The sequence below is a fragment of the Molossus molossus genome, unplaced genomic scaffold (genome assembly GCF_014108415.1).
Source record: "Molossus molossus isolate mMolMol1 unplaced genomic scaffold, mMolMol1.p scaffold_m16_p_9, whole genome shotgun sequence".
NCBI classification, from domain to species: domain Eukaryota; kingdom Metazoa; phylum Chordata; class Mammalia; order Chiroptera; family Molossidae; genus Molossus; species Molossus molossus.
This window is the reverse complement of record NW_023425403.1, coordinates 68072443-68649158: the sequence shown is the minus strand read 5'-3', so window position 1 is coordinate 68649158 and position 576716 is coordinate 68072443. Positions and strand designations below refer to the sequence as shown.

Sequence of the window (576716 nt, the reverse complement as noted above, 5' to 3'; positions counted from 1 at the left end):
CCACCCTCAGGAAATCCCCTTACTCTGAACACCTGAGGGAGTTTTTCATTCAACTGAGAAACTAAGGCTCTTCAAGTAACCAAGACTAATAGCCTCCAGGCAAAAAGCTATAGGATAGTTGAACTTTTCCTGGGCTTGCAACTCTAATCAGGAAAGTAAGACTTGACAGTGGTGTTTAACTTGGGTCCTCCCTCACTCATCCAAACCCAGTAGAGGGAACCACAAACAGCAGAACACCAATACCAACAGGGAAAATTTGGCAGGCTCCAAAACCCACTGAAATAGCCAAAATGGTGAAACAAAGAAACAAATCCCAACAGAGAGAACAAGAGACCTCTACTAAAGGTGAGATAAATGTGGAGCAGTTAAGCAAGTTAACAGAACAAGAATTCAGAGCCATGATCTTGAGGAAGCTCAACAGCATGTGTAAGGACATGAGCACCATGAGTAAAGACATAGAAACATTAAAAATCAACAAACTGGAAATTAAAAACCACCAAGAAGAAATGAAAAATGACATAGCAGAAATAAAGAACACATTGGAAGGACTAAACAGCAGAGTAGAGGAAGCTGAGTACCAGATCAGCAAATTAGAAGACAGGGTAGAAAAAAATCAACCAATCAGAAAACCAAAAGGAAAAACCAATTAAAAAACAAGAAGACAGCTTAAAAGAACTGTGGGACAATTGGAAACATAATAATATTTGCATCATAGGAGTCCCCAAAGAAGAAAATGAACAAGGGTTAGAGAATATATTTGAAGAAATAGTGACAGAAAACTTCCCTAATTTGGCAAAGGAAGAAGGCATGCAAGTTCAAGAAGCACAGAGAGCCCCAAGTAAGAAGAATCCAAACAGGCCCACACCAAGACACATAGTAATTAAAATGCCAAAAATTAAAGGCAATGAGAGAATCCTAAAGGCAGCAAGAGAAAAGCAACAGGTTACCTACAAAAGAACCTCCATAAGGCTTTCAGCTGACTTCTCAACAGAAACACTACAGGCCAAAAGGGAATGGCATGAAGTAATCAAGGTCATGAAAAACAAGGATCTGAATCTGTGTTTGGTGGAATGAACAAAGAGGAGAAATATTTAATAATTATGTTACAACTGTAGTTGACTAATAAAACCCATATTTTATTATAGAAAAGTTAGCAATATAAATAAGTCCTGAGGATATAATGTACAGCATGGTGATTGTTGTAGTCAATACAGTATTGCATGTTTGAAAGTTGTTAAGAGATCTGATCTTAAAAGTTCTCATCACAAAAAAAAACAATTTGTTATTTTGTGCAGTGATCATTTTGCAATATATACAAATACAGAATCATCATGTTGCGCATCGGAAACTGATACAATGTATATGTCCATTTATATCTCAATAAAAATAGATATTCCTTGAAAATAAAGAGAAAATATCCCTCAGTAAAAAGAGGTACCTCACCCAAGGTTAAAATTCTCTCCCCTGAAGGCAGTCATCAACAGTGACTAATGAAAGCCCCTTTACTTCAATTTGGGACAATTTATAAGGGCCATCACAGTTCCAGAGCCCCGTGTGTGGTCTGTTGAGACCCCTGCATCAATACATTGCAGCTTAACTTTTTGTCCCCGCCCAGTCCTGCTCCCCTCTCTCCCTCACATCACTGATCTCAACAACACTTTTCAATAAACTTCTTGCATGTGAATCTCTGTCTCTGAGCCTGTTTCCCAGGGAACACTAAACCAGACATCACTTTTCTATTCAATTTAATGCAATTATATTTATTTTTCAAATGTGTACATGCAGTGTAGACACGTTTATAGAAAACAGAATTAAAATTTAGTCACTGTCATAAACATTCAAGACTAGCATATAGAAAAGAACCACAGAATATCAAACTATTAGTTATGTATTGTTATGTAAAAAAAAAAACCACTCTATTTATTTTAAAGAGAAATAATTTTATTTATCATGATTCGATGGGTTGGCTGGGCTGCCCTTCTGCATGGCTCGCCTGGGCAAACTCAGGTGGTTGTATCCAGCTGGTAGGTGAAGTGGGATCTAGGCTCTGGCTGGATGGCTAAACTCTCTCCACATAGCCTCAAGGAGACCAAACTGGATTTCTTTAGAAGGTGGTCTCAGGAAAACATTCCAAGAAGGTAACCTCCATGTAAAAGCACTTATCAGAATAGACTTATTTCACATTTGCTGATGTCTCACTGGCCAGTGCAAGGTACATGGGCAAGCCCAGAGTCAGTGTGGAATGGATCGTGCAAGGGCACAGGTGTTGGGAGGTACGGCTGCTCTTCCTGTGTGCGTGTGTGTACAAGTTAAATTTTATATAATGCTTATTATATGGCAGATGCTGTTTTAAGTTATACACACACACTTCTCTAAAAATTATCCTGTGAAGTTAAAATTCTCATTATTCCTGACTTGCTCAAGAAGGCATTGAGGTATGAAGAAGAAAGTACTTGGATGAAGGGTATAGAGCTAAGAAGTGGAGAAAACATCATTTAAATCCAGGTGGTTTAATTCTGAAGATCACGTTCTCATCTACACTGCTGTTCTTCCTCTCTTGCATATACTGACTGCCCCCTACAGGTGGGGTGGAAGAGGTTGCGGGCAGGCAAGTAAGGAACACGTAAGGAACTTTAGAGAGTATCACGATTTTGGTTTACAGACGATTTTGAGATCTACAAATATGAGATGATTTCCCACAGAGCATGCAATTAATTAAAAGTAAAGCTCTACAATATGTGGCACAACCTTTGCTTCTATGTCAGAATATTGTGAAAGGTTCGGACTATTCAATTTTATAAAACTACAGATGAGGCTGCATAGACTCAAACTGCCAAATCATAAAAGGTAAAGATGAAATCCTTTCACCAAATTAAAGAGCACTGGGACCAGAGGATGCCCAATGTAGCGTAAAAGATAAAAGGGATTTATGCTTTGTACTTCACATACTTGGTAGTAAACATATGCAAGTCATTACCCCAGAAGGTTATATAGTCTGAAAATATAAATAGGTTCAGGAAGGGCTTAGATAAATTCATGAATGAAGTTTATAATGGGTTACCAAAAGGAAGTTAAGGATCACAGACGCCCTGAGGTTCAGGTGTAGAGGGCAACTAGCATGTTTTCCTGAAAAACATCAAAGCAACTACGCGGGATCTCCTGAGCTGATTTGACTCAGTATGACAGCTACATTCTCATATTCTTTTTATAAGATCCACAGTCCATGTAACTCCAGTCATCTGAAGACATAATTAGATGTCACTTATTTTGCAAACATTAAAAAAAAAAAGTACTCCCTTTCTCCTCCATCAACAAACTAACAAATTTCTTTCACAGATTATATATCATGTAAACGTATTTTCTCTTCTGTTTCCTTTTTTTCCACTATCCCATTTATCATATTAAACTTTTCCCCTTCTTTCCTATTTCAGCTCTTAAAAATGTTTCCTTTACCTGACTTTTACCTCTATTATTCTCCTTTTGCCAACCTCCTTTCATCTCTTTCTAACCATTTAACTGCAACTCTTTCTTTAAACTTTGTGACACAGAAAATATATGTCAATAATTTGTTTTATAAAAACTTTCAATTTTTATTATTTTGAAATAAGAACATGATCCAGTCCACTATCAAAGTGAATAAAAATAACTTTAGAAAAATTGTAAATATTATGATAAAATAAGTACAAGGAAACAACAGCACGCACATATACCAATCCTCCATTAATATAAGCAGTTTGCATTGAGATAACATAAAAAGTGCTATAAAAACAGTAGCGGTTAAGTGATGCTTGAAGCAAATCCCTGTAGAAAATGTTGGTTCTTTTTATTTAGAAAGAGATATTTGCATGGAGAAATCTATCTAATAGTGTCTCTGCTACCAAAATAAGTAAATCAATGAGACACACTGGTTTTGAATGGAAATTATTACACTAAGGACACTATTCTGATGTCAAAATACATTAGTAATTTGAACTGCATGTTAGACTACAGTTATATATTATATCTTTAAAATAAAAAAAATACTAATTTCTGATATTTTAATTTCTAGGAATTACATCAAAGTTCTATTTTTTACCTTAATTACCTTGTATCACGCGTGTGTGTGAGAGAGAGGGAAAGAGATACATCTTAAAATACTATAGTATGCAAAGGAAATCAAACATCAGAAATATTTTGGGCTGATTTAAGGTAATTAAAATACTTTACCATTTTTCTGGAGTTATTAAAATTCTAGTAACAAGCTCCTAATAAGTTAATTTTGTCATTGATTTTTCCATTGCTAGTATAATTGCTATAATCAGTGTTGTTACAAAACTCTTCTAAATCTTAGACTAATTGTGGGAATGAATGCTTTTTATTTACTACACTTTCAGGTCATATTTTTATTATACATATTTACTATATTTAATAGGTATTACTATTCCTCTATCTAAAATCATTTATTTACTGCCAACTATATTCTAAATACTTTCTTGTTCCTACAATGATTGCATTAATTAACTATTAAATTCCAATAACACGACCATTGATGTCAGCATTCCATTTCATGAGCTTTCTTGAGTTCTTACAACCTCTACTCAATCCTTTCGTAGAGGACATTTGGATTTTCATGCACTTTCAAATTCAAAAGCAAACATTCTCTTGCAACTGAGATACAACATACCTAAACTCCATTAATTCAGAAGCAACATGAAGAAACAGGTACTGCCTGGGATCCGTTCTACTAAGCACGTTGGCAGAGGAAACCAGTCTTTCACAGAAAAACGACAGAGTCCCGATGAGTACTGCACAGTGCCCAGCATCAGCAACGCTGTCTGCAGGGCTGCGACCAAATCCAGGCATAGTGTTTCCACAGAAGCAATTTTTGAGTCATACAACTTGGGTCTTCTGGTAGGGTAGTCTTCACTTCTGATATTCTGGCTCTGAGAGAGTTCTACGAGTTTACTAGTAACATTTTATATTATTTCCTTCTTACACTCGCTAAAATGGGTTTTACTCCTTACAGGTAAGAATTTTGTTTACTAAACTAATTAATAACTTAAGTCTTTTATAAATGGTATCAGGCCTGGCCAATGTGGCTCAGTGGATTGAGTGTCATTCCATGGACTGAGAAGTCCCGGTTCAATTCCCAGTCAGGGCACATGCCCGGGCTGTGGGCTTGATCCCCAGTGAGGGGCATGCAGGAGGCAGCCGATCAATGTTTCTCTCTCACATCAATGTTTCTATCTCTCTCTCTAAAAAAATAAATCAATAAAAACATATTTAAAAAATAAATAAATAATAAAAAATATGGTTACGGTATTTCCTGGATATTCTTTCTTGTTAAAGACTGTGGTCTATCAATTATCCATCGTAATCGTCTGCATGCTTACAGTAGCTCGCCCTTATCTGCGGGAGACACATTCCAAGACCCCCAGGTTCCTGAAATGGCAGATAGTACCAAACTCCACATAGACTGTTTTTTCTTCTACATACAAACCTATGATGAATTTAATTTATAAATTAGGCACCGTAATTGATTGACAGCAATAACTGTTAATAAAATAGGACGGTTATAATAATATGCTGTACTAAAAATTATGTGAATGTGGTCTGTTTCTGTTCATGCCTTCCATCCACAATCTTCAAGCCTTTTCCATCATAATAAGTACTTGTCAGGTACTGTGGCAGTAACTTTTGTAGTTTGAGGTACGACGACAAAACGAGAACAAATTTCTTTTTCCTTCACAAGTCCATGAATGGAAGTTTGTTTTTAGCACAGATCTGAGCAACCTCAGCACACGATTTGTTTTTCTTTCCTTATTAAGTCAAAAACTTTTATGTTTTTACTTAAGGGAAGCACTTTATGTGTTCTCTACAGCATATTCAATTTGCCAGCATCACGACTCCTTTGTTTTGAGACTCTTATCATTAAGTAAAATAAGGGTGACTCTACACAAGCACTGTGATACCTGGGATGTTGGTCTGATGACCCATATGACTACTAAGTGACTGATGGGCAGGTGGCGTATGTGTATGTCTGTGCCAGACAAGGACATGGCTCACACTGCAGGCAGACTGAAGCGGGGTGGTGGGGGAGTTCACCACCCCACTCAGAACAGAGCACAGGCTAACACTTACACATCTTTTATTTCTGAAATTGTATCCATTATATACTTTGGACCATAGTTGACCGTGGATAACTGTGAAGCAGCAGATAAGAAGGTCTGCTGTATTCTACTTTTATACTCACTCTGTGAAACCCAAGCCATGAATCAACCCAAGCATCTGATCTACTCCTAAACCTAGGTAGATGAACGTGGCTGAAGAACTCAATTATTTGAAATTAAAAAAAAAAAAAAAAGGTGGAGCAAAAATAGACAAGTTATATTCTAGTGCGGAGAAAGCAAGTTGTTGCAGCTGTAGGTAGCTGTTCCTTTACACCCAGCCCAGCCCTTTGCCAGAGCTTATTAGAGAGGATGGAAAGTACACTTCTCAGACTTTCATGCCTCGGGCCTCCACATGTGATTGACATTCCACCAATCAAAATATTTGTTCAGAATGTTAAGTTGGAATACAATTAGAAGAGAAGAGAGAAATTAAGGAAAATAATTATTTATATTGCTAGTACAGACTATTGCAGAAGACTAGTAATTTGATGGTTTCCTAAAGCAGAGGTAGGACCTTTCTCAGTCACAGAAGAAGCAGTAAAATTGCAAGAAATTGGAGCTATCTGTGGAGGCTATTCTTCCAGCTTGTCAAAAAAAAGAAAAAGAAAAAGTCCTGGCAATAAAGCATTTATGCCTAAAGTAAGGAAAGGGGTCTTTGTCGTCTGGAACTAAACCCTAACCAATATTATATGGTAATAACTGCATGGAGTCCAAAGAGCGTTTTGGAGTCCTCAGTGTCTACTGACACTATGTAGACATATATTTTATTGTCTATATAGACCACAATAATGCCCTGACGTAAATCTTTTTATCCCTATTTTGCACAGAACAGACTGGGAGACATCAAAACCTTAGCTAAATATTTGGCAAAGCCAAGATTTACACTGACATTTTCCTGAGTCTAGGGCGATGTATTTCTTACCACATCACACAGACTCCTTCAGAACTGATTATTCCTTTCGCCACTGTCAAGTAAAGCTTGGATTCCAAACTAAAGGATATTTGCTAGATGTTTTCTCAGGAACACGACCTTGAGTCACACACATACACACACACACACCCCCCTCAGTTCTGCTCCTTGTGAACTATCCTAGAAGGGGCTACAAAGAGAAGTGACCAAATCAAGAGCTTTGAGTAGTGATACAGTAACGCACATCTGAGCGAGGTGTGAGAGAAAGAAAATGGAATGTTTCATTCAAATGCTTTTGTTATTTATTTATTTATTTACTTGTTATTAATCTTCACCCCATGACATGCTTAGAGGGAGGGAGAAAGAGAGAGAGGAACATCAATGTGAGAAAGAAACATCGATGTGAGAGAGGCTGCCTCCCATAAGTGCCCTGACAGGGGCTCAAACCCTCAACCCTCGTATGTACCTGACCAGGAATCAAACTCTCAACCTTTCAGTGCAGAGGCTGATGCTCAACCAACTGAGCCACTCCAGATTGCTTTTAATTCTTAATTACTAAGGTGTCTAAATATGCTAATGAACAACTGGTAAATGTGCTTAATCTTAAATGTTTACACAATATCTACACTGATGTTTAAGCAGAACAAATATTATTGCATGTTTCTGTTTGTATGCTAGAGAGGGGAGAATGCGTTAAAATAATTTATCCTCTATAACTCAGAAAATTCTCAGTGATAGAGACAATATTCATTAAAACCAAACCCACAAGTCACTGGAACAACAGTGTATTATGCAAATAGAACCATTTAAAATTGTACCAACAAATGTGTTTTGTGCCTCAAAAACAAAGCGTTTCTGAAATGCAGTCATTATATTTTAAAGTCAGTTTCTTTATAATACAGAGAAAGTGTCCCTGCACTAAATGATCACAGGTTTGATCCCCAGTCCCCTTACTACTCTTTCTTGAAAGAAAGAAAGAAAGAAAGAAAGAAAGAAAGAAAGAAAGAAAGAAAGAAAGAAAGAAAGAAAGAAAGAGAGAGAGAGAAAGAGAGAGAGAGAGAGAGAGAGAGGGAGGGAGAGAGGGAGGGAGGGAGGGAGGGAGGGAGGGAGGGAGGGAGGGAGGGAGGGAGGGAGGGAAGAAGAGGAAAAATAAACAAAACTTCCTCGAGTGAGGGTTAATAAAAAATTTTTTTAAGTATAAGCAACATTTCCCAATATATATTTATTAAACAAAAACTATCTACAAAACATGTGTGCTCGTATTTGTGCCCTTTAGTAATAAAAAAAATGAGAAGATGCATGTAGACCAGAGAAACACATAACTTAATATTATTGCTTCTTGATCAGAAGACACACAAAAATGTCCATAATTGAAAGATTTGCTGGGCCTTTTTTCTTGCTACATTTTTCACTTGCCCAGAGTTTAGGGGAGAAATAAATCTAGAGAAACAAGTAAAACTTTCCCAGTTCCCAAAGTTGTGTGGTTATCTTTGGCTCCTTCACAGGTCTATGACTGCAAAGAACCCATCTTTTATTCACTTGTATGATTCTTCTCTGCAGTTCCTGACATCCTTTTAAAGCATTTTCTCAGGGACCACGAGAATGACATTCCTCTCCGAGTTTTTGCCATTGTTCTTTAAAGTCCCAGCTTTAGTCATTGCCTTTTGTAGAAAGCAGATTCCCCATCCAACAGCTACATTCCTTCGGTTCTGCTCATTATCACTTGGAGGCGGCCTCAGTGCCTCAGTATATTCATCTTTCTTTGGTCCAGATCAATAGATCATTTTAAATCAGTGCACTGAAGACTGAAAGACCACCTTTTACTGCAGGCTGGTAGTTCAGATGTAAGAGAGTGAATGATTTCTTGGGGTTTGTGGTCCATAATTATATTAACCTTGGTCTCATACCAAGCTATTTGAAACTTCTCACACCTCATTACCAGTCAATGTGTCCTTCTCTGTGTAAGAATTGCATTGTTTGACTTTGAAAGACATGTTGTTAAAATCCCTTTACAGGTTAGTGATGTTTCTTTAGAAGAGTGGAACAAATTTCATGGTCAAAGTCAAAATTTTAGCACTCTTTTTATCACAAGGAATCTAACCCTGTGAATCCCAGAACACTCTATATTGTTGCAAATGAGTTAGAGAAAAAGAAGCAAATTGTTTTAACCATCATTGTATTAATAATGTGCATTACATTTCAGCAAGTGACTGTACTATATATCTGTGTTCAGTATTTTCTAAATTAAATGTATTTACTCCAGTTATAGAAAACAAACTAATAATAATAATGATTGATTGATTTTTGAAATTTTATTTTGTGATCAATGACCTTAATCTTGCCTTGAATTTAAGAAGAAAAATAGTTTGGGGAACAGAGAGAACTTTTACTAATGTGAATGAAATTGTTCTTTCTGGGAGATTTCCCTTTTTTGTTTAAGTTTATTTTTAATTGAATTTATTGGGGTGACAATGGTTAATAAAATTATATAGGTTTTAGGTGTACAATTCATTCCATAATACATCATCTTTTGGGAAATTTCCCTGAGATTGTATTGGCTATCTTTGAAATAAATTAAAAAGTTATGAATCCAGCCTAACTAATTAAAGTCTTGCTAAACAAATAAAAACAAACTAAAAAACATAGCTATGTCCTTATTAAGCCCCAGCTTTCCTGTAGTTTAAAAAGAATCTAGATGAGAGATGCTTCATTTCTATAGAATAACTAAACAATGCAAAGCCAAAATGTCCTCTTTTTGCTCTAAGAGGAAAGCTAGAAGACAAAGGGAGAACTATATAAAGTCCCAACTGTTCCTTTTTATGAGAAAACAGTCAGACAAAGACTGGATGAGCAAAAGGGCAATTGTACTGGGTATCACCCAGGGAATTTCTTTAAAATGTAGTGCATTCACTCAGCATATGAAAGACTAAGCTTTTGCTGTTTTACTAGATGGGGTTAATGATTTATCTTTGGAAGATCAGTGACAAATCAAATCAATGGTAAGGTCAAAATTAGAACTAAGATAGCCTGAAAATGTTTAGGTTATGAACTATATTAAAAATATAAAAGGTAACCTACTCACTTGCAAAAACTTGGGGGAAAAGGATAGAAGTCTATTTAAACAGGTTAATCATCTTCTAACTCAACATTTCACTAATTATCCCAATCATCTCTCAGGTATCCAGTTTTTCTAATTAATAAGAATCTTAATTGTTAGAACAAAAATATTCTGAGATATACATACCATATTACAAAATTAAGTTTATCTCAGGTTATCACTAAAATAGTACTCTAATTCACAAAATTTTCTAATTAATGTAAGAATCATTTATACTTTAATTTTCATTGTATTAAAAATCACTGTAAACTGCATTGGGGCAATTTCATTCAGCCAGTATATAGATATGTATTTTTTAAGCACTTATAGGTCTTGGGAACCTCATATCACACATAAATTTTCCACTATGATCCTAAAAGTTTTAAACATATAGGTCTTTTAGAGTATATATTTAGGCCATAAATTTGCTTCTAATAACATCACCATCAATGATTTAATGCCAGATTTAATATTTTAAGTTTCATGGTTCAATTATGGATTAAATTTTGGGAATATTCACTTTCACAGATATTTTATGGAGATTAAAATTGTCCTTTTGAAGCAATTTCCATCTATTAGTGTATTTAAATATTTTAATGAATATTATATCGGAATTTGAGTAATACAAGTGAGATGTCTACATTAGCACAAACTTCTACCCCTGGCCCTCTAACTTACTCCTCCAGTTCATAGTATTATCTAAGAGAAATGGCTTTTCTTTTCTTTTTTTTTTTAAGTATTGTTTATGTCTATTCCAGGATTTTCTAACTTCTACAATAGTATGTTTTCTAACTTCAATTAGTGTCAAATGATGTTTGGGCTTGTTGAGAATTTCAAATAATTAGAATTACTGGAGGGAAATGAGCAGATGTAGCTTTTTAAGACACTTGTTTATTATAAAGAACTATTTGTGGGATTTTTCTTTATATGCCTATAGCATTTAGAAAATAAAAGAACAATTGTAGTTACATGTTTCTCACAGCAGCTGTTAGATGACTCACTACAATACGGTTTTTGAAGTATTATTACCTAACGCCTCTCACTAGTCAGATTGTTGGATTTAGCAAATAATTAATTGCAAGTACATTCTGGGTATACTCTGCCTTTTATGTACCTTTTCACTGCTGAGAATTGTTACCATTTTGATGTGATTGTTTCAATGCCCCTCCCTCCTGCATCATCAGATGACGCAGAGGGCTGTGGGAAGAGCATTAAACTTGGAGTCGAGATACCTTTATTTAGTCCAGTCTCCCTGCCTGTCTACTAGTTAAACTTGAGCAAGCTGCCTAGCACCCTGAGGATTAGCATCCCCCCAGCAAAACAACAATATTAAACAATATAAAACCTGGGGTCATTCCCCTTATTTTCAGAGCAAAACCATTATATTAAATATATTTGCAAACAATTAAACATATGTTGAATTTTGTAGTAATTAAGTCACCATAGAAAAATAATTCACATTTTTAGGTATAATAGAGTTTTAATTCATAAATTCAGATGTGTAAAAAATACAGATTTTTATTGTTATTATTTCATCTTTGAGTCCAAATTCCCATTTCTTCTTCTTTAAAGCATACTTGGGTCTCTGACTCTGGAATTCTCTGTTTCCCCTTTCTGAGGCCTTGGGTAATGCCAACACAGGAGAGGATGGTATCAGCCATAGGTCCGCTGAATTATTACCGACACCGTTTTTTCCTCTACCCTCACCTCTGTTTCAGTTCTGGTGAGTTTCTGCTGATTGCATGTCTACGTGAGGGATGAGAATCTTTGATGAGTCTGTCTAGGATTCTGTCTGCCCAGGAGATGGTGCACCCATTCCGTGGAGGGCCAGGCAGGGGTGGAGATGGGAGAAGGAAGAGGCAGTTTCTGTATTCACAGTGGTTCTGTAACAGGCACTGGGTTGCTGGAGCTAAAGGGAACATGGGAATCCGTTTTGTTTGTTTTCCATTCCTCAAGCCCAGGGACATCTTTTCTAGCCTATACTCAGGTCTTTCATTGTCCAACAATAAAGAGATTCAAAACAGGCCTCTGCAAGGTGTGCCACTTTGGGCTCAAGAGAAGCTCTTACCTCTTCCTTAAAGAATATAAATTGGGGACCTTGTATAAGGTTTCTCCCCAAGGAAGAAAGAGAAATTAAGCCGCAAAAGCAGGCAAGAAAGTTTTATTGGAGCACTCCCAGTTGAGGTTCGCTGGTCCGGGGGTTCGGGCCAGGGAAGTCATGCTGTTATGGCCCAGGAAAGTTTTGTAGGGGAGGTTGGAGAATGAAGAAGGGAGGTATTTGATTGGTTGAGGGGTAAGGTGAGATGATTCTGCATAATGAAGAGGGGAGGTATTTGATTGGTTGAGGGGTAAGGTGGGGTGATTCTGTATCATCCTGGAAGTCAGGTGTCAAGTTAGGTTTCAATTTCTCCTTGGGCTGTCTCTTTCCCCTAAGTCATGTGACTCCTCGGAGCCCACTAACCTTACACCTTGCCCATAATTAGAGTTATAACCAGAAATAAATGTGTATGATTTATATGTGTAGCAGGGCAAATATCTAATTACTAATCCATTCTTCTTAATGTCAGTGTGAATCACCCTCTTTCTTTCTGAAACCCAGCTCCCTATCCCATTCCTTGGCTAAAGATGGCATATGTACCTACTTTTTTCTTTTTCTTTTTAATATATCGTGTGTGGGGGGCTCCTATACGTTCAAAATTAATTTTTTTTCTCCTGTTATTCTGTCTCATGTCAATTTGATTAGACCAAGTAAAAGAACTTCTGTAGGGTTAAGGAAAATGTTTATTCCCCAACACCAAGGAACTTTTCTTGTCCACAAATTTCTGTAACTCCTTTAATTCCTTTAAAAATACTTTAAGTCTGGCCAGTGTGGCTCAGTGGTTGAGCATCGACCAACACACCAAGAGGTCACTAGTTCGATTCCCAGTCAGGACACATGTCCAGGTTGTGGGCTCGATCCCCAGTGTAGGGCATACAGGGGGCAGCCAGTCGGTGTTCTCTCTCATTGATATTTCTATCTCTCTCTCCCTCTCCCTTCCTCTCTCTCTAAAATCAATAAAGGGGGGAAATCTTAAAATAAGTTCTACAGAAGGAAAGAAATATAGTCAATTAAGTTTAGAATTTAAGCAAAGAATGCATGTGCACTGAAAGAATAGAAATATAAATTCTGAACAAGCCGAGGAGAAAAACAAATGTAAAACAACTAAGCAGTTCAAATAAGGCAAAAGGAAAAACAGAGAAGCAGGAAAAAGTAGGACATGTAGAAAGCAAAAAATAGGACACTAGAAATAAATATAAATATATTGGTAATCACAATAAGTATAAACTACTGAAAATCAATAAAGCTAGATATTGGTAGACTGGATCTCTAAAATTATATTAGCAACAAAATATTTACTAAAGATAAAACCAAACATAACTCACAAAGGTTGAAAGTAAAAACTAGGGAAACAGATATTGGAAAATATTTATCAACAGTTACTTTAGCTAATTTAACTTAAGACATAAAAGATTTTATACAAATACACTACTGTGGTAATAAAAAAAAGGTCATTGTATATTTGTATAATGATTTCTAATCAAGAGGAATCAAAAATGATTAAAATTTATATTGTCCTAGTAATATGAAATTAAAAGAATATCTGTAAAGCAAAAATATTAACTAAGGGTAAATTAAAATTTTAGAATTGTGGAAATTTTTTATAAACCTTTTTATTTCTTGATAGATTAATCAAGTGAATGAATATCAATTTTAGAAGGTTTGACTATCACAAGATCAACATATTAGAAATTAGGATCTCTATATCTGGTAAGAATAAGGAAATTCACATTCTTTTCAAGCACAGATGGATGTTTTACAAATAAGTAAAAGACCATGAACTATGACAGAATTTTATATCAACAATTATGAAAGAATAAGTCTGTTTGTGACTATAATGACATTGAGCTATAAATCAATAAAAAGAGTAATTAAAAAATCTATTTGAAATTTTAATCACTCTAAATAAATTATGGTTTAAGAAATTATAAGAATCCTTATCAAATATTAAAAGAGAATGATATTGAAATGATTTCAAGTAAAATAAATCTTGCAAGGTTTAACTAAAGCAGTTCTTAGAGAACATTTATAGTATCAAATTCATGTTGTAGAAAAAAGAGACTCAATTAATAGAGTTATTGGCTCAAGAATTTTGAAAATATATAATAAAGTAATCCCAAAGAGTAGAAAAAAAGAATACTGATTTAGTAGTAAGATAGAAAAGATGGAGAATGCAAAAATCTGACTCTTTAGAATAAAATAAAAAAAGCTTTTACACAGTCACAAAATAAAAATAAAACAATAGGAGAGATGTTTTTTAAATAGTCTATCAGTCAGAATCCTTAATTCTAATAGTTATACACACCTATTTAAACAAACAAACAAACAAAAAAAACCCTGGAAATGTCAGTGGCTTAAAAAGAAAAAGAGTGGTAGTTGTATCTCACCCATCTCACTCATCAGCTAATATGGCTCTCGTGGAGAGCTCTCCTCCAAGTGCTAACTTAAAATTCAAGATCTTTGCAACTTTCAGAAAATTAACCAAAGGCAAGAACTTTTAGATCCAGGATGCAGAGCGAATCTCAAGTAGGATATATAAAATAAATTTACATTTATCTGTATTGAAGTTAAACTTTCATATTTTGGCCCTAACCTCCCTTTAGGGCTTCCTTAGATTCCTTTGTTGCATCCATTTGGTTTGGTTGAAAACAAAGAGAATGATGATAATGATACGGGGGGATATTTCAGGTCTAGATCTAGAAACTGTGGACATAAGTTTTCCTACCTTCATTGGCCAAAATATATACAAACTACCTGCAAGAAGGCTAGCATCAGGTAGTTTCTGCCACAGTGAATAACATCACATATCATAGAGGGTTTAAATATCATTTGGAAAATTATGAACTAACTGTTTATACTCATACATTTGTAATCTTAGAAGAAATGAGCATTTGCCTAGAAATAAATATATGAAGCATAGATATTGACTCTAGAAAAAAGGGGATAGCTGAAGAGTCAAGCCTATAGTCATTAAAGAAATTAAATTCATAGTTAAAATTCTACCCACATACATGTATCAGATCCAGATGAATTTATGAATGATTTTTAAGAAAATAGAATACAGATAACTCTTATTGCATAGAAAAGTTTATAGAGGAAGAAAAAATGGCGGTGGAGTGAATGGAGCTACACAGACCATCTCCCAGGACCAAACTGGATTCACAAGGAAAATAAAGGCAAATCGTCAGGAAGGGGCAACTGAAAGACACCTTGGAGGAACACATAACCAGGGACACTGACTCAATCCTGGTAGGCTTGCGAGGACGCGAGAGGGGGCCTGGGCCCACGGTCCGCAGAGGCCTGGGCCCACGGTCCGCAGAGGCCTGGGTGGAGACCAGGGGATTCCCTGGAAGGAAGTTGCTGCTAAAGCCTCCGCTGTGACCCCGCCCCAGTCCTGCAAACTCTCCTGTGGGAACTCTCCTGCCTCCCAAACCCTGGGCTGGGGCCGCACGGACTCGCTGGAGCCAGGGAACTCAGCGGAGGCTGCGGCAGGAAGTTGCTGCTAAAGCCTCCGCTGCGACTCCGCCCAGGCCTGCGAACTCTGCTGCCTCCCAAGCCCTTGGCTGGGCACGCACTCCCTGAGGCCAGGGAACTCTGCGGCGGCAGTGGGAAGTTGCTGCTAAAGCCTCCTTGGCCAGGGCAGGGACGGGGGACTCTGCGACGGGAAGTTGCTACTAAAACCTCCGCTGCCACCCCGCCCCAGTCCTTTGAACTCTCCTGTGGGAACTCTCCTGCCTCCCAAACCCGTGGCTGGTGCCGCATGGACTCGCTGGGGCCAGAGAACTCAGAGGCGGTGGCGGGAAGTTGCCACTAAAGCCTCTACTGTGACCCCGCCTGAGTCCTGTGAACCCTGCTGCCTGCTAAGCCCTCGGCTGGTGCCGCATGGGATGACACAGACTGGCTCCGACCAGGGGACTCAACTGGACGCTGCTACCCAGGCTGACTCCTGTGAACTCTGCATGCTAAGCCCTCGGCTGGTGCAGCACAGACTCGCGGGGACCAGGGGACTCTGCTGGAAGCTGCTGCCACCCTGGCAGAGTCCCACTATCGCGGCTCGGTCCTGGGACTTCTGCTGATTGCAAAACCCTCTGCTGGTGCCACAGCCATGGCTGCCCTTGGCAGGAAGCAGCGCTCTCGGGTTAAAAGTCCCAGGCGGCTCCACGACGCAGAGTCTAGACAGAGGCTAAATTGGCAGCAGCCACTCACCTTGAGCTTCAGCAGAGGGAAGGCAGACTGGACTGGAACTGTGTGGGGACACTCGGGTTTTGGAGGGTGCTAAGAGCTTTTGCTGAGTGCAGCCACGCAGGACTGTGGTCATTTTACTCCTTCCCAGGGCCCTGGGGAGAGGCGAGGTGGAGGCTCCTCCCTCAGAGATTCAATCCCACCTGGTGGCCATTGAAACGTTACTTGAGGCCCATTAACAATCAGAAGCTGCCCCAACCTTTGAAAATCCTCTTACACTGAGTACCTGAGGGAGTTTTTCAGGCAACTCAGAAACCAAGGGTCTTCAGGTGAACTCTACTAATAGCCTCCAGGCAAAAAAAAAAAAAAAAAAAAAGCTAGAGGATAACTACCATTCCCTGGGCTAGCAACACTAACCAGAAAAACTAAGACTTGAAGGTGGTGTTTAAAGTGGGTCCTCCCTGGCTCATCCAAACCCAGGAGAGGGAACCAAAAACAGCAGAACACCAACACCCACAGGGAAAATTTGGCAGTCTCCAAAGCCCAATGTGATAGCCAAAATGGTGAAAAACAGAAAAAAAAAGCCAAATGAAAGAACATGAGACCTCTATGGAACATGAGATAAATGAGGTGCAGTTAAGCAAGTTAACAAACTAGAATTTAGAGCCATGATGTTGAGGAAGCTCAACAGCATGTGTAAGGATATGAACACCATGAGTAAAGATATAGAAATGTTGAAAATCAACCAGATGGAAATTAAAAAGCAACAGGAAGAAATGAAGAATGACATATCAGAAATGAAAAACACATTGGAAGGTCTAAAAAGCAGAGTAGGGGAAGCTGAGGACTGGATCAGTGAATTAGAAGACAGGGTAGAAAAAATCAACCAATCAGAAAACCAAAAGGGAAAAACGATTAAAAAACAGGAAGACAGCTTAAGAGAACTGTGGGACAACTGGAAACGGAATAATATTCGCATCATAGGAGTCCCTGAAGAAGAAGAAAATAAGCAAGGGTTAGAGAATATATTCAAAGAAATAGTGACAGAAAACTTCCTTTATTTGGTGAAGGAAGGAGGCATTCAAGTTTAAGAAGCACAGAGAGCACCAAGTAAGAAGAACCCAAACAGGCCCACACCAAGACACATAGTAATCAAACTGCCAAAAATTAAATACAAAGAGAGAATCCTAAAAGCAGCAAGAGATAAGCAACAGGTTACCTACAAAGGAAACCCCATAAGGCTCTCAGCTGACTTCTCACAAGAAACACTAGAGTCAAGAAGGGAATGGCATGAAATAATCAAGGTCATGAAAAACAAGGATCTGAATCCAAGACTACTCTACCCAGCAAGGATATCATTCAAAATAGAAGGTCAAATAAAGAGTTTCCCAGACAAAAAAAGGCTAAGGGAATACACTAGCACCAAACCAGCACTGCAATAAATGTTAAAAGAACTGCTGTAATTACCAGGAGAAATAGGAAGAAAAATAGAACCACACTAAACAAAAATGGCAATAAATAGGTATATATCAATAATCACATTAAATGTAAATGGACTGAATGCTCCCATAAAAGGACACAGAGTAGCTGATTGGATAAGAAAGCAAGACTCATCTATATGTTGTTTACAAAAGACCCACCTCACAACAAAAGACTCACATAGATTGAAAATGAAGGGATAGAAAAAAATCTTCCAAGCAAACGGAAAAGAAAAAAAAGCTGGGGTAGCAATACTCATATCTGATAAAATAGATTTCAGAATAGAGGCCATAATTAGAGACAAAGAAGGCCACTACATAATATTGAAAGGATCTATCCAACAGGAAGATATAACCTTGATTAACATATATGGACCCAATATAGGAGCACCAAAATATATTTAAAAACTTCTGGAGGACGTCAAAGGAGAAATCGATAGCAATACAATCATAGCAGGGGACTTCAACACCCTGCTGACATCGCTGTATAGATCCTCTAGAGAAAAAATTAGCAAGGAAACAGAAACTCTAAATGAAGCACTAGAACAAATGGATTTAATAGATATCTACAGAGAATTACACCCCAAAACTACAGAATTCACATTCTTCTCAAGTGCACATGGGACATTCTCAAAGATAGACCACATGTTAGGGCACAAACTAAGTCTCTACAAGTTCAAGAAGATTGAAATTATATCAAGCAACTTCTCAGATCACAACGGCATGAAACTAGAAATCAATTGCAAGAAGAACATACAAAGACATTTGAACACATGGAAGCCAAATAGCATGTTATTAAACAATGAGTGGGTCACCAAGGAGATCAAGGAAGAAATCAAAAACTTCCTGGAAAACAATGAAAATGAACACACAACGACACACAATCCATGGGATGCAGAGAAATCAGTTCTGAGAGGAGTTCATAGCACTACAGGCCTACCTCAAAAAAGAAGAAAAATCTCTAATAGACTATCTAACTTCACAACTTAAAGAACTAGAGAACAAACAAAAAGAAAACCCCAGAGCAAGTAGAAGGAAGGAAATAGTAAAGATCAGAGCAGAAATAAATGACATAGAGACCAAAAAAACAATTCAAAGGATCAATGAAACAAAGAGCTGGTTTTCCGAAAAGATAAACAAGATTGATGGACCCTTAGGCAGACTCACCATAAAACAAAGAGAGAGAACCCAAATACACAGAATCAGAAATGAAAGAGGAGAGATAACAACTGACACCAAAGAAATACAAAAGACCATTAACAACTACTATGAACAATTATATGGCAACAAATTCGACAATGTAAGGAAAATGGACAAATTTCTAGAAACACATAGTCTCCCAAAACTAGATCAGGAAGAGATAGAAAACTTGAACAGACCAATAACAACAGAAGAAATTGAAGATGTAATCAAGACTCTCCAAGCAAACAAAAGCCCAGGCCCAGATGGCTTCACAAGGAAGTTTTACCGAACATTCAAAGAACTAATACCCATTCTCCTCAAACTACTTCAAAAAATTCAAGATGAAGGAAGACTACCAAACTCGTTTTATGAAGCCAGCATAATTCTAATTCCAAAACCAGAAAAAGACACAACAAAGAAAGAAAACTACAGGACAATATCCCTGATGAAAATAGATGCCAAAATCCTAAACAAAATACTAGCAAATCGGATCCAGCAATACATCAAAAAAATTATTCACCATGACCAAGTGGGATTCATTCCAGGGATGCAAGGCTGGTACAATATTCGCAAATCCATAAACATGATACACCACATAAATAAAATGAAGAATAAAAACCACATGATAATATCAATAGATGCTGAAAAAGCCTTCAACAAAATCCAGCATCCATTTCTGATAGAAACACTCAGCAGTGTGGGAATAGAGGGATCATATCTCAACATAATAAAGGCCATATATGAAAGACCTACAGCCAACATCATACTCAATATGCAAAAACTAAAAGCATTTCCCTTAAGAACAGGAACAAGGCAAGGATGCCCACTTTCGCCACTCCTATTTAACATAGTACTGGAAGTCTTAGCCATAGCAATCAGACAGGAAGAAAAAAATAAAAGGGATCCAAATTGGAAAGGAGGAAGTGAAATTGTCATTATTTTCAGATGACATGATACTATACATAGAAAACCCCAAAGACTCCATCAAAAGTTTACTAGAATTAATAAATGAATTTGGCAAAGTAGCAGGATACAAAATTAACGTCAAGAAATCGATGGCATTCTTATACACCAATGGTGCACTCACAGAAAGAGAAACTAAGCAAAAAATCCCATTTACCATTGCGGCAAAAAAATTAAGATACCTAGGAATAAACTTAACCAAAGAAATAAAGGACCTATTCACAGAAAAGTACAGGTCATTGAAAAAAGAAATAGAGCAAGATATAAAAAAGTGGAAGCACATACCCTGTTCATGGATTGGGAGAATTAACATCATTAAAATGTCCATATTACCCAAAGCAATCTATAGATTCAACGCAATCCCCATCAAAATACCAACGGCATACTTCACAGAATTAGTACAAATATTTCAAAAGTTCATATGGAACCAAAAAAGGCCTCGAATAGCCACAGCAATCTTGAAAAGGAAGAACAAAGTTGAAGGGATCACAATACCAGATTTCAGGTTATACTACAAAGCCACTGTAATCAAAACAGCCTGGTACTGGCACAAGAACAGGCATATAGACCAGTGGAACAGAACAGAGAACCCAGAAATGGACCTAAGGCATTATGATCAATTAATATGCGACAAAGGTGGCAAGAGCATACAGTGGAGTAAGGACAACCTCTTTAACAAATGGTGCTGGGAAAATTGGACAGCTACTTGCAGAAAAATGAAACTAGACCATCAACTTACACCCTACACGAGAATAAACTCGAAATGGATAAAAGACTTAAATGTGGCTCATAAATCCATAAAAATCCTAGAAGAGACTGTAGGCAAAAAAATTTCAGACATCATACGCAGCAGAATTTTTACTGACACATCACCTAAGGCAATAGAAACAAAGGAGAAAATGAACACATGAGACTACATCAAACTCAAATCTTCTGCACAGTGAAAGATACAATCATCAAAACGGAAAGGCTACCCATTGTATGGGAGAGCATAATTGCCAATGATATATCAGATAAGGGGTTAATTTCCAATACATATAGAGTGCTCATACAACTCCACAAACGGAAGACAAAGAATCCAATTAAAAAATGAGCAGAGGAACTGAATAGACACCTCTCCAAACAGGACATACAAATAGCTAAGAAAACATATGAAGAAATGCTCATCATCACTAATCATCAGAGAGATGCAAATTAAAACAACAATGAGTTATCACCTCACACCTGTCAGAATGGCCGCATCAACAAATCATCAACCAACAAGTGTCGTCAAGGGTGTGGAGAAAAGGGGACTCTAGTACACTGCTGGTGGGAATGCAGACTAGTGCAGCCACTATGGAAAACAATATGGTGTTACCTCAAAAAATTAAAAATTGAACTTCCATTTGACCCAGTGATCCCGCTTCTAGGAATATACCCTAAGAAGCCTGAAACACCAATCAGAAAGAATATATGTACCCCCATGTTTGTAGCAGCACTATTTACAATAGCTAAGATCTGGAAACAGCCCAAGTGTCCATCAGTAGAAGAATGGATAAAAAAGCATTGGTACATATACACAATGGAGTACTACACAGCTGTAAGAAAGAAAGACCTCTTATCCTTTGAGACTACATGGAGGGACCTGGAAAGTATCATCCTAAGTGAAACAAGCCAAGCAGAGAAAGACAAGTTTCATATGATCTCACTTATTTGTGGAATATAATGAACATAACAGTCTGAGGAAGGGGGTAGTCCCAGAGATGCGGAAATGGGATACAGACTGACAATCCCCTAAATAGGGGGGTGGTGGGGAAGAGATAAACCACAGAACTTATATGCATGTATGCATGAACAGTGGACATGGACAACAAACTGGGGAAAGGGCAGGGAGGGAGGGGGAGGGGGGAATCAGTGGGGCAAAAAGGAGAAACATCTGTAACAAAAATTAATTAATAAAAAATAAATTAATTAATTAAATTTAAAAAAGAAAAAGAAAAATTTATAGAAAAAGAAGGAAACTAATACAAATACTGTTAAGAGATTACTATGACATTGATGCCATAATTAAAGAGTGAAAGTATAGAATATAAAAATAATAGGAGTCAACATATAGACATAAATATGTAAATAAGATAATTCAATGAACCTAAGTTATTTATTTATTTTATTTATTTATTTATTTTTTTTATCCTCACCCGAGGACATTTTCCCATTTTTTTGTTCAGGTAGAGTGGGAGGGAGAGAGAGGAAGGGAGAGAGAGAGAGAAACATCGATGTGAAAGGAACACATCGAGTGGCTGCCACCCACAGGACTGACCAGGCCGGGGACAAACTGCAACGGAGGTATGTGCCCTTAGCGGGAACCGAACCCGGGTCTCTCAGGACCGCAGGTCGACGCTCTAACCGCTGAGCCAAACCGGCCACGGCTGAACCTAAGTTATTTTTAATTTAAATTTTAATAATGGTTTGTCTTTGAAATGACATTGCATTAAGTAAACATAAATATAAGTTGATTGATTTTTAATAAACTAATTATATAAGAAAAATTATCTCAATAAACACCAAAAAAGTTAAACCCATATATTTTACATATATATACTATATATATAATATATATATGTAATTTTACATATGTAACTTTACACATATATATGTAAAATAAGTGATCAAATCAACATTTCTCCAGCTGGAAAATCGTACCTATCAAACAATAGCAAGTAACATTATTAATGGTAAAAATTTAGGCCTATCGTTGTCAAAGTCAGAATGGATATCTACCATCATTATTTTTTTAGTCAACATTGCATTTTTAGTCATACATTGCATGAATGTATAGGCAATGCAATAAAGTAAGAAAAAAATGATATATAAAAATTACAATAAAGGTAAAAAATTTTTATTATTTATTACTCATATCATTTCCAGAGAAACTATGCAATAGTTTAGATAATTTACAGGAACGCATGAAAATTCAAAATTCCCCCCAAAATCTCAATATTTAAAAATAGTAACATTCCTTTATTCTCAGAGAAACAAATTTGAATGTGTAATAAATAGTATCTAAATTTCAGTATCCAAATAAAAATAACACTTGAAACATATTTTTAGAAAAATTTTAAGATATACAAGACTACATCTGATAAGGGGTTAATTTCCAAAATATGTAGAGTACTCATACAACTTAACAAAAGAAAGGCTAACAATCCAGTTAAAAAATGAATAAAGGGCCCTGGCCTGTTTGGCTCAGTGGTTAGAGCATTGGCCTGCAGTCCAGAGAGACCTGGGTTCGGTGTCCGCTAAGGGCACGTACCTTGGTTGCGGTTTGTCCCCGGCCCTGGTTGGGTCGTGCGGGTGGCAACCACTTGATGTGTCCCTTTTACATCGATGTTTCTCTCTCTCTCTCTTTCTCTCTCTCCCTCCCACTCTGTCTGAACAATAAAATGGAATAATGTCCTCGGGTGAGGATAAAAAATAAAAAGCATAGACATGTCTCCAAGAAGGACATACAGATGGCCAAGAGACATGTGAAAAAAATGCTCCAAGTCACTAATCATCAGAGATATGTAAATTAAAATGACAATGAGGTATCACCTCACACCTGCCAGAGTGGCTGCCATCAACAAACCATCAAAGATGTGCTGTTGAGGGTGTGAAGAAAAGGGGACTCTAGTACACTGCTGGTGGGAATGCAGACTGGTGCAGTCATTATGGAAAACAGTACAGATTTTCCTAAAAAAATTAAAAATGAAACTGCCATTTGACCTGGTTATCCCACTTCTAGGAAAATGTCCTAAGAATCCTGAAACACCAATCAGAGAGAATATGTGTACCCCTATGTTCATAGCAGCACTATTTACAATAGCTAAGATCTGAAAACAACTCAAGTGCCCGTCAGTAGATGAATGGATAAAAAAGGCTGTGTTACATTCACACAAAGGAATACTATGAAACAGTAAAAAATAAGGATTTCTTACCCTTTGAGACAGCATGGAGGGACTTGGAGAGTATTATGCTAAGTGAAATAAGCCAGTCAGAGAGAGACAAATATCACATAATCTCTCTTATATGTGGAATCTAAGGAGCAACATAAGCTGACAAACAAAATAGATCCAGAGACATGGAAGCATGGAACAGACTGACAAATCTCAGAGGGTAGGGGGTAATCAAAGAACTTATATCCGTATATGCATAACCAAAGAACTTAACCAAATAACTTATATGCATATATGCATCAGCAATGGACACAGACAGTAGTGAGGGGAAGGTGGCAGTGAAGTTGGTGGGAGCAGGGTGGAGGGGTCAATGGAGAGAAAAATGGGACACACCTGTAATGCTTTCAACACTAAAGATAATTTTAAAAAAGATATACAAGCCATGGCCGGTTTTTCTCAGTGGTTAGAGCGTCAGCGTGCGGTCCAGGGAGACCCAGGTTCGGTTCCCGCTAAGGGGCATGTACCTCGGTTGCAGTTTGTCCCCGGCCCTGGTTGGGTTGTGAGGGTAGCAACCACTCGATCTGTCCCTTTCACGTCGATGTTTCTCTCTCTCTCTCTATCTCCCACTCTATCTGAACAAAAGATAAAAAAAAAAAAAGGCATACAAGGCAACAAAAGAAAAAATGTATAACTTCTTAAAAATATGAAAATAGACTTATATAAAGCAGAGGCAATTTGTTCTGAAATAGGAAGATTTATTATGGTAAGAAGTAATTCCTTTTCAACTGAAGGTCAACCAAATCAAACAAGATTTGATAAACTTTGAAAGTTTACATGATGAATAAAGCACTGACAATGGCCACAATACTACTGAGGAAATGGAGATAAGGAGAAGGTAGCAGAGAGAGAATAAGAGGAAACTAGGTAGAAAAAAAAAAGGACATTAAGAAAAGAAAAAAGGAAGATAAAATGAGATATGAAGGAGGAGGAAGGAAAAGAAGAGAAGGAGAAGAGGAAGAAATATAGTAGTAGAACTATTAAGATTCTATGTACTAACTGTTCAGACAAATTGTAAAGCTATCAAAATTGTTTTAAATTTATTTTTTATTTAAGTATGGTTGGTAAATAACCTTATATTAGTTTCAGGTATTCAATATAGTGATTTGACAATTTTATACCTTACAATGTGATCACTCCACTAATTCTAGTAATTATCTGTCAATTTGTAAACTTTCCACGATATTATTTACTATATTCTCCTTTTCACCCATCCCCCACCACTTCCCTTCTGGTAACCATCCCTTTTATCTGTTTCTTTTTTTTTTTGTTACAGATATTTTACCTTTTTACCCCATTGGCACCCCCCACCCCATCCCCCCTCCACCCTGTCCCCGGCTTAGTTGTCCATGTCCATTGGTCATGCATACATGCATATAAGTTCTGTGGTTTATCTCTTCCCACCCCCCACCACCCATCCCCTCTTCTGAGGGATGTCAGTCTGTGCCCTACTTCCATGTGTCTGGGTCTACTGTATTCCTCAGACTGTTATGTTCATTATATTCCGTATATAAGTGAGATCATGTGGTATTTGTCTTTTTCTGCTTGGCTTCTTTCACTTAGGATAATACTTTCCAGGTCCCTCCATGTCGTCTCAAAGGATAAGAGATCTTTCTTTCTTACCGCTGCATAGTATTCCATTGTGTATATGTACCACAGCTTTTTGATCCATTCGTCTACTGGTGGACACTTGGGCTGTTTCCAGATCTTAGCTATTGTAAATAGTGCTGCTATGAACATGGGGGTACATATATTCTTCCTGATTGGTGTTTCAGGCTTCTTAGGGTATATTCCCAGCAGTGGGATCACTGGGTCGAATGGAAGTTCAATTTTTAATTTTTTGAGGTAGCACCATATTGTTTTCCATAGCGGCTGCACCAGTCTGCATTCCCACCAGCAGTGTATTAGAGTCCCCTTTTCTCCACATCCTCGCCAACACTTGTTGTTTGATGATTTGTTGATGGCGGCCATTCTGACAGGTGTGAGGTGATACCTCATAGTTGTTTTAATTTGCATCTCTCTGATGATTAGTGATGTTGAGCATTTCTTCATATGTCTCTTGGCCATTTGTATGTCCTGTTTGGAGAGGTGTCTATTCAGCTCCTCTGCCCATTTTTTAATTGGGTTCTTTGTCTTCCTTTTGTGGAGTTGTATGAGCACTCTGTATATACTGGAAATTAACCCCTTATCTGATACATCATTGGCAATGATGTTCTCCCATACAGTGGGTTGCCTTTCCATTTTGATGATTGTTTCTTTTGCTGTGCAGAAGCTTTTTAGTTTGATGTAGTCCCATGTGTTCATTTTCTCCTTTATTTCTGTTGCCTTAGGTGATGTATCAGTGAAAATTCTGCTCCCTATGATGTCCGAAATTTTGTTGCCTACATTTTCTTCTAGAATTTTTATGGATTCACGGGTCACATTTAAGTCTTTTATCCATTTCGAGTTTATTTTTGTGTATGGTGTAAGTTGATGGTCTAGTTTCATTTTTTTGCATGTAGCTGTCCAGTTTTCCCAACACCATTTATTAAAGAGGCTGTCTTTACTCCACTGTATGCTCTTACCACCTTTGTCAAATATTAATTGAGCGTATTGCCTTGGGTCCATTTCTGGGTTTTCAGTTCTGTTCCACTGGTCTATATGCCTGTTCTTGTGCCAGTACCAGGCTGTTTTGGTTACAGTCGCTTTGTAGTATAACCTGATATCTGGTATTGTGATCCCTCCAACTTTGTTCTTCTTTTTCAAGATTGCTGTGGCTATTCGGGGTCTTTTTTGGTTCCATATGAACTTTTGAAGTATTTGTTCTAGTTCTATGAAATATGTCGTTGGTATTTTGATGGGGATTGCATTGAATCTATAGATTGCTTTGGGTAGTATGGACATTTTAATTATGTTAATTCTTCCAATCCATGAACAGGGTATGTTCTTCCACTTTTTTATATCTTCCTCTATTTCTTTTTTCAATGACCTGTAGTTTTCTGCAAATAGGTCTTTTACTTCTTTGGTTAAGTTTATTCCTAGGTATCGTAATTTTTTTGGAGCGATGGTAAATGGGATTGTTTTTTCAGTTTCTCTTTCTGTGAGTTCATCATTGATGTACAAGAATGCCGTCGATTTCTTGACGTTAATTTTGTATCCTGCTACTTTGCCAAATTCAATTATTAAGTCTAATAGATTTTTGATGGAGTCTTTAGGGTTTTCTATGTACAATATCATGTCATCTGCAAATAATGACAGTTTCACTTCCTCCTTTCCAATTTGGATCCCTTTTATTTTTTCTTCATGTCTGATTGCTGTGGCTAAGACTTCCAGTACAATGTTAAATAAGAGTGGCGAAAGTGGACATCCCTGTCTTGTTCCTGTTCTTAATGGAAATGTTTTTAGTTTCTGTCCATTGAGTATGATGTTGGCTGTAGGTCTTTCATATATGGCCTTTATTATGTTGAGATATGATCCCTCTATTCCTACATTGCTGAGCGTTTTTATCAGAAATGGATGCTGGATTTTGTCGAATGCTTTTTCAGCATCTATTGATATGATCATGTGGTTTTTATTCTTCATTTTCTACACCTCTCATGTCTCTTCACCGTGCCAGACTAGAGTCAAGCTCAACAGGGTCTTCTTTCCCCGCTGATTCCGCCAAGCCCGTTCCCTTGGCTGTGGTTTCGCTGGATAGTAGGTAGGGACAGTGGGAATCTCGTTCATCCATTCATGCATATCACTAATTAGGTGACAATGCATTTGGCTACCTTAAGAGAGTCATAGTTACTCCCGCCGTTTACCCGCGCTTCATTGAATTTCTTCACTTTGACATTCAGAGCACTGGGCAGAAATCACATCGCGTCAACACCCGCCGCGGGCCTTCGCGAACTTTTATCTGTTTCTATGAGTCTGTTTGAGGGAACATTTGTGGACTTTTGGTGGGACTGTAACTAGTGCAGTCCCTATGAAGAACAGTATGGAGATTGCTCAAAAATCTAAAAATAGATATTTCATACAACTCAGCAATTCCACTTCTAGGTATGCATCCAAAGAAAACAAAACACTACCTCAAAGAGATATATGCACCCCTATATCCATTCCAGCATTATTTACAATAGCCAAAATATAGAAGCAACCTAGAGGTCCAGTTACAGAGGAGTGAAGATATATATATACATATGTCTATCTATATTCATAAGTAGATATAGATATTACAATGGCATCTTATGCAGCAGTAAAAAAGAATGAAATATTACCATTTGTGACAACATACGTGGATCCAGAGGGTATTATACCAAGTAATATAAGAAAATCTATAGTAATTTATGCATTGATACAGGGAATGCATATAAAATAACAAAAATATTGGAATACATATCATATATAGGTAATTCAATATTTTCTATTATTTTATTTGTTTCTCCCCATATCAATACATTTTATTTAAATTGTTATAGTTTATGTGTTATGTTTATTACATATACATGCATATGTTTATATTATTGTTATATGTCAAAAGTGAGATATAACACTGTAAGGAAATAATATATTATTCAAAAAATCGGAATGGCACATTTAGCAATTCATTTATAGAAAAAAATATGTTAAATAATACTCTTATAAGAAACCATGTACAAATATAACTTCCCAATAGAGTGAAGAAATAAAGTACATAAAAAAAGTATAAAAAGAAACAAAAACTTATGTTTAGATGTTTAGAACATACAGAAAATTTGATTCTGCAAATAGCATATATAAGATTTCATAACAAGACATTTCAGCAATATCCAGCAAAGTTGAAATGTACATAAATTTAGCAATTTCTTTGAGAAATATAAATTCTAGAGAACACACTTATCTATAGGGAGATCTGTGTAAGAAAACTGATTGTAGCATTTTTAGTAAAACAGACAGTTTAGAATATCACTTAATGAGAGAATAGATTAATAAATTGTACAATCATTGGAATATTAAGCAGAAAATATAATATACTAGTTGTACAAAAATCAATATGATACATCTCTAATGAATTTTGTTTATTGAGAAAATCATGTTATAATGATATGGTATGATATAATTTTAAAAGTTAAAATACTAAAAATTAATGTATTATATTGAGATATGTAATTTTATGGTAATAGTTTACCATGTTAAACAGAGACTACTCAGGATATTTGTTATTTTAAAGAGTGAATGATGTAGAATAAAATGAAAAGGATTACTTCAAAGGCATCTCTTATATTTATTTCTTAGAAACTACATTCTGAAACAAAGATGACAAAATGTTAATCTACATGGTGGGTAGGTGCCTCTGTATCTTTATACATACTTGACATATTACATAAGGCAAATGTTTAAAAACTTACATGTTTCCAAGTGCATAAAAGAAGAATGTAAAAGCAGCATTTCAAAGAGTTTTCAAGAATTATTAGACCATGAAAGTTATATTTGGTTCCTCAAATGTGCATTGACCCAAATTAAATTACAAATGCCATTGCTTCAGCCTTCCATTCAAGCATACTCTTGCAGTGTTTTAGTAATCAGCAGGTTAAAAGAAGACAAGTTCCTTCCTGCAACAAGTAATCTCAGAGTTCCAACAAAATGTAACTTGTTACAAAACCCAAGTTGACAGGAAATGTGAACAAAATACACCGAATTTATTTTAGGCTCTGAGCATATGGGTCAATGATTATTTGCATGACTGTCAACAATACAATTCTCCTTTGTTGCTACTTATAACTTTCATGTATTTGTTGCCTTTCAATCAAATTGAACCTATCCTTAGTCAATCATCTTTCTTCTTTATCATCATCAATTAATATTTTTGAACCCTCTGAACTGTTTCACTTTGTATTGAATTTTCTGATAATGAGATACCAAACTGAGTCCTTGATATGTTTCTCAAACTTGATATACGTATTTATTATATTTGTTGATGTCTTTGAGAGATGGCTAAGACTTGCTACTCTGGCTGGCTTCCTCAGGATTAATTCAAAGTTTGTCTGTACCTAAATCACTCCACAGCTAATCTGAAGGCATGAGCTTCTGTCTTGGATTGAATTTCGTAGCCATTCTTATGTTTACCCCATCAACTTTAGGGATAATTGTTACCACAGCAAGTACACAAACAATAATGGGATGGGAAGGACTTGGAGACTGATCATTTGAACACTTGCAGGGAATTTCATGGAAAGTAAAGTTTATGGATAATTTTAAAAACATTATTTCTGAATGCAATTCCAAATGCCTAATGGGATAATTTATCTTGTATTTCTTCTTCCGTGGTTTATGTTTTCTATTAATATGTTCCTATATTATATTCTGGCTGAAGACACTATAACATTTTCAGATCCCTCAACCCTGAACACAAAATCTCAATGGTGTTTTCTGGATTCATTCTTGCACATATACATTTAGCAGAATGACAAAGTATATAAATAGATCCTATCATCCAAACTGAGGTTATACAGTGATACCTCGGTTCTCGAACATAATTCGTTCCAGGAGGACGGTCGAGAACCGAATTGTTCGAGAACCGAAGCAATGAAACCCAATAGGAAAGCGTGACTCCACAAAGCGTGACTCTCTCTCTGCACTCACACTGATGACGCGAGCAAGGCGCGCTGGGCCGAATGAACGCCATTCGGCTCAACTCGGCTCATCTCGGAAGTTCGAGTTCCAAATATTTGTTCGGATTCCGAGACAAAAGTTTCTCGAATCTCCTGGTCGAATACCGATTTGGTCGAAAACCGAGGCGTTCGAGAACCGAGGTATCACTGTATTTGAATCTGGTACATAGTAAACACTAAGTGCTTAGTACATACCAAGTACTCAATTAAGGTTATCTGTTGCTGTTGTTATTGTTGCTGTTAAGTGATTAGTCAAACTTGAGAACTTCATAAAGCTACCAACTAGTCTGTAAGAGGTAATTTGCAATTTAATTATAAAGTGAATTAATATATAGCTTGCTAGATGTTTTATTTTAGAAACAACTATTTAAAAACATATTTACTGTCTAGAATGAAGGATTCAAGAAATAAAAATTATAATACTCAGAAGTTTATTTTAATGTTTTCTGTGGTACACCAAGCCGTAAGTGAACCCATTTTAGATTTTCATAAAGTTGAACAGTACTTTTGTGACACAGGAATACTCCTTTAGCCCTGGCTAGTTTTGTTCAGTGGTTAGAGCGTCGGCCTGCAGTCCAGAGGAACCCGGGTTCGGTTCCCACTAAGGGCACGTACCTCAGTTGTAGTTTGTCCCCGGCCCTGGTTGGTCGTGCGGGGGCAGCCACTCAGTGTGTTCCTTTCACGTCGATGTTTCTCTCTTTCTTTCTCTTTCTCTCTCTCTCCCTCCCACTCTATCCGAACAAAAAATGGAAAAATATCCTCGGGTGAGGATTAAAAAAAAAAAAAAAAGAATACTCTTTTAGCCTGACTAAAGTAGTCTTTATATAGAAAAGTAAAGAGACCAAGAACTGTCCTTAAATATGATTTCAAAGTATTAGGAAGTCCAGTTAAGATTCACCATCAAGAATAAAAGCTAAGGATTTCCATTTTTATATATGCAGTGGTGGGTAATTCATGACTATAAATAATTTGTAATATCTCTTGAGCCTGTATCACTTTCATTTTTAAATATATTACCTATTTTACTATTAAAATAGAAGTTAAAAACTTTAAACTTGAAAAGACGTGTGTGTTTTTTTAGAGCATAAGGATGGTTTTATTGAGCAAGTTGTGGCCAGTCCTCTAGGAAGAAAACTTCGATGAAATGAAAAGGGCTCTCAGAGAGGGAAAGGTAGGCTGCTTGAGTCTCTGAAGCCACTGGCAAAGAAGGAAACAAAAAACAGTGAGGAACTGTGATCTTTTTCTTTCTCTGCTTGGCTTGTTTTGCTTAGAGTAATACTCTCCAGGTAACAAAAACAAATTAATAAAAATAATTTAAAAATAATTAAATAAAAACAAAAACATGAAAAAAAAAGTTGAGGAGTCAATTTACACCTGAAATGCAACCACACCAACATGTTATGTGTATACTGTAACTTAATTAGTTAATAAACTCTCAATGAGTAGAGGGTGTGTATTGTTTTGGTTTTATGTATAGCCCCATATTTCCAAAATTCTTAGGTGTTTTCCCATATTTACGTAAATGTCCATATATTATATTATACATGTGTATAATATATATAACATACAGATATATACAAATATAATATCTTATATATACATGTGGTTTAAAAAACAAAACTAACATTATTCTCTACATTTATTTAGCCATAAATACATTGTATTATAATATTTTATTTTTATTTGACTTCCAATCAAGATGGTGGAGTAGGTAAATCTTATGCTCTCCTCCTATTAACACATGTAAATTACAACTAAACCTGCAGAACAACCATCATTGATTGAGAACCACTTGAAATTTAGCTGAACAAAACTTTTATAATTAGGATATAAAGAAGAAGCCCTATGGAAACTGGTAGGAAGGGCAGAGACATGGAACGAGCTGGTCCCATGCTCATGTGCAGCAATTAAAACTCTGAAGGGATATCTCAGGTACAGAGTTTACCACTGAAGAGTGAGGAATCCCAGCCCCATACCAGGCTCCCCAGCCCAGGGTTCCAGTGCCAGGAAGAGAAGGCCCCATAACTTCTAGCTGTGAAAATCAGCAGGGGTTGCAGCTGAGTGAGAGAGAGGGCTTCTAGATTCGCAGACATCCCTCTTAAAGGGCCTGTGCACAGACTTAATACTGATGGAGTCAATGGCACTGAGCTCAGCACTGGAGCAGCAACTTGAAGAGCATGCAGGATATGATGGGGAAAACTGAATTGTCTGCCTTCGGGGCCAAGGCTTCAGGGGTAGCTTTCTCTTTGACAGAGTGCTTGTAGAAATCACTGTTCCTTTGCTGAGCCCACCCCTTGAAGGCACAGGTGGGCACCATTTCTGTGTCTCCATCAACATGACTAGCAGTGTTCAGTGTTTGCCCTGCCCTTGTGATTTACTGAGACCTCTCTTCACTCAAATTGTGGACTCACCTAATCTGTTTCAAGTGGCTTATCCACACAAGTGACTTGTCTTGGCTCATGCTGCAGACTTTCCTAAAATCTCTCGAAGGTTCACAAACTCCGAACGAGCAGCATCTGGCCTAGGCATGCCCCATACTTCTTGCTAAGTGGCCCCAAGCCTGGCACTAGTGATGGCACACTCAGTTGTCAGTCTAGGCTCTCCCAGGCAACCCTCTGCAGATTACAATGTAGTTCATACCAGGTGGCCCTGGCAGAACAAAGAAAGCAGCTGTCTTTGACCTGCACCAGAGCCTTTCCCAAAAGGCCCCAGAACCAACATACCCAGTGGCCAGCTTCAGCAATACTTACAGCAGACAAAATAGACTTTAAAACAAAAGCTATAACAAGAGGCAAAGAAGGACCAAGCAATTCCACTTCTGGGTATTTATCTGAAAACAGCAAACACTAATTCAAAAAGACATATGCATCCCTCTGTTCACTGCTGTGTTATTTACAATAGCCAAGATATGGAAGAAACTTAAGTGTCCATTGATAGGTGAATGGATAAAGAAGATGTGGTACATATATACAATGAATATTATTTAGCCATAAAAAATGAATTCTTGCCATCTGCAACAGCATGGATGGCTTTAGAGAGTATTATGCTAAGTGAAATAACTTAGAGAAAGACAAATACCATATGATTTCACTTATATGTGGAGTCTAAAATACAAAATAAACAAAACAGAAACTAACTCATAGATACAGGTAAAATTTTGGTGTTTTCCAGGTGAAGAGAGGTTGGTGGGATGTGTAAAAAAGAGAAAGGGGTTAAGATGTTCAAATTAAGTTATGAAAACTGTATTGGGTAAGTAAAGTACAGCAGAGAGAATATAGTTAATAATACTGTAATAACTATGTATGGTGTCAGATTTATTGGGTGACTGCTTCATAGGTCATATAAATGTCTAATTGTTATGTTGCATACTTGAAACTAGTATAATAGTGCATGTCAAATATAATTTAAAAAATTATTTTAAAAATAAAAAACTAGCATCTTAATATCTATATTAACAGTATATGGATAACTCTGGCCGGTTTGGCTCAGCAGTTAGAGTGTTGGCCTGCAGACCAGAGAGTCTCGGGTTCAGTTCCCGCTAAGGGCATGTGCCTTGGTTGCAGTTTGTTCCCGACCCCAGTTGGGGTCATGTGGGTGGTGGTCACGCCATGTTTCTCTCTCTCTCTTCTTCCCTCTCTCCCTCCTGCTCTATCTGAAGATAAATGCAAAAGTGTCCTCGGGTGAGGATAAAAAAAAATTAGTATATTGATAAAGCTTAATATATAAAGTTATTTATTATCAATTTATTAAATAGCATTTAAATTAAGGTTACCAGAAATTACACCCAATTAAATTTCAGATAAACTGGGAATAATTTTTTTAAGTGTATGTACCAAATATCACACAGGAAATAATCATAAAACAAATGTGACAATATATTGTATGTGGGACTTATATTTTGTCTTAAATGTTTAAAAATATTATATAACAATGATATAAGTCTTCCCAATTTTTTATTACTGTGCAAATACAAGTAAGCTATAGGTGAGCATTTCTGTCTGTTTTGTTCAGTGCTCTATCCCAGTGCCTGTTGTAAAGAGGGGTTCATGAATATATAAGCGAATAAAATGAGTGAGATTTAATTTTTTTCTTAGGAGCTTAAAGTCTATTTGTACTGTTTTCTTTTTTTTTTTTTTTTTATCCTCACCCGAGGATATTTTTCCATTTTTTGTACAGATAGAATGGGAGGGAGAGAGAGAGAGAAACATCGACGTGAAGGGACACATCGAGTGGCTGCCACCCGCACGACCAACCAGGGCCGGGGACAAACCACAACCGAAGTACGTGCCCTTAGCGGGAACCGAACCCGGGACTCTCCGGACCGCAGGTCAACGCTCTAACCGCCGAGCCAAACTGGACAGGGCTGTATTGTTTTCTATAAATGATTTTAAATACCTTAAACACATACTTCCTTAAAGAAAACCAAATGAAGCAACTCAATATTTGATCAGAAGTAGGGAATAAAAAAGTGACCAAGGTTTGTGGCTGGTGTGGCTCACTGGTTGAGCATCGACCCATGCACCAAGAGGTCACCAGTTCAATTCCCGGTCAGGGCCCAGGCCCAGGCTGTGGGCCCAATCCCCAGTGGGGGGCATGCAGGAGGCAGCCAATCGATGTTCTCTTTCATTGGTATTTCTATCTCTCTCTCCTTCTCCCTTCCTTTCTCTCTAAAATCAATAAAGGAAAAAAAAAAGTGACCAAGGCAAGTGCGAAACATTTGAGTTTTGCAATGTGTTCTTAGGAGAGCAATCATTAATAAATAATTACAAAACAAATAGGCAGCGCTTAAGTATCTCACAGAATTATGAGAAACATGATGTACAAACTTAGAAGAAATGCATCTAATTCTGATTGGAGGATGGGCTAGGCTTCACCAAAGGGTTGGATTTCCAATAGTTTCACAAGTTGAAACATTTTCTAGCAGACTGAAAAACAGGCATGAATTCTTGACAGTACAAGGCATGCATTCATAAACCATTGGCAACTCTATAGGCAAACCAGTGAATCCAGCCATTGGAATAAGAAGTAAATGCTCTTAGTTATAAATCAGTATGAAGAAAAAGTGTCAAAAATAAGCATGGATTAAGAAGGAGCATCTTCCATCTGGGTGCCCCTATTTGAATCATGTCCCCAAATCACATAGAAGTAATGTCCTTACTATGATGCCTCAGTTGCCTGCGTTTTAGTGTAAGCTACTTGGAAAATGTTTCCCCCAGCAACCCAAGCCTAGGAAAAGTATATAGATTGATGTATTTAATCTGCATTCCACTTGGAACACAATATGGCCTTCTGTTTTTAAAGCAGCATTAACAATGTGAAACATAATATTAATTTGTGTTATAGAGGCCATTGATGGAGTGTGGCAGTTTTAACTCAAAATATTACAGCTTTTGTTAAACCATACTTCACACTTCACCTCATTTTGATATACACGATGGAAATAAGATTATATGTCAGTATTAGAGTTTTGCATTAAATTGTAGATATACATTTTTTTGCGTCCATCATATCTTTCTACAAAGGGGATGGATTTGTAGAGGACAGCTTTTTCCTCATTTGTGACATATCTCCACAAATACAATATATAATTTTCAGCAAGAATATGGTTCCACGTGAGGGGGAAAAATAATGCCTTGGGTTATTATTTCAACTCGCAAGTCTGGTTGTTGTACTTTGATATTATTTATTTGAAGTTTATGTAGCATATATTACTTGAAATTTGAAAGCTACTTTATTAATTCTAACAGTGAAAGCATTCTGAGCTAAGAAAAGCTGTCCTTCCACTTAGTTGAATGCTCAAGCACAAAATTATTTAAAAACATCATGCGCACAAAATGCAGCAGTAAGCTGATTTGTGGGCGCACGAGGGCTGTTTGTCCTCAAAAGTACACTCTTAAATAAGGAAGGAGTCGGAGAGAAAAGGCAAGCAGCACCTTGAAGTAAAAGAAAAGGAGCAGATGTCCTTTAGCTGTGTGTTTTATTGATTTATAAACACTCAGTCGGGCTCCCTCATCTCTGCAGAGTAATTTAGATATGGGAAAATATCTGTGAAATATATTGATTGTGTTATTGATTGAAAAGCCAATTGCTGTTGCACTCCTGTTTTACCATTTAAGTCCTGACACATTTTGACATATGAGCCAGCTGTGACTACTGCCTCGATTCTGCAATAAGATAATGTGAAAGCTGTCATAACCACTTCTCTGTCAGCCTTGAGGATTTGCAGCATGTTGGCGCCGCTATTCAACTTGCTCTTTACCTGAATAATGAGGATGGGTTAGCGCCTTCCCTCTAGCACGTTCGTGTATGTTTGCATTGGGTTTGCCTACTTATCCACGCAGACCCTTAGAAGTTTTTATCTCATTTAGTGAATCAGTCAATACCTGGTAAATAAAAATAAAATACACGAGGAACCAATTTTCAGCATCTTCATATTTTGTCTGCGCTCATAAGAATAATTGACTCCGCGCCAATGTTTCTCTCTTGCTTTGGGGAAATTTGATTTCCGAACATTTCTCAAAGTAATTTTCACTTGTTATGAGATTGGTTTCTACTCAGCAGCAATAGAAAAAGAATGAGGAAAATCCATTCCTTTCTATTTACAAATTTGTCACTTATTTGAGATATTTATTGCATGAAAGGGGAAGATAATTTACACAAAAAATACTCAATATCCTTCATTCGAAAAGAAAATCAAACCGGCTTCTAAACCTACACATTACAGCTCATAAAAATTCATGTAAATATCTCTCCAAAAAGTACACTTTACAAGAGCTACATTTTAGGACAGACCTCATTAGATGATTGAAACGACAAACACCGCCTCCTGCGTCTAGTCACATAATCATAACGCACAAGGAAAACTCCTCTGAATCACCCTTTTGATGCATGCAGTCAGTATGGACCGCTTCCAAATAAGGCTGTTTAAATGTATACTATACATTATTAAAGTTGGTGTCCATAATATTCCTCTTATGCCTGATGCATCTTCTCGTTGTCACACAATCTCTCTGATTCATCACGAGCAGCATGTTGACTCGTTCTTTCCTAGTTTATTTGAGAGCGTTCTTCATCTTATGTAAACCAGTGAAACCGGTCCATCGTAAGGTAGCAGTGCTGATGGAAATGGCCCGAGAACCATGCTCCACATTACAAGGATGGACAGCGGATCACTCCTCGGGGAAATGGAAATGTTGGTTTAACAGTATGAATGGCACGGCAGTGTGGCACATGACTGACAGAGCGCTGGTAAGCATGAGATTTGTGCTTGATTTGGGTCCAACTTCAGAAAATCCAGCATTTCTTTTCCATGCGCGGTCTTCCTGTAATGCAGAGTCCCCTAGAAGCATATTCTAGAGCCTCGATATACTGTAAAGCAGATTTCAGCTTCATTTAAAATCGCAGGCAGGCTTTTATGTAAGTTAACAAAATATTAGATAGATTCTGACAAGGTAAAATCTTTAGCCCAAGGATACATGAGACTGCGTTAGAACACGGCACCGGTGAAGGGGAGGATTGCACACTCTCTGCAGTGCGGAGCCAGGATGCTGGAGGGACTGTCCTACGCGACTGTCCACTCTCCCTGTCTAACGTGGACGGAGATTACAGCAAGACCCATGGAGGAGAAGCTGTGTTGGAAGTTGTTCTTGAACTTGAGTGTGCAAAATGTTGCCTGGAGATGTGTCAAAAATCCACAGTCCTGGTCTCCCCGCTGATTTCGTAGTTCTAGAATAGGGCACCAGAATTTGGTTTTATTAGAAATAAACTTTTAGCCTTGGCCAGTTTGCTCAGTGGATAGGGCGTCCGCCCACAGACCAAAGAGTCTAGGGTTTGATTCGGGTCAAGGGCTCGTCCCTGGTTGGGGTCATGTGGGAGGCATCAGTCGATGTTTCCCTCTCTCTTTCTCTCTCTCTCTCTTCCCCTCCCACTCTATCTAAAGATAAAAGAAAAAAATATCTTTGGGTGAGCATTAAAGATAATAATAAAAAATGAATAAACTTTTAAATGTAAACTAATCTGACACTTATAGAAAACTCATAAATTGTACAATTATATTATTTCCCTTACTCTTCTTCCTCTGATATTTTTTAATATACAGAGTGCAATTTTTTTTCTATTAGGAAACTACCATTGGTACAATATTATTAAATAATCTATACACTTCATGTGAAATTCAAGAAATCTTCTATTTAATGTATCTTTCTGCACGAGATTTCCAAAATGCTTTGAATTATTTCTCTTTGGTCTTCTCCAGACTGTAACAGTCCCTCAGGACCTGCTTTTAATTAATCACTTAGGTTTATCTGATATCAGTTGATTTGCAAAGGAAATTATGAGACTTATCTAGATGGTCACTTATGTTCTTGAATCTGCTTCAAACATAGCTGTTACATTTTTTAAAAGACAACTATAAGATCTTTTGAAAACTAAAGCTAAAATATAAACCATACAGTTAAAAAGGTCACCTTTGAACCTTTGAGATTAACATATGCCTTAGAAATATTTTCAATGCTGTTTGTACTGTTTTGCAATTGTTTTCACATGTATTTCACATTGGCTTTTCAGTTCTTAGACCCTTGCTACTCTGTCTGTCTCAGAAAGCCTGTGAGAACCACAGAATCCCAGGCCACCCCTAGCCCAGGCCTACTAAATCGGAATCTACATTTTAACTAGATCTGTAAGTGACTCGTTTGCCCAACAAAGTTTGAGAAACTCAGAACTTGAGGATCTTTGTCCATCAAATACAGACACTGAAAGAGGAAATTCCTTGGAGTCTCTCTACATTACTATTAATTCTGAATCTACTGAAATGATTATTTCTAGAAAACTGAGGTACAGTAAAGGTGTGACTTGTCTAGGGTCCACAATACACTACTGGGAAGGAAAAAATGTCACATACTAGTCTTCTAACTAGAGCCTTCAGCTTTTCCCGCAGTCTCTGGTTACATAGAATTGGTTACAGTTGTCTCAGACACTTACAAGCTCTCTTTAATTCTCCCCCTTTGATTCTCTTCCCCCTTTCCTGTCTTTGGTATAAATCCTACAACATGCTTCTATTTGAGACCTGGTTTGTGGTCCACATGTACATTGTACTTACTGAGTAGGCTGTCATTATGCTACAAGATATTCCAGTGATGTTACAGTTCTGAATTACAGACACATTTGATGCACTATTCTAACATTTCATGTGTTGGATTATTCAGGTGCTTCACATAAAATTGATTTCATACACACCATGTCGTGCACGTTGTCCGTGTCTCAATGCTCCAGTTCTGTGTGCACCTCTCAAATTGATCGCTGACTTTCTGGATAAGCTTGGGCAAATAATTATCCTTTGGGCATCTTATTTTCCAACTAAAAAATTGAGAGTCTAACATTGCTATGGAATGACAGTTCTCAAGAGGATGCTAGATAGCGTTGGGTTTATATCACAAATCTACACACGCTTAACATGCCGAAAACTGAGGCACAGTAAAGGTTTGACTTGTCTAGGGTCCACAGACCATTACTAGGAAGGAAAACAGTCACATCCTAGGTTTTCTAACTATAGCCTTGAGCTTTTCCCACAGGCTCTGTCCTGCAGGATAGCGCACCGTTGTTAACCCTTGCCACATCTTCTCAGAGGAGAAGAGATTCTTTCTCCTGCGTAAGACGTCATGTCTACGTAAGGTTCCCACTGCTCCTATTTTGATTCCTTTATGACTTTCTTCTCCATCCACAAAAGCATCACAGGTGGTGGTTTTTTGTTTTTTTTTTAATTTAATAAATAACAACGATAATAAAACAGAAATACTTTCTATTACTTATCATTCTTATTATTGCATTTTCCATTTGTCCCCAAATCTCTGCTTCTTTGACATCTAGTTACTCTACTTTCCATCTTATTCAGGCTTCTTCATTAAATTATCTACGGACACATCACTCATGATATAATCGATAATCTACACATTTACAAAGTCAAAGGCTTTCATTCTCTCTTTGTCCTTCCTCACCTTGCCAAAGTGACTAAGCTGTTAACCACATCCTGTTTCTCACGCCTGATCTCCTCATGTTTTCTGCCTGATTGTCCCCTTGGCTCTCTAACCCTCCCTGCTTCTTTCATGGTGGCTCCCCACTTTCTATGCACTTTTACAATGTCGTGATCCACTGTGCTGCATTGTTTGTTGTCTTACGTTCTTACCTGTGGTACTCTTCCAAGGTGGTTATCTTAGTTTGTGTGCCAGCGATCAATTTATTGGCATTTCTCTTCTACCCTTTTTGTCTGCTCAGTGAAAATGGATTTGAGCCCTTCCAATATTTTTCCTTTGCCAACTGTCATGATTTTAAGCTTTATCAATAGAGGGCACTGGAGTGACATTTCAGAAGGAAGGGTTTCTTTCCCAGAGCCAGTGGTCACTGGGCAGGCTCCTGCACGTGGGTGTCTTCTCCAGTGTCCACCTGCAACTTTCCCAGGGCACAGGACCCCCCGTACAGGCTTCTATTCTGGCAACAGTCTCCTACAGTGCATGCAGTTCATCAGCAGCACAAGTCCACAGCATCAAAGTCTGCAGCAATGTCCATTCCTGTGATACGCGGTGGCCAGCAGCACCCACCAGCCAGCAACTTCCCCCAGCAACCCTCTTGGGTGTTTTTGTGTTTGAGTGCCTCTGATGAGACACCTCCCTGTGAATAATTTTCCCCAGCATCCTAGAGGACAAATTCTGGAAAGTTCCACTAGTATGGCACCGTGGTGACTTCTCTGACATTCAAGGAGCCAGTGATGTGTCTGCTCCAACAAGATCTTGATCTCAGCCTGGAGGACCTCACCATTGGATGCTCTATCTCACCCTATAAGAAGTGGCTCCTTTTTATATCTGATATTCCTATATTTGTTGACTTCTCTTTATTTCCTCCTCATCAATTGTTTTTATTATTCTAAGGCCCTGTTATAATTAATAATTATTTATATTAAACTTTACTTGTTCAAATTACTCAGCTGTTTGTCTCTTCCATTTGGTTGCAGAAACAATATACTTTTCCCAATGTGACATAATCTGGTTTTCCCAAAGAGCATTGCCTTAGATAAAATCTTAAGTGCTATTATTCTATTGACATAGAATCCTAAGAAAATGAGAATAGAAAAAGGAAGATTGAGATAAGTAAGGAAGGAGAAACATGATGAGGGAGTTGCAACTAAGCTGGGCACACCTATTGTTGAATGTAATTGATTGGTAAATTACATTGGCCATGTTCTTAGAGTCAGTATGAACTAATGGAAGTCCATTTTGAGGAGGAGGGGGAAATCATTTATCCATTGGATCTTGACTTCCATTGATAATCCCACAGTGCATTAAGTCCCCTCCACTTCCAATCTGTGCATTCAAAGACACCAAGGAGATCCCTTTCATGTCACATCACAGTAACAACAGGGGTATCAACCTGAGGCAAGAGGGAAGAGATGCAAGGTGTGAGCATGAGGTGTTTCTGCACAAAGGTGGTCAGAGTCCATACAACACTGATCTCTGCAGCAGTGGTTTAGATGGCAAAGGTGGTAAGTAGCAAGTGTTCTAGTCACAGGTAAGAATGAGAGTATAGGAGGAGGCATCTAAGGTGGACCTGCCACAGGATTTTATCCATGCCTGTGACCTAAACTACATTCCACAGCAGATAAATCTTCCAGTTTCTATCCCCAGCCATACTTTTCCTCTTGGGAATAAGGCTGTACTTCCAATGCTTAACCAACATACCTATATGCCGTATCTTGCAGGTGCCTGAAATTGAGCATGTACAAAACTGAATTAAAAGTGATACAGTCGACCCTCGCCACTTCGCCCTTTGACTTGCACGGCTTCACTCTGTCGTGGATTTTTTCAAAGGGATGACTGTGTATAAAGAATCTTACTTCCCGGAAATTCATTTATCGGGGTAGAGTCTGGAACTGATTCACCGCAATAAACGAGGGCCGACTGTATTTTGAAAACAAACTCAGCCTGATGTCTACTCTTTTAGCCAAGAGGATCAACATTCATTTTATACTCTTCCAAGATGAAAGCTTTGATTATCCCTTGGACCTGGCCCACTCTCACTGCCTCAAATTTCATTACTTACCAAATACTTATTTTTCTTCAGCAATGTCTCTCAAGTCTAGCTTCTAGTCTTATCTTCACTGTCATGGTTTTATTCCCAGTCTCTCTTCCTCATTCTTTCACATTCCTGCAGCAGTGTCCTGTCACAGCCTCTCTGTGGTCCTTTCAACATGATGATCATTGTTAAAAAACGATTCTGTTGCTTCTCTACATTAAAACCACTCTTGGCTCTCCACTGGCTACCAAACACACCCCACACTGCTAATGTTGGCACACAGAGTCATTCACAGCGTGCATTCACTCTCCACCCCTGACTCCACCACCTCTCTCCCCACTCAGTCTCCCCTTCACCCATGTTCTTCCGTGAGCTCGGTTCGCATGCTCCCACTCAGCTGTACGTCTCAGGATACTGTGATATTTCAAAAAGGGTCATGTTTCAAGACTTATGTAAACGTTTTTCCTGCTGCTTAGAATAGGAAAAATATCTCCCGCTTATAAAACCCACGCTAAATGTCACCTCTTCAGAACCTTTCTTACAGTGCTCTTGTCTGTGAGCTCCCATCACACATTTCCCTTTTGTTCCCAGGTATTTATCATATGTTATTATAATTTATTTGGGTTTACACCTGTATTACCCACTATATGGTGATTTTCCCAAGTGCAGAAACCATGTATTATTCATTCTTGCATTCTTAGCACTCAGCATAGCACTCATGCATAAACTGCCCAATAAATATGTGTTGAATTGAATTTAAATAAAATCATAGGTGTAAAAGTATATGTGTAGGGTATTGTTATCAGCAGAGCAGCATCTCACTATAGCGGGATATACATCTAATTTTATACTTATAAAGATTCTGTGTTGATGCCATAGACACTTTGTCAACCATCCAAAAAGCAGCAGAGCTTTTTGCCAAAGAGCGACAGCAGTGGATGTTGACAGTTTATTTCAGTACATTATATGGCACTCAACCAAAATTGAACAGCAAGAAAAGATGGAAAGAAAATGACTATTTTCTAGGCCTTCATCACCACATGTAGGAGTAAATGGATTTCATGATGTTCATGTGCCTTGGTTTGCATCAGCCTTATGTGTAAATCAAATTGATCGTCCTAAGTTGTTTGGCCCAGGACTGTCATTCTAAGGTCTACAGTCATGCAATGCCATATTACACTCTATTATTGTATACTACATCACAGCATACTGTATCTATTACAGTCATCTCCTGTGGAATTACCTCTTACAAAAGGATGGAACACACCCTAAATTATAATGGTCTCATCGCTTGTAGTAGCTTTAGTGGAAGAAGCCCTTTTAGCAACCATGTTATTACCTCTGGTATGATTAGAGGAAAGGTAGTAACTCATTCCAAGACTAAAATGCTTTCTTAGAAAAAATAAATAAATCTAGCTGTTTTAAGATATTTAAGATTAGTTTTACAATTTACAGAAGCATGTTCAGAAGTTTTAACTATAAGATTATATGTATGACACCAGAATTGAATGTAACTTTCAGACTGATGTGTGGGCAAAGAGACTTAATTCATAAGATTTTGCACTATAAAAATATGCAAAACTTTCTGTTTTTCTAGAAGTTTAATGTTTTTCTGCTCCAAAAAATATGTAAGTCAAATCAGTCCAATTATTTGGACCGAGTACCATCTGCATACAGACTGCAGAAGTTTATCTCTGGTCTCTCCAGCACAAATAATTGTGCTTACTCATTTATTGGTTTAGTTTTATGTTATAAACTACATAAACACTGCAAGTGCTCATTTTTCTTTCTTTCCTTGGGCTGGAAAGTGGAGAGTGGTATTTGTGACCTACATTAAGCAAGTATGTATGTCTTTACACACTGAATATTTTATACTAAGTTTCATCCCAAATTCATCTTAATTTCCTATTATTTTTTTTTTACTCTCTGTTCTGTTATGTAATTGATTTAGCATTCTAAAGTACCTATCTCTTGAAGCTGGATTGGTTCATTTTTAGGAATAGGGTAAGACATTAATAACTAAATGCATAAATAAAACTACTCCTAATAAATTGTATAATTTTTACTCTTTGTCCCTGACTAACTATTTGTTGGGCTTCATATATGAGCTGCACAACATAAAAGAAACATCAGATATTTTACTTCATTGATTCTCAATGCATAACCTGGGAAACTATTTCTTTAAAATTTTAAATAATTGTTCTTATGCCCCACACCTGAGAATTCTGACTCAAGTCTAACATGGGACCCATTTAATGCATTTTTTTGGACATCTCCACAGATGAATCTGACATCTAGCCCCCTTTTTTTTTTAAATGGATATTTGGACAAAATAGAATGAATCAGTTTTTCAAAGTGAAAGATGATGTAAACTTGTATATGTATATTTATGAGAGACATATGATAGATAATAGGAAGTTGTTTAATAAAATACGAACGAGAGGTTAAAAGGAAACAACATAGAGGATAGAGAAAGTATGTAAATTTAAATCACATACAGAACTGGTTGAAATTGTTGCATATTAGAAATGCATTAGGTCTGTAGAGTAGTTTGAAAGATTTCTGAAAAACAATCACTTCTCCCCTCTATTTTCAGGCCATCTCAATAGGTCAGTAAATATCATGTTTGGGCATTTATCATCTGCTACGGAACATAAGATGTGTTTTATAACCTATACCTCATTTTGTCCTAGGATAACTATTTGAGGTGAGTATTAAACTTTTTTACTTCAAAAAAAAAATCAATTTTTTGAATTAGCAAATTGAGATCTATAAGATAAACATTTGGCCACAGTCACGCATAGGTTTGGAAGTGACAGAGCCATGTAAATCTATTCGTTCCCAAACCTGTGTGTTTGCTCACCAGGCAATGCTGTACTGTGCTCCTTCGATGTATGTTTTTTCTCCTGATAGAATTCTGTGTAATGCAAAATGAACTCATTTATCCTTTCCAAACTTCAAACACTGCAGGAGCAATCACTTAGATACATTAAAATGCAATGCCTATTTCTTGAAGTTGGGAAATTTTCAGTAAACACTGGCCTATGAAAGAGGTCAGTGGCCATTAAGTTTTTTTCAGTTTTAAATGTTCTGAGATGTTATTTAAATAAACAACATGGGTAGATTTTTTTTTTTTTTTAGATTAATGGAGCTTATACTCAGATTCATTTGATCCTAGGTTCATTAACCCCTGCTCCACTGATTTTTACTCAGTATTTCTAACAAGAGAGAATTACACCTTGGAAAGCAATGATGCATGTAGGCTTATACCCCATATAGTAAAAAAATGCTCCACTTTAGTTTGTTTTTTCTTCCCCAAATGTCCTTTCTGTGTGGATTGTGATGTGCATTTGGTCTAACTACTTTTGTGCTAATTAAAGTTGTTTTTTTTTTATTTTAAAGACATTTAACAAGAAATAATTATATATATATACAATATTTAATGTCTTATACATTTGGTAATATGTATACATTTGGTTTGCAATATTTTTGATTCCATAGTTATTAGATATAATTATTTTTAAAAACAGTGGTTAATTGGGTTTATTAATGGGGTAAATGCCTTTAACTTGTATTTACTTTTCCTTGCTCAATTTGAAATAAGCTGTATATTATTTTGCAGACATAGATAAACATTTTGACAACGTATACTTTTATAGTATTGTTTTCGAACTAAAAAAAAAAATCTCAAGCTTCTCAAGTCTTTAATGTTAATACTACTGCTATGCACACAGTGTACTTGAACTGAGTAGGTCCCAGATTTTCAATTCTATTCAGCAAGCTTTCCTTGAACACATGGGGCAATTTTATTGTCAATTTTGGGCTGCCGGGATATATATACTTTTAACAGGAAATCGACTCAGATTTGATATTCATAATTTATGTTGGGTCTCTGAATGTTCTAGTTGTGCTGGAACGATCCTATAAAAACAGAGCAAGATAACTGCACTGAAAGGGAACATGATACAGACAGAGCTGACATTATGGGTAACCGGAGCAAGTAACTTTTAGTGCCACACAGGTCCTATTACGTGTAAGTATGTTAATGGATTTTCGACAGAGTACTGTGTCTAGTATTCGTTGACCAGTTAAGGCAGAATATTTTATTGGGTTTAATAGTTTTAGAAAGTGTGTGTCCCGGGGTTAAACATGTCTGGGAATCTCCCTTTTCACTTCTGACTGTCCGTTAACATAAACAGGTAGAATTTTCTGAGTGCCCATCTTGGGTCAAATATTGTGTTTTAAATAGTCAGTATAAACTCTATTAGATAACCAGCATAACTGGCCTATGAAATAAATGCGTTTCCTGTGTTATAACAATGAGAATCTGAGGCTCCAAGAGGTAAATCTCCTTACACTAGGTTAAAGGGCTGGTGAATCATGATGCTAACTGAAGATTCACATTCTAAAGCCCACACCCTGGATCACTGCTGCGATGCTTCTCTCCTTCGCTGCTTCCCAAACACAACCCTTCCTTTGTCGATGTATTTTTTTAGAGGCCAGCCCACTTATCTTTCTGTATCTTTTTTTTTTAATTAATTTCATGATGAAATATTTTCAGAATTTCAACCATTGCCGATAAATCTATTCTAGAGTTTAGAACTAGTCCATCCACTCTTGCTTGCACCATTAGCAGAAAAGCAGGTTTGTTTTGCAGTCACACGTTAGGATTACCTTGAAATATGAAAGATCTCTATTTCTCCTGCGGGTGTATACATTTATGAAAAAGACAGTAATGTCATTTTGGCAGTGTATCATCCTGAATCAGAAACTAAAGCGTGCAAACTGAAATTGATTTGTAACAGGTACCTTATTAGAAGAAAACATCAAGAAAACTAGAATCAATGTTGAAACAAAAATTTGTCTTGTAAGCAATCCTGAGTGAAATGTGTTGACACAGCATCACATTCCGTAGCCCCGTTTTTGCATGCTTTTCAAAGCACAGCTATCTCAGGCTGAGGGAGATGAATAATTGACTGATCACTGCATAATTCAACATAGTGTTGTAAAAATTCAAGGTCTGGCAAATTTGAAGCTTTTCTTTTTTATTGAGACTGAGGTTAAAGTTTCAATCAACCTTGAAGAAACATTTAAATAGCACAAGGATATATGATTTATTAAAGTGCATATTATTCTTTCTTATATTTCCTCCTTCTTCATTAAGCTATCTCACATAATGCACATATAAAGTTAAAAGACTATCTATAAGGTTTAGTGGAGTTCCGCCTGAAGCAACTTCAAAAGCACTAACATCATTAATGTCTAAACACACTTATCAAGCCAAGAAGCTCAAATAAGTTGCTTTCTATCTATCCCATTACATTTCTTTTATATTTCATGCACACACTATTTGGTAAATTTAATACAAACAAGAGCAAGCAAAATTCTTGGGAAATATGTTGCAAATTGATATACTATATTATAAAATTATCACAAAAGAAAAACAGTTAGTGCATGGAGTGATTTTTCATTCAATTGATCTTCTTATTAAAAATTTCTATTAACTATTATGTTCTAGGCACTCTCTTCAAAACAAGAAAACAACGTGGGAAGGATGAAAAAAAACAGAGGCTTTGTCAAGAAGTAGAAAAGGATTGATTTTGACACGGAAGTACAGAAAAAGGAGAAAGCTGTTTTTGTTCAATTAAGTGTGAGATATGTTAAGACTTAGTACATTATGTTAAAATGCGATTGTTATGCTATTTTCAAATAAAAATGTATTTTTAAAGTTTAATTATTAAAGTTTTGACATTCAGTTTTTTTCTAAAAAAGATTTTAAAAATTCTCCATATTATGTTCCATATTAACATATAATAATTATTACATGAATCATCAATATTATAGGCATTCTCAGAAAATTTCAGGACTTTTTTAACCTTTGGATATTTCTGTAAATATAAATAAACTGTTTAACACAAAAATGTAGTTTTTGTATAAGAAGATTTTTTTCAGTATGTGAAAGTTGTACTTTGGTAATCTATGTCTAGTTTTAAAGATTAAAAAAAATCATATTCAATGTATATTTGAAGAAAACAGGATGAATGTTAAATTGTGTCCGAGAGTGATGAATTTTTCTTTAGAAGTAGCTTTCATCACAACATAACATAACAAACTCCAGGCTAAAGTATTTAGAAAATTAGTTCAATCCTGTACATGCAAATAGGCTAAGACAGTAAATATATAATACCAGCATATAAGCAGAATGTAATCATTGTGCCAGTTGTGACGACTATAATACATAAAATAAACAGAAAACATAGATGTTCTCTTTGAAAATCTGACAGTCTTACTGGGTAGTAAAATGTTAGCATGTAAAACAATTAACCAAAAAATGTAATTATTTCATATTTACCTTTCAAATAGTTTCCCCATATTCTAAATGGACAAGACCAGGACATGTGGTCAAAGAAGAAAAATTTAAAATAAAGTGAATAAAACAGCTCTATTTTAGGAAGTGATTTGGGAGAAAAAAAATATTGCTATTAATAATTATGTATCTTCTTAAAAGGCCTCACATAGTTAAGTCTAAAACTGAAACACTCTTCTTTGCCTACTGTAATTTAAATCCTGAAATTCCTTTGAATGTATATGGTCTAAATCAAGAAGTCATATTCTTGGGACACTGTTTTTCACCTTCCTTAGTGACATAAATTACCCAGAATTACATAACATATTTTTGTTCTGAAATTTACTTAGCAGTTCCTCGGGCTGTCTAATGAACTAAAATAATTCCCATCATTGCTAGGTGCACAGGAGTGTAGGCTGCGTGGCACACACTGCTGATTTGATACCCTCTGTGATGACAGTCTATGGTTCACCAGCTTGGTTAAACAGCACATCACAAGCAGTGATGGGTGATCAATCTCATTCCCCATAGCATTGCTCCCAAAAGAGTCATTATTGAAAATAAAATGAGGAAAAGCTATCAGAGGGAATCATTGGGTCTATGGCTTAAAAAAAAAAAAAAGAAAGAAAGAATCTAAGAAAATAAGTGAATAAGAGTCTCTAGGAAATGCATTTTTAAAACCTTGTTACAAAGGGCAGCAAAGGGACTGATAATATTGGAAACGGCAATTATATTTTCATACTCACTAGTACACATCAGTGTCAAATACTAAATAAAAGCATATTATACTGGGATATTTAGGTGAAACGTCCATTTTTATCGCTATATTCATTTTTAGGAATTAGTTAAAAGAAACATGCAAGGTATCAGAATCCAAACCTGTGTCCAATAGTCAATATTTATCAACTAAAAACTAAAATTTGGCAAGCAAATATTCTTAAAATTAATATCATGTAAATTTTAGTTCTGCTTTTTATGCTGAAAGACAGAAAAACCAATAGTGTGACTAGAATAAAAAGTCAATTCTAACATCTAAAGTTGTTTCTGAACTGTTTCAGTTTAAACAAATCTCATTCACAGATTAAGAATTACACAGATTAAGAATGTTTTAAGCATACCCAGTGAGGTAGAGTCCCTGAAAATAATTTTATTCCTTTATAAATTTTCCTTGTAGGGAATGGATTATCTTGCCAGATAAAGAAAAATTGGTGGGGAATGGTTTCATTCAGAAAAATAGAATGTAATTTGTTTAAGGTCATGATTTATAAGTGTTGGAATAACAAACTAAAACAAAGACTTTGACTTGTTCCCATCTTATTAATTCCAATAAACTATTTCCCATATAATACTGCTTCAAATTTTCTATAGGTTTCTTTCATTTCAGGGACCTTATAGTGGGAAATACTCTCTATTTGATAAATGAAAGATATGATTTAAAGAACTATTTTATTTTTCCCATTGTTTTCTTGGTTTGTGCATCGGGTTTGTTACTCTCAACAGCAAGCTACAGTAAGCTCTTACCAAATGGTGTCCAACAATCAGAAAATGTAAGTCTCACACAAAAACAACTCATAAAGGTGACTCCAGTATTATATCAACTCAACAGCCAGAGGATATCATCTTTCCACATGGCTAACATGTCAATCTCAGCAACTCAACTTGACCCTTTGAGATTCACAAGATGGCTTCAGGGATTCCAGACATTGCACCCAGACAGGACAATGCACAGTAGGAAAGGGACACCTTTTCAAGGAGTCTCCGGGAACTTCTTCCATGTCTCTCTGACCGGAATTTTGTAGTATGTCAATTTCTAAAGCAGTTCCAGACAAGGAGAATACAAATCCCACGATCAGTTAGATCAACGCCAGCTAGGGGTGGATGAGACTGACTCCTGATCGAGTTGACTGTACTGAGCTAGGTGGGTCCCTGAACTAAATTATGGCTACTTTACAAGGGAGAAAGAGGTGAAGGAGTAAATAGTTGCTATGTAGGCAAAGAACAGTGGCCTGTGGATTAAGAGAATATACTGAATTTAATCACTTTATATTAATATTATATTGACATCATTTATAAGCTATGTGACCTTGGAAACATTCTTAGCCTCTATGTGCTTACGTTTCCTTACCTGTAAAATAGAATCTATACCAGTAAGTATCTCTTACAGTAATTCTAAGGCTAAAAGGTGTAAAGTTCTGAAAATAGTGCCTGGCATATATGAGAGCACCTATGTCTACTATTATCAAACATAGTTTTAAAAATTTATATTATAAGGCTTTCTATTATCAGATCCAGCATGGAAGGATCTTGGAAGTCATCACTCCATTGTAACAAGTAAAAAGCTGAGCAAGCTGAAGTATCAACAACAACTTTTCCTAGAAAAATTAAGTCGTAAATAAAATGATTATCTCCAAAACTGGAGAGATAGATGGGTAAATACAGAGAATTACAACCTACTGGATCAGAAACCCATAAGTAGAAACCTCTGTTGGAACTGGTGCCAGGTAGGAAAATCTGAATGGCAATTGATGAATTGCTTGTAGCTCAGTGTGGACAAATCTGAGAACTAAAAACTCCATGGGGGCCCAGTCAAAGTCCCCACACTTCTGTGAGTTTTACCTTAAGGAGTTCAACCAGATCCTCACTATGGATGTCAGAGTAAAGTTTCCTCTTGCTTCTGATAGGGTGTGGGGTAAAAGGAACCATTTTAAAATATACCAGAGCATCTGGCCCTTCTTGATAAGGCCCTTGTTTAAGAGAAACTATTTTACCTGAGGCAAAACTATTGGGGGTTTTCAGAGCCTAGTCAACCTGGCAGAAGAGAAACACCCCACTCTGGTCCACCTCAGCCATCCTGTCCCACCTAAGGGGGATGGAAGGGACTACTAAGAAGAACTAGTGAATTCTACAGTCCAGAGGCAAAGTCTCACTAAAAGATTGAGACCTAATTATAGATCTACAGAATGTTTCTGCTCCTCCTACACCTTATCAACACATTATTAAAGGCCTGTTCACGCAGCTCCTTTTAGCCAGTATATTATGGTCTGGATAGCAAAAACAAAAACATTACAAAGCATGCTAAAATGCAAAAAAAAAAAAAAGTTTGAAGAGACAGAGCAAGTATAAGACTAGACTCAGATATGATAGAGATGTTGAAATCATCAGACTGGGAATTTTAAACAACTACAATACTATATTAACATTTCTAATGGATAAAATAACAAAATACAAGAACAGATAGGCAATGTAAACAGAGAGATACAAATTCTAAGAAAGAATAAAAAATAAATGCTAGAGATAAAGAAACATTCTAATAGAAATGAATACTTTTGATGGGTTCATTCATAGACACGACTTGACTGCAGAAAGAATCTCTGAGCTTGAGAATATGTCAGTAAACTTCAAAGACTGATAGGCAAAGACTAAAAAGAAAAATACAAAAATAGAACAGGGTATCCCAAAACTGTGGGGCAACTACAAATCATTAGAATACTGGAAGAAGAAAGAGAGAGGGACAGAAAAAATATTTGAAGCCATAATATTTAAACTTTAGAAAAACAAAGATAAAGAAATAAAGCTTAAAAGAAGTCAAAGGTGAGGAAATAAAACAACTTTCCTGCAGAAGAGTAAAGTGACATATTTGAAGCATTGAGAGAAAAAAGACCAATCCAGAATTCCATGCCCTGAAAAGTTATCCTTCAAAAGTGAAAGAAAAATAAAAACTCTCTCAGAGGAACAAAAAGTGATAGAAATCGTTGCCAGTAGATAACCTTGCAAGAAATATTTTAAAAAGTTCTCTAGAGAGAAGGAAAAATTACACAGGTCAGAAACTCAGATCTACATAAAGAAAGGAAGAACATCAGAGAAGGAATAAGTGAAGATGAAATAATGACGTCTGTTTTTCTCATTTCTAATTGATATAATAGATAATAGTTTGTTCAAAATAATAGCATCACTGTCTTTAATTATGTATGCTTATGCATAAGTAAAAGGAATCACAGCACTAATGCCAGAAACATAAGAGAGGAATGAGGATTATTCTGTAATTATAAATTATCATATATAACAAATATTCTTAGAAAGGGGAGAAAATGGAATGATGTGAAATGCTCAATTAAAACCACAGATGTCAGAAAAAGTATGGAAGGCAAAAATAAGAACAAGGGCAACAAATAGAAAGCAATAACAAATATAGTTGTATTAGTACAATTATATTAATAATTATTTTAAATGTCAATGGTCTAAACACACCAATTAAGACACAGAGAATATCTGAAAAACAAGACACAACTATATGTCGTTTACAAGAAATCCACTTTAAATATAAAGACACATGTAGATTAAAAGTACCTGGATGTAAAATAAATATATCATGCTAACATAAATAACAAGAAATCAGGAGTTGCAAAAATGTCCTCAGGTGAGGATAAAAAAATAAATTAATTAAAAAAAAAAAAAAAGAAAGCAGGAGTTACTAGATTAATTTCAGAAAGCAGATTTAAAAGAAAGGAAAGTTATCAGAAATAAAGAGAGTCATTATATAATTACAAAGGGGTCAATTCTTACAGAAGAATCCCTAATTCGTATGCATCAAATAGAGCAACAAAATATTTAAAGCAAAAACTAATAGAACGTCAAGGAGAAAGATATGAATCTACTCTTATAGTGGAATATTGCAACACTTCTCTGTAAGAAATTGTCAGATCCAGCAGGCGGAATTGGTGAAGACATAGTTGAACTCATCAGTGCCACCAATCGACTGGATATAACTGGCCTGTTGAGAATTTTATCCAGCATCAGAAGACAGATTCTGGTTGAGCTCACTTGGAACATTCGCCAAGATAGACCACATTCTGGGCAACAAAATAAACCTTAAAGGATTTTAAAGAATGAAAACCATACAATATCTGCCCTCAGTCCACAACTTAATAACGTACTTGTAAATAACACATTGGTCAAAGAATAAATTTTAAGAGAAATTAAAAGCATTTTGAACTATATAAAAATGAGTACATGGTTTATCAAAATGTGTAGGATGCAGTAAATGCAGCGCTTAGAGAGAAACTTATAGCATTGAATGTATATATGAAAAAAGAAGGAAGATCTAAAATCAATCTACTTCCTTTAGGGTTTTATGTACACTGTCATTTCATTTGCCAATAATGAGTTTTTCCTTTCCAATTTGTATGCCTTTAGTTTTTTTTTCTTTTTGTCTCATTCATGTGGCTAGGACTTCCAATAATATGTTGAATAAGAGTGGTAAAAGCGAATATCCCTGTCTTATTCCTGATTATAAGAGAAATGCTTTTGGTTATGACCCATTGAATATAATGTTGGCTGGGGGTTGTCATATATGGCTTTTATTATGTTGAGTTATGTTCCTTTTACAGCCAGTTTGCTGAGAGTTTTTTTTACCAAAAATGGGTGCTGGATTTTATTCAATTATTTTCCTGCATCTATTGATATAATCACATAATTTTTATCTTTCATTTTGTTTACCTAGTATATCACCTATATTGATTTGCAGATATTGTACCAACCTTGCATTGCTGAAATACATCTCAGTTGATCATGGTTTATGATTTTTTTATTGTATTGCTGAATCCACATGAGGATATGCTTATCGATTAGAGAGAGAGAGATAAAGGAAGAGAGAGAGAGAAAGAAACATCCATGTGAGAAAGAAACATCAATCAGTTGCCTCTTGTGCAGTTCCTAACCAAAGATCAAACCTGCAACTTTTTGGTGTATGGAACAACGCTCCAATCAACTGAGCCGCCTGGCCAGGGCCGGATTGCTAATATTTTGTTGAGGATTTCAGCATCTATGTTCATCAGTGATATTGTCTCATAATTTTCTTTCTTTGCAATGTCTTTATCTGGTTTTAGAATTAGTATAATGTTGGCCTTGAAAAACGAGATTAGGAGTCTTCCCTCCTCTTTTATTTTATGGAATAGTCTGAGAAGGATAGGTGTTAATTCTTCTGTTTTATCAGTTCAGCTGATTTTATTGCAAATACACAAAGATTGTTTTAACATAAGAAAATGTATTTTAAAATAAGGCACATTAACTGATTAAAAAGAAAATCTTAAAATGCCTCTCTCATGAGGCAGAAAAGTAATTTGATAAAATTCAAAATCCATTTATGAAAAATATTCTTATAAAACTTGAATGGAAGAGTGATTCAGTGGGTCTGGGTGGGATCCAAGAGTTTGCATTTATAATAAGTTCCCTGGTGATTCTGATACTGTTGGTCAAGAGATGATACTCTGAGACCAGTGTAGTACATTATGCAATAAGGCCTATACTCTCATGTAATCCTCTGGGAGTTTAGCTAGTATTGAAAAGTAATACAAGTTCTCATATACTCTCAGATCCATCAAACTTACAATGGTATATTATTAGATGCAAAGATTGCAAGTGAAGGATAATTTTGTGGTATGTAAAATTAATATTGACATAATCTTCATTTCCTTGGTTGACATCAGCCTGGGAGTTACATTACATTAGGGTCACTATTAATAATAAATTAAAAAAAATTTTTTTTGGTACGTGCCCCTAGCAGGAACCGAACCTGAGACTCTCTGGTCCGCAGGCCAACGCTCCAACCACTGAACCAAACGAGCCAGGACATAAATTTAAATTTTATACAAATGTTCCATGAGACTAGAATATAGAGAGGTGCCACTCATGTGTGTGTGTGTGTGTGTATATTTATATTTATATAAAAATACATATATGTGTGTGTGTGTGTGTGTGTATAATATAAATATATATACACACACACACACACACATATGTATTTTTTTCCAGAAAGTTCCCCGGAGCTGCTTCACATGGTATACCTTTGAACATGGTTCAGACAGCCTCCCTTCATGCAGCTCTAGCCATGAGGTCTACCAATGCTTCTGAGAGATCTTGTGGAATTCATTCTGATCTCATGTCTATATGTACACTGCACTTCTGATACTGGTCAGATTGATGGGGGTAGAGAACAGGCCAGTCTAACCTCTTGAGTAACACTGCAATGTTATGCTCAAAACCCTCCTTCCTTTGTATCAGTGTTTTTCAATCAGGGACAAGTTTTACTCACAATACATTTAGCAATTTCTAAAGGAATTTTGGGGGTAAGGGGGACAGGAAGTGGTACTGATTGATATCTAGCATAGGAAATGCTGCCGAACATTCTACAATGCACAAGAGCTCCTGCCAACAATCTCTCTCTCTCTTCCTCTCCCCCTCCCTCCTCCCTCTCTCTCTGGCAAATTTCATTTTAGGAGACTTCCAATGTCACTATGCAAATACACCTACCACATGCTCCTCCAGATACTTCCAATGTGTCTGAATTGAGAATCACAGCACTTAATCTTTAAGTTTCTTGATGTCATGGATCTTATTAATTCAGACCGTGGTTCTAAGACAAAAGTCGGGGCAACTCTGAAGATTGAATAAACCAATGCCGGACAAGAATATAGAGATGCAGTGACTAATTTCATGCATATAATTTCAAACTATTAGCTACATTAAACTTATGGTCACTCTTTCTGCTGGCTCTCTGCCTAAAAGTTGTTTGAGATTCTTGCTGACACTTGATAATAACTTTAATTTGGAAAGAGACATTTTAAATACTATTTACTGCCTTAAAAGACTTTTCTATAAGTTTGTGTTACTCATTATACTATTGCATTTTAGACAAATATATACCAAGGTAAAATATTTCAAGGACAGAAAGTAGAGTAAAGAATATAAAAGTAGACACATGGCTAATTTCTAAGTAATATAATTAAGATCTCTAATTTCAGATAAACTGAAACTATGCTTTTTTAATATAACTGTTTATAAGTATTCATATGACATGAATTAATAACATTCTTAATCTGCATCAATTATACACAGTCTTTATCAGAAGAAATTTTCTTAAAGAAAAAAAACAAAGAAAATAAAACCTTTCTGACTTTATTATGCAAAAGCCATCAGACAGTGTCAAACTAAGACAATCATCTTGATTATTTTTGGTTGTTTGGAGGATAAGTAAAATCCACCCAGACTAAAAAGTAGCTCTTGGGAGGCAAGCAATTTGGTTTTGTAATGAGGTGTGCTTCCTCAGAAAGCGATTATAATGGAGTCTGAAGAAATGGGGATGAAAAGTTTAGAATATTATCTTTTATTTCTTAAAGTATTTTACATCAAAAAGCTCTGGAAATGTGGTCAAATAGTCTTTGGGGGTTGAAGTATCCTCAGTGAACTGCTTTGATACCAACTGGGCTACATGTTTAGGACATGAACATCCCTACATCTGCTCCTTCCGGCACTCAGTACCTCATGTAATTCCCAGTCGGTGATGCCAGTTGATGTGGGATAGTCCAATGAACATCAGAGCTAACTTTTGTTCCACTGTCTTGTTATCTCCAATGCCCAAAGAAAAGATATTTTACATCAGGATGTGTACATGCAAATTTATGCATAGGTTTTCATGACAACAGGGTCTTCCAGCAATACTCAACTATAGATCCTAAGAGCTCTCTTTTTTATTCAAAACCATATCCAAAGAAAACAGCTTAAATGAGAAAATCAGCTAATTATTAAGATTTGGAAGAAGTTAATGATAAATGAATATAAAAAGACAATTTAAATTTTATTTCTTGAAAAATAAAACGCACATGGGAATTTTGTTAGTATTTGGGAAAGAATTTTCTCTTTTGGTATATTCCTTACTAAACAGACATTTTAAACCACATTTTACCTAAAACCCATGATCATGCTACTTTAACCTGATAAAAGAAACACTGTAGCTGTTACTTGGTAAGTTAACTGGATTTCAAATGTGGTTTTCATGTATGAAATTAAACAGAATAGGCCCTGGCTGGTTTGGCTCAGGGGCTGGAGCATCGGCCTGCGGTCGAGAGAGACCTGGGTTCGGTTTCCGGTAAGGGCATGTACCTCGGTTGCAGTATGTCCCTGGCCCTGGTTGGTCGTGCTGGTGGCAACCACTCGATGTGTCCCTTTCACATCGATGTTTCTCTCTCTCTCTTCCTCTCTCTCCCTCCCACTCTACCTGAACAAAAAATATTGGAAAAATGTCCTCGGGTGAGGATAGGAAAAACAAGAAAAGAAAAGAAATTAAACAAAGCATGTTTATAAAAATTAGTCAGTTGGCCCTGGCTGGTTTGCTTCAGCAGTTGGAGCATTGGCCTGTGGACAGGAGAGTCCCTGGTTCGGTTCCTGCTAGGGGCATGTACCAGAAAAAAAAAAAATTAGTCAGCTGGTGAAGATTTGGAAAAATGAAAGACAAAGTGAACTTCTTTCCAGAAGGAGGAAAGAAATGTATGAAGATAAAGGAGATTGTTGTTTGAAGTTGTTATAAACAAATACACTACTTTGGGGCAGGAATTTGTCTAATTAATAGAAAGAGAATATTTATAGGAATCTAAGTAATAGAAATGGAATGTTTACAATCAGACAATTGAAAAGAGACATCGGGAGAAAGAGACCAATTATGAGAGAGAAGATGGTCACTGCTTATCTTCTTACAATTAAAAGAGAGAAAGAGTTCAAACACAACCAGAATTCAATCAAATGTATTCAGGACTTGATTAAGACTGGACAGGGTAGGTGCCTCTCCTAATAGATCCAGGTATTGGGTTTTCTTTTTATGTTAATAATTCACATCACCACAAATATGTTACATGCAGATTAAGTAAGTGGTAATAACCAAGCCAAGAGTGACATTATTTTACTAGCTCCACTATAGGTGAAGTTTTGTAGAGTACTTTTGGGGAGGTTTATGCAAAAAGGGAGTTAACTTTCTGAAAACTAATAAATTCAGTTAGTAAATAAAAGGAATAACATTGAAACTACAATTTTAACACTTCTTGGGCATTACCTAGTTGTGTCATTTGCTTAAAGGAGTTGTAAGCAAGTAGATGTAATACATTAAACATTTGTAAATTTTTGTTACCTCACCTATTCTATATGTTATCACTGTTGCTTAAAAGAAACAAATATGCCTAAGAAATCTAAAACTTTATTTCATAGTGGGCATTCTTTTATTAATTCAAATTCCTAAACAAATGGGCCCTTTTGTTGCCATATTTTTTTTCATGCTTTTTTCCTGCCAACTAGGTCAGTGAATGATATAAAAATGAACACTATTTTATTTATATAGTACTTAGAAGTCAAAATAGGTAATAGATAAAGACAAGATATAAATTTTTAAAATTAAATGAATTAACTAAAAATATCACTTACCACTTCAAATTTTTATCAGCTTTGAATAATATATCTTATTTACAAAAATATTTAAATACAATTTAGTTTATTGCCCTAACAAGTCTTCATATAAGTTGATATCAGTGATTTTACTGTTGTATTAAATAAACATATAAGACCCCAGCCAACATCATACTCAATGGGCAAAAACTAAAAGTGTTTCTTTAAGTTCGGGAACAAGACAGGGATGTTCACTTTCACCACTTTTATTCAATATGGTACTGGAAGTCCTAGCCACAGAAATCAGATAAGAAGAAGAAATAAAGACATCTAAATTGGAAAAAGGAAGTAAAACTGTCATTATTTGCAGATGACATAATATTGTATATAAATAACAACTAACGATTCCACCAAAAAACTACTAGAACCAATAAATGAATTTAGTAAAGTAGCAGGATACAAAATAAATATCCAGAAATCAGTTGCACTTTTATACACCAGTAATGAACTCTCAGAAAAGAAATCTAAGAAAACAATCCCATTTGCAATTGCTTTAAAAAATACCTACAAATAAATTTAACAAAGAATGTTAAAAACCTGTACTTAGAAAATGAAAAGACACTGGAGAAAAAAATTGAAAAAGACACAAATAAGTGAAAGTATATACCTTGTTTATAAATATGAACAATTAACATCACTAAAATGTCCACACTACTTAAAGCAATCTATAGATTAAATGCCATTCCTATTAAAATATAATGGCATATTTCACAGAACTAGAAAAAATTCCTCAAAAATGTATATGGAACCACAAAAGACCTGAATACCTTCAGCAAACTTGAGTAAGAGAAACTAAGTTGGAGGAATCACCCTACCTGAAATCAGACTATAGTAAAGGCCAGAGTAATCAAAACAGAATGGTACAGAAATCAAAACAGGCATATAGATCAATGAAACAGAATAGAGAGCCCAGAAATAAACCCACACATCTATGGTCAATTAATATTTGACAAAAGAGGCAAAACATACAATGGAATAAAGACAGTCTACTCAATAAATAGTGTTGGTTAAATGAACAGATACATGTGAAAATATAAAACTAGAATACCTTCTTATACCACACACAAGAATAAACTCAAACTGGATTAAAGACTTAAATGTTAGACTCAAAATTATAAAAATCTTAGAGGAAAACATAGGAAGTAATACCGCTGACATTTCTTGTAGTAATATTTTTTTCTGATATATCTTCTCAGGCAAAGAAAAAAATAAATACATCGGACTACATCAAACTAAAAATATTTGCAAAGCAGAGAAAACCATCAACAAAACAAAAAGACACTTAGATGAATAGAACAAATTCACTGATGATATATCTGATTAGGGTTAATATCCAAAATTTATAAAGAACTTATAAAAAGCAACACCAAAAAACAATCAAATTAAAACGTGGTGAAGTCCAGGGTCTGGGGGGTGGGGGGAGGCAGAGTAGAAGGTGGCAAAGGAGATGGACAGGGGGAAATGGAGGAAACTTGTATTAGAACCAACAATAAATAATGGACAAAGAACCTGAATAGGTTCTCCAAAAACGACATGCAAATGGCCAACACACATATTGAAAGATGCTCAACATCACTAATCACCAGAGAAATGCAAATTAAAACTACATGAGATAGCATCTTACATCTGTCAGAAAGCAATCATTAATAAATCAACAAAGAAGAAGTGTTGGCAGGGATATGGAGAAAAGGGAGTCCTTGTGCACTATTGGTGGGAATGCAGATTGGCCCAGCCACTGTGGAAAACAGTTTGGAGTTTCCTCAAAAAATTAAAATGGAGCTGCTGTAAGACCCAGAAAATTCATTTCTGGGAATATATCCAAAGAAACCCAAAACACTAATCAAAAGAATATATGCACCCCTATGTTTATTGAAGCATTATTTACAATAGCTAAGACTTACAAACAGTCCAAGTGCTCATTGGTGGATAAAAATGCTTGGTACATTTACACAATGAAATACTACTTGGCCATAAAAAAGAAGGAAATCTTACCTTTTGTGACAACATAAATGGATTTGGACAGTATTATGCTAAGTGAAATAAGCCAGTCAGAGAAAGACAAATACCATATAATTTCACTTATACGTTGAATCTAATGAACAAAATAAACTTAGAAACAGATTCATAGAAGCAGGAACAGACTGACAGCTATCAAAGTAGAGAAGGATGGAGGGCTAGATGAAAAAGGTGAATGAATTAAGCAAAAGAAATCAAAACGCTCATAGACACAGACAACAAGATAATGATTATTAGAGGGAAAGAAGGTTAGGCAATATAGAAGAAGGCAAACAGAGAAATGAATGGTGACAGTAGCTGGCTTGACTTTGGATGGTAAACACAATACAGTATACAGATGATGTATTATAGAATTGTGCAATTCAAACCTATATAATTTTACTAACCAATGTCTTTCCAATAAATTCAAAAACTTTTAATTAAATACAAGAAAGGAAAAGATATCTCATGTTAATGTAGAAAAATATATATATTTCTCTAATCTGTATTTGTGTACACCACCCTAAAAAAGTCCAAGTATAGTTCTACTGTCAATTATGACCATATCCTGAATATATTTTAGTTGTTCACTTTTTTTTTCATGTATATTTATTAAATATCTATTAAAGGCCAGGCACTATGCTAGATTCTCAGGCCACAATAGCAAGTAAAAAAATGTAAGTACCCTTGCACTCAAAATTCTTACAGGCTATTGAGAAAAACAAACAGATAAAAGCAACTGACTTTTTTTTTTTTTTTAAGAGTGAAAGCAGAGTTAGATTTAATTATGTTGGAAATTTTTGAAGGTTCTTATTTTGTTTAATTTATCTTTATTGTTGAAAGTATTGCATATGTGCCACCCTTTTCCTCCCATTGACCCCCTCCACCCCATGACTATTCTGTAACAACCAATTAGTACTTCTTAACCCCTTCACCATGTATCCCCATCTCCCTAAACCTCCCAAAATTTCTCTGTATCTATGAGTCTGTTTCTGTTCTGATTGTTCATTTACTTTGTAGACTCAATTATTGATATATATATATATATATATATATATATATATATATATTGCCATTTTATGTTCATACTTTTTATCTTCTTCTTCATTTAAGATTTTATATAATATTGGTTTGGTGGTGAGTAACTCCTTTAGCTTTTTGTTGTCTGGGAAGCTTTTTGTATGTCCATCAATTCTAAATGATAGCTTTGCAGGATAGATTAATCTTGGTTGTAGGTCCTTGCTTTTCATCACTTTGAATATTTATTATCATTCCCTTCTGGCCTGCAAAGTTTCTTTTCAGTAATCAGCTGACAGTCTTATGAGAGCTTCCTTGTAGGTAACTAACTGCCTTTCTCTTGCCGCTTTTAAGATTCTTTCTTTGTCTTTAACTTTTGCATTTTAATTATGATGTGTCTTTGCATGGACTTCTTTGGGTTCATCTTGTTTGGAATTCTCTGTGCTTCCTGGACTTATATGTCTGTTTCCTTCACAAAATTAGGGAAGTTTTCTGTCATTATTTTTTCAAAGAGATTTTCAAATTATTGTTCTTTCTTTTCTCCTTCTGGCACCCACGTGATGCACATGTTGATATGTTTGAAGTTGTCCCAGAGGCTCCTTACACTTTCGTCAATTTTTTTGGATTATTTTTTCTTTATTTTGTTCTTCTGATTGGGTGTTTTTTGCTTCCCTATATTCCAAGTTGATGATTTGCTTCTCGGCTTCATTTACTCTACTATTGATTCCCTGTAAATTATTCTTTATTTCAGTTAGTGCATCCTTCATTTCTGACTGTGCATCCTTTATTTCTGACTGGTCCTTTTTTATACTCATGAGGTCCTCACTAAGTTCCTTGAGCATCCTTACAATCAGTATTTTGAAATCTGCATTTGTTAAATTGCTTATCTTTATTATATTTTGTTTTTTTCCTGGAATTTTCTTCTATTCTTTTATTTGAGACATGTTTCTTTGTCTTCTCAATTTTGCTGTCTCCCTGTGTTTGTTTCTATGTACTAGGTAGATCTGCTATATCTCCTAGGCTTGGTAGGGTGGCCTCATTTAGAAAGTGTCCTGTGGGGTTCAGTGGCACAGCCTTCTTGATCACACCATCTGGGCTCTCAAGGTGTACACCTATGTGGACTGTACACCCTTCCATTGTAGTTGAGTCTTGTGGAAGCCCAGGTGTTAGTTTTACTGGACAAAGACTTTAGCTGTTCAAAATATATTCAAAGAACTAAAGAGAATAATATCCAAAGATAAAAGCAAAGTATGAGTAAATATATATCCAAATAATTAATATTAATAAAGATTTAGGAATTATAATAAGAGACCAAATAGTAATTCTGAAATTGGAAAATTATACGTGAAATGAAAATTTCACTAGAAAGACTAAACAGCTCATTGAGTTGGGAGGTAAAAAAATCAGTGAATTTAAAAATATATCAATTGCAATATTCCAGTCTGATGAACATAAAGAAAAAAAAAGTGAACAGAGACCTGGGGGGTATCATAAAATACCAACATACAAATAGTAGGAGTTCCAGGAGAGGAAAAAAATGGAGAAGAAGAAATATTTGTAGAAAAAAATGGCTCCAAATCTTCCCAATATAATGAAAAATAATACATACATCTAAGATGTTCAAGAAACTGTGAGTAGGATAAACTGGAAGAAATTGACATCTTTGCCATGGTTCTCAAGTGAAAACAAAATTTATTACTCAGAAAGAAAGTTTCTGGGTGGCTGCACATTTTTGCAAGCTTCAGGAAGTGTATTCTATGTGGAAAAAAGTGAATTTGACTGTTATAGATGTTCCCTGATTCTAGTGACTTATTAAGAGCAAGCAATAAAAAAAGAAAAAAGAAAAAGTCAACAAAGGAGACTATAAAGGAACGTCAAGTCCAGAGAAAGACATGTGAGAGAGGTTTCTTGAAAGTTGAATAAAAGACATTCAACAAGGTAACAATATTCAAAGGTTTTAAGTGTGGTGCAATCTGTGTAACCTGTCCAATGTTCTATTATAGAGATGTGTTTTTAATGAAATTTAATGATGGTTTCTACAAAGTGCCAGAAATAATTAAATGTATCTTCTCTGTCAAAGGTTTTGTCTACATGTAATTTCATGATTTTTTTATGTCCTTGAAATATGGCTTGTCTAACTAGCTGTTAGTTTAAAATCTAGAAAATAATCAAGCTTCTAGGTTGCATGCAATGGCACCAACTAGGATCAGTGTAAATATTTAGGACTGAAGAAGGATCACCCAAATGTGAGATTAAAAATCATTCAATTTGTACATTTAAAAGTAATGTATAACAGGATTTACTGTCAGAGTTCTTTAGCTCTACCTAGAATATGTTGACTTGACCCTAATACAACTTATTAAATTCAGTATATTTTATTGTTCATGGAAAGTCCTAAATTATCTTTTCAGTCCATGACATTTATGTATACACTCTCTTCCCTATATAAAAGTGTTCAACATAATGTAAAGTGTATTGTCAAACATAAAACTTTTGGTTTTCTCTATAGCTCCCCTGGGAGTAATGATATGTCTTCATTTCATTGACTCCTATAGTAAAGAGCAGAAAAGTACATTCTGAATATGTCTGAATGAAATGTTCGATAGTTTTAGTCCATTCTATTAATATGGAAACAATAATTCTTTATATTTTAGTTTTGTTCATTTTTACTAGGACCACATTAACTTTAAACTTAGAAAAAAATATTTGCATATATTAGATACAAAACCAAAAGGTCAAAAAGGAAATGTTGTGTGCCATGTTTTGCTAACTCAGATCTCCTCTGTTGGCAGTTTGCTATGAGAGTACTATATCCTCACTCCACAGGGGAGGGTAGAACTTGTAAAAGAAAATCCTGTGGGAAATGTGCAAAATAGAAAAATCTAAATAATATATGTAAAAATTTTAAAGTGTAAGATGTACAGATTAGCTAACTAAACACAAGGTTACCTTTTCTTCACTAAAATATTACTTAGATGTTAATTCCATTAAAATGCACAAGAGATCCTGTGATTTTCAGGAAAGAGGAAGTCACCACAGAATTTAAGAAATTGTTTTCTTAACTATTATATTACCTTAGTCTGTGTTTATACATTTGGAATAGTTTTGGGTAAAAAAAAAAAACAATTAGTTTCAATTATAGAATCTAATATCGGATCACTAATGTTTTCTGATTGATTTTGTTTTTCCTGAATCAGATTTGTTATAGACATGCTAGCTCATTTAGGCCACCCAGGTGCTGTTAAAAAAAAAAAAAAAAAAAAAATGCTGTATTAGTGCTGGGAGACTTTAGTCACATTCCCTGGAAGACATAATACACTTTTCATATCACTCAATTCAGCTCCATTCTTATATATAGTAAAATAAATATCCTCATACTTCTATACTACCAAAGATCCCACCGTTCTCTCTAACCTGCAATATCCCACATGTCCAAATTACTTGGTCTCAATCATCTGCTCTAGCTTCATTTCTGTCCATGTCCCTACCGTCAACAGTTCCTTCCTGGCACACTGAAATCACTGATTCCAGATGTGTAGTGACTGTTCACACTGTTTTTGCTCTTACCCATGCTTTTTCCATGTCCAAGGTGGCCTTCCCTGTCCCATACTTCATCTTCATCAAACACTTAGGACTTTGTTCTTAAATCTCTCAAGCAGAGTTAGTGGTACTCTTCTGAGCATGTCTAGAACTTTTCTAAATGGCTTCAGATACTGCATATATGAAGAAAATTTCAAAATTTCAGGTAACTTAAGGTGAAGGACAGGAGACAAAGCCTGATAACAAAGAGGTTCTGTCTCCTCATGATAGGTTAATATTTAAGAAAACTTCTTAATGGTGATGATTGTCTTCAACACTCCCTGATTCTTTCACTCTTTTCCTTAAAGGTAAGAGTCTGCGTTCTGTGCCTTAGATAATATGTGTCTGCCACCACAGATCCCTTGCCCAAGCCTCCTTAGCTTGTAGTCTTTCATGCACCAGACTAATGACTCCTCTGGAATCATGTATTTGTTGTTCTAAGTTCCTCAATCTTACTTTGTGCTAGGTGATTGCCATCTAGTTCACATGAGGGTGTCCCTGCTAATAAGTTACTGGATATTATTAGGTAAAACAAGGCAAACACTAACACAAACCACAGCACAAGGTGTTAGCAGATGCATTTTAAGCTTCAAGGCTCACTTGACTGAGTTTCTTCCAATGCCCTGGAAAGGATGTCTAGCAGTGTATTCACATGGTCATAAGCTTTTGTAAGTTTACAGAAGTCAGACATTTTAATTGTGATGGAATACAACCATTCAGTTTATCCTCCATTGTACTTCTCACATAGGGTATAGTTCTGAGGTTGCTGTAGACACTTCTTGGGATCTGGCTAAAAGAAAATTGTGCTAGAGAGACATTAGTTTTGAGTTATAAGATATACTTGTGGGATTCACAGTCAAGTTATCACTGGCCCTATCAATGTAGAGAAACTTTCAGTAATACTCAATACCTCCTGGGTGTGAGTCATCCATTGTGAGACATGGCAAGAGGTAGTTTTGAAATAGGAGACAAACGAGTAAGTCCTATAGAAAGAACCACTGGAAGAATGTAAGGACATGTAAGTTAGCCACTGTACATTGCAAGTTGAAATGCCATGAAACTTACAGTCTTTACCAATTTGGACAATAATTTTGAAATTTACATGATATTACCTATAAGGAATTGTGAGCCTGAAAGAATATTTTCTAAACCCCGAAGAATAAAATACATATTTTGGTCAACCATGAAGTACAAAGACTGATATATTTCTATTCTTTGTAAAAAAAAAAAAAAAATAGCTTTAAATTATTGCCAAATGACTTAGGAGGCAGAAAAAATATATATTAATGTGTGCCAGGCATATAATTATTTTCTTTTATTTTGTGAGTATTGTATTATTTATGCTTTCTCAGATTTATAACCTTTCTTATTTTATTTATTACTAGAAGTATTTTCACTCTTAATTTTATATTATTTTTCTTTTTTTCTTTTCTTTTCTTTTTTCTTCATTGATTTTAGAGAGAGAGAGGAAGATAGAAACATCAATGAGAGACAACATTGTTCGGCTGCTTCCTGCCCACTGCCTACTGGGGATTTGGCCCACAACTTGGGCATGTGCCCTGACCAGGGATCGAATGGCAACCTCTTGGTGCATGGGTTGACACTCAACTACTGAGCCACAGCAGCTGGGTTATATTATTTTTCTTAATGTGGGCTCAACAAATAGTATTAGCTTCAGTAGCCATAAACATAAATCTGCTCTAAAATAGTAGTTATTAATATTATCATTATCAACTCAATGTTTTACAAGAGAAATTTTATATTTAAAAAGAACCTTCTAAAAAAAATGTTTCGCTCAACATAATAAGTAGTGTAAAGTAGTAACAGATTTAATAATATATCAATAAAGGATTTCTTTTTCTAACGTAGTTGGTGTATAGGGAACAGAAAGTATTACATATTTTCTAGTAGGAAAAAAAAAAGTCTGTTTTGAGTCTTTCACAATTTGAATAACCTTTCCCAGTTATGTAATAAACTTAACAAAACTCTTTATGATCTGGGCTTAAAAAGGCAGCCCTTTTCCAAATCTAGGTAGAAGAGACTCCACTTTTGGATGAAGTGGGGAAATATATTGGGGTTCATGAGATATTCTCAAATAAAAAGAAAAGTCATAATTTAGAATTTTGAATAAAAAGTTTTATTATAGTCAGAATGTGCTAGTTACATTACAATAACAATCAACTTTGAAACCCTGATGGCTTAACGCAAAGATCTGTTCAGGCCACATATACTGTGGGAGGATCTGTTCAGGCCACGTATACTGTGGGAGGATCTGTTCAGGCCACGTATACTGTGGGAGGATCTGCTCAGGCCACGTATACTGTGGGAGGATCTGCTCAGGCCACGTATACTGTGGGAGGATCTGTTCAGGCCACGTATACTGTGGGAGGATCTGTTCAGGCCACGTATACTGTGGGAGGATCTGTTTAGACCATGTATACTGTGGGAGGATCTGTTTAGACCATGTATACTGTGGGAGGATCTGCTTAGACCATGTAAACTGTGGGAGGATCTGTTTAGACCACGTATACTGTGGGAGGATCTGCTCAGGCCATGTATACTGTGGGAGGAAGCAGGTCTGCTTCCTTCCCAGGACTGTAGGGTCCAGGGTGTTTCATCTTGTGACTCTATACTTTCGATATGTGGACTTGAGAAATATTGGGCGGGGGAGGAATGAAACATTTATATTTAAGAAATAAAAAGATACATAAAGGGCATTTCACTCGACCACATCAAAGTATCTGAACTAAAATGCAAACATTTTTTAATGTACAAAATAATGTTTGTGACATCTCTTCCTTCCTTATGCCATTCCTGACGCTCCAGCTCCATCTCCTAGGTAAGACTCATGAATGGGTAAGACTCTGGTAAGAGATGGGTTGAGGTATAATAAAGGGGAAATTTTAGAATAAAATTAGGTTAGGTTTGGGTACTTTTTCATGAAACACCTGATGTTTTTAAGGAGCTAAAAATGTAATAAATTAGTTTTATATAAATCAAAGTGTCACATACCTCAAAATGCATTGACATTGATATAGATAACCAAAATAAAAGTAATTTATCTATGACTTATTTTATAAAGTTGATCATAGCTACTCCAAATTCAAGAAGGTAGAGCATAACTTCCCACTCCTTAATTGTGGATTGCATATGGAGAGCATTATGTTAGGTGAAATAACCCAGGCAGAGAAAGAAGCATACCATATGATTTCACTCATATGTGGAATCCAATGAACTAACAAGAAAAACAGTAACAGACTCATAAATAGAGAGCAGGCTGACAGATGTGTGTGTGGGTGATGGAGGGGCTAGGTGGTGGGGATGGAGGGATTCAGTAAAAAAGAAAAAATATTGTGGATTACCTATCATAACTTCCTTCAAAAGGAGACCGTATGGGAAGTGGGGGAAAGGTAACTTTATAGTGAAGTAACCTGACAAACACTATCTCATCCAGGGATCAAGATGAACATGAACAACGACACATTGTGTTGATATTATATCTTTATCATATTACCCTTAATATGATGTGAAGAAAATGTCACTTTACCTCTTGTGGTGTTTCATTGCACATAACCAAAGTCTAATCATGAGAAATGTATCAGACAAATACTAATTGAGGGACATTCTACAAAACACCTGACCACCAATCCTCAAAACTGTCGAGGTGATCAAAAACAAGCAAAATCTAAGAAACTGTCACAGCTGAGAATGAGGAGCCTAAGAAGACTGGAGGGTAAATTTATTGTGACATCCTAGACAAGATCCTAGAATAGGAAAAGAACATTAAGTTAAAAATGAAAGAAAACTTAATAAAGTATGGGCTTTTGCTAATAATAATGTATTAATATTGCTTCATTAATTGTATCAAATGTGCCATACTAATTTAAGATGTCAATAGTAGAGAAAACAGCATTAAGCATATGGAAACGCTCTGTTACTATCTTTGAAATTTTTCTGTAGAAGTTTATTAAAAAATACAAACAAAAGGCTAAAAAATTACTTTAGATTGCATACATGAAATGGTTAGTAACACTTGATAATGGATAGAATCTCTGATTTTTGTAAATCTAATTTGTCAATCCAATTCCATGTATTAGCTCAAGTTGAAAAGGATACAAACAAACCAATAAGAAAAAAAATGATTAAAGCCAGAATGGGTGAACAGATTTTAAAAACAGTAAAAATAATGCAAGGGACATCTGGAATATGGTAAAATGGGCAATATAATGATGCAAAAGAGGAGATAGATAAAATGCCTCAATCCAGTATTTGAAGAGGTAACAGCTCACATTTCAAAACTGATAAGATACATTAAGCTACAGACACAAGAAACTCTATGAACACCATTCTCAATAAAACAAGGAAAATCTTACCTCGGATGTTTGAAAAACAACAAAAAATATTCTAAAATCTAGAGAAATCGAGCACATTGCCTTCAAAATACCAACAGTAATACCAACAGCTAAAATCTCCACAGAAATTAAGAGCCTGAAATAACATTTTTAAATCCTCACTTGAGGATATATTTTTTAAATTTATTTTAAAGAGAGAAAAACATTGATCGGTTGCTTCCCATATACACCCCAACTGGGATTGACCTGCAGCCTAGGTATGTGCCCTGACTGGGAATCAATCCTACACAATGATGCTGCAACCAACTGAGCCACTCGGCGAGGCTGAAATGACATGTTTAATGCGTGAAAATAAAATAACTGCCAATAGAGAATTCTATATTCAGTAAAATATCCTTCCAAAAATAAAAGCCAAATTTATTAGATGAACAACTAAAAACACTTGATACCAGTAGACCATACTGTAAGTCATATTAATAAAGTACTTCAAGTAGAAAAAGAATATTCTCAGATCAAATAAAAACAGAAAGAAATTGAGAGAAACAAATGATAAATTTATAAATGCATAAAATGAATATTTAATGAACAAAAATAATGAAGTTCCTTGTCATCTACAGTATACATAAACTTAAATATATGACAAAAAATATAAAATATACATTTTAGGGAACATATTTATATTTATTAAGAAGGGGATAGTGCCCTGGCCGGTATGGCTCAGCGGTTGGAGCGTCGGCCTGCGGTACAGAGAGACTCGGGTTCGGTTCCCGCTAAGGGCACATACCTCGGTTGCAGTTTGTCCCCGGCCCTGGTTGGTCGTGCGGGTGGCAGCCACTCGATGTGTCCCTTCACATCGATGTTTCTCTCTCTCTCTTCCTCTCTCTCCCTCCTGCTCTATCTGAACAAAAAATGGAAAAATGTCCTCGGTTGAGGATTAAAAAAAAAAAAAGAAGGGAATAGTAATACGTGTATTTAGTGTTCCAAAGTGCTTGAATTTATCAGAATGTGAAGAACATAGTAAATATATCAGGCTTTAACTAGCCAAGTTTATATTGTAATTTTCTGCTGGCATAATGTGTAACTAAGACAATATAATATAAATTAATTAAAAAATGTATAGTAAGTAAAATGGTAGATGGATAGCAGACTCAAACCCAAATATGTTAGAAATTGTATTATATTTCAATAGTATCAATATTATAGTTAAAAGATAAAGGTTGTTGCCCTGGCTGTGTGACTCCGATGCTTGGATCATCATCCCGTAGACTAAAGCTTGTGGGTTCCAGCCCCAATCGGGGTATGTAAGGGAGGCAACAACCAATGTTTCTCTCTCACATCAATGTCTCTCTCCCCCCCCCTCCCCCCCTCTCTCAAATCAAAAAACATATCCTCAGGTGAGGATAAAAAAAATAGATAGGGGTTGTCATATTAATTTTTTAAATGTAACTGTTTTGTCTGAAAACATACACTTAAATAATAAGGACACAGAAATGTTGGAGTAAAAAGATGAAAAAAATACATGACAGACTATTACTAATCAAAGCAAACAAAACAAAACACACTTGAAAAAACTTTTATAGTAATTCTAATATCAGACAAGGTTTTAGGAAGCAAACTTTTAGATATAAAATATTAGAATCTACCAAACAGATAAGACTACTCTAAACCTCTATATACCCAATATCATAATCCCAAAATATATAAATACACATGTGTGTGTGTGCGTGTGTAAATTAAACTCACTCTAAAATATATCTAGAAATGCAAAGGGCCAACAATATCCAATACGATGTTGAAGAAGAATACATTTTGATGACAAAATGTCTCAAAGTACATTATTAAACTATAGAATTAATATAGTGTAGTTTGGGGTCAAGCAAGACAAGTAAGCCAATGAGTCAAGAGCAGATATACATGTATATTAGTGAATTAAGAAAAAGACTCTACAAAGCAAAGAGGAAAGGCTAATCTTTTAAATGAAAAGCACTAGCTCAATTGGATATCCTTAAGGAGGAAAAATGAGTCTTGATCTATAACTGTAAGAAATAGAAAAATAGATTCCGAGTCAATTGTGAATATATGTATATGAAAGTTAAAACACTAAAGTGCTTAGAAAGTAACATAATATTTTTTTATGATTTTAGAGAAAATAAAGTTTTCTTTTTTTTTTTTTTATCCTCACCCGAGGACATTTTTCCTTTTTTTTTTTTTTTTTTTCTGTACAGACAGAGTGGGAGGGAGAGAGAGGAACAGAGAGAGAGGGAAACATCGATGTGAAAGGGACACATCGAGTGGCTGCCACCCGCACGACCCAACCAGGGCCGGGGACAAACTGCAACCAAGGTACATGCCCGTAGCGGAAACCGAACCCGGGTCTCTCCGGACCACAGGTGGACGCTCTAACCGCTGAGCCAAACCGGCCAGGGCGAGAAAATAAAGTTTTCTAAAGCAGGGCATGAAAAGTACTAACCTAAAAAAAAAATCAAGGGTGTAGAGCAACTGGACTATCCATACACCACTGATGAAAGTTCGCCATCCTGGGACACTGTTTGGTTTTATCTCATAGAGCAGTAAATGTATATGTCCTATGACTCATAATACTACCCAAGGTATATACATCAAAGAAATGTATACACATTTGCATCAAAAGACATGTATATGATCATCCATGGGGACAATATTCCAAATAGCTCAAAGGTAGAAACAACTCAATGTAGAAGGGATAAACAAATTCTAGCATATTCATATAATAGAATATCAAACTCAATGGAAATGAAAATCACGGCAAAATATGGATAACTTATTTTGAGTAAAAGAAATCAACAAAAGAGTGTATATTATCTATAGATTTACATAGAAACAAAAACTATTACCTGTAGAGAAGAAAGGGATATGACAATAAAGAGGGAGCACTAGGTGTTATAGAAAAATGATTACACAAATAACCCCAGACCTCCTTTTAAATAGAAGTTGAATGGCTAAACTGTTGTATATGATATATAGAATAACATGCATCAGCTAAAATAAATAGAGAACTAAGATATATTTAGGGAAAAAAAGCATAATACCAACTAAAATGTACGTTTGTAGCATAATACAAACTTTAATACTGTATAGTTTTAGCATGCAAGACAATGCTATATATAATTAATTATGTATAGAAAATATTAAAAATGCATGGGAATGATCATTTAGAATAGTATAGAAGAGGGAGAAATGGATTATAAGGTAGTTAAAAGGAGTTAAAAGGGTAACAAAACATTTAAATATGTTCAACAGATTGGCAAACAATTGAAATAATAAGATTTAATAAAGCTGAAATATATAAATGTCTCTTTTCTATATTATTCTCCATGAGTAAGGAAAACATCAATTAGGAAGTCAGCTTAAGAAGTATCAGGGAATCACAGACCCAGGGCCATCCCAGTGCCAAGAGCCCTCAACATTCCCCTCTGCGTCTGCCCCTGACCCTGAGCAGCTGTAAAAAATCACAGTTACAGAAAGTCACACCACATATATATAGTTTTAATTTGAAATCAAGAAAGCAGGCATTTCTGCTTTCCTCTTTAGTGATGTTTTCCAACTATTCAAACAGTGCTTGACAGATTGTTGACATTCAAATGCTGTGGAATGTTATTGAGCAAATTAATGATTATAAAGATAGTGGGTATTCCATCTGTAATTTTCCACTTCTCTTCTTGCACCAAATCTATGTCCCTCCTGGTTCTTAGCTGATTTCCTCATTTTCAACAAAAACTTCTCCAAACATACTTGCCTTTCATCTTTTCCTTCTTCTGTTTTCATAGAAGAAAGGTTTCTCTCACAAATCAATCATTTCACTTGAGCTATGGATCCTATTTCCTCTTGCTTGCTTGTGGACTTAAGTAATTTTGTTGTATTCAACAAGCAGAATGTCCGCATTTTTAATTAATTGTTTCCATTATTTTGGAAAAATGACCTTTTTAATGAATTGTTTCCATTATTTTGGAAAAATGACCTAGTACCACCAACATTTGAAAACAGTTTCATAACCTCTTCAAAGTCCCCCAGCACAACCTCACTTTTTGGTTACTCTCCACAGACAAACTTCCAAGAATCATTGTTTGTACTGACCGACTCCCCTTTCTTACTTGCAATCACACTTCAACCTCCAATATGATTTCCTACTCAATGCCCAATTTAAAGTACTCTTTTCCTACTCAGCAATGTCCAAACTGTTGCCACAAATAATATTTCTCCATATTCACTTTGTACTGAATCACTACGTCATTTACAACAGTTCAATATTCATGTTTGTATTCCATAAGTCCAGTCCTTGCTATATTACTTTTCTTCTCTTCTACCTAGCCTCCAAATATTGGTGCTCAGCATCTCTCTCTCTCATTTTTTTCTTTTTCTTTTATCTTTTTCTTTTTTAGGTTCTCTACTTACCCCTCTTAACATACTTATTCTATAAAGCTTAATGTCAATATTTTCCAAATCATCTATTCCAATTTTTCTTTGTATTACAAAAATTCATATCATCTGGTCAATTTGATCTCTTCACTTGGACAGGTAAAAAAAAATTTAATTTATCAAAATTAAGTCATTTATACTGCTCTAAATTTCCTCCCTTAAGAGCTCCCAAATTCATTCTTTAACTTGCCAGTAAGTCAGTCTTTACTTCTAAATAAATGAACCTCACCTTCCACCTAAATCCTTAAATCACAAATTTAGAAAGCATCCTTGACTTTCCTTTTTGATTATTCCACTTATACTCTATTAGCATCACTGTAAATTCTACCTCAATTTATCTGCAATCTCTCTACTTACATGTCATCAGCAGCCCCTTTAACTTCATGCCATCCGTCATCTTCCCAGGCTTACCACACCATCTTCCCAAACTGGTCTTCCCATTTTTACGTGTTTTTTCTTTCATTTCCTTCTCTAGAAACATGAACACTCTTTAAAGTCCTAAGTAAAATAATGTAATTTCCCTGCTAAAATGTTGTTCTGGTGTTCTCGGAATAAGGTATAGTTTTCTTAAATGGATCTGAAAGTGCTGTTTAATCTAATCGCAACTCACCCTTCCAGTCTCACCCCAGATATCTCCACCACTGCAGCCTAGGCACACCCCATTCCCCTCTCCGCTCCCCTCATGTGAAAACTCTTTCTCAATTCAGGACCATGACACATGCTTTTCTGCTTTCAGAAATACTCATATGCTCACTCTTCACTTAGCTTCTCCTCTTTCTAGTATTATCTTAAATGTCCTCTATTCAATGAAGCTTTTGCTTATTACCCTATGGAAAGATAACTTTAATTTGTATATAAAGCTTTCAACTATAGGAGGAGAGTAAAAGAAGGGAACGTAAAGCATTCAAGTATGAAAGGGAGTACTGCTTCATATATGTTCACCCCATTTAAAAATTCTGGGTTCTAGTATATTTTTATATTAGAAGGTAAAGCATGGTCTACATTTTTCTTATTCACCACTGTTGCTAGGATTTGACATAGTGGCTGAAATACACTAGGTATATAGTAAATATTTGTTTCATGAATAAAATATGAAAGAATGAAAAACTACCAAATAAATATTAATAAATTTGACATACAGAAAATAAATGTGTTTTTTTTTAATTTAGGTAATGTAAATTAGATAAAATTTAAGATTTTTTTCTATATCCTGCTAAATATACATTTATATAAATAGCTAGATACCAAATCTTATCCTTATTCAGGTAGTTTCCTTGAGGATTTTGCATACATAGTGGTCAAATAAAAACACAAATTGCCATAGTTATTATCCTATCAGTAACTTGTAGGATACATGCAGTTTTGCATCTGAAAAGCCCAAACAGAACACCAGTCCTAGTACTCTCATTTTTGCAAACACATGTGCACACACATACAGAATAATATGACATATAAAGGAAGTAAATGAGGGAAGAACAGCACTCACAATCTGTTGTTGACATACAATTACCTGGGTTAAGCAAAACAAGGCAGACTTTTGCATAATCCTCACAAGAGCAAACAAAGCTGGGTAATTTGTACAGGATGGCAGATGATTCACTGTAGACTCATGCAAGATATTGCACATTTAACGGAACAACGTAAATCATGTGTACATACTAATGGGCTCTAAATGAACTGTAATGCCCAAAGAGAACATCCAGGTATTATTGAGAACAACTCAATTAAGATGTCAATTAAATGTTTAGTTATAGACAATAGTAAGTAAGATGCTAGGTTGGGTTAAGATCCTAAAAACTCATTGTGAAAAACATTCTCTAAGTAAATAAACCAATGATCACAGGCTACCTTGGGGAATGTATTTCCATGAGGTCATACCATGTCTGAAATTTCCACTTAAAATAATGTTAATGTGTTGGATTTATGTCAACAATATATTTTAGGAAAAAAATAATTTCGTTGGACAAAACCATGACACAATAGGCAAAGTTTCTTGATGATCTGGTAGTATCAGAAAAAAATCTTGGGATTGGGTAGATAATAAAGTAAGGAACAATATTCCTAATATTCAGGGGGAGGAAAGAAAATCAAATGATGAAGACAGTTGTTAAGCAAGATGTGAGTTTGATGAGGTTGGTATGAGGCAAGCAAATACAGTTTACTGTGTTATTTATCTCAGGATATCTTTCTTCAATTTTTTATGATTGTTTACTCATTCTGTCAATAAAATGTGAGCAAAAATTGGGCTGGGAAGCTGTGTATACATTAAAAAGAAAAAAAAAAAAACTGATGTAAAGCTGAAGAGCTCCATAGCTCCTAAGTTTGCTTTTATTAGAGAAATTATAAAATCATATGTACAGTAATTATTTCCTACTCATTCATCTCTTCCACTCTACAGTGAGTTATTCAAAAGCAAGACTCAATATTCAATAATGTATGCCTAAGTCTCCACTTTCTGGCATTCGGTGATCAATAAATGTTAGCTAAATGAATGCATTAATAAATAAGTTCACTTGCAAATGAATTAATTGGTGTCATTTGCATAGCATCAAGGAAAAACTGTTACTTCTTCCTGAGACATGAAACTATATTTCCCAATGGATGATGATATAGCTTGGAATCAAGTAGCTCTGTTATAAATACAAATATTAAATACAAAGTATTTTGATGACCAAATAAATTATTCAGCTCTACATTTGCTATTCTTTTTTGATCAGTATGTAATTTCCTTGAGAGATTTAATCTATAGCTATGTATTGCACATCAACTCATACAGAGTTATGGATGATATGGATTGAATGAAGAGGATAAACATGGCCTTGCCAGTATGGATTTTAAAAAGAGCTAGAAAGATTGAACAAGTCATTGAAAATGTGATAACTCTTGTTGAAAGAGAAATATGGGTTATATGCAAATATATAGCAAGATTTTTCTTAGTTAAGGAGGGCAGGAAAGGTTTCTCTTAAAATCACTACAGTGAGAGCTGAATGATGGGGAGAGTTAGGGAGGTGTGAAGACTGGTCCATTTGCAGAATGGAAGTCTTAGAAGGGAAGCACATGGAGAACAGAGGTGAGGGGTACCACTAAAGCCGGGCATAGGCAGATATCAGAACATGAACAGCCTGTGGGCCACCTCGAAACTTTAAAACTTGATATTGAGGATAATGGGACATTGAACATTATGATAAGAAAAATAGCGTGTTCCAGCTCATGTTTATAAAAGATTATTCTGGCTGCTTTATGTAGAATGGACTTGGATAATTATGCCAAGAGTGGGGCTATTTCATTCACACAAAACAGCAAGAGGGACTTATGTCTAATATAAAGGATATAATAATCACAATGGAATATAGGGTGTATCAGTTCTCAATGTCAAGTATGTAAGAATTTTATGAAGCTATTGGAAGACATAATTAATATATCAGTCTTCTGACATAATGATGGGATACACTAGCACCTAAAAGTCATCATTCTTTACATACTATAGAGAGAGTTCTACCATTTACCGAGTTTGGTTCCCGCTAAGGGCACATACCTCTTAATTACCATATTACTTCTCCATGAAGGTACCATTATACTGATTCATCTGTTCATTTACACCACCAGTCAGTTTGTACAATCAGCTCATTGAAATCAGTGAAATTTTACTAATTGAAAATTTTATTCAATTAATTTAGTGAAAATTTTTACTAATTTGTCTGGTTATTTAATGAAATTGGTAAAAATCCATTAGCTAGCTTGGCCTCTTGTTTGTTTTTTTTCATCATCATTATTATTATTATTGCTTTCTTTCAATTTGGCAAAGATCTAAAATAGCTATGTGCTTACACAACAAGAAATAAAAATAAACTTGTGAAATGTGCCCCTATTCTTAGACGCATGAACCAGAAAACACTGGGGCATCGAGTCCTGCTTCCCTTCCTGCCGCATTCCTTCCTGCGTTCCACTGCACACTGGTGTCCTCCACCATTCAGTGCCCTCAATCATGGTAATGGCTACCAGGAATGTAAACTTGGAGTAAGACATATTATTTGCTTTCCATTACAGATAGATGTGATAACAAATTGGTTTCATAGATAGAGGAAAGCATATTGCATTCTGAGAAGTAAGCATTGCCTTGTTCCCTTATGAATAAAAATATGTTTTAGTAGTAGGCTGCCAAGTGTTACTCTATATTTCCTTAGGATTAAAGGCAACGTTTTATTTTTGATAATGCACTTGGAAAGATAAACTGCATCCGAAAACTCTATTCACTAAATTTATCATTTACACAGTTGGCCTATCATAGTTAGTCGCATAATTCATAGACTGATTAAGTGCAAAGTGAATAAATCATGTAACTAAATATTTTTAAGGCAGTACATAAACGATAGAGTTAATCAATAATGTACCCAAACTCACACCGCTAGCCATTAGCACAGTATTCTTTATTTTTGCAAATGGTAGAAAATCTATAATGGGAGGTCATTTAGAATCAGACGTCTAAAGTCAATCCTAGGCATAACTGTGAAGATTAAGTATTTCTTTACAAGTCTTCAGACTTTCTAGATTTCTTCCTGAATCTTTTTAGCTCATTGAACCTGACACCTCAATTCCTAGAACATATTAAAGGACCAATGGAAATTGACTTTATTTCAGGAAAATGCATGTCTTTCTCTTCCTTTTATAAAACTAATGATGGAAATATTTTCTAAAAACTCATCTGTTATGTAAATTGTTACTGAAGAGTTATCATAAAGGTACCCACTAAAATTGAAGAGTAATTTAAAAACCAAAAAGCTAGCCCTGGCCGGTTTGGCTCAGCGGTTAGAGCGTCGGCCTGCGGTCCTGAGAGTCTCGGGTTCGGTTCCCGCTAAGGGCACGTACCTCGGTTGCAGTTTGTCCCCGGCCCTGGTCGGTTGTGCGGGTGGCAGCCACTCGATGTGTCCCTTCCACTTCGATGTTTCTCTCTCTCTCTCTGTTCCTTTCTCTCCCTCCCACTCTACCTGAACAAAAAATGGAAAAGAGTCCTCGGGTGAGAATAAAAAATAAAAAATAAAAAATAAAAAAGCTAAAGAAGTTGTGAGAAAATCAACAGTGTCTTACTCATAACCCTTGCAGCACTGTTAAGACTTGGTAGTTTTCTTTATTAATACTATTTTGTCTGGATTGTTTTGTCTGTTATTTTAATAAAAAGTTTTTTGAGATACAAAGCCATATTATTCAGCCTATTAAGAAATACCAAATGTGCTGGTAGCTCATGTAAATAAATCTGACAGAAACAGGCTCATCTAGTACCACAAATGATCTTTAAGGAAAAACAAAATTCAGAGGCATTTATTTTAAACAATATACATCTACATACTCATTGATAGTTGGCCAATTCCCTTGTTTCTAACACAAAAGATAATTTATATGTAAGCCTACATAGATAGAACAAGAAACAAATTGAAATAAAGCAAAAACAAATAAATAAAACCAACAACTACTGTTCTTGCCACGTTCAGAAAACAGACTATAGAGGAATAGAATTACCTTCCAAGGTTCCTTGCAGATGTGATCCAAGGAAGAAAAGATCCCATAGCTGGAAATTCTCCCAGCAACTACTGCACCTCAGCAACTTGAGAGAGTTTCTGTTCACTCCATCCTCCAACACTCCAATGCACTACGCTACTGTTGCCTGACTGTGCTGCAAGAACTCACACCCAGCCATCTGGGATGGGAACACATGTAAGTCTGAGTTTATTCAGAGGTATCCCTGTAATCATACTTAGTAACCATAGTTGAAAATTACTGCTTTAGATGAAGATATGTGTGTGCGTAAGTGATATCAGACAAAGTGTGTGTGGGTGCTACTGCAGGTACAGTTCTTAAGATATCCTGAGAAAAATAATTTTCTGAGACTTGCATGAGAGAATGCGTGATTTTTATGTGCATGGAATTAATTCCCTGAGTTTCGAAAGTTCCATTTCCATTACTCCAGTCATAGAAGTGTAGCTGCAGATTCAGCAGAGCTGGAAGCAAAGCCAGTGTCCAAAGTTCCCTTTCTATGTTGGAGCTGGGTCCAGTACTGCATCAGGATAGTTTCAGTCCATTAGTCCATCGTGTATGGGCGTTAGTGTGGCGGTGGGCCACAGGGGGCAAATGTAAGAGAGCCAAGAGAGTGTGCCAAGAGCAACAAGAAAGCAAACTCCTTTGTTTAGGGGGTTGAGTATCTCAAATATTTTCAGGCTTGCAATGGCCATGTCCATTCCTGCCAATTACCTCTGTTCCCAGGTGTGACTGACATCTCAACTTTCCCGGGCATGAATCAGTCTTCCCTTTGTCCAGTCCCCTCCCCACAGTGTTTTGCGGAGAACCTACCCATAATGTCTGGCCTTCCCTTTGCTCCTTTCCTATTGTTAATAATTAGCTAGATCACACATGATTTCAGGCAATAATAACATATCAACATTTTACAAATCCATTGGTGAGCACAGTCATCTCTCCTACCACTTAAAACCAAAAGTCAAACAAGCTATGGCCAATATTAAAGAGGTAGCTACTAACTCACAACAGTCTTCAAGAGCATTAATTATCCACTCTGTGGTCGGAAACTGACACCTCTCTTTACGAAGGAAGAAATTTTGGTGACAAAGAAAAAGTGTGACGCCGATTACAAGATGAACCAAGCAAAAACTATGTATACTACTCTACATGAAAGACTTTGAAGACAATGTAGTGTTTTTATTATTTCCCATAAAGTCTTTTTAAATTTGTTTTTTTTTCCCATGTTTCATCGTGTCTTTTTAGTGTCCTATAATTGTTTGTTCTTTTATCTTTTATGAGAAAAATTGCCATATGGCTCATTAGTTAAGCATCAATACTGTTTGCAGTGAAAATAATCGTGGCAAACATGCTTTTGGCAGACATGTTTATGATGAAACTGCAGGACACGCTTATACACAGTTCCTGCCACAGCTCTGATGGATTTCTCTAAGAAGGTACAATGGAATGGAAAACTTCCAGAGAAAGGCAAACCTGGTAATAGTAGCGCTGAGAACAGTATGTGGGTAATACATAATTATTTTATTTTCCAGGACTGGTTGCAATATTTTTGTCTTACGAGGGTTAATGCTACTCGTAGTTACCAGGGTACAGGATAACATTCCTTGCTAAAAATAACTCACACATTCCACAGATCCAAAACTTGCTTTAGTTTACAGTAGAAGGAAATGCTTTATCATGAAAATGAAAAGTAGAGCCAGTCATATATCAGCATTTTTAAACTCAAAATGACAGAAATGAAGAAAAAAAAAAGTGTAGTAATTGAGATCATCAGAGTCTAATCCCATTCTTACTAAATGGCCCAGGGATCTTGGACATCCATAAATCATTATGAGTGTCGATAATGGCAAACTGAAAAGCATGGATAAAGAAAAGCCCCCAAAAGAAAAGTGAATAATTGCAGTGGAATTATTGTGATTTTGTGATTTTGCTGTGGGATCCTGGCAGGAATTATTGCTTTAAATTAACGTATTGAAAAGTGATCAAACTCAGCCTCAAGTCATTTAGTCAATTCACTCTGTTTAGGTGTTGACTCTTCAGAGAGACAGGGAAAGGGTCTGGGCATGTTCATCTCCCTCTTTAAAATCAGCACACAAGAGTACACTATCAAAAGTAAATGGTACTATGAACACTTGTGTAATCTTCCTCTAGTGCTACTTTTTAATAGTAGAGATATCAAAGATTTATACTATATTCCTCCAGAGCTTACTGCATTATTACAAATAGCATTTCTGTAAGTCTGAGTTTGTGTGGAATCACTGTGAGTGTGCACATGTTTTTTATGAGAAGAGAATGGATGAGGTAGGCAATAGGAGTTGACGAAAAAAAAAGACAATCGAATAACTCAATTTCCACAATGATCTGTTTAAGATTATTTGAAATATAAGTAGCTAAAAAATGCATTTATGATCAATATTTATTCAACACAACTTACAGTTGAAAACTATGCTTAAATGAACTCAAGATATGTGAACTGACAATGTGAATTTCTACTTTCAAATCTTTTCTGTTAAAAAAGCTATTTAGCCATTTGTAGTAAGTGCAAGTCCTGATAGCATTTTATTTTATTTTTATCCTCACCCGAGGACATTTTTTGATATTTGGTTCAGATAGAGTGGGAGGGGGGGAGAGAGAGAGAGAGAGAGAGAGAGAGAGAGAGAGAGAGTGAGTAACATCGACGTGAAAGGGACACATCGAGTAGTTGCCACCCACACAACCCAACCAGGGCCGGGGACAAACTGCAACCGAGGTACATGCCCTTAGCGGGAACTGAACCCAGGTCTCTCAGGACCACAGGCCGACGCTCTAACCGCTGAGCCAAACCGGCAAGGGCCTGATAGCATTTTAAAAAATATTTTCTTCCTTAATTGATTTAGAGAGAGAGAGGAAGGGAGAGAAAGAGAGAGATAGAAACATTGATGAGTGAGATCATTGATTGGCCGCCTCCTGCATGTTCCCCTGGAGATTTGGGCCACAACCTGGGCATGTGCCCTGACTGGAAATTGAACTGGTGACCTCTCTGTGCATGGGTTGATGCTCAACCACTCAGCCACAGCCACACCAGCCAGGCCTGACAACATCGTATCCTTGATTCTGTGTAATGTTATTGTTATTGGAGAAATGTATGGATGGTCTTTCTCTGTTGCTAGTGGAAGTAGGGTTCTTGGGATGCCACTGTAATAAACATTTCCAGAGGACCCCAGGGAGGATGACATGGAGTAGTAAGCTTTATTTTTGTGAAATTATATCCTTGTGTTTCCAAAGTCTCATTTCCTTTAATCCAGACCTGGAGGATGTGCAGCTGGGGAATCAGTAGAACTAGAAGCAAAGCCAGCGTCCAAAGTTTCCATTCCTTGTTGGTATCAGGTTCAGTACAGCCTTAGGCCAGTTACAATGCATCAGTCCATTTTGTGGGGTTCACATGGCTGTGAGCCATGTGGTCAAATGCAGGAGCATGGGAGCGTGAGAGCCCCCACAAGCCAGGAGTCAAGCGTGAGCAAGCAAGGGAGCAAACTTCTTTGTTCAGGAGCTTAAGCATCTTAAATCTTCCCGTGGTTGCAGTGGCCACGCCTACTCTGTCCAATGACCTGTTCCCAGGAGTGACTGACAGGCAAGTACCTTTCCTATGTCACCCAGATGCATACTGGGCATGCATCCAAGCTGCAGCTTCCTGACAAAGCTGCACAAATGGCATGTCCATAACATTTGGCCTTCCCTTTGCTCCTCTTCTTTTAATTAATAACTGGGTTAAATACACATACACACACACACACACACATAATGACCCACACGATCTAGTTTTTCCCTTTGTATTTCTCCAAACTGATTCACATGAACAACAGCTACCAAACAATACTTCACGTAAGACGTCTCTCCTATGTAATATGCACAGGATTAAAAGATACAGCATTTTAAGTCAATCACTATTTTTTTTCTTACATCACTAATAGCCCATAAAGGGCAAAAAAATATTTCAAATCTATAGTGTGAATGGATTGACAACATTAAAGCAAAGTGGAAAATAATATGCAGAGGAATTTCTGTTGTAAGTGCATCCAATTCTATCTTTAGCATAAGTTGCCTGATTTATTCAAATAATATTGCTTATATTTCATTTCATATTTTGTATGTTAGGTTTAAAATATTCTTTTGGTTTAGAAAGAAATCACAATTTATTATATACTGTTGGAGACATGTCTTTTACTTTATCATGTGCAAGTTTATGTTCATTTATGACAATATATTGGAAAGTATTTTAGAAATATTAAATTTATGACATTAATGGTCTTAGTTCTGATTCACTGTTAAGGTATGAGAAAGAGCCCATGCTACATATTGATGCTCTAAATCAAGCAGTGAAAAATTTTTCAGTAAAAGATCAGATTTTTGGTTTGGGGGATTAACCATCTTTGTGGTAACTACTCAACTCTCAAGTCCATCACTGCAGCATGATGCAGCTAAGATACTATGTAAATGAACAATCATGCCCCCCCCCCCAAAAAAAAAAAAAAAACAACGCATAAAACTCTTGTTAAGAAAAATGGTGGAGAGCTGGATTTGACCCAGGGGGCTGTAGTTTATCCTTTTCATTTTAGGGCTACAGTGCTCTGAGTGATGACTCAGTGGCAAGGGCTACTTGAATCTACTGGTTACCCTCTCAAATGAGACCACAACGTTTGCCATCACTGAGGACAGATGGCCAGAAGATCATGCGCTGACTCTTACATGCTTTGATCAGGAGGTGTCACGTGACCCTTCTGCCCACAGCCCATTGACCAGAACTAATCACACAGCTTTATGTAACTGTTCAGGGGCTGGGAACTCTGAGAACAGGGGAAATGCTAAGTGAGTGTGATATCTCAGCCACACTCAAGAATTATAGATGGCAATCAGCAGAGAGAAGGTGTAGATAGTGACTAACAAAATATAAGTTTGTAATATAAGTACCAAGTTGGCCAAATAACTTTTAAAAAATGAAAATTACATATTTTTTGTCTTGTGTTGTCAATAATACCAGCTATAATATGCCTTAAAGTGCTACAGAATAGCTGAAAAAATAAAGAGAATACACAAATATGAAAAAGACCTTTTTTTAAATTTGCATCTAGAAAATGCATTATTCAAAATGTATACTGAAGCATTTATAGAAACATTATCTTCATGAAAACTTTATATCTAAAACTTAAGATACAGCACCATTAGAAGTTTATCTTATATAATCCATTTATCTATTTAACCATTTCATTGCTAGAGCCAACAACAGAACCCTAACTATCTTCCTTTCGATATTTTGAAATACACTTTCATAAAGTTCTGGGCACATGTCTGCTGATTTCCAGCCTTCATTTCTTCGGATTTAATACACTCAAAGAAGGACATGGTTACTTATTCTCAAAGATCACTCTGCTTCCACTCTCAATTTTCTGTACTGATCATAATAGTGTCCAGAACTGCAACCCCCCATATTGATTCCTCTACACTTTTCATGATGAAATATTTAATAAGGCAAGTCAAGAATTTATCAGATGTTCCGTTTCAAGCAGTATACAACTTTCAGTAGATAAGATCCTCCAGCATTACTAATAGTGAGTCAGTGCCTGCTTTATAATGTGCATGAGGAAAGCAATTTGAATATTGTTTATCTGGCCTAGAAATATGTACATATTTATTTCTGTTTCTGTTGTCTCTTATTCTCCCCCAAAAGGTTTCAACTGCAATTACACTTTCCTCTGTGAATTTTTAGTCAAGAAGACATCTATCCGACAAAGCATCTAATGTAGAAAAAAACAAACAAACATCAGCTTTGGGATAGGAAAGGCTTAGATTTACATAATGGGTTGCTTACCACAAATTTCATTAACTCTTTGGACCAAATTCTTTATCTAAAATCAAAATGATAAGTTCAAGCCTGGCCAGTGTGGCTCAGTGGTAGAGCGCCAACCCATGCACCAAGAGGTCGCCGTTCAATTCCTGGTCAGGGCACATGCCCAGGTTGTGGGCCAAACCCCCGTAGGCCTGGGGTCCAGAGATACCTGGGTTTGGTTCCCGCTAAGGGCATGTACCTCGATTGCAGTTTGTCCCCGGCCCTAGTTGGGTCGTGCGTGCAGGAGGCAGCCACTCGATGTGTCCCTTTCATGTCAATGTTTCTCTCTCTCTCTTCCTCCCACTCTATCTGAACCAAAAAAAAAGAGAGAAACATTTAAATTATTTTTAATTCTCTAGTTTTATAAAGTTCTAGGTATATTTTGTTATCAATTACTTTAGAAAAACTGAGATGTTAAAAATAAAAACAGAAAACCCCCAACTCCAAATTACCAATTATTATCAATCCATTCACTTCTGTTTTTGGATTAAGAGTGAAGAATAATTGCTAAATTCTGTTTGGCAAAGTAAATAATATGTGAATTACATATGGTCCTAGTTTACAATCTAAGTAAGCAACTTTACTTGAATTTTTAAGTTTTTTAAGAAAAATTTTCTGAATGTATGTTTCCATTATACAAAATAAAAATTGTAAAATTAAAAAGATGGAATTTAATAACTACTAAATAAGTGACTGGGTTTTTCATATGTTATTCTCATGAGACTTCTACTGAGGACTACTAAAACCAAGTGTAATTTGAAGTCAAATAGTCAGCACATAACCTCAAAATTTCTTTCACAGGAAAATATTATCTTCTATCTATTGTTGCATAATTCTCAATAGTTCTAAAGGTAGTTATTTGTATATCTCAAGTAAAGGAGGGCTTTTAGTGTTGGCTAATGCAGAGTGGAATGGCTAACCATTCATTTTTGTGAGGGAGAGATTGCATTTACACAACTTGTAGGGTTTTTATTTACCCACTTGTCAAGTTTACTTTTCTAAAGTTGTCATAATTTTCCTTAGTTATCATCATTTGAAAAGTTGCTTGTGGCATAAATTCATTAAAGGTAGTGTAGTTAAATGTACCATGTATATAGTATAGACAGCTGGAAATTCTGTTGAACAAGATTTATGTTAAAATAATGGCTCTATACGACGATATGATAGTGTGGATATGTAGGTATTGTGCCCCAGGATTTTCTCCACAGGAATTCCGTTCCAGTTTCTTAAAATATAAACATTTTAGTCTTAGGTTAGCAGGACTTTATAAAAGTACAAAATATTCTTATTATATTGGTTTTCATGGTGAACTGACTCAAAAATATAAAAGAATCTTTTTTCTCTTTGCTGGTTGATGCTGAATCAGACCTATCACATGCTCTTTAGATAAGTTCCAAAAGTTCCTCCCTACCTTCTTGAGTCTTTTTTTTATTTATTCTTGCCTATAGTATACCAATCAAGTCCATGATGAGCATTATTGTTTCTAGATCTACTCAGTGAATAATAGTTTCACTGTTACTTTCAAATCTGATCAAGTCTCTTCTAAGAAATATTAGTCAGTCCTGGAATTTGAACATAAAAAGAGGCCTCATTGTGCAGAAGACAGAAAGAAAATGCCTTATTGATTGAAAATACATTCTATATTAAAATGAGCCTAATTTGATCTGTAACCAAGAGGAAAAAATGACCAAGTCTGCAAGATTTTTAACAAATTGGGTGATTTTTTTTTAAATATCTTTAATATTACCTAAGTAATATATGTTTTCTAGTGAAAATGTTTAAAGGGGGGCAAGTTGTGGTAATAAGCAAACCCAAAATTATAATATAGATGAAGTATAATAACTGTTATCCTCAATCAAAATCCAAAGTGGGTTTCCATTGTCTGCAGTTGGCCCTTCTGCACACAGTGTTGCAGACACGCAAGCTCTCTCCTCCTGATAGCCCTGCTGTCTTCAACACAGGCTCATCCACATCAAGACTGATGGCAGAAGGGCACCGCGAGGGGGGCTGCAAGTGGGCAAGTTCACAGCTGAGCTGGGCCTGAGGGTGATCCCTCACTGCTGACAAACCTATGGATAGATCTCCGTTGTAAAACCACACCAAGCTACAAAGATGGCTTGGAAATGTAGCCTAGTTGTGTGCCCAAGAAAGAAAAAAAAGATAGGGTAATGACGCACAGACTCTGACACCAATAATCACACACAAAGGGAAATGCACAGGCATGCACGCAAACATATAGACCATGCCTGCCAACCACCCAAATAAGCAAAAACACCACTATCGATCTGCTATATGTCGTTTCAGACTTAAAATGATAGTAACACATACACAAATGGGTAAAAGATTCTACATAACATGGGAACTTTAGTGTTACTTGCTAACTGAGACAGACATTTAAACTTTTCATCAATAGAGGCATATAACAAATATTTACATCCATCGCATAGAATATTAAGTAGATATTTTACAAATGAATAGAGAAAAGTGTGTACTATTTAAATTAATGTCTATAATAGATTAATATACTAAAGAAAATCTACAGAAAAAAATTTGTTGTAAATAAAATTGAGTGTATTTGTTAATATGTAAATATATGTAGAGAGCACACGTCTAGTCAGATACATGATAATCTGCTGCTGTATTAAGGAAAGCAGAGGGGCAGGCTTTTACTATATAATCTGTGTTGTGGGAGTTTATTTTATTTTAAAAAATCCAATATCACTTGTGTAATGACAAAAAATTAAAAAAAATTTTTTTGATTTAAAAAAAATATCCAATACAAGGGAAGATCTTTGAGCATCATAATGAAATTTGAGGCTATGTATGAGACCTGCTAATATCTGCAAGGTAGAGCTAATGAGTCTGGTTTGCACATGATTTCTCAGGTGGCATGAATTCGTGAGACTGGCCCAAGACTCAACAGCTGAGAGAGTAACAGAACTAACCTTCCCTTGGAATGGTGCTACTTTCAATAGGGTTGAACCTTGCACAACATGGGCGTTATGGGTGCCAGCCCCCAACATAGTTGAAAATCTACGTATAATTTTTGACTGCCCCCAAACTTAACTACTAAGAGTCTACAGTTAACCAGAAACCTTACCAATAATATAAACAGTATATTAACACATATTTTGTATGTTAAATGTACTATAGACTGTGTTCTTTTGATAAAGTAAGCTGCAGAAAATAAAACGGTATTAAGATAATCATAAGGAAAATACATTTACAGTATATCATGGGAAAATTCTGCATATATGTGGACCTGTGCAGTTCAAACCCATCTTGTTTAAGGGTCAAATGTGTTGTCTTAAAATCACTTTGAACTTAATTATGTTTACACAGCCCAGTATAGGTTGAGGCTCAAAGATCACTTAAACCAATCTGTTTGCTTATAAAAACATGGCTTCCTAGGTGCCCATTCTGGCTCCTTTTACTGTTAGAACCAGGTATTTTTATCAGAAACCTCGAATGATTACGTCACTAAAGCAGATCAGAGGATCTCTAGGACAGATGGAATTTAACAGCAGAGATTTGAAAGTGAAAGGCAACCAGGCTTGATCAAACTTCTTTGTCACCCCTTGGACATCTCAGTTTTCTTCTCTTCACAATGGGGACGACGGCATCTTCTCCATTATGGGGTGTTTGAGGATTGAAGGAGACAATGCATCAAAAGTGTTTAGTGAAGCGCCCAACACTTTGTTCTATATTAGTGCATGCTCTATATATTTGTTGTTGTGGCTGCTGTTGTTGTTTGGAGATGCCTGGGAAGCAGCCCACACTGACCCCTAGGAGATAAGTAGCCCGAGCCAAGGGCACGTGGGCTCCAGAGCTTTGCCTGCTTCACGGAGAGAGCACCATGCTTGTAGCTGGGCCTGTTGCTATCAGAGAAATCGATGAGGATCTTCAGCATAGTTCCACAGTGCCATAAACATTTATGGCACTGCTAGCCTGTGCTAGGCGCTTTGTATCTTGAGACTGAAGGATGAATACAAGTCTTTGTAAATAAGTTTTTGCAGATCACTCTGAAGGCCTAAGAAAGGTCTTGTGGGCAGCAGCTCTCTGAAACAAGAATCATTCAAAGCTCTTTCTCTGAGTTCAGAGTGCTCCTCCTTTGACCTCCCACTGCAGCCACTTTCTACAGTCTTCACATTCCCTCTTATAGTGCTCAGGGGCCCTTGGCGCGTGCCCACACACACACACACACACGCACACACACCAGCCTTCGTGGGCTATCCCATGTGACTCATTCACTGTGTGTCTGTTGTGTTATGGGCACAGTGAATGATGAGCTGCTGTTTAGGAGGTCTGAGTAATATAGATGATCTCTTCCCATCGCTGTAATTGTATTGCAGGTGAACTCGCAAATGAACAGTAACAGCCCCGTGGCCTGGTGTTTTTTCACCATTTATATTAATTTGTAAATTTATATATTTGGGTGCTGTGGTTCATGGAAGAAAGCAGAAAAACTACACAACTGTAGAATCATTTTGATTGCATGGGATGAAAACATTAGAAAGTGACAGATATTCAATATTCAGGTCAGTTTAGATGTAAATGTGACTAGCATATCAAAATCTAATCTTAATTAAAGCTTTGAACGATTAAGCAGAGTGGAGAAGAAAGTAAAACAAGGGATAAGCAGTCTTCCTGAGAATCAAATAATTTTTCAAACTCATTTTGTCTAACTACCCACACATACAAATGCAAAAAAGGTAAGGTTATGGCGTGTGAGAGTTAAGATCTACATTCCATGAATATAGGGAAACCTGGCGTGAGTCCAGAAATGGGAAATATTTATTGTGTAGTTTTGTCTTCTTCTTTTATAATTAATTCACAATTAGACGGGTAATTGTAATTCAGAAACGGGCAAAATACATGCAATGGTTTTAACCATTGATAGATTTGTAAACAAAAGCAGCTGGACTGAAATTTCTTCAAGGAAATATTTACATGTCAACAGTTTATCAAACTGAAAGACTGCTGATAAACCCACACATGGGCATTATGTTAATGATGGTGCAACAATGATTCATTCTAGGCCTCCTACCGGTTTCACAAGGCACCAGATGTAAAAGAATAAAACTTGGGTGCACGAAGGGAAAGGCCTCTGTGCTTTTAATCCTTGACCACCTTACAGAAGCAACCATCATTAATTTAGCTATTATCCCTCATTTAAGCTACTTCATATTAAATTAGTCTTGCAGAGGAATTAAAAGAAAACAGGACAAAGGTGATTAATTCCAAACCCTAAGACTTCGGAGTCTCAGAATACCAAAAAAATACTTTGATCTCAATATCCAGGAGAACGACCACTTTCTTTTAACAAACTGGCAATGCAAATGGCTACGGAGGCGTGTCTTGGTCTGTAAGTTTCAAAATTTCAGTGCTCTTTGAATTTTTTTTACCAACTAACAAAGAGAATTGATGCCAAGTGATCTCCTCCCCGGATGACGGGAAATGAGGGTGGGAATGGGTGATGCCAGGTGCGGAAGATGCTTTCTGGAGGAAAGAGAAATAAGTGATCTTCCTAACAGTCATTTAGAAATGGGACAGCATGGTGGACGGGAAACAATAAAAATCCAGTTTATAGAGACAGGGGCGTCCATCCTTCTTTTTCTGGGTGCCTCATATCTGTGGGATAGTGAATGATTTACTCAATCCCCTGAGCCTCCACATGGTTAGCGCTCAAAGACTGAGCCACGGTACCAGGCACGGAGCTAAGCATGTTTTCGTTTTACCTTCATACTCATCTCTCGCAATATCACTATCTCCAATGTACCAACAAGAAAAGCAAGACCTTATAACATTCCCTAATGTGCTCAATTCATAAATCTAATAAATGACAGTTGAGGACGTGAAACTAGCTCAGGACCTTTGACACTATTCTATACTGGAGAGGTTCATTTTCAGAGGAGAAACCAAAACACCTGGTTATTAGAATCAGAAAACAGTGCTTATTTGGAATCTGCATGTGACATTCACTTGAATTTGAATAAGTCAGGAAGAGGCCCATTGGTTCTTATGCTTTTCTAGCTTATGGATGAGATTGGTTCCAGCACTTAGAGAGAATCTGATCTAAAAGATGATGGTGATATAGCTCAAGATCAAAAAATTGAGGATAGCCCAGCCTGTGTGGCTCAGTGGTTGAGCACTGACCCATGCACCAAGAGGTCGCACATTCAGTTCCTGGTCAGGGCGCGTGCCCAGATTGTGGGCCTGATCCCCAGTGAGGGGCATGCAGGAGGCGGCCAATAAATATTTTCTCTCATTGATGTTTCTATCTCTCTCTCCCTTTCCCTTTCTCTCTCTCTCTCTGAAATCCATAAAGAAAAAATATTTTAAAAAATAAAATAAAATAAGCTTCTAGCAGCAAGTAACAACTGCAACCAAACGGTGCAGGTTCCGTGTCCACGTGGTCCATCAAGGGCACAGATCTCTCTCTCTCTTCTGGCTTCCTACTAGGTTAGATTTTTGATCCAATAAAGTTTGCCTTATGGTTGAAATATGGCAACTGTACCTCCAGCATCCCAAAAAAGAAATTAAGATGTATAAGGCAAATATTTTCTTCCCGTGATCTTTCCCGTTATTTTGGATAAGGAGCATCTGACACACATTTCTTCTGTTTCATATGTCGTATGACCACCCTTGACTAACGTTTAGCTAAATGGAAAGGGACTCTCAGAAGAGCCCTGTTATTCCCTGGGTGTGATGATGGAGCTGGGCAAGGATCTCCTCTTTCATGGGACTCAGGGATTTCTGGTTACCTCCTGTTTAAATAGAGTTTCTACAAGCAGAAAATGAGGACTGGAATGGCTGCTTGGTAGCCACGGAGCACATCTGCCACACATAGTAAATATGGACCTAGAGTGACTGTCCACAGATGATGTTTCTTTTAAGAAGATTTTTTAAATACGAATGATGGCTGAGAAGTGTGTGCTAAGCCCTTAAACACGTACTATGCATATTTCATTTTAAAGCTAAAATGTTTACAAAGTGTGGTAATTCTGTATCATCAGCTTCAAATAAATCAATGACAGTAGTAATTAGTGATGGTGTGAATCGTCCATTTTCTTTGTGAATTGTTCGTAGTTGTAATTCAATAGAGAAAAAATAAGAAACAACAATAATAATAACTTTTTATTAGTCATGCTAAAGTAGCAAATCAGTGGCATGGATAATTGAAAATAGTGGATTATATGCATAATGATGAACTACTTGGGTTATTTGCCTTACCAGAGATCATTTTACATTCCCAAAGCATATTATCACCTATTTATTTGAGGATGTAATCACTTAGCATCTTGGGTGAAAAGTTCAATTAAACTCGGTCAGAAAATTTTACACAGTTAAAACATAATGAGAATATAAAATTCACTGTAAAGGTGAATATTTTTAAAGAGTGTCTTTGCTGAACAATGTCAATGAACGTACTTTTGGAACGGTAGTAAAGATTTTAGAGAAGCTTGGAAACATCGGGAATATACAACCCCACTTGTTTTCTTACTGAAATTTAGAAAGGCATTTTCTTACTTTAGCTTCCTAAGGATTCAGGCTGCCTTAGGAGTCCAGCACTTTCGTGAAGAGGCTCGGGAACACATAGAGTAAAAGTCAGAAGAAGGGACATGCTAGTATTGAGTATGTCCTCGCTGACACTGCCATTGTACTGGATGTGCCTTCTCTTAGGTCTGTAACTATGCAGAACAGTGGTAGTAGTGGCATTTGAGGGCCTTCTGAGTTCCTTCAGCAGATTATATCTTGGTTTCTGCTTTTTTTATGGTAGTGTAGCTCTGATTTCCTAGTCTAGCTAGTATTGTCTGTTTGATATTGTACATTCTATGGGACTAAAACTGTCTTCTCAGTTGTCTTTTCCAATCACTTAATTCAAACGCATTAACAAATAAACAGAAAAATCATGAATACAAATTTCTCCCATATGTCATTCTGTTAACTAGAATTCAGTGATGAGCCCTGCTCTTTGTGTCATCGTCCTTTTAAAGAAAATTCTATGTGTAAACTTCTACTTGGACAAATATGTACAAGGAATAAACCAAGAAGCAGAAATGATCACGGAGATGTTACACACTTCAAATACAAGAAAATGGCCTCGATTTTTTTTTTCCCTTCTAGTCTCTATCATTTGGATTTTTGTTGCTCTGAGATAAATGGTTGGCCAAGTAGTTGCCAAAGAACACACATGTAGCACCTATTTGCTCTGTGAGCAGACAGCATAATAATTTATCACTTGAACCCAGACATTTTAGAGATTGAAAAGGGCATAACTAATAAATATACTAGGAAAACAGGAATAAGGTGAGACTTCTCTGGGCATAACAGGATGTAAAATCACACTGGAGATGAGTAACTGAAGCAATTGCTTCTCTGTACTCATTAGCTAGATTCTTTTTTTCTACTTTTATTGTATTATTTTTATTTTATTTATTTATTGTTGACACTATTACACATGTCCCCCATTCCCCCTTCCCCCACCTCCACCCAGCCCCCACCCCCTCCAGCTAGCCATCACCACATTGCTGTCGGTGTCCATGGACTAGCTAGGTTCTTTCTCATATAGTTTAGAAAGCAAAATAGAATTGAAAAAAAAGTATCATAAATTAACCTCTTAATAAAAATCTATAGAGATCACCATGTGACATGAGAGGGAAATTAAAAGGAGATAGAGACTTTAAAACTTGGTACAGAAAAGGGAAGTGAGGGAAAAACATAAGCCTTTAAAACAACAACAACAACAACAAAAAACCCACATAGCAGCACAAATGCAAAAAGAAATGCCTCTCAAAGTGTCCCTTGACAACAATGTCCTTGTTTGCCAGAGGGAAGTTTGCTTTGGCCAAATGCTTTCTGATTTTAGTAAATCCACCTTCTCAACAGTTTATCCAAGGATTTAAAGAAAAGAACTAGAAAATAACTTTGAAACAATTAAGAAATGATCAAATATGCAGTTTTGTTGTGTCCCTGGTTTATAAAGAAGACTAAAATAATATTCTATTTGGGAAACTCACCTAATGAAATACAGTACTGAATGTGGCATATAAATTGTTTACGGTAATAAGGAAATAACTAGATGGTCTTAAAAAGAGACTAATTTCAAAAGCATGTTATGCTTTCTCATTTCAGAGGATATGAGAGAGCTCAGTGTTCTCCTGTTTCAGCATTTGTAGCATTTATGATACCCAGCCTGCCTACAATTGTTTTCCTGAATACTGCATAGGGAAGACTGAAATACCACAATCCTGGCCATTGTTTTCTTTTTCCTCCAAAACTGTTAGGACCTTTGGCTTGCAAGTTAATCAATCATTGGATTTATATGTCCAGTACTACACTAGGTTCAGTAAAGAAACACAATAAACACAAGATGGATGTAGTATTCTGTTTTCAAGAATCTTAACTCTTCAATTTAAGCTACATAAAACAGTATACATGAAATAATTGGAACTTGGTTAAGAACTTAACTCTGTAGTATTATTGCCTCTTGGTTCTGAGAAACATTTCATGCAAAGTGTAGACGTGACCAAAGTCTGGAAGGGCAGTCAGCTCAGGGAAATAAACAGGAAAAGAAGGTTATTTCCAATAACTTTGTATCACATAAAAAGAAAGGGGCAGGGAAAAAAATCTAGAATCTCCTTTGACTAGAGTGAAGAATGTATGTTGTTGAAGGATGATTTAAAAAGATAAAAATAATTGGTAGGTGTAATTGTTAATTTTATGCGTCAATTTGACTGGATGCCCAGATTAAACATTATTTCTGGGTGTGTCAGTGAGGTGTTTCCAGAGGAGATTAGCATTTGAATCAGTAGGCTGAGTAAAGAACACTGCCCTCCCCCGGAGGAAGGGCATTTTCCAACCCAGCAGGGCCTGAACAGAACAAAAAGGCAGAAGAAGGCAAAACTCCCCTGGCTAGCTGATTGGTCCTTATAGAAGTCTTCTCCTACCTTGGATTGGATTAGCGCTCCTGATTCCCAAGTCTGCAGACTTGACTTTACCCCACTGGCCTTTCACAGGGTCCAGCTTGCAGATGGTAGATAGTGAGACTGTGTGTGTGGATAGATGGATAGACGGATGGATGATAGACAGATGATAGGTAGGTAGATAGATGATAGATAGATAGATAGATAGATAGATAGATAGATAGATAGATAGATAGATAATACATACATACAGTGATTCTAGAAAAAAAATGTAAAATGAAAGGTTAAGTTTGCTGAATCGATTCTGGGGTTTCTGGAATTGGCTCTCTAGTCTGACTGGATTTAAATATGCTAATAACTATTTTTCGTAGTGAAGACAGCACTAAGAGTCTCTGGCAGGAACTAGCAATAGAGAAATGCAAAATATCTGCATTGGATACCGCTAACCCACTACTTTATAAAAAAACATGGCCTATATATGATACTTTCAATTTTTTTTTTTTTTTTTGGAAAACTAATAAACATAATAAGTTTGGCTCCTTGCTCCTAATGTCCCTGGTCAAAGTGGTGAAAGAAAAGTATGAGCTCAGGGATTTGAACTCCCAGCTCAAGCACCATAAAAATGACCTGAAGGCTTCCGTATATACCCTGAAGAGAGGACCTTTCCCTAGTAGCCCCAGGGCCAACATTTCTGAAAGTCAAATGTAGATTCTCATCCTGTGACTGACTAAAGAACAACTCAACTTGAACTCCCAGCCTTATAGAGTACCTACACCCTACAAGTAGACATTAACTGTAGTCTGTTGAAAGGAGGGCATTGTTTGGGAAACATTATGATCTGGTAAGTTGTAGTGGGGACATGTGAGATAACCCTAATGAAGCTGGGGGCTCTGAGCCCCTAAATTCTCATGAATCTTTTTTGCCAGTGGACGGAACCTCAGCAACAACAGTGGAAGTAGCCTCTACTATTCCTTAGCAGTAACATTCCCTACCCATGATAGTATTTGATTTCCATCCCTGTCTGAAAGGATTAACACTGAATTGCCTGAGGAAACTTCTCTTGAGGCATTGGATGTGCAAGACAATGCTGCTTTGTCTCAAGACCTACCCCAGCACACCTCTCTGCTTCCAGACCCCTAACTAGGCTTGGGTCCCAGCAGTCTCCTACAGTGGAGGTACAGGGTTTACCCATGAGGAAACATGCTACACTCCCAAATAGCTCCTTGAGTTCACTGATTTAGAAAAGCAGAAATCCAGAGACATGTAGGATAATGGTGGTGGAAGGAATATAATTTGGATGAGGCCATATTTATCGATATAGACTCACTAAGCAGAGATTCTGCATTTATAGCTCAGAAATTTAAAAATCCTCTAACAATTTGGTTGGTTCACTGAAACAGGAACCAAAAGGCGGCGCACAGTGAGTGAACAGGAAATGAGAGACCTGCCTTGGTTTATTGTAGAGGAAGAGATTGAAAGGTTCAGGAAAATAGAAATAGTAGAGTGGATTTGTTTTTTAAGACCTGCTTTCCTACCCTGGGAGGGTACAGCACACATGCTCTTATCAATACTGGGAGAAATAAGTTTGTGAGGGAAACCCCAGGATCCTTGAAGAGCTCTGTGATCTCTCTTCTACATCGTTCAGACTTCACAATGGGAACTGCAGTCACTGAACTGACAAAAATAAATACAATGGGAGTAATTGGATCCAGAGGTAGCAGGAGCCAAGTGGCAGCACTCAACTGCCAAAGGCAAATGCGTCTGGTTAATGTACTGGACAGCAGAGTCCAAGCAGCAATCAGAACCGTCTGAGGCATGCAGACCAATGTTGAGCAATGCATTCCTAGAAGTGAAATAGATAGGAAGCCTATGAAATGCTTACTTGATATGTGTAAGCAGAAAAGTTCTAGGTCAAGTGGACAAAAGTCCAACCTGACTCAAAAAGCAGACTTCAATCAATCAGCTCCCAGACTTGAGCCAATTTATAGACTCAGAATTTCTTGAATAAAAAGGAGGCTGGCTCCCTTTGAGGAAGGTCCCTGGTGTACTACTAAACATGTACAGTTATTCTTTGTCCTGTCCTTCGCCAAAGGGATGCATGGTATAAGGAGAGAAATATAGGTGCCAGGCAGACAAACAGTGAACTTTATGTATCAGTTCAACTGGGCACTGGATGCTCAGATTAGACATTATTTCTGGATATGTCTGTGAGGGTGTTTCCAGATAAGATTAGCATTTGAATTGGTGGGCTGAGTAAGGCAGACTTCCCTCCCCAGTGTGGGTTGGCATCATCCAATCTGATCAGTGCCTGAATAGAACAAAAAGACAGAGGAAGGGAGAATTTGCTCTCTGCTTATTTAGGCTGAGATATCATTCTTCTTCTACCCTTTAACTGGGACTTACATCATCAACACTCTCGGATCTCAGGCCTTTAGACTAGGACTGGAATTCACAGTATTAGCTTTCTGGGACCCCAGCTTGTAGATGTCAGATAATGGGGCTTTTCAGTCTTCGTAATCAGGTGTGCCAATTCCTCGTGATAAATCCCATGGGAAATATATCCTATTGATTCTGTTCCTCTAGAGAATCCTGACTAATTCAGTAATTATAAGACCCCAAATAATGAAAAATTTTCAAATATAAGAAAAGAACAAAGACATGGAACAATGTCAATATATTTATTAAAATATATTCAAGAATGTTTAATATGAGAGATGGCACTAATATATTTCAAAGCAGGGTATTAAATATTATAAATTCTATAATTATAAATACATGTTAATAGGATATATCTGTTTCTAGGATAGGTACTTTGAATTTCAATTGTGTATCCCCACTAATTATTTTGCACTTCACAATTATTTAAAATTTAATTGTACCACATGGTGAAATATAACTACATGTACTTTCTTCTACTCTATTTTTCCCAGAACTAGTAATTCTTTAGTTTACTACAATAATCTATTTTCTACATAATTATCATTAACGTATCCTCAAACACTCCAATGGTAAATTCCTCTCATATGTAGTCAAATATATCTGACATTTTATCAGTTCTTTTATTATTCTTATTCTTCTTATTATTACTTTCTTTATTGATTTTAGAGAGAGAGAGGAAGGGAGAGGGACAGAGACATAAAAACACTGATGAGAGAGAACATCGACTGGCCACCTCCTGCATGCCCCCCACTGGGGATCAGGCCCACAACCTGGGCATGTGCCCTGACCAGGAATTGAACTAGTGACCTCTTGGTGCATGGGTCGATGCTCAACCACTGAGCCATACCAGCCAGGCTATTTGTATTATTATTTTTAAGACATTTCTGCTAGAAGTATACTCCATTTTCCTTATTTGATCAGAAATTTCTAGGCCTGCTACTACCTTATGATAATAAAACTCATGTTTATTATCATTCAAGGAATTCCCTTTGCTTTTCTTCTGGATTCTATACTTCCTAGAGCCCATGTATTCCTATTTTTTACATCAAGTTGTTGAAGTATAATTTATATATCATAAGACACACCATTTTAAATATAGAGTTAGACCAGTTTTGACAAACATGTATACCTATGTCCTATTCTTTTTATTTACTCATAGTTCTCATTGTTTATGTAAGAAAGCACTTTAAAATGAAGTGTCTTAAAAATTATTTCTCTCACATTTTCATCAACTGATAAATACATAACCTTGTTTTACATGTATTTCTGTTTAAAGACACCTTATTTAATGTATATTGTTGATTTATTAACATTGAACTTAGAGTCAACAGCACAATAACTCAGGACTGAATGAAGCTTATCTAACATGTGTTTTCTCTCTAAGGCACTGTAAGGCCTTCTTGTTCTTAGGAATACTGACAGTACTTCAGCACTGAGCTTGGTAGTCATTTTATTTAATTAATGAATTTTTAATTTTTTTTCCTTTATTGATTCTAGAGAGAGAGGAAGTGAGAGGGAAAGAGAGATACAAACATCAATGAGAGAGAGCATCAATTGTCTGCCTCCTGCATGCCCCCCACTGGGGATTTGGCCCGCTACCTGGGCATGTGTCCTGACCAGGAATCGAACCGGCGACCTCTTGGTGCATGGGTCGACACTCAACCACTGAGCCACACCAGTAGGACCTTGGTAGCCATATTAAACAGTGAAATTACCAATAAAAAAGCGCAAAACATAGCACTAAATAGACCAAGAATAGGACACTTTTCACACTATGAGAGATGGAACGAGAAGGCAAGGGTTCCTTGTTCAATCTAACTGGAAATATATACATTGGGCGACTCAGATTTTTCAGCACTGTGCACTGGTGCAAATGATCAGAAAGCACAAGGAATATTGACTTGGGGTTATAAATAAGTTTTATCAAGTAGGCAAATTCACAAGTACAGAATTCATGACTAATAATGATAGACCATGTATATGTTTTTATACATATATATATAGATATATATAGATATATACATACTAGCTTTTTTAAAAGATTCATATTATTTGCCCTGATGTTTTAAAATTTCAAGAGTATATACTTTCATGTGAATTTTTTCAGTTAATTGTACTGAGCTCCCTCTGGGTCTGATTAAGCTAAATAATCTTATCCTTTTTATTATATAAAAATTTTCTCCTTTGCATTTTCTCCATTATCATTCTCAAACTCCTAATAATGGCTTATAATGCTCAATGCAGTGTTAATATTCTGTCTTTTCATTTCTTTCAGATTTTCCATTTCTTAATTATTTTGTCCTCATTTCCTTCAGAATTCTTCACTTCCTCTACTGCAATCCCAGTGGAAAATGAGTTTTTTTATTCTCTAAATTTTTGTATTTTATACCATCTTATTTCTATTCTACGAATGAGTATTATACTTTATCCCTGTGAGTAAATAAACTGTAATTTCTTTATGTCTTTCTTTTCCTTGGGCTTCATGTTTCAAAAATTGATGTTTGTGGTGTTACTTTTTGTTCTGTTCTGATTTTCATGATGAAAAGGGTGACCAATAAAGGGCTGTTACTTCCTTTGTAAAAATAAGTCATCACAGTGTGTGCGTGGTAGGGGCATATAGACTTTTTCTCTTACTGGCAGATTTCCCACAGAGGAGCATTTTAGTTTCTTTTCAGAGGTCTGCAGCCTGATTGCCAGCACTATGGGAACTTAGTAGGAGTAAGGAATTAGGTCTCACTGTTTTATCTAAGGAGATCATCACTTAAGCTTCTTGCCCTGACTTCGCTTGATGTACATCCATCCTGAGACTGTCTAATTCAACACCTTCAGACACCCATAGGAGTAAAGGTGGGAGGAGTTATTCGATTGATAGAAAGGCAGGTAAATTATGTGGATGTTTAACTTGCTCTTTAATAGAATATTATCTATTTCTCCTGTTTGGTGCCGGAACTGAAAAACACCTGGTCAAAGAGTAAGCTCAGCCATCTTTGGAACCAAGTCGAATATGGGTTCTAGGGCTTTGAAACGGATCGCTCCCCAAAGCTCCTGCCAGCCCTTCACCTCGGGGACCTCGGCTGCTCTAAGCCCAGGATCCCTTTCCATGATGACTCAGCCCTTGCCTCTGTAAGAATGTACATATTTGAGAGGTTTTGTTTTATTTTGTTTTGCTTTTAAGTTAGAAAATCTATTTCCTTTCTGTCTTGGAGCTAGTAAAGGCTCATGAATGATACCTCAGAAGGAACTTCAAGTTCTTGGATAGGTATTAATGCTCTCTGTTGGGTGTAATGACATGTTGAACCACCATCACCTTTATTTTTTATATTTTAAACCAGAGATTTCTCTTGGAATATGAGGATAAGAGCAATACGGTGTTAGCCAGAAAGCTCTGAATAGAGGACTCATCATATACAAAGGTTATTGACACATCAGAGAGGAGAGAGTTACAGAGAAAGAACTCTGGATGCCCGGAGAGCAGTCCTTTCCAGCGCTCACCCGAGTACAGATCACACGTACGTTTGCCAAAGCTACCTGAAGTGGGAAAGAACCACTCGAAAAGATGAGAAGGAACACTGCTTTGTACTCACACAGGGCTAGGGCAAGAGTCTGTTCTCACCAGCTAGATTGGCAAATTCATAATTCAATGGACATTAGTTGGAGCACACAAAAAGGTCTTACATCAGTGGGAATAATGATCCTAGACTGAACTCCAGTGTGGCCCTACCTAATCAATCTTAAAAGCAAGATTTGAGAGTATCAAAGTGTTTCCAAGTAACTTAAATGCACTCCAGAAAAAAGTTAAAGAATTTTAGAATAATATTAAAATATCAATATTCTGCCAAGCGAAAATTCACAATACAAGACAACCAATAAAATGTTAATAGACATCAAGGAAGAATAAAAATATGACCTAAAAAAAAAGAAAAAAATCAACCCTTCAAAACTAACCCCAAACTGACACAGGTGTTCAAATTAGCAGGCATTAACATTAAAACTGTGTATTCTTTATGTTCAAAATGCAATACATGTTTTTTAAAGAGTGAAAGAACACTAGTGTTGAATACGACCCTATGTGAGATGAAAATTGCACTAGATGAAATTAATAGCAGATTAGACATGCAGAAGATTAGTAAATTTAAAGACAAAGCATAATGAACTTGACATAGAGATATTCAGAATGAAACACAGAGAAGAGAGAATTTTTAAAAAATGAATAGTCAGTAAGCTGTAAGACAACTGAAAGAGCTCTGAAACATATGTAATTGGAGTTTCTAAAGGAAATTAAAAAGGAATATAGGAAAATTACTGAAGTGGTGACTAAAAAGTTTTCAAATATTATGAAAACTGTAAGTAAACCCACCATTCCAAAGTCTCAAGGAACCCCAAATGCAAAAAACATAAAGACCACTTTACCACGGCACATCATAATCGAAATGCTCAAAATCAATGATAAGGACAACATCTGAAAAGCCAGGGGTGGGGAGAGAAATACATTATAAACAAAGGAACAGAGATAAAGCTGTCACTTAGTAAGGTACAGAAAAGTCTAATCACTATGTTGTACACCTAAAATGAAGATAATATTGTATGTTAATTGTAACTGGAAAATAAATTAATTTAAAAAAGAAAAAGATTAAAATGTCAGATTTTTTGAAACAATACAAGACAAAAAATAGCAGATATCATATTTAAAGTATTAAAGGAAAACTCAAACAGTCAGCCTAGAATTCTATACTCAGGAAACATTTCTTCCTAAAATGTAGGCATACTGAAGCTGAAAGGATTTGTCACCAGGAGACCCAAACTACAGGAAATCTTAAAGAAAGTAATTCTTTCAGAAGTAAAATGATACCAAATGGAAATATAAAAGTAATGAAGATCACACCATGTGGTAACCACTCAGTTTATGTTAGATTTACCTTACCTCAAATAAACTACTTTTAAAATGACAAGGTGAAGAGATTGAAAAGTACAGATTGGTAGTTACAAAATAGTCACAGGGGATATAGCACAGGGAATATAGTCAATAACATTGTAATAACTATATATGGTGCCAAGTGAGTACTAGAAATATTGGGGGGGGACACTTTGTAAAATATATGATTGTCTAACAACTATGCTATACACCTGAAAATAATCCAAAATAAAATTGAATGTAAACTGTAAATTAAAAATATATTTTTAATAAAAATAATGTTTGAAAAAAATTACAATGAGATACTACTATATCGATCACAATGGCTAAAGTATTTTTTAAAAGTCACACAATATCAAGTACCAGAGAGAATGAAGAGCAACCAGAACTCTCATTCACTGGCACAAGCACTTTGGAAAACAATTGGCAGTTTCTTATGAAGCTGGCTAATCATGCACTTAATATACATACCAACAATTATATGTCTAAGAATTCCACCAGAAGAAATGTAAACTTTTATTAATACCAAAGCCTATGCACAATGTTCTAACAGCTTTATTCATAATCGTGAAAAAAACAATCTTATGCGACAAGATCCCATTATCTAAGTATACTGATGTCTCCAGTAGCTGTGTACAAAATTGAAATGAAATGAAATAGAAATGAAGCAAGCAAGACAAGCTAAGATACAGTTGTAGCAAGCAGATGTGAAATGTTAAAAACCTCAATGTGATCGATAATCCTTTCAATTTTTTTCTTTTTATCCTCACCCGAGGACATTTTTCCATTTTTTGTTCAGATAGAGTGGGAGGGAGAGAGAGGAAGAGAGAGAGAGAGAGAAACATCAACATGAAAGGGACACATCGAGTGGCTGCCACCCGCATGACCCAACCAGGGCCGGGGACAAAATGCAACTGAGGCACGTGCCCTTAGCGGGAACCCAACCCGGGTCACTCTGGACCACAGGCCGATGCTCTAACCGCTGAGCCTAACAGTCCAGGGCCAATAATCCTTTTAATAGAAAGTTATGGGGGGAAAAATCTAAGCAACAGCTTTAAAAAAAAAAAGTGTTGCCACATATAGAGCTGGGAATCCAATGATGATTTTACCCATTTAAAGTTTACACTATACACACACAGGCATGCACACGCACACACACAAGAAAGGCATAGGAGAAAAAATGATGAGTTATTCTAATACCAACTGATGAATCCAAAATGTACTCTTCTTGCATGGATATATCACAGACGTGTGACAGGATTGTCTCCAAGCACCTGTCACATATTCAGATCCCAGGAAAGCACTACACAAGGCAGCCCGGGGTCCCTACAGTGATGTAAGCAAGTGGGCTCTGAAGCCCAATCTTTCCACGGCTCATACAGGCTACTTCCAAAGAGGCAGTTGAGAAAAATTTGGCTAGGTTCAAAGGAATGAACAAAGAAGTGAGAAAAGGTTTATTTTCTTCTTTTTCTTTGGTTTTTGTATCAATGTGGTGGAGAATTAATGGAGGATTATTATTGCCGATTAGCACCATAAGGTTAATGTTAAAATAGCCATTAATGTCCATCAAAATATAAAATTTTAACTTAATTTCCTTCAATTATTGATGTGTTTCACTAGTAAATGTTATCGAATAACTGCTCTAAAAGCCAAGAGGCTTTGAACTCATTTTTTCGCTTTCCTCTTAATTCTAACAAGAAATTTTCATGAAAATTTACCCTAACCCAAAAGATAGCTTTACCAAATGATTATTATTTCCTTTTGTTTGTTTGTTTCTCTGGTTCCCTTTGATTTCTCAGACAGTTGTTTTAGAATATGATTATTGCATCTTTAAATCTCACTTGTAATGTTTTATAATTTTTTTCAAAGGATCTCATTTTCTTCTGTATGATGCAGAGAAGGTTACATTGCAAGAACAGTGTTGGACATGTTATCCATAGTGTATCTGGCATAAATTCTATTTTTTCTCAGTGGAATACCGTATTTAGATCTCCTAATCATCTGCAAACTTCAAACGTGTGAATGAAGACTATACAGAGAACAGCACAGAAGCAATGGAGCAAATTCAGAGGGGAAAGTAGAACTCATTTGTAAAGTGGATACAAAGAGAAAATAAAGAACATTTTGTTTGTCCAGAGAGTTGCGATTATGGCACTCTCTATTGCTGTAAAGAGGGTCTCCATCAGAATTAATTTTAGAAAAAAATACATGTATGCAATAAATAATCAGACCAAAATATACATATACATGTAAATTATACATACACTTTGAGAATTATGCCCTTAGCTTACAGAGAGAATAACTGAGACCCTGTACAATGAACTGATTTGCTCAAACAGAGAGCTTGTCTATGGAAAACTCAGTTCAAACCCAGGTTCACAGTACCACACTGTCTCCTAAATCTGATCTTTTATATTGGCATGTCTACACAGTGGTTAGGAGAATGGACCTTGAAGTCTGACGTCTTGGTTTTGAATTCCAATTAGATCACTTATGAGTTCTGGGGACATTTACCTCACCGTCTATAAAACGGAGATGATATGTATTTTTTCCTCCTAGGCTTATTGGGAGGATCAAGTGAGTTAATACCTGTGAAACACTTAGAAGAGAACTGGCATAAAGTAAGTGTTCAGTATATCGCAACTATTTATTTTATAACCACTAAATTCAGCAAATAATTTTTGATCAGGCCCGTATGCTGACTTTTGTTGTTTGAAGCTGAGTCACAGTTATAACTTCATTCAGGATTATCACCCTGTAGACTGTATGAAAGTGAATTTACTACCTGAGCTAGTAAGACACAGAGATATATGCAAGTAAGTGTTTTTACACTGTGGGTGAGGGGGGAAGGTAGTTTTGATCTCAGTATACTTTTTTATACTGAGAGGAGAAATGTTATTGATTGTATAAAGAAAGGTGCTGGCTATTCAATTCACAAATTCTCTTTGTTAAATTTGTTTTCATCGTTTTGGTCACTCTTTAAAGCATTTACCAAGTACATTTCTCTTTCGCTTCCTTTTGTGGTTGTTTCCCAGACAGTAAATGAGCCAAACCAAAGTTTCCAATGGCAACATTTGCTCCTTTATCACACAACCAGGATCTTAGGGCTAGCAGGAAAAGCCTTATAAGCTGACTAATAGAGGGAAGAAGAGAAATCGAAAGAGTTAGAATGGGGGCATTCTGCCTTCATTTCACACCATGACTCTAAAGGAAGAATGGAGCCACAAGAATCCCCCCTTACACTAGGGGTCAAACAGTTATGCCAATCACATCCATTGTGCTCAGCAAAGCCAGGTTTTGTCTGTGTGCACAAGGGTAGATTTCCCTCATGCTAATCAGCTCATAGGATCTAGCTGGCTGATTTTCTTTTTCTGACAATTACATTGTGATCAGTAGCATCTGTGTTACACAAAACTGAAACCAATCCAGTACAAGCCAAATACCAGGAAAGTTCCATTATTGTATTTATTGAATTTAATCTTCTTCATGCAGTTGATGACATGATCATTGTTGTTATAGTTCATGTGATGGCTGTTGTTTTGGACAGCTCAGCTATAAAATTCCTGGAAGATATTTCAGGTAGGAAGTAATAATGTTATAATCAGGCTGTCACCAAGTAAGTTTATCCTGCTGGACATTGTAGAGTCTTGTATTGTGTGTGCGCATGTGTGTGTTTTAATTATGTGCATCATTTTATAAGTGTTCTGAATTCAGTAGAACTAATTAGTTAGAACAGGCAGCCTAAGAAGATGAGTACAAATGTTATGTAGTTGAGTATGTAAGCAAGCCATGGTGTTGCTAGGAAAATTGATTCTCAAAGTGGAAAGTGATCTGGTTGAAAAGGCCTGGAAAAAAAAATACATAAATATAGGGACTTTGTGTAACTTAATAGTTCTACAAAGAAAACTCGGTGGTAATATACTCTGTGTTTTCTTTTCTTGAAAAACAAGCGGTATGTGCAATAAATATCATGTTTTGACTCTGATATTAAATGACTAGCAACAGAAGTACTAATTACTGAGATTATTTTTTGTAGAGACTTTTTCAATAATTAATTTGAAGTTTTTGGTTTGAAATTTTTTTTCTCTTTTATTACTTGTCTAGCAGAAAAAAAAAAATGACCTTGACAATTCATAAAATTTAGTGACATAGATTTTTTTTAATCTAGCTAGAACTGAGGATTACAACTGTAAATAAATGGTATGTGAATTTCTTATAAAGTTCAATGGTTCTCCTCTCTTTCTGGACAATGAAAAGGAAAAAGAAAATAAAAAATTTTAACGTAGTGAATTACTGACTTCTCAGGAATTGCCAGGGGAGGAGAGAGGAGAATTCATTTTCTTGCCTGTCCTCAATTCTACTCCATTTTAAAAACAAATTTCATTTGTCCAGGAGTTTCATAGAGCAAACAATTTGGGCCTTTGAGGGAAAAAGATATTGTCATTGGCATGTGGAAATGTAACTTCAATAGGGTCCGTGCTCGCAAAACAAGCCCAAGTGACTGTGGGTTGTCTCGACTGGGGGCAACAAAATCTCTGCTTTCCCATGTAATCATGCATCTAATTTCCTCAGCTTTGAGGATCCTAGTAAATAGAATTTTTAAAAGGGGGTGGCATAATTTGACATTAGTTTTATTTGGACTACATCAAAATAAATAAGAATTATGAAATATTTGGAGCTTTTAAAGTAATCATTAAAATGTGTTGGGTTTAAAAATATATTTTTTTACATACAAAAAAAAGTAAACAGGACATGAACACAAATTCGCATTTGTGGCCAAATTTATTTTATTCCAAACTTTCCAGAAATAAAAAGAAAAATAACCAAGTGCCAGATTGCCTGTGATGAAAAGTTCAGGATATTTAAATATAGATATTCAAAATTTGGCAGAAGATTTGAGAGTTGAGCCCATGGAAAGGCAACAAGCATAAATATCCTATTCAAATATGCAAATGTTTAAGACAGGAAAAGATTTTTGCAAAATAGCAGTAATTAATCTGGAAACAAGTATTGTGTATGATACTGTTACCTGGGAATCAGCGCTCCAACATAAGCAGCACAGAGTCACAACCAAGGTTTGTCAAATTGGATTTTTATAATCCTGGATCCTATGGGTATATTCTCAGAGGATGATTAGCTTTTAATACTAATTTCTGAAATAGTTTGTATTCATTCTAGAATGATATAAAAATTGTTAAGAAGAATAATTTATTCTTACTGAGAACTGAGTACAAAAGGCATTCGCTAAATGTTGAACACATTAACTCTTCTAATATTCACATATGTCTATGAGGTAGCTACTATTTTTATTCTTTTTTTAAATTATTTTTTCTTTATTGATTTTTTGAGAGAGAGGAAGGGAGAAGGAGAGAAAGATAGAAACATCGATATGAGAGAACATCAATTGGCTGCCTCTTGCATGCCCCCACTGGGGATCGGGCATACAACCTGGGCATGTGCCCTGACTGGGACTCAAACCGGGGACCTCTTGGTGCATGGGTCAATGCTCAACCACTGAGTCACATAGCCGGGGCTATTTTTATTTTAATTTTATGCATAGGGAGGCTGAAATTTAAAAGAGTATATATCAGGCCCCAAATTATTTGCAAATAAAGCCGAACATTATAAAAATTGTTATATGCGTATTCTGGGTTATCTGATTCAACAAACACCTTATAAAGCAATATAATTTTAATGTCCAGATTGCCATTTTGGTTTTCATTAACTTTTACTTGGATTGGCTCACATTAATGAGGAAAAAATCAGAGAAAGACTTAAATATGATGCTTCAGTAACTATGCTTTTGTGCCAAATAAATGCCACATAACTTTAGAACAGTCTGTAGAATTTACAGTGGTTTAAAAAGAGATTGAAGTGGGAAATTGTGTTTTCATCAAACAAACAGGCATGTTTCATCAGGAAATTTAAATTCACTGTAAACTATAATCTTCTCACTTCTCAAAAGAATCCCAGGAAGACGGGAACCCCTATCAACCAAAGTCAAGGTGAATCCTTTTCCAATCTTGTAGCCAACTCTGTCTATCATGTCTGACATCCTTTTATCCTTCCTCTTGTCCAAAGATGTGAGACCCTCTAGTTTTCCTTTTGTCCCTCCTCTTACCCTAATTCTTCCCTTTCTACTCTCTCACCAACTTTTTACTGAATCCATAATGATCTCTCTTTCACGTTTATCTGATTTTTCTCCTACCTCTCTGACCACACCTTTTAAAAAAAATTTTTTATCACGTTCAATTTCCTTTGAACAAATCATAAAACGAGATCACTATTACCCCGCTTTCTTCTTATCTCAGGACTGCTACGCAGTTTCTCTGAATAATCTCAGTGACTATCGTGGTTTTTTGTTTTCAATATCCTGTAGATTCTCAACTTGTCTCTCCAGCTCTGGCTTTTCTTCTATGACTCTTACCTGTCTGTACAATGTCTTAAAGGGTTATTCCAGTGTGGTATTTTATGATAATTTGTAACTTCACATACCCAACTGAATTACTCATCTTCTTGTGCCTGACCAATAAATATACCCATTTCCCATGTTTTCTAGCTCATTATTGCTGCTATTGTTCTCTCTGTTGTTACTACCTATACACCTAGGAGCCTTGGACAGATTCCTTGCTTCCTCTCCCTCACCATGTCTTATAAACCAGAGACCTCTAGACTCTCAAATTCGTGCACAGGGGCGAGCATCCTGTACCACCTGCCTTCTCCAGTCCATACTCATCTCTCACTGAGTTACAACAGCAGCCCCCTAACTAGGTCTCCTTATCTTTATTTACTCTTATTCCTTTCCAAACCTTGCTTAGAAGATGATATTATATCCCTACTCAAAATTCTATAAAGGTTTCTCATTACCTTCATTATAAAAAAACAAACTCCCAATAAAACCCCATATTATTTAAGCCTTGCTTATATTCAGAGAGCAGTTATGGAAAAGGATGCAAATAATTTTTCTTTATTGAATTTAAATCTAGAAATTTCACTGCACTCATTATCAATTCATAATTTGTAGGTTTTATTGTTTTTTGTAGAGAATAAAATCATTAATAATTTTTACTTTTCTTCTTATTTTGTTATATATGTTAGCAAAGCCTCAATAGAATGTTGACTACACTCAGTGAGAGTGAGCATCTTTGCATCTTTTCTGACTTTAAGAGGAAGTTTTAAGATTTCCCTTTGAATTTAATGTTTGTTAAATTTTATTAAAGGTGTGTGATAGATCTTGGTTGTCAAGTTAAGCAAGCTGTTAACGTCTTAGCTAGCTAAAATACTGATTTTGTTCTCTTGGTGTTATTTTTAAATGCTTGTTCTGACTTTACAATATACAATTCATCCCATCACAATCTAATTTCAAAAATTACATTAATTTATATATAATATAAGATCCTTCAAACAGTTGTTTCCCGCCAGTTTGCTGAGTTCTCTGGTGCACTTTGCGTTCAGCTGGAAGTAAGTGGAGTAGTTACCTGGTGTCTCATACCTTCTAAAGAGGAACAGCAGTCGTGCTAATAAGATTATAAAGATATCCCCACAAATCCTGGACTCAGGAGGCTCATTCAAGATGAGGCATCATCTTAAATTGTTGGGGGCCCTTGAAAAGTATTTGTTAGACGGTTTTGTTCACCACCTAGATTACACCAAGAAATAACCTGTGAATGCAAACGATAATGAAGGTCACACCTACAGAAAAATAGGGAGCCATCCCCAGTTATTTAATCTTATAAAAATAACCGGGACAGTTAGACCAAGATAAGGAGGTCTCTGTTTTCACATGACAATTAGTAGGCATGTTTTATTTATTTTGAAACTTTAGAAAGTATTTCATGAGCATAATTTACAAATCAGTGATCACTAATAAATTGCCAGGAAAAAAGTCTTCCAACAACAGATCTGTATTTCAGTTCAGTATCGTCTCCCTTAAAACGTGTTATAGGAACAGAAAAAGAAAGTTTCTGAAGGATGAAATGGTTTAAATAACTGTGGATTAAGAAGTCCCCTGCATTTTACATCTCTTTTTCTGCCCTAATAAGGAACATTCAGCCACGTGGTGCACTGTCAGTGCTGAGAGAGACTGTCTGAGTCCAGGGCTGTAGAGGAATAAATATAGGAACCATGATCATGATAACGGTGTAGAAAGAGAACGTGGATTCTTGTAATTACCTAAGAGCTGTGTGGTATATTTTCCTTGACCAATGCCTCTTTCTCTAATTAAATACCTTGGATTAATTAATTAAGAAAGAGTGTGGGCCCTGGCCAAGGAGCTCAGTTGGTTACAGGGTCATTTCAAAATGTCAAGTTGTAGGTTCAGTGCCTGGTGAGGCACATACAAGAATCAACCAATGAATGCGTAAATTCGTGGAACAAACAAATTGCTCTCTCTCTCTCTTTCATTCTCTCTCCTTCCCTCTCTCTCTCTCTAAAATAAATCAATCAATAAAAATGATTTTAAAGAAATAATGTGGTATAAATCAATACAATGTTTGTATTCTATTCCCATTTTAACCAAATGGTGTTAGTTTTTTCATGATACATAAACACATGGCATAACTGTTTTATTACTTTAAGAATAAAAAGAAACCACCTGGTTGGTGTGGCTCAGTGGTTGAGTGTTGACCCATGCACCAAGAGGTCACTGGTTCGATTCCAGTCAGGGCACATGCTAAGGTTGCGGGCCTGATCCCCAGTGGGGGGCATGCAGGAGGCGGCCAGTTGATGTTCTCTCTCATGAATGTTTTGTTCTCTCCGTCGCCCTTCCTCTCTCTCTAAAATCAATAAAGAAAAATTATTTAGATTCCAAAATGGCGGCAGAGTGAAGGGAAGCTACACAGACCGTCTCCCAGGACCAAACTGGAATTACAACTATAACACAGACAAATCGATGGGAAAAAGCAACAGAAAAGCAGCTTGCAAGGACCCTATAACCAGGGACACTGACAAGATCCTGGTAGGCTTGCAAAGGCGCCAGACAGGGGCTGGGAGCCCACAGACAGCAGCAGCCTTAGCTGGGAGCAGCGCCCTCGGGTTACACTTCCAAGCAGCTCCACAGCACAGAGTGGGACAGAGGCTAAAATAGCCAAAGCCACTCACCTTGGGCTCCAGGCAGAGGGAGGGCAAACTGGACTGGAACTGTGTGGGGACACTGGGGATTTGGAGGGCACTCAGAGCTTTTGTTGAGTCGCTGCCATGCAGGACGGTGCCATCTTGCTCCGTCCCAGGGCTCTGGGGAGAGGCAGCAGTCCCTCCCTTGAAGATCCAACCCCACCCTGTGGGTCATTGAAGTGCTAATTGAAGCTCATTAACAACCAGCATCTGCCCCACCCTCGGGAAATCCCCTTATGCTGAGCACCTGAGGGAGATTTTCAATCAACTGACAACCCAAAACTCATCAAGTAACCTCCACTGCTAGCCTCCAGGCAAAAGGCTAGAGGATAACAGTACCATTCTGGGGCTAGCAACTTTAACCAGGAAAGTAAGACTTGACAGTGGTGTTTAATGTGGGTCCCCCCTCGCTCATCTAAACCCAGGAGAGGGAGCCACAAACAGCAGAACACCAACACCTACAGGGAAAACTTGACAGGCTCCAAAGCCCACTATGATAGCCAAAATGGTGAAACACAGACACAGAAGCCAAATGAAAGAACAAGAGACCTCCACCGAAGATGAGATCAATGTGGAGCAGTTAGGCATGTTAACAGAGCTAGAATTCAGAGCCATGATCTTGCGGAAGCTCAACAGCATGAGTAAGCACATAGAGATGCTGAAAATAAGCCAATTGGAAATTAAAAACCACCAAGAAGAGATAAAAAATGACATATCAGAAATGAAAAACACATTGGAAGGTCTAAAAAACAGAGTAGAGGAAGCTGAGGACCAGATCAGTGAATAAGAAGACAGGGTAGAAAAAATCAACCAATCAGAAAACCAAAAGGGAAAAACGATTAAAAAACAGGAAGACAGCTTAAGAGAACTGTGGGACAACTGGAAACGAAATAATATTTGCATCATTGGAGACCAGGAAGAAGAAGAAAATGAGCAAATGATAGAGAATATATTAAAAAAAAAAAATAGTGACAGAAAACATCCCTAATTTGGTGAAGGAAGAAGGCATTCAAGTTCAAGAAGCACAGAGAGTCCCAAGTAAGAAGAACTCAAACAGGCCCACACCAAGACACATAGTATTTAAAATGCCAAAAATTAAAGACAAAGAGAGAATCCTAAAAGCGGCAAGAGAAAAGCAACAGGTTACCTACAAAGGGAACCCCATAAGGTTCTCAGCTGACTTTTCACAAGAAACACTACAGGCCAGAAGGGAATGGCATGAAGTAATCAAGGTAATAAAAAACAAGGATCTGAATCCAAGACTACTGTATCCAGCAAGGCTATCATTCAAAATAGAAGGCCAAATAAAGAGCTTCCCAGACAAAAAAAGGCTAAGGGAATACATTAGCACCAAACGAGCACTGCAAGAAATGTTAAAAGGACTGCTGTAATTAGCAGTAGAAATGGGAAGAAAAATAGAACCACACTAAATAAAAATGGCAATAAATAAGTACATATCAATAATCACCTTAAATGTAAATGGATTGAACGCTCCCATAAAAAGACACAGAGTAGCTGATTGGATAAGAAAGCATGACTCATCTATATGTGGTTTACAAGAGGCCCACCTCACAACAAAAGACTCACATAGGTTGAAAGTGAAGGGATGAAAAAAATTTTCCAAGCAAATGGAAAGCAAAAAAAAGCTGGGGTAGCAATTCTCATATCTGATAAAATAGATTTCAAAATGAAGACCATAACTAGAGACAAAGATGGCCACTACATAATATTGAAAGGATCTATCCAACAGGAAGATATAACCTTGATAAACATATATGCACCCAATACAGGAGCACCAAAATATATTAAAAATCTTCTGGAGGACTTTCAAGGAGAAATCGACAACTATACAATCATAGCAGGGGACTTCAACACCCCGTTGACAGCACTGGATAGATCCTCTAGGCAAAAAATTAGCAAGGAAACAGACTCTAAATGAAGCACTAGACCAAATGGATTTAATAGATATCTACAGAGAATTACAACACAAAACTACAGAATACAGATTCTTCTCAAGTGCACATGGGACATTCTCAAAGATAGACCACATGATAGGACACAAACTAAATTTCTACAAGTTCAAAAAGATTGATATCATATCAAGCATCTTCTCAGATCACAATGGCATGAAACTAGAAATCAGTTGCAACAAGAACATGCAAAGACATTTCAACACATGGAGGCTAAATAGCATGTTATTAAACAATGAATGGGTCACCGAGGAAATCAAGGAAGAAATTAAAAACTTTCTGGAAACCAATGAAAATGAACACACAACAACACAAAATCTATGGGATGCAGCGAAAGCAGTTCTGAGAGGGAAGTTCATAGCACTACAGGCCTACCTCAAAAAACAAGAAAAATTTCTAATTGACTATCTAAACTCACAACTTAAAGAATTAGAAAAAAAAGAAAGAAAACCCCAGAGCAAGTAAAGATCAGAGCAGAAATAAATGACATAAAAAACAACAACAACAAAAAAAAAACCACACTTCAAAGGATCAATGAAACAAAGAGCTGGTTTTTCGAAAAGACAAACAAGATTGATGGACCCTTAGCTAGACTCACCAAGAAACAAAGACAGAGAACCAAAATACACTAAATCAGAAATGAAAGAGGAGAAGTAACAACCAACACCACAGAAATACAAAAGAGTGTTAACAGCTACTATGAACAACTATATGGCAACAAATTTGACAATCTAAGCGAAATGGACAAATATCTAGAAACACACAGTCTCCCAAAACTGGACTGGGAAGAGATCAAAAACTTGAACAGACCAATAACAACTAAGGAAATTGAAGAGGTAATCAAGACTCTCCCAGCAAACAAAAGCCCAGGCCCAGATGGCTTCACAAGGAAGTTTTACCGAACATTCAAAAAAAGAACTATCACCCATTCTTCTCAAACTATTTCAATAAATTCAAGAAGGAAAACTTCCAAACTCGTTCTATGAGGCCAGCATAATTCTAATTCCAAAACCAGAAAAAAACACTACAAAGAAAGAAAACTACAGGACAATATCCCTGATCAACATAGGTGCCAAAATCCTGAACTAAATACTAGCAAATCGGATCCAGCAATACATCAAATAAATTATTTACCATGACCAAGTGGAATTCATCCCAGGGATGCAAGGCTGGTACAATATTCACAAATCAATAAATGTGATACACCACATAAACAAAATGAAGAATAAAAACCACATGATCATATCATTAGATGCTGAAAAAGCCTTCGACAAAATCCAGCATCCATTTCTCATAAAAAACGCTCAGCAAAGTGGGAATAGAGGCATCATATCTCGACATAATAAAGGCCATATATGAAAGACCTTCAGCCAACATCATACTCAATGGGCAGAAACTAAAAACACTTCCATTAAGAACAGGAACAAAACAGGGATGTCCACTTTCGCCACTCTTATTTAACATTGTACTGGAAGTTGTAGCCACAGCAATCAGACATGTGGAAAAAATAAAAGGGATCCAAATTGGAAAGGAGGAAGTAAAACTGTTATTATTTGCAGATGACATGATATTATACATAAAAAACACTAAAGACTCCATCAAAAGTTTACTAGACTTAATAAATTAATTTGGAAAAGTAGCAGGATACAAAATTAATGTCAAGAAATCAATGGCATTCTTATCCACCAATGATGAACTCACAGAATGAGAAACTGAAAGAACAATCCCATTTACCATTGTGGCAAAAAAATTGAGATACCTAGGAATAAACTTAACCAAAGACGTAAAGGAACTATTTACAGAAAACTACAGGACATTGAAAAAAGAAATAGAGGAAGATATAAAAAAGTGGAAGCACATACCTTGTTCATGGATTAGAAGAATTAACATCATTAAAATGTCCATACTACCCAAAGCAATCTATAGATTCAATGCAATCCCCATCAAAATACCAACAACATATTTCATAGAACTAGAACAAATACTTCAAAACTTCATATGGAACCAAAAAAGTCCCCGAACAGACACAGCAATTTTGAAAAAGAATAACAAAGTAGGTGAGATCACAATACCAGATATCAGGTTATAGTACAATGCGACTGTAATCAAAACAGCCTGGTACTGGCACAAGAACAGGCATATAGACCAGTGAAACAGAACTGAAAACCCAGAAATGGACCCAAGGCAATACGCTCAATTAATATTTGACGAAGGTGGCAAGAGCATACAGTGGAGTAAAGACAGCCTCTTTAATAAATGGTGTTGGGAAAATTGGACAGCTACATGCAAAATAATGAAACTAGACCATCAACTTACACCATACACAAAAATAACCTCAAAATGGATAAAAGACTTAAATGTTACCCATGAATCCATAAAAATTCTAGAAGAAAATGAAGGCAACAAAATTTTGGACATCATATGGAGCAGAATTTTCACTGATACATCACCTAATGCAACAGAAACAAAGGAAAAAAAGAACACATGGGATTACATCAAACTAAAATTCTTCTGCACAGCAAAAGAAACAATCATCAAAATGGAAAGGCAACCTTTCCACTGTATGGGAGAACATCATTGCCAATGATATATCAGATAAGGGGTTAATTTCCAATATATATAGAGTGCTCATACAACTCAACAAAAGGAAGACAAAGAACCCAATTAAAAAATGGGCAGAGGAGCTGAATAGACACCTCTCCAAATAGGACATACAAATGGCCAAGAGACATATGAAGAAATGCTCAACATCACTAATCATCAGAGATGATGATAAAACAACAATGAGGTATCACCTCACACCTGTCCGAATGGCCGCCATCAACAAATCATCAAACAACAAGTGTTGGTGAGTGTGTGGTGAAAAGGGGACTCTAGTGCACTGCTGGTGGGAATGCAGACTGGTGCAGCCACTACGGAAAACAATATGGTGTTACCTCAAAAAATTAAAAATTGAACTTCCATTTGACACAGTGATCCTGCTTCTAGGAATATACCCTAAGAAGCCTGAAACACCAATCAGGAAGAATATACGTACCCCATGTTTGTAGAAGCACTGTTTACAATAGCTAAGATCTGGAACCAGCCCAAGTGTCCAACAGTAGAAGAATGGATAAAAAAGCATTGGTACATATACACAATGGAGTACTACACAGCTGTAAAAAAGAAAGATCTCTAATTCTTTGAGACGACATGGAGGGACCTGGAAAGTATTATCCTATGTGAAATAAGCCAAGCACAAAAATACAAATGCCACATGATCTCACTTATATATGGAATATAATGAACATAACAGTCTGAGGAATATGGTAGACCCTGAAACATGGAAGTGGGGCCAGACTGACATCCCTCAGAAGAGGGAGTGGGGAATGGGAAGAGATAAACCACAGAACTTATATGCATGTATGCATAACCAATGGACATGGACAACAAAGCTGGGGACAGGGCGGGGGTGGGGTGGGGAGGAGGGTGTCAATGGGGTAAAAAAGGAGAAACATCTGTAACAAAAAAAATACATAAAAAAAATTTTAAAAAAAAGAAAGAACAAAATAAATGAAAAAAAAAGGGGGGGAAATTATTAAAAGTAAATAAATAAATAAAAATAAAAAAGGAACCATCCATACATTGTACCGGCTTCATGGACTGTCCCTGCGGCACAATGGTTCCAGTGATAGAAGCAGAGAGCAGGTCCGACCCTGAGTGACCGGCGACCGTGAGGTGATGGTGCCTCGCTGCTCCCCCACTGGGGCTTCTCCCCTCGTCTCCTCCTGCCTCTTTCCTCTCTGCTTGATTGGTTTAGAAACGTGACACTGAGGAAGGTTAGGGTTATGTGTCTTGGGGCCGTATTAACTACTATTTGTTAAGTAGTCAGTCCACCATTTTAATGTAGTTGACAGTATTATCTACTAGTTTGAATTTCAACGTGTAAGGCCGGACACTGGGAAACGGAAACGTGCATTGCTGTCTGCATGGAGACAAGTGCAAGTCATTTACAAGGCAAAAGCAAAAATCAGAGACGGTGTATCTTTATGTACTTTACGGTAATTATAACATACGTAATAGCACTGTGAAGTCCAGATATGTTTAGAAAGGCCATTTCTTCTATTGCTTGTTTATCTTCTTTATTAAAATCCACTAATTTCTACCCGATGAGTTACCATCTGATAATGTGTTTTCTCAATTTGTGGTTCATGGATACCTGCATCAGATTTACTAAGGGTATGTCGCAGATGACTCAGATTTGCTTACTCATTGCAGCCTAGACGGTAAAGAAACTTTCCCAAGGCTCCCTTGTCCTAAGTTTCCGCATAGGATCCGTCTTCTGCAAGCAGATACATCCATGAGAGATGGAAGGGAGAAGTGATGCAGTAGCCCTTTTTCTGCTGCTTTCCCTATTCCTGCTGCATGTAGGGTTAAAGTTATGGTCAGCTGTTCCTGCGACAACTGCAGAAGCTCCCTGTGCTTCTTCTACAGCATTTTGGCATCAGCAGAAACATGTGTGCCATCCATTTTGCTGGCAGAGGTTGACTAATACCCTCATGGCCCAATCGGGGAAAGAAGCTCCCTCGACGGCTGAGTTCCACAGCGCTATTCTGGGAGTCATTCCTGGAAGTCAGATCTCGAGCCAGGTTTGCCAAGCCTTCCAACAAGTATGCAGGCATCTGGTTGCCTGCCTTAAACCTTTTTCTTCTAGAACCAAGTAGAGTGGTTTTGTTGCTTGCAACCTAATGGACACAGAATGTTTATTGTAACCCCAGGAATCTTTATCTTTAACTATCTTTCTAAGATATCTGGTGTACAGTGAAATTTGAAGACCCCTGCTGGGTCAAACATGTTGGAACGTAAATCTGTAAAGGGGTCACCACTATGAAGTAGTTAGACAGGCCATGAGCTTCAGTTTAAATTAAACACAACTGAGTGGTCCCTTATTACCTACCTTGCCCAGAGCCCTCCTTCTGGGAAGTTCTTTATAAATAGATCATGTTGTATGCCCTGTATCTCACTAATTTGGCCTCATCACAAACTCAAAGAAAGTCACTTCTATAGGCTCATAATAGGACATGGCACAAGAGATTTGTCCAAGAGACACACTTTGTCTTGAACAGTGAGCGTCTAATATAATAACATTCTAGGGAATTTGCATGTGAGACAAGAAGCAGACAGTAAAGTCATATAGTAGCAGGGGGACTCACAGCAAGAATGCCGTGGCGTCTCCGAAGCCTGAGAAGTCATGATTATAAAGATAATTAACCAGCAACAGCAGGAGCCGCCGCAATAAAAACCAGAGACAAACACAGCTGAAATACTACAGAGCAGCATAAAAAGATAAAGAGCAGGGAGCACTAAGTGTGTGGAGGGAAAGTCCATGGATGCCTTCTGCTACAGAGGTGCTGTGTCTGATCTATGGTCTAGTTTCTGAGACCGAGCTGTGCAACAGGGAGAACATTTCCAGGGTTTGTTCTGTGTGTGTGTTCGGATTTTGGCATGGATGCTGTGGTATGCCAAATATGTCCTGCCTTCAAAGTTTGCTCCTGCAGCTGCTGGGCTGACCGGCTGGCTGCTAACATCTTTCTGTCTGAGTACCTCTGCAATATTGTTCTCAGCTGAACACAGCCACCTCACCCAAGATCATGTCTCCTTCCCTGAAGCTCCACCCACATCTCCTTGCCTTTCTGTTGTCCTATGCTGAAGACTCATCCCAGCTCCCATGGGATTGTCTAGGGCCCTTCTTGTGACAGCGCCGAGCTTCTTCCTTTGCTCAGTCCTGTTTCTTGTCTTTCTCCCAGTTGTTGATCCAAAGAGTACACCCCAATAAATGTCTGCATGCAAACTTCTGTCTCAGAGTCTGGTAGAGAATTCAGCCATTGATAGACTTCTTCCCATGTAGCCTCAAAATAGATTCCAACTAACTGAAGTAATCTAATGGTATCACTGACTGTTTTAACTAAAAGAACCTCCATAATCCATGTTTTAACAAAAAATAACTTTAATCCCAGTTGGTATGGCTCAGTGGTTGAGCATTGACCCATGCACTAAGAGGTCACCAGTTCAAATCCCGGTAAGGGCACATGCCCAGGTTGTGGGCATGATCCCCAGTGGGGGGCGTGTAGGAGGTGGCCAATGGATGTTCTCTCTCATTGATGTTTCTCTCTCTCTCTCTTTCCCTCTCCCTTCTTCTCTCTCTAAAATCAATAAAGAAAAAAGAATAATAACTTTAAGACTCAACAAAGCAAGCATTTTAAGCGCTTAGATTGCTTGTAGTAATTTCTTCAGTCACTGTACTGCTATTATTTGCTGGAATACTTTTACTTCACACAGTGGTTTTCCTATAAACATGTCTGCTTCTCTTACAAATGTTTATTGCTGTATTTGAGTTACCCTAAATAAATTAATGATGAAATCGACTAAAATTAAGCAGTTCAGTCACAGTCCCTGTCTCATACAAATTTCAAATTCTCAAAACAACCCAAAACTTTAAAAATTAAACACTTCTTTATTTTCCCAAATATAACTAGGGCTATGCTCATAAAAGACTTTATCATACTTTCCCTTGTTCACGTATAAGAAGTTATTATCATTTTAGAGTTTATAAAAAAAGTTCCAACAGTTGGTTGGCTCTTTTTCTCAGCACAAAAATAGAGGGAAGCAAGTATAAAGTCAGTATTCAGTATAACAACTGAACAACAGTGAACACACTTCTATTTTGTTTTTGTTTTTTCTGTTAATCCTCACCCAAGGATATTTTCCCATTTATTTTTAGAGAGAGTGGACAGGAGGAAGGGAGGAGGAGAGAGACAGAGAAACATTGATTCGACTGGCTGCTCCTGCATGCACCCTGACCAGAGCCAGATCCAACCTGCAATCCAGGTATGTGCCCTTGACTGTGAATTGAACCCATGACCATTCAGTGCAAGGCCTTTGCTTTAACCACTAAACCACACCAGCCAGGGCGAACTCACTTTTAATAGATGTTTCCTAACACTGATTTAAGTTTGTTCAAAAGCCAAGAAAATAATGTATCTTGTGTGGACTCATCTATAAATATTCTTTGGGCAAAGTATGATTTGTAACAGCTAAAAAAATCAATTATATTTGAATTAAGGATCCTGTAAAGTAAAATGTGAATTTAGATTGCATACTGTGTTTACACGTCTGGAATATTCTTTGTCCAGACTGAAGGCCCCTCAAAGCTTTTAATGTATACATTGTTAGGAAATGCTTTGATTCTCCTTAGAAACCCATTGTCAGTAGGAATTCAAGTATAATAGTGTTTGCTGATATCTACACAAGCTTTAACTGTGGAGATGAAATAAAAATATTCAGATCTTTATTTCTACTTAATTAACTTATAAATATGTGCACTAACTTTCAAGTATGTCTAACTCCAATAATGCTAAACTCACTTAGCAGTAAACATAAGCTAGTTTCTGTGCATGGTTGTCTGGAAACTATCAATATTTCAATAGCCAAAAGCAATTTGACTATTTACACCGTTTCCAACAGTGTGATACAAATGTATCTATAAATCCTCCTTCCCAATATTTTCACTTTTCAGTATCACTTTTTGTAGATGGCTTGTGCCATCTACATTTTTCTCTTTCCTTATTCTAAGCCACCAAAGCCCTTCCCATAACCCTGCCGTCACTCCTTGTCGTGTCCTTTTCCCTCGTGTGCTCTGGTTTAGTCAATCACACATCTGTTCACCTCTCCTCCTCCCACACCTGTCTGCTCTCCCTTCTTGGACCTCTTTCTCGTTCTCACTGTTTCTTCATCTTTCACCTTGTCTTTATCATTTGCTTTTGTTTTTCCCCTGTACCAGTTACCTGGATTCTATAAGCCAGAAAATGAAGGGGCCCCAAAGTACAACTTGTTCCCCATAGAAGTGGGAGTCCGTGAGTAGAGATTTTAAACATGTTCTGCTTAGTATCACCTTTTATTCTAGTCACATACAACCTCAAATGAGTTAAAGATCCGTCTGCACCCAAATTCAGAGACACTGAGTAAACAATAATATCTTAAATTTTGTTCAACTCTGTCCTCGACTGTAAAATGAGAATAATGACACAATTCACAAGGCTACGTAATGAAATAAGCCATGAAAAGTATAAATGCAAAATATTACTTACTTAATGGATCTCATCCAAGATTAAACTGGAGACGTTCTGCCGCTTAGATTTTTACTACAATGTAGCTATTGTCAAGGATCCGCCTTCTCTCCTTCTTAGCACAAGGAACTGCGGGAAATCCGAGTCTTCTCTAACCCTAATGCTGACTATGAGACTCAAATCAATCCTGGAAACATTTCCACCAAGCCAAATTTCAGGCATGGATAGATTAATAAAAATTTAGTCCATGAAAGTCCGACCAAGAACTGCTTTTGTTTTTTAAGTGACATTAAGTGTTCAAACAATGATTTTTTAAAATATGTTATTCCTTGCCCAAACAAAGAGGTGAGAAGATGGATATTGTCTTTCACACGTGCACTCAGGACAGGGGGCTAATGCAAACTACTGCATCATTTAATGTGTTTCTCAATGTAGCTTTGAGGGCAACATCATAGATGAAGATACAAGGGATTCAATGGAAGATTTCACTGGACTAGACCTAGACATGGCATATATCACTCTGTCCCCTCCATCCGCTGGCTAGAATTCAGTCCTTTGCTAGTACTTAGAAATTGTTTCTTGGAACAATCTGTTCATAATTGCATCACACAATGTAGAAGATAATGTTTATTTTGGAGAAAAAAATATTGTTATTTTAGCCACACCACTGGTAAAGAAAAAATTTTCTGTTTTTATACCCAAATGGAATCTAGGTGCATGGAAGATTAAAAAGCTAGAAAGATGCCCTGGCCAGGTGGCTCAGGTGTTTGGAGCTTCATCCTGTGCGTCAAAGCTGGCGGGTTCAATTCCCGGTCAGTGCACCCAGCTGCTTTGTGGATTCCACCCCAGTTAGGGCGTATAGGGGAGGCAACCCGTGGATGTTTCTAGCTCACACTGATATTTCTCTTTCTTTCAAAATCAATTTAAAAACCCCTATTTTCAGGTGAAGATTGAAAAAAAAAATTTCCTAGAAGTAATTCTTCTGTGTGAATCTTGAAAAAGAAGGAAAATGGGAGACAGACATGCTGGAGAGAAAGAAATAATTGAATCCTGATTACATCATTGATGCCCTGAATCAAACTACAAAAATAGGTTAAAATAACCCTGAATTTAAAAAATAGTTTTCCTTTTTATATCTAAGCAAGTTTGAGCTGGGATTTCTTTCAAGAGTTTGTGAGAGTCACGACTATTATAAACCAATGGCTAAGACCATGGATTGCCCAAATAATTTTTTTTTTTTTTTTATCCTCACCCAAGGATATTTTTCCATTTTTTGGTACAGATAGAGTGGGAGGGAGAGAGAAAGAAACATCGACGTGAAGGGACACATCGAGTGGCTGCCACCCGCACGACCAACCAGGGCCGGGGACAAACTGCAACCGAGGTACACGCCCTTAGCGGGAACCGAACCCCGGTGTCTCCGTACCGCAGGCCGACGCTTTAACCGCTGAGCCAAACTGGCCAGGTCAGGTTGCCCAAATTCTAACCTAGCTTTGAAATTTACTTTGTGAGCTCTGGGCAAGTCATTAATCACTTTGAGTCTCTCTTCCTCATCTTGAGAATGTAGATACCAAAGCACCTACCTCAGAATCCATCCTGAGGCTTAAATGAGGTTATAGGTATCACATTTTCAGAAGGCTGCTTAACATTTACTTAATGAGTAAGTATAAATAAATGTGAGCTACAATATTATTATTATTATACTTATATTTCTTCTTTAGTTTTTCTTAGGGGGATATAAAATACACTGAGTTTAAGAATTCAGAAGTCAAAGAAAACTATTAAAATCAATAGTTGAATTGTGCCCTTTTATTCTTGCCAATTTCACATGCCTTCCAACTACCCTTTGACCTCCTCTTGCTCCGTGTCTGTTGTCTGTCTCAGGGACGAGCTCTGTGTTTATGTCTGACACCACCTTCCACTGAGCCACCCTGACTCAGAGGCTCGACCCCATTTCCAAACCATTTTTCTATGGATGCTTTACTAAAACGCACTGTTGCCTTTATTTGGACTCACAACTCTTTTTACATGTAAAGTAATTGGTTATATTAGATGATGGAAAATGTTTTTAGGACTAATTTAATTTATAATTTCATAATGGTTTAGCAAACATTTATTAATCAATTAGAAGAACTCATTCACAGGGATGAGATATATGACACAACTAACCAAGACAGAATGTGTTGCCTTAAGGAGTTCATACTCAAATAAAAGTGGTGAAACAATTTTTAAAAAGCATTATAAATCATTTTTAGATATAGTCGTTAAGTCCAATGCCTTGTGAGAGAGCCAAGAAGGGTCATGGCCTTTGTTGAGTGAGTTAAATACAAAGGATCATCAAGAAATTCTTCCTGAGAAGTTGGCTCTTTACCTGATTAATACTTAGGATTAAACAGAGACAACTAGACAAAGACAGGACAGAGAGAGAGCCACACTGGACGCTACAAGTCAAGTCTTAGTGCAAAAAAAAAAAAAAATTATTATTTTGGGCAGAAATTTTCAAGGCACACTCCAAGGTTCTGGAATATTCGGTACCAGACAAGCAAAGTGAATGTGAAAGCAATGTAAGAGAGTGTAAGAGAGCAAAATAAGAGGTGACACCACTGGACAACTGTCAGAATATTTAGCATGAGACCTGTGAAGGGCACAAAAGAAAGCAATTGGATAAAGAGAAACGGTATGAGGGGAGGGTCACCTGATAACAGACCTCAAAATGTGACCTTTTCAATCTAATTTTCCTGATATTATGACTAAATATGTAACTATTTCAATTTATCTTTTCAGGGAAAGCTTAGCCTCTGACCAAGATGGAATAACAGGGACTGGATTTACCCTTCAGCCTTAAATGACTAAATAACAGGCTAAATCTATAACGCAGTTTTTTAGACACTGGACATCAGGCAGCAAAGGACCGTGGTCTCTGTGATTTCTGGAGACAGACTAAGGGAGCCTCATGACTCCTCAGGCTTACTGTGCGGAGAGAGACCCAGCACCAGGAGGGAGAATCCAGCACGGCCTGCGAGGCGCTCTGATGGAGGACATACAAGGCAGAGTGTGAGGACCAGGTGACCTGGGTTCACAGAGCAGAGTACCAACAAAGAAGGAGCTGCAGAGGACGAGCCTGGGATGCCTACGGAGGATTTCTTTGTCGTTTTCAGCAGAGTACTGACCAGCAGCTGTGTGCGAGCAAACTGGCAGGCTGGCAAGGAAATGCAAGATTAAGAGGGAACAGGGCCTGAGGCTCACACAGGTCTTGGAATTGTCCCTGTCACCTACAGCCATACTCTAAAACCTAAATCTTAGAGTTAGATCAACAGTCAAAGGGTCTTGCTTCTGTAGTGGGAAATAATTAACCACCGAGCAAATACGGGTCCAATCCACCTAGCAAAACTCAAATCAGGGTCTGAAAGAATCAAGTGATTTACCTGATGACATCTGTGTGCATACAGTTAATGTAGCATCCCGACTGCTGTCCTTCGAAAGGCCTGCCTCCCAGGTGGGCACTGGCTGACGCTGGACCTTGGGTTTGCGGAGAGGTCCCTCCATTCACTGGAAAGAATGACTTCGCCTAAACTGGTTGAACAAACAGTGTGGTTTATGCTAAGCATTATATTTCCTTCCGGGACTCTAGAATTTGGGTACTTGACAGACTTGAGGTACTTCCTTGGTTGGTAGCATGCCATACATGTTGTCACAACTCATGTTTGGGCTTTAAATGCATCCGATGTGATTCTACTCGGGGAGGAGCTTGGAAGCTTGGATCTGGTGTCCCTCACTCTCGGCCCCATATGTCTTTTCTCTGTGCTGATTTTACTTTTTATTCTCTCTCTGTTATAAGTCTTAGGCATGAGTATGACTCTATAATCAGCCAGGTGTGTTTTTCTAGAGAATCACTGAAACTTGTCATGGTCTTAAAGATCTCCAATATAGCATCCAAAAACAAAACTCAAGATTATCTGCAATAGCCCCTTATCCATGAGGAATACCATCTAAGACCCCCAGTGAATGCCTAAAACTTTGAATAGTATTAGACCCTATACAAATTTATGTTATTTCCTCTGCATATATACATATATACATGCATATATTTTCACTTAAATAAAGCACTTTATGGCTTCTCTTTGACATATATGAATTGTCCAAATCACTACTCTTGTGCTTTGTAGAAACCATTACTATGTAAAATAAGGGTTACTTGAATGGAAGCATTTTGATACCTCAACAGTAGATCTTAAAACTGAGGTTTTGTTCTTGCTAGGGTCACGTACCAAAAAAAACAAAACAAAACAAAAAAACTGATATGGCTGCTTAGCAACTAAAGGGAAGTGCAGTATGAACACACTGGACTAAAAATAAAAAATGAAAAATCACAATAGAAACATGAACAGTGGGCCAAACTTCAAGCAGTATAATGTAAGTACAATTGGAGTATCTAAATATAGATAATAGTAAATGGTAATTCAGTGAGCTGATGTGGCATTTTTCTTATTATTTAAATTTTTTTTAAATGTAGTTGACTATTTTAATACAATTAACAATATAGTGTTGTGGTTTATAGCATAGATTGTAATAAAATATATGGTGACAGCAGAAAGATCAATAAGTAAAAAAATAAATGGATACTTCTGTAATATTCTTATATTTTACATAAAATATCACTTTAAGTTCAAGCTTAATAAGTTAAAATATATATAGCATGAGAAATAAAGTAGCCACTGAAATAATAAAACAAAGAGTTAAAACAATATTAAGAAAAAATATAATATCTTAAGTACCTAATTAACAAAAAAAGGTCAATAAAAATAAAGAAATAAATGGACAAATGGAAAGCAAATAGCAATAAAGCCCAACTACAAACTGCTTATTGGAAACCCACTTTAAATACAAAGACACAAATAGTTCAATGTGAAAGGATGGAAAAAGATATAAGAGCATTAATCAAAAGGAGGTTGAACTATCCATATGAAAATCAGACAAGTAAACTTCAGATAAAATAATTTTAAAAAGAAAAGAATATGCCATAATGATAAAATGTCAACACATCCAAAGGATTTAGCAATCCTAAAAATTTCTATACAGGATAACAGAGCCTCAAACTATATAAAGCAAAAACTAATAATACTAAAAGGACAAATAGAAAAAAAAATTAAATTGTATAAGATATTTAAGTAACCCTCCTTCAATACTGGAGATAACAATTACAGCAAATATCAGTAAAAACACAAAATATTTGAACAACATCACCAATCAACTTGATCTAACTGACATTTATAGAAGATTCTACTAAACAAAAGAGGGATATACACATTCTTTTCAAATATGAACGTTTAAAACATCATCTAAGTCATAAAATGTATTTAAATCATAAGTTTCATAAATTTAAAAACTTTCAAGTCTTACAAAGTATCATCTCTGGCAACACTACAATTAAATAGGAAATAAATAATAGATCTCTGGAAAACCTCAAAATATTTAGAAATGAAATGACACAATTATACATAACTTGTGTCAAGAAGAAATTGAAAGGGAAAATTGGAAAGAACTTTGAACTGAAAGAAAATAAAAACAAAACACATGCCACTAAAACAATAACTAAGGTGAAACTTACTCTCAAATCAGTGGCCTCAGCTTTTAACTTAGAAAACTAGAAAAAGATGAGCAAATAAAACCCCAAATAAGCAGAAGAAAGAAAGCAATAAAGATGAATCATCATCCACATAGACTTTACTACAGAATCTTTCCCTTTACTTAAAAAAATTCAGTTTTAAAACAACACATGTTCAATCTAAAGTTGCATTAAAAAGAATATCTTTAGAAAAGCCAACTCTGGCCAGGCCGATGTGACAGTGGATTCAGCGTCCCATGGACTAAGAGATCCTGGTTCAATTCCTGGTCAGGGCACATGTCCAGGTTTTGGACTTCACCCACAGTAGGGGGTGTGCAGGAAACAGCCAATGGATGTTTCTCTCTCACATCAATGTTTCTATCTCTCTCTCCCTTTCTCTCTCTCTAAAAAACTCAATTAAAAAAAAAAAAAAAAGCCAACACAACTCTATAACATTATATATAGTTAAATCCAGTGATTCCACTATTGGTAATTTTTTTGCTATGGAAATGAATTTAGTTGATTAAACTATTATACAAAGATGTTTATTATTATATTGTTTATAATAGCAAAACTATAATGAAAAAATGATTAAGTAATCTTCGTGCATCAACTCAATGGAAATAAATGATGCAGCCATTACAAGTCATGATTAGGAAGTTTGATTATAGTAGAAATTGTTATTAACAATCATGATTACAATTAGCTCAACATAGCTCTATGCAAAAAAGAATGATTACAAAACCTTCAAATACCATATCCTTTTTATTTGATTTCCACAACTTTGTTCATGCTCATCCCTTATTTGGAATAAAACATAACAGTGTACAACACCACGTTAGGATATACAGATATAGGTGGGCATTGCGTTGAAATTAAAATACCACATAGTGAGATTTAGGATTTTTTTAAATCTTTAAATTCCTACCATTGTTTATACAGTAATTAATTTACCTTTAAATGATGAGTAGTACTATACTTCTGATTCATCAAGAATTTAAGAGCTTTGAACGATCACCAACGAGCAGTCATCAAAGCAGTGTTTGCACTGTGGCAGAAAAAATCTAAACTGAAGTATGTGTCCAGATAATTCAACATCCTGACCACTCCCTCCTCAACCTGCCCCCAAATAATCACTTTATAAAAGTCATATAGATAATGACAACAGACTTTTATCTCTTCCATACTCAATTCACTTTGCTATTTAAAATCTGTTTCAGTAATATTTCTTTTTTTAAAAAAAATGAGTGTTGTTTTATCTTTTTTTTATCCTCATCCGAGGACATTTTTTGTTCAGATAGAGTGGAAGGGGGAGAGAGGAAGAGAGAGAGAGAGAAACATCGACATGAAAGGGACACATCGAGTGGCTGCCACCCGCACGATCCATCCAGGGCCGGGGACAAACTGTAACCTAGGTACGTGCCCTTAGCGGGAACCAAACCTGGGTCTCTCTGGATTGCAGGCCGATGCTCTAATCACTGAGCCAAACCGGCCAGGGCAGTAATGTTTCTTAATTTTAATTGCATATGAATCACCTTGGGATCTTGGTAAAGCCAGACTTTGATTTGGCTTTAGGGAGGGGCCTAACAGTCTTTAGTTCTAACAAGGTCCCAGGTGACGCCATGCTGTTGGTCCGAAAATCACACTTGAGAAACAAATCATATAGTTTTTGAGTAACTTATTTAGTGAATCTAGATCATCCACATGCATATATGTGTATATACACACGGACATATATTTTCATTGTTATGTCAATTTTTACCATCGACATAAGCAAATCTGGGAAATTGCCTAATTTACACTTCAGGTTATGCTATATAGACAGTCTAATTTCCTTAGTTTTCTCATTTTTGGACCACAGATAAACAGTAGGTAAGTTATCTACTCTTTCTGAATTCGGAAGGAAGGAAGGAAGGAAGGAAGGAAGGAAGGAAGGAAGGAAGGAAGGAAGGAAGGAAGGAAGGAAGGAAGGAAGAGGGAGGGAGGGAGGGAGGGAAGAAAGGATGGGGGGAGGGAAAGGGGAAGAGAAAGACATGGACAGGGAGGGAGGGTAGCAAGGGAGGAAAGAATAAGGAGAGGAAGAGAGGGAGATAGGGAGGAAGAAATGAAATGTTGTGTTAGATTATGCTTGGCAGAAGCTTGACTTGATCAATGATAAAAGAAAAATCTAATTGTGAATGCTCAAAAGCATCAATAAACTCTAGTAATTCTTGACAAAGGAGACAAAAAAGTAACACATGTTTATTTTAAAAATTGAGAAATCCTGCCCTGGCCAGTTTGGTTCAGCGGTTAGAGCATCGGCCTGTGGTCCAGAGAGACCCGTGTTCGGTTCCTGCTAAGGGCGCGTACCTCGGGGTTGCAGTTTGTTCCTGGCCCTGGTTGGTCGAGCGGGTGGCAGCCACTCGATGTGTCCCTTTCACGTCAATGTTTCTCTTTCTCTCTCTCCCTCCCACTCTATCTGAACAAAAAAATGGAAAAATATCCTCAGGTGAGGATAAAAAAAAATTTTGAGAAATCCTGAAAAGTAATAAGGAGAAAGTAAATCCTTGTAATACTATTAATAAGATATAACGTCTGGATATATATTTTTTCTTAAGAGTTTATATATGTATATATTATGTTAAATGCCTTTTAATATATATAAAGATAATATAAAAACTACATATAGTTTATTATTTTTATAAAATTGCAATCAACATATACTTGTGTTTTAATCGTCCATTTTTATTTATTTATTTATTTATTTTTTTTTATTGATTTTTAGAGAAGAAGAGAGAGAGAGAGAGAGTGATAGAAACTTTGATGAGAGAGAACATTGATTGGCCACCTCCTGAATGCCCCCCACTGGGGATTGGGTCCACAACCTGGGCATGTGCCCTGACTGGGAATCGAACCAGCGACATCTTGGTGCATGTGTTGATGCTCAACCACTGAGCCACACTGGCAGGGCCTTTTACTTCTATTAAAGCACATATATTCCTGAGTTCAAAGCTGTGTCTTTGATGTTTTGTATTATTCTAAAAAAAAAAAAAAAATCAACATTGTTCAACACTTACTGTACTCTAGAAATTACACTAAGAACTTTACACATGTTTTTATTTGTAATTCCTTACAACAAGAATATAACAGATGATTGCTTAAGTGCTGTTAATTGACTGATGAATGTTTATAATTATAAATTGTATTTCAGGATTTTGAAATTTAAATGTTAACTAGTAGGTAGTCATGTCTGGTAACATCGGTCCAATAGACTCAAACCTCCCTGTTACCAAGAGAAATGCTGGATTAAGTATGTAAAAACTTGAAAGAACCATTCTGAGGCCCGAATAAAAGAGGAAAAGACCTCTGAGAACTTAGACAGCAGCCGAAGCCCTCATTTATCTTTGAGCCATCTATAAATCCATGGTGACAGAGCTTCATTTTCAATGGTCCTGATTATGGGGGTCAGGAAATAATGTCAGCCTGAAGAAATTCACATGAAACTAGGACTCGAAAGTGCTAACACAGTTAAAAAGTTGAAGCAGGAAAAGATCAGCCTCACAGAGGCAGGTGGCAGAAATAAAATTGTTATCAGCTGTGGCTTTGCATCGAGAAGAAAAGTCTGATTTGAGACTTCAGAATAGGCTCACTCCCCCTGATTGGAAATAATTACTCAATTTACACTATCTCTGTGAACTAAGAGACAACAAGTTAAGAATTTAAAGTTAATTTGATTTTGCATTTAAGGTGCCCCCAGGTGCCTAGCTGAAGAAAATAAGTTTCCTCCAAGGAGTGTCACATTTTCAAACCAGACTGTAAAGAATTCCCACAGGTAGAGAGTTCCAGTGAACATGAGTTTGATTCAAAATTTTAAAAAACTTATTAAGAAACGGGCTTCAGAGAGAATCATAAATATGAATAATGCAAAAATCAGACCTTAATGATATAAGATGTTGTATTATTTCTAAACAAATTAAAAATGTGAGATATCTGTATACACACACAGGGATAGGCAAAAAGTAGGGTGACAGTTGTAGCTCTGGAAAATAATTCAATAATTAATAATACAAGAATAAGCTCCGTGCTTTGCACTCACAACTGCAAACCTACTTTTGCCAATCGTGCATATATTACAATACATAAATAAATAAAAGAGAGAACCAAACACTTAAAGAGAAACCATCAAGAATGCCTAAGAAGGTTTGAAGAGAGTCAAATAAAATATCTAAAAATAAAAATATTAAAAATCATTAATTAAAAATTATGTGTGAGTGTTAAATAGCAAATCATACACACCTGAAGATATACTTAGTAGGCTAAAGACAAATCTCAAAATTACATGAGATGAAGCCAAGTTAAAGAAATGGCATATATGAGTCGTAAAAAACCTAGAAGTTAAAGTAGAAAAGTCTAAATTACAACTAAATCAGGACTCCAGAGCGCTGTAAAAAATAGAGGCATTATTTGAAGAGACATGACTTAGAATTTTCAAAATTAAAGAAACCCACCTCCCTGCCTATTTGAGAAATCCATTAGTTCCCCAACATAATAAGTAAAAACAAGTTCATACTTATGCACATTATATACAAGCTGCAAAGCACCGAAGATAAATAAAGTGATTGAAAACATTCAGAGAGAAAAGACAAATTGCCTGCACAGGATATTTAAACGGCCTTTCCGTAACAGCGACGGAGGTCAGAAGCCAGTGTGACACAAAAATTGCTACAAAAAAATCACTGAAAACCTAGAATTACGTGCAAAGCAAAACTTTACCACCTTTTTTCCCCCAAGAAAAGGGTAAGAGAAAGATACGTAAAGATTATCAAAAAAAGTTAACTATTCATAGGCAACCTCAGGGGCTCCCTGGGTGAACTCTGCAACCAGCCTCTGGACGCAACGTGAGACCTCCGACGGGCAGGCGGCGCCAGATCCCAGAGAAATCACCTGGGGTCTACGGGAGCTGCGAAACCAGGACTTCCCACCTGCCGACAATCTCTTACAGTTCACGTGGAGGCGGGAACCAGTTTCCGTCACGGATTCTGTCCAAAAGGTCTCAGCACCACCTTCATCTCTCAGGGCTCCCTCCTTGAAAACAGCCCCTGGGATGGCAATGATGGGCCCCGGGGTGTGTTCCAAGAGCCTCTGATTTCAGCGGGAGGGTCCACCAGAGGTCACGTCCTCCCTATGACCTCCTCCTGATCTCTCCTTCATCCTTCCACGCCCCCTCTCTTCCTCAGTGCGCCCTGAGTGGTCACCAAGAGGTTTGATCAGCATGGAGGCAGCTCATCTGGTGGCCACCAGGCTACATCGGGGGCAGATACCACTGCAATAAAATAGGTACATGCAAGAGAAGACACAGATTAAGATAATGATTCCCAAACTAAGTAACAGTTGTTTTTTTCCTACCTACAGCTCTGTAATTCAAGACAAGTGATTGCCCTGCCCAGTGGCTCAGTTGCTTGGAGTACGGTCCTGTACAACAAAAAGGTTGTGCTTGGATTCCCTCAGGGCACATACCTAGGTTATGAGATTCATCCCTGGCCAGGGCACTTGCTAGAGGCAACGAATTAATGTGCTGTTTCTCTCTCACATCTCTCTCTCTCTCTCTCTCTCTCTCTCTCTCTCTCTCTCTCTCTCTCTTCTAAAATCAATAAACATATCCTCAGTGATGATTGAAAAAAACACACAATGATTTACTTAAATCCTTAGGCTGGGGGTCGGGTCACTCAGGGTGTTTATGTTTCCTCGTGTGCATTAGTGGACTCATCAGCTATGAACACACAACGTTCTGTGTGGATAATGGCCCAGGCGCACCCTTGTGAGGCAGTAATAATGTCCAAGGTCATTGTATTTTGGAAGACAGCTTTTTCATTAGAGACATTTCCAGTGTTCAGTGAGGACAGGCTATGTTGGCTCTCATTTAAGACTGGCTGGGTGAATTTAATAAAGGCTTCTATTTTTGCTATAATGTCCTCTAGGGCCATTTACTGAGGCTTTTGAGGGCACTAGGGCATCAGCTTCCTGGTTGCCAGGGCGTGTCAGCACCTTAGGAAAACGGTGTGAAGAACAGTGAGGACTGCCTCAGGCTCTCGAAGGACAACCCAAATGTCTTTCCACAGATCCTGACCCCGTCAGGGCTTGTTCACCGTCATCTATCCCGTGGCTTCCCATTTCCCACCTGTCAAACAGTCCACTGCCAGTGCAGAGTTAACAGTGAGGGCTCGTGAGTGAGCAGTAGCCAAACCCCTTTATTTCTGTTCCATCTATACGGTGTCAACTGCAATCCATCTGTACATCAGATATCAGCAGGACTTCCCCCCACGCCACTTTCCAGGCCACAGGGACCAGCACAGCACAGGGGTGGGGGCATTTGGAGGATGAACATAGTCTAAAGGGCCTAGTAGCTCCTGGGATTCCGTGTGTGTGTGTGTGTGTGTGTGTGAGTGTGTGTGTTCCTGTTAATTATGCTTCTCAGGAGAACCCTGACTTATACAGACAGGTAGGGAGAGAGGTTAGAGGTTGTAGCTATAAAAAGATAGCATGAGGAATTCTTGTGATGGAACTATTTTGTGTCTTGACCGTGGCTCATATGAGTCTACACTTGTGATAATATTGTATAAAACTAAAACCACACATACACACACAAGTGAGTGTATACAAATCTGGTGAAATCTGAATAAAGTTGGTAGAGGATATCAATGTCTGTTACTTGACTTTGATACTATTGTATTATATTTATACAAAATGTTAGCCTTGGGGAAAATAGTTGAAGGATACATGGGTTGTTTCTGTTACTTCTTAAAATTACACTGAGTCTACAATTATCTCAAAAAATACATTTTCATTGTTTTTAAAAATTAATAAATAAATGAGTAAAATGAATACCACCTTTCAAGGTAAGATGCAAGGTCATCAGGCAAATCTTGTAAATAGCTATCTGAAGACTCATTTTGTGACATTAGCTGTCTATCCACCTCCAGACAATAAATGAGACAAGATATGGAGCAGATAACTGAGGTAGAAAATAGTTGTTGGTGAGGGCTGTAGGTTATTTTAGGGCCAAGTTCCTACAATCATCCAGAGGGAGTAACAGGTGTCTGTCTCTCATCTAAAGTCTACGAAGACACATCAGTGGGACCGGAGGACCTTGTAATTGTCTGCTAGAGGCTATTGGACACACAGGACCGGGTCTAGCTCAGGCTTGACTTTTTCATGGTAGAAATGTGTCTGACTTACTGCTCTGATAAAGGTATAGAGAAAATTTGCTGCCTTCGGGCATTCCTCCAACATTCCTGGGTGTTTGTTGGAGTAAAAAATAATGTTTACTATGGATACATGAGGTACAGAGGCAGGAATGAGCAGAAGGTAGCTGGGCCTAACTCCAAATACTCAGCAGACAGAAGAGGACTTCAGGGTGACCTACTGACATATAGGTGCTTTCAGCTGCATCAAGGCAACTGCAGGTGACAGATTCCCCGAGGAGGAGGCAGTGTCCCCCAGACCCACAGGTAGTCAGCTTAGAATACTTGGAGAACAAGGTGCTAGCTTATCATTTATGTCAGTCGATTAAGAATTGTCTAGCACTCCTCTAACCTTCCTCCCTCACAGCACCTTGTGCCATCGGATTGTTGGCCTGGTGGCTCTTTGATTAGACTCCATCGTGTCCGGTTCTGTTCTGTATCACAGAAAAAGTTCACTTCCCAAGAACGTGCCCACTCTTATTTATGCCCTGATGTGTACCTGTTGTTGTCTCACAGGAGCTATCTGTGGGATAAGGAAAAAGAGCGCATGTAAAGCATATATTAAAAAGCATAAAATCTATTCACAGAAAGAGCCAAAATCCATTCCGCATCAATGAACCCAGGCAATATAACAACCAGATGGGTTTGAATGAAAGGTCCTATTCAACTGGAGCCCCCTTTTCTTTGTAAATTTAACAAGATGAGTTAGTAATAAAAAGGGGGGCTGACTTGTATCCACATCCCCCAGCTGCCACACTTGAGGTGGAAGCCAACAATGGGATATTTTAAAAAATGGGTTTTAATAACTTAACAGTTACCTCTTTAGTCCTTACTTGATTTTTTAAAAATATCTAATTGAATATATTATGAGATGTGAGTACACACAGAGATAGAAATGTATAGTGCGAGAGATGTCTTTTTATCTGTCACTAATGTAGCAAAGTTTGATACCCAATTAGCATTGTTGAAAGAGCAGCCCAAGTACCTGAGAGAGAGTTGGGAACTACTAGCAAAGAAGCTTCAAGTGCGGGATGAATTACGAAAATATAGTTACTGTTTTGCAGGCGCTTACCTTATTTCAGTATTGAATCCCACTTTGATTTATTTATAGCACTTTTGAGTGTCATATTGATATAGCATTTTTAGTGGTTGCTCCAGGTATTACAAACATATACGGAAAATTTACCACAATATACTTGTATTGATTGATATTTTACCAGTTCAAGAGTAGAAACATTACTTTCTTTCATAGGACTTTATACTCTCCCATTTATAACATCATTTTCTTAAATATTTTCTCTCCCTACACTGAAAATTACCCCACAAGTATGTTATCATTTTTGCTCCCGCAAACCTGGATTCTCCCCAATAGTTTGGACAGAGAGCGTTCAGAGGAAGCTTCAATGATGACTGAAATAGAATTTTTACTTCCTTGTGCAGTTGGTTCTGGAGCAGATTAATCAATACTTTCATTTAGAAAAATACGATAATAATAATGTGACTTCAATTGCACCTCATTGGGAAGATTGCAAATTCATATTCACTTTAGCATTAAGTTCACAATGGTAGACTTACTTAAAAACGTATTAAATATTTTACAGCTTTTATGCAATTTTAGTAATTTTACAGAACTATGAGTTTGCTGCACAGCTCACAATGCCCTCTCCCTGCTCCAAACCCCCCACTGCAAGAGATCCGTTAGTAGTTTTCTAGAATGTGATACTTTCCACCCTCCCAGATGGCGGTCCTCAACCTTAGCTGCTCATTAGAATCACCCAAGAAACTAAAAAATACTGATGCCCCAACTCCGACCACTAGATTCGAATTTGATTAGACAGAATAGTTTCTAAAATGCCCCAGATATATCTAATGTACTGCCAAGCTACCTTCCTGGCATGGGCTCTGAGGTGAGGGGAGCGGAGTTCTCAGGGAATCTGCATGGGGACCAGAGAGAAAAGGCCTGGATCAGTTCAGTGGGCTGGGCCGTATGCTCCTGGATGAAGAAGTAGAGCCACTGAGGGAAGCAGAAAGGTGAACATTGTAGAGGGTCCCTGGTCTCTGGGGTGGACTATATTTCTGGCATGTGTGCCTCTCTGTCTTTATCACCAATTAATTTTGGTGTTTAACCTTGCGAGGGTTTGTTGTTGTTACATCCAACCAAAGGAGTCCTAACTGAGCCAATAGTTTAACTAAGTGATGCTGCCACCATACGGGTCGCTCATTATCTAACGCACTTACTTGGCATTTAGGAATTTACACTCTGTGTTTGAATCATTTTAGGCAATTACCCTAGAAACATAGATGCTGGGAGATTAGAACTGAATATTGCACATCTATATTCAATAGGCTGACTGTATTAGGAACTTACTGTATGTAATGGTAGTTTTTGTGAACAGGCTACCTACTGTAAAACAAAGTTTGTGGGCATTGGTAAGAATGCTGTAACCGAAATAAATGAAAAATAAACTGAAAAATAAAAACTATAAGTAGTATTGTGTTTTACCTAGGGGAAAATGTATCTGTGCTCTTCTCAATCCCTACAGAATTGTCTGACTCCCCAAATACCTTGTACTGTTCTCTAGACTGGTGAAGGTGCAATGTGGGTCAGTAGGCTGTTATCCCTTAGTGGGAAGGTGTCTGAGTCAATACCCTCTTCAGACCAGCAATACGTTCACTAGAGTAGAAGAGTCTCAATACATCTTTTCTTGCCGAAAGTAAGATCCGATTCCAACAGAATTATAAGCTCCTCTGGGACAACAGCCGTGCTTCAGTTCCAGTCATTACAACACCTAGCACAGTGCTTGTGCAGAATAGAGGTTTTATTAGTGAATCTGTTTAAACGAATAAATGAGGATCAATTTCGCTTTTATATACCAGTTGTACATATTAAAGATAAATGTTAGCACCGAGCCTACACATGAGGAAAAATGATATTTTTACAATGCCATTTACAATATGTTTAATTCTATTAACATCTCTACTTCCCATATTTTAAGAATGCAATTTATATAACTTTTATTTATAATTTACTCTCCTCTAGTAATAAATAGCTTTTGTGTAGATTGTAAATTTGCTAGTCCGAATGAGAAACACATTGGGAAAACTGTAAAGCATCACCACATTCCACGAACATCCAGACTGTATTCTGTTCCAGTACAGGTCTTACTGACATAAACATACGATGACAGAAGACAAAATGTGTTTGTAATGGTCACATAAACATTTTGGGTGGTTATTAGGGAGAGATCATAATTTGTCAATTTATTAAAATAATTTCTTTAGACAGAAAAAAATATCCATTTTCCATTCTCTTGGGAGTGTTTAGAATATTCACAGAGATAGCAACCCAATATTTCTTCAAATGCTGCATTGTGGATTGATTAAAATGTTTATATATTATTAAAGGATATTGAAATTTCCAAGTTTCTAAAAGGCATTTTTTTCCAGTGATCGAGATCAAAACCAAAACACTGAGTTAGAATTACAAATATACACTCATAGATATGGGAATAATATATTTTGTTCCATCAACATGTCTACTTTACATTATTCAGCACAAAGCTTTGTAAAATAAGAATCATGGGAATATAAGAATATAAAGGAAAAAGGTACAAATAACAGCTTCATAAACTGAGAAATGTACATAAATAAATCATGTATATGTGGGCAGTTTGCTTAGCTGGCAAGAAACAAAATATGGAAAATCTGCTTGTTAAACAATAACTACAGAGTATGCTTTTATGATGTTTTTCACCACAGTAATTCATATTAGAGATAGAAGCAGTTGCATGTTAAATAAAATCATTGAGCATTGTTCCCTCACATTGCAAAGAGCTGACTTATGTTGTTTTCAGATGCCTCCCATTAGAAAGTAAATATTCCTTCAATGCTATGCATTTCACAAAATTTAATAAAGACGAACTGTAAATAAAGTCAAAGGGAGATTTCAGACAGTTTTATTAGGAGATTGTTGAAAAGAAAAGGAAAATTAAATACAATAACAGTAAACGTGGTTCTCACATTGAAACCAGACTCAAAGAACTAGGCTACCATAGAAAAATTTCCAATTCTTGCATTATGATGTAAAAACAGATTTTTGTACAGATTTTGTACAACAAAATTCGTAATAACCTTTTATCATTTTTAGAAAACTTTAAATATATAGATAAAAATAGACAATTTTCATAGGTCCTACATGAAGATGAGTATGTTCTGTTCCAAGGGCTTGCATAGAGCGCAAATGTGGTTATAATATAGAACAACTAGACATTAATATTTCTAGGATTACAAAAGCATGGAAACTATAAAATGGGCACAATTTTACTTGTTTATACCAAAAACAAATTTCAAACCAACCTGTGTAACTAAAAAAAGGGGGGAAAAACTTAAGTTACAGACTTAAAATAACATTTCATGAACTGTAATATTTACAACAGTGTTAGTAAGATTCTCTCTTAACATATAGCTGATAGCTCTCTTCTTTAATCCTTGCTAAAATTTCCTTTTATATCAAACCAAATACTAAAGCATTCTCAAAGATCTTGGAAGCATGTATTTTTAAACTATTTAACCTACTTAACAGGTGACTCTATGCAAGGAGCAGAGCAATGGCTGATTCTACTACATATGTAAGTTGTAAGCTTTTTAAAAATCGTTCAAAAAATGTATGATTCAAAAGCTTGCCACAAGCCCCTCCCATTGTAAGTGTTGTAATCCTTTAAAGACTGCATACAGAAAAACAAGAAATAGATACAAGGAGGATCAGAATCTCATGCTCAAACAGCAAGAGATGGTTAATGGAAGAACTATGCTTAGAAAACCAAGTTTCTACAAAGCATTTACTAACAATATCTTAAATAAAAATAGTGCTCCCTTTTAAGCAAGCTAAAATAAGAACTGTATATATAACCTTTTCATTGTATTTAAAAATGGACTTAGCTGGTTAATAGTGAGCTACACAAAAGAAGTATGTTCCAATATTGCAAGGAAGACCTAAAAACTATAGAAGCTTACTGCCAGAGTATCTATAATATTTTTCTCTTAACGAAATAATTAATTCAAATCCAAACTCGTTAAAACATTTTAAGCTAGGTTTCTTGGACATTTAAGATTTTGCTGTTTATGGTAATAAATAACGTTATGATCATAAACTTTTAATGTGACAGCAAAATCGTAAAATATATAGCAACTGTACTGATTCGTAGCATCAGTCTTTAAAGGTGTAATTGCAGATGCGTGAAACCAAAGAGAAGGTAACTTCAGCATGTAATATGCACTGTTTGCAGCTTTACTTCCAGTTATCTGCACAAAGTGAAAACACATACTGTAACTTTCAAAAGACAGTGAAAATAACACGTAGGCACCCTTCCCTCTGACCAGGGTGGGAAGCACAGCACATTTTAACTTTATCACTCAGCGCTACATGGTATTGGACTGATACATCAAGGGTTTGTTAGGTTTTGTTTTTCAGCAACATTAACATAATATGACATTAACATATAAAAATATTTCTGGTGTTTCAATCTACGGTTCAGCCACAATCCATTCTCAATAGTGCAGTTTGGGGCACTAGCTCGGGTTCAATATACAAATAGAAATGGCTGACCCAGAGTTCTGATGTCACCAGACGTTTAAGATCTCATTCATTAATACTGTGACTCCAGACAAATATTTACATGCCTGCATGCGCTAAAACCAGAAAGGTGTCTTTCTGACCAACAGGGTGACAAAACGTATTTTCTAAAATTTTCATTTTCCTAAACTCTAGTATACTACTGCATACATAATACCTTCCTTGTATGTTTTATGTTTATATACTGTACACGTGACCAACAGTTTGAATAAGAAGCATCATTATTATTTTTAATTCTATATACCACTACCAGTCTGGAATGAAAACATTTGTGTGTGTGTGTGTGTTAAAGAAAAAAGACGTTCAGTGAAACCTTTTGGCTTAAATTCAATGCCTCTTTTCAGATACTCCAAATGTTATTTCACTGGGTTGTCGTCAACATCCATTTGTTGGCCTTGTGGAAAGTATGTGAAAAAACATCTTCAGGAGAAAACCCACAACTGGAGAGTTTAAAATGTGAATGTAACAGAATATTACTCTTTATTGTACTGATTTTTAAGGAATCCTCCATGCCTCCTACAAGTTCATTTCCAAGTGTCCTTGCTGGTTTCCGGAGGACATAATTCTGTAAGTCTGGGTGACCACTGCTGCAAGAGATTTTCATGTGCTCGGATACAGAATTTTCAGAAGAGGAAAATGGTTCATTCCATTTTTAAAAAAGCAACAACAAAGCTAGGTCTCATACAGACCTGCCGTGAACTCTGTATACAATGTCCAGCAGCAAAGTTGCAGTTATTAATTGTAAGAAGTTTGATACTTGTACATCTACAAACATTCTCAGGTCTCTGGTATAAACCACAGGTGAAAATCAATGGAGAAACTTTTTTTTTTTTTTTGTAGAATACTTAAACTTTTAAAGAACGTTAATACACAAAATTGAGGAAGTTCCCTTAAAAGGACTTTATTTTATTTTTTTTTTCCTGGACTTTCCAATGATGAATGTCTGATTGCAAAGTTCTTTACTAGAACATGGATTTCTTCAGCGGGAAAGATTCAGTACATGACAGTAGTTTTCAAATACAGTCTTCCATCTAAAAGTAAACAATAAAAAGTAATTAATGATATGACATTTGGGAAACAAATGTGACTATAAATACTACCTAGCCTGATATAAAATTTGTCGGGTTTATTCTCTCTTGATTAGGAAATAACATTTCCCACATATTCTCTGGTCCGTGGGCCGATGCTCTAACCGCTGAGCCAAACTGGCCAGGGTTCCCACATATTCTCAAAGTTAATTTCATAATTACATTGAGTTCGTGTGATCAGAAAGAATACAGCATTTCTAGTTCTCATAAATATATATTTGCTATTTTGATATCAGTTCCGGAGCGCTCAGAAAATAGATAAGAGTATGTGTGTGTGCTTTATTGATATGCAAAGCTAGTTGATTTCTGTTGAATGACAATTACTTTCTTCAAGCTTGCAGAACTAAATTTTCTCAGGATGCATTCAGGTGTATCTTCATCACGAAAGACCGAGTTCCCATCTTACTCCTTAGCAGTGTTGTTAAATATACCATATAATGTAACTATTGTGCATATTTGTTGCTATTTATATGAAAGCCACCTGGGTTATTTCATCACTACTAATGAACTATGACTTTTCCCCCTTAACATAAGATTAATCAAACACTTAAATGTTAAGATGAAAATGTATTACTCAACTTTAACCAATGGAGAAATATACAGTATGTGAAAAAGAAAAGTAAATAAAATACCAGACATATTCAATAAATGCATTTGAATGAATCAGAGATAAGAAATGGGAAATTACAACTACAGAGGTAAAACATCAGCCTATTTTTCAAATGTTACATCCTCTAAACTGACCATTTTAGTGTGTGGTCTAAACATTAAGTATACTTATATAAAATATGTCTAAATGTCAAGTTTTAAAACCTATAGTAGAAGGTAGTCAGTAGGAAAGTTTTCTAAACATTTAAAAAATGCATATGGCTACGTAAATGTCTGCAAAATGTTTGGTAGCTTCAGGAATTAAAACATAACTTACAGTAAATTTAAGAAAGAGAATAGATAGTCTAATATTTGCAGGTCGCACCTTTGACATCAAGTAAATTGAATGCTCTTCCATGCTTTGTTGTAGATATAATAATTAGTGTGGAAATTAAAATCAATATTAAACCATTTTTTATTTCATAGAAATATTGGCAAGCCCAGATTTTATATTCTTATCACCTGTTTTATCCTAGCCTAATTTGTATGGTTAGAATATTAATTCCAGGATGTCTCACAATTCTGTTTTGCTCATTGATTTATCCCAAACACCTAGTATATATTCAATAAATATATGCTGAATAAATGAATCAGAGTTTCATGAGATTTACACCAAGCAGGTATTGAAATATATGTATCTTTAAATTATTGTACTATTAAAAACCCAAATCCACTAACTGCCTGCAACAACATGGGCAGGAATATCCATGAGGTTAGTCTCATATTAGATAATTTCTAATAAGGTGTGTCAAGTATTAGGTTGCCTATCTAAAAATAATCTCCTTGAACTTTAAAAATAATAACATTTCCTTGAAAGTCTGTAAATGTCCTTAGATTTCCAGTTCGATAATCATATCAGAGTTATTCTCAATATAAAAACAGAAACAAACAAAAAAACCCCTCTAATAATCACAATGAAAATCTGTACTCCTTAAATAGCATACATTACTAAATATTACTATAACTCAACAGTAGCTATAATATTCAACAAAAATAACTACTTTCTAAGTCAGGCTTTAATCAAATATCAATATCAAAGCCATATAATTTTTTTTATCCTTGCCCGAGGACATTTTTGCATTTATCTTCAGATAGAGTGGGAGGGAGAGAGGGGGTAGGACAGAGAGAGAAACATTGATGTGAGAGACACACATCGACTGGCCACCACCCACACGACCCCAACTGGGGCTGGGGACAAACTGCAACCAAGGTACCTGCCCTTTGCAGGAACCAAACCCCAGACTCTTTGGGCCACAGGCCGATGCCCTAACCATTGAGAAAACCAGCCAGGGCAAAGCCATGTAATTTTGATAAATATTTCTAAGTAAGGACATGACAGTATCCTATGAATATATTAAGAATATTTATTGTTTTGCATGGAACTTAGCCTGATTTATTATGTTTGCTTGGCTTCAATCCACCCAACTGTGGGGTAAACCTATGATTTTTCGTATTAACATTATATAAATAAACTAATATATAACTATTTCTAGTTTCGGCTTAGTAGGAGTTTCAATTATTCCCTTTGTAAATAAACATAATAAACTTGACATTATAAAAGTAAACAAATTAAAAACAGTCTTTCATATACTTATTATCATGATGCTAAAAATTGGACCTTCTTATAGAGATAGTTTTGATCCTAATGATTTTTAACACATAAAGCAACATTTTTTAAAAATCTGGTAATAGAAAATATAGAAGTAACCGAAGAAGTAGAGTGCTGATACTTTCACCAAAATGTTTCTAATTCTTAGTCCTTAATTTATCCCTACTTCTCTCTCCTTTCAATTGATTCTCATTGTGTCTATTGTGTAACCAATTATGTTAAGAGTATGATTCTCATTCCTAGTTTTAAAAAAAAGACAATGTTTCCTAGGATTAGAGAGAAAACAGACATTTTCAGCTTCCCCACATTCAAATTCCATTCACTGAGGTCCTTCACAATACCTATGAAAAAGGAATAATTTGCTTGAAAAGAACATGTTAGTGCTCACCATGGATATTTTTAAATCTTGGTCCATTAAAAAAAAATGAAGTATGAAAAACAGTTTTACAGTCTTCTGTGATGTCTCCAGAATATGAGGTAGAACGAATCTAATACTAAAGAATGAATATGTGAAAATAATTCATTAAGTATGAACAATTGTTTAAAAGATCCACTAGCCATAATCACCATCTACATGGTGCTACCTAATTCGGTGTTCCTGTCCCTGTCCAGTCTGACCTATTACCACTCTCCCCTTACTCGGTGACCCTGGCTCTCCTCTGCGTTCTACAGCACAAGCTCCATATGCACTGGAGCATGGGGCCTGCTTTTCCTTCTAGAAGCCTAGAACAAAAGGACGTCTTCCTGCCCCACTTACTTTTCTGCTCCTGTCTGTTGAACTTCTCTAAATAGAGCTCTCCTGTTTATTCTCAAACACAGCACCCTACGAGTGAGCTCCACAGACAGGTCTCTACTACAAGGGGAGAACCACGAAAGCAGCAGGCATCTCTTTCCATTAGTGTCAGAATGAGAAGGTTTTATTTAGCATCATTCTTATTTCGAAGTTCTAATGTAGTCTTAAATGCTAAACTCGTGGAGACATATATCAATGAATATACTTATGAAATTAAAATAACCATCTGTAGCATGTTAGAAATTTTAAAGTTTATCTGAAACTAAAATTTTAAATAAAACTGAATTAGTCCGGCCGATGTGGATCAGGAGTTGAGAGTCGACCCATGCTCCAGGAGGTCACCTGGTGAGTTCGATTCCTGGTCAGGGCACATGCCCAGGTTGTGGGCCTGATCCCCAGTGGGGGGCATGCAGGAGGTGGCCAATCCATGTTCTCTCTCATCGATGTTTCTCTCTCTCTCTCCCTCTCTTTCTAAAATCAATGAAGGAAAAAACAATTTTTTTAAAACCTAAATTCATCTAAAAATATAACAGTCATAATTAATTTGTAAGTATATTTACCATACATCATATGTAAAATATATTTATAGAAATTATATACATTATATTTGTGTGCTCAGGATCTGAGCTACAATAATTCCACTTTTAATAAATGTTTCCTTAAATATTTGACTGATGCTCCTAACGGAAGGACAAACGCATCAAGCATTTGAAGATTCCAGTTACAAAATAAATCCCAACTGCTATCATGAAGGCATTTCTATGATTAAATAACACTTAGCGATCAGAGATTATCTGCCTTCGAATTAACTGGAAACAGAAACAGACCAGGCATGAACAGCTCTGAGAAGAGTGATTCTCTTCCTTTTTCTACAGAGCCTAACTTTCAAAGCAATTCTATTTTATAATTCTGTTATCTTTGTGGAAACATACTTATGCATAATCTAGAATATTTAAGAAAAAATGTTTTAACTAATTTTATATGATTCCAGAGAAGTTATTACATTGGTCCCGTGACCCTCAGCAAACAGCCATATGGACATAACCACAGAGCTAACCACAATTCAAACTGTGCCATGATTTTATGTTACATAATGTTTCCAATATTTTCTCCTTCCCTGACTCTTTGAGCAGCAGGCAGAGACATAAGGCCATGGAGAAGCCCAGGAAAAACAAGCTACTGCAGGGACCGCTGAAATCCCTGGAGAATTTCCGTGGCTAAGACTTCAGTGTGATTCACATCTACAAACTCGGGGCTTATTCATAAGTTTTGTTTCAAGGGCTGCCCTTTGAGCATTATACCTACTTTCTCACTAGACAATCTCTCCCTTACCCACTATTTTCTCTATTGTTTTTATTTCTGCTTGTGTTGGCCACAGAAAAAATACTTTTCCTCTTTGTTCCTGATGCTGAGCCAGGTTTACCAAACAATTATTCTTTGATATCTCAAATGGATGAGACCCTTTTTTTAAGCTCAAATAAATTGGCAATAAAGACAACAACGATTTTTATCTGTATAGTTCATATTTTCTGAGCATCTATTGTGTCCGGGGCACTTTATAGATGTTAAATCTAAACTCAACAAAATAAGTATTCTTAGTACGTTTTATAAATAGGCAACGAAGGCTCCGAAAGGCTAAGTATCTTGCACATGTTCAAAGAACTAGCAAACGGAAGTGCAGTGATTTGATATGAAAGTGGATCCAAATTTTATGTCCATTCTACCGTATCACTTTCACCTAAGGAGCAACTGGACTCTTGCTGGAGGATGTTCTGTGTCTCTGACTGGCAGCGGTGAGGGCCTGGCTTTCACGCGCCTCCACGCCACGCGTCACTGCCTTTGAGTATGCAGAGCTTCAGCAAACACGGTGAAATCAGAACCAGAATTCTTACACTTCGGTGTGAGAACATGTTTGCCTTTGGCACAATGATTGTTTGCTTTTTTATGGGAGGCTAATATGACAGAAAAATCACCAAGCTATACTTTGTGCATGGGAGTAGTTAATTAAAAAATCTGTTCTAATTAAAAGCATTTGGGAGTAAGGATTAAGTGAAACATTTTAAATTACAAATTCCTAATAGTTCCAGAGTTCCTTGTAATTTGATGCTTACAGCTATAATTTGGTGTATACGAAAGTATCTAGATCACTGAATAGTTTATTATAGGTGTGAATTTCCGTATTGTTATTATGCCATTTAGAACTATAGATAATGAGCTGAAGAACACATTTTAAATTCTTCATAAAAATAAATCTCAGATTTAATACTAAAGTTGAAACTATCAAATTAGACTGTTAAGTAGATAGTTTCTATATGTTATTTATTTGCTGTGGCTAAGGAAGGATAAATGGGGAATGAATCACATAATTTCCAGTTTTGTTTTGTTTTATATCTGTGTTTTAAATATTTTATTTTGACTTAATATATTCGACTTAATATATTATTACATATATTTATTAGTAATGTCACACACACACACACACACACACATGCACACACACACATCCATATATATGTATAGGCTTTAAATATATATAAAGTTTGGCTTTTATTCAAATAGAGAATTGCATAGCTTGATCATTTAATTTAAAACTAATAACATTTGTTCAATAACAATTACATCACACAACAAATTTTTATATTAGATGGCATACATATTAGACAATTTCAAATTGCTTAGTTGATGGACACCAGAAATACAATTATTTCATTGCGTAAAAAGTACATGGAATCATTAACAAGATGTATGTCAGTGAAAAGTATCACACAATATGCAAATAGATATACTATATTCCAGTTTTGAATACCCCACCCCAGCCTCCACAAGGATCTCGTAGACATCTTTCACGCAAAGGGCTTAATAAATGATATTCCCCATTAGAAACAGCTTTATTTAAAAAGGCATCTATTTGTCCAAAACTTGTTTCTAGACCTCTGGAACCTAATGCAGGTCGCTGCTTTCACCGGACAGCACATTTGTGCGCCTGTGTCTCCTTGCACTATAGCCCAGAAAAAATTAACATAACACAGAGCAAACATATAAGATCATATATCCAGAAAGTTTAATATTTACTTAAAGTCAGGTTAATATGAAATATAGCAGCTCTGAGCTTCTCTCAACATAATGTCCTAATCATGTGAAATGAGGGAAACCAAAACAAGCGATGAAAACAAACGTTAATGATTCATGTGATATTTGATAAGACAACGAAAGGAAGTCAAAATAAAAGCAAGCAAACAGGAACAGATGGAAAGAATCTTTGTCAAGTCATAACCCCACTTCTGAAACCCCCAAAAGAAGAAGTTAATTAAAGAAAATATTGTCTCTTGCTTTTTTTATAATTTTATATTTAGAGTAAGAACATTCTGCTACTGCTGAAGCAATGCGGCAGAGACACAAAGTCTACGTTTAATATGAGAAATATTTGAAGAGAGATTGATGTTCAGCAAAGGCCCTTTTTATAAGAGGATACTAAATAAATAACATTTCTTCTCATGAAATGCAGATAATAACAGGACAAGTGATTTTCCAGAAGTCCTATTTAAGGGTGTGTCAAATATAATTAAGCAGTAAAAACAAAAAAGTTGCAACAGATTGTGATTTTTATGTGATTTAGGGTTATAACTACAGAATCCAAGGCTCACAGAGTTGGGTCAAAGTGAGAGAGGACTAGAACCCAGACATCTTTTGAATGGTCCTCCATAAGTATCTGATGCTCTTCTGGAGAGTGGGTACAGGCTAAGTGTAAGAGAACACAACTAGGGGATTGTCTGCCATCCAAATATGCGAGTTCATGGGTTATCTAAGAGACCAAGATGACCCAGCTCCCTTGAAATCAGAGTAGATATACAATGTTGCTGTTTTTTACAAGACTAGTATAAAGTAAAGGGCTTGACTATGACTAATATCGAAGGCAGAAAATATAATCAAGAACCTCTTTTACATATTTTGTCAGTTCTCTTTAGAAAAGAACTGTCTAGTTTAAAACATGCTCTGAGAACAGTTCATCTAAAATTAGAGTGTACAGGTTAAAAGTTAGCTACGTTTCTAGACAAAGTGTGAAACTGAAACCCTGTCCTTTCCACTGGAGGGACTTTGTATCAGACTCCAGGTAAGCCCAGGAATCGAGGAGAGACCTGATCTCTGCTGGGCAGTTTGAAAGGTGGAACTAGACTGCAGGTATTGGAGGGCTAGAATGGATCACTACTGGGTGAGCTGATCTCATTACAACATTCTAAACAGGAAACTACATAGACAAACCAGTAAGGAGGGCTAAACCGAAGGGTGCGAAGAGAAGGCATTTCAAGATCTACACACGGCAATGGTTAATTTTACCTGGCTTGGAGTTTTTTAATCAACTCCAACCCTAGGCAAAACACTGTGCAAATAGCTGGATCAGTTCACAGTATCTCAGCTCCTCTGAGGAGTGACATTCATGTCAGTATCTTAAAAACAGAGACCTTGTGCCTGGATTTCAGGCTCAACTGTGATGTCCATGCTCTCTGTGGACACAGAGAGATTGACTACCAAAGGTTAAGATAATCCTGCTTTGCCTGGCCGGTGTGGCTCAGTGGATTGAGTGTCACCCCATGGACTGAGAGGTCCTAGTTCAATTCCTGGTCAGGGCACATGCCTGGGTTTCAGGCTTGATCCCCAGGGTGGGTGTGCAGGAGGGAGCTGATCGATGTTTCTGTCTTGCATCCATGTTTCTATCTCTCTCTCAAAAAAAAAAAAATAAAAATATATTAAAAAAAGATAATCCTGCTTTACTGTGTATTAAAGACTTTTTATTCTGTAACTCAATAATCTCCCCTAATTGGGGCAAAAATCTAGACCCTGTGGTCCTATGAACTGATATCATTTTAGAACTAAATGTTCTTAAAACCATACTCCATGACCATAAACCAACAAAATTGGTTTCAAAAATCATCATAAACAATCTGCTGTTTGTCTAAGCAATGGGGAAACTTCTATGTTTAACATTAAGAAATGATCTCTCTGACAAAATCTTTAGTTATAAACATTCAGCCTATATACTTGTGTAGGCAGGGTTTGGAACCCACCCATTGTATTACTAGAACTCAAGTCTTGTTATAACCACTTGTCATGGTGGTTATAACAGATGAGATCTAAACTCTTCTCCCTTAAGTTGTAGTCAGTACACCGACCTTTACAGAGTGTCACAGTCCTAGAGAAATGTATTCAAGTCTGCCTATAAACTCCGTAAGAGCATACTATATGACCTTGTGTATTTCTAGCATTTTGAATATTGCGTGGAACCCGGCAAGTGCTCAATAAAAATATATGGAAAAACTATCTAATGAACACAAACAACGAGGAGATGATGGATATTATACGCCTCTGGATGTTATACCTTGAGAATAACACAACTTCACTTGGGTAGTATATTGGTTTAGACTAACCATGAGAAAACAACAGATGCAAAATGAGAAATATTGTATTAAGACTGAATTCTTCCAAAAATATCAATTCCACAAACTGTTTTTAATAGGCTAGAGAAATGCTTGAGGTCAAAGAGACTAAAAACAAAGGACAACTAAATATAATATGTGATTCTAATTTGGATTCAGAATTTCTCTAAAAATGCTATAAAGGACATGATTAGGTCAAAAGACAAAATTAAAATTTCTAAATCAGATTAAATAAAATTATTTTGTCAGTGAAATATATACTGAACTGATAAATGTACTGTGTTTATGTACAAGAGGTTATCTTTCTTTTTTGAAGTAAATACCCCCTAAAATACATATGGTAAATATAACAGGTGAAGGACCAGGATTTAAACATCTTACTCTCAAATAATTCAGAAAATACAATGCAGAGAGAGAAAATTATAAAGTCCATGGGAACAAAATATTAATGATAGATGAATCTTGTTAAATTAAATATAAAACGTTTAATATCTTTATGAACTTTTTAATAGATATTCTCAAAATTCAAATTTGAGTAATAAAATAGTTTGCCTAAGTGAAATAAAAGTTTAATATAACACCAATATCAGATATTTATTCATGTTGAAAATTATTAACATCCTCCATTATCTACATAAACTGTTTCACTGATTAAATGGCAGTATTCTCACAGTAAGCATGTTTTCTGCTTATCAACAAGGCTTTTGAGAGGTCCTATTCAAGTATTAGAGTAAGAAGATGCTTAGTGACTTTCTTAATAGAGTTCTTCAGAAAAACCAGCTTCAGACTTAAGAAATTTACTGGACTGAAGGTGTAAATATAATCTGGATTCTGGTGTATTGGTCCATTATGTTTTAATGGTAAATTTACAATTTTAAAGTGTATGAAGTTTGCTTAACTGTATTACCAGCTAGTTAGGACTGTGTATGCAAATGTGGATTTTGGTATAAGAAAATTAGTCTGTTTAACTGTTTGAAACAAAACCAAAATGAAGAGCACAGAGCTCTTTAGAAGTTTTGTTTTTGTAAATAAATAAAAATTATATTGCTGGTAGGTCTGCTTTAGTGAACTATGTGTGTGAGTGCGTCCTAATTAGGCATTCATTAGTAAGAGGCGAGAAACCATCAGAGTGGTTAATGTACCAGCAAGTGAGAATGGGGGACTTCGCACTCAGGTTACCTTGTCCTGATTGGAAGGTGAGACCCCCCAACCTCCGCAAAGTGAAGCACAATAAAATATCATTACTTTCCACTCTTCTATCCATTTCTGGAGGAAAGAAGACTGAGAAACAGACACGGAAGGAAATAGTCAAGTGAGGACATATCTGAGACTGTGATAAATGGACAAATCATCGTCTATGCCTAATTAAAACAGGGCGTAGAAAAACAGTGATGCCTTGTTTGAGAAAACAGATACTGCAGGGAAGGGAACCGAGGACCTTTGAATCAAGCACGTGTATCCTTCAGAACCGCGGGAAATAGGCATGTTCCTTGGTGAATACGTTTTCAGAATAAACATAGGTGTTATCTCTGGGAAAAAACCAAAGGTGGCAGTTGGAAGGGCAGGTCTTGTCAGAGTCTCGTTATTTCCTTTTTATGGAGAAAAACATAATTTTTTCTTACAAAAATATAGCATTTTCTATAGCATAAGTAATTCAGTAAATTTTGTTTATTTTCCTTCACTGAGTTTAGAGAGAGAGGAAGGGAGAAGGAGAGATAGAAACATTGATGAGAGAGAACATCAATTGGCTGCCTCCTGCATGCCCCCCACTGGGGATCGGGCCCACAACCTGGGCATGTGCCCTGACTGGGAATCAAACTGGCAACCTCTTGGTGCATGGGTCGATGCTCAACCACGGAGCCACACCGGCCGGATATAATTCAGTAATTTTAATAAAGTTATTTTGTTTAGGGAAAGAACTGGGAATGAATAAAGTTCTAAATCTCCAAGTTTCATATCACATATTTATACAAAACTGACCGAAATGCTGGTCTGGTGTTAAACTCCACAAATGACAAACTTCCAATAAACATCTGAATTATTTTCCAGTGAATATGAGGATTTTCTTAAACTAAAGAAATGACACTTTGGGGGTCATATTTTTTCTTCGCATCTTATCTAATGAAATCATCAAATGTTTGGACAGTGTGAGGATGAGAACAGTAACATGCCATACAAGAACTATTAAATAAGGTAACCTACTGTGCACTGAACTTAAAAACTACACGCAGGAATCAGTTCAGAGATGCGCAAAGTTAAAGAGGCAGACTAGCAAACAGGCAAGAAAGTGTGCTGACAGAATAATCATATCTAAAGGAAGACTACAACAAGATTTGTCCAGAAATTTAGCCCAGAGGAGACAGAGTTAAACAGGTAAGTTTTGGCAAATGCTCATCAAACAACAAAGCAGGGATGAATGTGGGCATGTGGTCTACTATTAGAGATATTCCTGAGTCCATAAAAAATATGAATTACATAATACTCCCTGTTAGATCCCTTTCTCTCCAGGTAACTTGACAATTTAATTTTCTGCACAGCCCTCTGCTGTAGAAATCCTCTAAGATAGCCAGCAAGGCCTCCTGTCTCTGGGTGGCCCCATCCTGTGTGATCCCCTTCATCTTTAAGTGTGGGCTGTATCTGGTGACTTCCTTTTAATGAAGAGAATATGGCCAAAATGATGACAAGTCACTTCCAAGATTAGGTTATCAAGAACTGTGACTTTCATCTTGCTAGCAGACCCTCTCTCTCTGGCTCTTTTCGCTGGCTAGATCTGATGAAGGAGGTCACTCTCTACTGAGTTGCCCCATGGAAAGTCCACGTGGCAAGAAACAAATTATGGCCTCTGGCTAATTGTCAGCAAGAACCAAGCTCAGTCCAACACTCTCGAGGACACGAGGATGCCGTCAGCCGAATGAGTAAGCTTGGAAGTAAATCTGCCTCAGTGGAGTCTAGAGATGCCTGCAGCCCCTGCCAACAACGCAGTGCAGCCTGGGAGAGACCCTGAAGCGGAGGATCCTGACACTATTCCAAGATTCTTCACATATAGAAACTGGGAGGTAACAAATGCTCTCAAACCATGAAGTTTTGAAGTAATTTGTTATTCCACAATATATAATTAATACTCCTTCCTTTACAAGAAGATGTGCTGGACAATGTCACAGGTATATTTTTCAGCTCCTGTGACTTACAGTGTTTTGGTATATCTTAGTTTGCTTTTTTTCTGGAAAAGATTGGTAACCCAACTCTGGGTCATGTGAAAGCACCAAGCCACCTTGTAAGTTCTCCTGAAAGCTTATCTGCATGTCAGAGAAACAACAAAAGCAACCTGCATGTTTCCCAGTATAGTGTTTCTTATCTTACTCTAGCAAAATAATTTTAAAAGCGTCTGACTTGCTACAAATGGAATTATTCTAAATCACATAATATTTATTTTCACACATTTAAAGAATTGGTTTGGTCTTTTAAAAATATATTAAAAATAGATATCCTTTAGTAAGTGAAGATGTCTATCTATCATCTATCTATCATCTATCTATCTATCTATCTATCTATCTATCATCTATCTATCATCTATCTATCTCCAGATAGTAGATTACTTGTGTTACCTTAGGGTACTTTCATTCTAAGGAGAATAAAAGATAGTTTTTTCTAAAAGATTGAAAATTTTTTTTTTTTTTTTATCCTCACCCGAGGACATTTTTCCATTTTTTGTTCAGATAGAGCGGGAGGGAGAGAGAGGAAGAGAGAGAGAGAGAAACATCGATGTGAAGGGACACATCGAGTGGCTGCCACCCGCACGACCAACCAGGGCCGGGGACAAACTGCAACCGAGGTACGTGCCCTTTAGCGGGAACCGAACCCGGGTCTCTCTGGACCGCAGGCCGACGCTCCAACCGCTGAGCCAAACCGGCCAGGGCTAAAAGATTGAAAATTTTATTTCATGTTATATGGTGGCAGTCTCAGAAATAAAAATAATCATTTTCAACAGTCTAATCCTTATAATAAATTTATTTCAGAATATTAATTAGTATGATTGCATTAGATCACGTGGTGCAGTGTGACAGAAGTAACCATCCAGGGCGTGTGTGTTCCATCTTGTTAAAGTTGTTACCATTTAATGAACCACCATTTAACCAAAAAGAAAAAACAAGGGAAAAATTTTTTAAACTTCTCCATTAAAACCAGGTAGAGTGATAATATTTTGAACAAGAAACCAGACAATCTTTTTAATGTTCCTCAGAATTTTGGGTTCAGTAATGGTGATTGGTCAAGTTCAATTTTGGTTAAATCTGGTATCTTGGGATGTTTGAAGCACTTGTTTATTGTACCGCATGTTTTTCAATGAAACAAATTTTTTTTTCTAAATTAATCAGGAAAACATCAACCAAACAACCACAAACAACAACAAATGTAAGACACTAAATGCTTTCTAAAATAGAAAGTAATACAAAAATAAAGACAAAATGTGCTATCACAAGTATATGCAACGCTAATAGATAACTGCATTTTACAAATTGTTTCTGTAGAAACAAAAAATTTCAGGAATCATCTGAAATGCTTTGTTTATTGTAAGTTCTCATTTGTTCTCAGCATATGTTAAATTCCATGAGATTGCCAAATTTCTTCCATACAATTTCAAAAAATTAACACAAGAACTCTACAAATAAACATTTAAAGTATATTATTATAAATGTGCATATATTTAGAAAGAAGATTAATGCTGGTATATGTATATTTCATGGCCACTGTGAAATTCTGCCCTGGGTCAGGGTAACACAGGCCACTCTCTCCATTAAAATTAATAGCTTGTGGCTGTGGTTACTGTCAGTATTGCCTTATTTTCCCATCACTAGCAATTGTGATATGAATAAAATTAACTTATGTCACCATGTAGATGATTATATCCTGGACTGAGGTTAGTTTCGAGAAGCGTTATACATTTAAGAAACTCATCTAAGATTATGTCAATACTACTTTATAATAAATCTTTATTTTTCCACTATACAGACTATATACTACTCTTACTTTTGGAGCTAAGCCACAATTGCACATGGACAAAACCAAACTGTCAACCAAGAATGCCTATTTCATCCCCTTTGATTGGACAGAATTCAGTTCCACCTCTTTTTAGGAAAACTTATTTGCATAGTATGAGAATATTAACTTGTAAGTCTTGGATAATCAATCTTGTTTGTTTTCCCATCAGATCTTTAATAGTATCGCAGTGTCTGAATGAAGAGTCACAACTGTAGCCTCTTTTACAGGTTCTTGACCAGTCCAGTGCTTGGAGGAAAATTATCTAAATGCTGCAATTCTAAGCAGACATTTCGTGGCTTTATTACCAAATGCTTAGGTACTGAACAATCACGATGCTTGTAAAGCTTTAAATATAGCATAGGACTAGAATTATTTGGTATAACACACACTTTGCTGTGATAATTCAGAACATGAGCATTTTTTCTTTACTTAGCAAAGAATAAGTGTAATTTTTACCTTCATCAAAATAAGAATGTATTATACAGTTCAAATGATTGCAAAGAGTATCTGTACATCAGAGGAAAAAGCTAACAATGAGAGTAAATTATTGTTGCTTTTTTGTTTATGATTCTATTCAATGTAGTTTGATTACTTGAAAGGACTGATTTTCAACATATTGCCATATGAAACAATATCATGAAAAATACATGTCTCTTAATGCAAGAGTTGAATTGACAGTTTTTCATAGGTAAAATCTGCAGAATCAACAAAGATGCAAAATAAATAAGTCAAAATATGAATTATCTAATACACCACTATGTATTTTAAGCATTCTCTATTCTAATATTATGTATATAATATAGCACTGTAAATTTTCAGTCCCAGTTTTATTACATTCACTTTAATGGACAAAACTCAACACTAGTAATCCATCCTTTCTAACCACCATAAAAAAAAGCTACATTATGTTTTCTCTATTTAAAAAATATATATTAGGTCATTCATTACAAATAAGGATGGCATAAAATGTTACAGATATGTATTAAGTTATAGCCATGAGAATATACTTTGCTTCTCAATGTTGCATTTGTTATTCTTATTATAATCTGTTCTTTGGTGGGGAAGGGGCACTGACACTCTAGGCTTTCAGAATAATGACAATATTAAGACTGTGGGAGAAAGTCTGCATTTTCAACGTAAGGTTGTAATAGTGCCCAAAGTTGTACCTGGGTCTGGTCTTCACATTCAAACTGCCTCATATTCAAACTCCAGCTCCACATCTGCCTAGGTTCTTACTCTTCCACTGTCTAAATGTCCTGTTGTCACATCAGACTCCATAATAACAAGCTCAACTCATCATTATTTACTCTAGCCTGGATCTCTTCCTCAGATTACCTATTCCAACTACTGTTTTCTTTTTCTAAATGCTGCAATTCCCCCCTTGTATTTCAAGTGCACCTTCCAACTCCAGTTCTTGCACACCAGAACTTGAATCCTCAAGATCTCGTTTCTGAATGCAACACATTCTTCATTTCTTTATTCTCATTCTATATCCCTGCCTCTGCATAAGATTGATATTGGATTTAGATTCAACATATTAATTTCGGGTACAAAAACAACAGGGACCAGGTCTTTATTTTTATATTATTTAGGAATCTGCCCAGTGTCTAAAAAGCAGCAGTAATATTTGTTTATCTTCTGTTTGCAAATATTATATAAAAGATGTCAATAATATGGCTTCTCAGAGGATTTAGACTTACATATCTAGACTTAAATGAATCTTCACTAATCACCCAAATGGAATTTATTGCTTTGTTTGTGTTCTGAAAGTGCTTTGTCTACGCTTCAGAAGCACTGGATCAAAGTGCTACTCCATTAAAAGAGAATGGATTTAACAAGAACTAGTTACAACGGACAGTGTGCCAAAGTTCATTCCATGCAATATTATTACTTCTAATTCAATAAATTGATTTTGTAGTCAGATGATTTTAGGAAACGCTAGTTTAACTTTCCAGTCAAATATATAGAAATCAATGCAAGATATTTTCTTTTTTTCTTTAATGCAGGACTTTTGGAGTCTTTAAAATACTAAACATGGACTTTGACAATTTATAAGGATATATGTTTTTAATATGATATTCATTTTTCACAGACAGCATTTTCAAGTTTGTTTTCCCAAACTGTTCATGCGATGACTCTCAGAGAAGGACACTGATAGCATATTGCAAGCCGTGTTGGAAGAGTGTGTTCATCTATGTATTTTTTTTATTCCACACTGCAACACGTATTTTATACATTTGTGGTGGTCAGAAGAGTTTCAAGAAGAGATATCTGATAAAAAATATATACATTAAAATAATGAGAACAGCAATCCTGGCAATTATAACTTAAATTTTATGATTTGGAGCTTCTAAAACTGTCCATGATATCATTTTGTATTTTTATTTATTAGCACAATCATATGAAAATGAAAACCTCCAGTTAATGGCATAAAGAGAAAGAAGACAATACCACACTAAAGAAGGAACTAAAATTAAAAGCCAAAAACAACAACAACAAAAGAGAAGTCTGGTTTTATATATTCATGTAAGTTTGTCACTTGGCTAACTCATTTTATTAAGAATCATAAATACTGCCAAGAGTAAAAACAATAATCAAAGCCAATTATTTTCAAGTCTTTTAGAACCCTATAGTCATTGATCACATTAAGTATTGCTAAAATTTCAGGCATACTTATTCCCTAAAATTTCATATAAAAGCATCACTCCAAGTGTTAAAATATAAAAGTTTTGGAATGAGAAGATAAAATTTCACCTCTGTTGAATATAAAATTTTAACATTAAGATAATAATTAGAAAAGTGTATGCATTTCCTTTGTTTTGTAAAAATAACGTGCGATGGAGCCTACTGGGTTGTGGATTCACAGCCTTTCTATGTGAATGGTTGAGTTTAAATAGATGCCTACGTTCTAATTTTCTCACAAAGGAATACAATCTCACATTGAAATACTATTCATAACAAGGCAACCAAGAACTGCATTTGAGATCAAAGTGGAAAATTATAAATAAATATTAGAATATTAATTTAGGAAATCAACTTGTATGTGACTTAAAAAAAATCTAGCTATACTGGCACTTAAGTATATAAATCTCTTAAAAATATTCACCTACTTTTTGTGTTTATAATCACGCCAGCATTAATTTTCAAAGCATTTTCACTGTGCAGATGAACGCTATCAGTATTTTTGGAGTTAGTCAGCTGAGAGTTTTGTTGTGGATGTGAAATTATGAAATGAGAGAATGTGGGAACTAAGTTATATGCTATTCCCAGCTTTAGATCAAAATGAGGTTTGCTCTATTGTTAACACGATAGCTCATGTTCTTTAGTGTCTCTACACTTCCTTTGGATGGATGGTCTTTTGGAGTGTTAGCCATGGTTTGTTGATGATAATCTCATGCCTGGACTTGGACTTGCCAGTGGTAACTTTTTGAGAGCCACTGAGATGTTGCTGTCTAGTCTGAACCAAATGAATTCAGGGCAATGGGCCATCTGCCCTCCTTTACTGTATTGGTAGGATAACAAGGAGCAGTTAATTCACCAGTTGAATTTTCTCTGCATTTTAAATTGTCATTGTAAACTTACAGTGAAGTATCTACAAATAATGGAACCAAATGATATGGAGAAATAGTTTTTTTATAGCCACTTTCTTATTCTGATGCTGATAACCCTTGGAAAGTTAGTGTAATGATATCATATCTCAATAAAATCTCCCCTGGGAAAGATAAGAAGGATTATAAAAAATTTATTCCAAAAGGCAGACTATAAATAGATGAATGCTTTGCCACTAACAATTTTCTCTTTGTTTTTCAGATTTATTTCACTCTTATCATTCATTAAGACTTGGCTACATTAACCAAGATTGGTTCTGACTACTTTGGAAAATACAAGTCTATGAGCTATATTATGTAATTCAACAAACTTTTAAAGTACCTTGGCAGAGAACCTAAAGAGACACTTCTCCTAACAGGACATGCAAATGGCCAAGAGACATATGAAAAAATGTTCAATATCACTAATCATCAGAGAGATGTAAATTAACACAACAATGAGGTATCACCTCACACCTGTCAGAATGGCTGCCGTCAACAAATCATCAAACAACAAATGTTGGCAAGGGTGTGGAGAAAAGGGGACTCTATTACACTGCTGGTGGGAATGCAGACTGGTGCAGCCACTATGGAAAACAATATGATGTTAACTCAAAAAATTAAAGATTGAACTGCCATTTGACCCAGTGATCCCATTTCTAGGAATATACCCTAAGAAGCCTGAAACACCAATCAGAAAGAATATATGTACCCCCATGTTCATAGCAGCAGTATTTACAATAGCTAAGATCTGGAAAAAGCCCAAATGTCCATCAGTAGACGAATGGATAAAAAAGCGTTGGTACATATACACAATGGAGTACTATGCAGCTGTAAGAAAGAAAGATCTCTTATCTTTTGAGACAACATGGAGGGCCTGGAGAGTATTATGCCAAGCAAAACAAGCCAAGCAGAGAAAGAAAAATATCCCACAATCTCACTTATCTGTGAAATATAATGAACTAAACAAACTGATGATCAAAATAGATCCAGAGACACAGAAGAAGGGTACAGACTGAAAAACCTCAGTAGAGAGGGTGATGGTGGGGGGGAGATAAACCACAGAACTTATATACATCTATGCATAACCAATGGACATGGACAATAAAGCTGGGGATGATGAGGTGGGGGATGGGGGAGGAGGGGGTCAATGGAGGAAAAAGGAGAAACATCTGTAACAAAAATAAATTAATAAGAATAATTAAAAACAAACAACAAAAAACAAAAGAACATTAAAGTACTTTCGTAATTTCTTTAGATGGTTCTCATTCTCATAATTTAAGGAGTATAATTATAATTAAAAAAATAAAAAATTGGACATTTTTAATCCTCTGAAATACCATATCACTTCCATGCCCAACACAAGGGGATTAATTTGCTTGCATACATTGGAAGAAACATGTGAACAAGCGGGCCTTGAAATAGTATTTCCAAAGGAGGTCTGAATTCCAAGTAGTAGGTGAAGTTGTTGTATTCATTCTGCAAAGCTAGGAGAGCCATTCTCTTTACTTGTGACTTAACTTTTATTTTCAATTTGGTTTGGTTTATCTGCTATTCTATTTTGGGGGGTGGTGATTGAGAAAACTTCTTTTCTGTTTCACAGAAAATAAGTAAATATCTTGTTCAGGTTTCAGCAGTATTTTTCAAAAATCTGTAATTTTACACAAAAATGTGTATCTCTGAGTTCCCTCAGAAAACAAATGTGAGAGTACTGAGCTTATGGTCCCATTTGGGCAAGAGCTGGCCGGAACTCAGAACTATCTGTTAGATTTTGAAGAGAAATATACTTTCCATTTGTGTTATCTTAGATCTAATCTACTTTTCTCATTTGTAAAATTTCTCTTTATTCCCAACTTTTAAACCAAGGATAGGCGTAGGCTGCAACATTTCACATGACTTTTCTGGAACAGTTTATAAAACCAATCAAAAGACTGATAACTTGGAACTAGATAGCCTGAAATTATATTAACCAGTGTAATTCATTAAAACATACACTAAAGCCCTGGCCGGTTTGGCTCGGCAGTTGGAGCGTCGGCCTGTGGTCGGGAGAGACCCGGGTTCGGTTCCCCCTAAGGGGGCATGTACCTCGGTTGCAGTTTGTCCCCGGCCCTGGTTGGTCGTGCGGGTGGCAGCCACTCGATGTGTCCCTTTCACGTCGCTGTTTCTCTCTCTCTCTGTCTTTCTCTCCCTCCCACTCTATCTGAACAAAAAGAAAAAAGAAAAAATGTCCTCGGGTGAGGATAAAAAAAAAAAAATACACTAAAATTTTTAATACAAGTAAATATCATTTTATCATGAAAATCAAATAATTACTTCTTAATCTGTTCAAATGGGAATTCTGTAAGTAAATGTAAAACCACAGTATGGAATCTCAAAATAAAACACAGCACACCTGATTATGTATGGGACTAATTTATGCTCTAAAATCTCCCCATCGAGTGCTCTTTCTCCCAGGGAGAAATAAATAAAGAATGAGAGTCAGATCCAATAATTTGTAGCCATCATTCATCGTTTTATAGGTGTAATTAGTAAGCTTAAGTGGAACTATGTTTTGAGATTTACTATCTCTGGAGTATGATTATATATGAATTAGAGGAGTATGTAGCTACTCCACACTATATGAAAATACAAACCATATTAAGAAAAATTTGCCAAAATATAATAAAAAAAATTAAGAGGCTCTAATGCTTCCATCTTAAATGAGCAAAAAAATAATTGGTTTATCTTTTATTTAATTTTAAAAATGATGAATAATCATACAGAATAGGTGGCTGCAAATAAATCTCCTTAAGTTACATTGCGTCAATTGACATAAACATTTCAATTCGCACTCTGTCATTAATTTTCTTAATGCTTTGGAAAATCTGGTAAGTAGTATTTTTATTTTCTACCTTAGAAAATGCTAAAAGGAAAAGCATGTGTCGCATAAGAAAAATATATTTATTGGCTTGAGACACATTTTTTTCATTCGAATAATATTTAATTTTTACCATAAATGAATACTACTATAAGTGCCATCACCTTAAATTGGTGCATAATGGTAAAAATAGCACATTCTTGCTATAAGTTAGACTCTACCAGGCACTGTTCTAAATTCTTCTTATATACTCATTAACTTAATGCCCATACAGCTCTTTGAGGTGGATATTATGATCAATATCTGTGTTTTATAGATTAGGAACCCCCAAAATCAAAAAGTCTGAATACACACTCAGTGTTATACAACTAATAAACAGCAGCATGGAGATGTGAACCCCAGTAGTCTGATTCCAGAATCCACGCATCCATAATGAACCATGGACACCCTGTGTGTTTGTGTGTGTGTGTGTGTTCTAATAAAAATTAGATGTCTTTGCAATTTTGATAGGATAAAGATATCGGTAATAGAGCAGGTCTCAGCAGTTAGAGTGAGTTACCAGGGTCACAGCGCTAATGAACAGAAGCATTGACACCCGTCTAGGGCTCCCTGCCTACCAGGGCTCTTCTGGGCCTGAGTCATCCTAATGTTAGTTTTAATTTTTTAGAAATCAGTCATTTAAATAAATTATCAATGTTAATACTAGAGAAAATCTGTATTGACATTTATTGTGTAACTGATTCATAATAATCTTTGTAGCCTAATGGATTTATTTGCCTTTTTTATATTAGAGGAAACTTCATGAGAACTTGTAAATGACAAAAGCAGTTGCAGGGCTAAGGAATAATTGTTACCTAATGGAAACACCTTTCAGCTTCCCTAAAGATAAACTGTATAGAAAACCAAAGTCAAATTGATTGATTTTATCATATTACTAAACTTGACATGGAAAGAACTACACGGTTGCCTTTTGAATCTTTATCCTTATATATGGGTGCCATCCTCATTATCTAGTTTAACATTTATCCATTCATAACCACTTCATAAATTATCATGAGATAAAAGATGGGTGTCATGTAGGAGCAAGGTATATGGAGTCAAAGGCACTCAGAGGTGCTGAGTTCACAGTTTGACGCCAAGCAATTTGCTTCACCTCTGTGTGCCTCAGTGTCCTCAAATAGCATAAAATGGACCTGCCGTGAAGATCAACAAAAATAACGTATGAGAAAAGGCTGAGCAAACTTCAAATTGCTTTAGAAATGTTAGCTGATGTTCTTCGTAAAAAAAGTTGTTTTGATGTTCACCTTTGCTGACCCAAAATGAATACTGTGAACAAACCCATTTCCCATTCTTTATATATATTTTTTATCTTCAAAGCTCTGTCTCTAAACACTGTCACTCAGTCTTCTTGAATATGTACCATTTGGCACTTGATGAAATCCTGGATTTCATCCCTTCCAAGGCTCGGCTGTTGATTGTCACTGTGATCTCTTAGTTTGCGAGAGGAGAAGCCCCTGCTGCAAATCTCCAGCAGGTAGGTTTAAAACAAAGTTGAAACTGTAGAGCTTCTGCCAGAAAATGGTGTCAGTCAATCAGCAGTAGTCAATAATAGCAAATGGATTTTGGGGATTTTAACAGACTAATTTCTTTCAGCCAGTGAAAATATTTTCAACCAATGAACCATTTCCCAAGCAATTAAACATACTGATTTTCCTCATATGTGCCCACTTGTTCCTCACTCTTTCAGCCTAAAAATAACACCACCATTAAAAGAAATGATCAGGCCTTTGTCAACCTTACTTTTAATACTCAATAGTTACAGTTATTTACCAAATGCTTTGCCACATTTGAGAAAGCAAAATTAGGCTTTCGTTCTTTTTTTTTTTTAATGTTGCTGTTGTTAAAATGATACCAAATGGTAAATAATGTGTTTGTTTTTCAGTTGTTGTAAGTCTAAAGAGATTTTTTTAATACTTCAATTATAAAAGCATTTAAAACATACAAACTTGTGCAATTTTTATTTTAATGAAGATGAGAAGTTCATTAAAGAAGATAAATATTTCATTAGATGTTAAATAAAACAAAGAGATTTTTTGGCTTCTCTCAGCACAAAATTCCTTTGAAAGATTAATTAATACATGCAAATTATGCAAATTAGACCCATGCAAATATTTTATGAAGACAATTAAGGGAACCATTAATTACTGCTTTTTTTGCTTCAGTGAGATTCATTCATTTAATTTTAATTTCACTTTAACTGTTTTGATGTATAATCTTGCAGCTAAGAACTTTATCTTTCCTGGCGGGTCACTTAAACTTATAAATTTCATCAAGTGAGCACACAGAAATCTGTAAAGATATTCTCTAGACTATGTTTAGTATCAAGAGAAATTTCTGACACAATGTACTCCCAGAAACAGGGAAACTGGAAGGGAATGTGAGCTCATTCTTGGACAAGGTTCAACTGCTGGAAAAGCAATTAATTTGCTTTGGCTGTGCTAATATAGGGGAATTAGAAAGTGTGACACAAGACAAATAGAAATAATTAGTTCTCAAAAATGATGTTCTCATTAATATGGTTCAAACAGTAGAAATAAAAAACATTATTGTGGCATGTCTGCATTCTGTCCCTAATCATGGGAGGTGGAATAATGCACCATAAGCATTTTACATTTATAGTCTAAATGATGATGTTTTATTTTTTTCTTAAGGAAAATTTAAAGCAAAGGGTGGTATATATCATGAATGTCTAAACATATACACGCTATCAAAATTGATAACATACTTTCCATCACCATGGGTTAATGCACCAAGTTTTTAATTTGTTTCATACAAATCCTGTAATTTAGTGAATAGACTTAAAATGATGACTTTTTTATGTAACTTAAATATTTTTATGACTTTTATAACCCTGAAGTACAAATAACATTGTTCAGAAATATTTTTAATATTGTATTTACACTCCATCTTAAAGAAGACATTCTCTATATTTATTAAAGATTCTTTTAGATGGCCAGGGTAGTTTTACTGTCTAAGGGTAGATACAAAATGAGAAAGCAGATTTTTTTAATATAAACCACTATCTATATTACCAAATGGTATCCTTCTTCAGCTTTGGTAGACATTATACACATTTTCTACTTAAGATCTTTAGTTAGCAAATTAATTGGTTAAAATGGCCATCAACATTTTCCTTAATAATAAACATTTAAAAAGGCTCAAAACAAAATCTTTTAAAAATAAATCTTCCTTGAGTTTAAAGATAATTATATACTGCTTCAAAAAAAAATAATGTATTGACCACAATGAAAAAGCAACTTGCTAAACTGTCTAGTTATAATAATTAAAAGTATCATCAATAAAAATTTAAAATGACAGAGCCTTCTTTTTTACCTATTCTGTGATACTTTTTACTATGAAAAATTGTAAGTGGACATATATCATCAATTACATTTGTTGAGCATTTTAGTGTTTACTAAAAACAGATCTCAAAATCAGATTTTCTTTTCTACAAAGTTAATCTCATTTTATTCACCCTGAAATCTCTAAATTATCTAAGCTTTTTTTGCATATTTACATAGACCACTCAGATGTCTGTAACACCTTTTAAATTGGGATTATCTGTGTATTTCAATGCTATACTCTGTTTAATCACTGTTCCGTATCACTAATTATAGTGTTAAATCAAAACAGATCTAGCACTGATCTTTAGAGCACCCTGCTAATATATTTTCCAATTTCCATTTATCACTATTTTTAAAATTTTAAAATGTGTCTTTGATAATGGTCTTCACACATTATTCAAGCCAAACCAAAAACATGTTCATGAACATACCAATTTAATTCAATTTTTAAATTTTTTCTTTGCTAACAAAAAATTATTATATTTTTCATTAATAACTGCTCTCTTTCAATACTTAAAAAAGCAACTTAATTGTATAAATGTTCATTTCCTCTCCCAAAACCTCTAAATTAAATTAATTATTCCTGGTATGTTCTATCTCTCCTAAACTCTCAAGTACCGATCATCTATTATTTTACTTTTACAGAAAGAGTGATTTCAATAAATTATAAACTAAGCCCAATCATTTTTCCTTAATTTGCCTAATATTTAGGGAATTAAATAAGAATTGAAATCACATCATAAAATCTTAAGTCACAATTCAATATAAACCTATAATCATAATTATGATTTTTTTATATAAGGACCAGAAGTTTAGAAAATTAGCTCTATTAAAACAATATATTGAAAATAATTTTATGTAAGTAATAGTTATTATGAATTACATTTTATGACTGATTTGAACAACTTCAAACTTAACTGATCACTATGTCTAATATTACGTATAATTGTTTAAATTACATAAGAAGCCATTTCCAATAAAACCTGTAAGAAGCCTTTAACATTTGGAGTTTAAGCATATCAACCTATATTCAAAAACAAGGTTTACTGTTTTATATATCTCTTAAAAGAATTAAAATGCTTATATTGAAATTAAGTATATTTTTTGCTAAAAATTTTTAAAATATTAAAACATGAGTATCTCTGAAACTCTATATTTAATAATAATAACTCTGTCAAGTTAAATGAGTAGTTAACAATGACCTATGATAACCATGGCACATTAGCCTGTTTATTGGTTACTGCCTGCAATCAATATCATCTTTTGTTCAACTTAATCAATGATGTCTTAAATTGATTAGCTGTATTGAAATGCTGCCAAATACCAGAAACCAGTGCCAAGAGACTAGAGTAAATGTATTATTGTTTAGTTTTGTTCACAGTAATATAATTCTAATATTTATTTTTAAAGATCAAGAAAAACAGTTTGAGGTAATCCCTATGGTGATTACATATTTGTAAGTGAATAAACAATAGTCAATATGTACTGCAGGCGGCCCAGAAATCAGCTGTAAGCTACCCAAACCCATTTCTTTTTAATTGAAAGTCTCTCCCTTTGAAGCTAAATAAAGACATTTTTAAATATGGAAAATTAGGTTTAGGTAACAAAAAAAATTCTTGTAAATTTCTGCAAAAACTTTAATATGGAACTAAATCCACATTATATTATAAATAAAGACTAATTTTCTGAAAAAAAAAGAAAAGTAATTTATATATTAGAGTAATAATAGCTTCAGTGTTTACCATTTGCTAAGCACTATAAATATGTTAACACAGAGTAATAAGATTTAATATTAACAGTTAAAATGTGTGTGCCTATTATTGCCTAGTACGTGCTAAGTGTTTTACATGGAATATTTTATTTAATCTTCATAATGACCCTCTGAGGTTAAGCAATTACTAAAGGACAAAAAAAAAAAAAAAGAATAGAGTTTGAATCTAGACCTGACTCTTAGCTTTTTTTTTGGTTTGGTTTGGTTTTCTAAAAAGCTAACATTTATTGACTGCTTCCCATATGCCAAGCTCTTTTTATTTATTTTTGTTACAGATGCTTTTCCTTTCCCCCCAGATACCTTCTTCCCTATCCTGCACCCCCCACCCCAAGCATTGTTGTCTATCTCCATTGGTTATGCATACATGCATATAAGTTCTTTGGTTCATCTTATCCTCCACCACCCCCGCACCCCAAGGTTTGTCAGTCTGAACCATACTCCTTTCTATGTCTCTGGGTCTATTTTGTTCATTAGCTTTTTTTGTTCATTATATTCCACAAATAATTGAGATCATGTATTGCTCCATTCTACTGAACTGTCTAGACTAGAGAATATCCACTCCAACATTAAACTTACAGGTCTTTCACCATAACTGGTTTGGCTCATCTGTTAGAGCATCGGCTACGTAGACCAAAGAGTTAAGGGTTTGATTCCCGGTCAAGGGTACATACCTGGGTTGCAGGTTTGATCCCCAGCCTAGGTCGTGCAGAAGGCAACCAATAGATGTGTCTCTCACATTGATATCCCCCCCTTCCTTTCCACTCTATCTAAAAAAAATCAATAGAAAAATATCCTCAGGTGAGTATCAACAAATATAAATAAATAAATAAACCTTATTTCTAATCTTTAAGGATTAGAAATAAAGATATGCATAAGAAATCAAATGTATGCAATACTTGCATAAAGATCTCAACAGTGGTAAAGTTTAATTTAAGACCATTACAGTGTAAAAGTCTTCGGATATCATTTAGTAACTCTGTTCAACCACACACTGCCCAAGAAATGAAGAGGCTCGCCAAATGTCTCACGTTAAATCAAAATTGGAATTGTGGCTGATTTTAGAATTTATCAAAAGTTCATTGTGTGCTAATAAATGTAAATAAGCCTTCTATCTAAATAGGATTGATTTCTTAATTGTTTGTATTGCCACTTTATTTTCTCCACTCAGAGTGAGATTTTCCCCCAGTGTATCTGGAAGTGTCTATAAACATTGTATAAGTATAATGGCTAAGGACAAAGTAAAAAAACTGGTAAAAAAAAAAAAACACTTTGTTTTTCCAATTGTATATTCCTAAGTAGCTGTAAGTAGACTGTTGTGAATTTTTGAAGTTATTGACAGGTGATGTGCTAAGTACCCAAATGAGTGATGGGGTTGCAAATTGTCATCCTAGGAGAGACACATGCAAGTCCTGACAGCCAAGCATGGAGGGAAGGACAGAGATGGGGCTCATCGATCTGGAATCAACTGTCAGCAACCCCACCGACTCATAGTACAAAGGGGAGCATGTTAATTAGCCATCCTGAGCTTTAGTTATCTCACCTATAAATTACAATATATAGGAAAGGCCCAATAAATATTCATTCCTAATCCACCTCAATATTTAATAAATGAGCACTTCCACTTACTATGTGCTATCACTAAGTCTAAGAATTGTGTTAGTAGGAAATTTATTGAGTCCTAGAACACGTGATGCAATTTTAAAAAGCTTGAGAAAATATTTAAGTTCCAATCATGAGAATGACAGGCATTATAATGCTTTGAGTGGTGAGTTACTAAACAAATATTGTGGTGGTCCCCCCACACCCCACCCAATTCCAAGTCTGCACATTACCTGTCAATACTTCTGAAATTTTCAGTTACCCATGGTCAGCAGCATTTCAAAATATTAAATGAAAAATTCCAGAAATAAGCAGTCCATACATTAAAATTGTGTACCAATCTAAGCATCCTGATAAAATCAGACACCTTCATGTTAGGCCCACCCGACAGTGAATTATTCTATTGCACAGTGTATCCATACTGTACATGCTACCGGCCCAAAGTCATTCAGTAGTTATCAGACTGTTTATTAGAGAGAGAGAGAGAGAGAGAGAGAGAGAGAGAGAGAACAGACAGAAAGAGACCGTACTCACATAACTGTGACTATAGTATATTGTTATATTTTATTATTGGTTATTATTGTTACTCTCTCACTGTGCCTGTTATAAATTAAACTTTATCATAGGTATGCATGTATAGAGAAAAAAAACTTAATTTGGTACTATCCTTGGTTTCAAGCATTGTCTGTGAGTTTGAAAATGTATTCCCTGTAGAGAAGGGGATGCTATCGTAACATTAACCACATGTTTTAAAAGAGCAATATATTTTAACAATCCCAGTCTAAAATCCACCAGGCAGAATATAAGGGGATATGAAAAGCAACTGAACCAAGTTATATTCCCAACTCCCATTGAGTTATGGTGTAGCCCTTAAGAAGTCATGTACCCTCACTAAGCCTGTGTTTCCTCTTTTGCAAAATAAAGATATTTAATTGATCTTTAAATTTCTTTCCCAATGCTAAAGCAGTAACATCATATATATGTGCTTGGCATACCATCAGTGTTCAATAAATATTTGTTGAATAAATAAATAACTTTAAATTTAACTTGTATCTTCAAATATCTAGGAAGCAGAAAGAAGATATTTTTAAATTAGAAATAAAAAAATTGTTAATGTGTGCCTGGCCAGTGTGGCTCAGTGGTTGAGCATTGACCCATGCACCAAGAGGTCACTGGTTCAATTCCTGGTCAGGGCACATGCCCAGGTTGTGGGCCAAATCCCCTGTGGGGGGCATGCAGGAGGTAGCCAATCAATGTTCTCTCTCATCAATGTTTTTCTCTCTCTAACCCTAACCCTAACTCTCTCCCTTTTCTCTCTCTGTAAAAATCAATAAAGAGCCCTGGCCGGTTTGGTTCAGCGGTTAGAGCGTCGGCCTGCGGTCCTGAGAGACCCGGGTTCGGTTCCCGCTAAGGGCATGTACTTCGGTTGCAGTTTGTCCCCGGCCCTGGTCGGTTGTGCGGGTGACAGCCACTCGATGTGTCCCTTCACGTCGATGTTTCTCTCTCTCTCTCTGTTCCTCTCTCTCCCTCCCACTCTACCTGAACAACAACAACAAAAAATCAATAAAGAAAAAAAAAATTTTTTTAAATAGATTGTTAATGTGAAGGCAAGTCTTTTACGTCCTTTAAATTTAGGAAAAATGTTTGGTTTTTTATGATCTGAGATTATTAAAAAAAAAAAAAAGGCCAAACAGTTTTGATTATGGTCATTGGATATAAATAAAATAGATGTACTTTCTAGTGAAGTCAAGATTTTACAAGCCTAACTTACAGATATTTTATGATGCCAGAGGAAATGTGGTACATATTTCTATTGATTTTAACAATTACTTTTTATTTTTTTAAAAATTTATTTATTTATTTATTTATTTTTATCCTCACCCGAGGACATTTTTCGATATTTTGTTCAGATAGAGTGGGAGGGGGAGAGAGAGAGAGAAACATCGACGTGAAAGTGACACATCGAGTGGTTGCCACCCACACGACCCAACCAGAGCCTGGGACAAATTGCAACCAAGGTACGCGCCCTTAGCGGGAACCGAACCTGGGTCTCTCTGGACCGCAGGCGGACGCTCTAACCGCTGAGCCAAACCGGCCAGGGCAAACAACTAGATACTTTTTTTTTTTTTTTTTGGTGGTACGTGCTCCTATCGGGAACCGAACCGGGACTCTCTGGTCCACAGGCTGACACTCAACCACTGAGCCAAACTGGCCAAGAACAATTACTTTTTAAAATTGAATTTATTGGGGTGATATTCGTTGACAAAACCATAGAGATTTCAAGTGTACAACTCAACAAAACCATCTGCACACTGCATTGTATACGCATCAACTAAAGCACAGTCTCTTCCCTCCCCCTTTATCTCCCCTTGGCTACCTAGACCTACCCCCAACCCCCTTCCCCTCTGATTAACAACTACTTTTTGTTTTAAAAGAACAGCTTTTTATTCAGAAAGAAAAAACAACAGGTATTATTTCAAAGTGAACTTTGCAGAGATTTTGGAAATTTATAAAAGACGTAGATAAAACAGGCCTAATTTATGAATCCTCCCATGTTACATAGTTCATGTCTATATATTAATTGATCACCTAAACAATATATGTGGAAATTTCAATCATTTGAAATTATATAAAATATATTTAAAAAGAAGCATAAGGTTAATGTACATTAAACCAAAGAAGAAGGTGTTATTTAAGAAATGTGACTCTATTCTGTTAAATTAACTATAAATATATAATAAAAAATTAAGTGTAAGTGAATATTCACAAAATCCAAATCTTGGGCCACATGTGCAAAAAGAAAGAATTATTAGAAATTCCCACAAGAAGAATAAACACGTAGTGTTAATTCAGCTATCAGAAATAATATTAATTTGCCTGAATTTGTAATTCCGTCTTTGCTAGGCAGAATCCTATTATCCTTTATTTGCTCCCATTAGTCTCTCCAACTAAACTGAGAAGTGTCAGAACAATAGAATCCTCAGCATCCACGAGATCTAATATAGATCCTAATTCTTCAGTAGCTGATACAATTCTTTAGCAATATGCAGCAGGCACCATGCTGTGTCAAACATTCTGCTGGGCACTAGGGTACTGTCGTAAACAAAACGGGCGTGTTTCACGCTCTGCTGGCTCCTTGCGGAGAGAAAGAAGACTTGAACAAGGAACTAGAAGTACACAGCATGTTTTGTGGAGCAGGGAAAGGTGTGGAAACAGCCTCTAAGAGGCTTAACTAGAGCCAGCGGGCAGGAAGGTGCAGCCAGGGCAGGTGTGAAGTCCAAGAAGCATCCCGGAATGCAGTCGCTTCTTAGATGAGACTCAAAGGATGGGAAGTAAAGGCAGGGAAGAGGGGAAATATCTCCCGAAGAGGGAGAAAAACGTGAGGCCTTCAGGAAATCAAAAAAATTCCAGTATAATAAAAAGTGCAGACAATGAGGGGGAAGAGTTGTAATTGGACGTTAGGGGTCTGGAAGGGAAATGCCAAGCCAGCTCTCCCCTCATGACATAGTAAAGAGGATGTCGGACCGGACAGAGAGGGACACATAGGAAGGAAGCACTGGAGGAAGACAGTTCGCAGGAGCAGGGGGTTGGATCCTTTCTGTTGAAAAATATATGGAGCTCTTAACAGATGTCTGAATGGGCTGAGAAGATACTTTTCAAAATTATCAAAGTACACATTAATCCAATTAGGGTTGCTTTTCCTTAGGGACCGAGAATAAAGAGATAGGACGTACTAAAAGCCATTGCAGGACAGATTTGGCTGCATAGTATGTGTAGGTGTAGCCACACATACAGAAGGGGCATTGGAAGACATTTAATGACTAGTCCAAAAATTGCTCAGTGAGTATTTATACATACAATGTCTACTCTATATATTGAAACGATGTTACAGAAAGCTTAAACGTAAGATAAATTTTTCAAACTCCAACATAAATCAGGACATATACATAAATCTGTAAGACTCCAGGTATAAGAAAGTTAGTCACCATGCAGTTCAGCTCCTAAAACAAGTTATTGTGTTTTAATTTTGTATGTTTATCCTACAATCACAGTATCTCCTTTAAACTCATACATTTTGAGTTAGTTATTAGAAGTATCAGCAATGAAGTATGTATCCCTGTGTACTACGAACTGATATATCTTGCTTATCAAGATAAATACGTTATTTAGGGCCTCTTTTTTCAGGGATACTTTCTAAACTGCTCTCCTGTTTCCTCTCCCCTCCTCTGTAGTTTCACAGAAATTGTGGAATTAACACCAATGAGCATCATCCAGTCTAACCCGAAGTGCTTATAGGAGGTGATTACTGAGCACTTGTGTGGTATTGAAGTGCCTGACTTCTAAGTAACTGATTCTTGGGCCAACCATGACATTTTTTAATTGCCAAATGTTAAAAATAAGTACATACATGATAGCATGAAGAAATGTGGGTTTCCTTTGTTCTAAGTTGAGTTTATTGTGAAATAGAGAATAATTTCAGTTGAAATGGGAGCAAGAAAGAGTATCAAAACTCGGGCTTGGGGACACAGAGAGAAGGCTAAGGGAGCAAGAGGTGGCATCTGTGTCTCTCCTGAACTGTGGGGCAGCAGGTGCCCATGGCCCCCAAAATGCCTGACTTAGACCATTTCACGAGTCGGTGATGAGTTCTGGTTCCGTCTCCCTTGCCTTTCCCAGTTTTGTGCTTAGACTCAGAACTTAACTAAATACAGTCCTTTTCCTTTGATTATTTTGTTCTATTTGTTAGCTTCCAAATATATGAATTTTGTAGCTAAGGTTAGAAAAAGAAAACTGCAAAGGGCTAACTGAGCTTATTTAGTAGAATTAGAGTAGCAAAAGGGGATCTCTTTGTTGTCATATTTTAAGTCCGGGCAGTTCAACTGCTGGTGAAATAACTTTTTAGCAACTAACACTCAGAAATACAGATTTATGGACAGTATTTCTTAAGTTATATTTGATAAAAATCATCATATCTAATTAAAATCATAAATATTAGTTGAGTTTTACTGAAAATCAACTGTGCATTAAATATTCTTAAAATGATTAAATTTAAGTGTAAATATGCAAAAACTGGAAAACTGATTATTCGCATTAAACTCAAGGGATACATCACTTTAATTGACAGTCTGAATGAATGAATGATTTCATATTACAATTAAATCAAAGCAATAAGTAACCTCATAATCATGTATATTTAGCTTCGAGTTACTATGTATACTTGTTGAAATGTTTTGTTTCCTTAATTATGAAGTAGGTTTTCTATGTTGCCAAACTGATAACATTCTGACTAGTACAAATAAGGCAATTTATGATTAAAAATTTTCCTAAGAGTAAATGAATCACACTAGAAAGATAAGTCTCAATATTTCAACCTCATACAGCAAGATTTTATTCATATTAAACTGTATATTTGAATATATGTGAACTTGAAAGATTTAAACAAGAATAACTATAGCCTTATTAATAACTAAAATATTTCTGATAGCAAATTCATAAAACATATCTTGTGTAAACTGTGCAAACATGTTTCATCATTGCTTAGACATTTCTTAATATTAACGACAAATCTTCCATTTATGTGCAAGAATATGTTATCTATAATTTTTCTTAGATTGAGTTCTGATCATCTTGAGAATTCTGTAGACACCAGGTAACTTACATATTGCATCTACCTGGAAATTCATGCGCTTTCTTAGACTACTTTGGACACTAGCTAAATCAGCGCATGAGTAACCAATCCCTGCTCACACAAGCCAGGATTGATATTTACATTGGCCTTACTAAGGTCATCACCTCTGACCAAGGGGACTGGCTTTGTTAAGAATTGGTTAATATCTGTATACCATTTTTAAAGAGATGTAATATAAATCTTATGATTTTAATAACATATATACACACATATATAGTTTTGCTGAAATCCATAAGACTCTTAAAAAACAAAGTCTTTTCTACATGTACAGTTGCATTAATCTTGGATATCCAAGGAGAAGTCTCAGAATAACTTATGGTACAAGGCTTAGAATAGAAAAAAATTAATATCATGGTTTTCAGGTAAAATAAACATAGGCAAAAAAAATTCTCTAGGGATGTTTCAAGTGTCTGATATTTACTTATTAGATAAATGAGACTTTAAAAATATATATTTCCTTTAAACCAAGAATGACACATTTTAAACTGATTTAGTAACACAATTAATGTCAAACAATATCCCCAGCATGATTGAGCTTAAAATAAAAGAACTGGTAGGATTATAGCAGTGTATCTTTTAAGCTTCACTTTGAAGAATTATCTTCATTTAAAATAAAAAACAAATGCTCTTTTTACTCTTCTGTATTCATGAATCTAGATTGAGTTTCCGGTCTAGAATAGATGTTAGACTATAGATGCTACCTTCAAATTTTGTCCTTTCCTCATCAAGTGGTCTTGGCATTATATATGTGTATATATATATATATATATATGTATATATATATGTGTATATATATGTATATATATATGTGTATATATATATGTGTATATATATGTATATATTTATTATTGTTTAGCTCATCTGTGTGCATAACAATTCCCCTTAGTATTCTATATATGATTTTGTTCAGCAGATTTATGTTATTAAAATGCATATAATGGCATACAGAACATTTGGAAAATCCACGTAGGACTAAATAATCTTATTTATTGTTAACATTCAACTAGTCTAGTTTGCATGTGCCCGGCAGTAACTGTCAGCAGACGACAAGGAGAAATTTTCAAGTGTTAAGAACACCCTATTTGGTTAACTCATAATTTTATTTATATAGAATAGAACTTATAAATCCTTCCTGCATTAGATGGGCCTCCAGCATTCAATAAAACACATTTACTGTGTCCAAGATGAAATCATACATTGTATAAAATTAATTATTCCTTTTTAATTGCATTGTATAAACAGAAATGACCTGTTAATTTAAAGAAAATCTATCAGCACAAAATGAATTCACTCATATAAACAAGCAAGATGAACTTGACCTTGTTTGAACTTGTTTTGATGTGGCCCAGATGGTAGGCTACATGCTTGAATAGCAGGCTAAAGCTGAGGAAAAACTCATATAGCAAGATCTAGATTTATAGCCTTTTGCAAATTCCTACCTTGTATTGTCCTTTCGGCATCTGTTCTGCCGCCAGAGCGGTCAGCTTCTATCTCTGGGGTCAGAGAGTCTAAAAGCACAGAAAGGTAAGAGTGACACACATTTCATTTGATTCCTATTATCCTTTTTAAAAAGAGGGACCTGTTACTCTGGTGCTGAATTAAAATGATCTAAATCTTTGTCATCTTTTAAAGGTTGAACAAAGACTATAAGCATGAGAATTATCAAAAAATCTGTCTGAATCGATAAAAAACACAAATCTGTTCATAAAATGGTTGGGGGTTGGAGACTTCTCAGGTTACTATTTTATCATGTTTCAGTACAGAAAGATTTGATTAAACAGAGAAGCAACGTCAGGTCCCAGATAACTGGAGTTTAGGAACAAAACAGTGGAAGCACCTATGAAATAATGTGTTTCCCCCAACCCACGTGACTGTTCCTCACACCACGCTGTCGGCTATGAGCACTGATGAATGAATGACAGGGAGTAGAAAGATACAAAACCACAAACGCACGTCTTCATTGTTTTCCGAGCATTGAGAACGCGTTAGTCGGCCACGCACACGGATGCACCCTTACCATTTAAGACCCTGAGACTGTCTGTGGACGCTGCCTGTTTTAGCGTTTGTTCTGCTTGCTCACGCCTTTTGGTCTCAAATTCCAGTGCTTCCTGCAGTTTTCTCTTCGCCTTCTTCTCCTTCTTTAGCCTCTTTTGAACTATGGCTAGAAAAGAGGGTGGACATTTTTTTTCTCTTAAATTTATCAATGTTCAAACTTATAGATGACATACTCCCCCCAACTGAGGAAGTTAAAAAAAAACCTACCTTTACCTAAAAAAAAAATAATAATAATCTCAGTAAAATATCTAAGGAGGCCAATTTTTACTTAGCCTTGAACTATATTACATGGTAAGAATGGCCTTCATTGTCATCTGTAGAGACAGATTTAATGGGAAACTAATTTTAGTAAATATTTGAATTTACTGATAAAGGAAGTCTAATTAAAGGAATGTGAGGACTTAGTCTCTGTCCTTGTATCAGAACATTGTCGAGTAGTTTAGAATAGTGCAGACAGTTATAAGTATGCCTCATGTCTGTGAAGCACCAGTTCTGAGTGGTAAATGAGGGCATTTCCCTTATAAATGTTTTACAAAACAAATTACACCAGCTACATTTTTAATAATTCTGTCTTGAAATTTTAAGAAATGTAAAAATATTATTGTATACAACAAGCTAAATATTCTCAATTATTATTAACATATATAAGCAGACTTTTTTTTGGATGAAGTCATATGATAATTAACTCAGCAAATTTATATTATATAACATATTTTAAGAAACTTATACTTTACTCTTTAGGAATTTGGTGAAGTGTAATACTTCATTGCTAATAATACTATGCATTGCTAAAAATAATGTGCTAGGGTATAAGAAAGTGGATTATGATACAAAAAGTTGATGATGATAAATTTTTTCCTTATTGAACTATTTAAATATTTGTATACAATATGAAATTGATCAATAATAACAAATAAATGCTCTTCCTAAAATGTATATTAACTGTATTTTCAGTATGATAATTGTTTTAACTTTTACAATATGTATATAAAGTAAGCAATCAGCACGTAGGAAGCATACACATGTTTTTCTTTGAAATAATTTTTTTTTTAATGGCTCTTAAACATGTCGACTTAAACGGGACAGAATCAGTATGAGAAAATCCTTCTGGTAGAGTTAGTAATAAGGAGTAATCATTCCAAGTATACTATTTGATTTCTTACTATAGATTAAAGAAGAAAAACATTTCTTAAACACAGTATTTAGTCTATATATAAAATAAGGTAACATGGCTTAGGCAGTATGGCTCCGTGGATTGAGCGCCGGCCCATGGACTGAGAGGTCCCGGTTGTTTCCCTGTCAGGGCACGTGCCCAGGTTGTGGGCTCGATCTCCAGTAGGGGGCGTGCAGGAGGCAGCCGATCGATATTTCTCTCTCACATCACTGTGTCTCTCTCTCTCCTCCTTCCTCTCTCTCTAAAAAATCAATAAAAACATATTTGAAAAAATAAAATAGGGTGATATGATTTAAGAAAGAATTCTAGTTTTAATTTCTAATGTCCACATCTCCCATTTATATAAGTATTAATATTGTTAAGACGGTGGACAATTACTTATTGAGTTTACTGTTGCTGGTATCGCATATTAACAGAATCTGTACATTGGCTACAGTCTTATAGGAAAAACAAAACTAGTTTAAATAAATATGCTAATTTTCTTTATTTAATAGTGTGAAAATTGTATGCTTATCTTCACAAAATCACTGCCTACTATTTCCCTTTCCAAAGATGATTGTTAGTAAGTCTTTTGGAAAAGAAGCAGTAATGTATGAATTCTTTATTTCGATAAAAAAAAACAAAAAAAACAAAAACACTCCCAGGGCACTAAAAGCTCAATCAATACCCATCGCCTTGTCACTGACCGCTCAATCCTACTGATTGGACCAAACGGGATTGCCACGTTCTCTCTTCAGGAGAATACATTGCTTCAGTAGTCACATTCATAAGAGATAATTATTGACAGTTATTACCTTTAATTTATTGTTCACAATTAATTAAATGGGAGGGTCATGGTGTGATCTGTGAAATGTTTTGCCCTCTAGTGGTTAAAGAAGTAAAACAGAGTGTAAATCCTCCAGCAGATTTCAACCAATAGAACTCTTAAGGTCCCTCAAAGAACCAAAAGCGAATTTAGGAATTCAAGGATCTGCCTTTTAAGTCTTACAAAAAGAAAGGAAGGTTTTTCCAGGTGCAAACGAAATCAAGACGTGGCTGTCTCACAGAATACAGTTCCATATAATGAACTCCAACCATATTTCATTATGCGCTTAGAACATACCCCATTGTCAATATTGATCTTGTTTTGATTATTTTAGTATCTAAACCTGTGTGAAGCCACATTATTCAGAACTGTACTATTGGGGTGACATTTCCCAAATCAACCTCATCCCAGGAAACAAACTAACTGTTGCTTTATAGTAACGAATGAAAAAACCCACTGTCTTGCCAGTTTTAAAAGCAAACAGAACAACGATTTTTAAATGACCATGCCAAACATATAAAAGGAGAATATGTGTAGTGTTTATTATGAATTCTCATTAAATGAGAGAAAAGAAGCACTCTTTTTAAGCTACTTAGGAGAAACTTATAGTTGAAGCAAAGGGGAATTTGGTTTTAAACAAAACGCTCTTCTCATGCATAAAATAAACACACACATATAAATGACCTTCAAAATTATGTATACATACACTGTAAAGTGTGCTAAAAGAATCAATTAAGAGATTGATAATATTATTATTTTTTTACCCAGTAAACATTCATGTTGGTTTCTATTCTAATGTGTACTTGACCTTGTTGGATAAAAATGAGGCTTTCAAAAGGATTATTATAGAAACACTCACCTTTGGTCATTTGTTTATATATTCATCAGTCTTCAATTTCATTTAATAAATATCTTACTAAATCTGTTTCACTTGAATAATCAGTACTTTTTACCTTAGCTTTATGACTTTAACTCAAGTTTTTCAAAGAGCAATTGTGAATAAATATAAAAGTTTTCTTTATGGCTGTCTACCTTAAAAATATGAATTTGTAAATGCATAAACAATGACAATTATCTAATAATATAATGGATTTACTTCAATATCTTGAAGTACAAACAGAAGAGACACCACGGACATTGGAGATTAAGAAATATAACGAGCCCAGGATTCAAATTCTACTTTGAACATTAGCTACAGATAAAAAACAAACAAAAAATATATAGTCTCACAGTAAATCACCAAGCATAGTACTGTTATTTTAAATATTTTACATAAATATTTTAAACTTATTTGAAGTTTGAAAATACCTCTATTTTTTTGTTCCATGGCCAGCTGCTTCTCAAGGGTTTCCCTTAGTTCTCGTTCCCTTAAAAAATCCATCTTCAGCTCTGTTTTTTCCAGTTGGACCTGTTTCTCTTGAGCTCTGGCATTATCTATGGCAACTTTCAAGAGCCCCTGTACAAAGAAGGCATTCAGAATTGTAATATTTTGGTACAAAGTCTATTTCACTCATTACTTAAAAGCATTTTAAAAGAGAAGAACCCACTTAATAAATTCTTTCCTTCCTGTGCATCCACTCTGTGCTCACTAAGACAAGTACTATAGTTGAAGCACACAATTCCTAAATCTAATGAAAATATTTTAGGAAGACAAATGCTTTGGGCATTCAGGTTCAGTTGCTTCTAATCAGGATATTTCATCTAAAGCTAAACAAAGGCAGCACATAAGCATGTCTAAAGAATAAGACCCGAGTTAAAATCAGACTGAAACTCCACAGGTAATTATCTGACATGGTTCATGCAACCCCAGGTATTCCTGGCAGTGCCCACCTAGCTCTTGGAGCTCATTCACCACCATGCCCTACAAACATTATTCTAGACACAGCGGGCTTCTTTATGTTTCTTAAGGCACCAATTTGCCTCTGCACCAGGAACTGTGCTCTTTCTGTTCCCTTCCTGAATGCTCTTCCGCCCATTTTTGTGTGGCTCATGCCCTCATTTCATCTCCTCTTTGCTCAGTCACCACTCAAGAAAGGCCTGCTCTCACCAGTCTATCTGAAATAGCCCTCTCAGTACATCCTGTCGTTTCCATCTTAAACTTCCTCATAGCATTTATTAGGTAACGTCAAATATTTGTTTATTGCTTTAAGTTGTAAACAGCGTAACTGTGAGCTCTGTACTAGACTGTAAGCTCTTGGAGGCAGGGACATTTTCTCACATTTGGACTATGTCCCTACGGGGGCTAAAATACAGTAGATTTTAAACATCTGATGAATAAAAATTATAATAATGCTATAGTTTTCTTGAGATATATACTATATGTAAAGAATCTAAGACTTAGTGACTTAAGTGCGTTAGTGTTTTAAAGTAATTAAAATTGGTTATGATAAAGAATAACTAGTAGGAGACTATTTGGCAGTGTAGTAATTCATGAACAAATGGTAAAAGCAAGGTTTATTTGTTCAACTGATTATGGAATAATATATATATATATAAAATTTGATTTACTGTAGGCTATTTTTTTAATTTAATAATATTCTGAGATTTTTGAAAATGAGATTATGAGAATATCTAAAACATAGACAAAGCATGCTGCCTGTGTTCTCTCCTCAAATATTTTAGAAAATTATCAGTAAAAATGAAAGATAAAATTTCTGTTTTTAGCAACTCAAGAGAACAAAAAGCGATTTGGAAGTAGAAGATATTTAGCCTTAGTCTATGCACATCAGAGTGTGACATTTTCTATTAAAATAATATGTGAAATGGAAGTTGGTACCATCTGTAGATCTACTCCATGATGTGACCCCTTTGCAGGAGGCAACATAAGCAGCCAGAATCAGAAATGGCAACTCCACCTTGACTTGTTAGCACAAAAGAGACAGTCCCTTCTTTCAGCCTACCCATGTAGCGTCGTCCTAGCCACCTGTAGTCTCTTTTCCAGCACACATAAATCATTTCACGTTCGTTATACCTGACCCTGAATTCCCTGGATTAATTACGGTGATATGAAACAAGCTGAAGGATTTCTACGTGACAGTCTGCCCCTCCCTCGGCTTTTGTTTTTAACAATAAAACATAGCTGCTAAGGAAACTGCCATCTCCACTCAGTCCAGCAGCATTCCTGCATATGTCTTTTTCTTTATCGGGAACAAACAATTAGTAACAAATGAAAGAGATCATTACATCAAATGCCCTTTTAGATCACCCCAATTAAAACTTTAGTTTAGCTGTATTTTATTTCTAAGATACCAAATTCTAATTTTCTGCTCTGATTGCTCGTGTTGACTTATCTTTGAAAGATGTACTCTCTGCAATGTCTAGAGATTATTTAGCAAGATGCCAATGTTGGCACTACTTAATGTGTTGATTGGTTGTATTATCAGTATCTGTTTAAAATAAATTACTATTAAACTATTATTGTCCTTGGCTGACAAAACACAATATTTTGGTGTTCTTTAAATATGAAACAATCATTATGAATAAACATGTTGAATAACATTAAACTGCAACCCTAATTTGTGTTATTTTATATTAATATTTCTTGTAAAGTATGAAGTTGCTAAGAGCATTTATGTTGACTGCTTCCTTTTGTTACAGTTGCTGCTAATGTGGCTAATGGTAATACATTACCTATTCCTGCTGATTATGTCTGAAAAATATTAGCTTTTAGGATCCAATACCCTCTAGGGACTACTTTATAAGCTGTATAAAATTAAGTTTCATTTTTAGACTTTAAATCAGTGCACATCAGTAGGAGTCCAATGTGAACAAAAATCTGCACTAGAGCCAAACTGATGCATATGCAAGAATATGTTATTGCCCATGACAGCCCTGCTGCAAAAAATACAGAAAAAAAAAAAAAAAAAAAAAGACAACGATTACATTTCATTGCAGCAGGGGCTGGGACAAGCAATGGCAAGCAGTGCTCAGAACGTCTACAAATCATTAGGACACCATTTTGACTACCAGTGGCTTTAGTCGCTTCAGATTTGTGTAATTCCTGTAAATTTTGCAGGTAGCTCGTGTGCAAAAGCTCATGCCAAATGCTGGGTCTCAGGTGGACATGTGGTATGGAGCAAAATTCGGTGATGACAATGCAAATTGCAGTAAAAGACAAAGGTTTAAAACGCGAGTTTTTCTCCAAAGGGAGGTCAGCTCTCCTGATCTTGAAGTTGAACAATGACTATTCTGAAGAAATGCACCTTAGGCTTACAATCATAGCAATTGTGAGATGTTTGGTCCCAAATTTCTTTCCCATAAATGGGGCATAATGATCGTCAGAACAAACAAGTACATTTGTTTTCAAAATGATCTACCTTGTAAATTAAATTATTTTCATAATTATTCACAGAATGGGTCTCTATATATTTCTTTTAAAGGGGGCACTGTAATTGATCTAGCAATGTTTCAACTATTTCTGTTATAGCCTAGAAAGTACAAATCTCTGCTGGTATAAGAGCATCTAAAGTAATACTAATATGAAATTTCTTCATATGTTAGTTAGATCACAGAGGAAAAGTTTACTCGGTCCATGTTTGTATTTTAGACATATGTTTATTTCAGAATTAAATGGTAAGTTTCCTTGAGTGTCAGTAAAACTCAAGTGGCAAAATTTGTGCTCACTTCTTCTAAAGAGATGTGTCACTTCTTCTAAAGAGAATAAGTACCCTTGTCCAAGGGGGTTCTAGCAATCATCCATTTTAACTAAAACCTCTTAAAGTTGAGAACACCAAGGTCCAGGAGGATCAGGATACTTGTTCAAGATCCCAAATTAGTAAATTCACTACGCCTATTTTAGCAAAATAGGTTTATTTAACCTTATTTTTTTTCTTTTAATGTTTCTTTCCAGGATGAGAAAAAATAGTGTCTCTTTAAATCAGAACTTATGTAGACAGCAAAAATCATGATGAAAGAGTATCACCTGATTCATTTTTCACAGAAGTTCTTATAAAAAAAGATACAGCTATTCTTGGTTTAATATTATGGTTACTATTCTCCAAAGTGGATCAATGATGGGCTCTCCATCAAAAGCACTTCTAGATATAACCCCATCCTGTGGTTCATACGATCTGTGTGGCAATATGGCGACATGGGCTCTGCAATTAGCCCACCTTTGTTTAAATTCAGGTATCACCATCTTTGAGTGACCATGATCAAATGGCTTATCTGCCTCCATTTTCTCATCTGTAGAATGGAGATAACAAATCTACTGTGTAGGGTTATAAAGAAGATTCATATAATATTGTATATAATTAGCATGAAGACTGGCTGTGATACTGTGATTTACACACACAGTGTGATCATACTAAGGTATATGTTATATATAATATATAGATATAGATACACAGATACAGGTATATAATCTTCATCTCATCCTACATTGGATGGAACTTCCTAAGTGATAAGAACAATAAAGGTAAGGTGGGTGTTTTTCATTATTCATAGTAAGTCCCTTTCAACTACACCCGAGTTTATTTTAACACGGTCACTCTTGGAAAGCCCCTAAGGATAGAGGCTGGTTGAGGGGGAGCCGTCTATGATTAGAGGGTTGGAATTTTTAGCCCTACCCTCCTGATTTCCAGGGAGGGCAGAGGGGCTAGCAGTTGAATTAGCCATCCATGAAGAATGATTTAATCAATTGTGCCTATTAAGTGAAACCTTCATAAAATCTCAAAAGGGAGAATATCTGGGTGGTCAATAAGTGAAGGTGCTGGGTGGGTGTTGTGCCCACAGGGGGCAAGGAAGCTCTGAGCCTCTTCTCACAAACCTCGCCCTATGCATCACTTATATCTGGCTGCTCCCGAAATATAACTTTTTATAATAAACTAGCAAGTAAAATGTTTTCCTAAGTCCTGTGAGTTGCTCTAGCAAGGACCCTGAGGAGTGGGTCATGGGAACCTCTGGTCTCCAGCCAGTTGGTCAGAAGCACAAGCTAAAAACTGGACTTTCAATTGGCATATGACGTGGGGGCGAGGGCCGTCTGGTGGAACTGATTCGCCAGGAAGATCGTGTAAGAACTGAGTTACACTGTGGGGCACCCAAATAGTGTTGCAGAATTGCTCAGTGTGAGCTAAACAACCAGATATTGCAGACCAGAAATGCCAGCAGTGACATAGTGTTGTAGCAGAGTATTTATGATATAAAACAGTAAATATGGTATGTACTCCAGATTTTAAAGAACTCAATGCCATCCTCTTCATCTTAGTACACTGTCTTTAGAATATTAGACACATTTTACTGCGATTTCTTTATGATCTCTTTTTACAAGTTGGTAATAGGAATAAAAGGGAGAAGACAAGACATAATTATAATTAAAGGTAAAAAGATATAATTTAAGAACAACATGTCTGATCTCAGCTTACTCACAGTTTTAAGCCAATGCTCTACTCTGTTATTTTATCTTTTTGAAAAGTTTCCTCCTAATTCATGTGTCTAACTCTATTATAATTACAATTATGTATTAATAATGGGAATTTTAAAGTTAATTTCTTTAGGATGTATGAAATTTATCATTATTGGCCATGATATCAAAATGTAAAGACTAGAAGATCAGAGTATTCCAGTCTTAATACTAAGACAAATTCTTTTTCATTCTCTTTCCCCAAACACAGAAGTAGAGCATACTTCTTTTTTTTATCCTCACCTGAGGACATTTTTCCATTCTCTGTTCAGGTAGAGTGGGAGGGAGAGAGAGGAAGGGAGAGAGAGTGAGAAACATCGATGTGAAAGGAACACATCGAGTGGCTGCCACCCGCACAACCCACCAGGGCCGGGGACAAACTGCAACTGAGGTACGTGCCCTTAGTGGGAACCGAACCCGGGTCTCTCAGGACCGCAGGCCGTCGCTCTAACCGCTGAGCCAAACCGGCCAGGGCGAGCATACTTCTTAAATAGCACAATTGGACTATGTGTGTTTGTTAAACCATAATGAATTAATCTGCCATTTATTGTGGTTTTAACATTATTTTTAGGACTTTCTTTTTTGTTTAATCCTGCTATGTGGACAAACTACAGAGACCCGAACCCCTGTTGTATAACTCCATGGCACAGATCTTCAATGCCAACCTCATCCTTAACTGAATTTTATATTCTCAACCCTTGTTTTATATTTCTACTTTTTACTTATTTACATATTCTTATTTTAATATTTATAAGTCACTTTAAATAATTTCTGTAATGAGATTCACAATGTATATTTGTTCCCAAATCAATGTACATATCATCCTAGCTGTCGTGACTGCATGAAGCTGAGATGAAGAATACTGAGTAAAATTCTCATCTGAGTGTGTTTAAATGGTAGTTGATGTTTGAAGGTATCACATCTAGTAAACTGACACTACGTTTCTGGTGGAATCACCTGAAATTTCACAGGGAGTTCTGTAGGGACATGTTTGAATAACAAAGCCATGTGAAAGACTTCCCACATTTGAAAAAACAAATAAAATTTCATATAAAATGAACATATTTTTAATCCTGAAAAGCAAAATCAAGAGTGTATCATATCTCTCACTAATGTGAAAAACTATCATTTACTATAGATATCTTTATCCATTATTACTTTTAATTTCTAAAACACTCAACTTTCAAGAAAGAGTTAATAAAAATATGGTGCCCACAATATATATAGTGTTTTTCTATACTATATATAGTATATTTACAAATACTGGTATACTAGTATATAGTATTATTCTACAGGTTCTTTTTTAAAGCACACACAAAAAGTAACATTTATGAAAATTCAAATTTTATAATGTGTCATAGAAGGAACATCTGTAGCAACCATAACATATTTTAAAATTGAGGATTATTAAATTATAGCCCATCATGAAATTAAATTATTGAATATTAAACAATTGCTCCTTAAACATTATTTTTAAAGGTCTTTTTGGTCATTAATTCTAAGAAAAAATAGAATTTGTGTACATTAAGTTTAAATATAACCTGATGCCTTGGGTTTAACTAAATAGCAAATGTGCATTACAAATCTTTAGTTTCAGGCATAAAAGTATGTGATTTGAAAAAGTAAACATTTTCAACTCATTCTTTTCCATTGTTATCCTGATAAAATACCTCCAAAGGAAATATGGAGCTTTAAACTTACCAAAAAATGTTACTGTCTAGAAATAAAAAGCAGAGAACCACTGCATATAATTGAAATTGCAGAGGAAATTAAGGTGGGCATAATGTAATTACCAAAATTAGAATTTGGACAGCAAACACATTTATACTTTATGCCCAATAAGTCAGGGTCATGACTGAATAAACATTTTATACCATTCTAAGAATATTACTATAACTCAATAAATGTGGCAATATTAAAAGAGCTAGCATCTATGACCTCTGCAAAACCATTACTAACCACAAATCAAGTATGTATGTATGTGTGTATATGTGTGCATGTATACATGTATTTGGCATGTGTGTGAGTATAAAGTTGTGTTGTTTTATCTTATGTACACATATGTGCATGCCCAAATGCACATGTATATATTAAATATATATTAAATACATAAATATATACTAGCTACATCTATATTCATATTACATATATATAAGACTGTAGTGGACAGGAATAATTTATTTATAATGAAGTATTCTTAATGTAGGTGTTCTAACATTATCCGTCCCAGATCCTCATGATTTCAAACTAGAAATAATTTAGATTGCCTTAACTATCATCCTATCATCAATTTTTGCTCAAATATGTTTTCAAGGCTGGCTAGAGTTCAGAAAGCAGAGTATATTAGACCTAGAGATACCTTCAATAAAATAAATACTGTCTAAGTGTATACATTGTAACACTATAGTTTTCTTTCCCCCTTTTTTTAAGAAGCAGTTACAGTTTGAGTGATGTAGATAATGTTTCTTGTTTTAGTAATACTGGGGGGGGGGTGTGAATGCCTCAAAATTGAAAGTATTTGTTTCAGAGATGTGGTGTTCACACAACGGAAGAGTCCATGTGCAAACCCACTCTCCAGCTGAACAAGCTGGTTTTATACAGAAGAAATCCAGTAATATTGTCTCTGCTGAAATTAAAATTAAATTACCAATCTACTTGTTAAAGAGGTTTCAGTGATGATGCACACAACTGGATGGAGAAGTTCAGGTGAAATGCCTCACCTCGGTTTATGCTTCATATGGAGTTGTATATATAAGAAAAAAATCAATCGTTCCCTTACTCATCACAGTGCAAATTAAAAAATGTTCTGAAAGCATTTTAATTTAACAAAAGGGGAAAATTGTCAACATCTACCTCATAACAAAAATAGTACGGGTCAAATTTAGTAAAAGTCTTATGTTTGCTTTAAAATATAATCAACTATTTGGCCTTGATTAAATTTAGGCTAGATTGATGATTTATTTCAATTACCAAGATATAAAACCTTAAAGTTGAATACAGTTCTGGAGACTCTAATTACATTAGTATTAAAAATGCCATATTAATAGATGAGAAGATATGTTACATTAAAGGCCTTCTGTTATGTCCTTGGAGAGGTAAATAAAATTAATTACTTTTCTACTGGGAGAAAGTTTAATATGGTAGGAAATGTGTACAGAAAATATCTCTAAGGAAGGAGTAGAGTAAAAATTACAATGTATCTATTACCAGCACAGTGTCTGCAAGCACATTCTTACTACTAGTTCCTCCAGACATGGGGTAGATGGCAAAATTCTCCATCTGGGGTCCACATGATCACTTCATGTGTGGGCAAGAAAATTATACTTTCTTTTATCCCACACACTCTTATTATTTTGGCTCCCTGCTCTCTGTTATTGTTAACTGCAAGTATTTTTGATTCATAATGTACTGTACGTAAAATATACATCCTGAGGACTCCATAGGAAATCCGTGGAAAGTTTTGTATGGCTTTTTGAAGTCTATTCTTTGAAGAAACCCTATTAACTGAAACAAATGTATTTATGAAAGAAAAGATGTTTTTGGATTCTTTTAAACTAGACATATTTAAATGACTAAACATAACATTTCCTTGCTGGAAGTCCAACAGTTTAAAAATAACTAAATATTTATTAGAACTAGCGTGCTGTCATTTAGTGTATCAGACAAACTTAAACATTTAAATTTGTCCCATTAGTAAGCAATAAGGAGAACATTTAGGCAACATGCTTTTTAAAAACAAACAAAAACAAACAAACAAACAAGAAAAAAAAACGCCCAGGTCACTTTCATCCAAATTTTTATTAAGGCTTGATATACACATGTGTGTATTTCTTAACCAATTTGATTACTGCAGCAAGCTTAAAATCTTGAATTGCTGAAAAGAGTTGAATACCATGGTCCAGTCAAACATATGAATGGATTAACCGGGAAAAGTATGAATTTGGAAAAAATCCACACCTGGGTTTCTGTGTTCCTTCCTTCCAGATTGCCTACCTGTATGTTAGTCAGAAGGGTCTCTATGGAAGACAGTCCATCAGGAAAGAGAAACGGAGAAGGGAACCCCGGAGGCAGTGGTTGTCCATGCCCAGTTAGAGAAAGTTTGTCAAGGCTGTCTCTTGCGGTTGGTGTGGAAAGCGGGGTCTCATCTGTATGTGATTGAAACAAAAATATAGAACAAGTTACGCTTGTCTGTTTTTATTAGACCTCAGTAATGGCTTCCCTAGTGGTTTCCAGAACATTTATTGCAAATTGGTTCCTGCTATCAGGAGAAAATGCTTTCTGCTGAATTTTCTTTAATGAAAAAGCTGTGGAGATACAACAAGATAACATTAATGAGTAACTTTATAAGCCTTTTAAATGCAGTCTCTAATGAGACTGAGTTTACAGTGCCATAGAATCTTTTTAAAACAAATATTATCTCATATATAGTTGTGATAATATATTCAGGCTGACTTTATGGCCACCTTCCCAATTATCTCATTTCAGTTTGTTCTGTTTGGATTGACAATAGAATCTTTCTGGAGCTTCATATAAGAGAAATACTTTGTCTATTAGTATGTTTCTTTCTCAATTAACCCTTCTTTTCTGTCAATGATTTGTTCAAATATATTCTTAAGAAATCTACAAAAGAATATACAAATAAAATCTTTTATTTCACATCTAAAAAGAAAAACTGGAATCAAATACAGTCATTCTAAATTATAATTGAATTTTTCAATATCATTAAAACTAAAGGGCTAATTCTTTTAAACTTGAACACCCTTTATACCTTAATATTGAAAAACTAGCTTTTTATACATAAAAAGGGGTTCTAAAGAAAAGGTAAGATAATACCCCTTCCATAACAATATTAAAAAAAAACTAATATAAAACCCTCTAAGATAAATTAATCTTTACTTTGTTTATTGAATACCTTTTACCATTTTAAGCCTGTACAGATTTTACTCTCACAGTGAAATCTTTTTATTCAGTTCTTTATTATTTAAACATTTTTAGTTTCATTTAAGGTAGGTACAATTTATGGCTTATTTTAGTTTATCACAGAAAAAAACTTATTCATGGCAGAATTCTCAATTTTATGAATATTTTCTTACTTCACCTCAGGAAAATTAATTAGAGCAACGTATTTGCACAGTCCTGATAGTGTCTCTCAATTCTGCAAGTGGCTAAAAACTTCAGCACACTTGTATCTATGCCTACAATTTGGTTTCACTGTTCTCCTCGATCACTCCTTTATTTTCCACTACAACACCCAACCACACAACACGTTTCCCAACGACCCCTCGCTGGGGCAGAAACATTATGGAAGTCACCACACTTCTCTGTAACTGATGTCAGAACAAGTTCAATTCATCTCCCTCACCTTCCCACATTTCTTGTTAATAACTAAAAGGGAAGAAAGGTTGGAAGGGGGCACTGGACACAAGACCTTTTATTAAGCGGACACTTCACTCACTCACTCACTCACTCACTCACTCACTCACTCCACAGTTTCTCCTCCCAGCCCCTTCTGGGTTACTTGACCGATGAGCTGATGCAGCAGGTAGTAGCGGAAGCAATGGAGTAAGCAGTTAAGTAGGATGCACTGTGTTCTTATTTTCTTATTTTTATTCCACTTGTCAACAGGGTTAAAGAAAGACAGCAGTGCATGGCTAATGTGATCAAGGTGATCTTGGCCACCATTTACCTCGCTGTCATAAATTACTCCTCCGGACCAAGGCTGCTAGGGTTTTCTCATAATCTCTCTGCAAAAGCACTTGTTAAACATCCATGTGCACGTGAACTTGTTTAAGAATGAAGAGCAATATTTTTTGATCAGTATCACCTTAGCTGTCACATGCTAAAGAAAATGTGGCTTAATAGATCATGGGGATAATAATTGCTTGTCTCTTGAAGAAAGGCACAGAACCAGGTGACCACCTGAGATTGCGTTCAGCTTGGGCCTGCGACGCCACAATTCTTAAAGGTTGTCCAAGGAAAGAAGCCTCATACATATGTGTGCACACACACTCATACACATACACACAGATTTAATTAGAGGGTCCATCAGCCCCATGATTATTGAAACTTCAACACATTTAAGCTTGACTGTGTTTGCTTGTTGTGTGACTTAATTAATTAAATTACTCATGATACGCGTGTTCCTGCAGCCAGTATTTACTTAACATAAATAATGTACTAGACACTGGGGACAGAATGCTAACACACACACACACACACACACACACACACACACACACAGTCTGCAAGCCTCAAGAAGCATTTCTAGAGTGACCAATACCAAGCATTAAGTACCTAATTATTACAGTTAGCAAAGCATTTTGTCTTCCATCCTTATTCCATTACTACTCAGTTTTTCCCAGTGTAAAGGTGTGTTCCGTGTGCAGGTGTGTGTGTGTGTGATGGCGTGTAGATGCTTCATGTTTTTTCTGCAGCTGTTTCGGGGGATGCTCATCTTAGTTATCATGCTTTCAGCTCTATGTGAATAGATTGCTATTTGGTATAAACATACTTGATTAAATTCATTTATCATTTTTTACACTAGAAATACCACATAGGGTCACATTAACTCAAAACATAGATAACGAACAATCAAATGTAGGGTAGAGTGACTGCTTAAAAATTTTAAAGGGTGATTCTTATGATCTATATACATTTTTTTAAAAAAGAAAACAAATTAGTCAAAGATCAAACAAACAAAACAAAAATATTTGGGGGGTTTCAAGACCCTACTATCTTAGAAAAGTTGTCATCTTGTGGCAATTAACATCATAGACAGTCTCATTTAGTCTTCCTACAAAGAGCAAAATTGAGAACACGGTTCTTCCTTTTAAAATGAAAGTGACCTTTGATATCCTAAATGTTCTAAGAAGATTAAAGCAAAAGTTTGAGAGACCAGACAACATGGAAGAGAGTTTTGACATCACATAATCTCCACTGACTTCAAACGACGCATGATGATGAAGCACAAATTCACAAAACACCTTATTCCAATTTTGTATATTGTACATACTTTTTAAAGTTTTATCTTTAAAAGAAAGTTGGCTTGTCAGATGCTATGATCTTTGATTATAGCATTTGACAATGTAATCTGTTTTTTGTTTTTCAATATTTTGCTCCTAAATAATTTTAAACTTATGGAAAAGCTGCAAGAATTGTGCGAAGAATTCCTTTATCCTTTATACTCCTGTAGTCAGTTGAAAGCGGACCCCCAAGATAGATGTCCATGTCTAATCCCTGGAACCTAGTAATGCTAGCTAACTTGTAGAATGGGCTTTCACAGAGGTAACTAAGTTAGGGATCTTGAGATGAGGAGAGCATTCTAGTTTTGGGTGCACCCTAAATCCAACAAGTGTTTTTTAAAGAGAAAGTCAGAGGTTGATTTGAGAGAGACAGGGAAGCCCATGGAGATGAGAAGGAGGCAAAGAGAAAACAGAGACAGAGATCAGAATTTTGCAGCCACCAAGAATGCTGACAGCCACCAGAAGCTAGAAGAGGTAAAAAAAAAAGATTCTCTTTTATAGCCTCTTGGAGATAGCTTGTCCCTGCTGACACCTTGATTTTATATTCCTGGCCTCCACAGCTGTGAGAAAATAAACTTCTGTTGCTTTAAGCCACCGAGATTGGGGTCATTTGTTACAATAGCCCTAGGATTTAAAACTCTTTACCCCAAATCACCAATTTTTACATTTTGCCACATTTGCTTTTTAAATCATCTTCCTGTGTTCTCTCTTCCTCTCTTGTTCTGTGTGTACATATGTTTGAACCATCATTCCCCTTCCAGGCCTTAGGACTTCACTACGTTTCACAAGTACAAGGGCATATTCCTCACAGTACACCACCAGCAAGAATCGCATGCACAGGATACTGTTATTTAATCAAGCCCACCTTCCTTGTTCATTGTCTGTAAGGTGTTTTAGTGTATACCGTTAAATAATAAAAAAGTATTTTAATGTACTTGACAAGTACCTGGGAACTATTTTCTCTGGGCCTCTCATGATTCCTCCCTACAATTATATATTAATTGAGTTGTAGGAAACCACGTTTTTTTTCTTAAGGAAAATAGAATAGCACATATTACAATCCAACAAATAATTTCATCTTTTGACCAGGAAAAAAAATCTACCGATTAAGATATTAATAATTACATAATAAATATAATGGTGACTATAACAACATAGAATCTGTTTAACTTCAATTAGAATAAGAGATAGTATAAAGAAAAGCATAAATGGAAGAGAAGAAAATAGCTTTAAAAATCCCCAAATCAATGAAGTACGAAAGAATATTATTTCTTTCTCCTCATCACTTCATTCAGGATTTTGCTCATATTTTCAAGTCACTTATCAATAAAGGATCAGAAAGATTGATGACTCGGTAAGACAAGTTTTTTTCCCTCCAATCTTATCACACATAACAATTTAGCAGGATATCCTAAGGAACAATGTTGTTTAACAAAATAATGGGCCTCTACTTTAAAATGTTTTCTTTCCTGTTAATAAAATCTAATTCAGTTGTTATTTTTATAACTAATCCCTTTGGGTTTGAATTATATATTCTCTTTCAAATTCGTGTGTGTATGTGTGTGTGTGTGTGTGTGTGTGTGTGTGTGTGTTTGTCTCTGATGTCTTTTATTACATCATAAAACCAACTAAAAATATTCACTTTAGAAAACCACATATTCCAAGTGGATTCACATTTATTCCTCTTGATATGGAATAGATAGTAACATTATTAAAGTGGGAAAATCTCCATATTTAATGTTTACAAGTGATCTTGAGTTTGGATGAAAAGCTATATTTCTATACTAGCAAAGTGAAAAAAAAAAGGTTGAAAAAATATTTTTGAGTATGGTACTTTCTATACAAAAGAGAATATTTATAAAAATATTTTTTTTTCATTTTGTTAAATATACATAATGATTGTATAGAAAGATAAACTTATTGGTGTTTTTATAAACTCATCAGCCACATTATTGAACTAGAGTAGAGGTATAAATAATCTAAAAAGTTAAGGATTGATGTTTTTAAAAACATTTAAAACTTTTATCCAGATATGAAACACAGTCATTTAAATTGAACTCGATCATAACCTCAATTCTGGTTCATTCCTACTCGGAGAACTCTGGGTTTAATTTGGCAATAGAAACTAATAATAAAGCTAAAAAATATAGTCCCAGAGTGTAATCATAAATCAGAAAGTGGTCACATAATTTTTTCCTATTTTCATCTTATTACAAAATAAGAAATTCTAAAATATCACATTAAAATGTATTTGCATAATTGTCATGTATCTATTCCAATTCTTATAAAATATCCAGAGGTATCATGGAATAAAGCTTATTTCCTATATGTAATTTTTAAGCCCATTTTTCAAATTCTGGACTCAAAATTATTTCAGAAATGTATATAGAGTGTCACCGTAGTGTGCTGCAGCTGTCACATCAAATGTGCAACCGGCAAAATGAAAATCAAACCTCGGCCGACTCGGAAATCGTGAGTTCAAGTTCCAGCTTATGAAGTACCAGCAAAGAGTAGAGCAAAGAACCCTTCTCTTATGTCTTCTGAAACTCATTTAATTTATTTATAACGGGATAATTAAAAACTCAAAGAATTATAAGTTTAAATCCTTTTAGATTACTTATGAAAACTGCTTTGTAATATATAAAAAAGCTAATAAGTGTGAATATTAATAATTTAAAAACCAACTAAATCTTACAAATTTCCTTTTGTATACTTGTCTTCCATGTGCCAGGGGCCAATCCTGGTCTTGTACCATAAGCCTGTGGTTTCCATATTATTAATCTCTGAGGCTTGTGATAATAAAGTATCATGTTGATAACAAAATTATTACCATATATTATTACAGTTGCCTTATACAAATTAACCTTGAGTTAGTTCAGTGAACAGTTAAAATCAATTATGATAGAAATAACTTGAGAAGGGGCAAAAGAGTATGAATTATTTTATCAATTTCACTTCAAGTAGCAGGACCTGAAGGAAATGGGTAAGTTGACTTATGCAAAAAGAAATTGGTACAGATTTGAAAAAACACACAGTGAAGAGCATAAAAACACATTCCATGGATCTCCTTGAACGAAGCAGTATTATACTCTGAATTTTGAGTTTTGGTGAATGAAGGGAAAGATTAAAGATGTGAAGGAGATCATTGTAAGTGCATATTTGGCAGGATGCTGGGGGTGTACTAAACAACACACCAAACTCACAGTTTTGTCTAATTTAATGCATAAAGTATTTATTATACATATAGGCAACCTTTATCTTTATCTGTGGTCCCTAACTTTGGGACAGTTCACCTCTGAGATGATGATGAAAGTTAGGGACCATGCCTTATCAGAAGAAATAGTCACAGCTCCCTAACACCGAGCAGGTGCTTAGCAGTTTGTTGAAAGAATACGTGAATGAGAGGAGAAGATGCAAAACTGGGAGAGTGCAAACTGCAGAAATGAGGATGTAGTAGTCTCTGCTTACCCTGAGGTTACACCACATTCATGACAGCAAATCTAAAAATGCTTTCTACTGGAAAACCACACTATTGATTACAAGGCAATTCCACAGACATTATCTTGGGTTAGAAGGAAGTTCTAAGAAGAAGATTTTTTAAATGTATGCATTTATAATCGCAGTAATGTTATGTGCCAAAAGATTGATTCAAATGGCACCAAGTGATTATTTAGAAAAAGAAGAGATTATATTTAGACCATGCAAGTAGAGAGAAAAGTAAAAACGAAAACTAAAATCCTCATAGCAAAGTACACTGGAATGGGCACTGGATGTTGGGAAGAATTTAAACAGGAGTCGGTCAAAGGGTTCTGTGAGTTCACCACACAGGGATCATAAGCTTAAGGAAAATGGACCCAGAGTACCTTAAAGAAACTTGGCATTTTTTAATAGAAAGCTTATTTTCTGCCATGATTCTCAAAATACAGTCTTTAAATTCTGGCCATTCTGCATTTATATTTCAAACATCTATGTGTGGAGGAAATTCTAAATAAAACAATTTTCAAACTTGACCTTGACAGCAAACTCATCACTGCCCTTGGCAACCAACAAGATGGAACTAAAGGGCACAGATACATGTGAATAAATTTTTATTTTCATCCCGCCACTTAGAATTGCTTGGCGGAAATGAAATGGCACTAATCATCACACACACACACACACACACACACACACACACACTCACACACACACACACTTATCTTTTAACCATTTTGCGTGGCTTGTTTCTCAAGTCATAAGTGTTTATGAAAGAGCTAGTGTAGCTTAGGCTGGAAAGATCCACTTTATTGACCTTTCCGTCTTTTCCATGACCCTGAAGGTTTAACCTCCCTGCTGATACTGAAGTGAGTATGGGAAGCATTTACTGAAGCTGCCTAACAGACACGGTTATATTTACTAGGCTGATGTTTTGCATATCTGCACAGTAGGGCCATTAAGGGTTCTAAGAGCACAACGGAAACAATCATAACATTTGTTTTTAGATGACTGACTCAGGACATGTACACCAGGCTTTATATAGAAACTGTTTTTGTTTTATTAAGGGACTGTTTGCCTGTTAGTGATAACATCATTAAAAATAAATGAAAGGGGGCTGGTAAAATGCTTCCCAAAAGCAGAAACCTAATTAAAGGTGATATGCCTGCTATGAGTGTTTTTTTTTTTTTTTTCCAGGACTCAAAAATAGAACAAGGTTAGTTCTTTCTTATTTTATAAAGCCCAAAGAAGACCTCACAGTCAAACATCACTTCTGATCTAATTTTCTATTTCTGTGTACTTTAATAATCTACTTTACAGTCTGTGCTTGCCCATGGAAAGTGAACTAGTTTTGTTCTTACAGATAGCTTCATCATGTCACAGTACATGAAAAGAAAATCTGATGTTTCAGCTCAAACAAAAAATGCACTCTCCTTTTCAAGCAAATCGTCTGGGTTGTAATATATGCAGTAAGTCGTTGAAATAATGCACACTCAAACATTTCATAGTTCTAAAAGACCACTTTTGAGAGCCTGAGTTAATGGTAAAAAAAAAAAAAAAAACATTTCCAAATCATAGTTTATAATTTCAGAGAGAGAAAGAAAAAAGTAGAACCTTTCATTTGAAGGGGTGGAGTTACTCTAATTTCATGGATGGTGGAAAAGGCAGGAAACTGCATTCCCTTGATAACTCTGCCCTTATTGTGCTGTGACCTTGGCCAATTTACTTAAATTTACATCTGCCAAAAATGAGTTTCTGAAATGTGCTTTGAGAATTTTTGGTGGGCGGAGAAAAGGAGTTGTCACATAAATCCAAGGCCTTTTCAAAAGTAATATTATGTTAGAAGCAAGAGAAAATGAGAACACTGGGCACCCTCACATGGTGCCATAGTTTGCTATCATGGTTTCTTGTCACCTCTGCACAGTTCAATTCCATTTATGCCTCCGAATTGAAAACGGATCTTATTAGTAAGTGAATAAAATAGCACAATTCCCAGATTATCCACCAGAAATATAAAATAGCTTTGACACTATGGAATATTTAAACTCTGATTTACATATGGGTTGTAGACTAAATTTATCATGGAATTCTAAAAAGGGTATGATATCTTTGGAAATCATTTTATAAATTCATTGTTGAGATGAAACAAGCCCAACAGTGATTGACCCAATGTTTTTCAAATGTCTGTAATTTGTCACTTCTTCTTTTTTTAAATTAATGGTTACAGTATCAATTTAGAAAAAAATACAGTAGAAGAAAATAATTTTGAATCATTTATATATATATATATATATATATATATATATATATATATATATATACACACACACACACACATTTGACTGATTTTAGATAGAGAGGAAGGGAGACAGAGAGAGAGAGAAACATCGACGAGAGAGAACATCAGCTGGCTGCCTCCTGCATGCCTGGGGATCAGGCCCACAACCAGGGTCTGTGTCCCGATGGGGAACTGGACCGGCGACCTTTTGGTGCATGTGTCGATGCTCAACCACTGAGCCACACCAGCAGGAAGAAAAACATTTTGAATGATTCCAAGGTTATGTGTGCCCACACACATGCATGAATGTATGACAATTGAAAAAGTGGGAAGCCTGGCAGGATACTTGATAACGACTAAGGGATTGTGGGAGTGATCATGGCGATGTGGTTGTGAGCTAAGAGTCCTTATCATTAAGAGATACATACTGAAAATAAATAATGTTTACAGATTAAATAAAGCATGATTGAGATGGCTTCAACATTATCTGGGGGAGAGGAAGAGAGGGAAGAGAGACTTAGGAAGCAAGTCTGGGCTTGAGGCCATTTGAAAGCTGATTCATGGGTAGGTCATTCCAACTTTCCACTTGTTTGAAACTTTCTGTAATAAAATGTTTTTAACAAATAATGCTGCTCAGTAAAATTCTATGAACAACGGAGGCACTGGCATGATGATCATCATTATCATTAAAATAAGTAGCATGTATCATGTGCTTTCTATGTGTGCAAAGTAATGTTCTAAGCACTTTACATGCATTAACTCATTTAATCCTCACAGTAATTCTGTTAGATTGTTACTAGTGTTATACTCATTTTACACATGAACATAGAGAGGTAAGATAACTTCATTGACTTGCCAAAATAACTTGGCTCATCAGGACAGGAGCTAAATTCAAACCCAGTAGCCTCGTTCCAGAGCCTATGATCCTTCAATGTTCAAGGAGTAAAATATAAATTTCTATAAGCATTTGAAAAACCTAATAAATGTGAGTTTTCGGATGTGTATAAGAAACATACACTCGCCCTGGCTGGTTTGGCTCAGAGGTTAGAGCTTCGGCCTGCAGTTCAGAGAGCCCCGGGTTCGGGTCCCGCTAAGGGCACGTTTCTCGGTTGCAGTTTGTCCCCGGCCCTGGTTGGGTCGTACAGGTGGCAGCCACTCGATGTGTTCCTTTTACGTCAATGATTTTCTCTCTCCCCCCCCTCCCACTCTATCTGAACAAAAAATGGAAAAGTGTCCTTGGGTGAGGAAAAAAAAGAAACATATACTCAAAAATAATAATAATAATAATTCTACAATCATTTTATCTAAGAGTAGAAAAAATAGACATTTCTATTTCCCTCCTCATTCTCTTTTAAATTATTTTTCAAAATTACAGTGTGTATTCAGTATCATTTTTGTATTAGTTTCAGAAGTACAGCGTAGGGGTTAGGCAATCATAGCCTTCACAAAGTATCCCCACTGATATTTCCAGTACCCACCTGGCACCATACATGGTAATTACAATATTATTGACCATATTCTCTATGCTGTGCTTTATATCCCCATGACTATTTTCTATCTAGCAATTTGTACTTCTCGATCCCTTTACTTGTTTTGTTTACACAGCTCCCCAACTCTCTTCCTCTCTGGAAATCATCAGTCTGTCCTCTGTATCTATGAGTCTGTTTCTGTCACTCAAACCCTTAATCAACACTCTGACTTACACCTTAACCTATAGCCAATGATCACCCCAAGATGTCCTTAGCTTGCCCACGTCCACTGCCGCACTTAGGGTTATTCATTTTTGAAGCAAAGATATCTGTCTCAGAAATAAAAGTCCAGATTATCTCCACATGGGACCAGAGAAATCCATCCATGAGTATAACAGAAATTTATTTCTTTTTTATTTATTTATTTTTCTTTATTAATTTTAGAGAGAAGAAGGGAGAAGGAGAGAGAGAAACATCAATGAGAGAGAACACTGACTGGCTGCCTCCTGCACACCCCCCACTGGGGGTCGGGCCCACAACCTGGGCATGTGCCCTGACCAGGAGTCAAATTAGCGACCTCTTGGTGCATGGGTCGATGCTCAACCACTGAGCCATGCTGGCCAGGCTATAACAGATATTTAATATCAACTCTAAACAGCCCACACAGGTATCTCCCTGCAAATGTTCTCACTCTACACTTTACCTAATCCATACATACTAACAAGGTCTACACTTGTGAGAAACATTTAACCTTGACAGGATCACTTTTTAATTGACATATGCATCACAGGGTTAAAAAAAAGCAAGGCTTACTTAAAGCTTTTAAAAATAAAATAGTACTGTCCAAGAGAGTCGCTTAGGAAGGAGCAGGTCTCATGCCTCATCCATTTATCAGCTACAATGAAACCCTAGGTATCGCCACAAACTGTCTTCTGCACTTGTCCTCTTTCCTCAGGGTGTAACCCAAGCCATGAACTCACTTTCCGCAGTGAGGACTTGACTGGGTTTTCTAACCAGCCCTTCTCAGTTCCAGACCTCACTCCTCCTCCAGCTCCATCAGTGCGCCCCCTCCTCGCACCGGGAGCTCCCTCGGTTAGGACTCTGCTCAGGTAAGACACCATGTGTCAGGCTGCAGGGACACTGCCCTGAGCTAGACATCGGCTTGTTGGTCTAGATTAATCAAGGCATGGAAGTCGCATAATTGACTACGCATAATGACACCATCTAAGCTACAGGTGTTTTAAAAGGTCCCTACACTCCTACCGCACCTTCCCACAATCTCCCCACAATCTTCCCACAAATGTGGCAAGTGAAGGTGAAAAATCTCCTGACGTGACACTTGAGGTGACACTGATAGGCTCCTACTGGCTTGAAACAACTTGTCTTTCCCCTCCCGTCCATAACAACCAGTTACCAATATATTGTGCCTGGACGACTGTTTCAAATGATCAAATTCATTGAGAATTATCAACACACTCGTTTCCTTACAGGTTTGTTCCTTAAGTACGTTTAACATGAAAAACTGCAAGGAAAGGAACTCTGTCCATCTCATTTCCTTGTGTAACCTCAGTGCCTGGCATGTGATACATTGTTATTATTGATTGGCTGGACATCTGATATAATGTGCTTCCCAAACTAGTTAATTGGTAAGTTCTTTGTTCTTATTAATAAAGATACATTTTTTAAAAATATGTTTTTCTTGATTTTTTTTAGAGAGAGAGGAAGGAGGAGAGAAATAGAAACATCGATGTGAGAGAGAAACATCCATTGGCTGCCTCCTACACGCCCTCTACTGGGGATCGAGCCCAAAACCTGGGCATGGGCCCTGACCAGGGATCTCTCAGTCCATGGGACGATGCTCAATCCACTGAGCCATACCAACTGGCAATAAAGATACATTTTAATTGAGTTTAGTTTACATTTTAACTAGTTCAGGCTGCATGAGAAAGGGCATAATAAATGCTTTTCGTTTGGGTTGGCTTTTTGAAATGTGAATCCAACATGTACAAATTATTTGTGATGTTAAAAATTCTATCATTTGAGACGACATGGAAGGACCTGGAAAGTGTCATCCTAAGCGAAACAAGCCAAACAGAGAAAGACAAGTATCATATGATCTCACTTATTTGTGGAATATAATGAACATAACAGTGTGAGGAATGGGGTAGTCCCAGAGACGTGGAAGTGGGGTACAGACTGACAATCCCCAGAAGAGGGGGTGGTGGGGGAGAGATAAACCACAGAACTTATATGCATGAACAATGGACATGGACAACAAGGCTGGCGACAGGGTGGGGAGGGAGGAGGAGGGAGAATCAGTGGGGGGAAAAGGAGAAACATCTGTAACAAAAATAAATTAATTAATTAAATTAAAAAATTCTATCTTTTAAATGACAAATTTTAAATAAATTAATTGAATATACATGGGGCTACCCAGTGTGGAAAAGGGACTAGTGAGTATGTGTAGGAGACAGTACGATTTGATTCATCTCTTTAAAAGTGCTGTTGGCTGCTCTGGTCGGTTTGGCTCAGCAGTTGGAGTGTCGGCCCACGGACTAGAGTCCTGGGTTTGGTTCCCACTAAGGGCATGTACCTCGGTTGTGGTTTGTCCCTGGCCCCAATTGGGGTCATGTGGGTGGCAACCAGTGGATATGTCTCTCTCACATCGATATTTCTCTCTCTCTTCCCCCCTCTCTCCTTCCCACTCTATCTGAAGATACATGCAAAAAAAAAAAAATTTAAAAAGTGCTGTTGGCAGCTTTGAAACACTGTCATAGATTTGCCATAACAGAGCGTGTCCATACAAAGTGTGATGAGCAACCTGTCAGAAATATTATAAAAACTAGAAATTGATAGGAGGTTAAACTAAGTGACCTTTATATTCCCTTTACCCGTTGAGATTTTATGACTTCTTCCTTGAAAACTAACTGCTTTATTACAATATCATATAAAAATGCAAGGGAGAGCACTAATTTTTAGGATTTAGGGAAATACAACAAGTTAAGAGTGTATGTTTATGTCTCTGTCAAGACTCTTCTTTTGACAACAAGGGGATTCTGCATCAGTATAGCTATTTTTCACAACCCTCAAAACAAAACTATAATGCAAATTCCTGGACCTTTACTACAGTAAAGCTTTTAAAAATTGATTTTCAATTTATAATAATGTGTTCTTTGTTGCAAAGAAAAAAGATAATATTGTCAGATTTATAAAATCGTTGTTACTAGCTTTACAATGTGTTATATTTCTGAAAAACACATGTCGACCCCCAAAAATGTCAAAAAAAATTGAATACAGAATGAGAAATCTTGCTTAAGTTTTTCTTAATCACCTATTTTTAATATCAATTTGAAAAATTCTTGTTTGAAATTTTAAGTTAATTTAAAAATTCAAATTAAAATAAAAACCATTAAGCAATTTTTTCATTACAGTATTTCCTGGGTGCCTCAGATTAATTTTGAGGAATTTTATTTAATCATGAAGAATTGATACATTCAAGTTAGAAGATATAATGTCAACCAAGAATCTTATCTGGAAAGAGAGCACGTGTTAGGGAAGCTGAGGACAGGCGGTGCGGATGAGACCCACGGAGTGTGGCAGAGTGACCAGCGTAGACCTTAGAGAAATGAGCGGCTGAGTCTGCACGAGTCTCGTAGGCCTGGACAAGAGGCTGTGGCACATGATGTCGGGAATCAGTTGGGCATGTCTGAGCATCTTGCAGAAATGGCACTTCTTTCTAATCATGTCTCATGAGATCGTCAAACTGTCTTACTCCTGTGTGGCCACATGACTATTCGTTCCCCTGGAATATTCAGTTTAAATCCTTTTGTATTTCTTCATCTTTGGTCCCTTCTAATTACAATGCAAGCTCCTTAAGAACAAATGTCCTCTCTGTATTCATGGCTGCTGTGTCCCTGTACCTTGAATGGTACCTTGCACTTACTAGGCTATCACAAATTCTGTGGACAGTGAAAAAACAAATGTTTAGCCCTGGCCGGTTTGGCTCAGCGGTTAGAGCATCGGCCTGTGGACCAGAGAGTCCCGGGTTTAGTTCCCGCTAAGGGCACGTACCTCGGTTGCAGTTTGTCCCTGGCCCGGTTGGGGTTGTGTGGGTGGCAGCCACTCCATCTGTCTCTCTCACATCGATGTTTCTCTCTCTCTCTTCCTCCCGCTCTCCCTCCTGCTCTATCTGAAGATAAATGCAAAAATGTCCTTGGATGAGGATAAAAAAATAATAAATAAATGAATGTTTAAAAAGTGTTTCAAAGTAAAACAAATCAATGTGTTCAGGCTATTTCTGTGCATTTTCAGAAATCTCAAATTTACAAATGTATATATTAGTGAATCTTCTTAATAGCACATTAAGGAGTTAGATTATATTACTACATATGAAATCACCATATAAGAGCTAATGTATTTGAAGAAAATAAAAAGAAAAATATACCATATGTATGTATGTGTGTATACAAAGCACTGTTTACATAAACACACATAGTTATACAAGTACATAGCGTTATATGCATCTACATAGTGATATAGGTATGTAGAATTCTATCTTTAGTCAACCAATAACTATTCAATGTTTAGATTACTAATTTACTTTAAATCCTATCATCCTTATTAGGCAAATAGATAATAAGTTTGTTTTTTGACATAATATAATATCTTTCATTACTTATTCCTTCTCCTCATATAGTAAGATTTCATAAGAATGCAAGTACCAGGTAGAAACTGGAGATTTTCCATTGCTTTCCATGTTGGCTCATGTACTTTAAGATTAACAAATTATAAGTATCATATGTATCAAAAGGCAAGTTCATAAATGACAATACTGAGTGAAAATTTAGAAACATTTAAAATGTTCAACTTTATTGGAAAATATTTAATTGAATAAGTAAACCAAACGTGCAGGTTTTACTCCTACATTCTCTGGATAAACATAAAAAACTCATATTGTCCTTTAATATTATTTTACATTAGATAATTTAAAAAGATACCATATAAAAATAAACAAGCAAAAATATATTTATATGCACTTTCAAACTCACGCGTACCTGCAAAGATTTTCATATGTCCTCCATCTACCTTGGCCCAGGACAGTTGTTAACAAGGGATAATTTATCTTGGAGTCTCTTTCTTTTAATTGGAAATCATCACAAATATAGTGTCCTCATTGTTTCTCTTATAATGTATTCTAGAATCTATCTTATAACTTTTATATCATACAAATTCCCCACAGAGATCTTAATATAGTGCTTAGCATGATAATAGCTTTAAAACATCATGATAGTCTTAAGGAAGTTATTTCTTTCACAAAATTATTTTCACAACTGTTACAATTAATCATCAATTTTATCAGAGACTTTCTAGAACACAAAATCAATTCTGAAATATGAATATATTTTATTTTGCCGGTGAATTCAGTTGGCAAATCAGTCAAATTAGAAGTTGGTCTTTCTATAAATATTTGTGATTGAATAGCGACTTTAACACAGTATGGTGTACACTATAACAAAGACAGAAACAAGAATATCTGAGCAAGTAAGGATATTTAGTTCATGCTTTGACTTCTTGGAGGAGGAAAACTCCAGGTTCAGAATGAAGGATGACCATGGTACAAACCTTATGGCATCACTACAACCTATTCAGGTTATTTGGGGAGAAGAAATAACATTAGAAAAAAAGATAATTTATTGTCTCAAACTTTATATCTAGGTTTTAACTTCTTCCTCTCTACTGGAGTCGTAGACCTTTAAATGTTAATATACTTTCCTCTATCACCTATTTTTTTTATTAACTATTAAACATAAAAAACCTTATCTATAAATGTTTACTGAAATGTCTTCCTTTTACTACTCCTGCATTTCCCTGAAAGGAAGAGAAGAAATGAGGCTGGATTGGAAGGGTGTTTTCCTGGTGAGTCCATGTCAGTCCTAGTAATTACTGTCTGTTTTCTAGGAAATTCTTTTTTAAGGAATGCTTTTTAGAATCTTCCTCAGGGTCATTATCAAGGTGCCTCTTACACTGTCTGTGAAATGTGCCTCTATTCATTAAAAACAAATAAATACATAAAACTGCATAAGCTTGTTTTACTCATTGATCACTTATGTGTGGGCCAGCAAATTCAGCTGTAAATTTAGTCCAGATATCTTAGAACATAATTCACGCGGCCTGAATTCATTTAGAACAGCCAAGACTTTCCTTCCCATGTAGTCATCTATCTTGGGCTCTCATGATGATTATTCTTATATGTATCAAAAGGTAATTTCATAAATGACTTAATACTGAGTGAAACTTTAGATACAATTAAAATGTTCGACTTTACTAGAAAATACTTATTTGAATAAGTAAACCAAACATGCAGGTTTTACTTTGCAGTTACGCGTGAGTTTGAAAGTATATGTAAATATTATATTTTTGCACATTTATTTTTATAGGGTATTTTTTAAATTTAACTTAATTATTTATATTTTTCTCATGGAAAGATAATGAAAGAAAAAAGAAAACGTATTGTACTTCTATCTTTTTTAATGCATGCCATATACACTTAAAAGAGCATGCTAAAAAATTATATAGTAACATGGTTACTTGATTTCAGTTTGAGTTTATCTCCATCCTAAATATGGAGCTTTGAATTTTGGGGGAAAGAATTGGTTTATATTTTCTCTAAATTTTTCAACCTGAATTCTAGATTTAGGGGGGAAGAATTGGTTTATATTTTCTCTAAACTTTTCGATCTGAATTCTAGATCTAACTTTTCTAAAAATTAATGATGATAAGTCATTCTCTTCTCTGTCTCAAATGTATTAGGGTATCACTCCTGCAAGTATGCCCTCTCTTTGTAGACTTTCCCCCTTTTTACTGAACAGTTCTAGTTGCACATAGACATCTTGTAATATATCCCCCTTTTAATCTAAAACACAAATCTCCCTTGATACCAACTTTGCCTCCAATTACTGTCCCAATTTCCATAATCTTTTTCGAGTTTATATTCTCTATAATCTCATCTTCTCCCTGTCCAGTCAATTTTTCACTCTTACCTCACTAATAAAATTACCTTCATCAAAATTAATAGTCATCCACATTGCCAAGTCTGTGAGTCCATTCTCAGATCTCCCGACACTTGACTTATCAGCAGCCTTTGACATGTTGGTGAGTTTCATCCATTCTTAAAATTCTTTCTTCACTTGTCTTCCAGGACACTGTGCTTTCTCTTTCACCCCAAATCTCAATAGCAGCTTCTTCTTAGTGTCTTTATTGCCTTTCATTTTTATCTAATCTTTCATGCTCAAAACATTACAGGATACCTTCTGACCTTTTTTATTTGCTATACCCGTTCCTTCATGATCTCATTCAGACGCATGCCTTTAAATGTCATCTATATGCCAATGGTTCCAAATTCTACCTTTAGCTCCGACCTCCTGCCTGAACTGCCCTCATCTCTGGACTCATATCTCCACTGGGATATCAAACAGGCACCTTGAAATGCACATGTCCAACAAAGCCAAACACTTTACCCAATTCTACAAACACTCCTTCAATCATCTTGTTAATCTCAGTCCCGTTCCATTACCTTTCTTCAAAGAGTTAACTGAAATGATGAATTTGTTGTATTTCATTCTAGTCCATATATCTATGGATAATATGCAGATATCCTGATCTAGTAGATAGATATATCCATGTTTCTGTAACTGTGAGAAACATTTAACATACTTTTGGGTTAAATTTACATAAATAACATGATATTGCTAATATAATTTTCTAACCTTTATTATGTTTCTGAGAGTTATCAAAGATGGTTCATATAGATCTATTTATTCATTTGAAATGTTATATGGAATTACATTATACAACTATGCTATATTTTATTTATATTACAAAATATTTACAATTATAAAGAATATTGCAGCCTGGCCTGTGTGACTCAGTGGATTGAGTGTTGTCCTATGGACTGAGAGGTCCCGGTTCGATTCCCAGTCAGGGCACATGCCTGGGTTGTGGGCTCGATCCCAAGTGGGGGTGTGCAAGAGGCAGCCCATCAATATTTCTTTCACATTGATGTTTCTATCTCTCTCTCCCTTCCTCTCTCTCTAAAAAATCAATAAAATATATTTTAAAAAGAATATTAGAGTAAAATGCTCTTATTATTGCATGCATTACTCCTTTGCATACATTAATGCATGTGAATCTCACAAAATACATGCAGTATTTTCCTTCATCACCATGAAAGAACCTGAATCTTCAAAAGATTGAGTAATTTTCCTAATGGTCCACAATTAGTTAAGAACAGAATCAGGGTTTGAAACCACAATTACATCATTCATTGCTCAGAGTTTTTTCCCACCGTACTACCTTGTAAATCCCAGTGTTCTCGCGGGAATGCCTACTGACAGGAGCAGGGAACAGTGAGAAGTTTCATTACAGCCTTAAGTTAACCCTTGCTTCAACAAGAATTCTAGAATATAATGAGTGAGCAATGAGGACATGTGAGTACAGAAGAAATATGGGCACAGGGGTGGCCGACCATTGAGAACATGACCATTTCAAGTCTCGTTCTCAGCTGGTTAGGTACTCCAGTCCTAGAGCTACTAGCAAGAAATTCACAGGGACTGGCGATTAAACCGAGCACCAGGAAGAAATGGAGATCAAATAGAAAGTCTTAGTTTGTGTGCTTGAGAGCCAGGAAAAACGAAGCAAATTAGAAAAGAAGACCCTCAAGGTACAGGCTGGAGCAAAAGTAAGTGCTTGATGGACCCTTTTGAAATAAAGATTTATATTAGTTACCAAAACTTTGAGCCAAGAATTCTTCCTTTGTATCCAAACAAGAAAATAATTTAGAAACTAAAAACAAATGGAAATAGAGGAAAGGAACACATCTTGCTGGCCCCTTAATACATACAATCTAGAATTGGAATGATCACCTTCTCCTTGGCTCCACCCACAAGCCATTTAGCCCCTAACAAAAGATTCAACAGTCAGCGATTAGAAATCAATCTTTACTATCAGCAGAAGGGGTATTATAAGGCATACCAAGCGAGGAGATTAAACGAACAAAAACTCAGTATCAGTTTGTGTTTGCTAATCTGCTCTGGCCTTGAGTCCTCCTGCTAGTGGTTACATTCCTGCCCTGTTCCCTACAGGATTTATTCCAAGTATTGTAACTGGGGCCATCCTATTCCGGAACCTGTACCTTGGTTCCATGCTTAATGTCTTGGTTTCCCTTGGCCTGTGGTTCTTATGTCTCCTATCCCACCATTTTTCTTCCTAGAAACACAACCTCAAACCCAGTTCTCCATGATCAGGTGTTCCCCAATGCATTCAAATATTTCCCCCCCTCCTGGAATTTCACCTTTGCCTCCTGCTTACAGGCTTTCTTTTGCCACCTGCCGCTTGCAAAGCTGTCTTGCCACCCATCCGTTCTGGCATCTCAACTACTGCCTAGCCTTTCTGCATCATACTTCCAGAATCTTTGAATTTGCAATACTGTGATTTTCTGTTTGGTTTACCACATAAGTTAACAAGCATTGGCCAGGGGTGGGGAACGTCCAGCCCATGGGCCATAGAAGGCCCAAAAAATCAATACCAGCGAACATCACACGCCTCACCAAATTAGCTGGACCATATATAACAGGCGAATTTTTAAGGTGACCACTTCGTATGGCCCGCAAATGATGTTATAAATATCCCAATGGCCCTTGGCAGAAAAAAGGTTCCCCACACCTGACTGACAGAAAGGTTAAAGAAACAGAGGGAGACGTCTGGTTTTTCTCTAGATCAGTAATTTGCAACCTTCTCCATCTCATGGCACACAAAACTAATTACCGAAATTCTACACGACACCAAAAAATATTTAATATTTTTTGCCAATCTGACAAAAAAAATAGGTATAATTTTGATTTATTCACACTGGATGGCTATTGGATGGCTATTGTTTGTGTTGGCTGTTGTCATTTTTATTTTTTTTTGGGGGGGGACAATCTCAGGGAAAAGAGGTCAGTAGTGCCTCTGACTAGATAGTCAGGTACCGCATGTTTTAAATATTCCTGTGGCACACTGGTGGAAAACCACTGCTATAGTGAGACAGAAGGAAAACTAACACAAAAGAAAAAAGAACACCAACACGGAGCAGAGAAGCCAGTGTCAACCATGAGCACTGATAAAAGACCGCTGATGTTGTCAGGAAACACAAATATTTGATCTTGTAGACCAACAACGTCCAAAGATTTAGATAATTTTATTCTGACAGACTTTTCTTGGATTGGAAAGTGTAAATAAACATCTAACATTATCAGATCCTTAACATATCAAAATCCTACATAAAGAAATGTTTATTTTCATATGTAAATTGGCTGGAAAGAATGGTACAGAACAATTCGAACAATAATTTCAGATGTATCCACATTTGCTAAAATGTTGCATTTCTGCGTTGATTCATATATGCCTTTTATTGTTTCAATTATAAAAATCCAATTTAAGAAACCTACCACAGAATCGTTATGACTATAAAAAAAAAAAGCTAGAAAGGTAATTTTTTTTTTTTTAAGGATTATACATCTTAGGGGGAAAAAAATAAAACAAAAACAGAGACATAGATGCTTTGGAAAATAAAATGAGATAGCAATTAGTGGAAATGGCTATGCTTAAATTCAGCAAAAACATAAGAAATAGAACACTGCAAAGAAATATGCACAGACTTAGAAGTATATACAGTAATTGGAACCATCTGCTAACAAATACAGGTACTACAAGACCTGCTTCAAGACTAAATTAGACTCATTTGTTATTAGTAGTATATATTTGCATTCAATTAATGTGCTAAAATCCTTTAAAAGTGTGCTCTCTTAAGTGGGTTAAACATGTTCATTGTAATCTTGTTTATACTAATAATTGGCTTAGCAAATCTTTTCTTTATATCTAGTACAAAGGTAAACTTTATCAAACCCAAGCTGAATTATCATAAATTCCATATTAGCAGAAACCAAATTAATGAGGTTTGATTGTACCAAGGAAATTGCTTTTGCCATTTGCTTAATTTCATCTGCTCTATATAATTACCTAAAATTCAAGTGATGAAAAAGGTAGATAATTTAGTATTTGCAAAAATATTAGTAGAAGCAAGGCAAACTTTCAGAAACTCTAATTTAGTGTTATTTTTATTTGTTTAGGTTCAGTGTGCAATATGATGTTAAGTATATTACTGTACCATGCTATTATGGAACAGATGTTAAATGCAATGTAAAAATGTCAGGGGTAAATGATTGATGATCCTCTTTGCCATTTCAAAGTAAACCATGATTATTTATATGCTCTGGACATTGCTTGAAAGCATCATATTAAATCTAAACAATTGATCCATTTTCAAGGGTTTTTGTATAATGTATTATTTATGTGTTTTTATTCTTTTGTGAAAATGTCCCAGTATAAGGAAGTATTTAGAGTCTCAAGTGCTCCACCCAGTCCATATGGTAGATTTGTTTTCTGTGTAATACTTACTTTTCCCCTCTAGGCCCATATGGCAAGTCCATAGGCTGCCCAGGCCCCTCTATCCTTCACAGGGGCCATATGGTAAGTTCACTGAGCACTCATTTACCTTGTATTAATATTTTATATGCCTCAGACAGAAAAAGAGATCAGATTAAGTAAAGTCGGCCCTTGAAAATGGTTTAGCCATATAATCAATACTGAGTGTCAATGTGGTATGAGATATGGTTTCTGTTATTTCATTTATATTAAAAATAGCAAATTCATTTGAATAGTTTATCAAATAATTTCATAAGCTTTTGCTCACTTGATATACATTGACAGAATACTGTTTAATTATGCTAATCATCTAGGCAATATTAACACATGACAATGTAAGCTTATAAAGTTTAGAATTGGTTTAAACATATAGGCTTTGATATATCCAAAGAGATAAGACTGAATCTAAATAATAATCTATATTGCCATAGTAATTGCTCTAAAATTAATTTGTTGTTATAACATTTGCAACTATAGGCTAAACTTTGGCTGTCAACTTCAAGTATTTAAGTAACTCTCAGCACTTGATTTACAGTTAGAATTTATATAAAAATATGGACTGAATTAAAACACTACATTTCTGCATCTTCTACTGACACTACAAATTCATATGAAGTTACCCATTTAATAAACTCCATGTGGTAATTTATCTGACTGTAAATGCATTCAGTTGATAAAGTTACTATTTTAAAATTTTCATTAACTTTGGAGCTATATATATTACCTCTATGTTTTCCCTTTAATACCTGATCGTACTGACCTATCTGGATATATAATATATTTTACAATCCAACTGCTACTCCAAGCACTTAATAGTCTTTCAGAATATGACACATAAACATGTGTCCTGTTTATGCCAGACACAGCTGTATGTGTATATTTCTTTCATCTCTTCAAAAAAGATATTTGTCTCATTTTTAAAAAATCATCTTGACTAATAATAACCTGAACTCAGTTATTCAAAGCGAACACAGAAGACAAGGCTGCCCACCACCCTGCCGCGGTTTATTTCCGAGGCCTCCGAATGCTTGTCAGCTTGTACAAGTTCATGGGAGAACATTCAGAAGAAGGAGGGTATCTTTGATGTTCTGTACTTTTTCAATACATCTACACTATTTTTTCTAGGACATGTCTTCTAATCAGTCAACCCTTTCTCCACAAAACAGTTATAAATAGTTGGGTTTTTTTATTTGATTTCACACAAATGAACATATCTTAATACCATGCTTTGCCCACATTTCCTGTGAGTCCCCTATCTGGGGTGGCACTTGTTATGCTCTCTGTCCAGAACACTTTTTGCCAGGTCAGTGTATATTTCGAAACCACATTACATAGGTGATACAGAATAGATTCTAAAGGCACTTGAAATTTTAAAATGATAATATTGAAATAAACATGTTCATGTGCTTAGGTTTGTCACTTGTAAGTGCCAGTAAAGTCATAATTAAAATATAAAGACAACATCAGGATTTCTGACAGCTTATTTTAGGCTTGTACATAGAGAACCATATTTTAATGAAAATATAAAAGTTTAATTTTATGCACTGAATATTTTCACGGAGTCAGCATTTTGTTATTTTGTGATAACGTTAAAATTAATGGGATGTCTTAACTAAGTTCTCTCTGCATATATACATATAAAAAAGCAAAAGCTCTGAACCTGATTTCATAAATAACAGTCGCTGTGATTCTGTTAAAGTTTAGATGGTGGATTTGTATTTCAAATCCTCAGAAGGTTACAGGGTACAACCCTTCAACAATATCTCTGAGTCTTCAGGGACAAAATCCCATTATGTGGAGTTCAGAGAAGGGGGTAAACACCATCATAAAGAAATACAAATTGCACATATTTCCCATTTAGTTAGTGTCACCAGAGTTCACCATTTAGAATTCTAACCAGTTAGGACTTATTCTTGGAGGTCAAGTACCTGTGAACCTTGTCATCTCATTGATGACATCATATCCCATCCATCAGTTTTTTCAGGAGCACACTTGCCATCTGCTCAGCACATGCTGTAATAACTTATTAGACACATTCACAGGGTAACAGTCTGTACAATGACACTGCTATCTGAACACTGCACACACTGAGCTAACCACTGCTTCTCCGTCACAGCACGGGGCTTCTGCCTTCCAACTTCCCAAAAGAAGTCAGGGGGCTATTTAAATGTCGTAAGTCCTGGGAACTACCAGGATATGACCTGAAGCACTTTTTTCTGTTGTGATATCAAAATAAAACTCCCTTCACAAGATCATTGCAATGGATGATCCTTGCTTAGGGTTTTGTTTTTGTTTTTATTTTATGAAGGAATCAGATATATAAGAAGTATATTCGAGTACCATGTAGAAACTTAGAAATAATAATATTCATGATCACCAAGCCATAAAACTTTCTACTTGCAAAAGTAATATAATTAAAATAATTTCCCATTCTTTTCCACACGACCAAAATCTCTCTTATTTATTTATTTTTTTCTAAAGGCATTTAATCAGCAGAAAGAGTCTCAAACATCTGGCTGACACTGCATCCCTGCAACTCGAATAGGTCCTTCAGCAAAACCACGGACAGTGTCCAAGATCATATACCTGGATTGCGTGGCTTTTTTTTTTTTTTTTTTTTTTTTGCAGCATAGAATTATCAGGTTCGCTTAACCTAGTAGCTATCAAAGGCCTTATGACTTGATATCCGACACAACAATCTCTCTGCCCTTCAGCTTTAAACATTATATATACTTTGAGAGGAAGACGGTGTTTGTTTTGCATTACATGGAATTCATCCTCTGTTCCTTCTTTTGGCTTGTCATTTATTCCAGCTTACACTGTGATCAACATTGTACTAAAATAAAGTCAAGTACAACAGCCGCTCCCTGCCCATCAAAACGCACAGACGTCTGCCAAGCACTTGTAACAGCTGGTGTTACATTAATTAGTTTAAACTATTTATTTCATCCATCTCCAGAGCAGATTGAGCAAAAACATTAGAGATTATTCTAGCATCTGTAAGTGCCCTGCAAACATTAACCAAGGAAAGTTAGAACAGTCATCAGTATCATATATACATATACACACAAATATACATATATATGTTTATATATATATGATTTAAGAGTCTGAGCAGTCAGTATAAATAAATGAGTAAACTCTATCATATACTTAGTGGGGACATGTTTTATTAACTGTCTTTACAGACATAAGTTTTCAACTTATATTCATCTTTTGTGTCCACAAAGTTTCTCTCTTTAAAAATTATCACTAGAAAGTGGTAATAATTCCTGGCAGCATGGGCCATTCAACAATATATGACAAGGACTGGGTGACTCAGTGGATTAGTCACAGATTTTATGGCCACTGTTGGAATCCTGCCCTAACTATAGTGATCAAAACACTGTTATCAAATGGTTGTAAAAATCTCAATTAAAATTACTTCTATGGCCTCCACTAGGTTCTCAGCAAACTATATCCCATAGCATGAATCCACATGTTATTGACAAAATTAAAGCAACAGTCACTTCTTGGCTTAAGAGAATTTGCAGATTAACTATCTGACTGACTCTTCAAGCAAAGGTTGTCAGCAGGGGCTTAATTATACATGTGCACCCATTAAACACCAGCCAGTCTACGTTCTTTGTAGGACTTCTGTATTTTCAGGACCACATTATCTTCTGCCATGTTTCTTTTAGAAAACAAATACATATGGATTAAATTAACATGAAATGTATTTGTCTGTGAAATACAGAAACATTCTGAACTATCTGAAGATTAATTCACAGGAGTCGTGGTGGAGAACAATCAGGACTTAAACATTTTTTTGCAGAATATCAAAATAACACTATGTAAATTCCCTCAAGGTCGATGATTCCCAAAGCAATCTGTTTTACTCCACCAAAAGCAATGCCATGAATAGAATTTGACACATGACTTAATCAACTAAAGGCAAACAAAAAGGTCTACATGATAGATAGCAAACAAACATTTAGAAAATAAATAATCTGATCTTCAGTGAGGAAAAGCAATAAGGAGTAGAGGGCATTAGGGAAAACAATACTGTATACCTTGGCAAAAGTTTTCTTCATGAACACAGCCAGAAGTCCTGAATCACTACTCATTATTCCTAGAGTTAAAAGCTTTTGCTGTTTTAACCTTACTCACAGGTCAAAAATCAATCTCTATAAAGCAAATTAATTTTACTTCTTGGCACTTTATTTTCCTATACCAAATACAAAAAAAAAAAAAAAATAACACAACAAAAATTCAATGTAATATAAATCTATTTAGATTTATCTCAGATTGAAAGAACCCAGATATTGAATTTTTAAAAAAAATATTATAAAATGCATCCTTATTATAATGTTGTTTATGCTCTATGTGAGGCCCTACTCTGTCTTTTACCTAAGGGGACTTCGCTTGGCAACTTACTTTGTTTTATGGACAATTTAAGCATTAATATGGGACTGTGATGACTGAAATATGTCTCCCCAAATTCATGTATTGAAGCCCAAGTCCCCGATATCACTATATTTGGAGACAGGGCCTTTAAGGAGGTAACTTGGTTAAATGAGGTCATAAGGCCCTATCCAATAGGACTGGTGTCCTTACAGGAGGAGGAAGACACCCCAGGGCTGCCAGCACCCCGAGGAAAGACCATGCAGGGAAAGAGGAGAGAAGGCAGAGAAGTCTGCAAGCCAAGGAGGAGGCTTCAGGAAAAAACAAACCTACCAACACTTTGATCCCGGAATTCTAGCGCCCAGAAGCACGTTGTCTGAGCCACCTAGTATGCAGGATTATGCTCTGGCATTCCTAGCAAAGTAACACAAGAAGCCACAGTACAGATACTGAAAACCATCATCATACCTCACAGTTCTACAGTATTCCCTAACTTACGATCAGTTAGAATATCATTTTATTGGTTCCTTACAGCAACTCTTATCAGGTATAAAATTTCCCCTCTTTTCAAAATGATAAGTCTGGGCTTGGAGTATTTAACTGGTTTGCAGGAAAGCAAAACTATAATCGCAGCGCTGGTCTTAGACCCAGCCCTTTGACTCAAGCTGCAAGTTATCAACAGTCTGTTTCGTCCATGTGTCTTCGAACTTTTTATGAAAACGGTGTTCACTGTTTAGAACCTTTTAGATCTCTGAGAGATGAAAGGCTGACAAAGGTGCCTGGAGTGAAATGCTTTAAGGAAAATGTTCAGAAGAGACAAAATTATATTTCAGGGCCAGAGGTAGGCTGACTCTAGCTCACCACCTGTTTTGGTATAGCCTGTGAGCAGAGAATGGGTTTTGCATTTTGAAATGATTGAAAAAATAAAATAAAAGGAGGAATAATATTTTGTGACACCTGAAAATTACACGAAATTTAAATTTCAATGCCCATAAAGTTTTATTGGAATGGAGCCGTAACTGTTCATTTCTATATAACCTATGATTGCTTTCCCACTACAATAGCAGAGCTGAGCAGTTGTGACGGAGACCAGATTGCCCCAAAGCCTACAATGTTTACTACCTGGCCCTTTGCCGAGAAAGTCTGCTGACTCCTGTCCTATAGAATAAGATTAGTAACACTTTCATTATAATTATTTCAATTAATCTAGCTTTATTTGTTTTCAGGGAGCCTCTTTAACCTATAACAAATGTGTGAAGTATCCGTCACGAGATTATTAGCCCTAACCTATCTGTACAATGTTACTCTGTGAGGGAAAGAATGTTTCAACTTTCCTGCAACTTACAGGTGAATTTTTGGAACATAACCTGTTGGTGAATTTGTGATGATTTGAGGATGAGGAAAGATAACAGGAGCAACAGTTACTGTCTTTATATTATTCAGTTATTCCAATCTCTCCCTGAAGCAGGTTCCCATGACTCCCATTTTTTGTGTTTGAAGAACTAGGATAAACGTAGCTAAGTAACCATCACAAGGTAACAGCACACTCACTACGTCATTGACCGGAAGTGGAATCTAGGTTTCCCTGAATCTATTGCTCCTGCTTTCAAACCATTAAGCTTTACTGTCTATAGTAATTTCACTTAAGAAAATATTATTTCTGTTCATATTTTAATAAACTTTCTAAAAATAACTCAAGAACAAAACAATGCATTTTAAAAATTCAAAGAAATAACGGTTACATTCAAAACTGACGTGAGAACTACGTCTGAGAACTACATGCGTTTGACCACTAAGGTTTTAGATAATTTATTGTTCAAATGTTTGGTCCTAGCCAACAGAGCATACAGGTATTTGCAGGATTCAACATCTGGACAGGAGTTCATATACCCCTAAACAGGCCGATTCACCTGGCTACCACTTCACCATTATTTATCATTTTAAAATATTTTTAGGTAAGAGTAGGATATTAGCAATGTATTGAAATAAAGCTAAATGTAATATAAAGCATTTTCGACAGAAAAGGCACTGCAGGAGGTCAAACTTGGATTTCTCCCTGTTTGTCATTCTCGAGCTCTGAGACTCACACAATCTATTAGTCCTCCCCACACCTCAGGTTCCTCGGCGTGGCGAAGGAAGTAACGTGGTACTAATACTCAGGATTATTGTAAGAACTCATGTGGTGATGCCAGGCGCTTCCACCACATCACAATCTCATGGGGACGGCAGAACAAATCGATCCATATGGCTTTGGTAAAATCGCTCATTTCAATTATTTTTAGACCACCAAGGTGGCAGACGTAGAGATAAGTTGACACTGGTCCCCCAAACTGTGGACAAGGATTCCGGGAAGATGAAATAAAAGAGACTTGAGGGGAAATTAAAGGAGGTCATATATAAGTTTGAATGGACACCTTTACAGGGTTCCGAGCATCCAGTATGAACACAAAAAAGTAAAATGGTGAGGAAAATATTGATGATAACAAAAAATAGCTAGTTTAAATGTAGAAAGTAAAGATCAGGCTATATACACACACACAAAAATGGTGTTCAACAGTTATTTATATGAAATCAGGAAATATATGTCAGGAAATACTTCATCCAAGGGAAACACACAAAGAAATTGAGCTAACAATAAGAGTTTGTCTCTGATGTTAGGAAGCAAAGAAAATGACAGAGATCTGGGCACTGGGAGAAAGAAAGGAGGAAAATTTAAAATCAATATTAATATAGTGCCGATTCCAATAATATCAGCGTTAACGGAATTAGGTGAGGAAATAAATTGGCAGGCAGATATATAGGCAAAAAAAGATCATGTGTAGATGTATGTACTCACATACTCTATTGCCTGCTTCTAAAGCATATATACATTTAAGCTATGTCCCTTCAAAGCTCTAGGCTCTATGGCCCATACATCTTGGAGCCCATACATCTTGGTCATTACGTTAAATGAATGGCACCAAGGTTAAGAGCATGGACTGTGGGTGGGGCAAACTAGGAGTCAATTCCCAGATCTGCCAGCCACCTACCAGCCACATAACCATGAATTCTGCCTTGTTAGCCTCAACCGCAAGAAGGACACAATACTGGTTATGCAACTGCCTCAGAAGTTGCTATGAGGTCTGAGTTATTATTTTACCTGTAGTATTTGGAATAGTACTTGGGTATGAATATAGATTAGACAAGAGGTATAGGTATGAACATATAAATACATGCAGGCTTATAATAGCTCTAAACTTCCTTACTATCAATATAGCTTAAATGAAAATTTAAAATTTTAAACCTATTTTAAGTCACACACTAAAGCCACCTCTTGAAAAACAAAAGAGAAACCAAATGATGATCTTTTAATCTTTCAAACTCATGGGGACCGTTGTTCATACATGCTCTCTTCTAAACAGACACACATTTCTCGACATTCTGATGCCATAATCCATCATTTTCATCTCTTCATGGCTGACTCCTCCTGTCTTTTCTTCACCCAGATATTTAAGTAATCACCTGATGCAAAGTGTCAGATAAAAATGCCAACTCACATACACAGTGAGCCTCACACACTGAGCTCAGCCATCCTTAGCCACCATGCTGTCCTTCCTGTGAGCAATGAAATCCGTTTAAGATGTAAAAAATACATGCTAATACTTTGATTTCAAGAGAGCTTGAAGTTCACTTCTTCTCTTCTTTTCAAACGTCATTGTTTCGTGGGTATTTATAGCACAATAGCATGTGTCATGTGACATTTCCAGGAAACTGCTAACTACTACACTATAACAACCAACTCCAAATTGTTCTACTGTGTGCAAGAATCTGGATTGTTCTCAGTAACTAATGGAACATTAACCAGAGAATTTTAGTAAATAGACACAGTCTTCATAAGCAGGGCACTTTCATACTTTGCTAATATAAATGGTTACTTATGTCATAGGCAAGACATTCTCTAAAAAGTCACTGGGAATGAAAGCACCCTGGAAGACATCCTGGGAGCTTTTCCAAACTGTTACCTTCACATTGAAATGTGAGTCTCAGCAGTGCCCAGAGAACAGGGGTGGGGCTTGTGGACTGGAACTCCAAAATGTGCCTCAGGTTTCCTTACAGCCCTTCCCATCACTCACCACACCCACTTTCTCACTCTTTTGATGAGAACACTACTTCAGCCCCCAATAATCCATCACCTTGCTTTCAAAGCCGAGCTCCAGCACAACCATCCCGATTTCTTACCACTTGCCAAACCAACACGTAAAAGTTTCCTCTTATTAAATGAGTCTCACTGTCAACTTTTTTCATGGCACAGTACCATGAAGATGAATCATAACCATATTTTTATTATTCTTTCATTTCCTCGTGATAGGACTTACACAGGTATGGTGTTTAACCCACTTTGACCCTTCTACAGAGGAAAAGTTCACCCCAAAGGTTGAGTGTTGCAAGAACCTTCTTCTTCTAGAGCTGTACACTATCACACTTTCTGATGCAATTGTTTTCCGACCCGAAATTCTTTTTTTCTCGTCTACCAACAAGTTAATTGTTAAACTTTGCTACAAAACCCTTTGTTCTTACAGAAGTCACTTTGCTTATCCCTCCTCCTGTAAGGACACCAAATCCGAAAAGCTGGCAAGAATGCATATGTTTATTTCACCACTGCTCTGCAATTACTGAATGCCACTTAATTATAGCAACAGATGCTCGAGTGTAGGAACCAGAAAAATCAAACGCCTCATTTCCAGGTTATTTTTTTCCATTGCTTCTGCCAACAGCAGATGTGTGAGCCCCTTGTGCTCTGGCGTAAATACTTATCAAATCCTAACAGGTCACCTATGTCACAAACAACATTTCAGATGCAACTGTTTCACCTGATAATAGGCTCTGAAAATAAAACTGTGAGCTGTAAATACAATGTATTCAGAATGAAATGCCATAATGTGAAATTGCTTTTTCTCCAGCTACAACTGAAGTCCTTGACAGTTTTTGGCAGTGATAAATCACCCTCCCATTAATTGTCTTCTCTCTCATTGTGAGGTGAACTGCTAAAAGGGGCAGTCAACAAAAATGACTTAAAGGACAAATTTTGGCAAAAAGACAATGAAGAAATCTGTCATTGCTCAGCCTCCAGTAAACTGTGGTGCAACAATAAAAATATATGTAGCTGAAGTGTTTATGTCTTTGTTAGAAAGATTATATAATACGTTTAATGTTAAAAGAGAGGAAGGACCCAGAGAAACTTAAATTGTGGATCCTTGACACCATCTTCCAAGTGATTTTTCTCCCACAACATACATTACTGTTGCCTGGGTTTCAAACATTTGTCTCATCTACTCGGATTCACACTCTGACCTAGAATAAATGGAAAGCTCCCCAATGTGTGATCACAAGTTATAAAACCCTGTAAACATAATTTTGAATTGAGTGTCAGTTTAATTTTTAAAAATTAATTTCAGAAATTATCAAATAATATTATTTTGCCAAAAAACAAGGAAAAGGATGCATAAAATTCTACATCCCAAAGTGTGTTTGGCACCAGTAGACAATTCCATATTACCATGTGCAGTATGAGAAAATTGTATGTTACTACAGTGCTTGTCCAATGCACCATTTACATTTTCGTTTATATTCAGCAGTAGTAAGTAAAGATGTATAAAAACTGGACCCATTGCCATTCTTGCATTTAAAATGATCACATGCACTTCATATAATTAACATATAGCTCAAACTGCTGGATCTTAAGCCTAGCTGAACAAGCACCCTAAATCTAAACTATGCCATTTTCTGGAATGTACCAGCTCAATCTTCTTCTAATGTCAACAACATATTTGAGAGAAACAGAGGTAAAATCATTAAGACCACAATTATCACCCAGGCAGAATAATTAAATAAAGCAAAAACTGTAAAAATAAAATAAAAAGTATGTTTTCAGGAATTCTTATGGATACAATCTAATGTCCTGAAACGTAACTGGCATATTCTCATGCCAACAAATTTTTGTCTATAGGAATTTGAAACAACTTTAAAAATAATTTATGGGTATTTCAATTCATACAGGAAATCACTGAGTTAGTAACTCTAAAAGAGGGGGTTGAAAATATCAACAAAGTCTTCTTGCTAATAGATTGGTGTCTGGTTTGCATTAAATGGGGCAAGATAAAGAAGTGATATTTTGGTGCATCAACACTATCATTCAACAAAGAGCCTAAGTTAAGGAAGGAAAACTTTAAATTACCCCCAAGTCCCATTTGTAGATCAAATGGAATGTTACCTGAATATCAATAAATACAGTTTATAGACGATGACATTAAAACATCTTTTGAATGACACAAATAAAAATCAAGGGGTTGATTTTTTTCCTTTTTTGGTGATCCGCCAGTTTGAGAGCTTACTGAGAGCATATGGAGATAGCATATTTGCAAGTCCATCTCTGGAGGATTGCAAAAGGCCCTTAGCTTGTGAAAAACAGCAATGTTATTTTTTTTTAACGTTCCCTATATTTAGAGATTAAATCGCTCACTGCACAAACCCATTTGGAACAGGCGCGAAGGTGAAAAGGATAATCAGTACAGTCACTGGTCCGTGTTTCCTAAACGCTTTTGAAAACATTACTGTGTGCAGGCATAAAATTAGCGGCAGGACCTTAAAGAGGCTGGCATTTAGCATGACTTTTTGGAAAGTGACACCCTCATTTTTTTCTTGTAGGATATCATTAAATTTCAATCGCCCTATGGCAGTGCCTTTCCATTAATAACCAATTCACTGTGTCACTTTGGCTCTCCTTTGAAATAATGAGCCTTTGCTTCGCTTTAATAAATTTAAACATATTCTCAAGGCCAGGGAAGATAGGAAACCGCAGATGGGCTGAGAAAAACACGATTCATAAATCCTTAACTGCCTGAGATCGTTGAGAGCAAAACAAAGTAACACTCGTAAAATATTAAACAATCCCAGCTGTATGAGGGAAGCTTCATTAACAAAAATGGACTATTTACTGCCTTGTGCAGAGCCTGTGGGTGGAGAGAGTCAAAGAAATTAAAAAAAAAAAAAAAATTCCACTGCCATTCTTGTGATTCTTTAAACAACGGATGGAACAATGAAAATGTTACCTGGAAAGTCCAGTTATTGTCAAGAATTAATAAATGTTATTTAACATGCTGTAAGTTATGTTTCTCACTGATGCACTTTATTTAAAAGGTAACAGATGGAAGTCTACACAATTTTTTTCTTGGAAATATTTCCATAAGCATGGCAAAGTTACTGAAGACACGAGGGCTACCTAAATACACAAAACAAAAACCTAAGTACTCAAAACAAAATGATGATCATAAGCATTGTGAACATCCTTATACAAATGTTTTCTGATGTATATGTGGGACTAGAGCCAATGAGATACTTCCTTTTGCTTTGATTCTGTATTTTAGTACCCACATAATTATCTCAATACCTAAGACTAATTTCTAACATTGAGTTTATCAAAAACTTTAAGATTGATAATATATTTGAAATCATACTTAAAGAGAAGAAATTCAGTGCAAGACTCCTGGCATAATAGATGGATATTATGAGATATCATCATCAAGGGTAACATTTTAAATGCCCTGCTTCAAAACCAAGTCCTGCTTGCTGGTAGTATACAAGTTTAAAGAACCAAGAGATCAATGTCAGTCTGTTAAATGCTAAGAACATAGAAGCTCTAACCTTAAAGACAAGCTGACAATTTAGTGGACAGAATGTCAATACTTCTAAACATTTCAAGGGCAAAAATATTGCTTTATACAATCTGTGTCACATTTATTGCAAGGAAAGAATTTAGATTTTTCTTCTGCTTTCTGTCAGCACTTTTCTTTTTATTATACAGAGATACATAATTAAGGAGTTCGATATGGAATAATGCACAGGCTGACCCTTTTAACAATACATAGCTAGCACTGTGATATCGCATGTTAAAACACAAGAAAAATGCAAATGCATTCACCCCTTTTTAAGCACTATATATTTTACCAACTGAGCCTTTATATGGAAAAAATTTTCAGATCTGATAGAGCTTTTGAATAAATATTGAAATTCTTTTCTGCCATCATTAGCAATTCCATTTTCTTATCATATTTAATGGAAGCAAATAATTGTTGACACACCGTGTTTCCCAAAAGACAACCTAAGTTGAAAAGTAATATCAGATTCCGTTTAAGATCTCAAATATTGACTCTAGATGCTTTATGTGTCTTTATTTCCTTATCTATAAAATGTGGAAAATAATAATATTACCTGTCTCCAAAAGTCATTTAAGACTACACAGGTTAGTACATGTCAACTTCACCTGGTGCCTGCTACATAATAAGTAGCACATACAGGTTAGATTATAATTTAGCTTTAAATGTGACAGTTTGCAAGGAAATATTGTTCTGCTATGATCATGTAAATATGTGTAATGACTATTATAAAGATTACTCGCAGTAAACATGTACTGTTATGTAAGAAAAGGGTGGTTTGTTCTACTATTACAAAAGCCATTTGTTGGTAATTCTTGTCCGACATCTAAGACTTCCTTTGAATCAAAATCATGTCTTAGTGAGATCTTCTGGGGCTAGCTATTACTTTCAGGTTTGGAGTCTGCCTAAGGCTCAATCCTTCCATGGAGAGCTTAAACTTTGACTATTATGGTCATCTGGTGTTAGATCTGTTATAACACCTTTGAGAAATCTTCATAAGTTATTGAAAACACTTTCCTTCATTTATACTTCTAGACAGTTAACAGCCATTTAATAATGATAAACAAATATATACATGTATTTAACACTATTAGTTGTTTTAAGACTGTGAGTTACCTTTGACTATGTTTGTAAAATCCACTTAAATAGATTAAAATGCCTTTGGTTACTATCGAACATGCCACTCATTTTATTTGAACAAGAGGTTAAAACGTGAAAAGATGTAATGTAAGTGGCTATATATGCAAAACACATAACTGATAAAATAACACTTTTGAACTGCCATTAAACATCTTATAGTTACAAATTACTGAAACCAAAGCATTTCCTTTTTTTTTTTTTTTTTCTTTTTTCAAGGTGCAACTTCAGAGCACCTTGAAAAGTCACAGATTTTCTTTTTTCAGAATTAGGATAGAAAAGTTGAAAGGGCTTGGATAACTTAGATGGCATGAGGATGCCATAGTAAATCAGAGTGAAATAGCATCCTATTTGAGTCTAAGTGACTACTCCCTGAAAAGTTGATGTTTTCTTTCCTAACGACCTTCATCATTGAATACGGGAAACAATTACAATGAGAGGCATGTGAGCACAGTCTTTGCCACTGGGCTCTCATAAATCTTGCCAGTTCCCAGTGAACAACACCAAATATTTGCAGCTGAGGAACATTTGGTCTGGCTTAAATTAACATATCTCAGCAGTCAGAAGTCATTAAGCTTTGCCAATGATTTGAAACAATTTTTTTCCATTTCAAAAGGCAACACTGGCTTTTACTTATTTTTCTGGATGAATAAAGTAGCAAAAAGTAAAACAAATGACATGAAAACGGAAGTTACTAATGAAAAAATGATAAAAGTCTTTGAACTGCCTTTGGTATATTTGCTCACACATTTTAAAAGAATCCCTTAGCAATTATTCATATAATCAAATAAGTCAAGACGAGGCATACCGATTTTATAGCAAACATGATTCAAGTATAAAAATGTAGATGGTTTACCATTAATTCTTCATGAATTTAGGCATTATAAATTGTAGAGCTGATAAAAAATTTCATGAGAAAGAATAACCCAACATTTTCAATTAAGGCTTTCAAGGAGATTAAGCACAGAACGATTAAGCACTGTGTTTTCCAAAGCTTGGTTCTGAGACAGAGTTCATTCAGACCCAACAACACAAGCAACTTGTTTGGAGCAACTCAGTGATTACACCAGGGACTATTTTAAGTATTAAAAAGGAGATACAGATGATGAGACTGGGATTACGAATGCTAATAATACATCACTTATTTATGTTCATTTCATCAACCATATGGTATGTCCTTTCTTCAGGAAATAAAATTGTTTCAGGAAACTGAGTTTTAGAAACAGAATACTTGATTCCAAATCCAGTTTCCCTGCAGAACAGTTGTGTCCACCTGAATAAGTCATTCAACCTCCCAGTATCTCGTCTGTACAGTAAGGATAATAACATTTGCATTGCAAGTACTGTGAGGATTAGGGATGACGTTCGAAACTCTTGTGACTCTCCCACACTAAACACTCCATACATGGTAGCTGTTAATATTAACATTGTAAAAATACTCAAATGAATGTCTTTAATGTCAATATGGATAGTGTGATATATTCTCAGACCTAGTGAATATTGTTAAATGGTAATCACACAATTAAGAAGACCATTTTATTACAACAGACAACTGATCATAGAAATCTATATGCATACAAGTAAAATTGAGAATATCGAAATAGAGGGTAAGAAATACACCAGATCCTATGTGCCAAAAGCTGTGCTAATTTTATTTATTTATTTTTATTTTTATTTTTTATCCTCACCCGAGGACATTTTTCCATTTTTTGTTCAGATAGAGTGGGAGGGAGAGAGAGGAAGGAGAGAGAGAGAGAAACATCGACGTGAAGGGACACATCAAGTGGCTGCCACCCACACGACCAACCAGGGCAGGGGACAAACTGCAACCGAAGTACGTGCCCTTAGCGGGAACCGAACCCGGGTCTCTCTGGACTGAAGACCAACACTCTAACTGCTGAGCCAAACTGCCAGGGCGGTGCTAATTTTATAGTTAAGTGATTTTATGTAGTGCTTCACACAAGTTTTGATTTGGATATTTCTATTGGTCTGTTGTGAACCACACATTTGTGCAGCAGTGAGGATTCAGGGTAAGATCCATCTGCCTCCAAGTCTGTGTTCTCTCTCCTATGCTTTGGTGCAAAAAAAAGGACTTGAAAAAATATTTATTTAAGACTTCAGAAAACTCGATGATATATTATTTTGTCAGAGAGTGCAATCGAACTGCAAAGCACCATTCATTTTAAATGCAGATTCATCCAATCATGACTCCTTAAACACGTTGTTTAGACTTAAAAAGTTTCAAACAGTCTGCATTCTGCTTGTAAATATTTTGCTTTCTTCCTGAAGATAAGATCCTGTATTTGTCATTGTAGAACACAAACATTTTGCAAAATAAAATTTGGGGTTCAGGATTTTAGCAAAATGGCCTTTAGAGAGTAAGCAATTAGAGTCCCAGTAATAGACTTCAATTTATAAATACTCAAAGAAAAAGACTTCCAAATTAGACTTTCTGTCTAATTGCGTGATAGTAGCTAAAAACAATATTTGTATTATGTTGGCTCTTTCTCCATTTCAGATATTTTGAAAGATTGTAAAAATAAAATTAAAGTATACTACATGAGATAAACACAAAGCAACTAAATGTTGCAGATGGAAAGATGAAATAGTAAAAGTCTGAATGAGCAGCACAATGCAGTCGTTGAAGACATGTAATGCTTTTTTGGATCTATATGCCTTGGAACACTGAGGAAAGATTAATGGTATTTATTTTACTACTTAGAGAAGGACCTAGAACAACAAATAAAGCCCTTCATGCTATACAATGTAACAACTGTAGGGCATGCTACTCTTGCAGAAAGGGAAACTATGTTTTGATCATTGTTCCCATGTATTCTTTGCTGTTTGTTCTATAATTTCCTATCTTACATGGCAAAGATTGTTTTGAAATGTATATTTTGCTTTAAAACACATATCTCTTTTTTACTAACAAATGAATGTTGCCCTAATTCTTTGGACAAAGTCAAATAGATCTCTTAAAAAATTACTCGAAGTTTTAAAAGAGGTTACCACACCTTTTTTTTTTTTTTTTTTTTTTCAGAAAAGGAAAAAATGGAGAACCTCCAGGGGAAGAGGTAGCTTGAAGTCCTGTCTAAGGCTAGTCAACTGTCTCTACAATGCTTGCTTGACCTACCTGCTCAGTCTCATGTCTTCTTCAGTAATTCACATATCTGTCATTCTCTTACAGAGGGAAAAGACACAACAAGCAAGTCACATTTCTTGATCATCTTGTGGTAAAAAAATAAAATAAAATAAAATCTTTAATACTAGAAACTAATATTTGGTATCAGAGTACGTCAAATAATTGATAGTCCAAAAATATTTATTGAATAAGTAAAGGAGAAAGGCAAAGGTGAAATTCTATCTTTCATTTGTAAAAATTATTTTCGTTTCATCTTTACTTTATTTCCACTTAGTGAAAGAAAATTAAAGAATTTCTAAAGATAATTTCCAGGCCGGCTTCAGACAGTCATTTTCAGGGATTTTACTCCCTTCCTTTTGATCAAGATGAGGTGTGGAAAATGGACAGAGGCAGGAGGAGGTGGAAAGTGGGTTAGAAAAAAAAAGTGTAATAACCACAAAAAGTAAGATAATTATGTCTAAATAAGTTTTACAACTTAAGTAGGTATTTTCCTCTCATTGGAAAATAAGTAACAGGCTTCCTGTCAATATGTACATTCAGCCATCACGATCAGGAGACTATTCTCTCGCTTTCCAAGAAGAGTTATTTAGTTTAACCAAGAATTCGTTTTCTTTGGATTTTAGATGTTATTAAATACATTATATTTATTATGCATGTATAAAATAAATTGTTGAGTTTACTTCAATTATTTCAGAGCATAACTGAATTTTAAATACATTGTGTGCTCACATGTTCCTAATGAAGTATAGGAAGGGGCTTAACACTTTATAAAGAGGAGATGTCTGTCCATGCATAAAAGATTGGAATGAAGAACTCAAATAGTAAATCACTGAGTTATAAAAATATGAATGAGGACCTTTAGAATGAATTCTAATACTCCACAATCTCATATGAGATGAACAAAGTAAAACTCTTGGTTAACTGTATTGTATAATGATATAATCAATTTCTAAAATAAATTTTCATAAATAGGACTCAGTTAACTTTTTTATTATTGTTTAACACATATTTATTGAGTTCTTAAGTTTGTAGCTCTCTGCCATACACACACACACACACGTGTGTGTGTATGTGTGATTTGTCCTTCATGTATTTGGGGAGAAAGTAGTAGTTCATAGCAAACCTAGAGGAGGTGTCAGCATATAGTATATGTTTAAATATGAAATTAATTTTCTCAGTTAATTTTTTTAATTTCTTTTTTTATCTTTATTGTTGAAAGTATTATAGATGTCTCTCCCTTTTTTTCCCCCATTGACATCTTCCCCCCAGCTCCTGTACCCCTCCCCCACCTCCCTGCACTGTTGTCTGTGTCCATTGGTTATGCATATATGCACACAAGTTCTTTGGTATATCTCTTATTGCCCCACCCCCATGCCCTTCCCTCTGCGGTTTGCCAGTCTGTTCCGAACTTCCTATCTCTGAATCTATTTTGCTAATTGGCTTATTTTGTTCATTATATTCCACAAATAAGGGAGATCATATGATACTAATCTTTCTCTGATTGGCTTATTCACTAGCATAATAATCTCCAGGTCCCTCCATGTCGGTCTCAAAGGATAAGTGATCTTTCATACAGCTGCATAGTATTCCATTGTGAAATTATCACAGTTTTTACCCTTGAAATATTAGTACATATGAAGAAAGGAATGGATCAAAAATCAGGCCCCATATATACATATATGCAAGCTTATGTTATAAAAAATTAAATGTAAAATTTCTCATGATTTTCAGTAATTTTATTTTACCATTGTGTGTGTGTGTGTTTGTTCTCAGAGGTGTTATACTAAAAAAATAGACAGTAAAATGAAAAACGCAGGCTTGTGAGTCAAAGACCTCTCTGAATACTTGTTATATCAACCTCACATCCTACTCCTACAATTAATGTAATAATATACTTTATATAGGTGAAAAAGAAACATATTAATATAAATACAAATGCATATTATGTTTGGCACATAGTAGGTACTCGAAACATTCTTGCTTTCATTATAATGTTCATTGTCCTCTTTCATTCAGAAAGCAGAAATTATGTGAATCATATCAGTAAATTACTTTTACAAGACCTATCATAAACCAAATGATCAAGTCCTGGGTTTGAATACTGACAATGTTTAAGACTTAAGATTTTTACCATTTTGGCCCCGGCAGGTTTGGTTCAGCGGTTGGAGCGTCGGCCTGCGGTACAGAGAGACCCGGGTTCGGTTCCCGCTAAGGGCACATACTTCGGTTGCAGTTTGTCCCCGGCCCTGGTTGGTCGTGCGGGTGGCAGCCACTCGATGTGTCCCTTCACGTCGATGTTTCTCTCTCTCTCTTTCTTCCCCTCTCTCCCTCCCACTCTATCTGAACAAAAAATGGAAAAATGTCCTCAGGTGAGGATAAAAAAAAAAAAAAAGATTTTTACCATTTTGAAAAGATAATTTAGCTGGCAATAGTTCTTTGCAGTTTTCAAACATATTGTATTATTAGAATATATTATTAAAATCAAACCCCGCAAAAGCGTTTGAGTAAAAGATACAGTTTAAAATTTGTTTTAATTTTAGATATGCTGGGGAGAGAGGAAAAACTAGTAAAGAAGAATACTTATGTAATTTTTTCAGATATCCTTTCAACATTTAAAACATTAAACATGCACACAAACACACACACACACAAGAAGCTTTGTCAATGACATATTTTTAATGGTTAGAAGAATATAATGGAAACTGTGAGTCACTGAAAGGCTCTTTTCAAATATATTTTATAGGATATTTTTATTCTCTATTTTCCATTAATTGCACTTGGAGCAATTTTTCCTTTATTTACCTCATGAGTCTATTTGGAGGTCAGCTTTCAAGGGAGTAAAAAAAAAAAACCAAAAAACCCTCATATGTAATTCTTTTTATTTTTAATCTAAAAATCACCATGAGAAAAGAAAAAGAAATATGCTAGGAAAACCAACCTGTCCAGAGAGAACACCAAGCTTGCCCATTACTTATTTGCTTTCTTGTCTCAGTGCTTTTAGTCAGGGTTAAACACTATGATATTGAAATCCTTATGAAAACTTGACCACAGTTATCTGGATAATTTTTTTATTCTAATATGCCATTTTAAATAATCTAATTTAAGAAACTTTTTAACATGTTTTCCACATTGCATACAGGAAGTTTGACATTCTCTTTCTCTCTCTGTCCCCTCCCGCCTCTCAATCATTTTTTAAAAATGTATTGACATTGAAAATAAAGAGTTCTGAAAAACGGGATCAGCCTGTATATTTTTTATTGGCATTTCAACAAGAACCCCTCTCTCTTCCTCCCCACCCCAGCCCCAGGGATACAGAGAGACTCTCATAAACACGCCAGAAGCTTGGTCAGGAAATTAGATATCTTATCTTCGGGTCTGCTAAATAAGGACCAATAACCGAGGCCTGCCACACTCTTCATGATAACTGCCTTTACAAAATGAAATTTGGACTTCTTCACAGTTTAGCTACAAGAAGACAGTATCAGTGGACTTGCGTTTCTGTGCAATATGAAGGGGAGTAAAAGATTTCAACATCTGACAGGCGAAAATGAACAACCGATAAAAAATCTTTGAAATGTTCTCTCAATGCAAGGCAATATTTTTTATGTTGATTTACATTTTTATTATTGTTTACTTTCTGGAGAGACTGAAGGTTTACTAAACATGGAGCACATACATTGCAGGAAAAGTACAAACATCAGTAGCCACCAAGAGAGCACCAGAATCTTTTAAAGATAGTTTGAGGGTTTAAAGCTCTAATTATCATTGTTAATTTAACTGTGTATTTACTTTCTGAGGATCTGAAATAACTGAGTACTATTAATTACCTTAGTAATATCTACATAATTAGAAAGGGGAAAAAATCTTAAATCGTATTGTACCTCTACTTCTAAAGTTAACCAAAATATCAACACCAGACTTTTTAACTTCTGTGGAGCAAATAATATTTTGATGGCCCCCCAAAGTCAAGCATTGCAGCTGCATAGAAGGAGAAAAACTAAGAAAGCATCTAGATTTTAAAATAATATGAAATACTATTATAAATCTTAGACTAGGAAACACATTTCTAAAAGAGGCAGAGGACGATTAAAGATAAAGTACTATTTACAACGATAAAAAATTGAATTCCATTGTCATATACTATTATAAAAATATTAACCTTGTAACTCATTTTAATGGTATGTATCCTATTTGAAAGGACTTTTCAAAGTTTCAGTTTATCCCTAAATGAACCCCCTAAAATCAAGCTGTGTCTTTAGTTTTGTTCCTGTCTATGGTATGGCTATATGAGTTTTCAATGCAAATAATGATGCTGAAATTCTAGATAAATTATCAAAATACATTCTAAATAATTATCTTTTCATCTAAAAGAGGTCATGCACAACAAGCTAAAAATCATTTCAAAAAAGAGTGTCTACTTCTTTTTTTTTTTTATCCTTACCTGAGGACATTTTTCCATTTTTTGTTCAGGTAGAGTGGGAGGGAGAGAGAGGAACAAAGAGAGAGAGAGAAACATCGATGTGAAAGGAACACATCGAGTGGCTGCCACCCACACAACCGACCAGGGCCGGGGACAAACTGCAACCGAGGTACGGGAACCGAACCCCAGTCTCTCAGGACCGCAGGCCAACGCTCTAACCGCTGAGCCAAACCGGCCAGGGCAAGAGTGTCTACTTCTTAACTTCCAGCACAATATTTAACATATCTGAGCATCTCTTTGTGACTTAAATCTATTGTAGTAAGTATAAAATGTTTTATGTAATTTAGTTAATTATGCAGTACAGAAAAATTATATTTAGAAAAAAAGGTTTACTACTGTCAATATATTAATTGATATATCAATATATTATCATTATATTAATTGATATATCAATATATTTAATAATATCAATATATTATCAATATATTATAATATATCAATATATTAATATTTTGTTAGAACACTTATAATATATAATGCATAATACCAATGAAAATTTAGTATAAAATAACCTTAAGTAAGTTTTCTTCTAGACATTGTTGTTTTGTCATCATAGATATACAATTGACACATACCATGTAAATTTTCATTCCAAAAGTTAAAACACTAATGATTTGTAGTGTACTTAAGAACTTCCAAATGACATATTACAAAGATTTTCAATTAAAATTTGTAATGTTTTATTAAAAGTAATTAGAAATAAAGGAGTAAAAATGATTTTCAAATTTTGATCATAAAAGGAGATCTACTTAACAAATTTCATGTAGAAAGTGACACAGTAAATTTGCCTTATTTTATAGACACAGTAAATTCTTTCACAGATTCTGTGAATTACAAAAGGTTAAAATTAAGGCAGATGAGTTACCCCCCCCCCCCACCTGCAAGTCGGTGCTTTGATGCTGAATGTACTTCCCATAAAAATAATTTGTAGTGAATGTTTGCATGGCTTAGCTTGTTTAGGTACTTATTTGATTTACTTTATTAAAGTCAAAATCACCAATCTTTATGTACTTTGATAATTTCCCAGATACATAAAATTAGTGAAATTTTATGATGGTCAAAAATATTTATATAAATATTCTGAAGATTCAATAAATTATCTGAGGACATTTTTTAAAAAATGTTTTGAACAATAGCTTAACATTGTTTTCCAAGTAGAGTAAACTAAAGGGAAAATGTATATTTAAATATACACATTATAATTTGTTGGATACTTTCTTTGATAAACAACAAGTAAAAATTTTGCACCAAAATTGGGGTAGAAAATGGTTAAATATAGTCATTAAAGCATTAATTCCCTGATGACTAATGCCCATATTTATTTGCTAAAGAAGTGTGGTTATTCTCATTTCAAGAGTAAATGATTAAAAGGAAATGTATTGATTTGATCCTCCTAAACTTTATTCTAGTAAAAATTTAACAAACATAGATCTAACTAAGCTTATCATCCCTCTGAAGAAATAGTACAACTGAGAGTCTAATTTAAATAACTTTAAAAATTAATAAATGTAATCTGATATGTCAATATGTAAAACACTTAAAAGTTTAGATATAAAAGTGTATATATGCATAAAACTTGCTCATTGCTCTCAAATATTTTTAATGGGAATAACCTTTTTCAACTGCAATTTTAACTTTGGTTAAAGGATTTGTCCATGAAACGCCGTGATGTCATCTGCTCAAGTGCCCCAGTGAAATGTCTGGAGAAGGACTCTTCTCTCAAAACCCAAAGGCTTCATGTAGGTGCTCAGAAGTACTACTGACCTTGATGCAGCATCTTCAGGAAAAAGAGCATAACGAAGAGAGAAAAGACGCTTCTCAACTACTAATTGTATTGTTGCTGGGCTTTCCTTGCCTCTCTGGCCAAGCAGCTATGAATCTAAGTATTTTACTTTCTGGTGATGGTGCAACGGACTTCATTCGTCAGACCAAGCTTACACCTGACATATGCGTTTCCTCGACACTCGGACCGATTCTCTGCGGACACTGCACTGCGTGTTGGGTGGAAAGTGGTGACGATGGTGGACTCGGCAGGTTGCTCACGACTCAGTGTAGAGACACCCTGATTGTTCTTTCTTCACCGCCCTTCTCTGCATTAACAGACTCAGTCAGCACCGCTCACCTGATCCATTTCTCTCTACCTCGATTTTCATCACCCTGTCAAAGCCACCGTCACTTCTCACCTCCACTCTTTAATGGCCACTTAAGTAGTTTATTCTTCCGTTTTCGTTTCCCACCCAGTTAAACATGCTCTATATTTGTAACACAAAAGCCGATGGGAACCATACTCCCCTGGTAAAAATCCTAAATGGATGCTCATAAAAGACAAGCTTCTTAACACAGAGTACAAAGCCCTCCACGCTCTGGTCCCTGCCTACCGCCGTGACTTGCTACAAGCTTGGCTGCCTAACATTTGTTCTTCAGCCACCGGGTCTCATGTCAGAAACCGGTTGCTGCGTCAGGGCTGTGTGCTTGCAGGTCCCTAGGCCTCCAGTGTCTTCCCCATCTCCTTCCACAGCTGCCTGTCTTGTCATCATCCGGGTGTCAGTTCGAATGCTATTTCAGACAGGCTGCTGGGGCCATCTCCTGAGGCCCTCCCCTGTTCCTGTCACATTACCCTGCTCATACCGCTCACAGCACAAACGCCAATAATAGTCCTCCATGCATTGGCCTCCCCGTTGACTGTCTATTTTTTAAATTTATTTATGTTTTTTATTTTTTTATTCTCACCCAAGGATATTTTTGCATTTATCTTCAGATAGAGCAGGAGGAAGAGAGGGAGGAAGAGAGAGAGAGAAACATTGATGTGAGAGAGACACATCGAGTGGCTGCCACCCACACGACCCCAAGCAGGGCTGGGGGCAAACAGCAACCGAGGTACGTGCCCTTAGCAGAAACCAAATCTGCAGGCCGGCGCTCTAACTGCTGAGTCAAACCGGCCTGGGCTATTGTTTACCTTTTTGTTGTTGATTACTATGATAAGATTTTAAACTCCATGAGAGCAGGATTTTTATATTTATCTTCCCAAGCACTATGTCCCTGGCAGCTAGCACAGAGCCCAGTCCTCAGACTTCAGTGAAAAGTCCTTGGGAAAAACATGGGAGGAGGGAGAAGGAAAGAAATTTCAGAAATGTCTGTGTTACCACAATGTCCAGTTCAGCAGAGAGATAAGATAAGGGCTCCAGTGCCTCCTTCCTGCTCAATCATTGCTTTTTGATGTCCTCCTGAATGTACTGTGGTTGTTGGATGTATTACACTCTGCCTTAATTTTCTTCATGTTTGGTTTTCTCTTTAGGAATTGTGCTCCTGGAGGTGCCCTGTTCCTTTTTGCATCTCCAGTATCAGTCACGGTGCCTCATATAGAGTAGCTGCTCAATAAACATTTGCCATTTTCTAGAAATGCATTGCAAAGTCAATATACATGTATTTCACACATACACCCTTTTTCCATTAAGTTCTTTGTACTAAAATCATACATACATGAGCTATGCTGACATTTTCCCTATAAGTTTAAATATAACTCACAAAATACCTAACTTATTTTATGCATCAGATATGCCAGCTTCTGAATTAAACTGAGCCCTTTGCTGCTTCTCTAGACCTGCAAATATAATCACCATAAAGTGCATCTCATGTTACACTATCGTTTCCTGACCTTTAAAGCTAGGTGCCCCACCCACCACAGGCCACTGCGTTTAGACATTCCACACTGTAAAATAATACTAAGGTTAAAAACCTAACTATCTGGACTGGAAAGATAAAATGTCTAAGGCCATCTTTCATATCACTTTATTATGAAGATGGTACTCAAGTGTAGTTCTATGAGTCTTTGTTTCTGTCTCGTTTTCCTCCATGGAGGACTACTTCATGCAAAAGCGATTTGGGCTGCAGGGCTTACAGAGCAGGAGTGGCAAAGGCCACCCTGGCAGGTTGGCAGGTCTCTCCCGTGGACAGAAGAATTCCGAGGAGAGGGCCCTGAGCGCACAGAGTCCAAACGAGGACGCAAGCGCGGACACTCCATTCACACAGCCTCTCACGACCCCTGTGGTCAGGTAGACACTTCCAAGGCACAGTCACTATATGAAGTAACTGAAGGTTTAGTGTGAATGGTACAGAGCTCATCCATTTCTCGCAGTGGTAACCTTCAGTTCTCTGATGTTCTCAGACAAGGACCACAGAGGTCCACAGGCAGGGGGAGAGGCCTGTGAATGCCACAGTGGGGGAGAGAGGGCTCGCATGTCCAGACCTAACGTGGCGCCTGGAGATCTGGGCGCAGAGGGGCCCGTGAAGAGGGGCCAGAACGGGAACCAGGCGGTGCTTCCTTGACCACCAGCTCTGTGGATCACCGGTGCATAAATCTACTGTCTGAATATTCAGATCCCCACATGGACGTCCCACGGGAACACTGCACACAGAGCTACAGGAGTTTGTAAAGACTCTGAGGAAGGGCCAACAACACTGCATCGTTTTTTAAAAGAATCTTGAAGAGTGACTGCAGTTTCAGATGTTTGGCATCTGTCTCACATACAGAGATCGACTTTTTACTTGTATTTTTAGAGCAAGCTTTCCGGGTCTGGTAAAACACTGCATTCTTGTTGCATTTCAATTTTTTAAAAAAATATTTCCTGTCCTTTTAAATGAAGAGACTAACTTGGTCAACTGGGTAATTTAAGAGTTTAACTTGTTTAAGGAAGTAATTTGATATTTATGTTTACCACCAGGCTGTAATTCATTTCTCTTTCTTCAACATTGCACAGTTGATGATATTTGCTTTCATAATCTATTGAATAGTTCAAAATGCTGAATGTTGCCCTGGTCGGTTGGCTCAATGATCAGATCATCTGCCCATGAACCGAAGGGTTGCAGGTTTGATCCCCGGCCCTGGTTGGAGCCTGTGCAGAAGGCAACCAATCAATGTGTCTTTCTCACATCGATATTTCTCCTTCTCTCTCTCTCCCTAACCCCCTTCCTCTCTTCCTTCCACTCTTTCTAAAACTCACTAGAAAAAATATCCTTGGGTGAGGATTAACAACAAAAAAATGCTTAACATCTATATATCAAAATACAAATGTAGCTGAAATTATTATGGTTCTGCCATACACAGCTCTATCAGTTAAGAGGAAAGAAATGGTGGAAATTATTTTCTCATTCACTGATCTATATAAACATTTCATACTAGGTTTACTGTTATTTTTATTTATTTATTTTGTCTCTGCTGATTTGAATACACTCACACATACATACATTTGTTATGGACACTATTACAGATGTCCCCCATTTTCCCTACTTCATCCCCAACCACCCCCAGGCCTTCACCACATTACTGTCTGTGTCCATGGGCTATGCATATAAGTATATAAGTTCTCTGGTTTATCTCCTCCTGTCTCCCCACCCCCTTCTGAGAAATGTCAGTCAGTTCAGTGCACAACTGCTGATTTGTTCCTGTCTCTTGAACTTGAATGTTCTACGGCCCGTAGTGAGATTCATCGATGAGTGCTCCTGTTATTCAGAAAAAATGCATTTCTTTGCCTCTTTATTATGAAGTTCAGGAGTGACACCAGAGAGTAGGTTGTGTACACCCTACACCCTTTCAGCGATGCATAACCAAAAATATTTATTTCAAAAAGCTCAATTTCTGAGAAATAAATTCAAAATTAACTGTTTGATCTTCAACCATGAATCTGCAATATGTTTGGCTAACAGAAACCTTCAACCTGCAATGTTTTCATAAACTCTTTGGAGCTCTTAATAATAGGACTCTCTATCGAAGTAAGAATTTACAATGATAAGAGTAATCTATATAAACAAATTCCCTATGAAATTTGATTTCCTAAATAAAGGTAGCATTTCTTTCTAATTCTCTTAAGATATTATTTTACACATACTTTATGTTTCAATGAATTAAATTTGGGAAAAATGGCCCTGGCCGGTTTGGCTCAGCGGTTAGAGCGTCCGCCTGCGGTCCGGAGAGACCCGGGTTCGGTTCCCACTAAGGGCATGTACCTCGGTTGCAGTTTGTCCCCGGCCCTGGTTGATAGTGCGGGTGGCAGTCACTCGATGTGTCCCTTTCACGTCGATGTTTCCCTCTCTCTCTCTTCCTCTCTCTCCCTCCCACTCTGTCTGTACAAAAAATGGAAAAATGTCCTCTGATGAGGATTAAAAAAAAAAAAAAAAAATTGGGGAAAAATGGAGAAATAAAACTACACCACACTCTACTTCTTTACAGGGCATTTTTCAACTGAATAAGAGCAAAAAAAATTCTGAAAGTTTTATAGTCCATCAATGTAGTCGTAAGGGAAAGTATCAAAAGATGTTAGAATGAAAGAGAAGAGCATTAAAAAATGTTATAAAGAACTGAACCTATTTTCACGAGTCTTAATGATTTTTTAGTTTGTCTTAAAATATGCAAAGTAAATAAATTTGATTTGAAATCATATTCTTAATTATATCATAAAATATTAGAAATTTCTGTCAGTATCTACAAAATTCACCATCAGTCTAAGATAAGCTTTACGAATTTGTGCTTCCATGTCATTTATTCTATATCGAATAGCAAATGCTTATTTATAATGAGTTCACAAGGCAATATAATTGGAATACATTTCCAATTAGATTCAGTATTATGACCCCAAAATGGATGCATTTATGTTAATATAAAAGTATACCTGGTACATTTTATCATGCATTAGAGATTTTAATCAGGTAATCTACACAGCATCTGGAAACCGAAGCAGAGGCACAGTCTGCTATAACAAAGGCACTGTAACAGTTCACCTTCAGTGAAGAACAATAATGCATTATTAAATTCACTTTCCTGCTCAGTGGATACACTTAGCTGACCACAGCAGATTTGCTCTCTGCCTGGTCCTCACAAGTTGGCAGAAAAATAGATTCTGTCACATTTAACGGGTTTAGAAAATGACAGGATGCCTCTTTTGTTTTAACTATAAACCATAATCTTTCAGAAGTAAATATAATTACAAATGCCTTTGGTCATGTCATTCTCAGGACAGATATTATATGTGGGTTATCACAGAAGCATATATCACCATAACTATCACTAATAAATGGAACTGATACCACATATCAAAAGATCTATGGTCCTTTCATTCTATATAACATCATAATTCTTATGATATGATAAAATAATTTTGAAATTTTGTAGAGCTATGAACATTATAATAACATGTAGGTTTTGTTCTATTTAAATTTATGTTACACAAATTAGGATATTTGGTTTGCCATAAAAATATCATATTTAGCAAACTCATTAATCAACTACTAGAATATTGCCTGCGATAAATTGGAATGATTCTTCAAGTCACTGATAAAATGATGACTAAGAATAATAAAAGTCTTTACAGTTGTTTATCCAGTAATCTCATAAACCTTTTCTTCATACAAATGTATGTACTATTAATACATATATTATAAAGGAAATGTCCTGTTTCTTATTTTAACTTCTGCTAATTATCAATAATTATATTTCATAGCATTTTTCATTAAGCAGAAAGAACTAATACTCTGTAATCATGAACTACATTGTTCCCCTAGAAATATTTTTGTCACTAATATGTGCACATTTTGATACTAATATTTGTGGATAATGGAGATCATTAACAATTGTATTTAAGCCCTGGCCGGTTTTGCTCAGCAGTTAGAGCATCGACCTGTGGTCCTGAGAGACCCGGGTTCGGTTCCCGCTAAGGGCACGTACCTCGGTTGCAGTTTGTCCCCGGCCCTGGTTGGTCGTGTGGGTGGCAGCCACTCGATGTGCTCCTTTCACATCGATGTTTCTCTCTCTCTCTCTGTTCCTCTCTCTCCCTCCTACTCTACCTGAACAAAAAAATGGGAAAATGTCCTCGGGTGAGGTTAAAAAAAACAAAAATTGGATATCTAATGGTTCTATGGAAATTTGACTTTCGAAAGCTTTGCAACTAGATGCCAGGGATTTACTAGCTAACTTTATTTCAGGCCAAGAATGATTGCTTCCTTAGGTGACACTGAATATCAGTTATATGAGGAAGTATTTTTATGGTTGCCTGAAACTGCTTTTTATTGACTCCAACTTTCCTTTATGTTTCACTTAATTTCTCTTAATAAGTGTGTTAAAAAGCAAAAAAACAAAACCTGGTATGGCTTACCTTAATATTTAATTATGCAGATAAACTATACCATACCTTCAATAAAATGGTAGATGTTAGAAAATATCAATAAAAATGCATTACCTGACTATTTACGGTCTTAATTATTTTTCTTTACAAGAAGCATACTGGATTTTCAATGTATATACTATCTTATTCTATAGATTACATTTTTGACATCGTAATTTATTTATAGCATCTTACATTATTATAATAATATATTAATTATTTGCCATCATTAAACAGAAGGCTTTTGTCAAAATTAAATGAAACCTGTAAAAGCACATAATTTCCACTTAGAATTTCAGTGACATTTTTACATGATTTTAAAAGTTAAATTTTTTACTTAAAAAAAAAACCAAAACCTAAAATTTGCTTTGCAATTAATTTTAATTATGTTGATTCAATGGAGTCTAAAAGTGAGTTATTGCAATATCCATGGAGTTTTTAAAGTATTTACCATCCTTAAGCTTAATATGCATTTAAAAACTTATTGACATTTACGGCAGAACCACTGATCTTTGCCCACTTCTTTTTTCCACTTTGTAAACTGCAAAACTGTACATGAAGTATAAAAGATTTATCATATTACAGAGAGAAATCCGTTATATGACAATGAGAAAATATGCCTATCTTTAATTATCTGAGTTGATTTCATACATGCTATAAATTTCTTCATTTGGTGGTGGAGACTTTAAATTATTGGCTATAAACAATCGGTAAAAAAACGTGCATGTATTGATAGCTTCTTATTGACTATTATTAATATAATTATAATGATTCTGAACTTGCATCTTGAAATTATGCCCTGATAAACAAACACCTCTCTTTGGGGGTTGGTAAGCCAATGAGAGTAAGTTTATTTCATGTCCAACCACAGGCATGATCTTGGAACATGGAGTGTTCAGTCTATGTTTCCTACATGAATGTGGTAACAAGACAATTTTTTCTGCAAATAGAAAATACAAATTAGAAATTCTAACTTTAGAGGTACTCGTCGTATCTTCTATATATTACAGAGAAAAGGAACCAGTCGATCTTTAATAGGTAAACCTAGAGCTTTGGCTATTTAACTCCAAAAGTTGATTCAATTTGGACACTAAGTGGGCATTTTGAGGATGAAAAGCTCAGCTAGTTGTATTACTAGCAAGTATTTAAACCTGTGAAGGCTCTCAGGGTAACAAAGATCAGAGCAGAATGAAACACGTGTATGAAAGGAGACTCTTGAGGAACAGGAATTAATGATTAAAAAAAAAAAAAAAAGACTGTTTCAATATTACTGAAGTATTTCTATCTCTTTTTGCCTACTGCCTAAACTTGCATACTACATTTAAGTTGGGATACAGCATAAACTGATTCTGTTGGAATGTGAAGGATTTAAGATCCCCATTAGAAACTAAAAATAAAAAATAATACACACACACACACACACACACAGTCTTTGTCTCTGAGTAATGTTCAGAGGATACCTGGAGTCAGTACTCATCTCTTATCAGAGTTTTCATAGAATAACCATTCAATGTTGTTTTTTCATCATATTGGATTCTATTAAAGATAACATGAACTGAAAATATGAGTCAAAATTATTAGATTAAAATAAATCAAACAAACAAAAAACTTCAAGAACAAATAAGTAAATTGCAATTCAGAGAAAAACCACACACACCCTGATTTGTATAATGCTTCTAGTCATATCTAGAGACGTAAGTCCCTGATTTCTTTCTTTGTAGACAAAGGGACCCAACATTCTTGAGCAGATAACTCTGTGCCAAATACTTTTCTAAGTGATGCATAGATAACCTAATTTAAATCTGTGGTCATGGAGACACACTGTCCTTAAACTGTCCACCTGCCTTGATTTGGATTTTCTTTTAGATACATCAAGAGGAAAAGTACCACTTTGGAGAATGTAGCACTATTCACCTTCGAAAATTCCCCTCTTGACCGTGAAACTACATTTATGACATAGAACATGCCCAATCTTCCATCCTACCTGTAAATGACAGTGAGACTCAGAAAGGCATTCTATCCTCAGCTCTAGGTTCAAATAGACTTTCTGTTAGGAGTCCACAAGAAGTGCCACATCCTTTCTCTTACCATATTATCCCTTAACACGGTGTTATCGCTTAACATGATACCGCACCCTTAGCATGATAATGATTTACTGCATAGTTTTCCCCTAGAATTTCTCATTGTTGCCAGTAAAATAATGTACACAGCTGCCTACAACAATTCTCAATCTAGCTGAAGGTAGAGGAGGTGGGATGGAAATCTTCCTGCATATTCATCATGGCCAGTAAAATGGAAGGCAAAAATACCATTGGAAACATGACCATTTTTTAATAGAGTTTATAATTTAGGCAAGAGAGAATTATGGTGTTTCTTAATAACTCTAATATATGGGTTTATCTCATGGTATCACCAATTTTATTCAAAAGCCTCTCATTAGTATATCTTAAAATCACAACAATGTCTTATGTTCTTCCGTTAAAATTTCATCTCTGTATCCTTGGTAACAAGCACAGTGCCTGCCACATTGTAGCCAATCACAAACTGTTATTTGAATGAATGAATAAATGAATGAATACAGAGAAAATTGCTTGCTTTGTCTGAAATAAATGCTAACTTTCATTAGAATGCTGTTAAATATGTATAGTGATTTATATAAAGACGTGAGTTTACAACTATAAAAACATCCCATATCCCTCCACAAATACTTCTTGGAATTGTGTTCTTTTGGTGCTGTCACTTCCCTCAAGTTGACAGTTGGTCAGATAAGTCACTCTTTTATTCAGTACACTACAGTACACCAGTTGTGACATCCACTGATGATTTGGTTGTAAATAACGTAGACCCCACCTCATGTTCACAGAGCTTGTAATGTAGCAAATTATGATCCATAACAGGATGTTCCAGATTCACTGCCCATCTTCTCTGCCTTGCTCTCTGACCTGTGTGACTTTAAGACAAGTCCTAGTCCTCTGGATGGATTGGTCAATTGGATATCCCAGCAAGCCAATCAGATGCAGCACCAGACTGTCACAGTCTGGCTTCTACTAAGCCTCAGATTACTGCATTATCCTTTCCAATCGCACCTTAAATACTATTCCAGTGCACTGTTCCTTGATGAGACCCTAACCTGTGTACAATACATCTAAACAGGTTGAGCATTTAATGCTCATAACAAAACTTTGTGGTTATTTATCAGGTACTACATGACAAATTCTTAAAGAAGAAAAACTGAAGAAAAATTATGTTATATAAATTACCTCATTCACAACTTTAACCAGGACTTGACTACAAAAGGTCTAATTCCCAGGCTATGCTCTTTCTCCAGGTGCCAGAGTGCCCCCAGTGATAACAATTTCTTAGATGAATATGCAACTCTTGTGTAAATTCAAGCTTTCACAATAGCCGCAGACTACATTTTGTCTTAATAAAATAGATAATGAATGATTATCATAAATAATAAATAATAGTGAAGTCCATTATACATCAAATTGATAGAGTATAACTCAAAGAATTATATATTTGTTTTCATGTTTCCCTAATAATCCAAAATTATCTTACAGTTATCACAACTTTATAATACAAAATAATATTAAGATACAAAATTATATTTAAATTTCTATACATACACTTCAAATGCAAGCAGAAACGAAGAATGAAAAAATAAAAGAGAGAGAAAATCTCACTCTTTAGAAGTAGTTTTTACTTAAAAAAAAAAAAAAAGAAATAAAATACAGTGTATGGAAGAATTCAATCTTGTGCCCTGGCCGGTTTGGTTCAGCAGTTCAAGCATCAGCCCACAGACCAGAGAGAGTCTCTGGCTCAGTTCCGGCTAAGGGCACGTACCTCAGTTTGACCCCAGCCCCTGTTGGGGTCGTGTGGGTGGTGGCCAGTCAATGTCTCTCTCACTTTGATGTTTCTCTCTCTCTCTTCCTCCCTCTCTCCCTCCCTGAAGATGAATGCAAAAATGTTCTTGGATGAGGATAAAAAAAAAAAGAATTCAATTGTGCCCTCTCTTCAAATGCCAAAACTTAAGAATAACTATAATTACAAGTTTAAAATATATGAGCCAATACTATTTTTAATGTATCCTAATTCTCTTTTAACACATTCACAAATAAAAAGAAGGCTAAACCTTTTGTTTCCTTCATAAAACAAGGAAGGAAGATAATTATCTCTTAATTCTCTATAACAAGATGTTGTGATTTGAAACCGTGGCAGAGAAGCTCGCCAGTACTTGATAACTTAGAAGAAAATCGATTGGCAAAAAACTTAATAAAAGTTCATTAATTTTGGTCAATAAGCATAGATATTTGAGTAGAAGTGGAATTTCTTCAAGGTGTGACTAGTAAAGGCTAATACATACTGATGATGAACATTACATTTTATTTAGTTTTAAAGTAATTTGGTTTCATGGTCAAAATGAAACCCTCTTTCTAAAGTTTACGTGGTTTACTACAAAATTTTAAAAAATTTTATCAACTCTTTCCTCAGCTCATGGTCTTGAGAAAGTACACTGGACATTCAGACTACCTTATATGCACAAAAGTATAATTTCAAGCCAACAAAAACAAAATGTCACATTCAATTGAAGGATATGTAAACAAGAGAATAAATGTATGGCTATTTTTATGACATTTTCTAACTTGCACCTTAAAGATTTACATTGGATATAAATGAATAATATCTAATGTCTTTTATAAATGGCTCTTCTTATTCTGAAAATTTAACAATAAAATGATCTTAGTTTTTATAATTTTGACATGAAATTATGGATAATACGATTTTAATCAACTACTTACCAAGGTACTTCAACAATTCAGAATAGAAGCAAAAGTTGCTTTAAGAAACTTAGAAACGTATTGTGCATTCATTCTTAAAGTTTAATCACCACTTAGGTAGAGCTATATGCAATTACTTTTAAAAAGCATCTCCATACACAATATACTGCATGTAATTAATTCATTGAACTATCAAGGCCATAAAGATTAAATAAGAGAAAGAAAATATCATTAAAAACCTCAGCTACGGTTTAAAAGTTAACTAAGCAAAGTGATCCAGTGAACAATCGTAATTAAAATGCCTGATACAAACAAAGCATAGAGGAAAAGCACTAAAAACAATTGAATACTTATTTTATTAATCTAATGAATCATGTATCATATCATTACAACTTTGTATATATCATTAATTTCATTTCTTTCACTTAAGCCTTTTATTGGGATTACTTCAAGTTATTAGTTGGTCTAATGTATTGGTTACCTCTAAATCTCGCTCTACAATCGCTTCTTATCTTGTTGCATAAACCCTTGCGTGTTATTCAAATTGCTTCATTTATTATGATAGCTTCCCCATGTAAATTGTGCTGACTGCTCGCCCTTGCACAGTCCTCATTAGACTAATGAAAACCTTCAAACGAAAAAACTAAACAACCTGCCAAATAAAGGTCTGAGGTTATTATGAAAATTACAACTCTGGGAGCTAGAAGAAGCTCTGTTCATTAATTCATGCTCAGCAAATTGCTAACTAATTTAGTTGCACTCCTCTGCATTAATGGATTATTTTATAAAAATGTTTTCCACAGCCCAAGACCTTTGGTGCATGCTTTTGAGAGGCTTGAATTCTAATCAACCTTAACAGTAAATTAGGAATGTAATATCTAAATAATAATTGGGATGGCATATGGAGGAAAATAGTGTTTAAAATCCCATGAAAGGTGCTTTTGGTTTTCAGCTTCATCTGTCAATTTCACAGTAGTTAAAACAATTATACTTGTTTAATATTCTGAAACTGTAGCATAAGATACTAGCAACAATTGTGATGTCAAAATTTAAAGAAAGTTTAAAATATGGCTTCTGTGGAAACAAAACAGGTTATGATATGCAGAGGTTATCACATGAATTTCTAGGAATAGTTTGCCAAAGGGCACAAGATGAAGTGGTAGTGGATTAGGAAAAGTCTAAGGAAAACATTGGACCCAGTTCTCCAGAATAGGTGGGCAAGATCTTTTTAAAAATATGTTCAAAATACTATTAGGTGCCTATGCACTTAAGCATAATAGCCACTAGTTCCACATGCACTTTTGATCTCATGTGTCATATAAACTCCTCTAAACCCATGCCAGTATCTTTGAGATTTACCTGTGCTTTGCTGTCATCTTACAGGTCCTGCAAACAAGGTTGAATGAATGTGTTAAATCATTCCATCAAGTTGATAGAGAAATTCAAACCGCTTCAAGCACAAGAGACAAGGGGGCTATTACTCTACTTCTGAACCCATAACAAAGCATTCAAAGTAAAATCACTCCATCTATCAAACGGAGGGGAAGCGGCCTGCGATTGTGCGTGTGCAGGGCAAACGGAGGCACATGGACGAGTGCAAAAAAGTTTCAATAAATGCAGGCTGTGAATGCTGGGCAAGGTTGAAAAGACAGTTTTAAATGGTAATTCTGACATGAAGTTTTTACAGTTTTTTGAGAATAATGCGTATCTATTTACCAAATAAAAATATTTCAGCAATATGTAAATAAATTACAAAATAAAAAAACTAGATGCAATCAATTCACTAAACCAATACACTTCTTAAATGAAAGAAATAATATATAGGCATTTGTAATAATAATTCATAAATCATTACATGAAGCAAATTTATATGTGGAACTAATATGCAGAACTAGTATTTTACTCTCTACCTCACTTTTTTAATGCTATAAAAATATTAGCCACTGGCATGACTACATAAATATAATTTTTAAACAGTGAGAAAGTGAGGTCTTCTGCGTCTATCAAAAGGACTTATGGAAATAAAGCAGAATAAGTACAATAATTAATAGCCTATTATGGTTTTCCCATGAGGAAAGACTCTCTACCTGACCACAACTAAAACTAATACAAATGTATATTATTATTTCACATGTATATAAGACTACTCTCGAATCTTTGGCCTATAGCTCCTGCAAATTAACCACAAATATTATATAGGATTCAACTTTCTATGTATCAAAATGTTACCAAAATCTTAAAGTTACAGATGTCCTGGAGAAGCAACTGGGGTCTTCTGCATATAAATGACTCTATTTCTTTAATAATATTCATAATGATTATGTAATAATAAAATCCTGAAAAATGTAAATTTTACTCTAGGTAAAACTGAAGTACTTAATTTTACAAGTGATATGCATTAAGGGCTGAAAAATTGAATTCTTGCCCGTCAAGAGGATTCTGTGATTTTGAACTCAATCTACTGTGGCTCATTTATATCTAACAGCTGATACCTTCTGTGTTTTACAGACTAAACATATTTGTCTCTCCTCAATACATTTACTGAATAAATTCAGGGTCAATAAAGTTGTATTGAAGAAATTAAGAGTTTCTTAATATTATAAAAATGTATTCCAGCAAATACTTTCATAAAAATTGGTAAAGAAAATACTGATTAGAATAGCTTTTTTAGTTATTTTTTTCTTCCACAACTGCATATTTCAACATTGTCATATATAGTCAAAATGTTCTCCAAAATATTATAGTATCAGTTTTCCCATTTGGGATCAAGCATAAATCATGGTAACTGTGATATTATGAAATGTATACAAATACTATTTTAATTCAGTGGTTCACAATGTGTATATTTTCCCATCTATAAAATCAAGCCTCAAACTCATTAGCTAATTTGATAGCACTAACTATGGTGTCATGGAATATTTATGTGGGATAAGTGCTCCAGACATAGATTATCTCATTTAACTCTGAAAAAAAATTCTCTGTACCCACTAATGTGCTGTGTGTTCAAAGAAGATGAGAATATAAAACTTTCACCCATAAGAATTTCTGGCTGAGCACTGACGGTACAGGAGACATATAAATCCAGGTAAGGAGAGAAATGGACTCATCTGAAAAAGGACAGAAAATGCTTGAGAAAAATGAAAGTCCAGTGTGGCAGGATAGTCAGCAAGGCATGGGGGAAACATAAACGCTAAAGGTCATGTTTTATACCAAGCACCCATCATTGCATGTATAGAATGAGCATCTCACGGTAGGGATATTCTTAAGTTTTCATTAAAGTATTATTGGAAGCTCTGCTCATCAAACTATAATTCATAAAATAATAAAATCAGTGTCATAAAGTTCCCCTGAGCTGTGGTTTCCCATGTGAAATCTGCCATCTACTTCAGAAAGAGGTCTGGGATTCAGAGACACAGAATGTCCAGTGTTATGGGTTGAGGATTAAAAGCATTGGCATGAAGTTCAATATTTTTACTTCACCGGCTTGGAGACTGAGGAATCAAGTCACATGAGTAGGTATTTAGACAGTGTTTTAGAAGAGACTTTGAGATATGCCAAGAAAAATTATATCTAAATGATAAAAGTGAAGGAGAAGTTTCATATTGGAGAATTTTAAAATAAAAATACTTGTGGCTCTATATATGGGTTAACATTAACAAAATATAAAAATTACTAAAGAAAGGGGGCTTTCACTCTATGCTCATCTACATAGTCACATGAGACACAGGTTCAGGTTTATAATATATATACATATAACATTTACTATTAATTAATTTGTGTAATGTTAATCTAGAATTTAAAAGAAGAAAGCCATATTTGAACACTTAATCCTACTTTCAGTAAAACTAGAATTTTTAAAAAATAAATGTATAAAAAGAAACAAATTTCAAAACAATTATTTCTACAAACTTGAGAAAAGTAATAGATAGCATAATTATTTTCAAAAGATGTTTTGTAGAAAGATGGCACACAGGTTGGATGCTAAGAATAAAACAGTAACAAGAAGCAATCCCAACAGGGCCAGTTTGCTAACTACTTTATTGCCTTTGGTGCTCTGTCCTCAAATTCAGAGTATCAAAATGACAACCTTTTATACAAGTATGTTAGTAACTGGAAATCTTGAGCACTGCTCACTAAGCAGAATGCCACAAACATTTTTAAAAATATTCTGTTATTGATTTTAGAGGGGAGGGAGGGGACATCAATTGTCTGCCTCCTGCATGACCCTCATCGGGGATCGAGCCTGCAACCTGAGCATGTGCCCTGACCAAGAATCAGACTGGCGACCTTTTGGTACAAGATATCACACTCAACCAACTGAACCACACCAGGAAGGACAAAATAAATGTTTTATGGCTTGAAGTAAATCCCCTATGTTATCTGTTTCTTAAATTACACCCTCTTCTAAAATGGTAGGGGTCATCAATGAAAAAAAAAATTTTATAAAAACAAATAAAAAGAAAAGCCTCAACCTTAGGGGAAATATATATATATATTCTGATTTTTTTTTTCTTCTTTATTGATATTAAAGAGAGAGAAAGGGAGAGGGAGAGAGAGAAACAGAAATGTCGATGAGAGAGAACATCAACTGACTGCCTCCTGCATGCCCCCCATTTGGGATCAGGACCACAACCGGGGCATGTGCCCTGACTGGGAATCGAACTGGCGACCTCTTGGTGCATGGGCTGATGCTCAACCATGGAGCCACACTGGCTGGGCTAAAATATATGTTACAAAACAAAATCTGTAGCTTTGGTATTTCATATTGTTTATTTCACATGTTTGGCCTGCAGTATATATTTATCGATTGATTACATAATTTTGGTATTTTTAGCTGAAGGTTGAAATACACTAATATAAGTTAGGTATTCAGTAGTTAGTCCAACTCTAAATGCTTATGTTTTCTATAATGGGAAAAAGCTGATACTATAGGCTTATCTGTCTCGAATATTTAATTTTTGATAAATTAAAAATTAGATAAATCTCATAATAACATATAATGTGCAACAATGAGAAACTAGCACAATAAATTAACGTCAATGGACAAATATGTGGGGATAGAGAGGTGCAGCATAAAGAAACAGTGACTTTATGATATATTTCAAATGTCAATTATTATTTATTCCACTAAATTTAGACTGAGGAAAAACATCAGCAACTTTTTTTTAATCCAGAAAACTCCAGAAAATTTGGGAATTTTTTTGGAGAAGTAGAAGTCCGAATTTTAAAGTTCAAAATATTAACAGCATTTTTCATTACACCGAGGATGACTAAAACAATATTGATATGTCCATTACTTCTTGATGCATTAACTAACTTTTATGGTTATATTTTGAATGTACTTTAATTAAACTGCCTCTAGGTTCAGAAGCTTATTAGTGTTCTTATTTGAAAAAATAAGAAACAAATTTACTCGGCACTTACTATTTCTGCCTATAAAGCCACCAGTCTTCCAGCTGATGACATGAACATTCTGTCTAACAAAGTGGAGTCAACAGCTTTTTAATAGTAAAAGTGTTTAAGAGTTACTGATGTTTAAGATTTTAGGCCATAGTGACTCTCAGCATACAAATTAATTTTAGTATCTGTTTTTAACATTAATGTTTTCTTAAAAATCATAGCTTTTGAAGGTGGTAGGCAGCATACTATATATAAAAAGTCCAAGGCCAAAATAATCAAACATACAATTAATTTCTCTACAAATGTATGTAAATAGTCCTGGCTGGTTTGGCTCAGCAGTTAGAGCATCAGCCCATGGTCAAGAGAGCCAGGTTCGGTTCCCGCTAAGGGCACATGCCTCGGTTGCAGTTCATCCTCCGCCCGGTTGGGGTCATGTGGGTGGCGGCCAGTCGATGTCGCTCTCACATCGATGTTTCTCTCTCTCTCTTCCTCGCTCTCTCCCTCCTGCTCTATCTGAAGATGAATGCAAAAGTTTCCTTGGGTGAGGATAAAAAAAATTTATGTAAATAAAGTCACTTGTAATGAACAAAACAGAAGCAGAGGCATAGATGCACGGAACAGACGGACAGCTGTCAGAGGGGAGGGGGCAGGGTGGATGAAAGAAGGTGAAGGGATTGGCCAAAGAACATATACGCATAACCCACAGACACAGACAACACATGGTGATGGCCAGAGGAAAGGAGGTGGACTAAATTAGGGGGCAATGGCACATATGTAATAGTGTCAACAATAAAAATAAAGTTAAAAAAAGTCACTTGTTTTAATACAGATATGTGTAGTGAGAAACTACAGGGCTAGTATGAGGTACATAATAAATACAGTCATAAAAAGAAAACAAATTTTAATTTAGTAGACTCTATCAATCTAGAATACCTATGAATAAATACTCTTAATTCAACATGCTAAAAAATAAGTAAGAGAGACTGCATACCAGAGAAAGAGCAACCTATAACAAAACACTTAGTGTAACAGTATCGGTATCTATTAGAGATTCCATAATTAAATAACTAGACTTGAAACCATAACATGAGTTTAATGGTAGTGTCAAATTGCTAGGGAGAATATTAAAATGAAAATTTATTTTTTTTATGAAGTATACATAAAATATTGGAGAACGTGGGGATTTGGTGAAGGTCTTTATTCTAACAGAAAAACCATTTTAAAAATTTTGATGCGGTAAGAAGTACTATTAGTTGATATTGAAAGGTTTTGTGTATATTCATGGGCAGAACATTCTAATGTTTCATATACATGTACATCCTAAAGGTTATGTAATTCTACCTTCTGCCTTCCTATTAATTCTTAAAGAGTATAATATTTACAGTTGTTTTCACTTTTCTTCACTGTCTCAGAATCTTCTAGTAATTCAGTGCATATCTACATGCATTTATAAACCCTCTAGCTTGCTTAAAGCAAATATAATGCACAGATGACTCCAAGGAATTCACATTCTAGTACTGGAAGTAGAACAACAGAGAAATACCAAAGCACATGTTGCAATGAAGGTTTTGGTGGTGGTGCACAGGAACAGCAGAACTGCAATCCCTAGTTCAGGGTAGTCTGGTATTTCAGGAAAGGCTCCATGGTGGCAAATTATAATGACAAACAATATATAATAACAGAAGATAGATAAATAGATGATAGATGATGATGATAGATAGATGATGATAGATAGATGATAGATGATAGATAGATAGATAGATAGATAGATAGATAGATAGATAGATAGATAGAACAAACTCATTACTCCTGAAAACAAAATAGTTACAAAAATTATAGGTTAACCTAACTTGAAACATCGGGTTGATGAAAGCTCTTCACCAAAAACTCCAGTAAGATTTGTTATTTGAATCATGTCATTGGTCATGCTTCTGGTGGTGGCCTCCTTACTACCAGCTCTGTCTGGCTTTTGTATTTCTCTCTCATCTCCTCTCCACCAGAGTTCTGCAAGAGAATTAAGCCCTAATATCCGGACATTCATCGCATATCATAAATTAACTTCTTTCTTATATGTTTCAACTAAAACTAGTTATGCGACATCCATGGGAAATTGAGAAATCATATTCTGTAGGGCTTTATACTTTGAAGAACCCTAGTGGAGAATGGCTGTTTAACCCAAACAATTCAGTCTTATATTTAAATATTATTACTTAAAACTTAAATCTTCAATGAAGCTTTATATTTTCTCACTATGGTAATAATCATATTTCTAAAAATAAAGTTTTAGATTAAATATAAAAGTTATGTGTCAAATTATACACAATGCACTATATATTACATTTTTATTTATTGTCAAAGAAGAATTTGTGGAAACCTTAGTTCAGTGATAGACACTGAGAAACCATCTGAACCACTGGAGTACTGTATATAAGTCCCCTACCTTAGTAATAATACTTTGTTTTCCCATTTATCTTCAGACAGAGTGGGAGGGAGTGAAGGAGGGAGAAAGAGAGAGAGAGGGAGACAGACAGACAGACAGACAGACAGACATTGAAGTGAGAGACACACGGATTGGTTGCCTCCTGCACAATCCTAACCAGGGCTGGGGACAAACTGCAACCGAGGTACGTGCCCTTGACTGGAATTGAACCCACTGCTCATTGATCCATGGGCTGACACTCTACCGCTGAGCCAAACTGGCCAGGGCAGTAATAATACTTGATATCAAATTTCATCTCAGAGGAAAGGAGAAGGTGGACGGGAAGAGATTAACCAAAGAACTGGTATGCATATGTGCATAACCCATGGCACTGACAATCGTGTGGGAAGTCAGGGGTGTGGGGTGAGAGATGGGTGGAGGGGGTCAATGAGAGGGGGAAGAGGAAGAAAACTGTAATACACTCACTGAACAATGCACATAATTAAAAATCACACATTACTTATTTTTTCTCCCTAAAGACACAACAGAGTTGTTTTAATATTGAATAAATAATGTTTTATATAAGCAGTTTTACTTTTTGTCAATAGCCTTTTTGGGGGGAGAAGTTGCTCCACCTTAAATTAGTCTTTCTCCAATCATTTCTTTCTGATTAATTATTTAAATGTCCAATTTTGTTTGTTTTTCTTTTTGACAGCTGATTGTGCCTTTTATGTACTGTTTTCCTAAAAGTAATTCTTTTCAGACCACCAATTGTTTGATATACATGTCAAAAAATATAGTCAAAATGCCTATTCTATATTAATTAAATTTTAAAATGTTGAATTAGGATAAGAAAGAGGCTCCTATATTTATAAATCAAAACGTACCATTTGAAAATATGAATTTGCACCTATTAGGATAAGTTTCCAACATGCATACTAAAATAATATTTTAACTTCTTCGTGAAAACACATCATAAAATAGGGCATAAAAACATAAAATTTTGCCAGTTAAAATGAGTTAAATGGATACAAATAAAATATAAATAGAAAACACTGGCAGCTTTGCACAATCTGGGCTTTGTTATTTGTCACATAGACTTGTGAAAGAATTACTAGTATACTGGCTGATAAGATTCAACTCTGTTTCTTGACTGGTTCCATGACCATGTGTATTTTAATTTAAAAATATTTATAATAGCCCTGGCCAGGAGGTGCAGTTGGTCGGAGCCTCATCCTGTGCACCAAAATGTTGTGGGTTTGATCCCTGGTCAGGGTGCATATGGGAGGAAATCGACAGATATTTCTCTCTCACATCAATGTTTCTCTCTGTCCCTCTCTTTAAACATATTCTTGGGTGAGGATTAAAAAAGTTATATTCAAAATAATCCTTTGTATATCGCTGCTGCTCTATCATGCTAAGTAAAATGACAGCTGGCCTAAAGGCATTGAGGAAGACAAACAGAACTACAATACTAGGAAATAACAAAACAAATAATTTTCTTTTTTTAATGGAATGGAAAATAAATGAACACCTACCTGTGGTATAAGAGAAAAGCAGCAAGTCTCCATTCATACCTCCTTTTTGTCGAACAGAATTAATTTTTGCTTAATTCTGTAGAATTTTTAAATGTTTATATGCCATCTTTTTATGTGATCTAAAAATATACCTCATTCTGTGATTAAAATCTAGTTCATATGTTGAGCAGAAAAAACAGGGCCACATAATCATATATTACCTTTTTCAATATGCATTCTTTTCGACTCGTGTCCCATGTCATGACCAGCCAAATCTCCCTCCTTGGGCCCAGGGAGTACGTTTGGTGATAAACCCATCAGCATCTGGTTCATGGACAACCCATTCTGGTGAACAGCTGTCAAGCCCAAAACAAAAGAAGAAACACCATAACATACGATGTTCAAATAATTTACTTAGACTTTTGGACCTAAAATAAAATAAATTATAATGGTCTAACTTTAAAATTATAATCTATCTCTAAGAATACTGCAAGACTTGATAACCATGATCATTCCTGAGGATAAATAGAAAAGTAATAAAAATAAAACAAATTGATCTTACACTTATTTTACACAAAATAGTGTTTTTATTTTTTATGCCTGTAATACAAAAGAATGGTCAACACTAAAACTACTGCCAATGAAGCAGTCAAGCTTCTATCCAGTGCATCAGGTTCTCTCCCCTGTATGCAACCTTCCTTTACTCTGCAAGAACTGCAGTCTTAACATTACAATGCTCTTTAACACTATGAAGTTAAAACCTAACAAATAAATTCCAGTGGCATCAGAGGGCAAATAGTTTCCAACAAGGTAAGACACTGAAATAACTGTTTCCATGTTTATATTCTAGTCAATAAAACACCAGCTTTTATAGATATCAAAGTTTTTCCTTAAAAATAGATTTGAACTCAAATTCCAAAATAAAAATGTCCAATTGATATCTATTAAATAGTTAAATGATTAAAAGCAACAAGTGCTTTCTTGAACTATTAAGAGTAAACTGGTACTATTGAAATGCAGGTAGATGATCAAACACCCTTATGATTTTCATAATACAGTCAATAAATTTCTTAATAAATTGCTCAGGAAAATCTTGGTTTTATCCAAATATTTGGAAGAAGAATCATCCCAAAAAACTTACTTTCTCTGGAAAATAAATACTTTTAACAAATCACAAGACTATATCAAAAATTACCTTTTAAAAATCACCACAGTAATAATTGTCTCAGGGGATAATCTTTGATGCTGATGCTAAAATTAGTGGAATAAAATTTTGATGAATAGACTAATTACACATTCTTAAGGTATCAAGTGTCACAGGATAATTATCTATAGAAACTTTACAGTAGAAAAATCTGGTAATTGCCACCCTAACCGAGTGATAGGTATCACAAATATTGGAGAAACATCTTATGACTCCTGAAACAATGCATGAGGACACACTAGCATGTCTGCATGACTTCTGTCAAAAATGCATAACTTAAGCCAAATGATGATGAAACATCAAAAAATCCATACTACGAGACATTCTACAAAATAAGTGGCCTGCATGCTTCAAAAATGACAAGGTATTAAACAAGCTGTGGTACATTTACAGAATGGAATACTATACGAATGGAATACTATACAGCTGTCAAAAAGAAGGATCTATTACCCTTTGGAACATCACTGAGGGATCTAGAGATTATGATGCTAAGTGGAATAAGCCAGTCAGAGAAACACAAGTATCACACGATCTCACTTATATGTAGAATCTAATGAACAAAATAAACTGATGAATAAAACAGAACCAGAGCCGTGGAAACATGGAAAAGACTGATGAAATTCACAGGGAAAGGGGAGAAGGGGGAGTGGGAAGAGATTAACAAAGAACTTATATGCATATATGCATTACCTATGGACACAGACCTGGGGTGGGGCAGGAACTGGGTAGAGGGCTGCAATGGGAGGAAAAGGGATCTCTGTAACACTCTCAACAATAAAGATGGAAGGAAAAAAAAGGAAAGACATAAAGACTGAGGAACTACTCTAGATGAATGAAACTAAAGAAATGTGACAAGTAATTGCAACATGTGATCCTGGATTGGTTTTTGGACAAGAAAAAATCAAAATCCCTTATTATTAAAAACATTAGTTGAGGGGGAAAAAAGATAAAATATTAGTAGAAAAGTTGGTAAAATTTGAATAGGGTTTATAGTTCAGAAAATAGTATTATAATGATCTTAATTAACTGGTTTTGATTATTGTTCTTTGGTTATGTAAGAGAAATTTCATGTTTGGAGAAAATAATGAATGAAGTATTTAAGGTAAAGAAACTGATGTCTACAATCACTAAGGTAGCACTATGTTTTAATCAGGGTATCTCTTTCAGAGAGGTCAATTGATTGTGTAAATCTGGGTGATGAGTATGCAAGACTCCTTTGCATTATTTTTGAAATTTATATGTTAATATAAAATAATTTTATAACACAATAAACATACACATATATGCATATGTATAGAAATTCAGAAATGTATAAATGTATGTATTTATAGATATGTCTGCATATGTGCACGTCTATATGTTTATTTACACTTGAACAATTATGGTAGTATACACATGCAAAAATTTTTATTTTGTTTTTATCAAGAACAAAAATATACAATGATTAATTAAAAACATGAATTTACAACAAAACTCTTTTAGATTTTCTATTTTGTATGTATTTCCATTTAAGCAGTATGAAAAAACATTTTTATTTTTCTAGCACAATACCTTTCCAATGACGATATTTTATTTAAAAATTAGAAATAAAACCAAATAGTCATCATTACATTTCTGATTTTAGTGTGAGCATGGCATAAAACCATACAGAAAAGAGCTTATTGAAAAATGGTTTCATGTAGTGGCAGCTGGGGTTTACCAGTTCCGGGAATAGTGGTCTGGGAATGGTGGTTAATAGACAATTACAATCATCTCTGACAAAATCAGGGAAATAGACTGTAGACAGGGCAAGTCGAGTATTCATATTTGGAACTGTGTTGACTTACATAATTTTTGAAATAATTTTATGACATACAATTCAACCTAACATTTAACTTATCTACCTTAATGCTATCCATATTGAGGATTTCATTTTTATGCCTCTATTCCTTTGTAACTTACAATGATACTTTTTAGAAAATGTTTTTCCTATTATGAAAATTTTTTCAACAACCAAATAACTCCAATAAACTTGGTATAATTAGGTGAACTTTATACTAAGCACAATTTCAGAAAATAATAACAAAATCCTGGAAAGACTATAATAAAGATTGGTTTGTCAACTAAAAGAGTCAGTGTTAATATGTTTATTTTATTTTTTTTGGAAAAACAATATTTGATTCTTGTACAGTTACAAAATAGCCAGTTAATTGAATGGCATGTTAACTTTTAATTTTATTGGCCATGAAGTTCAAGATAAAATACATGAGAATGTAATAATGAAATAAAATATAAGCCTACTTCTCATAATTTAATAATACTGCAACAGTATACATAATTGATTATTACTAATTCAAATTCTATAATTGAAGCAATTTCAAGCCTTTTGATTTATTCATTATTTGAATGACTAAGAAATATTTTTTAATCAATTGTTTTGAATTCCATTTTTTTATTCCTCTATGAATATCTTTGTCAATGTAAGGATGAATTTTAAAAATTTCAAAAATGTCAGGAGTAGGATACCTGTAATACTATCAATAATAAAGCCATCTTATAAAAGAAAAAGACTGAAGAACTGCTTCAGATTAATGAAACTAAAGGAATATGACAAGTAATTGTAACGTGTGATCCTGGATTGGTTTTTGGACCAGGAAAAATAAAAATCTCTTGTTATTAAAAACATTAGTTGATATTTGAGAGTTGGAGGTGTTTGCTTCAGAAACGTATCTAGAAGGTTACTTACTTTCTCTAACTGTTCCATAGCGCAAATGTTTCTGTGTGGCATCAAGGAGCGGGAGTTCACATCAGAACCTGTTAATGTAGTGCCATACCTCATGATACTGCAAACTGGGAAACATAATTTTGAGAGATGGCTATTGCTACAGAGCTTCAGAGCATGATACATCTGAGATCTATTTGGAATGAGGGCATTTTGATTAGAAAAGCCAGCTGCACCTAATAAAGTTGAAAACAGTGACAAGTAGAAGCATGAGACCTACGGATTCTGTCCGAAGAGCTCTCGGTCCGCGCAGGGGAGCTGGACACACTGCTGCTGCGATGTGATGATGGGTGACTGCCAGGCCTTCGGCCCTCCTCCAGAGAGGGGGCAGGCGAGGGGCTGTCGGGAACACGCTCCTACACCACCATGGGAAGGGAGGGGAAAGAAAAGAAGTAAATGCTTTGGACCTTAAGGAATGTTGATTTTTCTCAATACTATAGAAGTGTGAAAGCAATAAACACATTTTTTCATCGCCACTTCGTTGTATTAAAAGATACCTTTTATCTTGAGCAAAGCCAAAGCAGGGAAAGACCAGAAAGAAAATTGGTTCTGTAGGTAAACATCACTATAGTAACCGTAAATGTCAGTCTCCTCTTTGGATAAAAAGCGAGACCAAAGAATACAGCAAGCTTAGAACCCATTAGACAACAGAGAATTAACAGAACAAAGCAGGTTTCAATTTTAGACAATTTTCACTTTAAAGAAATCTTTAAATATACTCTATTGCTCCAGCAAATATCTAAGGATCATTTAGCACACAAATTATCACCACGTCAGAGAGACCATCCCAATAACACCAGAGAAGCTGTTAACGGCCCCTTCATCAGGGCTCTGCTCTGCACACACTTGGATGGTCACATTTAAGGTGTCATAGAAATCGATTATTTAATATTGGAATATTATTTTTGATTCTAGTACATTTCAGACTACCTGCTACTCCTACCTCCAATTGAACCACACTAATGCAGTGTGAGAGATTCATGAAATAGTCATGTCCTAGTGAAACTTGGCATCATGCTTCCTGATACTGCTATGCAGGCTCCAACTCCTACCTCCCAGCAAAGCCCAGTACCCCTCCCATTAGACTGACATGTAAATATACAACTCTCTCCAATAAGCTATTATAAATGGAGTTACAAATTAAGAAATAAACTCATTTGTTAATTTTTTTCTTTTGAACAGCAAGATATTTATACCTTTAGCTATCAACATACATGGGCCTTGAAAAAGAACTGGCTTTCAGTAATCAATAAGAAAAATGGAGGGGTAGAAGTAAACTTCTACATGATGCCTAATAAATAATAAACATCAAAAACTAAATAATAAATATTTAAAACTTAGTTCTAAACATCAAAACACAAGTCATAAATATTATAAAAAGAATTTAAAAGAAAATAGTTCTACAATGTAATTGTTCTATAGGGGGCCATTTTGAAAATATGAATAGCTAATGTAATATAAAAACCAACGACTAATCTCAAGGCTTTGAACTACCTGTGAGAATGAGGGTAATTCTTGTCCTTAGTCTCAGAAGTTCCATTAGCCCAGTGAAAGTTCACAACCCTGCTTTTCAGTAGAACTACCTGAAAGTTCTTCAACAGGTCCATGCCTGGGTTTTACACCCAGAAAGTCTAGCCTAATGAGTGTTGTCACTGAACTGCATCCCCAGAGAAGACTGACTGTGGCTTCATTTGGAAAAAGGGTCTTTGCAGAAGTAATTAATTTAAATGATGCCATAGTGGAGTAGGGTGGGCTTGCACTCCATGCCCGTTGTCCTTACAAGAAGGCATTGCTAAGAAATGAAGGGAAACGTCATGTGAAGACGGAGGCTGAGACAGGAGTTATGCAGCTGCCACCCAAGGAAGGTCAAAGATTGTGGCCCATCACCAGAGCCACTGGACAGGCAAGAAATGATTCTTCCTAAAATCTCAGAAGAAGCACAATGCTGCTGACGTCTTGATTTCAGATTCTAGACTCCAGAAATGTGAGAAGATGAATTTCTGTTGTTTTAAACCATGTACTTTGTGGTCCTTCGTTAAAGCAGCTGTATACACACTGAATCTGAAGTGGGGCCCAGATAGCAGTATTTTTTTAAGGCACTCCAGGTGACGTTAGTGTTCATCCATGATTGAGTACCACTTGTTTTATAGTCTTTTAATTTTCAACCCTGAACACTGTCAATAAACAGATATGCTGAAGATGAACTTTTGAGGAGCATGACAAATAAATGAAAATAACAAGGAAAAAAAAAAGGTCAAGTCCTCATCCAAAATTCATACACAATGATTTCCCATCATATATTCCATGGAATAAACAATAATCCCCCAAGAAACTTCATGACAAAAGATTTGCAAGATCAAACAATACTATGACCAAATAAAGGAAACAACTAAATTTTATTCTCGAAAGTTGCAAAGCATATTGCATCTTTTTTGTAAAGATAACTTCTTAAACATTAGGGGCTTTTGCATGGGTCAAAAATGTGTGCATTTGTTTCTGTAGAGGACAATTAAACCCCCTCAGAATATATGTATTTATCAATATTATACTATTAACACTAGTCTTTTACTTTAACTGATCAGAGATTAAGCATTAAATGCTGTATTTTCTGCAAATTGAGAAACTGGCTATGTAGGTCAATGTAGGTATCACATAATATATTTTCCTACCTAAGTTATATGAGGTTATATTTGAAAGTGCAAATAAGAAACAGAGGTGGAGCAGGAAAGAGGGAAAGAAGGAGACACACACACATACCTCAAATATTAAAATTTATAATTAATTTGTTCAGTGAAGTTTATGAATTTATAGAACTGTATAGTGTAAGTCTTTTATAGTCTGTATGAATGTATTAATAAGCTATGTTATAGCTAACTGCATTCATGACCAGATATATAAAGAATCTAACCTTGAAATTTTGAAACTCTAATAAAAAGTCACCTAAAACTAATACAAAATAATACTGAATATAAACTGTAATTGAAAAAAATTAAAAATGTATAAAACAAACAAAAAAGAAGGCACAAGTTTGTCTATTCTTTTTTGTTGTTGTTAATCTTCACCCAAGGATATTTTTCCATTGAATTTTAGGGAGAGTGGAAGGGAGGGAGATAGAGAGAGAAACATTGATATGAGAGACGCATTGATTGATTACCTCTCACATGACCTTGACCAGGGTCAGGGATGGAACCTGCAACCCAGGTACAGGCCCTTGACTGGGAATCAAACTTGAGACCCTTCAGTGCTCTGTACTAACTCAGTTCTGCTGAGCCAAACCAGCCAGGGCAAGTTTGTCTATTCTTTAAAGCAAATTTCTGGTACATCTAACTCAACACTTGAATTATATAAAAACACATGGTATGCATTTGAGAAAGAACACTGCTGTACTTTTATATAAGTAAAATTGTCTAGCCCTGGCTGGGTGGCTCAGTTGGTTGCAGCACCATCCTGTACACCAAAAGGTTGTGGGTTCAATCCCATCAAGGCACATACCGAGGCTGTGGGTTTGATCCCCCATCAGCCTGAGTGTGGGACACAACCAATCAATGTTTCTGCTTCTCTCTCTCTAAACATTTCCTCAGGTAAGGATTAATAAACTAAGTGAAATAAAACGATATAATTTGTAAATTAACTATTCCATTCTCTTCAATAGGTCGTTCACAGCAATATTTATTCATCAATACATGTTAATATTTCTCTTAATAATTATGTAAGTGATCATTAACTGCAGTGGCATATATTTGGCTGAACAGAGATAAAGTGCAATCTTGAAATAAATCAATCCTTGTAAAATCATTTTGCAAGTCTGAGTTTCCTGTCATAATAGATTTCATAGTAGTGCTAATGGAAAACATGAGAAACTGAATTTTGTCTTATTTAACTCATGAAATACTTAAATATTAAATGTGTGACACTCTAGAAACAAGGGTTATACCATTAAAAACAATTATTTATTTTTTCCACATAAGTATAAAAAGTATTTATATTTTATTGTCATCGTTTACCATGATAGTTTTTTTAGTTATGCATTATTTGCTTGTGCATTTAACAGTCAAAATACTCTAAAGATCACGTATAATTAAAGTATAAACTATATTAAAATGTTAATGTAAAATATATCATAAAACCATAATTTTAGGTTTAGTAATATTGAACTATTTAACTTTAGCTTATTTTTACTTTAATAATTTTTTCTGTCTAAGAACAAAGGATACAAGGACAATACTTAATACTTTTGGTGGAAGAAAATATTTTAATTTATGCAAATTTTTATGACTTAGAGCTTAAGTATTCAAGTGAAACTTTCTATAAATTGAGATACAACATATTCAGTCATTTCACTTAATGTATAATTTCAATCTTTGGAACATGATGTATATTGTTCTTTGAAGAATTTCATTAAAGTAAAATCCACTGAGCAAGTTTAATTTTACTACATTGTTGTACAATAAATTAATTTATTTCAACAGCTTAATTCTTTTATCAAATTTATATGCTTTCCTTTCCAGAGTTTGCTGTACGATGGAGAATAATGGAGACATTAAAGAATTGCTTAGGAGAGAATCTCAAAAGTATTACTAAAACACAATAGATAATGAGTTTTATTCAAGCATAAGAAAGAAGCAGTTCAATGTCTGCAGGAAAACTCTGTAAACTGGTGATATCATTTCATTTGTGTAATAACCTTTAACCTCCAAGATGGGACTGAAATAGGACAAAGAGGAAGAATATTTAATTTAATATTTCAACACACTGTTTTATAGTCCTGCATCATAAATCCACCAATCAATAAAACACAATCTTTCGCCATGTTCCATCTTTATAAAACTAGCCACAATAATAAATGAAAAATTTTAGAGGGATATTCTCTCACTGAAAGAAAAAAAAAGGTCATACTAATAAACTAATGCCAACAGAATAATAATAAAGGAAAAGCTGCATTTATGGCCTCTGGGTAGAAGAAGAAGTATTGGTCTCTAGGATAATTTCAGAATCAAAGGTGGAATTCAAAATGATGTATTCTAAAATAAAAAGTATAAAATGTTCAGTATTGCACACATGTGATTAATTAAACGTTTTAAAAATTGCGTTGTTTAATTGCCCCCTCTCCACCACAAAATGCATTATATTTTATCAACTTAAAATATTTTCCTAGAGTAGGTCTAAATAATCTCAGCTCATTTCTCTAATGGATTTGTTCATTTAGCTTTACTTTATGTGGCTCTTTTTTTCATTGTTTTCATTTTCATCTATCAAAGATTCCCTCACTGAATATGTTATAAAAGTAGAGGGAAGATAGTTCTAACATTAAATGTCTTTCCTGATGTAACTTTTAACTGACAAAATTGAAGTTGACTGGCACTTTGTATAACCTGAAATCTTGAACGTTAAGACAACTCAGACTTCACTCATTCAAAGAATATGTACTGAACACCTAATGTGTGCCAATGTCCTAGGCCCTGCTTATGTATATGCAAACAAAACTGACAAAAATCCTATCCTCCATGCAACATATACTAGCAAATGTTAGTGAATCCAGAATCATACACACTGATCATGTGTGACATCCAAATTCTTTGTTCTGGAAAAATAAACAGAGAAGACAAGCGGTAGAACTGGGATTCCGGATTCAGGAAAGTGTTAGAAAGGTCCCTGGAAGACACAGGAAATGATGTTAACATATTTGCATCTGATACAGGCTCAGGAAACGACCCTCAGAACTCCAGGACTCAAAGTTCTAAACGGAGGCTTCAAGAGAGATTTACGAGCCCTTTTTATTTGTTTTGATGATGATACTCAAGAAATACTCTGTTTTGCTCAACGTAAAAATGAAAGGACCCATGCATATGATCGTAAACAACTTAATTTTAGTCCCCTACTATCTCTTAAAACTTTTTCAGTGGTGGCAAGAGACAGTATTTTACTCTTTGGTAATATAATATTGTACAGTTACTTTACACAGTAAAATACATTCTTAACTCAAATTATAATTCATCTCTATGTAATAATAAATACTAGCATTGCAATGAAAAGATAAGACATTTTCCTTTACCACACTCAGGAAGGGGTAGTACAGGGAGGAAAGCATAGAGAAAAACATAAGTTCTGACTTGCCCAGCAGCGCCAACACCTGGCATGCCTCTCTGTGCATGGCTAATGGTTAATGCCAGCTTTTCATCTAGTGAAGGCACAGTGCGTGTTCTCAGAGGCCTGATGAGTCTAATTGTGTCTAAGTTTCTCTGCTCCCTGAATTTACTGCGTAGTTATAACTGGATGCTTGGTTCAAGTGGATTTGGGGGCAAGACATTCAATGATGGTGTTGTGTGCTTCCATCAAAGCATAGTGTCTCCTTAATTGCATTTTATGATGCCAGCCACCACTGATGATCATGGGTTAGACTCTACTTCACTGGGACTTTCAATATGGTTATATTCTTAATATATTATCCCTCATTCATTTATTTGTTAGAAGATTTATATGAACAGAAATTTCCCTAGAAAATTATTTGGTTATCCTGGGGAACAGCTTATATGGGAAATGGTTGATTCAACCTCTTTATTTAAACCTTTAATTGTCCTTTAAAAGAATCAATTCTTTAGAATTCTCCAAAGGTGAACAATGAGTTTATTTTTTAGTGCTGTTATAAACTCATGGATTTAAATGTATGAGATCTGTCTGAATACAGTGAAGTATGTATCCTTAGTGGTGGTTGTGTCCTCTTTTCATATTTAATATCAATATTCAAACATTAAGAGAACATTCTTAACTGTCTTTCTAGATTTAAGTAAAAATTATATGAAATTTATTTTCATGAAAGAAACACTGATGTCTAAAAGAAATGCATACTTCTAGAGTTATTTATGGTTTCCCAAAAGTAAACTCTTCAGGCACATGACGTTGCACTAATATTTTAATCTACTTTGAAAATTTTAGGTCACTCTGGTTCTAGTTTTTATAATTGCTAAACATTTTAAACTTCATGCATGTAAAGTTTTATTTATTACTATAGCATTTTAAGGATATGTTTTGAAGAAAAACATTAGAGAATAACAATTTTATTCTTTCTATTTTTTACTGTTTTTTCTTTTCAAGGTTTAATTCTTTAAATGAGAATGTCATAAAGTATTTCTGTTTCACACACACACACACACACACACACACACACACACACCAGATAAGAAAATTAACAAATTCAAGTCATATTCCCTATTCTTAGAAAACCCTATACTGTGACATAAAAATGTTTATTCAACAATATAGAATAATTTGAATGTTGCTAAATTTCTCCAAAAAACAATTCTACATTATTCCCAAAGAGAAATAAAATCTGGAAAAAAAATGCATTTACAAATCTGCTTTGCATACTACTGCACTGCAAAACACCCCAAAAGCAAAATACAACACTATTGTTAGGTGAAAAGGACTGAACCCAAAGAAAGGGGGCGGGAAGAGGTAAGGTGAAGGGAGAGAAAGGTCTTATTATACAAGTGTGACTATATTTTAAAAGCTTTACATAGATTCCTTATAAGATTGTAGAACTTATTTTTAAACAGATGATTGTAAATATTTGGGGAGAAAATATAACTAGTAATAAGATGAAGTTAATATCACTGTATAAAGTATTTTAATGATTTGATAAATACTAATTTAATCCTCAGGACAACCTGATGATGTAGTAGTTTTATTGATCTCATTGTTCAGAAAAGAAAACAAAAAAAAAAAGATATAAATAACTTAAGGTCACGACTAGAAGGTAGTGGAGCAGGAATATAACCCAAGAAGTCTTCCTCCAGAATCCATGTTATAAACCCCTAAAATATATTGCCTTTCTTCATTTCAATTTTTTTTTTTCAGCAAAAACCTTTTTTCAAAGTCCTTATGATATCATTGTAAATTTATTAAATAAAAAGTGAGAAAAATATCGATTCATTCAGGGGGATTTGGGGTTACTTGATGAATTATACCCAAAGAGAATCAATTAGTAGAACATTTCATCCTATTAGGAATTCTCTAATGACAAGAAGAATTGATCTCTTGATTTATGCTGTTTATTTTCCTCAGTGATTTAAGGCAATACAAGTAATACATCCTTTTACAATTTGGAAATGATACAAAGATGGTATAAATAGATAATATGATAATTTAGAGTGTTAATATTTAAAAGTACATAAAGAACCTAAATCAATGGACTAGAAAATAAACAATAAAGATAAATGCAAATTCTTAACACAAATAAAAGATGAACTGGCTTAGAATTTCATGTCAAAAAGGTATGAAATTTACTGAGTCACAAATTCTATTAGCAAAACAGTTTTATGAATTATGATTACATTCACATGCTATTGTCCAAATTGAGGTTTATGTCACTACCAGTATCTCTTTACCGGCCAGTTGACTTTTAGAATTTCTATAATATTATATGGGAAGAATTTGAGAGAAAGTGGGTAATTTTTTTTCTTTAAAAAATGGTCAACCAAAAAGATTAATAAAAAAATGGTCAGAAAAAATTAGAATATTTGGTCTGGAGGAGAGAAACATTATAGGTGACCTATACAGTTAGATGACTGGAACATAGAAGAATTAATAGACATTTTTCTTCCAAAACATACAATAAAGTTAAGATAGCACCTATTGAGAAGAAAAATTTAAGTTTATTAGGAAATACCTTCCTGACTCTCAAATGCGCTAAAGATATAATAGGCCTTCTACAAAGGCTTAAATACATAAAAATGGGTGGTGAGATGCAGGAATTACTTATCCATCATTGGGGGAGCTGGATTATATAACAAATATCCGAAGTCTGTGTCTCTTCATGTTTTATGAATGTTAAGCAATAAAGATATATGGGTCTCACTGATACATAATAGACTCATACAAAGCTTATGATAATTTGATATATTTTTACAGACAGTGGCTATTAGCTGTTTAAATTAGAATTATTATTTTCTAAACAATATGAGCTCATTTTCTCCTCAGAAGTATTTCACTAAACTATCTCCCATAGTCCAAGACAATCAGCCAGCAAAAGTCTACATTTAATACTTTGGTAAACTCCATCATGAAGGTTTATGATAAAAGCAAATAACAATGTTATAAGGGCACTGTCTTCGTCTATATAAGTTTCTTTTGCTCAAGGCTTTTAATTTCTTTTTTTTTTTTCCAGTGCCAAATCCTAGGGCTTGAGTGTGTCTGAGAGGAGAGTTTAAGCTGCCACAACCGACCGAAGACTCTCGTGGGTTTGAGCTCATCAGAACACCATGCCAGGGCCAGCAACGTTTTTCTGTAAAGAACCAACTAGTAAATACTTTCTTAAGTTCTGCCCTGATATGTGGAAAAGGTTGTAAAAATTATGCAAATTAAATGGTGTGGCTAAGTTCCCCAAATTTTTATCTGTGAACACTAAAATTTGAATTTCATATAAGTATCGTGTGTCATGAAAGATTATTCTTAATTTGTGTACACAACCACTTAAAAGTGTGTTATCTTAACTCATGGGCCATGAAATTGTTGGCAGCAGGATGGATTTCACCCAAAGATGGCAGCTTCTGAACCCTGCTCCATAACTGGTACTGTGACGTGCATTTTTTTCTTTTTTTATCCTCACCCGAGGACGATTTTCCATATTTTGTTCAGATAGAGCAGGAGGGACAGAGAGAGAGAGAGAAACATCAATGTGAAAGGGACACATCGAGTGGCTGCCACCTGCACAACCCAACCAGGGCCAGGGACAAACTGCAACCGAGGTACGTGCCCTTAGCGGGAACCGAACCCGGGTCTCTCTGGACGGCAGGCTGATGCTCCAACCGCTCAGCCAAACCGGCCGGGGCCTGTTACGTCCATTTTTAAAAATAGGTTCATGAGAAAAATCACTGGAGCTCTTTTACCTCATAGAAATAGGTAACAGCAAAAAAATTTCAAACTATGTATCTCTGAGAGCTATGGTTTTGTTCTCTTCTGTCCTACAATTTGTTTTTTTGTTTTTTGTTTTTGCTATTCTCATTTAGGATGAATTTTCATTTTAATTCTTATCATTACTCAAAAAATGCAAATGGTACATTCCAGCATATGGACAATCTTTCAAGCTTATATTTTCCTTTCATAAGCTATTTCTCTTATGATTTTAGCAGTCCTTCCGACGGGGGTAAGTCTTCTTTGCTATTTAACATTCCACATTTAATCTGCCCTCATATTTCAAATCTTTTCAGGCAAACCAATTTGCAGGCACTATTCTAATTACCCAGTCGGCCCCATACCAATTAATGCAAGATAAGAATCAACCATTTTCTTTGGAGAAAATAAGAACTCCCCCAAATTAAATGGAACTGATATACATTAAGTGAGTTTACAAAATACTACTAGTGCTGTAAAGCTTATAATATATAAATTTAGATGGGTTGATTTTTTGTGACTTGTGTTCCCTAGTAGTTGGAATTCCAGAGAATCTATTCTTCACCTTTATTCCCTGAAGCCATACTCTCAAGTGTTTTCAGGTTTAAAAATATATATTAGAAATATTTACTACAAAATATTAGAATTGTCTCATGCAATTCTTGAAACATGTTTTCCTTTATAATCTTTACCTATCATCATCAAATTTGAAATAACATAGGCAATTACCAGCCTCACAGGAAAAGTATAAATAGGCCTCTCGGAATTTCCACAGTGGCCAACTGGACTTCTCTTTCATGTTGGCAATTTGAACTAGCAGCTTTATTTTCTCTAATCATCCTCAATTACAGCCATTGTTTCCTAGTTAGCTATTAGCACCATTTATACCACCACCACATTCAAAAGTCCATAAATTCCTTTAATCTGTCTGTAGTTAAGTTACTGAAAATATTTGCCCCAAGAGACTAGAAAGTGGGCTATAACTATAACTCAGGAGGTGTTGGCACACATTTCAAAACACACTTTTTCCATATTTTCTCCCTTTCTTCCTCTCTCCTCCCCATTCCTGACTTTAAGAAACAACAGGAATGCTGACTTTCTAATAATCTACACTCTTTTCTAAAAACACCTTCCAGAGGAAACGTAACTGCTTCCTTCAAAGATTATTAAAGGAAGCTTCATTATCTAAGTATTCTATTAACATTAGATATAGCACAAACTATTTTATAAATATATGGGACATTTTTTACAATTCAATTTTTATTAAATTTATTGGAGTGACATTGGTTAATAAGATTATACAGGTTTCAGGTGTACGATTCTATGAGACATCATCTGTATATTGTGTTGCGTGTTTACCACCCAAAGTCAAATCTTTCCTTCCATCTAAAGGGCATCTTGATTGCTACCAAGTTTTGGCAATTATGAAAAAAGCTGCTACAAATATCCATATGGCAGTTTTTAGGGAGAGGTATGTTTTCTATTCATTTAGGTAAATAGCAAGGGACTGATAAATATCATGCAATCCACAGACTAAGAGTATGTTTAGTTTTATAAGAAACCACAAAACTGTCTTCCAAAAGGGCGACACCATTTTGCATTCCCACCAGCAATAAATTGGAATTGTAGGAGAGCTTTTTATTTAAGACATGCCTTAGAGGACCTCCTACATTCAAGTGCATTATATGCAGGAAAAAAGAGGTAATAGTTGTCAAAGAAGAATAATGCAGCATGAGGCATCTTACACTTAGCTTAAAAATTATTTTCTGACAATATATTTAAAGCACTTTGATTTAAACACACATATAAAATGACACAAATGAAAAAATATACATACACCCATAAGAATATACACATACCTCCTGAGAGAGATTGTGTGTATATATACACACATGTGATGTTTGTATAATAATAATGTTACCTTCCACTTATAGTATACTTTTAAATGTATTTCAGCTTTCATTTTTATCATTTTGTTTAGTTTTTACACGTACACTTTTTAGATATAGTATACAGTCAGAAAGACTGGGTTACATGCTCAAGGCAGCACAGCTAGTAAGCGGCAGAACCATAATTTAACACTTCTGGTTTTCTAAAAACAAACCAGATACTATTTTCCACATCTTAAGATCAATAACACCACATGCACATACACACACATGCATGGACATGCAACCATACATGCAAACACACACACAATTTTAAACACATCATTTAATTTCTTATGTTTACCTCTCTTAATAGATACAATAAAGAACTTGAATTTAGCCCAGCCTGCCTAAATATTGTACCCCTGGCTCTAACTACTACAAATGATATTTTTCTTAATTTATTTACTATAATTTAATGTGCTGGACTTAGAATTACTTGTGGAATAAGAAAAATAGATTAAGAAATGGTGGATTAAGATGGTGTTTGGTGTAAGCCAAAACAATCCTGTGAGAAACAATTACCTTAATAACAGATGTCTCAACTCTGGATGGGGGACTCTGAACCTGTGCTGCTGCCGCCATATTTGCAATGGTGCTGAGATGGTTCATCTGGCTCATCGCCATGGTGACAGATGCTGGAGGTAGGCTGACAGGAATTAGAGGATGGGGCATCATCATAAAAGGAAGTTCCAGTCCTATAAAAAATATACATGTATCATCATTGCTCTGGTCAAATCAAACTAGGAAACATAGTATATCCCATTTATTAAAATGGTTAAAAAGATACATCATTGAAAATTGCACCTTCCAAAGATATCCTAATAGTGACAATCAAATGAGAAATATGTTCCCTCTTTGTAGGCAACCTAACCCACTCCCTACTCAGGGAAATTAAGCTTCCAGCTAACCAGGTGGTGCCATGTCTTATCACATCACCAGTCTTCATGTGTGTAATATAAATGTTTAAGTCTTTGCTAGATTATTTTTTTTGACCAGCCCAATTCTTGTTTAAAATACTAGGGTTTTCTTTAACTTATCACAATTCATTTTATCATTTAGTATGTCTTTATTATGTCATATAATTAGATTTTTTTGGGTTTGCCATTACCATTTTTAGTGCTAAAACATCCCATCATACCAGTTGGCAGAAGGCTCTGCGGAAGCTGGTGGAGAAGCCAGCTACCTGGAAGGGTATGGCTCCTGGCATGGGGGTGGGGAGTAAGTAACACAAGCCTGAGTTCCCTAGGGAGAGAGAGTACTGTTTCCTCATCCCAAGAACCATCATTCCTGCCTGGGGGGGAATGAATATAAATTATTTTGTTAAAATAGTATTCCAAATCTTCTAATGACTAACTTGAAATGAGCTTTTTAAAAGCATATGACATTTGGAGCTTGGCTAAGTGATTTCTTGGGAAATAAGCTGAAGTAAGTCAATTCCCCCTAAACCCTATTTTCTTTTTGTTTTTCTATTCCTTAGATAGGTTCTCAAAGTTGTTGAAAATAACATTTCTACAGTGGTTACCCTGTTTGCAGCATCTAATCCTGTTTGACTGACCATCTTAATGTAAAATGTAAAATGGGCTCTGTTATACACCTAGAGAATTAATGAGTTTTTTGAAATGAAGCGCACTGATAGCTACAGAAGGCAAAGGTATCCTTGTATTAAACAGCATCCTGGTCACCATTCGGAATTAAAGTTCCTTATTGAATTCCACAGCAAATCCTAAATATGGGAGGGTTAAATGCCCAACTTGGTTAGACATAGTAGAGAAACCAAAAGATCACTTTACCAACAAAAAAAGATAATGTTAAAGAAATATATTAAATGTGTGTGAATCAATAAACACATCATTTGTTTTCAACTAAAGAGAAACAAATGTTTATGATAGTGTTAATGTCAGTGCCAATGTCAAAATAGTATGTTCCAGGGCTTCCATTTCAATATTGGTAGCCAGGCCATTTCAATTTTGACGTCCCCAAATTAAATTATCTTAACACTAATTTATCACTTAACTGAATCTGTCGAATATATGAAATACCCACTTAAAAATGTTTTGTAATATCCCTGTCAGCTTAGAAGATTTCCTTCATTAAAAAAAAAGAAACCATATTTTTATATAATATGCTTAGAAACAGCAAAGTTGGTAAAACTCCAATTTAAATGCTTTAGCTCCATTAAAAGTCTCATTGTAAAATCTCTACGACACAGTTTTTAATGAAGAATACTTAGTTACTGCCATGATTTTTTTCCATTTACTTCATGAAGACAGTTAAGGTTCAATATAAATTCAAACTCATTAGCTCAATACTGTCTGAATCTTAGACTAAATTGTTCAGAAGTGGATAATGAAAATTCAATTCAAATTCTTCAGCAATCAAACAAAGCAATTTTATTAAACAATAAAAAGAATCAATTAAAATGGATATCTTTATTATCTTTATTATTTTATAACAGACCACGACAGCTTTTGGCATAAAAATAAGTTTATAGCTTCATACAAAAATGGCTCACATACATAAAAATGATTCTTCCAGCTTGTTCCTATATTGTGATATAAAGGTTCAATTTCATATTCACAAATTTATATACCTTATTTCTCTACTCATGACTTTTTTGACACTTATACCAAGGTCCTAGTCAAATGTGCAAAAACTATAAATGTATAAAAATTTTAAACATACAATGTCAAGAGAACATTCATTGATAGAACATTTTAAACATTCCACATTACATTACCTTTACCAAAGTATATGCAAAATATTTCATTACATGTTTACTTTTTATGTTATCAATTAAAACAAGAACTGAGGCATAATCACTGACTATTTGGATATAGAAATAACACTGAATAAATGTTATTTGAATATGAGAACTGCATTTGAAATGTATAATATATATTTTCTCTAATGTTATATTTCATTTAAAATATCCAACAAATGCAAGGATTACATTTTTGTAATAGATTGCTTATTTGAAAATAATTGATATATGGAGTAGAAAATAACATTCATATTCATTACTTTAGACTCAGTTTAACTTCTGGTTATAGCTAACACTGTTTACTTGAACTAATTTCTTCTTTTATTTGAATTTTGATTGCCAGTTAATAAATAAGAAAAGTAATTTTTTTCCAAATGTATTTCAGTTTCACTATTACATTAACAGGGAAGCGCTATAATTCTACTTATTCACATTATCAAGGTGACAAGTATTAAACTAAAATTCCTATTAAATCATTCTGGAAAAAAGATTACAGACAAAATACTATCTGTTTTCACATCTATTTTGCATCATAGGTTATCAGGCCCTTGTGCAAGGGTAAATTATAATTCATCTATATGTGAATTTTCCATAGAAAGTTTCTAACACTAAATTGAATTTTCGTACTACATAAAATGTTCCTAGCCATCTCCACCAATCATCATTTTTAAGTACACATGAAGTTAATTCATTTGGGTAATAAATAGAGCAAACAATGAAATAACTAAATCTAATGAAAAATATACAATATGTAACCAAGTCAGCTGTAAGTGATTTTTGCATTATTTATAACACCCATTTCCTCTATTAGCATGAATAAATAACAATTAAAAGTAGGCCACTTCAGAACAGAACAAGTCCATAGTTATTTAATGTATAATTTCAAGTGCTTTTGTTTAAGCCAAAATATTTAGTGACATAAGCCAGCCAGCCAGACAGACATACCTTTAAGATTAAGGTTTACTATTATGATCACATGATAACTTGCAGAAGACAGAAGATTCAATATATATAAAAAATCTTTCAGTATGTGGTAAGAGTGCTAAAGAGAAACAGAAAGTAACTGATTCATTGCTGCTCTTTGAGTCTTATGGAATCATACCGTTTCTCCTCACCATGGAATAAAAAGACAAAGTATAGCTCTAGTATCGTCAAAAAGCATGGACTATAATAGGGTATTGAAGCATATATGAAAAAAACTCACAAAATATCATAAAAATATATAATTGTTTTGAGCCAAAGGAAATGGTTATCAGCTCATGAAAAGATTCAGAGAGTGCATCTCCTTCTCTGAGAATTTAGAATCTATAATCATATTTTAATGTTGAGGCGAGGGCACTAAGGGATGGCCTATGTCTGTCCTACAAACAGACGTAGAACATTGGGACAGTCTTAGCTAGACACCTGCTTACACTGAGGTCGGCAGGTCTGCAGAACACACAGACAGACAGACAGACAGACAGACAGACAGACAGACAGACAGACAGCTTCGATACAATGACAGCAGAACACAGACAGTTTATATGATGAGCCTGAGCAGTGTACCCAGACGCCCCACGAAGGCCAGCTACTACTACTGCGGCATGACTTTGGCGGGGGATCTGAACAAATGCGCTCTTGCAGCGACCAGATACGAGTCGGTATATGAATGCAAGAGAGAAAATTGTAATTAAGACTGACTCCCAGTTTGGTCTCTCACTAAAAACTATTAATTATGCATTTACATAATCTGGAAAAATGTATTTACCCAGCCTAATTATACTGACATTATGAATTTATCAATAATTACATATTCAAATATATGGGACTTATATACAAAAAGTGATTGCATGTGCTTAGTTTTTCCCTTCAGGAAAACATATGTATTCTTCAAGGACAAGCAAGGTGATCTTAAATTTAGTGTAACTGAAATTCAAAGTTGTAAGGATGATGTATGGCAGATTATCTCCCCCTTATACCCCCAGCACCCCAACATTAAATCATGGTTATAGATTCTGAAAAAGCGAACGATGTGATACACTATGACTGTCTTTTTATGATCTCTGAGTGTTTTCCTTGGCTCGCCCCCATTTTCTATTTGTATTGCATCTCATGATGCATATTTTACGGTGGGCCAGGATTAAAGAGAATAAAGACATCGCTGCTCTAAGTAGAACCAGATTACTGAACGGTCAGAACTGATAGGGTACAAATATACAATAGTTTTATTGTTTCCTCTAATTATTACCTTCAAGCATGCTCTGTCAGGGTTCCCTTTTCTGCTTCTTAACAACCGTGAGCAGATTTTGAGTGTTCTAGTTACCACTCATCTCTGCTTCGCTGTCCCCATCAATACTGGCCAGCACTGGAGCCTAGGCACCCGGAACACAGAGGGGCTGGGTTAGCTCTGCATCTGTCCTCCTCCTCCACTCCTTCTCCTGGGCAGTGACATAAAGGTCTTCTGTCCAGCTGGCTCCTGCTCAAGTCCTGCCTGCACTGTCACTTCTATGGCTGAGCACATTGGTCTTTGAGGTGTCTCAGTGCTAAGAATCCCCTGCTAAGTACTGTCTGGTCCGTTAAGGGAGGTTCTCCAGGGGAACCTCCTACCTGCACAAGCCCCTTTAGCTTCCTGATCTTCAAAGCCCCTAAACTGACCCTTCTTCTGGCATGGTTCTTACTATTCTGATGATGTCCACTCTCTCTATCCTGCACCTTTTCTCAGTTCTTTATCACCCTGTTCAAATATGTCCAAAAAAAAGAAAAAAACAGATCAGCAGTTCACACCAAAGCAGAAGTTCCAATATAAAATGCGGCACTTGTGACCCTTGAATAATTCTCTTGGAACGCCCCTCCCTTTACTTGGGGTAAGGAAGGTGTCTGAAAAAGGGATCGCTGAGCCCCAGCCCTCCCCATTAGGTGCTACAATGAGTTTTTTTCAAATCCTCTCTTCCTGCAGTCACCCCATTTCTGAATGGGGTAGGAGGATGTTGGTGGAGTAGAGAGAGAGTTAGGACAGTAATGTTGGTTCAGATGCTACCGACAAATACCGATTTTATTTTACTTCTTACTTTCTTTAAAATAAAGAGTACCTGTTGCCTTTTGTTCTTGTGTGGGACACAGAAATAAGTCTATTTATTATCATGTTACATAGCATATTCAATAAAACCAACAAATACATTACAAATAAAATTTTAGTAACTGGTTCTTGTAAATAAACTGAAATAAAGGGAAAGTAATAGGAATGTTCAACAGTTGAAATGGTATTTTACAAATCAATTGAAACTTTAAATTATTAGCTGAGATAGATATTCAAAGAAAAGGATTAGTATGAATGAAAAAACTAAAGAATGATTAAATTTGGGGATAATATATTTTTTTTCCTTTTTTTAATCCTCACCTGATGATATTTTTTTCCACTGATTTTTAGAGAGAGTAGAAGGAAGGGATGGAGGGGGTTAGAGAAAGAGAAATATTATCTGAGAGAGACACATCGATTGGTTTCTCCCATAGGCACCTTAGTGAGGACTGGGGATTGAACCTGCAACCCAGGGACATATAGTGCCCTTGACCGGGAATTGAACCCACAACTCTCCGGGGCGAGGGCTGACAGTCTAACATCTTGAGTCATACTAGCCAGGGCTGGAGATGCTCAATAAATGAAAGATTACTTTATTTTTTTAAAACAATTTTTAGGTACAAAAGGAAAATGAAAAATGTTTTGGGTAAGGATATTAATATTGTTTCTCTTTAATAAAAAAATATTTGAGTATATGTATGAGTAGTATCAATTATAATCCTAGCCGAAATGATTATATTTATTACTGAATTCTAAGTGTATCTAATAAGGGATTTCAAAAGAGAAGCCAATGCAGCAGTACTTTGTAAGACTTTTTGATAGAATGCATGTAAAATAGTCAAACACAAAATTAAGTGATCTGTAAAAAAAATAAAAGCCTTTTAAACTACCATACATTAAAATAGCAAAAGTACATTGAAATATCATTATCCTTTATAGGTTTGTTGACATGTAACTATTTGTTCAGATTTTCCCACAGTCTGACCCTGATAAAGGAGGCAAATCTCAAAGGGACTAACGGTCACACCACTGCTTAGTGAGTGACACTGATAGACTCTGACGGGAACCTGACATTGTCAAGATTCGTTTGCAATGAAAATGATGGCAAGAGCGGGCATTTACTCCACACCATTGGAGACCACTTTAAAGGATGTCAACAGCATCTTAACAATGGAAACAAGACTGCTAAGTAAAAGTAAATCCTAGTCACAGGTGATACAGATGTTCAGCTGTTATTTCAGAGGGAGGAGAGAGTAAACAAGTTACTATCGTTTGAGGATTAACTTAACCCTAATAAAAAATGAGAAAGGAAATGTCAGCAGTAATACCAGTACATCGCAGAGAGGAGAAACAGTCTTCTCATGAGTTTCGATAAGGTAATCTTTAACAATCTGAGTCGGTTGATCTACTTTAGCACATCTAAACACTGAAATCTTCTGGTTCAACTCCATCAAATTACTTTATCTTAAATTCACGACCAAAAATATTTAAGGGTATAATTAATTAGGGGCACAATTTAAAATATTCCAATTTAAGTACTTTGTTTTAGGGGGGGGGGGAACCACAAATGTCTCCTAATTGGTCTAGGTGATACGAGTGTCTAACTTGGTACTATTTCCAGAGTCTAAAATTTATTTTACACACATATCATATTTGCCTTGGAAGCGCTGGCTATCATGTAACTAATCCTGCTTCACGTGTATTCTGACATCAATCCATTTTTTTCACAGACAGAAAGAATAATGTCGTCATGAATTCTAATAAAGAGGAGTCATTTTGAAAAATATGTTGTTTTGTCAAAATAATTAGACATATTTTTTTATCTATCATTAACTAAACTGCACTCTATGTTACCTGAGTGTTAAATATTTGTTAATTAGGAAGTTAAAACTCTTGTCATACAAAAAAATTTTTTTACCTGTGAATATAAGGATAGTTTGATATATTTTATTGTGTATGTAATGGTATTAATATAATGCTTGTTCTATTAGTGTCCGTGAACTCATCAGCACCATCATGATAGCTACATTTCTTCACCAAGTTGAAATACTTCTATTGCCTTACATACTCCACAATGTTGTGAAAGTAGCATAAGTTCACATGCTGTTCAAAGTGACGCCACATTACTGGAAATGAGAACTGCTTTTATTTTAATGTTACTTGAATATTCTTTCCCCTGGATAATAACTGCAGAACTAGAAAAAATAAGAAACGGATGATAAAATCGAAGCTGAAGCTCAAATCACTAATGTCAGACAGAATGCACAAAGAGGATCCTGCAAGAACAGGCAGACATGACTGAAAAATAATTATCCTGAGAATCTTTGCAGAACCATGAAAAACCGAAACAACAATCGAAAATTTAAGATAGTCACTGGTTTCCACTTTAAAGGGCCATGATTTTGAACTCATGAAAATTATGAGAAAGAATTAGTATATACAAAATACAATACTTTGCATTTCTTTATCTCATACCAAATTCTCGATGGTTTTGATGCAACTTAAAATAAAAAGGAGGACCCTCGCGATAAAGATAAAAGGTTAAATACTTTCTGTAGAGAAGAGAGAGATAATTATGTCAGAAAACACTTTGCTTTTTGATGCTGCTGTTTCCTTTGGACTCATTAGCACCATGCTCAAAGTGTTAACCAGGTGAAATAGATCCTCAAAACAAACCATGACAAAACAAACGCAGACTCAGAAGGGGTAAATATTTGCATAGGACTCAGTATAAGAAAAGAAATAGTAGCCAGACTAATTTATATTGACTGAAAATTGGAGTGTTTTGTTATATGGACTATAAGATGATTGTAAACAAGAACTAAATGTTTCTACTTAGTTGAAATGATGATATTCCAACAGACTGGTTAATTTCCACAGCTAACGTATAATGCTATTATGGACAGTGTGGAAATAACAATACTAGAAACATATTTAAGCTTTCCAATCTGAAATATATTCATAAAATTCTTCCAAATAAAGTAATTGGTATAATGCATCCATTTTAATTTAACTGCATCTTTAAACTTTTCTCATCGCCAATGTCAATAAATGTCTACTTTTTCCCACTTTAACTCAGCAAAATTATTTTTCTATTAGGCAAACAAATGAACTCAAAATTCTCCTCTGTAAGGATAATGTAATTTCCCATGGATTTAGAATTGCATTTAAAAATTTCAAGTTAATATATTTTCTACACTGTTAGTAGAGTAATAAGTGTTATGGTACGTAATATTAACAATTTTTATGTTCATGTATAACTGTTGCTCATGGTCAGTTAAAATCAGTTTTAACTTCTATTTTATACAATGCTTTTAGTTTTAAATTATTTATGTTGAAATTGAAAAATATTCTCACTTGAGCCAAAACTGCTATTGAATTTTCCAAACAGCATAACATACTCACATGTAGGATGTCAGGCTCATGGAAATTATCTTGGTATTTCTCGTATGTATGGACCCAGTGTTAAATTATCTTCTCCCTAATCCTTGTTAGCCTCAACAAATGACATCACTAGCTAGCTTTATAAGCCAGAAACCTAGGAAACCTCTTTATCTCCTCTCTCACTGTGTGACATCAATGTCCAATTCCTTTCCATGTCTTGTTGATTTTATCTATGTAATTTATCTCTACTCTCTTTCTCTATCTGCTGCTGTAATCAGGTCCAAGGACCATCATTACTTTTAAGTACGCATTTTACACTGCTATTCTCCTGCTTAGAGGACTTCAATTTTTCCCATTGCTATTAAGGAAAGACCCAACATTTCTTGTCTTAATGAAAGCATCACGTGACCAGGTGTGTGTGTCTTGGGCTCTCATTGCATGCCCAGCATTTAACAAAGTAGGTCTAACCTCCATCAGTTCTTGAATGAGAGCTGTCAACCCAGACCAATTACTATATTCACATGTGGTAAATTTCAAGGTGGCGTTCAAAAATGAGAATCTATAATCTTTGTTCTTGAGCCACTTATAATGTGAAAGAAAGATAAAAAGATATTGCAACATGCAAACAATTTTATCCTTTGGAATAAAAACTAGAGAAGTAGGAGAATAGGAAATACGTTTGATATTTTGGAAATAAACTTGGTAGAACCTGGTGATCATTTGGATACAAACAGATAAAGAGTAAAATGTGAAAGATGACTTAAGTATCTAGATAAACAATTTTATGAATGGAGATATTATTAATGCAGCCATAAGGATGATGACAATATCTAATGCATATTATCTCGTTTCAATGTGTTGGGCATCATATTAAGCTTTTATATGTACTATCTCAATGAATCTTTAGAAACTATGAGGTAGATCCATATTAGTCTTATAAGGTTAATAAACTTGCCTCAAGATTTAGATCTTGGAATTCTGAATCCACAATTCAAGCTTTAAATCACCTGTAGAAGATCAGGTTTAACAATAAATAAAAATCAGTTTAATTTTGGACTTGCTGATTAAGAGCTACTCCAGGAACAGTCGAGCAGATTGACAATATGAAGTTAGAAATCTGGGACTGATATTTGGGAGAAAAGCAGATAGCCAGCCTATGAGAAAAATTTGGATGTCTTTGACTTGTAAGTTGATAGTAAGTCATCATGCTTGAAGAGGGAAAAATGTATAAAGCTATTTCTATTAAAAGAGTATTTCTGTCCTGGCCAGTGTAGCTAAGTGGTTAGAGCATAGGCCTGTGCACCAAAGGATCAGGATCGTGGGTTTGATTCCTGGTCCAGGGCACATAGCTGGGTTGCAGGTTCGATTCCCGGCCCAATCAAGGTGCATATAGGAGGCAACCAACTATTGTGTCTCTCTCATCAATGTTTCTCTCTCTCTCCCTCTCCCTCCCCCCTTTCCACTCTCTCTAGAAATCAATGGAAAACATATCCTCAGGTGAGAATTAACAAAAAAACAAAACAAAATAAAAAGAATATTTCTACTGTAAGCTACAGAGTAAGTCCCAAGTAAGCCAAGCTGAATGTTTTTTGGATGTTTTTTTTTTTTTAAAGATTGAGAAGCTGAGCAGGCATAAGCAAATATGTTTATATGGCTCCTACAATAAATTCTTAGCACAAAATGGTGTTAGTGAATTTTTATAACATTCAGATCTTTTGACTTACTTTTAAGCTATAATGCTCTTTTTCATAAGATAATCAACATAATACCTGACAGATCTTTGGCCCTCAATTAATACTGAATGAATGATTGAAGAATATTATGATTAGATTTAAAAGCTTAACAGTCCAACTACTATTTGGGTAGACAGTCTAAACAGAGACAAAAGAAAGAAAAAGAAACAACTAAGCAAAGTTTGAAGAAATGCTCTCAGTACAACTTGCAATATGATAAGGAATTATAGTATCCAGTAATTACAAGGTCCTCCTTAAGAACACTGTGGACAGAGGCAGCCTTAAATCTAGGAACTACATATCACAAAGAACTCAGCACATTCGCTGGGCCATTGAAATAATATTGGAGTGGTAGATTACATGCAGATGGCAGGCTTGTTGAAAGCTACTGTTTATTTGAAACCAGCCCGTTCTTTTCATAGCTTCTATTATATGTAGTGAAGACATACTATTCAAAGCACTTTTCATCAGTTTTTCATGGGCAGACATGGCAGGATTTTCAAGGTCAAAATGACCACTAAAATTTCAGTTGCTGGCAGTGAAAAAAAATACTTAGGAAGATTAACAGTTATATGGGTAAATCTATTTCTACATTTTAACTCCAATTTGGGGGTTCAATATAAGCACTCATTTTTATCCTGAGAGTGAATAGATACAATATGTTTTTTAGATTGGTATAACAATGTGAATTAGAATAAGAAAAATGGTTACAAAATATGTTTTGAAATGAGAATTGATTTTCTAATAATATCAACAACCTTAGGTCACTATAAAGTAAAATTGAAACATTGTTATTCAGTTTTTTTTTTTTTTATTTTAAAAAGTATCTAGTATAATTATTAAAACCACAATGTGACCAGCAAAGACTGTAAGGGAGAATGCAACAAATCTAAGGTTACACCATGATTCGTTGTCAGAATTAAATGCTAACACAGGTTTTATGTTCATTGAAAACACGCAGGGTGGTATTGCATAAATCACTTGTATTCATTATTTTTATTTTTTTCAACATTTCCAAACATAAATGTTAAAAAGACATGCTTTATTAAAAAAAATAAATGATGAATGGTGAAACTGTCATCTTTTGTAAAGTCTCAAATAGTGCTTAAAAATAGGATTTTTAAAAGTTTTGAACTTATGAAAGTAACATCTTTCCAAATTATCTTTATTTATAACAGTTATAGTAAATAACTATTTAAGACTTTATATATTAGGCTAAAACAGTTTTTTTAAAAAAATCAAATACCTCAAGAACGTCCTTTAGTTACAATAGTCTGTACAGAAACTATTTTTCCTCTTTGGTAAATTTTGAAAATTTGTTCTATGAGCTTCGTATTAAGAGATGCTTTTCACAAAGAAAAATCTGGTGTATATTTTATATCTTATTGTATGTTTGAACTATATTTATAAAGAATTATACTTATGTAACAAACATATCAATAAACAACATTTTTAAATGATTTGTTTTTAATAGTTTCTGTGTATAAACATATGGGAAATTTTTTTATATATATTTACATGTTTTTATCTATTTTAAATCCAATAAATTCACCAAAGTATTGTTTAATAATAGAAGGATTCGTTTCTAATTGTGTCAAATCTCTATTGACTGTGAAAATAACTTTAGAAAATCACTCCATTATGTGCATTTACTCAGATGAATATTGATATGTGTTTAAATTCTGGCTTTGAAAAAGATTTCACATTCTTATTTGTCCTAAAGTCAAGTTAATATGGTGTATTGAAAATCTTGGAGAAAAGAGGAAGAGAAAGAGGAAGAAACCAGCAGACCATCAAGATTATTAGCAGTGATATCAAATAGAAAAAAAAAAAAAAAAAACAGAAATAGGAGAGAAAACACAAATAATTTATTAAAATGTCCATTTCTAATTACTTACAGAGAATTAAATGTCAAGAATGTTCCTGTATTGGCTAAAAAAGCAAGAGATTATAGATAAACATCACTGCGTAACATACTTTTAATTTTCCGTATGTATTTGAATCATCGAATGTTATAGTATAAAATAGATCCGGAAATCATCTATTCTTTCAACACATAATAAAGACCTATTATGTGCCAGGCATTGTTGTGAGCACTGGGAATACAGCAGAGAAGAAAGCCAACAAAATCTATATCCTCTTGGAGTTTACATTCTAGTCGGGAGGTGGGAAAAAAATAATGAGCAAATAAAAAAAGTGGCATAGCATGTTAGTGAGAAAGCAGTCGCAGAAGTATGGACACAGTTTCTGCATATACACGGTGCATGCGTGCACGTGCAGCAGGAATGTCACGAGGGCACACTGGGAACACTTCGCTGAGAAGAGGGCACCGTCAGGCACAATCCTCTCATTTTGCAGCCGAGGAAACAGGTTCAGAATGATTAAATGAAATGCTTGAGGTCACATAACTCTTTAGGAAAAGAGCTGGACTTGAAACACATTTATTTGCCTGACCCTTGGTCCTAAATTTTTTTCACCGCACAACAGTTGAGAGAACTGCCTGGACCGGACAAGGTGGCGCAGGCAAACTAATGGTGCATCCGGAGGACAGACAACTGGAGAGCTTGGCCGACTGGAAGAGCAAGCACATCTTAACAGAATCAGAAATCAGAAAGAATTAGGTAGGCTACGGCCCGCTTATGAAAGTCTCAGATGTCACAATGATGAGTTTGGTCATCATCTTAGGGAGGGGAGAGATATGATTAAAGTGATGTATCAGACAGTCAGAAGGAGGAGAAGGAGCTCATCATCAGAAATAATCATCCCAAATTCTGTCATCCACCACCTTGACACTGATATGACCAGGGCAGAAATCCTGATTCTCATATTTCATGCCACTGGAAAATTGATAAAATAAAATAAAAAAAATCTTGTGTTCTCTATCATCAGAGTTTTTTTGTTAATGATGATTGAAGACCAAATTGGTTTCCAGAGCCAGAAATGACGAGACAATTATGCTGAGTGAGGACATACTCTTCCCTATATCTGAATCGAGTGGTCTATAAAATAATTCCTTTTATATATGCACTGAAGATCTTTTTTTCCCAATAAAAGGAAAACTATGTGTACCTTGTTTGGAAGTCTTTGCATAAGGAGATATGTTACTTTTCTTGAAAGAGGGTAACAGCTTACCAATGAATATAAAACAGTGCAGAGTTCTTAACAGAAAAGCAAGAGGGTGCTGGGTAGATTTAGAGTTGATGAACTCTTTCTAGACCATTCCTGAGTGACGCAATTAGAGAAAGTAAAAAGAAAATATTCCTCCCAAATTCATGCTTTCATAATAAGGCTTATGAAATATAACGTGTTTGGCTTTACTATATTATTAAAAATTTAAATCTGGGACTGTCTTTTAATACTGCTATTTCTAATCTGGGTAGTGTGTGTACTACTGTTCTATAGCACTTTAAATAACTGTTCTCACACACAGTATTACACATCAGCAGATACTAAAATAGAGTGTACTATCCTGACACTGGAAATAATATGTACCAGCAGTACAGTAAGCATTCCCACCTTTACCACTGTTTTTGCAATCCTTCACTTTCTTTCACTCTTCATGATCTTTATTTTCATTAGAATCCCTCAATACTGACATTTCAAAAATAGCAATATATAATATATACCATATAGAATTTCTAAATGACCTCAGAAAATCTTTGATCCCCAATACTATATATAATGTCTTACTGCAACTGTACATCCAAATATTGACATGAAGATGTATGAATTTTCTTCAGCCTGATAAAATTGTAGAGCATGATAAGCCTTTATTTTGTCCAGGGAGGGTTACTATTTTTCTTATCAAATTCATAAAATTATCATATTATTAAAAGGTGGTAACATAAAACAAAATAGAACTTCTCTTATTTGTATGACATCTCTTTGTCACTTACTTTAATGACTTTTGTTTTCTTGCCCCCAATGTTTTTAAGTTTAAGTCTATTTTTATTTGGATGCTTTAAAACTTGGTACAATTTAATGTGCAAATATAAATTTTCAAGTAGCTTACTATGCATAGACAGCTTTTAAAAATTCAAAACCGCCTGATAGCAAATGTCATTTCTTTCATAGTTACAAAATGCAAACTCCAAGTGTTTTATCCTAATGAATAAATGAGTTTGTCCTTTATGTATAAAATATAGTTTGTGTTTGTTGCACAAGTTTTTAATAATAGATGAATTTTAGGTTTGCTCCAAAGTATTCAATAAAGTGTGATTAATTTGGTTTTTCAAAAATGCAAACTAGACATTACTATATTACTTTGCAAAATGCACAGCTTGCAACATTATTGTCTCAGTGGGATCTTAAATTGAATTGTAAAATGTGTCTTATTTCCAGTTTGATTTATGTAAGAGATAGCAGTAGATAATGTTCCTTTTGAAGTTTCACTGCTTTGTGTGAACAAACAATATAAGCCTAAAACTCACAGTAGAGTTGATTAGAACATAAAGTAAACTTTCGAGTTATATCAAGTTTGAAATGAAAACTTAGGATGTACTCAGAAAACCACATTTTCAATGAAACAACTTTTTGAAGTTTCCCATTATGATGGATTATACAACACATTTGACATTTTCTGTGATTTTTATTATGATATTTCAAGTAATTACCAAATCATGTTTTTCTTCTAAAAAAGCTTTCCTGTGCCCTGAGAATTAATCTATGATACCATTTAACTTGGCTTTTTGAAGTAAATATCACCAGATAAAAGCCAGCTGGATCTGAATAATAGGATACTTGAATGAATGTATTAGTGTTTGAAAAAGAGAGTACAAATCTTCTAAAAAGATTAATTTCCATAAAAAAGATAGCTCCCAGATCTACAAAAGAATAAATTCAAAAAACATAATACACTCACAGAGAGAAAGGTAGATTAAAGTAAAAGCTGCAGCACCTTGGTACCGCAGCTGTGCTGTAGCGACGACTCTGTCAATTACATTTGGTTGGTCCTGTAGGGCTCTTCAAAGCTCTGTGTGAAAACCCTGGATGCGGGGTGCATGTGACACCATAAGTAATAACTTCAGCGATTAATTTTGATGCAACACCACTTTCATTCTGATCTCTCAATATTTACAGTTTGAGGAAGCTACAAAGGTTCTGGTGGGAATAGGTGAACCTAGTGAGGGCATTTTTTTTTTCCTTCTTCATTTATTAAAGATGTGGAGATGAATTTTCTCTGTCATGAAAATACTGCAGCTTTATCACACAGCATACTTGCTGACATCATCATGGAAAAAGACCTGAGTTGGCCCATGGACTTGATTTTCAATATCCTGTTACAAAACATGTTCTCTAAAAAGGGTCATAAATTCTATTCACACAATTTCTCTATTTTTGTTTGCACAATTATTAGTAAAAACAATTTGACTGTGCATACATTTGTCAGGGAGGTAAATATACCTTTCGATCTCGAATGACTCTGAGGTTATTATTATCTTTAAGAGAAAACCAGAAGCAAACTAACTTTTAACTTTGATTAAATTCTAGAAAAGTGTAAATCTGCTAAAAGAATCGACATGAAAATACCATATTAACATTAGATCATTTCACAAGCAATGGAAAGTATACTAAGAAGAAAAACATTTAGTGTGACTGAAATAGTAGGTATATTTCAATTCTGAAGTAATTTATAAGAAATACAAAACAATAATTTAAAAAAAGAAATGACTATCCAATCATAACAATAATAAAAAAATTAAGTAATGGAAATTAGTCAATCATTTTGTCAATTACATCTTGAAACTAATTTTAATGTGTGGAGTATAATAAACTGTCCATTTCCCTAACTCCCCTCTTTCCTTTACTTTTTTGAATAGTGCACTGTCAAAAACTACCCCCAAATGAATGTACGCTAGTAATTGCATGTGTTCATTTAAACTGGGAAAGTTGTTTCGTACAATAAGATGTTTAAATATCAAGTAAATGTCTGTCATAATGAAGATATAAAAGACATATTGCCATGAGAAGAAAAATTATCACTGTATATGAAATGCTATAGTGTTTATTAGAGAAAATATTTGGAGGAAACATCTTCTCTGCACTCATATTAACTACTAAATGGTTATAACAATTTTTAACTGCAGTTCAAAAATTTCTTTGTCATACTTCTTCAAGAAAGCTGCTCTTAGTTAAAACATAAAAATGGTAGTTACAAGGTTTCTGCAAACATAACTGCCATTCCATTAAGGAAATGGTGCAGCAAACAGTAAATAGTGGCCTCGAGGGAAATGTAAGTATTGATTTTATTACTGTGTTGGTTGGTTTGTATTTGCAATTGTCAACTCTAATTTTGGACTATGCTTTAAGTATCCTTAAAACTGCTTCAGGAAAGGACAAATAATAATTGGAAAATATTGATAATTATTTTCTCGGCTTTAAATATCATAAGAGATTATTTCCTTTTAGCTTTCGATAGACTATCTTTTAAAATAAGAAATTTTAATTATGTTATAGATTGTAAATGAACAACCAATTTGTATTCATTAGGTAAATATATATGTGTGTGTGTGTGCATGTATATATATATATATTACCATAAATCAATATTTGACTCTAGGAAAATAGTTAATCACGATGAAAATTGTAAACACAATTACTTCCTTAATTTAATTTAAAAATTTAGTTTTGAATTCATTGATTTTGACATTTTGATTCACCTAAGAAGACATAAAATAACTATGAAACTAATTATAAGTCCAGAATTTTCATCATAATGAAATAATCTTCAACTTATAGCCTCATTAAATGTAAAATGATCAAATAATAAAAAAGAACAAAATTTGCCAAGTTAATGTAATTATTAAGTTTTATATTATCATCATCATTATCTTCATCATCATTGATTTCCTCTTTACATTTCAATAAATGACATTCACACATTTATGCTAAAGGTGTAATTAAGAACACAGATCATTTTCTTAAACCATGCCAGAGAGCAACTCTGTTTAATATGTAAATTTTCAACTATACCTATGGGGCTGTAAATATAGTCAGTGTTAAACTTCTACAATCAACTAAAAGAAGTGTTTATGCTACACATAAATTTTAGAAATGTCCTCTGTGGAAATCTAAAGAGGTGCAAATTAATATTAAAAAAAAAAATTATGGCTGCTCTTCAGATTAAGAAACATAAAGTATTCTTGGGTTCACAAGCCACAGAGTACATTTTAAACATTTCATCTCAAATAAGAGAAAGCAAGCCTGCCATAAATACACACCAAATCTTCAAAATCACTAAAGGCCAAGTCCCTCTAGCATGAGCCTATGAAGAGGATCAAAGGAAAACCATTCTCTGGGTTTTAGCATAAAAGCTATACTTACATTGCATTTAAAAATGTTTAGAGAGGAGAAAGGTCTTGCTTTGACTAGAAAGAGGGGACTTCTTTGTGCATACTGGATGTTCAATATGTGTTTATTGGATTAAATCCCTCAATTCCAGATAATTATAATTTGTTGGAAAAATATACAAACTGGCCTCATTGGTGGGATTATTTAGGCTTGAATCTTTGCTCTGACATTTATTATGTAGTTCAGAGTGAAAGTCATGGGCATTTTTTTACACCCGCTTTGAAATTTGCCAGAGCCTAGAAAACAGAGACTGCTCTCCCTAAATGTTAAATAAGTAAGATGAACACCCACAAAAATTTAGCAAAGGTATCTGACAGGATTGAAGCTTTAGAATCTATAAGAATAAGGAAAAATAAAATTCGAGATAATCTAATAATGATCATTTTATTATCAACAGATTATGACAACAATTTCTTGTTCATCTACATTGTCAACCTTCCTGAGATCGTCACCTGGCTTTGTCATGTCTAAGATTTCCGAATTTCTCACTTGAGACTACTTCATTCTCCTTTTCACTACCATCACTGTCAGCAAGTATTTTAAAGAAACTCTAGAGTAAAACTTATTGTAAAGAGATCAAGTTTCTTAATCAGAGTCTAAAAATCAAAGGCCTTCTTTATAATATATAGCTCTGCATATCAGTGATTCTTAACCATTTTGGTTTCTGAATCTCTTCTCATACATTGGTTATATCTGTCAATATTTACTATATTAGAAGAGAAAATTGAGATTTTAAAGAGTATTTTGTTATTAAAAATAGCTACTAATCCATTGCATATTAGCATAAGTAATATATTTTTATAAGAAATAAATATATATTTCCAAAAATACATATAATTTTGAAAAATTATTTAGTGTCCGGCTTAAGTCATTTGGATTTTTATATATACTCCTGCATTCAATCTCTTGTGATGTCACACATCACGTAGATTCTGAAAAGTCCAGTGTATACTCATGAGAGAAAGAGAGCTTTAAGAAACTAAATAAGGTCTTATTATTCTTATAAAACAGGTTTTGACCACTTGGACTCCCTGAACCCTTGGGAACTCTCCTCTCCATGGGTCCTGGGACCACACATCAAGAACTGCTGCAATATCTGATAACATTTTAGGACTTTTTAGAACATCCGGGTTATGTATTAATTTAGTAACTCAAATACTATCCTAATATGACTTCAGACAATAAGAACAAGATTAGAAAAGTTGCTCTAGCATTTCTTATGGAAAACTCATTACTTCCATGCCAACAATTGAATTTTATAAAGCAGGTAGTAGTAAGAAAGGAAATTTGTTCGTCTGGACTTAATCTTACCTCACAAGGAATAACTAATTCATCATTTGAGGTTGTAGAGCATTAGAAGATGGTGAAGTTCAAGGTGGCTTTAAACATTGCCTCTGCTAGTCTTAAGCAGAGCATTCTCTACCTCAAACATTCATCTGAAAAGTGGGTTAATATCTACTCAAGAATAAGCACAGAATTAAGTGAGATGATGTACATGAAGCATACAGCACATAAAACCAGGTCATTAATAAGGATGACAATTATTTAGTAGAAAAGTCACGGTTAAGACTACAGGTGCTGAGGTCAGATAGAAATGGAAAGGGGCTCTGGTGGGTTTGGCTCAGTGGTTAAGGTGTCAGCTGGTGAACCAAAGGGTCCTGAGTCCAATTCCATGTCAAGGGCATGTGCCTAGGTTGCAGGTTTGATCCCTGGCTCCAGTCAGGGTCCTGCAGGAGGCATCCAATCAATGTGTCTCTCTCACAATGATATCTCTCTCTCTCTCTCTCTCACTCTCTCTCTCTCTCTCTCTCTCTCTCTCTCTCTTCCTCCCTCCCTTTCACTCTCTCTAAAAATCAATGGAAAAATATCCCTAGATGAGGATTAACAGCAAAAACAAAAACAAAACAAAACAAAACAAAACAAAAAACATGAGAAGGGAGTGAGAAGCTGTGTGAGCCTCAGGCTATGGTGTGTAAAACACCAACAATTAAGGATAAGTATCAAATTATCCCACAAATTAGATGATGAGCATATGAAAAGCTCAAGTCATATAACTGATATGAAGAAGAGAAGAGAAAGGAGAAGAAAGTGCCTGGGCGGGGAGAATTTTACCATGTCAATTTGGTTTATAAAATTATAGAAAGGACATTATGGTCATTCTTAAGAAATAATAGACTTGAGAGGAGCAGATTTTAAAACATATGGAAAAATAGTTAATATACCAAGAACATTAAAAGTAAAGAGAATACAATTTAAAATTGGTAAGTTTTACAAGTCTAAGTAAAACATATATCTCAGTTTTTAACAAGGAAAAATGCAATATACCTCTAAAAGGTTATTTAAATTCCTTAAAGAAAAAGGCTCTGTCTTTAGTCTCTGCACCAACTTGGCTTCCCCAGTCATGGTCCAGAAACGGTGTTCAGTAAACTGGTATTCATAATGAAGGCAACACATTATAATCAACATGTACGTGATGCTTTGGAGTTTAGGAGACATCAGTAGAATTTAACGACAGACGAAGTTGCTAGCAAGCTGTCTCAGAGTTCAAATTTTTAGAAATAAGAATAGTGCATTATAGAAATGCACAAGAGCATAATGGGAATGATGTGGGAAAATTAGCAGAGGGGTTTAAATATAATGTTGGATTGACTAAAGGCAGGAATTAAGCTGAGACCATATAAAAGACTTGAAGGGGTTATTTTTCTTTTTATTATTTTCAACTTAACAGTAAGAAAAGGGGGGGAAATACTATTTTATTGAAGATAGTATAAATGTTCAAACCAGTATTTTGTGATTCTTGACTTATAATTCAGAGATGTTAATGAATTCTGAAATATTTTTCTGCTAGGTTCTCCAAGATTAGCAGATCTTTTATATTCTAACATTTTAAGTCTGTCTAATGGTTTTTATAAACAACGGATCTAAATCATCTCTTGTACCAATGATGGCAAGCATAGATGCCACCCCTTTTCCAGATGACTTGGGTAATATGTTTTAATGAAAGCCACACATAATCAATAATATTACCTGTGGCATTTTTATTTCTATCAAAATTTCATTTCTAAGTTCCCAGATGCATTCAAAGCAAGCATGAAAATTTAATTTTTAGACTGCAAAATGTCAAATGAATGTTATACATTTTAAAATTCAAGAAAGTGCTGTTGAGTGGGAATATATAGAAAAAAAAGAAAATGGCAATATTATGTATGCTTTCAGCCAAAAATATTCATAATCCCTAACTGAAGAGATTTTAAAGGTCAATAATAATAGAACTTTCCATTTTTCATCACCATTTTCCATGAAAGTAAGTAAAATATCTAGAATAACTATTACTAACTATGAGGAAGAATCCATTTGGATTCATATTAAATCTGATTAATGTATATGCCTTATGAAAATTTAACATTGTAAATGTTGTTAATAAAAAATCGAGTATTTTAGTTAATCAATTATTATAAGTATCAGTCAATAATATAATTTCCAATTACAAACCTATGTTGGTCATTTTTCAAATTCGAATAAAAGACTATTTTTATTTTAGATATTTCATATAAGTGGAATCATGCAGTACTTGTCTTCCTGTGACTGGCTACGACGAGGGGAAGAGGGGGTTGCTAATTAAGACAAAGTTTCAGTGAAGCAGGATGAGTAAGCATTAGGGATCTGCTGTAAAATGCTGTACCTAAAGTCAACAATACTGTATTGTTAGCTTAAAATTTTAAGAGGGTATCCCCGGCTGGTTTGGCTCAGCGGTTAGTGCGTGGGCCTGCAGACCAGAGAGTCCCAGGGTCGGTTCCCACTAAGGGCACATACCTCGGTTGCAGTTTGTCCCCGGCTCCTGTAGGGGTCGTGTGGATGGGAACCAGTCTATGTGTCTCTCTCACATCGATGTTTCTCTCTCTCTCCCTTCCTCCCTCTCTCCTTCCTGCTCTATCTGAAGATAAATGCAAAGAATGTCCTCGGGTAAGGATAAAAAAAAAAATTTAAGAGGGTAGATCTCATGTTTTGCTCCAACCAAATTAAAATAAAATTGTTTTAAAAGAATAACAATATTAAAGGATAGGAGTACAGCTTTTTATAACTCTACTGGTGTATTAAGTAAAATTCATCCGATAAACACTAAATCTATTTTTAAATACTATACAAAAATAAATAATATGCTTACTTATAGATATAATAAGAACATTTTTGGAAAGTGTATGGCTTCTACCTATATATAAAACTAAGGTACTTTAAAAAGACAAATAGTTTATTAAAATACTATATATTTTATGTAACAGATCTAGGAATCTATTATTGATTCTTATTGTTTTTAAAAAAGTTATTTAATTTACTAAATATTCATTCTCAAAATGCATTGTTTATGATTGAATGCTCAGAGATTTAGAGATATATAACATAACTACCTACTAAGTAAACACCATTTTGCTTTTATAGATATTTTATTACGTCAATGGAAATGTCTCTATATCCTTCTATGGCTAAACTCATAAGCTATAACATAAAAATTACTATTAACAATGTAGACCAGCCATAAAATTCAATTAAAAATCCTTACATTTTAAGCAGTGATCGTAGCATAATGTGTAAACATAAGCTGAAGTGATGTGTAGCTCCTAGAGCATGTCACATTTAGAAAATAAATGTTTTAACAGTTTCATCATCATGTTCTTAGTGCAAAGGATTCTGAGATCCCCTTTTAACTCTTAGATCTCACTGGAAAAGTTAGTGTTTTTGTTAAAGAACATGTTTAGTTTTTCTTAGTTACATCTGTTTAGCAATATTTTTTTAATTTTTTTTCTTTATTGATTTTAGAGAGAGAGGAAGGGAGAAGGAGAGAGAGAGACAGAAATATCGATGAGAGAAAACATCGATTGGCCGTTGGGCCCAAAACCTGGGCATGTGTCCTGATCAGGAATCGAACCAATGACCTCTTGTTGCATTGGTTGACGCTCAACCACAGAGCCACACCGGCCGGGCAGCAATATTATTTTTATATGTTTTTGTGCTCCAAAACATAAATCCCATATTAATTCATTTTTTTCAACAAATATTGGTTGCAGGCACTGTGATAGGCACTGAGATTAGCACTGACCAACTGGACAAGAAAGTCTCGGGCCCGTGGTGCAGACATTCTAACTATATGCCAGATCACTCACGTGGCATGTCAGATTATGGCAACAGTGCCACCGGGAAAATAAAGCAGGAAAGGAGGACAGGGTGTGTGTAGAGATCGAGGAGGTAGGTTGTAATTTAAAGTAGGATTGTTCGTAAAAACGTTAAAAAGGTGACTTTTGAGGGAGATGAGGAAACAGGTCTATGGATATCCGGAAGAAGAGGACTTAGCAGAGAAAACAGCACTCAAGGCAGGAGTGTTCCTGGGATATTGGTGAAATGTCAGGGGGCTAGCTGGCCAGAGGCGAGTGAGTGAACGTTGAGTGGGAAGGAACGCAGTCCGAGTGGAGAAGCAATCAGGAGCCCGTCACGCACCACAGTACAGGTCACCAAAGCACGGTTTTCACGTTGACTCTACATGCTATGGGAAGAATCGGAACGGTGCACAGAGAAGGGACCTGGTCTCGCATAGGTGTTTGACTGCTCTACTGGCTGTACAGGAGAAAGCAGGAAGCAAGAACTCCAGTTAGGACACATTCACAATGATCCAGGCAAGAGAAGAAAGGTAAGAGGGGGTGGATGTGTGGATACATTAGATGTAGGTATAAAAGAGTCAAAGATGACTCCAAGGCATAAGCAAGTAAGTAGAAAAACAGTTACCAATAGCAGAGATGAGAAGACTGAGGAATGGGCAGGTTTGAATTAAGACTACCAAGGATTCTTTTCAGAGATTTTAAAATTAAGATAACCCAAACTGAAGCTCCTATTCAAGACTGTAACACTGAAGTGTGTGTGTGTGTGTGTGTGTGTGTGTGTGTGCATGCACGTGTGTAATTTACAGAGTAACCAGATGACTGATGAGTGGATGGTATCAAAGTATGCATCTCTTTTATACCTTGTTGTTTACTTTTCTTTTTTTTTTCTTTTTTTTTATCCTCACCGGAGGACATTTTTCCATTTTTTTTTTTTTGCTCAGGTAGAGTGGGAGGGAGAGAGAGAAACAGAGAGAGAGAGAGAGAGAGAGAGAGAAACATCAATGTGAAAGGGACACATCGAGTGGCTGCCACCCGCACAACCAACCAGGGCCGGGGACAAACTGCAACCGAGGTACGTGCCCTTAGCGAGAACCGAACCCGGGTCTCTCAGGACCGCAGGCCGACGCTCTAACCGCTGAGCCAAACCGGCCAGGGCTATACCTTGTTGTTTAGGTTTTCATTGGAAACAGTATACTTTAAAAACATAAAATTGTTTATTTAATATTTCTTTGTTTTCAGGAATCTCAACCATTAACTCATTCATTCATTTAATCCACTTAATGAGTGGTAACTGAATGATCCTCACTGTTCCAAATACTGGGGAATACAGAGAGAATAAGGCTCTGCCCTCAGGCTGGTCACAGCCTACCAAGGAAGGAATAAGATGCGGCAGCGTTTATACGTTTTGAGGATTTGGGAAGCAACGTGGAAATATATGGTGCATATGTGCTGTATTCATATATATGGTCTAATGCATTGTGGTTCTAATAACTGTACTAGAAATATATGTGACTTTAGAAAGTATACCAAGAAATTAATTAGATATGGAAGACTACTGTTTTATGAACATTGAAATAGTGGCATCATAAAGCTCAAGGTGTCAAATTATCTCATAATGTTGTATTAGGAATAAACATTCATTTGCTCTTTTACAGGCATGAACAAGGTAGTATAGGTTAAATGCATGTTTGATACGGTGGGGAAATTTCCACAGAAAAGGAAAAATTGGGAATGTAGGTTAGTGAAGGGAAAATGACAGGTTTGAATTTATAGAGGCACAAAAATATTGGGGGTGGCAAACAGGTATATCTAGAGCTTTGAAGGAAAGGTTGAAGGACATAAAAGGAAGGTACAACAACACTGCATTTAAAGTTAATATTTATTTTTGATTATTAAAAAATTAAAATTAACTCTAAGTCAAACTTAAAGAAAAGTGGTGCTGTGGATGATAAATGCCACAGAAATCAACCAGTCACTTAAAATTTATTTATTGGTTTACTTCTCAATTTTAACATAGCCAGGTATCATTTTTGTGATGTAGCATGAATTGAGCATCTTTCTGATGTAGAAGCATATGGCACTAGCTTGAGGAGGTATTGTCTACTATAAAAATACATTATGTGGGTTTTTACACTGGTGTTGTGGAACACCTACCATTTAGCCCATGGGTGTAAATGTACATGGTGTTTTTTCTGACATAAACACAAATCTTATTGAAAAAGCCCCGCCCCATTCCTTCTCCACCTGCTTCATGGTAATTTCACTGCCCGGCTCGCAACAGCTCACCCTGGGGTTAGGTCTGCAGGTCTGGCATCTAATCAAGATTCAAATCCTAGCTCAGCCACGTCACAGAGCACGATCTCAGAGGACGTGTTTGATCTCTCAGTGCCTCAGTTTCTTCCTAGATCAGGAGATGAGTGTCATGGTCCCTGCCTCCTCATTATTTTGCTGTATTGAATGACAACATATGTGAAGAACAGTGGCTTTTCCATCCATCCATCATAAGTGTTCAATAAACTGTAGGCACAAATATTGACATGAGGAGAGTGTTTTGTTGAAAGAGGAGAGCAAAAATAAAATTAGTTAAACACCTTCTATTAATATGCACTAGCTTCAATTTTGTTTCATTATACCATAGTCACTGGAGACTTGGAAGGACTTAAAACCAGAAACGTGCTATAAACATTTTGATAGATTTTACTGTTTAAAGTTTATTCATGTTTACTTGTCTATTCTATAAACTGCATTTGTGTGCTGGGAAATATATATAAACAGCTCTTTATTTATAAATGGTTTACATTGAGTTTCCCTAAAATAATGTTCATTTGGGTTGTGATTGAGGAGTTGCCAGTCCTCAAAAGCCTAAACTACTGTGGACTTGGAAAACTGTATTTGAAGCTCTGTTTCAACTTGTGCTATCATTAATCATATATTTAAAACACAAAACCTCTCTTCATAGTTCAACAGAGAATCTCCCTCAACAATAGTGAAAATTATGTGTGAACCAGATTCCTGAGTATCAGAAATTCACTAGTTTTCCACATTTGTAAAGAAAAGTAATCTTAGTCCATTTACCTCTATTTGTTCATACAAATTATTCATTCTTAAATCAGGGTTAACACTCGTCCTTTGAAAGTGTCTTAGCCTTAGAATTCTCTTTACTTATTTATATCTTGTATGTATATCAGGATATAGCTCAACACATACCAACTTTCCTGAACCACAGAACTCAATTATTAAAATCTGAAGATAAACTAAGTCAAAATCTGACAATATTATTGTGATTTCAAGCTTTATGTTGATGACACAAATAAATAGACATGTGAGCATTCATTTCAAAAATGAATTTTAACTGGATGATGGAATTGCACTATTTGCATATTGAAAACAATCTAATACTACTTCAGACAAAATTGCTGAAGTTCTCTGACCCACAAATTAGAGGCAAGCAAGTAGCTAAATCAAATGAATTAGGAGTAAAATTTCATTAAATGTAATGTAATTTGGGCATTAAAGAGATTGATGAACTATACAACCTGAGGAGCAAAAGTGCTGTTAAACGGTTACTGGGCTTTCAGGAGTGAAGAAATGACACCCACTCCCCTGCTCTGAACAAAAGCAACACACAAGGTCTGTATCCTATCTACCTAGGTACCATCTTCAGAGTTTAATTTAAAAGGGAAGCTGCCCTCACTGGTTTGGTTCAGTAGTTAGAGCATCAGCCCAAGGACTGAAGGGTCGCAGGTTTGATTTTCAGTCAAGGGCACAAACCTGGGTTGCAGGTTCAATTTCAGGCCCCAGTTGGGGTTGTGAGAGAGGCAGCCAATCAGCGTGTCTCTCTCACATCGATGTTTCTCTCTCCTTCCCTTCCATTCTATCTAAAAATCAATGGAAAAGTAGGGTGAGGATTAACAAAATATAAATAAAATCTGATACAGCCTTATGCACTTGCCCTGGGATGGCAAAGCAAGAAATATCAATTAAGTATCTCTCCACGTGTGTATTATTACGTGTGTATGTAGGTAAAATGAATTTCAACTTTCCTGAATGATATACCTTCTTATTTCCTACATCCATATTATTTTGTATCGGTAGCTTTAGTAACATGGAATTGGTCAGTTACACTCTCAATAATTCCATACTGATGACATTAATGTCAAACATTTTGTGCATGTACACCAAAAACAACGTTCAGTTTTTTAATCAATTATTTATATACTTACTCATGTATACACACACATACATAAAGAAATTTAGAAAATTAAGATCTAATGTGGGAATGTGTTTGGATAATAAAAATATAAAATATCTGAGGTAAGAAAGCAGAATAAAAATCTGTACCATAATTTCCAATCTTGGTGTCAAATCAGGGTTACTGCCATTAAGGCGTAGGGACAACGATCTCAAATGGCAATAGCTCAGTACCTTGACCAGTTCTTTTAAACTCACGGGAAGAGAAAGGATGGTTGCTTAGGAATGTCTCACCAAATACAATCCAGATACGCTTTATTCCTGTGACCAATGAGAAAGACACTGATGTTGTAGAAAAAACAGCTTTTGAAATCAAAATTAGTGGATTCAAATCCTCTTATTCACTAGCTTGCTCAACTCAAACAACTTTCAGAGCCTCAGTCCATTGCTTTCAAGTCCTGTAAAGCATGTGCAAAAGATACTTATTCAGAAATAATGGCCATAGATGCTAATTCAACTAGAAAATTTTTCCAGTTATTCAAACTGTCCCCGCCCAAATCCTGATCTATTGGCGGATATATTTAGTTTAATAAAAGGCTGTCTATGTGACTTTGATATGTCTGCACTTTATAATTATGAAGCCATAAAACAAAGATCAAGGAAACCACGTTATACAGAAAAAAAGCCAGGAAATGAGCAAAATAAAAATCAAGGATCCACCATTGTTTTCTCCAAATACCTAAAAGATGCTCACATTCTGAACGGTCATTGTATATAATTCATATAAATACTTTCTAAGAACATTTTCCACAGATGGAATTTTGTCATGAATATGAGCTAACTACTAGTTTTTAAGTTTATATTGACAAAAACATAAAGAAGTCCTCAAATCATGAAAAGTTAATTAGACTAGAATTCAGTGGTTCTCAAAACTGGCTTTTTATTGTAATCACCTGGAACTTTAAAAAAATACCAATATATAGATCCTACTCTTAGAGATTATAATTTTGTTGGTTAGAAGTGAATCCAGTTACATAAAAATCTACCTAAAAGATTTGAACGTGCAATTTGCACTATAAAGTCCTAAACTAGCTGAACTATATGATCCCTTTGGCTCAGATTTCATGATTCCAAGAAATGTTTAATTTAAATAATCATATATGTGAAAAATAGAATTTGCCTTATACTCTCTATTAACCCAACAAAGTTCAAAGAATTAGTAGGCAAATAACAACGTGTTGTTTATTGGCACTTTTCTTGTGGAAATGGTTTATTTACATATGTCCCTGCCTCTTTACAACCTGTCTGCCAGATGAAGGAAGCCAGATAAAAACTCCTGGAGCTCACTGGGAGATGGTAAAATCTCCCAGGCAAAACCAGAGTGATTAATATTTTTAAGCCTACTATCCATTTGAAAAATACAACCTCAGAGAACAGAGTTTGTCCCACTTTCTTCAACAGGAAAACACAGTAGAAAGAAGAACATCTAATTTTTTAAATCATTTATGTTGTATTACATAGTTTAAATGGTTTCTCAACAGAGGAAGTACTACATGGTAATTTATTACTAACTTTGTCTTGCTTTCTTGGTTTTACTTTTTTTGTCTTGTAATTGCTCGGGTTGAGTTTTATGAGTTTTATGCTTCAGATATAAAATGAAATCATGTGTTTCGGTACTTTCACCCACTTCGCTCTTGTATGAATACCCATAAGATCAGAATCTCCTTCATCTTTTTTATAAATGAAATAAAAACCGAACTTGGTTTTAAAGACTTCTGAGGACTTTCCCTAATACAAATAAAATAAGTGCCAAGTTGGTACTCTATTATCACTTCAAAATATTTCATGGCTCATAGTCGAAAGTAAAAGACAAGGAAAATTACATTTCACACTTAATGAAGCTAATGTTATCACTGATCATATGGCACATTAATAAATGTACAACACATTATGTTGTCAGTTGCCAAAACACAGTATTTTCATATTTAGTTCATTTACACATTCTGTGCATATCGTGTAATATCCTTTCACATAATTTCTGTAATGCTAAACAATGAGCCAGATCTTTAATACAATAAATGAATCAAGATGGAATATGCATCTGATATGAAGGGAATACTACTAGCTCCTGCAAATATATTATATTTGGAAGCACAGTGAAATTGGAATATCAGGCTACAGAAACCTGAATGGCTGGCTTCGTTAAGCTAATGTGATTGTGTAAAAGTTGTACTTTCAACAAAAAATAGAGTGTTTAAGACTCTGGCATACTTAACATGAAACCTCCTAGATCTTTTCAACCTTTCCTATAATAATTAAATTGTGTTTTGGGTATCCAAGCGTGCATATTTCTTAAAGACTTTCCTAAATAAATGCCCAACAAACTACAGCACTGCAAGTCACTAAACTATTTGACCAAATAGGAAACATTGTTAAGAAAAATCTGTGTGTGTTTTCTTTAATTACAAAGACCATATCTAATTTTAACTGCCTCCTTTTTTCCCCCTTAATAATGAGCTGACCTTCTATTCTCCTTAACCCTTTTTTATCAAAGCCATCTACACCCTCTTTGCCTTCTGTTTCTCTAATCTGCAATTATTTATGTTTTCTTCATGCTGCTTTGTCCGCCATGGGAGCAAAATTGTATTTGGTGAAATATAGAGCTAATTATACCATGAACCCAGCAACAAAAAGACAGAGCAGATGTTACTTCAGACGTGCTAAAAGTCCTCATGCTTAATGTGCATATAGTAAAACACTGAGCGGAGTCGTCAAAAACAATATCTAATCAAGGCAGTTTTAGACATGCAAATCTTTTTAACACCAGAGTTAAATGGAGAAATTCTGTCAATAATATTTGCGGTACTCACCATGTGCTTGCCAGAATAATTATATTAGGTAGTGATTTCTAATTAATATAATAAATGTGTGAGTCCACATTATTTCTATCCCAGGGGGGGCAGAAATCTAGGGAGGCAGAAATGGAGATCAGATGCTGTGAGTTAATAACACAATGCACAATGTTTTCATTGAGACTGTGTTTCCATGATGCCAAATAAGTTGTCTGAATATTTTTTAAGTAAACCAGTAAAATATATTTTATTCTGTTTTGTTTTTTTTTAATTCACAGTGAATCACTTATATGATCTATTTAATTGGGTATTGAACTGATAAAAGTTAAAATCAATTCCTCTTTGCTTAACTTACTAATATATTTTCATGTGTGATTCGGGTTCATTTTCATTTTGTAAAGCTGTGAGTATCTAAATATGCGAGTGTAACTATCATGGTACAATGGTCGCATTTTTTTTTTTTTCCTCTGCAAAAACTGAAATGGTTTTTGACATATTGGATTTAAATCAATATTACTTGTCATGAAGAAAGTAATTTCCCCCCATTGTGACCTGTATACAAATGGTAAATTACTCCAGGAAAATACCAACATGCTTATCATGCTGTGTAGTGACTAAAAACAATTCCAACCACACTAGTTTGAAATCACTGTAAGAGGGCAGTGTTTTAATGACATACTTTTCACTGAAAGAAGTGTGCCTACACCACAGGGTGTAAAGCCCCTTCTGAGATCTAAAACTTCGTGGGCTCAGCACACTAAACCTCCCTCCTGGTGAGTGTTAAATGTGTGCATTGAGTGGCTGAGCTGGCCATCACTTTCAATGTTTATTTTAGGAAAATAAAGCACCTCTCTGCAAAGCTGCGATAATCAAGCTGAAGAATTCCATCATATTAAAGAAGTGTGTAATTTGTACTCTTTTCTGTGTTCTATGCAAAGTCTACAATTAAACAGTGTCTGGTTTATACAAATAACCGATTTTAAAACATTATCTGCTGGCCAATTCTAAATGGGATAAATGATGTTCTAACAGCTAATATTTTATATGAATTGCCTATTGAGGAAAAATATATTTATATGTTGGAAACATTATATTAGTCCAAAATCTGTCTTAAAGTAAAGTATGTGTATGATACACATGATATGTGATACACATATTATGCTCAATGTAAATAAAATTATGAATATTAAGTTATTGTTTCTTTAGTGTGAAGAGAATGAGGCCTACTTGTATTTTCAAAAGAATGTGAGAATATATTTTTTAAAACTCTACTAATAAAGTGTAATGTTATCATATGCACTGAATAATAAAATGCAATAAGAAACCACTTCGTGTAATTTAACAGTCTTCATTGAGTACTGATATTTTTGAATCTTATTTTCCAAATGTTGATTTTCTATTTATCTTATATTTCAAAAAATACTTAAAAATATGAATGCATAGTTGCTATAAACATACTTATTGAATTAAGAAACATCAAAACAAATGATTGTTAAGTTGAAAATGAGCTAAATATTCTAAAGGAGAAATAAAAACACACGAGGTAAATCCTTCGCCTCTCCACAGTAGAACCTGACAACTTTGACATTCACTAGGCCAGAAGGAACCCTTGCAGACTGAATACGAATTGTAACGACCAACTGAATACGAATTGTAACGACCATGCACTCAGGAGAATGGAACGTTTCTTTTGAGGCCAAACTACTAACACAACTTTGAAAAGTAAAACATCCCAGTGTAGAAAGGGACTCTGGTTTTGTAGTTTCTAATAATTGGGGTCCTTTTAGGAAATGGGACTAATCAAGGTGATATAACTGAAACAGAAATATAAAAACATACTTTGTTCCAGCTTGATCCTCGGTATCTAAATAGAAATTATCTCAATGAATAAATTATCAGAGTAAACCCCACACATAGAGGAGCCAGGTGTCTCGTCTGGCTCCTCCTACACCACAGCGTTATGTGATCGTCCCTGGCATCTTACCTTGCTAATAAGTCAAAACAAAGGGACTTTTAGAAAAGCTCCTTTGTCTATTAGTATTTTAATCAAAATGGTAAACAGAGTCCCTTTCATCTCAGATAATGTCCACCCATTGACAAAGTGGTCTATAAATATATACATATATGAAGTAATATTTATGCAAAATAACTTGAATTCCAGAATCACTATGGATTAAGCTCACTTTAACCAAATGCTTCATATTAAAATGTTTTCTAAGTAGTGGATTGATTTAAAACTTGATTAGATTAAACTTCTGATTTACATGAAACATTTCAAAAAAAATCCATAGATAAGTAGCCTGCATATTAAAAAATGTTAATGTTTTACATGTTTAATATATTGATCATTGAATCAATAATCATAATTTTTAAGTAATAAATTTATGCTATACAGCATGGTCTTCATTTTGGGAATATAGTTTCTTGGTTGATTCATACTATATTTTAATGGTGTTTATTTTTGAAAGAAATAAAATAATAGGATATGATTTTTAATACGAAAGACAATATTCGAGTATGTTTAATTTCTCTTTCTGAAATTATAAGATCAATAATTAGAAATATCTTATAAATTCAAAGGACTGAAACATTTGGTTTAATGTGAACAAACCCTAAACTTTAATAAAATAAATTTTAAGTAATACAACTATTGAATATATTAAATTTGGTACAATGATGTTTAATAGTGTGACTATTTAGAAATTGATTCCTTTCAATATAATAAAAACATGTATTCACGTATCATTCCTAAGCTTTATCAAAGAAAAATTTTTACACACACCAAAAAAAGCTAGCTTACAGTACATTAAGAGATAGATGTTATATAATATAAAAAATAAAAATTTGGTTCCTCCTGTTCACCAACTCTAGACCAATGGAGAGTCCAGAGAAGATGACAAGAGAAGTCAAGACAGACGTTGTCTCCCCGATTTGCCTGTGTAATCAAAAGCGATTTTTCAAAAATTGCTGATGAAGACAACATACAATGTATCAAACTGAATGATAACTTGGACTCTGTAGGGATTGTGGGTGACTTCATTGTGTCTGCTAACAGTTTGTAGTTTTCTGTGTTGCTCTGGCAGAAGTGACACACCTACCACTGAAGCCCCATTATTGTGACACAATGATTAATAATGGTGTTTCTCCAACTCAGCACTCACTTTCTTTGCTACTTTACAGGGGTGCTAACTATTTCTCTGTTGATATTGAAATAAATGGTATCCTCTAAGATGACTAAATTTGCAATAATCCTTAATACATTATAGGCATTATAACTAATATAGAGAAAGAGAGACAGAGAGACAGAGAGAATAAAATCGAAAGTGACCAAGATTTGTTGAAGCTGCCCATTTTAATACTGCTTATCATTCCGCTCACATGGTTAGAATAGATTCCTACTAAATCATTTTGTTAACTGCCAATGTGATTAAGTCACATTGATAAAAAATTAGTACATGTTAATCATAAACTTATTCTCAGAATATAAAGAATCTAAAACCAAAATGGTTTCAAGGATTGGGGAATCTGAAATAAGAGTATTAAAACGATAACTGACATGACAGATATTAAAACCTTCTTGGTAGTTTAAATACAAAGGTATCAAGAGGTAGAATGAGTGTTGAATTTATGTTGTGGAAAATTGGTCCCAAGTTGGTTTTCCACTTCATCAGAAAGCACTTTTGTCTTGTATGCAAACAGTTAATGAAGCATGCCAACACTGAATTGTTTTAACTAGTGTTAGAAATATTTCACCTTTTTTTCTTCCCTTTCTTTTGGGAAGTTTTAATACTAACAAATGGAAACATCTTAAATTTCTGGACCCAATTCTATATCCCAGGTAGAATGAATGAATAATATAATTATTCATGATTTAAATATTTTCATTTTCACTTATGAATTATTCTCTACTGAAAGGTAGCAAAAGATCCATCAATTCTGCTGCACAATAATAAATGGATGATGGGAATGATCTAGTCATTACATTTTCATCCAGAAGCCTACCTTTAGTCAGTATTTGGAAGCTGTGAGCCTTTTGATTTAGTTTTTAAAGCCTCTGACAGGTGGCAAAATTTTGTTCCAAAAACATTCATGTGACTGTGAACAAAGACATTCTTTCAAGGGGTTTGTGGTTTTACCTTTATGGCACTTTCAAAGAAAATGAGATGCTCATTTCTTTCATATTAAAATTAAAATAAACATAGGGGAAGGAAAAATTACACATTGTAGCGAATTATTGCACATAAAAGAAGACTTTTAATAGATTTATTCAGACACTATTTTTTACATGTAAAACAAGTGTTCACCTGCATAACTTTCTCACAATATGATAATTTCATTCTTACTTTGCATGTCTTCTATTTGATATTAAAAATTCTCATTATAATTCAAGTGTACAGCTTCATTATTGTTTTGTATGAGACATTGCACCATATATGCTATGATCTTAGTATAAGAGAATTAGGTTGTAAAGTTACTAACCCATGTAATTCTAAAACAGTTTTTCTCAGTACCTCAAATAAATACAGGCATTTCTGATATTAGTGTTATTTGGATAAAAGAAAGCCTGGAAAAATATTGTATACTGTAGGCTTAAGTTTAAAAGCCATATTTAACTTTAATTATCATCAAATACGAATAGGATTTGTCTCTTAGAAGTTTGGTTTTGGGCATTTTAATTCTACCAGAGAAAATACTCTTGATGAAAGTGACTGCTAGATCATAACCAATTTATCTTACTAAGTATGTACAAATATTTTTATCAGCAATAGCACATATCTTCCTATTTCAGGATGGTGTCATATAGAGAGTAGTTAAAATGTGAATAACTGCAAGATAACAACAAAACTCAGAGTGTATATCAGGTCAACCTTTTTCAAAGGAATGGGGGTCATGGTAAAATCAAAGGATTTTTAAGGGAGAAACGTAAAAAATTATTGCATTTGGTTCCTAATTTTACAAATGAAGAATCTGATGCCCAGAACAGTAAAATGATGTATACTAACTCATCATATGCCACTCTGTCACAATTTCCAGATTCATGAACAAGATTTAGATTATGAATTATAATTAAGTTTAATGAATTTGTAATAGCAATGACAAGTTATTTTATAGGTAAGTTATATATCATAAATTTATCCTTGAGAGAGATAATACTAAACTGAGGTCTTAGTCATCTGCAAATAAGTTTTATATACATGCCAGAAAAATATTTTGAATAGCATGACTGGTTGATATATCATAGATATCAAATAGTAGGAATAATAATATTCAAATCATAGGAATCATAAAAACATCTAGCATATTTACATAAAACAAATCAGTTTCAAAAGACTTCCATGCAAATTTGTGCAGCCACTGTAGAAGGCAGTATGGAGTTTCCTCAAAAAATGAAAAGTGAAACTGCCTTATGACCCAGTGATTACACTTCTGAGAATTTATCCAAAGAAACCCAAAACACTAATTCAAAAGAATATATGTACCCCTATGTTCACTGCAGCGTTATTTATAATAGCCAATATTTAGAAGTAGCCCAAGTGTCCATCAGTGGATGAGTGGATAAAAAAGCTGTGGTACATTTACACAATGGAATACTACTCTGCCATGAAAAGGAAGAAAATTTTACCTTTTGCAACAGCATGGAGAGACCTGGAGAACATTATGTTAATTGAAATAAGCCTGTCAGAGAAAGCCAAGTACCATATGATTTCACTCATATGTAAAATTTAATGAACAAACTAAACTACCAAGGAAAATACAGACAAACTCATAGATAGAAAGCAGGCAGACAGCGCTAGTGGGAGTGAGGGTGTTGGGGGGGTGAAAACTCATGGACATGGCAATAGTGTGGTGATTTCAGGGGAGTGGGGGTTGGGGTGGGTGGAGATAGAAGAGAGCCTACAGGGGATAAATGGTGATGGAAAAATAAAAACAGTAATAATAAGTAAAAGACTTGCATACACATTAAAATTTTTATTTTGCCCATCAAAGCTATTAAGCCCTGGCCAGTTTTGCTCAATCCGCAGACCAAACAGTCGTAGGTTCAATTCTGTTCAAGGGCACACCTCGGTTGAGGTTTGGTCCCCAGCCCTAGTCAGGGTCCTACAGGAGGCAACCAATCAATGTGTCTCTCTCACATCAATCTCTCTCTCTCCCCACCCCCTACTCTATCTGAAGATAAATGGGAAAATATTCTCAGGTGAGGATTGAAAGAAAAAGAGCTGTTAGCCCTGGCTGGTTTGGCTCAGTGGTTGGAGCATCAGCCTGCAGACCAGAGATTTCCAGGTTCAGTTCATAATATATTATGTCCACCTTACAAAACAGAAAATGGATATGTGGACTTATAACCACACAACAGAACTAGAATGCACACTCAGAACTTCTGACTTTACGGATTATAATGTCTCCCAGATGACACTGTCATTCCAAATTAGGCATGTAGATGGCCTTTATTACCCTGTAAATACTCTAAGGTTCTTAATAACTTTATTCTCAAACCCTCAAATATAAATAAATCCATTAAAATACTCACGCTCAACCATGGATGATACTCCAAATGAGGTATATGGTATACCTGTTTACTTAATTTAAATGAAAACTAAATTATTCTAGAATCAATAAGGACTAAAATATAGCATTAGTTCAAGAGGAAAATATATGGACTTCAGTTTGCCAAATTCATTCTATTATTTGTCCATAATAATTACTTCGGGCTTAGTGGCCCTGGGAGAAGAGAAGCCCTTGAACGCTTCAGATACTCAGTCCAGAGTGAATTCACTGAGTACATGACCGGAAACATGCAGGCCCCCGCTGGGGTCATGCTGGTGTAAGGATTGGGGGACATAACTGTATCTGCCCTGAAAAAGACGTTCTGTAACTGCACTCTAATCCACGTGCAAAATTGAACAAAAATTAGAAACTGAATTTACTGTCTTTTGTTTTACTTTACACCTCGACAGAATAAAAGTAATAACACTTTCTTTAAGCAAGTAACAACAAATCTATATTATAATGAAGTTTATTCTAAACCACTAATAAATACCCCATATTGTTATGAATTATGGGCCCAGTCCCTGGATGGGAACTATAGAGATTCAGAGATGGAAGAAAAGGCCACATCATCTACATCACTGGTCCAGAAATCTGATCTTTCTTTTCCTTTGTGTCATTATAACAGCTCATCACTGCATTTATTTGAATTTCCATATGTACAAACATACAAATGTACATACATGTGTGTGTTATAATGATATATAGATATGGACATATGTCAGTGTTTTCCTAGTGCTTTATACATACTGTAAATAAAGAACCATGGTCCTGGGTCTAGATTGAAGACTGAACAGTCTAGTTTAAAAGCTGTTTGTTCCAGTAAACACAACACGTAGTGAGCCGGCTGTCTTTAGAAATTGACTTTTTATCTTAATGCAAAAATTTATATTAAAAACCCATTATGGGTATTAAGTTAGTAAAAAAAGGAAAGGTTTTCACCTTGATAAATATACTTCCATATCCCTTCAGAGAATTCCATACATAGAGAAAAAATAAGAGACACATTCACCATAAATCCACAGGCAGAAAAACAATATTCAACTTTGTTTTCAAGGTCTGGGCGATTCATTCAAAATATAAAATACCAAACACCAAAATATAATATAACAGTAAAAAGCAAGACCACCTTGATAGAAAAAGAAAAAAAAAGTGTTCTTCTTTGCAGGTGCCATGATTATCTTCCTAGAATTTCCACGTGGAAAACATGGAGTTTGAACAGCAAAATAGTTAGGAATATGAAAACTCTTTTAACCTCAAAGTCGAATTAGAAGGCAATACCAATCTGCTCTGAGGTTAAATGAGAAATAAGCAACAAAGCAGGAATATTTGTATGTTTTACACAGACTTAGAAATTATATTCCAAGTTACGTTTTATATTATAAAACAACATTCTACTCTCCTGAATATGAGCGTGATGACAGTCATTTACTATTAACTACTTCACTCAAGGCATGTTTATGCCCCTTCATTCTATTTAAGGATATGACTGAACTGTTTTTGTTCTTGTTTTGAGTAACTGGGTGCTATTGTATATAAGAACAAATTAACTAAAAGGCATCTCATAGCTGCCAAACATCAATCTTAAAGAGAGCCCATCCACGTAAGTCACGGAAACATACATACATGTATGCGTTTCTGCATCACATGCATTGGTGAAAATTCAATGTAGGATGATAACAGAAAGACATACAGTGTGGATATAATTACAATTTTGCAATAAGTTTTCAAATATGGATATTTAACATTGATTAGACATATTATTGGGTCTGTTTGACTGACACCTTCATTAAGATTGGTGGTGATAGTATGAATAACTATATATATATATCCTCACCCAAGGACATTTTCGCATTTATCTTCAGATAGAGCAGGAGGGAGACAGGGAGGAAGAGAGAGAGAGAAACATCGATGTGAGAAAGACACATCGAGTGGTCGCCACCCACACGACCCCAAGCGGGACCGGGGACAAACCGCAACCGAGGTACATGCCCTTAGTGGGAACCAAACCCAAGACTCTCTGGTCCACAGGCCGATGCTCTAACCACTTACCAAACCAGCTGGTGCTGAATAACAATATTTTTTATAACACTTAGTAAACATGAAGCAAAGTATGTTAATAGCTCTCTCAACTGTCCCTAGAAATTCTGGAACTAACCTATGTGCATAAGACACATTATGAAATGTCCTATGTACAGAAAACTTTGAAGAAGTGCTTAATTTCTGAGATATTTGATATAGGTCAATGTGTTTTTCTGACCGTTTATTCAACAAAAAACAGGAGAGAAATCGAACCTGACAATCGGCTCTCCCTCCCTCTCTCTCTCTGTCTCTCTCTCTCTCTCTCACTTGAGCCTCCTACATACAAAGCAAATCAGAGTCAGAATGAGATTATGATGCAATGATCTCGCTGTGAACGTTGCATTATGGCTCAGGCGGTGCATAAGCGGTCCCTCGGCACTTGTGCTTATAGCAATTTGAATTTCTCTGGTAGCTCAGTATGATTTATGGCATGTTTCAGACTTTCTCTTCATCAAGGGAGAACACTGTCAAGTTCATGATAGTTTTGCAACTAAGATAAAGGAGGAAAAGGAGTAAACAGGAATTTGTGGTTGTTATAATTTTGGTGTTTAAAACTGAATTGGTTGCGAAACTATCTTTGACAGTTGTAGTCAGTATCATCGTGTAAATTGAATAGAAAAACCGATGGCGTTTATTAGTGAATCATCCATGGGCTTTTTCAGCCTTCAACTCACATGCAAAACACCTGTTGGAAGAACGAATGCTAAGGCTTCATAGTATTAATAGCAGGATAGACCTTCAACAAGGACCTGTATAAAATTCTGTTTATCTTTTTTGAAACTTCTGTTCTGGCAAACAGGTGGTTTCTTATACCTGCAGTATTTCATTTCCTTATGCACAGCTGTTAGAAAATGTTTTATTTTATGAACCACATGCCAGACGTGGCAATATTTTTATAATGGACAGGAAAAAGCAAATTGTATTGCTTCATTTATTTTTCCTATACCACCAATGTCAATTTTCAGATTTAATATTACATGCTTTCTTCATAGTCAACTTTTGTAATATGAGCAGCTGTTTCTCCAGAAATATGGACAATAGCATGAATTCATCCTTAAATTCACAGCGAAATAAAACACTGCTGATGAAAGCTTTTTTTGCCTCCTTTTTTATTATTATTCATAAAACTCCCTAGGTATGCATGGTACTTTATAGAGCATATAAAAAGACAAGGTCCCCCGCCACAAAAAGTTTATAGTATAATCCAAGGAAAATACCATGTAAAACAGCTCAGATATAGAGCATACATATTATTTAGGGGACAATCGTGGAAGAATAGGTTAAAAATCGTCATTAAACAAGAATATGGAATCACAAAAGATACTTTGTTGTTGTATTTTTAAGGCAATTTGTTGGGCAAGGATTAAAAATAATGAAAAGTGTTAAACAATAAAGTTGATCAGTTACCGATTCAAATTTTATTGTCAAATACTCCATAGTATTAGAATTATATTCACAAAAATCTAAGTGCTTTAATACACTCTGCTCCTGAATATCTATAGTAACAAGCTACCTTCCCCTCCATAATATGGAGGCTGATTTGAGTGATTTAAAGATACCATTTACTTATGTATTATATTATATAATCATAGAATTATAATAATTCAGAGTTTTTCATTCCAAGCCCCACAATGAACTCAACTTAGTGAAATAAGATATACAAAGGCTCCTTTATATCTTCAAGGTCACCTGAGATAGGTCTTGGTGAAACAAAACAAAATCAAGTTCCTGTATTTCTAATTTAATATATTTTTAAAAGAATGAACCACCTTTTCCCTATTTTAATAACATGGACTAAACACCAAAGCAGAAGCCCAAACATTGCATCAACCCTGCCTTCAGTCCCACTACCTTAAAAGTCACAAAATGTCAGGCAAGAAATTATCTCCTCTGAAATTCCATTTACTCATCTGTAAAATGAAAATGCCAACAATATTAACATTTTATGTCTCTGATTAAATGAAAAGAAAAGGTAGATGTGAAAATGAGAATAAAAACTTTACCTATTAAAACCCTAGAATGCTGACATTGGACAAAATGCAGCCTGACCCTGCCTTTGGAATGAAGGGAATATTCTCACTGGCAAGAACACAGAGGAACTCCAGGAGTACACAGCGACTGGCAGTCATAGGATTATGTGTAAGGAGGTATGCCTGCCCCACTGAGCATCCATTCATTTAACATTTGTTCGGGAATTTTTTTTTTCTTTTTATGTTTTAAGTATTTATTACCATTGTTTTTATTTGCCTCTAACAAAATTTAATTTTTAATAATGACTTACTCTTAACAATCACTTTCCAGAATTTTTGACAGTTTGATGAATGACCTGTGAAATAGGTTCAGCCTACCACTGCCTACTGCCCAAACTCAGAGGCGTGCATATCAAATTCTAGCTCAAGTTTCCCTCTAGTTCCAAATTCCCACCATTTTCCTTCAGGAGTATCTGTTGAACAACTATATATTGACAGTACATGTCGATAGTCCATGTGGCCGAGCCAGGCCTGCCCTCAGCAGGCTGGCTGTCTCCTGCAGGGGAAGGATCATGAAGCAAAAAGACTTACAAATAAAGTTATTGAAATAAATTCTCAAAAGTGCTATAGAAGAAAAGAAAATGGTATAGAATAGAGGAGGTTGCCAGTAGAGTTGAAAAATTAACAAATTTAGCATTCAGGAAAAGAGATTTCACTGGACACCAAGTAGCAAGTAGGGGAGTCAAGAACAAAGAGAGAAGATTCCCATTGGCCACAGCTGAGAACGAGGGGAAGAAAGGTACATATGCGGGATGTTCGAAGAACTGAAGAAAAGCCAGTGTGGAAAGAACAACAGGGGAGACTAACCCAGAAGAGTTTGGAGAGAGGAGGTGGAGGACATTCCTTACTCTGTAAGGTCTTTAAGACCATGCTAAGCAAGTTGAGTTTTCTTTTCCAGCTACAATATAAAGCCATTGAAGGTTTATAAAAAGGTAAGTTTATTATTTGATTTATGACTTGCAATCATCACAGTAGCTATTATAAGAAGAGAGGATTATAAAAGACAAAAAGTGAAATTGAAAGACTAAGTTAGGAATTATTGCAGCGGCCCACATGGGAAGTGTTAACTTAGGTTAACTCTTTGGCAGCGGTTGCAGTGGAGAGAGTGCTCTGAATTCTAGATATGGATTGGAAGAAGAATAAACAGACAGTGATATATCATAGACAAAAGTAGATGCAAGACAGGGGAAGAGAGACATTGTATGGATGATTTGAAATTTTCTAAATTGAGCATATGAGTTCTAAAAATAGGGGGGAAAAGGTTGCTATTTACTGAGTTTGGGGAAGACAGACCAAAGTCAGATTCCATGCTAGATTGTATTTATTTTTAATTCATTTTGCCTAAACTAAAACTCTTGTTGTGGATCTTTAAATGGACGAGGGTAATCTAAATCATTTAGAAAAGAGGATATGATGTTAACACTATCTGTAAAGTTCAATCATTGGTTACATCATTTTATGAAGAATGAAAACTAGATGAATTCCATTGGTTTTGCCAATCTAGAGCTCATGGTTGGTTGGCCTGCTTTAAATAACATTAAATATATATATACATACACACACACACACACACACACACACACAATGTGTATATATATACATATATATGACATATTACACAAGCAACTTCAAGTAAATGGATGTGACAATGGGTGACACACACCATTTGAGGTGTCCTGAGAAATACCTTCACTTGATGTAATGACCAAGAACTGATGCATGGAGGAAAAAATAACTAGCTAAACTTCTGTTATTATTAACCCTAAATATTAGAATAAAAAGAGATGCGAAGGAGAGTCATAAATAATAAAGAATAGTAATAATATAAAAATACAACAATTATAAAAATCCATTCCAAACAGAAGAAATTATTTGGATCTTATCAATCACTAAAAAGATGTAACTGTCTTTTTAAGATAATGTATAGTTAATATATCTAATTGTTTCTAAGTAAAATTACATACCATAACTCATAAAAATAAATGTAAAATATTTCCCTTTATTTATCTTAGAAAAGTATTCAAAATTATATTTTAATATTATCCTTCATTCACAATAAATCTAAAAAAGCTATAAAATTTAACTCATAAAATCATGTCTTACTGTTATGCATATATATATATATATAAAAGTCAATACTCATTTCCAAAGTATAAACAATATAGCTTCCGTTTAAAAGCTTCAAACTTCTTTCCAAGCCATAAGTATAGAAATAATTTAAACCATTTTTGCACGTTATTTTATCTATCAATAGTAATTAACAGAGTCTTAATCTGGCTAATGTTAATGACCACTGTTCTTCCGTAAATCCCAGTTAAACCAAGCTTATTAAGGGCTAATTAAAGGAAGTCTTATGTGCACTGAATAAAGCAATGCCTGTTTGTAGAGTTAGAGTGCATATTTTGTCTGATAACATAAAATGAGACAAAACTTTTCAATTAAAAGTTATGGGCGAGCTGATTGTTGATTTCTAAAAAAATGTGCCAATGAATTAACTGACAGCTTCTTTATTCTTCCTTTGTGTATGTGATTTTTAAAAGTGCAGCAATATGATCTAAATCTAGGAGCGTATTTCCTGAGCATGACAAGAGGCAGAGGCTGAAGCAAATAACCAATAAAACCCTTTAGATAAATGATCAATCAGGATCTGCTAGAGAAGATTCTGGATAAGTAAGGAATGCTGAGGGCATGTAGAGAAAATGATATTATATGTGGTATCAAATGTTGTTGAGAGACTGGGGACACTAGAAACTCCTAACTTTTTGTTTTTTCTTTATTGATTTTAGAGAGAGAAGAAGGGAGAGGGAGAGAGAGAGAGAGACATTGATGAGAGAGAACATCAACTGGCCACCTCCTACATGCCCCTTACTGGGGATTTGGCCCACAGCCTGGGTATGTGCCCTGATCGGGAATTGAACTGGCAACCTCTTGGTGCATGGGTTGACGCTCAACCAGTGAGCCACACCAGCCACGCAAAACTCCTAACTTTTTAAAAGACATTTATGAGTATGTATGCATGTAATCGTGTGTGTACACTTTATTATTTTATTTTTATTTTCTATTTAATAAACTTTAGTACAGTGCCTACATTGTGTCCAGTTGTGTTCTGAGCACTAATTAAACCTAAATAACCCCCAAAGAGCCTATGAAATATTTACAAGTATTATACCCATGATATAGATGAAGCATCTGAGACACAGGAAGGCTATGGTACCAAAAATTGCCTAAGAAGAACACGTAAGAATGGAAACATGCTCTACACCCAAGCAGTGAGGCACCAGATTTTGAGCTCGAAACACTGAAACACAAAATTGTGTTGTCTCTGTTTTCACTTACATGTCTTATCTCTCCACCCTCTCCCATCGTCCCTCTCCAAAGATTTCTTTGGGGAGCAGCAGTAAATAATACAGAGTACTAACTGAGTTTGGGGAGTCTGAGGATTAACAGAAAAAGAACTTGTATCAATAGAAAGATGGGAGTATAAAAACGAGGTGTATGAGAATCTTAGAATTTGGGGTCAAATATGACTATACTGAGAGACTATATGTATTTATAAGAAAATGATAATAATGTCCAACTGCACTATGTTCAACTTTTTTTTTGTTTTGTTTTGTTTTAATCTAAATTTAGGGACAAATAGGGCATTGGGTTCTGAAGAGTTTAAAAATAAGCAAACATATGTATTGTTTATACATGTATGTAATACAACTACATATTATCATACCTTTTTTATTTATTTTATTTTATCCATCACCATTTATCTCCTCTATGCCTTCTTCCACCTCCAACCCCCCCCCCCAAATTAATCTTCCTAATGCAGTTTTAGAGTTCAAATTTGGAGAAAAACAGACACAAATTTGATATCGAGGGACAGTATTTACGTGAAAATTTATTCCTCAGATGCAACTTGCATTAGGTAATGAATTGTTTTGACAAATTAAGTCACAGTGAATACTGGATGACTTCCTTACCTGTTTTTATCAGTTCTTTTATTTGTTAGTCATTGTTTTTGTCACCTTTATTTCTCAACATTAGTGATTTATATACAAGTAATCAGAATTCTTGGTTATTGACTAAATGTAATGCAGAAGGCCCTGCATGAGTTTATGATACGGAAATTTCAAGCCACAAATCACTCCAGGTTCCTGGGGGAATAAGTAGATGTTATACAGTTATGCTACAGTCTTCATCTTAATACGAAATGCTTACAAACAAGTGACTCATTCCGGCCGATCCTCTTTGAAATATCACATTATTGTGCTGAATCACAACTCAGAAAAAGAGTAAAATAGTTATAAACTTGCCAACTAATATAGGACTTACTTTCAAAGAAACCTCATACTAAAAAATTAATATGATGAGAAAGTAGAAATCTAAATAAACTTGTATATTAATTTCTGTGTAAATTTATCTCTTATCAATCACAGGAAGTAGGTTCAGCCCTGTTAAGAGACGATATTACCAGCAATATTTTAAATCATGGAGCTATATATTCAAAAGCAATCAATAAAAAATGCACAGGAACTGACAAACAACTAGTCAACGGAATCGTTTTTCCTGAAATACTTAGCAGTAGCCTTTTAAAGTAATTGCTTGTGGTCAATGTTGTTTGTATTTTGGTCAGCTTGCCTGTTAAAATAGAATGGAATGTCACATCCATCCTTTTTTTCAGCTGTCTGAAGAAGTTTTCCATACCTGTACTCAACCAAAAGGAGGGTTACGATATCACCATACCTAAAAATCACCTTTTTGTCAGTTTTACCAAACAAGGTTTTGAAGGTCAATAGATTTTAAGGCGAAGAGGCGATAAAATATATATTTTCAGAAAAAGGTAAAAGACATCTATCCTTTGCTCATTCATAACTTTTGTGTTAAGAAATGGTCTCTGATAAAACTAAAAAGACTTCTAATTTTGAAGTAACCATCGAGACATTGTGTCTTTTGAAAAAATAATGTCTATGTGGAGGGTTCAATATCAACATGGATGAAACCAATTATGGGCACATCTTTCTCAGTTGATGGGAGAACTCAGAAACTGCTGAGTTACACTTTGTGGTAAACATTTTGGAACATTGCCAGAGCCATTATAAACATTTCTGAGCTCACTTTTCCAGGGAACTCTTTTAAAAATCAATTAGAAGTGAAAGTCTTTCAATGCTGGTGTTTTAAAATGTCAAGCTTATATTACTTCTTTTCTGGTGCATCAATGGCAATATTTCAAAACCCGTGTATTAAATTGATTATATTCTATAATTAAGCTATTAGAGGGAATAGAACATTTAAGGGTTCTAAAATTTACACCACAGAGGAACTGGCCTGGTTTTCTTGTTTGTTCATTTGTTTGTTTTTAAAGAAAATAAGCCCAAGTTGGTTAAAAAAAAAAAAAATGGGGGAGGGCAATGCAAAGGTAGGAAGCACTAGGTAAAAAGACAGTATAAATAGCTTCTCATATTTTATATTTAAAGCATACTCAAGTATTTTTATTGATTTTTGAAAAATATTTTTAACATTAGAGGTCAACAAGTTAAAATAATAAGTACTTTATGATTCCGGAAGCAGGACTTTTAGCAAGTTTTCTATGTACAATAGCAAAGGATTAGTTATGAATCTAAATTTACTAAAGAAAGGCCTATTTGAGAATTTGCTTAGATCAAGATTATAACAGTGATTTTAAAATGCATATAAATGTAGATAAATACTATGTTTGGATAGTGTGTGTATATAGCTATTTTTTTATTAAAAGGGGATATTGTCAAAACTCTTAGAGGTAGTACCAATTTTTCATGCACTAAAAACAGCCTAATTGTGTGTTATACAATAGAAAAAAATAAGATTTAAATTTGTAACTATAAAAAAGTTTGCTCTTTACTCAAGAAATGAATCACACATTTACTGTAGAGCGCAAAGGATTAAAATTCCTCATGTATGTGTAACAAACACATTGATATTAATTGGTTTGTCCTTTCAAGTTGTGTTTATCTCTTCATTTCCATCACAGTTTCAAAGGTCACTCCATTCCATTTATAAATCCAATATGACAGAGATTAGTAAAAGCAAAATGCAACAACTAAATGAGTACATCATCATGCAATCACACATCTCACAATTCATTTATCCAATTAATAAAAAATACCATCAAATGCTTTCATGGAGAGTTTTTACAAAGCATTAAAATGGTTCATGTCAAGATAAGTTATTCATCACATTTAGGTTCCACAGTATAGAAAATACAGAGAAATGCAGAAGAGAAAAGATAGCCAAGTAAGTATTTCTACATTTTTCCAAAATAAAATAATTAAGAAAATAAATATATTTAGTAAATTCAGTTTAGACTTATAGTATGTTAATGAGGAACTCTTGGAAGATGCAATATAGAGAGATACAAGAGTAACTGTGTGTGCGTATGTTCGCGTGCGTGAGTCTGTGCGTGTGTGTGTGGGTGCGCATGTGCATGTGTGTGTGATATCTAGCTAATTGTGGAGGTCATATATTATCGAGAAGAACTGAAAACAGTGCCATCATTTTCTAACAGTAATCAGAAAATGTACAATCTTGATGCTCATTTTGATATATTTATTTTAAAAGATTCTAGAATATGACCTTTTCTCTTGATGTAGGCACAGTTGTGGACAGTGGTCGGTATGAGAAAGAATAAGAAGAGACTAAATACATGCCTGTGTGCATTAAAACTGGCAGCTCCAGAAGGCTGGTATTTAGGCAGCTAAAGGAAATAAGAACACAATTTGACCACCTTGATAAGATTAGCATTTTTTAACATTGCTATTTTTACATAAAATGAATACTGGAATTATATTATCGATATACACATTGTTTTAATAAGCCCCACTCCAAAAATGTAGTTGGGTTACCCAAGTCAAAGGATGAGAGAGAAAAGAAACAAACAGAAAAATACAAGCAACAGCAAGATAACCCAGAAAGAAGATAGCACAGAAGACCTTGTAACATATTTCAGCACTTAGATAAAATTGTAGAGAAAGAAAAAGCAATCTATTTCCAAAAAAAAAAAGCAGATTAAAATACATAAAACTAATTAATAGATTATTTCGAAACGATAAAACGTTTTTTCTAAGATAAAGATGCATGAAATTAAAACAAATTGAAACTGGTTTCAGAACTCTTTTTCCCCTTCCCATCTCTATTACATGGATCTGTCTCATGAAGACATTAGAGGCTCATGGAATCCCAGGGCAAAGTCCAGAATGTTCGCCAGGCTTTGGGTTCTGATGTTGCCTTGAGCCCCTCAGCTGGCGTGCTGCCTGAGTATGAACAGTAATCACCACCTATACTGAATAAAGTCATAGTATTTTTATATTTTTTTCCTAATCTATTATTATATTATTGCGTTGTATGGTACACTTAGGATTTTCTTGAACATAAGGTATCCTTTAAGTTAAATATACTTTCTGGGGGAAAAGTTAAGGTAAAAATATACTTATTAAGTGTTTTCTGAAGGTGGTGACATTTTCGTTTCCTGGATACTCTGAAATGAATTATCTTCAATAAAACAGAGAGATTTCCCAAAGATGCCAATCTATGCAGTTGCACAGATACAATTCCAAATGAATAACTGGTTTTTTTAAATTTTTCATTTAGAAAACTGAAAAAGTTCTCTAAGAATTCCTGAAATGTTGTCATTTTCTGTGAACTCAACTGATGAAAAGACTTCAACATGTGCCGTAAGGACACGCGCAGCATTGATAACAATGCAGAGTTCACCCTTTCTTTTAAAATGTTTTCACTTTAAAATACCCACATGTGCATATGTGACTAGATACACAGCACACATACATATCCTCTTTTCTTTGTCCTTATGCAGATTATTACTCCCAGACGACCAATGACCCCAAGGAAGTAAGTACACTTCTTGGCTGAACAATTTATCAACAGCTTGAAGTGACAGGAATGGTGATTCTATCCCGTGTCCCCACATATCAGATGTAGGCCACATTCTTCAGTCTGCAGAACAGAAAGCAAAAAAGTCCCTGTCGCATTTGCCCTTTCATAGAGATGGAAATATTATTAGAAAGGACATAAACAGACTAATTAAATCACAGCAGTATGGCTGGGATGACAGCTGGTACAGCGTGTGACTGAGAAGATCCATATCTGTGAGCAGGAGGTACTTCCAATCCATTCGCTATTAGGTGCTTTCAAGCTTGCTGTGCAGACATTAAATAATAACATATCATTTCCAAGACTAAAACGATGTAAAGAAATAAAAAGGGCTTTCTAACCAAGAAATCTTTTGTGCGACAGAGGAAAAAAAAATCATTTACCACTCAGTTCTGCTTTTGAGATAAAGATGTAATAATGCCATTACCTTTCATCAGCAGGATCCTTGAAAATCAACACTCTTTGCTTATCATGCTGTGAAATACAAATAGAGCTAAAGGCATGGTCTGCAAGGCCCTGCTGCAGCGATATTAACTAACAGATCTGCCCTTTGTGAAGGAAACCGTATCCGTTTCATTAGTGCAGACTCTAATTCAAAACTGTTGAAAATGAACTGCACATACTGTTTTAATAACAACATTCCTAATCATTATCAAACTGGTAATTCTCTCAGCACTGAATGTAAGGGTCTGTGTTTCCATTATGACCTGCTGTTAAAGAAAACCATATTTAGATCCTCTATTCTTTCCTATCTTCCAAATAATCAAGGTTCATTTGGGGGGAGGGGTATTGAGAGTCTGCAAGATTATATATGCCACATTGTTTCATCATAAATGAATTGACATTTTTACATATTTATGTCAACTACTCTATTATTTACTTATCATCATTTAGTTGTTCTATTCTGTATTCAATTTGACTTGCCATGATTCCTACAAATGGCTTTGTACACTTTTGGAACATTTAGACAATTTAGAGAAGAATCGGAGTCACACAAGTGTGGAACATTAGGTCTGGGGACAGGGGCACCGGGTTTGGGTCATAAAGGTGTGCACTCGCATTCACAGTAATGCTGGACCATGAACATGCTAGTGACATCTCCATACATAGGCTGATAGCAGGTCATCGTATGAGTTGCCTGACATTAAACAGATTGAATAAGGCCTGAACTTATTTTAAACTGAAATGCTTTCTCCCCCTACACTTTGTTTTTGAAGTTTGTATAAATAATACTGCATGCTAATGTAGAGTTACAAGGACCATTTTAGCACTTTATTCCATGAAAACTGTATTTCCAAGGCTGTGACAGATGCATTTGATCTCCTAGAATATGATGGAGTCTACCATATAAAAAATCCATATAACAGTTGAAAGATCTTACATTTCCTTATGCCTTATGATTACATAAGGATACAGCATCAAATAAAACCATCTAATTTATATTTTTTAGAATGAAATGCTTGAATGATCAGGTTTACTTCATTATCCTCTCATCAGTTGGAATAAACAGTATTAAAATAAAAACAGAAACACTGGATCAATATTTTCTAACTATGGTCGCCAACTATCCATATAAATAAATAAAAACTTTATTAAAATAAAAGACACTGCATAAAAAAGTGGAAATATTCTCTTCTATGTTCTGCCTATCTATACTATACAATACATTTAATAATTCATACCAGAAACTAGTACATGTTATTGATCATATCTTAATGATTTTAGCAACATGTACAAATGGATTTAGAAATGTATGTCCAAATGTTTTAAAATGAGAAAAGTGTTCCTTTTAATATATAAATGTATTTTTCTATAAATAGTCACCTGTTATGATCACTGGTGTTGCTATTATTTTTATAACCAATGAAAATAAAAAATGTTATGGGAGGAAATGCAAAATGACGCCACCCACTTCATATGAAATCACGAAAAGGAGTTTAATAAAAGGACCGGTTACTAGCACACTCATATGTCATTTTAAAATAATCAAACTTTAAGCAATATTATTTTTTAAATATTCATAATTCTTCCAAAATAACATAACAATGTTAACTCTTGTCTAGTTCCTTTCAAACTCTAATGAAATTGATACAAAAGTATAAACTTCTGTATCATCTTTTTTCTTATATTCAGAATAAATATTTTCTCATGTATTCATCATATGTAATGCTTATATAATATGTGAAATGGTGTATGATAATATGCTGAATAATGCCTCGCTGTAGACATTTCAATTGTTTGGGGTTTCTATTTTGTCTTCGAAATCATGCTACAAAATATCTTCTTCCTTTTCATTTTCTATTGAGGTTTCAAAGAATTTGAGAGCCGTAATTGGGCATCCAGCTCTTTATTTATTAAATAAGAAAGCTGAGGAATTAAGAGACTGATCGAAGTAGCTAAGTTATTTATTATCTTCGTGATGACTAGAAGCTAACTCTCCGGACACACTGCTCTCTGCCCCCCGTCGCAGTTTGCGAATCCATTTAGAAAAACTTATCTTGGTCATGCTATGAGATGTTCCAATTTTACACAAGGATGTCTTTTGATAATTTTACTTTAAATTAGCGATTCATTCTTTATGTGTTCACATTAGATTATTTATTAAAAATACTCAATGAAGAAACTGCCACGAATATTAAATATTTACAAAAGCATTAAAATTTCTTAAAAAGTAGCTCACGATTTTTAAATTTTTTAATGTTGCAGTAAGCAATTTTGTTTGAACTGTCAGGCTATGAAGACATCTTTTGCATAGAGAATGATGCGAACCATATGGCTTATTCACAATCAATTGAATTACAAACCATGGCAGTTCCTATACTTTTAGGAGATGCTTATGTGGTCCTTCCATTAAAATTCCACTAATGTGACATTTGTGAAAGGTTTATGTTTGGACATACTTTCCTCACCATATGTGAAGCCACAGAGAGCAAAACCATCGATTGAAAGTGTTTAGATATAAATCGACAGCTATCAGTTCTGAAACATTTTTCATAGCATGTGTCAGAATCTGGCTGGCCTTTTAGGGTAATCTCATATGTTTCCATGTTTATAAGACCCTGTCTGTTAATATCGTTTGATTTTACTCATCAGACAGGAAGAAGGATCTTAAAAATCATTGTTAGGCAGAGAAACATTAAGAAAGTTGGAGGGGGAAAAACTTTCCATATTTAATCTGTTAAACAATGGCAAATTTCTTATGAATCAGTGATACCGTCATTGAACTGGAGACATTTTTAGAGTGAGCTTGCTTTGGCTTTTTCACCCTCCGATTTGGAATCTGCTCACAGTACTGCCAGCTTAACCAAAAAGGATTAACTCTCATATCCAACTGAGAACACAGATAATTCTCAGTAATTGGTAAAAAATGAAGATGAATGGGGCTGAGAGATAAGGAGCAATTAGCTCATCAGCAGTTACAGCTGTGCACTCAATCCGGATCCATCTCTGGAGTCTCGGCCCCTTTTAAAGAACCTAAGCAGAATAAGCATAGGACACCCCCTCCCCAAAAAACTGCGTATACCTGCCCATCATTTCTCTCGTCTTCTAATTTATTTCCTTACTATACAAAGACACCTGTCATAGTATGCTATGTAAATTACTACCTCTCTCAGGACCTATGTCTAAAGCCAATCTTCTTTTTAAACTTTTTTTTTTTTATAACAGAAACCAAATGACTACTGTAGACACTCTTAAATTCCCTGTCAATCGTTTCATTATAGCAGCATCATCTGTTTGAAAATATAAGCAATTCCCTCATCTAATTATAGGAAGGATTTGAGGTTCATTAACATTGCCAAGGCAGAGAATCCAATGTGCGACTGCAGAGCTGTGCTTGGTGGCCTGCGTTCTCGGTTTCCTTTTATTTGCTTTTCAAGGTCTCCAAGACTTTTTCCTGAAATCATAAAATTAATTTTTCCTTCCAAGTACACACGTGACTTAGAAGAAAGGAACTGACTACAGAGTAAACTGTTCTATTTCTGCGGGAATGGTGTAAAAAAATAAGAAGATAAGGGAATGGTCAGCTGGGGAAGATCATTTTATCTCCTTATCTGCCTGGTTTTATTTTTCCCCCCATTTGTTTCATGGGGTTTTTGTTTGTTTGTTTTTGTTTGTTTTTTGGAGGATGGACCGAAGTGAGGAGTAAGGAATACAACTGAAGAACCCAGTTGTTAATCCCAAACTCAAGTTCTTGTTTTTACTTGAAACTGCTCCATCCTTGTAACTACTGCAAGTTCGGGAAAATGAAAAAGAATCTGTTTTGCAGGGGTTGGAAATGCGTTCAGGGTTGTGGGTCACTGTATCCGTGGCCACTTCCATTCCACAGCGTTCAGAAAGAGAAAAGACTGAACTCTCCAGATTACTTCACTTCCTTGAAGAAATAAGAGCAGTTGGGGGTTACGACTATAGTTTAAACAATAAGATTTTCTTGGGACATCTGTTTTGAGATCACATGTTGAATAGATATGAACTCATTTCCTACTAAGCAAGCAATCTACTATTGTTGATAGCTGTTTACCAGTTCTGTGAGTCAGATATTAGCTCGTGGCAAAGGTCCCTCTTAAATCCTCCGAGTATTCTTTAAACTGTGTACATAGTGTTTTCCTTAAATAAAATGTCAAGAGAAGTAAAAATGCAGTCTTTTCCTGTCTCTTGGTAAATTATAGTCCACAGAGTCTCAGACTTGGGAATAATATTTAATGTATTTATCTTTAAAGAGTCGTTTCCTATGTTGTCATTAGTGAAGGGAGTAAGATATTAGGTTTAGCAAGTATTTAAATAACAAAGAAACTATTAAGAGATGTTCATTATGTCAATATTTATGTAGCATTTCAAAACTAGAAGTAAAATTAAGTTTCCTTTATTTAGATTAAATCAATTGTGATTAATTTAGTACCCTAAAAAATGTGCACGATGGCAAAAAAATGATAAGCAGATAAAAACATAACTGGAGATACTATGGAATTGACCTTGAGTTCACCGCTTTTAAATTCTGCCTTTCCATTATCCCAGTACCAATTTCCAAGTAGCATTTTTTTAAGCTGGTTATGTAGATCAGTCCTTAAAGCAAAAAAATAGCAATTTATCTGGCCTGTATGTTGTGGATAGTGTTGCCACTAAAAAGAATCCAGGACATTTTTCCTTCTTATCTGCAATGTAGCTCATATCAGCCAACCTGTCACAAGATAGTACTTGATATAAACAAGAGATTGCAAAGACATCTCAGTAATCAATATCAGGATGGCTACAGTATGGAAACCCCAACCAGTGCATATCATTTGTCTCAGCATCTATTTCTATGGCCAAATGAAGCATTAATTCAAATCATAAATCTATGGTGATTTAAATCTGGGAATGAGCACCTGCCTGCTTTAATGATTTATTTTGTACATTTCAGTAAGCAGGAGATTTGTCCATATGAACTGACAGGTCACCTTCAGATGCCAGGAGCAGACTGTTTATCACCATGCAGACTAGCATCTCATCTTAGCAAGTAAATATTAAACTAAAAGAATCCAATTGATTGTGGATGAGGGAGAATGGCGACATGGCCATATATTTTACTCAGCGTGCTGATGCCTCACTCGGATCTACCCTGAAGTTCTCAGTTCTTCCTAAAGTGATCACTCTGTTGGAAAGACGGGAGCTCAAGGTTACCAGCTAAAATGGGAATATGTCAAAGGTTTCTTTAAACACCTTTTTTGGGGGGCTAATTTTTACGATTCATGTTAAGAACTGGAAAGAGTCATCTATAATAAAAATATCCCTTAAACTCAGCAAGACAAATCAGACTAAACCAAGCAAAAAATAAACAAAACCTGTTTTCTCTGGCAATAAGGATTTATTTACAACCAAGGGGAGGGGGGAACAGTTCCTAAGAGGAAAATCTGAAATGTTCAACAAAACATATGAGCCAAAGGAGTGCAAGAGAGAACAAGAACCCTGAAATGACTTCAGAATGTCACTGGCTTTGGGTAGAGCTAAGTAACAACAATACATCATTTAAGTAGCACCTCTCTGAGGGGTTTCACTACTTCAAAGAGCCAATTGATGGATTCATGAGAGCCGTAAACTTGTATTCTGAAATATAGGTCCTTGAGATTCCTGGGATTCCTCCTGGAATTCTCAGGCTCAGATACCACTTGCTGAGCAACTCCTGCTCACTGAGGTTCCTGGAGGACCACAGTCCTGTCGTGACTGTCCGCACACGGAGCCACCCTGCCCATTCACTGCACGCCTCTTGAGTACTGACCCTGTAGTATGGTTGTTTTTCTGCTCCTAGAAGCTAAAATCAAACGTACAACAAAAGCCAAATGATATAACACCTACACCCAAATCTCCTCACGGGCCAGCAGCTTATCAAATATTACCCAGCAGAGATCATAAGGAAAACAGGAAGTAGTTAATGGCTATAAAAAGAAGACATAGGTCATTTTCAAAAGGGCCAATTTGGAGAAATAATAATAATAGCAAAAGCAATACCAAAAGGACCAATCTTACTGGTAACCGAACAAGGAGATAAGCAGTCATTGTAATAAATAGACGAACCCTTAACAAATATGACCTCCCTGAATTATTATGACATAATACAATTGTTTATGCCATTTTCCAGGTTTGAAATGTTAGGCTCAAAATTTTCCATAACTTTCCAAAGTCACCGAGCAAGTAATTACTACACTCCTACCAAGAGGCAAGTACTGTTCTCAGAATCAGAGAAGCCTAGAGCCATAGGAGGCAACTACAAATTCACCAACTGCTTTGATCTATACAAGCGCAATCCCCACCTCTACCATTTGCCTGGTACTGTACCCTCCCCACCCTCCCTTTTCCCCAAACTCTCTTTTCCTGATCTCTGGAGGAAGGCAGGGGTTATGCTCAGGAAGGATAATAAGTCATAAATTCTTAGAGAACAGTAGCATGTGAGAGAACAGAAATGACAAAGATAGCATTTCCCCCTCAAATCAGCTACAGAATGTAACATACATAATCTCTGTGTATGGGACTAGCAATGATACAATATTACTACAACAATTCCCAAATATTAAGGCCCTCTAGGAAAATGTAAACAAGTTTCTGCTCCTGGTTCAAATTGGTGTTAGATGATGGGTGTCAACACTAAAATACAATAGAAACGACTAACTAAAGACTTTAGAGAAAGAAAAATGATTTCTTCCAAACAAAACACAAAAGTAAATTCTAATTGTTTTTTTCTAAGTATTATATGATAGCCTATGTACCCAGATAATGAAGATAAACCAGTATTTAGTCAGTAGGTAAATATTATTTTATAATATTAAGTAGTGTGTATGTCAATGCTCAATTATGAGCTGTAGTCTCCTTATCTTATGCCTGTTGGTTTCTCCAAAGTCAAATTTCTGCTCTGCTGCTCAGAAATTTGAACAAAAGCATCATTTTTTCATATATTTTGCTTTAAATATTATTAAATTGCATAATTTATCTCTTCTCCCAACATCAACTATTAAAAACAGCCTGCTTTAAAGTCTTACTCTTCTAAAATTTGTAAGATAATCCAGAATATATTTTTAAATGATAATTAAAATTTCTAGTGGCCAATTATTTGTTTTTAAAGTGTCTACTTTTGCTCTATTTTATAGACTGAAATCAAAGGCTTCTATTTTTAAAAACAAGTATTTATGCCCTGGCCGGTTTGGCTCAGCGGTTAGAGCGTAGGCCTGCGGTCCAGAAAGACCCAGGTTCGGTTCCCGATAAGGGCACGTACCTCGGTTGCAGTTTGTCCTTGGCCCTGGTTGGTCATGCGGGTGGCAGCCACTCAATGTGTCTTTCATGTCGATGTTTTTCTCTCTCTCTCTCTCTGTTCCTCTCTCTCCCTCCCACTCTACCTGAACAACAACAACAAAAAGGAGAAATGTCCTCGCGTGAGGATTAAAAAAAACATAAACATATATATATATATATATATGTATTTACTAGTTCTGATTGTAATTCATTTTATTTAAATCATCTTTTTAAAGATTTTTTATGTATTGATTTTTAGATAGACGAAGGGAGAGAGAAGAGAGAAAGAGAAACATGGATTTGTTGTTTCACTTACTGATGCATTCATTGGTTAATTCTTGTATGTGTTCTGACTGGGGATCAAACCTGCAACCTTGGTATAGCGGACAACACTCAAACAAACTGAGGTACTGGGACAGGGCTACTTCAACAATTTTTAACTTTTTTTCATTTAAAAATATTATTTCTTTATTTTTTTAATTATCATGCAATAAAATAGGTATTGTGGGCAGGGATGGTAGAGTTCTATGAATTTTATCTCATTTTTCATGTAGCCACCACTGTAATCAGGATGCAAACATATTCCATCACTCCAAAAAAACTCCCTTCATAATTACACCCACCCCTTACCTCTTGCAACTACTGATCTGTTCTCCATCCTTACAGTTTGTCTTTTCTAAAATACCGAGGAATAGAATCATAGTATGCCTGCTCAGGTTGACTTCTTTCACTCAATTTAAAACCTTCCCATGTTTGGATTTTCATTTGTCAGAAAACTCCCCTTCAACCACACACCTGAATTGAGCAGTCACTCCTTTCAGATGATCACATCACACGTTTTTAACTTTTACAAGTCTAGATGCAAGTATGCAAACCGTGACCTAGCAACCCGCTGGCCTCCGTCTTCACAATGAGGCACCACGGGGGCGAGCACTGCCCATTTCTTCGTCTCTTTTGGTTTTATATTGTTTGCTTGCATTTTCATTTATCTTTATTGTTGAAAGAATTACAGATGTCCTGCCCTTTAGCACCCATCGGGTGCCCCCGCTCCTGGCCCCCACCTCCCCCTTCAAGCCATGCTTCTGGCTCTCTCCCGCTATTCAACCTCAGACTCGCCACCACCTTCTTTCTAACCTACTCTCAAATCAAACCCACTACAGCACTCCACTCCTTTTCTATCTCCCTAGTGTAGTTCTGCTGAGAAGTTCTATTTTCCCCCTTTTTACATTAGAAGCTGCCCTTTGCCATCACTGGAGCAGTGGTATTTTGTGTGTTGTGTATGTATTTCAAAACTACTTCCTCCTCTAATGTCCACGTCTAGTGTATGGGCCGATGGAACTGCTGCAAGAATGGTTATTACTACAATCCATAGTATTCCCTCATATATCTTTAACTACATGCCAAACTGGAAGCAGAGAGCTGACTGTATAAAGAAATAATCTGTTAAAATAACTCATAGAAAAGAACACTTAATTGAACTGCCATGAATTACTGTGTCCTTTGTGAACATATGGTGGATACAGTATCTTACACACATCTTGTCGTATCCACATTTCTCTCGTTAAATTATATTTTGAGCACAATGTCTACATTTTAAAGTGGCAGGATAAAATGTGTCTCACCAACACATGGATGCTAACGATATCAATCAAAAAAACTTAACCCACATCTGAAATTGTGTTTGACAAAACAAATGACCTCTGCAAAGAAAAAACTGTTCCTTTGGTTGAAAGAGTGACTACAAACTTTCCATCTCTTTCTCCATACCTCAAGAAAGAAAGAAAAAGAGAGAAATTAATGTATGCTTGATATGAGAAAAAATGGGTAATGATTGTATATAGAAATAATTATCAACATAATCCTTATTCTTGGCAGCACATAAAAGAATTAAATTATGTTTTGCTGTGAATGCAAATTTCTTATTTAAGAACAAATACATTAAGAATAAAAAAAGATAAAGTATGTGGTTTTGTTTGTAAATATTCTCCTGCCACCTTACCCCCAATCAATATTTTAGAATTCTGATTATTAAAACTTAATCGTATTACACAAGATGTTAACTGAATGCTTACAGAAGTTGCAGGCATAACGTTGATCCTATAATAAAAAATAATGTCGCTAATTATTTATTTAGACTGCGTGTTATTACAGGCTAAATGGTATCTTCAAAATATACACTGTTTCAAAGCTAAAAGGACCAACTTCTTGAATGGGTAATCAATAGTTTTGTTCTGGAAAAGGAAGTAATCTGGTAGCAAAGTGATCATAATAAGTTTCAGTGAATGTAAAACTTACCGACACCTGAATTCATGTCCCCGTTTTCAGAATCTGCTCCGTGTTGGTTATTACTGGCATGATAGTTGCTCATAGCTTCTAATTTGATTTTTTTCACCTTCATTGCTTCGGCGATAGCTGCATTGGTGGCAGCAGCAGCTGCTGCGGCCGCTGCTGTCAGACCTTAAAAGAATAAATTAAAAATGAGGTCATTCAAAATCTGATTTTTGATGGAATAGTTTGTGTACTTTATATAACACACATACAAACCCATTAACGTATCTGATTCCTCAATGCCATACTTTGATAACATACATTCATTCACAAATAGCTAAAAAACAATTGATATAATAGAGAGATCGGGCTCTAAATTCCCAAACTAAACATTAGCAGAAACATAATTCATACATAGAAGGATAGTAGTAGAAATGCAGCCAGAATTACATCTCAAACAAACCAATCTGAATATGTCATTCCCTGTGTAAAATCCCCTACAGCTGCCTCAAGCGGAAAAATCTGAACTGCTTAACTTAGTTCACAAACTCTCACCCTAAGGAGTCAACCTACCTTGTCCCCCAAAGTGTCCTCATTTTCATGCCACACTCCAGCTACGCTGAACATGGCACCACGCCTACGCATGCCCTGCCCGTGCCTTCCATACAGGTCCTTCCCTTTTCCTGGAATATCCTTGCCCATGACTCACCTCCCTGACTTTTCATCCTCCAGAATCCTAGTCCCGGAGTGGACACTGTCAACCACTAAGCCATGATGTGTCCAGAGCGATCTGTCTCTGTTCAGCCAGAGAACAGAAGGTAGAAGTGCACGTGAGATTACAAATAGAGTTTGAGACCAGATCATAAAAGAGCAGGATCTAAGGCCATGCTTTAATTATAAGCTATTTGTAACCAGCAGAGGTTTTTGAGCAGGGGAATGGCTGTTTTCTTTAAATGTTTGAACTTTTACCAAGTCAATTCCCTTTATCTTGGCATCACTTATCTGCAAAATAACATGCACTGAAATATATGAATGATCTCCCTCCATAGTAAAACTCTAACAGTCCGCAAGACAATATATACAACCACCGTCACCCCCTACATCTTTGCTATGGCTGGTTCACAGTTTCTGACTCGAGTTCTTTAGTCTGGTTTAAATTTATCTGTGTGATTTATTTCCACTCCCAGCTGGTGGATTAGAGACTGAACAATTCTCTCCTCCTTTTCCTCCCCACTAATCATCACTTCTAGTTACTACAGCAAATAAGTTACAGCCTCAAGAATTATAAGAAAGTCTTTTTTTTTCTCATAGAAGTCTCTGCTTTTGGGGGGCAGGGGGGTTAAGAGAGGAGCTCACCTTTTCCTCAGATCAGACCAGAGAGGTCTTGACCACCTTCACCCCAACACAAGACCTTCAAATTAGATCTTTGCATGAAAACCTGATAACCGCTCCCTCCACAAAGCACTGGTTTAAACTCAAACAAGTCTTTTGGGTCTGGACTGTGCATTTATTGCCTTTTAAGTCCCAACTTGAAATGATTCTCTCATCTTCCTATGATTGAATTTTCTCCCCAGTTACTCATTTCCTTCAAAGATGTTTCAGAACATTTTCTTTCCTGTTCTCTTAAAGTCCTCTTAGCGTTTCCCAGAAAATCTCCCTTCCTCAACTTTGACTTGTTACAAATGTGCACGTCTTACTTGTCCCTTCTCTTCACTGACTAATGTCAATGCATCTCTAAGTCATGACACTCCTAGAGCCTTTATCTTTCATTTATGTTGCAGGTGAATGTAGTTCTGTAGTATTTGAATAGAAAAGACAAACCTGTATCTTGAGATATGATTGCTATTATTGTACATATCTGAATCTAATTCAGCAGCATAAAACATAACTAGGCATGACGTGTCCTTGGAGAAACAATAAAATCTTCTTGAGTATGGTTTCTTCATCTGTAAAACCATTCTATTCACAAAGGGGTGATATAATGATTAAATAAGATAAACTAGGTGAAGTGCACCACGTCATGTTTTGTAAAAACTACACGTCTTGCAGTCTAGTTCCTCAACAGACAAGTCCAGTCCAACTATGGACATCATGAGCTGGCCACAGTTCCCTCACCTACAAGAATCCTACTTCTCCTTTGCTGACTACATTAACTGTCGACTATTAAAAATCCATTTGACAATTTTCATTTATCTGATCTTATTTACAGTACTCTTCTGCTTTTCCATTTAACAGTTTTCCCAGTTGAACATTTCTAATAAAATTCCAAATAAAACAGCACATAATGTGTGTGTGTGTCACGCACATTTAATTCTTCAAAAGCTTTCACATTCACCCAATGCTCTCCATTCCCACCGGTTTCCCTAGTGCACGCTGCCCCCTTTTCGTCCCTGGAATCCTGCAGTAGCCTCTGAACAGCTTCCACTCTCCCCACCTTCAATCTCTAATATTCATACAGCAGCCAATGTAACCTTATGGAAACAAAACCCCAACCTAACATGCAATGGCTGCTCTTGAGTGCTGGTTGGATGCATCCCCTGGCTGTCAGGGCCCTTTGTGCTCAGTTCCTGTCTATCTGGGTAACATCATCTGTTCCCCCAGGTTCCCCTTGATCTCTGTGCTCCAGACACATAGGCCTTCTTTCATTTCCTCTAATGGACTACATTCCTTCTTTCAAGCCAGACTTTGCACATGTTACTCCCACTTTCTAGAAAAGCTCGCCAGCCCCCTGCCCCAGACCCACCCATGCATCCTTCATGTGATGGCTTAAATATTGCTCTAGGAGTAGCAAGCTAAGATTCCTGACTCTGCAATCTACCTGGGAAACAGTAATCGGCATTTGAAGAATCAGCTCCAAACTCACTTATTTTAAAGAGCTGACCCTCCCCACCCCACTCCTAGAGCACAGGGCTAGTGATCCACTTGCTTGTGTTCTCAGCCCTGCTGCACGAGTTTGCCATGCTCTGTGCTTCGAATTGCCCAGGGAGCTTCCAGAACATGCAAGTAGCTGAGTTCTACGCTCCGAGATTCTGGTTTGGACCCTGCATTTGTATGTTTTGGGTTGATCTTATTGCTCGTCATGTCATTTTAATGTGCAATCAGTTCCTTGAACTCATTTTGCTCTTGTTTTTTCAGAAGAGGGTTTGGGGGCGGGGCTAAGTTTAGGGCTAGCTCCTTTAACTAGGTTATTACACCAAAAGGACAGAAATACTTCCTTAGGATATGCATCCCAAACATCTACTATGATGCCTGGCACAAACTGTCGCCGAATGAGAAATTGTTTCTCAAACTAGATGACTTGGAAAGCCGAAGGAGAGATATGGTCATTATTTTGACAATAGCAATGTAAGTAGTTTAAAATATTATGTTTATGCTACAATAATTTGGATAGACCAGAGGTAGCAAATATCATTCATATAAAGCATAATTTACCAAAAGAGTGACATCTTCCCAGGGATGGAGAGGGTCACACCGCCTTAGCGCACCTGTTGGCCCTGCAGCAGCCCCTTCGCATCTCGGACATGATTCCCAAACCCCTCCGACTTGCTGTCTCTAGTTCAAACCTAGCTTAGAATCAATAACTTGCCTTAGAAACAAGTCTTATTGTACATTTTGTTCTCTAACAAAGCTGCCTTTGGGGGAACTATGTAATACGTTTACCAAATAACTGTTTTTGGTCTCTACTTCATAAGAGAATTCAGACTGCAAAACGCATTCTATGTGATCAGGCATTGGCTACTAGTGTGCACATTGGCAACCTACAGCCGTTACCATCCACGGTCTCCACGTTCAGCTGTGTCCCCTTGCCTCAGATTCTCGGAGGCTCCGGTTGTCCCCCTCCTTCAAGACCCCACCCTTACGCGACTGTATTGTTACCTGTGCTTTTAGCTTTTCCAAATCAACACAACGCTTTTCCCTCTGACCTAGGCAATTCTGTGTCTCTCAAAGCGATCCTCTGCCTCACATCTAGCCACAATGCATGGTAAAATGAGAGATGACCTTCCCCAGAGCCACATCCACAGACTATTTCTGGGAGGGGCTGAGGAGACCGTGTTTTCACCTTTCAACAGGTGGATTCTGATGCTCACCGCCCTGACATTGCTCGATGACACTTCATTTACACTAAGCGCGCTGCATCCTGCCAGAGAAACTTAACGTCGCACATCCTCGTCGCAGTGGTTCTCAATAGCGAGTGTGCATAAAAATCAACTGGAGACCTTAAAATACGAAATCAGCCTGGACCGAGGAATCAGAGTTTTGAGATGTACTGCTCTGGTGCGCTGCACGTTGTAAAGTAAGTCTTGTCCCTTTAGCCTACACAGCAGAAGCGAAGAGGACAGCAGGTGCCACGTGGCTTCCCCCAGCAGGTCCCCCAGTCAGCGACGCAGCAGCCAAGCACATATTGACCCCCAGCAAGCCCTCTCAAGGCCATCTATCTGGTATACACTGTAACCATTACTTAAACAGCTAGAGTAATTGCTTCTGATTCTGAATTTAGTTCATATATTTTCACCAGATTTCTTTCTCTCATTGGGAAAAAAAAAAGGAACGAGTAAATAAATTATAAAACTCTCATACTAAAGAATAATTAACTCATTTATTTTACCTCACCAATCTCACTTATTTATACTCTCAAAGAACATTTATAGTATCTCATACACCAAGACAAAACCATGTACTGAAATGAGAACTCAAATGTAGCATAATTTTATTTTATTTTATTTTATTTTAAAAGATTCTAAATCCAGATTTATCATCAACAATGGGGAAGCTTTAATATATACCTAAAATTTGAAATGAATTAAAAATTTTGAAAACAATGGATTTAGAAATATTTTGTTTAAAAAACACATTTTCCCCTGGCCGGTGTGGCTCAGTGGTTGAGCATTGACCCATGCACCAAGAGATCGCTGGTTGATTCCTGGTCAGGACACATGCCCAGGTTGTGGGCTCGATCTCCAGTGGGGGATCATGCAGGATGTAGCCAGTCAATGTTCTTTCTCATCGAGGTTTCTATCTCTCCCTCTCCCTTCTCTCTCTAGAAATCAATAAAGAAAAAAAAAATTTTAAATAAAAAACACATTTTCCTTCAGAGAAAGGGCAGCCACACATTCTTCTCCTACACTCTGATTGGCCCTCAGAAAGGGCACAGCAAGCTTAAGATAGAACCCAAATGTCCATTTCATGAAAAAATATATATTTTCTTTACTATTTGGTCTTAACAAACTCAATCTCTTACAATTTGAAAGAATAAATTTTTACACAGAATTTAGAAACACTGCTTGTCACACTATTGTCTGAATTATGATACAAGCCCATTGCTGGCTGCTCCGTTCTGCTTTGAGCAAATTCTATCTATATTTTTAAAACTGGCTATTGTTAGAAATTACATTTCTCTTGGCTTATAAATTTCCTGTACTTTCACTATTTAATGCTCCACTAAAATTTTTTAAAGTTTTTGTTGAATACGTGGCTGAATGGGAATTCCTACTTATCTAAATTCTCTGTCATATAAGAAGTAAAGATAGCGGTTAAAATAAAAAAAAAAAGCATTCCAAAAAGCCATACAAACTTTGGACAACATGTATCAAATGTATCTGGAATACTATAGAGCATTATATGATTCCTAAGACTTCAAAATCCTAATTTCTAAAATCAGAGATGTCAACTCTGACCTCATAGGGCTGTGGAGAATCAAGGTGAAATAATAAGTACTCCAGTAAGGGCACATACTAAGCCATCTGCAAATGGTCGTGGATATTGTCAAGTAACCCACACTATCCATCATGCCCTTGTGTTTAGTTTTGCTTTTGTTCCGTTACTCACAAAAATGCAAATATGACAAAAGCTACCTAATAGCACAGAGGGAGAATTTCGTCATTTGACAAATGGAGTTCTAAAAACCATGTTTCTATCAAATCATTTGATTTAGTAGTCTACATTGATTGAATTTATCATAAAATCACTAAATCTCTACTCTGTGCTATATTGATACAAAGCCTTTGCTACTTCACATTCAGTATCCTAAAACAAACCCATGGGTTCATCATTTAGAAGAAAAGCAGACATTGTTACCACTTAAGAATCTTATTTTACGTTGCAAAGATAGTATTGTTCTTCTGCTTTCAACTTTTATCAAACAGCCTTTAAATTCTTCAAATGCCATTATATAATCCTGATCATTCTCTTTAACAAAAGGAAAAGTGTCCCATTCTATTTATTTCAATAAGTTAGTACCCCTAGTTATAAAGAGTAGACTACAACTGTAGATTATAAATATCAATAAAAAAGACATAGTGCTGTCAAACCCTTTCTCTGATCTGTTTGTTTGCTCATTAACTTGAAAGGTCCAATCTTTGATCTTTGGTTTCAAAGACATCAAGATGACTTCCAAATGTTTGATAGGTTGTCTACTTTTACATCGCATTCCATATAAAATGCATTTCCCAAAACTTAATGGTTAAATAAAATGTTATATGCAAGAGATAGCCCACATTCAAAGCTTCCATATGATAGACTTTTTATTAGTCTATGTCACTTTACCCAAATTTAGAAGAAACCATTTTAAACATGCAGTAGATTATAGCCAATGGTAGTTATTATTAATATGCTGGAATTGATAAGTTATTTATGTCTGGCATTCTTCCTACTGATTATTCAGAGAGACAGGCAGCTTATAAATATCTCATCACTCCACCGTCACAGAAATTTCATCGACAGTGCTCAGGCACAGCTATTAGCAATATGAATCTAACCATTACAAGAAGGAGGAAAATCGAACATGTGGCATTAATACGCAGTCCTGGTTCCTAACCATCTGATAGGCAGATGGTGTGAAGCGGATTCTCCAGCTGAAATGAAGGGGCACATCATTTAAAACCTTGTTTGCATTCTAACTGATATCAGTGCCATATTGATATACATGATACATCATGGCAGTATTTGAACAATCTAGTTTGTTTCAGTCATAAATGTTTACAGCCTTGTTTTTTTAATCTTATAAGCATGTTCAGAGAGTGTATTTTTAATTTATGAAATCTATTGTTTACTTCTGTTGAACTAAAAGATTAGTGGAAAGCAGGAATATTAAATTACTTCCACCCAAAGCAATATAACCAAGACAGATGAATAAAGTGGGTTTCTATTTTCAATAAAGGATGTTAGTAAAGGAATTTTACAATTAGCCCAGGCATTTTGTGCATTAAATACATTTATTCATTTAAACCTTCCAGCATTTTCCTCCAAGTGGCACAGCGAGAAATTTAATGTTTTACATAGTCATTCATTTAAAAACTCTCACTGTGTGCAATTAATCTTGTCTAACAATTCAATTCAGAGAGTAAAACATCAAAAAGCATAGTTCAATTCAACAGTCATTACTGTGAAGTAATCTTTCTGTTCCTGACAGTTCCTATAGACTCTTTGCAATACTCTGTTGAAGGTGCATTGTAAGCTCCATATGAGTTTGAATTACAGCTCAATTGAAATCACTCCAAGTCTTAGAAGAACTCTTGGCTCAAATATAACAACTTGAAAATACCAGTACCTTTGCGCCCCCACCCCCCACCCCCACCCCGTTTTCTTCCTATCCTCACTGAAATACCAGCTGTCTAAAATATGGAACTAAAAATGCCTGTTCTCACTCTTAAATGATTAAATAATGGAAGTGTTAACCAACCAGAAAAAGCAACTTGTGAATCAGCGTAGAGTAAAGATTTTGAGTGTGAATTTGTCTCCTAATGTCCATTAGACTGACTTTTCTTGGCCTTTGAAACACATTTATATTCTGGAGAGAAAAAGAAAATTGATCTTTGAGGCCATTAATGGAAACACTTCGTATCCCAGTTTTTAGTTTTTCAATTGATTAAATTAGATTTTTTAAATGTTTGTATTAACAAATCAACCCTGTGAATTTGGAGAAACATAGAGTAGGGAGTTTATTATAATGTGATGATTACTAATAAATTAAATAGACAGCAAATGTAGCACCTTATACGGAATAGTTTAAAACCGCAATCTCCGGAGAGAAGGGAAGCAGAACTGAAGTGAGGAGGAGGTTACACCAGAGGGGTGTCACCTGCGTGTGAATATCACTGAGGCATTTCCAGGAAAGTCTTTGAAACACTCAACTCCTGATCATTAACTCAGAGAATCAGGCTGAAACTTAGTCAATGAACATTTTAAATTACTATGGCTAAAATAAAATAAAAAATTGGTCATTTATGAAACATTGAACTTGACACCAAAGCTGTTGATTAAGTTTCACATTTACTCCATTTGTTTAAGATTTTCACCTTTAGAAAAATATTTCTAAATAGCCAGTTGGGGGTCTAGGCTTATAAAAAAAAAAAATGGAAATGAGCAAGACTTACTTTATCTAATGTGACCCTTTTATTTTACTGATGATGAAACTTAAGGGCAGTGAGGTTAATCATTTTTATAAAGTCACACCATTAAATAATGATAGAGTAATCCCAATTCCCCTAACATGCCTTCCAGCATTGACCACACCAGCTCTGTCAATAAATGTAAAAAGAAAAGTACAGAACATGGGAAACTATAGAATCATTGAAAGAAAATTAATCCCTTTTACTCAAGTAGCTATGAATTGCATAGAAAGTCAAGGTTGCAGATATTTAGGTAATATCACAAATATAAGTTGACTCCACTTAGGAACCTGATCTAAATGTTCATGTGTGATTCAGTTTTGTAAAATTCAGAGTATATTTGCACAGAAACAATGTTCATTCAAGTTTAATTATGCACAAGGCTTTTAAACTTTTTTACTGGTGAAATATAATATTTATAATATTAGCATGGATCCTATATCTTAATTATGGCACAACAAGGGAAAAGAGAAGAGCACATAAATTATTTCCCTCTATATAGCTAGACTACAGAAAAAATAATAAGTAAAATAGATAAACTTTTACCCTAATTTTCTTTAAAGCACTTTTCTCATTATTCCCTATTATTCTATTCTCTAATAAACTGGGAATTGACTGTAGCATGTATGTCTCAGGCCCAATACTTCTTACTACCTACATGACTCATCACCCCAAATTACTCAATTTGTTGACTTCAGGCAGGTGGCTCTTACTAGCCTAAGAGTAGCTGACAGTATGTGAGCTTCTAAAAAAGTGTTTTTTAAAGAGACTACTTGTCAATATATTGATGACAGTTCAGGCATGACAAGTGAAAAGAGGAAATGGTGTCGTAAATTTACTTTCCGGCAAAACAGTCACCTCATTGGCACTTCAGCCTAAGAATAATCTCCATCAAATGTTCTTCCTACTTTCCTGAACACCATGTAAATTCTCTTCTAGATTCATTAAGTCAGTAAGAGTCCCCCGCACCACCACAATCTAAGTAGCATGTGGAGCTTTACCAGTCTGTGGTTGTTGGTTAGGAGAGGAGTTGAGAAAAAATGTGGAATACCAGGTGGCTCTTTTTACATGTAAATCTGCTCAGGGGAATGTGTCCAATGAGAGAGAAACAGCTGCAAAAGATATAGCCACACAAGTTTTTAGATATACCAGTACTGGGTTTATTATTATTATTATTATTATTATTATTATTATTATTATATGGGAAAGACTCAAGAAACAAATGTAGCCCTGGCCGGTTTGGCTCAGCGGTTAGAGCATCGGCCTGCGGTCCTGAGAGACCCGGGTTCGGTTCCCGCGAGGGGCGCGTGCCTCAGTTGCAGTTTGTCCCCAGCCCTGGTTGGTTGTGCGGGTGGCAGCCACTCGATGTGTTCCTTTCACATCGATGTTTCTCTCTCTCTCTCTCTGTCTCTCTGTTCCTCTCTCTCCCTCCCACTCTACCTGAACAAAAAATGGAAAAATGTCCTCGGGTGAGGATAAAAAAAAAAAAAAAAGAAACAAATGTATGTGTATACACACACACACATGCGCGCACACACATACACACACACACACTTTCTAAATAAGATCAGGGTTTGTCTGGGTTGGAAACAAAACACAGCCATATTCACTGAACACTAGGAACAGAGAAGGTAGTTGAGGCGTGATGTTCTTCACAGCTTTGTCATTAGATTCTTGGATTTATATCAATATCTTACTGAATCTCCATAATCAACTTAAAACGTGGGTATTTTTCTCATTTGATTACAAGGGAAATGTAAATGATAATAGGCCAATCATAGTGCTTGGTAAAGTTGGTTTGAGTTACAGTTTTAATGTTGGACTTTGGAAAAGAACAATCCTGATTAATTTTGAGAAATAAATACTGCCACACACTAGAGAATATACAGAGGAAATATAGGTTATAATCCATACTCTCAAGTGACTGTCATCTCCTAAGGAGTGGAATATTAAATAAATGAAGGCTTTATTTTGGTACACCTTTGTAATCATAGTCAAGTTAATTTTTTGAGTAGTTGTCTAATTTTGAGGCAACCTCGTACTTTATTGTTTAAGAAATAAATGTTATGTTCAAAACTATTTCCCTTCCGAGGCTTCATTGTTATACTTAACCCAGCTCAACTAGAAACAGAGCAGATGAACATCAAAGAAGAATTACCAATGGTTGGTATCACATCATTCATTTCTCTTTTTTGCTGCAAAAATCATTCCAACAGAAAAAAAAAAAAAACATTTAATTCTTAACAAGGCAATAAATTTTAGTTCTTGATGTACTCTGATAGAACCTTTTATTTTATTTCAAAACACTAGTAAATCATACCGAATCGTCAATGTTCCTTATATCTCTTCATTTTAGGAGTAAAATCTGTGGCTATGTGATCTAAAATCTTCTCTTGACCTAATTTATGTTGTACCATGAGATTCTATTAAAAGAAACCAAATCACTGCAGTAGATTTATTCACCTTAAATAATTTAAGCTAATTGAAAAAGACCAAACTAAAACTAAAACACTTCTCTCAAGCATTCAACTTCTGCATGTCAATTAGTAATTTAAACAACCAGCTAATCACAACAGCTTTGTGAGAAACACGGACCTGTACTAATGTACACATTTCCCTGTCTCCACTTAGCTGAAGATAGAAATAAACACCAATTCTGAGTCTGAAAGTATGTGTATCACTTCTGAAGTAATTAGGCAACTCTAATAAAATATTTTCACTAATGGATCCGAGATTTTTCTCAATTGTCCCAAACAAGTTTAAAAAGAACACACAGAAAATGGAGAGTAATATTGGGAAAATTATATCCATCCAATCACCCTTTTGGCAATGAGTTAAGTCATTTCAAATTTATAACAAGACTGAAGCAAAACAAAATTGAAAACACTATTATTATTCACAAGGTTGCCATATCATAAAAACCAGAAATTGAACTCCTATGCATTGGTTTTAAAAATAAGAAGCCAAATTCATGTTATTATTTTTATATTTTCATTTTTTAACTTTGCTTCTTGTTAAAATTAGTAAATACCAGTTTGATATAAGCCATGTTAGTAGTGGCACATAATGTTATCACAAATTATAATATTCTAATTGTCCCATCATTATAGAATTCCGTTTGTAAAGTCAATGGTCATTTTTCTCATGCAATCATTTAATTTTCTAATTCAGCCTCTGTAATTCCTGGAATGTGCAGCATAATCACTGGTATAACAATACTACCAAGAGTTACAAAAGCTCTTTGCAGTATTTTTACCATGCATCCTTCTTAAGAGAATTAGAAAATTCAAACACAACTTTATATTGGAAGTAAAGCCTTTTGAAATATTGCTAAAGTGCATACTGAATAAAGACAGCACACTTAAGCAGACTTTCCCCCCTTTAAACAGCATTCATCTTTTCAAAAGCAATAGATTCTTAGTCCACACAGAGTCTATTGCATTATTCATTTCATGTGCAACCTCATGCTGGACCATAAATTGTTACTTTATCTAATCAAAGGAGACTTAACTCTACAGAAGGTCAAAGGTTTAATTTTGTGAAGTATTATCTTACGCTATGAGTTTAACCGAAAAATAGAAGAAGAAAAACAGCCAAGAAACTGGTAATAAATGAACCTTTATTGCCTCAGGCATTGGCCTAGTTAATAAACTTTCATTGAAGGTTTCTTTCAACTGTTACGGACAATGAGAGGGGAAAAAAATCTTAAATTACAGCCATGTGTGACTTTTAAGGCAGTCATTCTTTTTTATCTCAACCTCCCTAGCTCAGGAAGAAAAAAAAAAAAAAAAGACAAAGAAAGATTGTCTTCGATCTCTTAACCAAAAATGTATGTTTCTAAACAGATGAAAAAGTACAGATAAACTTTTCTAAAAGCAGAGGTCAGCTTTGAACAATATTTTTTAAAAAGGCATTCTTTGGGTGTTGAATCTTAGAGAACAATCTCTCTAGCTAAATGCAAAACTACAAAAGGAGGAGGATACGTCGTCTTCTCCACAACGCTCTTAAATTGTAGCCTCCTGCTTAGCAAAACATCATGCCTTAGAATCGCAACATTATTGCACAAATCCCATTGTAGTTTTAATATTCAATAAATGTACTGTAAATAAGTACATTATCTGTGTACTCTCTGCCCTGTTTTAGCACAAGCATTCATGTTATTTTCAGAAACAAAAACATTAGTAGCAAAATAATTCATTTTATTGTTATGCATGTAACATTTTTAAGAGAAACAAGTCTATCCTTTGAGCTGACACTCTCAACCAACATTGAATAGTTTTCTTTTTCTTTTTCGTATTTTCTAGAGAAGAAATAGAATTGAATTGTGAAGTAATATGCCATTTTTTCAGGAGACCCTGTGTTAAGTATAAACATGATCATGGCCTCAATTCCAACATCTTATCTCCCTCCACATCACAGCCTAAATGAGTAGACCCTCCCATCACCAACAGTTCCCCTAAGCTGTGAGAAAGGGTAGAAGCCCTAGGTCCCCTCTGTGCTCCCAACTGCCCCGCCCCCACAGAGTCCACGCACAAATCGCAGCGCTGTCAGCAGGGCACCCAACCCTCTTCCCACCTGGCAGCATGTGGACAGCACTGAGTTCTCCCTCCCTCCTGGAGCATTTCCTCGGGATCCATCCGGGCCACCTTTGAATCCAAACACCATAGCCGCTTATTCCCGCAGCCAGGTGACAGCAACACCAGGCTCCCTACTAGCAAATACACTCTGCACAGCTGGGAGGCAATGAGTTCCGCTGGGGTCAAGCATGAAGGGCGCCTACGCTAGGAGTTATGCTTCTTTCGTATATTTGCCAAGTGTAGTAAGAGAGAATGAGGAGAAAATGGACAATATAGAGATTAAAGACATTTGGATGTCAATGCTGAATTAAAAAATCCAGTTCTGTGCATAGAATGAAGATTAGAAACACATTTTTCTAAAAACATGGTTAAACCTGAATATGAGAATCTGAAGCAAACTGAGACAGTTCGTTTTCATTAATTGATAGACGGTTTTAGAATCAATGAGAAGGTTTCAATGTCATGCAAAAAGTAAACATGAAATGCTACTCAAGGGTTACAAGAAAAAACATGGTCAAAAGAGCAAATGATAACATCATATGTTATATATATATATTGCTCCATTTTCTTTTCTACCTAACTTGAATGCATACTTGCATACAGTTGGGGAGCAAAATAATGAGAAGGTGAAGAAAAATGAAGAAACAGTAGCTACTTTCTAGAAAAGAAACATTATACTTGAATATGTATAGTGAAGGGCTAGTACTATACATTTTTGAATAAGTGATTTAGTAATCATAGCAAGGCTAGTCATGCTTTATAATTATAGTTTTTCCTTTTGCCATTTTTTAGAAAGGCTGAGGTACATTTAGAAAGTGATCCCAAGGTCACAGAAACTTGGGAGAGCAACAGGTATCTCAAATCTAGTTCTTTATGCCATTAATCAAAGTTTTATGGGTTTGGGAAAGTTGTGTTACAGTACACAGAGAGGAAAAGAAAGATCAAGGGAATTCAAAGGATTTACTGAAAGTGCAGACGGTAACTCTGACTAGTGTTTTAGCTAGATAGACACAATTAATTAATTGCAACATTGTGAAACTATAAAATGCTGTAAGAACGTGCTCATGCCTGCAATGCAGTAATGTAGCAAAATACTTATAATCTTTCAACCACCAGGAGCTTTTGTTGGTTTTTGAACCTAATCCACAGCTTGACATAGATCCTAGGGTAATGGAGCACAGTTCTTTGATTGAAATAATAACTAAACATCGCTGCACTAGCCTGGTGGCCTAATAGAAGTCTGTCTCTCTGAAACTCGAGAAATTCAAGTTTGGAAACAAACTCAGACACTGAGCCCTGGCTTGTAAATCCTTCAAGAACAGCCTTTGACACGGAATATGCCCTTTCCAGTCTAACATGGCCAAAAATAGACATAAAACTTCTGCAACAGTCTTCCAAATAATGAGGCAGTCAAAGCAAAGCATTGTGTTCAGTCACTAAACAGTTACTAGTAAGACAACAGTACAGTGTTGATTATCACAGAGAGTTTAAGCTATGTGATATGAAAACTAATGTGACCCATTCCCCTGGCTATTTTCATCTTGGCGTGAAAATCTGAGCATAATCGAAAAGTTTAATCATTGTTCCAAAGAAAGTTGATGAATATAGTTTGTCAATATTAGTCATGTGAAAAATTTCAGAGTATTCAAACGCACACTAAAAGTACCTGAAAGCAAATTAACATATACATACCATTTAGTGAAATCGATTTTTTCTATATTATTTTGTTTTATTCAATGCACCTTGATTTACAGTAATGATAAGAACGCCACAACAGAACATTTTAGTAACAGAAGAATAATTTCTAGGTCTACATTTGCAGTAATAAATACATTCTGATTAAATGCTCAAGGACAATTGCAATAAAATCTCCATTGTGTATCCTGATAAATTTCAGAAAACAAAATAAACCATTACTATTCACCGATATCTAGGCATCCTGTGGAAACTGATGAGAAAAAGGTAAATGAAAAGAAAACCAAAATGACTGGAGAGCATTAAATATACCTGCGGCTATCGCCAAATTATGATTTTACATTTGAATGCAATGTTTATACTACTAATAAAAATATTTTTTATTTGATGTCATGTGACACTACAAAACCATTTAATAAATACGTCAAAAATGATCCTTAGATGACAACTGAAACAGTCTACACACTGTCACAAATGTGAAGTGTTGACTTTTTTTATCAGTACATTGCAAAGCATGAGCTGTCATGCTGGCTGGGAAGCAGAGAGCAAGTAAGAAAAATCTTCCAGTCAAATAAGTATGTAACCCTAAAAACAGTAGTCCTGCTAAATAAAATTCCAGGGACACAATGAGAGTTGGTTAAATCAGTAGGTCTTCAAGGTCTAGGACCCAAATTATTTCCATATATTTTTGCTGTCATCCTCAATATATCGGAAAACACCTGCATGTTAACAAGCTGAACATTCAAGCAAAAACAGTGAGGTACGATTTCTTTTATATATTTCTTTTTATCCCCCAAAGAAATCTGTTCTAGGCTACATCCTAAAGACCCACTTCTCAGAACTCACTAGCCATAACTGTATCACCCAATCCTGCTCAACCTAGTCATAAGCAAAGAGAATGAGTCTGCCATGACTCCTATCTGGAACGGAACATGGTGTCGGATCTTCTTGAGCATATGGTTGGAAGAAAAATGTGAATTCCCCAATAAAATTAGGATTGAGTTATAAAAGAAGGAAGTGATAAGTGGTTATTGGATAGCAACTAGCACGGCCTGTAATAAAGTTTATTGGGGAATATGGAAGAAAATAGTTTACGGCCTAAAATGGCAATTACATTGCTATTCCAAACCTGCCATCATTTAAAATATTTCCCATGCTTGCTCCACGATTAACATGAACCTAGATTCAGAGAATAATGCCCTTGCTTTCCTCAAGGCATTATTTTACTTCTAATAATAAAGTTCCTGTACCGAAAAGTTCCATAAAATCACAATAGTGACCTTGATTTTTGTATTTAGAGGTACCAAGAACAGAAACATGAAATAGTACTCGACTGCTTTTAGATTCTTTTTCTACCTTTAGCTGGAGATATTATAGAAAAAATAATCAGATAGCCTGCCTATAGAATATATGATAATATAATATCCTTCATTTGATCAGAAAATCAAATATATACAAGACAACTAACACCAAGGAACGGGTCACTTTTGAGCTGTAACAAATACACATTTAACATTCTCTGTGACAGTAGGAGAGCTAAACCTGGTGGTGATGTTACTCCCTGCCTTGATGCAGTGCTAGAACAGAAGTATCTGCCTCATGTTATTCACTCTTAAAGATGCAGATGGGTGTAGGAAAACTTGAAACAGAAACTTCAGAGCTCAAGAGCAAAGAGAAAGAGAGAGAAAGGATTGAGGGAACAGACAGGCCACTGTAGCTTTAAGAGTATGCCTGTTTATTACCATGTAAGTGCTGTTGGGTCTCTTCTTCCCTTCCATCTTTGGTATCATCAACAGTAAAAAAAAAATTGTTTAATCAAGTTTTAAAATTAAGAGCAATAGAGTAAATACCATCTAGGACAAAGAACAGAGGCTTTGTAGCCTACGACTTAAGTTTCAATCCACTATCTGCCATTAGGTAGACGGCCTCTGTTTGCAAGATCTAATTTCTGTCATCTTCAGTGAACTTTCCCCCAGCTATTATGGAGGGAATCCTGTTACCTGTGTCTCACAGAATTGATGAGAACATTGAATGACATAAAATGTGTGAAAAACAGACATAAGTGTTCCATTAAAAGAGTGTTCTTTCCTCTTTTGTTTTGCAATCCTTCCATGGTAGCAGGTTCTTTCCTGAATTTTTTATTTTTTATTTTTGCATTACTGTCCCCACTACCAGCAGAGCTGCTGTGACTGGTTCAGAACACATGGCAGAGCCAGGGCCAGGACATCACTCCAATACATCTGTGCCTACAACTGTATTTCCCGGGATCAATAACGGAACTTAGTAGAAAACATATTCCTCATAAAGAACGTTATTTTATAAGTATGTGTATGGATAAACTCTAGCTCAGATATTAAGATGGTTCAAACTTTGGATCTACAACTTACTAAGTGACCTTAGATAACTCACTTAACCACTCTAAAAAGGAGCTTGATGAAAGTTCCTACACATTAGAGTGGTTATGAAAATCAGATGAGGGAGGACACGTAAGAAATGTCAACGGTGCACGGCACAGCCCAAGTGCTCCGCTGATGCAGCCACTGTTCATGTCCTCTGATGTCACAAGACACGAACATTCACAATTCAAGATCATACAAAAACAACTTTATGATGATAAAAACTAAATTTTAATCCATACTCTAATGAAAGGAATATACATTTTTCAAAAAACACATAAGGATTCGCATTATCATCATATTACACATTATCGTTACACATACATCTTGATTTCAAGGATGTTTTGCTACAAGAAATATAAAATGGTAAAGTCCCATCGAAGAAGAGAGCCAGCTGCATGGACATGAACAAAAATTCTACAGGATGATTTTAAAGTTAAAATATATGATCACTGAATTATCAGATTCAGACATAATCTGATAAGGGTTGGCAGTGTCTTGAAAATCATCTTCTCTAACCCACACTCACATCCTGAGTAGAGGGCAGAACCAAGCTAGAATCTCTCTCTTCACTAGCTAGCCAAGCACATGGCCTTTATATAAAAACTATCACACCACATTCACAGAGGTTCTCTAAACACATATTTATACTTACTGGTTTTTTTTATCCTCACCAGGGGACATTTTTGCATTTATCTTCTGACAGGACAGGAGGGACAGAGGGAGGAAGAGGGAGAGAGAAACATCGATGTGAGAGAGACACATCGAGTGGTTGCCACTCACACAACCCCAACCAGGGCCGGGGACAAACCGCAACTGAGGTACATGCCCTTAGCAGGAACCGAACCTGGGTCTCTCTGGACTGCAGGCCAACGCTCTAACTGCTGAGCAACTGGCCAGGGCTACTTCTGTTTATTTACATAGAAATATTCAGAAATAGTGGAAGATAAATAAAACAAGATCTAAATGGCTAATAATACCATAGCTATTTCCCAATTATTCCATAAGAAAAGTAATAAATCACTAAGTTCACATCAGTAATGAATGTTACATCAACCACTGCATTTGTTTCCTCGCCAGTAACTAGTTTTGTTACACAGGAAATTTCCAGTTGTCAAGTAACACAGTATATCAGTATTACTTGGCATATTATAGAAGCAGTTCACTAGATGGCTCTCTCTTTCCTAAAGAGAAGCATATCTCTTCTCAGAAAAGTATAATTTGTTTTTTATTTGCTTTCAACATCAAGCTTCAATCACACATATCCATAGATATCACTCAATGAATAGAAAAGAGGTTAAAATATTTCATTTAACTTCTAAATGTGATTTAAATAAAATAAGTACTTATTACAACAGATCACAAGATACTTGGATTTTCAGAACACATGGCAAATAGATCTAACTGAGACTTATTTATAAACAAGTAATGCCCCTACCTTTCTTTCTGTGTGATAATGAGAGACCGAGTTGACTTTTACAAGAAATCTGAGACTTGCAGAATCTTAGGAGACTCTAAATTCTGTCTTCCTGAATTCTAATTATTACCAAGGCATTCTGATAAAAGTTGACAAGTATACATGATCTTTTCAACATATACATTTATTCACATCATAACTAAAATGAACAATGCATCTTCATCATAATAAATTTGTAAGAATTATTCAATGTTAATAATTCTTATGATAAATTATTTTAATTAAATTCATGTTCAAATATGTGGAATCTGATGAACAAAATCAACTGATGAGCAAAGTAGATGCAGAGACATGAAGTCCGGAACCGAATGATGAACCACAGAGGGGAGCAGGGAGAGGTGGCGGGAAGAGACTAACGGAAGGACATGCATGTGTATACGCACAACCAATGGACACAGACCATAGTGAGCTGAAGGCCTGCGGGGGCCGGAAGTGGTTTGGAGGGGGTCAATGGAGGAAAAAAAGGAGGACATCTGTAATACTTACAACAATTAAGATACATTTTTAAAAATAATTAATTAATTAATCTTAAAAATGTTATGTAAGTAGGTTGCCCTTCAAAGTTGTGACAAAGCAAAAAAAAAAAAAAAAAAGGCCCACTTGAAAGATACAAACAAAACTGGCTCTGGCATTCACTTAAGAAAAGTAATTCATCGCGAATGAGGTAAGTCACTGGCAATTACTTAAAAATCTTACTACTTTTTGTTGCTGCTAAAAACCGGCACGGGAATTTCAACTTACTGTTATATAACCTGCTAATACTTTCCTAGAAGCAAAATTTAGTTTTGGTAACCACTGTAATCCAAAATATACAATCTCAGTAGAAAATAAAAATAAAATGAAAACATAGGCATGGAATAGAATATTTCTTCATTTCAATAAAGACCGATTATCACAGGTCTTTCGAAAGTCTACGAGTAGGCTATGACCATAGGAATTTCCAATGAAATTTCAATCCTCATAGTTATTTAATTCAAATCATAGTTTATCAAGCATGCAGTATGCTGCAGAGACTAAACATGATAAAAAGATGTGTACAACAGGAACCCTACCCTTAAGCTGTAAAGTCAGGTGAGGCTAGAGACTGTCTGTCGTGTTTGTTGTGGATATACTCTCAGTGATCAACAGGAAGGAGATGCCTAACCTATGTTGAAGAAAGAAAAGAAGGAAATGAAGAAGAGAAGAAAGAAAAGAGGAAGAGAGGGAAGAAGAAGGGAGAGAGGAAGGGAGGGACAAACTTACCATTTATTTGGGGATCATGACAAATACACAAGTATCTACAACACAAGAGACAATGTATGTGTAGTATTAGAAGTAAACATTGTTTTAATAACTCAAAATCATGAAGATTCATTTGGGCTAGGGCATCTGGGAAAGCTTCAGGGAGGAGGTAATATTTGAGATAACTCTTAAAATATAGGTAGAAATTTGGTTGATAAAAATGAGGAAAAAAATACATCAAGATAAAAAGAAAAGGGAAAAAAGTGAGCAATGGTACAAAGCTAGGAATATGTTATACTTTTATAGATAATACAATGTTTATAGGGTAAGAAATATTGGGTGGGGAGACTAGTAGTACATAGACCTGAAATCAAAGGTTCGTGTCATTTCATAAATGTGTTTAAGTGCTATTGCTATAGAGTTTCATGCTCAGGGAAACCAATGGTTTTTAAGGAGGGAAGTATTTTGGTCAGAGCAGTGCTGACCCATAAGCCTCCCCAGCCCTCAGGCTTCCTTCCCTCTTAAGCTGGGTAAACCTTATCAGAGCACCATATGGGCTACGTCTATGTATTTTATTTACAGCCCTACCAATTAAACATGTACTTCCCATGTGTTTACTGTTTGCAACAGTTATCTCCCCCAGTACCTACTACAGTACTTGGCACAATTAAATTGGGAGTTGCTTAGAAGAAGAGGACCTCAGTTCAGATCCCTGATGGATACCATTAGCTGGACTTTCTCTAATCTATTAAACGGGAACGACAAGTGCCTATCTTTAGAGTTATAGTGAAGTTTAACTCATGGGAAAAAGGATAATGTGCATCCCCACCCACCAACCAAGATAACCTAATACCTGGAACATGTGAACATGTTATCTTACATGGAAAGTGGAATTCTGGAGATGTGATTAAGTATCTTGAGATGGGAAATTTGTCCTGGATTTTCCTGGTTGGCCCAATGGAATCACAAATGTCTTCATAAGAGGGCAACAAGAGCGTCTAAGTCAGAAAATGAAGATGTAACAATGGAAACAGAAATTGAAGTAATATACTTGGAAAATGGAAGAAGGGGCCAATGTGCTAAGAAATGTGGGTGGCCTCTAGAAGCTAGAAAAGACAAGGACATCAATTCTTCCCTAGAGCCCCCAGAAAGAACACAGCCCTGAAAACACCTTGATTTTAGTCTGTGAGACCCATGTGATACTTCTAACCTTCAGAATGTAAGATAATAAATGTGTGTTGTCTTAAGTCACTAAACATATGGTAATTTGTTACAGCAGCAATAGGTAACTAATACTCAAACATGCATACATACATACCTGAAACAGAGTAGTATCAATAAGTAATAGATTTTCTTAATTGGACTAGTAGGTATCTCCTGTCTCAGCTTATTTTTTTTGCATATTCAGGATAAATCAGGGACAAATTGAGGTAGAGGAAGGCCTTCATAATTTTTTATTTCCATTAGACTGTAGGTATGAAAAAGAGGACTTACAGATGATTTTTACAGTCTGGAATGAAAGACCACATGGTAAACTAACTCCAGTATTAGAAACAGCAAGAACAGAGGAAAAAGCAAGTTTGGGGGTTCCCATTTTGAGTATGTTGCATTTAAGGGGAGGAGAGATTGCTTGAGAGTAGATTTTAGCAGCTTTTGTTTTAGGAAACTGTTAAGGGAAAATAAGTTTCCCAAAGAGAAAAAATGCCAGGTCACGACAAAATTTGTCAACATCCAAAATTCAAAGTTGCCTGGGCCTACCTATGTCTATAAGAAATAGATGGAGCAGAGAGAAGGTAGAATCAAAGGCAACTTTCAAGAGAACAGTGGCAAAGGAAAGATGGTGCAGACGCTGGATTGTGAGGTTCAGGGGCAAACAACCCAAGAAGAAGGGATACAACAAATGCCCACTATTTATTCCAGAAACCAGATGCAGAGAACCAGAGAGTTTCCTTGCGGTACACATTTCTCTAAGTCATGAAGGACTGGGAGTTTGGTGGGAAGAGGGAAGATATTACTTGTGAATGGAGATTAAAGAAGCACAAAAGATAGTGGAGAAGGAAGGAAGGAAGGAAGGAAGGAAGGAAGGAAGGAAGGAAGGAAGGAAGGAAGGAAGGAAGGAAGGAAGGAAGGAAGGAAGGAAGGAAAAGTATCAAAAGTATAGGAGAAGGAGTAGCCTCTTCAAGAGGGGAAGCATGGCCTTGGCCAGTTTGGCTCAGAGGTTAGAGCTGGAGCATCAGCCTGTGGTCCAGAGAGACCCGGGTTCAGTTTCCGCTAAGGGCACATACCTTGGTTGCAGTTTGTCCCTGGCCCTGGCTGGGTCATGCGGGAAGCAACCACTTGATGCATCCCTTTCACGTTGATGTTTCTCTCTCTCTCACTCTACCTCTCTCTCTCTCCCACTCTATCTGAACAAAAAAATGGAAAAATGTCCTGGGGTGAGGATGAAAAAAAAAAAGAGGGGAAGCATTAGTGTGAGAATAACATCTGCTCATGGTTTGGGGCATTATTTGGAATCATTTATATTTAAACAAGGGTGCAAATTAACAGACTAATTTGATACAATTTATTTAATACATCTTTAAGAACGCAAATGAAAAAATGGAATCATATAACAATGAACTTTTTAGTTTGAGATTTCTTTGCATCATAAGATTTTGAATTCATTATGAAAGTATTGAAGCATAATATTAAGGATCTGCAAGCTGTATTTGTACGAGTATCTTTCACAAACATGTGCACACACACATGCGTGCACATGCACACAGATTTTCACATGTTCAGAAAGATTATATCTATAATGTATACTCATGAGGCCAGCACCACGTCTTATTCATTATTTTATCACTGGCTCCTAGCACTAGACATTCACTAAATGAAGAGACCCTCAGTGAATTTTTCTGAAGTTCTGAAGAACTACTTAATTGGCATTTGTCATGCTAGATTGTATTACAATTTAAGTTTCATATGATATAGGCACCTAATAAATGCTCATGATTATAAAGATTATATAGGAGATCACTGATTAGCCTTTATAACTAGAAAGACACCAGGCCACACAAATGGAAAAGTAAAGCTATCTCTCCTTCATTCAGATGATGAGAAACAAGTCTGAATGCAAGTAAGAATTTTAACTCTGTTAGCACTCTGACAAAAAGTTGCTCTCTCTCTCATTCCCTTTGCCCACTGGAGACTATGCTTTTTCTGTAACACAAAATTAAGTTATTCCATTCCTCTGCTTTAACATTTTTGACATTCCGCATTGCCTACAATGCAAGATCTGAATACCTTATTCACAGCAATAGTATTGTTTTCATAATCTGTCCTTCACCTACCTCTCCAGATACATCACCAACTGCTCACTGCTCTGACCCCACTTTGTATTCTATATAAATCCACAGAGAATTATTCTTCATTTTTCAGTGTCTGATCCCTCTGCGTTCACTGTTTTCTTTGCCAGGAATACCCTTCTCCTTCTTTCTATGGAAAAACACCAACATCAATGATCAACTCCAAAGAAAAGTTATATGAATCACTAAGGCAAAGCTCATTGTATGTTCTTTAGCCTCTCCCTCTCAATTTCGCAGAATCTCCATTACTGCGATTAAGGAATGATGCTGGGATTATTTATTTGCCAGTTTGTCCAACTACCCTGTGAGTTCCTTGAAGGCAAAGGCCATGACTCATTATATTTTCTTTTTACTCTCTTGTGTCCTCTATAGAGTAGGCATTCAGGATTTGAATGAATGAACACATGAAAACATTACAAAAAAATCTTAAAAATGTCGAATAGTGGACTGGGGTGATCACTAGAATATATAATTGAAGAAGACAGTTTAAGAACCAAAAATTTACACAAATATTCTCACAATTCAAACTAAATGAGACTCAGTCTTGCAACATAATATAAGTCCAGGTTATTAAACCTAACAAAACCAAGTATTTGATTGAACAGTATGAAATTGCTGATCTTTGACTGTTTTAACCTATGAAATGACAATTTCATATGATTAACCGATCATCTGATGACAAAGGTCACCTCTTCTAGCCAATTCCCCTGGAGGAATGAACACAATATACCTGGCCCCTAAGTTTACAAGCGAAAGAAATACGCTCTCCCAAAGTTCACTTAGAAGAAAAAACACTTGCCACAGCACCTACAACATCAGCTCATTCCAACGATAATATACTGTATTTTCCAAAGAACTAAAAGTATAACAAAACCACCTAAGCCTGAGTGAAATATGATTGTCGGTGAGTTCAGTGCCAGGGCTGCCCCTTAATCTGTCGTTTCCTGTGATCTCAGGAGCTAGTGCACTCTGCGGAAGCAGAGCAAAAGCCGACGCAGTGCTACCCAAGTCCACAGGCTTCTAGGCACGGGAACGCCTCCGCCGGGCACCTGCAGTTCTGTCACCCGCTAGGACAGCACTGCCTTCTTACAGCTTCTCCTTCAAGTGCTTTCTTTCCCGATATGCTTCAAATACTGAAATATTAAAGCAGCAAAAACAATGCCTTAGGTGGAATACCCCTCTCACGATATGTGCTGTCTATAGATCTATCTACCTACACGTACCAAGAGATGTTCCTCAAAAAGGAAACCTATTTCTGAAATAGTTACCATCATGTATTCTAAATGCTATTTTCTCAGCATTATAACGAAAAATTCAGAACTGACAAGCTACATTGAGTTTTCAACAAACATGAAAAGAACCACCATTTAGAAAGAACTTTGAGCACAAAGCAATAGTAGACACTATATTAAAATTGTACTAGACCTACAGGATGTACAGTGTGCGCACACACACACACACACACACACACACACACGATTTGAGAGGAGAATGAAGGGCAAAGGAATACATACAGCCTAAAATTATACAACTAATAAATGGGGCAGTCAGAAACTCAAACTGGATTTGTCTAACTCCAATTTCACACTCCTCAGTCATGCAAACCAAAGGGGCATCAATGAACTGAAGGACTGACCCCCTAGCACACGGAAATGTTCAGAAATTTAAGTTTTCAGAAATGTTGATTTGAAAATGTTGAATTCACTTCCAACTTCAAGTCTGAAATGCCAATATTCAGACCATTATGTCACAAAATGACTCCAAGTACAAAAGAGTAAATATAAGCAAGTTAGGAAAACAAAAATCATTCTAACATAGTGTCACATGATACAATTTTTATTTGATAAGGAGACGAGTAAAGAATAAAGGAAGATGGGCTTAGATGAAAACAGGGGGCTTATCTCCTGTTAAAGAATACCTCTTACTTTACCACGAGTACAGATGTCTGCTTCCTCCTGGGTCCATATGTCAGTATTGACTTTGTGTGTGCGATGTGACCTCTCTTACAGCTTTGTTCACTTTCAAGGAAAGTTAAAGATGCAAAATGAGGACATTGTCCAGACTGTTCATTTGAAACAACTGAAAACAACTTATTTCACCTTCTGCAAGAAGTCTTCCCTGAAGACTACCTCTGGGACGATAACAGCCTCTAGCCTTTATAGCCCTCATTACCTGCCCCTCTCATATGGCACATATATCATGACTCTATGCCACATTATTATTATCATTACTGATTGTTACTCTATGAGTAAAATTTGTCTTCCAATAAGATTTTGATCCCTGGAATATAGAAATCAAAATATCATCTGGTAAACTCTTCACTAAGGTATACCAAGTTGACATTGGTGATATCTCTTTTTTAATCTAAAAAAAAAAAAAAGTTAGAAATTACATTTAAATCTTTAGTGCTCTGAATAGCAGCAGTCCTAAATAAGAATACTATTTTATTCTTTTCACTCTCTCTTTTATTTTCTTTAATTTGTTTGTATTTGAATGTCATTCACACTTCCAAGAAAATTTTACAAATGTCATCCTGGCCTACATTAATCAGTCAAATAATAAAAAGTTATTAAAGGAAAATTCTGGAAGAATCACAGCTTTTATGACGTATAGAAATAAGGAAGAAAATTAAAAGGTAGTTTTAATTGGGCAATCATTTAAAGAGTTTGACACTTCCCTGACACACTTCAAAATGTATCATTAACAAGTTTTTAAATGAGGCTGTTTGGAATTTAAGATGGGTCTTCACTTGGAAGTAAACTCTCCTTTCATCTTTCTTCTCCTTCTACTCAGTTCAGTCCATATTGTCTTTGAGCTTGTTGGTAGACTACTCCAGGCCAGTCTTGATTGTGACTTCAGAGAGCTATGCCATTCTTTGTTCATTTCCTCTTCATTCTGTATTGTCCCTCATTGGGTGTCCTAAGTATACTTCTGTTCATCAAAACTGTGGGTGCAGATCAGGCTACTGTCTCAGCCTTTGTTTTACTTAATTTGATTATTATAACGTTATGTCTACTCAATAGGGCATCTGACCAAAACTTCTACTTGTCAGTAGATAACTTCCTATTTCTGATAAAACAGCTAACTGAACTGTTTTTTAAGGCCACCAGGCTAAGGATAATCTAAATTTTCTGAGTACTTTATTTTACCAAAAATTTGAACACATTTTTTTTTCTGGTCAATGAAACAGTTTTCAATTTTATTTAATAAGGGTATTTTTGTTTGTTTTCCTCATTTTTCTCTTTCATTAATTATTACTTTTAAAATATTTTAAAATTCAAATCACTTTTTATTGTTCAATTAAATTTGACATACAATATCATATTAGTTTCGGGTGTATACCCCAGTGGTTAGAGACTATATAACTTACTAAGTAATCATCCCAATAGATCTCACACCCAGCTGACACCATACATAGTTATTAGAATATCATTGACTATATTCCCTATGCTGTACTTTATAACATCCTCATGACTCTTCTGTAACAACCAATTTGTACTTCTTAAACACTTCCCCATTTTCACCCATTACCCCAACCCCCTCCTATCTGCAGCCATCAAATTTTTTTCTATTTCTGTTCTGTTAGTTCCTTGATTTTATTTTTTGTATTGACTTGTTGGTAAATATGGATTTATTGCAATTTTAGTGTTCATATTTTTATCTTTTTTCTTCTTCTTAAAGAAGACCCTTTACGTTTTCATGTAATATTGATTTGGTGATGATAAACTTAAGCTTTTTAATGTCAGGGAAGCTCTTTATCTGTTCTGCAATTTTAAATGATAGCCTTGCTGGTGGAGTAATCTTGGTTGCAATTCCTTGCTTTTCATCACTTTGAATATTTCTTGCCAATCCCTCTGGTCTGCAAAGTTTCTGATGAGAAATCAGCAAACAGTCTTACGGGAGCTCCCTTGGGGGTAACTAACTGCTTTTCTCTTTTTGCTTTTAAGAGTCTCTCTTTGTCTTTAACCTTTTGCATTTTAATTATGATGTGTATTGGTTTGGGCCTCTTTGGGTTCATCTTGTTTAGGACTCTCTGTATTTCCTGGACCTGTATGTCTGCTTCTTCACTAGGTTAGGGAAGTTTTCCATCATTATTTCTTCAAATAGGTTTTCCATTTTTTGCTCTCTCTGCTCCTTCTGGCACCCCAATGATGCAAATATCCTTGAAGTTTTTTTGGGTTTTTTTGGAGGTTAATGGAAGAGATGCTGGAGGAATCAAGACAGTGCACAGTAGCAAGGGCAGTTCTGACTGAGGACCTATTGTGGCCCAACCACATAGTGTGTTCTGTTCTTTCACTAGAAACATGTTTCTTTGTCTCCTTACTTTGGCAGTCTCCCTGTGTTTATTTCTATGTATTAGGTAGAGTTGCTATGTCTCCCAGGCATGGTAGAGTGGCCTTATGTGTAGATGTTCTGTAGGGTGCAGTGGCACAACCTCCCCAATCACCCAAGCAGGTGCTCCAGGTGCATTCCCCTGTGTACACCTTCCTGTTGTAATTGAGCCTTGATTGCTCCTAGCATGTCCATGGCTGATTGGATGCAAGGACTGGCTGCAACCACCAATCACTGTGGAGGATCAGCTGTACAGAGTCCTATTCCACACAGCAGGACTTACTTCAGTGGGGCTCAGGTGCCTGCTGAGTCTACCTCTTTGGGGTGTCTTGTGGGGGTGGTTAGGTGGTGCTTCAACATGGTCTGAAGCTGTCCACAGGTAAGCTGGCTTTTGGACCTCCCAGGAGGTGCAGGCCAAGGTCAGCTACTGCCTGTGTTCTGCTCGGGACCATCTGGCATGAGGTACAGAGTGATCTGCAGATGGGTGCTACTTCTGCTGGGCTTGGAGGTACCCCGGCGTGGCCAAACTGAACCAAGGCCAGCTGGTGCTGGTGCTGGGCTTGAGGCCACTTAGTGAGAGGTATGGAGTACACTAAGAACAGATGCTCCTTCTTTGCGATTTGTGAACCTTTGAGACATTTTAGGAAATTTTGAAGTGGGAGCCACTCGGGTGGGCCAGCAAGTTGAGTGGGGTGGGGTCTAAGGGGGCCATGATAGTGGGGTGAAAAGCGATAACATGGTTGATGGAATCTCAAATATGATGCTCACCTGTCAGCTTCTGGGGAGGACATTGGAGAAAAGGAACAATGGCATCTCCGAACACTTTTGTCAGGCAGAAAGCTGTTCCTCCAGTTCTCACCCTGATGCCAGACAATTATGTTCCTCCCCATGTGTCTCTGGTGCCTTTGGTGCTGCAGGAGCTCAGAGGGAGTGAATCTGAGTAAATCGTTGCACAGGCCCTTTAAGAGGAACTGCCTGGGACTCCAGCAGCTTCAGCCTCTCTTAGCCTCAGTTCCTGCTGGGTTTTACAGCCAGAAGTGATGGGGACTTTTCTTCCTGGCACTAGAACCCTAGGCTGGGGAACCTGTGTGGGGTTGGGAGCCCTCACTCCTCAGGGGGGATCACCACAGAAGAAATATCCCTCCTGATTTTTATCCACCACACATGGGTGTGGGATCAGCCCTTCTGCATCTCCATCCCTCCTACCAGTATCTATGTGGCTTCTTCTTTAAATCCTTAGTTTTAGACTTTCATTTAGCTGGATTTCAGGAAGCTCTGAATGATTTTGAACACATTTTGTTGCTTCTTTTTTAACCAATCCATTTTGTTTTTGTTTTTCTTTCCAAATTTTTTCCTTTTGTATGTCTCTTCTCAGATATTGTTTTTAAACAATAAATAGTAGTTTCTTACATAAATTATCTGCATGTCTTTAATGCTGGTAAATTAGCTTTTCTTTTAAAATCAAAACACCTTCCTATCTCCAAACATTTCTGAATAGTCAATCTGTATTTATGGGACATAAGATGAACTTTTAAGTCATATATATATAATATATATACACATGATATATTATATATATATTTTGTGTGTGTGTGTGTGTGTGTGTGTGTATATATATATATATATATATATATATATATATATAAAATCAAACACTCTCCACTACTTGTTAGTTATGGACCCTTGAGAAACTTAACTGAGACTTGGATATCTCGTGTTAAAATGTTATCAGCGGTCTGCACTATATAGGATTCTTGTGAGGAGTGAATGACAAGCTGGATATAAAATGCCTCCCAGTCCAGTGTCTTGCACATGGCTGGTATTCAGAACAAGCTTCTCCTTTATCCTTTTTCCCGATTTCCTCTCGTGTCATTTGACTACACAGACACACACACAGAGTAAAAATGTTCTTATGCACCAAATCTCAAAATAATTAACATACAAGTCTACCTCATGGGCTTAATTTACTTTCAAAAGCACACTTATGAACTTAAATAGTTCTAGACGTAGTCAATAAAAATGTACTTAGATATCCAGTCCTGTGGGGAAAGACTAACTTCGAGTAAATACTCTTCACACCATAATCAGAGAATTTAGTGGCTCAGAATAAATATTTCTAAAACTTAACTCTGGGATCCTATAAATTAGATACCTGTCAGTCACTAAAAGGTATAATCTTTGCAAATATTATTTCATAATAATAATCATACTGAATTATCCTATCACAGTACAATAACATTAGATTACATACAGTTCTAAGCATGAGACAGGAGACTATATTCATTGTTTCCATTGCATGTTATACATCATATGTTTCCTGTGACAGAATAAAAATGGATTTGGAATTTGAATAACTATAATTCAGTGCATATTTATATAATGTATATCAAATCAGTGTTACTTATTTTAATCTTCCTCACTTGGCATAAATATTCTTATCATGTCTGAAATATTAGCAGCAATATATTCTAATTTGAATATTTAAATATCCTAAATGATATTACAAAAACTAGAAACTCTATGATTTGAAGAATAAGTTTTGCTGGCATATGTTCATTTTGCAAAGAAGTAATATGCAAAAATGTACATTGTTTCAAAGTGTAGGTGTCTCTAACTTCTGAAACACACACACTTCCTTGAAAATGTGTGAGTTTTTAATTGTTTAAAATATCTTTTCAAATTCCAAACATTTTTTTCTACTCTCTTTGTTTCCTAATAGAAAAATCTGAGTATCAGCTCAATTTTTCAATTAGGGTGTCAAAAATCTCAGAAAATTTCATTAATACTTTTGGGGCTAAAAGCAATACCTTTTAACTAGAGTACGGGCTTCTTTGACTAGTAACATAAAGAACTGTATTATCTCTCTTTGTGACCAAAATTAGAAAACCAAGTATGCATTTATAATTTAACTATGAGGCAGAAATTAATTTACATGATGAATACCCAAATAGTGAGAGAAAGAGAGAGGGGAAGATGGGGAAGGAGGTAGGGGGGACACAAGGAGGGGAGAGAAAGGAAGAAAGAAATGAAGAAGAAGGAAGGGAGAGAGGGAGGGGGAAGGAGGGAAGGAAGAAATGGGGGAAGGAGGGAGGGAGAAAAAAGGAAGGAAGGAAGGAAGGAAGGAAGGAAGGAAGGAAGGAAGGAAGGAAGGAAGGAAGGAAGGAAGGAAGGAAGGAAGGACCTCTATATCAGGTATTTAAAATTTGAAGTATAAGAATGGCATAGAATCATGTTCTAACACTTGCTGGGAAGGGGCATCTCACAAACGTATAACCAGATATTGTTACATAAAGCAATTCCAATGCTCTAATAGAAGGTCATGCATTTGCGATGGAAAGTTACTTGAATTTCACACCATAGAGCTGTTAGTGGTAAGTAATTATACAACTGTATTTCCAATAATGGAATCTCATTGCTGTGCTTGTTCCCTTCCCAATGGAAAATATCTTGTGAAGCAAAGAGTGGCTAAGGGATTCAAGAGGAGAAAAAAACATACCATAAAATATAATTAAAAATTGTGGAGGCTGCATATGACAAGAATAACCATAAAAAACAGATACAAACCAGCTGGCTGTTAACAACTTCTGAGTTATAAAAATCTTAAACCTGCTGTAAAGTACTCAATTCGATTTACATAACCACAGAACTGACATTCCTTTTAGGCTCCTCTGTTGGGGATTATTTTGACATGTTTTAAAGCAACATAAAAAGCAACTGTGAAAGGAAGACATGTATCATTTTACATAGGAATTCATTCCAGCCTTAAGACTGGACTTTCATACTTTAATCTGAACCTCTTTCCTTGCCCCGGAAAATATCTTTAATGGACACTGGCTGTCTGATTTTACAGCATTAATCTTCAGATGCTCATATTTCTAATAACATTGATGCTTTTTCTGTGTGTGTTGTGTATTTGAGTCAATGGCCTTACACAGTTCCAGCTGGGTGGGACCCAGCCAGGAACCAATATCCATGGTCTATAAGAAGGGAATAATATTTTGGTCAACCATGACTGAAACAACTATAATTTCTTAGAAACCTAATGATGCAGACAGCATTCTACAAAACTAACATAGCTTGCTGTAGGGAATTAAAAATAAACAAAATAAAATAAAATCAATTGTACATTGAGTGAAGTTTTGATGTATAAGTGCTGGCAGCCGAAATTGCCCGGAGCACAGAATGAGCTTTGCTGTTTGATAATTTGCTTGATTCACTATGTTGCTACATGTAGGGCATTTTATGCCTGACTTATATTTAGTCCAGTCACCTGCTTAATGTTAGAAGGGTTATAATTATATACAAGGGTTTGCCCGTGTAGCATGTTAATATTTCAGAGCCAACATAAAATATGTATACTTGTTTGAGTTTAGCCATTAGAAATAGTTTTGTAATAATCTGATCAACAGTTATAATCAATCACAAAACCATTCTATATTTAGTAGGAATAAGGTGAGCGATGTATTAGGACAATGTGACAATAACGGCCCTTTAATGAATACAGGAGGGAGAGCACAGGTGAGGAGTTATGAATTCAAATTCTCACTCTACCATTAGAGAGCCGTCCGGATCTTGGGCAGCAAACCCACGTCCTCATTTTTTTCATCTGTGAAATGGGTTTATAGTATGTGCCACAAAATAACTGGAAGATATTATGATTTAATGTATGAATGTGTTAATAATAAGTTAGAACTTTAAACAAGTCTCTACGTAATTTATCATTTTATGTGCAAGCTGTTTTTTATGTCAGGTTTTCTTAGCAAGTATAGTAACTCTCTCAGTTCTTTAGCCTGTGTGATTATTTAAAACAGAAATTACCATATTGAAAAGCAAAACAAAAAAATCCGCTAAATTTGGTGTGGGAGAAATAATAATGGGTTCAGTTTTAGTCACTGACAAGTACTTGTGTTGTACAAATAAATTTTGAGTCGAATCATACACATTTAAGCCAATATCAAATGCCACCTTCCACTATGATGACAGTGATCATCCCCTTAAATCCTAGTTTTCACTTCCTCTTTATTTTTTTTTTTTAAATCCTCACCCGAGGATATTCTTCCATTTTTTGTACAGATAGAGTGGGAGGAGGAGAGAGAGAGAGAAACATCGATGTGAAAGGGACACATCGAGTGGCTGCCACCCGCACGACCAACCAGGGCCGGGGACAAACTGCAACCTACGTACGTGCCCTTAGCGAGAACCGAACCCGGGTCTCTCCGGACCGCAGGCCGACGCTCTAACCGCTGAGCCAAACTGGCCAGGGCTCACTTCCTCTTTAAAAAGCCTATTGTGCTTTTGTATAGCTCTCCTGGTAATTGTCACTTTGTATCTTCAATTACAGTTTATTGAGTGATAATGTCATTCATTTTCTAAAATTTATCTTTAATGTTGAACGTATTACTTTTGTGACCCCTAAAACTCATGATAAATATTTGCTGAATACATTAATGATCATTTGTAAAGTGTATAGTCCACAAATGGCTTTTCATATAGTATGTTTCATGATAAATATAACAAATATTCATTTCAGATTAACTGCATATATTTAATGACTATATATCCCTTACTTATTTGGAAACGAGGGATGTGTTTGAGTATGTGTTTATGCGTGAATAACTTCTATATCTGAAAAAGCATGTATTAGAAGTAGATGGAGAAACTAAAATCAGAAAGAGCAGAGACACTCATTCAAGAACACCAATCAGCTATCTTTTGTTCCTTTGCTTCTCTCATCAGACTTCAGCCTCTACTTAACCCAAGGTTTCATCAACAACAATGACATCTAAACTGTTTTAAATAAAACGCAAAAAGAAAAGAAAGAAGAAGAGGAGGAGGAGAAAACAAAACCATTAGTTTGAGAGCATAGATAATTCAGTTTGGGGAGCAGAACCTGGGTTCATATGAAAAACACAAAGAGATCTTTGATGCAGCAGTTAAATGTCTTCTAGTCAATGGTTATTGGAGAACACAATCAAGGGCTGATAGCTAAACAATTAAACATAAACTATTTCATTACTGAAATAGAGAAAAACTCAGTCTCAGAAATTTAAGGCAATTGCCAGTGTCACATACATACTTAGTTTTTTAATCAAGGACCATATCCCCTTAACAGCCCACTTTTATAGATTCCCAACTATTAGATCCTCCCACTCTCTACCAGGCTTTCAGAGTGAGTACAGATAAGAAAGAGATTCGGGAGACTCTAGTTGTTAATTTTTCTAAACTCAATTCATCATTCGTGTTCTAATACTTGATATAATTTGCATGGCCATCTCAGTGCAGCTAAGACAGACTTCCAAAAAGTGCAATATATAAAGTTCACTAATATCCACATCATTTTTCGACTCCAAAAGGGATTTAAACAACAGGACCTTGAGGTTTGAGTCCCAGAAGTAAAATCTTAGTTAGGTTGCAAATACCAAATGCTATTGTTAAAAGTCTCCTGTGTGAAATAGATTGGTGCATACACGTCAAAAAAAATCATGATCAAACCTGGCACTTTTGTTGACAGACTTTGTAGTGAGGTCGAAGGTGTAATTAGGCCAGAAAATTACTTTCTCACTACTAGAATTGTTCCCTTCAGGTCTTGAGTTATCAGTCCAGAAAATTTCATTAAACACTAAATTCACTTTAAGACAACTGTCAAAATTAAGCAGAGGTGAGTCAAGTCAAGGTCCTAATATTCAAATCTTTCATTTGGATGTTGAGATTCATTGTAAAATAAAAAACACTACAGGCTAATTCTTCTATCAAGACTAAAGTTTATGTGAATTTAAGAAACAACTTTATTTTCCCCTTTGGAAAACAGGGTAATGTAGAGTAACAAAATAAATGTAGACTTTGAAAGTTTAATAGCCATAAATTATTGAAATAATTTCTATACCCTTTTCATTAAGAGCTTATTGTGAAAATGGTAAAACATCAAGTAGGTACTCACAATTACTATAGATAAAAAGCAAAGGGGACAAAAAAACATCTTATACACAGGTTGTGAAGACAGACATGACATTTGGAGTCATACTAATGGAACTGTGACTTCACCATATTTGCTATAAAATAATTCTGAGACAGTTGTAGCATATTTACAAACAATTGGTTCACTGCATTTGAAAAGTAGCAACACAGAATGTTCTGCTACATATTTAATAGTTAAACAAAGACTCAGCAATAATAAACAAAAAGGAACTATATGTTACACAACACAGTGAAATTGTGAGTGATGTTTTTCTAGTTTTCAAAATGTTATAACTACTTAAGAATTATGTATTTGAAATACAGCTTCAAGTATTTTGCCAATTATATCAAACAGTTTAGACTATGATAAAGTATAGTGGAAGTGTTTCTCCCTACAGTGAATTGAGCTTGGATGCCAGTTGTCACATTGCTTCAACCAAGTAACATATCAATTACATAAATAAGTAATAATGTAAAGATTTACTACTAGAGAGGAACGGGGACAATAAAGAACCCCAAAATGAAGAATTAATAAAAGCAAAAAAATTCATTTTTTATTATTATTTAGGGTAAGATAGTATGTTTGCTACTTATAGGTAATGCTATACAGTGCTTAATTATTCATAATGTTCAGAAATAACTCCAACAGCATAAAAGACTTGTCAGTCAGTTAGCATTAACAAAGTGCAATGTTAAAAAAGGATTAATAGGCTTTTCTACACATACTTAACAAAGGGATAGCCAGGTTATAATTAAAATTCAAGCATAGTAGCTTACTAAGCAATTAAGCTTGATCATGGATTTTAAAATATAATTTTTAACATTTGTCATTCTAGCCTTTTGCTGCCTCTATACTAAGCCTCCAAATAATGGTGCTGAACATCTCAATTGTTTAAACATGTAACTATTCTGCCCAGCCTCGTTTCACTCAGTGATTAGAGTGCCGGCCCATGGACCAAAGGGTTGCAGGTTTGATTCCCAGTCAAGAGCATGTACCTGGATTGCAGGTTTGAGCTCTGGCCCCAGGGTTGTGCGGGAGGCTACCAATAGATGTGTCTCTCTTACATCAATGTTTCTTTCTCTCGCTCTCTCCCTCCCTCCCTCCCACTCTAAGAAAATCAATGGGAAGATATACTCAGGTGAGGATTATCCAAAATAAAATAATAATAATAAAATATAACTATTTTAAAATAATACTTAAGTAGTCAAATAATACCCAGTATTACCAGAGAAATATCACCAAAGATCATATTATAATATAAACTAGTGACTGGAATAACTATAAGAATTTGATTTCTGTCCAATATGTAAAGCTGTGACAAGGTTTTCAAATTAGTCATGTTAATGAAACAGAAGTATTCTGTAAAGATGGGATTCTGTCCTAAACAAGAAAAAAACTTTACTTCAATTCATCCTGTTTCAATTCTACTCAAAATACGATTGTATCTAGAGAGGTGACTGCATTCCTTGGAAACAGCATGGGTGGCACAGTGAAACATCCCTGAGTCACCTCCCCAGGTGAGCACATCTCTTCAACGTGAGCAAGTTATTAAAATTATTTGTATGCAGCCCTGGCCGGTTTGGCTCAGCAGTTAGAGCGTCCGCCTGCGGTCCGGAGAGACCCGGGTTCAGTTCCCACTAGGGGCACGTACCTCGGTTGCAGTTTGTCCCCGGCCCTGGTTGGTTGTGTGAGTGGCAGCCACTCGATGTGTCCCTTTCACATCGATGTTTCCCTCTCTCTCTCTCTTCCTTTCTCTCCCTCCCACTCTATCTGTGCAAAAAATGGAAAAATGTCCTCGGGTGAGGATTAAAAAAAAAAAAATTATTTGTATGCAAAATGGGATAAAAAATACCTCTTTCACAAGTTGACAAAAGAAATAAATTACATCTTTAGCTATTAGTAAAGTTCATACCACATGGTACTTAACAGATTCTTGTATTCACCCTTGTTTTAACCAATTCACTATATGCATTAATTAAATTATTTCTAATTTAACAATGTTTTGACCAGATATCATGCTAAGAACTAAAGATATAGTGGTGAAAAGTGTGGACATAAATGTTGATTCCATATATAAAAGTACTTGGACTTTTTCAGTTAAAAGCCCATATATCTGATAAGTTGGTTATAGCAAAGTATTAGAGTAAATATAGATTATAACTGCAAGTAAATCTATAAATGACACATACAAGAAGTATCATGCCGATAAACTCAAGCACTTGTGCTAAAGTAAATTTTAAATATTATTCACATGCAAAAATAGTCTCTTTTTCTGTTTTACATCTGCAATATGGCTACACTCTTCTAAGCCACATGGTTAAGATAAATTAAAATAAGCTTCCTAAAATATTTTCTAAAAACAGAAGTTCTATTTGACTATATTCCTAGAGTTTCCAAATATGTTACTTAAGAAATGCTCATTTTATTTAAGGAGGCCATGCTAACTTACAGAAGAAATAAGAATTCAGTTGAAAATGTGATGATTAGTAATGAAAAGATGACATAAAAATATGTCAAATTAATGAAGATCGTGCATGCTACTTAATGTGACATTTTAGGAACAAAACTAAGTGAGATTAAGTAAAAAATAAAGCAGCTGCTGATGGCAAATTCTAGATACAGATTTTTTTCATATAGAATAGGAATAAATATTTACTTGTGAAAGACTACAGCTCAAGGTATTTTCAATAATATTTTGTGAAGAGAAACTAAAGAAAAAAATAAATCTTCACATGGCTATGATCTCACTTTAAATCTATCTGATTTTTACAGATAAAAGCAACATGGCCAGAAAAAGAGAGCATCTCACAGGTATTTCATTATAATTCTGAAATTTAAGACATTGTTGCCTAGGAACCCCAGAAGCAGGAGATTATCTTGAATTCAGGCCAAGAACAGCAGTGAGCAAGGCAAAATTAACTGGGTGGACAGTAGACACATTCAAAAGAAAAGGAATATTACTGTTGAGAATATGGGTTATGATACTGACCATTTTTATGAACAATGTAAAGAATAACAAAAGAAGTTATCTGCTCATTTCACTAAAAGAACCATCTTGGTATTTGGGTGAAGTGCGTGTTTCTAAAATGTGTACCTTCCAAGAGTCCTCGCTTATTGATACATATAGTATTTTATTAGAGATGATTAATGTGAGGCTCATGGTACTTTCAAAAATTCATTGAATATTATGATGTCATGAAATTGATGCCGAGAAAGCAGATGACATTATAAATCAAAAAGACGACACACATGGACAGGTCATACAGTAATGGGTTCTCCTTGATGTGGTATCCTTAAATGTGATTTATTCAACAAATAACTTAAAAGTTAGGTATGATGAGAGGAATCTCATGCTCATATAACTTCAAAATATTACTCTATTATAACATTTGGATTTGTTATTTTGAAATTTTGAGATACTTGCATTTACATTCATTTGAATCTATATGGTTCCATATAATTCTTTATTATTATTTTACTTTTTTTATCCTCACCCGAGGACATTTTTTTTTACATTTATCTTCAGATAGAGCAAGAAGGAGAGAGGGAGGAAGAGAGAGAGAGAAATATCGATGTGAGAGAGATATGTCGACTGGCTGCCACCCACATGACCCCAACCGGGGCCAGGAACAAACTGCAACTGAGGTACGTGCCCTTAGTGGGAAGCGAACCCAGGACTCTCTGGTCCATGGGTCAATGCTCTAACCGCTGAGCCAAACCGGCCAGGGCCATATAATTCTTCGTAAATGGTTTCTCCTAATATAATTCCCTAGAAGGATTTCATTAATTAATAAGATAACAGATATTACAAAGGGCATTTACTGCTTTAATAGATTGATGAAAGTATCCAAAATTGAAGAGCAGATTTTGAAAACCTTCACCATGTTACATTTTCACATTGAGAAAATAGATTTCAACTAGATACATTAATGGGGGGGAGGGTTCAAAATGGACTTCTAGGGTATAATACATTATTAGAAAGATTAATACTTTTATTGATATTAATACTGAATATTACACATGTTTAAAAAGCATCTTGATGTTCTACCATTACATTTGTAAATCGAACCCAAATACCAACTTATAATTTCACAGATCTTTGGAACAGACAAAGCCCTACAACCTCTTTAATTCGTAAAAACTCAACACTGTTTCTTTAAGTCATATCCTTACACCCAGGAATCAAATTCAATCATTAGAAAATATGTATTAAGAGAAATAGTCTCTACATATTATTGCATTTCTTAAATAAAAAATAGTGGGAATATGTTTGATGGAATGACACTTCATTAAAGTATTTTATGTAATAGTTATTACAGTGAATCAGATGTGTATCACAAATTTCTATATATCATAAGGGTCAAAAGTACTCATTGGCATGAGAAAAGGATTGTATCAGGAGAAAAATATTTTGTTTGAGCCAACTGGAAGATACAAAAGTAATAATTAAAGAAACTGAGGATATGTTTACAATCTGATCCCATAAATATAGGAGAGGACCCATCATTCTAAGAACAACTGATAGGTTCAAACAAGGAGATAAATAACTGGTTTCTATTTTTGAACAAGGCAAAAGTCCTGTTTTGAAAATCATCATAGTAAAACTAAATATCAGTTGAGATCTTGTTATATAAGACTTTGAAAGCATTTTGTGATACATTAGCTCATTTGTTCTTTACAAAGTGCTATCAAGTAGGACATAAGGCAGATCTTATGATGTTTGGTTTATAGATGATAAAGTAAGTATTTCAGAAGGCAGCTTGATGTACGAAAATAACCAGTAAATTGGAATCAGAAAACTTCAACTGAAAACTGACTCGAGCATACAATAGTGAAACTTGGGACAAGTCTCTTAGCATTTTTTTTTTTCTTTGCTAAAATGGTGTTTTAGGTACCAGTATCTACCTTGTGATAATTGAACAAGTGAGGCCAGATGGTACTAGTCAAGGTCACATTGCTAGCAAGTGATAAGGGAAAGAATGAAAGCCAGACTTTTCTGTTCCAACTTAAGAGCCATGTGAATACCATGCAAAACACATGTCCTTTAAAGAGAAATCATAACCACCTCCTTGTATTCTAAAATCAGCAAAGATAAAAGAATCAAATCCCTGGTGGCCTTTTCTAGGAATTGGCCTTATGGCAACTTTAATTAAAATGTGAAATAGCACAAAAGATGATCTTGAAAGAGTTTAGTCTACTGCTTATATCCTGAGCCATATATCAACAAGTGAACATGATAAAAAGCTCTCACATTAATTATACTGACTACTTTATTAATGAAGTCCAAAAGTGTTTATGTAATCTGATTCAATTTATTGTATTAAGTTACAGTTTTATCATTTTGAAAACCCACTTCATTGTTTACTTCACAGTGTAATTTCAATTTATTTTGAACAATTAAATAGCACAGCTTAATCAATTGAAAGTCATCTTTGTAGTGTGCATATTTCTGAAAGTAATATATAGGTTTGAACATATCTTATAATAATGTTATGATATGTCATACCTATAAAGTTTATTTTGCCCACAAACACAAATTTATGAAAAGATGTCCTGTCCATGAGTCCTGAGAAGTAAACATAAAATGCCAAACCCTAGTGCTATCTGCCTTTACTGGGAATATCTATGGAGTACATTTCTATGAATTTGAATGGCTTGTCAAACTAAGACTTCTTAAACCTAAGCTCTACATTTAAAAAGTTATCAATTTTATTCTTAAGTAAAATGGAATTGGTATGAGCATGAAAAATTAGAAATAATAGTCAATAACACTTGGATCAGCCTATTTAATTACAATAATAATACTTTATCTTTGTCTAAGTTCATCATTTATAGGCTGCTGGTATAAACTGTATCATTTGACATTGAGGGAAATTCAACAAGAAAAATCATTTTGATGTAATAAAAAGATTTTTTTTTACAGTTGAAAAAATAGTCAAAACATTTGACTGCCTTAATGATTAGATTATTAGATTTTTAAATTAAAAGATTCCTATGATTTTCAAAAATTGACTTCTCTCTTAGAGACTTTATTTTTTAAATTGGAAAGTCAACTTAAAGTCGTTTATAGTGAAGTTCAAGCTCTTTTATTTAAATCACTTTAAGAGTTCATGTCTTTCTACTATCATTTCTGATGATCTTTACTGGTTAATATAATACTATTTTTCCCATCCCTGCTCCAAATCCTACCACAATTATAAGCAGTACTTCATATTATATTCAATGATTGTCATTTCTATTTATTAAATTTACAGCTACACAACCCTTCGTGGAATAGTTGTGAAAAGGGGCAGAGAGAACAAAGGAAGAAAAAGAAGCAATTAAAATTTTATTTCAATGGAAAGAAATGTATTTGTTAGTTTCTCATAGTCATAGTTTCACCCATGAGTTAACGATTCCATCCATGAACACCCGTCTAACACACAGTATAACTTATGAATATGAAACACTCACCTCAAAAGTAATTTTTTAAAACTATCTTAAAAACTATGAAATAATATTAGAATATAAACCCCTGAAGGATGGACACCATTTAACTAGAAAGCCATGTCAAGTTTGAAAGAATAATTCAAAGTTAAATAAGATACATTTTCTTGATTTTATAATGAGAGAGTAACAAGATGGTCTTTTTCAATCTGCCTCCCTTCAATGCAAAATTACCTTCAAATTTTCCTAAAAATAGTCGTGACTAAGAGAGGAAATGCATAGCTGATGGTCAAGGAGGAAGAGAACTTTATAAAAAAAAAAAAACTATTCCTCTTTTTACCATGAAGAATATGACCTATAAAAATTAAATATAAAAACTATGGCTAACAACTTTTCATTCCACTTTTTCTTGAACCCTACCGTCTATGGGAAAGTTTTATGAGTGAGACATTCCACGCTGAGACAGTTCTCCATGTAGCAAGTCTCTTTCTCATGGAAGCCAATGCAGATGTCTCTGTAATTACTGTCTATCAGGTAGATTTCTGTCCACAGAAGAGCACAATGTGAATCTACTCTCTCCTCCTCTTTCAGACCTTCTGCAAGTCTTCTTGCAAACTATGGCCATCATTTCCAAATCACTGTTAGTCTAGGCTGTTCTCTTAATGCTCACCAGTTTGTCAATGTCCTACTAAAAACCGTGGTGCCATGACTGAACATAAGGTTACAGATGCCATTTGAAATGCAACGTAAAAGAGTATTGTTGTTTCCCTTTATCTGGATTTTATATCCCTATCCATTAAGCTTAGGTTTATATTAGCATTTTCACAAGTTCTATTACAACGTTGATTTACATGATTACAAAACCAAATAAAATCCCTTGGTGTTGTGCATGCAGAATTTTTTTCAAATCAAGTCTTAAGATTATTCATGACTAGGGCAATAAATGTTTTAGAACACTGAAAGCAAAGTTTTAATACTGCTATCTTTCTGACATTTGCCAAGTTTTCCTGAAATGTTTGGTCCTGTCAACACTTACAATTAGCAATTCTACTTCTATACAAAAAAGGAGAGTGAAGATATAAAATCTATCCACAAATTGTACAGAGAAAATATAAAGAAATTTGAGCAAAGTATGGCTAAATCCTTAATAACAAATCTGGAGCACATCATTAAGGGAAGGCATTAAAACTTTGAAGTTAACCTCAGAGGGGAAAGCCTACCAGAGACAGACAAGGAGATGGAGCAAAAAATCCTGTTTATCTTGTTTTGCATGACTTTTGTTCTACATCTTTAGGAACATTCAAAATGTATCTACAGCAGAGTTGGTTGTTTTCCCTAAATGAAATCTACACTCTATTTGTATTTCTTGCTTAGGGAGGAAAACACGATATAAATAGCACCTCCTACTGGTCAAGAAATCAGAGCCAGTGATAAAAGAGAACATAAAATGTATTGTATATCCAAGGGATTAGAACACTGAAAATCTCACCAATAATCTACAAAACCCAAGCTTATCACACAATAGCCACTATTTTAATCAAGTTGACTCTTAAAATGACTCGCTTTTCTTTATGTAAATAAATTTACCTTCTGTCAAAGGAGGCATCATATTACTAAAAAGAAGCCAATAATACCTAATGACTAGCCAATTAAGTATATTAGCAAGTTCACTGCTGCAAATCTACTGAGAGAGACGTGTAAGTAGACTCTTAGTATGGCCCAATGTAGTTTCATATGAGACCGAAGAACTCAATAGAAATGTGGAAGAGAGAAACAAATCAGGGAAGAAAGGACTATATTTTCTTCTACATTAAAGAAATGAGAGGCTGGTCCAGAAGTCTAGTAATATGTAGTTGTTTAATTAAATCTAAAATAACAGATCTTTGCTCTAAAAACTTAGAAAACGAAGATTTTTATTAATTTCTATGGTAGTGACAGACCCAGGGCATACTGTGGCTTGATTATAATGTATATTATATACTTTTAAAAATATTTTTTCTTTATTGATTTTAGAGAGAGGAAAGTAGAGAGAGAGAGAGAGAACATCGATTGGCCACCTCCTGCTTGACCCCCACTGGGGATCGGGACCACAACCCGGGCATGTGTCCTGACTAGGAATCGAACCGGTAACCTCTTGGTGCATGGGTCGATGCTCAACTAGTAAAGCCACACTGGCCAGGCTGCATATTATATATTTAACAAAGTACATGTGTTTATTATCTAGTTTCTCATACCAAAGATATATTTACATTCATTTAAATTATAAGTTGTATTTTATTCATACATGCACTAAATTACTTCTATATCAAGATACTGTGGGTACAATGAGGATTCCAATCTTTAAGAATTATATAGTATAGTGCATAATACAGTAGTAGCCAAGAATTTTAAAGATCAATATGTTCTACTTTGCCATTTTATTCTTGTAAACATTGCTTCTCTACAGCATCACGTTAGGGATATAAATTTCATCAATTGGTGATAATGCTTAATTAAACATAGCCATCATAACCCATAAACAAACAAATAAATAATGCCCTCCATTTATTTAGTATAACTCCTTTAGGCTCTAGACTCAGAATCTTTAATCTGGAGACTAACCATGCTTAATGGGATTTTATCAAGTACATTTTAACACCAGTGTTTAAATTTGTAACTCTGAAACTTAGTAATTCCTCTCAGAAATCCTTTACTAAAGATATATTAGCCAGCCCTGGCCAGTTTGGCTCAGCAGTTGGAGCATCGGCCTGTGGACCAGAGAGTCCCGGGTTCAGTTCCCACTAGGGGTATGTATCAAAAAAAAAAAAAAAGATATATTAGCCATATTCATAGAACAAGCATTTATCTTGAATATCTGCTCTGTAGCAAGCAACATTCTACATACTGGGATACCCAGGTGAACAAAAAGGATCGAAGTTTCCCAAAGGATGGTTGTATGCATGTCTACCACACCATGCTTGGGCTCCTCAAAATACTTTGCTCAGGGACTTGTCAGATGTGGTAGGCTAATAATGACCCTCAAAGCTAACATGTCCATATCTTATAGAAACTGTGACTGCTTCTTGCTTGGTATGGGAAAAGATTTGTTGCAGATGTGATTAGGTTAAGGATCTTCAATGACAAGTGTTCTTACGAGAGAGAGAGAGAGAGAGAGAGAGAGAGAGAGAGGCATCAATTGGAGCAATGCAGCCACAAACCCAGGCATGCCTGCTGTCACCAGAAGCTCAAAGAGGCAAGGGATGGAAGTTCCCAAAGAACCTTGAGAGGGAGTGTGCCCTGCTGACATTTTGTTATCTTGCTTTGTTTCAGAGATATTGATTTTGGACCTCTTCGGAATTTTGAGAAGATAAAATGTTGTTTGTTTAAGTCCTCAAGAGTGGTAGTTTGCCACAGCAGCCACAGGACATGAACAGAGTGCCCAAGACAAGTTTTAAAACTAAATACATTACATGAAGTCTAATATTTAGGTTGGCCTTCCAAAAGGGGGGAAAAAAAAGACAATATATTACTTCATATTTCTCTTCAAGAAAAATATGAAGAGAACATGCTTAAATACCTGTAGGTTAGATGCGCTACCCTCAAACTCTCCAGTGATTAAACTCCACAAGTATCTCTTATATACAAATGTATGAAAACACATACATACACATCCTACATAAACACCAATGATCTAAATAGTTTATATCATATTTGCCCTTTGAGTAAAACATTCAGGAGATCATTATATTTCATTTATTAGTGAAGATGAGCAATTATTTGTATTTTATTTGTACATTTTTCTATTATCCTTACTTGTGGGGTTCTCCAGGAAATACAATGCTTGGTTACAAAGAAAACTTCTCAACATAAAAGGCACATTTCCATTCTGTGAATTTTCCTTTCAAAAGTTGAAATGCTTAAAGAATTAAAAATATTACAAATGTTGATAATACAAAAAGAAGGAATGTGAATGTTGTTGGTTATTAATATTCAGCAAGGAAAATAAAGAATGTAAACTTTAAAAATAGACTTTTGAATTATAAATCTACATGAAAATACTTCCCTACAATCTTTTATTTTTTTTAAAGAAAATAATGTTTCAATTGAATAAATTATGGATTAATATTACCCTGGTCTGGTATTTTTTCCAAAACAATAAAATTGCATCTATAAGTTCTTACATTTTGAACACAGTGTATATGTGCATACAATTACTTTCTTTATCCTGAAGGCACAATTGGTTATGTGTCTACAAGGCCACAGTGAGAGAACAGACATGTCCAGGAAGCAAAGGTATACATTATTCATTTATTTAATTCGGGTGTATTTGAAAAAAATTTAGGTATTAGGTAACTTTTAATGTGAAGTGCAAATATTTGGGATTCATTGAGTTAATTCTTAGTACTTATATAAAACTGTTTTTCAAAAGTAGTTTTCATTGTGTCCTAAAGACCAAATCAGGAAGGTGGCCAAATTGCACTCCTGGTACAAGAGGGAAATAGTTAGAACTCCCAAGTAACCCTTTCCTTAACTGTAGAATACAATTCTCTAAAATGTATGAAAGTTATTGGAACTCTGTTGCTAGGATGAATTTATCCAAAACTGGTATTTATGATCAAAAATGATTTATGATATGTGCTCAGTTCAAATGAACGTATAGAGCACTACAGGAGGTATTGCATTGTGGAGCTCTACAAAGAGCCTTCTTTCTTTCATTAACTTCCACTGCTGGTTGCTATGGCATCTGGTGACAACCATAAATTTTGGAAATTATCACCATCTGCCCCTGCCCCCTTCTAAGGTTGCACACAAGTCCAATCAGGCAACCAAAATAACAAACAAATAAAAACTCCATAAGCAATGTCAAAAAATTTTTTTTAATTATATATGCCTGCTCAAACTAAAGCTCCAAATGGTAACATATCTCAAATAACTTGAATGGAGATGAAGGAAATGTGGTCTGGAACACTGCGTTAGGTCACTCAGAGATTCTAATGTGGAAACAGCCTTGGTGTTGAAGAAGCGTATTAAAAGTTCATACAAAAAAAGCATTCCATTTTATGAAGTGTAAGAGGAAAAAATAAATAAATAAGTGAATAAATAAAATATACTAAAATATATAATATTAGAGCTGAGAAAACATTTTTTAAAAATATAAAAATAGTCATTTTCCCCCCCAAAAAAACAGATGCCTGCAAGAAAAAACTTTTATTTAATGCCAATATTTAATAGTTGAAAAGGAAAAAAATGAGAATATTATTAGGAACAAATTGATAGATTTTTATAAATTTGTCGAAATCAATGAATTTTCTGTTTCACAGGACATAGTCTGGCAACTTTGAAGGCAAATTTGCATCTGTTTTGCTTTTCAGTGGTAATACTGAGAGTACAAAATTACAGGTCAATGTTCCTAGGTGGGCTACAATTTACATCTTAAGAGATGTTTGAGATTTGTGGGTAGGGTTTATTTTCTACTTTTTTTGTGAGGTTTACATATTTATTTATTTGTTTTGATAGATTTAGAAACATGATTTCCAAGTCTTTTAAAGATATTGATATAACTATACAGTCTTGGAAACAAATTTTTTAAATTCTAAACTCACAGGTCAAAAACAGTAGAAATGTCATCAAACTGGTTTGATTAATGTCAACAATATTGATATATAACTCTCCATTGAGTTAAAAAAAATAACATACTTTATCTTTCCCATCTTAGGAAGAAAAAAATGACATTTCATTTTCTAAGGAAGTAACAAATGTAAGAAAAGAATGTAGCAAATAAAAATAAAGTCTTGGGACACAAAAGACTATATATTCATGTTGAATCATATTTCCCCAATAGACTAAGTTCCCCTTGGAAGAAAAGTGTTAACTCTTTTGAGAACTATACGATTTCTTTAACACCATTAGATTTCAAGTCAATGTTTTAAGACAGTAAATAATTCAGGGGATAGAACTATTCTATGTTCCCTAAAATCTAAATTTCTCCAGCTAGAAAACTTTTATGTAAAGAGAGCAATCATATTGAATATATTAAGATAACATAATTCGTGGGCAATAGTCAAATTTCTGGCAGTTTTAAATCTTTGCACCAATCTCTGAAAGTTGAAAGTAAGTAAAATAGGCAAGAAGGAGCTCACCCTGTCTGAAGCCAGTCACTGAGCGCTACAGACCACTGACCTGGCCAAGACCCACTTGTCAATCAGGTTACTCTCCTGACGAGTCTCTTTCTTCATCCTTGTCGAGAACATGACTATATGAGCTCTTTTCAATATAAAGTTTAGTAAGCTTAAAAGATATTCTGGTTTCTGAGTTCATAAGATACTTGATAGTAAACTATTTATTGTCTTCACCTTCAAAGATTAAATACTGGCAGACAATTTGGAACCAGATTTTCTCTCTTTTAATATAAATACAATCTAGAATACTTTTCACTTATCAGGTAACTGCCTTTGTTAATGTATGATAGTCAACACAAACTTATCAAATATAGAATAATGATTATTAAAAGTGATTACTTTTGCCTGGCCAGTGTGGCTCAGTGGTTGAGCATCGACCCATGCACTGAGAGGTCACCAGTTCAATTCCTGGTCAGGACATACACCAGGGTTGTGGGCCCGATCCCCAGTGTGGGGCATGCAGGAGGTGGCCAATTGATACTCTCTCTCATCGATGTTTCTATCTCTCTCTCCCTCTTCCTTCCTCTCTCTCGCAAATCAATAAAGTAAATAATAATAATAATAATAAAGTGATTATTTTTTTAAATCCCCAAAACATAGTTTATTAAGAAATTTATTGTCAAAGTCTATTAAATCTTTCTTCTAGTCCACCTCAGTCTTACAAGCATTAAATATGAAAAGATAAGATTTTAGTTCTATCTGGCTTATGTACTACATAAAATACAAAAGAAAACAATATTTTAATCGGGAAATCTTATCAAGTTAAATAAAAGTCATTAGGGCTTAACAAAACACTACCTATTTCTTTTCCATATCTCAAATTTGTAATTAGAATTTCAGGCAGTAGGATTCAGTTACTTGAGAAACACGATTAACTAAACAAATAGAAATTTTTAGCTATTAATTTTATTTTCTATGTCTCAATTTTCATCTGCAAAATTAGCATAAAAATACGATTCTCCGTGGGACTTTAAATAATTTACTATTGAGTTTATAATGCGATACCTTACAGAAAAAAGTAAACATTAAATAAATAAATAGCTTCAAATTCAACTCAACAGATGTTTGATAAAAGTCCACAAAGGTACAGAAACTGTTCAGAGGCCGCCACAAAAATAAAGGTGAATTAAAAGTTTCATTATTTTCAAAGAGCTTTCAACCAAATATGGAATGTGGAAAAAAGACATCCCATGATAATATCACAGAACAGAAAAAAAACAAATGTTACAAAAGAAAGAAAGAAAAAACACGTCGATATGGGAATTCAGAGAAAAAGTGAAGACTCCTCATCTTGCCAGGTTATCTTTCTTGTATCTGTTGTTTTTACATGGCAATTATATGCTTACATTTATATGTATAACTCCTCAATAAACTCCTATGATGGCAATAATTATTACAAATATTATGTATATGCAATAATATCATCATTGTTATTATTTTAATTTGTTCATGGGTCTAGATGAAACATGGAAAATGGGCAAACGTGTGTAAATGAATAAAAGAATGAATGAGCACAACACTATTTGGTGGAAATCAAATAGTAATTTTTGCATGTCGTGCAACAGTTAAGTTGCTTATGATATAAAGCTTATGTGATCAAAACTATTCTTTTACTTGTACATTTTCAAAATTTTAGCAATAAACATCCTTCAAATGTTTTTAATGGAAATGTATTCACATTATAGATTGAGCAAAAGTTGGAGCTCTTTCTATTTGACATAGTTACTGACTTCTGTTTGAATGCATTTCAATCTATTTTGGAACACTAATGGAATGAGAAATAAATTCAGAACCCAGAGACAAGGGTTTGTATAACCACTGACAGCTACCAGTTAATTGACCTTGGGAAAGTCACTGATATTCTGAGCTTCAGTTGCTAAACAGGAAAATAGAAATACTACCTTGTTGCTTGATATTAGTGAGAGGATTAATTAGAATAACTCCTAGCGCTAAGCTCAATTACGCTTCTTCATTTTATTTTGAATAAAGAAATGATAACCATATTGCAGTTTTGAAATAAATTCACATCAGTAATATCTTAGTGTGCACAAAACATAATCAAATGGGTATAAATATCTACATAAATATATATAATATAGATTACCTATATACGCTATGACATTGGCTGATTTTCATTATTTTCAGCATAAATAAGCACACTCTTACCTGTTGGTGGGATTATCCCAGGAGACATGAGGCCAGGGACAGAATGTGGCATGATATGAGAGTTCTCTGGGGAAGTGACACTTTGAGTCCTCTTAGGAGGTCTTCCAGGTCTAGAACTGAAACAAACAAACAAAAAATTTTTACAATTAAGCTGTTGTCTTACACATCATTTCAAAGTTGTTTCAAGTGGTAACATGGACTGTAAATAAATTTGTTTCAAGGACGGTTGCTTTTGCAGTTAGATGTAATAGACTTCCATCACTAATTAGATTACATGCTGAATTCATTTTCCTCATTGAAGATCAGCCACTCTTGATGCATAATTCATAGCCTGCACCTCGTTACCTGCTTCTTCATATTAATATCTATACACAGTTTGAATTGCCTCGTTTGCATATGCTAAAGTTCTGCATGCAGCCTTCAGCACGAAAATTATGCACTAACTTGTAATAATTATTACAGTCAGCCTGCTATTGATTTATGAGACTTTTAAAAACCAAATATGTGTAGTACTTGTAATGAATGATATTTTAAGGTTCTTCAGGAAATTAAAAGGCAATGGCTGCCTAAGGAAATGTTCTGCTTGTTTGATTTAATACTACAGTTAGCTGGGAGGTGGAATGAAAGAGTGATTCAGACCTATAGCACATTTTTCGATGATATGTTTTATTACTTCGCACTGCTAGCCTGATATCTAGATGATAAATGACAATACATATCTAATGTGTGAAAAGGTCTTGCAATTTCTTTATTTTTTGTCATTTAAAAGATAAGTCAAGTTATCATTTAACCCTTATTCTATTTAAATGAAGAGCCCCACTAGGTTGCCTTACTTTTAATATACTAAAATAAATTGGAAAGGCTTAGGATTATTGGTAGGACATCATTGAGAAACTGCCAGTATAGCATCTTACACTTGCATTTAGGGTAAATAAAAATATCCTGTGCTTGTGGTGTAGTAGTGCTTGTTTTTACACGCCTATTGTACGAGATTAATTTTTTTAAATTATATAAGCAGAAGGTGAAGAAGAAATAAGTATTCACTATCCTTATATGAGAATAACATTAATGTAATATTAGAAATTTTTGAAAGCAACCTACTTAGCATTATGTTTACATTTTCTGCCTTTGTATCATGAATGTGCTTTAATATATCATAATTTCAGATGCAAAGTTCATAAACCAGCATTTCCATGTTAGTCTCCGCTAAGTTTTTTTGCCTCATTAGAAGCCTTAAAGATCCTAACTCTATTATTTAATTTCAATAATATACATAGTCATTTAACAAATAGTTATTAAGCACTTGCTGTTTTCAAAGTAGTGCACTGTGAAGGCTAATCTGAGAGAACCGGTTGTTTAGTCTCTAGACACTTGTGCCTTTCGGGTTTGGGTTGGGATTGGGAACAATCTGGTGCATCAGTAATTACGGTGCAAACTGGAATGAGCTAAGTGTCATAAGAAAGCTGTAATCTGATTACTAATTGGAAATTGGGTTGGCTGACAATACTTCCATGTTGAGAGAAGAGAGATAAGATTCCATGGCAGTAAAAACTTTAGAAGAGAATTCTGAAGGGTGAGTTAGACATGGAGAGAAAGAATGGAGGAAAAGTATACTCAATATGAGAAAGAAATGAAAACATGAAAATGTATTGATATACAAGACTGTTTCCAATGAACTGAAACAGGTCAAATGAAATGAGGACCAGAGATTCTGCTAGATACTGCTAGAGTTCTTCCCTGGGGTAAGGTCCTACAGGGCTTAGAACCAAGAGCAAGAAGATGATGCCTTTGTTTTGCAAATACACAAAGATACTCTGGTTTAGTGTTCTGAAGTATCTCTCTGGCTATTTATTCTTATTCTTCATTATTACTCTTCATCCTCAGCTGGTTCTTTAAGTTCTGTTACTTGCTTAGGGCCCATCAACAGCCTCCTAATAGTCTTCATTCTTCCTGACTGATCTTCCTAACGACAGCAGTGAGATGCTGAGAAATTTTGGCTAAATATATATTTGCAGCCTAGATCTTGCTCCTGGGATTCAGACAAGTTATTGTCTGTCTACTGGAAATCTCTGCTTGGATGTTCTATAATAATCTAAGACTCAGCTTGTCCAAATCTGAACTCAATAGCGTCACCTCTTTCCCAGATTCAGCAAAATGGCACCTAGTTGACTAAATTAAAAATCCGGGACTCAGCTGTGTCTTTTCCTTCCTTCGCACACTCAAACATCATCCCAATGGAGGCATCTCTCTAACCCACTCTCTTCTCTATTCCCACTCCTATTTTCCAGATCAATCCTTCATTTCTTATTTGATCTATAATTGCAACCTTCTGAATTTTCCTAAGATCTACTTCCAACTTTGTCCTGCTGTGAAGTCTTGAGTCTACAGTCAAGGCAACTCTTGATATTAATCTTAGAAGAATTCCTCTAAAATGTAAATTCAATCATTTTTTCCACTTGCTTAAAGATATCAACAGGTTCCTATAGGCTTCACCTTCCTTATCATGTCACCAAGATCTTCCAAAACTTGGCCCTGCCTGCTTTTCCAACCTCACCCTTTTATTACATTGGCCCTGCTGGATTCCTAGCAGTGTTTAAGTGGCTTCAGTGTCCTATTACACTACCTTATCAATGCTGCCTCCTTTGTCACCAAAGCCCTTTTCTATACCAACCCACTCACTCTCCTCCCCATTTTACCAGGCTAAGCCTTAATCACTTTTCTTACTAACCACGTCCAATGGGCTTGCTTTCTATGCACTGTGATAGCCCATGATGAACAAATCTATCATAGCGTTTTCCTCACTGATTGTAGTATCTGCTTTGTTTCACTCCCAAGACTCTATGACAGAAAATATATTAAAGGTAACTTTGGATTTTTAAAACTTAGCTCAGGGCCTGGGTCACCGTACAATTTTTTTTATTTCATCATTTTATTCCAATGCATGTGTTTAAATAAACGTTCACACAATCTATGTAGCCTTTCCCCCCAAGTCCTCAAGCATCCTACCTCATCCATTCTAGTGGTCTGAACGATTCCAGGAAATGAAAAGGCACGAAAATTAACCTTGCCACTCTGAGTCTAAGGACAATGAACATTGGGAGACCAGAAATAGAGAAGAGAGGTACTGGGAGATCTCAGCAATATGCCTTGGAGAAAGTCAGAAAGGAAAGGGAAGTTAAGATTTAAATGTCTTTGCCCTTTAATTTGATTTGCTTTTTAAGAAAATGAAATTGTTTAGAAGCACTTTATTACTCAGGCCACAGGAGCTGTCCGCAGGGCCCTGACTCAGGGAGTAGAAGGCAGCTATGAAGTAGGAACACTTTTATTTCATGCTGTGGTTAGAACAGACCCAGTGGGGTTTTTTCACCCCTGATATCTCCTGCTCAACCTATGACCTTGCCTCCAACTCACCAATAGAGATTTACTGCTTTCGGTTTTAAAGCTTTAAGATCTTTTAAAGCCTTTCTTTAAAATGCAAATACCCTTGATGGTGGTAACACCCTAAAGCCATCAGCTAACACCCTACTGAGGATTCCTTTACAATTAGGAGAGAGCGTGGTCTGAGACACAGTGCAAACAATGGAGGGAAGGGAAGATTTGAAGGAAGTCAAGCCACCTACACTTCTGCCTGAGAATCAGACTAATGGGAACCTTTCAGTGGAGTTATTTCCAACTTCCTGATGGAGGGCAAGTTCGATTTTTGTTTTTGTTTTTTATCAACAAAACTTTCCTCTATCCCTTCATCATCTACACGTAGGTTAGGTTCCCTTCCCGGAGTCCTGGTCACTAACTGCTAGAGGGTCTGACTTCAGGGAAGATACCCTAGTTGTTAAAAAGTTACAAAATATTTAAATAACTTTCAACAGAAGTTGAGGGGGTTTCCAGGAGAACGTGTGCAGTGCGGCAGCCGAGCTCTGGCTGCGTTGCCCAGACACGTCTGCCTTTGAGTCCTGGCTCTGCCAATTTACCAGAACGTGTGTCCTTACCCAAGCTACCTGACTTCTCTAAATACCTGGTAAAACGCAAGATTTTTTAAAAAAATCAGTGGGCCTGTGTGCTTTGTTAGAAATAAGTTGTTTTGGGAAAGAAAAACAAAAACTTGACTAAAGTGGCAGTGAAACAACCCGCTGAACCCTTTCCTGGGGAACAATCATCTGTGCCAGCACCGGCCACCTTCAAGCCTCCTTCCCCACAGCAGTAGCAAGTTCTACTCCCAAGGATCAGGACAGCTGAACCCTCCTAGTTCTAATCAAAGCAGAAGACCTCACTTAAATAAATTATTACCCTTAACAGCTTGAATAAAATCAAATTTATGACTTTGGTAATTGTTTTTGCCAGCTTCACGCAGGAGCCGTGGCGCAGCCCTACGTGTCCTCAGCCGTCTGCATGGAGCGAGGAGAGCATGGCTTCGGATGTCCAAAGCCACACTGCATGTCTCGCTGAGCACCCGCCCGCACACTCTTCCTGCGCTTCTGAATATAACATTTTCTTTTTAAGACAGATCACTGCATAGACTTCTCGCCTTAGTTTACACCATGAAATATGTCTCATGCTAATTTCCGCCTCTCTCCCACAACTATATAATGTTTACCAATTCTTCCTAGTCCATTTATTGTGCCTATTGAGGATGAAGTCAAAGCAAACTTAACAAAAGGAAACAAAATATCAGTTAATAAGAAGCTAAGTGCAGCAAAAGAGTAAGAGGCATTTGAAATTTTAGAGGGAAGGAACATGACTCCTCTTCAATTCTACCCTTCTCCCTGGGCATGATTGTCTGCTAATTTCTTCAGTAGTTTTTGAGAAATTAAGTTCAGATCTCTTCCTGAGAGCTGGAGCGAAAAACAAAAAAATGTAAAAAATGTCCAAGTAGCTAACTACCTACCAGAAAATTTGGTCCCAAATCCTACCTGCTTAAAGAAGGGTTCCGTTCAATCATTCAATTCATTCATCCATTTATCTAAGGAAAGGAGCTGACGCTGTACAACAAGCGATAGGCTAGATATTCAGGTTGCAAGAATAGAAGCACACTCCCTTCCTTGAGAAGGAAAATAAAATTAAATAGCCTGTGGGATAATAGTGCAGAAGAAAAATACATGGCAGCAAGTGAGCATTGATTTTTGTCTTGGGACACAAACAAGCATTCAAGGGTGAAGGCAGCTTGCTCCATTAATCTAGGCGAGTTCATTTGCCTTCTCTAATCTATTCACCCTAGGAAAACGCCAACTGTGTGTTCATATTCTGCAGATCTTTTTCCTAGTAAATTGCTTCTATAAAGCCAAGTCAAGATACATGAAACTTGGACTATATATAGCCAAATATATAAGCCGCACGTATATTTTAATTTATAATTGGAAAGGCATAATTTGCTTAGTGACTTACATACCCACTTGAACATTATGAGGTCGTGAAGAGGGATGTTTATGAGGAGTTTGTGAGAAAATGCTTATATTCTAAGTAAAGTACAAACACAAAATACAAACCTGCCAAAATGGACAGAAAAGAGCACAAGAGAGACAGAGATATTAAGTAAAGCAAGGAGCACACATAGAAAAAAGAGAAGGAAAGACTGAAATATTAGAAGGTATTATCAGTGGATGGAGAATCACATATTTCTACATCTGAAGATTGTGGTTTATCTGATACAAGCATATATTATATATAAAAACAAACTTTTAAAATTAATTTAACATTACAGTGACTCTTGACATGTTTTTCAGATAATTCATTGTACACAAACAGTAATTCTGGCTAAACTCAATCAGTGCCTGGGGTTTCTCTTTGTCTATAGCAGAAACCAGATATAATTTATCCTCTTAATCTTTCCTTTTTTCCATTTCAGTTCAAAAATATCTAATAAAAAGCAGATAATTATATGTAATAATATTACCCTTGTGGCAACTATAAAATCAATCTAAAATATGGAAAGTACAAATAATCATCAATATCTTCCAAATTAAATTAACCTCATGAAATTGATCCATCAACATAAAAGAATGCAAATGACCTCCAAAGATTAACCCATGTATATATTTCACCAAAAGAAACAGCTGATTTATAATCCTCAGTTTATAAACGGGTAATTTCTCTTTAGAAAGATCTTGTTAATTTGTTAGTTGATTTTTTTTTTTTTTTTTTAGTTTTTTGAAAGGCAACTATATAAATAATCCTGGAAGGTTATGATTAGCAATATGTTCCCTTTGCAGAGAGATTTTTTTTCTATAGCTGGTGAAACTTTGAAGGATAAATTACCTTTTTGCAAGGATAACAAATGTGACCATTTTCTCAAACTCATATCTCACTTCTGTTTAGACTGTCTGTGTTTGCTGTGTAGATGTGTGTCCCAGCCGTATTTACTTTTCCATACGAATAGATTATCCACTAACTCATCAGAGAGATGATTATTCACAGTGACGAAAATCCTGAATTCCATGGGGCAGGCATAAAATAGCACCCCTGGGCACTGGAAGAGCGCCCTCAGATGACTGGTTGAAGAACACAAAACACAAAACATTCTCTCAACTGTTTCCATGGCAGGGGTTATCAACTAAATCGTTTTCCTCCAAAATTCATATGTCGAAACCCTAACTCAAATATGATGGCATTTGGACATAAAGCCTTTGGGAGGTAATTAAGTTTCGATAAAGACCTGTCATGGAAGCCCTCCTGTGGAATGAATCCCTTGACAATGAGAGACACCAGAGAGCTTGCTGGCTCTGTCCTCAGCCACGTGAGGACACGGAGGGAAGGCAGCTGTCTGCAACCCACGTAGAGAGCCATCACCAGAACTCGACCATGCCGGGACTGAGCTCCGGTCCCTAACCTGGGAGAAACCGAGCTTCTGGGGTGCAGCCATCCCATCTATGCTATTTGGTGACAGCAGCCTGAGCAACACTAAGACAGCAAGGAACTCTGTACGTTCACTGACCAAATACACAAACTAAAATTTCCTATTAAAAAGAACGAAAAATAAAATGTTTACAAAGATTCTGTGCCCATATTACTCTGGGGAATGTCCAGTTTAACCTATTAAGCCTACATATGTTTTGTGGGAAAACGTTACAAATTCCCAAAGCTTTTAAAATTTTTGTTTTATGAGACAACTTCTCCGAGTTTTTACTATGTTCGTTTGTATTATCAATCTCTAAGAGTGTGGTAAAATGGTCATTTACTCTTTTATTTTATGTTTATTTTAATGTTATTTCCAGGAAGCTTGCTTAGAGACTTCTGCTCTTAAGGAATATGTTCTTCCTAATAGTGTGATTACATTCAAATTATGGAAACTCCTCATTTCTCAATGTTACCAAATCATGGTTTGTGTTGTACATTGGTCACACAATTGTCACATGAAAATGATTCTCCAAGGATCAGAAAAGCTGCAATCCACACATTCTATAGAGTTCATACAAGCTAATAATTACTCAAACACAAGGTTAAAAGAAGTAAACTGAAATCATCAGTAACCAAAAAAAAAAAAAGGAGTTGAAAACAGCTACTTTGGTGAGAAAAAATTATTGCCGCTGACTGAAAAACTCTCACTGTCTAGATCTGAAATTGTACAGGACATTTATCTGATACAAAACCTGTTTCAAAGATCATTGACAAAATATCTGAAGTCTCCAGGTCAGTTGGAACTATTAAACACTGAATAAGAAAATACCACAAAATAAGAGTTAAAACATATTGGAATGTGACTAAGCTACTCTTAAGCATTTGTAGATAAGTGTTAACCATTAATGACAGCCAAAACTACTAAAGAGAGTTCCTGTTTGACAGGTTACATACTTGAGATAATCTTGCCCTTTAAGTGTGTAAGTCCCTTTCTCCATTGTTAGAATCTCCACATTAAGAAGAGTATGTCCATGAAATAAATTAGTTATATTAATCTTAGAATTTATTAATCTTAGTTTAGACTCCTTAATTTAGTGACTATATTTTTTTGAGATTAATTTTATCGGATCACGAGTCTTGATATATTCTTGCTTCTACTTGCATTATTTACTTACATCAATGTAAATAACACCTTATAAAGTAAATCTAGTAATTTACCATCAAAATGTATTCATATTTTATAATTATTTTGTGGGTTAAAAAAGCAGTTTCCTATAATTTAAAGTTTTAATTAAAGAAATATAAATTTTAACACTATTTTTGTATTTCTATAACATGTAATATACATCCACATGTATGATATTTTTCCTTGAGAGAATACTATTTGTCAATTTCACTTGGTGACATGTTTATCTAGAGAGTTAAATTTTATTTTATTTATTTACTTTTTTTTGTATTTTGCTATTAATCCTCATCCAAGGATATTTTTCCCATTGAATTATAGAGAGAGTGGAAGGGAGGGAAGGGGAGAGAGAAACATCAATGTAAGAGGAGCTAGAAATCAAACCTGCAAACCAGGTACGTGCCCTGGACTATGAATGGAACTCACGGCCCTTCAGTGAACAAGCTGATACTCTAACCACTAAGCCACATCAGCCAGGGCTAGAGCTAAATATGTTTTCTCATTTAATCAACTTATAATTTTCTCTTCTTCCTATAAGCATCCCAAGCCATAAATAAGTCTACCGCAACACATCTTTTTTACAATTATCTGCAAAGACTGACTAAATCCCCTAAGGGACAGCTCCTAAAATAATTAGAAACTATAACTAATGGCTTTCTTAAAATTTTGGGAAGAGTTAATACTTCATTGGCTTTTTCTCACAGTTCTTCTCATACCTCAAAACCATATTCTACAAAATTTTAATTTAATATTAAAATTATTCCAACTGCCCTGGCCCATTTTCTCAGTGGTTAGAGCAATTGCCCATGGATCAAAGAGTCATGGGTTCAGTTCTGGTCAAGGGCACGTACCTCAGTTGCAGTTGGTCCCCAGCCCCAGTCAGGGTCATGCAGGAGGCAATCAATTGATGTGCCCCTCTCACATCTATGTTTCCCTCTCTCTTCCTTTCACTCCATCTCTCTCTCTCCCAGTCTGTCTGAATATAAACAGAAAAATATCCTCGGGTGAGGATTAAAATAAATAAATAAATTAATTAATTAATTAATTAATTAATTAATTTAAAAAAGCATTCCAACTAAGACATTGGAATCTCTAAACCAATCTTTTATACAAACTATGGACTCCATAGTCACACAAAAAAAGTTCTATTTTTGTAATTTTTCCATTTGAATTTCAAATGACTAGACTTTCTCTGTAATTACCATTGGCTGCATTTTGAAGCAAAAGCAATACATTCAATCTTTTATTTCTTCAGCACATGTCATGACCCTGTCCACAGTGGCTCTGGTTAACTATCAATCTGCTTTTGCAGATCATCTTGAATTTGGCCCCACTACACACCCAGTGTTTCAAACTCAAAATAGTGGTTGAGCATCGACCCATGCACCAAGTAATTCCCGGTCAGGGCACATGCCCAGGTTGTGGGCCCGATCCCCAGTGGGAGGCATGCAGGAGGCGGCCAATCAATGTTCTCTCTCATCGATGTTTCTATCTCTCTCTCCCTGTCCCTTCCTTTCGCTCTAAATTCAATAAAGAAAAAACATTTTTTTAAAATAACTAAATAATATTGAACAGTCCTCTGTAACAAATGCCATTTCCAACACATTAACTGCCCTCTTTCCAAAACTTTTCATTTTATTTTAGACTAGCACATAAAATAAAAATCACAGCTGTACGTGACTAACAACTAGGTACTATGGAATCTAACTCCTTTAATATTCCTAACAAACCTTTAAGACAAGTATTATCATTATCCTTATTTTACTGATGAGGAAATTGACATGCAAGAAAGTAAAATGCCTTATTCAATATGCCACGCACGAAAATGAATAGATTGGGCTTAGGTCGGGGTAAGAATGAACAGGCAAAGCATAAAGGATTTTCCAAACAATGAAAATACTGTGTGATACATTAAGGTGGATATGCGTTATTATACATTTGTCCAAACCCACAGAATGTAAAACACCAAGTGGGAACCCTAATGCAAACTATGGACTCTAAGTGATCATGATGTGCCAATATAGGTTCATCGGTTATAGCAAATGAACTACTCTGGTGGGGCATGTTGATAATGGGAGAGGCTATGCATATGTCAGGGCAGGAGGTGTTTGGGAAATAAATATCTGCACCTTCTGATCAATTTTATTGTGAACCCAATTCTGCTCTAAAAGAACTGTCTTTTTAAAAAATAGTAGAAGCACATTGTGAGCCAAGGCAATCTGGTCTAGGGGTCAAGCCCTGAGCAGCATGCAATCTGCCTCTGGAGCATATTTGTTTGCTAATTGAATCAACAAACATTAAATGATAATGTGCCTGACCTTACAACATGTGTTGAAAATACCACTAAGATTTGTCTCTGACTTCAAGTAGCCCACAGTCTATTTTGGGAAGTAGATACATAGTTACAAAAACTCACGTTAAGCCCTGGCCGGTTTGGCTCAGCGGTTAGAGCGTCTGCCTGTGGTCCAGAGAGACCCGGGTTCGGTTCCCGCTAAGGGCACGTACCTCGGTTGCAGTTTGTCCCCAGCCCTGGTTGGTCATGCAGGTGGCAGCCACTCGATGTGTCCCTTTCACATCGATGTTTCTCTCTCTCTCTCTCTTCCTCTCTCTCCCTCCCACTCTGTCTGTACAAAAAATGGAAAAATGTCCTCAGGTGAGGATGAAAAAAAAAAAAAACTCACGTTAAATATGTAGTACATGTTTGGAAGGAGTGTTGTGGAAACACCATAGTGAGGGAACCTCAGGAAAGATAAGATGTGAGCAAACAGGAGTTAGTCAACCGAAGAAGAGAAAGGGGATCTAAGTAAGCCAGTATCCACAGAGGCACGTCCCCTTTCACACACACGTGCGCGCGCACACACACACACACACACACACACTCCTGTAATGAAATAATGAAATCTTTAATTACACAAACTCCTGCTCATCTTTCCTTCCTTAAAATGGTTAGTATCACAGTCTAACACATAATCATTTGCATTTGGTTTCATTGGTCATATCTCATCTCTCCATATAGCTCCATACATCTGTCCTTTAAAAACAAGTTATTTTGATTAACTTATCTGCTTTAAATGCATCTTTTTTTCTGATGGGTTATTTTAGGGGAATTTAGTGCAAGCTGGTGTTACATAATCAACTCTATAGACAAAATCTGACTGTAACCACTGACTAATCCATCTCCCTTTCAACGTTTTACTTTAACAAGGGTTTGTATCCATAACAAGGAAATTAATGAATGACTCAACAGTTTTATTTTACTTCTCTATAATTATCTCAATATTAGTCACATAGCTACTATATAATTTTAATATCTACATATATAAGATGAAAATGTTTTGTAAAGAAGTTATCACTAACCAACAATAAGGAAAGAAAAAAAACTATAGTAAGTGTGCACCAATCCTAACATTCTAAAGCCACCATGATCATACATTTCCAGTAAAGTAACTAAATCTAGACACAAACACACAAACAATTTGGTATAAGCCTCTTCACACATAAATCACAAAACTAGAAATAATAGTCATGTTTATATTAAACTATCCTAAGAGATGCGGTTTCAAATTAGGACTTTAACAAAAATGATTAAATTCTAACTCAGAAAATCTTGTCTTGCTGCCTGTGCATGTAGAGATAAGACGGCTGACTCGACCTCAAGTGCCTGTTCTCACTCTCCACTGGCAAGCTATTTGTGTGCTACCTCTGAAAAAATGCATTCACCATCTCCCTGCACCGTGCAATGCATGGGGAGCTGCGGAGAAGCAGATTCTGACACCGGCGCCACCATGTAAAGACCTCCTGACAACTTTTTGATGCTCCCGGAAGGATTCTAGACCATGAACTAATGAAGGGATTATATGAAGACAGACAAAGGTATGCTGTTTCCAACCTGCAGCGATTTAATAACATGCTTAATTTGTTACCTGACATAGATGTTACATAAGCACCAAACATTGCTATTAATATGATTTACATTAATTGAATTCCATTTAATACAATATGAAAGTGCTTTCTTTAATAAGTGGTCTTTTAATACTAATGTTTGATATTATGAAAAATTATGATATAAACTCCCTGTACCACAGAGTCGGAGACGACATGACAATTGTCCTTTCAAGCTTGAGTAGACATTGTTTTATCATGGGATTCTTTTCCCCTAGAATACTGTGCAGAGGCGGCTTTTAAAATCCCAATCATTATGCTAATTTTATATTCCTTTATTTATTCATCTGTACCCAAATCATAATCTAAAATACTAAAAACTATTCCTAAAGAGTGTTATTTAAATTGACTAAATAATAACAGCTTACAATTGGATCTGATGTATTTATATGCACCAGGGATTCTTTTGAGTACTCTATGTATATTATTTCCTTTAATTTATTAACTTTGTAAGATAAAAATATTTATTCTATTTTGTAAATATAGAAACTGAGTCAGATATGTTGAAATATAGTGTTACTACAATGAAAATATAGACTTTTTTATTCATTAGTTCAAATGGACAAATTGTTTTCTGGTTAAGTCTTGGGCCCAACATTGTATTATACATAAGTCTAGAGAAGATAAAAGCAATTACATTTCACTTTTTAAAACAGATTATAGAATTCTTTATTTCGGTCCATTTCTTTATCTGTTTGTTTGTTAGAAAATTTTTTGATATTTAAAACTCTGCCTCAATCTCATGGCCAGAAAAACAACTCAAAGTCCAAGACTAATTCTGGGGCTCATTCCAATGCAAATGCTCCTTCCGGTATCATTAGAGCCCACAGACAGGTGCTGGTAGACACTGGGTATGAAGCCCAGTCCCAGAAACTATGACAGAACAAGGACAACAAAATACAACCTTTTCTTCAAAGGGAAGCTTCTTATTGGTAGCATCTATGGCTATTTATGACACTAAGTTTCAAGAGATTTTAATAAAAAGAGGATAAGTTTTTAGATGATGTAAAATGGGAAGCAGCATTTAAAGTAGATCTCAAACATAAGCGTGATTTTGAATGATAGAGAGAAGGTGAGAAAAGGGCATTGAAGGTTTCCAAATGGCATGATCCAGGGCTCCAAGGCAGAAAAGTGTGTGGAGCATGGGAAATGGTGGGTGAGTTAAGTCCTCAGGGAGTACTCCATCGGCACAGAATTTCTAGGCCATATTCGTAGATTTAATTTATGTGTTTTACAATTCCAGCTGTATTGTAAAGCGTTTGCAATAATAGCCAAAGCTTGCTTTCTTGGAGCGCTCCCTGACTCTCCAGTACAGAGAGCCATTAATTGTGTGAGTGCTGTAGTGCTAACAACCAAACGGGATGGGTGAACTTGGTGTCTAAAGATAGTATCATAAAATGCAAGGCCAAATATTGAGTGTCTAGAAAAGGCTACTCAAGAAGGACAACGCATGATCTAATTATAACATTCCATACTTAGGAAGTGATAGTATGCGAAGAATAACGGCTCTCAATTGTGCAGATTTTTATTAGATTAGAACAAAAATTAAGTTAGCTGCTATTGTCAAGACAGAGAGTAAAAATCATCAGATCTAAATTTAACTGAATTTTCTATGACTGTCATTATTCTAAATACTCAGACATGCGTTATATGATTGACTCTTCACAAAAACTATCAGGTAGATAGGACCATTATGCCCATTTTACAGGTGAACGGAGTGATTCCTGGAGAGAGCATAAGTAATGTGAATAGGCCACAGACTGCTCAAGTAGCAGAGCTGAAGGGAGAGGACCAGGTCTGACTGAGTTAATGTCCACTGTTAATTGCCATACTAATCATAAAAATGTTTCAACCCTGAAGAAATTTACATCAGAAGAAAACGGCCCTAGGTAGATGGTTTTTAAAATTCCATTTCAAGGCTGCATTTCTCTTCTATAATTCTGAATATATTTATTATTTTTAAATATACTCACTATTTTGAAAAATAATTTAATATTTTTGCCTCCACACCTTTCCACATACTCTTGCTACTTTCTAGAACACTCTTTAGTAAGATGTCTCCAGGCTTCACTTTCTCTAACCCCAAACAACTTAGCTCTGGGTCCAGTGAATAGCTCCCTTCCTTCACTCGATGCATTTTTAGTCTGAGCATGGTTTAGAAACACTATATATTTACTTGTTTATTAGTAATTATCTATCCAGATAGCCCCATGGGGCAAGAATTTTTAAATGCATTTTGTTCATTGCTGTATCCCCAGAATATAGGAACTGTATCTGGCACAAAGTAGTACTCAATAAATATCTATTAAATGAAAAGAAAATGAATGAGCAGGTGAAAGAAGAAATGGATGCTCACTGTTGATCTATGGCCATCTGAATCTACATTGTCTTAGTAACTATTTAAGTACTGAGAGGCTGGGGCTATGACATGTCAGAGTGTTTTGTACGGTGTCACTTTGATAATGATGATAAAGTGGAAGGCTGCTGAGTTATAGCCTTCTTTGCATTATCTAACCTCTAACTGAATACTGTGGATCTATCTGAGCTCTTCAAAATGATGTAGTTGGAAAGAGAATACTCCATAAATTTTTTAACTGATGGCAATCTGTAGAGCTTTAAAATCACCAACCAAGGTATTCTACGCCCAAATATGTACATTCTTTTAACTTGGTTTAAAAGTCTAGACACATGTACCTGAAAATTTTATTCACACTTCCATAATAAAGTGTGGATTTCTAATTATTTGATTTAATCTATGCTTCTAGTCCAAATCACCTTTGGACTAAAACTCGATTTTCACAGATTCTTCACTACATAAGCAGGGTTATTTATTAAATCCTGAAATACTGCCTTTCATTCCATTGGAAGGCTGTATTGTTTCAAAAAATGGTGTCAGAATAATTCACTAGCTATTTGAAAAGTTGGAATAAATTCCTATTTTAGGTATTAAAAGAAATAGATTAAGTAATTACATGCTAAAAAATTGCCAAAGACTACAAGAAAACTATCCTTGTGATAAGAAAGAACTTTATAAGCATGATATCAGTACCAGAAACTATAAAAAATAATGGATAGAATTATCTACCTAGAAATTTAAAACATTTTTGGGAATACTAATTGTGAAAGATAAGTAGCAAAATAGGAAAGGAAACTGTGTATATTGATAAAAAAAAAATTATTACCCCTAAGTTATGAACAAAGAAGAAGTCAATATTAAATGGCAAAAAATATGAATAAAAAATAACACAAATATGTAAGTAATTAATAAACATATGAAAATCTACAATTTCACTAGTAAACAAGGAATTAAAAATCAAATCACGTATAAAATAGCATATGATTCCCATTTCAGTGGCAAAACTAAAAACTATTGACACTAGCCCGGCCAGTGCGGCTCAGTGGTTGAGCGTCGACCATGCACCAAGAGGTGGCCAACTGGATTCCCCATCAGGACACATGCTCAGGTTGTGGGTTGATCCCCAGTGCAGGGCATGCAGGAGGCAGACATTTGATGTTCTCATTCATTGATGTTTCTATTTCTCTCCCTCATTCTCTTAAACCAATAAAGGAAGAAAACAAATACTAACACTGGTAGACGTATATATAAATATTGCATAATATTGCTCAAGAATCATTTACCCAATGCATCAAAATTTTAAATATGAATAATTGTAACCCAATACTTTCATAGTGATATATCTAAGAACTCACCCTAAAGTAATAATGAGTGATAGAGAAAATGTACAAATAAAACCCTAAAGTTCCATGTAAATGTGTTAAGTGAATAAATTAGGTCATTAAAATTTTACGTATTATAAAGCTAGATAAAAAGGCTACAAAGAGAAAAACATGTTCATGGTAGATTTTTAGGTTTTATGACAGTTAGACCATAGTATGATCTTATTTAATATATGCTAACAGTGGTTTTCTTCTTGTATGTGATTATATCGTTGTTTTCTTATTAGTTTTCTAAAATGTTGTAAATACTTGGGAATAAACAAGTTTGTTTGTTTTATAATCAGTGAAACAATAAAGTTGGTAGAGCATCCAGGGACAGATTCAGTGATAGTCAAAGAAAATTATTTTGTAGCCCTGGCCAGTACATACACAATTTACTTCTAACATTTTCAGAGCAGTGGTTAGAGCGTCGGCCCGCACACCAGAGAGTCCCGAGTTCGGTTCCTGCTAAGGGCACGTACCTCGGTTGCAGTTTGTCCCCGGTTCTAGTGGAGGTCATGTGGGTGGCAGCCAGGCTATGTGTGTCTCTCACATAAATGTTTCTCTCTCTCTCTTCCTCCCTCTCTCCCTCCCACTCTATCTGAAAATAAATGCAAAAATGTCCTCTGGTGAGGATAAAAATTTTTAAAAAAATTATTTTTCAAACACCAGGAAAACATAACATTTAATGCTCTGAAAATGTTAGAAGTAAATTGTGTATGAACAGAGTCTTTTATTTTAGAAGTATATGTATAAGTAAAACTAAATCTTTTTAAATAGATCCTAAACTACCTGCATATGAAAAGCTATCAGCTTGACTTTATTGCCTGGAATGTATAACTTGGTTATTTGCCTTCACAAGTTGAAAGACTCAGGGCAAGTTTAACTTGCAAAACTCCAACATACCAACGGGAGCCACAAGTGCAAAGAAACATTTTTTGTTACAAGATATTATGTCAAAAACTTTTTTTTAAACATGATAAAAATTAATGAAGACATTAAGATCGCTAACTACATAACAAACTCTCACCTTTAATTGCACCTAGAAGTGTTCAATTTTTAAATTGCATTTCCTCTTTTTCTTAACATTTAACCTGACTTTTCTGAAAGCCAAACTTCATTTTATTAAATATGACGATCTTCCTGTTTGAGTGAGAAAGAGTAGTATATCTCCCTAAAAGATTTGGCCTCATTGGGGTAGCAGTGTCTTCGTACTCTTGGCTGGATTCATGGACAGCATTCACTGTACCAGAGTCTGTGCTGTGTGGTGAGTACTTTATATGCAAAGATTCCTGTTATGTAAGGTTATCAGTCTAAACAGGATAAAAAAGGACAGTGGTCAAGTTTTGCTACGGAAGATACTTTGAACCAAGCCAGGAATCTCTCTTCTCTGCAATGATCACACAAACTCTTCATAAAGCTTGAAGAAGTATTTTAAGGGCATGCCAAAATATGTATTAGCTCTCTCAACTAAATTTTACAGTCAAATATATGCAATTGTTATAGTCTCACATAATCTCAAAATCTTGAGTTTCTTTTTTTGAAAAACAAGCAGTAATCTAGATCAAAACATAGAACTATCTAGGAACTTTGGTTTGCCTAGATTCATTTTAATTAATTTTCATCAAATTTTAATAAATTTTCTTATTTAAGTATAAGTCCTGAACGCGTACTGGTAAAGCATTGGTTGCATGGTCTTCATTCTCACTGCATCTCCTCTGGGATGTTTTCTGGTTACCGTCTGCCTGCTCACCTAAACCGAGGCACTCTGAGAGCCCGTGAAAGCACACTGCCCACACGTATGCGTGCACACACTGGCACACACACACGTGCACACTCCATTTGGACACATACTGGCATTCTCCCTACATGCTCAAGTCCATGGAGTTCACAAATAGACACGGAAAAAAAGGAAAAAAGAAAAGACAGAGGAAAAAATTGATTTCAGCAAAAGGTGGGAAACATTCTTGTTTTTAGAAGAGCAAGTTCAGGAATGGAGTGAATAGCTCTAATTTACACGGTTACGTTTAAGAAAATGCCATCGAGTTGGTTAGATCACTGAGACTCTCTGGACTAGCCCTGTGCGTGTAGATATACTAATTTTCTAATATTGCGGAAAGAAGATGTCCTTATCCTTTTTTTCCACCTCTGTGGAGCTAGAAAAAAATAATGGGAAAATTATATTTGAAAATAACAACTAATGCAAGTTAATGTTTCCAAACTTTTGACATCCCTCCCCCATCTCAGACAGCTTTTAATTGGCTAAGAGAACTTCAAATTAATTGTTAATAAGTTAAAAGTGAAATCCATTAATTTTAACTTTAAATTAACTGCAGTTAATTTAAAGTCTTCTAAATTTTAACTTTAATGAGTGAATGATTTTCTAGTAACTTTTCCTGAATTATAGTTTAAAATATATAAAACCAGCACTTGACCTAACATTTATTTTTTTTTATTTATTCATTTGTTTTTGTTACAGATAAAATCAGACTTGCTAATAAATGTTTACCAGCTCTTCTCGATCTTAGAGCATATATAGATTTTCATAATTTGCAGAAGGACTGATACATATATACATGCAAAAGTGAGGTTCACTCAAAAGGCTGTTAAGACAGCATTGTTCTCTAACAGAAAAACAGTCTCATTTTTTTTTTTTTTTATCCTCACCCGAGGACATTTTTTTTTTGATATTTTGTTCAGATAGAGTGGGAGGGAGAGAGAGAGAGAGAAACATCGACGTGAAAGGGACACGTCGAGTAGCTGCCACCCGCACAACCCAACCAGGGCCGGGGACAAACTGCAACTGAGGTATGTGCCTTTAGCGGGAACCGAACCAGGGTCTCTGGGGACCACAGGCCGACGCTCTAACCGCTGAGCCAAACCGGTCAGGGCGACAGTCTCATTTTAAGTAGATTTTTTCATAAATGATTATAGAGATACAAGGCTTTATGAAATCAACAAATACAAACGCTTATTAAGTTATTACATGGTTAAAATATTTCTTAGGTAAGCATATATTTAAATCTGATGTTTAATAATTCAGTATGATAGCTGATAATTATTACATTTATAATTAATATATGCAATTTTAGATGTAATTGGTTTCCCAAAATGATCATATCTTGTTCACCACATAGTCTTCCCATACTGTAATGAGGCCTTTCTCTATCCCATCACAAAATAATTTCTGTTGGATAACCCCTTGTTCAGATATATAAGTGAAAAGCACCTAAACATCAAATCATGGATTCCAGAAAGATCTAATATAAAAAGAAATGAGAAGTAGTGATCAAACGAAAGGAGGATTGATATGACGTAGTTCAGAGAGTAAGTGGGACTTGGAGAAGTAATTTGAGATATCTACTGCAAAAATGAAGCAGAACATAAACCAAAGAGAGGTAAGGTTGCAGTGAAGTAGAAACTTCAAAATAAAAATCAACCCTGGCTGATGTAGCTCCGTTGATTGGAGGGGCATCCTGTGTACCGAAAGGTGACAGGTTGGATTCCTGTCAGGGCACATACCCAGGTTTGGGGTTTGATCCCGGGTGAGAGACAGCCCCTCAATCTCTTCAATCACTCTCTCTCTCTCTCTCTCTCTCTCTCTCTCTCCCCTCCTCCTCTCTCTCTCTTCCCCTCTCTCCCTCCCTCTCCTTTCTTCTCTAAAATCCTCAGGTGAGAATTTAAAAACATAATAATAAAATAAAAACAAATAAAAATCCAAAGGCATCTTGTGTGGGTAGGAAAATGTTAAGGCATGTAAATTCTAAGAAAGGAAGTATAAGGAGAAACTCAAATTTCATACTGAGGATTCAAAACTCAATTCCTTGCTCTTATACTGTTTGAATCTATAATTGTTTTTTAAACGTTGGAGCCTAACTCCTAGGGCACTGCTCTCCTACAGTATTACAGTAATATTTCCTATGATGCCACCCACAGCCTGGTCCCTCCAGCTTCCCACCACTAACAACACAGCCAACCCCCACTTATATATAAATATGTATGTGTGCACACATGTACATCTGCACACGGTGTGCGTATGCTCCCATGCACGCAGAGAGCAAGCTCTGTTTTCTGACAGGTGCCTTCTCCTTTTCCTCCTCTTCCTTCTTGTCAAAAAAATGTTTTTTACACCGAGATGAATGAAGCTATGCAAAAGCCCTGTTCTTCCCATTTTACTCTATGCCACAACATTCATTTAAACACTCATATAAAGCACACTGAATGTATAGGCTAAACTCAAATTATTCACATCGAAAGTGCTTTTTTAAAATGTGAAATAAGTTCTCAATTTTAAAAGGACTCTAAATTGCACATCGTTTTCATATAAATTTCACCTTTATGATAGTAAATTAAAATGAAAATCATATAGTGCATTTAAATCTAGATTTCTTGCAAAATGGTTTTCAAAAGTTTGCTACCAATGAATTATTTTCTTGATTAGCCTAAAGTACTATGAAACGGGGAAGAAAGACCATATTTCTGGGCTTACACGAACATCTACCTTTAATAACTTACCAAGCAAACATTAACAAATGTTTTGCATCCTATTTACTTGCAACAGTCTTATAAAACAATAAGTCTCTGAAAGCAATTACTTTGAATTTATTTTTCCTCCACGTTGAAGCAGAAAATGTTGTCACGCCAAAGTTAGCATTGAACTTGTATAATAATAGAGATTTATTGAGACGATGTACAATGCTGATTAAAAAAATAAAGGCATTGAAATACACCCCAACATCTTTCCTGAAACACATGATAATAATTATCTTAGGAAAAGGTGGTGCTGACAACAGCGTAAATGATGCTGCCAAATGGAGAGTTAATTTTATTTTAAAGGATTAAACCATAAATTACTTCTTGAAAATTAGTGAGAAAAAAATAGATCCCTTCTAAAGTCAATTTAATCAATTCACGAGAATTTTGCACAAGAGAAAAAATTATTAGACCATAACACTTCAAGAGGTTATATGAGAATCATATTAAAGAGTCTTGCCACTCTTATTCAGGAACTAATTTAGAATATATATGACTGGATTTTCAAATATCCGTGTAACCATTTATATTCTAGCATACTTATTGCCATCTCAATCTAGATTTTTAAATAGTAGTTGGTTAGGTTTTCCTCACTTTTTAAAAATGTTTTCTTTTCAAAAATTAACTTATAAAGAACTGTAAGTAATTTTCTTGCTTATGTATCATGTGTATGTTAGCAAAGTCAAAGCATAGTAGGCATTTAACAAATTCATGTTGACTAATAAATGCTATTGTTGTTCACAGTTAGCTTATCCCTCACTACCCTTGTTCTGCTTTTTTTTTTTTAAATTTTCATCGAGGACATTTTTCTATTTATCTTCAGATAGAGTGGGAGGGAAAGAGAAGAAGGGAAAGGGAGAGAGAGAGAAACATCGAGGAGACAGGGACACGTCAACTGGTTGCCTCCTACATGACCACGACCAGGACGGGGGACGAACCACAGGTTCGTGCCCTTGACCACAATCAAACTCAAGACTCATTGGTCTGCAGGCCAGAGCTCTACGGCTGAGCCACAGCGTCCAGGGCTGTTGTGCTTTCTTGTAGGCAGTATGAGAACGATATCCTTCTTCCCGTGTAGAAGGTTTCCTTCCCTTGTACTCTGTCAGTTACAGGTTTGCTGTGGCCGCCGTAGGAGAACACAAGGAGAACTGAAGAGAAGGTTGCGAGCTCCCGCATGGCTCTGCCCCTGAGCTTCTGGCCCCTGAGCTTCTGCCCCCTGAGCTTCTGCCCCCTGAGCTTCTGCCCCCTGAGCTTCTGCCCCCCTCCATGGAACACTCGGGTCAGCGGTGCCCAGCAGAGCGGCAGCCCACAGTGACCTGAGCTGGAAATCCACGTGTTATCATAAACCACTTAGATTTTGCAGTTGTTTGTGCTACAAGTAAAACTGACTGTTCAAGGTGAATCATACAGACCATATTATTTGTTGTAATTACTTAAAATATAAGAGCATATATAGGTTGCTGATATAAAACATTGACAGTAGCCCTGGCCAGTCTGGCTCAGCAGTCAAAGCATCGGTCTGCGGACCCAAGAGTCTGGGTTTGATTCCCAGTCAAGGGCACGGACCTCAGTTGCAGGTTTGATCTCTGGCCCTGGTCGGGGGTTGTGTGGGCGGCAATCAATCAATGTGTATCTCTCACATCACGTTTCTTTCTATATCTCCCATTCTCCCTCCCTTCTACTCTATCTAAAAAAAAAAAAAAAAAAAAATCCCTCCGGTGAGAATTAACAACAATAACAAATATATATATATAAAGTAAACATACATTTTGTGAAAAAAACAAACAAACCAAAAATCTCAAAGACTTTGATTCCTGTTGGTAGGGTAAGGAATCTGAAATTAACTAAATCTCGGTTCATTTTTATAGGAAGGGAAGAGGAGAGAAAGTTGCATTTAAATGATGGATGATATCAATTACATGACACTTATAGATACTTCCATGTACTGAACAAAGACTGCAATTTGATTACTGACAAGTGATCAAAATTATCTGTCCAAGTATAGCAGGAAAATGGTGGATACAGACTTAAAATGAAGTTATTAAAACACAAATATTTTCACTGGGTTCAAAACAAAGTAATAAAAACTCACTTTTAATCTATTTAATGATGGCATTTAATCTCTTTTCAGATGAGGAAGGGTAAAAATAAGCAGGTTTACATAAAAATTAAAATGTATTTATTATAAATAATATTGTGTTCCCAGAATCAATGTAGTTATTTCTCTAATAAATTTTTATTAAAATAATGTTTATTTACATTATATTTTTATGCTAGTAATGTAGAAAAGATCACTAACCTAATAAAGAATGGTACATCATGTTTGAAGATAATGGTGATGAAGACATGTCCAGAACAGGAATGAATATTACCTCATAGCTACCTGATTATTGTCAAGTAAATTGTCATTAGTCCTGGATTCAGTTTTCCTCTAGTAATAACAGTTTATGTTGATATTTGACTTTTACTTATGTGATGCCTCTGAGTTAAAAATAAGAATAAAGTCCACGGGCAGAAATGAGAGAAGATTGGTTCTACAACACTAGTGACCAGAATGCTATTGGCTACAACTGGGCACACGGGGTTCATATTTGCAAATAAGTATTTGTTTATAGTGAGGAGATAGGGGGTGACAAAAGTGTGTGGAAGTTAGTGGCCGAAGAACATTTAAAAATTATAATTAAGATATCATTAAACATCATTAAAGATTTATTCACAATGCTTTTATGATTTATATTCACGCAACCGAACCCTGTAAGTGAATGCATACAGGTAGAATCTGTTAACTGTCTAACTAATTCCTCCAGTCCATCAACACCTAAGACTGGAGAAAGTTATTTCTGCTGTTAAGTTGCCTTCAGATCAGCCATTCTCATCCACAGATCAAATGCCTTTTTTAGAACCAAGTATATAAATTCTAATCTCTTTTCAGAATGCCATGACGTACTCATTATAACAATCAGTAGTTATTACAGAGTTCATAAAAATGTTGTTAATTTTTTTTACAGTTGATACTTCCATCTTTTTCCTTACCTCCCACAACCCAAAAAAACTAATATTGAATTTATGCTTTTATTTTTTTTACCTGCATGCAATACATTTATTTTTCTTGGTAAACCACCCATTTTTTCCTCACCAATGAAGAAATTTAGTGATCATAACCTTCTCTTTGTAAATATCTTCTAGCTTTGCCACTCAACTTCATACAAATAATCAGAGTATTTTCTAATGTAAATATTACAGATATTAGAAAAGAAGCAGATATAATTTCAAAGTTTTTGAATGGTATTTTATTATGTTCATTTTCATAGAAATTTTATAGAGAAACAGGAAAACAAAAAAGGGCAAACAATAAAGAACTCATGGGTTATTAGTCTTGCTTAAACTTGAGTTAATGATTGAAATCTATTGAACAAAATATTTGTTTCTTTTTGTAATGATAAAGACATGTTTTTAAATAATAAGTTCTTAATTAAAATCTCAACAAGATAATACATTTGCAAATATTCAGATTTGAAATAATCAAAACAGTGAGACATAATTTCCCAATTTGCTTGCTATTTCTTTTTTAGTATCTGAAATTTAGCAAAAACATGTGATGTGATTACTTGGACAACTTCCATGTTCTTAACATGCTATATAAATATAAAATTGATTTCTTCACAAATATGAACTATGATGTTTTCCTTATGATTTCACTGGTCAAAATATTTTCTTAAGAATAATTTTATTTGCTTATGGTAATTTTCTTCCATGACAGAACTTTATTTTAATTCTATTTTTTCCTAAATAAAATGTGCATTCTTATTTGAAGTATTATATAATGTTGAATAACGTTAAAATGCATTTAGTCTCATATTAGAAGCATCTTAATACTATATATTCTAGAATAATTATTTTTACACTCCATTTGAAACTGAATTCTCCCACTTATAATGAATCTCAGTATTAAGGGTTTGCCTTGACTATTTCAATTGTTTTAATGATCTTATTGATAAACCATGAGTTTCATTTTAATTTCTGCAAAAACTTATTTTGTGAATTTATTTTATATTAAAGTCTTGAGGAAGTATACATTTGGATTCTTTTCTTTCTACAAATATCTTTATATTCAGTACAATTTAGTGAGTCTCTGGTCCTGTGAGGACATTTAATAGGTTACAGAAGGTTAGAAAATTAAGACATGGTATGCTCCGTTATGAAACCCGCAGGCTCCTGGGGTGACAGACACATACACATACAAGCAACACTCATTATGCGGTAAGTGCTGCATAACAAGGGTGTTAACTACATGCTATGGGTGCACTCCTTGAGAAGCAGGGCACGCACCTGTGCCGCTGCTGAGGGCTTGTGCATAGAAGAGATTCTTGTGGTGCATTTAATGCTCTGCTATCACCATCTTGAATTCTCATCATTTTTGAAATAAAGGCCCCAAAATTTCATTTGCACTGAGAGATGCCTAAATGTGAGCTTGTGTATATGGCAACCAAGGGCATATGTTGAACTTGGGGGAACAGAGTAGCTCTAAGCTTCCCAGAAGAGTTGATATTTGATTTGGGTCTTGCAGGGGAACGGGAGTCTGGAAAAAGAGAAGGAGATAAAAAGAGCCAAATAAATTCAGAGATGATGTAGAACAGAGGCATGGAATAAAATTTGCTTAGGAATACTAATTAGACTCTTACTTCTAGGCAAGATGAAGTTAAATAGGCAATTTGTAATCAGATTTTCAACGGTCTTCAAAGGCCGAGCTAGAAAGTTAGAATTTTAGAAGTGAAATGAAATGTAAGGTAGTACTAAATGTGAAGCTGTGGAGAGAGACTGGAGAGTGAGACCTCTGTTAGTCCATGATGGCAGAAATCTAGACAAAATGTGAGGACAGTCTACTGAGGGCAAGGACAGTGGTGATGAAATGATGGGTATGCAACAAATATTCAGGGGTACATGGTAGTTTATACACATCTCACTATTTGTCTTTGATTCTTCAAAAGAGAGCACAAAAAAGAATTTCAGGAGGTGCATTGAAATAGATATAATAATATACTTGGAGAGTAACACAAATTCTTTTATTCAAAAGGTACTAATCACCTATTAATAAAAATGAGACCACTGGAGCAATTTTCACTAAAATAAAAAAAAAACAAAAACGATAAAGAATTAAAAACAAAACCCTGATCAAGGATCCATAAACATACAAAAAACAAACTATTCTGTACGGCTAGTTCTTATACCACTATCTACAGCACCAAATCAATCAATCAACATACCATAAAGTTCAATTAAAAATATATTAAAATGAGCTTGATATGATGAAGTCAAAGCATTTGATTTATTTCTTTATTTTTACTTCTCAAGTTATTCCTTTGAAATAGGAACATGATTATATAAAATAAGAAAAGTACTACTTTTAGATGCCTCAGAGAACAATATAATAATCTCTTTTCCAAATACAGATCTGGAGAAAGACATTGTGTATTTTACTTTGGACTAAAAATCTTAGTTGAAAACTAAAGGCTTTTAAGATGGAAATTCTCTGGTGTTTACCAAATCAAACTTTCTTTTGTACAATTTTATAACTCTCAACAAAGATACAGACGAAAAATATGATAATAATTAAATAAGCGTAATAAAGATATTATTGATGATATAAATAGTGTACATTGATTTTCACAATGTAATGGGATTTGTAAGACATTCAAATCAGCAAGCTAAGGTATCCCAAGCACTAGTTTTATCAACATTTTTTCTGTGTCATCTTAAACTGTTGCTCATGATTCCTGTTTTGTCAATCATTTTCTCAACGCTCTGAAGTATTTTTAAAATGATAAGTTATTCATAGTTATTCATAAGTTATTCATTACCAAAAACATATAAAATTTGCCTCTGCAGAAGTAAATGTTATTTATTTATTTGCATGAATATCTTCCATAGAAATGTGATTACAAATAGTCTGCTTACTGATGATATAATAAAACGCAAGACCACATTTGTGTAAAGGGGAATAGAACATAAATAAAAAGACAATCCCTGACTTCAACAAGACTATAATTCTTGAACTTGAAAAAATTCTGTGTAAATAAATTCAACTGATTTCTTTTTATTGGCCAATCTCAGAAGGAAGGGGAATGGATGGAGGGAAGAGATTAACCAAAGAACATATATGCATATGTGCCTTGCCCACGGACACAGACAACAGGGTAGTGAAGGCCTGGGGTGAGGGGCGACCAGGTGGTGCCAGGCCATGGGAGAAAAAAGGGGGGGACATCTGTAGTATTCTCAACAATAAAGATTTTTTTTAAAAATTCCAGTTCATTTTATGGATTCCATCTCAAGGACCTCTCATCTTTGCCAAACTTCAAAGAAAAAGGGTCGTGGAAAATGAACCCGTGGAAGGGGCTGGGGCAGGAGCACAAAGCCCAGTGAGGAATGAGCACGGAATATGAACAGCAAGCATGAAGCTGTATGTAAGTGTGATGAGGGGGGGGGGGGCGGCGGGGGAGATGTTGCAAAAAAGAATAATACCTGGAAAAGTAAACAAGAGCTAATCATAAAGGATCTTGTAAGACACCCTTATGGTACTTTAGTTTTTGAACAGCTCATATTTGAAAGACACGGAATTGTTAAAAAGACAAAACAGGATTTTGCATAAATATTTTTAAGGTTGCCAGGTAGTAAAACATGTGATAGAATACTTAAAATGCCTCCACCATTTCCCTTCTTAAATGGAAAGCTAGAATAAATGAGTACAGTGGAATACCGGCAAGGTATATAATTCACTTAAAAAATTATACTGGGTCTTGACAGTTCTTGGAAAATTTCTCTTTGAAAAAAAAACCAAAACTTTCAAGTTGACTTCTGGGGTGAAGTATAGAAAACTCAAATATTTTTTAATTAATTCACTTTAGAGCTAATTATCTTCCTGGAGCTGGAATGGGTCACACAATTACCCTAGCCTGTAGTCTAGATCAAACTAAACAACTTTATTCCTTTACTGGTGGAGAAAGAAATGGTTCCAAGGAGAGAAAAAACAAGGTTTCAAGGCCACTGAAATTAAGCAATATACGTTTAGGTCACATACTAGATTAGATCTTTAAAACTGCATGAGATTTATTTCTAACTCTTCCTGCACTGGGAAAATCTGTCCAATAATAAATTCAGAATACATAGTAATAAAGAGCAGGAAAATAACATTAAAAATAAGTATCAACCCTTAAACTGCAACAGGAGGGATGTAGATGAGTTATGAAAAAAATAGTTCTTCCTCTCATTAGAGCAGTTAAACATTAGCTAGATTATCAGGTAAAGTCTCTATAGACTCTTCTCTGGGAGGTTTTTAACATCTGAGAGGAGCCATTTATCTTGAATTGTTGAGGTAAGTCCTGTGTGCCAGCAGGTGACGGACCAGGTGACCTCCAGATTCATAAGTTATAGGTTCCTTGTTACCAGCTGCCTGGCTCAGCTATTCCCGTCTTTGTGTTCAGAAGTGATTACCAGCAATGTTAAACATGCGACACATGAAATGTTTTCCAATATTAATATTTGAAGAAACCATATTGAAAATGTGAGAGTCACAGACTAGGGTCATTATTTGCAAATAAAGCTAGAATTTAGTGGGTTTTTTAAAAGAAAGTATCTTTTAGATGCCAAAATAAGAAGCAGTATAGAAACAATTCACACTTTTATCCTTACTGGGTGATGTCAGAAATATGAGCAAGCATTTGTGAGAAGAGCTGCAGAAATGTTATTTTTGAACAATACAAAGTATGTGATCAAGTGTACGTGAGAAAAGTTTTTAGCACTTTTTGCGTTGTGATTAATTTAAACAGAGAGTCTCCCTTGTCCTCCACCACTCTCCAACTAGGAGCATGAAAAACTGCAATTCTATGTGTGGCACAGATGACCTCTAGGAAAATAAATCATGTTAATCAAAACAGCAAAGCATCAATAAACAAATGAGCACATAACATAGATAATGTCATTCCAAAAGGTACCAAGATCCATCTTACTGTTAGCTTGATTTTATGTAACTAGCTCCCCTTATTTGTCAGCTCTGTAAACTAAGCATTACCACACAAATAAAAAGTAAAACAGTAATTTTAGTATGAGTATAGAAATTCTAAAATGACCATAACATCTTTAGTTCAAAAAATAATATAGAATCATTGCAATATATAAGAAATAAGTAATATATTTTTCTAAAAAATAAGTTCCTTAAAACTTCTATTTGAAAACTTTCTTTAAAAATATAAATTCATGTTAACAATGAAATATGGACAAAAATCAGATTGATATAACATGAGACAGTGATTATGCCTGGGTTACACAGATATTCTACAGTACAGGAATCATTAAAATGATCATTTTTAAAATAAAATAACTGTTCCAACTGAATTGCTTTATCCATAAAATGTTATAGGCTCGCAGGACAAAATGTGCATGAAATTAGAATTCACTGACCTTCCTCAGAACTAACACTTGGTAAATATTGTTAAAACAAAATTTCCACAATTTCCAAATATAGCCTAAACTTGGGATTAAGAACTTGTTTAAATTTTTAACTAAATTTAAAGGCCACGCAGAGAATGCTCCAACTGAGGTCATGCTGGCCCTAACAGATCACAATTTCTTCTCGTTTAAGATGAACAAAAATGTTATAATAAAAATGTTGTTTTAGTTTACAGCCAGAATAGAATAATAAATTATAATATCCCCTCTTAAGTTAAAATAATACTTTATTTCAATAAATTGAATCAAAGTTAAATTACTTTTAATAAGTTACTCCCCTTGCCCTCCAAATTCAACAAACTTTGCATCCCACAGAACCTTATAATTTTTTTAAATTTTTACTAAGGAAAAGTTTAAACAAAGCTTTAAATTTTAAACTAATCTATGCGCTTGATACAATCACTCCAACAGTCAGTGAATGTATCTGGGGATTACCTGCAAGTGATAACAGAGTATATTTTGGTTTGTGCTCTTTATAAATTACCGTAGGTTTTAATTTTCTCTGTTACAACATTTAATTGGCAGAAACAAAATGAACACAGTCAAGGACTGACTCATGGCAGCAATGGGTCACAAAACCAAGATTTCTCCTTTTCTTCTATTTTTTCTCCCCTTTCTGTTTTGTAACCATGGTAAAACAATAGACGTGAACTTTCCCTGAACTTTTCTCTTTAAAGGCCTGGGTCCAAGTTGACCCAGCAGGGCAAGCTGGAACCTGATACCATCAACCCGAGGGCTGCTAAAGCAATCAGGTTCAACAACAACCATATACGTTCCCGAATGTCATTTTGCCACAAAGCCAAGGCAAAAGCAAGCTATTTCTAGTAAAGAATGTCTTTCTATTGTGTCGAAGATTAATTCAATAGTCTAAACATGCATAAAACATGAACTAAATGGTACGTTGCAGAAATATATTATTGTTCTTTTAGAATTATATCAATACCAAAGTCTATTTGTAGATAAGGCCCAATTGCACAAAAAATAAAAGCCTCTAGCAAAGTTATTAATGAGCAGATGATTTAGATCCATACAGATTTAGATGATCTTACATGAACTTGTCATTCTACTAAATTCTCGTGGTGACCTGTTCTAAAAGGAAACACTGCTTAAGAAAGTTTTTTTCATATTCTTCTATAGGCAATTAAGGTATGAAGACACAACTGATTGAATTCACTGATTAATATATTTGTGATTTCTATAACAGCAGCATGATAAATAACGAATTAAATGGACTGCAGTAACTCCCTTCCCACCTCTTTTATTCAAAGGGTCGTTGGCCTTTTTTAAAAATACAGTTTTCAAAAATTTGCAATTTTTTAACAATACATTTTTAAAAGAGTGACTGTATTCAGAAACAAGAAATAATTATAATTTCTAATATTCACAAATAAACATAAAAGTAGTTTAGGTTCAACCTTTTTCCACTACTAACGATCAGCTACAATATTACAAAGACTTAGCAAGGATGATATAATAATGAAAAGTTATTCTACTATTACTTGACACCCTCTCAAAATGTCTATATAGCTACGAAAACTAAATCACATATATATCACATATTAACTATTATTACTTTCAAATGCTAAGAACAATACTTAAAATGATGCTCAGTTACATTATTTTCTTTGAATATTATCTCCTAAGGGCTTTTGAGTGCATTTTGAGCAGTGCCAACAATAGCAATGTGTCACATGGATAAGGTCTTTGTTATAGTAAAAATAGGTCTCAACATACCAATGAGAAGGAATTAAATTGTACCCAATATATAAGAAGGGTTCAAAAATATTAACTGAATGAAGAAATAGGGAGAGGTCCAGAAAATTCAGAGCCTTCACCACTGTAAAAACAGTTGTCCTAAGAATGTTAATTTTCCAGAATAATATAAGACAATCCATTTGAAAAGTAAAACAAAATGCTTAAAATGAGAATTTTTTAAAATACTTTAAGTGGTTCAAGTAAGTCAATTATAGTGGAGATTCATTTTCATAGGGATAGGTGTTTAGGTATAGTATTATACATATTTTAGAAAGAGCCAGACAGCCCTGACCAGTTTGGCTCAGCGGTTAGAGCATCAGCCTGTGCTACAGAGAGTCCTGGGTTTGGTTCCCACTAAAGGTATCTGCCTCAATTGTGGTTTGTCCCCGGCCCTGGTTGGAGTTGTATGGGTGGCAGCCAGTCGATGTGTCTCTGTCACATCGATGTCTCTCTCTCTCTCTTCCTCCCTCTCTCCCTCTTGCTCTATCTGAAGATGAATGCAAAAATGTCCGCAGGTGAGGATTAAAATAAAAGGTAAGGAAATGGCCAGACAAATTACAAACAGTAAGAAATCTGTTCCAGTGTATTAAATATGTAGAAGATTCCTAATGAAAACAGGCTCAACATTTTCATCTAATTCTCCTTAAAATGACTTCCCAAATAATAATATAACCTGTATCACTAAAAATGGAGGCTCAATTCCATTTTGCTTTTTAAGAAGCCTGACTTCAATATTTATAACAAAAATATAGGGTATCAATAAGGAAGTTTAAAATTTTAAATATATACTATAAATAGAAAAGATGGAAGGAAGACCATGGAGATAAGAAATAAAATATGCAGGGGGCCCGGTGGCCTAATACTTGGTCTAACTTTTGAGGTCTCGATAGTGGGTGCATTGATTCTCTGCCTCCCAGTTTGAGAACATCTAAGGTTAAGACTGAATTTACTGATGAAGAAGGGAAAGCAAACATAGGCAGAACATCTACTATGTAACGGATGTGTAATATATCTCATCTCATTTAAGTTCCAACAATGGGAGCAAGCAGGTATCATCTCCATCTCTCAGATGAGGAAATTAGAGCTGACTGATCCAACGGCATGACTCATGAATTTCAGATCGTTGTGTCAGACTCAAGTATCTCTGACTTCAAAGCCTGTGATTATTCCATTATAACATGGTTGCCTCTGAATAATACAGACAATAGATCACTTGGTCATGGATCAAAAGACAGAGTTGTCACATATTAGATGTATGACCTTGGTAAGCCACTTAACCTACATCTTCCCTTCTCTAACACATTCAAGGGATGTTATGGTGGATAAAATTTTTAAATCTGAAGTGAGATGGTCAAAGAAGTCAATATTATTCTAAGGTGGCTTGTGAGAATATAGTGAACAGCTAAAGCAAAGGAAAAAAGATAACAGTGTATTCTGTGATTTTCAAGAGTGCATTCTTCCAATCTAAGAATATATTTTCCTATATTTGTCATTATCTTCATCCCATTTCTACTTTTAAAGTTACTATTCTTCCTCCTGCTTTGCCTGATTTTACTGAGTAAAGACATTATATAGGAATATTATTAGCTGTTAAGACCTATCTACTGGTGAATACAGAATATATAGATATGTATATATATAGATAATATATATAATATATAGATAAAAAGAAATTTCCAATATGAAGAAAATGCCAAACAGACTATATAAGTAAAAAGGTGACTTTCAGCCTACTGGGAGAATTAGAATAACATGCTTTGGTCATTTTGTTGTTGTTGTTGTTCCTGAAAAAGTCATAAAAACTCTAGTTCTTAGACCAAAAAGGTTTTACTCCACAATAAATTTCTAGATCAGCTAGAAATTTCTAGAAATGAAATTGATATCTAATTCATTAATGATTAAAACAAACTACTGAGAAATTGGAAATGGAGTTCTGCCTTTTCTCTTGGGTTTTAAACCTGCTTTCCATTGGTGTACTGAATATCTGGATATTTCACAAGCATTTCAAATTTAATACATCAAAAATGAACTTATCTTTCACCCTCAACCTGCATCACATTATCAGTTGTATTCCATGTACCTGTTAGTAAACCACCATGCAGCCAATCCCCAAGGCCAGACTCCAGGGCCATTTCAATTCCTCTCTCTCTTCCATTGTATGTTCTACTTCTCAACTCAATCGCCCCCAGCTTCTACCGACCCTACCTATGCCATTTCTCAACTCTCCTCTTCATTCACCTTGCTCCTGTCTTATCCGAGGTGGTTTCCCTTCTGATCCCGTGGTGTGCTGCTGACCTAAGTGATCTATAATACTCTAGCACCACAGTACATTCTGCACATCTTCCAAAGCTCACCAAATTTCTTACCATAACACACCAGACCCTCCATTGTCTAATGCCTCAATTCTTTTCCAGGATAATTTCTCAAAGCTTTGCCACCTCTCTCTGTAGTTGGCACCTAATTACTTTCATATGTCTATGCTTACAGATTCGAATCCTTCTGCCTAGAATGCCCTTTCCTTCAGTTGTCCATGGGAGAAGCCCCAAGACAACTCACATTGATTTCTTTCCTGATCTTCTAGGTACATGTGGCTCACCAACTCCCATCCATGTCCATAATACCATGGACCATATTATACCACATCAATAGAATAGTTGATGTATCATTTTGGATACACAAAGCTTGTAAATTAAATACGATGTTCTATTTATTTCTATTTCTCCAGAATTCAGTACTTCAGTAAATGGCAAAAAAAATTAATACTATATTTGCTGGATGAATCAGCTGAAGAAGTAAAAAATTAATAATTTACAAAAAAGTAGATATTGCACATTAAATTACCAGGAAATGTTAAAATGTAGGAACTACCTTTCTGAAAAATAACTATCCTGCATTAAATTAAGAGATATAATATAAATATGGATTCGCCCAGCTGTTGTGGCTCAGTGGTTGAGCTTCGATCTATGCACCAGGAAGTCACAGGTTCAATTCTAGGTCAGGGCACATGCCCAGGTTGTGGGCCAAATCCCCAGTGAGGGGCATGCAGGAGGAGACCAATGGATGTACTTTCTCATCGATGTTTCTATCTATCTATCTCTTCCTCTCCCTTCCTCTCTGTCTAAAATCAATAAAGAAAAAAATGTTTTAAAAATATATTAATGGATTCATCTGAAGAGAATACTTTTATTGACTAATCAATTATATCACATAAATACCTACAAAATTTAAAATACAGAATAATCTAAAGCGAACAAGATAGAATTTTCTGTGCTACAAATTTTTAGTTTAAAAGTGTCAATCAAATAATACAAAATATTAAGTCATCATTGCCCTTTAAAATCCTTCCAACAAGAATTCCCTAATTGTACTTTCACTTTATCTCACTGTACCAGTAAGTAAATAAATTAACAAAATAGCTTTTATCACACAGAATAACCTTTTAACTGAGGGATTATCTCTGGTTTATTTTTCATTTCTTTCACTGAAGATAGCAGTTCATGCCTCATTGATTAGTTTGCTAAGGTAGTGACCAGAAATGAAAACAGGGTCTCTCAATATTGTAAGGACCTGAGTGTGTAATCACACATGCACACGCACAAGCACACACACACACACACATCCTATGCCTCTTTGCCTAGCATTTAGTTTCTAAGAAACAAAGAGTCAAGAATTATAAATATTTCATTTCTATTAGCCCATGCTCGGGTATAACTCCATCTCTTAGATTTATTTCTGATTTACACCTTTTAATGCTTTTTCATTAAATTGCAGTTAAGTTTTTTCTATAATAATTTAAACTGTACATTTCATGACAACTTTCAAGGGAAGAACATACAAAATAAATTTTAAAAAAGTAATTTCCTGAAGGTGGTCCGGGGTGGGAGGGGAGGGATAATGGGAGTGTGGAGGAAGGAGTCAGTAGGGGAAAAAGGAGAGAAATCTGTAACAAAAATTAATTAATAAATTTTTTAATGTAGTTTCCATCAGACTCCTGCCTTTTCTGAATTTAGCGTGGCCTCTATTTTGATACACTCATTGAATGCATACCTAACATTTGAGACTTGCCACATTAATCAGTTAGTTTCATTTCCAGTCAAATCGTTAGCACTAACATCCCTTTCCTTTCTTCAGCCCAAAATATTATTAGTCTAAAAATATTTAAACAAAAGAAATCACAGAAATCAAGTATGACAATAAGTGTTAACTAGAGTAACCAGAACCAGGAGGGTAAGCCATTCTGCTGCTACTCAGGACTGTTGAATCCTGTATTGAATGTCTGGAAAAAAATCACTGACCACCCAGTGTACACCAGAAAAGAATAAACATGGGCTTGAAGGGTAAAGAACCCCCCAAAAAGAGAGAGAGAGAGAGAGAGAGAAGAAATGATATGGTCCCACATGGAAAATAATAGCTTTGAAAGGACATTAGGACGGACTAGGAACCATAACACATTAATAAAGGGTAACCAAATAAAAGACAGATCAAATTTGGTCCTTTCATTTCTGAGGTCAAAGGTAAAGGGAAGAGTATTTTGGCCAACCATAAGTAAAAGCCGATTAATAATTAGAGGCAAAAAGTTATCATCCTCTTAGATCGTTTTTCCTTCAGAGGTCAGGAAGTTGGACAACTTATTCAACTTCCCAGGGATACTGTACAACACACACTGGGATTTCCCGCAGGTCTTAGCTCACTTGATGCTGGGGTCTCTTTCTAATCTGAAATCCTATTATTCCCTTCACCATACTACACTCTCCATCACCTGGTCTAGTGGGTCATGTATTTAAATATACGGTTTGTTTTGTTCTGTTTCATTTGCTATTTCATTAATGAGGTACGTATATCCTTCGGCTATTATGTTATCCTGATAACTGGCTGTCAACATTCCCGAGTACTAATCCTACCCTTAGCTTTCAGAATAAAGATCATCGGGCGAGATGATTTCGAGTGATAGCCGAAGCATGCCGTCCTCACACCTCCATTTCAGGGGAGCTCTTCTTGTTAATACTCTCACTCCTACCACTGATACTTAAACCCATCACCTCAACCATCCACACTTTTTAGTGTTTTGCTGGTAATAATCAACTAAAGCCTGCAAGAATTTAATTGATGAAAACATAAGGTATAAGTATTTGCATTTAAAAGATGCCCTTTCTTCTATGTGAATGCAACCTCTGGTGTTATTTCTTAAGAAAAATAAGAAATGTTGAAAGGTTGCCTTCGACCTAATACTAGAGTGGCTTGTTGCTTTACAGGATTTGCCATTTAAGGAACACCACACCTCCCAGGTCTTCCTATAGCACCCCCAAGCCTCTTCTTTCAGCCTCCGGCCCCCTTGGGTGTGTTTCTGTGCATGCAGTGCGAACATTTAGGTCACTTTCTAAATCCATTCTTTTTATGAAAGGAGAGACATTATCCCCTCCACCATGCAAAAGAAAAATATTGGTAATGCATAGGAAGCAGGGAGGCAGTACAGAAAATATCAGGCCGTCTTGCTTCCTGGACAACAGTCTATTCACTGAGCTCCAGTGCAGCGAATAATATTCTTGTCTATTATACATGCATGAAATTGTACTATGAACTCAACTGTAATCAGTTGGTGAAAATTTGGGGTAGAGAGTTCATAAAGGGGCCTCACTGAATTATATTGACTGTTTCAATCTTCATTCCTGTATTTGTCTTTGTTGTTTATTCATTCATCCGACATTTGTGGAAAGTTTGCTATGTACTAGGGAAGATTCTGGGTGGAAAGAGGCAAAATATACAGAGAAATAGTCTATTAAAATGGTACCTATAGACCAGTACAGAGATTTTCAACTGGTGTGCCATGGCAAGTGTTGTGCCACAAGAATTTTTAAAACATGCAATACCTGACTATTTATTGGGGGCACAGACCTCTTTTCCTTTAGATTGTCAAATTAAAAATGAGAACAACCAACACAACAAAAGCTGTCTGGTGTGAATGCCCTGTCTTGAACCATAAATATATAGGTCATATAATAGAATTGTACCTTATTGGTCATGTCGCATAATAAGGTTGCATCTGATTGGTTAATTCTTGGTACCAGAAATCCTTATATACAAGCATAGGCACCTGATTTTTTAAAAAGTCACTTTGGAGCAAAAAGAGTAGGTAACTACTAGTATTTTATTTTATGTGTGTAAATCAATCAAAATTATTATCATTATTATTATTATTATTATTAGTGTGCCACAGAATTTTAGTAATTAGTTTATGTGTGCCATGAGATGAAAAAGGTTAAAAGTCACTGGATTGGTAGGACAGGAAGACTTCTCTAAGAAGTTGAGGCTTGAATATTAAGGAGTGACCAGCTATGGGAATAAAAGAAGAAAATGTTATTGGCAAATGGATGGTGAATGCCAAGGCCCTCAGATGGAAGAAACTGTGTCTGATCAGGAAAGCCAGGATGTCTAGATTTCAGTGCATGAGGGGGAGAAAGAAAAGTGATGATAACCTCTGAAAGGCTGGCAGCATAAGAAGTTTGGGTTTCTATTGACCTATCAAGAATATTTATTTCTATGCTCTCTTATTGTCTTCAATCTTTTCCTCTGAGAAGCATGCTTTTCCATCCTCCAAATATGATATATTCTCTCTCCCAGGCTAGAGACACACCTTTGCTGCCCTATTTACAGCCATAATGTCTAGCTCAAGGCTCAGCTTATAATCATGTTTAACAAATGTGTTTGACTAAGTAAATTGAAATGTAATATAAATGGGAACCATTCATTTAAAATTCCAAAGCACTCCACAGTGTTTAAGTTTTCAGATTCTATAAAGAATACTATCTGTATTTTAATGAAATATGAATCCTTTGCTTGCTAACTAGTTTTTGATGCAAGGATGATTCTGCAGCCAATGGTGCATTATACAAATGTCTACATTTAGTTTTCTTCTGTCAGTGTTTTTGCTATCCATATAAAAGATCAAGATCAACATAAAAGTAATAAAATGATACATAATAGTGCAGTTATGTTCTCTGTACTTTCCTTATCAGTTCTGAGATGTCTTTATCAAAAGGTTCATTTTCCTGCAACAGTAAGTTTGTATCAGGCAGTTGTCCCTCACACCTGTCAGAATGTTCCTACACCCAGATAAACATGAGTGTTATCAGATACTAAAGCAAAATGTAAATCTACTTTACATAAAACATTTCTCTTGATGATCCACAGCTATTTCCTGTAAAATACTGTACAACAAAAAATAATAGTGTTGGCTCCAAAAAAATATGGAAAAGAACCTAAAGATATTTGGAAAGCAAACCCAGCACAGATCTACTACATGATAAAAGTAAAATCTACTTCCAAGTATGCAAGTGATAAAATATGATTTCACTATAGTATGAATGTTTGGATATTAAGCCTGGTAGCCTCGTAATGGATTTGCCTAATACCACAGTAAATTATTTCATTGTTTTCCCCAACTAAGATGACAACCATCTAACCTACATAATATTAAGCAGACATTTAGTTCCACCGATGTGAACAGCCAAGAGATTAATGCTGACAGAGCTAAATTACACAAGAGTCAAGAAATGTGATCCAACAATACAATTATAATTATCACTAGGGGTGGTAAAAGATGAACATATTTTCATCTACTAAGGGCTCTGGATTAAAGGGCCAAACACTTAAATGCCACTTTTACTCATTTGGTAACTAGGGGTATTCCAAATTCTATAATTACATGACTTTGCATACATTAAAAGCTGCCTAGTATTAGAGGCTTCTGATAGCAATGTTATAATTAAGGGTCAATCTCTCTTTTTCATTTTCAGCCACTATTTCAAAAGACCTAAAATTATCACAAAGTCAAATGAAAATTTAAAAAGAACTACTTTTCTTCTCCTGGTTTTGTTTCACTATATCTACAGTACAATGGATTATTTTTTAACGTAGATTGTTATTTTTTTTGATATCGTAAGATAAATATAAATTCCAATCGCATTTTTTTCCTGAAAGTTTTGTTAGAAAAACATATATAAAATATCTTTTAATCATAAGATACTAAACAAAAGTTCTTAACAGTATATGAAAGCATTTTCTTCCTAAAGGTTACAATATAGAAACTTAAAGTTATGAGTATACCTCTGAATGTTTTAATAATTCCTTTGAATAGTATATCTACTAATGATATTTACTACAAGGATAAAATTAGAAAATATGCTTATAGGCAATTATAAGTCGACACCTTTAAGTTATTTTTACTCCAGTATATAAATCATTATCCTAAATAATTTATCTATTTATGAGGAATATTCCTTAGCTGCATGCAACCAGCATGTGCCATTTCCTGTAATGAGTTTCTACGTTATTTATAGGTAACACATTCGGGGTGACATTGATGACACCATCTTCCTTGTGGTTTTTCTCAGTGACATGCTGGATGATTTTTAAGAAGTTCGATACATTTTGTTTCCTCCACATCGCACTAAATTCCCCCACCTTAGCCTTTCAATGAAGGCAGATTTTTCTATGAGATTTTATATTTTGGGGTAGAGATAGAGGATCGCTCGTATTCTTTACTTAAAAAGAATTCTAATTCATAAAAAAGACATTCCCTTTTAATGACTATGAGATGGAATCCCTTAAATCCAGTGGTTTCCTAGTTGCAGCTTCTTGTGACTAAATCATACTTAACCGAAAAGCAGTTCTTTATTTGTAATTTTCATGATAGGAAATAGATTAAAATCAGGTGGAAAACTGAAAGGGGGGGGGGGTGCCTAGATAGTAACATGTAAACGATACCATTATAGAGAATGTGGTTTATATCAGTGTAGAAATGTTTATTCATTTAAAATCATCCCCAAGCAGATAGCCATCATTTTCTCATTTATTATTTGACCTTCATAGAAGTAATAGTTCTAACCACGTTGATGAAGAACTGAAAGGCCAGTCATACCATATCGTTCAGTTTCACAAAATAAGAAAATAAGTTTGGATTTTGAGGAAGGAGTTAGAGGTTCCAGCTCTCGCTTATTAGTATTTGAATGTGTCTGGGCTCAGCATCTGCATCCACACAATGGGGGTTAAATATACTAATGCTGGTTTTCTTCCAATAACTAGAATGAAATTGGGTGTGGGCAGAGAGAATAAAAAGCTTCTGATCGCCCTTCTGTCAATACTCAGAAGGATTTGGGATACAAAAACTCTTCTTTGGCCCGGCCAGTGTAGCTCAGTGGTTGAGCATCAACCCGTGTACCAAGATGTCGCCGGTTCGATTCCCAGTCAGGGCACATGCCGAGGTTGTGGGCCCCATCCCCAGTGGAGGGCAGGAGATGGTCAGTCGATGTTCTCTCATCGATGTTTCTCTCTCTTCCTCTCCCTCTCCATTCTTCTCTCTCTAAATCTATAATATATATATATAATTTTAAAAAAACACCCGTTGTTTGGATACCTTGTGAAGAAATGGCACAGTACTCTCTCTAAGTGCTATTGTAAATGAGAAGGGCAGAATGTGCTGGGAGTTTTCAGGTTTGTTTGAATCTGTTTCTGTGGGTTATGGTATCAAAATCAGACAACAGGTATATATGTATCTATCTTAAAAAAAAAAGACAGCTACTGAAATGTGTCTTCATAAAGTTAGTACCCTAAATATCTGTTGTCCTGTTTTGAGATATTTCATAATTCAGACAACACCGATAAATAAGTATCTGAGCAGTAATGTTGAGAAGTTCCTTGATATTGACTTACATTTGACACAAGAACAAAATTTGGTTATAATCATTATTGAACAGAAGATTCCAATATAGATCTTTTTAAAATATGGCACATAAACTTTAGGAAGATTTATGAGTCTAAAATTCATTTTCTGACTCAGTATCACTCCTCTTTGATTACTTAACAATGTAAATGACATATTATTATTTTTCATTTTTGTTTTTACTTTCTTTTCAGAATATTTTGATGGGTAGCAAGAGTCCTTTCAGTACTGAAAACAATTGGCAGAAATTCACTCAAACATAAGAGAGACAGAAATATAAATTTCAATTCATTGGGAACTATTTCAAACATGCTAATTTTCAAACAAATGGCAGCAAATATAAAAATATATATATCATCAAAAACTTCTAAAGGGATAATGATTGTATGTATCCTATTTAACTCAAGGGAAAAGTAATTTGAAAACCTTCTCCAAAAATGAATTGGAAACAGTTTTCTACACTTGGACAATTCCATATGGTGATTCTCGAAGAGGTTAAACTTTTTGCTAAACATTCTTATATATTAACCAATATAATTCATTTACAATAATTAAAACTAATACATTCAGCACTTGGCAATTTAAATCCTAAATTACGCCCAATCGGTGTGGCTCAGTGGTTGAGAGTCAGCCCATGCACCAAGAGGTCACTGGTTCAATTTCCGGTCAGGGCACATGCCCAGGTTGTGGGTCCAATCCCCAGTGGCGGACATGCAGGAGGTGGCCATGCATGGCCATCAATGTTCTCTCTCATCGATGTTTCTATCTCTCTCCCCCTCTCCCTTCCTCTCTAAAATCAATAAAAAAGCTACATGCAAAAAAATTAAACTAGACCATCAACTTACACCATACACAAGAATAAACTCAAAATGGATAAAAGACTTAAATGTGACTCATGAATCCATGAAAATCCTAGAAGAAAATGTAGGCAACAAAATTTCAGACATCATACACAGCAGAATTTTCACTGATACCACATCTAAAGCAACAGAAACAAAGGAGAAAATGAACACATGGGACTACATCAAACTCAAAAGCTTCTGCACAGCAAAAGACACAACCACCAAAATGGAAAGGCAACCCATTGTATGGGAGAACATCATTGCCAATGTTACATCAGATAAGGGGTTAATTTCCAATATATACAGAGTGCTTATACAGCTCAACAAAAGGAAGACAAAGAACCCAATTAAAAAATGGGCAGAGGAACTAAATAGACACCTCTCCAAACAGGACATACAAATGGCTAAGAGACATATGAAGAATTGCTCAACATCACTAATCATCAGAGAGATGCAAATTAAAACAACAATGAGGTATCACCTTACACCTGTCAGAATGGTCGCCATCAACAAGTCATCAAACAACGAGTGTTGGCAAGGGTGTGGAGAAAAGGGGACTCTAGTACACTGCTGGTGAGAATGCAGACTGGTGCAGCCACTATGGAAAACAATATGGTGTTACCTCAAAAAATTAAAAATTGAACTTCCATTTAACCCAGTGATCCCACTTCTAGGAATATACCCTAAGAAACCTGAAACACCAATCAGAAAGAATATATGTACCCCCATGTTCATAGCAGCACTAATTACAATAGCTAAGATCTGGAAACAGCCCAAGTGTCTATCAGTAGACGAATGGATAAAAAAGCAATGGTACATATACACAATGGAGTACTATGCAGCTCTAAGAAAGAAAGATCTCTTATCCATTGTGACGACATGGAGGGACCTGGAAAGTATTTTTCTAAGTGAAACAAGCCAAACAGAGAGGGGAAAGTATCATATGATGTCACCTATCTGTGGAATATAATGAAAGTAACAGTCTGAGGAATGGGGTAGTCCCAAAGACATAGAAGTGGGGTACAGACTGACAATCCCCAGAAGAGGGGGTGTGGGGAAGATAAACCACAGAACTTATATGCATGTATGCATGAACAATGGACATGGACAACAAAGTTGGGGACAGGGTGGGGAGGGGGAGGGGGGAATCAGTGGGGGGAAAAGGAGAACATGTGTAACAAAAATAAATAAATTTTAAAAAAATCCTAAATTACTCCACCTGACCAACAAAAATGCCTGAACTCATCAAAAGTAAAATAAAGCGTGTCTGTAACCTGTTGCTCCAAAGAAGTTGGAAGCACTGCTGAAATGCACAGAGATATTGTAAACCTTTTCCGAATTCTAGTTTTCACACCCAGCAATGTAGATTAATTACTTCAAAATCAATTGAAATAAGTATTAATTACTTATGTCAAACAACATATAGGAAATGTGTCTTAGTTTTAATAACAAATGAAGCAAACTAACTACATTATGCCTAGATTTTTATGCAGAGAACAACTGTAAAGGAATTTGCAACTAAAATTCTATGATTCATAGCCATTTTAAGTTTTAAAAGAATGTTCCAATTAGTTCCATTAAAGACCGCATTCGTGAAATAAAAATCTTCAAATATTTGGCAGTCTAAAACATTCATCTTGTAAATTTTTCTCCATCAATGAATCTTTATGTTACAGGGAAGGTCAGCCACAACTAACTCTAACTTCAAGATTTACAAAGGAACAATTCTCTCCAATGATCCCAAGTGCAAATGCAAAATATCTAAACAAGAGATATTAAAATTGGCAAAGAATGCTATGGGTGACAAAAATATATGCAGTGTGCATGGATTATAACATATCCTTTAGTCAGGTTAAACCTGGAGAAACATTTAAAAAAATTTTTGAAAGTAACAGCTTTAGGAGTGAAATTAGTATAACAAAAAAAGGGCCTAACATTTTCCGGGAAAAACCACATTTGTACAAAGTTATCTTTATTACTATAGCTTTAACTGTTTGGGCAGTGTAGCTTTTAAGGAAATGAAGCCACAGATTCAACTGAGTTTCAAAAAAATAAAATAGAAAGAGAGAAAAAATAAATGTGAATTGATTTGAATACAAAACTCTAGTTTTAAAACACATCTTAAAAACCCTAATTTGATTCAAGTGTTAGTTCACCCCTTACCTTTGCTTATTATCTCTTGAGAAAGAGAGAGGCACAATCTCAACATAGTTGATGAAACAAACAAATACACACACACACACACACACACACACAGATTGAAATAAAACTTAGACATCCAAATTTAGTAATAAGTTATCATTTATAACTATATTTTCATTAAATTACATATGTAATAGTAACTTACAGCAAATTTTAATCAGTTAAATATTTTGTCTTCTAAAATATGTTCAAATATTTGTTTTCCTTAGACATATTTTGCCATCTTATTTGCATACATAAATTTGACTTCCGTCATGAGGTATCCTTGGCATAAATAGGTTAAGATAGAATTGATAATATCCGTTAGAGAAATAAGCCCAATCATCACCACGTATAAGATGTCAATAGTAATTGAAAATAAAACAAAAATGTAGGACATTTTGCTTGGATATTGCTCTGAAATAGAGAATTCCGTATTTGAAGAGAAATTACTAATGAAAGATTTAAGGAAAACACTGTCATACATGATTGATCATTTAGAAAGATTTACTTTGCTTCATTAAGTGGTGTATTTGCTATTATGGTTTGCATTATAGTAGTTTACCTTTTTAGATAATGAATCTCTTTGAGAATGTGTTGAAGGTTATGTACCCTTATAGTTAGTAATATTAACACCTGGCCGTGTACCAACAGTTATGCATCCAATTCAAGAGCTTCCCGGAGACCCTACCCAGGATCTTAGCTATAGTCCAGGACTCTTATTGCCATGTATAAATATCTGTTCTCCTTAATGCATTACACACTTGCATACCTACAAAGACCTTAGACGAATAAACTACATTTTCCTCAGCTTTATTAACATAAACACTGTATAAGTTTGAGGTGTACAACTTAATAATTTGATATATTACATCCACCATGAAATGATTACCACAATAAATTTAGTTAACACATCTATCACCTCACAAACTTACCTTTGTGTGTGTTTCTGTGTGTGCAGTAAGAACGCTAGGACTAGTCTCCTAGCAATTTTCAAGCATGAGACATGAACCATACTAATGACTGTCACCATGCTGAATACTAGATCCCCAAAATTCATTCATCTCACAACCAGGAGTTTAATAAACTGCATTTTTAAGCTATGTACGTTTGACTCATTTAAGAGAGAAAAGTGTGTGTTTTTCTACCAATATGCAGAGGTACTTGTGGCCTTATTGTGCACGAACTCAGTAAATTAAAAACCAATTTAGTTGGAACAATGGGTGAGTACTAAAAAGTAAGCTCACTGTGATGTGATGAGAAATACTCTAAATGAAAGAAATAAATGCTTGAATTTCTAAACTGCAAATCATATGTGCATTTTAATCTAACTAAATGAGAAAAGTCCTAATTCAAAAAGTAGAACCTTAACAGAAAAGTAAAATGGTATTTGTCATCTTACATACAGTCAACGAAAAACCTATATTTAAGTTCAAGGTATTGAAGTGAATTAAAAAAGCAGCTATTCCTCAGGAGTATACATCATTTTAGTATGCAATTCTCCTTATTAAATATCATGTATGAAACAGTCTTATTTGTCATCTTATCTCATTAGATATTGTCTGGAGAGGCTAGTGTGAAGAAGAAAAAAATGGCCAGGAAGACTTTATTTTAGTCAAATTAGATTTGATGCTTTAAATGTTTATCTACTATAATCTTTTATTAAACAACTCTTCAGCTCTAGTGTATTTTTAGTGAAGTTTTAATAACTTTATTGTAATTAAAAATAGCATATGATAGCAGAGACCAACAGCAATTAAAAGTAATCAAATTTAGTGAAATGTGTACAAAATAAAAAGATCTGTGCATATTTTGTTAAGGAGTTATCAATTGATAGGCAGTTTTCTACGTAAAGTAAAACAATGCTTATTATTAAAATATAGGCTAAGTTCTTCGCCGCGTTCTCTGCTTTTATAAAATGTATTGCTTGAGAAACAAGTCTTCAAAAAACAAGGCCTAAAAAAATCTACCACTCAGGGTGCCTTTGAGGATATTTAATTAAAATCTAATCCTGCATTCATTAAGGCTCACATAAATTAAGCTGTCATTCATAAGATTTATGGATTCTCATTTGCATATTGCATACAATTCATCAATTACTCAAGTATGAAAGGAGCACATTTCCCTTGGAGCTGCCTGCTACCCTGCCAACATTTGAAATGAGGGAAAGAGCAAGACTGTCAGGCATTCACACAAACTTTCTTCCAAATGTCTGCTCCTTGATTAATCTAATTTTCTAGATATTCCTTACAACATACACCAACAGCCCTAGTGCACATTTCTATTATTTCTCCTGTCTTCATCACCAAAAACTTCTAGTCTTTGAATAGTTCTTCATGTCTGAGTGATTATTATTTGTTTGCTAATGATATGGCATTGATGATTTCTTTTTATTAAACTGTGTTTGATGCATGGAAGCAAAGTACAAAGAGGCAGGCTATACATTTGTTGATTTTTAGCATGCATATTTTGCTATCAATGATTAGCCTATTTCTTGGGTAATAAAAAGTTGAAAATGAGGAAATATAAGGGCAAGAGAGTATTGCCCTGGAATGTAGTCAGCATAAAACCCCAGCTTTTCAGAGCATCTTAGCATTGCAGGAGAATCTACAACAAAGCCACACAGGCAATCATTGACTCTGTTTCTTAACATAAAAAGAGAATTCACTCCATCAGCAGCAGGTATATGCTGTTGCACTTTTCACAGTTCTAAGCAAAGTGGTAACCCAGATTAGTTTGTTTTCATTGCGCATACAGCATACTGTGTTAATTCACTCGTCTCCTCTGGGGAGTAGATCTTAATTTCAGTGGCACAACTTGGAAGTCACAGTCGGTCCTTCCAGAGCACACTCTGGAAGTCTTCCAACGGACAAGTGATCAGGTGTGAAATTTAATGCAAAACACTCCTCATGTCCAGCACTTCTACAATTAAAATAAGTGAATTTATCACTACTTTCAAAAGTTACTGCTCCTGAAAAACACAGTTTTGTTTATGTCAAGTAACTGAATAAACAGGAAGAAGTGCCATCATGAAGCATTAATTTTCCACGTCCTCCATCTCTACTCCAGTACAAAAAGAAAACATTCAATCCAATGTCAATATTTAGAAAATTTTTGGGGGGACTCTGATAGCTCTTATCTTACTCTGTAATACTCGACTAAGCTATGATCATATCTATTTAGAAACGTTTGCATAAGGAGAACCCAAAATTAGAATTCCCTGAATTAAAACCCAAACATCTCAGGTTAAATGTTAAATTATGAAGAGACACCTTTAGGTTGAGGTTGTTACAAAAGAGTCTAAGAAATGAGTAAATGGCTCTAAGTACTATATCAACATGATTATAAATGTATTCACTTTATAAAAACTGTGCTTCCAAAGAGAAAAGTAATGTATGCAGCAATAAAAGTAATTGTCACTAACCCCTTACAAATACATTTAACATAAAAGAAATAAATGCTTTTATACATTTAATCAGAAAGATGAAATCATTAGCATGTTCCATTTATAAAATGACTTGCAAGACTGAAAGCAAACAACAGACCAGCTCACACTTTGTATTCATTTGCGTTGGATGGTTCATCGTGATTTCCAGAGATCCATGCCTGAGACACTCCTGAGTGGATTGTATGCCTTTGAAACCTTGCATTCTCTACATTTCAGTTTTCTCAGCATGAGCTGTCTACTTCTCTCCAAGTAATGTGTAATAGAAAAGGAACTGTCCTAGTCTATGATAATAAAGCTTATTCTATTTCTTCAAAACAAACCACCTGTTCAGGTTTTGTTCTGTTATTGAGATTTTTTTAAGTACATAAATTAAATATGATAATTACCTACCAATTTAATAGAAAGCGAATAAAAAGCATAAGAAAGAGTTTAGATTTTCCTTCGTTTTATCTTATCAAATAATTTACCTCAGCTTAAGGAAGGAATTCTGAGTAAGAGAACACAGGAATCTAAGAGTGATGGACAAGAAGGAGAAGAGGTTCACCAAACAACTTAGGGCACTTCACTGACATTGAAAATTTTGCATTAAACATTTGTACAGATGAAGTAAAATTGTTCCATGTCCCAGAGTGCAAATTTGGTTAGAATAAATTATTCCCAGTGAATGTGCTTTTAAAATTTTTCCCTCCCCTGTGTTGATTAATAATCAGGTCTGAACTGACATTTCTGAACCAAACCCCACATTCTGGGCTGCAGAACATACTGGCAGATTAGAATGTCAAGAGGAACAGAAAAAAAATCTAGGTCACACAAAATTTAATTTCAAGCATACAATTTTAAGAGATAATTATTTCAAAAGCCACAAACAATAATATTTAAATAAAAGGACACAGGATACTGCTCCTCTTTAGGAAAATTAAATGTATTTCCAGGAAGGAAAGTCTCAACATTGCAATGACTTTGACAAGAATCTTAGGTGATGATGGTCCATCACTATTGATCAGGATTGTTATCCATCCAATGAAGATGTCACAAAATTATTTCCATGTCAGTACAGTGTTATGTGTTACATCACTTGATAGTATTTAAATATTACTTGGGGCTTATAGAATCTTTGCATAACACAGAGAGAGACTTGGGGACAACTGAGCAAAAACATCTTTAGCACCTGTTGACAATAAAATAGGCATGTGCAAATTCAATAGTGTATTTATATAAGTTGATGAGGTTTTCAGTCATGCTAGAAGAATAACATTGGGTAATTGGTAATATCCAACATACAACAAAAATTGTAGAACTCCCCAAAACTGTTTACAACAAGGCTTTAAAGCAGATTAAATCTGATGGGTATCTGGGTTGCAGAAACATACGCTACAAATTCTACTTCCATGTAAAATGTCCTTATTTAGCAAAGTATCCTAAATAAAATAATGTGAAATAAACATTTCATTGCTGGTCCTCTCAAAAATTGTCTCACCAAATTATTGTAGATATGTCCCTTATTTCTAAAATAGAATGTATAAGATCAAAGACATTTCCTTGTGCTACAATGAGGGTTGACCACCTTTACCAATTTTAGAGGAAAAATAAAGCAACCAAAAGGGTAGAAAAGTTTCAAGGAAGAGCAAGAGTCATTACCTGGGGCTTTCAGACTATTCCATACAATCCTGTTCTCTAAAAGGAATCAAGTATCTAAACTATTTGCACATTTATTTTTCCTAGGTTAAAAGCTAAGTATATAGGAGCAATTGAAAGTTGTGTAAAACATATGTTTTCAATTACATGAAGAACAAGTCCCTTCATTCTGAATATACTTGTAACAAGCATAAGGATCATGCTCATTCAATCAAGAAATGTTTACTTCCCTTGTACAATGTTGTCTAATTTAAACTTGTTCCTTTATGTATCATGTTTGCATATATATATGTATGTATATAAGGGTGTTATAGAATAGCCATCTTTGTTAATTTTTATGACTATAACATTAACATTCAACTAATCAACACTGATGTCAGAATCATTTGGGTTTAAAATACTAGAAAGTTATGAGAATAAATGCTCAATCCAACCGGATGCCCTTTCATAAGAAATTTAGTCCTGAATTCCCCAAAATTACTTCTTTGTAAAGAGAAAAGTACATGGATTATTTTTTCAGAAGTTATGGTGAAGAACAAATAAAATAATTATGTTACTTGCTAATTATTTTAGCCCTTCTATTATAAGGGTTCTTCTGAGATAATTTGAGTATTCTTTTTGTTTTTAATGCTGCCTCTGTAACCTGTTAACTCAGAATTGACTTTGTAGTCAACTATGGTCTCCAAACAATTTTCACATGGAATGTTGCTAAACAAACCATTGTTATCACTTTCAGTGCGGGATCTTACATTGCACTCTATGCAATGTACGGTACCTACTGGATCTATCATGCCAACCTGCCAAGATTTTGGAGATCTTAATTCCATCGTCCTCTACAGCATCATCCAGGCCCAATGAAAGACTATTTCTTTCCCTCTACCTTGACTTTTTCATGAAAATATCAGCTCTACTTTAAAGTTTTTATCCAATCTCTCTCTCCTCAATATTATCTCTCCTACTGCCCTTGTTCAGCCTTTAGTTCAATACCCTCTATTCTTGGCTTAAAAATTCATCAGTTGGCTCCCTATTCCCTAGAGCAGCAATGTTTAACTAGTGTGCCACAAGAATTTTTAAAACATGTAATACCTAACTATTTAGTCAGGGGCACTGACTTTGTTTCCCTTAGATTGTAAAAAAAAAAAAAAAAAAAAAAAAAGGTAAGGGCCAACACAACAATAGCCCGTCTGTGCGAATGAATCAAAATTATACCTTTTTTTGGTCATATCGGCAAAAAACACATATTTTTGATGTGCCTCAGAATTTTAGTAATTAGTTTATGTGTGCCATAAGATGAAAAAGATGGAAAATTGCTGCCCTAGTACAGAGGTCAGCAGATTATAGTCTGCAGGCCAAATTGTGCCTACCTGCTTTTGTAAACACGTTTTTATTGGAATAGAGCCAGGTTCATTTGTTTATGTGTTGTCTAAACTTTCATACTACAATGGCACAGTCAACCGTATTGCTCTCAAGTATATAATATTTGCTATCTAGGCCTCTACAGAAACACTTCACCAACCACTGCCCTACAAGCTATTTCCAAATCTCTTAGCATGACAACTGGAATCTCTTTATAGTCTGATCTCAAGCTCCCATTCCAGCATCTTTCTTTTTCAAATCAATTTCCTTTATTTGTTTCCAATGATCTTTGAGAATATCACTTCGAGAATGATTTATAAACATATAGCAAGGTCCTTAAAAAGATATGGTTTTCAGAAATAGTAGGTGAAAAACAATATATCGTGTGCCTATGTTTTATTTTATTTTAAATTGTTACCTTTGTTTGATATGGTCATTCTTGGACCCACTTTGATAAGGTTAACACTGCACTACCACATATTAAGAGTTATTGAAACTACCCTTTCACCAGAAAGTGATTTGGGCAGCACTGGGGAGGAACAGCTCCTTAATTATAAAAACATTACCAATCAGAGTATCTCAATGTATTAGTTACTTCGTAGAAGGAAGCAAGTCCCTTTGCAGTTTTACATCATAGTATGGCACTTTATTAATGACAGCATTTTTAAAAATTGTTCCTTTGTCATCATAAATAATTCACATTATTCTCTTAAAATGAATATTTTATATGTATAATCTAACCCTATAAAGATTATTTCCTGTTAGTCAACCTAAGAACACCTATTAAAAATTATTCTGCCCTGGCCGGTTTGGCTCCGTGGTTAGTGTCGGCCTGCGATCCAGAGAGACCCGGGTTCGGTTCCTGCTAAGGGCACGTACCTCGGTTGCAGTTTGTCCCCGGCCCTGGTTCGTCGTGCGGGTGGCAGCCACTCAATGTGTCCCTTTCACATCAATGTTTCTATCTCTCTCTCTATCTTCCTCTCTCTCCCTCCCACTCTACCTGAACAAAAAATGGAAAATGTCCTCAGGTGAGGATAAAAAAATAAAAATTGTTCTGAAAAATAAACACCCTTGAATATATATCCCTTCTTACCTGTTAAAAGGGTTGTTCAGATGGGACTCAGTCACCTGAAAAACTACTGATCCTTACCAGAAATTTCCTTTATTCCATAAGTAAATTAGACTCTGAGGGGGAAAAGACCATTTATTTTTACTTCCCATAAAGTAATTTATTTCAAAATTTTACTTCCTTTTGCTACAATACACCTGATTTTTTAAAAAATAACACAACAGAATAGAAATTTGTGTTAGATAATGACAAGGTCTTGGAGCAGACTGTGGCTGTCAGTGAGTTAAAGGCATCCTGCGCGCCATTTTTGGCAGCAGCAAATGATTGCTTTTATTAAAAGGTCACATAGAAAACTTTCAAAATCTATATTCATGTTACTAGCCACCAGAAAACACTGAGCTGCATGAACAGAGTGAGGAAAATGTCAGCAAAGTGTAAGGCGTATGCCTGTATTTGAGACATCTACCTCAAGCATCATTAAGGACTCTTGAAAAATCAGAGCCTAAGAGAATAGAGGTTTCCAATGACATGTTTCCAATGGCAAAAAAAATGACAATTATTAAAAATAAAGCTTACAGGAAGAGAAAATGTATTACCTAAACTCTTGGTGACTTGCCTTAGGAGAATAGATGATCACTATGACCAATTACACCTAAGATGCATTCAAAATTTGTTGAGTACCTATTAAATACTTGGCAGTTTACCTTCACTGAAGTAAAGGTATAATGGCAAAGACTATGGGAGTCCAGAAGAGAGAAGGAGAGGTTGTGAAAAACCTTCAGTTTTCTTGAAGGAGCTAACATTTGAGGGGGTGGTCTCGAAATCAGAGACCACCACAGGGAGGGCTTGGGCAGATGAGGTGCATTTCTACCGTGGCACAAACAACAGGAAATGCATAAAAGCCACTGAATGTAGAATATTTATAAACAATAAATAGTTCAGGTTAACGAAGACATCAGTTAACCTGGAGATGTAAGAGATAAATCTAGTAGTTTGAAAACAATTCATAAAATCCTTGAATTTAAAAAAAAGACAGAATAATCTTTATTTTCAAAAACAATCAGTAATGATTAAATAATTTTTTTGGTTCATTTATTTTGCCATTGTTAATTTGTTTTTAAACATAAATGAAAAGACTGTTGACAAGGACATTACTACAATGTTAATTTGTCCTGAAATCTCTCATGTCCCAAACTATTTTGATAATATTATAAGCTAGTGAAGTTGGGAGAATATGAGGTATAGAGGTAGAGAGGTTATGATCAACAATGCTTAACAGATTATGAAATGTAGAGGTCATGAAAGAAGGCTCTTAATCATCACTGAGATTATTACGGCCTGGTTGGCTAAAATAAAAATAATCTCCTTGGAAACAGAAGAATAAACAAAGATGAAATTTAAGATAATGTTTCAATACATTTTGGTGGTGGTGGAATTTATATGTGATGTTCATGAACTATTGTGTCATGCAGTACTGGTGCTCAGGAGAGAGAGGGAGATATACTGGAAGTCGGCAGCACACAGATGATAATGCAAATAATGAATTCTTTGATACTTGAAGAAAGAGTGATATTGAATACTCCAATTTACTTGCAGGATTTGATATATTTTCATCAGTAAGAGTAGTTCACCTGGGAAGTGATTCTCCAATGAAGAGCATCCCTAAACCAACAGAGAGACATGAATCTCAACCTCAAGAAATAGAGATAGAATCTAACTGTCTGATAAAATGAATATATAAAGTTCCTTCAAGGGGGAAATGCATTTGCAGTTTCAATTGAGAGATAAAATTCAGGAAAGGGATATTAGAATGATAGATAAAGATGAGTTTAATGAACATTTTAAAAGAAAACGCTTCAACGTCAGAGAAAACAACAGAAAGGGTAAAAGGATAAGAACTCAATATGGAAATGAGCAAAATGCTGTTTTCTCTTGGGGGAAGGTGATACATTTCAGTAGAAATATTTTGGAAGCCAACATACAAGACATGGTAGAGTAGGTTAGAGATGGAAGAGAGGTGTGAATCAACAACTATTACCATAACTAGTCAATGAAAAGGCAAGATGAAATCATCATGGTTTGAGCATCAGCAATGTTTCAGGAAGATGTTCATGTGTCTAGAATAGCATTGTCCAATACAAATATAATGCAAACCCCAAATGACACTGTACAACTTTGTTTTCTGAAAAATGTGTACATTGAATTAACATATTTTACTTAACTGATTAAATCTAAAACATGATCTTTTAACTTGTAAGTAATATACAAGCTATTGAGATAGTTTACATTCTTTTTCTTTTTATCTTTTTTCAATGGGGTCAGTACTCTCCTCTTAAAACGTACTTCAGTGTGGACTACCGACACTGGAAGTGCTCAAGAGGGACATGGGGGTAGTGGCCACTGTCCTGGACAGGACAGCTCTAGAAATAGACAGCTACAAGCCAGGAATAACTTTGGAAATTGTCACTTGACTGCTAAGTTTAGTTAGAAGGCTAGTAAGACTAGTCTGGGTGTATTTACTTTCTTTCTCTCTCTCTCTTTTTTTTTTGTCACTAAATACAAAAAGAAACAATAAGAGGTTATTTGAATTGGGGATCACCAAATATTGTTCAAAGTTCTCTTTGTAACTAAGCTAGAATAATTATTTGAGGTGGGATCTTAAACTAAGACACTTTGATGCTAATCACATGAGCTTTAAAAGAGACAGTGTAAAAGCTAAAAATAAGAATCACTTCTAAGATTCCTGAAGTAAAAGGCACATTATAAACAGAACACTAAAATTGGTTTGAGAATTTCAAAACCATTCCTCGTGAAATCATAATTATATCAACTTGTACAAATAAAAGGTCAAGAACTTTCCCAATAATTGCATCCAGACATTGTCTCATTAACTAGAATCCCACACGCAAAAGTAATGCACCATCTATTGGATTTATCCTTTGTGACTATTTCTTCAGGACTGATGAAGACAGCCAAGTCACACATCTGGCATATCTTCTTCAAGCCCTGTTTAACTACTACCCCAAATAAGATGAATTCCAAACCCTACACACTACTTTACCAATCAAAAAAGAATTCACTGTAAAACAAAACAAAACTACATTTTTTAAAGAATGTTCTCCTTTAACAAGGATTTTTCTTCATATAGTACATCCACCATTTTTATGAACATTTGAAACTAATCAATAATAGAGCACACTGAATGAATCACTAGACGCCTTAGAATGTTTTAAATTTTGATATTGTTTTAAATTTTACAATCACATAGAAAGCGAACTTCAGCCTACTTTTTTAAAAAATCCCTCTGTAGAATTCTGACTTGTTCATAGTCACATAAATGTGCTTGAAAGGAAGACTGTGCACTAAGGCAACTCAAGTTGATGAACCAACTGACAGCGATACCTGGCACAGAGATAACACAGCACCCACAGAAGAGCTGGATAAACTATAACTGTATGTGCTACTGCCAAATATATATATCATATACATTTAATATCTCCCAGGAGCCACTTCTCAGTACATAATTTCAAAGTGAAAAATTACTGGTCTCCTTATATTGATCATATTGTCACATGACAATATTATATATAATGTGCGGTCATTTTTCACACTGAAAAATACAAATTAAAACATTCATTTGAATAGTCTATTCAATATTTTAAAAATGATTTAAAAGTGAAAGCCACGGCTACCTGTCATTTGTCTTTTATACTTAAACCAAGTCTATTACTCTGTACTTCATATAATTAAAGATGACATGAAATGGCCCACCTTAACACAAAGGTAATACATTCTTAAGATAAAACTTTAGTGGGGATTCGTTTCTTTGTGAAAAGCTAACACTAGTCATTATAACTTGGAGAAGAAATGGAATATATCCTCCCCTTCTAAATGTGAATAATGTTTTTACTACTCCATTTTCTTAAAGAGTTGATGCGATGTATTATCATTAAACTGAGTTCAGACAGTCTCCTTGAAACAATGCCCATGACATGTTTGACACACCCGTCCACTGTGCAGAGTACCAAGCACATGGAAGGCATTCAATAATTGATTTTTGTTTTGATTATTAGGTGAAAAGCAAAGCAAAATGCCCTATCAGGACAGACTGGCATAAAAAAAAAACATTGCTCAGACAAGAACTTTGTTCATCTCATTGTTTTTCTAAGAATGGACTTCAATCCTAATTATGTCTATCATTAGGGGGAAGTTTTAAAATGAAAAAGAAATTGGGACACCTTATTAGAAAATCCCACAATTTGCTTGTTTATTTTACCTAACAATGTACTTTAATTTTTCTGTTGAAGAGGACAAAAATATATACATATACTAGAACACGCCTTCAAAATGCTTGATGAAATTAATAATGTATCTAAAAATATATCAGAGATTATTTTGTTTACTAAATTTAAAATGTGAGTTACTCTGTTAACATATTTAAATCTATAAAAATTAAATGATCAAAGCAGTATAAGAGGTAAAACAAATAATTATCATTCTCAGCCCTTCAGTAAACTAATGTTGCTTCCATTAGTTTCTAGGCTATTTTGGCACATAAGTAAAAAATAAGCAATTTAGTCAAAGATTGAAATAGAAAATGATTTCATTTTATAGAAAAACAATATCTATACATCATCACCTAAAACAGAAAAAATTATAATATAGCCCAATGGATCCACTGGAAACCAAGTTTTTACAAATAATCTATTGAATTTTAATTACTAAAAATTTAATACTTTTCTAGCCTTTTATTCTTCCTTCTCATTCCTCTGAATAGCACAGTATTGTTGCTATTCAGAGTATAGCAGACTACAGCAAAGTGTTCTAATCACAAGCAAGCAGAAACTTGATCAGTTTATTTAACATGAGATAGTCCTGAAATTTCATCATTTTAAAGCTAAAAAATCTATATTTAAAATATTTACTCCCTTGGGAAAAAATAGAAAGAAGAAACATACAAATAAACATTTTATTTTTAGTTTTCTCAGGCAGAGTTGATGATGAAAAAAAAACACAAAAAAAATGTTCTACCATAAGTAAAGAAAGGTGTCTGTTTCTGCTCTTTCCAGAAACAAACACCAGACTTTTCCAAATATCACCTTGTTTTGAATATCTCAATATCATTTTGAACGTTTTGTCTAAGAAGTTGGAAACATTTCAATCCTTTTTTTTTTTTTACTTCAGAGGATTTTCCAAAGTTCATTACACAGAAAGATCAGTATATAACTCTTAAATAAGCAAAATTTGCCTTTCCTTTTTTCCCTTGTTACTTAGCATCTCCTCTCGGAAGACATTATGAAACTCTTTATGTCATATGCTATTCCTCCAAAGATATCTCTGGGGCTTATAGCAAGTTCTTCTTCTAAAGTCACATAACAAACGTAAGGGTCAATACACTGGCTTCTTTAAAGAGTTGATGGGGCAGCTCTCTAAATTACAGGAACATTACTGAGGTCCCTGTTTGTGCACACTGGTAGGCTTGACCAAGTAGAAGAATGAGTTTCATAAGATAAGATAAAAGCTAAACAAGAATACACAGTACACTTAACTCACTGCTAAAATTATTGACAAAGTTGGTGTCATGGGAACGTAAAACAAAGGACAGATCACCAAAAGGAAAAATAATCAGGGAATGCCTTTATGGACCATAGAACAGAACAGACGCTAGATATGTGGGACAGACTGGAGAGAAAGCCAAGGCAGGAGAACAATAGGGTTAAGACATGGAGACAGAAATCATAACAGCGGATTTGAGAAACACTGTCAAGAGTACCTGGCTGCCTCAGGTCAAGAGCTGGTGTTAGAACTGTCAAAAGCCAGGAGTCAGATATTTTGCTAAGGGCTTTCTTTTTGTACAATTGTCCTAAGAACACCATGAGCTGGACATGCCCTTTCTTGCACATAAGACTAGGAAGAGATTTTAAGTATTGTGCCCAAGTCTCCTGAGCTGGTAAAGCCCAGGAATGAACCTGGGTGGACAGACAGCCTATGCCAGGTAAGAGATGTGGGCTTCATTCCTTAGACAATTCACATCTGCTAAATATCTTTAAACAGTTTGTACGACTATGTAAAATCAGTACTCTGGGAAAACTGATATGGGTGTTTGAAAAAAAAAAATGTTCTATGTTTTCTAATATATTTAGCAAAAGAGAAAATTATATTTAAAAGAACCTTTTGTGAGTCTCTTTGAAATATAATTATATCTGTTTCTATGTAATCTCGGTTTCTCCTAATTATGTCAGGAGTCACCTGCTTTACAGAAAGATTTTGCCAGGCTGTTGGAAGCCCCGAACACAAAAAAGTAAAATAGAAAATATAAACAAAGTAACAGCATTCCCCTTTTTCCTACTCCTCACTCCCAAAGCTCAACCGCACGGAGTGCAGATAACATGTGGATGGGAAACTTTATAATCCTGACATCTGGTGAAAATCTCACTTTACTAAAAGTGTTGCACTTGAAATGTTTTGTTGTGATGACAGACCGCCTCTTAAATGGTAGAGAAAGCAACACTGAAAGGTGGAATCATGTGATAACTTACTTGGAAATGATAATCTTTGGAAAAACTGACCACCACATTATGTATTTTCCTTAGCAATGAAGTTTACACACTTGCACGAGCATGAAGTACAGCGTCCCTAAAACTCTCATATCCTCTGCAGCAGGTAGCTCATACCTGATATGTTTTAAGGGAGATACAAACTAGAAGGGTCTGGAGAGATAAAATCAGAAAGCTATCCTGAGAAAACACTGAAGGAATGGGTGATATTTTCCTGGAGGACAGGAGAGCCAAAGAAGCAATGTGTTTATCTGCAAATGTCTAGACAATCAGGAGGCTGATGAGCGATTAGTGTGGACCTTCCGTATAGGAACAAGGAACAAATAGACCCTTCTTTTTTTTTTTTTTATCCTCACCCGAGGATATTTTTCCATTTCCTGCACAGATAGAGTGGGAGGGAGAGAGGTAAGGGAGAGAGAGAGAGAAACATCGACGTGAAGGGACACATCGAGTGGCTGCCACCCACACGACCAACCAGGGCCGGGGACAAACTGCAACCGAAGTACGTGCCCTTAGCGGGAACCGAACCCGGGTCTCTCCGGACCGCAGGCCGACGCTCTAACCGCTGAACCAAACTGGCCAGGGTGACCCTTCTTAACTAATAAGAAGCACAACTCTTACAATGAATGTGGCCAAACAAAAATAATATGCTAATATTAATAGTCAATCACAGATTTAACAACTATCTTTAAAAAATATTGTACATGGGTTCCCACTAGGGTTGAGATTAAATAACCATTATGAAAAATGTAATTCAAATTGTATGTGATTTATGAGAAGCCACACAGAAAAAGAGCCCTCTGTGACTTTTAAATGCATGAAGCAATATACATTGAAAGTGTATGTAATATCAAGCAAACTCCAGAATGTGTCTCTGTTATTCCATCAGTTTTGTTTTAGAGTCAACCGTGAATTATAGGAAAAACCACAGGTAGGTTAAAAAATGTACTAGGGCCCAGCTGGTGTGGCTCAGTGGTTGAGCATTGATGCTTGTACCAAGAGGTCTCCGGTTCAATTCCCGGTCACGGCACATGCCCAGGTTGTGGGCCTGATCCCCAGTGGAGGGCATGCAGGAGGCGACCAATCGATGTTCTCTCTCATCGATGTTTCTGTCTCTCTCTCCCTCTCCCTTCCTCTCTCTCTAAATTCAATAGAGAAAAAAATTTTTGTTAATGTATTAGACTTACAATCAGAGCCTTTGTTTTATTTATACATTTACTTTTGCCAAATTAACATCTCTGAACCTGCTTCCATAAATACATAGATAAAGTGGCAATAATACCATCTGCATTACAGATTGCTGGGAATATCAAATTGCATTTATACAATTAAGTTGTGAACTATATGGCGCTGAGTATTCTGAAATATTGTTTTCATTAGCTATATATATATTTTTTTCAAAATAAGTCACTGTTCAGCATTTCTCCTCATAAATCTCTTAGTTATTAAAGAATTCATCTGTCCCCACTTCAGTTTACCTCTTTTTTCTCTTCAAGTTCCACTAGAGGTTCATTATCATGAGAACATATGTAATAGCCACACAAATGCCTATGAAAAATGAATGTTCGGCAGTAATGGCATCTCCAAAAGATAATTATCATACAAACTTCAGTATGCATGTTAGAAGATTTGACCTCACAGTATCAAAGGGAAGAAAAGCAATCATTTCTTCCTACTTGGTGAATATACAAATTGCATTCCACTCTCACAATATATAAATCCTAACGGATGTCTACATTGCGGTGGTGAAGCACATGAGACTGGATGAAACGCGGTTTCATAGATTTCAGGTTTCCACCAACAAATCTGTTTCATCCAAATGTGTCATCCAGACGGAGAAACAGTTCAGTGTGAATCTTCCTGGAGGGCTGACCTTCAGCCAAGGGCAAGATCATATAACAGCCCTGCATAGGTGTACAGCTCTGTGATCAGAGAACAGGGTTACAAAGGGAATCAGTGGTGCTTTATAATCCAGCAGCCCAGGCCCAGCTGTGCAGAAAACGGCTATTCAATGAACGAAACCGTGTGCCCACTCCCAGGAAACCTGAGAGCTCCCCAGTGCCTTGCAGGGAAGAGAGGGAGTCGCCATGCTCCTAACCACTGCGTCTCACAACCTTCGCATCATCTACACGTATTAACAACCAAGGAAATATCTGAGAAAGTGATTGTTCCATCATAATAAGTAATATTACTAACAAGGAAGACTCTTCCAAAATGTGTCCTAATGAAGAGGAAACTCATAGTTAAGGATGGAAGCACATGTAGAGATTAAGTCCTTCTCTTTGTAGATGAGAGGGTGGAATCTTAGAGTGGAATACCGAAATCCAGCACATCTGGACCGCAATGGGTCATCGAGGAAGTGAGCTCATGAAAGTGCCATAATATTGTTTTTAGAAATGAAATAAGAAAGGTACACTTATTTTAGTAAGATCAAATCCACTAAAAGAAACTTCTCCAGTCACTGGTACCACCTTAGCACTAAGGACCTGTCTGGTATTCTCTTACACAGCTGTAGCACCAGCAACCCATTTCCTGCTGTGCTCATCTTTAGTGCCTCAGATAAAAGAAAGCATGAAGCAAACCCAATTGCACCTACTTGTTAGCTCCATTACCTGGTCAAGCTGGTGCCAACCTTGATTAGTTGCACATTTAAGTTTATAGAAGTTTCTAGGTCCCTTCACAGAGGTACTAGGACTTCTTTGGTGGTTTTACTAACTAAAAAGTCAGGCTATGCCAACTTACAGTTAATCTAGTTATTTAAATATATCTTAAGATATACCATAAATACAGTGTAGTACATACTCCCCTCAAAAAGGTTTAGCCTGATGATGGGCACATTTGTCTAGTAACACATATGCACTGGTAAATTATGTATGGACCTGTAAACAACTGGTTTTACATATATATATATATATATATATATATATATATATATATATATATATTTGTATGCATGAATAACTATATGCTGCATAATATGTATTTTATACAAGATGAACAATAATTTTTATAGGGAATCATCTCCTACAGTTCAAAATACTTACAGCAATAAGGGTTAAAACGAAATCATGTAATTTGGTCAACACACTTTGCAGAATTAATAAACAAGGATTATTAAAATCAAGTTTCCCTGCAAAATAAAAGTGCTTAGGCCCTAGCTGGCCTGCATGTGAAATGTTCTGGGGGATTCTAGGATTTTCTTCAGTACATGTTTGGATTAGCTGATTTCAGGAGCTATATTTACCTTGAGAGTGTCTTTCCCGGGTCCCTGGGAGTAAGCAGGGAAATCTGAGTTCCACCTCACTTCCCTCGGGGTTCTAATTGAATTACACCCTAAAGGGCCCTTGTATAGCACTACAGCAACTTTCTCGGGGTCACAAGGCTGTAAGTATTCCAGGTAAGAAAGTCAAGACCACCCCGGCCAACTCACATTCCTGAGGGCTAGCCTGGGTATGTGTGGTCCTGCCAGATGAAACAAACCGGTTATTCTGAGTAGAAATGAAAAGCAATGAGAGATCTTTTGGGGACAACCTGGCGACTTTCAACTATAAAAAGACTAAGTAAACTCAGGATGCCTTTGCCATCCAAAGTGAACTTCAAATCTACTGCTGACTGGCCAGCTTTACACGTGCACTGGTACAGATTCACACAAGTGAACTCTATTCCATCAATGGGATCTCCAAAACAAAAGCCATAAAACAATGTTGAGGTGGGAAAACAAAGCAAAGTACACACTCAAGTAGGGTAACAGTGTCATTGCTTAGCAAAAAATGGTGGGAGACATTCCTTAAGACAAGGACAGTGGCATGGGGTAAACTCTGAGAACACACGCTGAAGTTCATGAGCCCAAAGACAGGCTGATCACCGTGAGTAGCAGCTAAAAGATTCTGGAGATGAAAAGCACTTGATGACCATTTTACAGATGAAGAAAGAGAAGCTCAGACCCTTTGTATTTTAACAGGACAATCTACTTAGAGGAACCCCGGGGGAGGGACTGCTTGCCCCATTAGAATGACATTGCTGGTGTTTGTTCCCCACATCCCAGCACATGCTTTACCCCTGGGGTCCATGTGGAGCCCCACTGAGCAAACATCAGTGGGTGCCTCTCTCTCTGCAGCTACAGCGCCCCCATCTGCAGATCCTCCCCACTGCAGCCCTGTGTGAACAGCCTGGAAATATGCTTCCCATGTTTTCACAGAGCAGTGCCTTTGTCTTAGCTTGAAGTAATAAAGTCACTTCAGAAATACAGGGAATGTTTTCTTAACCTGTGTATAAATTCTTCATAGGAACACTCAATTGTACTAGTTCATTTCTATTTTCCCTGGAAGGTGAAAATCACACAGACAAGCCAGAAACCTAATTCGTTCAAATATTTTCTTTGTTGTTGTTGTTATTGTTGTTGACCAATCCAAAATTCAAACACCTACATGGGGTATGAAATGTCAATATTTTAATTTGCCTAAAAATGGATGTTCACTAATTTCTAGGTGATGTATAAGTTTAGAACACTACTTAGATTTTATTTGGGAATTTGTTAAGAAGAAGTGAAACACATTCGATAAGAGCTGTGTGAATACCCCAAACGCAGAATGGGAAGTCGTGCTCACGCCAGCAATTGGTTACGTGTCTACCACAGAGGAAGCAGCCAGTAAATATCAACTGTTTGTTGTTATTGTTATTATTAGCATTTGACAAATTTTCCTCATGTGTCATTTATTCAGATAGGAGCATTCCAACAATGCCTGTTAAATGCACAATGTAGGAATCACTCCAACAATTTAAAACATGATACACAAATGAAAAATAAACATTGCTGAGAGGAACGAGATGTGGAAAACTGTTGGTCATAAACATTATGACTAAGTATCAAAAAAACTCAACAACACAGGCATTATGGTCCCCCTTTTAAAATCAAGCACCATGAGGGTAACAGGTAAGAGCTAAATAAATGGAGAGCTAAGGATTTGGAGACTGCATGGCTTTCTGAACCATGTTCTTCCACAGGGACACTCTGCTCCTACCATCTTGAGATTCTTGATAATCTTTGCACAAGGGGCCCCATATTTCCATTTTGTACTGAATCTTGCAAATTATGTAGCTGGTCCTGACTTCCCACTGTACCAAGTTATTTTCCTCGATCTGAATTCATCAGACACTTTTCTGAGCAGAGGGAAGAAATTCACCGAGTACAAGGGGTAGAAGAACGATGAAAGAATGGGGACCACCGGTGGTGAAAACAACCATCTTGAAAACAAAAATAAACACATTTCCCCATCTCAAAAGTTTATGCTTTTAAACAACGTTTTATGTTAGCACGTACTATTTACCAGATGCTCTATTGGGCATGAATATCATATAGAATTCACAAATCATGCCATATTCCTTCACCCTTTCCTTCTTTCACGCTCTTTTCTGCTTGAAAAATTATTTTCTCCTCACTCTCCTTCCCACTCTCCATGCTTAGTCTACACTCAAACAGCATCTCTTCTAGGAAGCTCTCCCTGATACACTGAGGCTTGGGATAGTCTGCCTCAGCATGCCAACAGCAACCATTCACCCCACCATGCAATAATTATTTCTTTTGGATCATCTTCCTAATCCTTGGGCTGAGGAACTGTACCTTACATTGTTATAATGCCACACCTATGTTTATTTAATTAATAAGTGCATGCATAAATAAATGAATGAATGAGGAATTAATGGTCTAATAAAAAATGAGAAAAGTTAGTATTTCAAGGAAATGGACCATGTAATAGCAATTTAATGTATCATTTTATTTAACGTGTGTCTTAGCTGGATTGCATTATAAAAATAATTGTTGAATTTTGCCTAAAACCAAAATGTTGCCCAGCCAGTGTGGCTCAGTGGTTGAGCGTCGACCCATGTGCCAGAAGGTCACCTGTTCGATTCCCGGTCAGGGCACATGCCCAGGTTGTGGGCCTGATCCCCAGTGTGGGGCATGCAGGAGGCGGCCAACTGATGTTCTCTCTCATCGTTGTTTCTATCTCTCCCTCTCCCTTCCTTTCTTTCTAAAATCAATACAGAAAAACAAATGTTTTAACCAAATTGTTTATTTGGGATTCAGTAATTAAATGCTAAAGTGAAAAATAAAAGTGCTATTTCATATATGTTCTCACTATTATTTGTATGGTGTTTCTATATTTTTAATAATTAGCAAAAATGTAAGTTGACCTTAAAACGAAGAATAAAAGAAATCTCATGAATAAATATTATTTGATATTTCCAGACTATTTACTGTTAATAATTCAACCATTACAGTAAGAAAACAAAAATATATAGTTCACATAATTAGCTTTTGTAATAATGAGGAAAAGAAATGGGAGTCACCAATGAAACACACATATCCAAGTTCAAACAGAAATTCTTGATGACTAACATTAATTGAAAAAAGAAAACGACTCCCAAAAAACTCCCTATGTGAAACATTAAACAAAGTTATCTGATGTTTATGTTTTTCTTCTTTAATAATTAATGGAATGTAAATAGTCAGGGGAGGTTACAGTTTTGCATTATAACTAACCACCATTATAAATGGCAGTCAGATGTTTACATAATACCCAGAACCCTTCTGTATGGAAGGAGGTTACAAATCTGCCCCTTTTCCCTGTTCAAAGTCAAAAATAATGGTGCCTGGTCCCCAGAGCATTCACTGCAAGAACTGTTTGCATATTCAGTTATTGTTTCTGCTGCGTCAGTCATCTGTTGAAGTTCACTCTAATGTGGCCCTGATCAATTCTGCCAGCTGTGCTTAAGTGGTGTTTACTATAATAACATCACACTGCATTCTTATTTGGCAACAACAGCTATGACAGCACCTAAATGTATTGAGAAGCCAAGATTTTTATCATGTACACAGATCAAATTGAAACTGTTTACAGAGGACACGGATGTTCTATTTCTGTCCATCCCAGTGAATACCAATTGCACAATAATGGCTTTGCCAAAAGCATTACTATTCTGCCCTTTCTAATAAGGGAAGAAGTTGTTCATCTAAATCCTCAATAGGGTATAAAAAGTATCTTATAACTGTACCTTATAATCTTGACCAAATGGTAAGTACCTAAATATGTTCATTCACTTGAAATAAATAAACCGTCACCTCTTACAAGCCCTGAAGCAAGGGTGCACTGTGTGCAAATTATATAAAAAAGATTTGTCCTCAAAAATACGTAGCAGCTAACAGTAAATCTGAAAGTGAGACAGTAGCACTGATATCATTTTATAACAACAGATTATAGGTCAGGAAGATACTGACTGGCAAGGATTCTCACCTGTTATAATAATCCATGCACTTCAGCTCACATTAAGCAATAAGACAAACCAAGTCAAATAATTTGCTAAGGTGAAAAATCAATATTTCTACACAAAATTACAGTCATTAAACTCAATATACTGTTTCACTACTGTGTATTTAAAGATTTTACACGTGAATTCTACAATTATGTAACATCAAATTTACAGTGTCATTGGTTGTGATTTTTAAAAATCTCAATCTTGCTGCTGTGGTTCTTTTAACATTTCCTTCATAATAAATATGATAGCAATAAAAACACTGTCTGGGGAAAGAACAGACAAGTCACCAACATGCCACCTTCTCAGAGGTTTTAATCTTCCTAAAGCAATAGCAAATACGTGAACATTTCTAAGAATCGCATAGAGAACAAATGGATAACTCAATACAAATGCATGTCATAGCTCATACAGAGTCTGAAGGCTCCTTCTGAGCTATTATGGTGCCTGCTGTGAGTGTATTAACAATAGTGCACAATCATATGTTAAATACATAATATATTTGCATATTTTGTTCTAGTCAACTGCCAATTTCAAAATATACTTTTTCTAAAGCACTATAGTCTTGGTTTCCAGTAGCCATAATTTTTACATTAGTGTCTATCAAAATAGTCACCTACTTTGACATTATTCGGCTTCTTAAATTGCATTTAAACTCCTACAAACCAAGAAACTGTCTCTTTTTTTTCTTGCTCAGTTACTTAACTGCAGCTAAACTTTCCATTCTTTGGAATTTCAGGAACTTATGCTTCTAAAAATGATCAACAGTTTATACATTTGATAGTCACACTCTTTAACAGATAATAATTATTTCTCCAAACAAAATCTTTCATTCCTGCTTTTGTAGAAAACACGACATTCTGTTAAAATCGTCAGGTTGCCAGCAAAAATCCCAAACAAAAAAATTCATTCAAACTGCTTAATCTAGTCACTGAGGATTGACAGTATCTTTTTATATTTTTGAAAGCTTTTTTAACATTAACTGATATTTTAGTGTGGGAAGAAACTGAAAAGCTTTCTACATGCAAACGTTCATCTTTAATTCCTTACCATCGTCAGATAATAGCATAAGGGGCTTGAAGCCACACTCAGATATACTAGTCCCATAGGAATAAGCCCAATGCATCAGTGTAGGGGCAGGTAGCAGGTGTGAGCAGTGACTAGAAAAGAGCCATATTATACCAGCAAGACAAGCTAGAGAACAGTTAAGCCTGACCTATTATTAATGCCACTATGCATGGGATAATAGAAAGGCCTACTTGTTACTAAAGGTGACACTACCCCAGCCAGACACACAAGCAAACCACTGCAAATACTGCAGTGACTGTCCTGTGAATGGATTGCCACACCAAATGACAGAACTCTCTCAATTCCACTTTCCAATAACTCCAAGGCACTCGGGCTGTGACAGCATGATGAATACCACAACAGACAGCTCCAATATGGTACCATTTTACCAGATCAATATCTTGCTGCAATATAAGAAAAAAGCAGCTGATATTAGTCTACACAGTGTATTACAGATGAGGTACATTTCTTCTTACTGCACTCATGCTGAACCAGAGCAATAATTCATAGGTCCCTTAAAAGGTTCGTGCACCACCACATGCAAAAAAAAGGCTAATCTTTATTTCAACATCTGCTGGAAGATGTAATAGCTTAAAGCAAGAAGTATGCAAGTTTTCTAAGTGTCTCTCTTATCACGTTATCTAGATGCATAAAAATAAAAAAGTGGATCCAGTATCTGAAACACCACAAACATTTGTTGACTGTTGACATTCTTCCAGCATCAGTACAAAGATATTGTACTTGGTATTTTATTGTGAGGCTCCTTTAGTCCCTCTGCAAGTAGAAGAAAGCTTTAGAACTTTGCACATTTGGAGAGTACAAAATATAATCAATTCTTAATTATCTGCAGTGGTTTATTCTTTTTTTGGATTATTCCATATTTCCTTTTTAAAAACAAAGTCACTGGAATCAGCTAGACATACTTAGCAAGATGCACAGAATACCAAGCTGCCAAGAGCTCTTACCTACTATACAAGAAATATCAATTATTATGTGTACAAATCATACAAATGTAATAAAAGTAAGCCTAATGCCACAGTCAAAATATAAATGACTAAATCTTGTCATGTTTCAAAGTATGCTCATTTTTCAGGCCCCAAGTACAAGGAGAAGACAGAACAATATGCCAAATCAGAAGCCACCTAATTTTGACTTGATTTTGTTTATGATCATCTTCTTCTTTATCATACTCTAGTCATTGTCTACTGGAGTGTTTTTCTGTGTCCTTATTTTTTCTCTTTTTTTTCATAACTCATTTCAGCAAAATAAATATTTACTTCCTGAGACAAAGTTCAAACCCGTCCTATTAATGCTTTATAGGGAGACTTCACAGCTACGTCACCTGATTAATGCTTCCTTTCTAATCCTGGCCATTTCTCTCGGGCTCCACCATGGATACCCTGAGTTCATACCTCTGAAAACCTGAGCTGGGCTTCCCAGTCCGGGCACACCACATGCCTTGGTTTCCCTCCCCTTGCCCCACTCCCCTGCCGTGTCTGCCCTGTGCCAGCTGAAATCCTGACGCGAAGGAGCTGATACTTCACAAAGCGGTGATTAGTCCCCGTGTTCCCCTGCGCCGCCAGCCTGAACCGTGAAGTAGGTCGCACGCAGAGTTTTGCTTCACAGATAAGGAAAACGAGGTTTCTGGAGGTTAAATGGCTAAGTCCGTTGACCCAAGAGCTGTCAGAATTTAGTAACCATTCTCGGGCCAGTGCTTTCCAGCCCAGATTTTATAATACCCCAGGGTGTCTCACATTTCCTAAAGTATTTCATGAAATTCTCCAAAAAAAAAACCCAATTAAAGGCAAATATAGGCCAAATTACATCTTTTAGTCATGACCAGAAGAATGTCACAAATATATAGTATTTCACAACTTGGAAAAATATGGAAAACCCCACTCTCTGGCAATCCACCACACCGCAGGTAAGTCTTAGGAACAAGATAAACACACAGAGGTAGAGACAAGCATGTCAGCAATTATACAATATACTTTTGTCTTTCCTTCACATCACTCTTAATATTGTTCTGTTTTTATCCAGTAGGATAAAAAGACAAGGAAATAGTCATCATAACATAAGCTTCTTTTTTGATAATTAACAAGAAGAATGGTTAACTTGGTCTAGGAGTTTTGTTTTATCCTCTTCAGGGTAACTGCACATACTGAGATGTTGCCTAGAAACACTCACTACGGCTAGTATTGAATAAGGATGCTCAATAGACTTACCACTAATATCTCCTCTGTTCACGCAGCGTACGTCTTTAAAGCAGACATCAATCAAGAATGACATTACAAGAAAGATCTGTTTACTTCATGGACATGTATTAACATAACACATGAATTGAGAAAATAGAAAGATATTTTAGACACTACAGCTGTTATATGGTTAGATGCTTAAACACAGACTCTCAAAAGAATAGCAATGCTAATAAAAAGGTTTTAAAACAGCTATTTTCACAGGAAATATATTCTTCAAGTTTAATTGCTGTATCAGTGGGCCAGACCAAATGGGTGGTGTTAATTTTATTAGTTTGACCAAAGCTCGCAATTCATCTTAACTCTCTCTTTTTGCAGTGGAGGAAGCTGAGCCCAGAAGGTGTGAATCACTTGCCCCAGGTCCCAGTGTTGGTGGCAGCTGGCAAGGTCTCTAAGTTAGGTCTGATTAGTCACATTTTATAAATGGCATATGTGAGGTTCAGAGAAGTTCCAGGGTTACTAAACAGTAGAAGTTGGGTTAGAATGCAATTAGATAGATTTAAAAGAAATAATATACCCATCCATTTCTAAACATGTATTTTTTAAAGACAGACTTGTATGTTGAATCTTCAAATTCCAATGAGTCTGTCCTTTCTTATCTTACTCCTTCACATTAATTTCAAAAGCATTTATTTGTTAGAATTAGAAACAAGTATATGCAAAACCTTATATTTTAAATTAGTATTCTATACAAAATAACAGAATGGGATGTTCACTACAGATCACCACTTTGTTAGTTGAGACAGTATGATGTAAAAAAACACAAAAAACAAAAATGTTAAATGATAAAGAAACGTATGAACTTACTTCAGTTCCAAGAAACCCAAAATGCTTAAACAAGATATTTAACAGTGTTCCTGGACCTCTTACTAGGGTTTCATCTGTATTTCCTAATACTTCCGAGTTCAGAGTGTGGAACATTCACCTTTATCATTCATCATCACTTTCAAACTTATGTTTGAGCTTTCTCAAGATATTGAGAAGACTTCGATTATAGTATAAGGTTAGCTTGCAAAGCAACAGACAAAAATATTTTATTTTAAAAGCTACTACTGTGTTGAATGGCAACTGTGTCCTAGACACTGTATTAGGAATCAAAGAAATAAAGAGCAAGATAAAGAAAAGATCCCCTAACTCGATGAATTTATAGTCTAATAAGGAAGACTGATAGGAGCCCTGACCAGTGTGACTCGGTTAGGTGTCGTCCCATGCACCTAAAGGTTGCAGGTTCGATTCCCAGTCAGGTCACATGCCCGGGTTGCGAGCTCAAGCCCTGGTAGGGGGCGTGAAAGAGGCAACCGATTGATGTTTCTCTCACTCTTCTTCTCTCTCTCTAAAAATCAATTACAATAAAAGATTGATATGAAAAGAGAAAATTATAACCCAAAGCAATAAGCTTTAGAGTAGAACTATAAATAAAGAACTTCAGAGGCACAGTATGTTTAATAGAAAGATCTGAAATCCATGATTGATTTTCCAAGAGAAATAAATTACAACGTTCAGAGCATATTTAGAAAATATGCTTTAAACTAAAAAGGACTGAGCATTTGGTTATCATAGGAATATCAAATTAGGATCTATGCTTACATAGCTGTTTTCACTTGTGGGAATGAAGGATCAGGAGAAATAATGGCTCACATAACATTTGTAACAAAAAAACTCATTCTGCCACTGTCTGATTACTTGTTAAGTAGAATTCAATGCATAAAACATGAGAAATAAGTATTAAAATTTTCAGTAAAAATGTATCGCACGTTTGAAGATTTTTGAAAGGGCTTATTATTGACATAAAACAAAAATAGTTTATTTAGCTTAAATAATTAATATTATGCCTCAGTAACTCATAATAAACATGCATTCAATTAAATGTTAAAATATCACTTAAATCAATACATAGTAATTCAAGACTTGGGATCAAAAGAAAAATTAAGAAAAACTATTTTAATGCCTTAAATGCCACAAGCACTAGAGCGAGAGCAATATAAGGAAATGATTTGATTTTTATAAGCATTTTCTTTAGGGCTTTGGTAAAACAACATGGACCAGTGGCCAAGCCCTGGCTCCACAGAGTCCTTGCTGTGTGGCCTGAGCAAATCACATCCACTCTCCAGGGATCGTTTTTCCTATTCACCGAAATGGGTGTAATAGTACTAATGTCCCAGGTCTATCGTTGAGAAGCCAAAATGATTTTTAAAAGTGCTTTGAGGGTAGCAAGTGAGTCATTGATCATCAGAACAGAATTTCTTTATCATGCTTTTCGGGTTGAATCAAACAGGTTTGGGACGATGAAATCTCAAGTTCCAAATTAAGGACTTACTTTAGAAAATACATAGAAACATAAGTATAAACTCATCTATGTTTTTATATCTGATAGAAAATTAAGCATAAACATAAATATTTATGGTATTTATCTACAATATTGTATGCAGAATTGAAAATCAATACGACAATATCAAATGTTTTTAAATTGACCACTAAAGACACTATCCTCTGGGAGTAACACAGTAACCAGGGCTGTGAGTAGTCACAGTCCCTTGCTGGTGGGTGCACAAAGTTTGTTAAACATACTGGAAGGTAGCAGGTCAAACTGTCCAGGTGGCTTTTCCTTAATAGTCTGACAAATGCCCCTTCTGTGTCAGATGTGATATGCATATTTAAAATAGATGAACCACAAATAGAAATACATTTTCATGTGAAGGACCTGCAAATTCACTATGTTAAGCTACTGCTACTGTAAAAAGAGACGGTAGGGGCCTAAAGAAACATTGGGAGTAAGAACCAAGAAACAAAACACAGCATATTTTCTTCCATAAAAAAAAAAAAAAAAAAAGTCCTATATACATAAAGGCCTTCAGTGAGATCAAAGAAGTTAAGTACAAGTGATAACACACCTCTAAGAAACACATACAGCAAATGGAAATGCAGCTAGGTCCTGAAATCTTTGAAAATACCCCCCAAAGATGTACAGAAAATTATTTAAATAATAGCTCGAAATACCTTGAAATCCAACATGTCATTAAAACACAATATCCTCTCTTTCCGTACAATTGAGCAGGAATGTGTGTCTGAATTCTTCGTGTGCTTGCGGAAGTTAAGGACAAATAAATGAAAACAAGTAAGTAGAAATAGCTGCTGTTTTAAAAGATGACTGAGTGGCCTATAATGTCCCCTCGTAATTCCGTGCCCATATTGAAGTTTAGATTAGTGCACCGTTAATGCCTGCTTTGAAGAAAGTTATTATGTGCCTTCCACACTGCAAGCTGAACTCCCCCTTCTTCGCATTATGTTGTTGCTGGCCTTTGTCTTTTTTTTCCTGTGGTCCTGTTTAAATTCTCACCTTGCTCTGCCCTTGTCATCAAGTCGTTCAAGCACAAAGCAGGGAGCATGGGGAGTGTTTACTCATTTCCCAAGTCCATTATCTTACACATTAATCACTGGTCTGGAACTTTTGGACAATGCTGAATCTGTTACCTTTTTTTTTTTTTTCTCCCCCTTTCTGGCTGCTTTACTGGTGAGCCTGACAGTTCACCAGTTTCGAGCTGCACTTACACTTGATGACCTTTTCATCTGATTAACTATTTTTGTCCCTTAAAAAAACACACATAATGTTACGGCATTTATAGTCTAGAGAAACCAGAATGAACTTCAACGCGGAAGATGAAACCCTTGTTTATCAACGAGTGCTTTTTCTTCATGGAAAGGCAGGCTCAGGGAGCTAAATGTTTTAAACACTGGTTTGTGCCTGTCTTTGTTTGTTGGGACTGAGTTGGTTCACCCCCTTCCCCCATCAATATTATTAAGTGTCATTTTCAAAACAAAACATTCGTGAGAAATTCTGGTTAACGTTGGACAGCAAATATTTTTAATATCTGTAAAATCTCCCCAGTTCTTGCATCATATGAAGGACTGTTCTGAGAATCCAAAGTCAAGCTTCAATAACTATTACTAAACCAAGAGAAATAGATGTAAAAAAGCAGGACAGCTGGAGGCTCTTGAACTATAGTTGTCAAAAGATTTGTTTGTGAAACATGCATTTTATTGCCTTGTATGCATGTTATAATGAGGCATGGACAACTGCAACATTACACTTAATGATTGCATTTCTTGTTTCAGCCAGTTTCCTTGTCCTCTTGCAATTAACGTTTTCCCAGATCACCCAAGGCTACTTTGTCAGGAGAAAAAAAAATCTGAAATTCACATAAATGAGCAATGTCAATAGTTTAGAAAGAGTTTACTTAGAGAACAAAGGGCCCTTATGAGGCACTAGTGAGAAGAAATGGGGAAAAAATGAGTCCTCACAATGTAAGCCTTTTCTTAAAGAGACTTGTTATCAAGCAGTTCGGGATAGTCCCTCAAATCTGCATTAAAATGCATTTCATTCCATTGACTCATTTGCATTAATTTCTCCCATTATATCTGAAAATGGCTGAATGTCTATCCAACACAATGCCACAGCCTATCACAGGCTACCACGGAGGCCCCAGGTGCCAATTTTCTCCTCTTAGTTCTTTTCATTCTGTTTGCTGATTCTGACAACTAGAGTTCTCCTCTCAGTCCAAGGGACTTTTCAATTGGATTTGCTCGTGGTGACAAAATTGTTGCTTTGCTGAGAGGAGGGGGTTCTTTGATTGAGCGTCTATCATGCTGCCATGGGAAAGCAAGAGGCGAATGATTCTCAGTGGCTTCTGATTTCCAGTATTTGTTCAGCATTAGGCCCACTTATCTCCAGAAGAAAAAGCAACATGTAGAAAGAAAGTGACAGGCAGAAACACACTCACTCGCTGGTTCATTCTCACTGTGCTCTGTATTCAAACAAGGGGGACTTATTACACTGAAAGCTCCCAATCAGCCTCACTCAATTATCACAGTTAATCCTTATAGCTCTATAAAGTAAATATTTCATTACAATTTCAAATAAACAGTCACCCAATCTAATGAAGCAAGAACTCAAAGTGGCAATGTCATAGAACTCGTTACCATCATCAAAGGAAGGGACATAGCCTTGTCTACTAATAATGAAAAAATTGATACTGGCATATTTATGAACTCAAGAGTGTGTAGTTGTGAGGTTTTTTTCTTTCTTAGTGTAACTGACCGATTTATCCTTCCCAATACAATTCAATTATCAGAATTCTATTTGTCTTTTTTATTTCCCCTCATTTCTCTCACTTTTTCACCCCAGTCTCTTGCTCATCCTCATCATCCAGTCCATCATCAACACACAATACACGTGGCCCATTGAACTATATAACTTTTCTTTTCCATAAACCAAGAATCTTGATATGGCGTTTCAAATTCAGGAAACTTACAGAATATAAAGTGATCGATTTCATAATCCATGGTCTCTACATCGATGTTATCTTAAACCCTTCCTCTTGTATGTCCTTTTATCCTTTATCTTCTACTCTTATACTCTAGGGCAGAACATCTAAAAATAACTCTCATTTAACCAAATCTTAATAATGTGCAGAAAACTTGAATTGAATAAAGATAAGTAGATTAAGTCCTTAATCAAATGTTGAATTACCTCTATGCTACTCTAACTCTCATTTTAATCCTAATCTTTAGTCCCTTGGGGATTCGTTTTTCTTAAAGTATTATTTTATCCTTCTTATTAAACATTCTGATGATAGTCATTATATTTTCACACTTTTATAATTCATGCTATGGGGCGGAAAAAAGTGCAACAGGTACTAGAACACTGTTGCCTGACTCCAAGGGGTCTCATGCTGTGCAATAGGCACAGATCTCCAGGTAGGTGGTGACTACAAACACTATTTCTCTCAATTTAATTTGATGTTAAACTATCCTAGTTTCTTAGGGAGTTAGAGGAATTGTGTTGGCTTAGTGGGGAATAGTTGCATGCTTTCTCTTTCCTCTGAGATTCTTAAATCTATCCTTTAAAACTATCACCTAAAACTGCTGCTTCCCCAACATTATTGTGTATAGAGATTACCTGTTGTGGGGGGAGACAGGGTATTAAAATACAAATTCTATTTCAGTAGGTCTGGTGTGCAGCATGGGATTCTGAGTTTTTAGAAGTCATAGATGATACTGACACTACTGATCCCAGGGTTGTAGATTGGCAAGTCAGGGCCTAACCTACTGTAAGGTATTTACAGTAGAGGATCCTTAGAATATTATCAAAATAAGCCCACATGTAATATTATCACACTCTTGTTAACTTCATTAACAAAAATACCTAAAACGTGGACGATTTCATAAATACACATATTAAATATTATGTATGATATAGAAATATATAATAAAATATCTAAATATGGACGTAGGTAAGAATGTTACTACTATTAATAACAGCTGCTACCTGTACTTAATTATTAAATCATTTTATCCTCACCTTTACCTTAAGGCCTCCATTATTATGTTAATTATATTAATTATACAGACCAGCAAACAGACTTAGTGAGGTATAATAACTGGTGCAAGGTAGGGACAGGTCTTTGAATCAAGTATTGTCTACACAGCACTATCAGTTCAGTACAGTTCAAATCAACTTTACTCCCCCCACGCCATTGGACCAGACTATGGGACGCCTTCATTTGCCCAACACATTTTATTAAGGGCCTGCAGTTCCTATGAACTCTGTTGCGCATCTGCATTCAGACATGAAAAGTCCAGTTCCTGCCATTCTGGATTTACAATACAATTGAACACCTGAAAAAAACAGTGAGTGAGAGAATGTCAGAGATGGGTGAGTACTATGCAAAAAAGGAGATGCCATAGAGATGATGCGATGGAAAATGATTTAGGATTATACATATCAGGAACAGATGTATTGTCAAAATTGACATTTGAAATTTGGGATTATTATTAGGCCCCATTAACAATACAATTGTTCTCAATATCTGCAATTCATGTAAAACAAAATATAGCATAAATATCTTATCACTGGTATATACAACTGTGCTCACAACACAGATACGGAAAGACAAGTTTAAAGACTGTCTACTTTGGGGAGTATCTCCCATATATGTTGCTTTAACTGAAATCTTAACACTCTCTGAGCCCAGTATCATAATCTTCACTATAAACATTAACCCTTACATATCACCTTATTTAGTTGACAGTTTTGTTTCAACCATCTTACATATACTAACTCATTTAACAATCATGACTACTAAGTATGATGTTGCTGTACCCATTTTCCAGATTATAAAACCGAGACACAGACCATTTTATTAATAAATCCAGATTATGTGCTTGATAAGTGTCAAAGTCAAAATCTGAAATCCAGGCAATTGGATTTCATCGTGTCTTAACATTTTGCCTCACTGCCTCTCATTCTTCTTTATAAAATATGAGTTATAGGTTATTTCCAAAAAATTTTTTCACAAATGCTAAAACCCTATGATACTGATTTATAATATGAAACCTGAAAGGTCAAGCTGTGTTTCAGCCTGTTTGGCTGTTTTTGTGTTTAGTTGGAATAATTAAGTGCTTAATTTTATGCAGACCCCTGGTCAAAGTTGCACCAAACTTAATTGGAGATTCTGCATTCTTTCCTTCATATAACTTTGCACAGAGGATTACATTTACAAATAGTAAACCTTATAATTGATCATTAAAATATACAGAGAGGAATATCATTTATCAAGGCATATGCTCAGCAGAAAATACTAACCAAAACATATTTTTTTTAACTTAACGCAATTGTGGGTTTGAAATACAAATTAACCTTTTATTAACATTTAGGAGCAAAAAATGTTCTCTGTTGCCTAATGCAGAGTATCTTATTCGCTCATTAATTCATTTAGCAAACATTTATTGAACACCTACATTGTATACAGTAGCCTTAGGCACCAGGATTTATGACTGGAGCAAATAAATACCAGTGTTTGGGACACTAAAATATAGGTGATTTAAGTAAGAATATCATTACAACTATAAATAATAATATTAATACTTAATTGCCTTTATGTGCACTTAACTTTTTTTTTTTTATCCTCGCCCGAGGACATTTTTTCATTTTTTGTTCAGATAGAGCAGAAGGAAGAGAGAGAAAGAGAAACATCGACGTGAGAGATACACATCGAGTGGCTGCCACCTGCACGAACCAACCAGGGCCGGGGACAAACTGCAACCGAGGTACATGCCCTTTGCGGGAACCGAACCCGGGTCTCTCTGGACCACAGGTCGACGCTCTAACCGCTGAGCAAAACCGGCCAAGGCTGTGCTTTATTCTCATCACAATATTCAAATTCTCCATCATTATATTGTCATATTACAAAAAAAAACAACACACAACTGTCACATATATGCACATCCTACTCAAAGAATTACAATACATTGAATTTGGATAACACTGTAAATGTTCTAACTTAAATAAAGAAAAAAAACTTGACAAAAGCACAAAATAATATTAATAGCCCACAAAATTTCCAAACTAAAAATAAAAAGCAAAGAAAGTGATAAAGTCTCAAACTGTTATTTGCCGTGGAATGTTCTTCACCAGGGCATGAGTTTCCTTGGTTTCACTCCACACATCTAATAACTGCCTGGTCTGGTACTATGCTTGTAGTGGGTGCTCAATAAATGTATGCTCAAGACAGAAAAGCTCTCATTTTACTTCTTTACTTTTTAGAATTTGAATACATGTCAATGTAGTCAATCGCTGACTATTCCATCTCTTCTAACAGAATTCTCTGTAGATTGATTTCTTAGGCATCTTGACAAATGATTACATCTTGAACTATATTGGTCTTTGACTTTTAGCAACAACACTGTCATTGGTTGTCTTTCTAAATCTTTAGCCATGCCTCCTTTTTTCACGGAACCCTCTCCATTTCTTTCCGCAGAATGAAATATTAGTCAGGGTTTCATCCTCTGCACTTCCTCTTCTCTCTAAATCATCCTGTCCAAGAGTTCCCATTCATTCCAATTTCCGATTCTCAAGAGAGGTAGTAAGTGACCCCACACTAGTATCAACACAGTTAACTAACTGGGTACCAACACTTGACTGTGGCCGGTTCTCACAAATACGACATTCCCATGAACTTGTCATGTTTCCTCAAATCTGCTCCTCCTCTTTTATTCCCTTCGTAATGCATCGTCCATCGAATTATACAAGCCAGGAATTTTGGTTCTTTTACTTCACCTGTTCCTTCCACCCTCTCCCACCAACAAACATTTTATCTGTATTCAAATTCCATTATTTCTTCCCCTTAAGGGACCGTCACATCCATTTCTTCTTCTCCACACCTGTGGTCATGCCCCAGTAAAGGTCCTCTTTACTTCTTACATGGAGTGGTATAAGAGTTTTTAACTAGCCTTCTTGCCTTCATTTGTATACTTTGTTTTCCAATTTGTCCCCTACTTGACTGCCAGGCTTTTACATATATCATGCAAATTTGGTTGTGTAACGTGCCGCCTTAAAAACTTTCCTCAGAAGTACTATTTCCTCATTACCTTCAGGCTATAATCCAAAGTCAGTAGCGGACGGTGAGAGCCTTTCTGACCTGCCTCTCGCTCCAGCCCATCTTTAAACAGCAAGAACAAGAGTTGTCATTGCACGTGCCTTGCACTGCTGGAATGCTTTCATAAGCTTCCTTATGTACCTTTGATGTCAACCCTAGCAAGTGGGTTTTAAGACCCTCAGGTTTACAAGTAATGTTTCTAGAGATAACTAACATATCTAACATCACAGGATTAGAGAGTGACAGAACTGGAGCCTGAAACAGGTTCTGACCGACTCTAATGTACTGATTCGTAACCACTATCCTACCATCTCCTCCAAGTTCCCTCCCCACATTTCCTTCCCCCCACCCCTGACATGTCGGCTAGCAGCTCTGCTATAGCAGCTTTTAATCCTGGAAGCACCTGGGAAGGTTTTAAAAATTCCAATAGTCTGGCTTCACTTACTCCCTGAGATTCCTATTTAGTTAGCATAACATGGGATCTGAGCATCAGTATTTTTAATTAAAAAAATTTTTTTTATTGATATTAGAGAGAGAGAGAGAGGCAAGAGAGGGAGAGAGAGATAGAAACATCGATGAGAGAGAACATCGACTGGCCATCTTCTGCATGCCCCCCTCTCAAGGGATCGGGCCTACAACCTGGGCTTGTGCCCTGACTGGGAATCAAACTGGTGACCTCTTGGTGCATGGGTCGATGCTCAACCACTGAGCCACACCAGCCGGGCAACATCAGTTTTTAGAAGTAGCCCAGGTTTTTCTAAGGCACAGCCAGGCTTGAGACCTTACTGCCCTGAAAAACTAAATTATATATAGTTGCCTCAAACAATCATGTAACTTCTGATGTTATACCTGATCCCAGTGATTGTAGTAATGTTTCCATGTGTAATCGTCTATACTGGATGTTTGAGCTTCCTGAAGGTAGAAAGTCATAGGTCACTTACATTTATGGCTGATGTACTTGGTCAGCAGTAGGCTCTCAACGCTAACTTGTAAAATAAACACGTAAGACTTGTTGATGGCTCTTACAAATACTTTGTAGAAAGTATTAATATAAATACTAAGATGTACTATTTTAAAGTTTCTTAAATATTTCAGCGTCTAGAAAAGAATAAAAACCCTGAAGGAAAATATATTTTAATACATGAAATTATTTTCACATAGAAAGTGTCAGTTCTCACCTGAGAAAAGGGGGAAAAAAAGCTTTTACTTTGATAAGTGTGAAAAGAGTTTCTTTCTTTCTCCCCAAGTTTTGTAGTGATTAGCACCTTGCAGAATGTATGTGACAAATTATCAGCTACATTGATAAAGGGCAATAATAGAGTCCACGGAGAGACCTTATTTTCCAGTTAACAACCTCCTCCTCTCTGATGGAGCTGATCTTAAACACACTACAACTTTATGCCACTGCCATTTTCCTAATGATTAATTACTTAATAACTGGGATATTAAAATATCATACTACTTGACCATTAAAATAATGTAATATTTAACACTATTTATCAGTAAATTAATTTAATTATTATCCACACAATGATTTAAGTTGCTACCATTACTAAAGTTATTCATACAATTTTTAAGAAAAGAGAAATTTTAGAGGCTTCCTTACAGGAGGTTTGTCAAAACTTTAGTAAGAATCGAAAACACTCGTTTCTTTGTTATTACGTGAAAAAAACCTAAGTAATAGTATTTCAAGGGGTGATTCAGTGGGGGGACAAAATACATAAGAATATAAAGAGAATGTGAATGCCCACATAATAAAAATTAATCGTGGTGAATTGCTTTGGGGAGAATCATACACTTGACCCACATTGAAGCCTGAAATATTAATCCATTTCTATGACAGAGATCAAGCTTTGGAGTCGCTCTTTATCCTTCTCATAATAGAAGCAACAGTTGTAAACCATAATGTTATAGTTCAAACAATGCCCCCCCGAAGACTTCAAATTTATTATAGCATTCATCTCCAAGACAAAAGACCTAGTGTAGGGAAAAAGCTCTTTTAGCAAAAAGCATGGTTGTTATTTATGGCTCAGATGCAAAGAATGAGTTTGGGGAATTTATCAGAGATGAAGGTATGAAATGTTTTAGCTTGTTCTTCTCTCTCTAATCCATAAACCATTTTCTCAGCCACCCAAGTGAATTCTAATGGAACAGAAATGATGAAATAATATTTTCCTAGCCCTTTAACACTTTTTCTTCTGTGTAAGTTTCAGTGAGATGAGAAGAATATGATTTCATAACATTAGGAATATTTTAAGCAGCCGATCAGTAATATTTTCCAATAACATATAATTTAGTCTCCTAAGCAAAATTTAATGTTTTTAATGATAGTTTATTTTTTATGTGTTTAATTCTTGCAATTCATATTATTACTATTGGCATTACTATGGGCTGTAATATAGTTAACATTTTAAAATAAGTATATTTTTATTAAAATAATTTCAATGATATAAGCCTTATTATTGGCCCTAAAACCTTAATGACTCAATAATGATACTTGACCTTTTTTATTTTAATACTCTTAATCACTAGATATATCTTTATATCACTCTCCTTGAAATAAGACATGCCAAAATCAAAACAATGATGACTTACAGATTACCTATTGTCCATCTTCTCTTTTTGGAATGAGCACAAGGCCAGAAAAGCCATGTCGATTTCTCTACTGATCAAGCCAGCAAGAAGCTCTGTGCAGTAGGGAGGTGTGGAATATTCCAGGATGTCATGAAAATTCATTCTTCATATTTATATATTGCTTTTCTAAGATAAAAACATAGTCAGTAAATATGATGGGGGGAAAAACGTAAAATGTATAGAATGTTTCCTCAAGAAAGCAAAACGTTTACAATTTTGCCACTTTGAAAAGTGTTTGAAGAGTAGTTGTAGGTTCCTGAGTACAATGAGTGAGTTATACAGATGTCATTTGTTGTTTTCTTTCTAAATTCAAAAAAGGACAGGTAATTTTAGAACAAAATAAGGCAGCTGGAATAAAATATGGAATAATCTTTAAGCCAAAAACCCTTCCTGGCATTGTCTGATAGATGTTATACTACTTCTGTTGTTTGCCAAATTCCATTTCAATTGCTCAAACAGCTCAAGGAAAATGTGGTCTCTATCTGGACAGTTTTTTAACATCATAATTAGTGGAATTGAGAACAATCCACCACTGACTTATCAGCCACGAGGCATTTCGATTAGACATTTGCTGAGTATTGGAGCTTTTCTTCTTCCTTTTGATACTATAAATTCTTTGCCACCATTTTCATCTATATTAGACTACTTTAGCTTGACATAGAAATAAAAGTTAATTAGTTTCTATGGCGACCTGTGCATTAAACATTGCAGTTCCTTCAGATTTGTAAATATATTCCAACTTAGTATTCAGAATGCAATGTGTATAAGCATTCAATACAAATAGTGTGAGTTTGTTTGCAGTTAAGATACAACAAGGACTTGAGCCAGATGACAAAATTCATTTGAATATACAGTGTCAGTGAGAGATGTCCTAAATTTGACATCTATGTGTCTTACACTCATGGCATTTAAAGCTATACGTCTTTCTAATTTTTTTTCTAACTTCCATAAAGATTAGATATGAGCACTTTACAAAAAATATATCTTAATCTTCTAGGTTCAACTTAGGTACAAAATGCTAAAAATAGCCTGTTCTAGTTAGCCCATAAACCATGGTATTCTTTCTCTCAAAAATAGTGGTTCTCAAACTTTTTTGTACAATAGAAACACCTGTGGGACAACTTTAAAAATATAAATTTCTCATTTCTATCTCCAGACTGTGAAATGCAGTATATTTAGGATAAGACCAATGAATCTACACTATTACCAAGCATCCTGGTTGATACTGATGTTTGTTTTGTTAAAGTCATTTTTTTTGAAAAAAAAGGTGAAGATTTGATACTTTTTGACCAAATCGAGAAAAAAAAAAGACATTTAAGGTATCAAGTTATCAGCATACCATGATTTTAGTACTCTTGTGAAAAATTATTCTTATACTGAGGGTATAAAATCACACTTCTCAGGCATTACTCTGATTTTAACTTTTTGGAGAAACAAATTATAGTCTTCAGAAAGAATCTTCCAGAAAGACCAAATATATTGGTTATTGATTTAAATTAATAATATGTGCCATGATTCTATGCATAAAGAACTTTCACAAAAAGCAGATGATTTACATGAAAAAAGGAGGCTAAATTTTACTATGCCCTATTTTCTACAGACAATAGTCTTTATCATGGGAAAGGCAAGCTGTAATACATTATGCTTTGGGATTCTAATCAAAAACCTATAAACAATGTATAACTTACAAATGCCCTTCAGTGCATTAGAATACTTTTAGTACAGCTTTAAAATTTTAAATCAATTCTGCCATTCACTCCATATTATTTATCTTCAATTTCTCCATATTTTAAATGTCACCGTGTCACATTAAGTAATAAAAAGTTTAAAAGATTATAACCTGAACTTGGCAGATTTTCACTTTCATTATCAGGCCTAAAATCCTTGCCTTCTTACATTTTCACTACCAAAGAGAGACTCACTTTTGGCTTTTGTTGATTCTATTGAAAGCAGCAGGATCTTTACATTCATAGAACAACCTAAAGTATCATCACGTTGTTTTAAGTCAATTCTTACTGTAAGTTAATGGCCTTTAAAACCCTTGGTTCTTAATCACACTCTTTTGTCATCTATTTTAAAAACTATATTCTGCTAGTCTAAATCATTCTTCAATTCTATCATTTATATCATCCATGTGTCCCATAATCTAGTAACGTTTCATTTTCTCCAACCTGAAGCTCAAAATAGAAATAATGAAGGCACTCAAAGATTGATTTTTACACGTGCTCTAAGGACAGATTATAACTAAGTTATATAAGAGGCTGTATTATGAGAGAATGATCCATACCAAAATATGTTTGGGTGGTAAACAAAACTTATTTTCTTAAAATGCAGCCCTAAAGTAAGTGGTGTTTTCATTAACTTTTCCCCCTTGTAATGACAGTATGAATCTCTATTAACTGAAGCTCATAAAAACCCATGTAAATATTAGCAATTCAGGACTGAGAATTTTATGGGAACAAAACTATGGGCAGAATAGCCAGGTGCCTCTGTCCAATATAATACCGATCTTTCCTAGACGACATGGTTTTTGCTGTAACACTACTCTCATTAGATTGGAATTTGTGTTAACTTCCCTGTACCAGGACTTACTAATAGGATTGGTAGCAATTATTATACTGAAATGAAATCAGCACAAACTATTAGATCTGTTTAAACAAGTTAAAAATAAACCTTGATTAAATGTTCTTTTATAAGAAGCTGCTCATTAGGGCTACATGGCCTTCAGAAAAATTGGTGTTTCATTAACATCAAAGAATGTATTGCGTTTAAACTCCCTAGCCTAAAAAGTTACATATAAAAAAAGTTTGAAAAATATCTTAGATAATGAAATTTTAGGAAAGATCTTATGGTTCTTAGTTTAGTCAGTAGAAAGAAACAGATTCTTAAAATTAAGAAGTATTAATAATGAGATTACAAAGATAACCACCACCAAAAGCAACAATAAGCAAAACAAAAAATCAGAAACCTTTGCCAGAATGGTCAAATGATAAATTCCCCTAGGTGGAGATACAACCCTATTATGAAATAGTTGAATTAAAAGGGCATGGGCAGTGCTGGCCGGTAGCTGAGTTGATTGGAGCAGCAGACCAATACACCAAGGTTACAGGTTAGATACTGGGTCGGGCACATACAAGGATCAACCAATGAAAGCGTGAATAAGTAGAACAACAAATCAATGTTTTGCTCTCTCTCTCTCGCTCTCCCCACTCTCTAAAATCAATAAACAAAAATACTACTTTAAAAAGGTAATATGGGCATTTAAATGCTAACAATAATCCACTTTTACAATAAATCAGTAACTTTTGAACCACAGTACTAGTACTTACTTAGTACTTACTAGTACCAGTACTAGTACTTACAGAACTCTAGAAAGTAGAAACAACTTCCCCCTTATAACAATCAATCTGTAAACTATTATAATCTGACGGACTTGGTGAAAATTCTGTGTGTGATAAAACTGAAACATTTAAGATGTAGTGTTGGTAAATGTTAACTACATGGCCTACAAAATCCTAGACAGAATTGGTTGAAATGTTTGTAATTTTCCATCTTCCAATCTTCATACCACTAAAGGCACTCATCGATGCCTGTGTGTACACACGCACACACACACATGCACACATGCACACAAACTTTGTCCCACTGGGATAAATTAAATATTTGTTAGGTAAAGAAAAATGTTAGTTGTATCAGTGGGGACATCATCTCCATGGTTGAGGATGGGTAAAGGATGAAGAAAACTCATCACTGAAAGACCAACTAAATTATCAAATATATTAAAATTCACAAAACATACTAACTAGACCTAATAGCAAGTTGATCCATTTAAAAAGTATAATTTAGGGTAGTTTTCAAGGTGTTTTTTTTTTAAAGATATTGTTTTTCTGAACAGTACATGTATTATTCTGAACAAACCGTGTAGTAATTGTTACTATAATTTAATCTCTTTATATAGCCTGATATCTTCTACTGTATATTACTGTATATTTGCCCTCTTGCCTACACAGTTATATGAATACGTTCTTTCTTTCTTTCTTTTTTTTTTTTTTTAAGGAAACAACCTTCTAGTTTAAGTAATTAATATTCCTTAATTAAACATACTAAGGGCATGGACAAAGAAATCTTTAAAAATCTGTGAGCATGCCTAAAAGCAACAAAATCACACTTTTGTTAGAGCATTTGTGTGTATTTTGCACAATTTTTAAAAGTTTAACCTCTGTAGATCAATGTGCTTCCTTAAAAGACTTTAATAAATTAAAGTGCAGGGAGCTTTTTTTCACCAGGCAGAAAAAGCTGATGAGACAGGTTTAGTTTAATCTCAGGCAATAGAAGTCATTAACCATTCTCTCAGGGATTAAAATATAGCTTGCCCTTTTCTTCTCTCACTTATCATTAGCATCACTTTAATCTCCTAGCGTTTCACACTGCTATTTTAATCATTACTTACTGCCTTTTGACAAGTGCAGAACATGCTTTTTCTCATTGAGGCAATATCCCGGTTTTAGCTGACAAATGTAGGACATAATGTAAAAATATCAAAGTGACATCTCTTAAACACACCTTCATCATAAAAATCTCTAAAGTTACAATATTCCTTTGTCTAGTACTTCCATGAAAATTATCACTTGAAAGGTTTATATCTTAAACAAAGAGAAAAAGTTTCTTCTAAAAACAACAAAAATTGGTTTGGAAAAAAACAATAAACTGTGTAAATAAGATCCAAAAATGTGTACATAAGCATTGTTCCTTCATTCTAAAACAGTCAGGAACTTCCAAGTATTTACAAAAGCAGTCTGTTATTTTAGTATAACTTTAATAACAAAATATATATAATATTGAAAGTTACTGTATTACTATTTGATGCTTTATAATTACATTAAATAGTACATACATCCTAGATTGAACCTAAATAAAATGCTACAAAGGTTATGCCTAATTATATTATTTTGATAATACACACCACTTCTCTGCTGAGCAATAAATATTAAGTAATACTTAAAAGAAAATATACATAGAAATAATAGTTACAACTATATTAATATGTAACCTCTGAAAATCTATTGCAAGTGTTACAACTGAACTTTTTTGCTACAATTTCTAAACTGTTATTTTAGATAAAAATAAAAACCATATGATGTTTATTAATGTTCTTTTATCTCATGACATTTAGTTTAATTTATAGAATCTCATTAATCTAATCTGCCTAAATCTGAAGTGGATAACAAATTTGGAATAAATCTTTTGGGATTCAGGAATTTAAGTTTTATATGATCTTTAGATATAAGTATTATAAATATGAGTATATATTCTAGAAACTTCATAAAATTCCATTTTAACTCAAAAGTAAACCAATGAAATATTTGGTAATTAACCAAATCTGACTTTTAAAAACCAAAGCACCAATTTTTGGTAACGATCACTCACACTTGGCTCCAAGCCCTTTCATCTAGTCCATCTGTAATGATCTCATAATACTTTCAGCCATTATTTAGCTGTTAGAAGAAAAAATATGTCTCACTATATGTTTCGACAATAAAATCCCTTCTTAAGCTTTACAAAGCAGAACAATTCATTATTTGATCTCTTTCCAGGTTCAAAGTCTGTCTTATTACAGTACTTCAAAGAAATATGTAATCAAAGACAAACAGCTGTGAAAACAATCTTTTATTACTTTATTATCATTGAGAATGTATCTTTAGAGTAAACCAATGGAAATGGCATACAAATAATCTCTATTATGTTTGTTATTTTGCATTTTTTCTCAAACTGTGCACATTTATCTTTAAGGTTTATGACTATGTCCTGTAAATAGAGTAATGGCACAGTCCAGTGACTCTACTGTCTGTCAAAAAATAACAGCAAACAAACAAAAACAATGACAACAGCCAAGAGTAAACCACTTTAATGTCAAACAAATGTTTTCAAAAAACAAATTTTCAAAATGATATTTCGTGATATGGCTCTCTGGGTTAACATTACTCTGAAGTAAAAGCATATTTTCTGATGTTCACTAATCAGTAAGAGTTGCAGAACTGTTTAAGTACAAATTAATATACACAGCGAAAATGTATACCTCAAAGGTACCACTTATACTTTATTCTGGAAACAGACACAAAATCAAGCAATTCCTTTCTAAGGTAGTAGCTACACCACCCAATTTATGCCCATATTTTACACACCACACAATAATTTGGTCATGTCTTTACTTCTTAGAATGGAGAGCTTCTATGACTAATACATAAAGAGGTCGAGCAATCTAACATAAAGTGTTCGCTGGACGGGAATGACAACCTTCTTCCGCAGGCTTGTAAGACACTGCAAGAGTAGGAATGGAAGTGATGATGTTCTGCCCCCCACTACAATAGAGAACATGTGGGGGCAGAAGAAACAAACATCTTTTGAGGACTCATTATATGATGGAAAACTTATACAGTATTTCATTGAGCTCTGACACTGTATCTGGGATGAAGGCATTATATCCATGTTTTACAGATGTGGAAAGTTACAAAGCTGAATAAGTTGAACTGGCTCCTGGCTTAATCTAACTCTGAAGGCTGTGTGCTCGAGACCAAAACTCTCGAGGTGCACGTCCTCAAATGCTCTTGAAATGCACTGCCCTCTGTGAGATCCAGCCCTTCTACAAGAGGCTCTAAGGCATGATTACATAGAGGACAAAATGGGTCATTATAACTCTCTACAGAATTAATTTGGTGACGCATCCACACAGGCCACAAATAGGAAGACCTTTAACTCTCAGTTTCTACAACATATTGCTGGGCCAAGAGAAATGTGGACTCCGCACCATCACTGTTACTAGAAGACATGGCTGAAGGAAGCTGTAAATGTGCCACCTCGAACTGGCACACTGATGGACACATGACAATATCAAGCATGGGTGGCACGATGGCCATCAGAGCAAACCAGGTAATGAAGTCTATGACATGGAATTTGAAAAGATAATGGTATGTCCCTTCACTTTCTGCTGTCTCAGTATAATCATGAAAAGTTTTAGTATCTTTGTATTGGTATAATATTCTATTTCCATAAATACAGATAGATAAAGACATGTACATACATACACATTCATATAAAAACACACATATTATGCTATAGTAAGTTCGTTATATAACACAGTCCTTAGTTGAAAATGTGACTCTGAACTGAATATAATTAGGAAGACTTTTCTCTATTTTAAGAAGGTTATAGGAAGGCCATTTAGAGAAAGAAAGAAAGAAAAATTAAAGCAATAATAGATAGTATATAGAAATAATTTAATTTTAAAATTTTGTTCCAGGTAAACAACTAAAATCGCATTAGCATAAACATTGTATTCTCTATTTTAAATATCAATATAAAAATACAAAATTCCTAGAGACTCTGGTCAGTCAAGTGTAGGGATAATCAAGGAAATGAATCGGTCGTTTGAAATGCTGATCCTTCAATTCATAGTACAACTTGGTTCAGTTTTACTGGTTACTAAATAAACAGTATCAGAATTGAAAATGCATTTAATGCATGACTCAATTTCCATAAAAGTTAATTTCCTGACTTTTCAATTTGATTGCATCAGAAGTTATTCAGTAAAAGAGGGCAAAACAAAGCCACTCACTCCTGCTTTGGAATAATTAAGCAGTAATTTGACCAAACGTTTCCTTCCTTCCTGCGTATTTCTCAAAGTCACTATTACACTACCAATGTTAGCAGAAATACTTTTAATGGGCACAGTCTATAAGGGACATAGTCCATAGTAAAATGTTTCACAGTCAGGGTTGGGAGTACCATCATATGACTACTTTTTACTGCTATTTTTAGGATGTAGTTGAGATAAACTTTTGGTTTTCAGGCTTTAGAATGGCCTTATTACAGAAGTTAGAGTCACCATCACTAATTTTCACATACAAGCTCAAAATATAATTTAGTTCATCATTATGGGACACAAGGTATGGAAAATTAAATAGGGCAGTGTTACAACTTTAGATGTTACTTGAATGCAATACTGCGTTAACATATTGATTTATAAAAATTAGATTGTTTAGTGTTATTTCAGAAAAAAGAAATACCAGTCGTTGAATTCTGAGAGTCCCAGGTCATCTGTCAGCATTGAAAATGTATTTATCATTCATAAAATTACGTGAAACCATCATGTATAGCTTTTGACTTTTAGCTATTTTGACAGCAACAGCTTACATATAATTTCATTTCATTACTGAATAAAATTTTAAAGTACATTTGAATCCCCTTACCCAGATTGAAAAACTGGTATTTATGCTATCCCCACAAATAAACCCTGCTTCTGTTTTTACTTTGCAATTCAACTAATTTTTATTTTAGTCTTTATTGTTCATCTTCGTGAAATGATCTCTCATCTGACTTGAGTACAACTTGCTTATCCTTCATTCCTCCCCACTCCCACTCTCTCTCAGAAATCTCAGAAGCCTCTTGGCCTGTGATGCAAACATCTGATACACATCCTGAAAGCTCTCCATGCAGATGTATTATTTTTCTATCTTAATGATCAACCAAAATTTTACTGTCGACTCTCTCAGCCTCCCGTAATTCCTGTTGTCTGTTTCTTGTTCCCTCGGTTTACAACAATCACCCGCTGGTTATTTTCAGGCACACTTCTGTTAATGGAGGAGAGGGGAGCTCAGAGCATCTATTTATACCTTCTTCTGGGAGACAGTGCAATGCATGAAGAGAGCAAGGACTTCCCAGTCAGACACTCAGGACTCAGCCTGTCTCCACCAAGTTGTCGTATAACTCACACAATGTTTCCTCAGTAGTGAAATGGAAATAATGGTATCTACGTCATGGGGTTATTATAAAGATTAAATGGACAAAACTTGCCAATGTTTTATGGTATATTGTACATGCTAATCAAACTTAGTATCATTTCCCCTTTTCTAGAAAATTGCATGTCAGTAAGTAAAGAAACATTCTCAATCATCCTAGATTTTTAACTCTCTATATAAACCTGTATAAATGATGCCATCTGTATATGTCTACCATTTAAAAAATAAACATTAATCCAAATGTATGGATTGGGGTTATATTTTTCCCTTAGTTATTTTTTTACCAAACAGCCTATAGAAGACTTGCTGATTTCTGCCAACCGTTTAAAATTTTAAATATTTGTATATAATATTCCCATCATAGTACACATTGATTTTCAGTATATATGAATTATTATATTAATTCATTATATATCACATTTTTTAAATTCAATAGGATCTTTTGAATTAGTTAATCCTCTCAGTTTACAAATGAGAACCCTTCTTTCCAACAGACTGTTCAGCCAGTAACAGTCAGCAATAGAAGCCAAATTTTTGACAATCCACTTATTTTTCTAACTTTTTGATACTTTGATTCCTGTATACCTCAAATGCAATATTAAAGATATATATTTTACTCACCTTTTTTGACCATAGACCGGATGATAGAGAAATGAACTCATTTGTTTTCAAATTTCCCCTCAGTGACCAATATGAGCACTCACTTGTTCTTTAATTAATAGTCTATGGATTATAGTTCTATAATGTCGACCAACTGTCTCCAATTTGAAGAAACCTTTCAGTGGAAAAATTCAGTAAAAATCCTAGTTTTCAAAAGACATGACTTGCTTTCTTTATAATAAAGGTTATTCATGATTAATATTTATTCTTATAGTAAAAATAAATAAATGGAATCTGCAACTTTCTCTCTCCACATGGGTGTAAAATTCATGTCTTAAGAGTCATAGCAAGGTCTTCTGTGAATTGTATATATTTATCAAGTCCATTCTTAGAATATTTCAAAAAAATGTAAATTGGAAGCAGAATAAATTTGCCCCATTATACCCTGCAGAATTGTTATCCCAGGAGGAACACGGGTCTAACATGCTTTTCATTTGTCTGGTGATTGCTAAAATAAGGTAGATATTAGAAAGTTAGACTTTGACATGATACTTTAAGATTTAGAAAAAGGAAGCCACTCTTATCTTTCATCAAGGTATAAATGCCATTTTACAAAATTTAGCTTTTATGTTTTTTTCTTCTGTCTCATCTAATTCAAACTTTCTTAGAATTATAGATATGCTAAAAATACAAAAATGTATCATATAAAAGAATGGGATAAATACATAAAACAAGCATGGATTAGAGAAAAAGTTTTGAGAGTTATTTAGGGGAAAAAAATGACCTCACTCACAGATGTTTAAAAAAAACAAAACTATAACATTTTAACATCATAATTTAAAATGTAGGATGCAGAAGATGCAAGGTGAAATAAACTTTGGTTAAGGCATGTTAATTTCTCAGACTGTGCCTATAATGGAAAATCCTTGGAGAGTACTGTGCATACAATCTAGATCATATTAGGAGCTCAGCTGATGAACAGGAGCCATGGAGTTTCTTGTTTCCTATCCGCCTCTCTCCCTTGTGCCCTATATTCCTAGATACCTGCCTTGAGGTCTCAAAAACCCAGCAAAATCTTTTCATCTTTTTCCTGTCTTTTTCCTTCCCATTGCGGCCACCTCTTCTCAAATGAATCCACTTATTTTGTGTTTCCACTTGAGCAAATCTCAATTTTTTTAACACACACACTGCACGCAGACTAATTTCTTTCCCCCACTAAATGCTGAGTCTCTCAAGAACAAAAACTCTTTAGTGCATCTGTGGAACCTCTTTTCTACTTTGTACCTGGAATAGACTGGGTGTTTCATAAATGTTCAATGCATGAACTATGAATGAATGAATGAATGAATGAATGAATGAATGAATGATGAATGAGAATAATGAGGGCCTAATGAAATGGCATATGTTAAAAAAAAAAAAAAACCTCTGTAAACCATAAAACCTCACATACTCCATTCTGAGCCCAGGATGGTGAAGAGGGGTCAGAGAAAGATGCATGGAGTTTGTGACAGCTAAATTGTGACCTGAAAGGAATTAGAGCAGAAAGGAAAAGGAAAAGGAGACTTCCACATAAAAGGAACAGCATTGACAAAGAGAGACCTAAAAATCAGGAACCCCTCGGCAGGGGAACCGAGAGAAGTTCCATCAGACTGCACGGTTAAATCTCCTCTTTGTGCTATACGGATTAATAAAATGTTAATATTATTTATATATGATCAATCAAAGGTATAACTTTCAACAAGATTTTACACTGAACATATCATTCGTATTTTGGAGAATTCTAAAGCACTGAATTAATTTTTAGACTAAGTATATTATTTTATTTATCGATGACATAAGTCTTGTCTAAATAAAATATGGAGGATATTACAAATAATAGAATATAAAACAGAAAACACCACATACTGACAATTTAATACAAGTAGAGCTAATACAACTATCAATGTTATATGGTTAAAACTCCAAAATTAATTGATTTCTCTTTTTGAAACAATATCTTTATTTTACTCTCCTCTTATTCTTAGCTTTTCTATAAAATAAAAATATCTGCTATATAAGTCAAATCACTTTCTTTGCTTTTGTTTTGCTTTCTTGTTCCACTCACTGAGTAATCAAATACATTTTTAAAAGATTGCCAAGAGTAATAAATTTAGACTAATCTTTAATTTGATGTTGTGTCTATTATTAATAATGCAGAATTAAATACGATTAAGAAAAACCACGAAATTACATTCTATATAATCTGAATATACTTCCAGAGTTCTATTATAATTGCTATTTTTCAGGATCTTGGTACACAGTAAGCTTGAACGTCTCACTCTATCTTCCATGTTTATTAGATTAGAATAAAGGCCACAACTTCGAATGCCCCAAGCAATAGGCAGGGAACAACCAGACCGCATGGAGACTACAGTGAACCTGCACTTTGGTCCCTTGAGAGGAGGCAAACACTATCCACCTTTAGTCGCTTGTTGCCATGTTAACACAGAGGCCAAATACCTAGATTTCTTATATGTACAACTTATGATTTTTATTGGAAATATCCCATTCTATATTTGACCTTTAATTCTTATGGTTGGAAAAAATATGTCTCGACTGAATAAAATATGTTCATGAGATAAAACATAGCAAACTCAGATTATCACAGTATTTCCTTATTTTCTTCTGTTTTCTGAGAGACCACACCTTAGTTTCGTTATTATGAACCTTTCTATATGTTTTCTCAATGTTGAATTGGATCAGATAGCACGGTTCTCAGAAATCTTCAATGGTGCTGCACTGCTTACCACACTAAGTACAAATTTCTCAGCTGGAACTTCATTTCTCAATAAAATATGTTCCCAACATTTAAACTATCACTTCAGCTTCAGATTCTTAAATTTCAAGTGAAATAGACAAACTGCACTCCTTTTCCACTTATGTTTCAAAAACCCATCTTAAATATTTTAAAAGAAAATGAGTTGTTCATTTTCTTATCCTCCTCTTTGTCTCAGTGCCAAATTACTTGTATTATGGTGAAATTTGTATCAAATATTGTTTTGTATTAAAGTTATTCGTACAGTTATGAATCTCCCGTAAAAATCACTGCGCCATGAACTGTCCTGTGCTAGTCATCCATGGGGAGCCTCTCCTGACAGTACATAAGCTGACAGGCACTCACCAATGTGTAATAATGGAACTGAACCTCTTAATTTCCCTTTGATACCAAAATAATCTCAGAAAATCAGAAACTGAGATATTTACTTATGATCGTTAATAGTGCATGTTTGAAATTTTCTGTAGTGTAAAGCTATGTATGTATTACCAATCCATGCTATTGCAGGCTAATAATTCATGGGTGGGGAGGGGGTAAGGAGAATGGATTTGTTAATCAAAGTTAAAATTATTTTATCTAATTCCTTCTAAGTAAGAAGACTGCCTCTACCAAAATTACAGGAAACAAGCCCAAACTTCCTAAAAATCTTTCAAGCTATTGTCACAGGAAAAATCCATAGTAAGATACTGGGGTTGACTTGAAGGATAGGAACAAAGATACCTAAGGTGTTGCTTCCAAACACCAATTAATGACCACACACACACACACACACACACACACTCATGCATACACATAATTCACTCATACACACAAACACATCCACACGTCCTTACACACTTACAGTAGTTATGATGATATCATCAGAAAGATTAGGACATATGAGAGATTCTTGGATCTAACAGCCAAATGTAAAGATACCTAAATTTGATACTTGGTGATGCTTTTGTGAAAAGATTAAAGGCAACCAAAGACCATCAAAAACAAATGCAAACTAACTCACTCACTATCAATTTGCACTCTTATTCCAAACCTAAACTTTCAAATTATGTCTTAGAAATGGGATTTTAAATTTTCCTACAGATAAGAAAATGACAAAAATTAGTCAGTATTGTATTATACACAGACAAGATCAAGACCTGTGTTCATATTTTCCTGCTATAGAATAGACAGAGGTCCCAAAAATGTAAGATCAAAGAATATAAACAGTAAGTCTTATGAGGACTGAATTCATTCAAGAAATACCTACTGAGTTCTCATGACTCAAATATTGTGTCAGGAAACCAGCATATATAGATTGTATCAGACATTACCTGCCCTCTAGGTATACAACCTTTAGTAGAAAGGGTACAAAAGAAAGAGTGGTTAGGACATTCACTGTGGAGTAATTGAAATGCAAATACCTTTCTGTGGTACACTTAGCTCTTGTTCAGGGAGATTGGGGCAGGGAACGTTGTACAGAGAAAGTATCACTGAAGCTGGCATTTGAAGAATGAATAAAAGAAAATATAAAAGAAAGACACAAAATATAATTTAGGTTATATTTAAGAATTATTTCTTTTCCTTTTGAGAGGCATATAAATGGAAACAGGGTAATAATAACTCTACTATATACACTGCCTGACATATATTTGGCACTTCCTGGACGAAGCAGTATAGATTCTCCTAAAACCCAGAGTTATAAGTATTAGCATTGAAGTTAAAACTTAAGGACAAGAGTGTAGTTAATTTGATTTTCTGTAAGTGACATATATCTTAGCACAATAGTTGGCTTTGTAATAGTGATGTCAAGTATCTGAATAAAAAAAATAATTTATTATATGTAAAAAGTACATTTGTACTGACTTCCAGTCTCTTATGTTTAAGATTTTTTTGACTACTAGAACTTCAATTTGTAGGCAAGACAGTGCCTATACCCTACAGGTACTCCATAAACAGTGTTTCAATAAGTCACTGCCTAGAAAATGAGTAAGTGATTAAAGGTAGCACTGGAATAAAAATAGAACAAAGATACTAAGATTTGTTGTCAGGAATTTCATAATTTTAGTTCTGAATTGGTACACAAATGGTCTATTTTCCCTTATGTCCATGAGATCTACACCCGATCACATAAGAAAAGAGAGTATATTTGGGTTAACAAGCTGGGGCCTGTCACTTCTCACTCTTCTCAAACTATTTTCAATCTTTCGAATTCAATCACTGCAATTATATCAATTCTCTTAGAAGTCCACTGTCCTCTTCTACCCTTTTCTCTATATATTTAAATTCATCTAGACATGCTCATTAGCCACAGAAAGTTTTGTCATTATGAAGTACTAGAAACAGAGATAAATCCCCTGCAGATTTTCTGATCCATTTCTTGACCTATTTTTAAAAATAATCAGGTTCCCTAACCTTCATCATAGAGAATTTCTGTCATAATAAAATGTGCTGAGAAGTAGAAGAGCCACTTGCTGAATTACCTAGATCTGTTCTAAGACTTCAACAATGTACAGTTCCTAACTGACAACTTCTCCTCTTTCTGAAATAAATAAGTGGAGTGGCAATAAATAGAAAAAGGAAAAACTTTAAGAACTATTTATAAAATCATATAATGGAATTCAGAAGGTGTAAAATATGCTACCAGAGTCCTTGCAACTCTAAAAATTCAATTCAGTCCATATTTTCAATTTGACAGTTGTAAAATACAAGCAAATTCTAAACCACAAAATTAAAAAGGGTACAATTAGTTCTTGAATTCTCAAACATAGATACTCCTCAAAATGATTAAGAACTCCTGTTATATCTTTGCCAATTATTTTAGTTTTTACTCGGTAGGAAGAACAAGATTATGGAAATATGTCTTTCTATGATATCTGCTGGTGAATCATTCAAGGAAAAAAATATTTTAAATCCTGTTGACACCCAAATGTGATTTCTGTAAGCACTTAAAAATCACCACTACCCTGAAACTAACCCTAAGAAGTGCCCAGTGTTCCAATGCATATTATGCATTTAAATTAGTTTTTAGAAGGTTCTCTTTACATTGCTAACCAGTTTGAAGATAATAAAGCAGGACGTAGGCTTCCCAGTGCTGTTTTTAATGACAATCATATCTGTCTTATAATGTTAATGTGTTCTTAAAGCCGTGTGTAGTCTTGTATCAAGGAGATGTTTTCACTTCATGCGTTGGATCACTGCTTTTCAATATAGCTGAAAAGACCGCTCGCGGGTTCGGCTCATTGCACAAAGCCTGAAAGGCCCAGTGATTACTAATGGGAGCGTCTGGTCAGAGCCAACATCCGTAATCCCCACCTCTAGAAGGGTATCTTCATATTTTCCTCTCGGCATCTTTCTTCTCTTCACACACTCAAATTGGTAACATCTTTTTTCTTTCTTGCTCTCTTCTCAACCAACCAATCCTATGGTAATTCCAACCATGAATTTTTCCACCTCCTACCCAACTATCCATCAAAAAAATCCCACTGCTATCCCTGGACAAGACAGTCAGTCTCTCTCTCCTCTCTCTCTCTCTCTCTCTCTCTCTCTCTCTCTCCCTCTCCTCAGTTACAGAGCAAAGATCAGACCATTCAGAGAGTAGCATGAAGGGCAGGCATTAATGTTATAACTGCTTGGAACAAGGCAAGTGAGAATATAAGGAGGCTACTGGAGAAGAAGGAAAAAGAGAAGGAGCAACTTATAAATGAAGAAGTTAAAAAGGCAACAGAGAGCCTAACAAACCAAGATTTAGGAGTAGGCAATAGGAATAATTTTAGGCCTTGCAAAATAAAACACACGCTTGGGTAATCCTGATCAGTTGGGATGAAGCCATCGGCTTTTAAAACCACAGATTATGTGTATGTGCATAAAAAAAATCTAAGTCTCGAACAATAAACAATCATTACTATGACTGCAGATCAATATAGCTTCCACAGCTAAGATTCTTTGAAATAGCAAATGTTCAATGGATGCTTTGCAGCCCACCAAGATGAAACTACAGGAAGTAGAAGTGGGCGTGGCAGCTACAGCTTCAAAGCCAGTTAAGGTGACATATACTTTGTCATATGAGCCGGAAATTAAAATATTCATTTCAGATCTAACAATTTGTACATATTGCTTGTGTGCTCAGAAAGTACAAAATAGAAAGGCAAAAGGTGAATAAGATCAGATTTCTAGAACTTAACTGAAAATGGTATACATGTCAACAGTTAACACTAATTCCAGAAATAGCCTTGAATATATATTTTAATCACACATACAGATTGACTTGTAAAGAACACTTAGAATGACTAAGAAAAGACACGAATTAACATTTTCCCCTACTGGTTACTATTAAGTCTAACCTGAAGCCTAAATACCATTTTCATGATATTTAAAATCTGATATTTTATAAGCTGGGTTATATAAACCTTCTACAAGAATTTCAGGAAGGAAAACCTTCAGCTTCTCTATTGTTTCTTCTTTTTGTTGATTGTGCACGGTAAACTGACAATACTTATTTAAACACTTTAAAAAAAAATCTGACCCTTTTCTTCCTGGACCAAGGAATTTTCTCCGTCACAGAGTAATAGAGCTTGAAAACTTCAGCATCAGCAGGGAAGGCAGGCCCTCCTTAGCCAGCCACTGTGCGAGAGAGAAAATGCAATTAAGGCTCCCACCAGGGAGAGCGAGCCAAACAAAACCTGCGTCTGCACACAAGGGCCTTTTTCTTCCCTGCGAACTCCACGGCCTCAAATCTTGTTGGTGAGATGCTAGCATTTAGGACAACACACTTCCAGATTTTCTCACAGCAGATCAAAGTAAATAATGCAAAGGCAGCAAACAAAAGGGAAAAATCCAGTGTGCTTACATTAAAAAGAGATTACAAGGGACTTACAAGTGATTGAAGGAATCGGTGACATTTTTTAAAACGTAAAACCAAGATCTTTAAGTACGACTGGCAAATAAAGTCCGGTTGTGCTATTTGAGCTAGAGTGACAAAGTACAGATGAGGTATCAGCGTGAAATTTAGGAAAGGTAACTTGACTTCATTATAGTGCTTTCGACAGCTAACATTACACATAGTCCCATCCCTCCCTTTCCAGGTTGGAGGATTAGCAAAACCTAGAGTCAGGACCACTGAGACAGGGGGCCATTCAGGTTAGGAGCCTTCTCAGATCAGTGCCACAGGGAATGCAGAGCACTCTGCGACTGGAGACGACATCGCTCCGCTCCCCGCTTCCTCCCAGGACAGTCATCAGTCATAAAAGCAACTCTCCTCCATATCAAGCCAACAGCTGGACCGTCTCCTGCAATGTGAAATGTAAACGGGCACCCCTTACTCGGCACTGAGCTCAGTCTCGCTGGTGTGTTCTACAGCCTTCAATGAGTACTTCGTGGCCATGGTTTTCCCTTTACTCTTGTGTAAAGTTCTCATTGACTTTCGTCCAACTCTATAAAGGAAGCAAGGAGGGAATATCATCCTTTAATGGCAAATCGACTGCGGTTGAACAGAAAGAACGGAAATCTGGGAGCCCCATGTCAATAAACAAAAGATAAATGCTTGGGAGACTTAATAATAATAAAAAAAAAATCTTGAAATAGTATATCTGAACTTTTTTTGGGGAAATACAGCCTAGAATTTAGTGATACATAAACTGGGATTTATATAGTGAATAAAGAGCACATATAATGTAGTATATTATACTATATACATATATACTAAAGTATATGTAATTTTTGTATAAAGTGACTGTGATTGTGCTTTGGCAGAACACTGAATACTAGGCCACTAAAACTTTCCGAAACAATTCCCTAGTATGAGAAATGCCCGAATCAATTAGACAGTGCAGAGGAAAGGTACCAGGACCTAGAATTGGTAGATAGATTCAGGCTTTACCATTTTAATTTTTCTAGGAATCAATCTATAAAACAAGGAGATTAGATTAGAGATCCTCTAATGTTCTTTCTAATTCACACATTCTGTTAGTCTAATCTGGCTACCTGACTCTATAACCTAATCAGCTCCTGGGCCACACCTGTGGCTTATATATAGGTATGTGTGTTCAGATATATATGCATACATATATATTTGTACACATACATGTGCACACATAATGAATCAAAGAATTTATGTCAAAGTGATCATTTCCAAATTAAAAAATTATTCATATAAAATATCTTTGTCTTTTCTGCCATAGCATACTTTATTACACACACACACACACACACACACTCCTCCTTTTCTACCTCTCCACGTCCTTGTAAAAGGTAAGACACATTATTACTTCTAATTTCTAAAAGACTACTTTTGAAAAAAATCAAGAGCATTTGGACATATTTGAATGAACTAAGTAGAATTATTTTTTACCTGTCATAATTGAAGAAAATGTATAAACAGCATGCTCATGCAAAAACTTAAATAGAGCTTGTGTTCCCAAATCCTTACCTACATCCATTCTTAAGCATTATTAACATTGATTTTTCAATGTTTATATATCAGATTTACTTTCATTCAACTAAAACTCATTTAGAGAAATTTATTCTCTAGAAATCAGATCAATGTTAACAAAGACGATACTAAGCTCTGTTTTAATTGCACCAATAAAAGAAAAGAAAATGTTACATATTACTTACTAAAATTCTTTCTTCAGAAAATCAGAGGGAAAAATAATCAGGTTATATTCAGTTTACACAACTCCTTTTTTACACATGAATAAAGTAAGAAAGTTAAATTCTCACTGCTTCGTGTACATATTTATCCGAAAAATTACTTAGCCTTGTTTACTTTGTGAGATATATGATGTTATTCTGTTTTGAGCACAGTGCTTTAAATTTAGGAAAAAACCAAAGGTGTGATAGGAAAACTGGCAAGTGCAAGTATTAAACTGTCAATCACTGCTGATATCGCAGGGTTTTGTTTTTTAACTGGATATGAAGATTGGCTACCTGACATTAGGCATATCAATTAAAATATAAGAAGCACATTTAATCCTAAATTGCAAAAGTACATAAAGTTTGCTTGGATGCATACAATTTGACTTATCCCATGTAGAGTACTATTTCTGAGTCAATCACATGTGTGCATAAGTCAACATTTACACACATATCAAAAGTTTCGTATGTAAAAATGAAGATATTTATGTTGCGTTTCCCTACGCTGCTTCCACAACTCTAAGAGTGTGTTATAAAACTTAACATTAAATTGGGAGAAGGGGAGACTAATGCTAAAGGGCATTTTAACCCATTAGTTGAGTTCTCTCTGACATACAGAAGCATGTACATGTGAGTGATTGGTGTGCAATAAACCTGGGAAACATGCAAATTGCATTTCCTCATGGCAAATTGCAACTGAATTAGAATATTGGGCAGATATAAACAATGCAATCAAATTCTGGCTTTTTATTGAGCTTCTATTTGACTTAGTATTCATTTGAAACAAACAAACAAAAAATTGTGTTTCTCAGGGTCTGTGACATTGTAGGCCATGAGAGATTCAATGTCACTGCCAGCATACAAATTTATTAGTCTATAAAATTTGACATTCTCTTATTTATTCACAGAAAGGACAAATAAGGTATTTTTTCATACTTACCAGAAATATCTGGGAGTGTTTATATGCCGCTCCATCTGGAGGATGCAAATAGTCAGAACTGCTTTACAATTCAGTAGGCAAAAGCCCGCTGAAGGATAACAAATGACTTCATGGGGAAACTGCTATTGAAATTCTTTCAGTATGTGATATTAAAAACAACTGAACAAACAGAGATAAGGGACAAATAGGATTTGAAACAGACATTTTTTTTTTCTTACAGTGCAAAAGAAAAACAAATGAATGCTCTAGTGGAACCTATATATACTTTTTTAGCGATTTCACTGCGTGGATTTGCTTAATGCATGAGCGTCTTTAACTGATGCTTCTCTAAATATCCCACGAAAACCAATGGGACCAATTCGAAAATGCCTCCTTTGGACTAAAAATTATGACTTTGAAGCTTAAAGAAAAAAGGAGGAGTCAAGATAACTCTTTTGCTGGCTTGATTTACAGGTTTACTCTGACATTTGGCATAATACACAGACATGATGGTTTAATGAATATTTGATCATTAGGATGTGGTATTTAGGGAAAACTCTGTTTCTTTATTATGTGGTATCTAAAGATAAAAGCAAAAATTTAAGAATTAAAGATTGTGAGAATAAAAGGATTATCGTGAAAGTTACCAAAAAGTGTAATTGGATAATGTATTTCATTCGATTCTAACTCTTACATGTAAGAAGTTCTAGAAGTATTGACTTTGCAAGTCAAACTAATGTAACAAACTTTGAGGTGATCAGGAGAATCAAAATCTAAGAAACAAGAAAAGCATTACTTTGCAATGATTATTTTTATTTCTTGCTTTGAAGGGAAGATGAAAGGCTATATATTTAGTTGCTATTTAGTTAGGTGTTCTTGTTCTATTCTATGGCCAGATCAAAGCATCTATCTGTAAATTTACAAAACAGTTCATAGAGCCCCTAGTAATTGAAGTATAGGCTAAATGATCCGCATCAACAACATATGAACGTAGAATCTGCCAAATAAAACTCGTATTATTAGGTCTTCAAATGACTCATTATTTTGCCTAAAAATAACCAAAAACCAAACAATTGACTGAAACCTTGCATGACAATGAGTTCCAGATCATCCCAGCATAGCATATATGTGTGTTAACATATAATGGGCCAGAAATGCTGGAGCATATTATAGTGATCATCCTTTACTCTGATCTAAATTATTCTTCAGGGCTAACACTCAATGCTTATACATAAAAGCATGCCACATGCACTCGCTTTTATATTAAGCTGTCTTAATATAACCCATTTGCTCTTTTGGACATCTAACAATGGTTTACATTAGATGAATGCATGTTATCTCCCTATGCTAAGGCTGAACCACTCTTTTCTGGATAATTTATTATACAATAACAGTGTGGAACTATTCTTTAAAGTAATAACCTTCCAGATGAACCCAAGTTTAAATGGGTTTATAAATACGATGAGTAATATCATTTCATCAAAAAGAGCGTTACCCAACCAAGGCTTAAGAAGAAGATAGCTCCAATATGGTTTGTTGATTTCACATATTCAACAACCAAGCCTAGGTCAGGACTATGAAGTCTAACTCTAGCTAGCCCACCTTCCTCCCAAACCACCTCAACTCATGGAGCGCTCGTCCTCTCCTCCGTTCAGTAACACTCTTCAGCTGTATCACTCTCTTGGCACATGACTGCATCTGATTTTGTAACTCCTTTCGATTGTTTTTCTACTTAGCTTCTTATTCTGTAGATCTTGTTGTCTTACTAGATTATACTATTGGAACCACATTACTAGTTTTTCACATTTCATATACAACTGAGCACCATGCAATATACTACAAATTCTATGCCCAGTAGATTTCCCTGCTTAAGTGACATAATACGTTCATTTCTTGTTTCCAAAACTCGAGGTAGATAGAAATAATGAAGTACATAGCAGAACAAAGATTTAAAAGAAACATAGCTTCTAAAATAAATGTTTGGTAAAGACACACACACAAATACACATTCACAAACCTGTAATGTAGGCATTAAAAAACAACAACACATGGATGACTAAAGAGGGTAACTAATTACTTTCTGCATCTTTAAAGATGAAGGATACTTTTAGTTTTAATATTAAAGAATAAATTCTGAAAATAGTTTATATAAAATACATGTTAATCAAATATTATAAACCTACCTTGTAAAATGTTTTAATTGAGAAATTAGATCGAGAATTCAGCATAGTCAGATATTTATATATTTCAACTAATAATCATCAATGCCTAACATCACCTTCTCTTAAAATGAAAAACTATGCGCATGCCACTACAAAGAGGCATGTAGTCTTATTGGTGGCTGGTCATCATTCTACTGTATCTCACCCGCATATTATTTTTGAGACACTAAGTTCCTAATTCACAGGGTTAAATATCATGTTCGATTGGGAGAAAATATTAATATCAGGTAAGTAGAACTATAAGAAATCACATTAATTTTAGCTGATTCTTCATAAAAATGGGGGAAACAGAATGAAAGAGAGAGTTATGCAGAAGAAAATGGAATAATCTGACAGCTACAAAATGCTGTCTTCCTTAGAATGCTATTCTAAAGGCCCCTCTGTTGGAACATCTTTTAGTCTTGTGGTCATCAGCTTCCATTAAAAACATCCAATGTATTAAGAAAAACATATGTTTGTAAAGCTTAACTGAAATGGTGAGGGTCTTCAGAAAACACTGGTGAATCTGTTCCAACCGTGTTCCAGTTAAACAGAAAACAGCATAAAAAGTAACACTAGTTAACAATTTTACTTACATATCTAGAATCTTCAGTTACTGTTAAACTTAATTTTTTTGAAGGATGACATTATAACACATTTATTTAAGAACTGAACTTCTATTACTTTCACTGAGAAGCGGGCTAACTAAATCTCTAAGACTCAAGAAAGTAAGTGACAGAAGAATCTTCAAAGTCTTTCAAAGTAGAGAGTCTGAATTAACTTGGAGCCCTAAGTTACTTAGGAAGAGAAGTTTCCCATCTCAGACTCCCTCCATCAAAAGCCCCTGCTTCTCTGGACTCCTTGCTCTTGACTAAAAGGCAAAAGGAAACAAATTAACCATCTAGCATCTATTTTATTTATTTTTCAAACCCACGAAATCTTTTTTCAAGTGAGAAAACAGACTCAGAAAGTTTAAGTAACTTGACCGAGGTCATAACAAGTACACACAGCTAATGAATAGGAGAGGTGAAACTGGAACCCAGATAATCCTTCCAGTTTTAAAACCTCTTCATTTCCACGAATTATATATATATATTTATTTTAAAATATGTTTAATACCTTACAAAGAGGCAGGCATTTTACTAAATGCTTTACATATCGTAACTCAGATTTCGCAATAATTTGTGAGAGGTCTAATTATTATCCTCTCTTTGTTTTTTTAACAGATAAAGAAACAAAAGGTTAGAGAAGTTAAGTAACTTCCCCCAAGTTCCAGAGCTCATCAGTGGTGAAGGCAGGACATTAGCCCAGCCAGTACAAACCCATGCTCACTATCTACCCATTTTAGAGATTAGAACATGGACACTCAGCGAGATGGCCTGTATAACCAGGCATTCAGTGACCTGGGTTCCTCTCTGACTTCACACTCACTGTTCTTATACCACTTTCCCAAGTGCAGGCATATACATGATTCCACGAAAGAAGGTCTTGAAAGGGCCAGATTGGATCAAAGATGGCAGATGGGCATGGTATCCCTGTATGAAATTGTTCTGTCATGTTACATAGGATCATTAGCTATTAATCCCTTTAAATGAATAATTACTTTTTAAAGGGTAAATATGGGCAGAATTCCTTATGATAACTTCAAGCTCTTCAACTGATATTCAAGTGCAAAAAATCTTAGTTTCCCATCATTTTAACTGAAAAATATAAACAGAAAAAAACAAAACAAAACCAGAATCCCCTTTAAAGGGGAACCTCATTTTTGTAAGATTCAAGGTCTTTTTTCCCCAGGTAATTCTAACCATATTTCAAGCCTTGCTAGCAAATAACATATTCAGTATATACTCTGTTAACACCGTAGCCATAAATGGTTAATGGAAATTTCATTGGATCAAACGAAACATTCTTTGACTTCCCAGTTAATTAATGTGTTATTTTTTGTTTTATGTAATATAAATAAAGTATATAAAAAGAGATAACATCACTCTTCCCAGCAAAGCCTATTTCTTATTTAGAAGTACATGTCCGGCTAGATTGGCTTCTCTATTTACTAAGAAAAAAATGATCAGAACATAAAAGAATGAAGTCTTTTAAGCTAAAGACATGAGGCTAATTGGGCTCAAGTACTTGAAGAATGCTGTGTGGAGGGAGAAGGGAGCCCCCGTTTCCAGCTTAACAACCTCGCTTCTTAATGCTCCTCCGAAACCCTACACAACTCACTCACAGAGCTTCTGGATATTCCCACATTGTACCACGTTAATTTCCCTGACTCCTTGCTCTTTTTTGCCTTTTACTTTTACATCTTGGCCTAGTGCAACTCCCAGCTCCTCTGTAAGGCCTTCCGTCTCTCCAAGGCAGAGCTGCTAACTCGCTGTTGATGATCCTCAGCGATTTCACATCTCACTGAAATGATTTACCCAGAGTCAGATTCCTCCAAATGGATTAAAGAAATCGTATCATTCACCTCTTATGTGGAGTGAGCACAATGCCTGATATAGGGCAATAAATGATCCAGGGCAGTAGATGCTACTCAGAAAAAACAAAACAACCAAAAATAAGCCAATCAGATTTTGGAATTAGCCAAATCTTCATCCCCAACCTTCCATAATTTATATCATATCTTGATCAAGACATTTAGCCTCTCCAAACTTCAATTTTGAGGCTCTAATATGAACACTATACTATTTGTCCTACAAGACTGTTAGAAAGATCAAATTAAAAAATGCATGGCCCTGGCTGGGTAGCTCAGTTGGTTAGAGTGTTGTCTCCACACTCCAAGGTTGAGATTTCGATCCCCAAGCAGGACACATAGAAGAAGCAATGAATGAATGAATGAATAAGTGGAATAATAAATCAATCTCTCTCTCTCTCAAATCAATTTTTAAAATGCATGTACACAGCTTTGCATAGTGACTGGCATATAATAGGTGCTTCTATGGTGACTAGTTATTAGAATGAATAATTTATAAGAAGAAGAAATTGGGCCCTGGCCGGTTTGGCTCAGCGGTTAGAGCGTCGGCCTGCGGTCCCGAGAGACCCAGGTTCGGTTCCCGCTAAGGGCATGTACTTCGGTTGCAGTTTGTTCCTGGCCCTGGTTGGTCATGCGGGTGGCAGCCACTCGGTGTGTCCCTTTCACATCAATGTTTCTCTCTCTCTTCCTCTCTCCTCCTCCCACTCTACACCTGAACAAAAAATAGAAAAATGTCCTCAGGTGAGGATAAAAAAAAAAAAAAAAGAAGAAGAAATTGGGCTAAACATTAAGAAACTATGTCTTAAGAAATGTATCTGAGACATGAACATTCCAAGCAATGTTGCAGACTTTTGCTTTTCTGGGAGCTTTAAGACAGAAGTAAGCAACTCTTTTTCTGGAATGACTTCTATTATTGGATGAGAAAATTTCAGGAAAGCCCCTTAGCTTTCAGATTTTCTAATCATCAACCTTCCTAATTCTGCAAGTGACTTCCAAACTGCTTCAGTTTATTGGGTATTGTTACTTTCCTCCTGCAAAAGGAGTTCAAACAATGTTACTTGTCTTTTTGTACCAGAATATAGTAAAATAATAATAATAATAATAAAGAATATAACTTAAGCTTGTTTTTATGAAATTATTCCTTACAGATCAAAATTATAACAAGTAAAACTTTCTATGGCTACTGCAAAATTCTTCTTTACTTTTTATCTTCCTTTTCAGCAACACATTGTATGTTATACTATCACTTGTACAAATCTGACTCATGACAAAGCTTTTGAACTATTACCAAATTTTCAGTATCAGAAATTCTCACTGGATGCCATAACGTTTCAATTTAATGATTTAAGGTTGCAAACATTCCTTCCAGAAAGATTTACAACATCTCCCAAGGCACACTTATTGTAAAAAGGGCCTCACTTAGCAGGTAAACACACAGGAAATATTATATTTCAAACTAATTATAAGAACTATGATTAATTAGGAAATCACATAAAGAAGAAAATCATGAAGAGACATGTCACACACTTTATATAAAGAACTAGTGAAATATTGTACTAAGTTGTAAGCTGGACAGTTCATATAAACACATTCAATTAGAAAATTCACCATTAAACTTTGCCTTGTGGAAAACATTTATTCTCCCGAGTGTCTCCAAAGGTATTTACAAACAGGAAATTGGTATCTCCTATTGCTCCTCTTTGTTAATTGTTATCTCCAGTTATTTTTAAATAAAAATAAAAACCAGTCATAATTTTTTTCCTAGGAAAAAAAATGAACACTTATTTTTCTCACTTCTTACCTGAGATATAATCTCGCTGCTAATTAAAGTAGAAATCGTTAGTTGTGTATTGTCCTTATGAAGTGATCCTATGTTACCTTGAGTCAGAAATGCTTGAATTCCCACAATACGCACATGCCTGCGCACACACACACACACACACACACACACACACACACACACGTTAGCTTCTTTAAACTTTAAATATTACCAACAAATGTCCCAATTTTACCCTGGAGGATTTAAAAAAGAAAAATGTGGTTCCCTAAGGGGACCAATGTCCAGGGAAGAAAAAAAAAAAATTAAGCTGAAATTTAGGAATGTAAGCCTAACAAAACTTAAAACACCTCATGGTAAGATGATATTCTTCAGATAATTGAGGAGATACCTTCTACCAACCAGCACATCGCCTGAACTGGCCCAGTCCTTAAAGGGTCAAAATTTATTATCATTTCAGTTCATCTAATAAGTAATGTTTTTGCCGAACAAAACCAATTCTCAATAAATTCTCACTGTATTTGTATGCTCTGATTTGATTTAGAGGCCTGTGGGGAGACACCATTTGGTAGCACAGGAACAGAGGGGTAGGTGTTGCTGGGGAGAAGTAGGGCTCATGTGCCAGAAGTGTTATTGTGTCAGGTTGATTTATTGAGTGAGCTTCACTTCACCGAATGTTCCGAGATATTTATTTCCCTGAAGGCTCTGCAAAGATATGAACAGACCCGCATCCACAGATGTCATCATTGCTCATTTCACCGAGTCATGAAATTTTCTCAACTGCAATTTGTCCATCTAAAATTGCTGTAACAGAACAATGTCAATAGTAGCATCCTACCCCAGCACCACCTTCTATATAAGGATCTGTTGCCAAATTCGGTACTTCTGTGCAACGGCGTGGTAATTAAAGCGACAGGACAGTTTCGCTGTCATTTCAAAAGAGTTTCTCAGAGAAGTTGCTCCAGCTTTTAAAAGGCACATTGAGCTCCTTGATAAAGCGAAACCTTGAAGGGGACCAAGTCAGAATACATAAGCAAAGAATAATGTATCCCCATCAAAATAAAAATAGAAATAGGTGCAGAGATATAAGTTAAAAAAAGCAGACTGTGTGTCACTAAATTTCACAAATGTCACCTTTCTGAAAACCACCTTTCTTAAATTTAGTGTCTTACTCTAGAGGTGGACTTCTACCTGTTTTATTTTTTACCTCCCCACTATCAAGAACATAATTTGTGAAAGTTGATTTTAAAAGATGTTGCTACGTATGCCTCCATTGCCTATAACTTTCATTCAAAAACACATATGCAAACATACGAAAGAGTTCTTAAGGTGCATTCATAATGCTAAACATTATGACTTGGGTACTTTTCATAATTTCATCTAAAATCATCTTCAGGACCTCATAAAATCACAATGTCTGTTAAATAAAAACTGCATGCTCGTGTTGTATGTCAGAATTTGGGGGTTTATTTAAATATGTTAATATTTCTCATTATGCCATTAACAATAACCTTCATCCATTTGTGAAAAACATTTTGCCAAGCATGCACATAAAAAATTAGCAAGTGAAGCAAAATCACCTTAATTTGCTTTGGACCAGCAAATAACCAACTAATTTGCAGAAATCCCTGCCAAGTACTCATATTAAATGCTTCATGCTTATTTTATGACCTCTGCTGCTCTTCTCCTTCCCGGGCCCTGAATCATATGATCATTAACATATTGCAAGGTCTGAAACTTTATTTTTTACATTCTTTAATTAATGCCTGTTTATAGAAGGCCATAGGACTTTAGATCCAGTTAATGAAACTTCGCTCCCCCAGGCCCCTGGAGCCCAATAGAGAGCTCTCTCCTCTGTTGTTTTAGTAGCTTTTTTCCAACTGTTTGTTTATACACACTTAATTGATCTCTTTAGTCCCAGAAGCATTCCAGAGACACAACCTGTTTTTCGGCAAGCTAAAGTTCCACTCCCCCCTCCCTTTATAAAAGCCTTGAATGCCCAAGGTTATCAGTTTTAATTTGAAAGTTGGAGATTCAGCTTTATTTACACTGCCTAAAAGTAAAAACTGATACAGGCCCCGAAGTGTTTATTTTTACATTCATACATAGCAGAGGGGGTCACAAGTGCATACTGTATATAATTATTTTGATGTAGAACTAAGTAATTACTAAATGCTGCTATGTCTTATTTTATGGCATTGAATAAACGCAGTCTTTATAACAAGTTGAAAATAAAAACAAATCAGGCTGCCAATGCATGAAATTTTCATGGCTCTTCAATTTACATTTTACATATTCCCTATGACAAGAATTTCTATTATGCTATTCCTTTTTTCTGCTATAATTAAATTAAAAAAGTAATTGGCTGGTGCTGCACACGGCAGCAATGTCTTAATCACATAGACAAACAGTTTTACAATAGCTTACACCATTTGCCACATGGGGCAATGACATTATTGTACCAGACTATAAACTCGAAAAAGATATCACATACCGGCTTTCAACCACCGTGTTGGCAAGAAGAGAACATGAGGTCTATTCGGCACCCTAATTGGCACCTCTATGACGGAATGGAATCCCCAATTAAGTTAAAATGGCTCAAATCTGGCCATGTGGTTTTGAAGACTGCCAAAATTTGAAGCTTATGAATCTGAACATACCACCTATATTCTAGGTATGGAACATATGTTGGAAGGACCAGAAAATATATATATATGAGTAAGAATTATAAATGCAGTCAGTATGAGTACTGTGGTGAGAAATCATTATGTCTGCATTTTCTGATGAAAAACATCATCATCATACATGTGCATAGATTCAATTCATTTTTTATTAGCGTTCAGTTTATAAAATTTTCTCTATTTTCTATTAAGGGTGCAGGTTTGGAGCCATGAACACGGGGTGTTTCTGGACATTTCACAGATAAGGGATTCATGAGAGCTGGATCTGAATTCTGACCTTTCCAGTGACTCAAAGACCAGTGTGAGTGAGTTGCTTTAACTCTCTGAGCTTTGGATTCCTCATCTGTAAGACAAATAACTTACACCAGGTTACCTCTAAGGTTCCGTGCAGCGTTCACATGCTACGCTTATAAACAAATTCAATCTTTTCTGTGAAAAATACCTGAGAAAGCCACTACAATAAAGCGCACGTGCTTCCGATGGCAACGAGGAAGCTGGGGACCAGAAAGCTCAAACGTCTAATGTGGCACAACCAGAGTGCTAAAAAGAATAAAATAAACAATTTCAAAAGCAAAGGGGGCAACATAAGAGGAAGCAAGTATACGGTATAGATCCGTTGTCCTTCTGCACTGGTTTCAGCGAAGAAGCCCTGTTTAAAAAAACACCGAAAGCTAAAAATGGTAGAATGGCACCTTCTAGATTTTCGAGCTATCTATTTATAATGATAACATTTGCTCTTTTACAATAGGGCACCTTTTCTGCTGTCTATAAAAAAGACATAGCAAGTAAAGAATTATCAGGAGAGATTTTTAAAACTTTGTAAGACTAAGATGTTCCCTGCAACGCCTACACTTGATCATTTAACTGGGATTTGGAATCCTCATTTAGCTGAGACCTCTGAAAAACATTAAAATGATCCCTTTGGATAACAGGTAAGGCTGTTTTCTACAATGAAGCTGCATAATCCAAAAACTACATGGCACTTTTGTAGTTTAGTGGCTAATCTGGACTACTCTTTGAATGCTTTAATTATTATTAATAACCTAAGAAACCCCTTTCTCAAGAAGCACCATATAGTAATAAACAAGCATGCCCTGTGCCGCATCCAAGGAGACATTGGTCATCTCGAATATCCCTTTTGTAAATCCTCTCAAGGGGAAAGCAGTGATGGGGTATAGCTGAATCTAACAAATGGAAACTGTATTTTAAAGTAGATAAAACACGTTAAGAAGTTTTTTAGTGCTCCTCGTGCACATGTAACGTATGGACCAGCACACGGTGGCATTTTCTAGACTTTGGAGAGCCCCGCCCCTTGTTTCCCAAGCAGCGCCCCCTCCTCCAATGTCCTGTGGCCGCTATCTGCCTTCTGCAAGCAAATTCAGTCATTCCTGGCAGGGTGCGCACTAGTTGAAAGTCTTCAATCTTCACATAAATAGGGTGCAAATCAAATCTTATGATGGTACATTCAAGCTTTCGGGATCTCTGTTTGCCACCAGAAATGTCAGAGTTTAGTACCTACTAAGCCATAGATTTATGAGGAAATGCTTGTAGATTGACAAGCAATTTTGTAACAAATGCATCTTCAGCGTTAGATTCACAGGAATGTTTAGGACATGCCTAAATGATTTAGTATTTCATACCTCTGCTCAAAAGAACAGTTCATATAAGTCAGTTCTATCTGAAGACTGTCAATCAAGCAGAAACTAAAAGTAATTTTAAAATATCATGATTCATTTATAAAAAAGTTTATCTCTAGAATTCAGGAGTGCACAGTTGCAAGTGATAGACTGATACCAGGCAAAGTGGGAAATGCTTTAATTGAAAACAAGGCAAATTGCTTTCTTATTTAGATATGAAATACAGAGCATTTCTGAGTACTTTTATTTATGAGCTGTCAATATTTGAACATATGTAAAGTCTGAATTGTTTCCCATTTGCCCCCAACTTTAAAACACATAATTCCTTTTCTTAATATGCCACCCTTCGGGGCAAGGAGTTGCAATGAACACCTCCCCGTCACACAGAATTACAATGTCCTTTATCTTGCTCAGGACTGAAAAAAAAAAACTTCCAAAGGTTTGGAATCCTGAAACCTGTAAACAAAATCTGTGGAGCAGATAAAATTTTAAATGGCACAATGCAATTAAAGCTGAATTCAATTTGAGCACACCCTGTCCATCTGTCAGAGGGAAACAAAAGCCGAGGAGCTCCATTATTGCTGAATCCCTGCTCTTGTTAATTTGCTTGCTGAGAGATTTCAATTTCTAGGAAGTGCACAAATTAGTGTTCAGTCAGGGCTAGATCCTCAGTAAGTATAAGCAGATGGTGGAAATCAGCCCTAATCAAGTGGCCAAAGCCTTTTTTTTTTCTGTCTGATTAAAGCATTTTAATCCTTTCAGATTGTCTGCTTTTTTAGCAAATATTCACCATCCTTTATTTTCCTTATATTCCAAGAGAGATTTAAATTTAGCGTATGCACATGAGAGGAATAACTTTAGAAATATAGCTATCAGCTCTGAGTTACAAGCAGTGGCCAACTGGATTTGTAAATGCATCGAACGCCTTTTTTCTATTATATGTTAAATGATTATTTGAATCATTATTAATTTATATGCTAATATAAAAAAGGCATATTTAATCTCTTCTAGCAGAATTAAATTACTGAAGGAAAGACAAAGAGAACATTTTTGTTGTTGTTTTAAGATGACAGATAGCAAAAACAGAGGGCAACTAGAAAAAGTAGCATGTACGCAAAAACCTCTCACCAGAGAAGAGAAAGAAAAAGATGTTATTTTTTACATGAATACAAATGAACAAATACATTAAAATTTAGTGAAAGCATATGTTTAAATCAAAACAAGAGCTCATAACTAAAAAGTTGAAGGGCTTTCATAAAAACTGGAAACAAAAAGTAATTAGGAATAAAAAACTATATAACTTTTTTTGAGTTTGAGACACACACTCAAAATGTAAAACTGTTATAATCATTTATAAGCCAAGGAATATGTGAAGCAAAGATTTAAGACTTTCAGAGAAGCAGTTGAATTGTGATTTCGTTGTGTGTTTAAACAAACAGTTGGCAAATACAAAGCTTTTCCGCCTCCAACATTTATCCAGAGTATATGAAAAAAAAAAAAAAAAAGCTTTTCTAATTTTATGAAAAAGATTTGTGATATTAACTTGGGAGTAAAATTTTAAAGTGTATGAGCCTATTTAAGGGTAAGTTTTTACTATTTTGAAACTTGTCTTAAACACCCATCGGAAGTATCTATGGGGAACCAGTTCAATATCAGAAAGTATTTTCAAGCAAACTGAAACTTTGAGTTGAGCATTTATGTGATTTCTGATATGCTGAATATTTGTAAAAATTTCTGGTAGTTCTTTAACATCCTGTTTAGCAATTCCGTTACACAACCAAATTCTTAACAAACACCCTCTCTAACAGTTTGAGAAAATTTTACAAGTGTAAGTAAATATTAATGTATATTTTAATGTGTTTGTTTTAACTAGGATAGTTAGAAAAAAAATTGGAGTTTTCATTTCTTTATTTGAACGTTTTAAATTTATATTTAGAGCTTTTAAACTGAAATACACCTCATATGTCAAATCTGTCTATGGTACCAAGTTTGTGCACTTGCCCATGACTGTAAAAACTGTTACTACCACACAGAAGGCTAAGTGATTCCTTACATACACAACTTACACTTATATTTTGAAGTTTCTTCTTAAACTATTCTTAAAAGTCTCATTCAAATGTAAGTCATCCAAAAAAAAAAAATCATCTAGCTTACTAGAAATTCATTTCATGGAGATACCTTTCACTTTCCCACCATTTATAAAGACAAAAATCAGCCCAGTCAGTGTGGCTCAGTGGTTGAGGATCAACCCATGCACGGAGAGATTGCAGGTTCGATTCCTGGTCAGGGCACATGCCCAGGTTGTTGGCCCAATCCCCAGTAGGGGGCATGCCATGCAGGAGGCAGCCGATCAGTGTTCTCTTTCATTGATGTTTCTCCCTTTCTCTCGCTCTAAAATCAATAAAAGAAAAACCTTTTTTAAGACAAAAATCAGCTCACAAAAAAAAAGTTTGTATTTCCTTTTTATTCCTCCCACCCATTACCCAATAGTGTAATCTAATAGTGATAAGCACTTCAACACCCTCTCTTTAAAACCAGTCTTAAAGCGTGGGATCCTGTTAGAGTCTTAGACATTTTGTATCTTTCACTTGTTTGTGCCTAGGGCTGGGTACTTGACAATAAACTTCTATAAAACATAATTTGGTACCAAAAAGATTACAACCTGTGCAGAAAGAATAGGTAGACTTTTAACTGCCCCCCGCCCTCCTTTTTTACATATACTACAATGAGTGGATGTCGGAGAATGCACTCAAGAAGTTCATGTCCTTGACCCTCATTGCTTTACTCCTGCAAACACTATAATTCTGGCCTCATACTTCTCTCCTGGGCAATTTCATGACTTCCTATTTGGCATCCCTACCTCTTACGGGATTCCCTTCCATCAACAAAATAAGACTTCTTTGCCTACCTTGTTTAGGCTCTTGATGGCCCTAGGAAATACTCAAGGATGCTCTTTCTTTCTTTTTTTTTTTTTTTATCCTCACCCGAGGACATTTTTCCACTTTTTGTTCAGGTAGAGTGGGAGGGAGAGAGAGGAACAGAGAGAGAGAGAGAAACATCGATGTGAAAGGGACACATCGAGTGGCTGCCACCCGCACGACCAACCAGGGCCGGGGACAAACTGCAACCGAGGTACATGCCCTTAGCGGGAACCGAACCCGGGTCTCTTGGGACCGCAGGCCGACGCTCTAACCGCTGAGCCAAACCGGCCAGGGCAAGGATGCTCTTTCTTGATCCTCTAGCTAAATCGTATTGCTCGTTGACTACAGGGCATGCCCTCTACTGTCCGGTACCCTGACTTTGCTCACCAAGTTCCCTCCATCTGGAATGCCACTGCAAATGAGCTCTAACTGTCAAGGTCCCCAACGCTGGTCTAAATTTCCACGAATTTCACAAACTCTTCCCCTCCATCACAAACTGGAATAAGTGTCTCCCCACGCTTGGCTCCAATATCTTGTTTTAGTTTTTCTGGTATATCTAAATAGTTACAACATTCTGACTTGTATTATCCCAAATTATTTACGTACATAGTTATACCATCTCTTCCTTACCACATGGAAGTCTTTTGTTGGTTAGTTGGTCGGTTTTTCTTCTCTGGAACAGAGAAGTACCTTATATTCAATGGAGCTTCACTGCACAATACAGTGGCCATGAGCTGCCTGTGTCATCTAAATTAAAATAAAATAAATTTTAAAGTTCTGTTCCTCAACTGTGCTTGCCACATTTCAAGTGCTCAGTGACCGTGTAAGGCCTGTGGCCATTGGACTAAATAGTGCAGGCACAGAATATGTTAATCTTTGGAGAATTTTCTATCAGACAGCACCATTGTAGACACTCAATAATATTTAATTAATTTAAATTTATATATAGTTATCATCAAAGCACCATGAGAACACAAAACAAAGAAGGAATCTTGAAGGCTACTTTTTTTGATGTTTTGGAGGACCAGCTGATGCATCCATCCACTCAACTATCTTCTCTGGGAGGTTTTGATAAGCTGAGAGCCTGTAACATGTGCTATCTCCATCATATTAAAAACCACCCCAACTAGGCCAGAACAATTTTCTGATACTTCATATATAATTGATAGTGGTTAAGGAAATTTATATGGCAACTGTTTTGCAGAAGCTTTAATTCACACTTTCAATATTTAAAAAGGCTGCTGTCACGGCTGGTAGGAATAAAATTAAACCCACCAGCTGTGGTTTGTTTTCAGAGGAAAACACATAACGTTTTACTTCTGCTTTGTCTGTCATCCTTGTAAATGTCAGAATACAGAATTGAAATGTACTGAATACCCTAGTTTGTCATTAGAATCTTCTACAAATGCTTTGTTTTTTAATTGGGTGGGTATTTTAGTAATTTTTAGTGGAGATTTTTGTTTCTTGTTGTAGTGATACAAAATGCATGGTTTTTATGTTTGCTCAGGAAAAGAAATGTACTAAAATACATTTGAAACTTTGGAATTTTTATATTCTTTTCTTCATGGCATTTTTCATCAAAGGGTGATCAAGGACAATTTTAAAAAGAGACATATTTTTTAATTCTTTCATTTATTAGAATTCTGAGGCTATTTCAAGAAATGTCATCCTAGATTATTTAAAATTGACCAGGTGTTTAGCCATAAAGGTCAAGAGTATTTTGCTGAGAATCAGAAGTTTTCATGAGACATTCTAGAATCACAGCACTGAATTATAAAGTGTCCTTTGATCTATGACATTGATGTTACACACTGGAATAATAGAACTTACTTGTCACAAAATTCACCTCGAGTATAGAGAATATACCCTGACAATTTAATGTTTTCCATTATTTTCAACTAGGAATAATTGTATTCTACTTTTTAAAATGTTTTTGCCTTGTAAGCAGTCAGCCATTGATAATTACCCTAAGTACAAAGACAAGTATCAAAACTTTGGCACTCCCTATTATATAACAGCACTTAATGTCATTCTAATCAAAATAAAATCATTTAAATCTAAGGAGCTTTACTTATTATAAAGAATTTCCTGATCAGATTTCTCCAAGCTCACCATTATTTCACAACATTCTTACCTACTCTTGGTCTACTTGCCTCCAAATATTTCCTTTAGTGACCCATAATGATATCACCACCCTCTCCTGAGTCTAGAGTCTCCACAGAGAGAGTGTTTATTTGAATTAGATACAAAAAAGATGGAATCCTTCCAAATGCCATGACTTTGTCCTTAATAGATTGCAACTAGCTACTTCCTATAGTCAATTGACTGTGGATCTAAAGATCATCAAGTGCACACGCGTTCATACTGTAGATGAGGAAACACGGAGATGACCCCACCCTGGGCTCCCCCGACACCAAGGAAGTAGATGGTGGCAGCGTGACAACACGAGGGCAGACATGGGTTCCAGGAATGAGTTGCTGGAAGGCACAAGAGAGGCTTTTTGGCACTGAGCACTTCTGCCTAAGGCAGTCCGACTTTTGCAGAACAAAATGCACACGTTCTATTGGTATTCTTCTATTAGCACATGTAATATTTATGTTCAATTAACAACTGTCCATTAAAATGGTGTTTATATCCAAATACAATAGCACAAAAACATGCCAATAAAACTATTTGCTAATCTATTTACAGTTCGGAGCGGTAGCTTCGGTTAGATTAAAATAAATCATGGGACCTGGTGTTTGCCTGTTCGTTTGCACGTTCAGCACCCTTGTCGTTTTATAACGTTCTGCCAGTATTTATCACAGATTGCAAAAAGAAAAAAAAAAAAATCCCTGAATATGTAAAAATAGCAGCTGTTATTTGCCATTAACAATTGGGCAACTTCATAAATCTTTACAAACTCATGGGGAAAACAGAAGTGTGTGCCTTTAAGATTAATCAAAGTAAATTTTTATTCTGTCTTAAAGCCAAAAAAATAATTTCCACTTTTGTTTTAAGCTACTATTCCTTTTGTTTATAAATATTTCTGGACATTTGACTCTGATAGTGTACCTTTGGTCATTACATCACGTGGACGCTAATAGCAACATTTGGTGAATAATTCACTAAATATCATTAGATAAAACAAGAAATATTTTAAAATAATAATCCACATCCTAATGTTTACTCCCATTCAAATAATTTGGCAGTATCTCACAGTTCAAATCTCAAATAGTTCTTGGATAGATGATGTTTTCTATGTCTCAACTGACACTGTCTGGGTAAATTAAGCCCAAAAGGTCCTTCTAATTACTAACCTTCATGATCACCATTGTCTCCGGAATGCTTTCCTGGTGTGGCTATCATCCCCATCAAATATTGTTGGCAGAGTAATTTATTTGCTCCAAAAACACAACTGTAATCAGATGTCTGCCCTGCTTACTACCATGACTCATGGACCTTCCACCGGCTGACCAGTTCCGATCTCGCCACCTCCAGCCGTGGACCAAATGGCCCACCACCCCAACCTCTGACAAGCAGAACTCAAATCAATTTCCTTTATATTTCCACATCTTTGAAATGTTTCTCTCAGTGCTTTCCAGAGATACCTCCAGATTTTTCAGGAATTAATTTGAACTCTATTTTATTTGTGTAATCCCTGGCTCATGTGCTGCTGTTAAAAAAGTCTCTGAGAGATTTTTTTGTTGTTGTATTTATACCACAAACCTGTTTTTATGACCTCGACTTGCATTACTGATCGGAATTATCCATTTTATGATTCCCCTTGATTAAATTAGACATCTGTCTGCAAATTTTCTACTATACTTTTGCTATGGTCAAAGCTCTAAACAAATTTTCCACTGGTTTGCAAAGAATTTTCATTATTTTTATAAACACAAAGTAATCAAAAAAGAAACAGAAGCATCTTTGGCGGCACTAATGCAATCTGTCTGACTCCTTCATAGAGGTGATTTTAATATAACATCATACGATATAAAATATCATGTTTCTTATTCAGTCAAGGTCATCTGGTCACCGATTTCAAAGGAGTCGATGTTCTGGAGCAGTTTGACATCCTGCTTGTATGTCTTAAGCAAGGTTTAGTCAATACAGTGGGAAGAATCATTAGTTATTCAAAGTAAAACTTTCAAAATGCGACTAAGACACTTTGACCTTCTCGGAATCAGGCAATGCTCTGTGCATCTTTATGCTCTTTTAAATATAATTTGTCTAAACTGTCTAAAGTAAATCAAAAACTATCACTCAACCCTCTTAGTAAAAAGGGTAAATTTTAATTGCAGAACTTAAAACCTCACAATTAAAAGCTGTGCTGCTACTTAAAGCCAGCACAAACACAGGAACGAAAGCTGATGAATACAAATTAGATTTCTGAACATATTTGTAATTCTAAAGGATACTCTAAAGCATTTATGTGCTTTAAATGTTTTCATAAGGGAGGAATAAACGAGGATTTTTATAATTTCATAAAGTTTTGTCATTTATGTTCTTAGTAATAACTATATGACTATCGAAATCTTTTATCTGATGAGATAGTCATAAGATATACCTCAAACAGAAAACAAATATGTGAAAAAGAAAACAATCTTTTATCCTGAAAAATGTTTTTTGAATCTTATTGACATATACTTTTTAAATTAAATTTAAAATGTTTCCACTAATTAATAAACAAAAATCAAAAAAGGCTACCCAATAGATAAGGAAAATAATATAAGAAGGAAAAAAATGAATGTTATTACTGCTAAACATATAGTAACATCCATTTCTTACTCCTTCCAAAGATGTATTGCCTTCTACATGGGACATAGCCTTGTTTAATAACAACTTTATAACAAAACGTAAGTGTCAAATGACAATTCTTCCTCATCCAAACTACTGGGACATATAGGTATAGTGATATAGCATATAGAAAGTATGTAGAGATACTATAATTAAATACGAAATAGTATACAGATTCTAACATCAAAAGAGGCGAATGAGAAAAAGAGATTTCTCACATACCTCTTGAATGCTCAGCCCCTAGAGTTCAGGATTGTCAGAGAAACAGGCTGAGGCAGGTGTAGTAAGTAGTAAGTTGTTATGAAGTTGTTTTCTAATATTCAAGGAGGCCATGGTAGAGAATACAGTGTGTGTGTGTGTGTGTGTGTGTGTGTGTGTGGTGTTGGAGTGTTGGAGTAAGGTCACTATCACAAAGAAAAATAACATGCAGACGTGTTGAAAGGGGAAGCTGATTTAAAGACCAACTTGGCCAATTCCACAGTTTTGCAGAGGTTAACAACAGTTAATATAATAACAACCAACACTTACTGAGAACCTATTGAATTCTAGGGACTATATGACATACTTTGGTTACGTTATTTAACATCCACAAAAACATGATCATTTAGAAAGAATTAATCAACTTACACATGAGAGAGAGGTTAAATGGCATGAGAGACCAAGATTTGAATTCAGGTTTATCTAATGCCCAAATCAGGGCCCTTCCTGTCACACTACACTTTACAGTAAAAGGAGAGTCCATTCAAGGGAATATTTTTTATCTTATGTTATTACCAATGTATAAATTTTAACAGAAATAATGCAACTTAGAGTAGTAAACACCTATACAAAAATCACTAGATTTATAGGAAATTTTATTTAACATGGATTGTTTATGAAATAAGTTCATTCCCCAAGAATTCATTAATTGAGGTATAAGTTGTAAAAGTACTGACACAATATACAGTGGACTCAGGTGACTTTTTAAATTCTGAATAGGAAGAGAAAATACTATGAATTTGCCTGTAGAAATGGTAGAGAAAAGATAAATTGATTGCTTTACTCTTTTAGCGCAATCATAATTAAAGGCTCATTTGGCTTCAACTTCATTATTTTTAACAAAATCCACTACATTACAGTTACTCGTGGAGTACAAAGTGCCATAAATAATTTAAATTAAACTACACTTGTCAAAATAAATGAACAAGTAGGTTTTATGATGCAGTACATTTTATGATGCCCTTAATTCTTTAATTTGTGTGTTTTGCTTAGTTGCTAATTCTAAAAATACTATAATCTGCAAAGGCCCTGATACTCATTAGTATAGATTACGAATGTCCCAGCTCAACAGGAAAATCAGTATGGAGACGAATTCTACTGAACCAGGATGTTTTTAAATGATATCCTTTGAATATTTTATAAACATTGGTTTGAGGGATATAGAAGAAATAGTTCACCTCTCTTCCATGCTAACTCACCAGTTTTTCTTATCCTTATACATTTACAGGAATAAGGATATATCTATAATTACATCTATGTCCACATCTATAAGAATATCTATAGGGACCTATATCAGCAACTATCCTTATCTAAGCTACGTGATTGCCAAATAAAAAAGGTTCTTAGTACTTTATTAATTTAGTCCCACTATAATTAACATATCAAAATTTAGATTACAAAATTTCTTTGATACTGTATTGCATACACACACACACACACACACACACACACACACCATTCTCCTCGAGACTGGTACTAGAGCTCTCCAACAAGATCTATGCAGAATTATCACAGAGCAAAATATAAAATCATTAAAAATTAGTTTTGAAATATTGCAATGCATAATAAATACTATACCAAAGAAGCCTATAATAGAAAAGCTACATATGTCTATTATATATTATAGTTTAAATATAAAAAACAAGTTCCTATGCAATAAAACATTTCTTGAAATTAGTGCAATTCTCAGATACTAGATCAGATCCATCTATGTGTTTTTTTCCATCACAATTTGCAGACTAACAGAAAATAAAGCTCTGGGCTGCATTACCTCCTTAGACCACTAGTTTACCATTTAGTCACTGAACCTCTGGCATGCTTCAGAGTATCTAACAGAACACCAACAAATCACAGAGAAACTTTGGAAAGATCATTGAGTGTACTTAGATTTGGGATTAACCAAGCCACCTGGCTCTCCCTATGCTCACCCTTTGCTATTTTACCCGCCATCCTGCTGCAGAAACCAAGTAACATGATGGCAATTGAACCATCCCTTGGCATAATCCTCTGAACCTCAGTTCCTACTTCAATAGAATACGGTTATAATAGCTTCATGTGAAGATCAAGTAAGTTAATATATCTTTAAAATGTTTTTGAAACTGGATGTCTGTACACAAGCTGTTAAATGGTATTTAAAAACAGATTCCTTTATTACAAATTGATCTTAAGTGTTTATAAATTGAAGTAGAATGAACTGAACATTTCCCTCTATCTTTTCTCATTCTCTACAAGTTTACACATTATTTTCCTTTCATGTATCTGAACTCTTTCAAAAACTGACTTACAAATTAAATTGCCCTACAACTACTTAACACGGTACGCCAGGTACTAATCTTAAGGATCACAGTGGCCTCCCATAGATTTTCTTTTTACTCTGGATTTATGGTTATTGATAGATTTTACAATCGACTAAACTCAAGGAATATGTACTTAAATATTAGGCATAGAGCTCTAATTTTGTATGCATTATTTTACTTAAAAATGGGTTTTTCCACTCTTAAGGATATCAGTTGAACTCTCTTACAGACTATATCAGCATAGTACATTCTAATATTAAATTTTCAGGTCTATTTGTTGCCTTTCTTTAAAATCCTAGAGCTATGCAATAATTTTGCACATGCACTGCTGTTTTGATTCTTTCTAATCAACTTCTGTTAAAAGAAGTATATCCTTCTTATCTTGATGAGTTTAGATTAAAGATATTACCTTTATTCCAAAATTCTGTACTGTGATCAATAGTAGAAGACTGGTCAGTGGTGGTTAGAGGTCATAAAAGTGGTGTCATCATATACATATATTAAAATAAATTAGGTAACAGTTCCCTGAAGTCTATTTCCAATGGACTCGGGCATTTAATATGCATTTCTTAACAATGTGAATTTTATATATTATTGTATAGTAACTAATCAAATACAGGCTACCATTTAACTTGAGATTTCTCTTAATAAAAAGAAGGTAAAGTCATGGGCCACAAAAAAAGGAAGACACCTGGAAATTATTTATTCCCACCATCATGACCAAATTTATAACTTAGAGATCTACATAATCTGAACTGCCACTGAGTTATTATCCAATGAAATCAGACTGCAGGGCTTCAATCATATACCCCTTAAGTGCATAATAATAGCACAGTCAGGCAGCCTAAAATTGTTCATCTGTCCCAAGCCTACTCCTCTGTGACATCAGAAAACTCACAGCTATTCTTCTATACCACCACTACCCAAGTCAAACTTTTTCCTACATGTTTACAATTGACTTCCACTAAAATTTGTTTCATATGTCTATCCTTTAACATATTCAGAATTTTTAAACAAAGATAATGAACTTAATACAGTAAAAAATATTTAGTGTTTCCAACTACGTTCTATGCACTGCACTCGGTCATCACATGTCAGTTTTAATTAATAGGTTTTATTATTTTCCTTTCACAGGGAAGAAAAGACTGAATCAAACTTGCAAGTAATCTAAGTTTACTAAGTTTGTAAATGATTCTCATTTATAGAGCACCTACCAAGGATCAGACATTTTACCCACAATCATTATGTCATTTCATATCACAAAATTCTACAAGGGAGATACTAGCCTACACCTAAGATAAAGAAACAAAAGACATTATGAGTTGAGTTACTTGCCTACAGTCTTATCGTGTGATCAAGCTAGTTACCAGCCCATGTATGCCAGACCCGAGCTCACACTCAAACTGCAGTGCTATAATTCTCCTGACACCCAGCCCCATGTTCTCATTTTCACCCACAAACCTTCCTTCTCTCCTTAATGAAGTTTCCTTTCTTCATTCAGAGGGAGAATTCACCCCTCCTCTGTCTCAAAGGCAGCACAACTAGGAAAAAAAAGTAGCCATACAATGGAACTGGTTTCAGAGCAAAACTTAGTATGATTTTGTTTGACTAGTTCTCATCCAAGCCATCTAACAGACTGGTTTTGTGCCAGAATATTCAGGGAGGCTAAAATATACAACACTCCAAAAAGCAAGTTCTCTGTGGTACATCAGATCAGTAGTATTTAAATGGTAGCACTTTCCTAACCATAATGCAAAATAACAAGCAAATTGATCATGTTTAGAGTTAGAAGAGACAAGCTAAGTCTCTCTAGCTTAGTGGTTTCATTTTACAGATCAAGATATGAAACCTAAACAGACAAAGATACTTTTCCAAAGTAATATGACAAGTTAGGGGCGAAATGAAGGTTTGGATTCAGACTATAAGCCCTCAGCCAGGAACTCTCTGTATTGTGTTGGTTGTGTTCTTGTAATAATTTTTTGAAGGTTAAGGATAAAATTAATGCAAGTGGTAAAATAAATGGATTACAATCCTGTCAACAAATGCATTGACTGTGGCTTTATCTGCTAGCGTAAAATCAACTAGATGAACTGAATATAAATCTAAACACTTCCCATTAGTCAATTCCTCCTTGGAACTAAGAAATCTAGTTTCTCCAAATTACCAGGAAAGAAACAAAATACCTTCAGTGAATGAAACTTCCTGATTATTGCCACTACTTTGTGCAAGTTTATACATTACACATTTTGCTTAGCTTCATAACCAACCAAAACTGTAGGGATTTATTAAGTATAAACTGTTGCCATCCATTCACATACTATAGATTATATTCATTGTATTATATTATAAATTATATTTATTATATTATACTATATTATACTATCCATTATATTATAAAATATATTTGACTTTTTCCCTTTATATAATTCACTAATACCATGCATATATGAATACAGGATTGGTTTAATAATAGAATATTTGAAAGTAAGAAATTCAATATCTTACAAAATATTTTTAAATGGGAATCTATTAATAACAGTGGTAAAAACCTGGCATCAAACAAGTTGCATATAATTCAATACAAGAAAAAATTTTAAAACATTAAAGGACTGAAATTAGATTGTAATGGACTCTTTGGATTAAATCAATGCAATTAAGAATATGATGAAGTATCCAGTTATCTGTTTTCTGAGCCTTTGAAAAGTGAAAATATTAATGGAACTGTACAAGAAATTAATGCTGACTAGATTAATTGCCATAGCAATTGTCATATTATAAATATGCTATTTGTGACAATTATGCATCCGTATAATGCATGGGTTGTCACATTACTTGAACAAATCTTTAGATAGATCATCAAGCATTTCTTTCTTTCCAGCATTCTTACAAATTTAGAACATTTAGAGGAGAAATGTGAACTTCTGTACCGATATAGCATATGTTTTTAAAAGTTTACCAGCACTTCAACTAATAAGATGGGATAAATTAAGCAGTAAAAATGCAACCTGAAGAAACCTCAACAGGAATGTAAACTAAATGGGTGGGGAGGTCTGTAGGTGTCAATCATGAACAAAATGCAACTGTCAAGCTTGCTTTGCTAACAAACTGTCACATCAACAATATGGAGTTAATGACTACAAATTAACTGTATACCAGATGCTTGACACTTTGTTATGACACTTAGCAAGCTAGTTGACATTTGGGGATCAAAGCTTCTTTAATTACACTTTGTATAACATGTGCAACCTTTATGCTAATGTCCAAATATTCCTTGGAGCAAGACTGTCCAAGTAAAAACAACCACAGACTGTTTTCTAGGTGTATGTTTGAAAGTATTCATGTGGCTTTAAAAAAAAATGTGGGAAGTCACTGAGTGAGAGCCCGGCTTCAATGCACAACGTTATTCAGTATTACCATTGCCTAAAATAACACTGTTTCTTAACTTGGTGAATTGGTGAAGCACTTTTCTCACATTTAGACACAGTCTGTGAAATAACACATTTTCAAACAAGGTGGTAATAGCATTTATAGCCATTTATAAAAGGAAAGACAACTAGACATACTATATCAGATTTTAAAATAACTGCAAAGGGTATTAAAGAGTGTGAGTGATTAAAAAAGAAGAAAAAAAAACTGCCTTTGGAACACTGATTTGAGTGATTTTTCAAGTCCTTTTTAGGGAAATGGTTCTGTATTTTCCCAAGTGAATAAAACTCAATAAATGATATAAGTAAAATTTCACACCACAGGTGTAACACTGAATGCTACACTTGTATAAATATGAATTTATGGGCTATGTCAACATAAGAAAAGGTTAACATTTTTATTGGGTTTTAAAATAAGCTCAGATTAACCAAAAACACTGTCATAAAATTAACAAAAATTTAGAAAATAGCTAATAAATCAAGAAGAAAAATATGCCAGTAAGATATCTACATGTCTAAATTAATAAGTTAACGAGGTAGCCCGGCTGGTGTGGCTCACTGGTTGAGCGTCGACCCATGCACTAAGAGGTCGCCGGTTCGATTCCCAGTCAGGACACATGCCCAGGTTGTGGGCCCGATCCCCAGTGTGGGGCATGCAGAAGGAGGCCAATCGATGTTCTCTCTCATCGGTGTTTCTCTCTCTCTCCCTTTCTCCCTCTCTCTAAAATCAATAAAGACAAAATATTTAAAAAAATAAATTAAGTAAGTTAACAATGTAACAATATGAATCCTCTCAGGGCTTCCTCAGGAATAGACACTGTCTTGGTATAAAGGATTGAAAGAGTTATGTAAAGTTCTCATATGATTCGGTGGCATTTAACCCTTCATCCCACTTTTGCCTGAATTGTACTTCTGGGGAAAAAGAAAACTAGTCATGTGTATAGAAGAGTAAAGGTGAGGAGCGGGAAATATATAAAACTAAAATTGGAAAGAACGCCGAGGGTCAGCTAGTCCAGCTTTGCGCTCTGCAGACAGGATAAACTAGGGCCCACATGTGTGGACCTGGGCAAGCGATGGAGTCACAGGCAGACCCTCTGCTAGATCCCAGTGTTGTACATTGGTAAGGGTGCTGCTTCCGATACAACACTGTGACTTTCTCTGCCCCCATGACAGCTCCAAAATACTGAAATGTCTGAAAAGCAGAGTCATTCTGTCCAGTTGCAAGCCAGTTATTGAACACTCAATGAGCTTTAATAAACTGGCAAGCACTCCTCTGTGGGCTAGTGATACCAGTGAGACACCAGGGAACCCGGCGTGCACTGGGCGATACCGCAGCCTCCAGGGACGTGAGTCACCCCTGAGCATTGGAAATGTGGGTAGTCTGTACTGACGTGTGCGATGCGTGTGTAAAAGAATGTAAAACATTTCATTAATCGTGCTTGTATGTTGACTACGTGTTGAGATATTTCGATATTGATAAAATGAATTACATTATAAAAATGAATTATACTTGTTTCTTTGACCTTGTTTTAAAATATGACTATAAGACATTTTAAATTACATTTGTGGTTCACATTATATTGTTATTGGATGGTGTTGAACTAGTCCAAGAGAGTCCTCACCTCAAGGAACTGGAAAGTTTAGAGGTAAGAAACGAGTAAATGATACAAGCACAGGCTACAGTGAAGGTAGCTGGCATTTTCCTGTGGTGGGAAGTCGCTGCAGGATGTGAGTAGCACCATCTGCAAAGCGATCGCCCTGCTCAAGCTGGTCATTTCCAGCCTCTTCTAGGTTCATCAGCTCCCACTCCATCATCCTGTCTGTCTCTTGCACACCTACAGCTCATCCTCCAGACTGGGCATCGACATTAACTCATACTCACCATTAAATTTCCAAAGGGATGGCCTTACATTCCCATTAGCAAAACAATCAAAGTAAATCGAACTTTTTGTTGAAAGTGGATTCCCCTTTGAGGTTTAGACAATAAGGAAACCTGCTCTTTAAAATAGATGCCACCTTGTCTCTTTTAACCTATGCACTATGTTCTGAAAGCATATGTTCATTTTAGGTTCTCATTCTAATTTCCTAAGTACATCTTCTCCAATGCATTTTCTCCATTCCCAGGAAGCAAGGTCTTGGCACGAAACCTGGTCTCCTTGAATGCTGCAGCTAAGGAGACCTACATGATGGAAGGGTGTTTTCACAAGCATCAGCAGAGTTCACGTAAGTAAATAAAGGGGAGTGTGGCACCCCGGGTCTGTCAAGGAGATGGGGCAGTTACTGCCACTGGAGAGCAGCCGAAGTGGCAGGATAGGGTTGCCCTGCAAGCACTGTGGACTTTGTGGGAGAGATGAAGCCACCCGTCAGCAAGCAGCAAGGAGGAAAGAAGGGACATAAACGCCCGATCCCACTCTCTGCTCCTGATCTCCAGCTGGCACGTCCATTGGTGAACAGATCCAGAAGCCAGAAAACAAGAGAGGCCAGTAAGACCGTCCGTAAAAATTCGGCTTCATGGCCTGGCCGGTTTGGCTCAGCAGTTAGAGCGTCGGCCCACGGACCGGAGAATTCTGGGTTCGGTTCCCACTAAGGACGTGTACTTTGGTTGCAGTTTGTCCCCGGCCCGGTTGGGGTTGTGTGGGTGGCAGCCACTCGATGTGTCTCTCTCATGTCAATGTTTCTCTCTCTCTTTTCCTCCCTCTCTCCCTCTTGCTCTGTCTGAAGATAAATCCAAAAATGTCCTCGGGTGAGGATAAAAAAAAAAAAAAATTGGCTTCAAGGGCCTAAAGCCAAGTGGCAAAGGATGCAGTGTGGCTCTGGAGGGGCCCATGGAAAACACCCAGCACAGAACTTAGAGTATCATGGGACCCTCTCTCCTTTTATTGTGTATGGTTCTGGGATTGGCAGCCTCTCACTACAAGTCCTTTTCATGGTCATAGGCATCACTGGATACTTCTGTACTGGATGGAAGGAAGCATTAAAAACCAATCCTTCCCTGATACCCTTTTCTCTTTCCACTGGCACAAATAGTAAGAAAGTGCAAAGTCCATTCTCCACTAGCGACAGAACAAGAGCAAATTGGGGAGTATAAAGGTTGTTTCATCCTTTATTTAACAAGTATTAATCGATTCCTCACAAAGTGCCAGGTGCTGTTCTCAGCTAAGTATTCAATAGTGGAAAACCAAAGTCCCTGCTCAAAAGAATTTACATGCTAATGAAGAGAAAACAGATACAATAATTTCAGATATTGATTAGGGCCGAAGCAGCAATAGCATAATGTAATGTGATAAAAAGGGTGTTTGGCATGAGAAGGTGTGGGTAACAGTCGTGAGAATGGACCAGAAACGGCTAGTGTCATTGAACTGACACCCAGTGGAAACTATGAATGAAACCGGTCACGGGAAGACTTGATGGGGAGAAGAACGAAGCACCAGGAAGACCTGCGGATCTACAGCACCGTCACAGAGGTGTGCCCACCTGCCAAGGGATCTCCAGGAAGCCTTGGTCCTGGTCACCATGCCTTACCCTAACGTCCAGCCGAGGAGAGGCCTGCTTTCTTTCACACAAGGAGTGCACCACCGTCCTGGAACCAAGGGGATCGGTTGCTCCGAGATGACTTTTTTCTAATTACCAAAAATGCCATGGAATGTCGCCGAAGCCTTGGGTAGGCCACAGCAGGGTGCTTAGATTCTATTCTAACTGCTACAAGATACATTAGAAGTTTTGAAGTTTTCATTTTAAGTTTTCTATAATATTCTCTTGACAGCTTTACTTTGGACTAATGCATTAAACTGTGGGTCAAAAAACAGAGCTCAGTATATGTCAACTAAAATATTAATATATCTTTTGGAAATGCAAATCATTGAAAATCACAAGTAACAAAGTTATAAATACACACTAATGTAGAAAGAGCGTTAGAAATATTCTTTTGTAATGGGTCATTTTCTTAGTATGATTTCTATGAGAAAAGAATGAGACCATCTGTTGTTGTCTATAAACTGTTCTACAGCGATGTCAGGGCGACTGTATACAAATGGAACATCCAAAAGGGAGAACAAAATGGGAAGAGAAAGGCCTTTTGTGTTTACTTTCCAGTGATCTCATCACACCATCAATCATGCCTCCAATAAAAAAGGCCAAGGTATAAACCTTGCCAATCTAATGTCAGAGTTCTAGACCATAACACAGATACATAAGATCATGACAGCTGAGAGTTGTACTTCAAAGTGGCCACATGCGTCTGTGCTTGAAGACATAGTTCATCGACAATCATGCTTTGCTTGCACTGACCATTTTGCAGTTCAAATTGCTATTGGTTTTCCAATGATCAAAATGCATCGTGAAATGAAGCATATCTTCTTTCTGGACCTCTTTCTCATGGGATCCTTGTACTTCTTAAGGAAAAGTACAAGACAACAATTATGAAATTCTCTGTTTGTAACAAAAACATCTTCCTCCTTCCTCTACTGCTATCCTCCACTTTTGTCCATGATCTCAGTATTAAACATGGTTTTCCAGTCCCTCAGATTATGAAGCCCCTCTTTGTGCCTCCGTTTCCCGCATCTGTAAATTGAGGGAAGTTGAGTAGATGAGACTGAGAGTCCTCTGAGCTTGTTTATCCTGAGATTTTAAATATCAAGTAGCCTGTTAATTTTTAGGTTTTTCCAATTATGCTGCATGCTATTTATTGCCCCAAATCAGTCTTTGATTTCTACTTGATATGTTCCTATAAGATGGGAATGGTTAGGAATCTTATTTTTTCTAGATGTATGCACTTAGATAATAAGAACATCATTATTTTTTTAAGTTACATGATTGCACAATTTATGGTTTTGGTCTTCTGTCCAACCATTACCCTGTGGGTTAAAGCATCTAAGATTTCGATCTCTTTACCATAGTGTTGTTTAATAAATCTCCTTTGGTCACTGTCACACAAGTGGAATATCATCGTCATCCTTGTCCCTGCCTTAAAATATAAACCAGTAAAGTCCTGGCCGGGTTTGCTCAGTGGTTAGAGCATCGGCCCATGGACCAGAGAGTCCTGATTTTGGTTCCCGCTAAGGGCACGTACCTCGGTTGCAGTTTGTCCCCGGCCTCGGTTGGGGTTGTGCAGGTGGCAACCACTCGATGTGTCTCTCTCACATCAATGTTTCTCTCTCTCTCTTCCCCCCTCTCTCCCTCCCACTCTGTCTGAAGATAAATGCAAAAATGTCCTCAGGTGAGGATAAATATATATATATATACACACACACACACACACACCAGTAAAATTACACACACACACATTTCAATGATATCCAATCCTAAATATGCTTAAGATTATTTTAGCATTATTTATTAAAATATTATATATTAAACTAACTAATACTATAAATGGAAAAGAAATAGGACTTCTACTATGTTGGTGGTAAACAGAGCTACCCACAAAAGGTCAAAATGGCATCTTCTAGAACGTTAAATGGATTAATAGCATTACAACTACGTGTGAAACAGGAAAAGTGTAGTGTGTCTTTATGTCTTTTAGCCCCTTACTAATAGATTTCTTAGATTAAGGAAAAGGGCACTTATTTGAAGTTGGTGCTGGGTACCTCACTGCAGCTGACACCGTCTTTGCAAACAGCGGCGCTGAGTGTGGAGGAGCATTCGCCGAAGGAAACTGTCCTTGCTCGGGGTTCGTGTTCCTAATATAAGGATTTCTCAAGACAGCTCTATTTTAGTTATGTAAAGCATGTAAAAAAGTGGCATATGCTCAATCAAAACTGAATTTGAAATTAACCTGTCACTTTAGACACTGCAATTTAAAACGGTTAGGATTAATTAAGGAAGGTTAGACTTTTCTCAAAGTCTTCATGCTGTAATTTAGTGGCCAACAGTCTACGAGGGCCTGCTGTGGTTTCAAAAGAAAGAGGGAGGGAATTACAGAAAAACAAAACAGAACAAAATGCACCTCTTATTTTCATTGTTTATAATTTAATAGCTCTATAAAATAGAAAAAAATCAAACCATAATTTACAAACTATATGCATAAAGAACAAGAATAATTAATATATATTTATTTATAGTTGAAACTTATACAAATTTACCGAAAGTGTATCTTTGGGGATTATACCCTGCACCATAACAAAGTACCTTCACCAAGGTTTGGCATGTTATACGTCATAATTTTCTGCAGAGCTGAATATAATTACCTGTGCTTATAAATTAAAAAATATATATATTCAAGAAATTATTACTTTGTCTTATTTCATACACAAGTATAATAAGCAAAGGCATTGCTTGCCTTAAAATGCCCTTTTTTGCAAGCTATTTAGACAGAAAAATTACTCAGTCCCATGTTTCCTTTAAAAGAACAAACAGCAATCAGAGTTATTCTACTTACTAAGATAAAAAAAAAAGGGGGGGGGGGACGGTGTAATGTGTTCCAATCAGAATTGAAAGGGTTTTGTCTCTTTCTGAATCTCCTGTTTCTAGATGTTGCACATAAAGATACTAAAACATGACAATGGAACTTTCTAGAGAGTTAGCGAGCTATGAAATGAAAGTCCTCATAAAGACGTGTGATTAACTTATTTAAACGTTTTCACTGATGCACTGAGAAAGACACTTTCTTTTAGTTCAGTATTATGATCGAAATCATCATATAATGAAAAACTCCTAACTGTTAAACCTGTATCTAAAATATGGAACAGCTGCACATGTCATTTACATATTATATCACAGATAGCCAAAGGTAGTATTCAACTTAGAGCTATAAGAAAACTGAAGGCCAGCGGGTGTGGCTCAGTGATTGAGGGTCGACCCATGAACCAAGAGGTTACTGGTTCAATTACCTGTCAGGGTACATGCCTGGGTTTCGGGCTTGATCCCCAATAGGAGGTGTTCAGGAGGCAGCCAACTGATGGTTCTCTCTCACAGCGATATTTCTCTCTTTTTTCCCTTTTCCTCCCTCTCTCTAAAAATCAATAAAAATATATTTTAAAAAAGAAGAAAGCAACTGAAGATGAAACTTATTTGTATCTTGATTGCTTAATAAGCATTTAAGCCAAGTAAACATAAACTGGAAATAAGAACACAATCCTGGCTTTGCCAACATAGTTATAAGATGATCACCGTGCAAATCATACGTAATTGTTTCCAGTTGATTAAGAAATAGACGTTAAGTGACGATGGTTGAAAAGGTTACTCATCTGGAGGCTTATGCCATCTACAAAGAGTGGTGCACAATTCTTGAAATACATTCCTCCTACTCAAAACAGAGGGCTAATTATTCATCAGGACTTACAATAAAAAACTGCCAAGAAATTGCTGTGTAAATCCTACTACTTCAGAGTATGCCAAGGAGAAATAGCTCACTAATTTCTTCCCATATAAATAGCTCAAAATTCCTTGAACCTGTTGCCACAGGCCATGAAACAGAAGTAAGAAAAGGACATTATTCTAAGAAAATATAATAACAGCCCAGCCAGTGTGGCTCAGTGGTTGAGCATCGACCCATGCACCAAGAGGTCGCCAGTCCGATTCCCGGTCAGGACACATGCCCAGGTTGTGGGCCAAATCCCCAGGGGGGGCATGCAGGAGGCAGCCAATCAATGTTCCCTCTCATTGATATTTCTGACTCTCTCCCTCTCCCTTCCTCTCTTTCTAAAATCAATTAAGAGAAAAAATTTTTAAAAAGAAAAGAAAATACCAACGAATTTAAGTGTCTGTCTGAAGTCTCTCAGAGAAGTTGTTATTACCCAGTAGGGAATAATGGACACAGAGGGTATCAATAAAGAGTTGTCATTTACTGTCTACAGTAAGCCAAGGCTTTGGCTCCATACACTGTCATTAAATTTTATCTGCATAATAACCATGAACATTGTATATTATTACCATTGTTATTATTATTAAGATGAGTCAGCTGGGTCCCGGAAAAGTATATCTAAGATCAAATAATTACTCAGAAAATGAAGGAATAAAATGAGGCAACGTATTTCCTATAACAAATTGACATGCTGAAATCAGGGAAAGAAGAAAGGAATTTTTTTCCTAATACTCTGAACAAACAATCAATAGCCAAATGTTATGTAAACAGACTAAATATTGAGAAGTGAAACTGTGGTCACAGTAAGAGTAATGTATGCCCGCACAGGGCAGGGGCTCCGTGAGTAGGCAGGAAGTGAAGGAGAAATAAACAAATGAGTGACTGAGGGGTGAGTTGGTGTTGGGGGGAGACAAGAAGGCTGAAAAGAGGGAGGCAAGGAGCAGAGAAGGAAGGAACTCATTGGCCGACTTGAATTTTATTTAGCCTCTTCTAGACTTGCAGCTAGAGTTCCTCTTTTAGCTAAACTCTACTTTCCATTTGGTTTCTCTTAGCAATTTTAAAAGATAACTCTTTCTAAGTCACCAGGGTATTATTTCAATTACTGCTTCATCAAAAGAGTTAATATAATTCACTACTTACTCCCAAGGAGTGGTTTACACAATGGGGGAGGTTGCCCTAAAATGCATGTGTTTTTTTCCTATCACAAAGTCAATAAAGTAGAAGCTCTGTCCAAACACATTCATTTCCTTGAGCGAGTTAAAGATGAAGATATACTATTTTATATGTTGGTAAACATGGGATTTTTAATATTGTTGCTTAAAATTTATTTTAATAATTGAAGGAAAACATACTATGAAACTCAAAGAATATTCCTAATAAGCCTTAAATTAAGGAGACTCTCACAGGAGGAAGAAATGGAAAATGTATCACTGATTGGCTTGGGAGGTAAGAGAGCTATTAATTTATTAATTTTCATATCTTCCTCAAATTAATGGATTAAAGGTTAAAAAATATTTTAAATGAAACAATAAAAAGATGCCCTTAAATGTTATTAATCATGTGCTTCACATTTAGTTTGTTCTTTTATTTACTAATATAGTCTCCATATTTTATTTAAGAATATTATAAACAATGGCACAGATGATAATTTCACATTCTTTAACTCACTTCCTTATCCAAGCTATTCAATGTATCACTGCTTTTTACAGGTTAATAGAGAAATAATTCACATATCATCCATCCATTCATTTAAAGTATGTGATTCAATGATGTTAGTATATTTAAAGAGTTGTGCAGCATCGCCACAGTCTAATTTTAGAAAATGTTTATCTTAAAGAAACCCCATACTCATTAGCAATCACGCTTCACCCTGCCCCACAGCCCTAGGCAATCACTAATCTACTCTGGGTCTCTGTAATTTTGCCTATTCTGGTCAATTTCTATAAATGGAATCATACAACATGTGGTCTTTTGTGACTGGCTTCCGTCACGTAGCATAATGTTTTCAAGGTTCATCCACGCTGTAGCAAGGTTCATCTGCACTTCATCTCCTATTGATACTGAAGAATATCCCATTGTATGGGCATTCCACTTACATTTATCTAGTTATCAGTTGATGGGCATTTGAGTTGTTCCTTTGTTTGGGTTATTGTGAATAATGTTGTTATAAAAACTTGGGTACAAGTTTTTGTGTGAATATATATTTATTCAATACATATCTGATTGGTACCTATAATAAAGACAACTGGCCTTAATGTGTCAAGAGTATTATTATGCATTATAATACTTAACTTCTGGGAGACAGCTGATATATGGAAAAGCTTCCTGAAGCCCCTAGTCTGACATCTGTTAACAGCACAAACAGCTGTATCCACGCACTTGTAAAACTGAAGTGATGGAAAGAATTAACACCCTGAGTCCACTGACTTTGGCATATCAATCTAGATTCCAGATTCTGCATCTTAAAAACTAGAAACTAAAACGTGAACTGAAATGTCTATTTGACTGCTTAATATTTAAAGGAACACTTTATAGCAACAAAATAATGTTGTATATAGTATATATATACCAATACAAAGCACATTTGTCAACTTTATAATTGCCTTTCTTAATCTTTTTTTTAATCCTCACCCAAGGACAAGTTTTTATTGATTTTAGAGAGAGTGGAACAGGAGAGACAGAGGAAGGAGGAAAGAGAGAGAGAGAGAGAAACAATAATGTGAGAGAGAAATATCGATTGGCTGCCTCCCTTCGGAAACTTAAGTATGTGCCCTGGCTGGGGATTGAACCCGCAACCTTTTGGTGTAGGGGACGACACTCCAACCAACTGAGCCACTCAGCCAGAGCATCCTTCCCTAATTTTGATTTTTGTAGAGCATAACTCTTTTTCAATAAACACTAATTTTAGGTTTTGTTTATTTTAGTAATTTTAAATTAAACCAGTTAAGAAAAAAAAAAACATTTCTTTCCTCTGGACCCTTCCCACCTTTCAAGAATTTTCTCCTTCTCCTCTAATGCAACATGCCATGTCTGCAGTTTGCTAGGCTATACACACTATGTACCTGCAGGCCTGTGCTCACACTGTCCCAGGCGCCCAGATGCCCCCTCATCCAGGAACACAGATACCCTGCCTTCCCTCCACCCCTGCACTTGTCCATGCCATTCCCCGGGGGTCTGGGGAGACATTTCCTCTGCTGCCATAACAAGAAGGCATTCAGGTAATGTCTGCTGACTACTCGACTGGGCCAACTGCTTGGCTTCTCATGAACTGTAGGTTGGGGTAGGGAAGCGTCAGAAGCCCTGGACCTGAGTCTTCTGAGTGCCTACAGTTCAATCTGTAGAGAGCTGCCCTCTGACATTTAAACTCTGCCGGGACAGTGATTAAGGATATCCAAGAGAAGGGCTTGTCATCATGATAAGGGGTCCTATTATGCCAGGCTCACTTTCATCATCTCAGTTTTAAAGGATTTGGTTGAAAACAAAGAAATAGCACAGAAGAGAAAAGAGTTGGTGCGGTCTTAGATTCCAAATTCTAGGGCGCAAATCTGCTTTATGTTCTTCTAAGCACAGTTCAGGTGGTTGCAATTCAGCAGCATCTAAGAAAGTCATATTATAATCCTGGTCTCAGGGATGTTGAAGGCCGGATCTGCAACCTCCTGGCTTACAGTTCGCTAACCAGATCACCTCCCGTTACATTCCATTGTCTTCAGGAACCTAAAACCGATCAGTACAACATGGGCTTCGTTAATTTAGAGAATACAGCCTTCAATACCAAGCTGGCTAAAAACAAAATAAATGTGCAAATTAATTGGTAAGGCATCCTTGGGTTGTGTACGAAATTCCAAACTTGAGAACACATTAATTCAACCAGGAAATGATTCCCTACTAGCGAAAGTGCCAGCAGGTGCCAAGAATGAGAGACTGAGAGCAAAGAAGTGATGACTACATCAAAGGATTGTCCACGTACCACAGAAGAATAAGGTCATTGATAGAACGATCCTTATTAGGTTTATAAAAACATTGGATTCACCTTCAATGGGACAGTACCCTTTTAACATTTACAATTTAATTTATGTCACGGATAATAAAACTTCAGACAGTGCGTGCTAGTTCAAGTAGTAAGAGAAGAACGGGAGAAAAAGTGATAAATATATAGCTGATTAGGGTTTCCTGGTTTTAAGGCAAAAATTAAATAGCAAATCCTTTGTCAAGGCAATTGTCTCTGCTCTTTTTATTTATTTATTTTTAAATAGCAACTAAATTTTAGAGCAATTGCATTGTGTAGTCAAGAGTAAAAAAAAAAAAAGAACAGTGTCATTAACCTCATAAAATTATTTAACAGTCACCTGAGTTTATTTGTAAATTTATAATCCTTCTGATCGCTTTTGATTAACCGAGTAAAGAAGAGGTTCTGCAACATAGATAATGTAAATTCAGCTGCTGTGCCAAAAACTGCAACACAATTTGGTTACCTTTAAAGCCAGGAGACAGAATCCTTCCTCTCCTCTGTGAGCAAAATGCATATGTAAAGAAGATAGAATTACCCTGAAAATAAAATTGCATAGGGGAAAACGTTTGCATTGTTTTCAGTGCTAGTCTTCTGATGAAGACTTAACCCTCTGAGTCGGGAAACCACAATCTTTCAAAAGTGGAAAGCTACATTACGGGGTAACGGAAAGGCACTGGACCGAGAGATAAGATCTGGGTTCTGCTTCTCTCTCTGCAGCTTACTATCCTTGACCCTAAAGAAGTTCTTTAACCTCTGTGAAACCTACATTTCCTCCTTCGTAAAGGAAGCTAACTGTACTTATGCCATCTAGCTCCACATGAAAAGTGCACCCCCAAAATAATGCTTTTGAATGTGTTTTAAATTGTTTATACTTTTAAAACTATAAACCATCGTTTGTAGCATAAAGATGTATTTACCATAAAACATTAGGATTGATGTCATGTGAATCTACAAAGCAGATCGTTTTAATAAGACACACTCTTGAAAATACTCGTGGCTCTTCACAGAGATAGGTTATGAGGTTTCAGGGCAGATGCATGGCATCATTGGGAAAACAGTTGGGTTTTTCTTCATTATATGGTCCTCCTGTGGTTTTGCCCTTTCTTTTTTCAGTTTGAGGGTCGCTCTCTTGCAGTAGCTCATCTGTGGGTAGCCCACTTTCCTTCACCTCACCTGGATTCTCCAGTATCTAAGGTCTACACACAGTCTTTTAGGTTCACCTCTGGGGTCTGACCCTCCACTCATGAAAGCTATCGCTGATGTGCTTGTATCTACTCTCTCCTCTTGCCTCTGGTCCTCCATACTCTCTCCTTCCACATAAACGTACTTAAATCCTGTTTCCTGAAGACCAGGAATTTAGTTTTGAAGACTGAATAAAATGATCAAATCATCTAACATTCAATCCACACTAATGTACGAAGGTAAAAAAGTTGAAAAAGTCTCCCTCTTTAGGAACTTGAATATTTTAGCTTAATGTATGCTTTTGAAATTTTAATAGTTGGTTTATTGGGACTTTTATTTTATATATCACTCCACACATTATATAGGATAAATACATATTTAATTCATAATTAGGCTTCAGTGTGTGTGTGTGTGTGTGTGTGTGCGCGCACACGCGTGCGCACATTTAAAAGTATAAGTAAAAGAAAACATCATTTAGTCTGTAGATGTAAATTAATAAAGTTCCATGAAGGAAATTCCTTTTGAAAGACAACAGAATTTTAGACAATTTTAAGACAATTCATTTGACATTAGAATAAGTTTATCTAATTTGATTTTATCAACAAGAAAGCTACTGCAGGAAAGTATGTAGTGGCTGTAAAACTTCTACCATAAAAATTCATATATAATTCAATTAGCTTTATATATTCGTTTCCTCTTAAAAACTAAGCTTTGTCTTCTTTAAATTCTAAACAAGTAATTGCAGACGGCTCATCCATTATATCCAAGCGCCCCCCCTGTACAGGATTCACCATGGTAATAGTTCTTTCATCAAAGCCTAATGGTTTGTTTCAAATAATCAAAGTAGTGTTTATATCACTGTCCTCAGGTGCAACCATTTTGTTTCCCAGAGAGCAGTATGGTACATGCTAATGTCACAAGTGATAAATCAAAGTAAGTACATTTGTTTTTCTACCTTAACCAGTCTATTCAGGACCACTAACAAAAATACATGTTGGCATTTGCACTTGTGCACTTTCTATAGAGACCATCTAGTAATAAAGATCACCAAGAACAAATGCATATGCAAAACAGATGGTTATATGCGAGCCTTAGTAATATGAGAAATTCCAGTGTTAGGTGACGGTTGCGGTTGCTATGAATTAATTTGTAAGCTTTACCTGGGGAGAGAGTAGAAACAGAGAAGTATTTCTACTATAAATGATTGAATATATATATTCATATATATATTTATATATATTCATATAAATATATGTCTTCCACATATAAGGCATCAGAACAGCTTACTCTCCTCAATTCACCATGCATTTTTAAGTGGATATATTCATTTTACTTTTTACTATTATAAATACTGAAAAGAAATTAAGAATTAAAAACTCTTCTTCAACATTTTCAATTCAAAAGAGGTCTGAGAAATTGAGATTAGATATATCTTATTTCTCTTATGGCAGGCGATGGGAGACAGTCAAGTTAGCATAGTTAGAATAAGAACTTGCTTACTATTGTCCCGTTTACTCTTTTCAGCTTGAATGTGCAATGACATTCAGGGCTTTTGTTCTTTAAGTCAACGGAGGCTGTGAACATCACAAAAGTAGTGTTTTCTGTATTAAAAAAGGAATTGAACCTGCCTGGATATTGATCATTTCCAGTTTCCAGCTCATGGAGTAGCAGTTTCAGGAGTACTGGAGAAATTACGAGGCAAAGAGACACAGTTGAAATCTGCCTCCTCACCTACTTAAGCATATATAAATGAGGAAGAAACAGAGAGAAATTGACAACTGGAAAATAAACGGAGATGAATTAAAGACCCAGTATGTTTAACCGACCAGTCTAATATCCTTCGAGATTCAGTATTCCCTTTCACATTCATCTCTGCTCAAGAAAGTAAATGAGAGCAAAACCACAGGGTCTGTGACTCCTTAAGGGAAGAGGAAAACACACAACGGAAACAGCCTGCACAAGTCCATCTGACGCCTAATAAAAAATGAAAAGCCACAAACTCCATCTTATTTACCTTTGGGTGTTGGAATCATAATATAAAATATACCCTTAGCCATACACCTCACTCTGTCTTTCTCTACTCTAAGTGATGGCTTCTTCGCAATCAAAATTCAGTCAATCGCCGAAGACTGATAGGACTTATCTCTAGATGTCAGTATGGTTTCAGAGGAACAAACTGACAAAGTAAAGGCGATAAGTTAGGGAATAAAATCCATCTAAATGGTAGGATGTCTGATTATGTTCCCACAAATGTATACAGAGCAAATAGTGCTGAAGAAGGAGCTTACGTATAAATGATAAAATGACTGAATAAAGGTAAAACTTTTTCAAAAGAACATAAAGTACTGTATGTACCCTATTAAAATGTCATCAAAGGCAGAGTTTTACTTCAAATTTTTGGCTACCATTTTCTCAGTAAGCCTTAATCTACTGAGAGCAATTTTTCTGATTTCTGAGTATCTTAAAGATGGAAACGTTAGCCTTTCTCATGTCAAAATAAGTCATTTAAAATATTTACTAACTATTTAGCTTGTTATATAGCATATAAAAATAAACATAGAAACAAACACGTTAGTATTGTAAAAATATGTAAGAAACTGTAAAATTTGCTAGTAAGTCATTCTAGACTTAATGTTTACATCTCTTATACACATTTTAATATAAATGCATGTTTTCTTTCACTAAATCATTGCCTTTTGAACCAATCCTAACATAACTTGTTATATATATAGTTTTATTTTTCCATACACACACACACACACACACACACACACACACATACACCAGAGAGTTGCTTTGCTGATTCTGTGAAAGACCTCCTTCAAATGAAAGGCTTAATAATCTATCACCAAATCATGATTAATTTTCAACCACCATGCCACATACTAGGATTACTCCCAAATGTTCAGTTTTATTTAAGTACTTTCTGATTCATGAACTGGAGGATAACACAAAGCTATAAAAGGTAATCCAATCCTAACATGGCCTTAACCCCTATAATCTGCACTTCAATAGCAGAGAAACTGTATAGTTTTGAAACTGTAATCAAGAATTTTTTTTGCAAACACACACTGGAGCTGTCCTTTGCTCCCATCTCTTATTAGATTACAATAAAAAGACCATGCTCTCTTTATGGTGGGAACAGAGCGACCCTGGGGTGATTTATAATCTTGTGAAACCCTGTCCACACTGCTGACCAGACTTTTTTTGAGGTCACTATCTGTTTCTTCAACTGATGTCTTCCTGCTGTGACAACACTGTTGGAGAGCTGTCAGCACACAAGAATTTCTCAGGCTACGTATTGTCTTTGAACGCATTTCTTGTGTTATTTCTATTGAGAAGCATTTGTGTGCTTGATGTTTAGACAGTAAAGAATCTCTCTGAGATTTTCTCATTAGTCTAAATCCAGACAAAAAGAAGACAACTAAATAGAAATAAATGAAGTGGATCTCTTATTGACCAAAGGAGAGGATATTTATTTCTTCTGAATGTGTAACACTAGTGCTATGGCTAAATACAAACAATAAGGCAACAATTCATTTCTAAAAGGGGAGGATTATTGTTCCCAATAGTGAAATCATTTGACTTCAACATGTTAAATATTGTGAAAAGTAAGCATTAGCTAAAATGCCTGAGGTTTACATAAATGTAAAAAAATAAGTGTGCTTTGCTCTTTTTCTTTAATGTGGGAAGTCAGGGGAAAAGTTAAACTAAGAAAATGTTTTAATAGTAATTTTTGAGAAAAATAACTTGTGATCTCCAATCCTGTCAAAAAGCTGTGGAAGATGAATAAAACGTATGTTCAATTTTTGCCAAATAACAAATGATATTTAAAAATCAAGATTTAGAACTAGCTAATTTTTTATGTTATAATAGAAGAGAAACTTGTTCAAATGACAGGTCTTGATGAACTTAGCTTCTCAAAATAAGTTACTTTCCACTACTGAAATACAAAAATGTAGAGGAAGCATGGTATCCAGCCTGTTAGGCTCAATTGATTCAGTTTGTTCTCCTTTCTTTTTGTTTAATCCTCACCCAAGGATATGTTTTTATTGATTTTTAGAGAGAGATGGGGAAAGAAACATCAGTGTGAGAGAGAAACATCAGTTGGTTACCTCCAGTACACACCCCAACAGGGGCTGTAATGGCAATCTAGGTATGTGCCCTGACCAGGAATCGAACCCGGGACCTTTTGGTGCATGAGATGCCGTTCCAACCAACTCAGCCACCCAGCCATTTTAATTGTATTCAATTATATTAAATGAGAAAGCTAATATTGGATTAGTTAATTTTTATACTTAAATATCTAAATATCTCCTCTGATTCTAAAAAACGGAAGAAATGAATGTTTTCACATTTTCCTTTTCTTTTCTTTTTTTCCCAGAGAAGGCCATTAAGAAAAGCAATCCCCCTTTTTTTTTTTTTTTTGAGAAGGTGAAGAAATCAAGTGAGGAGTGTCCCCGCTTCAGAATGTTCCTTCCTTAGGTCTAACTGAGGGAAAGGGTCTGAAGGCTACAAGAAGAGACGGTGTGTTGTAGGGAAGAGCCAACACTGGTGTAAAAGAATCAAGCGCATGGGATCGATCTGCAGCACGTGGGCCGGGAAGGCTGGGGGGCTCCGGGGAGGGTGCCACACCAGGGCCCCCGAGGCGCTGAGTTGTGGGTTCTGTGGTTCCCGCTCAGGGGTTACTTTCCCCCAGCACAGAGCTGTGTTACTTTCAGAGCCATGGGAAGACCTCGTATTTTCACACATTTTACTTTGCTTCCCTAAGTTCAGATGACAAAGACCCAAGGCTTACCTTCTACCTATGAGAAGAAAACAAATGCAAACTGGATTTTGTTTGCAAATGTCCATAAACCTAATTCCATCACTTAAAGTGTACGTGGAATAGTGGGAAACAGCGGGGTGAACAGACTGAAACTATGCTTTCCAAACGTATCATGTACATCATGATTTTTCTTTCACATTAGCCTAATTTCAGGAGTGGGTGAGTGAACTTAACTAGATCTGAACTTGTATGAACATTACAACCCAGAGCCCACACCAGCGCTGGAATTTGGCAACAGAACCTATGGGCTCTATAGGCCTTTGAGCAGAGATTTATAAGGTTATTTATGCATCTAAATTGGTGTAATTTTAAGCAGTGGGAGACCCCATCTGAAGACCTTCATAGTGTCATACTATTTTGTCTGGGTACGGCTTTCAGAATTAAAATAAGAAAATATTTAAAGAGTAATTGTATTACATACAAACAATTATAATCCCTATTCTTGACACAAAGCCACCATAGATCAGTAAAACTTACATTTACTATTCAAAGTCAAGTAGATTTTAGCAAGAGTTGAAATATTTTATTCATCATTAAAAGCTATTTTGCGATGATGAGGAAATGTTTAACTTCACGAAAGTGTGGGCATATTGGTAGTAATAACAAATAAGTTAAGTGTCCCTTTGTCTCCAGAAGTAATCGACCATTTACATTCTCCAAGGATTCTTTTAATAAAATGGACAAGAAAAAAATCAATTAAAATAGTGAGATGCCCCTTTGATTCAAGTTAGTTCAGCAGTCAGTGCATTTCACGATAATCTCTTTTTCTTGTGCTAAAGTAATATACAGTTTTGCCATGTTTTTAAGTACTATATTTTTCATAATGAGGCTGTTTAAAACTGAGCACTGGAAAGAGAGCGGGTGCTGATACAGCAAGTGTTATGATATAAAACTGGGGTTATGGGCGAAGCACACACCAGAAATGGAAAACGTGATTAGAGGCAAAACGGATGATGCAAGGTTCTCATATAACGAGCCAGGGAAGTAAACTAGCCTCAAAGACCCTGACTATCTACCTCATCTCCACTATCTAGAGCTATTGTGCCCAAGAGCACCTCTAAAAATACTGTAATGGGACATCATTTCTGGAATTGCTACCTACATAACATAAAGTAGTCCCAAGAATGAAGTCAGAACTTGAAGAATTCAGCAAGTAATTCCACATTTTTTATGCCTCTGTTAGTTCACTACACCGCCCTCTAGCCTGTATTTGACCCATTCTCTCACTTAATAAAGGGTGTAACCATATTAGCATTTCAAAGTCATAGGATGTTTGATGCACTATAACGTTGATTTGTTTTTTCCCATTTCAAAAATCATGACTCTAATATAGTACTGGGACTAATACTCATTTGAGATTACAGAAATAATGCACACATTCCTAGAATCAGAGAAGCAGCGTAATTTTGGAAGAGAGATACCAAGGTCTCCACATTCTGAAAACGCCAGCATTGTGTTCTTTACCTTTGCTTTTCCCCATCTCTTTTTCCCTCAGTGGGTGTCCATGCATGATTATTCTTCCAACATATTTGCTGGTGAAGACTGTGGCGAAAACTTTGGGGATGTTGGTGTATATGGTCATGGTAAGACCAAAACCAACCAAAGGCAGGTATTTGGAAATAAACTGGCCTAGGCACTTTATGAATGAGATACCTAGCGCCTGCCAAGGAGAATGAAAGCCGTCTTTACTGGGATGCAGAGAAATACAAGAAATTAAGCAAAAAAAACAAAGAAGCAAACCAAAAAAAAATTATGTCTTGCAAAGAAGCCTGAATTCAAATGAGCTTTTAATCAATTTTGTAACAACTGGCATTCATGAGAAACTCTATAACCCTTATTAAAATGGAAATAAAAACCAAGGATAAGAATTCTGCTCTCCTGGCCTGTCTCCAAGTAAGGTAATTTTGTTTTGTCTACTCAAATTATCCCTGAGGTAACAATTATCTCATACTTTTTAAAAACTACTCATCCCTATGTTACTGGCTAGAACCTTTACTGAACAAAAAGCTGCCCGATGGGGCCATGACACTGCATCCTGTTTGCCTGGGACGGTCCTTGTTTTCACCGGTTGTCCCAACATTATTAATACTGCTTCCGTAACCCTTCTCTGGAGTGTTCCGATTTGGTCAATGTGTTTTATGGTTGCCCTGCTCATGCCACCCGAGGACTAAGGGAAGAGGGGACCGAAGTCAATCTTTCAGTAAAGGAAATATCAGCATAAGGAAATTTACATGAAAGCCTAAGACTGGCTTTCTAAGATTCTACTACCTTGAAAAGTCACCTAGACCTGGAAACCTTCCATTGTATTGAGGACTCGCACAGAACTAAATGAACAGTAAACACTGCAGTCTATTTACCAACTTGAATAATTAAAACATGTCTATTAAACTCCAAATAAGGACAGAATCCGTGAACACAGAATGTATCTTGGGCCCTGGCCGGTGTGGCTTAGTTGGCAGGGTGTCGTCCAGTGCATGGGAAGGTCACTGGCTGGATTCCTGGTGAGGGCACATGCCCAGGTTTCATGCCTGGTCCCTGGCCAGGGTGTGTGCAGGGGGCTGCCGGTTGATGTTTCTCTCTCATATTGATGTTTCTCTGTCTCTTTTTCCCTCTTCCTCTCTCTCTAAAATCAATAAAAATATATTTCAAAGTAAAAAGAATTTATCTTGGGTACTCAGCTAGGGTATTGGTAATGGTCTTACCTAATCTTGGTCAGGAATTGCCTCAAAATAAATATAGCCAAAGTATTTCAAAGCACACATTTTATTCTTTGTCCATAAAGAAAATCAATTTACCATTATAGAAAATTCTTGAACTCAGTCATTTCCCTTTAGAAAGAAAAAGCTCCACTTGGTGGGTTTTGAAAAAGTCTACATTTTCAAAAAACAAGATTAAAATATTAAATGAAAACATCAATACTTAATATTTATTGCATCCTTACTATGTCAGTCACTGTGATAAGTGCTTGATAGGCATAATTTTATTTACTATACGACAAGTATTATCATCTCACTTTAATATGAGCAAGCTGAAACCTAGACTTTAAAGAACTTGCCTAAGACCACAGAGCCAGCAAGTGGAAGAAACAAGATTTTAAAAAACTAGTTTTTATCTGTAGCATAATATGCTCTTGTACCTTAGAATTGCAGATACATTTTTAATCTTTTCCTACTTCTATATAATGAAAAGCCTTATTGTCCTACCTCTGACCTTCTCTTCCCTCCTTTACTAAATTGGAAATCAAAGCCAGAGAATATGCAGAGAAATAATCAGCTTTGTTAAAAGGCTTTTGAGCTCTTTACATCTCCCCAAATATTGACTCAAATGTCATTTTCTCAGTGAGCCCTACTCTGACCATTTTATTTAAAATTTCAACTATCCCACTACCCACACTCCAAATTTCCCTCACCTGGATATAATTTTTATACTACGTATCACCTTAAAACTATGTAATTTGTGCCCGGCCAGTGTGACTCGGTGGTTGAGCGTTGACCCGTGTATCAAGAGGTCGCTAGTTTGATTCCTGGTCAGGGCACATGCCGGGGTTGTGGGCCCGATCCCCAGTGGGGGGCATACAGGAGGCGGCCAATAGATGTTCTCTCTCATCGATGTTTCTATCTCTCTCTCCCTCTTCCTTCCTCTCTCTCTAAAAAACAAAAATCAATAAAAAGCAAAGAGCTTTTCCAAAGAAAGGAATAATAGCACGCAAGGCCAATATATCAGTATGAAAAGTCTAAGAAGTGCCTACCTACAAAAGACCGGAAGAACTTTAACTTCAAATCCATGATGATACTGCATTTAATTAGAGTAAACAGACACAATGGAAATATAAACTCAAAAACTAAAAACAAACTGGTAGACTCTTATCATGAGTGGGTAATTTTTACTAATAAGGAATTGATAGATATTAAAAGTTTGCAAGGGGTTTTGTTGTTTAATATATCATTTTTGAGCAATACTGAAGAGTCACATTAATGGGGAATCTTAGCAAAAAATGAGAACAATGAATTATTCCCTAATCAATGAGACTGAGACAGCTCTCTAGGTTGTTTTTTATTATTATTATCTTCTCTTATTTAACAAAGACATTTTGTGCACACAAAAATTCACTGATTTAATGATGAAAAGAGTCTTTCTCTTATACAGACTCCAAGAATTAAATTGAAATTTAAGATTAGATAAATTCCTTGAAGGAATCATGTCACTGAAACCAAAGTGAGTATTGTTTAGAAGCCATCTGGTATGAGAGCATCGAGTTAAAAATTGATTCTGATGCAATTTGAGTTTTTTAACGTTAAGATTGATTTACACCAGATCAATCTCCTACTTTTTAAATGGCATCACGATAGTCATATGCTGTTGCTCATTGTTAATGTTGACTTTAAAGCACAATCCTTAACACTTGTCCTACCTGCTGGCATTAGACTAAATCACCAAGGATCAGCCCATAAACTCAGAATCCGCTGCTGCCTTCCGTGGATGGAGCCACCTGTGCGGTTTACAGTAGCTTTCCTACTAAAAGGTCAGCTGAGACTTTAACATGAACTCTGTTAACAGAGCTTCATTTTTAATCAAAGGTATTTTTCAAATTCCAGTACAGAACGTTCTCATCTTTTGACACCAGTTATTATCACAAGCTTAGAATCAAACACAATGAAGGCATTTCGCAGCGTCCCAGCCATGACTCAGCAGCATAGACGAACCTGTTCCTCTATCTCTGACTACCATTTAACTTGGAAGAATTCATCATGGGAAAATAATATTTGACCTCTGTGAATTAGGAATATTTTTCTTGTGAAAGGTGATATGTGGTTTCCAAAAAGTTACTTGAAACTAGAAGACACTAAAGCAGTGTGTTTAATATCATAGAGACATCATTAAAATATTATGAATCGTAAAGCAATGATCAAATCTTTCTGAAAATCCCATTTATGATATTATGGCTACAACTCACAGCTCCAACTCTCACCTCAAAATTTCTTCCAAAATTCACAGCAAAATCTCTGGCTCTTCTCCTGAGTTTTCCTGTGAATCCCAGATATGATGGGTGTTTCTGGCATTACCTGTGTAATTCACAAACATCTCAAACTCAAAGCATTCAAAAGAGAATTACTTTATATTCACCAGACCTTCTCCTCACAGTCGTATGACTGACAACACTGTTCATCAAACAACAGAAAGTTACTCTCAACTAATTTTTATTCCCCCTTACGTCTCACTATGTCAGTTTTCATTTGATTTCTCTTCCCGGCTTTTGTTTGTTTGCACCTCACTCCCCACTACTGCTGCCTTAAACTAAAGCCTTAGTTATTTCTGATTGAATTGTTACTAGTTCACCTTCATGCAGTTCACAGTTACTTATTCCAAACACAAATCCAATCTTATCATTCCTTCCATTAAGAATCTTCCCATGGGAAAATATTTTCCAATGATTTTTCATCACCTACCGTATTATGTTCAAACTCCTTAATCATATCACACAGGACCATTCCTGAGCTTGCTGGTGTCTATATTTGCAGCTCATTCTCTCACCCCTGGTATATCCCAAACTCCAACCAGGCCATCCTAGAATCCCAGGAACACAGCATGGGCCCTCAGAAACAAATTCTCATCCTGGGCATTTGCACATTAATGTCTGCTTATTTAGCTTTAATTTCCGAACCCTTACATTTATTAATGTGCTACAACTACAAAATTAGGACCGATCCCACGAAAGATGCAAAATGCAAAATGAATAAAAGGTGACGTGATGATAAAATGAAACAGAGCAAGCGAGTAAAACATAAAAAGAACAGAGTAAAGTTCTAAAAGCCACACCACTACCTGAACGGATAAATTTGATTAGAATTTTCTTCATGTTCATGTTTTTAAGCTTGGACTTCGAGAGAGAGATGATTGATGGACTTGGAGGAAGAGTGTTTTCTTTCTGTCTTAAAAAGATAAAGAGCATGTGTAGAAGTAAGGGGAGAAAGCACAAAAAAGTTCCTAGCCTACATCTAGATTATGATGGCTCAAATGTTCACATGCCCAAGGAAGTAGTTTATAGCATATTTTAGAAGCTTCTAAGGGTCATCTTCAGAAGGAAGGGCTCCACTTTCCAGGCAAACATAATATTTTCTGAAACCCGCTACCTGTGGATGGCATGAAACCGCAAGATTTTAACTAGAAAGTTTGTAAATATTGAATTATTTATTTATTTATTTATTTATGTATGTATTTATCTATTTATTTATTTATTTATTTTTGTCTTCTAAACGTGCCTTTTATGTACATTTGCCTCCCAGATTTCTGACAGCGTTAATACAATAATTTAATATTTACATGTATGGTGAAGCCACTCAGAATGGGGTGTTGAACACATAACTCCCTGGGTTTTTGCTAATGAGAAAGCAATTCCTTCTTTAACTTTATCTCTAGCAAAACCCAAAGGTTTACGTTGTCAGCACCAGGCTATGCCTGTTTTTCTTCGTCCACTGGAAGGAGACACGAAGAGGAACGCTTCTCAGCGTGAACAAACTGCAACGTAGCTGAAAAGCAAATTGAATTACAGCTGCCAGGCTAAGCCTGCTTTTCACGGTGTTTATCGCACTGACACAAACACATCTGTTTGTGACATTAGAGTCCAACAGGGGTTGCTACGGAGGAGGACCGCTCGCCTAGGAATAGGAAAACAGTCCGCAGTCTTCCAGGGCCTCCGCAGGGCCGGCGCCAGCAAGCTTGACCTTTCCACGCCTGGGAGCCTACTTCTTGACTCCTCTTTTCCAAATACGACCTGGAGGTCAGGGGGTGGCAAAGGACGCTTGTTGAATGCCTACTAACCTCTATGTAGTTTGTGATTTCAAGGCCATTTAACTGTATTGTTTCAATCTCCTTTCCTTAAATCCTCATCTTGTTGGTTAGGGGTTAGGCCTCCTGAGGGTCAAATGAGAAAACCGAAGTGGCCCCCGGGTTTGTGCAGCTCTGCTTCAGATGAGCCCCGCAGGCCTTACGTCGCAGTGGTACAGGGCACTAGTCAGGGCAGAATCTGGATTTGGGGTCCCCGAGGTAAACTCCTCACTTAACACCTATGGCCTTGGGAGAGCTGTTCCACTTCTCTGTAACTCAGTACCCTTCTTTTCAAAATGGGGATGAGAGCCCTTGTAGGTTTGCTCATTGGTTAGAGCATCAGCCCGAGGACCAGAGTCTTGGGTTCAATGCTGGTCAAGGGCATGTACCTCAGTTGGGGTTTGGTTGGTGGGGGTCATGCGGGAGGCATTCAGTCAATGTGTGCCTCTCAGGTCAATGCCTCTCTCTCTCTCTCTCTCTCTCTCCCCCTCCGTCCCTCCTTCTCATTCCATTCTGTCTGAAGATAAACAGAAAAAAGTTATCCTTGGGTAAGGATTAAAAAAATTTATAAATGGCCCTGGCGGGTTTTCTCACTGGTTAGAGCATCGGCCTGTGGACCGGAGAGACCTGGGTTCGTTCCCACTAAGGGCACGAACCTCGGTTGCGGTTTGTTCCAGCCCCGCTTGTCCTGGTTGCGGTTGAGGTCATGTGGGTGGCAGCTAGTCAATGTGTCTCTGTCACATCGATGTTTCTCTCTCCCTATTCCCCCCTCTCTCCCTCCCACTCTATCTGAAGATAATTGCAAAAATGTCCTTGGGTGATGATTAAAAAAAAAAGTAATAAATGTAAAAACAAAATAAAATGGAGAGACTGTTGTGAGGATTAAGTAAAATAAGAAATGTACTCAGGTTACTGCGAGGCATATTGTACGTACACATACATAAAAATAATAGTAATGCTGATAAAAGAACAGGAAAAGCCATTCCATAATGCTATTTTGTCATGGACACAGATAGCTGAGTAAAGTAAGGAGTGGAGGAATTCCAAGGAGAACTGAACATAGAACAGTAAAGAATTGAAGAATTATGAGGAATTGTTAGTGGAAATGAGGGAAAAAACCACAACAAATAAAACAGGGGACACCTAAATATCTAAGGTCCAAAGTAAACATTTAAAATATGTCTCCTATGGTTTACTCACCAAGATTGATAACAAGCTAAAAAATGATTTCCCAAACAAAAGGCATGTAGCTATATTCTTCTGACTTGCCAAAGACTCCTGGTGTCTTGTTAGAGAGTAACAAGATCAGTGTTCACCTGAGACACAGCTCATTTAAAAGAATCTTAATTTTCAAAAGCATTTCACAGTTAGTGGACTAGAAGTGCTCCTATCATTCCAATTTTTAAACCCCTCCATTATGAAAGGGTGCATGACTCCTTTTGAACTGCCTTATATTACCTGAAAATGATTTAAAGTATAGTAATGATGCTTCTAGGACTCCATTCTATTTTAAAAAAACAACAGCACTCTAAATTCCAAATGTGTCACACTACAATGAAATTTAAATGTCCTCAAGAAGCTTTTCTTGGTTATTAGCCCTATACAAGTGCAGATAAAAGTTCAATTCAAATATACTACACACCAAAACCCATTTCCACTGCTCTGATGCAATAGTTGAAGCAAAAGTGCACGGACCATGCATTGTGTTAAGGTCATTTAGAAAGATATATTTATTGTGAAGGTCACTGTAAGCTTTGCCCATTGCTTTACACCTGGTATATTTATTTCCTACAAACATTTAAATGAGCATAATATTTGCAAAAGCAGGGCAACAGTTGCCCTAGGGGAGTCATAAATGCAAAGAATCAAATGTCATAGGAGAAGAAAGGACCCTCTGAAGACAGAGGTCTCTGGAGGTGAACGCGGCGCTGTTTCCTTCAGCACACCCTTGTCTTTCCATGGAAAAGTCCCTCCCCGGAATCTCAGCCCTGGAAGTTACAAAGGAAGAGGAAGGTTCTGAGACTCCCAAGAGCATGAGCGAATAGAATTTAAAACTGAATGATTCCAGTATACTTAAAATATCATTCCAAAGCAGAAATACTGAGGTGTTTTTTTTAAGAATTTACTTTACTTCACATAATATTGTGAGTTTGAAATGACATAAGGTTGTGAGTAATGTTTCAAACCATCCTGGACAGGCACCCAAGGCAGGGGTCGGAGGGTGACAAAGGAAAAGCGCTATCATTAGCCCACTGATAGGCTTCAATTATGAATGGGCATAAAATGTTTGAAATGTCAAGGCACATCCCACTTTTCAACGTACAGCAGACGTCACTCGGCAAACCGCCCTTTAAGAAACGAATCAACAAGCCTCAGAGGAGGGGGAGTTGGGGGAGGAAATAAACCACAGAACTTACATGCGTGTATGCATGACCAATGAACAAAGCTGGGGATGGGGCGGGGTGGGGGGGGGCAGGAGAGGAGGGTGTCAATGGGAAAATGAGAAACAACTGTAACAAAAACAAATTAATAAAAAAAAAAAAGAAAGAAAGAAAGAAACAGGAATCACTGTTGCATGTTCTACAGGAACTCTATACCTTCACTCCCGAATTAGTAAGAAATGACACTTTACAGCTCCTCATCTATGCAATAGATCACTTATATAAGACTTTGATGGGACATTAAACATTAACAGAAAAACAAAAATATTTAGCTTGGCACAATTAACTGCTTACCTGAATGCAGACATCCTGGAACAAGAGTTCCATCGCTTTCCCCACATAATAATTACCTGGTGAAAAAAGCATCATTTCCCACACTTGATTAAAGTAAATAAACTAAAATGAGAAAAATAATGCACCTACCCCACCAAGGAACTTGCATATCACAGAAATGTGCCAATCTGATAAACAACAAGTTCTTCCTATGGAGTATGAGGATGCCAAAATATCAAAGTACCTTTTGTGCTGTGAATAAAAACTTAAAAAGAAAAGATCTAAAGACATCAAAAAAAAATGGTAAACTACCTGGATGGAAGCAGGCATCCAGGTGGGTAATTGAGATGGGATAATGAAGCTTATTCCAAAAAACATGTGAAGAAAAACAGAACTTTCCATGGCTACTTCTTGGTATAAAACTGGGAAGGTTTTGTTACAAACTCTAGAAGGCTTTATTTATACAAATAATGTCTAAATTCCAATTATATGCCCATATAAATTGTTTTCAGGTATTTATTTATTTATTTATTTTTAAATTGATTTTTAAAGAGAGAGGAAGGGCGCGCGCGAGAGAGACAGAGATAGAAACACTGATGAGAGAGAACACTGATTGGCCACCTCCTGAGTGCCCCTCACTGGAGATTTGGCCCACAACCTGGGCGTGTGCCCTGACCAGGAATCAAATTGGCAGCCTCTTGGTGTATGGGTCAATGCTCAACCAGTGAGCCACACCTGCGGGTGTTTTCAGGCTTTTAAAAATAACCCTGGCCGGTTTGGCTCAGCAGTTAGAGTGTTGGCTTGTGGTCCAGAGAGACCCGGGTTCGGTTTCCGCTAAGGGCATGTACCTTGTTTGCAGTTTGTCCCCGGCCCTGGTTGGGTTGTGCGGGTGGCAGCCACTCGATGTGTCCCTTTCACGTCGATGTTTTTTTCTCTCTCTCTCTCCCTTCCACTCTATCTGAACAAAAAATTTAAAAAAATAACTTTTATCATTTAGGAATGATAACCTCTCACAATAGGAGTGACTTACTCTGACAATACAATTCAGGTAGAACTCTAAATCAGGCATGGGAGGTAAACTAGAATCTTCCAAGAAAGGACTGGAATTACAAGAGATTATAACCCAGTTAAACTTATATATTACTCCCCACCACCCCTATAACCATTGATATAAAGTCATGAAGGTTTAATAAATTAGGACTGCAATTATTTCAAATTTTATCTTAGGAGAAAAATTTGACCTTACCTGTTTGGTTTGTTATGTGGTAAGAGTTTCTTCAGTGATGATAAACTTAAGATTTTAAAAAATGCACTGTAATAAGATTTAAGGACTAAAAAGGGAATAAGAGAATATACTTCTGTACTTGGAAGAACATACAATTAGGCTACTATCATGGAATTAAAGAACTGATAAAAATTAATCTACAGTGCTAATGTATATACAATTTAATGTCACTTCTGTATTTTCTATAAAGAAACAAATTATAACTAGCTCACTCTATATTTTTAATGTAAAAATGTTTCTAAAAATCTTAGAACTATAAACATTATTGAAGTTTTTCCCATAAAACTACCAAATTGTTATAGACACCAAATACCCACATACATCTTACATATTTTAAGAAATATGTATTATTATTTCCAAATAATCTTCAAACTACATTCTAGCTTAGAGTCATTGGTCAAATACTATCTGAATAGGAAAATATAAGAAATAAAAGTTCAAAATGAGATTGCTTGGGTTCTATTCCTTCTGGTTGCCATATACTAGCTGTGTAACTTTGGGCAAATTAATTAACTGCTGTGATTCACAGTGCCCTTATCTTCTTTAAAAGCAGGTAGAACCTGCCTCTTATGGCTGTTATAAGAGTTAAAGATATAACATCTGAAGATGCTTATCATTAGCAAAAAATTTTATTAATATTAGTAACTATAATTCTTGATATCATTGGTGATGTTTTAAACTGCAAATGTAGCCCAGCCAGTGTGGCTCAGTGGTTGAGTGTTGACCCATGACCAACAGGTCGCTGGTTCTATTCCCAGTCAGGGCACATGCCCAGGTGTGGGCCAAATCCCCAACAGGGGGCATGCAGGAGGCAGCCAACTGATGTTCTCTCTCATGGATGTTTCTCTCTCTCCCTCTCCCTTCCTTGCTCTCTAAAATCAATAAAGAAAAAGAATAAAAAATAAATTCAAATATGTACACTCTTATTTTTGGTCTGTCCACTTAATTCAAATTTTTAGGTATTTCAAAAGTTGTAGTTTGGTTACCTTTCACAATTAATCTGATAGATAAAACTTAATAATAATTGAGAGACATAAAATTTAAATCTTATAAAATTGTATGTGCATGAACATTCACACAATTTAAATACTTGTGCTCAAACTACTACAAAAACATGGGATTCATTCCAAAATTAAAGACACCTTATATTACTTAAGCATTAATATTAAATATACTTTTATTTTTTATTTCTACATAAAAATCTAAAACATATGTATTTCTATTAATGTTTAATTCTTTGGTCATAACCAAAATACTCTAAAATTAAGAATCTCATTAGAATATTCATAGAATTCGCCCTGGCCAGTTTGGCTCAGCGGTTAGAGCGTCGGCCTGCTGTCCGGAGAGACCAGGGTTTGGTTCCCGCTAAGGGCATGTACTTTGGTTGCAGTTTGTCCCCGGCCCTGGTTGGTCGTGCGGGTGGCAGCCACTTGATGTGTCCCTTCACATCGATGTTTCTCTCTCTCCCTTCCGCTCTATCTGTACAAAAAAATGGAAAAATATCCTCGGGTGAGGATAAAAAAAAAAAAAAAAAAGAATATTCATAGAATTCAATTATATACAATCTAATTTTTATAATGAGTCAATTATACTTATAAGGAGTGCCTACTATGTGCCAGAAAGTACCTGATAGTTTCAACAAGATTAGATACAGGGAGGTAACTGTTAATCACCAGAAATTAAATTCATTCCAGTTTCAATATTAATTGATGAGCTTGAGAAATAGCCAGACAATCTTCTATAAGCAAACATCTCAATAGTCACATTTAAAACTGTCAACAGCAGATCACAAACATTTCAAAACTTTGGATGCATAAAGGAAAAGGCAACAAAAGAAATCCACTTGGATTTCCCCTCCTCTGGTGCATTTCAGACATCAGATGCTTTTGTAGACAAATGCCGAAGACAAAATCAATCAGATCCAATTTCAACAACCTACTAAATTTCACAATATAACAAGGGAGAAACAATGTGTGTTTCATAATTTACAAAAATGTCAAGACATTGTGATAAATCAACAGACAATGGCAGAACAGTAGTATTCTGAAATAGGGAACATTATATTATATTGATGAGTTCAAAAAATATTTGGCAGACAACAAATTTTATGTTAAGATGCTTGAATGCCTATCCTAAATTTATTTTCAAAACAGGAGACTACAGAAAATAATTATTTTGGGGATTTTGAGATGCTTGGTAGAGAATAATTATAAATTATGTATTTCATTTAAGAAGATCCTTAGAGACTAACCATAATAGAATGTTCTAGCCAACTTAAAAGGAAATCAAAGATTCAATACCTGATTTAAACTTCTATAAAATACCGTTTTCATTGAGAATTCAATAGTAGTTACTACAGATATTGAATGCCATTCTCCTCAAAATAAATAAGTATTTCTTTTACATATGTTCTGGCTATATTTTATCCTTTCTTGTTTTTCAAAGATTTAACTATATTAAACTGTTATTGATAATATTTTTGAAAGATAAAACCAATAAAATTTTAATAAGTATTATATTTCTAAAAAGACATAAGTTTGCAGAATTATTATTTTAAATTGTTATGATTTCAGAGTTATTTCTTTAGAAAGAAGAGAGAAGGATGATAGCAAAAACCGAAATAGATTTTCTTTATACTTTTGTACGTTGTTCTGGTAAAAGAAGTCTAAAAATGTAATTGAGTAAGAACATTTAAGATGTAGTCTCTTAGCAACTTTGAAGTATATAATTGTACACCTTAAACTTATATAATGTTATATGTGGGTTATATCTCAATTTTAAAAAGTAATTGGGAATTCTAAACAGATAACAACTCTTGAAAAGCACCTTACCATTTCTGAAGTGCTTGCAAATAACTATTCCATTATCACATTCCTCTCCTCACAAGCTTCTTTTTAAATGAATAGAAAATTCATCTTTATTATCCCTATTTTACATTTGAGAATATGGAGCTTCCAGTTGACTAATTCAATGTCCCACAGCTGGTAAGTAATTTAGTCAGAACCTGAAATCAAGTTTCCTGATTGTTCTCATGACTCCAAGTTGTCTATAGATTAGCAAACCTCAAATCTACAGCTACCAGGGTAATGAAATACTTCTCGTGAATAGTCATGACAATTTCTTTTTGAAATAACATAATGATATTTTTGTGAGAAACAATTCCCCCAAATTACAGTTGTGGATAAAGCTTTCAAAATTGAGCTTTCATGTACCTATTGGGAACTAAATTTTCTTGCTTACCTAACAGCACTGAACTAGAGAAGACAAAAAAACATCGGTTGACTCAACACAGTCACAACTGCTTTACCCATCACAGCCATGCCTCTGAGATCTGAAACTATTCATTTCAACATTTGACAGCGTATTAACAATCTCAGTATTGCGGACTCCTGCTCAGTGTGCTATGGGCAAGAGCCCATGCCTTTAAACAAGCGGGTGGATCGATTGGTCTTTGGTAGAATCTTAGTTTAAGACTCTTTAAGGCACTGATTTATGCACAATTGATCTGATCAGCCATGCAGTCAATGTGATTTATTAGCTAAGATGGCCAAAACCCCTTTTTCTCTCTCTTTTTTTTTTTTCCACACAGTCGTAATTCACCTCATTAGAGGTGGAATCATTATAGGAAGCAACTGAGAAATAAGAAGTTGAACCTGCTGGCCTGACTCCTTCTTTACCCCAGCCTATGGGTGCACCGAGCAGGGATAACCAGACACGAAGACCAGGGTGCCATGCACACAGGTGGAGCCAGGGGGTCACACTGTGGCGGCTACGGATGGGTCGGTTAAGGGGACTCAGACTCCTCCCTCGGAAATATTTCCAGACAGCAAACTCACTTAGCTTCAGGAGAAATTATTTCATTTAGTTGCTAGCACATGTTATTTTCTTTATTTAACCACAGTAAGACGAATGACTTGTATTACTTTATAATTATGGTGTTGAACTAAACAGAAGAACAGCAATGTGTATAACAAGGTTGGCAACCTACAGTGTACCAGGGGCCGCAAGTGCCCGCGCCACCTACTTACAATGTTACAGAAGATCCAATTCTGAACAGCCCAAACACATTCCCCTACGGGCAAAACAGATATCTGAATTTGCCAAACACTTGTGTTTTCTATCATCTTTGGGGGAGAAATGTCTATAGCATTTATATGGTATAAGGTCTCTCAGCCAGGTTCTTTATCCTAAGTCTCTACTGACTGTTAATTAACTCCTTAAATTTTATTAACAAATAATTGAGGAAAGAAATGTAGCAGGGTAAGATATGGCAAACCCATGGGATAGTTTTACTTAGAATATTTACTCAACACCTCCTCTTCCTTCCATTCAATCTGTAGCTGAGCGCTCAGAGCCAGAAACCTAACTCTGACAGCCTCAACCATTCATTTCCCCTCAACTTGATAGACGCTGCGCACATCACGGCATTTCAGGGGAGGGGCACTGCTAATAGCGGGCCCCTGGGTGTTATCCCTCCGCCACCTCCGTGCCTGCCCCCACCCATACTATGGAGGCAATAAATGAATGTGCAATATTCTACGGCTAAAGTTTTGACAACCACACATTGGAAAGATTATGTGTACAAAAATGTTGAGGGGCAGTACATTATTTCACCCTATATGTGCTATGTAAATTATGAATACCTTTGATTAAAACTTCAGCTTAATTAAGCCCAGTTATGTAATTTCTGTTCAGAAGTATACTGGGAGCTACACCTTTGATTTACTCTGACAAATGATTCCTTTAGAATATGCTGAATGAACGTACCTTTTAAGCTGAACAATGTCTCCATAAGACAAGCCTTAAAATATAACACAGAACAAGATAATTTGCAAAGTATTTTAATATTTTTATAACTCTCCCGGGAGGTACAGCATCACCTTTCCTTACTACTAAATCAGCAATGCCAAAATGCCAACAAGTTTGCCTGGACGGTGTGGCTCAGTGGTTGAGCATCCACCCACGCACCAAGAGGTCGCCAGTTTAATTCCGGTCAGGGCACATGCCCAGGTTGTAGGCCCAATCCCCAGTGGGGGGCATGCAGGAGGCGGCCAATCGATGTTCTCATGTCAATGTTTCTCTCTCTCTCTCTCCTCTCTTCCTCTCTCTTTAAAATCAATAACGAAAAAAAAAATTTAAAACAAAATGCCAACAAGTTTAAATACTGAACTGGTTCAAAGGAAATACAATGTGTTGATTTGTATATTTGTGCTGTGTTTGTATATTTGTAATGACATGTTCAAAACAAGAAATCTTTACTGAAAGGATCTCAGCTGAAAAGTTTGCAGTGTAAGAACCACATCAACAAGGAAAACTATCATCTGGGATCTGGAGTTCTTATTGTCCCCAGACCTTTGCTGTTAACTTAAACTTTGTGTTTACTCTTCCCTATTAATGCATGTAGCTTCTTCTGATTTATATTTTGTTTCAAAACTTTGGCTAAATTAGTATTTGGATAATTTCCTATTAAGAAAGTTAAAACTCAGGGTTTATAATACATTTTAAAGTTGAGCTATAATTTACATTATGTTGGGTGCATTATAATAGAATTAGTAAAATTCTATTTCTATGTAAGTCCAATTTTACACACACACACACACACTCTCACAAACTGTGCCTATGTTATCAATGGCCTTAAAGAATCTTTTTTTTTTTTTTTTTTTTTTAGTTAATATTATTTTCCTTGCACCAGTTTTATAAATAGAATAAGACACTCCAGAGAAAATATTGAGCTGGTATGTAGTGGCTTTCAGGTTGTTGAAATCATTCACTCTTTGGACTTGTGAACCACAAAGCCCCACAGCTCAGCAAATCCCAGCATAGCACTTGCCCTGCCATGTCTTATTGCTTTAACATGGCCCTCACATTCTACCCGCCCCCCAATGTAGCTAAGCAGCTCAATATTGAAGAGTACAGCAACACTGACATCATAATCTATGGAAGACAATCCTGCCAGTAAGCACATGCTGTTACTATTTAAAGAATACAAATGTATCTTAACTTGGGACCACTTGGGATGCATATTTTAGTTCAAGACCCAAAATGTTCCTAGAATGTTGTCTTGTGTAATTTTGTTCTAAACTGGATATGTAGTCGTGAAACTCTCAGTGGGCTGCTGCATTGGTTTAAACAGTGAGTGTGCAATCTCTGCCTAGTTACACTACACATTTACATGGCCAGAGTGCCAATGAGTACGTTTCATCAGACATTCCTGGAAGCTGTCTGGCCAATAGGAGTGGTTTGAAATGGTTCCCTAATCACTGTTGAAATCACTGATAGTACTGTCTGTCCACACTATGACAGACAAAAGCTGAAATGTATTAAACATAGCAATCCATCATCCTGCAGATGGAAAGCAGGAGCCAGGCGAGTTCAGAGGCAGTGACTACCCGCTGCTTAACAAAGGCTGGAGTCCTGACAGTTCAGTCCCTTCCTAGCTCCTCACTACCACCCCTCCATCTAAGATGAATGAGTGTAATCAATGAGGGAGAAAGCCTGCTGAGGACTGAAAACTCAAACATTGTTACACTTAAAGTGCTGTTTTCTTTTTCCTAATCCAAATGGCTGCCTAAACAGTTTTCTCCAAATGTAAGGTGATAGGCATTTAAGTAAAGGATGAATGAATAAGTGAATGAACTGTAAATTTCAGAAAGCATATTCTTAGAAAACACTGCTTTGCTATAGCGTTAGGTTTGGAGAGCTAGCTTTGAAATAAAGCTATAACACCAACTCAGAGGACTTTTTTTAAAAAGTCAATTAAGGGTAAGTTTACATTGTTTGAAGCAACTGAACAGTGATGTTCTTTTGAATGCCCAGGGGATTATTATTTCTAAATAAGCACCAAATAGAAATGAAATGCTATTTGCTAAAGTTCAATTCATTTTGCATACTTGTTTCTAATAAGGACATATGAATCACAAAATAGCCAAAGGGAGGGAAAAACCCTCAACTGCTAACAGCACATTAACAAAGTATAGAGACGAAAGACACTTTTCTTTGGGTTGCAGCCTTGTCATTTCCAATTTTCTGCTCTTTGGACATGCTTGTATTCAAATTCTGGAACATCCATTCAGCATATCAATCCTAATTAGACAATCTGGGTCTGGGAAGGATGAGAGCTGGGTCATTTGCATAATTTAATCATAAATACTCAGTGATACATATTTCCAAATGCATTTGTACAATTATCTTTTCATCCTTGGGGCAATGGTATTAATATGATTAGGCAATATTTCTGGAAGAAAACAGACAAGTATGCACTCTTTTTAACTGCAGCTTAGGGCGATATGAAAAATTAATTAATTTCTGAAGAAAATCAATTTCTCTACGTGACCACATTAGACATTGCTAAACCAAGACTCAGAAACCTCTCTCAATCACTACATTTTATCAGGCCCTTCTAAATTCTGATTAGTATGTGAACTACTCAATAGAAAAACTAGTAATGTATCAAAAAGCATCTTACATTTTGAAAAGATCTTTCTGCCTACTTTTCATTCAGGATATACCACCCTGCTTTACTTTAATGCATTGTTATTTAACCAGTCAATGAGAAGCCTGTGCTTTTGGTATGAACTCATCCTGAATGATCTTTTACATCAACCAATTTCAAGGACAATAGGATAAGGTTATTTTTAAAATGCTTTCTCAAGAAATGGATTTGTATTCACCTAAAATAATCTTAATTCACACTGGACTGTTTATGAAAAAATTAGATAAACCAAGTTGTCCCAAAGAGTATCATTGTTAGAGGAAAAACACTCTAACATACTTTGTAGAGATATAAGAACCCAGGTGGCTAATCTGATTTTTAAAAATGAGATTTGGCTTTGTATGTTGGTTAGTACAAAAGAAAGTAGTCATATTTGTGAGTTTAAATGCACTATTCTTTTCTTTCCAATCAAATGAAAAAGTAGAAATTACTGCATGCAAATATTCAATATTCATTTAATTTGCATAAAGGTGCTTGAACAAATTTTTGATTCTAACAAGCTCATTTTTCATGCGTTTTGTCTTTCATCCTAATCTAGCATCTGTCATTCCTTTTTGAAGTTATTATCGGCCCAATTCCCTCTTGGACATGGTTGCTGGGTGACCGGTATCTTAGCACCCACTTTGACAGGAACAGATGTGAATCTGATCAAGAGATTTCCCAAGAGTACCTGAAATCACAAACAACTTTTGTGAAAAACAAACAGCATCCCTGTCACGGGCCCTTCTTTAGCCCACACCCCAAAAGAAAGAGTAAAGACATCTACTCCATTTTAATTTTATCTTCTAAACTTGAAATAAAATACCTTAAGAAAAATAAATAATATTTTCACACTGTTAAATTTGGCAGATTAATTTAATGCCAACAACTCAAAAATCCAGTTTGTTTTCTTTTTGCCTAAATCTTTACAGGTAAATCTATAATAAAGTGTTTTTATTTCATGCACAATTTCACTAGAGTTTCTAGCAAAAAAATAAAAAAGATTATGAGGGTAATTTAGATAAAGATATTTAAGATGAAATTTAGTTTGGCGTCTGAAAGTTTCCTATACTAACTATGGTGTAGAATTCTGTGCGACATCAATGCTACTTCTACTTACAGAAAATTATCTAAAATACAAAAGTTCCATCTCTTCTTTTATGGCCTTTATAGCAAAATTTTTTAAGTCGACTTTCTTTTTCATTCAGTTCATGTGGTATATATAGCATCAATCACTATTGGAAATAGAGCTGCTAAGTGCCACAGGAAGACAAAAAAGGTCACAAAAACTTCATATTATCACCATTACAAAAGTCAAAATAGGTTGCCTTTTCTGAACGAGTCTTTTTAAGGACAGTATGTGCCTGAGTCATGTGATCTGACTTCCTTCCTTCCTCAGTCACCGTCAGAGAAAATGAGGAGCAACAGCCATTTAGATCACCACGAATCCAGCTGAGGCAAACTTTCAAATTAAATGAAATATTCAAACAAATATTGGTATTTTATAAACATGGCAGCAAAGTGATTGTAGGACACAGCCAAATAATTAATTTAATTTTGAACTTCATTCAAATACTAAGTGTCAAAACAAGGTAGAAAAATATTAGCTTACAGTGGAAGTAAGCTTTAAACCTCCCATTGAAAATGTCAGTGTTTTTTCTCTTCTCCAAGAATTGGATTTATTCTAATTATTTTTATTAGAAATTTTTATGTTTGGTTCTTGTAGGGAAATAACGGCGTTGCCAAAGGTTTTATCCACATTAAGTGAAACATGAACTGAAAGGTCTTTGAAATTCTTCTTATTTTTTAATTGGGAAAAGAACTTGCTACTTCGATTCCAAAATCCTACCATGAAATTATTTCACTACCATAACTGTAACACATATATTTTGGTGGGGTATATACACAAGTGTGTTGTTTTACCATTTATAAAATGCTTTTGTACATATAAGATTAAGAGCAAATCATTCTATGTGGAAAATTAGGTTCTGTAATTTTTTTCCATTGGTTTTTAGACAAGAGTGAAGGGAGGGAGGGAGGGAGAGAAACATGGATGTGAGAGAGACACACAGATCAGTTGCTTCCCACATGACCCTGACCAAGACTGGGGATGGAACCAGCAACCCAAGGTACATGCCCTTGACCAGGAATCGAACCCATGACCCCTTGGTTCTCAAACCAAAGCTCTACTGAGCCAAGGTTAGGTTCTGTAATTTAATGGTAGTCATTTAATAACTTCATTTGTAAAGAAATAGATATTATAACCCTACCCATTTATATTAGTTATTCATTCATGTAGATGTGTGTGTGTGTGTGTGTGTGTGTGTGTGTGTGATACAAAATTTTGATATTCCAGAAACTAAGTAAACACTTATATACATAAATTTCTCTTCATTTTGAAGATATGCTTAACCTTAGTTTTCCAACTTAGGCAAGTCCATAAGTAAAGTGAATCCAACTAAAATATAAATAGCTTTTATGTATCCAGTTTATCAATGAGCACCTTCATTTGTTACTATCAGTGACAAAAGAAACATTCTATAGGCCCCTTCAGGTGGTCAAACTAAAAATAAAATGAGAAATATAACCATTTAAAATGTTGAGCCCTGGCCGGTTTGGCTCAGCGGTTAGAGCGTTGGCCTGCGGTCCGGAGAGACCCGGGTTCGGTTCCCGCTAAGGGCATGTACCTCGGTTGCAGTTTGTCCCCGGCCCTGGTTGGTCGTGCGGGTGGCAGCCACTCGATGTGTCCCTTTCACATCGATGTTTCTCTCTCTCTCTCCCTCCTGCTCTATCTGAACAAAGAATGAAAAAGTGTCCTCGGGTGAGGATAAAAAAAAAATAAAATAAAATAAAAAATAAAATGTTGAAAGAAAAATTAAATATATTCACATAAAAATATTTATTCTGAAATGTTATTGCAAGAACAATGCCTTAAAAAAAGTTTTTTCCCATATTTGGGCTGATTCTTCAAAGGAGATAAATTAATTTTTTAAAAGTACAAATTCAATGGTTTCATGTGCAATTAAACAAACTTATGTTTAACTAACTTCTTATATCTAGGATGTTCACTCAAAAGGTAGATATTTTGTTTTAAAAAAGTTAACAATAACATGAAAACTTGAAGAGTTGCAAAATTTTCATGGCATTTTGGTTTACCTGTAAATGTCATTCATGAATAATATTTTTTAAAATTCTTATGACTATCTACTTGTGAAATCTGGTAGCCAAACAGGTGTTAACAGAAAGAAAAAATCAAATTTGACCCAGAAGGTTCCAATATTAAGGTTTGAATTGGGATCAGTTCATTTCTTTCCCAAGGGGTAACTTGTATAAATGTAATTCTATGGTTTCATAAAAGCAGGTCAAGTTTCTATCCCTAGGGGTGTTTTGGCAATCTGAAGCATGGAAGCACTCTTCCTGGCTACAAGTTCAAATCTGCATGTATGTACTGTCAATGGGGTGGGAAAAAAAATCAGTGAACAGCAGACATATATTCATCTTTGATTATAATGCACACTTGTCAGAGGCTTCTTTGAGAGTAAGAATAAAAGTGTCAGAGCTCACAAGTCATAAAATGTTTTGAAACCATGTTTAGTCACTTATATTTTTCCTTTTAAAATATATGCATAGCAGATGATGCAAGAAGTAATGTGAAATATGTTTATTTTTACCTAGATATCTAAATGCAAAGATAAACTTCTTCCCAAATATCATTTTGCATTTATTATATACAGTATATACAAGTTTTTTTTTTATTCTACAAATATTAAATGAGGCTGAAACTTTTCGGTAGTTACTGTTTTATAAGCTTCTTTCTATTTTGCAAAAAAATAAAAAAATGCATACATGGCTTGTACTTTTACCAATGATGTAATGACTTGACAAATGCCATGAAATGATTGAGAAAGTAATTGATTTCAATTTAACTAGACCTATACCAGGTGTTTTCAAAGACAATTACAGTTCCCTAGGAGAAGTGGTAATACACATCTCCTTATGTAGACCTGTAGATTAACCCATTGACCTCATTCCTAGCTCATCTCATTGATGGCAAAGCTTTTAGAAGAGCAATCATTTTTTTTTTTAGGTTATGAAATTGTTTTCCTATCATTTATCCCCTGATTTTAAAAGATATGCTTGCTCTAAAGTGCAAGCAGCAATGAAATAAACCACAAAAAGAATGGAGCAGTGACATCAAGCACATTCAATGTCATTCAATAATGTAGAGATTCTAGAAGCTAATAGTTTAATATCTATTTCACACAAAATAATTTTCAACAGTAGTATTTTTCATAAAGAATTAAAAGCACACTTTAGTTATCATAAAAATAGAGGTCTAGGAAAATTAAGAAAATGTTTAAATCACTATCCTATTAACCTTATAACAATGCATATTATAATTACATTTAAAAATATTTAAGTATAAATTACTTCTTTCACCATGAAATTAATTTCAAATATATTTTACATTGTCAATCAGTCAAGTGGAATCTGATTTCTGTGTTATTTTATATCTCAGTGAATTACAGGAAGCAAAGTTAAAGCCAATTTTATTGGTACCTTATTTTCCCACAGCCAGCCCTGTTCTATAAGTCTCTGTGTGTGTACGTGAGTGTGTGTATGTGTGTGTGTGTGTACATACACCCATATACATACATAAATGCTTTTTTAACAAAGATATAATTGTTTAAGCATACTACAGAGACTAGAAATAGAATAAGATCAGTATAAACAAAGATAACCACCACAAAGGTCTCTAAAATACTGATATTTTTACACTTGTTGCACACACAAGAACACCCATCCTAGTATACAATGTGTGACAATTAAAAGTGCTACAGTTGTTAAGTTAAAATCCAAAGGTACTATTAAACTAAAAACTGCCTCACTCAAGAAATAAGTATCATATTCCAGAATTAAGCTAAAGAAAAAATCACATATTTTACATATAAAATAAGAATTAATACTGTTGAATATATCCGTATATTTCAGCAGAGCTGTGATGGGTTCAAAGATTTGTTATACCTTCAGAGATTTGCTTTATTTGTAACTAAACAAAATGTCTTTGAAATATAAAACTATGAATAAGGCAGCAATTCACTGTTGCTATTAATAAAATTCCATAATATAATTAGTTTAATATTTTAACAAAATAATTCATCTGTTTGACATGTGAATATAATAATGTATCTGTTAATTAACAAATTATAGAGATATTTTTCATTTACTTTACTTAAGAAATAACTAGTATTCCTTAACTGAATAAACAGCTATTTATTGCAACTGCTTCTATGTGCTTCCATAAAATAATTCCTTTTCAACTAGTACTCTTTCTTTATTTTCTGATATATTTTGTTTGTCCTTGAAGAAAAGTCCTACTTTCCTGTTGTGACTAAAAGGGTAATCTAATTTTTAGAATTTGTCTGATACTAGACAAATTCAAAGATGTTACACTGTCACTTTTTGATATTTTGTTTACCTCTTCATTCATTTATTTTCAAGGAAAATATTCCTCAATTCTTCAATGTTTCTAAGCCAAAGTATTTATTCCTTTTTTTTTTTTTTTGCCTATTTCAATATTGCTTTGTAAAAATCATGCTTGAAAAGCATATCCAATTTTATGCAAACATATATACTACCTTCTAGAATCTACTGCAAGATTATTATATTTCTACTTGTAGTTAAATTTATATTCTTCAAATCACAGTAAATGATTTTGACTCCCTCCCTTCTACAAATATTTAATGTATTCCAGGTATTACATTCATCTTATTTAATAATATATATTACATGCTTCGGTCAAGCTCTTTTTGTTTTTTAATTATTACTTTCTCAAACTTTTTTAACAACTAGCTATTCAGCGTGTTGCTGTACTGCACAGTTTTAGACACTTCCATAAACTTATAAGAACAAAAAAATAAGACCAATTAAGTAATGACATAGTGAGTTTTCCAGATTAGTAAGTCATCTTTGACAACTTTCACTCAAGTCACGTACATTAAAATGTGCAAAAGAATCTCAGCTTGATATCCTGGATCAAATCCAACCTAACGTGAATCAGAAAGCAACAGGGCCACACCTTTAAAACATTCAATCATTGACCATTTCAATATCCAATTTAGAAAAATCTACATACAAATTTTTTAATGGATAAATTAGTATCCTCTTATCCTACAAAGTAAATCCAAATCAGAATACACAAAAAATGGTTAAAGCTGCCTGATTTTGGATAAGGTGCTGAAATGGGTCATTCTCTATATATGATTATATGTTAAATGACATTTATCTGCTATATTATTTCACTAATTTTAGTTCCATCATTAATTGGGGGGGGGGGGAAGAGCCTTCAGTGATTAATTGCCTAATTGATTAATTTATACTGGATAAAAAATTCTTTTAATATTCATTTGCACATTGAAATATATAATAAATCGCGAACAATAACAGACACACTCTTAAAAAGAGTCTCAGAACCTTTTCAAAGTAAATAGGTGCATCAAAGTGAAGTGATTCACCACTTAGTCTAATAATAAGTACTTACTAGGCTAAACATAAATATACTAGATTTAGTGTTTTTGTTTTCCAAAAAAATAATTTGGTATACTAACTACACTATTCTAATAAAAGTATTTTCTGTACTGTGACATATGCTAAAAAGTAAATATCAGCAATTAAAAGTTATTTTAAAAGACAGCTACTGTAGCAAAAAACTTCTTTTGGCTGGAATTAGAGCACAAGGTAGGCTCACAGAGCCTCTGATAGTCCTGAGACCTGTTGGTGCAGATTAGAGCCTTTGATATTACACTTATCTGAATGCCTCAATAGGTGAGCTTTTAATTCAGGGGTTTCTTTAATAAAAATAAATTACTGAATATAACAAACATAATGGACAAGAGAGGCTCCTTAACACAATCTCAAAGCCTGAAATAGAAATAGAAATATATTTTTAACGTCTTCTCAGCTAAAATTTTTCCTCTGCAGCATTTAGACAGGAATAGATATGTATATATTAATGCATGTATGCATGTAACTAACCAATCACAATGCAATAACTCAGTAGTTAAGAGAGGGGCCAATTCTGGCACTTGCTAAGGTCATTCTATTCTTATAACAGTTCAAACATAAAATAATAAAACTTTATCTTGATTACATAATTAAATATACCATACCTAGTATCAATTTTTTACATTTCTTGTCATTCTAAAGGTAAGTAACTTTATGTTACTTTTGTGTGTATGTGTGTGTCAACGATCTAAAAGTGAAATCTTTAAAAGATAAAAATTCAGGCAACGTTTAACTTTTACAGAGAACCAACTAACAAAACCCTTAAAATCAAAATGTTTAGTGAAATCTAGAAGACTCACCTGTACCTATTTAGAAGGCATACTTCAAATGAATTTCTTCAGACAAAGATTCAAAGGGAGACAGTTTACAACCTGTGAGAGTTTAACTTCTTACTGTATTTTACAATACAGGTGTTCTATGTTGCTCACACAATGCAACTTAAATGATTATTTTACTTGATTAACAAAGGCAATTGTATGAAACACTTTAGTAGAATAACTTAAAAAGATAAAATAATACTACTTGATAGTCCAAACACAAATCGTTACAAAACTAACAACTAGTTGGTTCCACACTAAGCTAATTTACAAATGCTACTTACATTGCAGAAACAAAACATCAAATGGAAAACAATAAAGCATATCATGTTTTTGTATGCTGGTGAATCACACATGGTAAATCTCCAAAGAGAAGAGTGATTTATGCTCAAATCCAGCCAAGACTTTAATCAATATTGGGTGTCACATCTCAAGAGTTTGGAGGAGGTAGTGAGGCAGGAAAAGAGTGGCTAATATTAGTCTCAATAGTTTAGAAGCAACTTCTGTGAAGTGTAGTAGATTAAATAAAAATAACAGCAGATTTGGACTTAAAAAATGAAAAGTTAATATCGTGTACTAATTGCAAATACAAAAAAACTGTAATGGAATTCTAAAAAAAAAATAAAAAACTTATCCTGTAGTTTATTCTACATAAATATTTGAAGCCTCACAAATAAAATATCATACGTGTAAATCACATTAAGTGTCTCAGAGCACTAATTAATAATCTGTGGATTTCAAAAGTAAACCATCTTAATAACTATGTGCACTTTTCACAATAATGACTATAATGTTACTGGAGATGAACTCCAAGAAAAACAACAGGTTTGAAAGACGTTATCCAAATAACTAAAGAATTTGTATTTTGCAATATAATTTGACTAAACAAGGTAAATCCTAAATTATAATATTCTTAGATTTTATTTATATATTAGCTATTAAATTATAGTTTACTAACATGTTTAAAGTATAAAGAAATAAGTGGTGGAACCAAACTTAAACTTTTATGTTAGGCCTTAGTCTTCTAATTATGCTATATTCTTTTTGAAATGTTATAAAAAGAAACATTAGGCTTTATAGGAGCCATTAATCGACTGTAATACAAAAACTTCAAAAGCATAGTCTCTCTTCATTTGAAGTAATTTCTAAAATTTCCCTGTGCCAAGTATCATAATTATCTGTTAGAAGTAAATCTGTATTTGTGTTGAAACTTCTACGTCGATGCATAAGTTTAGAAGTGCATGCCACTGAAAAGCATGCAACGGGTAAATGTGAAATAAATATTGACTGGTTCCATGTGCCATCTTTATTAAAACTCCTGATTAAAAAAATAGAGCCAGGAACTGGAAAATATTTTATATTTCTTATACTAAAATTGCATCCATATATTACTACTGAAGAAAAATGACTTCCAAAGTCTTTTGATTTGCTGTCCATGAATGGTACTAACTTTTAAGACAAAAGAATACTGTTTGTGAATATATGTATATGCATATAAAATGTCTGAATGTCTGATAAAACTTATTAGAATCTATTAAAGTTAAAAACTCCACAAATCTAGGGCTACATAGCCCCCAAATCACAATCTGGTTTGAAAGATCGTGAGACAAAATCATCTTCTGGCAATACTAAAAAAAATAAGCATTTCAGATAAAATAAAGAAGAGTCGCTTCTGATTATCTGAATTCACAGAAAATTGCATCCTAACCCAAATCTACAAACAAGAGACTGACTCCTACAGAGACTTGACCACGTACATAATTACTCTTCTTTTTTTGTGTGTGTGGTTGTTTAATGGTTACCAGTTAATTAAGTGACCTCTGTTGCAACAGCCAAGTTCATGCAACTGATGTTTAGTTTAAAAATAATAATTGAAGGAAGCTGATCAAGGTCAGACTTGGTCCTTTGACAACTTTTAACTATATTTCCTTCTATTTTCTTTCATGTTTTGAGACCCTTATTTTTAGCTTTACTATCAAGCAGGTGATAGTCTCTGTTTCATCTCCCTGTGGTAATGACAGCAGGCTTCAACATTTACTCTAGTTTTCATAGATAGTGTACTGATGCAATAGACCCAAGCAAATTAAACCCACTCTCAGGTTTGTCACTAACTTACAAAGCCACTTTGAACAAGTTTTTTAACCTTTTCTTTAACGTCATTTTGGTTGCTCAAGATTCCCTGGTATTTAAATGCTATAAAGGCACATAATTAGATATATGTTCTGCATAAAGCTGATAGTGCTAACACTTGGTGTTTTGTATACACTGTGTATATGCTGTTTTATATAGTTTGACTTTTTGCCCAGTTTCTCTTATCCTCTGCATAAATTATTCCTTTAGATAGTCTCTTAAGTAGCCAAAGGAGAAAGAAACCAGAATGAAAGAAATCAATATATCTAAGTGAATGAAAAAAGATCTTAAAAGCAAAGGCATAAACTGAATTTGAATAAAAAAAGAGAGTAATTTTAGTTTTTTTAATTGAAGATGAAAAATATTTTACCTATTGTTTTTAAAGTTAAGAAATGAGACAATAAACATAATTATCATGTCAAATAATCATGCATTATGCTACAAACAATATTCTTTTGGTGAAAGAATTCAATAAGTTTTCGATTTTCTTAGTCACTGGCAGAGTTAGGAAAACCTAGGTAGATATCTGCAACTACACATCTTCGAAGGTTAACGGCTGCTGTGTTTGCATGTATTTGGGTTTGAGCAACTCTTGTAGTCGATAACAGATCAAAACGCAATAGCAAATCAACAAACTTACCACGTATAACGTTAAAATGACCTGAAACAGAGTTTTAGAGTAACATATTCAATTGCAAACACCAGGTGATTGAAATATAATTAGAGCATTGATGATATATTTTTGAAGGGATAAACAGTTCTACTGAAGTTAACTTATCCTTGGCTCTAAAAGTCTAAGCAAAAATTTAAAGGGAAAAGAAACAGCAACAAGGGAATAATTGTAAGAGGTGTAATAATACCTGCTTTATATTGATTATAACGCTGCAGTCACTGAAGGAAGTTTTCTCTAGCAATTTTTTTTTTTTTTTTTTGCGTGTTATGTGAAATGGCCATTAATTATCTAGTAGAGTGTGTGCTGTGAGAAACACACAAAGAGGAGTCCACAGCAGAATGGTTTGATTACTAAAGAGAAAACAGTAGCGCTTCACAGTTTACTGGATAGATAGTTTTATAACAATCATATCTGAACTGGCTTCACATTTCAACTAGCATTCTTTGTAACAACTCCGCAACTATTTTCTGCCGGGATTCCAATACTTCTAACAAAGAATTTTTTGGCAAATATGTATCTTCTGTACGTCCAAGGACTCCAATTATCTCCGTAAATGACGTTTAGTGATCAAGATCCCCCCTTCAATCTTTACTGCCACCTGTCCACACTCTTGGACACGCGCGCGTTTACACGCGCGCGTTCTGAGCATTTACCCCAAAATAGTAGACGTGAAGGTTCAAACACAGACGCACACCCATTTCCCACACGCAAATAATGGCAAATAAACACGAAAAGTTTCTGGCTAGGTCAGGATGGGACGTTTGTTGAGTTGGGAGTTGTTCTTTTTCGTCTTACAGCCTTTGGGGGCACTAGCCAGGAGTCTTCTACCAAGGAAGGAATAGTTAAGAGCTTCTCCACCTCGGTTTCCTTCTGATCGCGTCCCACCCCTCTTTCCTTCCCACCTCAGTTTCCCTAACCCTACGAGGGCGCACACGCTAGAAGAGTAAAACTCCGTTCCCTCTCCCGATCTTTAAACTTAATGGGAGGTATGGAAATCTCCGCGCAAATTCTGCGCGCGGTTCTCACGCTCCGGCTTCTGGTCCCCAACTTTCCCAACTCGCTTTCTCCCAACAACTGAAGTTTTCCCTCTGCAGCGAAGAGTGGGGACAAAGCGGAACTGTGAACGCGGGTGAAATGACCGTGTCTACCCCGAAACTGACAAGTTACCCCACTCCCGCCCCCTCTCGGTAGATCCTCCCCCAGTGAGCGTTCATTAGCATAAAACTAGTCTGGCCGGGCTCCCAGTCCCACGGCCCCCAGGGTTCGCGCGCTTTGCTAGGATGGGGAAGCCACCGCAGCGGCTCCTGTATTGAGATCCAAAGAGCATCCCAGTGCAAATCCGGCACCTGCTCATTGCGTGAGCTACTAACCTTAAATTTAAGAGAGAGAGAGACAAGGTAAAGAAAACAAAGCAAAGAAAGAGCAGTTTGTTCAGAAAGAGAGCGAGCGCGAAAGAGGAAGAGAGTGAACTGAGGTCTTCCTTCCCCACGTCTCCAGTTTAGCTTTCCAGAGTCACAGGCGCCCGATCATCTCCCCCACCTCCCGCCCCCACGGAAGAAAACCTGCTGGTCCCCTCGCATCTGCCCCGGGGCAAACGTATTATCTACTTTGCACACGCACACGCTCACACGCGGACACACGCACACAGGCGCGCACACACAGACCCCTCCCCTCCGCGGGCTTCCCCCAGGGTTTAGGGGTTGAACTCGCTGCGGGTCCCTCGGGATTGCCCCGGGCCTCTTGGCCTCTGTGGTCGTTCTCCTCCCGACCTCGAAGTGGCCCACTCCGGAGACTGCCTCTCGGGCCCCTCACCCGAAGCCTGTCTTCCCGCTTCCCGAACCCGGCCCCGCAGGGTCACGACCTCCCTCCGCCCCTGGGACACCGCTTAGCGCCGAGGACTAGCCCCGCCGTTGTCCTCAGGCTCGCGGTGGAACCCGGGTCCTAGGGAGCGCAACAAGGGCAGCCACGCTGTGAGGGGACCCTGGACGCTGGGGCTGCCCAGGGAGAGGCTGTGACTCCTGGAAAGGCACAGTCTTCCTCCTACCCGCCCCCTCCGCTCCGAGGCTTGGGGTTCCCGCGTACCCCAGCAGCCAAGCCCCTGCGGGCAGGCGGGCCAGGGGCGGACCGGGCCGGAAGAACGAGATCTGGGCTGGGTGAGGTGGCAACTTCTCAGAGGGTCGGGAGCTGCTGGCCAGCCCCGAGGACAGAGGACAGAGAGCACAGGGCCGCAGTCGCCGGGGCGCGCGGCTCGCGGGCGCGCGGAGCGAGCGGCGCCGGGAAGGGAGCTCTGGAAGGGTGAGGAGGAGGGTGGGAAGGGACCCCCGGTGGCGAAGGCTGCCCCCCGCCCCCACTCTTTACCTTGCGTTGGTGCAGTCATTGTAGAGGGTCTCGAAGTCCTTCCTGGAGATGAGTTTGCAGCGGTTCACTCCGGGCTGGATGGCTCCCAGTCCCCTCAGGATGCGAACCTGTTCCACATTGCACACCACCGGCGTGATCTCCAACCGCTTCAGCTTGGTGTAGACCGTGTGCAAGCCCCCCACCAAGTGCTTCAGGAACAAGTCGAAAGCCTGGGGCAGGCAGATCAGCTCGCAGCCCTCCACGGTGAAGGAAGCCACTTTGGCCCCCCTCAGATCCACCATTTTGCACTCATTATTCTGGGGGGTGTTTTCCACTGGGGACGGGGTCGAGTACACGGGTTTCCCGGGGAGGGGGCCGCAGCTGCTGCTGCTACTACTGCTGCTGCTGCTACTGCTGCTGCTGCTGCTGCTACTGCTACTGCTGCTGCTGCTGCTGCCGCTGCCGGTGCTCGCGTTGATGGGGGTGCTGGAGGCGCCGCCGCCGCCAGCGCTAATGCCACCGCTGCCGCCGCCGCCGCTCGCGGTCGCCAGGCTGGGGTTGCAGTTGCTGCTGCTGCTGCCGCCGCCGCCGCCACCGCCGCCGCCGCCTCCGCCGCCTCCGTTGCCAGCGCTGCCGCCGCCGCCTCCGCTGCCGCCGCTGCCGCCGGTGGAGGTGACTGTGGCCGCCGCCGCCGAAGAGATGGACTCCGGCCGGAACAGAGTTGGCCCTGAGGACGCCGGGGGCCCGATGGACGGAGCCGGAGACGAGGTTGCCGAGGAGGTGGAGGTGGTGGTGCCGGAGGAGGAAGCAGACGTGGAGATCGGGGGTTGAGGGGGGACCAGCTGGGTCGGAGGGATCAAAGCCGCCGGCACTGCCATGGTCACATATAAGGGGAAACAGGAGGAGGAGAAGCGAGGGGGAAAGTTGCCACACACCCCAGGGAGGGCAAGGGGGAGAAGGGAGAGAAGGAGCTAAGGGGCAGCAACAACAACAACTCCGGGAGAGAACGAGGAGAAAGGGAGAAAAAGAGGTGAGGGTAAGAAAGAGCGAGCGCAGGAGGGACGAGCGCGAGAGGCGCTCTGGAGAGAAACGCACAAAAGTGTCCCGCAAGTAGAAATGCGAGTCCTCTCCGGGGGCTGGGATCGGGTGCTGGTTTGGGAGGGGGGGGGCGGTTGTTGTTGTGTGGGTCCCGCTCTAGCACAAAGTTAAAGATGAAGGTGAAAAGGAGGAGGTTTGAGGACTCGGGTTCTCCCTGGCAAGTACATTGATCAAAGATTGAGAGGGGAATGACAGAGAGAAAATGAGCTGAAAAGTGCAGGCTGCCGGCTGGACGAGTTGTTGTTGTCACACGGTGCAGAGGGGAGGAGCTCCGGAAACTTGAAATACCCTTTGAAGCCGCAAAAACCTCACTCACTAGTATTAACCCAAATTATCCAACCAGGAACTCGGAGCGGAGACTCCGAGAGCGCGAGGCACAGAGGGAAAGCGAGTGAGCGAGGAAAGGAGGAGGGAAGGGGCGGGGTGGGGGCACAGGGAAAGAAACTATGGGAGGGACAGAGAGGAAAAGCCAGAGACACTGAAGTGGCGATCGGAAAAGGAGAGGGGATCTTCTACTTCTCTTCCACTACCGTTAGATTGCATGTCTGATATTCCATTTCGTTCGCGATGTCTCGTATTGTTTTCCAAAACCTACTAAGCAACCGCCTGCCAACTTAGAGGAGACGGAGCGCTTCAAGCTGTCCTTCAAGGATTTAGGATGCATCTCTGCTGGGTTTTTTGTTTTTGTTTCTTGTTTTTTTTTTTGCAATGAGATGTAAATGAAAACACATCCCCTCACTTTATGATTATTAAGAAATTATTTGGGGAAATGCTCACATGGAAGCAAAGCGTATATTTTATGCATCTGATTGTTTTTATCTATTCAATTATTTATTTGGATAAAGATAGTGAAAATTCGAGGACAGTTTTCAAGTTGTGGATAAAAAGTCAGTCTGAATCGCTTAAGAATAATGGAAGGCTCTGTATTCAATTCCTTGTTTCCTAATAGATTGTGGAAAGAAAGAAACGTGTGCCCTGATGTGGATCGCTCAGGATAACTTCAGTTTTGCCCCAAAGGGAGATCAGAATGCTGATTATGTCTTGAGAATTCAAAGACTTCAAGCACCCTTTAAATTTTAGAAAGTAGGGAAGAACCAAACACTGCTTTTTCTTACCTAAAACTCTGTAATTAATTCACCTGTCTTGCACAGTAATCAACTGTCCTCACATCCTTTAAGACCCAAGGTTAGTTGCTAATGCTATATGATTAATTATTATTCATATTTGGGAAAGTCCTTTTTGATTTGTCATTGCAAATGTGTTTTGTAAAGAATGAAAAGAACAAAAACAAAGCTCACCGCATGACTTGTAAAGACAGAAAGGGTAGCTATATTTAAAAACATTGGGCTGCATTTAGACTGGCTCTACCTCTTTGCCTTCCTCTCTCCTTTTCTTCCCTTTCTAACTTGTTGCATGAAGGTATTTATTCAAGGGTTTTTGACCAGCAAATGATTAGAGCATAGGTCAGTCTGTTCTCTGTTTATATCTCTAGGAATCTTAAATAATTAGGCTTTAAACCTGTCTACACATGTTCACTAACTTCACAAGCTGGAAACAATGCTTTAGCATTTGACAGATTCTAAAAATAAACTATTAGCACCAGGTTCATAGTACTGAGATATTTTATAATGAAATTTCTGCCATTTTAACATTAAAATTATCACATTTCTCTTTATCATTTTAATCCTTTAAACTTTTTGAAGTTTAATGTCAAAAGGTGCAGGGAATAGCTAGAGAAATATGACATTGTTGACTGATTTGTCTAAGTTTATACTAAACTTTTTGGGGTGTAGCACTTACATCAGGAGGCTTTCCTGGGTCATAAGAATTCAGAAAATTGATTGTTCCCAAAAAGTAGATAAACTTCTACGAATATAGCTAAAGTTTACACAGTTGTTTGGCTTAGTTATTTTAATACATTGTTATTTAATATATAGTTATTTGGCCAATGTATTTTAACATATTCCGAAATCATTCATCTTAACTTTTTACATCTCGTATCTGTTATTATTTCAAAAGAGGAACTTGATAGATACAACATACATCAAAACACTTATTTCAGTGTCTATGCATGTTTTTGAAAATATTACTTTTAATATTACTGTTAATGAATGGAAGAGAGAAAGAAGTTATTAAGCCCTAAAAACCTAATTTTATTTGGGAATTGCATGCACAACTTTAATAAACTTTGATGCAGTTTTTAAAACGCTATAGTAAAGTTTCTTCACTTTAAATTTTAGATCTGCAAATGGAAATAAATTGGAATTAGGTGCCCCAAATCTGCCTTTACCATTCCCATTTCTCATGTTTCCTAAAACCATCTCTCCCCCAATACCTGCCACATTCAGAAGCCACAGATGGGAAGTAATGATAGCTGAGCAAACCATAATCCCACGCTGCTTGCAAGCAAACTCCAAATTTTCTGCAGGGAAACCTGTGCCTCCCAGCACGTGCTCTATTCAGAAACAGGGTTTTGGGCGTTTGCCCCCACCTGAATGGGAGCTACCCCCCCACACACACCCTTACCTCTGCTCCCTAAACTGTTTCTAGAGACTATCACTCACTCCTCTGGTCAAGCAATAGAATGAGAAAAAGCTTATAATGCAAATTAAAATATATAGGAAAGAAAGCCTTGAAAAAATTTTTTCTTTCTTTCTTTCTTTCTTTCTTTCTTTCTTTCTTTCTTTCTTTCTTTTTTCTTTTAGAAATGATGCCAATGATTAGGGCAAACAGTACTTAACAGCAGATAAATCAACTCCACAGAGATTTCAAATTCTCACTCCATTGCATCTTTAGCTTTCAAAGCTTTAGTCTTGTTTGTTTATTGTTTTACATCTTTGGTTATTTCTGGTCCTCTCCCTCCATCTCATCTTCTCCAACCTGCACTCAATTTGCATAAGCAAAACTCAAAGTACTGTAACTGATATTAGAAAATTCTGCCTGTGTTTTGTGAAGACGTATTGTGCTGAAATCAATAAGACTGTTTAAAATTCAAAGACCTGCAAATCGTTCTGTTTGTCCTTTGATAGGGCCTCTGCTGATTAAAATGCTACCAAGAAAGCTTAATTGCTGCACTAATTAAGAAGTCTTTAATTTCTTTCCTGGGATATCCTTTGAAGCTAAGCTTGTACCAGTTCAGGGAAGGTATTTTCTTCCCTCCCTCTGCCCCATTCAGGCCCCTCCCCTCCTCTATCCCCCCTCCCCTACCCCCCTGACAAGATCCCTATGAATGGGAACTAATAGAGTGGTCTCAGGTCTCACCATCTATTACTTAACAAAAATCGGCCCAGGATGCAGAGTTCAGTGCAGTATGAAATGCAGCTTTGAGAAGAGCTGTAAGGTTGCAGGAGACAGTAAGAAAATACATAGTAGCTGTTGCAGCCAAAGTCCCGGTGAAAACCTGGGATGACAAGAGGCACTTTAGCCGGAAGATGAGGCCATCCTATTTGGTTAAAAGGGGCAGTGACAAGGAAATGCTTCTTTTGAAACAGGGAAACATAAACATATACTTTTAAAACCTTTGGTTTCAAAAAAAGAAGAATAAATATGTAGAAAGGTGGACTTATAGTTGGGATTTGGTAAGTATCATTTTATTTTATGAGAATAAAATCATGAATTCTATGGGGATTTATTTTTGACCTTTTTATAACTCAAGGAGGCATAGCACTGTATTACATCCATTTCATCCTTATCTATTGACCTATTTTATTCACTGATTTCTCAAGTGGGGAAACTGACTAAATGATTTCACAAAGCTTTCTCTGTAATCAATAGTCATTTTTTAGGTTTATTCATGCTGCATTATAATTCTGGTAAATGACTGCAAAGCAGAAGATTGTCAGAAAGATACAAATATTGACAAAGCCAGGATAATTCATGTCTTTAGATCTTCAGAATTCAATATAGCAACTGATATAGTTATTTGAAAGAAAAAGATTGAAAATGCATATTTCCTAGAATATAAAACCTAAAATGATTGAGTAACTGGCAATACGTATTTGAATCTGTTTCTTGAATATCTCAAAATTTCCTGAAAGCTTGGAGTTATCGCCTTTTCATAGCATCACTACATGATACAGAAACAATTTAGGCATATGCAGATAGGACAACAAGAAAAGATCATTACAATTTTATTCTTTTAATTTTTTTCACCAAGCTCTATTAGAAGCATGCACAGAAAAATACAGATGTATACTTCAGATATGTACTGAATCCCTTTCAGTGACAGGACAAGGAGATAACATGCTTAATAGATTCAAAGGCAGACTTACCATTCCGAGCACGACGTCACTCTAATTATGTTTACTCTAATTGAAAGCAAGGTTTTTTTGGAATCTGAAATTACTTTCAGAATTTTTTTTTAAATAATGCAAGTGGATCAAATGTTGATCACAAGCATTTCCATCTTTCAAAATGTATTGGAAAATTAAATGAAAAGTGGAGTTTGGTACGAACAATGCCCCAGGGCAAAAAACAACTAACACTAGATTTTCCAGTCCAGCCATAACACAAATCAATTTGAGCACACTTCTATGGCCAGACTGCCAGATTGTTATGACTGCTAATTCACTCAATCAAAGAGTGCATTAGCACACCCGGCACAAATAGCTTTAACAATAGAGTGCACTTCTGAACAATTCTAAGATATATCACAACAGAGAAGTAAAGAGGAAGCTCATTTTAACATCTACATATTTACTGATGGACCTGTGTTCTTAATAGAAGAGGAAGACGAAGAAGAAAGACTGAGATAAACTTCAGGCAGAGGTTTATTAAAGAGCCATCCGAGTTTGGCAAATCTAGAAAGATATCAGGGTACCAGTAGTTCACTGACTTTGTTAAACGCTTCTCAGGAGAGAGTCCAAAATTGATGTTTGCACTTCAGTGGTAAATCATTGAAGATGGAGAAATTATGCCAAGTAACTCTCTCAAGCCTTTTTAACTCAGACACAGGGCCTCACCAATCAGCTCAGCAGACAAACCTCGGCTGCTGCCTTAAGTAAAGACTTCTCTACTTTCTCAGTTTCCGGCGCTGCCTCTCCACTTAGGGTCCCAACTTCTGCCTTTTAGTGACTCTCACTCTCCCAGTCTCCCTCTCTTTTCCAATTGCCTGCTTCTCTACCAGAGCAAGGAATACGACTGCTATCTCACTGATACATTCTCTAATCAGGCACAGAGAGCTCGGTGATAAATTACCCAAAGGACAGAAGGTGGGAGCTCAAGGTGAACACACTCACTTGAAGCACTCAAACTTTATGTTACAAAATTCCATTCTTAATAAAGAAGTGGTTAAAATGGTTGTAAATAACATGGACTTGTTTTACAGCTTGGGAATGCACGGACTGGACCCATGCTTACTGAACGCATATAGTCATTTTCTAGAGCCAAAGGGCATGTTTTGGCATCTCTGTTCCTCCCTCCCTCACCTTCTTTTCCCACCCATTTTTCTCCTGGTTCAGAATGAAGGTGACATGTGGCTGGTTATTGAAGCATATTTTAAGAAATCTCTAAACCCATGTCAGGGGGCAGAGGGTAGTGACAAAGAAGAGTTACAAAGAAAAAAACAAAATGATCACGGAACTGTTTTTTCTGTCTCCAGACTGCATTATTTCCATGCGAAGAGGTGAACTCTTCATGACAATGTAGTTATACTTGCCCATCAGTACTCACTTCCTGTGGAAGTGTACTAATTCCATCTGTGGGTTGGTATTGAGTTGCACAGCCAAATATTCGATAACAAAACAAACATAGTGAGATCATTTCAGAGTTGGATTGCAGAAGGAAGCAGCAACTAGAATAATATAAATTGAGATTAATTCCCTTCATCTCTTAAATCAGGCCATTGTGAGAGGAAAGACATACTGTACAGAAGTAAGGTCAAAAAGTCAGGCAGATTTTTAAACCCTTAGTATTCTAGTCAATATTCTACCTTTAAGTGCATCTTTGCATTTTTAGCATTTTCTAATTCTCTTACTCCTCTCTTAATAACCCAAAGCTCATTTTCCTCTAAACAAGGTCAGTGTTAAGACGTATGAATTGCTCATAAGATATACAGTTGGGAATGGAGGTGGGGAGATGTCTGATGTAGTGTCAATGCATGTTTAATATAAAAATAAGTTATTGTATAATTTGTAATGTCAGGATAAATGTATTAAACCTGACTATAAATGTTTCTATTGATTCGATGTCTGTTGTTGTTGTTGTTGTTGTTTTAACTTATCTTGGTTCTTTCTCCTTCTCTTTGCTTTATTAAATAAAAGAAGAGGTCATTGTCTAACAAATAGCCTACAAAATTGTTCTATTTGAAGTCAGATATTTCAGGATTGTTAGAAGAGAATACTGTTTATTTGTTTATTACCCCCCAGAACAAAGAGATTTTTTAAAAAGTTGAAAGAATAACAATTGCCACCTTCCAGCCCAAGATCTTGCATGTCAAGTTTCAGCCCAGAGCAAATTTTTACAACAAGTTATAAACCCCTGTAACAGAGGGTTTATTATAATGGAAGTGCTGACACAACCTTAACTATAGCGTTGTAAACGGCTATGCTATAATATCCATTAAGCAGAAAGAAAAATAAGCTGGCTGATCAATAATTTATACAAAGAGTACCAACTGCAGACATAATAACTGTAATGTTTGCAAAGCAATCTCTCTGCTCTCCAGGCTTAACAGTAAACGCAAACTAGCAACGCTGTTAATTTCCAACTCCTACAGATAAGAATACAAACAAATTACTTAAAATTATATTTTGCTCAACATTTAGCATGCCTCGATGGGATAAAATAAAATTTAATTATGATGCAACTTGTGCAGGATGCAAAGCTGTTTTGTTTTCCAGCACATTTTATTATGAAAGGACATTCATTTGGAACATCAATTATGGGGAAATAGTATGTTTCAAAGAGTTGACTTGGGTCAGGCAGGCTCTTCTGAGAGTTATTCAGACATGGAAACAGATTGACACTGTTTAACTTCAAAGAAAGTTACAGGGTTTTACAGAGCCACAACCTGAAACACAATACTGCAAGCTCTGATCCGAGTCAACTGTCAGGAAAAACATACCTTGTCTTTAGAGTTCATGGGAAAAAAGACAATGGCTTGGAAAATGTGACCATCACTAGCATCCGGTGAATCTTGGAGTGCTCGGTTAATCCTCATTTGCATGGAAGCAAGATGGGTCATTTCTACCTAACAAATGGGGATCATAACATGTGAGCATTAATGTCTTTCCTGGAAATTGTTGAACATATACTTCGGTAGACTTCCATATTTATTACTGCTTTGCTTTTTATAGTGTCAACATAGGTAGAGTGTGATATTTTTATATTTTTTGGTTTTGCTGGTGGCTTTTAAAGCAGGAAGAAAAGGCTTGAGAGGAGTAAAAGAAGAAAATAGGAGAATGGAAGAAGGATCCCCAATTGCCCACTGTGTACATATTCAGGGTTAAACCAGATTGTACATTTCTGAGGTTCCCATCTCCATCACTCTTTTTGTCTGTTCATTTCCTGGGGGGTGAGGGGGGGCCCACTAGAACGAAGAGACTTTGCTTATCAGAGTTGTAAAATGGTGTATTACTCTGTGAGCAATTGCACTTGGAAAGGAACCAGTAATTTATATGAGAAGTGTTTAAGATTGCCTGTTCACCCAGTGATCCATGCCCGGTCAGTTCCAGGAACACCAGAAAACAAAAGGAGGTGCACATCACTGGGAAAGAGACACCTTATACGCCCTAAGAGCTTGTGAAGGGAAGCACTAAAATGCCATTTTCTCAAATGAACTGGTCATTACCATTTAAAATCCTGAGGGGCTGAGGGACTAGGGAGGAGAGAAAGAATTTTTCTTTTGATTTAACAGGTCTCTGAAGTGCCAGTTGTAAGGGGGAGGTGTTTTGTTGTGATGGTCTCAGCTTTGTTTCAGCAAAGATTAAATCTTGTAACAAAGGTGCCTTTTTTAAACAATGGCATGAGAGGGATGAACATGAATGCAAAGGCTTTGAGTGTACTTGGCCAATTTTAAACTCGGAAATTAACTGTTTTAAAAATTACCAGTACAAATAGTAACGCAACCCTCCACTAATAATGTCCATGCCAAGTTGTTAATTTTTTACTTGAGTAGATTTTCCCATTCAGCCCTCATCGCACCCATTTTCAGAAGGGGACTGTGGGATACTGACAAGATTTATGTACAAAATCACTACCTGTGAATTCTTCACAGGCCTTTATTCTTGTTTAACATAATTAAAGTATAGCTCTCTGAGCATACTGGCATTGGAGAGGCGGGCGCAGAGAAGATTGCATGCATGCTTTCTTCATGTGTTGCAAAGTTAGTTCAGTGTCTGTACCAGAGTTCAGTTCATTCATATGTCCAGTTTATTCACGCTTGGGTATTTAGAGAAGGGACTAAAGAAAATGACTATTTCCTGTGTAAGTCAGTATTTATAATGTAATGATTGGCTCAAGATTCAGCACATCCAGGAATCTTGGCTGATTTATCCCCGCGTGTCCTAATAACTGTCACCACACATTCCAATGGGTAAGGCAATCAACTTATGCTTTTACACTTGTTGATATGTTTCTCTTCAGGAGGTCTCAAGTCATTTCTATTCCTTTTCAAATAGCTAGTATAATGCTTAGTGCTTGCTGGGTGCTCAATAAATGTCGACTGGGTGATTAAAACTGCTCCCATATTATGCTGCCCATGTCCTGTGTTCCCAAATGGTGTAAATCGCTCCTTCCCGAATCATGTATTATTTGATTCAGACCAGGATATTGAAGAGTAACAAAATTTTAGATATGCTCATTTCTGTTTTAATATACAGCTAATTTAGGAAAATTCTTGAGGCAAAAATTCACAGATGCTAATAAACTGGGTTTCAAATAGCTGGAAAAGAGAATGTTAGACCTATAACAAAGGCTTGTATCTGGGACCTACGCAGAGAAAATCTTTCCACCTGAGGAACACTGGGGCATCTACATCAGGACTAAAAACATAAGTGATGAGGAAATGTGGGATTGTGTATGAAATTCTACGTTCCCAGATAGGAGAACAGGGAGGGTGTGTGCAACCATTTCTATGGCTGCTACTTGAATACTAACATCACCTTCATGTATATAACACTCTCTGTTATACAAAGCACACTCTTTTTAGTGTACTGATTATTTACTGGTTGCTAATGATGTAAAGAAGCAAAAGATACTCATCCTGAACAAACTTCCATTCATTAATATTATCTCAATGGAATCTTATTACCGTAACATGATTGACATTTTGCGCTAGGGGAACTTGGAAGATGCTCTAACCCTAAGATTGTAAATCTCCTCCTGTCATTTCCCCATCCAGTGGCCATGCCTGACATCACCAATGGTTGTCGGATCCTTTCTTCAAAGCTCAGAGGCAATCTCAGAAACATTCCCAGCATGGAACCATGGGAAACCTATAGAACCAGTCCATGAGATTCATCCCTGATGTTGGAAAAGAGGAAACTGGCAATTAGCTATCTATGAGAACTTCCTTTTACCCTCACAGGGAGTTGAGGCTTAAACCAGGTGGACTCTCAGGTCCTCACTGATTTCCCTCCCAACCCCAATTATCCATGAAGGAGACCTTTTTGAAGTAAGCAGAGGAAATATTTTCTTTTTTCATTTCCTACACAGGGGAAGTGAAAAAAATAATAAACTGACAGAGCTGGATCTGGACTTGTGTTTCTCTGCCTGTTTCTACCACTATATGGTTGAGTAGCAGATATTACATAGTACATCATACTATAGAATATCTATGTATATTGAATTTCTGTAAGTTCTCATAGAGCCACTGATGTATTCTCATGGCTGCTTAGGTGTATGCACACATGTGCTCCAATGCAGTATGATGAATATGGGAAATCCTGAAAAAGAATTGGGAAAATGTTGTTATTTCAGGACAAGATTTTGAGATCTTTGGAATTACTTAACTGTGTGATGTTAGCAAGCTAAACTGCAAAAACCCCTGGGGTTCCTTGACTTTTGTGAGTACCCCTCGTTTTCTTTGGTTAAAAAAAGCAGCATCTACCAATTAAAGTCACCTGTTGAAGTGCTTTGCAAAATCAGGAATCAAACCAGCAGTTGATTGTGCAGACACATTCTTTTCCTGTAGTCCTTTACCAACCTTAGTTTACTTTTCACAGGGGACGATCCAGCCTCTTTCTCCTACAATTTTCATCTTGATTTCAAGAAAGGTCACTCCACACCAACTTTTTTCCCAAGAGTTGATTCAGGGTCACTCACTGCTCTTCCCAGCAGAGCAATAGCCTGCCCTCCTGCTGCCCCATTTAAATCGTCTGAACTGCATGGCTTTTTCATTTACTCTCCCTTTAGAGTGAAGCTACAAAGTAGAGAAGACTTGAATGGTCTTGTATCTTCAAAGAAGCGCCTTGAGCTCTGGAATGTAACAAAGTGGTAGAAACCCCTGAACACCAGGAAATGTCAACAATGAGGTGGGAAGGCCTGGGCAAGTGGATAGGGGCATTTTCTAGGACAAGGAACAAACTCAGCTGAACAAGAAAATGGGTCTTTTTCCCACAGACACTAATTTAACCGATCTTGAAACACACTGGTAACAGCATGTGCGCAAATTTAAGAACGTGCTGTCCAGGAAGTTTTTTGTTACATTTTTATGTAAATGATTTGTTTGACAAATTGATGGTAATTATTACTAAAGAATTAAGATTTTCAATTGTCTGTACATTTCAGGCCTAATAGGAAACTTTAGAACTTAAATAAGTAAAGCATTATTTTAAAAGACACGAACAAAGAAATTTTAGTAGCTAAAATGCATTTATACTTATTTATAATCTATTTCAAGTTGAACTTAAAGGAAAGCAAAAATGATCCCAATTACTGCATGTCTATAATAGCAATTAGAAGTATAATTACTTCCAAGCACAGGATATGGAAATAGAGAATGAATACTCTATAACTGATATACTGTTGTAAATATTGTAGGTATTAGATGGCACATTCAGCAACTAAACACACAGTGTGCAAATGTAAAGAGATGAACTCATGACTTCAATATTGCTTTTCACTTTAATATTCAGGAATTATCATCAATTTCTTGATAAGATTTCTTAGCTTTAATATTTTACTACCTGTTGAATATCTAAAGAACCTTCCAAATCCAAATTAGGAATTGTCAAAAGTAAATATTCAAAATGTTGTTTACTCACATTGGATTTATGTATGTTAATATTATTAACTATTGCACAACATAAGATATTCAAAGTCAATGTCAAAATAATGCTGTATTTAAAGTCTTCTAGATGTGTATGGCACAACACTGAATACATTTTAAAGGAACATTTTCTATGAAAATGCACTTACACTTTTACAATTTGATATTTTAATAATATGATTACTAAAATATATTTTCATATAGCTCACAGGAACAGTTTCAAGGAATTACTTTGCACACACACACACACACTCACAGGTGCCTATTTTCAGAATTTTCTAAATAGCAATTACTTTCTTTATATTTGTAGTCTATAACTCATGGCATTTTTGGTATAAAACAATTTTACTTTTTGTTTCCACTTAAGAAATTTTAGTCTAGAAGCACTCCCTAATCATAACAACACAGCAGAGGTTTGTTTTGTAAACATGTTACTTTATTATCAGCCTTTGTTTTCCGATACAATGCTTTAAAAATATCCTCTGTTGTATAACAGACATTGTTGCAAAAAGGCAGCTCAAAACTTGTCCTTCCCTTCCTTTCATTGATCTGTTGCCTCTTAGGTAATATGAACAGCTGTCTCCAGCTCACCCACAAGCAAGCTGAACATAATAATAAGGTAGTGTTACTGGCCTGTATCTATGAATAATTATAAAGAGGGTGCCAGTTCTTTTCCATTAAAGATAAGGTAAGAAAGATACCACAGAGAGAAAAAAACTGGTTAGCAAAAACAAGCGAGTGCTTCCGACTTGAAGGTTTAGCTATTTCTTTGCTAACCACTGAGTTTCTCTTTCGGTTGGGTTTCCAATAAGGTGAAGGTGCCCTCTGTGGGAGACTCCCAGTAAATGCTGCCGCGTTACATTTGGATGACAACACATCAGTCCCCCGCCCCCATTGCCAATTTATAAACAAATAAACACAGTACTCTGTGTGAACACAAGTTTGAACTTTTAATAAATCCTAAAAGAAAATTAGTACAAATCCTACAATCAGCTATGAAAAGTGCCTCTTCAAAATGATAGGAATTGAACATGGAGAAAGCTGTACAGGACACTGGCTGTTGATGGTTACTGACCTTATCGTAGGTTATAGAATGCAACAGAATTCAGAGGAGTTGCTGGGAGCAGAAGGACAGAAGGTGTTGGTGTGGTTGAGTGAAAAGTGGATCTGAACAGAAGAATATACATGCGCAGAGACACATTCACCACCTAATAAATACACCTCCCCAAAAGGTCTTCCTATCCTCCCTTCTCATAAAGGTTACCATAATGCAGATTCATTATCAGTCCCACCGGGTAACATATAGCTCAGTAAGAAATTGCTTTTGTTAGCATGTTCATGGAAAGAGATTAGCTATTCCACCAGATCTCTTGGGGCTATTTGAAATTTTGGGAATTCTCTCTGTAATTTAAAATGAAAGTTAAAGCCAATGTGAATAGACTAGGGAAAATCTCACAAATTAAAGCTCTCCATCTGGAAGTTTCTTCATCACTCATGGCAAAAGCACAAGCTGAAATCACATTTGTTGTAAGCAAGAGAGAGATTTCATAAGTAACAATGCAATTCCATATGAATTAATGTTTTAATAATTAAGCATTTTGCAAAGAAATACCTGAAATTTAATTGTTTGACAGTGATTTGGATTTAATTTTTTGGTCTTTGTTGACTTTGCATAGTACTTAAAATGTATCATTGAAGCTATCTATTTACCTTTTTTTGGACTATGACTTCAATGTCTGTGGAATGTGTGTAGGAGAGTCTAGTATCACCTGTATTGTGAGCTAGAGGATGAACAAGTGGGCATGGAAGCAGAAGACAAGGGAATGTCTGCCTCCTTTTACCTGACTTCAATGCGTCTCCCATTACCAGCAAACATCCCTGCTCTGGGAATCTATTTTCCTATAGCACTGGGTACATCCCTCAACTACCAACGTTTATGGAACAATCACAATGCCAGTCACTGTGTTAAATACGGTACCTAGATTATCTCATTTAATCCTTATAACACATGAAAAAGACAGGCAATTATTTTTCTTGAAAGGCAATTATTTTTATCCCAAAACAAAAAAAAAATAAGAGGAAACTGAGTCTTGAGAGGTTAAATTACTTCCCCAGCTGACTTAAGCTCCTTCGTTATTTTCCAATATGATATACTCCCTCTGATCTCACTTATTTTCCCACCTGACTATCTTTCTTATTTGCCTCCCTGTTTTCCTAACACAACTGCCTGGTGAGTCCCCAGCCAGGATTAGCACAGCAATCTGCCATCCCTCTGGATGGCTGAGCATTGCTAAAGACTCTCCCACAGCTATGCAGATCAGTATCCTTAATTACTCATGACTCTTAGTTATGAGCTTTAAATTTAAGCTAGTTTATCCAGAAAGGGTGCTGAATAAGCTCACATCATCACGTTAATAGGAGGTCAGGGCTCCAGTTAGTCTCAGAGATGACTGCAACCAGATATTCACACATTTACGCATATCATCTCTGGTCTCTGAAGACACATTTTTCAGGATATCTTCCTCAGTTTCTCTGTCTGGCTTCTTCCACACAGCTAAATTCATTGTGCCCAACAGCATACATGCTCAATGCTTTTCATTCTGCTACCAGAGATGAGGTTTTCTTTCTTGACACCCAAGGCTAAACATTCAAGAAGGGCCTCTATGCCCTGAATGGTTTGATTCAGCAGATGGAGAGCCAGCCGATGAACCAAAGATTCGCGGGTTTGATTCTGGTCAAGGGCATGTACCTCACTTGTGGTTTTGGTCCCCAGCCTTGACCAGGGTCCTGCAGGAGGCAACCTATCGATGTGTCTCTCTCACATCGATGTTTCTCTCTCTCTCTCTCTCTCTCTCTCTCTCTCTCTCTCTCTCTCTCTCTCTCTCTCTCTCTCCCCTCTCCCTTCCACTCTATCTGAAGATAAATGGGAAAATATCTTCAGGTGAAGATTTTTTTAAAAGAATAAGAAGAAGGGGCTCTGATTGGGTCACCTTGGGACAAATGTGCATTTCTGGGTAAAGAAACTGGTCAGGGACAGTATCAAGTGGTTGTGAAGAATGTGAGGATGTGAAGCAAGACACCTGGAATTCAAAAACCTCGTCTGTGGCCCTGGCCGGTTTGGCTCAGCGGTTAGAGCGTCGGCCTGCGGTCTGGAGAGACCCGGGTTCGGTTCCCGCTAAGGGCGCGTACCTTGGTTGCAGTTTGTCCCCGGCCCTGGTTGGGTCGTGTGGGTGGCAACCACTCGATGTGTCGCTTTCATGTCGATGTTTCTCTCTCTCTCTCTCTCTCCCTCCCACTCTATCTGAACAAAATATCGAAAAATGTCCTCGGGTGAGGATAAAAACAAAACAAAACAAAAAAAAAACCTCGTCTGTGTATGACCTAGGACAAGCTTACATCCCTGTGCCTCGATTTCCTTATCTGGAAAAAAGAAAAAGGAAAGAAAGAAAATAGTTGTATCTACTTCATTGTATTGTAAAGATGATTAAATAAGTTAAAAACTTTGAATAGCACCTGATTCTGCATATGTTAGTTATCACTGATCTTTCAAGCCTTAGGATTGATTCAAGTTGAGAAAGCCACTCATGGATCTGTCACCATAGCCAATAAGGTAAAGTAATGGGACACCACTGAAGCCCACAGTTGAGGGACATGCTTAGCATGGGGGGTGGGGAGGAGGATGGGCATTTTTCTAGAAAGGAGAGACTTTTCCAGATGAAAGGTTCAAGAAAGAGTGCTAGACAGACAAATCACCAGATGCCTGCTACACAACCGTAAGAAATGGATGATCTTCCTATGAAGAGCCATTCAACAGTCCTTTTTATGTGTCCTTGATCAGCTCCATCTTTCCTTAGCCTCAGTGGTCATTCTAAAACTTTCTCAAGTTCCAGGCTCAACTCCTCATGTACTAGATTCGTATTCTCTAGTGACAGCCTTCTACTGCTACAGGGAATTTAAGATCATGAGGTTTTACCATTTCTTACTTGGACTGTTGATGCCCTTTCCAAGTCTCACCACTTACCTCTCCACACTGGACCCTGAGTGTCTTATCTTCAGCGTAAATCTGGTCATGAAGTCCGTATATTAAAGCTGTTCACCGGTATCCCTTCCCCTTCAGAATGAAGTCTAGGGTATACTGAGTATGACCTAGAAGACCTTCTCTTCCTCTCCTGATTTATATTTGAGCACTCCCATGGGCAATTTTTACTTTAGAAAGTCTGAAGGGCTCAATTTTAAAATCAAATCATGCTACTCCCGTGGTAAAAATACTTCTTTCATGGCTTCTCATTAGGTTTTGAATAGCACTCTGTCCTGTTTCTTCACAGTGTTATTTATAACTTTTAATTTTACATTGGGCTGCTTACTTTTTTATTGTGTGACTCTCTCTACTGGTAATAAGTTCCTTTAGAACATTTCTGTTTTATTTCTTATTGTATTCTCTGTCTGGTATAGTGATTGGAATACAGAAAGTGTGTAATATTCACTGATGATAAATGACTTGTTACTAGTAATATGAATATACCATGTTACATATAACATATCTGGCCTTTTGCTCATAACTGCCTCTTCCAACATTTATTTACTTAGCTAACTCTTTCTCACCCTTCAAGAAAGATACTCTAAACCTGCTGTCATATTATCTTGTGTATACCAGTATTTTGTTATTTGTTGTGCTTTATGTGTCTGTCTTCATTAGTGGTAGGAAACAGATCTCAAGCATCTTTTCATCATCACTTAGCATGCTACTTAACATATAACAATTCAAAAGTTGACTTTTTTTTCTTTTTAATCCTCACCTGAGGATATGTTTCTATTGATTTTAGAAAGAGAGGAAGGAAGAAAGAGAGAGAGAAATTTCATCAGTCGGTTGCCTCCCCAAATGTGTCCTGACCGGGGATTGAACCCTCAGTCTTTGGTGTATGAGATGATGCTCCATCCAACTGAACCACCCAGCCATGGCTGAACTTTTCCTTTTTTAAGACACAGATTAAGCTCTACATGTGTAAGCAAGCAAATTTTGAATAAATGACATTATTAAAAAAATAAATTATTTAAATAATTATAGTGTACTTTTTTAAAAATAACTTTCCTGGTAATCTATGCCTAAATGTTCTTCCTCTTCTCATCATTTACTTTATTTGCTATTTAACTACTAACCCAATACCTTGTGAAATCTATCAAAATTATTGTTTTGAATTCTTATTTTCACCTCGAGCATTTTAAATTTTGAATGAGTTTATATCTCATTTTTTTCATTTCACCAGCTAGAGGAAGGGAGATTTTGCCCTATAAATCCTAGAAAAAGGCACATATGCATATAATAATAATTTGTTCATTTGACTCAATTGGGATAAATTTGAAGTATGTACAAATTCAGACATTTAGAATTATCTGCTATGTACAGTTAGCATTTTCTGCATAACAGCACAACCCAGAACTGTGTGGCTTACAACAAAATCACTATTTTATTAGCTTTGTGCTTTTGTGCAAAAGCTAGGGTGGTACTTCTGGTCTGGTTCAGCTCAGCTGGGTTGTATGATCTACAATGGCTTCATTCCGTGTCTGGTGATCAGTAGGTTAGCTGGGCTGCGGTTTCACCATGTAATTGTGTTGGCTGAGAATATTCTTATACATGTTAACTGAAAGACACATGCAAAACATTCTCTATTTACTATGACCTGAATTGTGTCCCCCCCCAAATTTGTATGTTGAAGTCTTAACCCCCATGTGACTGCATTTGCAAATAGAGTCTTTAGCACATAATTAAATTACATGAGGGCAGCAGCGGCGCCCACAGCCCTTCCAGCAAGAAATCCACGTAGGGACTCACCCCCCACCCATGGCCCACGGCCCCTGCCTCTTTAGCCCCTGCTGGCAATGAAGACGCAAGAAAAGAGTCCTCACCACCAAAATCCTTCACACTGTCTCATGGTTCAACATCAGAAATGGATATGAATTTATACATCGAAATGACACCGAAGATGTATTTGTACATCATGCTGCCATCAAGAACAAGCCGCGGAGGCCCCGGCGCAGCGCAGGCGATGGAGAACCTGCGGGGCTGGTGCGGTTGCCGGAGAGAAGGGGGCTGGGCAGGGGGAAGGTGCGGTTGCAGGAGAGAAGGGGGCTGGGCAGGGGGCAGGTGCGGTTGCAGGAGAGAAGGGGGCTGGGCAGGGGGCAGGTGCGGTTGCAGGAGAGAAGGGGGCTGGGCAGCAACGTGGGGGGGGTGGTGGTGGTGGTGGTGAAGGCAGTGGTGGCGGTGAAGGGTTTGTCCCCTTGCCAGGGCCCAGCAGTTCTCAGGGGCCCACACCCCATCCCGTATCGCCCTCAGTACGCGCGGTCCCCGCCCGACCACGTGGGCAGACCCTTGGCCACCGCCCACGGGTCTGTCCCCACCCAGCAGAATGCAGGCTGGTGACATTGGAGAGTCAAGGATGGAGTCCCAGGGAGAGCCCGACTTCAGGGACCAGATCATCGAAATCCAACTTATCGATCAAGGTACCGTAGGGGACCTGTTCACCCACCAACTGCCCCAGCTGTGGAAAGAGAAACAACAAGGGCCAATGGTCCAACCAGCCATCTGCCCTCCGCCGCGGACACCGGCGCCTACAACGACCAGCGTCGCCCCTGTCCTCCCCATGCTCCTTCCCAAGATGGCAAAGCGACCAAGACAGGTAACGTGCCGTCCAAGAACCCTGCTCCAGCCACCGAGCAGAGCAGCTCTGAGTAGCACCAGGCTCCCCAGCCACCTTCGGCATCAGCATGTGACCTAAAACAATGAATGACTACTCAAAACAGAAAACAAAAAGCAGACCATGACCTTAGCAACACCAAAGAAACATCCAAGCAGTAAAGTGGAAGACTAATCACCAAGAGGTGGACATTAGAATGTTTACAATTTTTCTTTATGAGACAAACAAGTACAAAAAAAAAAAAAACCTCAGCCAATGTTTCCAGCAAATTTTTCAGGAATGCCTGAACAGAAGACAAGAGAGCCACCTCCCCCCCCACCCCACTTCAGTTTCAGCAACCACTAGGTTTATATTTTTTTTCTGGGTTTTTTTTTTTTTTTTTTACATCAATGTTAGAGAGACATATAGACTGGCTGCCACCCACACGACCCCAACTGGGGCTGGGGACAAACTGCAGCCGAGGTATGTGCCCCTAGCGGGAACCGAACCTGGGTCTCTCTGGTCCAACCACTGAGCCAAACCAGCCAGGGCAATTCTGGTTTGTACTGTTATGGTATATAAATTCAAAGAAGTGTTAATACCACATGGGGTGAACCCCGAGCAAAAAATCTGAAATATATAGTAAATGCCCCCCCCCCCCCCGCCCTTTTCTGTTGATTATGGATGCTGGTACTTAACATCCAAGTGTCCTGATTTAAAAAGAACTTTTACGCCCTTCTTATTTATTTCTAGGATGAAGGGAGGATAACATTTTTGCTTTCTTATATGACTCTCTTTGAAAATGTGTAGCATGAAGTTCCTCAAAAATAAAATTTTACCCTTGAAAGGGACAAAAAAAGATTAAAGGCATTAAGGTAGAGTCTTAATCTGATAGGATTAGTGGCTTTATAAGAAGAGGAAGAAAGAGACACCACTTTCCAGAGCATGCACCGACTAATGTCCACAGCACGGAGGCCTTGCTGTGCCTGCAGGTTGTTGTCTTGCAAACCAGATGAGCTGACACCTTGACTGTGGACTCTAGCCTCCAGAACTGTGAGAAACAAATTTCCATCGTTTAAACTACCCAGTCTATGATATTTTATGATGACAGCCTGAGCAGAGGAAGACACTACAGTTTACGCCTAGGAGTGAACTTGCATGATAATAGAATAGACGCATCTTTAAATGGATTAAGGGGGTCAAATTATTTTCCAAGTTATTATATCAATTTACCTTTTAAAATTTCCTACTTCCTTTCTGATATCTGATATCCTAAAACTTGAAATTTTGCCAGCCAGGTGGGGATAAAATGAAAATCAATTGAAATTTTAATTGAATGTCCTTATTAGTAAGATTATTTTCTCATATTTTTATTTTTGGGGGCCATTTGGATTTTCATTTTGTTTCAAGTGTCTGTTCTTTTGCCCATTAAAAAAAATTATACCATTCATGTTTTTCTCTTTGGTGTATAAAATTGTTTTATTATCTTGAATACTAATTTTGGGGAGTTCTATTTGTTAGAAATATATTCCTCCCAGTCTCTAGCCTGTATATTTATATTCTTTGTAATGGCTTTCGATGAACAGAGATTCTTAATTTTAATATAGTCAAATTTCTATTTTTCTTTATAGATTTCTATTTTCATGTCTTGCATAAGAAAATTTCCCTACTGCAATAACAAAAAATTATTTTTTAGTTTTTTCTATAATTTTGTTTTTTCCTTTATACATTGAAGTCTTTAATATAGTTGAAATTGATGGATTTAACAGCAGACATATAGGGGTGGAGAGAGGTGGGCAAAAGGTGTTGCTATTGGCATCTAGTGGGCAGAGGCCGGGAATACTGCTAAATGTCCTACAGTGAACAAGACGGTCCTTCCAAACAAGGCGTTATCTGGACCAAGATGCCGATCGTGCTGACAATGAGGAATTCTTGGAGTGCAACAGATCTAGGGAATTTTTTTGTTTTGCAAAACTGGAACTCTATGCCTGTAAACAACAAAGCCCCCTTCCCCTTCCTCCAGCTTCTGGAACCACATTCTAATGTCTGTTTCTGTGAGTTCACTGCGGATAACTCACTCAAGTGGAATCATTTATCTTTTTCTCACTAGCTTATTTCCATTAGCATAATGCCCTCAAGATTCATCCATGTTGTAGCATGTAGCAAGATCTGTATTTTTTAAGGTTGAATAGTATTCCATTGTATGTACATACAACATAATTTTCTTTTCTTTTCTTTTTTGTTAATCCTCACCTGAGGATATTTTCCCACTGATTTTTAGAGCGAGTGGAAGGGAGGGAAGGAGGGAGGAGAAAGAGAGAGAGAAACATCAATGTGAGAGAGACACAGGAATGGGTTGCCTCCCACACACACCCTGACCTGGGCTGGAGATCAACTTGCAACCCAGATACATGCCCTGACCAGGAATTGAACCCACACTACACCACTTCGGTCCATGTGAAAATGTTCTGACCATTGAGCATACCAGCCAGGGCACAACATTTTGTTGTTGTCGTTAATCCTCACCAGAGGATATTTTCCATTAATTAATAGATAGAAGTGGAAGGGAGGAAGAGGGAGAGAGACACACACACACACTGATGTGAGAGGGACACATTGAATGGTTGCCTCCCACATGACCCAACTGGGGCCAGGGATCAAACCTTCAACCCAGGTATGTGCCCTTGACTGGAATGGACCCTGAGATCCTTCCGTTTGAGGGTCAACACTCTAACCACTAAGCCAAACCAGTCAGGGCAACATTTTCCTTTTTTAATGAGAGAATATAATATTAAATGTTTGTTTCAAGTGATAATTTTCCAAAGTCTTTGGTATGCACTTCAGTACAAATAGCACTTAACTATGGAGAGGGATGCTAAACAGTTGCAAATAAATGAAATGAAACATATTTGGAAAACATAAAGTTATATTCTGTACTAAGTAAATACCACACCCTATTTGTAATAGCCCAGGAATGCTTAATAATACTCATTTAAGTCTAATTAATTTCTCTAGTCCTTTGCAAAACATCAAAAGGATTCTTTAAGAGTGCTCGAGTTCATCCAAAGAAATATGAATCACCTACAATTTTACTAAACTTAGCCCCCTCCCCCCAAAAAAGAGATGGCAAATCAGAAACATCGTACATAAGATTCTAATGCACATTTTATTCTTTCTCATTTAAAGAAAAATTAGTGAAAACTTTCCCCCAGCCCTGACCAGTTTGGCTCAGCGGTTAGAGCGCCAGCCTGCGGTCCAGAGAGACCCAGGTTCGGTTCCTGCTAAGGGCACATACCTCGGTTGAAGTCTGTCCCCGGCCCTGGTTGGGTCGTGTGGGTGGCAACCACTCGATGTGTCCTTTTCATGTCAATGTTACTCTCTCTGTCTCTCCCTCCCACTCTATCTGAACAAAATATCAAAAAATGTCCTTGGGTGAGGATTAAAAAAACAAAAAACAAACAAAAAAACAAAATCCTTCCCCCAGGTAGAAGGAGATCAACAGTGTATTTGTGGACCTGGCTGATTGCTCTCTGCTTTGCATAGCCCTAAACCTGCGGATCACATTCTCCTGTTCTCCTGCTAGGCTGGGCAGGAGCACTTGGTTTCTTCTTTTTTTTTTCCCCATCCCCAGTTTGAATACTTTCTTATTCAAAGATTATTTTATTAGTAGATGTAAATACAGAAATCTTAGTGATTTCAATTCTAGAGAAATAATATATTGTCTTTGTTCATTCCAATGTGCTGTAATGTATGCTTTACACAAAGACCCTGCATGACTTCTCTGTGTGCTTGGTAGATGTTGCAGGTTTTGCTTTTGCATGAGAATGCTGCAAACCTTGTTACCTGAGGTCTGCAGTGAAAACAGATTTAGCCCATTCAACAAAAATATACTGAACATGATAGCCTTAAAAGGGTTGCTCAATTCCCATTTCCAGGTTATCATCTCCCCTTCATTTTCAGAGCAACTCATGTTCTGTTCCCATGGAACACCATGTCAAATAGTGTTATGAATGGTGAGAATTATGCCTGGGCTTCATCCCACCTTTTCTTGACTCATTCACCTGTTGATGGACACAATTTGCTTCCACATCTTGGCTGTATTAAATAAGTCTGTGGTGAACATGGATATGCAAATATGTCTTTGAGATCCTGCTTCCAGTTCTTTAGAATATATACCAACAAAAGAGGTTGCTGCATCACGTGATAAGTCTATTTTTAATTTTTTGAGAAACCTTCACACTGTTTCCCATAGTGGCTGCACCATTTCATATACCCACCAACACTGCACAAGCGTTCTGACTTCTCCGTATTCTTCCAAGCATTTATTTCCTTTTTTTTTGGTAGTGGCCATCCTAAATATCTGAAAGGATATGAGGTGATATCTCATTGCATTTTGATTTGCATTTCCCTGATAACTAGTGATGCTGAAACTTTTTCTCATTTGTATGTTGGCCACTTGTATATTTTCTTTGGAGAAATGTCTATTTAAGTCTGTTCCCTATATTTTAATAGGGTTATATTTTTTTCTTGTTGAGTTGTAGGAGTTCCTCATATATTCTGGAAACTAACATATATGGTTTGCAAATATTTTCTCTCATTCTACAGATTGTCTTTTCTCTCTGTTGATTGTTTCCTTGGCTGCACAAAAGTTTTTAAGTTTGCTGTACTCCAAGCTGTCTAGTTTTGTTGTTTGTGGTTTTGGTGTCATGTCTAAGAAATTATTGCCAAATCCAATGTCCTGAAGATTTTTTTTCCTTTGCTTTTTCTAGGAGTTTTATTTTATGTCTTACATTTAGATCGTTAGTTCATTTTGAAGAACTGCATTTATTTTAAATTTGGTTGGATACTCTTTGTCTTTTAATGGGTTATTTAGTCTTTTTACATGTACTGAAATCACTAATATTTTTTGTATTTATATCTATCATCTTATTCTGGGATTTTACTTGGACTACCTTTTAAGATTTTAATTTTTCCCCCTGCCTTTTAATATTTATCCATGACTTGCCAGAGTACTGTGATGGCTGACAGTAGTACTCATCTACTTCCATCATTTCTTCTACACTCACAGTTTGTCAGTCCATTGCAATAATGTGCTTTTTCTTCTTCCCGAATTATTTATTTATTACTTCACTTATTCAAATCATGGCACTCAATTTCTTCTTTTTTATTTTCATGTTGAAATTGACCTAGATTTGGTCCATCGGATCTACTCCAACTGGCTCTTGTCATTTTTATATGCCACTGACATTCTCTAGGTCTTCCTTCATTTTTTGACACAAGGTCTAGGTCCATCTCGTGCTTTTCATGTCTCATTTCTGGAATTAGCCATTTCTACAAGGAGCCTGGTTCTTTATGGAGATTGTATACAAAAACCAAGACTGGATACTCAGTTCTCATTGCTATGTATGTCTCGTTGTTTTTAGGCCCTCAGTAAACAAGGTAGAAAATGCAGGGCAATTTTAATACACACACACACGTGTGTGTGTGTGTGTGTGTGTGTGTGTATAATGTATCGAGGTCTATTTATCTATTTATGAATATAAGTAAAATCTTCATAAATAGAAAAAATATAGAGTGGGGCAAGAGTAGATTTATAGTTGTGAGTACACAAAACACAGAGTTTGGGCTTGCATTATTATTTATGAATTATTGTATTATTTGACATATGAACAACTGTAAACCTACTTTTGCCACACCCTGTATTTGTGTGTCACATACAGATGTTCCTGTGTCTCTTTCCATCTAATTTCTACCAAGCAGCTAGCTAGCTAGCTTTCCTGTGAGTTTATATACTGTTTCTAGTTCCAATTCAGTAATACAATGGTGTTCGTTCTTGCTTCGTTTCTCCATTTTCTGTGTTTCTGATACTGAGAAATCTGACTTCCCTTACCCTTAATGTATTCACTCATCTGTCCAATCTTTTTGTATGTAACAAATATCCCAAACATGCCGGCTACCTCCTTGGCCTTGACCTTCCCGCTGTCTTCTCAGACTATGATTCTGTCCTGCGTTGGCTGCTTCACTGACCCCAGCTCCTCACCACCTTCCGAGGCTCGCTGCGTTCCCAGTTTTCAGCCCCCCAGTCTCTGGCCCCTACACTTGCCACCACTCATTGATTCCCTACTTTTGCACCCTTGGCCTTGTTCCACAAGAAGCGAAGAGAAGCGGATGAGGAAGAAGACAGCACGGTCCAGAAATCTGAAGCTAAAGTTTGTGTGGCGATTTAAATGCTCCCAGACTAAAGCGGGGTCCGGTGCTCTGCTTCTACTGTGAACTTCCCCCTTGCATGCAGTTATTGTTTTCAGAACATCTTCCTCTCACGCCAGCAGATGGATGTGTTTAAAGAGATTTTTAAAAATTGTTTCATCCAGAATTTTTAGTTGTTTTCAAAGCGTTGGCCTGGGTAATTGGTTCTGTACAATGCCAGAGATAAACATACGTAATAGCTGAGGTTTTCACATTTTAATAAAACGAACACATTTTGAAATCAGTCCTTGAAATTGGGAAAGGAAATTCTATCTTAAGTCACTTTTCCAAGGGCATATCCTAAAAAATTTGAAATAAGGATCCAGGTTTCTGCTTGTATCCCGACTTTCATGCTAGTGTTCTTCCTATTCTAATTGCAGCAATAAGCAAAGAGTGTATAATTGCTGGAAGGAGGGAGAATAAAAATAGGGCTTTGTTCATGATTTTCTACCTCAGCTGAACCAGAGTAACTTTTCTTTGATTTGCGCGTTATTTTTCGTATTCTACACAATTTTTAAAAAGTGTTCCTATGCTAGAAATAAAGAAAAAAATCACTGGTTGAATACATATGATTTTTCTTTATAGATACAAACTCTTTTCTTCAGCATCTTATTTCATAGCCTATGATAACCAGAAAGTCGATGAGAGTCGTTTTTGTGTTCTATTTACCATTCTTGATGCAAATATCACCATTTCCTAAGATTTTTAAATGAGAAGTTTGTACAGTCAAGTTTTCTACGTAGTAAAGTGATAGATATCTAGTTGAAATATTCCACCTGAGATCATAATGGTTTTCTACTTTTTAATGTTAATTTTTTATAAATTTAAAATATTTCTGCATTTCACTCAGGGTATGTGATGATGAGTCATACTGGGGTGGATCTGTGTGTATTTCTTGCTGCCCTAAACATGCAGATCACCTCAGTGTAATAGCCCCGGTACTTTGGAAAATGCTAACTCTCCCCAACAACAAGCCTTTGGTTGCCTGAAGTCAATAAGCATATTCTTGTGGTCCCCTGGCCCCTGTCATGTGTTCAGGGGTGATGGGCGTGGACATGGTGGGTACAGAGAACCTTGACTTTCTCATCTGGAAGGCTGAGATGGACATACAGGCGCTCTCTTTCTCCATAGGTGGCAGTGGAGAATGTGGTCCTGACTGCTTGTGGCAGACATTCTACAGTCTGGTTGGGATGGAGACTTGTGATGAAGCATATATCCCAGAAAACAGACAGAAAGAAAGAAACAGTTACTACTAATGCCGGCAACTGTGGAGCCTGCCGGTCCCTGGGCTTCTGATGGCTGAGGCTAATGAACCCACTCTGTTGCTTGTGCCATTTGACTTCCCTTTCATGGTCCTTACAACATAAAAAAAGGC

The 576716-nt window shown here is 35.8% G+C and overlaps 1 protein-coding gene and 1 long non-coding RNA gene across 5 annotated transcripts; both read right to left on the bottom strand.

The window, feature by feature from the left end:
• Positions 1 to 141312: 141312 nt before the first annotated feature.
• On the bottom strand, positions 141313 to 551404 carry DACH1 (dachshund family transcription factor 1). Its single transcript, XM_036249628.1, has 11 exons — positions 550139 to 551404; positions 377827 to 377942; positions 328717 to 328878; positions 270138 to 270310; positions 258017 to 258152; positions 254053 to 254187; positions 188959 to 189110; positions 179874 to 180021; positions 176549 to 176692; positions 175971 to 176039; positions 141313 to 142051 (listed from the first exon to the last, which is right to left on the bottom strand). Exons 1-11 carry the CDS (start codon positions 550993 to 550995, stop codon positions 142014 to 142016), a joined length of 2130 nt encoding a protein of 709 aa, XP_036105521.1. The 5' UTR covers positions 550996 to 551404; the 3' UTR covers positions 141313 to 142013.
• On the bottom strand, positions 524250 to 528918 carry LOC118622263. Of its 4 annotated transcripts, none has more exons than XR_004958013.1 (5): positions 528861 to 528918; positions 526120 to 526212; positions 525124 to 525230; positions 524748 to 524865; positions 524250 to 524363 (listed from the first exon to the last, which is right to left on the bottom strand). It is a non-coding gene; the product is annotated as an uncharacterized LOC118622263 (long non-coding RNA). The 4 variants fall into 4 exon arrangements; XR_004958015.1 differs by having other exon boundaries at positions 525124 to 525226; XR_004958016.1 differs by lacking the exon at positions 526120 to 526212 and having other exon boundaries at positions 525124 to 525226.
• Positions 551405 to 576716: the final 25312 nt, after the last annotated feature.

Bases quoted from the DNA above. Each gene is read 5' to 3' on its own strand.
- DACH1 (XM_036249628.1), bottom strand. From the start codon at position 550,995: ATGGCAGTGCCGGCGGCTTTGATCCCTCCGACCCAGCTGGTCCCCCCT. The intron at 180,022-188,958 runs GTAGGCAATCTG...TTCTTTGTACAG, and splicing joins CCCTTCTGACTAACATACAG to GGGCTCTTGAAAGTTGCCAT. The intron at 142,052-175,970 runs GTAGGAATTTGC...GTTTACTTTTAG, and splicing joins TGCCGAAAGGACAATACAAG to ATGGAAGACTGTATTTGAAA.